The 439,851-nt window shown below is 37.2% G+C and overlaps 16 protein-coding genes and 4 long non-coding RNA genes across 81 annotated transcripts; 10 read left to right on the forward strand and 10 right to left on the reverse strand.

The window, feature by feature from the left end:
- Positions 1–374: 374 nt before the first annotated feature.
- Positions 375–25,257, reverse strand: SLC30A7 (solute carrier family 30 member 7). The gene is made up of 11 exons (XM_031614799.2): positions 25,080–25,257; positions 24,816–24,917; positions 19,906–20,019; positions 18,204–18,291; positions 17,707–17,833; positions 16,696–16,839; positions 15,137–15,187; positions 12,959–13,094; positions 6,872–6,962; positions 5,810–5,959; positions 375–3,934 (listed from the first exon to the last, which is right to left on the reverse strand). Exons 1-11 carry the CDS (start codon positions 25,157–25,159, stop codon positions 3,887–3,889), a joined length of 1,131 nt encoding a protein of 376 aa, XP_031470659.1. The 5' UTR covers positions 25,160–25,257; the 3' UTR covers positions 375–3,886.
- A 312-nt stretch (positions 25,258–25,569) lies between these two features.
- Positions 25,570–32,605, forward strand: EXTL2 (exostosin like glycosyltransferase 2). 4 transcript variants are annotated; one of them, XM_031614828.2, is made up of 5 exons: positions 25,570–25,827; positions 27,069–27,141; positions 28,042–28,469; positions 30,226–30,296; positions 30,851–32,605. In XM_031614828.2, exons 2-5 carry the CDS (start codon positions 27,137–27,139, stop codon positions 31,340–31,342), a joined length of 996 nt encoding a protein of 331 aa, XP_031470688.2. In that variant the 5' UTR covers positions 25,570–25,827; positions 27,069–27,136; the 3' UTR covers positions 31,343–32,605. The 4 variants fall into 4 exon arrangements, with proteins under 4 accessions (XP_031470688.2, XP_090002358.1, XP_031470686.2 ...); XM_090146232.1 differs by having other exon boundaries at positions 27,072–27,141; XM_031614826.2 differs by having other exon boundaries at positions 25,570–25,706.
- On the reverse strand, positions 26,173–28,731 carry LOC149916831 (uncharacterized). The gene is made up of 3 exons (XR_016469195.1): positions 28,645–28,731; positions 28,052–28,181; positions 26,173–26,259 (listed from the first exon to the last, which is right to left on the reverse strand). It is a non-coding gene; the product is annotated as an uncharacterized LOC149916831 (long non-coding RNA).
- Positions 32,606–36,226: 3,621 nt separating the features above from the next.
- Positions 36,227–92,441, forward strand: CDC14A (cell division cycle 14A). Of its 3 annotated transcripts, XM_031614823.2 has the most exons (16): positions 36,227–36,606; positions 36,915–37,005; positions 46,595–46,670; positions 52,955–53,047; positions 58,160–58,239; positions 65,419–65,485; positions 67,962–68,024; positions 70,898–70,985; positions 73,253–73,483; positions 76,233–76,371; positions 78,821–78,977; positions 80,270–80,382; positions 80,931–80,978; positions 83,012–83,140; positions 84,006–84,325; positions 90,713–92,439. In XM_031614823.2, the coding sequence occupies exons 1-16, from the start codon at positions 36,501–36,503 to the stop codon at positions 90,724–90,726; spliced, it is 1,815 nt and encodes a 604-aa protein (XP_031470683.1). In that variant the 5' UTR covers positions 36,227–36,500; the 3' UTR covers positions 90,727–92,439. The 3 variants fall into 3 exon arrangements, with proteins under 3 accessions (XP_031470683.1, XP_031470685.1, XP_031470684.1); XM_031614825.2 differs by lacking the exon at positions 84,006–84,325 and having other exon boundaries at positions 90,713–92,441; XM_031614824.2 differs by lacking the exon at positions 67,962–68,024 and having other exon boundaries at positions 90,713–92,440.
- Positions 92,442–94,962: 2,521 nt separating this feature from the next.
- On the forward strand, positions 94,963–96,431 carry GPR88 (G protein-coupled receptor 88). Its single transcript, XM_031614772.2, has one exon. The coding sequence runs from the start codon at positions 95,343–95,345 to the stop codon at positions 96,429–96,431; it is 1,089 nt and encodes a 362-aa protein (XP_031470632.1). The 5' UTR covers positions 94,963–95,342.
- Positions 96,432–96,575: 144 nt separating this feature from the next.
- On the forward strand, positions 96,576–101,075 carry LOC149916832 (uncharacterized). The gene is made up of 2 exons (XR_016469196.1): positions 96,576–97,137; positions 98,400–101,075. It is a non-coding gene; the product is annotated as an uncharacterized LOC149916832 (long non-coding RNA).
- Positions 101,076–122,746: 21,671 nt separating this feature from the next.
- Positions 122,747–124,753, forward strand: LOC149916833 (uncharacterized). The gene is made up of 3 exons (XR_016468954.1): positions 122,747–122,820; positions 123,245–123,372; positions 124,359–124,753. It is a non-coding gene; the product is annotated as an uncharacterized LOC149916833 (long non-coding RNA).
- Positions 124,754–125,789: 1,036 nt separating this feature from the next.
- Positions 125,790–145,006, forward strand: VCAM1 (vascular cell adhesion molecule 1). 6 transcript variants are annotated; one of them, XM_090146239.1, is made up of 9 exons: positions 127,536–127,713; positions 128,377–128,652; positions 129,388–129,705; positions 130,460–130,732; positions 132,089–132,355; positions 132,888–133,154; positions 133,874–141,134; positions 142,891–143,051; positions 143,711–145,006. In XM_090146239.1, exons 1-7 carry the CDS (start codon positions 127,650–127,652, stop codon positions 134,032–134,034), a joined length of 1,626 nt encoding a protein of 541 aa, XP_090002365.1. In that variant the 5' UTR covers positions 127,536–127,649; the 3' UTR covers positions 134,035–141,134; positions 142,891–143,051; positions 143,711–145,006. The 6 variants fall into 6 exon arrangements, with proteins under 6 accessions (XP_090002366.1, XP_090002365.1, XP_090002362.1 ...); XM_090146236.1 differs by lacking the exon at positions 143,711–145,006 and having other exon boundaries at positions 133,874–140,852; positions 140,960–141,134; XM_090146237.1 differs by lacking the exon at positions 143,711–145,006 and having other exon boundaries at positions 133,874–137,270; positions 140,647–141,134.
- Positions 145,007–151,811: 6,805 nt separating this feature from the next.
- Positions 151,812–160,333, reverse strand: RTCA (RNA 3'-terminal phosphate cyclase). Of its 2 annotated transcripts, XM_031614694.2 has the most exons (11): positions 160,090–160,328; positions 159,918–160,018; positions 158,420–158,563; positions 156,806–156,929; positions 156,304–156,362; positions 155,647–155,788; positions 154,214–154,338; positions 154,012–154,070; positions 153,318–153,412; positions 152,806–152,910; positions 151,812–152,442 (listed from the first exon to the last, which is right to left on the reverse strand). In XM_031614694.2, exons 1-11 carry the CDS (start codon positions 160,132–160,134, stop codon positions 152,344–152,346), a joined length of 1,098 nt encoding a protein of 365 aa, XP_031470554.1. In that variant the 5' UTR covers positions 160,135–160,328; the 3' UTR covers positions 151,812–152,343. The 2 variants fall into 2 exon arrangements, with proteins under 2 accessions (XP_031470554.1, XP_090002368.1); XM_090146242.1 differs by lacking the exon at positions 158,420–158,563 and having other exon boundaries at positions 160,090–160,333.
- DBT (dihydrolipoamide branched chain transacylase E2) lies at positions 160,280–173,561 on the forward strand. 2 transcript variants are annotated; one of them, XM_090146241.1, is made up of 11 exons: positions 160,280–160,551; positions 164,820–164,943; positions 165,113–165,188; positions 166,312–166,493; positions 167,375–167,502; positions 169,064–169,307; positions 169,799–169,965; positions 170,905–170,982; positions 171,645–171,836; positions 172,007–172,078; positions 172,935–173,561. In XM_090146241.1, exons 5-11 carry the CDS (start codon positions 167,413–167,415, stop codon positions 173,100–173,102), a joined length of 1,011 nt encoding a protein of 336 aa, XP_090002367.1. In that variant the 5' UTR covers positions 160,280–160,551; positions 164,820–164,943; positions 165,113–165,188; positions 166,312–166,493; positions 167,375–167,412; the 3' UTR covers positions 173,103–173,561. The 2 variants fall into 2 exon arrangements, with proteins under 2 accessions (XP_090002367.1, XP_031470549.1); XM_031614689.2 differs by lacking the exon at positions 160,280–160,551 and adding an exon at positions 160,559–160,887.
- Positions 173,562–174,606: 1,045 nt separating this feature from the next.
- Positions 174,607–191,183, forward strand: LRRC39 (leucine rich repeat containing 39). 10 transcript variants are annotated; one of them, XM_090146247.1, is made up of 10 exons: positions 174,607–174,694; positions 176,110–176,165; positions 177,367–178,400; positions 179,295–179,400; positions 180,424–180,580; positions 181,162–181,298; positions 182,945–183,090; positions 183,486–183,638; positions 184,560–184,699; positions 185,383–185,479. In XM_090146247.1, the coding sequence occupies exons 3-10, from the start codon at positions 178,276–178,278 to the stop codon at positions 185,445–185,447; spliced, it is 1,029 nt and encodes a 342-aa protein (XP_090002373.1). In that variant the 5' UTR covers positions 174,607–174,694; positions 176,110–176,165; positions 177,367–178,275; the 3' UTR covers positions 185,448–185,479. The 10 variants fall into 10 exon arrangements, with proteins under 10 accessions (XP_090002373.1, XP_090002377.1, XP_090002370.1 ...); XM_090146251.1 differs by having other exon boundaries at positions 177,420–178,400; XM_090146244.1 differs by having other exon boundaries at positions 174,629–174,707.
- TRMT13 (tRNA methyltransferase 13) lies at positions 184,782–191,674 on the reverse strand. Its single transcript, XM_031614692.2, has 11 exons — positions 191,522–191,674; positions 191,223–191,269; positions 191,037–191,103; positions 190,210–190,272; positions 190,023–190,092; positions 189,459–189,565; positions 188,685–188,852; positions 188,314–188,386; positions 187,534–187,608; positions 186,199–186,616; positions 184,782–185,883 (listed from the first exon to the last, which is right to left on the reverse strand). The coding sequence occupies exons 1-11, from the start codon at positions 191,672–191,674 to the stop codon at positions 185,706–185,708; spliced, it is 1,419 nt and encodes a 472-aa protein (XP_031470552.2). The 3' UTR covers positions 184,782–185,705.
- Positions 191,675–191,709: 35 nt separating this feature from the next.
- SASS6 (SAS-6 centriolar assembly protein) lies at positions 191,710–203,038 on the forward strand. Of its 4 annotated transcripts, none has more exons than XM_031614683.2 (17): positions 191,726–191,831; positions 192,809–192,869; positions 194,559–194,638; positions 195,606–195,710; positions 196,511–196,682; positions 197,608–197,685; positions 198,420–198,539; positions 198,631–198,822; positions 199,036–199,230; positions 199,616–199,705; positions 199,783–199,962; positions 200,560–200,641; positions 200,814–200,923; positions 201,728–201,850; positions 202,137–202,228; positions 202,668–202,759; positions 202,862–203,038. In XM_031614683.2, the coding sequence occupies exons 1-17, from the start codon at positions 191,764–191,766 to the stop codon at positions 202,942–202,944; spliced, it is 1,923 nt and encodes a 640-aa protein (XP_031470543.1). In that variant the 5' UTR covers positions 191,726–191,763; the 3' UTR covers positions 202,945–203,038. The 4 variants fall into 4 exon arrangements, with proteins under 4 accessions (XP_031470545.1, XP_031470543.1, XP_090002360.1 ...); XM_090146234.1 differs by having other exon boundaries at positions 191,753–191,831; positions 194,559–194,642; XM_090146235.1 differs by lacking the exon at positions 191,726–191,831 and adding an exon at positions 192,206–192,425 and having other exon boundaries at positions 194,559–194,642.
- On the reverse strand, positions 202,250–219,678 carry SLC71A1 (solute carrier family 71 member 1). Of its 4 annotated transcripts, XR_016469200.1 has the most exons (14): positions 219,454–219,678; positions 215,086–215,181; positions 213,555–213,617; positions 212,874–213,001; positions 210,806–210,920; positions 209,473–209,691; positions 209,085–209,198; positions 208,571–208,642; positions 208,018–208,130; positions 207,753–207,850; positions 207,062–207,225; positions 205,663–205,956; positions 204,143–204,303; positions 202,250–202,488 (listed from the first exon to the last, which is right to left on the reverse strand). XR_016469200.1 is itself a non-coding variant. In XM_031614690.2 (12 exons), the coding sequence occupies exons 1-12, from the start codon at positions 219,538–219,540 to the stop codon at positions 205,750–205,752; spliced, it is 1,476 nt and encodes a 491-aa protein (XP_031470550.1). In that variant the 5' UTR covers positions 219,541–219,678; the 3' UTR covers positions 204,418–205,749. The 4 variants fall into 4 exon arrangements, 2 of the variants coding, with proteins under 2 accessions (XP_031470550.1, XP_031470551.1); XR_016469199.1 differs by lacking the exon at positions 202,250–202,488 and having other exon boundaries at positions 203,703–204,303; XM_031614690.2 differs by lacking the exons at positions 202,250–202,488; positions 204,143–204,303 and having other exon boundaries at positions 204,418–205,956.
- Positions 219,679–222,041: 2,363 nt separating this feature from the next.
- SLC35A3 (solute carrier family 35 member A3) lies at positions 222,042–243,524 on the reverse strand. Of its 5 annotated transcripts, none has more exons than XM_090146254.1 (9): positions 243,381–243,520; positions 233,856–234,074; positions 233,340–233,544; positions 232,147–232,301; positions 231,943–232,065; positions 230,663–230,834; positions 228,909–229,027; positions 228,280–228,413; positions 222,042–226,226 (listed from the first exon to the last, which is right to left on the reverse strand). In XM_090146254.1, the coding sequence occupies exons 3-9, from the start codon at positions 233,524–233,526 to the stop codon at positions 226,136–226,138; spliced, it is 981 nt and encodes a 326-aa protein (XP_090002380.1). In that variant the 5' UTR covers positions 233,527–233,544; positions 233,856–234,074; positions 243,381–243,520; the 3' UTR covers positions 222,042–226,135. The 5 variants fall into 5 exon arrangements, with proteins under 5 accessions (XP_090002380.1, XP_090002379.1, XP_090002381.1 ...); XM_090146253.1 differs by having other exon boundaries at positions 233,856–234,078; positions 243,381–243,460; XM_090146255.1 differs by lacking the exons at positions 233,856–234,074; positions 243,381–243,520 and adding an exon at positions 242,537–243,374.
- A 164-nt stretch (positions 243,525–243,688) lies between these two features.
- Positions 243,689–298,388, reverse strand: LOC116243516 (uncharacterized). 18 transcript variants are annotated; one of them, XM_090146258.1, is made up of 76 exons: positions 298,189–298,388; positions 293,949–294,144; positions 291,443–291,579; positions 291,127–291,218; positions 290,738–290,846; positions 290,067–290,093; positions 289,682–289,720; positions 288,880–288,924; positions 287,470–287,511; positions 285,965–286,006; positions 285,036–285,071; positions 284,335–284,370; positions 283,226–283,264; positions 282,517–282,534; positions 281,975–282,010; positions 281,467–281,508; positions 280,590–280,631; positions 280,258–280,287; positions 279,937–279,972; positions 278,686–278,721; positions 276,420–276,461; positions 276,088–276,117; positions 275,723–275,758; positions 275,178–275,219; positions 273,930–273,962; positions 272,726–272,749; positions 272,358–272,399; positions 272,075–272,104; positions 271,923–271,958; positions 271,612–271,647; positions 271,456–271,491; positions 271,302–271,337; positions 271,090–271,125; positions 270,926–270,961; positions 270,775–270,810; positions 270,613–270,651; positions 270,234–270,278; positions 269,632–269,661; positions 268,394–268,429; positions 267,714–267,755; positions 267,477–267,518; positions 266,670–266,711; positions 266,124–266,165; positions 264,754–264,795; positions 264,611–264,649; positions 264,278–264,319; positions 264,139–264,177; positions 263,753–263,794; positions 263,619–263,657; positions 263,179–263,220; positions 263,040–263,078; positions 262,810–262,854; positions 262,196–262,237; positions 261,401–261,439; positions 259,764–259,802; positions 259,015–259,053; positions 258,715–258,753; positions 258,389–258,427; positions 258,113–258,148; positions 257,374–257,403; positions 256,612–256,653; positions 254,861–254,899; positions 254,239–254,277; positions 253,226–253,264; positions 252,896–252,934; positions 252,477–252,515; positions 251,741–251,779; positions 250,878–250,913; positions 250,135–250,164; positions 248,978–249,013; positions 248,433–248,471; positions 247,336–247,374; positions 246,881–246,919; positions 245,690–245,722; positions 245,043–245,072; positions 243,689–244,499 (listed from the first exon to the last, which is right to left on the reverse strand). In XM_090146258.1, the coding sequence occupies exons 2-76, from the start codon at positions 294,142–294,144 to the stop codon at positions 244,401–244,403; spliced, it is 3,258 nt and encodes a 1,085-aa protein (XP_090002384.1). In that variant the 5' UTR covers positions 298,189–298,388; the 3' UTR covers positions 243,689–244,400. The 18 variants fall into 18 exon arrangements, with proteins under 18 accessions (XP_090002384.1, XP_090002383.1, XP_090002382.1 ...); XM_090146257.1 differs by having other exon boundaries at positions 272,358–272,396; positions 275,178–275,222; XM_090146256.1 differs by having other exon boundaries at positions 275,178–275,222.
- Positions 298,389–298,522: 134 nt separating this feature from the next.
- On the reverse strand, positions 298,523–320,787 carry LOC149916834 (uncharacterized). The gene is made up of 4 exons (XR_016469205.1): positions 320,539–320,787; positions 298,966–299,059; positions 298,784–298,872; positions 298,523–298,617 (listed from the first exon to the last, which is right to left on the reverse strand). It is a non-coding gene; the product is annotated as an uncharacterized LOC149916834 (long non-coding RNA).
- A 106-nt stretch (positions 320,788–320,893) lies between these two features.
- AGL (amylo-alpha-1,6-glucosidase and 4-alpha-glucanotransferase) lies at positions 320,894–362,378 on the reverse strand. 5 transcript variants are annotated; one of them, XM_031614732.2, is made up of 34 exons: positions 362,198–362,378; positions 356,228–356,362; positions 353,754–353,964; positions 352,720–352,886; positions 352,078–352,281; positions 347,320–347,501; positions 346,961–347,072; positions 346,363–346,483; positions 346,109–346,211; positions 345,920–346,017; positions 345,218–345,357; positions 341,875–342,062; positions 340,758–340,881; positions 339,553–339,716; positions 338,959–339,060; positions 338,505–338,657; positions 338,275–338,425; positions 337,497–337,621; positions 337,275–337,387; positions 337,015–337,149; positions 336,621–336,751; positions 335,675–335,811; positions 334,896–335,029; positions 333,691–333,866; positions 331,802–331,904; positions 330,367–330,592; positions 329,903–330,014; positions 329,386–329,521; positions 327,853–327,965; positions 325,723–325,934; positions 324,982–325,079; positions 324,371–324,458; positions 324,150–324,283; positions 320,894–323,083 (listed from the first exon to the last, which is right to left on the reverse strand). In XM_031614732.2, exons 2-34 carry the CDS (start codon positions 356,307–356,309, stop codon positions 322,966–322,968), a joined length of 4,593 nt encoding a protein of 1,530 aa, XP_031470592.2. In that variant the 5' UTR covers positions 356,310–356,362; positions 362,198–362,378; the 3' UTR covers positions 320,894–322,965. The 5 variants fall into 5 exon arrangements, with proteins under 5 accessions (XP_031470592.2, XP_090002403.1, XP_090002401.1 ...); XM_090146277.1 differs by lacking the exon at positions 362,198–362,378 and adding an exon at positions 356,855–356,994; XM_090146275.1 differs by lacking the exon at positions 362,198–362,378 and adding an exon at positions 356,685–356,845.
- FRRS1 (ferric chelate reductase 1) lies at positions 357,302–381,899 on the forward strand. 9 transcript variants are annotated; one of them, XM_090146279.1, is made up of 18 exons: positions 357,302–357,438; positions 362,935–363,039; positions 366,076–366,225; positions 369,502–369,697; positions 369,916–370,052; positions 370,877–370,971; positions 371,583–371,733; positions 372,600–372,779; positions 373,716–373,814; positions 375,148–375,295; positions 375,853–375,969; positions 376,570–376,685; positions 376,964–377,050; positions 377,840–377,937; positions 378,077–378,135; positions 378,775–378,918; positions 379,368–379,429; positions 379,536–381,899. In XM_090146279.1, the coding sequence occupies exons 4-18, from the start codon at positions 369,502–369,504 to the stop codon at positions 379,626–379,628; spliced, it is 1,782 nt and encodes a 593-aa protein (XP_090002405.1). In that variant the 5' UTR covers positions 357,302–357,438; positions 362,935–363,039; positions 366,076–366,225; the 3' UTR covers positions 379,629–381,899. The 9 variants fall into 9 exon arrangements, 8 of the variants coding, with proteins under 8 accessions (XP_090002405.1, XP_090002409.1, XP_090002410.1 ...); XM_090146283.1 differs by lacking the exon at positions 357,302–357,438 and adding an exon at positions 362,734–362,812; XM_090146284.1 differs by lacking the exons at positions 357,302–357,438; positions 362,935–363,039 and adding an exon at positions 364,008–364,265.
- A 540-nt stretch (positions 381,900–382,439) lies between these two features.
- PALMD (palmdelphin) lies at positions 382,440–432,528 on the reverse strand. Of its 2 annotated transcripts, XM_090146286.1 has the most exons (9): positions 432,376–432,528; positions 408,430–408,475; positions 404,966–405,046; positions 401,058–401,188; positions 392,481–392,595; positions 391,624–391,657; positions 391,415–391,525; positions 389,604–390,686; positions 382,440–385,178 (listed from the first exon to the last, which is right to left on the reverse strand). In XM_090146286.1, the coding sequence occupies exons 2-9, from the start codon at positions 408,472–408,474 to the stop codon at positions 385,135–385,137; spliced, it is 1,644 nt and encodes a 547-aa protein (XP_090002412.1). In that variant the 5' UTR covers position 408,475; positions 432,376–432,528; the 3' UTR covers positions 382,440–385,134. The 2 variants fall into 2 exon arrangements, with proteins under 2 accessions (XP_090002412.1, XP_031470629.2); XM_031614769.2 differs by lacking the exon at positions 432,376–432,528 and having other exon boundaries at positions 408,430–408,791.
- Positions 432,529–439,851: the final 7,323 nt, after the last annotated feature.

Raw genomic sequence — 439,851 nt, forward strand, 5'->3', positions numbered from 1 at the left:
ATTAGGATTTGAAAGAATCAAGGTTTCAGCAACTGAAATCTACATTCAGTCTGGGAAAATGTCATGAAGTTCCCAATTTGATTGCAGCTTAAATATTCAAGGGTGGAAAACTGCAGTTCAGAGGCAGCTTCTTTCACCTTCTGTCTGTCTGCCTTCCTGAATAAGGTTCACTGACCAACAGAAAACAGATACCTTTGCTTCCTCTACCTTTAAACTCAAGAAATAAAAATGATGTTAAAAGTCACTAACGTCTATCCTACTTGTAGCAGCAAGTTTCAATTTCTGTGTAAAAATAGTGTCCTCAGCTCTAATGAGATTAAGCTTGACTTTTAGTAAGCAGTATTATGTATAAATAGAGATTTATTTAGATTATTTAAATTTCACTTTCTCTCTTGAGCAAGTTAAGCTTTATCCAAGGGCCATATTTACCTCTATGATGAGGGCATTTTAAGCACAGGCATTCTAGAGCAGTTTTTTTCTTTTCTAAACTCTTAGAAACACAGTCAAGTCTTTCACAGTATGCTCTCAGCAAAGTAAAATATCATTTTGCTGTACATCGTATAAAAATGCAATCTGCAGGATTGGACTTTGGTCTGGGCAGTTTTAAGTTACTATTTTCTTTCACAGATAAAAAAAATCTTAGATCACTTAGATCAGAAACCCTACATTAAAGTTCAGCTACATGAAAATGTAAGGAAAGCATACTTTGAGAACTTGGCTCAAACTTCCATATTGTTTGCTATGAAAATCAGTTTTAGCAGATGATCTGCAGACACTTATCCATTGCTAGATATCAGGTACCCACAGTTTAAGTCTGCTTAAACAAGGTGACGTATCTATTAATGTGCTAGAAGCAAAACCTCTTATAAGTCAATTGCTACATAATCAGCAAGTCAAAATAACTGAGTTTTGATATTCAAGACAAAAAAGGCTGCACTTTCAGCTGCATGGTTTGTACTCTCCTAGAGCCTCAGCAAGTAGCCCCTCAGTAACTGGAAAAGAACCAAAACAGTCAAATATCATCACTTGCTGACACAGGGGAGCCAAGTGTGGTTGCAGTTAGCTACTGGGACAGGCCATCTACTGTCTTCTGTAGAACCTTTCAATGCTTATCTTTCGTCAGAAAGGCTAAGAAAGCTTAAAAGTCTATTTTGAGTCTGACCTCTCTAAATTATCCTCAAAACTGTATTTCACAAAGGATGTATTTCTTATAAAACATCAAGTCCTCCTTAAAAACTAAGGTGGTACACTGTTTAGAAATCAAGCCCTCCTAAGCAATAAGATATAAAAAAACTATTAAAATCAACATTGTATAATTATAACCGGCTTATAGGCTTTTGCATTTAATTTCCTGTAATGAAAAAGTTTGTACATATGTATCTTCCAAAAAAAATGCACAAACAAAATACCACTTGAGTAGATGCTCACTTTGAGAATCTACAGCAGTTGTAGTAGTCATCTTTTCATTACGACAACTAAAACAGCAACCAAGCCCTACAGCTTGAGCAGCACTACAATGTACTTCAGCAAGTCCAGGAATACTCAGACCCCAAAGATGCTCTGAGCTGCTACAAAGATGATTTAAATCAAACTGAGCTCTTTGATCATGACACTTGTAATGGAGCTGGCCAGTGCTTGCCTTTAAACATTGACTACAACATCAAGAAATTGTTGTCAAACAACAAGCCGCAGTCTACATGCATCTCTACAAAATGATGACTTCCAGCTGTCTTTTAATTACCCTTTCTGCGGTCATACAGACAAATTATATCGTCAACTGACACAATCAAATTTGCTCAACAGATTCTTGCACCCTGCCCCACCCCATGTAACTTTTCATCCTCCAGTCAGGACCTCCACAGCTGGCAGAGCATCTGCAGAGCATCTGCAAGGTGAGATGGGAGGCAAGCCTGGCAGAGAAGTGAGGCAGGATGTAGGTCAGTGCAAGCTGCCCAATACAGCACTCTGCACCTGCACCTCCTGGAGACATGAGTAAGATCAGAAAGCAGCAATAAGGATAAAGAAGGCTCTGAGGACTGGAAGGGACCATAAAGTTTAGAAGAGGTATGTGGCTTTTTACTGCTGTTATCCTTTACTCCCAGTTTTCAGTTGCAAGATCAAGAAGTATAACCCCAAGTTTTCTACAAAGTCAATATTAACATCTGTATATTTCATCAGGAGAATTCAGGTACCAACTATCTATCAATCCAGCAACCATCAGTATTTTCCCAGAAAGAGAGATCAAAGTTCAGATGCTAAACAGGAGCAACAGAACAAGTACCAGGAACTTCCTCTTATCATGAATTTAGTAACATCAGTGGTAAACAAACCGTTTCTGCAAAAAAGTCTTCAGTACTTTCCTAGCACTTACTACAGAGACACTGCTGGCTTCTACAGGTGTTGGCTGCCACACTACTCTGTATCAGGTGCCTGAAGAACACTTAAAATCTAAAACTGGCATTATTGGCTATGATTTACAAGACAAACGGCTGTCTTGTTTCTCTCTCCACAATGTTCTACTTGTGAAATACAATGTCATCTTACAAAACCTTCCCTTACTGATTTATCTACAACAGCATAGTGGAATTATCTGTAATATCAAGTATAGCAGATTGTTGTTGAAAACAATGCTCAGATTGGAAAAATGACTACAAGATACAACTAACGTATCTGAAAAAAACAAACAACTTACTCCATTGAGAATGTTTTTTCTGATGGAAATACAAAAGGCTACAGTGAAATAGTAAAAAAACCATGACTTTTCATCATGGAAAAGCATAATCTTGAATAACATGAAGAGAGGCCTTTATTTCCATTTCAGGTATAACCACCAGGAACACATCTTTAGTATTTGGAAAGGCAAAAGTTACCTCACCGAACGCTTTAACAAGAATTACTACAAGCTGTTAAAATCAAAGAGATTTAGACTTTCACAAAGACAGGAGTGTAATTTTGTCTGCTCTTTCTTATAGTTTGCAAAATAAAAAAAAGCTTCATGCATTGTTTCCATCAACCATGGAAACAATTCCCTCAGCTGTCTGTTTTTTGGGTGACTGTGGACACGGGTAGCATCACGTAACATCTCATTACTCTCACAGTATGAAGAGACTAAGAATTGGAGTTAAATCTAAATCTTAGACCAAAATGTTTCCACAAGAAATGTGCAACAAAATTTCTAGCTTGTTTTGGAAGTCTCTTTACAATGGCTTTGCCTTTTACCTTCAGAATTTTTCCTGTTTGGTACAATGCAATAATAAGGGAAGTCTAACATCTACAGTTATGCAACTATATGAAGTCCCCACATACATCACTAGTAAATAATCAGACTGCATACAAGATATATTTGTAGAAGTAATAAAACCCTTTGATGCTTCATATTTATGCTGGCAAATACCTCTCATGATATAAAAGGCACTTTGAAAACCCAATATGGTTTGGTTCATTAAGTTTGCAAAGTACAAACAATTGTACAAACATACAATTATATCGAAGCATGTCAGCCATTGTGACATTATGTACAAAACAAGTTTCCAATTTTTGATAACACTGGTTTTATGGGAATGAGCAGTGGTTTCAGCAGCTTTACTGAAGACGTTACAGAATTTCCAGTACCACCATTTTAGTTTCCTATTGGAACAAATGTAGTAAGTAAAAACCTTCAAAAACTTACAAGTTTAGGGGGCCACAAAAAGACAAGACCCAAAGTTCATAACATTCACTCCATATTTACTCCTCAGAAGTCAACTTCATCCATAGCCCAAAGACATAAGTCTATTCAGTCAATTCCAGGCCAGTGGTAGAGGCAGGCTCTGTCTTGGGAAGTGTCTTGTTTTATACCATTACAGTACAAAAAACTTTGGTCCAACAGCACAATTTCAGAAGCTCACTACATGGCTGCGACATCAATTTGTATGTAAAGCTGTCTCACTCCTGCCTATGGAAAGAGAAGGAGATTAAAAAAAAAAACAAAAAAACCACCAAATGATAAAGCCAAAGCAATTTAACTGTCCTGATAAACTGTTCACATCAGTAAGCTGCCCTACAAAAAGTCTCAGAATCCTTGTTTTCTCTAACTCACCTTCCACATTCAGCAAGACATTTGTTGAGATGCCTAAAAATTTTGAAATCCATACATTTTTAGAGAGCGCTGCATGAAAGACATGGTTCTTCATATAGTATAGAGGTGTATGTATGTAAGTATAAATAACTAAATAATTGTCACACAAAGAAGCCACACAAATTTCCTCTTGTACAAGTTTAACTGCCTGAAAATAAGCTGCTTACGGGGTTGTAAGGCTGAAATGGAGCAAAAGCACAAGACTATAGCACAGGATTTGTGGTTTGAACCAGCTCTACTCTTCTCAGATTTTAGCAAAAAACAACAATGGCTATCTATGCTGAATTGTCTTGACATGAGATGCTAGAAAAACTTTTGGTAAAGGTATGCAAATCAGCAAATCATTCCAAAATGTTTATTTTCTTGGAAATTCTATTAAACTAGGCTTAGATTGACTCATTTAGTTATACCATCAATAAAAAAAGCATAAAAATAATTTATTAACTCATTTTAACCTCAATGTCAAGCAAGTGCTGTGATGGTCACAAAGTGACCTTGAAAGACTGGGCTGAAAGCTGCTAAAGAACAGATTGTCCTCAACCATCTTCAACTTTGCAGCTGAGCTGCAAAAACAATCAGCAGTTATATCAAGACTGATAAAGGCCAATATTATTGAAGAGAAGAATTTACTTGCTCAAACTTATTATCATAAGTCAGGTAAAAAGAGCAACAGACCTTGCCCCCCCAGTTCACCTCCAAGATACACAGCTCTAAAACTGCAAAGCTACAAGATAGTGGAAGAGTGAACGAGTCACTAGGAAAGCACAATGCTTTGGAGGCTTGAGATGTAAAACCAATTTTGAGTATACATGACAGAATGTTCTGCATAGTCCTTTCCAGAAACTATCCCTTAACAATCTCAAAGTAGATAGTCTGCAGAGAAAGCCACGCAGACTAATTTGTACCTGATTGATCATCTAAAGCAGTATATAATAGAATATCTAAAAATATGACCCAACTTATTAATAAAATTACATTTTAGAATATCTGTATCAAATTCTTCACTGAATCTAGTATCACAAAATCAAGTATTTGTATTTGTTTTTAAATGAGTTCCCCATGACTATCAACTTTAAAACTTATGCACATTGTAGGGCTGTCTTCAGTGGCATTTCCCCTGAAAGTGCAGAAACTGAGTATGCTAGATGCATGCAAATCCCTAAACTATTCATTCTGGAATTTTTAAGAGAGGAGAAAAATAATTAAATAAATAAATATAATAATAAAAAAAATAACAAGTCATAGAATAATAGAAGGATTTATGTTGGAAGGGATCTTGCTGCCCATCTAGTTCAAAACCCCCTGCCATGGGCCAGTTGCCACCCACCAGATCAGGCTGCCTAGGGCCCCATCCAACTTGGCCTTGAATGCCTCCAGGGATGGGGCATCTACAGCTTCTTTGGGCAAAGTCCCTTTATTTTCTTGGTTCCTCATATTCACTCAAATATATAAGTTTCATCTTCATTCAGTACGGCTCAGAAAATTACTGCTGTTATTTCCATTAAGTAGCATCAGAAGTTAATGCAGAGAGGTACAGAAATTCAACCTACCCTACACAGAATTTTGAAATCATTCTACATAGCTGGAGAAGAGAAGCTTTTCAACAGTTACAATGATACAAAAAAAAAGGAACGTTTTTCTTAGTAAGAGTTGCAGTGTCACCCCAGATGACTCTACTGATGAGATACATACCTGAGTAAAAATATTGTGAGTCTGGCTTAGAATCCACCTTCCATCAGCATCAGGAGCTACTAATAATTTCAAAGTCCCTATGTAAACATCAGTACAGAGGGTCCAGAAGTGTGGATCATGTAAACTGTAAACTCCTTGCAACTGCTGCACCTAAACATAAAAGCAACTTTATATTTTTTTTTCCCTGAAAATACTTGGGCTTAATTCCTTATTACAGTCTTTGTGATTGTAAAGAATTGAAAGCAGATTTTATGTATGGGTCATAATTCTGTATCTTGCTATTTGTACACTGTACAAATATTTTATTGGAATCACTTTTGAAAACAGTGGTGTCCAAGAGAGAAAAATCATCTATTTTATTGAATGCCTTCTCAAATTTCAACAGCAATTTCTGCAAATGCAGTAATTTTCCCATTAAAAAAGTAGAGAGATTCTAACTATTAACAGAAATGTATTAACATGACTGTAAATGTTTTGTGAGGGCTTAAGTTTGTTCCATCGAAACCATTCTTCTTCCAATTTTAGTAAAAAGCCTTCATGTGGTCATTATAAACCCAGAACTTCTGGGGAAACAATGACACTCACTCTACAAGCACATTAATACAACATACTTCGTAAGTTTGCAAAGGTGCTTCACATGTTCAGATCATGACACATTATAAGGTAAAGTCAGCCAAAAGTAACTGGACAAATCAAATCCAGATTAACCTTACACACACTTGTCAATGTTATTTTACCTGAATTTAGTAGAGACAGAACTGGGTTTTGAGAGAGATAAACTACCCTGGGCAAAAGAAAAACATCATGCACTAGTAGCACAAATGACTGTGAGGAAAGACTTCGGGATCTCTTTTTCTAACCTAACATAGCACAAGTTGAGCTTAAGCTACATAATATTTAGGATTTCAGAAAAATAATTTATCTAGCATCTTCACTTCTACAATCTAGAGAACCTTTTGCAGGCTTTACTGGAAAAAATAATTATAACATCCTCATGTAGAGTTGAGGTTCATTAACTCAGTAGTTTCCTCATACACAAATATGGCCAAAGTAAGAGCTTACCCTCTGATAGCACTGAGGCAGGGCATTTTCCAGAGATGGAGGAGTTCGCTGCATCAAAATTCCAATTGATTCTTTTAGAAGAGGAACAATACTATAAAGAAAAAAGGAAGTTGCTACTATGACATTTTCAGAAGTTGCAGAACAAAGCAAAATAACATTCCTTAATATTCTTGAATAGTTCTTTAGTTGTTTGATCAGAAGATGAGAAAGTTATCATGAAAACCTGCCACGGATAATGAAAGAATAGACAAATTCTAATGGTGTCACGCTGAAGGCAAGCTAATTTCTCTCTCAATTACCCAGAGACAATCAGTCAACAATCAAAAAATAACGGGTTTAACTGTGGGATTTGGAATGAAATTTAAGTGTCTTAAACATACATGACAAAGTAGCTGATAAGCATAGCTCAAAACCAAAACCTACTTCAGTGGCATATCACTTACAAGCAACCATGAAAATATGCAACTGAAACTGTTTTTCTTTTGTGTCTGGTTTAAGACATATCTTTCTTATGAACTAAAATAATAAGGAAATCATAAAACAAAATTAGTATGAACCAGTCCAGCTATACCAAAGATATTTTGTCAGAAACAGAATACTTAGCATATTCTTGACATGAACTAAGTGTAGGGTCTCATCTGACCTCAAAGATTTAACATTTGGAAGCAATTAGAGGTTCCCTCTTTACTGCATGGTCTTGCTTAATCAGCAAACTAAAACGATAATACCTTTTTTTTTTTTTTTTAAAGCCACCAGTAAGTTCATATCTCAATTCTATCACTGAAAGTTTACACTTACTAAGCATTCAGTATGTTGATTTTTGTTTAAGAGCAATCTATCAAGCTTGGTTCAGTAGAACATCCTGAAACTTCAGATTATAGTAACTATCTATAGCCTAATCTCAAAATTTAAATAGTAATCTAATTTCAAGAGCATGTAAGTCATTCAACTCTCTACAGCAAAAGCAATGATACATTTAAGAAGCCATAAACTGAGTTTTTGTGTCTAAGACTGGCATCATGGCTGGAGTAAGCAGAGCAATGGGTTCCATTTCTGTCTTGAAGCAGTGCCAGTGTATGCAGCTTCCATTGCTCAGCTTATTCCTGGATAATCCTTGGCTACGGTAGAACGGAGTCAGAGGATGCATGGCTCTTGTGTAATGAACCACAGGGAGAATAAGCACCCTAAATTGAAGTCTCTCTGGAAATATACCTATTATTCCAGTCAAATTCATTGCCTGATATACTCCATGTTGCCTCATACAATTGTGCTGCTACTGAATCAGTTTGGAACTAGGAAGAAGCAATTAGGGGCAGACAGGAGATACTTAAACTGAACTTATCACCAAGATAAACATTTAGAAATACATTAGCTGTCAATCTGTCTAAAAAGAGCCTTAATTGGAGTGTCACATTCTTTAGACAGTGTATTAACAGATGTATAGGGAACAAGAGTCTCTTATCAACTAAACCTCTCACCAACTAACATCAAAAAGAGCTGGAGCTTCCAAATAGTCAATTGCTGAATTGCTTTCAGTTTGACACACTACTTAAAAGAAAGCAGGATTGCTTCTTAATATAAGCCTCAAAAGACCAACACACAAATTCTGAATGCAAACTGACTTCTGATTACTGACTCCATTCCTATAACTTCCTATAACATGCTCCTACTATATGCATCCAAAGACTTAAAATTCTGACACACCACATGCTTTTCTCCTGGAGAAAGGACGGAAGGAATGGAGAATTAGGAGCTTGCCTTTTTATTGAAAAAAATGAATAAGGGTGAAAAAAATACCCATGAAAGAGTCTAGCCAAAAATCACAGAATCGCCAGGGTTGGAAGGGACCTCAAGCATCATGAATCTCCAACACCCCTGCCACATGCAAGGCCACATACATTTAAATTATTTCATAAAACTAATGTGCATTATCTGATGGAATGAAAAAGAATTAGCAAGCAGAAGATTTGGAGACAGACTACAGGAACTTAGGAGTAGCAGGTGAGGCATGTTAACTTAACCCATTCCAAACAAGAATTTGGTCAGTGAAATTGGTTAATGCATTCTGGAAGAGGATACACATTGAAAAGATGAAGCTAAAACCTCATTAATGAGCAGTTCTGCTGAAGATGTCTTCGAACTTACTACCTGCTTCATTCTGCAAACTTGGGTCTGTGCAACCAACACGGTGTGCAGAAGCACAAACACCGTCTCTTCTTTCTAGGAAATGGGGAGCAGTTTTAAGCAGCAGATTGAAATCAGTTACTCAAAGTCAACTATTGTAACAAAGAGGTGAATGGTGAAAGACAATCCACTGTACAGGGGGAGCAATTTAAAAGAGGGTCTTCCTGTGGACAAGATTTCACCCATCCCAGACTTCATAATGGTTCCACACTAATACCTTTAGAGAAATTTCCTGAACAAGTTTCTGAAAATAGTGCTGCATGAATTATCTTTCTTTTATCAAGACTTAATGAGAAACCCCAAAGCAGAGTGTTTAATTAAATGTCATCATCTTAGAAGTACAAAGAATGCAGGCAAATCAGGGAGTTGTTTGATACCGTAGGTGAAAGTCAAAACGGTCACAGCTTTCTCATTTAATTAGGAAGACATTTATCTCTTGCAAAGCTGAAAAGGCCAGAAGACAGCAACAATGATGGGATGCACTCCCACAAACACTCTTAGAGCACACAAGGCCATATGCATATCTATATCCAAAGGGACACTTTCTCTCACCAGGTAACCTTTCACTGTAAACAAAACTAATATGACAAAGTATAGAACCCATTTTTCTGAAGTCTTTGATACTCCACTGTTTCATGCATAGTACTGCAGTAGAAAGCCTTTGATTAAAACCCAGAAATTCCATCAGTCATTAGTGTGAAATACATGGAGCTGCTCCTCCAGCAATGTTTGCATTCCTATGCCCCCTACCACTTTTTTCATGTGTAGGTGCAAGCTTTGTTTCTAAAGCAGATGCAATTTTCTGATTGTCTCTTGTCACCAAGACTTGAATTCAAAATATCATGTTATGTTACAAGACGTGGAACCTGAAAGAGGCTCTAATCCTCAGGATATAAACATATCCTCTCCAAAAGCCATAATAGCTTTTATAGGTGGCTGTTGTGTACAAAATGAGTTAACAGCATGAAAGCACGTTACACTTTCACAAACATTGTTATAGAGGAAATGAGAGGATTTAACACAGATAAGACCAAATGATACTAATCTGATAAATCCACCCTGCCACTATTCCACACTGCCTGATTAACAATGAAGTATGAAAACATTACAATCTTGACTGACTTGCATCACAGCTGGGAATCTATTTCTAAGTTGTTTTTTTTTTTATTTTAATTAGGCCATGGTGAATTTTAACTAGCATGAAGACTTTATTCAAAACAAAGATCACAAGTTTAATATTTACTTTTCTAATCTGAAGTGTTGTTAACAGCAGTAAGGAAAGCGTTGCCAAGTCTATCTTACTAATACCTGTAATGTAGAACCAGAGGTCTATGCAGTTGATTAAAATGGAAATGGACAATGTAATATATGTGAAGTCATGCACGCACGACAGCTTGGGAAAATAAACAAATATAAATAATAGTGTATTTTAATTGATCAGCTAACAAACTCCTGTAGGACAGCACGTCAGTGCTCTAATGCAACCATACTCAGAAGCAGCAAAATTTTACAGTTCCTATTAGTGGAAAGTCCTTAGACAGCATTAAAATTTTCAAATTTCAGTTTGATCAGAATGACTTTACTAACTCTGACTTAAAACTATTCTTATTTTTTTTAAATTAAATCCACAAAGAAAAGATCATGATATTTTAAACAACCACAATACTAGTCCCACTTGCTGGCACACACAGGTACTCCCACTCCATTCCACCTTACAGAAGCTGGTTTAACTATTGAAAGGGAGATTTCTCAGATGAATGGACCCCTCTGTGCAAAAAAAAAGAAAAAAAAACCCACAAAAAAACCAAGACACCATTGACAAACATTCCTCTGAAACAGCAATTAACTTTTAATCTAAAATCAAATCCCTCCTGAAGTCATTTACAGAGGTTGCAAATAGGCCCATAGATGCAGGCAGGAATCTGTACTAGATACTGACTACTCACTCCTCTAAGAAACCAAAAGCTAGAGCCAGCTCTTGCAACTATCAGCTTCAAGTCTTTTCCAAACACTTTTCTCCCCTTGCATTTTAAATTCCAAAAGATTTCAGTACAATCGTTTTCCTAAATTCAATTTAGATGTCTTAAAAAGGTAACGACAAAAGTATTATATATCCTGGCAATAATCAGTTGGGCCCCTACTACTACAACAAAAGTCCATCTTATAGTAAAGTCTGAAGAAACTTGAGTCAATTCTAGAACATATCACACACAGCATAGTGAAAAATAACGTAGAATAAACAATGGTTTTGTGTCCTGGAGCATAAATGAAAACTACTAAAATAAAACAAGGGTTGACTCAAGCACTCAAAACATTAATCTGAAACTACAAGCCATCTTGACCACCCTGTTCAGTGCATTTCACGCAAAGTCATCAGTAATCAAGTCTGTTACACTGCTCGAGAAACAAAATCTGCAATTAGACTTTGCTCCATTGCTGTGCCAAAACGTGCCAGTCTGAAAGAAATGCAGATTTGCTTTTACTGACTGAATGCAACTGCACTGAGACTTAACACAGTAATCCTAGAAATCGTTTACAGTGTTGTGGACCAACAGCCCAAGTCAAACATCAGGTCTGATATCAGGTCAAAGGACACATCAAACAGTGGAATTTCCAGCCTTTTTAAACAGAGGACACAGACCACATAAGCCCTTCCTAACTACACTACAAGGCCTATTAATAGCTTTATTATAAAACCCCTATTATGGAAGTTTCATCCTTCTTCCAACCTCTGTATGAATGCAACAAAAAAATCCTCTCATTCATATGGTACCTTCTAATCAGCATTCAACATCTACTTTGCTGAACACAAAGGTACACCCTTAAAGAACAAAGGGTATGGAGATCAGTCTTCTACCCAACCATTAACTCAGCAGAACCTTCTTTCCCCACAGCAACTTGCACATTTTCTTTCCAATTTTAGGAGATCACAGTCACATAATTGACTTTTTTCATTTAAAGAATTGAATTTTTAATAATTTGTCCTTAATGAAATGACAGGAGGTTTAAGACAATCTATTGAACTTATATTAATGCAATAATTTAATAGTGATGTGGATTTTTTGTGCATTTTGCACCTGAAGAATATTGGCCTACTCTGATAAATAGGGAGATTCACATCAATAACTCTGTGAACACTGCCATGCATATGGTATAAACATGCCATATATGGTATAAACATAAGTGTGTAGCTGCAGTTAATCAGATGATATTTACCATGGGTGAAGAGACAAAGGTCTTCAGTTATGTTCTACCTGGACTTGTGGCACTCTGCCCTGTGCCCTATTTGAACTGTTGCTAGAAATACCCCATTAACATCATCACTGAATAAAATGTTTGCTTCTCCAAACTCATCTGAATTGCTTCACGTTTACAGTGATCTTGGTAAGCAACAATTGGGAAAGCAAGGAACTAGAAGCATTTCCACTAAATTTTAAAAGAATGTCTCAGATTACAAACAGAAACAGTTTTCTCCATAGAAAAAAAAAAGTACCAGTCTTGATTCATCAGGGACAAGGGCATATCCTATGCCAGCAAGCTCAACTCTGCTGCACTGAAACCATTCTGCTCCATTTACTAAAGTACATTGGCTTACATAAGTGTGTACTAAATACAGAAAGGAAGAGTTCTACAGCCTGAACCTGAAAAACACTTCCGTAGTACTGTGCCTACAGTATTAAAACATGCAGATTTAAGAGCAAAAGCAGTAGCTGTAGAAAAGGAAAAACAAGGCAGCTCATTTAAGAACACACCAAGACAAGCACACAGAACAGAGATAATGTGCTACTCAGAATAAAAGCAAGCATTGTAAAATATAAGCATAATAGATAAACATGTTCTTCTGATCTGTAATTTGTGCTACTGTAACTAGCATTAAAAAGACTACCAGATATCAACACTTACCTTACTCCTATAAGTAATGCTATCAGCATTGAACAAATAGGATCTGCTATCATTAGACCATAGTTCTGCATCAATATAGCAGATATGATTACACCAATACTTCCCAGTGTGTCTGCAACAATGTGTAGAAATACACCTGTAAGAGATTAGTTAACATCAATTTAGCTTGGTATTCTTAAAGCTAATAGAATTATTTCAAAGACACTTTGAGAAGAAGAATTGCAAGACCTAGGTAACATGATTTATACTTGTTACATTCTTAATCAATTTTGGTCAAATACATAAAGAGCAATCACAGGGTTTCAACATATCCTTAAAGCACTTGAAAAAAATTATATTATTTTCTGCATATAGCATGAACTTGAAAAAAATTATATTATTTTCTGCATATAGCATGAAGGTGTATTTCATGGCATGCCTATTAACTTAAGCAGTGATCTACAACTAACAATTTTCATTCGTTACTCACCCATATTATAGCAAAGAAACTCATATTAACAAAAATGGACCTGTAAGGCTTTGAAAGATGCTTATGTTTCATTGACAGTAGAAGCTGCTTGGCAAAGAGACTGAAAACAAGTGATTTTGAGAATTACTTATTACTGCAGAAATGTACAAGTTTGCTGTTATTTTGAAGAACGCTCAAGGTAAAGGGGAGGAATCAAACTTTGCAGCTAGTCAAAAATCAGTCTTTGGCGCTCCCTGCTGGCAATAACAGGAATAGTCACTCAGAAACAGCTTGCTGAATGCAATTCTCAGGACTGTGATATTCCTCCCTCACAAAAAGTTAACTCAGAACAATAAATCAGCATTCTACTAATTTTCTTAAGCCTTCTTTGTGCTGGGTCTGTAGGAATTCCCCTCATAGCAGCCCAGAGTGCCAGGCATCAGGTTTGTGACTGTTCGTTACTCACCAGCATTTTAGCTCTTGCTGAGTGATCCTTATACAGCATCAAGGCCTCCTCCTGCTTCTCACTCTGCCCCCATTCAAGTAGGCAAGGGCTGGGCATAACGCTGGAAGGGGACACAGCCAGGACAGCCGACCCACACCAGCCAGAGAGATGTTCCATACTACGTAACATCATGCTAATAACTAAACAGAATCTTTCTAAAGCAGTTGTTGGCTGGGAGATGGCAAGTGATTGCCTTTGCACCAAACCTGGTTTCCTATTTTTTTTCCTCTTCGTTTATTAAGCTGTCTATACCACATTCCAAGCATATTTCTTGTTTGCACTCTTTTGATCCTCTCCCACCATCACTGCAGGGAAGGGGACAAATGAGCAGGCGGATGCTTAGCTGGTGGACAGAGTGAACTGAAAAGAATATTGGAAAGTTTAAATAAATAGTCTTTTTTTTTCTTTTTTTTTTTTTTTTTTACACTATGATTCAGTTAAAACATGCCTTTCACTTGCAAGTCAGTAAGTCAGTCTTCTCATATCCATCTTTGAGGTATACATACACAACATGGTGAAGATATAAGCACTGGAAGAGGTGGAAAATGTTCCCTTGGAAGGACCACAAAGAAGCCAGAAAACCACTCAATAAAATAACACAGAACATACATCTGGATATGTCAGATAATTACACTGTACAATTCTTTCCCTCTAATTTTTGAGCACTTAAAAATGAAAGCTCAAAACTGATATAATCAATAGTTTATATCCTCTAGCTCTTAGGAGATTATGGACTCCAATTGTCCTTCAAGTGATTATAGCTTGAATGATCATCTTGTCTAAACCAAGTGCAATAGCTTGGTGAAATTTAGGGCTCCAGTACCCTGCAGAAATTATCATACTGACCTGCATTTTTCAAATACACTCTATCTTAATACTTTTTCAGTTTCTAGGACGTACACTGCACCTTAGGTTTATCCTTTTAACCACTCTTTCCTCATTTTTTTATTTTTTTAATTTTTCAGCATCACGACAGAACAGAAGCTGAGTCCCAGCTTCTACAGCCTCCCTTTTAAGCTGTGTCAACAAGCATTGTGTTTGTAATTCAGTGAATGTCTCAGTGCTAGCCATGCACAGTGTATGCACTCATCTGTTCAAACATGGAAGGAGACTTGACAAAATAAGAAAAAAGTAGCATTTATCCAGAGGCACCACCCTCTGAAATGAACAGTCACAAGCAGAATAGAATTAAACAAATAAAGCACTGTATTTATTCTCATCATACCTTGTAAGATCTGCTTGCTAGAACCAGTCATCTCCTCAAGAGAATGGTCATCTGCGAAGATAATATTCATAGTAACATATTAACCCATGCAAAGTCTCTCTTCTAGTGGTACATTCTGTTATGGTCTTCCTTTCTGAAATGTCTTGCACAGACAAGCTGTTCACTATGACTACCTTTTGCTCTAGCTTTTGTTTTTTAATGCAACAACTAAGTCTTAAAACATGGATTGTTAAAGAAAGCACAGCTTCACACAATTGTATATTTTATTCATATAAAAATAAATAGTGTATCTATGTGCAAATAGATTTTTTTTTTTTAAATCAACTTTTTTTAAAAAGCAAAAATTGAGAAATGAAATCATTCCAATATTTAGAAAAACAAGCCACCTCAAGAATACGAGTCATACAAAGGAGCAAGCAAGAGTACAGTCATATTTGGTACCAAGGAATATTTCAAGTTAAGCCTTTGCCCCAAGCATTTAAAGCAAGAATAAGACTTGAAGTCAGAACTGAATAAAAAAATTCTCTCATTCAAGCAGATCAATGCCTCTGTAGCAATATATCAGAAAAATACCCCTTTTTTAAGAAAAAATATTGAAGGACAGAAAATGACCTACATAAAATAATTTACACAGGAATTGATTTGAATATTAAATTGCACCAAATATATTCTTTGTTCCACTGGGAGAGGACTGGGAGAGCAATGGCAAGACCAACTTTGTGTTTTCCAGCCATATTTCAGCATTATCAATTTTCTAACACAAATATCAACTGGAAAGCTTAGAGTATAGAAAAACCTTTACTTATGTCAGCTCTTGTCACAAGCTGCTGTGCATATTTAGAAATATGCACAGAGAAAAGAACAGCATATTCTATTTTTAGTTACTTAAGATTTTAGTTCACAGCTCAGACAGAAAGGGTCAACAATGCAGTATTACAGCAAGGCTTTAATTCACATTGTTTCAAACAGCTGGCAGCCACACTGTCTCTTCTCCTGTAGTAAAGGCTAGCAAACATATTTTGTGTGGATGTCTCTTCAGATTGTTTGCCTTTAAGGAAAACATTTAAGCATAGTAAAAATACAGAATGCCTTTCTCATAACCAGCGTTAGAACAGATTACGAGTGCACAAGACAATAAAAAATATCTTCTATTTAAAATCACACTCCATACACAACAAATTAATCCCTAAGTACCTGCAACAAAATTGCTCATTTATCTTCCCCAATACCTTAATCTGTGAGGTCAATTGAGAACATTGGTATAGTAGTTTTTATATAACTTTCATTAAAAATTGAAATAAAGCACTTAATATCTGATTCGTTATGTTGCTATAGCATGCATGCTTTTATCTTTTGCTTGCATATAACAAAGACGAACAGTCCAAAAAATTTAGGTAGAATAAAACCTATATAACAACACTTCATTGATCACAAGTGAAAAACCATTTCTCTGCACACTTATAACAATAAGCAGTCAGCAACCTCTCACCTGTTCAGAAAAATCAGTAATGTCAAATTTAAATTGAGTCAAGTGATGTTCTATGACATTAAGTACTTACCATGGCAATAACCCTGACCATGAGGGAGTCCATGGCTATGGCCATGATCATGACTGTGTCCATGTTTATGGCTGTGACCATGACCTCTGTGACCGTGTCCATGGCTGAGACCTCCATTAAATAGAGAATGGCTGTGCTCATGCCCTATAAACAAATATCAGAGTATAAACGCAAGTGCTGAATAGAAGTAAACTTACATTTGTTTCTCAGCTACTTAAAGTCTATTCATCTTTTCGGTCACCTCAAGGCATGGCTTTAAGCAAATTTGTTAAGATTAAAATTAACACAAACTGTTTGAAATATAAACCTTTGTATGTAGCTGTATGAATTCTATCTGATTCGAGAAGTTATTTTAATACAGCTTGAAAAATGTGCACAAATTTTGTTACAAACATGTTGAAATCAGATAGAAAACTGAAACACACTACTATTCACACATTAAAACTTTAAGCTTCTTCTGTAAGTCTGTATCACAGTTTAGAGGATAAGCTGAACTGATATCAATTAGCTTTGCAGAAAAAAAAAATAGAAATAACATTTACAACAAACATTTACACAAATTCTGCATTTACAATTAAAAAACCATGAAGTTGAAAGTACCTGAATCTTCATCCCATATTAAAATTTGATTCAGACATCTTGTTAATTCTTTCTCCAGGAAAGACACCTCCTAACTACAGTTTAATTTTATTCAAAAGATAGTCTGCAAGAGAAAAGATTCTCTTCCAAGAACGTGCAGTAGAATTCATGTTACAGAAAGCAGATTATGGATTTCTAGGCCTTGCAGGTTAGTGGGTGAGAAGCAGATGAAAACGCATGAGAAGTACAGAGGTTACATACTAATGCTAGTGTTAAAATATGGAAATCAATACTGCAACAAGTCATTTGGATAGGATTGCCACTAAAAAGACATAATACTGAGGCTATCACTGATGGGTAACAGTGTCCTAGAACACAGGATGCTTCCAATTTAAAAAAAAAAAAACCAACTGAAAATTATAAATGTCCTACCAGAGCCATGTGAATGCCCATGACCTCCATGTTGAAAAACAAATATTCCTATAAGATTTACAATGAATCCCAGTATAGAAACTGGAAGAAGTCTCTCATGATGCACATCAGGAGGCTCCAGTGCCCTCTAGAAATAAAAACAAGAACAAATCATAGCATTCTAGTCTCATCACATTAGTAAAAGGCAGTGAGAAAGGTTGCTCCTATATCTAATCAGTTTTGGCTTTCTTAAATAAGCAGGTATACATAAAGACATAATTAGGAATTACTCAGGAATTCCACACACTAAATCTGACAATGCTGATGTAAATCAAAACGCTGTTTAAGCAGCTACTATTAACATGGGAAAAAAATGGGTTTATGTCACAAAACAATTCCAGAGCACCCCATACTCTTATTCAGATCCCAGATTCTTAAGCAATGATTTCAGTAATTTTACCTCCACTAAATACACTCTACAAATAGAAACTGATAGTACAGTTCACCTCATTACATACCTCAACACCTTCAGAAAAAATAAAGAATGCTGTAAAGATGAGGAATAAACCATTTACAAAACCGGCGAGTACTTCTGCTCGAACATATCTGCAAAAAAACAAAAGCAACAGCAAATATCACCACATCCACTTAAAGGTGGGAAATTAAAAAGTGAAACTTCAAAATTGAAGAATAATCTTCTACTTCTCAAACAGTTGTAATACACAAGGAATTCCTAAATAAGACAGAGTAAATAAACTATAGACAACTTATATGTAATGAACTATTTTCCATGTTGACAAAGAAATTCACAGCTACAGCCAACTTCTACTCAGCTTCCGTATTTGTAGTGGAAAACAAAAACTCCTGAGATCATTTGAAAGGTAACAGTAATAAAACAGTGAAGTAATAAGTGGAGTGAAAGCAAGACAAGTGCAGAGAGTTAAGCAAGCAGGATACTACCTCAAAACAACGCTAAGCCTTAACCCATCCATCTAACTTAAGTATTCTTCCTATTCCAGAGACCCAAATGCAAGAGCAGCAAGAGCTTGACTCTGCAGCCATTATCTGGCCTAGATGAAAGAAGATTTACAGTATTTCCCATTTAAGATAATCTGTGCATGAAGTTGCAATATAAATATATATTTAGAAACCACAAAATACGGTCATCTCTCACATACTTATTTAAGATGGCTGATGAAAAGTTTTGTTTAATATCAAAAAAGTCACACATTAATTTGCTTCCCTTTTAGTAGGGGATTTTTAGTAAAGAAAAATGAATATTTCTTACGCATTTGTCCAATTAAAGAAAAACATCATTAGATTAATATGTAATTCCCAAGTAGGAAACACCAGACTTAACAAATGGTAGCTGTTCTCTCATATGTGGAACACCAGCTGTTTAAGCGCAGAGCAGTATGCCAAAATAAATCCCTCCTAAACTGATTCCCAGATATACCAATTTGCACCTTGATTAAACAGTGCTCTGAGTCTCAGACTACACGGTGCATGCTTATACAAGACAGCTGAAGTTAAATGATGACATTCAGGTCAGAAACACCATGAGCAATGCAGTAACCCACCTTACAGCTCAGTTGCTGTTAACCAGTATGACTGATTAATACCACTGTATCACTAGTACTGTTTTATAGGCACAACTGCAATGCACAACTGAAACAAGAGCCCTTGAAACAGAACCAACTGCAACAATTATATCCACAAAGGATACCTGGAGGACAGCACAGCTGTGTTAATGGGAACTTTAGTGGCAGCAACAGCTGTTAACATTAACCACACCTGCTGAATCCTGCTGGGTCTGCAAGGCATGGTTTATAATCTCAGGTGCAGCATCTGCTAAACTTCAGAGATAACTTTCAGAAGAAGGTATAGGGCAACAGCAGTCTGCAATTCCCTGTGATACACCTCAGCTCACTGTGGGCAAATCCCTGACCAAGTTGCCTTGCTACACCTGTGCTGTGCACGTGACAAAGCATAGCAAGTTTGTATTCTGTAACCCAGTTACCCCAGTACTATTGCAGAGCTCTTAGCAGTGAAACATACTCATCAAAAGCAGCACCTTTACAATTTTTTTCCTATTTCTAGGAAAATACATTAAAGGTTTAAATAATTCACCTTAAAAAGAATACATTCAATATAACTTTTCTATGTTCTGCAAAAAGAGGTTTTGTGCACACATTAAGGTAACAGCCTGAAGTTTCTTACCCATACGAGAAAGCATCATTTGACCTCCACTTTGAAATAACTGAAGCTGCTAATCCAGCCAATAGAGCAGTACAATCAAAAAACATATGAAAAGAATCTGATATTAAACCTAAACTGGAAAAGAACAGAAAAAAAAATGTTATGTTGGGCACAAGAAAATACAGAGCATTCAATCTTTTATGCACTAGAAGAATACACTACTTCTAAGCCTCTGCACAGTTCTGCTAGCTCAGGGGACAAACCCACACCAGACCACCGATATCAGTATGCTGACAAGGGCAGTTTGTGTGCTGACAAACCTGCTTTTGTCAGCCTAGTGAGGCTGCTTTGAGAGACTGCTTAGCAAGAAATCCATCTGGCATATGTTGGGATGATGGATGGGAGGGAATTCCATTGACACAATTCAAAGCCCCAGAGGTAGATACAGCCACAAATAATAAACACTCTGCTTATTAATACCAAAATAACCATGGAATGGTGGACAAGACATGTTTATCTGTTGTCTTTATGACAGAACTCCACCACAAGGTGAACAGAATTAGTGTAACATCTAAAAACCTTTGAAAAGTCTATCAAATAATTTAACTTTAGAAAACAACTTACAAAAAAAACACCTCATTTTTAATACATATCTTCTAAAAGAACTTTATTTATTTCACCCAGTTACAAAATATCTTTCAACTCTTTCAGCAAATACTTAGGATCTGTAGAAAGCTACTGTAGATTTTTAGAACACCTATTATTTATACACACAGCAAATGAGACTTTTTTCTAAACAAAATTTAAGTTCAATTTCTGTGTTCTAGTAGTTCTACTTCCTGACAAAAATGTCATAACCAGAAAAAATTCCGCTTATCAGGACTATGATCATGAGCGTGTTTACCCAAGCACTGTAGGTATTTGTATTACAATGAAAATTAAAAATAATAGTAATAATTAATCGAGGCAATGTCTCAGCTGAGCCACAAGCTAAATGAACAAAGTTTTGAACATTCACAAAATGCAGCTCACTAGCAACGTCAGCAATACAAGTAACACAAGCTTTGACAGCTGCCAGAGAAATACTCCTTCACAGCATGGATAGCTCTTAATAGAAATTTCCCTTATGTACTGTGATCAAATCAAATCCATCTTTTTAATGTCAGGGTTTTCTTCAAGTTAGATTAAAGATCTGTTATCCTAGGAAAGCCTAGTCTAATATTTATTAGAGAGCATAAAACAAAAGTTTACGCAGAAAAATAAACTAGCATTAAATAAGCACCAATTTTAAAAGGCTCCACATGATGAAAGCTAAAGACTTGAAAAGGTAGCTTTTAATTTTCACCCACTGGTAAGGTTCAATTGAGCTATTTTCAATAAATGGCTCACTTCACCTCTCGATATCAGCTGGTCACTGATACCAACAGGCAATCAGCTGCTAAGGATCATCCCAAATCTGGACCAGAACCACAGTAAAGTATAGAATATCAGCACAACACATCACTGAGATGTGCTATTTCAGAAAATAAAAAATATAAGGTTATCCAGTGACTGTCTTGGAAGGAGTTTAATGCATTGATTTTCTTCTGAAGTCCCAGCTATCTCTCTCTCCAACACACTTCCAGTAGCACCCATTTGTTGTTAGATTCTGATTTATAGCTTGACCAAAATTACTGGTGGCATCAGTACGGGGAGGACAGCTAGATTCACACTGAAGTCAAACACAAAGTTATTGAACAAACTTTGAATTACTCCACATCAACAAGCTAACCCTTTTAGCCTAACTGAAATAAATTCCAGAATTAAGTATTTCAGACAAAAGAGGCAACTGCAAGAGCGGGTTTAGAGGACAGAGAGAACAAAAGTCTTGTTTTATATATTTATATGTCTATATATAAATACACACTTCACATACACACACACACACATCTGTGAGACACTTCAGAAAGGGGATGGTATCATTAAAATATATATAGCTGGTACAGCAAGAGACATTAAATCATTCTGGAAAAAGATGTTTAAAAGAAGACAAAAGGCTGGACATGTAGGAAGCAGAAGAATCTAATTCCTTAACAAATTCTTTAAGGGTGGGGATGACAGCTTCTTGCCCTCCCCAAAAGCAGGTAACATCTCAAGGAAAACAACTTATTCTCATTTTCATACTAAGAAATACAGAAGATACAATGGAAAAAAAAACAAAAAACCCAGCACATGCAGGTAAAAGGTAATAAAAGGTAATTAGGGTGACTATAGTCATAAATTTGCAATGCTAATGAAGTGCCTTTTTTTTTTTTTAAATAGTCCCTTGAAAAAGAGGAGTGTCCAAGAACCAACTGCTAGCAAAAAAACCAAATACCATACTAGCTCTATAGCCAGAAGTCATACAGCCAGTAATCATGGCACTGTGCTCATACCTACATGACTTACCACAGGTACAAAACCAACACAGCTCCACCTCTTTCAAGACTTAAGCAAACATCTCAGAGCACACGGAAGCATGTGGATTTATCAACATTGGTCAGGACAAATTGTCTGCAATATGTTTCATTGCATGGCATAATGTTATAGGTACAGCAATAAGTGGTTCTGCTGCACAAAGGACAGGAAGCCTAGTAGAAGACCAATCTGATTTTTTTTTTTTTAATGACCTGTGCATTAAAGAGACACAAAATGTTGGTGCACAGTGATTACTAAGGTAAGCGAGTAATCCAGTTAACCACTAGTAACACATGATATATGTAAGAACTTCCACTGGAATCCATAGGCTAATTAGCAGAAACTCTGTAGTAGAAGACATTGAATGTAAGTGAGGACACTTCCAAAGTTGAATAAGTAACACAAATACACGTGTAGTGGTTAATACCTTAGAATAACTCAAGTAGCAGATTTCAACTTTAAGCTCTAAATTAGGAAAACATGGCATCCAAATCCATGATGAACATCTTTGTGATCATCAAAATCTCAAAGAAGTTGTAGGAGGATCGTATAACTTACTGTTTTTGGTCATTTAAGGAAAAATACAAAGCAACTCAGCAAACAAGAAGTTAGAAATATATAAGAAATAACAATTAAAAGGGAAAAAGAAAACTGAAAAAAAAAATTTAACTTGTTATCAACAATTTTGGGGGCTGAAATCATACATTAATTTTGAAATAAGAGAAGTGGAGATAAAGAACTCACAATTACGTGCTTAAATTTAAATGGATAAAAGCCTATTTTTCAAAATCACAATCAAACAAAATCCATAGTCTGGCAGTCAAGAGAAGAATTACCTGTGTAATCATGGCAGCTTTTAAATCTTGCCACCCACCTCATTAGCATTATGAAGGACACTGGAAAGTACAAGTCAAGATCATCTTCAACATGCTTCTAATGCTTGCAGTATCAAGTATCACTTGTCATACTCAAGATAGGCCAAGATAGCCTGAAATAAAGGTGTGCTCCAAGACGATACTGAAAATCACCTTCAGAAGCATTCCATTTCTGCATTTCTCATGCTGACAGCCGAAGGAGCTGTGCTCTCCAGATATGAGAATTAATTTTCCCTATATGGCTCTTTGTTTGCTTATTACGTATTCGTTCTTTCAAGACACCATTCACTTTGGCTGTGGAAACACTTCTCTATCAAGGAGATACTTGATAAAACGCTTTTTTGTTTAAGCCTAAAACCTAGACTCAAGGTAAAGATATCAGAATCTATTAACTTGAAATATAAAAGAGAACCAACTAATGAATATTCAAACCCTAATTTTTTAACTTCCATACCAAATGAATCAGTACGTTCTCTCAATTCCAGCCAAGTCAATTCTTCAAATTTCAGACAAGTGTCATTTCACTTTCTTACCTCTGAGCAGGACCTTTTCTGCTACAGATTTATTTCCTTGTTACACTATCAAAAAATATTTTGCTTAAAAGAAAGATCAAAAACTTTTATGAACGCATACTATAATAGGCAGACTGTGTACACAAAAGTCCACACACAATCTGCAAAGTGAATCAACAAAGTCAAAACTAAGTATATCCAAGGTAGTCTGCACAGTGCGGAGACAGTCTGTGCCCAAGACAAAGTGGTGCTGTTACCAGTGGGACAGCAGCAACATCTGTAGTCAAGAGTAAGCATTTTATCGTGTGGTTTGAGAGACATAGAAAAAGAGGACAACTGGAAGGGTCCAGCTGTTTCCAAATCTGCACCGCTGCTCTTGTAAGACTCCTGATCAGAAGTTCCAGCAATTTGTGCTTGTACTGCAACTTTTGATGAGGGTCTCCAGGTTCAGTACACAACAACACACCGTTGGGCTTAACACACGCCCACGGCAGATCCCTGAAGTACCTACTTGGACATACCACCATTGAGAAACTCAATCAAAGATCAGATGAAGACGCTACATGATCTGCTCTCCGTTTTTACACGACACAGCTGTGCAGAAGTTACTCTACATTTCCTGATTACGTGTTACTGTAAGTTCTCCAGCAGCAATTTAACCAAGTCCCTACTATCCTTCCCAACTCTGCAGATTTATGTGCTATGCAAAGCACCACTTCGCTATACCGGGATGCTTCAATCCTCATTTCTCACTCAGGGCCGAGGACAGTCAGTTCCTACCACCCAGCTCGCACTCCACAAAGCGCCATCCCCAGAACGACCCCTGCGGAATCGGTTACAGCCCCCGGCTCCCGGCGCTCACCCCACGCCCGGCTTCTCCCCCCTCTCGCCGCCCCCACGAGAAATCTCCTCGGCCGCCAGCGCCCACCGCCCGCCCCGCGGGGCTCCGGACGGGAGAGCGGCGGCCCGTCCCGCCCGCATAACCCCGAGCCCCGCGAGCCTCTCCGTCCCGCCCCGGCCCCGCCGAAAGGAGACGTGGCAGCGGCCAGCCGAGACGCGCCGCTTCCTGCGCGCAGAGCCGCCCCGCTCCGGGCCCCGCCGCCGGTACCTGTTACTCCAGATGCCGTACAGCAGCTCCACGAAGGCGAAGGAGAGGTTGAGGCAGAGGAAGAAGAAGAGGTTGCGGGAGGTCTTGTCCGCCAGGATGGACCTAGCGGAGAGCGCGCGGGGGTCACGGCCGGGTCGCCGCGAGGAAGCGGCCGAAGGCGCAGCCGCTCACCCGGCGGCCCCGGCATCGCCCCCTCGGCCCTCCGCGGGGGTTGGGTTGGGTCGCGGGCCCGGTCCCCACGGCGCCCCGCCCCGGCGCCTTTACCTGAACCATCCCGACACCTTCCTGAGCAGGTTGAGCCGAGGCGGCTTGTACTCATCGTCCTTAATGGAGAGGGGCAGCATGGTGCCGGGCCGCGACCAGCGGTGCCGGCGACGGGCGGGGCGGGAGGAGGCCCGCGGGCGGCCTCGGCGCTCGCTTCCGGTCTGCCGCCCCGCGCCTGCGCGGCCGCGGCGCCCGGGGCTGCGGCGGGGCGGGGCGCTTTTTGCTGAGGTGGCGACGCGCTGCGGCCGCCGGGGGGAAGGCGGTGCGGAGGCCGCGGCGGCCGATTACAAAACTCAAAAGCCGAACGCGCCCTCGCCGGCCGTCCCTCGGCGTTACGCCTGCGACGCTTCAGATGCGCTGCGGTCCCCGCGCCCGCCGCTCCCGAACCGGCCAACGGGGCGTCCCCCGCAGAAAGCGCCCGCCCCGCCCCGCGCTCCAGCGGGCTGCGCCCCCGCAGGCCGCGCCGCGGCCGAGTTCGCGCTGCCCGCGGCGGCGGCCGGCAGGAAGCGCGGGCCGCCCACAGGAAGCGGGCGCGTTGGCGCTGCCGGCCGGGCTGTCCCGTCCCGTCCCCGAGTCACCGGAGCGGCCGAGCTGCGGCGCCGGGCCCGGCCGCGCGGGGCTCAGCGGGTAGGCGAGGCTGCAGTCGGCGGTGCTGCGGGAGGCTGCTGGGACGGGCTGTGGTAACGCTCTCGGAGCGAGGGTTGAGGCACCGCGCGTCGGCTTCCAAGTCGCGTTTGCACCGGTTCTGGTCCGTCCCGCAGGGGCACTGTTTTGTTTTTCATTCCGCGTTACGATTTCGTAACTTAATTGGCAAAGCCCATCAGAGTGCTTTCCGACTGGGAAGCGCTGCAAAGCCGATTCGGCAAATTTTGTATTTGAGTAGCTATGTACCACATTCCTGCTTATTATTAACATGCAATTGAGTAAAAAGATATGGAAAGCTGAAAGTCTTCATTATCACAGTTAACGACGTTTAGGTTTCCACGTGCCTCGTGCTTTTACACTTCTGATTAATCTTCGCTTCAGCGTCGTTAAGCACCACTGGGACAGATGGCAACGGGAGGAAGAGAACTTAGGGCTCATCTCCGTAACTCACACATAACAAAAGCATGCTGGGCTTCAGCAAAGCACAGCAGCTGCTGCCAGCTGTTCCTGGGAGCCCAGCGTGTCCGTATAGACTCTAAGGCAAAGCAACCAAAACCGGGGTTCATTTTAGAAAGGGTTTCAGTGACTTCCGCAGCCTCACAAATTCAGATAGTGATAGAAGTGGACATCAGGCTCAGGAAAACATAGGAATGCTGACTGAGGGGCTGTGGGCATACATGCATTATTATGTGGGCATTCAGTATTGTCAACTACTGTGAAATTCCACATTTTAGAAACCATTAACATAATTTCTTGCTCTCTGAACTGTCACAGTACCATTCTCAAATGAAAATACTCCCTTTCTTTGTTCAACTAGTTTTAGAAAACTAAAATTCTCCCCAACAACCAAAGAAACAAATACAAGTTTATTGCCCTGTATTCTTGTGTAATCCTTGTTTTATGTATTTGCTCTGACTTGCTTTCTGTTCTGCTGCCTGGCATACTTGGTAGGAAAAACAGATTGTATGCTTTAAGCCTGTAATGCACCTGGCACATTTAGTGGGAGGAGAGCCCAAAGGGAATGGGGATGGGTCAGAAACAAAGGAACTGTCACTGGGACTGCTTGGCTTACTGTGGTAGCCAAATGTTTTTATCAGTAGTTCCTGGTGAACAAAGTAATGCATTTGAGTTCTTTTCTAACCAGTGACTTAGCCGTTTGTTTCAGGAAAGGTCATTGAAAGGCAGAGACAATTACTAAGCTGAGCAGTAGGAAGAGGGGTTGGGTAATTGCCAAGAATATTCACAGCAATCAGTAAGCAAAAAAGAATGTTAAAACACCAAAAGATGTAGAGTAGCATGGATGTTAGCTGTTTATCTTCAGTTGCAACTCCTTTTAATTTCCAGCAGATTAAAAGATCACAAACAACTGTTCTGTAAAAACAGCAGGGAGGAACCAATCCCATCTGGCAATAATGAGGTGAGTTTTTTTTAAATAATATAATTCATATCAGACACTGTATATGCACCGTAGAGAAAAGTGATCAAAACTTGTGAAGAAACAAGAATTTTAACTGCTGAGACTGTTCTGGATATCTTCATTTAACTAGAATTCTGTAATGAAAGCCTGAAAAAATAGTGGAGTAACATGTAATATTTACAGGTAAATAACTCCTTAGTAGTAGCTTAGAATATTTATCACATATCCAGTGCATACCAACCACACAACTAGAGGAAGAGGAATATATGAATGACACATCACTTGAGGTACAAATAGCAGGATGCAGTGATTGACAGGTCTTGCTGAGGCCTCAAGAACCAGGACTACCTAAGGGGCTCTTAGTAAAAGAGACTACCTTTGTAGGAGCCACTTTGTAAAGTCTCTTGTGTAGCTCCAAAAGCAGGAGGATCCAGAAATCCCTGCCTTATACTGCAGTTGCAAAAGGTGCCTCAGTAGCAGGCACCAGATCTCCCTTTTCCCAGCTAAGGCACAGCTGCACAGTGCTGGAATTCCTGTTCAAATGTTCTCTATTTTCAGGTGGATGTGTTGGGTGAGGAGTATTAATGTTCAGCCAAAACCACTGTACTGAAAAAATAAGAGATGGCAATCTAGAGTTAAAGGATTACTTTAAGTTAACTTTATATTTTGCTGTTCTGCAAAAATTAACAAAAAGTGAAAGTAAAAGGCAAGTAGACATCAGAAATTGATTACCTGAAGTATCTCTCAATAGAAAAAATTTACTAAAGTCCTAAAATTCTTTTGTTATGTAGTCATTTGTTTACCTGAATGAATTTAGGGTTATGCAAACTTTGCTCAAGGAAAAAGAGATGTCTGTATGTGGGATTAATAAGTTTTCCTTTTCTGTCACTTCTTTTAAAGGTATTTTTACCTCTGTAAGCTTCCAGGAAGAGTTATGGGAATTCGCCTACTACGCTTTACTTCTGGGGTGATCATCATCCTACTTCTTGTAGCAGGAGCTTTAACAGCTTTGCTTCCCAGTATTAAAGATGACAAGACACCTAATTTTAAAAGGGAATCAAAAACCCAGAGTTGGCCTGCAGTAGATTCATTTACTCTTATTATGCAGACATATAACAGAACTGACTTACTACTGAAGCTATTAAATCATTACCAAGCTATCCCCCATTTACATAAAGTAATTGTTGTGTGGAACAATATTGGAGAGAAGACACCAGAGAAAATGTGGAATTCCTTAGGCCCTCATCCCATTCCTGTTATTTTTAAAGCTCAATCTGTAAATCGCATGAGGAACAGACTCCAGAACTTTCCTGAGCTGGAAACAAAAGGTAATGAGCAAGCCATGTTACTTTTAGTTATATTTATATATGTAAAAGCTATATGCTTGTTCTTCTCACAAAGAGACAAAATTGCTCTTTACAGGTTCTTAGCAAGGCTAGGTGAAGTACTTACAGATAGGTAAAGAGTAATGTAAAGAAAAAAAAGCTGAACTGTTAAACTCACCCAACTATCAACAGAGCTGCTCAGACAGAACAGTACCTCCTTCAACTAGGAAGCAGCCTAGCTCTGAGAGGTAACCTCTCTTTAGTGGCTGGCCCTTATATGAGCCCATGAGCTCCACCCTGGATCCACCTGTTGTGGTCAGCTGGCAGCACAGGCGCAAACAATTTGCCTGTACTTGCTGGACTAGTCACACCCCTTCAGCAGGTGCTCAATCACCTCTCCAAGTCCTGACCTAATAGTTCCCCTACAGTGCTATAAAAGAGATAGCCTGAGTTGTACTACGTAGTAAATCTTGAAATTGTTAGGCTGTTTGACAGAGTGTAAATAATGCAAAAGTAGCTTGTATAATAGTATTTGGATAGCAGTAGGATAGGAGAATCTAGTAAGAGTAAATAGATAAAGATACCTTATGCATTTTGTTGAGTTTTGCAACCATATCTATTTTCTATTGCCTTTGTTTAATAAAGGTAGGTAGTTCAGTCTCTCTTCTCATGTTAGTGTAAACTGAAGCTCATAATGTATGTGTCTGTTGAGTCTCTCTTAATTTAAACTTAAACTATCTGTTTTATTTAATCCATTAATTTTAAGACAAGGTTCTCAACCATCTTCTGCTATTCAGATGAGCTTATTTCCCTGTCTGACTTCTAATCTCAAATCATACGTACTTTTTAACAGTATCTTCCCCAGTCTTTGGCCATTCATCTAAGTATTCTTTCTAACCTTTTTCTAGGAGAAGCACAACAATGAAGCCTATTTGTTTCAACTGGGGAGGGGGGGGGGTGAGGAGGTGAAATGTTGCATTACAGACCTGGCATTACTTGTAATTAGTAAGGGTAATTTTACTTACTGTTTTGCTTCTTAATGTACCTCAACCTATGTTGCTAGTAAGATACTAGAGAATTCACTTTCCCTAGTGTTCTTTTCTTCTTCTTTTTTTTTTTTTTTGTGTTGACTGTCTTTTAAATAGTAACAGGATTGTGCTGACTGTAAATGTAGAGGCTTTAATGTATCTGGAGTTGAGACATAAGAATATCTTCTCTCTTCTAATAGCCTTTTGTTTATAATTTAAAGCAAAGATTTTTTTCATTTATGGTTAATCATATTAAATGTTGCTAATGCAATTTATTAAGTTTTCTTATTTACAACTTGTAAATAGGGAGGAGGTGGGTAAAAATTCTGTACTTCAAATTTCTTATAAATCTCACTTGCTAAAGAATGGTTTCTAATTTCTTGGCTGTATATTTCACAAGTTTAGTACAAGTTGAACTTGTTTTGCCAAGTACATATTCCAGATTTTCCAACATACATTCCTTGAGCTGCACTGCAGATAGGTAGAGGTTGCTGGGTTTTATTGTAGGCTAGTAAATAATGTAAAATTTAGTGTAATTTCCAGTTATTGCAAAGCTATAGCTAGCTTTGTTTTAGCTTTGAAATCTGTTTTCTGATTCTGCTTTCGAGGAGTTAGAATTCAGATCATCAATGTAGCTTACTTGTTATAGGAACTTCATGGTTTATCGAGTACTGTATTGCATACCATGCACAGGTATTTTAATCCTTTAATAAAACTTTCTTTTTCTTTAGCTGTTTTAATGATGGATGATGATACACTCGTCAGTGCTCATGACCTTACTTTTGCCTTCTCTGTTTGGCAGGTAATGTTTCCTCCTTAGCAGGCAGCATGTGTGAGTTACAATTGAGATTAATGGGTTTAATTAGAAAGAGTAGTACTACATCATAGTGATCTACCATTGCTTTTCTTAAATTAGATTTTAAAATACACAAAGATTAGATAGTAGAACTTGCAAAAATATTCTTCTACATTACTTATACCTGTAATCCATAGTTTTCAAACTCGTAATCCTTCTCACATATGCACGCATTAGCTGCTGATTGCTGAACTTAAGTAAAATACCACCAGAAGTGTTTTCTCTAAGAGTTGATTGCCAAGTATGCAGCTGCAAATTGAAGATAGATGTGGAATGAGGCAAATTACGTCAATTTTGTAAAACCGTACTTAAATGCAATGCTCCTGTAGACTGAAGGAGTGTATACCAACAGTTTTGTTCTCCCTTTTCTGTCTATAAGTTTATGCTCCTCTCATTTAAAAAAAAAAAAAAAAGACCAAGTCTTTCTTGAAAATATTCCATGTCTTTTGATTTCACAGTGTGCTCTTCATGTGTGTGTTTTCGATTTCTTTTTCTTTCAGCAATTTCCAGAACATATAGTGGGATTCATTCCTAGAAAGCATATCTCTACTCCTTCAGGTGTATACAGTTATGGCAGCTTTGAACTGCAAAACCCAGGATTTGGAAATGGAGATCAATATTCTATGGTTCTTATTGGTGCAGCATTTTTTCATTGCAGGTATTTAGAGGACTTTCAAAGACAACCAGAAGCTGTTTACAGTTTAATAGATGAAACTCAAAATTGTGATGATATTGCCATGAATTTTCTGGTAGCAAAGCATACTGGAAAGCCTTCAGGAGTGTTTGTGAAGCCTGTTGATATAAGAAATTTGGAAAAAGACACTAACAGTGGCTATTCTGGGATGTGGCACCGAGCAGAGCATTTGTTACAGAGATCTTACTGTGTAAATAAATTGGTTAATATTTATGATGGCATGCCTTTGAAATATTCTAATATAATGATTTCCCAGTTTGGGTTTCCTAATTATGCCAATCACAAAAGTAAAGTGTAAACCAATGAATTTAGGGGGTTAGGTGGTAATATTCAGTGAGTTCTACCGAGTACAATGAAAGAAAAAAGTGTAATTACTGCATCTTGGCCATCCTTATTGGCAGCCTCTGAGTTTCTTTCATATGGCATTTTATGTCATTCTCCCCTCCCACTCTTTCTTACCAATCACCAAGGTAAATTTTCAGAAAATTTTAAATATATATATCTTAATGTTTAGTCATAATAAAATCTTCCTCTTCCCACAACCTGAGAAGTGTTTACAACTAGGCCGTGTCAGAAACACGCAGCCAAGAATGTACCCCTATACTTGAGTGTTCATAATCTGATTTTTATTTTTATTGTGTACCTAGCTAAGGAAGTGTGGGCTTGCTGTGTATGGAGATGCTTCCTTCCCCTCCCCTTCTCCTCCACACACTTCCTACTGAAACTGTAAAAGGGTTACAACAGACTAGCCTTCTAGACTCCTGTACAAAACTCCTTTACATCTGTATGTAAGCTTTGTATTCTGAGATGTTCCTGAAGCTGCTGTGAAGGCAAACCAGAAGAAGGGTACCCCGCTTTGATCTTAGTCCTAAAACCATTGCCTACAATATCTACTACTGCTGAGGCAGTGAAAAAGGATCTCTTTAATACAGCTTTTTTTTCTTATTAATAATTCGCCTAGAATTGCTGAAACATTGCAGACAGTTTGAAGGTAAAACTTAGCAGTTGGAAATGAAAGAAACACTTGAATACACAAAATATGAAAATTATATATGCAGTCAAACCAATGAGATTGTTTATCAATACTGCCTTTAGTATTTAGTTTTCTTTTGGTATATTGTGTGTATGTTGTTACAAAAATGTGCCCAAGTGAATCTTTGTTTCTAAGATGTCTTATTTACAATTGTTAATGAGAGCATGCTGCTCTACATTTTTTCTAGTTTGTACATTTTGTAATATTACAGGTCTACCTTTTTTACCAATCTTTCACATGAATGATTACTTTTTGATTCCTTTTATCTCTGTTCTTGGCAGCTATGACAACAGAATTAAAATGTGCAATAAATGTGTATAACAATGTGTTTTAAGGTACAGTGCTGTGTGACAGGGCTGGACTATTATCAGTCTTTGAATCATGTGGCTCAGTCTGTGGCAAGAAAGAGCAATTTTTAATAACTTCTGTTTTATTAGAAACAGTGTTAACATAGGAAAAAAAACTTTCATTGTAGCTACATAACTATTTTGTGGTATGGATGAAAAGCAAAAAAGCAGTGTTTTGGTTTTTTTTTTTTTTTGTATCAGAAGAATCAAATCTGACTTAGGTTTAATCCCATCTACATCAGTTTTAATTTATTTTCAGTACCAGTTCAAAAGTTGGTAATCAATAGCAACTCATGTCTACAATGAGCTGCAAACATCTACACAACTGGTGTGTGATTATTTTTTAACAAGCTACCTGGACAAAAACAGTCTTTGAAAAATGTGACATTCTTACAGCTGTTTCTGGATGTGGACTCTTTGGGTTTCTTTCTGGAGTACGGAGGATTCTTTTATTTCATTATATCAGTGTTAAAGAATTTATGTTCAGTGAAGACTTCCTAATATTTCTATAAGACTTAAGAAAAAAGCAAGCTTTGTATATCAACTTAAAATCTGTTCAGTTTTGTTGTAAATTGTATTTACTGGGCTGTAGTGATAAGTAAAATCCAAACAGAACTATGTGAGACTTCTAAAAGTGCAACTGTACTAGTGATAGCTTCATGCATTTCATTCATTTACTGGTCATATTTAATCTCTGTTCTGTACAGTATTATTTGTTACATTCTCATGATTTTAGTTGTGTTTTACCTTTTAAATTGTGAAGTGAACTGTCAACTCAGCCAAATCTTAATCTTGGGCTTTTTTCTTTGAGGGAAAAGAGATTGTTTTGGGCTTTTTGTTTTGTGGTGGTATTTTTTTTTTTTTAGCAGGGAGCTCTTCTGTATCAGTGAAGGAATGAATAGAAAAGTTTTCATTATTCTGGTAAATTTAATTTGTACTTTTGTCAAATAAAATACATTAATAGATTTGTTCTGTATTTATTTCACATAAAGTGTAATACCAAGTTTTCAGTGTTAGATGTCTGGAATAAGCTCACAAGTTCAATACAGATGAGCAGTACCAAGAGCTCATTTAAAAATAAAAAATATTACGTGTATTTGCTGGCATATGATAATCTAGGTAAGGCTTATGTGTGACAATAATACAAGTATAAAAATAACACCACCTGAAACAAGGTAGACATAAAAAGTTCAAAGATCAGACTTCAGGTCTAGCCATCATTCATTTTTCTTAGGAATGGAAGAAGTTTCTTTGTTTTAAAGGCTGATAATTTTTTATAAGTAATGAATTTGTCCCTTGGTGGTTATAGAAGTACCTTGAAATTCTTTGAGGTATTGTACTAAGAATTTAAGTATTAACAATTTCTTTTTATTATGATAAGAGATTGTGTAAATGTCATTTGGAAGTATCTTGGAATCTAAGCAGATCTATCACTGCCTCTGAGTTTTCTGTAGAAATCAGTGTTTGTGTGACACAGGGTCTTATATGTGGTATCTGAAATATGTACTTACGAAATCTTTTATTGAAAAAAAAAATCAAACTATTTAAAAAAATTTACTGAGAAGTACAATTTTGTATTTTTTTTTAAGAGGATGCAGTCCTGAAATTGTTCTACAGTTGCTTCTGTAGTTCAAAAAAAAAAAAAGCCACAAGATGTCACTGTAGGCTTGATCAAATGATCAAATGTTAGAAATAGCACTTAGAAGTGATTATAATGAAAAGTATGAGGTGAAAACATTCTGAAAGCATTTTAAAAGGTTTAGTCATACTATAAAAGCTAAGAGGAAATGCTAGAACTAAAAATCCATAGCTATTACATTTTCACAGGGAGAAAGGAGACTAAGTACTTTCTGTGCTTAAAATGTATCTAATTGCCACTAACTGTATCTGCATGTAACCACAGCAGTATTTGTGATCCTGCCAAAGACATGTAAGCCATCTGAATAGCTTTTGATAATGGGACTTAGCTGTGTTTGCACCCCAGATATACCAACCTATGTAAGATGTACTTGCAAAGCATAGGCTTAAGCACAGAACTGTCTAGCTTCAGATTCTAGATACTGGGTATGAACCTTGTCACACTGTTCCATCTTTCCTTCTATTGGCTAAGATACCTAAATTAAAGCTCCTTTGAGTATGCTTATATGTACTCTTAACATGTAGCTTGGCATGTGCTTAGAAATGTATGTTGCACTGACTTGTAATGGATGTTTGAGTAAAAGGGGTGCTAGGGAGATATGGTTATGAATCTGCTCCTTAAAGAATTTCTACCCTAAGACCTTGTGAATAAAGTATGGAGTATTTAATTTATTTAAGGATAAAAGTAGAAGAGAGAGACATATAGCAGAAGATGAGCATGTTGATTTATATGCAAGCGAACACTACCCTACAACAACCTTTTTTGTCTCAGTTCTAACACAAGACTATGGCCTTGCAAGCATCTTCTACAAAAGAGTACTTAGTAAGTTCCTAAAGTTCATAGAGGTTCAAAGATATCATATTTATGTTCTGGAGCTATGAAGAAAAAAAAAAGTAAGAATGAAGTTACAAATTATTAGAGTAGTATCAAAAAAGTAAGTAAGCAATGGTGAAACTAATAAATGCATGAGAAGTGCTTCCTGTAGTATTTAAGCACAGATTAAAAATGGAAGAGGGGAGTGCTTTGCTGTGCTGTTTGGCCTCACCTGCAGCACATAGAAGGGTGTGAAATGGCAGTAACAATTATTTTTGTTACAAAAAGATGGTGGCAACAACACAGACCGCAGAACTGAGTAGAACTTTGTATTGTAATGAAGCATCCTTGTTTCTTCTTACGAGAGCACATCTCCTGAGCTGCTGTTTGGTGTGGGGATGAGCTGTCTGTGGCACTTACAGGCTCTTTTTGAAGAGGTGGATGGAGGAAAGGCATTTCTATGGAAATCTTTTAAAAGGCGTTTGTTCAAGAGTTGGTTAATTAAACTATAGGCTAGTTTAGCTACTGTGAATCAACCACCACAAGTCAATCTTTCACTTAAACAAACAGACAAAACCTAGCCTAGTGTTACCACAGACTTAGCAGCGTGTGCGAAATGTCCTGCCGCTGCGTGGCTTCTCAGTGAGAGGGAATCCCGACCCCACGCGTTAGGGGTTCCGCACGCTAAGGCTGTGTGCCCCCAGGACCCCCTTCCCGCCTCGGCGCTCCTCACACAGCGCGGACCGCGGCGATCCCCAGAGGCGGGAAGGGGCGCTGTTGAGGCTATCCCCGGTCGGTCCGTGGCCGGGAGCAGCCCTTTCTTCAGCTTGCGCCGCTCATAGGCAGGAGAGTTGGGCAGGCAGCGTGTGATTGGTGGGTCTGCCTGTCCATCAGACGAGAAGGTAGCGCCTGCCGGGCCCGGACTTCGCAAACACGAGTCCCAGCTCGGGGCTGAGGAAACCGCTCTTCTGGCGCCGCGCGACACCTCCCTGCTCCCCTTCCTGCAGCGAGGCAGTTTGTGCCCGGCCTGCCGTCCCGCTCATGTCCGCTCCTCGCCGGGGAGATCCTAGCTCGGCTCGCTTCCCGCCGTCTCAGATCTCGCGAGCCGGGCACCGGAGCGCTCCGTTTCCTCGGGCCGCTCCACAGAGCGCAGCCCCGGGGCGGGGACGGAGCAGAAAGGAGCGCCGCGGGGCGCGGAGGCGCTGTCCGGGCGCGAGGCTGGCCGCGCTCCAGCGGGGCGGAGGGCGGGGCCGTGCCTGGCGAACCCGGGGCACTGAGAGGCGGAGGGCGGGGCCGGGGGGGCCGAGGGGGACGCCCGCCCACCCCGGCCCCGGCCGGCGGAGACAAAGGCTCGGGATCGCCGTCGCTACAGCGCCGCCGGTCGCCTGGTAACCGCTCGCGGCCGCTTTGTCCGGGGGCGGCTCCCGGCCGGCCGGGGTGGAGCCGAGGTCTCTGCGGGCTACCGCCCGCCCGGCGGCTCGCCGCGTCCCGAAGCCGGCTCTCGCCCCCGCTCCGGTTCCTATGCGGGTGGCGGCGCTCCCTGCAGCGTGGCCCGCAGCGGGCGGTTCCTCTGGGCGGCGGGTCGCGTCCCTGCGAGCGCGCCTCGGCGCTGCCCCGGAGCGCCATGAGCTCGGAGCCGCCCCGCGCCTCGCTGCTCCGCGCCCTGTTTAAGATGGAGCCGGCGGCGGCCGCCTCCGAAGTGCTGGGGGGAGCCTCCGAGTTCGTGAAAGGTGAGAGCGGGGGCTGCGCTGCGCTGAGCTGCGGAGCCTCCCTCGGGCCCCCTTCTCCTCCTCCTCCGCGCACTTGGCCGCCCCCGTCGGTCCCTTCTGCCTCGCGGTTCTCCTGAGCCGCCTGCCCCGCTGCCGCCGCGGGGAACGCCTCGGTAGTTTTTCCTCCGCTGCTTTGCGGGTTGCGGGTCGGCACCTGTTGCCGAGCGGCGCTGTGCGCGGGACCCGAGGCGGCTCCCGAAGAGGCCCGACGCAGCGGGAGCCCCGGGGCCGGGCCGCTCTGCGCAACGCGGCCGTCCGCTGTTTTTCAGATCGCCTCTACTTCGCTACTTTGCGGAATAAGCCCAAAAGTACGGCGAACACCTACTACTTCTGTACTGACGACGAACTGGTCTATGAGAAGTAAGTGTTAAACAGCTTTTTTTGGTTTAAATAAAAAAAAATATAAAAATCTACCAGAGCTACTAAAACATCTCTAAACGGTGGCTGAGCAGTTGCGTCGTAGCTGATCTAGGGCAGAGGGTATCTGGGCTGTCAAGCTCCATTATAAGTCGGAGAAGATTTCTTAACGCTAATTACATCTTACTAAACGGTGTCTTAAATAGAAGGTTGCTTGGCGCGACTGCGTGTGAAACAACAGATCATTCTCGTGCTCTCCTGTAGCCAGAGTATGAAGCGATCACCTTTCGTGCAGAATCATCCAAATGCGAAACTTTGATTTGTGTTTGAATCACATCTGCAACTTATTTTAAAGTTTTTAGATAGCACTTCCTGTTGGCTTTTGTAGCTTTTTAAAACAGAAGAGAAAGCATTCTGTGAAGTAACAGCTTCTAGTGCCTGGAAGATACTGAAAGAGCAGGAAACCAACAGTTAATTTAATTGTAGGTGGAGTTCTACAAAGAAACATGAAGTATACACAAAACAAAGTAATAGCTCTGTGCTGTAGTTACAAAGTCATTGCTCTAGATTATGTTCTCAGATAGCTGTTCCTGCACGGTCTGCCACTTGACAGAGGGTTTGCACTACATGGTATTTCTAGTGGGACAAAAAAAATCCTCTTATGTAAAATGCAACTTTTTTTTTTCCCCGTGGGTTAAAGAGTATCAACCACATCCTATGCCTGTGACCTCAGTGCTGCTTCTGTGAAGGTGCATAGAAGTTTTCCTCCAGTTTGCAGCTTATCTTCTATGCAAAGCTTACAGTTCTAGGGTGTGGTTTGGTATTTTTTTAACATGCGTTTGAGTCTTCATTGTCTTCAGCTGTCTATTTTCTAGTGGAGCTCCTGATGATCCTTTCTCAAAGTTAACTTCTGTAACTTCCTGTTTGGGTTGGGGGTGTTTTCTGTAACAATCATTGAAGCAAATTCAATAAATGTACCCCTTAATCTACATATCAGCTCACCATGCACCATGTAATATAATATCAGATAAACAAGATAAAGAAGTCTTTGCTTTCTTCTGTTATCTTCTGGGGTGTTTTTAAGACTTTAAGCATGTAACTTGTGGTATGCTTTCTGAGTCGATGGCTTGTAGTCTATTGGGACCTTTTCTAAAGGCATCCTATTTTTGATACGGTAACAGTACTCATCCTGTTGTATTCTCAAAATAGTAAAATTTAAAATGAAGAAGGAACTAAGTGACAGTTGCCAGGTGGCATGAATGCATCTGTATAATAACCTAGCTCTTCTAGATAAGCAGTGCTAAATTTTCCATTGATATTTGCAACATGGTGTAGGCAATATTTGATAGTAAAACCATGCCAAAAATTTTACTTATTTTTCCTTTCACTCTCATCTCTAAGAGAGCTTGTAGTCTCAGGGAAGTAAAAGCAGATGCTGACAGGGTTACCACATTATATTTTTTATCAGCACCTTTCTGAAATTTGGAAGCTAGTACTGAAAAGAGAAATAAAAAACAAGTCAGGTACTGCATAAGAAAATCCTGGTTCTACTTACTATAGGTTTCCTTTACGCTTTTCAGTGAGCTAAATGTTTGTTTGCTGTACTTCCCAGGCTGCACAGCAAAAATAGGCCCTGACACCTAAGTTTGTCTCTAAGTAATAGTAGAACCCAACTTTCAACACCAAGTTGGGACTCTTGATAGCTCTCTCAAAAATGCAGCCTTTCCGAGGAAATAGTTGGAAATATTCATGTGATAGTGAATTGAAATTTGAAAGTTAACTTGGTGTTGTACCCCAGAAAGGTATTTTCTAGAGTCTTCATTCAAAATGACCTACCCGTGCTGCTCTTCCTCATGAAAATTTCTTGGCTGCTTCTGCTTTGTAAACACACTAGTTCAATTAGTTGAGAGGAGGAGGATAGGAGATGTCTGTTCAGGCACAAAATCCTCCGCACCTATGAGGTGCGTAGATAACTTTGGTAACACAGCTATTTATTGACTTAGTTTTGTTAAGATGTATCATACTAGTGACTAGACAGAGGTACTTCATTGTGTATGGAACTAAGCTGCTTTTCTTTGGGCTGGTCTTCTATCTTTAGTGATAATTCAAACTGTGAAGTGATGCAGAAATTAATTTAGCTGACTATAGTGGGGTCAGTTTGCTTTCTTTGAGGCAGTACGTGGTCTAAAAACCTCATGAATATGTGAGTATGGGGTTGTTAGTCTGATTATAGAGAGCATATTAGTGGATCACGTAGTACATGATCTCCTTCCTGTCTCACTTCATTCTTTTACTCTCCTCGCTCTTGATGAGACATAAGGAAGTAATAGTGTAAATTAACAGTGTACTCTATTAAAGAAAAGTACTCTGACACTAAATTTGATGGGTCTGGAAGTTTTTGCCTGGACACTTCTTGTAGTGCATTGCATGATTTATCACCAGGTTATACCCAAAATGTGATTATGTAATCTTGAGTAGTTCAGCCTTCGGTTTTAAGTTGAAGTTGTCAGCTGTTTTAACAAATTCATAAAATTATCTTATTTAAACATAGCTACTTTGAAAAATGAAAAGGAAAGGACTTCAGTGTGCTTTGGAACATATCAATTGTGATCTGATTGAGAGCTCTCTAGTAGAACTGTCACGGTTTCAGTTGCATATGCTGCAATTTAACCTGGAACCTATTGCGGTAGAAAAGAGATGGCATGCAAATTTCCTGTTCGAATTTAGAATGAGTTTATGCAACTCTGACTTCTTACAGCTTCCCCTCCCCACCCAGTTGTTTTGTTTCTGTAAGATTTTGTCAGTCTTTCTCTGAAAGTCTTTGAGGTCCCTCCTGAGTAAGTCTGCAATACTACCTACAAGAGAATAGTCTTGCAGAACAATGTGTAGCAGGTAATGATTGCTTCAGGAAAACTGAGTTAATGAGAAATAATCCAGCTTGATGAGGACTGTCATTTGGCAAATGGACAAGCCTTGCCTTGGCGAGATCTCAATTAGTGAGTTAGGCAAGAATAAGAAGCTTTTTCTTCTCTAAGAATAGTGTCTTTCATGCTTTACCTTTCAGTAAACGGATCTGGGTTGGGGATATTACACTTGACTGGTTAACTTCACTGTCACATCTTTTCATCAAAATGATTTGTAACATCCTTTCTATTGTTGTGTAAATTTTTCAAGCAAAATTAAAAGTTAATTAAAGCCAGGAGTATCATCTTTTTAGTAAATAATGACAATTCTCATAAACTGTGTTTTTACTCGGTCACTTGTAGCTTCACATCTTTTTGTTATAAACAGCTTTTGCAGATCTTATCTGAAACTTAGTGAGCAGCAGCAGAAGTAAATAGTATGATATTCCCTGTGCATCCTATGTTTTACAATACAACCTTCAAGCCACAGTATGTTACTTGCTCATTCCATAACAGTTTTAATGTAAGCAGTGTTTTTGAGTTCAAGCAGAAATACAATAGAATTCAAAGCCTGTCTTCGTTTAATGAGCATTCTTTGTACTTTGACTTGTAGGACGTGTTTTCTTCTTTGCATACGGATATGCAATGCAGCTTCTCTTTCTGGTGATATGAGTAAGGGCTAGCTTGTTTATTTGACCAGTGTAAAATGCTGCTTTTCTGTGGTTACCCAGTAATGGTACTTGCATAGGAAACCTGAACTTCACCATCCTTTTGTGGCTTATATCAGTTGAAAGGAAAAGAAAACCCTAGTCGTGTTATAACAAACAGAGCTGTCGCTTTACACAGAGAACAGACAGTTCCTTGTTCCCTTCCAGCTTCTGGAGAGTTGAACTTCACTATCAAATGACCAAGATTATTTAGCGAGTTCAAGTCCACAAAAACAGTGACAAAACCACATCATGTCTAAGAAATTTCCTAGCTTCCAGCTTTTGTCAGTACAAATGTAAATATACAGAGAAATGAAGCTTCATAAATATCAGTTACATTAACAGCCATCCGTAAAAATTGGCCATAATGGTACTGTAGCTTTTTTCTTTTTCATCTTACAATAATTGTTATTAAATTCACTGCAAGTGAAGTCAGGAGATCTGAAAACTGAGAGTATCATCTTCTGCTTAGAATATGAGCTAGTGGCATAATTTTATTTGAAACTCCTGAAGCTCTGCACCTTAGCATTGAGATGTACTCTCCAGTACTAATTTAATAAATTTTATATGCACTTTTGTGCCACCTTCACCAAGTTGATGGAGGGACTTGAGCACCTTTGCTATGAGTAGAGACTGAGAGAGCTAGGATTGTTTAGTCTGGAGAAGTCTCAAGTAAGTAAGTAAACTTTACTGCAGAGGTTGCAAAGAGGATGGAGCCAGACTCCTTGGTGGTACCCAGCGCCAGGAGGAGACAGTGTGTACGAACTGGAATATGAGATTCTGCGTGAACATAGGAAGCACTTTTACTGTGTAGGTGTTGAGGCACGGGTTGTCCAGGTGGAACCTCCCTAAGCAGAGATGTTCCAAGAGCTGCCTGGATGTGATCCTCAGTATCCATGCTTGAGCAGGGGGGTTGCACTAGATGACCTCTAGACATGCCTTCCAACATTAACTGTTCTGTGGTTCATATGGAAAAGTTGAAAGGAAATCACAAAGGCATTGAGGATTTCTTGTTCGCAGTAAATGTGTACTGGAATAATCTGTTTTCTAGGCTCCAGTTTCCTACTGGACAGACATGTAGCTTGAAACAGAAAACCTTTTACAAGAAAGTTGGTCGCTCTTAAGATGAGTTATATTTTCCACAGAAAGTGTGTTTCTAATCATCTTAAGATTCTTGTACAAGCAAACACTATGGAAGAATATCTTTGCTGATGCTTTGCTCTTGACATCTAGCAGTATTGTTTGAAACATGCTTGCATCTGGAATAGCTATTTTAAATGTAAGGCAACTTGGAGCTGCAATTTGTTCTTGGATTTTGAATAGATGGGATCTTGGAGATTTGGAACATCCGAGGGGAAATGGAGTGAGTACCTGATGTTTTGCATAATCCGTAACTTCCGTGTCATTCCTATCTCCAGGTGTAAGCAGTGGAGCGATATCGCTTCTAGAGTCCTGTTTACTCTATTTTTGACATTCAGAAGCAATCTCTGAGTAGTGGAAAGTGTTGGGGATTGTGTCTTGGCCCAGATGAGAAAGTTCTCAGCAGTTTATATTGTTGGGAATTGGTAGGACTAGAGCAGCAGCTAATGCTGTTGGGCATCCTGCCTTTGTTCACGTGCATAGGATGTGGGAAGGTGGGACATGCTTTGGGATGCAGAGGTGGGAGAAGGAAAACCAAATAGGAAAGATTTCAGGACCACCAGAGTTGCGTTGTAGTGAATACGTGGATTGATACTTCTGTCTTTCATCTGGAAAATCTGTGGCAATCGAACTTATGACTTGTTTACCTCTAGCAGCCATTTACCGCTTCTGCAGCAGCTGGTTCTTGTATTGCCTGATACCTGGATTGAGAGCCTGTGGAACAGACATCTGAATGTTCTAATGAATCCAGCCTAGGAAGTGGGGAGAGAAAAGCAAGTGGAGAATATTTTTTTTCTCATTCTAATTTAGTCTTACTACTAATTTTTAATAGTAACCTAAGCAGAAAACTGGATCTCTGTGACATGTTTATAAATTAATTTAGTCTTGTATTTAGGAAACAGCATTTCAACTGCTTTCTGCAGTTCTTATGGCTAAACTGTTGGCCCAAATAACAGCCAACTTGAGATACTCCTGTTTGGTGGAGAAGAGGCTTTTATATAGTTGTTAGTCTCCAACAAAGCAAGCTTCTTGCAGAGAAGAGTAGTTGTGTTCCCATTCTTGTATATGTGCTCCAGAAAGAGACTGCAATAGTTATACTGTGCTCTTGTTTTAAAATTACTAACTCAAACACCAAATAAGCTGCCATGCAAGTAACATCATCTCCTCTGAATATTTGTGCATGGTTAGAACAGATTCACAAAGTCAGTTCTATCTTGTTTTCCAGTATGGGAATTAGGGTTTGTACCATATTCAAGCTGCTGTAAATACCTATTGCTGAATGCAGAACGTGTACATATCCTCATATTCAGTGTAGCAGCAGTTTCAAACTTATGCTGATCTGCCCTGAATAAAATAATCCTGAAATAAATCTTCAAATAGGAGCCTCCTATCTTTTCATCTGTATTTCTGTTGCTGTATCACAACATTTGTAAGGGAATGGTAGTTTAGAACTACTTTGTCACTACATCTATCTGTAGGGGAAAGTTTGTGTACAGCTTCAGATTTCTGGGGCAAAGTGTAAGTAGTTCAGTTCATTTTTGAAAGATCACTTAGTGCCTTAGCCATAAATTTGTTGATTGTGAAGTTAATATGGAGGTCATTATTAATTTCAGAGACTGCCTGTATATGGTATTCCTTCAATGGCCATAACTGGGAACCGTCCGTTACCTCCAGATATTGAAGTCGTTTATCATTTACTGCTGTGCTGGGGTCAGCAGAATTCAAATACTTGGTAAAGTTACCTTCTTAATTCAGACGAGGTGCCCACGGCTTGATCTGACCCATGGCGCCTTCATGTGGCATTGCACAGAACTACAGTCAGAAACATCTTGAGTTTCTGTCCTGAGGACTATGTAGTCCTAGATTATATCTATTTAACACTTTAATTTGCTGGAATAAAGTACTTGCATGAAAGAATAAATTAATGGGCTAATTTGGGGCTGGCTTATCTAGGTAGGTGGAAACTTCTGTGATACAAACAAGCGAATTTCTGAAATGATAGGCCGAGAGAGCTGATGAGAAGGCTGGTTTGAGGAGTTGTTTCTAAGCAGAAACCTAATGCTTCTGCTTCCAGGTAGCATTATGATGGTATTTCTGAAGTAGAATATTTAAATATTCACATACAGGGTTTTTGCTGCTGTGTAGCTGGAGAAGCATAAAGATAGCAAGCTTCCATGGGGTGAGGGGGAAGAATTAATTTAGCTATCACATAAGTACTTGATTACATTTAATCATATTTTGTTTTAGATTAATACCATACTTGCGTTCTGTTCCTCATATCTGGTTCCCACCCCCATTGCAAATGACTGTCTCTTAACTGGCTTAAGTTTCAGAGATGTGCTAATTCCATGTGGCATACAAATGTTTACAAGAACATCCGGATATAATGAAGATCTGTTACCTATGAAAGAATTGTCAATGAATGAATACTGGTTAATGGTGACTATATTATGTAACCAGATTTCATTTCTCTGTGTGTGTGGTTTTAAATTTCTGTCTTAAACTTTTGCTGGGTCAAACTCTTAGTTTAGAGGCTGACTCGGTATGCTGTTTCTCTTCATTGCTGATTTCCATCCCCCGATTTCCCACTTTCTACATATATGTAGCGCTCAAAATTCTGTTTTTAAGAAGAAAATCCGCTGACTGGCTTGGGATTAAGTGACTTGAATTCAAGGATAAAAACGGCCTGCTACTCTAAAAGTAGTGGACATGGATAAGGTTAAACTCTTCTGTTTAAGCATGTCAGAGATATTCAGTTTTATGGATATAAATTGAAGAGTTTTGTAGTTCACCGACTTCAGTACAGAGCCTTATGTTATTTGTCAGAGAACTCTTCTATTTGGAGAACTGTGAAATGCTTGTTTCACTTAGCTCCGTTTAAAAAGAACATTCAAGCTTAATTTAGTTTAAAGATATATAGTGGGAACAGCTAAAATTATGAATGCATGTATCACAACATTGTATCAGTGAGGTCAGTAGTTTGTTTTGGCTTGTCTATACTGCCCCATGGTGTTGTGTAAAGGAATTAGGAGTTGCCAGTAGGTTTTGTTTTTTTTTTTCATGCCTGTGTATGAGCAATAACAGTGGTGCACAACTGACTAAAAGTGCCTGTTCTTTCTGTGTTTGGATTTTGAAAAGTATCAGCTGAACAGTAAGTAATACCAGGGTGTTAAATATCGGTACGTTTTTTTGGCTGTATTAAGAAAAGCATGGAGTGCTTAATTGTAGCAAATGATGGAAAATCACAGTAAATCAGAGAATCTGAGTACCTTTATTTTTTAGAATTATCTTGTTACTTCTTGGATTAAATAAATAGATGTACCTTTTCTTTACATCCACCAAAATAGTAAGTTTTGTAATTTGTCTATTATGGGTAAATTGATAGGTGAATTCATTTTAATCTGCTTTTCCTGTGCTTCTGTTTGAGTTTAATCGTACAGAAAAGTAGAAGTGGTTATATGAGTTCATATAACTGTAGTTGTAGCAAATGAATAGTAATGGAAACCTAAAGCACAGCTGTAGTTCTGTGCTTTAGATGAACAGTGTATTCAGTTACATCCTTATGCTCATCAAAGCTGTATTAGAAACTATTACGTTCCACTGTTGTTTTTTTTTCCACGATATTTTTTCCATGATATTTTTTCAAGAATCTTAAAATCCAAGTTCTATTTTTTCATCATACAAGTGAATTAATAGTCTAAAGGTAATACTGGAACAAGAGGTGTGGCTTTGTTTTTGTTTTGAGATGTTAGTGCTGCAGAGTGATAACGTATGTTAACCAGCTACCTATGGGGCTTTTCTAGAAGCCATGTTCACTACAGTGTCTTTAGAGCTACAGTTTTTAATTATTACTTTGTAAGTCATGCTTGTTCTTTTTTCATTTAATCTCTATTAAGAACATAATGGGGAGTTTTGGTTTTAAAATAGCTGTAACTGTTGACCATATCTGACAAACTTATCTTAGAAGAGATGAGGAATTCTAGAAGTTAGTGACTGCATCGTTGTCACTAAAATTTTCATCTGAGTTACTTATGTTCTGTGAACTTACAGATACCATCCTAGGAGTTGGACAACTTAGTCTTTGACCCAGCTAATGAGCTACTGTATTTAAACATTGGCATAATGTTTTGTGCTGCCAGGGATGAACACATTCATGCTATTATGTGATATTGCAAAGTAGATGATATTGACATTTCATCGGTGTGGCAGGCAGAATGCTCATTCTGGACAGCAATCGGGCCAATATAATTCACTCTTCTTCACTTTGTTTTTTTTTTTAAAGGGTTTGTTTGTTTGTTTGAGAGAATATGTGTTTGAAAGAGATAATAATGAAGTAATAAACCTTATGTTTAGTGAGAGGGAGCACAGTGAATCCCTACTGGAAACTTTTTTTTTTTAGTAATTTTCCTGTATGGTCTATTGCTGCTCTTATCCAATGGGCAGCTGCCTCAATGGTATGTGAATGTTTAAGGAAAATCTAGAAGAGAGGAATAGATACAATGAGAAAACACAAAATAAATGATACGCTCCTAAGAACTTTTCTTAGAAACAAGAGGACTGAGGGGGACAAAAGAGAAAGCAGTAAAGCATTCTATGTAAGATGTATGTGTGTATATAGTAAGTAGTTTCTGGAATAATGGAAGATGAGATTAAAAAAAGAAGTAGGCTGAAATTTCAGTTGCAGCAGTAGCTGTAATAAAGGGTTTATATGGTGCACTATATATATTGTTTACTCAGTATTCCCTGTAGTTTACAGTTGTGCAGTTCTAGCTATCAACACTGTGCACGTTAGAATTTGCTCAGCTATTTTGCATAAATAACATTTGTTTTCTTTTTGCGAAGTTTCTATGCAGATTTTGGACCTTTGAATTTGGCAATGTTATACAGATACTGCTGTAAACTTAATAAGAAATTAAAGGTAAGCTTTGTTTTAAAAATATTGTTCCTATGTTGTGCTTTAAACTCAGATAAAACCTGTTTTCTGTTTTGAAAGTAATTACTAAGTACTTGCTATCTATAGATAATTGCTACTAAGCTTAAGGCTCTTCTTTGCTCTGAATTCTTCTGCCTCTGAAGAATGAAAAAAGGGATATGCCATCATTGTTGTTTAGCAGGTGAGGTGAGGAAAGGATATTTCACCTTTATAATCTTAGTTTTGTAATGAAATAGTAAATAACAAGACAGTATGGCTGTGTGGATGTTTCATGAGTTTGCAGCTAACAGAGTTGGTCTGTTGGTATGGATAACTAAAAAACAAACAAACAAACAAAAAACAAACAAACAAAAAAAAACCACCAAACCCATACCCCTCCAAAAAAAAACCACAAACAAAAAAAACAACAAACCACAACAGATATTAAGGCAAACATCCCTGCTCACCCTTGTCTCCTATGAAAAGAACAGTGTGATCTCCAAAACCATGATATTTAAATCTCACTCAATCAAAAAATTAAAACTTTGCAGTCTTTCATTTAAATAAAATGTTGCTTGTAATAATGGTGTTATAGAAAAGACTTCTACACATCTAAAAATGGTTCTTTTTTCTGTAGTACTTGCAGAATTGTCACTGCTTTCAGTTAGTTTGTAGAAAACTTGTTCTCCTGCTTCCACCCAAGTGTTGTAGATTTAAGGCAATTTTGAATTGCTCTGCTATAGATGTAGAAAATGTATCATCAGGTACCATAGTAGCTTTTCTTTTGACTGCAAAACTTGTCCTTCCTTTTATAAAGTGGTCTTGAATATGGGAATGCAGTATTTATTTTGGAAGATCACACCAGCTGAGTTTTGTTCTAACACTACTGTCCTGTGATAAAGCCACAAGCCTGGTATAGCTTGACCTTGGCCAGTAACTAAGCAAGCAGCAGCTGCTTGCTGACTGCTACTCCAGCCCCAGTGGGACAGGAGAGAGGATCAGAAGAGCAGAACCAATAAAGACTTGTGGGTTGAGCTGAAGACAATTTAAGTAGGGCAATCAAAAGGAAAGACAGGGAAAACAGAACAGGTGGTGCTAGCAGCAGACCATTGCCCAAACAATCTCTAAGCAACAGCTACTTTTGAATGACTGCTACTTGGTTTTGTTACTGCACGTGATGCTATCTGATATGGAATATCCCTCTGGTCTGTAGAGATTAGTTCCATCAATTCTGTTTCTCTAGCTTCAAATAGACTGTAATCAGTTTGGGACACGTTTCTATTTATCACACTTGAAGCGTAACTTCATGCTTTGTATTTAAACTAGAACTCCTTCACTAGAACTACTTTTAATGATTCAGTATTAAAGTGAAATGCCTTTTATTTTTGCATCATAAAATTGAAAAATCAGAAAAATACACAGGGGAGCCAAATTAAAACTGAATGAGTAACTTTGCAGATTGGCTTAACAGTACTTAATGATATTTTAATTTAAGTTTAATATTATTAAAAAGAAGCAAACTCTCAGTGCTAGGTGTGGAGTACAGATTGTCAGGAACAGGGCAGAGAAATCTCAGGCAGATCAGCTGGAAAGGAGATGCTGTCAGTTACTGTTCCCAGAGGTTAATTCCAAATAAGTTCATTTTAAACTCTTGATACACAGTAGAGAAGGGTAATCTGATGGTGCAACCAGTGGAAAATAACATCTGAATTCAAACAGCTGGAGTTTGGAATGCCACCTGAGTAGTGTAGAAACCCTGGCATGAATAGATTCCAGTTCGCCTGATTAGAACTGCCTTTGAGATTAGGCCAGTAGCTGCTAATGTAAACCTTGCTTCCCTAATACATAAAATATGTACTACAGTCTGTCTTAATTTAGATACTATCTGCAGTGGGTAAGCAGGCTTGAAAGGGCTTCATCCACAGGCTAAAGCATGCATCTGATGTGTACTGTAGATGTAACTGCTAAAGACTTCTGCTCAGCTTCGCTAGTCAAGTGCACTGAGTATGCTTTTCTAATGAAAAGCCTTTGCAAGAAGCGTGGAACAGAAAATATGCACTAGGTGTGATAATTTTTGTGTTGATATGGTATTGCAAAAGGAATTTAGTGATTTGGAAGGTTTTTGTTAAGTTTAAAATTTATATAAATGGAAGCAGGAGAAATGACTATAGAGACTATAGAATCTCATTTAAAATACAAACAAAACCCCACAAACTTCCTCTTCAAGTCTTTCAACTGCATCTATTTCTGTTTTGGTAGAGGGATGGAGCACAAAGGAGGCAGTGTTCTGCTCCCACCTTTCCTTTTTGGGGAAGCAGAGAGGAGGAAGAAATGCCTGATTTTAAAATGTTCTACATGACAGACTACCACTTTAAACTGTTGTATCTTTGTGCTGACTGACTGTAAAAGCACAGAATAATTCTGTTCTAAAGAACTGAAGAGTTTATTCAAGTATCATTTTTTGTTGTTGTTTAAGGTAAAGCACTGAAAACCTTACTGACCTTGTTATGTTTGTGATGCTTTGCTATGGACATGATATTGACTAGCTGAGATGACAGCAAGGAAAAATGCTTGCTGCCTTCCTACCTGTTCTCTGAATTCTGTTTGTAATTGCTTAGTCAAGCTTTTTTTTTTCCTAATTAAGTTATGAGATGAATTTTTTCTTCCATTTAAAAACAAGTCTGATTTCGTAAAATGATATTAGGTACTGTGTTCTGAGCTTATGTAAACTTATGCAGACTCAAGTAAATTAAGAAGCAGGCATAATTGGAGAGGGAGTATTTCCTAGGGAAATGATTTGATTTACTGAAGATGGAAAAGCAATACGGGAAGATTCTGGCAGGCCTATGAACTGTGGGACTAACATTTCTTATGTGCTGTGTTGTGGTAATTGCTTTAGGACATCTTAGGACGTCTGCTTCAGGACAGCTTAGGTTTTAAGGCAGATGCATGTACTTTATTTTCAAAACACTATTTTCTGTGGCTAGCATTGCATGCACTGTTACTTAGGTGAGTACATTTGTGTGTATTTATTTAAGCAGTATTTGCACGGATCTGACTTTATTAAACATTACAGCAATTTTGTGTAGAGCAATGTAAACAAATCTCTCTTGGGATCTTCAAGGATCAAAAAAATTAATCTATTATAAAATTGAAGTAATTTTAAAATGGAAAAAAATATATTCTGGAATCCTTTCATACACCAATAAATTAGTTTTATTGACTGAAACAAAACCTGCTGCACTTCTCTTATAGCTTCTGCTTTTATTAAAAAAGACTGTCTCTGAGTGAATTCCTCTGAGAAATAGGTTGACAGGTACTGCTTTATTGCTTTTTGTGCCCTATTGAAATTTTCATATTGATAAAGTCAAATATATTTGGTATTTCACAGTGCGTGTGTTAACTTCTAAAAAAAAATAAGGGGTGAGTTGCAACGGTGTTACTATATCATCCTTAACTGTAGCTATTCTCTAGAAATCTCACAGCAAGAGTCTCTTGAAACATTTTTTATGCTTCTGAGTTGTGCAGTATGGAAGGAAACAATCTCAGGTGGAGTTCTGGAGACATTTTTTTCACTTAAAACAAAACAAGTACACAAAAGAAACCACAAATTTCACAAAACAAAACCTTAAAAACAAATGTCCTTAACACTTGTCATGGAATCTTGCCAGAACTAGACTTTCCTCATGAAATTTGGTCAAAATGTCAGTATATTCCTTTTATTGTTTGGATAGGTTAATATTGACAGCTAAAGTGTAACTGAGTGAAGAATCTGTGTTAGCAGTAATAGAAATACTCATGCATGCAGCAGATCAGTTCAGCAACATCTGCTGTGAAGTTTGATTTTTCTGTAACTAGAGGTAAACAGTGCCTGATCGTACCCTGATGAACTTTTGCTTTGCTTGCTATGCTGTAAACTATTAATTTTGCATTAGTTTTCAATTCTGTGTTGAAGTTTTATTCAGGATTTAAAAAAAATATATAAAATCACATAGTTGTGTAGCTCATAAAGATGAAACCCTTGCATTTTTGAAATTGAAACAGTGATAATGCTCTACTTTCATTTTCATGTTTTGGGAGCATTTAAGGTGGGCTATCACTTTTTGCATCTTTCTAATACAAAAATATTTCAGAACTGGACTGACTATATATCTGTATGACAAAGAAGTCTGCTCTGCAACATAAAGCATGAAAGACAGTCTTTTTGAGTAGAACTCACTTCTGGACAGCTAGCAACTAGCATATACTTTTTGCACTTTCAAGTAGTATTTCAGGTGAACTGTAAACTGTTACAAGGAACTTTGCTTTAAAATAAGTAGTAGTCAACAAGTTATAATTGAAGTTCTGTCACTGTTGCATAACTACTGTGATGTGATCCCACCCACACGTCATGGGTGGAACTGCAGTTAGAGAACACTAAAATTAAAAAATTGAAGAGGGGGAAGAAAGGAGGAATCTTTAAATTTGACAAGTTTTAATAAAAATTGAAAGCTTCACTAATTAAATAACTACTTGTGCTCTGTATGTTTGTGTATACACAGAGAGATGTTGCCATTGATCTCAAGATATGACCTCTTCCAATCAATAGTGATCATCCTTCTTGGCAACTGTGATCTTATTTAGATGCACTCACTTGCATTAGTTCTCACAGCCTATGTGCCTATGGAACTGTGGGTAATGAGACCAGCTTGGAATGTGCTGTTAGAGTTGCTCTGGAAGATGCTATTTCTCTGGGGGAGGGAGTTAGTACCTCACTGTGATGTGTACAGCAGTTTTCTCCTGAATGCCTCGGAGGTGCCAAATTTGATTCTGCAGTTAAAGCAGTTCCTAAAATTTGCTACAAGAATAAGGTGAGCTTTCACTGTAAGCAAGATGCAGTGGTATTAATTGAGTAACTAAAACACAATCCTATGGTTACTTTATCTCCTGCCCCCAAGTGTCATCTGTGCCAAGGGCAGGAGAAGAAAGTAAACTTAAACTGTAAAGTAGGAGTTTGAGTACTGAACTTGAGTAACAGTAGCACTGGAACAGAGGCAGTTCTTATAAGGGCTGCTCTGAAAGTAATGCTTTTTTTATTTCATTGTGTTGACCCACAACACCAGGGGTGGATGTCAGTGGTACGGCAGTAAGGGTGAACTTTCCAAACAATATTCTGTTACATTTTACACTACTGTAGCACCATAAAGTTAAGAGTGTCTCAATCAGCTCACCTGTGTGAATTGGCTAGTGGTGGAGACTATGTTGGAAAATAGTGTTTTTTCCCTGAGAATTTGCTCTATCAAATAGTGTCGTTGTGCTCCTTGTCTGTTATTTCTATTGAAATATATAGGAGGCATTGCTTTCAGAGCAGCCTATGTAAAAATGCTGCACCATTTTTAAAAATACTTTTCAAATATTTAGGAGCGCAGTCTGGTGTACCTGTTGATGTCTTCCTCAAACAGTTATTGTACCACAGCAGTATACCTGGAAAAACACATGAGATAATGTTGCAAAATGTAATTAGAGTAGAAATTCGTGAAGTAAAAAATAATTTTTTTAAGATTGCAATGAACTGTCTAGCTTGCCATTTTTAAATGACAATTTTCTCTTTAGCTTTACATACTTGCAGCTTGTCCTTATTGTTCTTGTTCTCATTGCTCTTGTTCTCAATGGCAGTTTTGTCCTCAGAACTCTGACAGAGGCTTCTTTTCTTCTTAGAAAAAAAATAATAATTGCAAGACTTCCTACTTTATTCTGTGCTTAACCTTTTTTTTTTTTTCCCAGGCTTTTCACTTGCACAGTTTTTTTATAAAATTATTATTGAAGCTTTCAAAATATGTTGTCTGTCACTCCATATGCAGATGGTATAGAGGAAAATTGTTGTTTTGTTGGAGTTTTTCCTCGGAGGAAAAAAAAATTGGTTTTATCCATAGACTTTGGTACTGAAGAAATTTAACACCTGGGAGAGTCTAATAATTGCAATGCCTTTCAACAGCATCCCTTAGCTATTGTTCAAATATTTACGTTAGGAAAAAAAGAAGCATTTTATAATGACTGTTTTGATTGAACTGCATTTTATACTGTATTTTTGCACAGCAAAACTAATATATTTGCTCTGGAACAGCAAAGGTTTCCCTGCACTTTTATCTGTAATGTAAGAAGATTGTCCATGGTATCAGTAACTTTTTCTCCTTTAAGAAGCTCTTATTTACATGTCAGTGTAGGAAAAACAGCCTCTCAAGGAATTTTTAGAATGTATTCTTAGTAAATATATTGTCTGATTATTTCAAACTTATTTTTCTTTTTAACAGTATTTCAGTCTGTCAAGAAAGAAGATAGTTTTCTATACCAGTTTTGACCAGCGGAAACGAGCAAATGCAGCTTTTTTAATAGGTGCATATGCTGTAAGTACTAATTGTTGCATGGATACTTCTAGCCTTCCTTAAGAAATATTTCTTGTGTAAATTAATGTCCCAAGGGATGGCTCCTGGGGGAGGTAGGCAGGTAGGTTGTCATTTAATTCCTCTCTAAGCTATCTTTGACAGTTCTGCTATTTGAGTGTTAGACAAGCCTTATCATTGGCACTTACCTCCATTTACTTGCAGAAGGAGTGGCACTGGGACATGTATGTGTTTCCCATAGGACACCACTTCCTTGAATGTCAAAAAATGCAAACCTCAAACTTCCCTAAAATTGCAGGGCTTAGGATCAATTAATTCTTAAGATTACAGTGAGATTCATGCTGGAGTGGGAGAAAACTTTCTCTTAAAGCCCTTGTTAAGTTGTAAAACCAGACCTGTTTTGTTTTTCGTTCTTTTTCTTTGTCTGCTGATAATAATGGAGGACCTGATTTCAGCCCTCTAATATTACAGACTATGAGCAAAGCACAGGGCTATCTTAGGTACACAATTCTTACTATGATGTCACACAAATCTTGATGATCCTAAGCTGTGATTTGCACAGCTGCTGCTGTGTTGTTGTAGCAGTCAAGCTCAAACTTGAACTTTCACCTTTCCTCTCCAGAATTGGAACAAACTTGTGGAGAACTTAAAAGTTTTGACACTGATACACTGTTTGAACTAGCAAGCTGCTGGTCCTGAGCTGGCATCTGTATGGTCAGCTGACTTGTGGAGGTGTCTGTTAAGTCAGGCTGTAAACTGTGTGTGTATTTTTTTTTTTTTCAGGACTGAGGTCTTGCTGAAAGCAAAGTTGAATAAATGCATATGATTATACTGAAAGTCCCTAGGTTGCAGATTTTTGTAATGAAACAAAACATTTTGCTGCGAGCGTGGGGTTAGTGTATAAATGCAAGGAAGGAAATCTATTTAAATTGAAAGATAAGGGAAAAAATAAATTTAATTTTAAAAATATTTGGGGTAGATTTTTAATCCTGGGAGTAAACCTGATGGAACAACTCTATAAAAAGAAGAATAAAAACAAGCAGCAGACAAAGGCAGGAAACACTCTTGTGGTGAAGGGGAATGGCAATATATTAAAAAAAAATAAAAGTCTGAGTGACTTTATATTTTAAAACTACTACAATTAAATTTACAGGGAGAATGCTCATTTGGCACGTATAAATTGGAGCATCTAATTTCTTTCACTGGTTTGCTCTTGTCTGATCCTATCTTGATCTCTCAATACATCCTGGAAGACTTGGAATGGATAGAACTAGCATTCTCTGTTGTCTGTGGATGATGGGTTAAAAGGATCTTATAAACATTAGCTAGACCCAAGGAGAGCTACTGTTTATTAACAGATCTTCTTGCAAAGCCAGGCTTTAGGAACAGAAAGATAAGGAGATATGTAAGATACAAGACAGGTCTCCAAATAGGGGACTCATCAGCTAATTAAGACTATTCCATATTTATGGTATTTAAGACATGAAATCTGGAACATTGGTATGTTTGGTAGTCTGAAGTTGAATGAACTGTTCATTCAGCAGCTAAGGGGGTAAGGACACATACTGGCAGGAGGTAGAAATCAGTCTAATGAAAATTGTGATGAGGAGCACATAGCATATGTACCATGATGTGACTGCATATGTATTCATAGAAGGTATCAGGTGGCACATCATACATAAGAGGGGAGCCTTATGTGTAGGACAAGGTGAACTAGTGTGCCAGGACTGCAGGCACTTTTAAGCCAGCTTAGTATATGTTAAGCTGCTAATATCTCATAACTTCTAACATCTGCAAGCAATCCACATGTGCATTTGATACCAGTACTCTCCTGTCAGACTAGTAGGTATTGTGCGTATCTTCTAATTATTAGAAGATACAATATATTTATAGTAATGCTTTACTAATATGGTGCTGTCAATGCAAAAACGGAGTCCATTACCTATAAACAATTCATTTGCTGCAGAGTCACTTTTCAATTAATCTCAATTTAATATAGTATTGGAAAACAGTTTGCGCAAAAGGTATCTGATATTACATAAAAATTTCAACCCAGAATTGTATCTGTAGGTGTGTATTTCTAGACTTGCCAGTGTAGTGGAATTCTGCTCATATCCTTTCATAGTAGTTGATTATAATGCCAATAAATTCACACAATAGGTATTCTGAGAAGTTATTTATGAGCCACCTAGTAATCTGATTTGTATGATTGCTGTGTTGGTGTTATTGTTTTTAACTATAGAAATTTAAATTCTGTAATCTAGGTATATTTGTTTCATCTTTGGGAAATGATATTTGCAGTTTCAGAGCATTTTACCTCTAAGGCATTGTTCAGTCGCATGCAGTATGTACATTCTTGGGTTATATAATAGGAAGATTTCTGATAATCTAGTTATACCTTCAGTGAAGGAGTTATGTACAGTTGGTGATTCGATCATTTTATTTTATGTATGCACTCTTTAATTCAAGATCTTCCGCACTTATCTTGGTTTTGATTACACAAGGTTTCTGAGGCCAGGAAGTCTTACAGCTTTGAACTCTATCAATGTGTGAAAGTTAATTGAGAAAGCTTGTTTTATTTGTCGTGGTGCTAAAATATTAAGCGTAAAATGAAACTTGGAAAATAGTGGATCATGTTCTAGGAATGGGTTTCCAGTGCTGATTATGCAAATTAGAGTGTTTCATTAAGCAGTTTCTTAGACAAGCTGAACTGAAAGACCCTGATAGCTATTAAAGTATTTTAGTAGAATAGTCTTAAATTTGAGAGAGACAACATCTTCTATATTTTGGTTTTTGCAGCAGGCTTTCTATACACTGATTAATCTCATCTAGTTGCTAAATTAATGTCCTCATTCGTAAGAGTTCTGCAAGAATTACTTTTGTCATAAAATTAAGATTTCGGAGAACAAATACTTGAAGTCTTTCAGAAATAGAAGAAAGTGAAGATTTCACTGGTCTTACATAGAAGGAACTCCAAACTACTAAATTGCTGGGACCAGTGCATAAAATGTGTGCTGTCAGACATGGGGGTGATGCTGAATTTTGTGAAGTCTAATCAGATTCTACAGAGCATGTTAGTATTGCTTTGCTCATCTCCTAGTCTGTCTGGAGACTTGTTTTAGGGTTGGTTGTTTTTGTTTTTTTTTGTTTGTTTTTGGTTTTTTTATATAGTTTTCCACTGAAGTTAATTATTTAAAAAAATATTGTTTTAAAATAATGCTACAAGTACTTTCATACCTACTCAAACTAAAGTTGCCTGGTTTGACTCAACACGTCCTTAATAGTTTTTGTCTGAAACTGAGAGAAGAGGGATGTAGGCAAGAGGGAATAGGTTTGACTAAATTATACTGGAAGGATTGCTTCACTCCTCACTTGTCAGCAGGGAAATTACTCTTAGAGAAATCATGAAAGATAGTGTGTATTCTCCTCTCTTAAATGGGTGAGTTGGGCAGAGGTGGAGAATGCCTCTTTCTGTAATGTTAAGGTGTTCGTTATGGTTTTTTTTCTGATTGGAAAACAAGGAACCCCTATTGGACTGTGTTCTCTAGTATCTGAAAAGTCTTGAATTCTCTGTGGAAGAAGTAATACTAGTCTGTACCTTACAGCTACAGTTCTTCTAAGATCAGAACTTGATCTGTGGACCAAAATTTGCCTTTTGAGCAATCCTGGTGAAACACAACTCTTACTGTGACAAGGTCTGAAAAGAAATCCACTAAACTCTTTCTCCTTTTTCTTGCAGATAGCAGGTGGGCTGGTCATATTTCTTGAGATTACTTATTTTAGTACTGATAGCTTTCTGTAATGCCAGAGAAAAGCTGTCTAGTTCTGAAGTTTATAAGTTTGGTGAACTAATAAGGCATCATCATTTGCCTGACATTTGCAGGAGTGATTTTCCCTAATTAAAAAAAATAAAAATTACATTACATTTCTGAATCCTACCTGGGGCTTTAAGAGCTTGTTCTTTCTTAATCGAAGCATATTACACTACTGTTCAAGTAGTAATTCCTCCTTTGGAAGCAAGTACAAAGGAGTTTCAGTTGTGGAAGCATGTGCAGCTTTTTAACATCCTACAGAATATTGAGAATTCTATTAACTTGAGATACAACTCTAGACATAACACAACACAAATTGCAAACATTCTGAGAATGACTGCCACTTACTTCTGTTTCTATGTGCTCAAGGTGAGAAGTTGAAAATCAAAGCTTTTAGATCAGGACCCATGTTTTCATTAAGAAAATCATTATCAATGCCTTATATTGCCTTATATTCTACAGTTAAATGTGCAAACTGAAAGTAAGTGCTGTCTATAAGCTGAGTTGCAGAGAAATGTGTAGGCAAATTGTGTCACTTAGTTTTCAAAACATATTTGCTGCATATAAGGTATTGCCCCAAACTGGATATCTATTTATAAATAATGCACTTAGTATGTATTCCGAATTGGATTTATTTTATGAGCAATATTACTGTTCGCGCTGTATTTGAAATGCAGTGAAGTGATTTCATCTTATGATTGCTTACTGTGGTGTTGAACCAGTGGACTGAATAGTGATTTAGTGATATCAGGACAAGCCTTGCTTTAGTATGCTGCATTAACTATAAGCTGGTCTCATAGTAAGAGGTTCACTTACTGAATTTGACATGTTGTTCACTTGAGAGTGTTTTGACAATTAGGAATCAGGAAATGTTTGTGTTGGAAATGTTTCCATTGAGCTTTGGTAGGGAAATATTTCCTTTTTTAACTACAATTGTTTTGAATCATCTGAATTTGGGCAGAGAGCTCCTAGTACAGGTGCTTGTTTTGCATCCTAATTCAATGGTGCGTCTGTTTTAAAGTCTCCCAGTTGGGGCAATGTGAGACTTAAAAAGAAGTATGCGCAGATTACACAACAGATACAGTAGTCCCCCTTTCTCTTGATTTTTTAAGCTTTCAGATGATGTGGATATGCTTTTCTGACCTGCAGATGGCACAGCAGATGCTTGTTAAGCTGTATGGTATACCTTCTGAAAAGTTTAGTGGTTCGGGGGAAACATGCAAATAGTTAATGACTCTTCGGGCTCAGGGCTCATTTATTTGTTTATTTTCCTCTCTTCACCTCTTCTTCTCCCTTCCTTTAGGTAATATACTTGAAGAAAACACCAGAAGAAGCATACAGGACACTTCTGTCTGGATCTAATCCGCAATATATTCCATTTAGGTATGTGAGCACCAAAAATGGGCCTAACTTTTGTTTTTAGAATTTGCTAAATATGCTTTTTTTTCTAAATTCCTCTCCTAGAAAATGGCTTCATGTCTGACACAGACATAAACGTGTAATGCACAGAATTTTCTATACTTCTGATTTGCTTTGCTGTTGGAAAAATAAACTATTTAGACTTTAGTTTTATGTGATATTCTCGGTTTTGCAAGCTTTCAGATTTAAAAAATACTTGTTAGCATGTTTGCGCTTTAGCAGTCTAAACTTTACTTTCATGTATCGTGCTTTACTATTTGGAATTCTAATCTTCTCTACTGCTTAGCAGCTAACCTGCTAGACTTACGTGGATGATGAATTTTTTTTCCTGTTTCATTTTCTCAGTGTAACAGAACATCTACTGAAGTTCAAGTTAAGTTGCTTTGCCTTTGTTTTCAATGAGTAGATGATTTCTAATAATTTTTCTATACTCTCTGGAGCAAAGTGGTCTCGAGACCTGGATTTGAGAAGTTTTGGCTGTCATAACTATGTAAAGAAGGTTTCCAGTTTCTTTTTATTGTGTGGACTTTGAAATGTCATTGTGCTTTGCAGATGGATGTATCTGGCACTATTCTTAGACAGAACCAAGTGATACAAGACATTTGTGAGAAGGTCAAGATCTGTTTCTCCAGAAGAGTCAACAATTTACAAGTAGTGTTCACTGTCATCTAAAGCATTTGAAAATGTAGGCCTATCTTGCTTATGCTGGAAGGTTTCTTTGTTTCTAGAGCCACTCAACAAGGAATGATCCAGTTGTCTCTATTCCACTAGTGACTACAGGAGCCAGATACAGTATGGACTGTTGAGATGGCAGACTTAAGTGTGAAAACCAGTTTAGCTATAAAATCTTAAACCATTAAGCACTTCATTTTAAGGAATGGTATCAAATCAGTGATTGCTTTTATCATCAGAGAGTTTATGCAGTCATCTGATTGTTGATGGTTCTCCAAAGACCAGGAAGTTTGCTGATTTGTTGACATCTCTGTCAATTATTACAAAATTGGCTTAAAAATTCACTCACTTGCTGAAGTGCTTTTTAATAATAATAATAACTCTTATGTCAATGTTATTTTTTAACATCACCACATTCTATATAAAATACAGGAATTATGATTTAAGTTTAAGACACTGTTGTTTTCTTCACCCTTTTTAGGCTTGTTGGATTCTAATCTTCTCCTGATCTGAAATAATTGCACTGGCCATTTCCAATTATAGAAGGGGCATGTTCTGGAATATTTCTACAAACAGTTCTTTATTACTCTGAGGGTAGAAACAGTGTCAATTGTTCTGTCTTTTTTTTTTTTAAAGTTTTTACTTTGAAGAAGCAACAAGTGAAATACTTCCCCAGAATTTTTTCTCTTCCTTCTGGAGAATACAATGCAGTATTTAAATAGAGTCTAGAGAACTGCTTCTCCCTTTCCTATCAAATAGTGCTGTCTCAGTTGTTCAACTTGGCAGGAGATAACAATCAAATAGTGTTTTTCATATAAGAGTTTTAATAACTAATATAACCTATTTTTTTCAGAATGTTAGCTTAATTTATTCCAACCTTTCTTTAAAAGCAAAACTTAGTAGTGTAGGAAGCCAAACTTTTTCAGTAGTGTAGGATGTGTGTTACCTGAGAATAGCTTTATTTTGTTCACCTATTCTAAAAAACTCATTGTTCAAAATTATAGTAAATTGCTATGTCTTTAGGTTCCTTCTCTGCTTCTTCCCTTGTCAAAGAAAAAATTAAGATATGTAGAAACAAGGTACTGACAAAGAAAATCTTAATTACCAAGTCTTGAAATTATGAGACAGAAAATTTAGGAGCAATCGTCTTTTTTTTTTTTTCAGAACAGTTTCATGCAACCCTTTTTCTTCAAGGAAAAAGTCTACATACCTATACCTTGCAACCAATTCCTTATTGAAGATGCAAGTAATATAGTGAAAGTGCTGTTTCTGCTTGACTGTGCAGAGCAGTGAGAGTAATTGGCTTTGATTTCTTGTGAGACTGGTTAAGAACTACAAAGCAATTATGTTAAACAATTATTTAACTTCATAAAGAAAATTAACATGATTGTACTATTAATATATCATTAATATTGCAAGTATCAAACAAGCATTCACAGCAGAGCCAGAGTCAAAATTCACAAGATTCTATTCCAAAATAGAATAGTTAGCTACTCTGGGATCAGGAAAGGAGAGGATTGAAGGGAAGAAATCTTAAGCGGGGCCTTCCTGTTTCCTAAAAGAATATGGAGTTCTGAAGTTTGGGGAGAATTTTTCTGTATGCTGGAAGAAATAAACATCTTGATTTCTTGAATATTTTTTCTGATTTGGTGTCAGGCTGGAAAACACTTAAGTTTCTTCTGAAGGTGTTTTGTACTGTGTCAAGTCTTGGCACTGGGTAAAAGCCTAAGAAGATTCTGTTACCTGTGTGGTATACTTTATCATGCTGGGAAAGAAAGCTTTCTAATCTAGCTGTACAAGAGGTGTGAGAAAAAGAGCGAGGAGATAGATTTCTTTAGTTTAAGAGGATAGGAGGCTAGGTAGGAAATAGGGAGTCTGGAAGTTATGGGGCGGGAGATGGGGTTATTTATGACCCATAAATTTGTAGAAAGAGGCTGGAATAGATGCACAAGGAGCTTAAGAATTACTGGGGTTGAGAGAAGGACAAGTAGATTTTGTGAGGGCCTGCAAGGGGGCAATCAGTGTTAGCTGGGAATAGGGGAAAAATAACATGTTTCTTTCCTGGTTTTCCAAGAATTTTCAGATGATTTTCAGCTGTGTTCTAAGATACTTCTGGCATCTCTAATGCAAAATACAGCATGATACAGAGACTCGAAGCATATGAATCTGGGCTGCCACGTTAGGTACTATATCTGCTTGGCTTCAGACTATTCTGTGCAAAAAAAAAAACCCAATCTATGCTGTGAGGAAGTTTGTACTCCTACATAAGTGGCGTCTTGAAAAAGGGCTAAAATGACTTTTATGTAAAATGAAAATCAATACCTGAGTGCCCTGTCTTTTCTCTTATTCTAAAATCTGGGGAGGAAATAACTTGGCTTATTAATGAGTGGAATTCAGTTCTTACTGACTTGAGTTTACACTTTGCAGCCTGGCACTTAAATGTTACATAACTTATGTAGTACAGCTTATCTCTGGAATTGTCTCAAATGTGAGAGTTTTATCAGTGTGCAATGATCAAAGGTTCAGTGTTACAGCTAGATTATTTAACAGGCTTGTTAATTTGATATGTCAAGTGTCTTCTATTTGGAAAAAAAACAGACAGCTTTCAATAGGTAGAATCCCTGCAGGACTGTCAGGTTCTTCTGAGGCATGTTTACATGAAAATATCACTGGGAAACTGATCTACTTTCATTGAGCTCGGTGACCTCAAAAGGCCTTAATCGGCTTAGATCTTCAGCTGGGTTTTTCATCTGAAGACAGCGTCAGTGAATATCATTCATGGCTTGGGAAGAAGTCAGCATACTCCTCTTACAAGATGTATGGAAACTTTTTTTTTTAAATGGAAAAACCAGAGAGGGTGCAGGAGGATTAGGCATTACTGTATTTGAGAATCTTTCATCTCATTTTTGGCTGATTTACTGATACTCTAGTCTATTGAAGACCTTGTTCTCTATCCTTTTGCTTCCGCTTATGAAAACACCACTAACATCATTTTAAACCATGATAAATATCAGCTTTCTACCATAAAGCTGTTTTAGATTTTCATTTCAATCTACTTTGACTTTCTATAGAAAAGAAAAAAACAGGCATTTTAACTTAGTTATGTTTCTAGATATGACATGAATTTAACTTCAGTTTTGCTTTTTTTTTTTTTTGACATTCATTTCTTTGCAAGTTCTGGGAAAACAATTTATTTTCTTATTGATGGCATTTGGAGATTTGCTGAAAGAGAAAGCATTATGCAGTATTGAGGTCAGCTCTGGTAACTGTGAAATCGGATGTGGGATTTGCAGCTCTATAATACCGGCTCAGATTCATGCTGCATTTATATGTGAGAAATACATGAATATTTCTGATTTTGAAACCAAATAGAGCTGTCAGGTAATACTTGGCAAAACACTGTTAGAAAATCAAGATGGTTATGCATTTGGCCATTAAAAAAAATAATACTGTAACAAAACACAGAATCAGCAACAGAAATTGGAGCTCCCACAGTGTAACACAATGCAGGAGAAGCCTGTGTGTGCTCTTCTCTGTTGTTTGATCAGAAATGAGATCTTTTTTTCCCTGTTTTCTTTAACACATACTTCAGAGTTAAACAAGAAGGTATAGCACTGTAAATCCAAATCCTCTGTTTCCATCAGTAAAGCACTCAAAATGTCTTTGTATGTGCATAAGTAGTTCCAGCAATTTCTAAATGACTCATCCTTAAACATAACTGTGCACATTAGTTTCTTATAGAATCATAGAATGACCTGGTTGAAAAGAACCACAATGATCATCTAGTTTCAACCCCCCTGTTATGTGCAGGGTCACCAACCACTAGGCTAGGCTGCCCAGAATGGTGAGCAAAGGAGAAGAACAAGTTGAAGTAAGAAGAATGTATGCAGTTAATTGTAGTTTCATCTAAAACACTATTTCTTTGTAGTTGGTAGAATTTTTTTATTTAAAGTACTCTTTCTCATAACTCTAGTAGTGTTTGCATCTGGTTTTACTGTTGTACAAAATATGGATCACTGAGAATTTATTGCATTTTATGCAGCTAAAATTATTATTAATTATTATTCTAGAACTTTAACAACAGTGACAGATGCTTCAATGAAATGCATAGCAGTGGCTCCAGTACTATATAATTGGCTTCTCAGATTACTGTGGTATGAGAATAATTATATTTTTAACAGGACTTCTGTGAAGCTTAGTGCTATTTCAGATAGAGCTCAGTATTTCCTGGCTATGGCTGCAACCACTCCAGGCAACTCTTCTGCAGAAGAGTGGTCGGGTGCTGGAATGGGCTGCCCACAGACCTGGAGTCACTGTCCCTGAAGATGTTCAAGAAACATTTAGATGTTGTACTGAGGGATGTGGGTACGTGGGGAAATACTGGTGATAGGTGGATGCTTGATTGAATGATCTTAGAGAGCTTTTCCACCTCGGTGATTCTATGATTTTTAGTGACAGTCTTGAATTTTTATATGAAAACAAAAGGAAGAAGGGTTTACACGAAGAATGCTAAAGTTGAGGTAGTTATTCTGCTACCTCAAATCTTTTTTTTTCCCAGTAAATGCTTTAATTTAGCAATGTTTGGAAAATAAGATCAAATTATTCTTTAAATAGTTAACACAGATTTGTAGCGGTTTGACACGGCTTGTCTTCTGTTTCTGATTCAGTGAAAAAACTTGGTAACTCGGCCAAGTTCCTCTGCTTGAGGAGGAAGTTATCAAGGTGATTGGGGAAGGAAATGTGTTTTTCTTTTGCTTTAAACAAAGAAAGAATAAGAACAGTAACTTAAAATATCTTTGGCAACTCCCTATAAACAAAAATATATTTTCACTGAGTAGTTTATTTGAAATGCTCAGAATATTAGGTCAAGACAAGCTTTTTTTTTTTTTTTTGACTAAGGTCAGAATACTGAAAGTGTATTAACTTCAATTCATTCCACAGAATTGTTATCTAGTTGATAGGGAGACTGAATATTTAAAAAAGTTGCTGTTCAACTTTGTAGCAAAATGGCATAATATTGGACACTGTTACAATCGTGTCTTCTATTCCAATTTCTCTAAGTACTTAGTTTTGTGTTTGCATTGTTTTAGGTTTTTTGTTTGCTATCCCTGTTATCAAATTGTAGTAACTTCTAAGTGTTTTTGTCATGTATATGTTCCCACTTCGTCCCAATGTTTTTTTGTTCAGATCTTTTTTTTTGTGAAAAAATCAGTAGTCTCTTAAACTTATCATTTTCTGTTGTGATCTAATCTGCTTATTTAATACAATCAAAATACCTCATAGCTTTACATCTTGAAAAAGCTTGTTAGTTTTGGATGTGAAATATTTACTGACGTTAAAATTTCTGGTCTAAAACATTGTGATGATTATTTCAGTTAATAATCTAGTAACTTAGAAGACTTTCTTGAGCCTGCCTGTAATATGAAACTGTGGTTCTTGTAGCTTCACACTTTCCTAAAATATGCATTTTCTATGAACCTTGCTTGCTTGAGAATTCTCTATTATTTGCTTGTAATATGTGACAGTATTTTAGAGCACTTCTGAGATTAAAGGACCATATCAATACTATAAATTTCACATTACTTATAGCAAGTAGAGTCTCAAAAGTGAAAGTATCTAATGAATTAAATTTTGAATAAACTATGGATTAAAGATTTATCTGTCTGAAATCCAGAACTTTCATTGTTCTGATAAATTGCATTTCATAACATCCTCAACAAAGTAGCTCAGAGCAAAACTGTGAAGTATTTATTCAGTGACTGATTTGAAAGTCTGCCCAGGCAGAATTTGTTGAAATGCAAACTGGTCGGAAGCAAAGCTTTAGATGTACTTTTTCTTTTATTTCTCCAATTAGTGCGGTGCTGTTATTTTCAGCGGTAGCGTTTGTTTTTATGTTGGTGTCTCTTCTGTCTTCAATATGATTTGCTTTTTAGAGTTCTGTCATTTTTTTGAAGAGAAATTGTTTTTCTAATGTCAGGCCCGATATCAAGTAACTTTCAATTTCCTATATGATTAATTTATAATTGTGTTTGGAATCGCGCATCAAAATGAGAGCCCTGAAGTGAAATCCAAGCTAGCAGTTAGCTTGCTCTTTCTTTTTACAGAGGAAGACTTGAATAATGTTTAAAGCAAGTTTTGCTTTGTGTGCTACTGACCTTGTGCAACTGAAAGAGAATAGCAAAGCTTCCTGTTGGAGAAGAGCATAAATAACTTGGTCCAAGGCCATGTGGGTAGCTGACATGTAAACACGTACTGAAAAGAATTTCAGTACCGTAACTGTATTCACACTGAGCTCTATCCTTGATAGAGGCGTGCTTCAGCACAGAGAAGGTGGTAAGCAATGTATTCTAGGAACTTCAATGAAAGAGTTCTCCAAGAGGACTGAATAACTTGATGATATTCTATTATGTGCTACCTTTTCCTGAGTTGTTAAAAGGATACTTATATTAAATTAATTTGTTGAATTTATAGGGATGCTTCATTTGGGAACTGCAACTACAATCTCACCATCTTGGACTGTTTACAGGGAATAAATAAGGTAATCACGCTTTTCCTTAGAAAAACAGGTTTAAATTGACTTAAAACAAAAAACAAAGAAAACCCCAGCAAAATACACTTAAAATACATTAGAAAATCTGTTCATGAAGCCTGAATTACTGAGAGCTCTGAGTAGTGACAAATGCAGAGGGCTATGATTTTACTTCGTTAGCATGGCTTTTCATAGGTTTTGTAGTTCACCTTAAATAGGATGTGCAAAAATTCCAGTCCCAGATGGATAGAATTTACATGTGTTAGTGGACCCAGTGCACTGAGTTCTTTATGAACATTGGTAAAAGAGAATAGCGTAAATTGATAAACTGAAATCATATGGACACACAGGTATTCTGAGCACTTTTTAATACGCTCTTTGCAGTTACTTGGCTTCATTTGATTGTTTTTTTGTTGCCAATATTTTGAAAATTGTTTAAAAAGAATGGGAACTAACGTCCCTTATTGGTGTTTTAGCATGTCTCTTTCCAAATCTAGTCGACTGGCTTGTTAAACCTCTGCTATGGTTTCCAAGTACGTATGATACCCAGTGTAAATATTAGAAACCTACCAACAAAGTTGGAGAAGGATAATTGAAATTGCTCATTTATCAATTATAACTGATAACATAAACTGGCCAGACAAGGGGGTGAGGCCCTGGGCAGCCTGATCCAGTATTAAATGTGGAGGTTGGTGGCCCTGACTGTGGTGGGGGGGGTTGGAGCTTCATGATCCTTGAGGTCCCTTCCAACCCAGCCATTCTGTGATTCTGTGCTATGTTTGTGGTTGTGATCCTGGGGAAAATTAATCTAGTGTTGCTTAAAAAAAAAAAGTTATTTTACACTTTATTTGCTAACCTTATACTACATTATATACTTTATACTGTAAGCAAAGATCACTTCCTGTTCACCTGCATTCCTAGTGATCTTGGTGAGAAGAACAGATTATATAAATGGTTCTGTACTGATACTTTATAGACTATTTGTAATTTATAAAAGAATGGCAAAATAAGTGTCTCTTAAAAACTGAAAAAAGGACAGATAAAGCTTAATATTTTTAGTTCTCTGGGGGTGGGAAAGGAGCTGTCAGTTAGCAGTAAGACTCTAATTTGTGTGGCATTCTACAGATCCTAATGCTCTGTGAAGCATTCAGGAGCAGTCAGTATAATATATCTGCAACAAACACATCAAGAAGACTGAGAATCAATTTTCCATCTTTTGTCTCCATGAAAGTTATTATTGAATCTTTGTCCAGTTCATCTACAAACTGCAGATGCAGAAACTGTATGGCTCAAACTAAAGTAAATTTTAATCTAACTGGGTAAATTTCATGATTCAGATATACCGTGTGTGTGTGTGTGTGTGTAATGTAAGGAGTTTACTTATTCTGGAGTGCAGCCATCCAGCCATGCTTAAATGAAATAACACTTTTGTAATCTGCTATTTGAATAAACCTCTCAGTATCTTAGGTATCATGAGAGATCCAATCATAAGACTGAATTGTCTGTTAGAGAAGCTATTTTGTTTTTGCCTTAACAAAAAGAAACAAGTTCTTTACCTGTAGCAAATACTGACAAATATGCTAAACAGTAATGTGGTATGTTTTTAAAACACCTTAATCCTAGAATGTCATGCAATATCTATACTTTTCAGAATGTGTTAGATCCATACAGATACAAGCCATTGAAATGTATTCCAATTATTCTTTGAAAGAAACTTGTGCTATGGATGCCTAGTTCCTAAAATTGCTTTAATATGATGTTATACGCAAATTTCTAGTATAAAACTGACATTTATTAATAGTAAAGTAAAAGCTAAATAATAGTAAATAAAATAAATTAATAGTGATCAAATACTAAGCAATTTATTTCAACCCTATTAATAGGTCTTGTCAATATAGTCTTGTGAACTTCATTCAATCAGTGGAATGTGTTGGGAAAAATGACATCAACAAATCACAAGGTTCAGATTATACTTAGTACTGCTATCTGTAAAGCTTTATGCCTGGGTATTATAGTGATATAATCAGAGTATAACATTAAACTTAAAAGCAAACAAACAAAAATACTCCTTAATGTTTTATTTTTTGATACATCCAAAATACTGAAAAACATACGCAGCCTAGAAATTATTGAATGTGAATATGACAAAAAAGGGAATTACTTCTTAATTTGTCATCTGCCTTACAGGAAAAACATGTAGTCAGGTGGACAGACTCAAAGATTTAAGTGATATGCAACAAATGTATGTTCATCATAATGTCTTTGAAGGAGAAATGATGAACCTGATGTTTCCAGACATTGTTACATTTTTTTTTGTTGTCTGTGTTGTTGATATGTGCAAAATTTAATGTTGTCTTAATGTTAAGACTTCAGCAAGCCAAAAGCACAAATGTTTAGTAATTTCATTTTGATTCTCAAGAACAGAACTGTAAAATGAGATTATAAACAATATTTAAAATTGAACTGACACCTTGTTGCCTTTTAGGCCTTACAGCATGGATTTTTTGACTTTAAGACTTTTGATGTGGATGAATATGAACACTATGAGGTTTGTACGTTTAACGTGTCTGATTTGCCTAAAATAATCTAGAATACATAGTACCTCACAGCTTTAAAATGTATTGCAAAACATTTTTATTCAAGTAAATCTTAGTCTTTGTACGTTTGGTAAGTATGAGAAACCACACCATTGTTCTGTTGGTTAGATATCCAGTGGAAGCATATACTAAAACTGTGTTGTCTGTGAATAATGTGGAAGATAGGTATCATTACAATGATACACTGAAATACTGCAGGGCAGCTTCTTGAGATGCTGCTAGTTCCACATGTTACACTTATTTTATAGCCGCATCCTTAGCTTTTTTTCATTATATAGCAGCAGTACATTTGATTAATTAGAATACATCCAAAATATTTACCTAGTGAAGTTGCAAAATGCTAACATAACATTGATTATTTTGCCATTTGTCTCACAAGTGAAGAGTAGACGCTCTGGGTGCCACTATGGCCTTAACTTATGCAAACATCAACTGGCTGAGCTCTTTTTACCTCTGTCTTCAAGTAGTAGTGCTTTTCAAGTAATGTTGCTGAAAAGAACATTTGAAATATACCCTTGCTGCACCTACAAGTTGGAAATCTGAGGCTCAAAGTGTGTATTCATCTGGTCCAGAATACTTGGATGATCTTTTGTCTCTTATTTGCCACACTTCAAAAGAAGGGAGAGTATTTTTAAGGAAGACAGTGATAGCAGTGTGGTTGTACCAGAACTTGCTTTTGGATTTGCCTGAAGTTCTTGCTATTGCACTGGTTAGTGGGAAAGATGTATAAGCTGAAGATAAACTAAACATTAGTGTATATATAAGTTCTCTTTTTAGAGAACTTTAATTGTTAACTTATTGTACATATGTGTTTAGTACATGTAGGTATAAGCTATAGGAAATAATTCATAAACACTCAGGTGGTAGGGTAAAACCAGGAGAGGACTAAATGGTGGGAAAACTCAGTTTACAACCTGCATGTATGCTGTATTTGGCAAATGCAATAGGTGCTTTTAAATATAAAGCTATTCAGAAAGTTTAGGGTATTTGTAGGATTTCTATATACTGCAATGTTCTGTGTTGACTGAGAAATTAGTATGGCCCTTGCTGAAGTACTTAAATTGAATGAAGTAGCAGCTAAAACTAAGTATGAAATTGCTGCTTCTTGCTTGATCTGTGTATAACAATGAAGTGTTTGTTAAAAAGGAAAAAATGTGTTGAATCTCCTAGGATTGTATGTGTGTATATACATGTTCTTGTGTGTGTGTATATATGGTGTATGTTGAGCTGCCCAAAATAAAAAAAACACAAAAAACAATTGACTAAAGCTGCATACAAAGCTGTCCCATTTTATTCAATGCTTAAGATCATTTTATATTGCTCTGATTTGTATGTATGTGTGAATGAATCCTGCTCATTGTCTGAGTTCCTAGTGAGAACTTGGAGTCCTCTTTTTTTTTGGCCTATTCTTTGTATGTCTTATGCTGCTTTACATGTGGCAGTCTGGTCAGCTTTGTATGTTTAGATGTATACTGTGCTGAATTTCTAAAAATTTAAATACTCCAGATATTTGCTGTTAACACTTCAAATGTAGTTGTGTGGAGAAAAGTTGCATAAGACTTAAAAGGAACAGGCTAAAGGAAATATCATTTCTCTAAAAGATGAACTCTATAGCTCTTCCATTTTACTACATTATCAAGACAGCTAATTCCCCTTTTGTTGGTCTTGATGAAAAATAATTAAGTTTATAATTTTCTATAGTAATTGTATGTAGTGCTGAATACATATGTAGTTCAGAGTTGTTAAGATTTAAGTTCTCCACAAAAGCCTATTCTTTAAAGAATTATTTAAGACATAAATGAAACTATAAAAATAATTCAGATTTATTTTCAGAACTTATTAAAGAGAGTAGAGGGCTACAATATTGAGATTGCAGAATTTGAATACAAATTCACTTCCCGTGGGGCGCAGTCCTGACTTGGCACAAAGTTCTCTAGTCTTTATGCAAGCTTGTTATCTTATAGGAGTTTTCACTATGTGAGGACATTTGGAACAAGCCTAATGGGGTTAGCTAAGCATGCATAGCTAGTTGTTGAATTGGTTACAGTAATGTCCATTATTAGAATCTTTCACTCATTAAATGTTTTGATGAACTGAGAACTAAAAGCACAAGCTTCATAATGCAGTTGAACTGAGTGCCATGTCTTTATAAGTGATGCTGAGAATAATTGTATGGCCAAATGAGGAATGAACACTGTTGTCTTAAAAGGGGAAAAAAAAAGGCATTTTCCATTTTGGGTGAAAGAAGAATGTACTGAACTTTTCTGAACTTGTCATTGGAAAGTGAGCACTGCTTTTACAAAGATATGAAACCTGATTTCGATTTTTTTTTTTTTGTCTTTTTATCCATTGCTTCTATCTAAGCTCATCAGAACTACAACAAAATGTAAATTTCAGTATCTACAGAGAGAGAATTGTTTTCACAAGCTAATTATGCTCTTAATTTGTTGTCCCTGAATTGTGTTTTTAGTGCCCACTTTCTAAGTGCCTTAGAGGGAAGAATTTTTCCAAATTCTTTGATTAAATCTCACGCATTTGCCAGTGTTATAAGTTGGTGTCTTCAAACCCTGAACCTTCTATGGGAGAAATATCTTAGATATAGAATCTTTCTGTTTTACCTGAAAACTTTAACAGAATTTGTTGTGGCTTTGTTTTATTAAGAGGTTTTTGAAAAACATCTGGTATGTTAGCCATATATGTAAGCTAAATAATTAGTTCTTCAATTCATCAAGAATGCCGTTATTATGAAAAAAAAAACCACCCCTTTTTAACCTTTGTATAGTTATTAAAATCCTTTTTTTTTCTTTCTCTTGTAATTTTCTAGCGAGTAGAAAATGGTGATTTCAACTGGATTATTCCAGGAAAATTTCTGGCGTTTAGTGGACCACACCCAAAGAGCAAATTTGAAAATGGTAAGGTTCAGGATTTTAATGTGTGTATTTTAGTGCTACTCTTTTGATTATTTTTTTCAGCATGTTAAACATTAATAGCAAATGAGCAAAAGATCATAGAGGTTTATGGATTAACTGTTCCTTGCAGAAATAATTGCACAATGAAAATTTTATGTACAATCATAGAACTTAACTCCAAAAGCACTTTCTAACAATGATTTCCTTAGAGTGACAAAAATGCTTGAGAAACTCAGGTCTCTTACTTTTCTTCTGGTAAAGTAAGGGAGTGTGTATTGAAGGTTTTGTAATAAAGGCCAGGAATGACTTCAAAAAGAAGGTTATCTTTCGTACTTGAGATAAAGGGAAGAATATATGTAATTTTAATGGAATATAAAAGAGAAACTTGACTGATGAAGTAGAGATTTGTTCCAGCTCAAAGGAATGATGTAATTTACCTCATTCCTTGTGCTATGCTGTTTTATTTCTATTAGCATATTTTCTGAATAGCTGCCTCTTCTGCTCTCTTTTGTTTCCTTTATGAATGGAATGCTGCTAATTGCACAATCTGTCCACTGAAGATTTAATCAAAATCTAGAAAATGCATTAGTTGTTTGTTTCTTTCCCCTGGTCACTGTTACTGAACATCTTCAAAAATTTTCTAAATTGCTCCACAGAACTTAGAAAACATCTTTTATTTTAAACGTGTATATCACTTAGTTATGATTAAATTATCACTAGTGCTTGAAATGCAGTTATGAGTGTAAGTACACATTACAAAGCTAAGTTTTTACTTGTTACTGCCAGGCTGGATGGGGCCAGGAGCAATTTGGTGCAGTACTTGATCTAGCGGCTGGCAGCTCTGCATGTGGCAGGGAACTTGATCCTTAAGCTCCTTTCCAAGCCAAATCATTCAATGATATGTATATATGACTTGTAGAAATGTCCCATAGAATGTCCCAGAAACCTGTTTATTCAAGGAGAAAGTTGGATCAACTAATAGAGTTGTAGCGTGGGAGAATTAATGCCCTAATTTCACCTGCAGATTCAATCTTTGTAGATTGCTCTGAAAAGTAATACCTTCTAGTTCTTTCCATGGAAACTACAACAGATACAAAGAGCACAATGATGCTACTTAATTCTCAGCCACAAAACATTTTTCAATATGATCACCATCATTAGCTGTGCTTTTTCACTACAGATGAACAGGAGCCCGCACATTGTGCTTTCAAAACTACACCACTGGAGGTGGCCCATTGTCACCACTGCTAAAATACATCAACCACCACTTTACTGTGCTTACACCCACTGTCTGCTTTCCATAAATGTTCAGCAAGTGTTGATGAATGTCAGTGGATTGACACACCCTTGCTTCATATTCGCTTCCATGTCAGACGCCATTTTGTCAGAGAGTCCCTTAGTGCCATCTGTCACACAGCAACAAAATATAATAGAATATTGGTGGGAAGGCTCAGTCTCTACTGCCATACCACCAGAATCTGCCTCTGACATCACAGGCCAATATAATAGGAGGCTTTATTTTCAGAGCAGCCCTCGTACTTATTTCAAAATGTTAAATTCATAAATGTGTGCAGATATCACACAATTTTTGAGTATAGTTGATGTGCAGGAAAGTAACTGTAAACTATTTAGGAATCTGAAAGAAGGTTGTATGAGCTGGGAGCTAAAATTTCTTAAAAAGTACAGTCTATGGGAAGCTTATCAATAAAGAGTTGGAAAGAGAACGTACTTGGCAATTTGGAAGTAAAGGAGAAGTTAACTAAGAATAGTACAAATGTTTCTTGCACAACTTTACCTTCGATCGTTGCTCTTGTCTGTAATGTAGAACACCAATCTATTTCCATCATAAATAGTGTTTCCTCTTGAAGCATGTTTTATTCTTGTGATCTGCTTTTTTACAGATAAACAGCTCTTCTGAAATGCTGAATCGATTTATATCCTTAGCTCTCTAATGTCTTCAAATCTCCAGAAGTAGAGGGTTGTGTGCTAAAAAAAAAAATTACAGTGCTTCAGAAATACTGTGCTCTAATTGTTGTTTTTTCTGATTCTCTTTTAAGGTACAGTAGTTTTCAGGAGTATTTTGTGGGCCCTTTCAATGTCAGCCTGTTTCTGTATTATTCCAAATAAAACAGTAGAGCATCTTCAGTACAAGAATGTTTTCTTACACTTTTCAAAGGATTTTTGGAAGGGTTTTTATTACCAGGGCATTGAGTCTCATCCTCATAAAATGATTGTTCCAGCACATTTTGCTTTTTTTTTTTTTTTTGCAGGTTATCCTCTTCATGCACCTGAAGCCTACTTTCCCTATTTCAGGAAACATAATGTCACATCAATTATAAGACTAAACAAAAAAATTTATGAGGCAAAACGCTTTACTGATGCTGGCTTTGAGCATTATGACCTGTTCTTCATAGACGGAAGCACACCAAGTGACAGTATAGTTCAGAGGTTCCTGAACATCTGTGAAAATGCTAATGGTGCTATTGCTGTACATTGTAAAGGTATGTGCACTTATTTATTCCTCAGATGGAAGTTCAAAATAAGTATTAATGTGTGTAGTTTATTGTAGGAAAAAAAAGCAAACACTAAAAGGTGGAAACTTTCTTTGAAAGTAATATTGCTTCATAATTGGACTACATATACAACAAATATTTTAATGTGCATATTGAGCTCTTTCATTCCACTTTACTTAAAAAAAACCTGACATTCCATTCTTTGTTTTGTTCTTTTTTTTTTTTTTGCTTAGTGTCACTTGCAGACATGAGTTTTAATTCTTACAGACTTCTTTTGCATTTTGCTTTCAGTTAGCATTGTACTAATTGGCTAGGAAATGCTAAAAACTGAAAGGTTTTCTTTGTACTTTTGAGACTGTTCTACATTTTTCTGTGGAGAAAGTTACTATTGTGATGCTAGTATTTCAAACCAGTCTATGTCAGCATATCATCTAGAAAATATACAGAACGTGCTTAGTCAAGAAGGATCAACAAAGGCTCTGAAGGATTCAGTATGATTTATGTTTAAAGAATTGTGTAAGTTCATTGTAGAGACAAATGTCTTGCTGATCTGAAACAAGAATAGTGCTATTTGTCTGTATTTTATTTCCATGAACACTAAGCATGTGTACTGGGGTAAACAACTTTATTTGCCAACAAGTTGTTAGTTTGGCTAGTACCCAAATATTCTGGCATTAATAAGACAAACAGCTGCTAATTGACTTGAAGTATAAGTTATGGGGATAGCCTGTCAATCTCCAGACTTAATTGCTGAAAGATGGCAGTATACTTTTCTGGTAACTTAAATGTGCGCTTGCTAATCTGAAGTATTTTTGATCTTTCATCTGACTACATAAACCTCAACCTTCACCCCTGAGAAAACTCGCTTTTTAAATTTTTTAAACCCTTATAAATAAACATATGAGAAGCTAACAGTTAACCCGCAGCTGATCTACTATCTGTAGATTTCTTGTATTCTTACTGTAGAATTATTCCTAGCACAGTTTCCACTGTAGACATTGATGGTCTCAGATTCTCCCTAATTATAAGCTTTTAACCTTAATCCTTTAGTCTGAATCATCTTAACTCCCCAAAAAGTTGCAGCAATATTTAGTTATTGGTTAAATGTAAAAAGCTTTTAGTTCTGTATAAAGTTGTCAGTAAAGATAGTTGGCTTGTTAGATCTCTGATATAAATAGTTACTGATATATAAGTAATAATTGACTGTAAATGGAACATTGATAGGAAGGTTCAACTTCTACTGCCATACCTCCAAACCGCAAATAAAAACACTTGGGGAAATAAGGTATAAATGTGGAGATACTTAACTAGCAGTTAAGACAGGGCTAGAAGGAGATAAATTATTGTTTTTTAGTTATAGATTTGTCTAATAGTGAAAACTAATTTTGCCCTCTACCCTTTCCCCTATCCCTTTCTTAAAACCAGGATTAGATTGTAGTTTTGGAGCGTGGGCTGAATTTCTTAAGCTACTGATATATAATATATGCTAGTCAACATGCATTGCTGTTTATACAGATAGTTCACTTCAAGAAGAAATGCAGGAGAGGAACGTTCCCAGGCACCAGTATGTGCTGGGGATCACCTGTCTGGAAAGCAGCTCTGCAGAAAAGGATCTAGGCATCTTGGTGGGCTCCAAGTTGAACATGTCAGTGATGTCCCCTTGCCGTCAAGAGGACTAGCAGATTCTTGGCTGCATGAGGCCAAGTATCACTGGGTACATTCCTCAGCATTAGTGAGAATTCGCCTGGAGTACTGCACCCTGTTCTGGACTCTTCAGAACAAGACAGTTAATGGGCTTCCTAGGAAAAGTCCAGCAGAAGGTGATTAAGGTGATGAAGGGAACAGGGCATCTCTCCTATAAAGACAGCATTGTAACTAGTAAGCATGGAAGAGAGGAGGCTTAGGAGGAGATCTTATCCAAGTCTATAAGTATGTGAAGGGGACAGACCCAGGCACAGTGGTATCCTTTGTCAGGAGAAGAGGCAATAGGCACAAACTGGAAAGCAAGAGATTTTCTCTGAACATCAGGAATCACTTCTTTGCTATGCAAGTGACTAAAAACTGGCACGGGCTATCCAGAGAGGTTGTGGAGTCTATCTTGGAGATCTTCTTCAAAAGCTGTCTGAATGTGAACCTGAGCAACCCTGGGTGACCCTGCTTGAGTAGGAGATTGGAACAGATGGACCCAGAGGTTCCTTCCAGCCTCAAACATTCTGTGGTTAGTAGTGAATAGTTTTTACAGGCTGATATCGCAACAAATCTTACTCAGAAAGAAAATCCCACTAGCTGAAAAGATGTTTGCTGCTAACTGTTGTGATGTATACATGTATTTTCATGTGTTTGATTCTTAATTTTTAAAGTATTAATCTTAGCCTTTGTGTAAGGGTACTTTCATTTTGTTTTATTTATGGTCCTGTAAGAACAAGTTCCACTTTGGTCACGGGTTTCTTAAATATCAGCCCTTTAAAAAAAGTTTGAGGTAGAAGTGCACAACTGAACTATCAGTTGCATGTTTTTCTAAAGGTGTTAATTTTTTAAAAAAATATTAAGTATTAAGTTGTGTAAGTACAGCACTGAAATCCTGTAGTGTGGTAAACAGAATATCAAATCAGAAATTGTTTCTTCAAGTATTAAAGTTACATAACATTTCAAAAGTTGTCTTATCTTGTAATTGAATTTGATAATTAGGAAATGCTTACAACTTTGTACGTGAATGTTAATATGTGTGTTTCTTTAGCTGGCCTGGGAAGAACAGGAACACTGATTGCCTGTTACATAATGAAACACTACAGGTTCACGCATGCTGAAGCCATTGCTTGGATAAGAATATGTCGACCAGGCTCTATTATAGGACCTCAACAACACTTCTTGAAAGAGTATGTGCATGTCATTTGCTACTAGGAATCGACTGCTTTTCTACATCCTTACTGATCTTTCTGCCCACTGGAGTTGTATATTTCTGCCTTTCATAACATATTTTAAGTTAGCTGAGATTGAGATAAATTTAATAGGTAGCAGTCATCTTCTCTGGAGTACTGTACATTTTGTTGCCTTCAGGAACAGAGGTGTCAAGACTCTGAATGTTTTTGTTCTAAGGGATTTGAGAGAGAAAGACATATTTTGGCACTATCAATTTGTATGTTGATATAACATTAACAGTAAACACTTGTTAAAATGTTAATGTAGGAAGGATAGACTATATACACTTTAAGCCTATGATGACACTTGAAATTACCATCGTAAAAACTGACGTTACTTTTTTTCTTGTAACTAGGGATTAAATAAGTATGTGGTGGAGACCTTACAGTCTCTGTCAGTTTTCTAGCATAATGTATGAAACATTTCTTACTTGGAGCTAGTAGCTGTTAGCAAAGCATAAATGTATGGTTTAAATGTTTTCTTCTCAAAATTGGCCATATCCTTTGCATTGAAAACAGTTTACAGATATTTAGAACGAGTTGACCCTGAGTGATTCTAACTGGAAATAATGGGCAAAATTATGCTGGTTTTAGTGATGTTGATGTTTGTTTAATTGTTTCAATTTCATAATGGCTTTTACATTGTGTACTTCTATAGCATTCATGCTAATTTGAGTTGGTATCCTGCTGATATTTAGCTGAAGGCATTTTCATTGTTGTGAGTAAATAACACTATATAAATATACTAAATCATTATCTGACCTTGTATCTAAAATGCATAAGTCATGAGAGAAAGAAGTGTTACTAAAATTCATAAGAGAAATGGAGCATGAATTACGATTCTGTTTGCTTTCTACTCTGGAATGGGTGCTCCTTTATTTAAGAGGAGGCCACCCATTGTTGAAAATACCGTGAATCACAAACTCTCACAAACCACAGGGGCTCTCTGAAGACAGTTTAAGCTTTGGATGATGGGTTTTTTCCACAAATGAGCACAGTTGAGAGGAAGATATTAAATGGAGGATTATCAAGTACTATTCACTTGAGAGATGAGAAAAACAGGACCCATGTCTTCTATGTAGTGGCCTTTAAATACTTAGTTTGATTTGGTAGATAGGCAGAGATCTTTCAGACTTTTTCATATCCATTTCTGTAGTTAAGAGCTGTAGTAAAGGTTGTGAATTTACTGTCTTAATGGCAATAGTTATCTGCTTTTAATATTCAGACAAAATTTGAGTTGTATCACCAGTAGTGTCAAAATGGGAATGAAGAGAAAGGAGCTAACATCAGTTTTAGCAGTCTAATGTAAAATGCCTCAGGACATTTTAGTAGTCCTGGCCTCAGTACTACAATGTTGCATCTGACAGAAGTCTTACAAATTTGCTGTCTGTGCCTTCACAGATGTCAAAGCTTCATCTCTTCAGTCCTTTGAAAAGGTGTTTTTTATTTTTTCCTTTTTTTGTTTTTTGACACATCTATCGAGTAAGAATGTACCAAATGACTTAGCTACTGTGAATACAATTAATCTTGAAAGATTTCCAAAGTATTCAAGTTCAAGCATGCATTCTAGGCTATTACTGTTAGGTGGATTAAGTGGTGCCATTTTCTCCATCACCTCCACTTCATGTTTTCTTAGGTTATAGCAAAACCTCTGAAAGTGTTTGCCTTTCCCATTTGTTGTTATGCAAGCTTGAGTAATTGGCTCAGGCTACTGATTAAGGTAAACTTTCCAGTGAAAGTATCTTCTCACTTAATTCCCTAGGTGTGGGTTTTTTTTTTTTGCTTTTTGTATAGGAATTTAATTTGTTACGATAATAGGCAAAAGGATAAGCCTGACAGGCACATATCCAGCTCAGCTTATGTGCATTGCAATTAAATGATTATTATTTTTTGCCACCTGTCTAAAGCATATCAACTTGAATTTTCTGAAAACTGATGCCAGAGACCCATTCAGGTTTGCATAACCGTGACCCCTTTTGCTGTGCAAGCCAGCAGTAGTTTTACATTACTCATGTACGCAAAACTCCGTGCTAATATGAAGTTGAAGTGCACTATCGTTTATTCATTATGTATATAAAAACATTATTTTATGACTTTTTTAAGATAGTTTTTAAAACCTTTATTATTATGAATTCCTGTTTAGATTAATTATTTTCTCATTATGGTTTTGTAAAATAACGCTTCAGCATCTTTAATATTTTTTTTGGCTGCAGACTTGTTTAAGGATTCTGTGGTTGTTTTTTGTTAACCTCTTAAGATAATTTTTCTAGTGATAGAGGTGTCAATTTTTTTTTCCAGACAGGGATTTACAAAAGATTCTAATATAATCAGTCTGTAACAGTAGCATAATTTCATATTGTCTCTGTGCAAATTTACTGATATTAATAATTTGCTTTGAATCCAAAAGGAAGCAAGCAATGTTATGGCTAGAGGGAGATCTCATACAATCGAAACAGAAACAACGAGTAGTTGATGGAAACATTAACAGAGTTCTCTGCGGTTTGAATGATATGTCCATCAATGACAGCTTGAATAAAGTGCAAGACTTGGATCAATATGGGGAGGTAAGGATTCATAAGAAGTTTCAAGCAAGCAGAGATGGAGATGATCGTAATAACTGGAACGTTTTAAGTTTTTTGTTGCTGTTGGACTTGTTAGTATTTTCTTTTTAAAATGTGATGATTATGAGATCTCAAATTTTCTCAAAACATATAGAAAGTTTGGATTATATTTAGAAGTTTTTTGTGAAGTGAGTGTATAGGTCAGGTCACTTCTTACACTTCAAGAAGTTGTGCATGATTTCAAATCTGTGGTTTTCGGTTGTTTTTCTTGTTGTTGTTATTTTGAGAATGGGAAAAAAATCATTTTTCCAACTGGAAATCTATTTATTCTGAGTTTCTAGCTAATAACATGTGAATGTACAGATGCCCATCCTTTTATTGCAGAATTGTGGATTACTGCTGTTATGTGTACACTTACAGTAAGAATTTGACAATTATATATTTGAAGGAGAAGCATAGGCTGAGAGCTACAGTGAACATACTTCTGTTTCTTAGCCAGTAAGAACTTCAAACTGTAGCTTCCTACAGCTGTGAGAAATGAGTTAGAAAAACTTAAAAATTCACTTGGTTAATCCTGTCTTAGCTCTGTATTAACTAAAGAGCTTTTTTATATGATGTAAAAGACCAGGAAAACAATGGACATCTTCAAATGGTACCTTTACAAAAATGCATTCAAGATGTTCAGGTTACAGTGGATCGTTATAATAGAGGATTATTTCATACTGATAACTATTGCCTTTTTTGAAGTTCAATTTGTGGCTTGGCATCTGTAAAGTTAAGTATCTAGATCGTCAATGGGAGAATATAAGACTGCATTGAGATGGCTTTCCTTGCCTAATGAAAATAACTGGCACATATCCTATATAGATAGGTAAAAATAATGATTTTTGGATCTGAGCTATTCCAACTTTACTGAATCCAGTATAGCAGCTTATGTACAGATTCAAGGCATAAATTCAGAGCTTTTTTTCTACTGTAACTTTCTTTGTAGTATGACTTTCAGGCTTTTACAGGTATATTAAAGCTGTTAACATTCTGAATGCTATATATAAAGTGGCATTTGATTTAAGCATCCTGAACTGATTCTGAGCTTAGAGTCTGCAAAAGGCCTCTGAACATGTATTTGTGCAGCACCACATTTTATTCACTAGGACTGTGCAAAGATGGAGTAGTGCCCCATCAATGCACAAGATGGTAGATAAGCCTTTTTTGAAGGGGATATTTAGTACTTGGAAACTATTTTGCTCTTAAGACTATTTTTTTTTTTTTTGCTTGCGTACTTCTTTTTTTACCAGTATGATTTTGAAGACAAAGAAGGTGTGGAAACTAAGGATGGCCTGACACAGGGAGACAAGCTTCATGCCTTAAAGAGTCGGAGACGGCCATGTTCTACAACTGGAGCTCTGAGGTAATTATGCAATTATGAAGTGATTTGCAATTTTACATTAATATTTTGCTATCAGATCTTTATAGAAAGCACACAGTCTTGTTTAAGCAGTTGTACTAGTTGTGCCACTTCTGTGGTGGAAATATCCATGCGCGTGTATATTAGTTGCAGATTTGTTTTATTAATATATTCCTTTGTTTTCTGTCTTCCTGTTCTGATTAACTGCTTACTATTTAGTCACAGAGGAAAAAGCAGAAAAATATTTTGAAACCTTCAGATTTATGTCTACCTAGCATTTTAAAACTTATATTCCTAACAAAAACGCTCTTTAATTTATGTAATTATTTACCTTTATTCTTTATATACATTTTGAATCTTTTAAGATCTGTAAAAATGTGAACTTTAGAATTAAACCTGCAGTTGTCTAAACCTTATAACTTTTAAAAATTATTGATGATTATTTACTCTTCTTAGTTTCATACTTTAAAACCCATATAAACTTGCAATCAGACCTTAAATAAACAAAGTTATCCTTTGATTCATAAGATTGCTTCTTTTGGTTTCTTTAGGCTGCAAGAAATGAAACTGCACACCAGGTCCATATCACAACCTTTCAGGTATTAACTTCAAGATATTCTCTATTGTATTAAACTATAATTCTAAATGTTTAGCACTCCAGTCTTCTATTTTCATTGTTCTAAGTTATGCATATTGTATCAAGTGATCAGTAGTTTCAAATTTCTGAGAAATGTTGGTGAACAACCTTTTTTAAACAACTGGGAGCAGAAAAAAAAAAAATTAACAGACAGGAGTACAGTTTTATTTCAGTGACACCTTGAATTCTCCTTGATAACTAGCATACACAAGTATTTTCCCCAGTCATGTTTTCTGATATCTATACAGTTGCATAGTGAGGGATGGATAGTTAATTTGTGACCGCTTTATTTCTGTAAAAATACTTATCTTAAAAGCCTAAATCAGCTAATTATTGCCCATGTATCAAGCTTTTCTTTGTAGATGAGATAGAGATACAGCTTAGTGCATACAATAAATATTTTCTTTTTTTTTTACAAGAGATACCTGATGAATATTTTTTGTTTTACTTCCTTTTGATAGTTTTAATCCCTTACCATTATGTTTAAAATATAGTATGAAAAACAAAAGAATTGTCATTATAAATCATTAATATGAAAAAGAACATATCTTCAATTCTATTCCAGCCTGGATATTTGAGGTCATAAAATGGTTTGGATTGGAAGGGACCTTTACGATCATCTATTTCAAACCCCCTGCTATTGGCAGAGACACCTCCCTGTAGACCAGGTTACTCAAAGCCTCATCCATCCTGACCTTGAATGCTTCCAGGGAAGAGGGCATTAACAGCCTCACTGGGCAACGTATTCCAGTGTCTCACCACCATCACAGTAAAGAAATCTACCCTCTTCCAGTTAAAAACCATTTTCCCTTGTCCTGTTGCTATATGCCTTTATAAAAAGTCCCTTCCCAGCTTTCCTGTAGGCCCCCTTCAAGTACTGTAAGGCTGCTATAAGGTCCCTCCAGTCTTTTCTTCTCCAGGCTGAAGAACCCCAACTTTTTCAGCCTGTCCTCATAGAGGAAATGCCCCAGCCCACTGATCCTTTTTTTTTTTTTTGGCCCTCCTCTGGACCTGCTCCAACTCTGTCCTTCTTGTGTTGGGGGCTCCAGAACTGGATGCGGTACTCCAGGTGGGGTTTCACAAGAGCAGAGCAGAGGGGCAGAATCACCTCTCTCAACCTGCTGATCACACTTCTTGTGCAATCCAGGATACAGCTGGCCTTCTGGGCTGTAAGTGCACATTACTGGCTCGTGTTGAATCTTGCATCAACCGACACTCCCAAATCCTTCTCCTCAGCTCTGCTCTCAAGCCATTCTTTGCACAGCCTGTATCTGTGCTTGGGATTGCCACAGCCCAGGTGCAGGACCTTGCACTTGCATGAATTACTCCAGATGTCTAATCCTGGAGGACTTCTGTTTACCTTTTCTTGGTGTGAAGTATTTTTGCTCTGTTGTTTCTTCTGTGCTTGTAGCGAGACTTGTACCCGAGGTATTTTATCCCTAACATCCGACTGCAATAATACTTCGCAGTCTAAGGATCAAGAGAATGTCATGGTACTGCTAGGAGATTAATTCATTAACTTTTATTAAACTAATATTGATTGCTCTAATGCTATCCTTTTTGAACAGTTCGGTGCACCATACTTACAGAATTTGGTCACTGCAAACCACGTCCTAGGAAAAGCTGTACGTTTCATGCAACTTAATAAAAACTCTATCACCAGGAAAATTTGATGCTCTTCTCTTGAAAGCTACATTTTCTGTTTTCTTTTTACTATCTTTATAAGCATCAAAATTGTTCTTTGTCATTAGGTCTGACACAAAATATCAAGATGAGAAGTAGCGTATAACTCTGTGATATAATACAGAAGGTGGAAAACTTGGGAGGGAGTCATTAGGAAAAATGTTCCTTGACACTAGCAGATTTTCTGCAGTTGAGCTGTTAGTACATACAACTTTATTTTTGAACATATTATTCTATATATTGAGTAGTATGTGTTTGAGATGTCTATTTCAGTAATAATCTTGTTTCTTACTAAAACTCTGCTACTTTTAGACTGAATACTTCAGGCAGCACGGAAGGATCCGTATCTCCATTGAAGGCCTCGAAAATCATGACAGTTAACTCATCATCTACAGAAAGAATAAGCAGAATTACTTCATCCTCAGGCTCAAATCTTAAAAGGTTATTTTTTTTTCTTATTTTGATACAAATAGTTATTGAGTATTACAATGAATTTCAGTACATATGCAGTCTATGGAGAACTTCTAAGAAGGCTTTGATTTACTTATAAAGTGATTTGCTGTTCTGCTAGCCAAATTTTGGTTACCTGCACATTAAGAGATTAATGAAAAATACTACTGGTAAGAGATAATTGCATCCATTCAGAAGCAGTATTATGTTGCTTAATAGAAGCTTTGCAAGTATTCCTCTAAATCTGTATATTACTAATCTCAGAAGAATACTAAGTAGTAACTGAAATTATTTTTATGAACCTTTGATTAATTGCCATTCAATTCCATTATTACTTTTGTATGAGGGAGTTATGAATATTAAGTAAAATTTAGGATGATGCATTTTTCATAGCTTCTGGGCACAAATATTTTATTTAAAACAGCTAACTTAATCAAAGAGGTATTTCTGGACACCCTATTTTTATTCTCAAATTTTAATTTTTTTCTTATTGGCTGATTGAAGACTTGTATCATGTCACTAGTTTAAGAAATGAGGAGTTCCTAAACTTAAATGTAGACAAAATACTTCAGAGTAGGTCAGTCATTGTCTGTGCCTTTGACACAACCTCCTGCATGCACACATGATTTGACAGAGATGAAAGCTGGCAGTGGTAATGCCTGAGCAAACAATGTTTGGGAACTCCCGACAAAGAATTCTGTTGTTCGTTATTCAAGAGTGAGAAGATGAAGCTATGTGCACAGATTTCAGAATGCTCCATATTATTCACCTAGTGTCTTCTGAATTATCTGCTATTTTTTGTATGTCTTTGTACATATATTTTCTGTATTTTTTTCCCCACATGTTTTCCATTCAGCGTTTCTATAAACTCCAGATTAGCCAGTTCTCTAGGGAACCTGTATGCTGCTTCAGATGATGAGAGCAAAATGACATCACTGCCCTCTAGGACAGGTTTTTCTGTAAGCCAAATCTCCAGCCACTTGAATGGCAGCTTGCAGCTGCCTCGCAGAAATAACCATGAACTGAACAACAACTTGTACAACAGAAGCAGCAATAATGGCAACAACCTGAGCAGCCAAACCAGTTTTCACAGCACCGTGACAGATGAGTATGCATCAAGTCTCCTTTATGGGCCTTACAGCTCTTCCAGCACAATACCAGAGTCGATCAATTCCTGTAAGTTGGCAGTCACAACAACCCTTTCAGGCATCTGACCAATTCTTACCTTTCTTGATTCTCTGAGTGAAGCTGTTGCAAAAAGAAATCTCGAACTAGCATGATTTTCTGACTTCCTATAATATTTCTTAACAGCAACTTGTCTGTTATCTTTTTTAATTAACTATCTTTTCACTGCTTCTTTTTCTGCTTCTTTTGAGCATCTGGATCACAGAGGTTTCATGAAAGTAGTTCAGCCCTAAACTCAAAGTAATACCTTTCATGATATCTTTTTATGGATCTTTATTTCTCTTAGATTTTCATTTCAGATTATAACATTATTATGGATAAAGTTTATTATGTATTTTAATCTTCATGAAGCAGTAGATTAAAATAAACTTTTGTATATATCATACTCAATGGAAGACGCTACATCCTGAAAGATAGGACTCGCTTAAAAGATGAGCGTTCTTGACATGATACCCAAGTCCTTTTCTAACAATAAAGGAAGAGTATTTCATGTCAGTACATTTCCAATGGTCTCACCATTTTACAGAATCATAGGACTGTTTGAGTTGGAAGAAAACTTTAAATGTCATTTTGTCCAACTCCCTGCCATGAACAGTAACCTACAGCTAGATCAGGTTGCTCAGAATTAGCTTTTATATCTTGTCAATTTTGCTACCTTGGGCTTATTTTGTGCCCCTTTTTCTGTGTGAAGGAGTATGCAGAAAGAGGATGTGTGAATAAATTAATGTTCTTTACAAATTGCAGAGAGAAGAGACTAGAAACAGTTCAGTTTTGAAATCAGAAATAACTGTACCTACAGATTATCAATTTTAGGGGGAAAGACATTTTTTACAATCACATAGAATATCTGGCCTTTGAAGATCTGAGATTTGACATCCTACTAATTATAAAAGTTAGTGCAGTGTTCTTAATATTGTCTAGAATTAATTGAACCCATCTGTGTATGTTTACTACTCACACTTCATATTTTTCAGCCAATGGAAATCAAATGACCTTTATATAAAAATTTTAGAATATTGCACCTTTTTTCTTTCATCACTACTGATACGTTATCCGTTTTGGTATAGGAAAAGTTAGTTTTATTCCTACTACTGGTTTTTGGTGTAGTGAGTCCCCTATCTAAAAACAGGCTATATATACGTTGCATGCAGTTTCAGGACAAAAGGTCAGTCATAGGTTGCGTTATCATCTTTTTTCCAAAGAGGTGAGAGATCTATCCTCTCATTAACAGTTTGTATATGGCACCACTTAGTGTTCAGAATTCACATGTTTGTAGATTGGGAGTATAAGTTTCGTTCATTTACGTTATTCTGTTGTAGAATTAATTTGCATGTGAGACTGAAAACTAGCTAGTATAAAAAGTATATTGAAAATGAAGTTACTGTGAGGGAACTCAATACCTCTTAAATGTTCTGTATTATAGTTTTGATGTATGTTTGCACTGGAAAAGGAGTAGGGTTGCTGTGCTAGGATGTGCATCCACTACAGCTTATCTGCAAAGAAATGTTAATGTTCCATGATCATAAGATCACAAAGTATTCTATATTGAATTTAAATTTGAATTTGAACCATACTTTAAACATCAGCATTAGCTTATTGGCTAGGGACTTCTTGAGTATTACCACATCCCTTAAGTTATACAAAATTGTTTTACCTTTTTAATTGGGCACTGTTTTCGGAAACTGTTCCTGTTATACAGAAACTTACAAAGCAAACTATATAAATGAGGTTTGTTTCAAGGTGAATGTGTAAACCAACTCAGAAATCAAACTGTTTCTGGAAAGAACTGTTTGAACTTGCTGAATTGGTTGAATACTTCTAAGCAGAGATGAGAAGGTGAGAAGCTGTTTAGCAAATTGATGATGTTTTATCTAGGATACAACTTTGACTCATCATAAATTCTGATGATTTTGGGAAGTCAGCTGTTTTAGGTGATCAGTTTCCTATTTTACAGTGTTCAGTTCTCAGAAGAGGATTGACAGGGGCTCCAGCTGATTATACTGGAACAAAATTCAGTATGCAAATAAAGGTAGAGAGCAATCACTTATCTGAACTGAACATTGAAGTGGCAAAGCATCTCCTTTTTTGGATTTCTCACCTTCAATATTGTTTCTTTAAAATATATTTGAGCAGTAATTATTTGGAAAGTCAATTCATTCCTATTCTTTTCTGTTGTACTTTGTGTAAATATGCTGCTAGCAGCAATTCTTTGTTTTATCCAGATTGTAGTTAGAGCTGTATATTATGCATAAATGCATAAAACTACATGGAGAGCCCTAAGGGAAAGTGTTGCTTTATAACTGTAATGTGACTTGGTTGTGAAAAATAAGTTGTCATTGTTCATAATAGCTCTGAAGTTAGTTACAGGAGTACCAAATGATAATATAAACCATTACAGGAACAACAGACATAGTTTCTCTGAGCTTTAGAAGTACTATGTCTGAGAAACTTAGCTGTCTTCTCTTTTTAATCTTTTTGTACTTGCTTTCTTTGGTAGTGAGTCTATAACTGGCTAACACTTGTCCTTCTTGACACTGGTTTATTTTGAAGACAATATCATTTTTTCTTGATAGTTGGTCTGATTCTTTGAATATAGTCTCACTTCAAACATCTTCACATTTAATTTGAAACTTGTTATATATTTTTATTATGTACTGTTGCATTCCTTTATTTCCTTTTTTTACTGTCATGAAGACATTTTATCTTTGTTGTCTTTCAGTAAGTTGAACTCTTTGCATGTATGACTCTGGTTCAAAAACTATTTTGATCATGTTAGAATCCTATACTGTTTTTTGGTGATTTTCTTTAATAAGTAGAGGCAGCACTCAGTTTTGACATGCTGAAACCTTACTTAATGGCATCCTGGTTATAAATTAAAAGCTTCAACCATACTATGTTGGAAATTCATTAGGGTGGCAAGTCCTTGCATAAATGAGATACCGACTCTCACTATTTAATGTCCTGCATTCCTTGTTCTTTTTTTTTCTTTATAAAACTGTATTTAACTGAATGAAAGTATCATCTTTTTTAGTTTTTTTCCCCATTCCTTATTGGAACCAATTTGCCACTCATGAAAGATTGTTTTGTCATCTTTGTATGTCAGTGGTTGAAGTAATATTTTGCCTGTAGTGGTATTCATCAGTGGTCTTAGGTAGGCTCATGGACAAAATAAAGTAACATCAAGCATTAGTACCTGTTCTCACAGAATTCTGTTAAAAATAAAATTCTTTCTAATGATTCCCACTTCACTGCTTTAGATGCTGAATTTACTTCAAGTCTTGTTGGCCAAACCTTAGTATTGATGCAGTGTGTTTTTATTATGTTGCACTTTTTTCTAATTGGAGTATAAAAGGTAACACATTTGACAGAAGTCTATTACATACACCAAAAGCTATGTTTATTCATTTAACTTATGAAGGAAATATTGAATGATAAGAATTATATTCCTGTACTTTTTTATGAGCAGAATTCACTTGCCACAGTTAGATGTCAAGCTAACCATCTGTAATTGCACAGGTGTTCTTATTTTAGAAAATCACCTTATCTTTCTCTTCAGTAGTTTGTTAGCTATTATACAACCAGTGGTGGAGGAGCATTGTAAGATGGTTAGGACAGTAAGTATTCATTTCTAATCCAAGCTCTTCAATCTCATTAGTCAGAGAACAAGGAACTTCGTTTTAGGTGATGCAAGTACATAATTCTTTCTTCTAGTATGGAAGAAAACATCTTTTAATACCCTTATTTTCTCTTTTTTTTTTTTGTCATGTAAAATTTTACCACTCATTTGTTAGTACTACTATTCCATATTCTGGTTAAAACAAACAAAAATAACCATTCCTGTCTCTCCCATTTGTTGTCAGCCATGTTTTTTTTTCCCTGATGACTTTTGTTCTTTCATCGGAGTGAGCCTGGAAGTGAATTCATTTCATCACATCATATTGTACGCTGATGAATTAAATGAAAAACTTGATTTCATAGAGTAGACAACTTGCAATTCTACCCAAGTAGAATACTCTATTTGCTAACTTAAGTAGGATGCTTTGACTAAGCATCATTTCACAATTATAAATTCCGGAAACTCTTATTGCTGTACCTTAGACATGGTTATACTCAATAAGATTATTTCTTTGGGTTTATAACTATTGTAAAAACAAAATATCTCTCCTTTATCACTCCTTGTATATTTTTTATTTTTTACCGAAGAGTATGTATCTGGGTAGTCTTAAGATGAGTCACATTTTGCTTCTATAGCTGCCATGGAAACTGGCAAGATGTAAAAAATCTCCAAAAAAATAAAATTAAAAAAAAATTGAGAAGCATTACAGAATTCTAAAGTTTATGTATATGATCTTGATACCTGTAGGAGAGGCTTTCTCAACATTAGGGAATCTAGTGCGATATAAGACATTTGGCATGACAAAAAAAAAAAAGACAGGCGGTAGCTTATCCTACTGATCTGTAAATCTAGTAGAGTGAAAGGATCATTTCAAGAGTATGTGTAGATCCTTTAATATATTCTGATTTATTTTAGTGCATCTTAATGTGTTGGGTTTTTTTTTTACTTATTCTTGTTTTCTATACTACTCCTGTTGCAATAACACTTTGGATCATTCAAAAAGACTTAAATTACTTGAAATAGAGGCTTTTATCCTAAAAATATCATGACATAACATTAGAATTTTATTTGCTGGAGGAGAGTGTGTTCATTTCCTGATAGATAGACATAAGTGATATAGGATTGTTGCATTTCAGATGTTAGTTTTCAGATGACTTAGTCCTGAATTTAAATACATATGAGTGTGGTTTTCACACCTAGATGCATCTGTAACTTATTTTCTTTTCCAGGAGGCTTTCAGTGTCTCCTACTGAGCAAGGGAAGTGATAATAATCTAAGCAGTTGCTTCAGCATGAACTTCGTTAGAAAGGTATCATTTAACAATAGGGAAGTCACCTAATTCTTAGTTTATTTAAATATCAGAAGCTTGGGTGTAAAATGCCAAGCTTGATAGTGCTTAAGACCGCTGTAGGATTGCACCGAGGATTTTACCCACTTAACTTTGTTCTCCTTCATGGCAATTCAGCATTTTTGTTTTTTTCTTCTATCTTTTTCTCTATTTTAAGTAAGATTTTCTTAAATACAAAGCTGTGACTTGTAACAGTAGATTAGGTCTTTCTGTTTTTAATAAAGCTTTCAGAATTACAGGCTACACTTTGAGTCACCACAAATAGGAGGTAGGAATGTGAATTTTAAAATAGAAAACTCCTCCATCTGAGATCTAAAAAAAAAAAAAACCCACAAAAAAAAACCCCAGTTAACAGGCTTTGAAATATTGGTCAATCTTTTTGGACAGTGTGAGATGTTAAGAGCATTAATTACTTAACTGCAAAGGTCAGAAAAAAAGAAAAACTAATACCACAGATATATTTAATTTTTCAAATTAGTCTGTATGCTGTACAGCAACTGAGTTGTTAGAACTGTCGTCATGTTTTGGAACCTTATGGGAAATATAGCAAATCAATCTTACTCTGGGAAAAAATGCTGCTTAAACTTAATTCTTCACTGTATTCCAAAGAGGATTTGAGACATTAGGAAGAGCTAATGAGTTCTTAGGACTCATGTTGGTCTCCAGTAGTTTTCTCTAATCCTACTGATTTTATGCTGTTTTAAAATATAAGGGCAGGATGTAGAGTGCGGATGAGTTACACTTATTTGTTTATAACCATGCTGGTAGAATGAGGAGCTCTCACATAAGATTTTCTGATCATCACAACAACTTCCTGACCATATTTGTATAGGAGGTAATAAAATATTTGGATGTCATGTGAACCGATTACTCATTTTATAAGAAAACTTTAATAGAACCAGTAACGCAAATAAGTAAGGTAGACTTGTGGTGCTGTAATTTTTTTTCCCTTGGTAATTAGCTACACAACATTATTTTCCTCTGTCACTACGTGAACCAACATCTAAAGCAAGCTCTGTCTTTTCGCAGTAGCACCTTCATTCTCGTTCAGGATAAATGAAGCAACTCAATTCTAATAGCCGCAATCATACATTTTCCCAATACATTTTTAAGGTATTGTCTTAAGGTGTAATATAGATTTTTAGTATTCTTTCCAAGGAACTCTATAATTTGGTTTGGAGAAGTGTAGATACAAAGAAGTTGATGGCTTTTTAGTATCCAATTTTCGAGTTTCTTGGATTTTGATTTTTTTTTTAACCTAAATCAGAATGCAGAAATTCAGATTTCCTTCCAACTGTTCTTTTTTTCCTCCTTACTGTCATTCCATTCTTCCCTATCTTGAAGTGCAAAATACATATTAAATACAAGTATTACCTCAATGAGTTTTAATCCGTTGTTTTTTTTCTCTGCGCAGTCCCTTCAGCCTGAATATGTTCAGTACTAAAGCTCTGCTGCTTTGGTGAAACCTGCTGAGTTCTTACCATAGAAGTCCTTCATGAAGAAGAATTTAAGGAAAGAAGCTGCTCATTCCGTTGAGGAGTTTTCAATAAAAGTTGTATTAAAACCATAACACCAAGGAACAACTTCTCAACAGACAGAAATTTCTTGTTCATGACTACTGCAAATGCACTGAAGTTGTTTTATGGAAATTATTCCTCCATGTTATATACAGATTTAAATTTTTAATGTTGAAACTACTTGAATATATTTCTAATTAATTTCATTATGACATTTATTAACTTGTGTACAGTCTTAAAATGTATTAAGAGAATATTTTATTAAGCAATATATATAAGAATTATGTAAAAACTAGAATGTTTTAATTTAGTTGTTCACTTTGTTACCAAAATGTGTATTTTAAAGAATTTTTACACGTTTATCAAAGATACTATTTTTTTAATGAACAAGAGGCTTTTCTTGTTTTATGGGTCCATTATTGCTTAAAGGCTAATGTAATTACCTCTTTTGCTGATTGGTCTTCTGATAACTTAATGGAAGTCTAATTAATGAGAGACTAGTTATTATGCTATCAACTGAAAGCACTTGAGTACATAGTCTGCTTTCCACATTCAGCTGCTGATGTTTGACTGGGAAATGCTATGAAAGAAAAATGAGTTACATTGCAACTTAGATCTTCCATTGCAAATAAAAAGTAACTTAGCTGATGATTCAGTTAATATTTTTTCATTTTACTTTAAAGAAATGTTTTAACTTTTAGAAGTAGAATGTTAAATTTTGCTATGCAATGTCTACTGCAAAAATGCAGGCAGACAAAGCATACTGACAAAGTAAGAATGTCTGAATTTGGCTGTGCTGCACACTTGCATTTTGCAAGTTTCAGTAGCAAAGCATACTGAAGTAAATGTTTGGAAGTATACTGAATTCTCACTTACCGACTGGATGTTCCATAAACCTTTTAATTTGGAAACTATTATCAGATATATAGGTAGTTTGAGCTGCTGTCACACAATAGTTTTGTTAGCAGTAAGGATATTCTTTAATACGTAAGCTGGTGCAATTAGGAATGAATCTTTGAAAGAAGTGATCTTACAGTCAAGTATTAGAGATCATGTGTAAGTTTTTCAGAATTCCATAAATGCAATCACAGCAAAAATAAAAATAAATAGCATCTGTGAAAACTTTAGAAGACAAACACAAAACATATTTGTTAACCATGAGTTTTTCCTAAATCTACAGGAACGTGAAAATAGAACTCGTTGACTTGTCTGTCTTGTTTCTGAAGACTTGTGAGTGATCTGTGTTTGCCCTGCAACTGAAGTTGCCACCAAACTGCTACATAGTTATACTGAAAGTGTTAATAAGTAATACTGAAAGCAGCTATATAAATCACTGAATAAAACTTATATGCAATACTGTACTTTTCCACAATTGTGTATATGTAAAATATACACACACTAAGTAGCATATGTGTGTGCATATATATATATACAACATACTATATATGAATTATAGACTGATGGTAAGGTAATTCTACCTCTTACGGAAAAAAATGTCATGTGCTTTGTTATAAATTTCCTTATTAAAAAAATTGTTTCATTTTGGAATGTAGATATGTACATGTATACAGCTAATTGATAATAATAAAATGCATATATCAACCAGCTTCCTTGTTGTCTTAATTAACCTTCATTGGAAAAGAAATGAGTATGAGAGGTATCTTCTACAACTGATCTTTCTAGTTAATATTCCTGTGTTTGTTTAGAAGTCTCAAGTATTTGTGACATTTCTAATTACCATATTTTAAAATGTATCTTAATTGAGGAAACTTTTTTTTCCTGGACAAGGATCCTTGGTACAAGTGTAGTATAACTTGTGTTTTTTTTTGGTTTTTTTTCCGTGTGCAGTAGTTTGATTTAGCCTCACTAACAGTAGGGTCTTTATACACAAGAACACAAACAACCACATTTTCATTTAGCTGCTGCTTCTTGTGCTGGTGAAAAAAAATTGTCACAAATGGTTTTATCTTAGCTTAACTCTGTTGATGATTTTCAGCAAATTTGTTGTGTTGCATGATAAATTATCCATGGTGCTTAATATTCCTGTCAGGTAAGCCTGCAATTGAAGATGTGGATAGTGTGTGACTGTTGCACAGCAACTCTAAAGGAATGGCAAACTCGAGTAGAACACATGCTTTAGAAGCTGCCCAAATTCTAGTGAATGTTTATTCCAATAACACAACAAAAGGTTCTTGTCACTACAATGAAGCAATTAAAGGATGTTGATTTGGATATGTATAGGATATACAAAAGAGCAGCCAATTTAAACATGTCTAGTACGCTGAAAGCAATCCCTCCCCCATTTTTTCTTTAATTCTATTGATTTACTATATGATAGACAGCCAATGGACATCTTGTGTTCTTAAAAAATGCATAATGATATAGCCAGTACCCTAGCAGTCAACAAGACCAAGATAAGCTGGGGACAGCCACTGGTTTTAGGAGTCTTTACAATACAATCTTTCAGCTTTTAAGAAATACCTTGAATTTTATTTTATATGCTCTGTTCACTCACCCTTGAATTTCACCGCTTCCATTGTTTCATATATAAATGCATCTTCTTGTTCTGGGAGAAAAAGTACATGAGATCTTTAAAAGGAGATTTGAAAAACACGTAAGGATGGATTAAATAAACCTAGAGGTCTTTACTGGGCTTGTGATTCTGTGGATAACACCTTATGGAACTGTTTCTTTATGCTTTGTGAAGCTTTTTGGTTAGTGAGATATTTCTTCTTACAGATTTAAAGAATATTTTTCAATTACAGTACTGCAGAAAGAGGAGGATTTCAGTTTCTATAATAACTGTTCTCTACTGACAGCTAAACAATGAAAGGCCTCAAAAGGTTTGACATTTGATTAGATCTACATAAAGCGCAGCAGGCAAAAAATATGGTAATCAGGGGCCTGATCAAGTACATTGCTCAGGTATGTCTTTAACCTTAAGCACATGAGCAATCTAGATAATTAAAAAAGAACAGATACACATGTTTGTAATGTATCCATATTTGGATCAACAGTCCTATTAACAGGACTCTTACAAACAGGAATCTTTCATTAAATAAAAGATATGCTACACTGTAACAAAATAATCCACTGACCCATGCTATAATTGACCTCCTAACGTAGTGTTTTGGTATTGTCATTTATGGCATTATGAGTTTAACAGTATCTAAAAATATCTTATGATATCTTGGTCAGTATACAGATAATACATTATCAGCTGAAGTAATTACTTTTCCAGCCTTAGAAAAGCAGCTTCTCACTTAAACTCGCTGCAAAATTAATCAGCATTCCTGTTCTGAAATGCTTTTAAGAAGAAATCTCAACTGTTTTACTCAAGTTTCTTATTAAACCCTGCTGAGGTTAAGGACAGTTAATGTTTGAGCAAAGCGCTGAAGAGTACCTGTGAGAATCCCAGCACTAATTCTCCATCCTGAAAGTAAGAGCCCAGCCTTGCTTTCCAACCAGCCTTCAGGCTGTGGGAGCATTTCATTCAGTTCTGAGGGAAGGTGCTTTTGGAATTCATTTGGGTGTGTGCCACTGTTTCAAAGTCTGTGCTGGTTCCACTAGGTACCTGTGTACCTAGAGACACAACACTCACTTCCAGCAGGTTAGTGATGCAGGATGTCCCACTAGATAAGACAGACTGAGCCCTCTTTGAAGGATGCGGAGTTTGAGGAGAGTCTTCCCAAAATAAAGTGCTGTCTTACCAAGAATCTGTGCATCCATAATGTTTGAAAGATTTAATTTGGAAGCTATGTTCTTAAAAGAGCAGTTCTAAAAATGTTTACGGAAGACAGTATGCTTTTGCTTAACAAAAATACAATCAGAATAAAACAGCTTCAGTATCTAGCAGAGAAGTCGCTACAGTAAATGTGCTGTATTTCAGACAGAAGTGACTGACACTAGTTTGAAAGCTTGCTGAAAAATGAAAGTCGTTGTGTAAATGGGTGAGAAGAAGGAAACCGGTACAGCAACGAGAAGAGAGTCAGACTCTGTAGTTCCAGTATTTCTGGAGCGCGATTGGGTCTGTTTTTTTTTTTTTTTCCCTTGATTTAACAAGATGAAAATCTGCTGAATAATTCATGAAGAGTGGAAGGGCTGAATCTTCCTGGAATGATATACAGAGTACGTACTGTGTCACAGGAGGAACTGCAAAGCTTTGTATCAGTTGCTGCCGTTTCTGCTACTGATTGCAAGGTGCTGCCGCTTTTGGCATTTTCACAGCTACAGAATCCTCAGCCGCGCTCTGGTCTGCTTACAGCCATCTGCACCTTATGGACCCACCTTCACTAGCTCCAGCCTCTGGGATTTCCTGCCACCTATCTGCCTTGGACACCGCTCTTCTCCGGGTCATTACTGCTAACTACATTTTCTGGACTTGCAGCTCATATGACTGAAATCTGCCTCGAGTTCCCCGCCCGCACATCCTCTCTCGTATTCAGCGGGGGGCTGCCACAGCAGGATCTGACCTGGATGAAGATGGGATTTACGGGGAGAAGTCAGAACTGAGCTGCACTCAGCGCGATGCCCAACGCCTCTTCCTGGAGCGCGAGCTCGCCCCTGCTGCTGCTCTGGGAGGACTCCTCAGGGACCCGCATCTTCCTCTCGCTGCTCTATGCGGTCCTGGCTATCTCAGGGACTCTGTCCAACGTGATGGTCATCTATTTGGTTTTCTCCTTCAAGAAGCTGCAGACCACCAGCAACGCCTTCATCGTGAACGGCTGCGCGGCCGACCTGAGCGTGTGCGCCCTGTGGATGCCCCAGGAGGCCGTGCTGGGGCTGCTGCCCCCGAACTCCTCCTCGCTCCGCTCGGCCGAGTACCGCCTGCTGCGCGAGGGGCTGCTGGGCCTCGGCCTCACCGTGTCCCTGGCCTCGCACCTGCTGGTGGCCTTCAACAGGTACGTGCTCATCACCAAGCTGCCCAGCGTCTACCAGGCCCTGTACCAGCGGAGGCACACGGGCTGCATGATCGGGCTCTCCTGGGCGCTGGCGCTGCTGCTGCTGCCGCTGCTGCCCGGGCTCTGGACGCCGGGCCCGGCCCCGCCGCCGCCCCCGCGGCAGACGGACGGCGGCTCCCGCTACCCCGCGCTGCTCCTCGCGCTGGCCGTGCTGGGCCAGACGGCGCTGCTGCTGCACTGCTACCTGGGCATCGTGCGGCGGGTGCGGGGCAGCGCCAAGCGGGTCAGCGTCCTCAACTTCCACCTGCTGCACCAGCTGCCCTTCCCCGCCGCGCCGCCGCCGCCGCGCCGCGCCCAGCGCCGCCTCAGCAGCGTCTCCGTGCTGCTGCTCTGCTGCGTCTTCCTGCTGGGCACGCAGCCCCTGGTCTGGGTCAGCCTCCTCGGCTTCTTCCTGCGGCCCGCGCCGCCCGCGCTGCAGGCCGCCAGCTGGCTGCTGCTCTGCTCGCTCTCTGCCCTCAACCCGCTGCTCTACACCTGGCGCAGCGAGGAGTTCCGCCGGGCCGCGCGCTCCGTCCTGCCCCGCGCCGACGGCTCCTCCGCCGCCCCGCGACACGCCGCCGGTCACGCCGCCGGAGCCGGAGCCGGAGCCGCCGCCCCGCCCTGCCCGCAGCTGCCGCGGCGCCGGAGTACGGCGGGCAGCGCCGCGCCGCGCTGAGCGGTTCGCGGGGCCCGGCCGAGGGCTCCTCGCCCCGCCGCCAGGGGGCGCCCGCGGGCACGCGCCGCGCTGGGCGGGAGCTCGCGGCCGCCGCGTGCCCTCGAGGCGTTTCCCGCCGCTCGGCTTCGCGCGCCGCGGTTCTCCTCGGGCTCCGCGCTCCACAGCCGCTCCCGGCAGCGCCTCGCGTTTGCGAGGCTCCCGTCGCTCCTTCCTGGTTTGCGGGCCTCTTCCCCATCCCTCTGCTGCTCCCAGGCCGGGCGGCCCGGGGCTCTGACGGCCTCGCTAAGGGAAGGGCAGCGGGCAGCGGGCTGAGCCGAGGCCGTGCCGAGGCCGCCTGCCCTCCTTGCCCCCGCCTCAGCACGGCCCGCAGGAGGCCGGCCGGGCTCCAGCCAGCAGCAGCGCGGGCAGAAATCTGCGATGCCGGTTAACTACGGCAGTGTGAGGTACTGCATTTCTGCTTTAACGGTTCCAGCGTGAGGCAGGCACCTGGGCTCTGAGACGTGCTGCAAGCTTTTGTTTTTTATTATAAAGTTCTGTCGGCATTTGAAGGAGTGATTTGAGCGAGCGCCGAGCGCGGGACTCACTGTGGGCACTGCTGGGGGTCCCCTCCCCTTCTCCGCCTCGAGTCCCTTCAGAGCCATTTCCTGTACCCTACTTCATCTCTGTGCTCCGTGCAGGACCCTCCTTGTCCCAGCTAAACTTTCAGGTGATGCTATCTGTGGAAAATGTTAAAAACAGACATCTTTTTAGTTTTCTGGTTTGGGTTTGGTTTGGTTTTATTTTTAAACGCTCCTTACTTTGACGAAGGCCTCTGCCTGTGGTACTGCGCTCTGCAGAGCGTCTGGCAGTGTGGAGATGAGTGCTGCCCCCTGAACTTACATGTCTGCTACCAGCTTGTGTTTCTATTACATGCACTGCGGTTACAGTGGGATTTCACAGCTTCTGCTAAATATAAACATTGCGTCCTACCGGGGCGGTGAGAGGTGTGGGGCTGCCCTGAGTGCTGTCCTCCCCCTTCCTGCCTCTGTGCTGACGATGTTCTCGTGCTGTTCATACCTGGCACTCTTTGCCTTTTGCATGAAAGACTTGAAGAGGGCAGTTCTGTTCTGAATGCATGGGCACTGCTTTTTAAAGCAATCCTGGTGCTGCCTGGGGAAGGTGAATGGACGTGGGAGCACAGCAAAGTTCTGGGCAAAAAGTTTGTTATGTTGGGTGGCAAGTATTAATATGAGTTTGGCAGCTCTTTCGAGAATGTTTGAATACTAAGACTATAAAGAAGAAACAAATACAGCAGGTATAGCATAACGTGGCCATGTTTTATAGTGCTCCACACTAGAATTATCTTACCTGATGTGGCTTAATTTTCAACAGAAGTTGCTTTTGAAGGAAGGAAAGAATTTCATTTTTTTTCCCCAACCCTTAGACGTGTTAGTATTCTATGATATGTTGATGTATTTAAAAATCTTTATACGAATGTTTTATTTTTCTAAAGTAAAAGATGTTGCCGTTATCACAGAAAAGATTCTTGAGGTTGGGGTTTGACAAAGACAGGATGTAAAGTCTTAAGGAAAATTTAGGAAACATTCCTTGTCTTCCTGAAGATGCATCCACATCTTGAAAGCAGCTTCAGCCACTTACAAGCACCTGTAGAAAAGTAACAGAAGTTTCCTGAACACCAACTTGTACGACCTGGTGTAGGGAACCTGCTTTGGCAGGGGGGTTGGACTCGATGATCTCTGGAGGTCCCTTCCAACCCCTACGATTCTGTGATTCCTAGAATCTGAGGCTTTGAGAGTTTCTTCCCCCTACTTGGAGACAAAATGCCACCTGCGTGAGAGCTTCGGAAAGATCACAGGGGCTGGCAAGGAAACATGGCCATGAAAGATGTACAAGATTTATCTTATCACCAGAGTGCATCTGTCTTGGAGAGTACTATATCCTTATTGTAATCTCACATCCTAATCACAGGGACTGCTTTTGCTAGCTTTGTGCAGCAAATGGATAAGGAGAATTTGCCAACCACACCTATACCACTTCTGGAAAATATTCGGTATCACTGCCAAAATAAAGCTAAGCCAAGGGCCACCTGGGGCTAAGACCTGGTTCTGCTACAAGGAGTTCTTATGTCATGGAACCCATGACAGGAGGAGAATCACCACTTCCCAGCACAGCTGAAGGAACTGAAGGCAGTTGGCAAAGCTCAGTACTGGGACTATCAGCTAAGAACAAACATTAAAATAATGAATTAGCAAACATCCTCTGTGTTTTTGACTATTTAGTCTGGGATAAAAGCAATAACCTGTTTTGGAATTCAGTGGCCAAGCGTTATAACAAACTTCTGGGTTTTTTCCCGTATCAAATAGCATGCAAATTTAATTTGAGATGCCTGTGTTTTATATAGACAGTGTTCTAAATGCAAGTATGTATTAAAAAATGCCATCATGTACAAAACTTTGTTCAGCTATCCTCTTGCTATGCATTACTTCCAGAGAAAGCTGGAAATCCCTTTGGAAGTTTGATGTAATTACATCTGACTGTGAATCGTTGACTGTTTTATTACACTCAGGTGACCTAAATAGTATTACACAGAAAAGAGTTTTAGTTTAAAGTAATCAAAAAAGAGTAATTATCTCAAATTAAGATCTCAGTTTCTCTGAGAAATTACTGCTCAGAAAAGTCTTGTATGCCTTCTTCTACAGCCATAATCTTTGTATTTCAGCATTTTAAATACAGTAACAATGGAAGCTTGGCTTAACTCATCTTCTCTTGGCTCTGTTACTGCTTCTTCACTGAGACAATTGATCTGACTCAGTTTTTGGTATTTGCTTTACTTTTTTCAGCTAATTCAAGGGTATCTATTGCTAGTAACTTTTCTTTAGTATGAATTTCTGTCATATTCACACAGCTAATGTACAGGTGCCAGGGGTACATTGCCAACTGTCCTTTAAATTTGCAGGTACAAGGCACATTTGTACTTCTAAAAATTTTCCTTCAAAATTGTTCAATCAACCGATCTTTCAAAAGATGTAAGGGAAGATGGTGGGAAATCCTATTGGCAAGTCAAATGAAGTTCTCCTTTGCTCTGACGTTGTGCCAAGCAAGGTGAATGAGGCCTAAAGCTTCCCATGCTACAATGACTGCTCAGCTTCACAAATATCAGGCATTGGATGTAATTTTGTCCAAATGTTGAATTTATGGTGTTGTAGTGCAGATCTGTTGCACTCTTTGTGTGCAGTTGGTGCCTATTCCTTTGCTATTTTCTCAGGGCTTCTGGAAACAAGAGCAGCTAACAGTAACACCTGGATAGGTTGTGACCAGTTGTATTGGTCTGGTTTGAAGCAGTCATTTAGTTTTGTGGCCTTTGTAAATTAGCCTGTGATATAGTCACATGTTTTGTGATTTGCCTGTGCAGCCTCTCAATGGAACCAGTTCTTTGGGGGCAAAATTGTGATGCCTCAGAACAATACCGTAAGGCAGAAATACAGCCATTTGTGAAAAAGCTTGCAGAGGCTGTTGGTGAAGTTATTATATTTGTGATAGTTGTAAAAAGCCGTTGAGTTCTGTTCAATAATATGAGCTTCCACCAGAGCTGGGCACTTGCTGCCATAAACAAAGGAGCAGTAAAAATGCACAAGCAGCAAAGTGAGGCTGGAACAAGTGGGCGGGAGGAGATAAAGATGGCAGGACAGGATCAGTGACAGTGATCCTGAGAAACAGTACAGAAGTAAGTCTGAAAGCTGAAAGAGGGCAGGGTTTATGATAAAATAAACCCTCAGATTGTTTGTCTCCTTCTTTGGGTGTGGAAACAGGATTCTACACTTCCTTAATAGGTGAGATGCACAACTGTATTCTCAACTTTTTCTTTTTGTAAAGTATCCCACACACCAGCAAATTTTCATTGATTTCTGGAATCAAAAGAGACTAACAGTGTGAATTACACCAGTGTTCTTATGGACCAGCCTTCTTATGCTTAGCGGTGTTGCTGGACATCTAGGCAAGAATAAGATCTTAGCAACCCCCGTATTCAGTCAGCCATAAGCACACTGTGAACCTTTTTTCCTGACTACCAGATTGATGCTATTTTTAAAAAAAAAACCCACATACAGATTATTTTCAAATGAAGACATTCAAGTGTAGCATTTCATTAAAGAAAAAGTGACAACATATACTTTAGCTTTCTATTTCATCTTAAATCGCATAACTAGATTATTGCAGTATTCTTTAAACTCAGAAGTCCCTTTTCCAAATGGCAGCGAAAATAGCTTTTCTCGTGACTTCTAAGAAAGCTACCTTTTTTGCTCTTTTATGTCAATCCTTCCCATGCACTGTCATCATTTTACCAAGCTAATAGTCCCTTTTCTTTCTTTCTTTTCTGCTTTCTTCAGGGTTTTTTCTGTAGGTTCCTTCACTAAGGGAAAAGTTCTCAGTCCTGCTGGGCAGGGATTGACTCCTTGAGCAGTGTAAGCTTAGGGAGACAAATGTAAAATAAACCTGAGGAACTGAGGGGCAAGTCCCTCAGACTTAAGTTTCTACCTAAGTCTGAGTAGCCATTGAAGATTTTTTTTCCATTCGGTTCCATAGTGGACAAACACTGTCTATACTACAAGTATTCATGTTTGATTAAAGCTGATTAAAAAAAAAAAAGTTTACATAGAAAAAAAGTTAGAGATAGTTTGAAGGCTGGAGAAACACTTTGTAGTTGGTGTTCATTATGGCTGACTTTTCTATACCGAGGTCTCTTTAGAATACATGCTTCTGTGCAAGTATTCAAACCAATCTGTTGCCACACAAGATAATCTAATGGGTTCTTGAAACTGGAAAACATGTAATTAAAGGTAAATGACTCTGTTTTGTGAGCGTGGACCACCTTGTTTGATTACTGGCTATGAGATCAGTATGGGAAGGCTTCCAGTGCAGTCTTTGCCCAGCGCCTGCTCCAGCCAGGTATTCAGGTTATTCCTGAAACTAAAGAACTGGAAACAGAATACTGCTGAATCAAGCCTACCTGTGGCTGCTTTCTGACCCAATGCTTTGGGTTTCTGGGAAAAGGGGCTGAAACAGGAAATAGCAAAAATGTGTAGTATTCTTTAAATGCCTTTTTTCTCTGCTTCTGTTGATAGAAATTGTGCTTGAGAAGTTTTCCTGCTTCTTTAGAGGTGACAGCAGATGAAACCCATTTTTAATATGAATTAGAGAAGAAACACAAATGAAGAAAGCATTGTTATTCTCATTAACTAGCTCCTGTGCTTCAGAGACCAAGATAAAAGGGACAAAGACTAGATGCTATTATTCAGAAGCTCCACATAAGACTAAAGATGCTTGGGAGCAGCCTGACCAAGAGATGCAGCTGCTGGAGGGGAGTGCTGTCAGAGCCACTCTATAGGAGGCTGTCCCGTTTGCTATTTTGGGTGCCAGTTTTCTGAATTGACACCTTAGTACTGTTTGCTTGTGATGTTGTGGTTAGAAAAAGTATTAATAGTTGTGAATAATTGCAATGCAAAATGGGTTTCTCAGTAAAGTCAGGGTGAAATGTGATGTTTGCAACAGGATGTGACCTCTTGATTCCATTCCCTTTCTTTTTGAGAGGTCAGAGAGAGCTGAGAGAAGAATGTGGAGATGTAGTCCTTGGGGGAGACACAGGCAGAACGACCACTATCCTTGGGGCACCTTACTTTTTATTTATAGCTTTGTGAAGCAAACATCTCAGGTGGAAAACTCTTAATAGCTGTCTTCAGGCTGTCTGGAGTGTTCACCTGTCCCGTGACATTCTCAGTGGAGAATTAAAAATGCAAATATGCATCAGGCAAGAGCTTTAGCCTGACTTGTTCTGAAGCTGATGATATGATGGAGACGCAATGCCAGCCGGAAATACTAATGCTCAACAAAGTGAGCATTAGCAACAGAAGAAAACTATTTTTAAATAGAAGAGTTTTGAGAAGGAAATCTGGTGAAGCCAGCAATCGCCATTTTTGAATGATGTTGCACAGACTTCCTTCCTGTTTGCTCCACTGAGGCTCACAGTGAGATGTCCTCTTTTTTGTCTTTTGCCCTTAATCTGCCTCACGTCAGGCACTGCCGTGCTGGAGCAGCCACCTTCTTCTCACCCTTGAGATTCTGACACTGACTTTTTGATCAGTTCATACGTACTATTTTCCTGATTCCTTATAAACTTAATATTTATCATTCTGAAATCTAGTGAAGTGGCTGTAACAGTCTTGAAGCTGTGGAGACAGGTGCAGCAACGTTTAACAGTAATATCCAGAAATATTGTTAAGATACTTACCTTTGAGACTCCCTTGCCTTCTGTTGCATGTCATCCCTTGCATTTCAACTATACATGCCAGAATAGCTTTACCACAGGAGTCTTCTCATTCAATTAATCCTTCTGTATAAAGGTAGTGGTAAAGTCTTGCAGGATTTGAAATGTGCAGCCATGTTAGCTCCTCTAGTGAGCGCAGTTACACGTCTTTCATTTGAACAAACATCTTCCTTTTCTCTAGGTCAGTTTTTCCAGTTTGTGGCATTATTAAGGCTGATGAAATCAGGGAGTTGGTAGCATGCAACCTGGGAAAACAAAAAGCACAGCCTCCCTACTGCTCTTGTTTGACATCAAGGCAAAGGCACTTTTCATAACTCTTACTGTGACAATCAGCTTTTTGTATGGTATTAAAGCAAGATAGTTGGACTACCTATAATGTTAATGAAAAGAGATAAACAGGAACACAAAAATTCATTGTGAGTACGATGAGTAAATGTAAGCTTTCTGGGTTTTGCAGTAGACATCTTGCTTGCTGTTTATTGTAACTGTTATGTACATACTTACGAGATTAGGCAATTCACATTCAGTGTAAGAAATGATAGATCTGAGCTGAATTAAAGGCATGAATTCATTTTCTTCTATCTCATGCATCGTTAAATATTGCTATTGTACTGTCTAACGATTATCTATATTATACCTGTCACCCGATAGCAACCACGGTCGTTACGATAATGTCAAGATTATAATTACAGTCCCTTCTGTGATGCAGTCATACTGTGCTTAAAAATGTATCGTTGAGATGGTACTATCCCTTGCTTGGCCTTGGCCCAAACACAGATGCATTTTGAAGTTTTTGAGGGAGAAATAATTTATTTCCATGTTACTAACATTCAAGGTAAAATACATACTAATATGTCTATATTAAACAAACAAAAAATAGCTGTTTAGACTACATTTTTGCTTCATTTGAGATAAACAAAACTTGAAAAACTTCTTGTCCCTTGCTAAGTAGTTCCTTGTCTGTGTTTTGGAATTTAAGAATATAAAAGACTACAGCTGTTACTCTGAGATCAACAAAATCGCTTAAAAACTTGTTTGGCAGCATGTGTCAGAGAAGCCCATCCCTTTTGTGATCTGATCTGATGCAGAATGCCCCAAACATTCGGCCTGGTCATCTAAGGCGTCTCCTGTGGCAGGGGCTGGCAACACCTTTCACCCAGAACTGAATGGGAAAGCGGAGGCAGGGGTCTGAGCCCTGCACTGTGGGAATGCAGGCAGCAGGGGCGGGCAGGGGAAGCCTTGCTGGGGTGTAAGAGACCGGCTGTCACAGGGCGAGCTGATCACCATGGGAAGAACTCAGGGAATAAATTGAATGTCATTGTCTGATATCTTCTTCAGATTTTTTTGCCGTCATCGATCTGTTTTATTTTAGATTTATGAGACAACCATTCATTTAATTCTAAAGAAAAACAATTTTCTCTCATATTTATATAAATGTATAAAACAGTTCTCTTTCCAAGTATGGTTTCAAAGAAGCTGTGTGGAGGAATCTTTGTGAATGCCACTCTGAGTGCAAAAGCAAAATAAAGCAGCAGTTCAAAATAAAAACCCACTGCATGTGAAACTAAGGGTCTTGTAACCGTTTTCTAACATTGGACACTATAAAGATTATGCTCAGCTACTGAGTAAAATAGCTGATTGTGTGTTAATTGTATCTGTAACTTGAAAATAATTATGGTCACCACAGTCAGGATAGAATGGCATGAACAGTTTTTAGTATTTTAATAAGGTATCTGTAGAAATACTGCAGTATTTTTTTGCTTCCTGTTCCCATTCCTTGCAGAATACTATATTGAGATCTGACTTTCCATTGATTTTAAAACAAAGAATGTTGATACATTGTTTCAATGCACTTTTGGTAATATATTTACATCAGTGTTTGATTTCAAGCATGAATGTACGTAGCTGTTTATATGCCAGCCATTCCGAGGGTGACATAGATCCCTATTGTGCAAATACTTTTTTCATACACTATTGCCAAGAATTTTGGTTATAACCTTTGGTTATATTTGGTGATAACCCTATAAGATTGTCTGTAGGTGTTCAGGAAGGGTTTCTGCTGCTGGTGGATGCTGTCATCAGTGAGGACTGCTCGCTGTGTGTTTTGGGAACCAGACAGCTGTTTGCCAGTGGCCCAGTATGTTACCGTGGCCAGCCAGCACAAAAGAGAGAAGCTACCTGTTTGTTCTCCCGCATACAAGCCAGTTGCAAAATTCCACAGTTGTTGCATCCCTTTCAAATGTGGTAATTTATGCCTTTTTTACATCTGAGTAGCACATTTATTCTCATATCTTCAGAGGCATTTTACACTATATGAAAGAGTACATAGGGCAGTGGAATTTCAATTAGTTTGCTCTTTATATAGGGCTTAAGACCTAGGTTGTTTCATTAACTAATTGTTTAATAAGTTTGGTTGATTTCATGGGAATTTTCAACAGGCCATTCTCTGAAGTGAGAATTGGAAGACTTGGCTGTGTTACTGCTCGTCATTGCTGAATGTCAGAGCAGTTCATGTAATGATGCTAGTGTTGACGAGTGGAACTGTGCTCATGAGCATGAAATATCCATCCTAGCAGTGAAGAATGCATCAGCGAATTGGGAGGAAAGATCAAGAGCTCTAGGATGGCTCTCATGTATTCCCAGCTCATCAGAGCTGCTTAGGGTACAAGCCAGACCCAGAGGAACTTTATTTGCTGTTCTGCTTTTCTTATGAGCCTGTGCCTTTGCTAAGGGGTCTGGATTTATTGCTGTGTGCTTGATAGAGTTACAGAATCGTTGTTAGATCCTGCACGTCTTGCAAAGACAAAAGAAACCCTGACAGCATTGAGGGGGTCTCAGATTCCAGGTGAACACAAAGAAATCCATTACCCCAAAAGGGTTCCTGTTTCACACAGCTTGTAACAAGGAGTTACGGTAGATTATTTCATGCCTGCTTTGCAATTCTTGTTAAAAAGCCTTTGTTACTAATGGAAGAGGTACAAATTCCCCCCCTCCTCCCCATTTATGCAGAAAGAGTTTATTTTATGTTTTCCTTTCTTGGCACACCAGGGGATCTTCCAAATCTTTTCAAATATTGCTCCTTTGAGAACAGATTCTTTTTAAGAGACAACTGCCTTCAGCAATGTGAAAGGATTTGAAGTCATGTTGCCCTTGATGTCCTGCAAAGTTTGTATTAGTATTGGTATGGGGCCAGAGCTTCAGGAAAGGCATGGATATTTTGCCTAAGCATTGGTATGGATTTTTATTTTCAACTTTGGAAGAAAGGAGTAAGATCTGTTCCATAGCAAAACATACTTTGTCTCCCATTTAAGAATGGATTATCAGAGGAGTTTCTTGAGAAGCTCAGTGAGTAACTTTTCCCCCTTCTTCAGCCGTATGCCTACATAAATAATGAAGGCTATCTTGAAAGTTACATTAACAGTGGCTCCCTGGGACGTCAAATGATTGTGCTCAGCACAGATACTGAGGTCAGGAAAAGAGAAGCTAGATGGCGCTATGGTCCTGAGATCGTGTGCTGCTGTGGGGGGAGCAAGATGAACCCGTGCAGATTTTCTGGTCTGAAAACCAGATATCGTCAATACAGGGTCAGAATTCCTAAAATGGAAGAACATGATTTCCACTGAGGCAGTTATTTAGCTTTTGGCTTTTAACATAGGCAACAAGTTGAATTGTTTAGGAAACAGACTTAAGTTTAAGCATGTGGACATGAAAGAGAAGATTACAGGTGTAGAATGGTTTTAAGATTACCTACACAGGTAAAACTGTGAGAAATACATTGTGCACCATTCTCGTGACATTACTTATGCTTATTTATTTTAAGCAAATACTTCTGCTCAAAGATGCGAGTAGGTATGGAAGTAGGTAAGCTATGCGCTGCATCGTGCAGTTAAAGGAAAGACATCTGATGTGGTCTGGGAAATTGAAGGGGAAAAAATTAAATCCAGATCCACTTATAAAACTTTTCTTTGAGTTTTTAAGAATGGAGATAGAGACCTCCATTGCTAATTATAAATGTTGTACAAATGAATATCTGGAGTAGTTATTGCGAGACAATCATTAATTTATCTTTAGATACGTATATTTTCACTTTCATTTGTTGATTTTCTTTTCACTATTTATAGAACAATTTTTAAAATTAAGTTGTAGTCTTTTTTAGTTAGTAAATGCACATCATTCCTCCATTTGTATTTTTATTAGTCAGACAAGAATATATTAATAATTTTTTTATTAAAATTGTAAGGCCAAGCAGAGCTTTTACTTTACCTCTGATTAGTATTTAGGAGTACAGTTGGGCAGTAAGAGTGCCAAAGTTATTACAAAAAACAAAACATTTAAACAAAAATATCCCTAAGATCTGGAAATCTGAGGAGATCTTATTTAATATTGAGCTTAGAGGGAGTCTCAGCGGTTGAAAATAAATAACATCCAGGGAGCCAGGTTACTCTGAGTTTGTAGTGAAGCCAGCCTCCAGGCTTTGTCAACACTATTATTTTGATCAGCAGTGAGGGGGCCAGCACTGAGACACTGCTGTGTTTGAACTGAGCACTTCCGCTCAGTTGTGGGTTTTGTTGTTCTTGTTTTTTGTTTTTGTTAGTTTTTTTTTTGTTGTTTGTTTGCTTATTTGTTTTTTGTTTTGCCTTTTTTTTTTTTTTTTTTTTTTTTAAGGAGTTCAGTAGTTAATATTTTAGAGGTAAGGTAACTGTTAGACAAACATGCACCTGTAACAAAACATGCAATAAGTGGCTGATGTAGTATTTTATCATGGCAGAAGATAGCCATGGGATATTGTACTGTTCGTTCAGTGATAGTAAAGGTGTGGGAAGCTACATAACAGATTTGGAAGTGCCAGAAATGCTTTGAAGTTAGTCAGTGGTCCGGAGGCCCTTGAGGAACTTCAAGGGAGCCTATAAAAAGGACTAGGAAGATGAAATGAAAGGCTTAATAGAATGACAGAATTTTAGTCCTTACACAATTGTAAGATTTTGTACAAGTAATACCAAAGACTAACAGCTTGAAGAGCAATGGTGCTGAGGAATAAGACTGAAGACAACAAAATGGGGTTGGAAGGAACAAAAGAACAAATCACCTTTTGAGTGAAACTGAGGTGGTGGATGTACCTGAGATGAATGCTGGGAGACCACAGGAAAGAATTTCATCAGAGGTGCTTCAAGGGAGGCTTAACAGGGGAGAGTCATCTGTAAACAGAAGGTGTAGTGTAAGAAATGGGTTAGTTTGTAGGAAGCCTGCAGAGAAGCAGATCCATGTTAACTGGCTGTGAGTTTGGAAGTCTGAATAATCGGGCTGTTAGAGCAACTGTGTTCTTGAATAGCTTTCCTTTGGGCTAGCATAGAGCAAAAATCAGTTGCTTCAAGTGTGCCACTTTGCTTTAAAAAAAATAAATAAAGTGAAATGAATTCCAGAAGAACCGTTTGTGAGATCTTACTCCCATTTCAAAATCCAGTGAATTTATCAGTGCCTACTCTATTGTGTATTTGATGATTCAGTTCGTTTTAGCCTCTGTGCTTATTATTAGTGTACTAGGAGGTCATATTGAAGTTTTAGGAGGAAAACTGATGCCTTCTGAAAGGGCTAACTGGAGGGATTTAGGAAGAAAATTCAGAATAGATTATGACGGATTACAAAATCTTTTCCTTCTGCCAACAACATGTGAAAAACACCAGTTCCTGTGAGTGCCTTCTTGAAACCCCACAGACTTCCTGCTTTGCCCAGTGTTTGCACTGAATTGAACTGCCATCAATTGCACAGGCGGATGAGCATCCTCCAGTGCGTGGTATCATTCCTCCAGTGTTCATTAACACATGGCAGATAGTGAGTCTTGTCCTTAATTAAATACTGCTAGTTTGTTATAGACCATTATTGATTTTTTAAAATTTTTTTTTTAATCCTATGGGAATCACACAGTTTTTTCCTTCATGGAGACTGTACTGTGCAATGCCTTTTGAGAACTGACTTCAGGTTCCAGCCTTCAGAAGCACTAAGGAATGCAATAGTGCTAGTACATATATCGCTGTAAGTTGTATGCTGTGCTGACTCAGCAACAAGAAGGGCCATCTGCAGGGTACAGTCTGACCTAACAATGTTTCTGTTCTTTTCTTTTTCTGTCATTCAAATGCTTTCCTCCAAGAACTCAAGGAAAGTCTGAGTTATTCTTTTTTTTCTGGTGTATCAAATTGTTTTAAAGTAGTGCTGACGTTGGCTGAACCTTCTGCAGGTTCAGTCTCTAATGGATCAACTGAATGGAAGCCCTGAAGTTCTCTAATGCCTACTGTAAGTCAAGGGTCGTATTGTATATGGAGCAAAATACATGCATGGTGACAGGAAGCAGACTTTTCCCTATGTTTTAAATAGACAATAGAGGTCCAATGTCTAGTTATTGGTGATAGGAAAGTCTCGTTCTGATTTCTGTTTCCTGTAACACTGTATATAGTGCATCTCCTTCATGTTTGTTGGTATTATTTATATTTAATAAATGTGTCATGCAGCAAGTTCTTAAAAATAACTGTCAACTTTGTATTTGTTTTTGAGAAACTGCTGATGCTAAACAAAGTACTAATTTTGGATTGCAGCAACTACCCTAAAATGTACACTCAGCAAGAAATCAGCAAGTTTTTTTTTTTTAAATTTAGTGTTATAGGTGAACAGAATAAAACAAGAGCTGATAAATTCAATGCATTTTAAATCTGTGAGAATGCAGAAAAAAGTTCTAAAAATTGCTATGCTTTTAAATTGCTTACTTAGCATTGAAAGCTTCTTATTTTAGCTCACTAACCTTGCACAAATTTATTCACAAGATTGTTTGTCAAAGCAGCATATTGTAAGGGGAAACAGCAACATATTTTTAAAATACAAATAGTAAAATGATTAAATTTTGAATGCTGCCTATTTGGAGGAAATCCAAACGGAGCCTGTGAAACAGAAGTGTGGCTTTGTGAGCCTTCTTGCATAAAGACCAAGAGAGTACATGGAAATGCTAATGTTTCAAAAAGGTGTTAATTGCTGTGAATTTGAGCAATTATTAATTATTATGAAAATACTGTGATTGATAGTAGGAATGTCTTATAAATATGTAACATTGTAGTAGATGGGGTGTTGAACAGGCTCCTTGGTTGGAGTAGCATTCTTCTCCTAACTGATTCTGAGCAGTGGTTATTGTAAATGCAACTATATTGCAGTAGCAACTTTTAAAAATCACTTTTCTGCTTAAAAGCCTCTTTCTGTTAATTTTTTTGTTTAACATTCCTGGAAGATGCCAAATTGTGTTGCATTATATTTTTATTTTATTTATTTTCTTTCAATACTCTGTGAATATTTGATATACTTTTATTTCCATTGAAAATTAGAGGTTCCCAATGGTACTCAGTATTTTCATGAATACTTTAACACAGTTGCAGTCATTCAGCTACGCCTTGTCTTTCAGGCTTCTTCTGGAGGGAGCCAGGCTGCAGAGCAGAGTAAGAGCTGAAGTTGAAAAACTATTTTTTTGCTTGCCTCGGTTTTGGAAGCATTCTTCGAGTCTACTACTGCAATTGTAGATTGGTGGAAAGTCACACGTCTTTCTTTTCATCTTCCATTGAAACTTAATTTTGCTGGCTGTAGTAGTAGCTTATATGCAAGTGTCTCCAGTCTGCCTGCCCAAGCGTCTCTTTTCTTTACAGCTCTGAAATCAGCTACAGCTTCCTCAACTACCTGGAAGACACCTTCCTGTGAGCAGCAGCCTTCCTTCCAGGGCCTGCTGTGCAGGGAAGAGCAAAGTTCCCACTTGTTACTCACTTGTGTTTCACACTATTTTTCTGTTTTCTCCTCAAGTCTAAGCTCTGAGTAGTTTTGTACTCTAAACTACAGTACTTCTTTTCTGAGTCGGAGCATCTACAAACAGCTTTACTCCAACACAGGTGAGACCTAAGGAAAATAGAAGAGAATGTTCTGTCATCAGTAGAACAAGCTGGAGAATGAGCATTACCTCCGTGTGTCTGCTCTGCTGTCTGCAGTGTTTGGGTGAGGCAGGTGATAGCCTGGCCATTTTCTTTCAGTATTACTATAGCCTTGATAAATAAAAGAAAAATTCTAACACTATGGAAGGGACATCTCAAAGAGATTAGGTTTTTTTACTGGGAAAGAATAGTTAAATTATTTTTGGATTTTTGGAACAATACAGGCCCCTGTTTATCTCCACAAAACATCAGAAATTCATTTCTCTGTATTTCTAAACATTCCACTTCATCCGTGACTCTGATGTTAGTTTTATATAAATAAATTTATAATGCAATAGTGGAGTGGAGAAGTGGAGATTTTCCTTTCCTCACTTCTACAAAGGTGTTCTCAGTTTCAAACCTCATTAAATACTTGTCTGCTCTTAGTTCATACGTTCAAAACATATGTTCAGAACGATGAAGATGTGATTGGTTTAGTAAAAAGCTAGTTAAATTTTTTTGCAGAAAGCCTGTAAGTTACTGAGACCCTGTGGCTTCATTTTTTAATGCTCCAACAACTGAGAGGAATGTTTTTTAGCATTTTTATAACTTCATGTAGACTTACTCAGTGATACCACTGACTTTTCTTGCAAAGCTCTTTAGGCGTATATGAGCCTTTAGTATGTAATAAAATGAAGCTAATTCCTTCACTGATTTTATTCGTTCTTCTTCTTTCCTTGTTCTCTCCTTCATTCTTTTGTGGGTTTTTTTGTTCTTCTATAGAAGTTTTCATACTCAGTATCTTAGATTTTTTTTTTCCAGTTTTCTGTCTTAGTTGGTAGGGCATTTCCAACAAGATTACTGAAAGAAAGAATAGTAGGAAATCTTAATCAACTTAATTATACTATTTTTGTGCTAATGAAGTAGCTGGAATGACAGGAGGAACTCAGCAGGAAGAGAACAATAGCATGTTTACGCAATACTGGTGAGTAATTTAAGACTAAATTTGGGAAGAATTTGGAAGCAAGGAGTTTGAGAATTCAATACTGGAAGTTATAATAAATGTAAAAAGGTTAAATACTCTCCAATGCTATGCTACGAAATATAATTATTTTACTATTTGTATCTATTGGAAGGCTTCCGGATACATCAGTAGCAGCTTGGACCATTAATGGCTTATGAAAAAGTAGACAGCTGAGTGATTTTGTTAACACTTCAACTATAAGTGAGGAAAATTTTACAAAAGAGAAAGAGATTTTCATCAAGCTGAGTAGGAGATTAGCTGCAATTCAGAATTTTGGAAGCTTTCTTCTGGTAAGGCACATTGGAAAAGAAATAAGGGTGTTGTTTCTGTGATCTTGAGAGGACTGGAAAAAGACACAAGATCAGTTACTAGCAGAAATTGTGAACCACTGGTGTAAAAAATGATTATTAAATTAAAAACAAGTTTGGCAGAATTTAGAGAAAATAAATAGGCAAATGGAATGTGCTGAAACACTAGTATAAAAAGTTGCAGATGGCTTCATAATTAAGGAGAAAGGTAGTCAAACTGCAATGCTGAAAATGAGATGAAGAATTAAATACCAGCAAGAAGAGATTTTGAGTAACTGTTAACTTCCTGATGAATGAATGGAAATTTTAAAGATGAGAGCCCATTTACTTATAGAGACTCTTTTGCAAGAAACATTCAGAAGTGTGAGTGTAAATGTTAGCTCTTAAAAATGTTATATCAAAAGAGAATATCCAAAGTTTGGTATTACACAGATCTGTTAAGGATAGAATGACAGAGCAGCAGGTTGCCTTTATCATTTTAGGTTATTGCTGTTTCCTTTGACAAAAGTGCATTTGCTGGGAACCAGAGGCCGCTGAGGCGTGTGATAAGGCAAGAAGGAAGTGGTAGTGAAGAAGGAAATACTTTTAAGTTCCTTTGGGCTTGAGAACAATTTTGTGTATAAGGAGAAGTATATGCATGTGAGAAGTAGATCTTTCAAGTACCTTTCAAACAGGGCTTCCCCAGTTTTAAACTTGCCAAAACAAATTGGGGCATTTGCCATTGCAGTGTTGAAAAATTACTTTGCAGAGGGACAGACCTCTTCCCAGGGGTATATTTCACTTTGCAGCTATCTTTTTGTAAGATTGCTGAGAGCTTAGACACAACCTGGGAAGGGTAGTACTTCCTAAAAACTTTGGAAAAACTGTTCTCTTGGTTTCATAAAAGCCTGAGTCATTCTCTTTTTACCAGAGAGGGAAAATGGACTAAAACAAGATATGTATTTTGGAAGGGACCATGAGACAGATTTTGTTTTAACAAGTCGTGTCAATGCAGAATTTGAATATGTAATTTTTTTTTTTTGTTGTTTCTACATATAGCTATTGATGTGGGAGTTTCTATGAAACAGTTTTGTTAGCAATAGTTATATTCGCTAGATCAAGTTTGGAAGTACAAAGCACTTCCATTTTTATTACCAGTACTTGATCCATGACTAATTGCTGTTATCTTATGAGGCTGTGTTTCCGTAAATACACCTGTACGGTTTTAATGAGCATGTTGAAAGTCTAATGCTAACTCTACATCTGAATGAACAAACTCATCAATAGCTAGGAAATGAGTTCAATTTAATGATTTTTTTTTTCTTTTTCTTTTAATCTCAGAAGTTTGGAATGCTATGCAGTGGAAACGAGAAGACAGGTCTTTTGTTCTGGTAAGTTCATATCAACTTCCGATCTGGTGTGTATGCAATGGTCAGTTCACAGCTGCATGGCAGCTTAGTTTCAGTGATTGAAAGGGTTTATAAACATGGCATAGCGGGTGTAATAAGATGAATTTCATGAAGGCAGGCCTTCTAGTATTTAGTATCAGTTGTTGAAGCCTCAAAAAACAGGGAACTGGTTCGGGGTGGGGACTCTGAAAGCATCTACTCTTCTTTGATTCTCTAAGATGCCTCTGTTTCAATGACTGTCACATAGACATTTGAAGTTCTATATTTTTCTTTTCTTCCTTAATATTTTAATATTTTGCTGATGTTGATATAAAAAACATACGTTACCATTTTTGAAGTAGACATCAAAATTAAGAACTTGGAAATTACATTAAGCAAGCTATTTGGAAAAGATGTCTTCATGGCAGAAGGAGGAAGTTTGTATTGCTCCCATCACAATCAATTCTTAGTACAGCCAATACAAGGCAAGGCTGACTTAAGAAAGATGAAAAAATGTTGCTCCAAAAAGCTGTACAAAAAGCCAGGACTAAAATTGTTCTTCTGGGCATTGGCTATATGTTAGTTAGACTTATGTGTAAATAATAATTGCAAAGGAATGCATGAGCAATCTCTTTGTGAATGCAGCATGACAGCAAGTTGACTTGCCCCCAAATGTAAAATTCTAACTAAGAAACTTAAATAAATTCTTAGGAACTGCTCAATTCCATGTGCCATGGCACAATATGAAGTCTTGAATTATATGAGGTGTTGCAGAATATGTAATTTTTTCCGTATGTTTTGTTAACAAGTGTCATGCATGTATTTTACTAAAACCTGTTTTTTCTCATTGTATTTCATATGAAACAGTTCATTTTTAATTCCCGAAGCTCATCCTGTGGAATAGTACAAGATATATTGCATGTACTTACAGCTGTCCCCAATCTACTACTGCTTCTCCAATTATATTAGGCCTGGAAGATTTTTGTTCAATTAGGGACAAAGAGTAAAGCTGACTAAAGTGACATAGTTCATGAATTAGGAGAACAGATTGTAGCAGCCCTCTGCTTCTAATAGTAGTAATAGTATTTAGTTTCCAACTGTCCTAACAATATTTTTCCCTGTAAAAGACACTTTAAATCTTATCTGTTTTTTATTACTTCAAGTGAAAAACACTACCTCCCTGGCCTCCTTAAATAGTTTCATTTAAGAAATATTGGAGGGAAACTTCCAATGACCTATTGCATTGTTTTAACATTATTTTTTCCCAGCAAAGTCTGTTTCTCTTGGCAGTCATTCACAATTCTGTAGTTCTTCCAAAGGAAGGCAAGGCTTTATCCTCTTTGAAATGGTACAAAAAAAAAAAAAAAAAAAAAGAACAACAACAACAACAAAAAAAACAACCAAACAAACCCCAAAAAACAAATGAAATTCAACAGCAAGTGATAACTTTCTGAAGTTATTGCAAATAAATAACTTGCACTGCCTGATTACTGGCAAGTTTTACAGGACTCATGTGAAGAAAATCTCCTGAATGTTTGTATGGCCCAATCACTCTGATTATGTGTTTCTCTGTAGCGAAGAAAATACAAAAGTGGCATTATGTCTTGATTGCCTTTATTTTTTTTCTGAATGAGAACTGTATCCATTATTATTAATTGGCTAGAATGTGAACTCACAAAATGAATAACAACATGATAGAGAACAGAATACATTACACGGTGAAAAAAACTCAATTGCATACTTGCCTCTTACTGGTAAATCCACAACAATTATGTCAAAGTCAAAGCAAGATATGCATGAATTATTATTTTATGTAATTGAATATATTCTTCTAATAATTTTTTTTTTTTAAGAGAAAACTGATATTGAGATTGAGCTGCCTATTTACTTTGTATTGGTTTATTTGTCCTGTATCTGATACAATACTTCTGAATACTGGCAAAATTCAATGTGTTGGTACATTGGTTCAGCATTTTAGTTGTTTAGAAGGATTCCAGTAAAAATTGTAATGTCATATTGTTTTCTTATTGTTTAAAGGTAGCTCTTTTGTTTTCTGGTTTAGTTCATGTATGGTGAGTATTTTAACCCAACATGAATGCAGAGGTGTTTCCACTGAGAAAAGTCAAATAGGGAGTTTCCATTGGAACTCCCTATTTGCATACACACCTACAAGCTGATGACACTGGCATTCACCAGTGAAGTGGGAAAAAATATTTATAAATGAGCATACAATTCAGTGAATCTGAGGTAATTTAAACTATAAATTGCTTGTCTTATGAGGAATGGGACCTATAAATTCATTGTTGTAGTGAGCTGAGAGTTCCTCTTTCTTCCTGTATGATTTCTTAATGGTGAAAAAATAAACACAGACCTAGCACTTACTGTGATACTACGGAATTAATCATTTATATATTTTATGTAGCTTTAGTTAAAGATAACTTATGGGAGGTAGAAAGTCTGTCGTATAGATGTAAATCATTAAGTAAAAACTTACTCCAGAAGAAATTATAATATTTGAAGATTCAGGTGTATATATATTTTTAGTAAATTATTATTCAGTACATGTGTGACTTAAACATTAGTATCTGTGTAAGGCTCACATAATACAGAACATTTTTACAATATTGGTGCAGAGCTGATAGTAAGGGCATTCTGTAAGGGGGAAAGAAAATCTTTGCAAAGGGTTATAACACGGTAGGATCAAACTGCAGATATAAAACACCTAAATGTAGGATCTTTGCAGTATATCTGTCTACTTGTAGGCATCTGCATGTGAGTTCTCACAGTTATTCAAATTCAGTAAAACTGTTGTAAATCCTGCTGCTAAATGTAATGTATGTATGTTATGTAAACAGAAAGAAAGCACCAACAAGAAAGCCCACAGTTGTTTCATGACAAGTATTTTATCTTGTAGACTATCATAAACATTAGGTTTCAAATTATAAATATCACCGCATAGGTGAAATGAGGAGAATTTTTTTTTTTATCTGAAGAGTACATGCATTATGCCTTTATCAGTGAGCATTCATCTCATTTCCAGTCAAGAGCTTCACATTTCCTTGTATTAATTAGGTTTTGATTTCATGAAATAATGCTCTATGACTACATGATACATTTTAGTCGGGAAACTTTCAGGAAACTTCTTGATTTTTTTCAAAGATAAAATGCTGGATTTTTTTTTTTAATTTACAAATATATATGCTCTTGTGTTTACCACTCTTCATATATATTGTTCACTCTGCATGGGTTCTGACTTTTTTTTTCCTTTTTTTTTTTTTTTTTCCCACTATTGAAGGAAGAATATTTGCAATAAAATAAGACAACCTAAAGAAGGAAGTCGTATCTCAAGTAATGGTACATGATATCCTGCGCAAATAAGGAAATTATTTAAAGCACTGCATGATAAACTTGGCCTTTTATGTGCAGTTTTCAGCATCCGCTGTTGACTATTACTCTGTTTTAGTGGACCAGTGGTAAATGCTGCTGATGAGGCAAACAATCTGCTCCTCAGGCAATTTTGCCAGAGTATGATATAGTCTTTCACTTCTGGCCTGAGACCTATGGGTCTTTCTGTCCAGGTGGCCAACTCTGTCAGGGCAGTAAACTGATGTTCGTTCTTTTCTGTCCCAAAGGAAGTGTGGAGGAGGGAAGATGGCCTTCCTTCCAAAGGATATTTGCCTTTGCCATAGTGATAGACAAAGCTAATGAATAAATCAGCAAGCAAGACAAAAAAAAAAAAAAAAAAAAAAAAAAAGAGAGAAAAAAAACCAAACCACAAAAAGAAGGGTCAGAAAACTTATGGCAAAGGAAAAAACAATGAGAATATTGTGTATGTCAGGACACTACTTGCCATTTCATAAACAAATTTCTTCCTATCTTTGTATATTTTACTTGGATATCCTGTTTCTTTCTTTATCCACTGTGTGACATTAGGATTTCAAAAAGGACTGAGTCCATAGTAAGGTTTCGCATATGATATAGTTGGAGAATGTGGAGATTTTTATGCTAAAGTTGGGGAATGTTTAATAAGTGATAATAGTAAAATGGTAAATGACGTTTTTCTTCCAAGAATGGAAAGAAACGCATCATTTAAAAAAAAAAAAAAAAAAAGTTGTCTGTATGTGTTAGGGATGTACTATTTTCTGTATGTTCTTTGAAACTTTCTTGTATTTTGAGATCAGTGTTAACGTGTCTTCAAGTTGTATTGCAAAGCTAGCTTTCACTGCTCAGGTTTATTTTTTTAAATATATTTATTATTTGTGATAAATTGTACAAACTTTTGTACTATGGCAGAGATAGTCTTCTGAACTGCAGCTGTGCTTCATACTTGAACATGGGCTTAGTGGTCGATCATACCAGGAGGTCCCATAAGAAATACTTAGGAATCTTGTTCCTCTCAACTTCGGTTATACAGATCCTTGGCAGCAGAGTTGCTCTTCAGTTTTTCTGTCTTTCTAGTCTCTAATGGTAGTAAAACTGATGCTTTCAATTTTAAGAAATCAGTAAGTCATTACACTATGAAAGGGGATAATGCAAAGTTTGGTAGTGTGTCTAAATTATTTTTTATTTGAGTCCATTTGGGTTTTAGATTAGGCCAGAATGGAGTTCCAAGTAAGAAGATGACATGCTTAATTTTGTGAAAGCTTTCCTTCAGGTATGGGTGACAGCAGTCAGCTTTATGCAGCATATAGTAGTGTAAAGTCAGCAGAAGCTGCTACACAGAAGGAACAGCTGAAATATGGGTACAAGACTGGGGCAGCCTGCAAGTACTGTATTAGTAGCAGCTGGTGGACAGTAATGCTTTGGAAAGCAAAAGTTTGGCAGTCTCTGCAAAACTGAGATGCTCAGAAGAGATAATTTCATGAACTTCAGTAGCATCCTAAATTCAGAAATGATAAAATTGTTTTGTAGTTGCATGGAGAATAAATTTTTATTGTAGGAGTGTAGAGGAGAGCTGTATTGTAGCTCTAAAACCAATGTAGCAGCATTGGTTTTAGAGCAGCAGAACAGAACAGCTGTTTCTTGAGTTCTAATTAAACAGTGTTAATATTATACGTTTTTATGTTTATAACATCTTTAGGATAAGATTTTGTAAAGCTACAAGCTTTAGGAATGCATATCAGTAGACGTATGTTTCCAATCTTAGACATTTTTCAAATTAATTTCCTTGTGCTTACAGAATTTTTCTTATATTGAATTATACTTTCAAAAACACGTACTAGATGCATAGACAACATCTCTTGGAGTCCTTGTGTAATCAGCAGTATTAATTGTGCTTCCACTGTTCTTAAACTTCTGCCTTTTCATTTACTTTTGGCCATGTCAAACAGAGAATTTTATCAAATACATTAAAACTTGCAGGCATAATTTTATGTAGATAAAATCCTAAGTTTGATAAAATTTGGTGATATGTCAAGGACTGGATTATGTCTTCTATCTCTTCCTATAAAAATGAACTGAAGAGTATAGTCAAACAAGATTTGAATTCCTGAAATATTGAAAATATTGTATTGATCTTGTCGGTCAGCTATCCTCTGGCCTGCTTTTCATGATTATTGCAAAGGTATAAAGAAATATAACTCTTATAAATCTTTTATGTCAAAAGTTTTGGAGTGAAGTTGCATTTCTTCTAGTATATTTAAAACTATTTGCATGTGATTTCTGTAGCATAAGAGAGAAACAGTAGCAGCAGAATTTATGGATGAAAATGCTTCCTGTTGAGGTAAGTAGGTAAAAGCCCAAAACGTAATGTTTTTCTAATGTAAGGATAGGAGACTATGAATATTTTCTATAACATTTTCTTTTACCTGAAATATACATGGTAGCACCATTTGTCTTTCCGTTTGAACTACCTGAGAAGATGAAAAAAAAAAATTCCTAAAATAGGAGGTACTGAAAACTTGAGACCATTTAATAATGTTTCAGGAAGAACCTTTTCCTGATTATTAATTTCATGTTACCCATTTTTTCTCCTTTTTTTCCCTGCCTATTTACATGATTTATAGTGTTTTGTGACGCAATGCTAAGTACTTTCTGAGCAAGAAACTGGAATTTGTTGAGAAAGATTTTAAGTTTTAAAGTAAGAAGATTCTCTTGGTATTTGTTAGAATTTATTTTAGTGGACTTTCAAATAACTTCCCACTGTCCAGAGTCTGGATATTTTATGAAGAAGTTAGTGGCAGTGTCTGGCATCTGTGCTTACGTTAAGCAGAAGATTTTGCAGTATTTATTTCTCTGTAAAGTACTACTGTTCATTGGCAAGAATGGTAGATTGCATTCCACTTTAACAGTGACATTTTACAGCTGCCTTGGGCTGCTGGGCAATTATTCCTTATTCGTTTGGGAACCACAAAGCTGTTCTCACTTGTACTGAACACTTCTGTGTGTTGTAAACTGAGATGTGACAATGCAGGCTACACTCACTTTCATTCCAGGCTTTTGAAATGCCGTATACTTGACAGAGCTCTTCAATTAATCTAAACAGGTCTTTTTTGAGAGCCAGCAAGCAGTTAAAGGACAGATAAAACTGGAAGTTCTGTATCACATTTCAATTCAGGCTTCCATAATGTTTCACCTTCATTGACCTTAAAAAAATGGCTATGAAACTGATTTAGATTGGTCATAATGAGATTACCAAGAAATTACAGTTGACTTCTTGCTTGATTTAATGTCCTATTTCTTCTAATTAGATCCTACCAGGATTTCCAGTTATTCACAATGGTTTGTTTAATAGTTGTGTGCCAGAAAAGTCACGTGCAATACGTAATTATGTCAGTGAAAGCACTGAAATTGATTTTCTGAGGTTTGGTCACTAAAAAAGCTTGAAAGTAAAAAGTGAATCTTAAATGTCTAAATGTGCATTACAAATCCTGAAAGTAGGTGAGTACCATAGCTGGAAATATGTTCATTAAAATGTTAATTTTTATAAAGAAGAGTAAAAAAAATCAAATATCAAGGTAAGTTTACAAGTGATTGACAAACAAAACAAACAAAAAAAAACAACTTTAAAAGTAACATTATACAAAATATTCTTTCATCTCTATCATGATCTGTAGCTCTGGTCAAAAATTAATGGTCTTTTTCAATTGTATTTTCTACTCCTTTTGATTAGATTGCTAAGAGAGCAATGCTGGCACTCGCATTGAAACATTAATGTGATGATATAGTAGCTACTGGTAGATAGATTAAATGAGTAATTGTTCTTGTTCATGGTATTTATATATTTTTAAATACATTATTTTCCCAACCTTGTGATAAATTTCTGTTCATTCTTGTAGTCATTCATTACTGTGGAATGCATCTGAAAAGTTATCCTCCTTTACATTAAATGTGAAAGTCTTTTAGACATTTTGCTCAATAAATCTTATGAATTCCAATTTACAGGATAAAGGGAAATAATTTTTTCTTAATTTTTCTTAATTTTAATTTTGGTCCTTATTTATTAATAGAGTATACTTGCTATTTGCAAACTCTGTTTTCTGAACTCACAAGCTACAACAGAATCCATACGCTGACCTTAAAGTTAGAGTGAACATCTTTGTAGCACAAAATTCAATACAGTCTTGGAAAAAGACACCTGAGCAATGAGCAAAAAAACCAAAGTCAGCTGCTGGATCTTGGCATGACATAAGATGATTCAGTGTAATAAAATGTAGTAATAAGGATGATAGTTTTATATCAAATACTTTACATCAGTAATACAGAATCATAGAATCATACTATCCTTAGAGTTGGAATGGACGTTTTAAAGGCCATCTAGTCCAACTTCCCTGCAATGAACAGGAAATTCTACAGCTAAATCAGGTTGTCCAGGGCTCTTCTCTTGTCCATTGATGCAGTGGCAGCATCATAAAAGATCACCAGGTTGGTCAAAAGGGATTCGCCCTTAGTGAAACTATGCTGGTTCTCCCATATCACCTCTCTATCTTCTCTGTGTCTCAGTTTAGCTTTCAGGAGGATCTGCTCCGTAATCTTTCCTGGCACAGAGGTGAGACTGATAGGATGGTAGTTCCCAGGGTCATTCTTTTTACCTTTCTTAAAAATCGGTGTGATGTTATCTTTTTTCCAGTCACCAAGGACTTCACCCGATTGCCATGACTTCAAATACCATTGAGTGTAGCTTGGTGACCACATCAGCCAATTCTCCCAGGACTCTGGAATGCATCTAATTGGGACCTATAGACTTGCGGATGTTCAGGTTCCTCAGGTGGTCATGAACCTGATCTTTGCTTGCAGTGGGAGAGACGTTGCTTCCCCAGTCCCCTCCTGCCAAAGCAAACGTTTGAGGGTTGTGTGGTGAGCAGTTATCAGAGAAGACAGAGGCAAAAAAGTTGTCTGTTGTTACCAACAATTGCTAGAGTGTATTTCTTTTCAGTGTAAGATAGCTGTGCTTTATTCATTCACTATAATTTTCTCAAAATCTTAATGAATTCATCTTTGAACATGCCCCTGGAAACTCTTGTGCCCTGAAGTCACCTTGCTTCTGGTCTTTTTGTATTCAGGATATCAGTCCAGAAAAATTGTGTAGGTTGAGCATTTTTCTGGAGCTGAGCTACTGAAAGAGAGGTACTAATGTCTGTTTCTCATGCTTGAGTTGGTTGTAGTCAGAAACAAAGTCAATGGAGACAAAATTTATCCAACTGAGAGAGTCATCTGCTCCTTATGAATTGGTATTCATACATTCTGGAAAATTTCAGGGGGGATCCTTGGTTAAGAAGCATGGGAATGCTGAAAGTCAGATATTTCTCAAGTAAATTCAGCACAAAGCCTTATGCTGCCTGACAGCAATTTCAAATATGCATCACATTTCTCCAGTTGCCTCTCTTATCTTTAGAGAGCAATGTGATCTGTGATAGAAGCTGACACAACTATGAAAGTCATTCTTGCTCAGTTTTCTATCTGAGACATGGATTTGGGCTTTGATACTTTGCCAAGTAATTGTCTTGAAAGGGAAAGTAAATCCAGAAGCTTGCATTCTTACTTTTGTTTGTCTATAAAAACTCAGCTGCCAGTGCTTTTTATCACTTGGTCAATCCTACATTAGCATATTTCTTCCATGAAAGTGTTAACAAAGCAAATAGGTAAGATAATACTTACCTCTGGATAAGAAAAAGATAGTGTAAGTAACAAAACAACATATTGTTGATTTAGGATAGAGTGCATTCAGGAGCAAATAGGAAGAGTGCGGTATCCTTTACAGACTTGCAACTGGCTTTAAGTGTCACTTAGTTACTATATGTACACACAAACATATATTTTGCTATTGCAAAAAGCAAATATTTCTCTTTAAATATTTAACTTTTGGGCTCGATGAAAGTAAAAATCTGTTCATTTTTTCTTATTTCTATTTGGAGGGTTGCTTAATATAGAACTTCCAGCTTATTTCTTGAGAGGAAAAAGTGGCTGTTTCTAGAAAAAAGAAATGTATTTGCCAGCTAAATGTAAGTAGATTTTGCATCCCCCATCATCTTTCTTGTATGGAAGGTTTGAAAATGATGATACTCAAATTGTGCAATGTAAAATCATTTAACTATTTCTGACATCCATGTAATACTTCTATCTGTTAATGAGGCAGTCTACTTGTAACTTCCAAGATAACATTTATATAACACATTGCAGCAAAAATGACACCTATACAGCTGAACGCAGCTCTTCAGAATGAGAACCATCATAAGAGAATAAAGAATAGTCTGTGATAGACAAGTTTCAAGATCAGCAGCAGCAGTGCAGCTATCAGTAGGCTGTCTGGGAGAGTCAGAATTCTGAATTTGTTTTTCATGGGTGCTATCTGGCTTCTGATCCAGTTAGAACAATCTGCTACAGAACTTGTTGTTTTCATTCTCCTTTTCCTTTCTGGCTCCATAGGGACATACATGTACCCTCATGACTGAGGAGCAAGGAGACGGGAAATAAGAAGTAACTGATTTCCATTTTTGCATGGTACAATACGTACAAATGCTTTGGAGATGAGCTTCTGGCAAGTAATAACAAAGGTTGGTCAGTAGTTCTCCTCACCCTCTTCTTGATTAGCTTCATCTGATGATGTGAAATGTTGGCCTTAATGAAGTATACAACAAATTTACTGGTATTGGGGTTTCACATGGAATGTTGAGAGAATTAAGTAACTCAGTCATGTTCTCTAAGTGTTTTCAGTTTACTTTATCTTGCTCTATCCTGGGTCCTACCCAGGGTCTGCACTTTGACCCAAATTCCTCTTCATTTCTTTACTCCGACTATGTTGAATAAATTTTGTCTGAAGAGTTGTGATTCCAGTAAGAGTAAATGACTTGATCATATCTCAGTGTATTTGGCTCAAAATAAAAGTAGGTTTGAGCTCTTGCATCAAAATTCACAACAAGATTTTGAATACTCTGAATTTCATATTGAATCTGGCTCTTGATACATGCTTAATATTTGATGCTAGAGCACATTTCAGGAAGAAAGCTTTTTTTTCCCAACATATGTATTTATGAAGACAATAGAAGCTCAGTTACTGTAAGTGGTTTTAAAGGATATAAAATGGTTTCATTTTTAGATCCAGTGCCACTCAAATGGTATATTCTTTTTTCAGAAATGAAACTTGGAATTTCCAGAGCTTGTTTTTTTCTTTTCTGCCAGCATGAACTAAGAAAAAAAGTAGGGACTTTTTATTAGCTGTTATTTTTTTGATAATGAACTTTTTGCTCCTTCTGTGAAATCAAAGAGACAATGCCTCTGAGTAGAAGTAATAAATTAGCTATTTTGTTGCCTATGCAAGTTATCACACTTCTATATCATGTTATCTGGCATTTTATTTGTATTCTGGGTGTCTTCAAATGCTGTGCAGTTAAACTAACCAAACAGGAAATGGCATGCTGGTGAACTGGTGCCTGAGAAAGATCAAGAAGGAACTGTATATAAAGTATTTCAGAAATTCCAGAGAAGAGAAAGAAACATGATAAATCTTTCTCGTGTCTTATTTTACCTTTTTTTTTTTCAGTAGATGACAAGTTAGATGTGGAGCACAATTTAAGATGTTATGTGGGTTACAGGATAATATGTTTGTTTGTAGTTAGACGAAAGCTACAATCCTGGAAAAAGACACAACCTCTTAAATAGACCTGCAAGTAGATCTCATCCTTCCCATCCAGGTATGAAAATTATAGGGAGTCAGTGATACTCTCCTCCCCAGCGTGGGGCTATGCAGAAATTGTACTATTGTCAGGTGGTAAGCAAGAAGTTGAAGGGAGTTAAAGAAAGAAAAGGGTCAAGGAAGTGCTAGGTTTGAAAAGCCAGTGGGCACCGAGGAAGGAAAAACAGTATGTGACACATGTAGCAGACTGTTGTCAGTTCATTGTGAACTGAAAAGCTGAGGCTAGCAGATTGTCTGCTGTATAGGGCAGCAATATTAATGCATGTACTCCATGTTCATGATTCCTCATTAAAGATGTTTGGTAATAAATGTAAATATGATAAATATATTTCAGTGTTGAGGCCCTATGTAGAAGTAATTACTCCAGTAGTAGGTATTTTTAGGAGAAATCCCAAAAAGTGACTGTAGATGCTGATATTGGGCTGAAGTGCCATAGGCATTTTATAATGGGCATAGGAAATAGGTCTGATTAAGCCATTTTTCTTCTTTTTTTTTTTTTTTTTTAATCCCCTCTGCCAAGAGAAGAGGACTAACACTCTTTTGCATAGGTCCTTGGACATAAATCACAAAAAAACCACAGAAAAAGTGGCAAAGGTTTTAAGATACCAAATTCTGCATGACTTTTAGCCTTTCAGCTTTCAGAATAGCCTCCAGTGCAGGAGACATGAGAAATGTAGTGAAGAGTATTTGAAATGTTAAATAATTAAAATGTTGCATAATGCATATTTTGTTCGAATAGCTCGTTTAAGTCATTGTGAAGTCATGATTTCTTTTGTCTAGCGGAAATTAAATGAAATTTATCTTAAATATTTAATAGGGTTGTAGAAGTATTGAATTAAAGCAAATGCTTATCACAGTTCTGAAATAGTTTTCTTTTACATTCCAGAGCAAGTCTAAGCTAAGTTTCAGTTTCCTGAAGGATGTTTGTATTTTCTGATACCAGGCCAAAAATGATGTGTGCAGTATTTTCAAACTGCCTTCAGAGACCATTTTTTTTCATCTTGGTTTGTCCACCAAAGCCTGAGAAAAGTCTCTTTTGATTGCTAGATATACTGGAAAACATGTATTTACATTCCAGTGCTTAGTTCTTTTAATTGCATGTGCCTTTTTTTTTTTTTAATACTGGTTACATTCCAGCATTCATTATGCTCTGCATGTGTCAGAATTTCTTACAGTTGATTGTGTAATACTTGTAAATGTACCTCTATTTTTTATCACCAGCATAGTCCTCTGTGATGTTTGAATAAAAAGCTAGTTTATCTGAACTCTTGTAAATCCCTAAAATTTGTCAGCTGCTTTCTGTTTTTGGGTGAAGCAGCGAAGCAAACTTGATATCTGATTTCCTATTTGCAGCTTGATGCTGAAGATGGTACAGGCAACAGTAAGTATATGTTCTTTTCAGAATACTAAGGAGGCTCACATCTGAGATGGGGGAAAGAGCAAATTTTAAGAAATTTCTGAATATCTTGGGAGAACTGTATGTCCTTTAATACATATGGTCTAATCTTGCTCTTACCTATACTGTTGGAGATAAATCTGGTGGGGATCCAACTCCTGTAGTTAATGGCAGCTGTCCAGCTTAATTTAGTGGAAGCTGGAACAGAGATATTTCCTGTTCCATGTTATCTGATGAAGGGTTTGATTATAGTTTTTCCAGCATGCGAATAAGCCTTCTATATTTGTATTTTCTTGTATCTAGAAACCAGCTTCCCAGAAACAGGGAAATTTTGCCTTTTCTCCCTCAGCTTAGATTGTGATTATTAAGCTGTTAAAACAGAGGAGCTTCAGCTCTTATTTCTCTCTACCTGTGATTAAAAAGTATTTATTTGCAACTCAACTGGGAGAATATGCTTCCTTTTAACAAAACCTGATGTGTGAAGTGAAATTGCATTCTGTGGTGCTATTATCTACTCCAGACAGATTTTGTTGTTGGTTTTGGGGTTTTTTTTCCTGGATTTTATGAACAGTAGTATCAGTGGTTTTCATGTATTTCATGACAATTTTGAATTTTTTTTTTCCTCTAATAAAAACAATAATAATGATAATAAATTAATATATTATGGGATAATCCACTGTGATAGTTTCAGCTTTAGTGAGTTTTGTTTAGGCTCTCTTAGCTGCTTCATATTTTCCTGTTTTATTTCTTTTAGGTAATTCTTTTGTTCATTTGTTTATTGCTTATATTGAGTAAGCAATATTGATTATTTTTGTGTTGGAGATATGTTTTCAGCCTGAGATTACAATTTCAACTTCCTCAAGTCATTACATCTCTCATATGTGATATCTGCATGGCTCAAAAAGTATTAGGTCGGTGTAGTGCTAACTTTTCAGCAAGTAAATTTATTGAACATTGATGGCATTATTACTTCAGCCTTTATTTTTCCAATTTATTACTCATCTACAAAATAGCAAAAGAAAGCTATGCTCTTTTTAAAATCTGCTTCATGATGATATTTCATAGATGTCAAATACAGCCAAACTATTATATACCAGTTGATTTTCCTAACACATTTTAAAAGCAAGTATGTTTTGCACTGAATTTCTTGCTGCTTTTATCTAAGTCTGCAGACTTCTGTTAGCTAACGCCATTTTTGGGGATTAAAATTAAACCTCTGAGAGTGGTAGTAGTCTTCAAAGAAAATACTGTATTAGGGAACATTATTCATAAAATAATATTGTGAAAAGTTTTCTCAGAAGACATAGTCCTACAAAAATATTTGAACTGAAAACAAACCTGAATAACATTTCCATCACATAGTCCCATTCAATTACTTACAATTACCCATAGCCATTTGCTTTATTAAATGTTTGCAGGATCAGATCTTGTCTTGCTATTTTTAACTGTACTAAGAACTATATTGCAAGTGTTAATATTTGTTATCCTGAACTTTAAATTTTGTATTTAGAAGAAAGGGGGAAAAAAAGCAGCAGAGGGCGCTGAGGCCACCACACAGGGATCTCTTCCTACTCTGGATTTCCCCGTGCGGGGATTTCCCACTCCACTGAAAGAAAAGCCTTTATAAAGAGCACTTGCAGCAGCTCACAGTTGCAGAACAGCAGCCTCTCAGTGTACTTCTTTGTAGGAAAGAGAGCAAAGCTTTTGAACAAACTTTATTTTCCTAATAACAGCAATTATAAATGTTAAAACAGATGGGAAGAACAAGCCAAACTGTGCTAATTATTTTGTATGTATTAATGACTGGTAAGTTGGGGAGGTTTATTTGCTTCATTTACTTTCATCTTTTATCAAATGTAAAGTGAACTACAGTTTACTGTTTTGTTGTTATTTCTCTTTGTTGCATTTGCTTTTACATTTCAGTGAATACAATGTTAATTAAGTAGTTCTTTCAGAATGTCAAGAAGTTTATTTCTGGCGTTTATTTGTAGCTTTTCTCTGCATGGTCACTTTCTTACAGAATTTGACTAAAAGACTGTCTAGGAGACAACTGTATTATTTAACATTATTTTGGTTTTTACTGTCATCTCTGACAGTATCAATCAAGTTTGATACCAGATATTCTCTTGAAAGTTACTTACCATCCGTTCCCTCAAATGTTACAGAGTTTTACAGTGAGACCTGCCTGGTTAGAAACATTAGATTATGCCTATGATTCTATTTTCACTGGCCATATTGTGATTTATGCATGTTATGCATCTGAACTGTCTGCTAGGGTCATCTCAGGCTGTTAATTTAGGGGGGAAAAAAAAAAAGCAATTTTTATGGGATATTTTGAAGATATAAACCATTGTACAATCTGTATTAGTTTAACTTCCACACAAATGTAAACTTGTAATGTCACAGGCCGTGAGAAAACAGGAATTTTAACAGTGTTGCTGAGTTTATGTATATTTCTCCCTGTTGTAGTTAAAGCTTTTGAAATGGAAGTTATCCCAGCTGGCAGAGTTGTTGCACGGATTGGTGAAACACTGAGACTCACGTGCAATACTACTGGTTGTGCATTACCAAAGTTTTCATGGAGAACCCAAATGGACTACCCCCTTGGAGGAAAAGTGTACAACGACAAGACATACTCTACCTTGACTATGAATCCAGTTAGTGCTGAAAATTATAACGATTATTTATGTACTGTCATCTGCAATAAAGAGAAAAAAGAGAAGAGTGTCAAAGTTGAACTTTACTGTAAGTAAAAATTCTCTTTAAGTAGTGCTCATTTGCTAAGAAATTATATTTTAAAAATAAATGAATCATTCTTAGATATGGTAGATGGCAGTTGTCTGATAGTGCTAGGGTAAGGAGTCTGATATAACTCAACATACATTTTCTTGTAAAGATTCCTTTATCTGTTTCTTCTCAGCTCCTTTCTGTTTAGCTTTCTACCCTGAAAATACTGTATATTTTCATTCTTGATAATACTTGAAAGCTAGTACATAGGCTCCCCCAAACATTTATAGAAGTGGAACAGAAAGAAACTGTGTGGTTTAGATGGACATACATGGGAAACCTTCATGTGCAGAGCACTTAATCAAAGTCTTGGCAGTATGCAGGCTTACAATTCAGATGTCTAAAGTTGCCAGTATGAAAAATGGGATGCTACTAGTATATCTATTGTTATAGATCCCTCTGCATATTTAGGTAACTGTGTCACTAATTAGGTGCCTTGCTGGATCTCATTAAATAATTTGTGATCATATTCTACAAAATCGTACAAATGCATTTCTTCTTAGTGTGTGAACTGCTTATAAAATACCTATATGTCTTCATATCAAGGTATGTCTTGTTATAGAGTTGATGTAAGGTTGATATAAAGTTGATATGCACTTTTAAACTCGAGTTGTTTAATGTCTGGACCCTGCTCTGATGTTGAGTCTAGGGCCCATCTCCGGTAGTCTAAAGAAGTGGGCTTTGTTCTTTTAGCTTTTCCCAGTGATCCTGTAATTGAGACCACTGCATCTTTAGTTGTTGGAGAAACTGCCACTGTCATCTGTGAAGTTCATGATGTGTTTCCTGCTGATCACCTGGAACTACTCTTAAAGAAAGAGGAACATATTCTTCATAGCAAAACTTTTGAAGGAGATGTCAGTACAAAAACAGAAACCAAAACTGTGGCATACTCATTTAACCTCGCGACTGAAGACAATGGTAAAGAGATTACTTGTGTGGCCAGATTACAAATTGCTGGTATGGACTTTGAGCCCAAAGAAAGGTCAACTTCTCTGAAACTGAATGCAAACTGTAAGTGTTTTTGTATTAGGGTTTTCATATGAAATAGTGTTTGATGCTATATTTTGTGGAATGGATTTATGAGGTTTGTGCATTTGTAATCTGCACTTCTTTGTATTTACATAATCTATTTTCTAGTATCTATATTTAGTTGCAAAAATATCAAAAGTAGGATATACGTTTTATTTATTAAATGCTATCTCTGAGCACAGTCTTCTAACATCTTTGTGAAATAGATTGTGTTTTCAGGTTTGAAGCCTAGGCCATATAAGTTAAATGGTTTTATTCAGCAACAGTTAGTGAGAAACCTATGCACATTGCCTTAGATACCTACTGTTGTTCAGAATTCAGGCTGTCCTGTAAGTATTCATCTGTCACTCTCTTACCCAGGGCTCTGGTACTCAGTCAGAAAGTGAAGATCATAAGAACAACAACAATAGTATCCAGATAAACAATTATTTTTAAAATTCCCTTGATATGCTTAGCAGTTTCAAGTTTGTAGCCCTAAGCAATAGGGAGACAAGTGTAAGAGTAAATAGAAAAACAAGTTATTTGTATGCATTTTGCCTAGCTTAGCTTTCAAACCTACAAACTCAGTGTCTTATCAAGTCTAGAAAAATCATTCCACTGTGTTACTGGCATCTGTATCGCTTTTTTTTTCTTGGTAGTGCGTGCAGTATAACTGTAGAGAAGTTTTTAATGTTAAAGATGTGCATATCATTCTCCATTAACATGCTAACCTTATCTTTCTTTTGTTCTTTTCCAGTTGGTCCACAAAATACTTTCATTAATGCATCTCCAGGAAACTTATCAATGGAAGGACACTCTCTGAAACTTACTTGTGTGACTGAGAGTAATCCACCAGCACAAGTATTTTGGAGAAAATATCTGGAAAAGGAAACCATTCAGCACTTCGTAGAAAACAATGTTCTTTCTATTCCTCATGCCCATTTCACTGACTCAGGACAGTACATCTGTGAAGTAATTAATCCTGTAACTAATAAAACTGAGAAAGCTTCTGTGAACATTGTTATACAAGGTACAAGTCTAATTGCATTTAACTATTATTCAGTAACTAGTCTGTGGTTGCGTATTGAGTTGAAAGTTGCTGAAACATTGATAAATAGGAAATTAAATATTAGGGCTTTCCTTTTATGTTTTCAGAATTTAACTTTTGATTCAGTGCTGTTCTTTATGGGCTATGGTTTTCATTTCTATGCTTAATTTTCAGATAATTCTCTACTGCTATGCATGTGTGCTTCTATACATTTACTACAAAGCAACACTCAAAGCGATAAAGAAACCTGAAGAAATAGTGCTGTGGGGACAGTTATTGCCTTGAAATGTCAGTGTCCATAGCAATTTCATAGGGACATCTCAGTCTTCTGCTTTGGACAAGTAATCAAAAGGATTATATTTTGTTGTTGTTATTATCAATGTTACTGCTACTGTTTCAGTAGAGCCAAATGTTTCAGATAGAATCTGGGACACAAACTAAAATGACCAAATACTTGGGTGAGCAGTTCCTGATATTTTTAAAACCCTCTAACTTTAGCTCTATTTTATCCTATGCAGAAATGAAATAACTTATTATTTTTAAATGGTTGGGAATAGCTTATCGACACATTCCACGTTGTGTTATTTCACTTTTCCCATACTTATTTTTACCACATATTTGTATTCTCCGCAATTTAGAAACATCAGGTGGAAGAAGAACTCTCTACTCACTATTATGCATTATGTCTACTCTGTAAAATTTTCTCCTTAAAATAATCTATGGAGGAGGGTTTTTCCCAGCAGAGCATTGTATAGAAACATTTTTTTTCTTGAACTGTTGTAGAAGGTTCAGTGAAAAGTTCTGCAATATTTGGAGCACAAGTATAATAAGAGAAAATTGAGTCAAAGGATGGCCCTAGTGCCATTGTTATTTAGGTAGCTTAAAATAATGAAGTGTGAAATCTTTAGTGCAGATAACTTATATGAAGTTGAATTTCCCTCACTCCTTTTCAATGGCAAATGTATGTTTGAGGCAAAGAAGCTATGTAGAGAGGTACCTGTATTCTGTACTGTTGGTATAGGATCCAGTTAAAAGCATGCTATGCAAGTAGAAAATACATTCTGAAGATTTTCTGTGGAGATTATATTGCATCTTTCTCTTTTTTTTCAGTTACTACTTTGTATCTTGTTCTTGCAGTCTCCATTCAGGCTATGCCAAGTGCTGACTCCTCAACCTATAATCAATTACAGCAGTTTCATTTCAGTAGTAAGCGTATTCTTCTGCTTTAGTCCCGCTGCTGCTGTTTATTGCATGACAACAATCATGTTGTGTAGGTGTAAGGCTCATTTCTGGCACTAATCCATCTCTTTAACTTCTTTTTTTTTTTTTTCCTTGTAGCTCCACCAAAAAATACAACACTAACAGTGTTCCCATCGAGTTCAGTGAAAGAAGGAGAAAGTGTTACCATCTCTTGCACAGCTACAGGTGTCCCAGCTGTTCAGATTATCCTAGAAAAGAAAACAGGTGATGTGATCACAACCCTTAAAACAGAAGATGGCAAATACACCATAGACAAGGCTCAGCTAAAGGATGCAGGAAAATATGAGTGCACATTCACTAACAAATTTGGAAATCATTCTCTAGATGTAGAACTTGATGTCAAAGGTCAGTTAAAATAACTATTATACAGAGTTAATATTATGATTTTTTTTTTGGATGGATGAGATGACAATGAAATGTCTTTAAAAATACTGAGATGTGTTGGATAGATTCTTGTGTAAGTGATATTAGTGGTTATGAAAACTTCTGTCTTGAATTTCAGAGCACAAAATAATTGCTTCTTCAAAATATTTTATAAATCCACTTCTCCTCCAGACTTTGAAAACAGGACTTAAAATTGTGGAACTTAGTGGAAAGATACTATTTTAGGATTCTTTGCCCTTAGTATTTCTTTTCTTTTGAGAGAGCACATCAACCTCTGGGTCTGTTGGTCTGTGTCCTTTCATGAACACAAATGATTGAACAGTGAATTTAAAACCAGAGAAGAAAAGGTTCAATGTAATGTAAAAGATAAGCAAAATACCCCACCAATTTATAAAATGCTATTTCTGTCAGCTGCTGTTGACTACACTGTTTTAAGGATAGCTGGTGACAGAGTAGTGTCTTGTTGCTAAACTTTACCTTTGTTTCTTGTCAGTTCCTCCTCAGAATATTACTGTGTTAGTTTATCCATCGGAAAATGTTAAAGAAGGAGAAAATATCACTATTGTGTGCAGCACATACAGTAACCCACCATCACAGATGATCCTGAAAAAGGTTAATCAAGAGAAAGAAATAATTCTACCTGTAGTCAATGGAACCTTTACGCTCTACAATGTCACCAAAAATGATACAGGCAGATATTTGCTTGATGTTTTCAATGAGGTTGGAAACAACATCAAAGTGATAGAGATAGCTGTTGTAGGTAGGTAAATCTATTGCCTAAACTTATTTTGTTTGTATGTTCTAGTAGGTTTTGTGTTAAGGTAGGCAAAAAAAGTTTTCAGCTAATCTTTGCACAAAAATATTGAAGTTAACCTAACAAAAAGACCCTGAAGCAAGAACAGGAAAAAAAAACCACAAAAGAAATCAAATGAAATAACAGAGCAACTGATGAGGATCTGCTTTATTTAACCTTCTTATAGTGCGGATGTTGTCTCTGTTACATTAGTTGGCACTGCAGCTCTAAGAACAGGGTTAGAAAAAGGTGGATTCTAACCATTTTCCTGTGCATTTTGTGAGGCTAACCCAGAGAGATCTAAATATTGAGCTTGTTAAACATGATCTTCTTCTGAAGCATTTTGTTTCCAGGAGGTGGAAGTATCCTTATATTGTTTACTGGGTGAAGTAGATAGTATTCTTTTGTTATTCTTCAGGAACTTCATGATATTCTTCATTGTTGATGATATTAAGTGTGTTTGAACTTGTATAGCACGTCCAAGACCCAGACTGGCTAGAATTTTAGTGGTACTGTGGAGTTATTAAAGAAAAGAGAAACAAGGAAAAGGTTTTGAAATGTGCGTTGTGGAAGAAAACTGAAAAAATTCCAATTAAGGTCACTAAAATAACTCTACTTTTAGTTATACATTAAAATTTGTGTATATACTCATATAACTTTTTGTATCTTTTTGTCTCCATTTTCAGGGAAATTGGAAAAGCCAGATCAAATAATGCTCCTGATTATTGCATTCTCCTGTGTAACAGCAGTAGCTATACCTGTGGTTGCAATTTTGATCTACGTGTCAAGAAAAGCAAAGATAAATGGATCCTACAGTCTTGTTAAAGCATTGAGGCTGAAAGTGTGATTGTGTGAATATGAATCTGAATAGTTCATAATAAGCAATGTTATTTATTGTTGTGACTCTTTCTATACCTATTCCAAAACATGGTAACAAACAAGTGATTTGAGAACAGTACCATGAAATAGCAAATGAAATTTTGGGGGGCTTTAAGAGGTATTTCAGAATTTAAATTAAAGGGAAGGTTAGCATCCTTTTTTAGGAGTAGGTATAGCACTTCTGTATTGGAGCATGCTAAACCTAGAGTTCCTTGGAGAACTAGGTTTGTACACAGTGTATAAATTGTTACAAATATGTTTAACTGAATATCAGTTTGTAAAATTGCAGTCTCTGCAGCTGTACATAGACACGTTGTTAATTCAATAATATAAATAAGCATTATTTGAACTTACTGATTAATAATATTTTATTTTGTATTATTCTTAAGATTGAATGTTTTTAATACAGTCTTTTTGCTTGTGGCAATGTTTGGAAAATGTTCTCTTTTCACTTATTTTGCTGTAAACTGTGTACCTTCAAAGAAATTACACAATCACTGGGTTATACACATCTGATTATTTTAAATTAATTTAATATCTCAAGACTCATTTGTGAAGCATTGTATTTTAGTTAGTGAAACATTATTATAAATATTACAGAGGAAGGGGCTGGGATTATAAGATAGATAGTTTTAGGGCAGCTGAAGCATTTTTATGGGAATTTGTCATTCACAAATCAGTGACAAGATTCTGATGTTTCATAATGAACAAATTAGACCCTTTATTTAGAATATAAGCTGCCAGTAAGTATGCTTTAGAGATTTCCACTACAAAATACTACCAGTGTGTTTCTTTTAAATCCCCATAGTGATTCTTGCTTAATATGTTGTCACAATACTTGCTTTCATACTTTCATACCCAGAAATCACCTGCTGTGATTTTGTTAGTTGAAAATGTAGTTACTTTTTACCTGTGGACTTCCTCTGATATGTGTAAACTTAGAGATCTTGGCGTAGTTTAGTGTTACTAAAGAGAAATCTTGTGTAGTTCTTATGCACATTTCTGTAGAAGGAGTTATTGAAAGCTTACTATCCTTAGCTTACTATCCTAGCAAGTTCTATAATCATGGGAAGCTCTCTTGGGAAAGGCACAAGCAAAGCAGGCAGTTACCTAAGCAGAGAGAATCTATACAACCTAGCCATGGTGGTGGTTGTTTTCTGAAGTAATGTCTTTCTCAGGCTGCTGTGGAAAACCAAATCACTTGCCTGACAATCAGTGCCAGTATGGTTTACCCTCATTAGTACCTCTTTTCATCACATTCTCTTTCCAGTGCTGGGAAAATGCCTATGAAAATAGTAGGTCTTCTGTGCAGAGGCAAAGATGAGAGGGAATGAGAAGTGGAATTTAATGTTATTCTCCACTACATCCTTGCCAGCAGTGCTGCTTTGACTCGTGTGGTTAGTGATGTTCACTGAAGATAAGGCTCTACAAGGTACAGAGCAGTATTAAGTGATCAGGCATTGAGGTGTTGGAGTACATTTACCCCCAGCTGCCCTGAACCACTGTGTTAGGCACAAGAATGGGGTGCTGGTTGCTCCAAACTTGCATGAAAATGCAAGATCAGAAATATGTATGAAAGGAATTTCTCTTTTTTTTTTTATTTACTATCTACAAATGATAGCACCTGCCCCCAAGAGCAAAACAAACAGATGCCTTTGGATAGCTAGCTGCAGGATTAGGTGGGGTACTGATCTCTGTGTCTTCTTCATAGCATGTTCAGAAGTGCTTTGTGAACAGTAAATGGTTTCATGCAGGGTCCTGTGCTTGTCTACAGTTGGAATGGGAGCTTTGGAAAGTGGGAGTGTAGTAGAAGAAGAGAAATGTGGACTTGGCTTGAAGGAATATGAGCTTGAAGTAGGAGGGTGAAGAAAAGATTGAAGACAGAGGAGGAGGAGAGCTTTGATGGGCTCATGACATAAATTTCTTGGAGGTAATCCCAAGCAGATTTATTCATAATGTCAGGCATATCTCTGTGCTGACTTGTGAGCAAACCAGAAAGTATAATTTTTTTCCCTGTATGAAACTTCAGTGCATACACATTTTGTCTACTGGATATAATTCTTGTTGCTGGAGGACCTGGGAAAAAAAAGAAAAAATGCATGGGATGTTTCAGTTTGGAGAGAATTCTGAAAGAAAGGATATGACTGAAGTTTTCTAAATTGTGAAAGCAGTTAATAGCAAACAAGAAATGCAGAACTTGTTTGCTAAATCATGTGATGCCAGGACTGCAGGACCCCTGGACGAGTGGGAGACCAGTTTAACAGAAATAATGGAAGGTAATTCTTAATGCACTAAGTAATTGGAAGCTGCTATTGCTGATGATTGTGATGGAAGGCAGTATCAATTGGTTTAGAAGGGAAATGGTGAAAAAAATAAAGAACTAAAGCATCAAGAACAAATACTACAGGGAATAGGCAGATATTCCTCATGCCAGTTTTGCATGCTGACCTTAAGTAGTCACTCACTGCTGGAACCATATAGCCATAGTGGAACGATTGGTCAGACCCGAAAAAGTATTTCTGCCTTATGACTTTCTCTGAGTGGGCTTGAGTGAGGCCTGCTTGGGTGAGGGATTTATTAGCTCTTGTGCTGTTTTCCTCTCTTCTGTAGTCTCTTAGAAGGAATAAAAAGAGATGAGTGGGAGAGAAATACAGATCATCTTGCAACAGCACTTCTGCACTTCTGTATTTTTTCCTGGAAATTCCCCTCAGGTTCCCAGTGTGTTTGTGATTTAGATGCACATCTTTATGTCTACATGACTCGTCTGTCCTCTCAGAGTCTCTATACTTAATAGCCAATTAAGTCAATAGGGGTTGATCTTTGATTTCAGTAGGCCAGTTTCTATAAACATGAAGTGAGTAAGCAGAGCTTACAGTGCTCATTTTAGGAGCACTGCTCTGTGTGGGCAGCAAACTTCTTTTCCTTGAAATTACTAAGAACCTTACCAGGGAATCTCCTCCTCTACAGCCTGATTTTTGGTATTTCCCAGGGCGTTTCTTCATTTGGACAGCGGCTTGTTTTATGGGGGTTTAAAGTTCATTGTCAAGTAACTTATCTTTTTATTGAAAATCACAGAAGGATTATTATTTCTCCCTGTGCTATTTCTCATCAAGTGCAGTGCCTCTGCCCTGGCAAAAAGGCATAAACAACAGCTCCAGCCTAGCAAGTGCTTTCAGGAAGGGTCTCAGCTGCCTGGAAATCTAGGTAAGAGCCTCTGCCATAGGGCTTGCATTTATGACTGACAGAATAATCTGTAGAGCAGAGGACTGTGAAGTTCACTCAGGTTTTCCCTGCACAGTTACTTCATAGCTTGTAGAGTTGTCTTTTACCCTATCATCCCATGCTCAAGCATACCAGCTGTCCATGTGTTTATTCCAGCAATACTTTGGGGAAATGCTAAATGTTAAAGGTAAAATGAGTCTAGATATTTAAAAGTGATTACAAAATCTGATTCCCTATAGCCAGTTTGAGACATGCTCCTTTTAAAATGTAAAGTTCAAATAGAAAAAGGTAACTTTTTAAACACTTCTGGGGAAAGCTTTCAAATGATTTTGTAGATATGCTGAAGGGAATGTTTAATTTCTCCCATGACAGAGGTTTTAGTTCAATTTGTCTTCCTTTTGTGCCCTTCTCCCCACAAGACAATTGTATCATGTAATCAAACTCTCGCTTATCTCTTTGATAAACTAAACAAATTGAGCTCTGTTAGCCTACATTTCTTTATAAACTTATTTCTATGCATAATATAATTTCTGTGCATAAATAATCCTCACGGTCTTTTCTAAATCTGCTCTATTACTTCAACATACCAATTAACACATTAGCAAAACAGCAGTATATGATCTTGAACACTCCTCCATTTTTTTTAGATTGTAGTATTTTTCTATTGTTCTTCCATAATTGTTAAGGGCTTACAGTGGTGGAGACTTTATTAGTATATTAGTTGTAACTTTTTTAGTTTATTAGTTTTAACTGTGATTAACTCTGTGACATGGCTACCAGTTAAGCCACAAAGCTCTTTGCTGTAGCTAGTAAAACTTAGTAAATTGAACTAGCTTTTTACATTCTCTTGCCCTTGGTGCATGTGGGGAAGAAAAGGAAAAAAAAAAAAGCAAACCATAGCACTGGATATGTTAGCACTATTTCTAATGTGCAGCTGAAAAGAAAACTTCAGGAAATGGGCTTGAGGTATACAGGCATCATATCTTGATCTCTAGTGTATGGGCTTACCCCCCACAAATAATAGATTTCTTGCTTCAATATCAGAAATAAAAATAAAATGGAAATAAGACTGCCTACATTTTTTAAACTGACAATAAATATAGAAAAATATAGTAAAATTTAGGATTGTATTTTTCCCTCTATTTATCCAAGTGCTGTAACACTAAAGTGAGTAAAACGGGATAATTCTTCCCAGTTGAATGATTCATTTAAGCACTATAGACATAGTGCCTAAAAAGCATATAGACGTAAACATTTGAGGGAGATAATTTAGTTTTTGTAGATAAACTGTATGAAAAAAGGGAAGAAAAAAATCCTTCTCATATACAACAATACTGGCACCGCACTGTTGTTGTCTTTTGTTCTAGTTTGTAATCAGAATGGCATTCATGCTGATAAATGAACAGGGATGGAGCAGATTAAAGAACATTGTTTCTTTTGAGAAATTGTGATGGTGTTGGCATAAACCACTCTTCCCAGGTTGTCTAAATTTAAGTAAAAAGCAAGAACATGGGAAAACAGTTCTCTTCGTACTTTGTCTACTAGCCAAAAAAGTAGTATAGCTGTAGAAGAAGCTAAAGAAATGTATAGGATATAAGAGAATTTATTTCCGTATCTAAAGGTTGGTGGTGGTGGTGGTGGTAGCTTTTTGTTTGTTTTGTTGTTGTTGTTAGCGAAGTCCTCTTGTTCCAGAGACAAGTCAATTGGATTGTGATCTAATGGATTATCCATCTGCTCAGTCTTGGGCATGATTGAATTGTGAAGTGAATGCAAGTACTAGCTGAGACTGATGCTGGCTCATCCCCAAGCTTTCTGCTATTTTCTATGAATGTATGCAATTTAGAACCAGACCCAGGAAAGGAGGCAACAGAGCAATTCCAGAAAGAGACAGTCAAAGGGAAACTACATAAACTATGACGTGAAGTCTAAAAGCAACCATACTAGGTCAGGCCAAGATATTTTAACCAGAAGTGGGCAGAAGTTAATGCCTAAAATTGCTGTGGAAACATGAAGTGTACAGTAACATCTTCTCCAAATGCACTCCCCACTTCCAGCTCTTTTGAAACTTGGCCTTTTTGAGTTTGCTTCTCTGCATTCAGTAATTTGCAGTGGATTTTTTTTTCATTTTGTTTGTTTTGCCTCTTGATATTATGAAAATTCACAACATTCACGGCATCCTTGTTTGCAGGGCAGTAAAACACCACTTTGCAGGGTTCAATATCCTGCACGGATTATGTCTGGGAGTTTGGAGCTTCTGTTTTATATTTTGGTTTGTCATCTTTTCAAAATGGAGGAAACCTAGAGAAAGTTTGTGCAATCTTTCAACACTAAACTATCTAGATTTCTAGATAATGTCATGGACTTAAGAGAATGTAACATGAGGAACTCTACACAGTATTGCTGCAAGCTGTCAACAGCAGGAGGGAGGGATTTGACAGTGATCCCACAAAGTATAAGTGGAGGGCTGAATCTGCAATATCTATTAGGGAGTAATTGTCCATGCAGTCTGCATTGCCAATTACTGTAGTTAATGTAGTACAAATGAGTAATCAGAGTTACTTTCACATTTGAAGAATTCTCACTTAGATGTTTAACATTTGAATTGTTTTTTTAAAGCAAATGTAAGCATATTGGATAATTACTTTCAAAAATAAGGTAGCATTTTGTATGATGTATCAAAATGGGTACATGAAACAATAAACCAACAGCATGCAGCAAAGATGAAACGAGCTCCTTTTGTTGGTGCCTGTTAAGAGCGTGTGATCAGAGCTCCAGTCTGTGACACTTGAAAAGAAAAGGTGTCAATTCTGAATCACAAAATTAACATCCCTGCCTGTAGTTAAATGATGAATAACTCTTTTTAGTTGTATCTTTCTTGCAGTTAAAACTGTCAAGCACAGAAATCTGGGAAGTGTGTGATTTGAGTGTCTTTTAAAAAGATCCATCCTTAAGTTCCAATTTTCTCCTGGAAAGAGACAGAAATCTGCAGTCTAGAGAAATGGAATGTAGTGCTGTGCACCTTAAATTTCATATAATATGTTATTGATGCAATTCTTGGTAATTTTCTAGAAATTATGCTGTAGGATTTACTAACTTTAAAGAGGTCACAATTAGATTGAATTAAAATCATTGATCTTTTGGAGAATATACTGACTAAAGGTTTAAAAGCCAAAGTATGAGAAACTTTGTAGCTAGAGTTGGCCTACTTTTGCATGTCATTTAATCTATTTTGCAAGTTGGAGTTTGTAATCTACTGGTATGTTTATGCCTCCGTCAGACAGTTAAAAAACACGTCTTGGAAAGGCAAAGTGCGTTTTCTGGTCTTATCATAGTCTTTCTATATTCTTCCACCTACCAGGGCCTAGAGAGAACAGTGTGTTGTCTGCGATGTACAATAAAAAGACAAGGGATTATATTCAAAAGATACAACAATGAAATTTCCAGTTTTATGTGAGCAACAAATTGTTCATGGTAAGGATGGTTCAGCACCCAGAATGGGTTACTGAGCAGCAGTAGGACTTCTGTCCTTGAGGATTTCTGCAATCAAACTGGATAAGACCAAGGGTAACTTAACCTAACTTTAAATTTAGCTTTGCTTTAAGCAGGGCTGTGGACTTGATGGTTTCCTGTGGTCACCTCATCTTAATTTTTTCTGTAACTCTGTGTTACAGAGCCTTCATAAGTTAACTTCGTTTACTTCATAATGAACAATGTAATTGCTATACAGGATGAAATAAAAACCATTTGAACGGTTCTTTGTTAATAAGCAGCAACCGAAGTTTCTAGGAAAGATGTAAGAAGCACCCCTGAAGGCAGCCACAGGCTTAAAAGCCATACACTTTTAAGGTATTAAGCATCTCTCTCTCTCCAATCTAAATTGCTTAAATTTACATCTGCAGGCATAAGCTCTCTTCTAAATCACTAGCATTGGACATTTGTCTAAATGTCCAGTCTCTTTATGACTCCTGCTAAAGTACTGTCCTCAATTGCTTCCTGTGCATAACAGTTGCAGAGTTTAATTACATACTTTGTAAGAAGTATTTCCTTTGATCTGTTTGAGATACTTCTGTCCACTTGTTTCTGAGATGCAATACAGGGAGACAATAGTTTGTAATCTGCCATTTTTCTACTGTTCATTAATGTATGCAATTCCGTCTTTTTCTCAATGAAAAAACAAAACAAAAACCACCACTAAAATATCTCTTTTAAGCGTTTATGTTGAGAAATGTTTTTCATTTGTCAGTAGTTTCTATAATCCTCTTGAAAACTACTAGTGTAACTTCACCTTTCGTAGGTGATCATCAATCTGGTATTTAATATTCTAAGTGAAGCCCCATCATTTTTTTTACCTTAATGAAATAATAGTTTTGTTTGTATTATTCTGCATCTCATTCTTTGTATAACCTCATATTATGGGGTATGGCTATCTAAGGTCAACGAAGTCCAGCTTATACTGAAAGAGGATATTTCATACTTCCCATCTCTATTCACCTATGGTAGGTGAAATGGAAAGTTGGCTACTTACTGAGTACTAATATCTCATGCTCCCAACCCTTTTATTTTTCTTTTCTGTTGGGCTCACTTTTAACTGGGTAAGATCCTGCATCCAACTTGACACGTGGTCTTACTCCTGTCTAGGCAAGCGCAGCTAAGTTAGGGGTAATGATGGTCAGCACAGTGGCAAAGACATCTCTTCCAAACATGCAGCACTTCACAGACTCTGTGAATCCAGCTACTCTCAGATTGGTAACCTGTTTTTTTAACCATAGATGCACACTCAGCAGAGATCTTTACTGAGCTTAGAACAGTGGCTGTTAATTGCTTATTTAGTAAAATGCATGCTAAACTTATAGCAGATTTTATAAACTCCTCTAAATGGTCATTGTTCAGCATGTCATCCGGAAAAATTTCCTGTAGGAAATCGAAGGCAGTTAGCTTCTCTCTGCGAGTCTTTGATATTTATGAAGCCTGACCTGGAGTTTCCAAGTTGACTGTAAAATATTTTCCCTTTCCTTGAACATCTTGAATGTATTCGATAGCCACATTTAGGACTTCCTTTAGAATATCCTGGACTGAAAATTGTGTTCAATTGAAAAGAATTGAAGATTGTCTTAACATTCTCTTGAATGTAAAGACCTGCACTGTATAAATAAATGAAATTAAGATGTGATGATGGTTATATCTCTCCTACCATTTCCCTGTAGTTCTTGGCATCTATATCCCTTTTAGGATATTGTAAATGGCATTTAGGATTAGCTATCCATAAATCACCTGTGTTATCAGAAGCCAGTTAAAATATTTATTTCTCACCATGGACGTTTGTATGAACTTTTAGTGTGAGGGAAGGTCAGAATGTTTTGTTTTTATAAGAATTGAGTAAAAGGGAAAAGTTTTCTGATATTAATGCACTAGCGCTTTGATATTAGCACTAGCATTACGGATAGAAAACACCTTTTCTACTCTTCTCCTGTTTGAAAGTTCTCACTGTTCTGGATTACCTGTTTTGTAATCGTAGTAGTAGCATTCCAGGTGCAGCCCTAAACTCCAGTGTGAACTTCTTCATGTTACTGATATACCACTTCTTGAATGTGTTCCTCCTCAGCGATGACATTAACCAGGAGACAAGCTGGATGGAATGAGTGGATGCTGGGTACGCAGGACTGATCCAAGGCTGTGAGGTGAGCTTTGTCAGGATGGTTTAGTGTTCACTGCCCCTGGAGAAAGCCTGCTGTCTGGATCCTGGTGCTTCTTCCAAGGATTTTGGTGAGTAGATCTAAAACTGTAGATAAAGGTGTTCCCTGCGTTACTTTCAGCATTTTTGCTGTACAAGTGAAACATATTGATGTGTCAGCAGCTTCCCAGCATTGTTTTGAAACAGCAAGTTGGTTAAGAACACATGCTATTTCTGTCATCCTGTATTCACTCACTTGTTCGACAACAAAACAGAAAATAAAAAACAGGTTGTGTCAAAACCTGTGACACAAGAACATAAATGTACAAATTGCTGCTGCTTGTCTTCCTACTGTCTTCTCATAAGGAAATTGATTAGAAAATATTTTTCCTGTGATATCTAAATTCAGCTGCTTTAAACACACATTTGTATAATATCTAAATTTTTAATGTCAAATGTGTCCTCTTAGAGAAAAGTGATAATAGTGTGAAATGTCAGCCATACTTGCAGCTATTTAATTCCCTGACTTAAATTTGGGTGTGTGTTACCACCACCAACAGTATTATTTTTTGTTTCCAAGATTAAATGGGGAAGTAATGTCTCTATTGTCTTACAGTTGCAAAGCTGTCCCAAAGCTGTTTTTAAGCGATCCTGAAACATAATTTTTGACTCATATTTTCTAATGCACCTTTTAGAAATTGAATTCAATTTTCTTCCGTATCCTACCTTATAACACTGCTTTGTCTTTCAGACATATAAAAAGTCTTCATTTCTGTAAATCACTTTTTAGCCATTGGGAGAAAGATGATGGGACAGAATAGTGCTCTTCCTCATACAGTAGCAGTTTGTGTGCAGATAGATAAAATGTACGTAGGACTTTTTATGCTGGGAAAGAGAATTTTCTGAAAATTAAGAAAGTTTGATCAAGTTTTCTTTAGTTTTTTTTTTTCTGTGTGTGTGTATGTGTGTGCGCGCGTGCGTGAATTTTGCATGTCATGGTTTAATTGAAGGTCAGTCTTAATTTATGAGAGAAAAGCCAATTGTGTTATCTCCCTGTAATGTAATGCAAATAATTTTGTGAAATTCCATCAGAGATTCCTAGCTTCAGCAGTTTTTGGCAAATTCTGAGCAATTCTCTGTCACCTGTACAAGGAAAACTGAATGAAGAACATTCTGCTTTCAAAGATGTCTATAGTCTATGGTCCAATAATTGTTATGCTAAAGACTGCGAGGTAGTTCCAAGCCTCCATAAGTTTCCACGTATACAGTGGGGATAGGTTTGCTAGAATGGTGTTTGGCTATGTGTTCTAGACTTTATCTTGCTTGAGCCAGAACTCATACATGATGCACCTACACATTAAATCTCACTTTGTCTAAATTGGTTGAGCCAAAGATTTTCCAGGAGGAGTGACTCAGGCATAAAGACCGCCTGGCTCAAATGAAAATCCTATCCCTTTAGATTTTGTGGGTGCTACTGGCTCCAGAAACCTGAGCAGAAACTCAAGCATAGCTGCAGCGTGACATATGCGAGCACGATTTCCTTCAGTTTTATGTGATTTAAACAACAAATCACTTGATACAAAAAATATATATGTCTTTCTCCTCTGTAAATGGAGAAATAAGGTGAAATCTCATATTGCAATATTTCTTCAGTTTCATAAGATATCATTTACTGTAGCTTTTTTTGCAAGCGTAGGCTAGTGCTTCATTTCTGGGAATCTCTCTCTGTAGAAATGAGCCTCTATCAGTTTCACTACAGAAGAGGCTTGCAGAGATGTCCTTGAATGCTTTTAGCAGCAATTGTTGTAGTTTGCAGGAAGTAAAATAGTTTTGCAAGGACTAAGGCCAGTTGGAGCCAGTCTGCACTTCTAATTCTGCAGTTTAACAATACTATGACATTGTAATGCTTCAGTAAGCTGTTGTGAATGTGAAAGGAGGAAGAAGGTAGGAAATAAAGGTAAATTTGGGGAGACCATGAGAAAAAGCTCACAAAGCAGGAAATAAATAAGTTGAAAGAAATGTATAGCAGATAAAAAAAAAAAAAGAACTGAAAGTGCAAAATGTTACTTTTAAAAAAAAAAAATTTGATCCTACTTGTCTTAATTTCTCTATTCGTCTTCAAGCTGGAGATGCTTTAATCTGCAGTGCAGAAAATGGGCAACCAGTTTTTCACTTCTTCTCAGGTTCACATTCTATAGCTAGTGATACGAAGAAAGTGAATTGTGACTATGGAGTGAGAATGAGAAATAAAGAAAGGACTGTGTCAGAATGAGACTGTAATTCACATCTGCTACATTTCAGAATCTTTGTAGTACGTTACAAGATCACAGGGGAAATTGCATTTGTTTCTCAGTTATCCTTTTCTTTTCTGCTGAATTTTGGACTTGACTTATCCACACTGCTGATGTATCCAGAGCTGGGAACAGTTTGTCAGTGAAACTGGAAATTGCACTTCTTGCAGTGACACAGTGGCAGAAGCAGCTTTGGGGGAGCAATTGGATTGCAGTGACTGGCTCTGAGACCCAAACTCTTGAAGAGTGAGAGGTCTGGGCTTGATCTCGAGGCTCTAATGTGGAGCAGGAAACCAGATGAAGTCTTGCTAATTACTATGGAGCCCTAAGTAGAGAACAATAACTGGATATGTTCAAAACTCAGATCTTCCTGCAGGCCTGCAGGGACAACTGTCCATCCATTTGTGATCTTGTAATCTGTCAGACCATCAGCCTTTCCATCAGAAGGATAGAAGGAAACACTTAAAATCAGGGCAAGAAGTGGTACATTTTCTTCATTTCTCAATGTGCAAGTTAAAGCACTGTCTGGGAAATAGGAACTTCATGTTTAATTTCTTCCTCTGCTAGAAAGGATTTAAATAGATTTCCCTCCAAATGTCAGTAGCCACTAGCTATTTATCAGGCTGTGGGAGAGAAGCTTTCTTCTCTTTCTGCATAATTACAAGAACAGCATGGGTATTTCTATGAAAGAAGGTTTCATTGGTCCTGTTTGAACATCATTAAATTAATTATCACTGAAAACACATCTAAACTCTACCTGAATCTGAGTTTGAGCTTGTCTCCTGATTGAGTGGCAAAGCGTTTGAGTTATACTTATTTTACAGAACATGTATTACATAATAAACAGGATACAGAAATCTGGCTTGCAGTCAGAGAACATAAATCTTTTGATCCTGGAGGTCACCATCTTCTGGGACGGAAGCAAACAAATGTGCCCAAAAGCACAGTTTCAAAATTATTTGTGCTGACTGGCCAAAAAATGTTAAAAGCAAACTTGTTCAAAATTGCACTGACCTTTTCTCTATGACAGTACTTACCATTGATTTGGTTACTGTAATTTTCTGAAATTACTAAGGATTTCTGAAAGTACTAAGGATTAAATATACTTCTGATATTATAAAGTGTTCTTATTTAGTATATAACTTTTGGAACTATGTTAACCAACTCATAATATTCTATTTCATTACTGCTTATCACATCTGTTTTCAGCTGTTTAGGTTTTGCACCTAAAAAAAAAAAAAAGCAAAACTTTAATCTGTTGATGTAGCCAGAAGTAAAACAGTAATGTCAGCATTTTCATACTTTGTACGGCACCTCAGCTTTAGAGGATTGGGTCGCACTGCAATAGTTGCAAACTTCAATGGAAGCACCAGCAGCCACTTCTAAAACTGAGACAATACAAGTGTGTATGTATATATATATATGTCTAGGAGTGCATTACTTCAGCTGTCCTACTGAAAGGTACAAACTCTTTAAAATTTTTCCTTCAGTATTATGCCAAATTTGAAAACGTTGTTCCAGCTATCATTAATAAAGTGAAGGAAATCAGCACATTGAATGATTTCATCAGTTAGCCACATGGGTCTTTTCTTCGCCTTCCAACAAAATCAGCATCTGATATTTTCTTTTTTGCATTTGATCTTCTTTTAAAAAATTTAAACAATTACAAATAAATAAATAAATAAAAATTAGACAGTTAAGAATTATTTTCAGAGATTTTTACCTTTTTTTTTTTTTTTTACAGAAAGAGAAAAAAAATGACAGTATTGATTAAGTTCAGAAGACAATTGTTGTGTAGCAAAATCACTGGTAAAGTTGAGTAGCTGCAGTTCAAAGTTCAGAGCCATAATGCAGGGGGTAATAAAAAGATGAAAGGTTTGAATGGGTGGAAGGCCTGGGGTTTGCTGGGTTTTGCAGAATGTAATTATTTTTTAATTTTTCCTTTGAGCTTGGCTTAACTCTGGTTCTTCCTTTACTGTTTTACATCTGATTATTTGATTATGAAAGTAAACTCTCCCACATAGAAGAGAATGCTAGCAATCTTGTTCTCGTAAGAGGTATTTATACAGCATGACCAAATCACTTAAACATAATGGGCCATGTGCTTATCCTCGTTTCTGATGTCTTGCCCACTGCCTAAGATCTGTCAGCACATGTTGATATTCACTGCTCAGTATGGGGCCAGTGCTTTCCAGTGCTGCTTCAAAGTAACTTCTTTGACTTATTTGGATATTCTGTGAATTTAATAGCAATAAACTGAGAATCTATTCAGTTATTATTTGAAAGCAGAATTTTTGATTCAAAGTTTCCTGTTCTAGTAGATAACTTATCATCATAGGATTAGCATACTGGATTTGGAAAGCACTGAGCAGAAAGACTTTTGGGCAGAGGAGAAGCTATAAAACTACCAAGAGGCGTCTGGGTGGTACAAAAACTGGAAATCATGCAGCTTATAGTGTGAGCTTCTCCATATTTTTACTCATTAAGGATTTTTAGCTTTTAAGTGGACTTACCAGTAGGTTTCCTAAACTCTGAACTTTGTTCCTGAATGTACCAACAAATCCAGGATTAAAGGAAAAATTCTGGTTCTGTTTAATTTTACAGAAGGCTATACTCCTAGTTGTTTTAGCTCACCCCTTACAAACTTTTCTGCTGTCAAATATTGGGGAAGTAGTAGCAATGCTTTTTCGTTTACCTATCTTACTTGATTTTTAGATACTAATTTTACTTCCTATTCTCTCTAATAATGAACATAATGATTTTCTGTGTGTACATTGACTTGTTTTGAATTCAAAAAGATGTAGCACCACCACCTTGGCCACTGATGTCTTATATGAAAGTGTCCAAAGCTGGATGCAGCATTTTCAACATGGTCTAGAAAACAGTAAGTACTTTACTAACATCTTAGTGAAGAGACTGAAATCATAAGCTCAGAACAGAAATAGTTACCAGCTGAAGTACATTTAAGGATGTGAGAACACAAGGTTCAAAGATACACTTTTTGACAGTAATAGAATTCAGTCAGAACAGAGTACAATATTTTCTGGTTTGTTGTTGTTATTTTTTGCTTTTTGTAACTGGCTGCATGTGATGCCCTTAGTCTTCAGACTTTGGTCTCTGCGTGTCTCAGCATAGTGGCTTTCTCTGATCATTGCATTCACCTAAACACAAGCCTCTTTTATGTAAATACACTACAGATACAGTTTGAAATAATTAATCCTGTTTCTTGAGTATATAGAACTTCTGAGTCATTGCCACCACTTGTTTAAGCATTATTATTATTAAATGTAAGCATCTTAGCTGTATAAACACCCACACTGAAGTTTTTATATAAGATTCTAATATGCCCTATTAGCATAAGAAAACCCGGTGCATATGTGTAGAGCAGGTGAAGCTGTGTCTCATCTCTTCCTGAACAAAAGGCTAATACATTCTTACAAGTGATCTAATTCACCTTATCACTAAAAACAGTATGATTATAGACTGATAGAAAGAAAAACTAAAAGGCTTCAAGTAATGCTCTATAATTATTAGCTAATATTCATAAAGTGCAGGAAGTTTTAAAAAAATAGTAGTTACAAACTGCATTTAATATGCCTTTCTGTATTAAGCAGCGATATATAACTGTCTATAATTCATTTTTTGTTTAATTTCCTTAGGGTTCTTGGGCTTACTGGAGCTTTCCTGTTCTCAGCTGCCAGACTGAGTTTTCTCAGCTGAGCAGATCTGAGTTTTCCTTGTAAAAGAGGAATCTTCTGAGTAAGGTAGAATTGATTATATTGTTTTCTTCTGAAAGACCTAGTGAAGAACTGTTAAGTTGCTGTGCACACCTTTCTAATGTTTTCTGTAGCAGAAAGTAACTTCCTTTTAAGAAACAGTCTCTCAGCTTAAGAAAGAAAGAAAGAAACAAAAATAACCCTCTTGTCACATTAAATGCCAACTGAGTGCAGTAACGCTGTTAACAAGTTGCCCATAAAGTCTGTTGCATCTTCATCTTGGTAAATACTCAGAACTTGATTGGACAAGGCCCTGAGCAACTCACTTGAACTTCAAAGTTAGCAGTGCTTTGATTAAGATGTTGGATTAAATTGCACCCAGCTATCCCTTCAGCCGGAATCCCTCCAGTAGAAGGAAAATTAGTCATCAAGTGCAGTAATTCTTTTGAATTAGGAAAACAGGTAAACAGAACAAACAAAAAAACAAGCACAGAAAACAACTTTTAGAGCCTTTTTCCAAGGTTTTGTTGTTGTTGTTTGTTTTTATTGTTCTTGTTGTTTTTTTTTTTTGATTTTTTGTTTGTTTTTCGTTGTTTTTTTTTTTTTTAAGATATGTTCTACATTCTTTCTAAAGGAAACACTGAAAATCGGCAGCACAGAGAAGTGATTCAGAGAAGTGCTCTTTTATGAACTAGAGTTGAGAATGTCAGACATAATTCAGTGGGTATCTGCTGCCCCCTTCAGACTATTCTCAGTAAAAACAATTTCCAGATAATATTTTTTAAATCAGAAATTTATAGCATCCATTTTTTGGACTAGTTTCTGGTGGGTAGAGGGGAAGAAACGTAAAAGTAAGTAGACATTTAACTAGATTATTGGTGAACACTTTCTTATACCAGTGGTGGTGGGGTTTTTTGACTGTTTTTTTTTTGGGGGGGGGGTGTCCCACATTAATTTTAATAAGCAAGACAAACTTTTAGCAGCTGGGTTCAATAGTCACAACAAAGAAAAAGATCTTAGAGCAAAGACTGAAAGATGGGGGAAGCCTGGAAATCAATTCAAGCTTCTAGAATGCATTTATATATTTCTGGTTAAGTCATTCTAACTTGATGACTCAGTACTTCATATGCAAAATAAATGATGACCCATCTCTCTATCTTCCCTTTAATTCAGAATAAACTTTCTTAGCAAGATCAAGGCCAGATTGGCAAAAGTTCTTCCCTACTTAATTCCCAAACAGAGGATAACACAACCGCACATTTATGCCTAAATACACTTCTGTGTGCACTGCTGTGTATAAACATGAATATGTGTACATATACACATAAATATATACAACAGTTCTCTAATCTCATCTGGAATTAAGTACTTTCATTAAGAAGAAACAACAGCTTGATGTAAATGTAAATCTATTACAACTAGTAAGCTAAAAGCAACAGTTGTACATAGAAGAGCAGACCATATCATAGTTATTATTTTGTGTTTGTGATGAAACCTGAGCAAGGCCTTTGACATGGTCCCCCACCACATGTTTATCTCCAAATTGGAGGGATGTGGATTTGATGGGTGGACCACTCGATGGATAAGAAACTGGTTGGAAGGCCGGAGACAGAGGGTGGTCATCGATGGCTCTATGTCCAGGTGGAGGCTGGTAACGAGCGGCGTCCCCTAGGGTCTGTCTTGGGGCTGGTGCTCTTTAACATCTTTATCAATGACATTGATGACGGAATCGAGTGCACCCTCAGCAAATTTGCTGATGACACCAAGCTGAGTGCTGCGGTCAACACGGTTGAAGGAAGGAATGCTATTCAGAGGGACCTTGACAGGCTAGAAAGGTGGGCCCAGGTGAACCTGATGAGGTTGGACACGGCAAAGTGCAGAGTTTTGCACTTGGGCCAGAGGAATCCCAGACATCCATACAGACTGGAAGGAGTGGTCCTTGAGAGCAGCCCTGTGGAAAAGGACCTGGGGGTCTTGATAGATGAAAAACTTAATATGAGCCAGCAGTGTGGCCTTGCAACTCGGAAGGCAAATGGGATCCTGGGCTCCATCAAAAGAGGGGTGGCCAGTAGGAACAGGGAGGTGATTGTTCCCCTCTACTCTGCTCTTGTGAGGCCCCATCTGGAATACTGCGTCCAAGTGTGGAGCCCCCAGTACAAAAAAGACAGGGAGCTGTTGGAGAGGGTTCAGAGGAGGGCCACTAAGATGATCAGAGCACCTCCCCTATGAGGACAGGCTGAGGGAGCTGGGCTTGTTCAGCCTGGAGAAAAGAAGGCTGCAGGGTGACCTCATTGCAGCATTTCAATACCTAAAGGGAGCCTACAAACAGAAGGGGAATCATACTCTTTGAAAGGGTAGATAACTGCAGGATGAGGGGAAATTTTTAAGTTTTAAGTTCAGGGAGGGGAGATTTAGGTTGGACGTCAGGGGGAAATTCTTTACAGAGAGAGTGGTGAGGTACTGCAACAGGCTGCCCAGAGAAGTTGTGGATGCCCTGTCCCTGGAAGTGTTCAAGGCCAGATTGGATGGGGCCCTGGGGAGCCTGATCTAGCATTAAATGAGGAGGTTGGTGGCCCTGCCTGTGGCAGGGGGGTTGGAGATTCATGATCCTTGGGGTCCCTTCCAACCCTGGCCATTCTGTGATTCTATAACGCAGTACATTTTCTAAACTTGCCTGAGAAGTTTTTTTAATAAAACTGATAAGAAGAGAATATGTAAAAGAGAATTTATGCATGGGGTATTCTTACACTACAAAGGAAAAGAAATTACATTTCTGTACAATTAGTGTCTATCAGTCTCCTAGGAACACAACCTGCTGAGGTAACAGCAAAAATAAATACCAGGCTTTCATGTGCTGCTACTGCTTTATTATTTCTTCATACACAATTTAAGCAAAATAGTTGAGAACAGAGATACAGATTTGATAGTGCCCCTTATTCCACATACCTAACATAAAGGATCCAACAGAATAAAGCATACATATCTTAAAGGGGGAAAGGATACATCATCGATGTATTTTCTCAAAACTGAAATAGTTATTCTCTATTTTGGTGAATCTGAATTCTTAAAGTTTCTAAGTGATGCACTCAGCTGCCCAAATACATACACTGTATTCTGTTTGCTGTCCTGTCTGTACTCATTTTATTGATAATAGTAAAAAAGAAGTTTCCATTTCTCACACCACAGATTTGCTCAGCACAGCAAGGGAAAATTTGCTATCATCCTTGAAGTTAAATCAAATTGATTGGATGTGATAGAAGGATCCTACTGTTCACATGTTATATGTCCATTGAAATATAGTGCAATGCATCGCTGAGGTATGTTGAGTTTATTTTGCTTTTGAATCTTCCTTTTTTCCTGTTGTTTCTTTTTAAGCTCTATAAGTTTGAGTTTATCAGCCCCATTCCTTGGCATTCAATAATGTAAGTATCTTTACTGGGATCTTCCTCTTCTGATTTTGTCACAGTAAATTTGGCCTGAAACAGGATTAGAAACACAAATCACAAATTCAGTTATACATAAGTTTAAATCTTCAATATCTGATGCCCAATAATCACATTACTGTTTGTTTATGCATATTACAGATTGGACTGATTTCACTGAAAAAAATAAATTAGAGTAGTAGAAGTATCTAAACATTCTAAAGGCATTTAACTCTAAAGGATATTCAATTTCTACTGGCAAGCTCTTATATAAACATTGTAGCTGTTATTCTATCAGTGTTAGTCCTCCATCATGAAATTCAGTTCACAGTATCTGCTAAATATAGAGTGACTCTATACAATTGCACCCTTTTTAGTTACTGGATGACAACTGACATTGTGAAGTTTTGGACTCACCTTTGTTAGCTGTTCTGCAAAGTGTATTGCAGTTTGAGTATGAAGTGTAACTGGTCCGCTTTTCACTCTAGACACTCCTTTTGCTAATGCCATAAAAATGATCAGCTGAAAGGGGAATGAAATTCTTAAATGAAATTAGGCAAGCAAGACAAACAGCAATACTTCCTAGATATTTGGAATGCCAAATGGAAGCAAATTACTAACTCATTCTTCCATAAATACTAAGATTTGCAGGAAGGGAAAATGGAAGGATGTGGCACAAAGCCGAAGTGTCTGTGGTTGCTAAGAAGCGTATGTATTTTGCTAATTCTAGTGAAGTTGTGATTGCATCCAGAAACCTCTAAGACATCTGGCTATTAACTAATTCCACCGCAGTAGTCTGTGGAAATACAACCTAATTCTGAAATCTATGTCCCGTTCTTTCACTGTTCAGACTTATGTTATTTTCAAGTAATATATATATAAATGTTCTTGCTACTTCAAATGAATGTGATGACATATACGATCCTTACTTGGTCTTGTAAAGAATCATCCACAGCTCCACCATGTTTAAGATTCTTAAGCAGTATCTCAGCTGCTTCAATGCCAACCTTGTCAGAATTTTTTCCTAATGGAAATCCAAGAAGTTAGGATGCTATCACTTGTTTGTAACATGTAAAAAATACAGGGGAAAAAAACCAAACAAACAAAATAAACACACCAACAACAGAAATTATCAACTTCTTAGAACTTATTTCCCTACTTTTGCCTCGAACATCCACTTGAAAAAGCTCACATGATCATATACAGTACATATCCCCTAAGCAGTGTGAAGCATGTAGTCAGCCACACTTAAAGTCAGATAAACATTTTAGTCAAATCACTTAGATAAAAACCACATCTGTTCCTTTAATTTAGATAAACATCTAGATTCAGCACTGAACAAAACTTTCACAGGTAAACTACAGAGCATGTATATGAAGTCCAGAAGTATTTTCCACTTTTGTCACCAGGCAAAAGCAGCACAGAAGTACAGAGTGCATGATTTTATTTATAGAGTTTAAAATCTGTTTAAAATGTGTTTTCACTGACCCTTGTTACAGAACAGCATCCACTTAAAAAAAAACAATGCTCAAAACATCAGATCTTTGAACAGATTAACAAATAGGAATCTTAAGTATAATATTATATTAAGTTAATTCCGAAAGAGGTATACTTTGCTCTTACCTCTCCTGCCAAGTGATGACCCAGCTAACAAACAACCTGTTGAAGTCTCTGCAACAATGCTGAACAGAAAAAGCAGAACATGTATTAGGAACAAAATCACTCACAATTTATGTGTCAGATAATTAATCAAGATCTACCTTATCAACCAGCTAAGTAACGAGCAAAGCTACACACATTAATAGGAAGTATGAGCTCATCTTACATTATTCCACTTCCAGTCCCAAAGGCTTGATCATCAGGTTCTCGAACAGTCTGAATATTAATGTAAAGATCTCTAATTTCTTTTCTGATGCATCTCACTGCTGCTGCTGACATATCTTTTGCCAGCTAACAAGATAAAAAGTAAAAACATAAATTAATTAAATGATGTAATGATAGCAATACTTTTTCATCATAAGCCTAATTATTACAGTGGATACTTTAATAAACAGACTAAAGAGAAAAACGAAGGATTGTTACAATACATCTACAGGCAAGCACTTAGCATCATCTCTTCTGAGAATTTTCCCACTAATAATGAACAAATGTCAGATTACAGTGCTGCATATAGAAGCTCCAATAGCAGTAGAAATTTCAGTAATTCTTCTCCATATATATGGAGAAAGATTTAATTTAGTCTTGATTTTCTCAAGACCATAGACTGTAAAAACAAATTAACAAAAACAACCAGACACCAAACTGGCAACAACTACTACGTACTCTCTAACAGATAATATTTGAAATAACAATAATAAAAAATAACAATAACAAGGTGCGTGGGAGGAGATGAAGCTTATCCCATCCCTGCAATCCAGTGGGAGAAAAAGACTGTAGCCAATATTCATAGGGTTGAAGATCTTAAGATCAAAACCACCACTCCACAGCTCTTCAAAAAGTAACACCCTTTTCCTCTCCCTTCCTTTTGTGCTTCTGAGGCTGTGTGTGGCAAGGAACCCTGAGGTGATCTCACTACTTATTCCCTGTAAACATAGACAGTTTTAAGTTCAGGGAGGGGAGATTTAGGTTGGACGTCAGGGGGAAATTCTTTACAGAGAGAGTGGTGAGGTACTGCAACAGGCTGCCCAGAGAAGTTGTGGATGCCCTGTCCCTGGAAGTGTTCAAGGCCAGATTGGATGGGGCCCTGGGCAGCCTGGTCTAGCATTAAATGAGGAGGTTGGTGGCCCTGCCTGTGGCAGGGGGGTTGGAGATTCATGATCCTTGGGGTCCCTTCCAACCCTGGCCATTCTGTGATTCTGTCTGACCTCTCTCTGTTATAATTCACTGGAGTTTACCCAGAAATCTACTACAGAAAGCTACTGATTCAGTTTTAAGATAATCCACACAAAAGTGAATGATACATAGGTATAAAATGCCCTTCAATACATACTCAATATTTTTTAATAGTTATATGAAGGAAGTTGCTTATACTGTTCTCCTGTTTTAGCTGCTACCACATTCCTAAGCAATAAGTGCATTTTAGAGATGTCCAAAATTCTATTTTACAGCCTGATTAACCAAATCAATTTAATACAACTACTTGGCTTGCATGTGGAAGACTGCAGAATACAGGAACAGTAGAAGTATACAAGCTACATTCATGCAATTTTGTATAGATTTATGAAGTTGAATACTACCAAGCCTATTATCAACACTCACTTTTATAGGCAATGCTCCAGCAACAAACGCTCTTCCATATATCTTTGTCACGGTGCCACGTTCTGTTAAGTCTATTGGACTTAACTCTTTGACTGGTGACATCTGGACTACAACTTCACCACCTCCCTGAGGATAGTAGCCCCTATGTACAAACATGAATCAGACATAATTAAATGCAAAGATCACAAGGAAACTAAGAAAACAGCTGGGAGCCTCCTCATAAATTTTGTGATACATTTTTATGTTCTCTGCTACCATACATATGAATTTTGTTTGTGTATCTTAGAAATGTTTATAATGCAAGCTTTTCTTTAATAGCATTACCTCATAGCACCTTATTAACCACCAAACACTATATGAAACTGGCACCTCAGAAAAAGCTAGATAATGGAGTGTCTATTCAGCATGAATTTCCCTTGAGGGGTAATTCATAGGAAACATTAAAACAGCAGCTGAAAATTCAACAGTGAGGAAAAAGACAAGAAAGAACTGTATCACATTCATCATACAGTGATGGTACACACTGGGGCAGCTAATACGCTTTAGTTAATGAATTATAAATTCATCCCACAAGTAGATTCAGGGCACCTTGTGTGCCTCCAGGTTCACACACTGCTTCAGTAAGGCCTATTTTTGTCTCTTGGCCCTGTAACTTACCTCTTCTTTATGTCACAATTAAATGTGAAATTAAACTTTTCAACTATTGGCTTGAAAACCTAAAAAAACAAGCAAATATAAAAACACAGAGTTTTTTTTTTATGCACTACTGTATTCAGTTTAAAAAAAAAAAAGTTCAAAACAAACATTTCAATTATGTTATTAAAAAAAAATAGTTAATCTCATCCATGCAGCTTATTTCAAGTTCAAGTTCCTTATACTTTATTCAGAATAATAGTTTGAATTAAAGGATTCTTTTATGGAAAGAGAAAGATAAATTCCTAACAATTCACATTTAGTAACTAACAGCAAAAACAAAAATCTTTGTTTCAGGGGAATTCCATTATACACTGGTTGCTCTCTATATCCAATACATAAATAGTTTAATATTCTCACGCCTAATTGTGCAATTACATGTTGCAGTAAGATCAACAGAAGTACAAAAGTTACACTGCATATGCACACGTGAAAGATGCACCAAGCCAAAGGAATTTTTCCCTACCATGATTGTGTAGTCTATCTGAGGAGCCATCTCAGCGTTTGTCCCACCTTTAAAATGCAATTCTGATGGGGAAGCAGCAAACAGCACACAGGGCATTGCTACCTGCATCAGCAGACACACGCTCCTAGAAGGAATTACAAGATACTCAAATGTCACACATGTAGAATCCATGTAGAATCACTACATGCCAGAGGCAAATAAATGACTTCACAGAGCATTTATGTATTTGATTTTTAACATTATTTATAAAGTAAACATATTATTGTTTAAAATTTGCTAAACTAAAACTTCATATCCCTAGCAACCCTACGTATAAAAGTTTTTGTTTTACAATAACTGTATGTTTAAAATAGAAGTAATGTAGCTTACTTAGTATACTGACAGTACTATGAAAATGTAGGGTTAGATAGCAGGCAGTAAAAGAAGAAGGCTTAAGCAGCAATTTTAACATTTTAATAATTATTTAGGTATAAACTGTATAAAAACCTACAAAATTTCCTAGAATTTGGTCAACATCTCACACAAGAGAATTCAGGGGCACAAAAAATATGCTTTGAAGTGCGTGACTCCTTTATAATTGAACCCTCTACGTTACATAGATAATAAAAAAAAACCTTCCAATATATTTTCCAAAACTAAATTTGCTCAGCAAAATGAAAGTTATCTCAGGAGCGTTTCTAACATAATTGCAAATTGCAAAAATAGTAGCTGCCACTACACTGAAGTTTTTTTCTTAAACAAGCTCCAAATGTTTGTGAGCCATATTTTTTTTATACTAATCCTTCTATATTGTTGCCTATTACAGCCCTTCTGTGTTGTTTAAGACATAGAAAAGACATCAGCTCGGTTGTTTAAAGTGTAGCAGCTCAGAAACATGTTTTTCTTAACTTAAAGGAAACCTTCACTTGTGTCTAACCTAGCTTATGCTCCCAAGTTCACACCAGTCTTCTTCTCTAGCTGAACCTATTCCACTCATTTTTTCAACAGGTTCCAAGAACAAATGATCCAACACAGAAATACAGAAGAAACACAGGGACAAAATAAAAAAAGTGGATGGAATGTATTCCAAGATCCCAGACCAGTATCTCCTACAACACCATCATATGAGTAAGTACTACCTTTAACTTGACTTTATTAGATTAAGAGGATCAATTCAATATTACTGTATAATCTATAAATTAATATTGATGTATTTGTTCAACAACAGGTAGGTAATGATTTTACAATTTCATATTTTCAATTTCTAAGATACTGATCTAATTTGATGCATTGAGTCAACAGTTGAAGTACAAATGTAAGAAAATAAGATACATTTTTAAATGCATGGGCATCTGGTTTTTAGTTAACATTAATCAAGTGTTTGACCTATGTATCATTATAACTTCCACTTGTATGTACTTTATTAATCCACATCCTACTTACATTACTGGTCCTTTGGCCACATATATCAGGTAGCAAAGATTATGGCTCATCAGCCGTGTGTTAGTGTTCTTTTCTTCCTCTCTTTTGTGAGATTTGTAAAGCTACCAAAACCTAATCTGTCATGATTTTAATGTTACCAAGAGCAGTTAAGAGCAGTTACTTGCCAGTCATTATCCATGTACAAAGACATACCCTGCTGTTTTGGTATCTGCTATGTGGGTTCCTCCTTTGATCTTCCCAGGAGTGAAAGTTATTTCTGTTGAGCCAATTTCTCCGCCCTCCAGATTCCCTTCACATAAATCTCGAACAATCTCCAATCCAGACAGATGCTGAGGCCTTAACATCACAAATACTAAGTTAAAAATGCATGCAAGCAGACTAAAATGATGTTTACATTATTAAAAAAAAAAACAAAAACAAAAACAAAAAACACTAAACATCAACTAAGAAGCACAATCGCAGACTTCAAACAAGGATCAGAAATTCAGTCTGGTTCCTACAGTATTTCTCCTCATTTCACAGGTGCCAACAGAGCAGCATTCTGACCATTCTGGAATTTTTAGGATTCTAGTGGGAAGGATACTTTAGAGTGGGTCAAGCCAGGCAGATGAGATGCAGGAGTCATTATCTTAATGGGATAAATGCTTGAAAGAAAATATGGGATAATGGCAAGTGGGATAATGGTGGCAATCCTGAACAACCAAGCTCCAAGGAAAGAGCTAGCAGTTCTACTGTGCATGCACTTCCATTTGTCTGAGAGGTTTAAACAGAAAGAAGAAGAAAAGAAAGAAAAAACGCAACAATTTGTTTTTTGCTTTCCTTTTTCACTTGTGCAAGGAAACTCAATGCCTCCAGAGTGACCTCACTATTTCATTATGTTCTGAGGACACCACTAGGACTACAACGTATGATTGTGTTCAGTAGCTTCTAACTTTCTCCGGGCTATAGGCTGTTAAAAGAGTACAGCACATTACTAACTGACAGCTAAGCTCACCTGAACATCTGGATTTCCTTACACAAGATCCACTGCGAAATAAACCTAACCAAGCAAAGGTATATACTGCCCTACAGACTGCTTTCAAGCAGTAGCTTAACTAAGCAAGACAGTAAGCTCAAATTAACTGCCTCAGGGCTCACACATCTCCTGGATGCATTTAAAGCCTAGTGATGTTAGTCAAGAAACTAACGGAGCTAAAGAGGAGTAGTGGCCTATGAAGAAGGTCGATTATTCAGTCAAGATGAGAAACACAACTGCTGTGTCTGAAGTGTTTGGTGGCATCGAAATGAGAACGACTGCTCTGGGACACACAGATAGCACAGGTCTTTAACACAGAACGCTGTATCTCTGTGAGTAATACCTCAGGGAGGCAATATATGATCTTAACTATACTCTGCCTCAGATCATGCGAGCTGTTTGGCACCTTAGAGAATACTTCTCAGATCCGACAGGTGGGGCCAGGGCGAGTTCTGCCCTCCCGGCACAGCCGGCACCGGGGAGGTGCAGGTGCGCTGCGGGCACAGGGAGCGCGCAGGGGCTGACTGCGGGCGGCTCTCCTGGGACTCCTCCACACTCAGTCTTTCCGAGGAAGCGAGCCACAGACAACTTGCTGACTGAAAAAGCCCTCTTAGAACTGCCGCGCTGCTCCGGGACGGCGCGGGAGGCGGAGCGGGGGCTCGGCAGGGCCGTTACCTGAGGCCGGGCTGGTTCCTCCCGGCGCGGATGCGGCGCACCCTCAGCGGCAGGCCCAGCAGGCAGCTCAGCGCCGTGGACACTCGCAGGATCTGCCCGCCCTGCAAGGAACGACGCTCGTCAGGCACGTCAAGGCGCGGCCCGCCCGAGCCCGGCGCGGCCCGGCGCTCACCCCCTCCATGATGCCGCCGTCTATCTCCACCCTGTCCCCGTCCATGGCTGGCAACCAGCGGAGCCGTCTCTCGCGGAGGCCCCCGCCGTACGATCGCGATCCGGGCCGGGCACGGAGGACGGCGAGAGCGCGACGGAGCAGCGCGCCCGGGAAGGAAAGCGAAGCGAATCGCGCCGCCGGGTGCCGGTGCCGGGCGGCGGCAGAGCAGGCGCAGAGCGGAGCCTCCCGCCCGCACTGCGTCGGGGGCGGCACCGCCGCGTCAAGCACCGCCGGGTCCCACCGCCCGGGCGCCGCGCCGCGGGAGGGGCCGGAGCCTTCCCGCCCCGCTGCCGGGCCCGGCACGGAGAAGAGCTCTGCCCCGGGTTCGCGGCCGCCCGAAGCAGGAGAGCGGCCGGAGCGCAGCCGTCACGTTTACGAGCGAGCAGCTCTCCCCGGAGGGGCCCGTTACGGAACCACGCGGAGGTCGGTCACGGCGCTCCGGGAGCGGCCGGCCCTCGCGCCACTCGCGCTCCTCTGCCGCCGAGGCACGCCGGCGGCTTTCCCACGGGACCCCGACAGGTGACGGCCTCCCGCCGCTCCCCGCGGGCGCGTCTCGGCCCTGAGGCGGCGCCCCGCCGCTCCGCACACAGCCGGGCCCCCGCCGCCACCCCCCGGGCCGGCTGGTTGGCTGCGGCCCGCGTGGCCGCGCGCGGGTTGGCCGCTCGGTGGGAGGTGTGCGGGGCGTGGGGCTGCTCTGCCCGGACGAAGATGGCGGCCGTGACCGCTCTGAGGAGCAGCTGCAGGACCGCGGGGCGCCTGGTAAGGGTAGCGGGGGTCCCGCGGGTGCCGGCTCGGTTCGCCGGCGAAAGCGGTGCGCGGCGCCTCCGCCTCGCCTTCGTCCCGAGTCCCCGCCGCTTCCTACCGGCACCGAGCGGCAGCCCCGCCTGTGCGAACGCGGACCGCGCGGGGACAGACCGCTCCCCTCAGCCGGCCTCCGGGCCGCGCGGCCCGGCCTCAGCCGTGCCCCCGGAGCTGGCCGTGTCCCCGCCGCCCGTCAGCTCGCGGAGCTCGGCCTGGTCCCCGCGGGGTCGGGCGCCGCTCGTGCCCGCTTCCCCAGGAACTGCCCGCGCTCCCGCACCTCGCTGCGTTCCCTCTGGCCGCGTTTCCTGCGAGAGGAGCCCGTGCCTCCCGTGACGGGCCGCTGCCGTCCTCCTCTTGCCTTACTTCTCGCTTGTCCGACTGCACGAACGTTTTGCTGCCTTGCGGCCGTGCATCAGTCCCTTGGTGTAGCGAGGGATCCTGGTACAGAAGGGGAAGCAGGCGTTCCCCGGATCCGAGCAACCCGCGTACTTGTAAATTAAACTGCGCAGGTGCCTCACCGTGCTTCAGCAGGTGAGTCCACTGGTTGCTCTTTTGGATGCTTATAATCTCTTGAGTATATGCCATCATGAAGACGTTATTCTTGTAATTACTGGATTTTAGGCTGCGAGTAACTTGCTTTACTAATCAAAGAATTTGGAAATAGGAGCTTCTTTTTAGTCTTCTTAGCCATACCATCTGCTCTTGCGTTCAGAGGGGCATTGTGATGAGATGAGAGTGTTCATCTTATCAGTGTGGATGCTGAACAGTGTTCTTTGGAGTTGGCCGTTTATGGTAGGCATTTCCAGCAGCACATTGTGATGCTTGCTGAGCACTGGTTCTTGTGACCACCTGCTGTGAAGCAGTGTTAATATCCAAGAAATCTGGATGGTTATCATAATTCTGAAATGTTATATTTTTTCTCAGTATTCCTGCAAACCCTTTTACTGGTGATGGGAGGGAGGATGGGCTGTGGAGGCGTTACACTGTGATGAGGGGAAGAAAGGAGCCTGAGGTTCTTGTGTTAAGTGGTGAGGAGAGAACAGTGATCTGGAGAGTATGTCATGGTGCTGTTATTGAGGAGGATGTTGAATTAGCATATAGGTAACTGCATAATTGGAAGTAGAAAGTATTATGCAGAACAAATCCAGTGTAAGTAAACAATTTGATACGGAGAGCAAGTCAAGAGTTCTGTAGAAGATTGTCTTTGATGTGGAATCATTTGCCTCTGAGCACAGCGTACACTGTGGCTGAAGTATGTCTGAGTGTCATAGAATCATAGAATCACCAAGGTTGGAAAAGACCTATGAGATCATCCAGTCCAAACATCCACATATCACCAATAGTTCTCAATAAACCATGTCTCTCAATAAAATGTCTAAATGTTCCTTGAACACCGTTAGGGTCAGGTCAATGACTCCGCCACCTCTCTGGGCAGCCCATTCCAGCTTTCAGAGTTACATCCAACCTGAATCTCCCCTGGCACAACTTGAGGCCATTCCTTCTAATCCTTTTGCTAGCTATGTGGAAGAAGAGGCCAACCCCCAGCTCACTACAGCCTCCTTTCAGGTAGTTATAGAGGGTGATAAAGTCTCACCTGAGCCTCCTCCTATCCAGACTGGCCAATCCCTGCTCCCTCGGTTGCTTCTTATAAGACTTGTGCTCCAGACCCCTCACCAGCTTCGTTGCCCCTCTCTGGACACACTCCAAGGCCTCAATGTCTTTGTTGTAGTGAGGAGCCCAAAAATTGAACACAGTACCCAAGATGCAGCCTCACCAGTGCTGAGTACAGAAGTACAATTACCTCCCTGCTCCTGCTAGCACCACTATTTCTGATACAAGCCAGGATGCTGCTGGTCTTCTTGGCCACCTGGGCACACTGCTGGCTCATGTTCAGCCCAGCGTCGACCAATATCCCCAGGTCCATTTCCTCTACACTCTTCCAGCCACTCTGCCCCAAGCCTGTAATGTTGCCTGTTGTTGCCAAAGTGCAGGACCCAGCATTTGGTCTTGTTGAACCTCATCCCACTGGCTTCAGCCCAGTGATTATCTGACAGCTTCCATGCATTTCACTTGACTTTTAGTCATTTTTTATAATAAAATCTGTCATGTGAGCTGCTTAGTTGAAAAAGATCTGTAACAAAACTGACAACAGTTATCAATTCTAACTGTTAAGCTCTGCACCATTATAAAATGTAACACTGACAAGAAACCTACAAAAAAAAAGCCTTTAAGAAGCTTATACCTCTAAGCTGAAAGATAGTGGAGTGTTTTACTATGATTTTGGCATTGTCTTTCAGCGTTCAGAATAGGCAGTCACAGATCAAAATATTACTGAACTACTGCAGTCAAGGGTGGACACTCCGTCAGGTAATCCATCACCTGTATACTGTGTAACAACATTTTGTGCTGAGGCCTGCAGTCAGTTTTTAGGGTAAGCGATTAAGAAAAGCGCAATAGACTTCTTCCCAAAGGCACGACTCTGAGCGAGCTAAGTGGGCAAGACCAATCATGCCCCAAAAGATTTACTGTTTGTTCATTATAGAAATTAGAAGAATATTTGCTCTAGATCAAAGGATGCAATCTTAGTAGCAGGCAGATGCAAAGTAACTCAGTGTGACTTTGCTGTGTCCTCTATTGGAGATTGTTTTGTGTAAATATTTGTTCCTAAAGGAAAGGTGATATTAAATATAACTATCAATGCTAGATGGAATAATACAGAAAACATGTACATAGTCAATTCAGAATTGTACAGCTTTCAGGATAATCTGCACATTAAAAGTATAATATCAAATCAGATAGTTCAACAGATGGGGTGTGTGGGAGGGGAATCAGCAAGCTTCACGTGCTCTGAAATTTTTTGAAGGAATATTAAAAAAGTAAGTTAAAATGAACTTTCCCATACAGGTGTCCTGTTTTCTGGCTCATCTGAGAAGATAATTTCTAAATTTTACAGTTTTGAGCTACTGGAGGTACATTGTAGCACCTGTTATTTTTTTATTTTTTTTTAATCTCTAAATTAATTAGAGATAGCATCTACAGATCATTTGTTATTTTTATTAACTTGACATCACCCGAGGCACCATAACACCAGAATTAAGTGAGATTTAAGAAATATTACTAAATAAGAAAGGGCGTGAACTAACTTCTGATGAAATTAATGATAAAATGCTTGTTTATGTCAATGCAAGTGCTACTGCCTTTGTTTTGACCAAGATCATGACTGATTACATGATGTTTTAAAGCATACAGCTTTGTACCAAGAATCTTTCAGAAAATTCTCATGACCTTTTAAGTTGATTTCTGGATGAATATAATTGCAATTGAAGTTATTTAAAGATGCCTATCTCCTTTATATTAACAGAATTAAAAGGGTAACTGTACCCCCTGTTGTGAATTTCCTTTCCCATATTTACTTCTGATCAGCTTTTGATTGGAATAAGAGCTGGCAAAGAAAAACACGCTGATTTTTTTTTCTTGCAGTCTACAGGACTCTACAGCATTCACACTGCATGAGAGTATTTCAGATGTCTAATGTAGTTGATATTATCTATGCTTTTTGTGTGTGTGTCTTGGCTGAACTACTTGTTTAGAGAAGCTGTAGCAGTTATGAATCTCTTATCAAATCTTGTAATGATTTTTGTTAATTTCTTAAGCTATTGTGGCTTTAATCTCCCTATGTGTTGTGTCAGTAAAAGAAGTTAAAGACAGGCCAAAGCTCATGTCAGTTAAATGGTTATTATATATTCAGTATGTATTCATTATGATTGTATTTTCCTAAGAAATTCTCCATAGAAATTACATGCTCTGATAACTACTGTTGCATCACTAATGTTAAGTGAGCTCTGTCTTCTCAGCCTAATGTTTTAACACTTGAGACTTTTTTCCCCCAGGTTTGTGTTCACCACCTTAGATCGTGCAGCAGCATCCGCTTTATAAAATCAAAATATGCGTGCGTGTTTGACAAATCTGCCTTCAACTTTAGTCATCAGCAGCGATTATTCAGAACATCTGCTGGTAATCTTTTTCATAATAAAATATTTCAACTTGCTCTTTTATGAATGTTATGTTAGTGGCTTGTATATAATTGGTATTTAGCTATTTTTATTGTGTTCGGATTATTCTGTCTGATGTCTTACACTTAATATTAAGCAAGCTGATTTTCCTTGTTTTTTTGTTTTCTAAGTTTCACGTGGCCAAATTGTCCAGTTTAAGCTTTCTGATATTGGAGAGGGTATTACGGAGGTGACTGTGAAAGAATGGTAAGCTCAGTTTTCTTAGAAATACATTAAGAAATCTGCAAGTAGTTTAAGTGCTATCTGTAATTATCAAGTATCAATAGTTATTTCAGGGAGTATGTTTTCTGGGCTACTATTGAAGTCTTTCAAGTTTTGATTTCCACATTTTGAACCTTTGTATGTAGTGACCTTTACATTTTGTTTATTTGTGATCTGTTATATTTGGGAATAGAAAAGGTAGAGGAAATGGGATGTCCTATCTGCACCTGTATGGAGGCATTCTTTCAGTGATTATTGTTTTTAGAGGAGATCTAGGCTGAGCTTTAGAACTTTAGAAAAAATGACAACTCCAGAGAATCCACATGGTTTTATCCTTCTCCATTTACTTTACCCCTTTTCCATTTACTTTGATAGAAAAATGTAAATTGCTCCTAAAAAGGCAGCAAGTAATGGTTTAAGCAAAATCAAGGTGTCAAGTAGAGAAAGACAGTGTTGGAATGCCTTGCTTTTTGTACAGATAGGAGCATTAGAAGGCTTGGGTTGGAAGTTACTGTAAAGACTAGTTCTAACTCCCTGCTATGGGCAGGACTCTACCCACCAAATCAGGCTACACAGGGCCCTATGTAACCTAGCCTTGAATGCCTCCAGAACTGGGGCATCTACAGCTTCTCTGGGCAGCCTGTGCCAGGGTGCCACCGCACTCTGAGTAAGAAAGGTACAACAGGAGAAATATCTCTTTGTACAGGAGACAGTTTCCCACTTCTAGATTTTTTTCTGAAACTGATTATATACTAGTCTTGACAACTTGAAACAGAGACCTTCTTCAGGTTTAAACCAAGTTAGGCTTTTTTTTTTTTTTTTTTTTTTTTTGAGGTGGTTTATAATCTGTCACAAAAAATTTTCTTAGAAGAAATAATAGTAAAAATTGTATATGTGATAGCATTCTGAAATGTGTCATTTCACACAAGTGGTTTTGGAGCAACTGGTGGAAAGTATACAGCAAATGTGTCCACTGTATAATCTGTCACTTTATCCAGAATGCATTTTGTATTATGAGGATGTATATAACTGAACTTAATCTGAAGAATACACAACATAGGTTTTTACTGTTATATCATTTTATACTAGCATGTGTCTTTTCTCTTAGGTATATAAAAGAAGGTGATAGTGTTTCTCAATTTGATAGCATCTGTGAAGTGCAAAGCGATAAAGCTTCTGTTACTATTACTAGTCGTTATGATGGCATCATTAGAAAACTCCATTACAATTTAGATGAAATAGCTTATGTTGGAAAACCACTTGTGGACATTGAAATTGATGCTTCAAAAGGTATTGTAAGCAGTTTTTCTCCTGTACGTTTTGTGTTTGTCAGCTAGAGCACGTTGCCCAGAACCATGTTCACATGACTTTGGATGTCCCAAAGGGGTGGGACTCCACAGACTCTTTAGGTAGCATGCCCCAGTGCTCAGTTACCCTCACAGCGAAAATATTTTTCCTTGTGCACTGACAAAACTTCCTGTGTTCCAGTTTGTGCCTAGGAGGTATTTCATCCTGACACTGGATGTTGCTGAAAGAGCTGTATTCTTCTTTACACTCTCCCTTCAAATATTTATTGATGAGATCCATCTATCTCATCAGAAGAACCATCTTTTTCTAGGCTAAACAGTCCCAGCTCTGTCAGCCTTTTTTTAAAGGAGGAATGCCCCAGTCCCTCAATCATCTCTGTTGGCCCTTAGCTGAACTCCCTCCATTACCTCCATCTCTCTCTTGTCCTGGGGAGGCCAGAGCTGGACACAGTACTTGAGATGTGACCCCACTAGTGCTGAGTAGAGGGGAAAGATCACCTTTCTTAGACTGCTGGCAACACTGCTCTTAACAGAGCTCTGGGTACCTTTTCCAGAAAGGCTTGTCGCTTACTCATGTGCAGCCTTTCCTCTGAGGGGCCTATATTTAACTGCATGTGTAGAAACACCAAGATACCTAGGGAGAGGATAGATCACTATTAACCATCAGTATTATAATATCAAGTATTTTGAGGGCTAGCTAATACTTCCTTTGTTAGTTTTTGTAAGAAATTTGAGACTTTGTTCTGCCTTTTTTTTTCATCTGCCTATTTAACATGTGCCTGAGTTACAAACTTTAAAGTGGATTCTGAAATTCAACAAATACTTATAACCTAACAAAATTAATTTTTTTCTTCTTGCTTTCAGGTGTTGCTCCAGAAGAAGATGTTGTTGAAACACCAGCTATGTCTCATGAGGAACACACACACCAGGAGATAAAAGGTCACAAAACATTAGCAACGCCTGCAGTTCGTCGTCTTGCTATGGAAAACAATGTAAGTTTGCTGAATTACGTCTTGTCACATTTTATCCCTCTTTTATATACCAGTTTGACTGACTGAGAGGATATGGATTAGAGGATAGTACAGAGAGGGACGTCTTGTTTTTGAATATATTTCAAATGTGTAAACTCCATCTCCATTGTAGAGATGGAGATAATTATGCTTTCTGATGATTATGGCAATTTAGAAAAGAATTAGTGGGCTTAAAATGCAGCTATGTTGCTTTAGGATGGTGGTTTCTGAAAAACAGTGCAAGTATTGGAATGGATCCATGGGGCAGAGCAGGAAGTAGGGAAAAATTGAATCTCAGCTTTAGCTACCTTGCTCTGTTCCCCAGACTTATGTAAGAGCAAGCAATGGACTATATGGTCCTTTAAGGACTTTTCTAATTCTTTTTCTGTGTTAATCTATAAATTCCACTGTTTTTTGAAGCTTATGGTGCATTTTTTTTTTTTTTGAGAAAAATAAAACAACAAATAGAGAAATTTAAATGACAGATAACTCTCTTCAAATTAATACTTTGTTACTGATCCAATAATAACGAGGTAAGTAGTATTCACTGTTCCTCCTTTAAGTATGCAATTAAGATGTCTTATGGGCCTTTTATGTGATTCAAACAATGTTGCATACCTAATAAAGCACAGAAAGTGTCACTTGATGCTACAAAGACAGATGGGTTCTTTAGAGATCCTGGGTAGGGAGGTGCTACTAAGCTGTAATTACAATTAAAGCACTATTAGTTCACCAAATTTTTGTAATTAGCGTAGGACAGATCTTATTTATTTATTTATTTATTTACTTACTTACTTATTTATAGTGTAGTATACAGTTTACTCAGTATTTGTTCTAATCACCTGAACCAGGTCAAGCCAAAATATTAATAGTTAGCATGCAATATAACAGTCACAATCTGGATTTGTAGAAGATGTAAAGGAATATGAGTCACTCCTTCCATCCTTGGAGGAAGCATACCTCAGTGGAGGTGTCCCTGAGCACCATGGATCACACACATATTTTGCTGTCCAGCAGTGGGTCCATTCCAGATTCCCCCTTAAGACTTGCAGCTGCTTGACTTTACAGACTGTGCTCCATGTCCTGTTAAGCTTCCCTCTTCTGTGGTGGGTTGGTTGGGTTCATTTTGGGTGGTTGAGTGCCCAGGACCTTCAAGATGCCAATAGGGAAGGAAAAGGTTGCCCAGGGAGGTGATGGACGCCCTGTCTTTGGAGGCATTCAAGGTCAGGCTGGACCAAGCTCTGAGCAACTGATCTAGCTGTAGATGTCCCTTTTTTTTTTTTTTTTTTTTTTTTACTGTGGGGGAGTTGGGCTAGATGGCCTTTACAGATCCTTTCCAACTCAAAAGATTCTGTGATTCCATGCTAACCGTATTAACAAGGATTAGGAGCCAGGAGTGTTGGTCACAGAAAGGGAAATAAAATGGCAGATATGTCGGATCAGTAACTGTTAACCATATTTCATAGTATAGGAATGCTTATATTGCTGTAAATATATATATTGTATGTAAAGAAAGTGTCATAGTTTGTTACATACTTTTCAGATTAAATTGAGCGAAGTTATTGGAACAGGGAAAGATAACAGAATCCTGAAGGAAGACATTCTCAATTTTTTGGCCAAACAAACAGGAGCTATCCTACCTCCATCACCAAAAGCTGAAATTATTGCACCATTGTCAAAATCAGAGACAGTGCCAACTGCTCCAAAGGACAAAGCACGCAAAATTCAAATGCCTGTTTCCAGACCCATTGTGTTTTCAGGAAAAGACAAAACCGAACCTATAACAGGTAAATCATCAAATACAAAAATCTTGAGAAATTGTTTGCAGCGAATTACTGGTGAATGTAACTCAATGAATGGCTCCATTTGATGGGAGTGTTTCAATTTATTATTTTATGCGAGAAATAGGAAAACATGCTCTCTGCAAGAAGATGTTGCATAAAGTTATTATTTTCTGATATAATTGTTCATATTTTGGTCAGATGAAGTTTGGTTGCAAGTTGCACTTGCTCATTTTTAACCCATGTTTCTTCAAATGTATTCTGAAACAGGTTGGAATTTAGAAACACTTGTGAATTTGTTACAGTTTGAGTCATTATATAATTAGTAGCAGAGGCATTAGTAATTTCTTTCAGAGAAACAATAGAAGACACAGAGATAAGAAAAAATCTCATTGAAAGAAGAAAATAAAAGATTTTAATTTTCAAATAAATGGAATTTCACTCTCAGTTCCAAGAGTTAATTTTGTTCATGTAAGAAGTCAGTGAATATTTTCCAGGTTTTCACAAGGCAATGGTAAAGACTATGAGTGCTGCCTTAAAGATCCCTCACTTTGGTTATTGTGATGAGATTGACTTGACTCAACTTGTTCAGTTGCGAGAAGAACTCAAACCTTTAGCACAAAGTCGTGGAATTAAGCTTTCCTTTATGCCTTTCTTCATAAAGGTAAGAAATGCAGCAGAACATTATATGGAGTACTAATGCAGATTTTACCAAAATCTAGTGATAGGTCATTGTTTTAAGTTTGGATCACACTCTATCATCTAAAAAATCACAGATCACAAGAAAGACATCAGCTTTTCTTGTTTAATGCACTGTTTATCAATTTACTGTTGGAACTGTAGTTAGGTTAGATAATATGTGAATGGAGAAATAAGAGCAGTTGCAGCGTGACGCAGTAAGTGAGTAAGCATCACTGTGTGTGTAATTTTAACAAAACATTTTTCAGAAACAATTGATAGTTTTGGTGACCTTCATTAAAATCAATCTCACTTAAAATGCCATGTAATTGTTGTTGGTAGTGAATCCCTCAGATGAATGAGTATGTTTATATTGTTCAGATGAATTGAACATATGCCTTCTCTGGTTGAAACACTTGTACTCAAGTAGTTGTCATGGTTTCATTTCCAGTTGCTGTCATCACTGAAGGCTGAATGCATAGCTTAATCTAAAATTTCTGATAATGCTATTTCAACTGGAGTGTCAAGTACTTATTTTGCTCACTCTTTTTAGGGGGAATTACTGTTCCCTAAAATGACTATCTAATTGGAGAGTTTAGAATGAAGTTGCTGTGGAATATCCTAACTTTTTTCTTGGGATATTGAATTCTAATTGCGGAAGAGAAAATAACTTGAGAAATTTATTTTTACTTTTTGTATGTCTGTCTGACATGTGTTTGTTTTTTTGTAAAGTTTTTCCTTCTGTTACTGTCATCATAACAGAATATCAACATGCAAGGAGCATGTGGGAGAGTTGAAGCCACATTTGATTGCATTAAGAAAATCTAGATCATTAGCCTCATTTTTCTCCCAGTATTCCTTGCTTTCTGAGCACTTTTCTGAGTTATCGAGTATAAGAATCTATCTTTTTGTTTATGTTTAACAGGCAGCTTCTCTGGGATTATTGCAGTATCCCATTCTTAATGCTTCTTTGGATGAAAGCTGTCAAAATGTCACCTACAAGGTTTGTAAACTACTGATAAAAGTTGTGAGCAAAACCCAAACTAACATTTGGTGAGGGCTTTTCAGAATGTCTGAGGCAATTGTGTATTATATTATATACAATTCTATTATTATATTATAAAATGTATATAATTGTAGCGGTGTGCTGGAAAATAATTTAAGTATCCAGATTCTGTCTAAGATTAGATTTCATTCAATATAGATCTTATTTCAGTGGTTTGATTAATTAAAGTCATTTTTTCTCTTCAGCTTGCTCCCAGAAATGCGTATTATTATAGTGATTTCCTGGTTTCCCCTGAAGACAGACGAAGCAATTGTAATGATATTATCTAAAATCCAAAGACAGTAATTTTTAGTAATGGCACAGTGACTCTGCAGTTTGGACTCTCAGCTATTATGTATTTAAATCATATTTTAAGCTCAGTTTTGATAAAACTTACTTAATTTTTGTACAAGATGCTGGCCAGATACTTCTAGAAAGAAGTGTCTATTTTCTTAAGTGATGTGTATATGTGTGTGTATGTATTTACATATAGTTAGTAAAACTTCTTTTGTGCTGTTTTATCAGACTCACTCAGATGAATCCTTACATACTCCTTCTAGCAAGTACGCATGTTGTGTTGACTGCTTCTGTTAATGTCTGGTTAATGAAACTTTTTGTAGGCTTCTCACAACATTGGAGTTGCTATGGACACAGAACAAGGTTTAATTGTCCCAAATGTGAAAAATGTTCAAGTCAGTAGTATCTTTGAGATTGCTTCTGAATTAAATCGCCTACAAGCCTTGGGCTCTGCCGGCCAACTGGGAACAAATGACCTCACTGGGGGAACATTCACCCTTTCAAATATTGGCACAGTAAGTACAAGAAAAATGAGAACTTGCATCTGAAAACTGCATTGGAAGTGAACACCTTAATAAAAGTTTAATATGCAAAGAACAAAATGAGTAGTAATTCCTGCTAGAAGCTTTTCAAATAAGTGATACAATTATTTGTTAACTAGTATCCCTGGCATTTTCTTTTTTAGATTGGTGGTACTTATGCCAAACCAGTGATTCTACCTCCTGAAGTTGCTATTGGAGCACTTGGAAAGATACAGGTATACTGACTTTGTCTCAGTAATGTGAGTGTTTAACTTTAGTGAACTAAGGTTGTCTTCGGTGAAAATGTTCTTATGTGTTTGCTTGTTTTTAATATAAACTTGACTTCTTTCTGTTAAATAAGTGCCTAGCTTGTGATTAAAAAGTGTTGTGGTATTTTTAGATGGCTAAGCAGAGAGCAGAGATGCTGAAATCTTTTATGCCAAAGTTTCAGCTTTTTCTCTAGAATTCTCTAACATTCACTTAGGTCTGTATTTAATCTTCTAGTTATTAGCAAACAACATAAACATATATTTTTTTTAAGTTTTTGCAACGTGACAATAGCAGTCTTACTATGATTAAGGAAAAACTTGAGACTTAAAGTATTGTAATAGTATTTAGCTTTATGAGCCAGATGGCTGAATCTATACAGGACACTGTGGTCATGGCAGTTTCTTATTTTCTGTATTTTGGTATTTAACTATTTAATGCAGACAGTTGAGATCAATGCTGGAAATGACATTAATATCAATTAAAAATACTTTTCACATGGTCTTCCTATGAGCCTCATTTCAGGAATGCTTTAGGAAAACTGTCATTTTGAGCACTAAAAGTGCAAGTAATTATTCAGGAGAAAGCTTCTGGATCAGTGAAAGTTTTCACGACTTCTCTATATCTGGGATGGTGGAAAGTGGATATTGCTGTTCATTATGTAGGTTCACAGAAACAAGAATGGGAAGCTCTTTCATTTCTAAATGACGCTACTGCTGTCTGTCTATCTTAGCAAAAATATTAGATAACAATAAAAATGCGCTTTTGTTAAAGAAAGTATTTAATATTTCTACTTTTATCTTACCTCCTTTCACTGGTTTTTAGGTTCTTCCTCGATTTAATGGAAAAGGTGAAGTATTTAAAGCACAGATAATGAATGTGAGCTGGTCAGCTGATCACCGCATTATTGATGGAGCTACAATGGCCCGTTTTTCTAACCTCTGGAAATCTTATTTGGAGAACCCTGCTTCGATGCTGCTAGACCTTAAATAAAGGAAATCATGGCTAGAATATGCCTTTAAACTGTGTTAGACTGAATAACTACAAAAGCTGGCTTTGCTAGCACATGCCCTTTGCTACTCATTGTATAATAACTTTATGTGGTTAAAAGTTCTCAATATCAGTCTATCAATTAATTGTTACTTCTTTTAATTAGTAATGCTGTATTTTCTTCTACAGCAGGCTGTCAATAGGTCATGGCACAACTTCTGAATATGGTGATGAACTGTCTTTATTTTGCCTTCTGTAGTACATATGATTGTAAGACTGGTGTAAAGGAATCACTGATCTATACCTGTAGTATTTTTAATCAGATTAACTCATTTTGAAGGTAAAAACGCACAGTTCTTCTTTGTTGGAAAGAAATTTATCTTAACAGATAATATCAACATTTCCAAAAGAAGTTATGCAAAATTAAATGCAAATAAAATGCCTATTATGCTTCTGCTGTAAGATGTCCAGAGAGCTTTTTGTTGTTTAACAGAGTTAAACTCTCAAGTTTAACTACTAGTCCACTTTTTCCTGGTATTTCTTGCACAGGTACTTTATCAGATGATAAAGGGAGAGGGCATGTTTATTCAAATATTGCTGATAACATTTACTGATAAGTATCAGGACCTTGAAACTCTCTAGGATATACTGTATTTTTATAGTCTGGAAATAGTTACAGTCCTTAAATTCCACTATTTTTGTTTCTTATAGAAAACATCTATTTGTAGAAAAGGAGGATCTCATTAGTTACTGTGACATTATCTAAGGCTGACAGCAAAGAGAATGTACTCTTGAAGTTTGCACCATCTTACATTATTGAAGTTCAGTTGCCAGAACTTGACAGGTTAATCTGATACAAGTAAGAATTAGTATTTAATAAAAATATTATGAGGAATAACTGATACAAGGCAAAGAATGAAGAGGTTCAAGTTAATGCCTTCAGAACAGATTATAATTGTGCTGCTTTAAGGTAAACTTAAGAAATGATGAGAGCTGTAGTGGTTATTTGGTAGGAGTTAGAAAATGGTTGGATATAAATGCCTTCTAGAAACATAAGCTTGAAATAGACACAGGAAAAAGCAGTTGTATGATCTTAAAAATTAATTTGCAAATTGGACGTTTTCTCCTTTCTTTAGAAATATCAAAAACTGTCTTTACAGGAACATTCACCAGTGTTGTAGACCAAAGTAGCCTGATGTGTTTAGCTGTGAAGATGCAAGATGTAAGCTACCGGGGTAGAATCTCTGCTATCCTTGATGCTGAGACTGAGCAAGAGGAAAGGTGGTAACGTAGGTGGGGAGTATACATGTAAGGTGCTATTCGTAATTCTGTAGTGGAATAAGGTGCCTTTATGTAAGTCACTTACTGAAAACTTTGACTAATATGTTGTGCATATCACCTATTTCATTTGTATCAGATTTATTTATTCCTAATAAATTTTCTTATAGGCACAAATAATTGTAGTAATACTGTTTTAATATGTGAATTTCATACAGGTGATCCTGTACAAGTGGATACATCTTCTACTTATTTTAAAGAACGTACAGCACTTGAGACTACTAAAAGAGCACTGCCTAATGGCTATTCTTCTACAAGTATGTTACTGTGGTAAGGGCTTAGTCTGAATTATATTTTGTTTTAGTCTTATGGCCATATAAAAAATAAGTTGAGGAAACAAAAGTATATGATAGAAAGTGATAAAGTGATCTTCAAATATTTTAGAGAAGAATTTTACTCACAAAAGAAGCTTGAAATTTCCTTACCACTCAAAGACCTGGTTTGGCCTAACTCTAATTATTTGTTTCTTTCAAGAAGGCAGAGCTTGTATTTTTATTTTAAAAATTAATTAATTAAAAATACTGGGGGTATTGAACCTCTAACAAAACTGAAAGAAGCAATACCTATACCAAAGACGTCATTTTTACTTTTGCATAACTTTCTCCTTTGCTTCTAACACATCCCCTCCACACACAAAAAATGTGCCCTTGAAGATTAAAAGCTAAAGCAGTTAGCGTCTTTTAAAATAGGAATTGGTGTTCATATTTTAGTAATTTAATTTTCATTATTAATGTTGTGGTTTACTTTCCATTATGAAGTTTTATGTGGTAATGATAGAATCTAAGTCAAGCTGAGAATGACTAAAAATGTTTTCTACTGTGACCAAATGAGTGCTATTTTTAAAGTTTCGTCTTCATATTTTATATCTTTATTGTGCAATCTAGGTTAGAACAAGTCAGTTTTATGACTTCTGTTTCAACCAGTGATTTTAATGATAATTGCTGTCTCTCTCTTTCCATCTGAGTGAAGAAAAAGATATTAAACATCAAAAATAATAACAAAGTTAAAATGGTCTAAATAGTCTGTCATGTAACTTCTAACACTCGTTTACTGTGACAGTTGTTCGCCTTTTATCTTCTCCAATGTCTCTTTGAAGAAATAGAATGTTAAAAATGTTTTATGATTGGAAGCATGTAAAAGGGAGTGGTGAGCAATAACCCCTCTGCATACCATGATAAAAATTACTTTTCTGCCGGGACTTTGACAATTTACATGGGAATTCTTCATCATGAGCAAAATGAATGAATAAAATACTTAATTATGTAATACTTCTTCTGAGTTAATTAATCACTGTTACTGATTAATAGCAGTTATGCCATACTAAGTATTTTCTGAAGCTCAGTTATCTTGCAGATAAATGCCGAAAGAATAAAAAAAAATGCCCAAACTAGCTTACTTTTAGCTTTCATTATGAAGTAAAATGAATTTGTTTTTGTTCACAGCTATTAACTTTTATTGATCTTATAAGCAGTTTATGGTAGTCCAGTCATGTTCAGCTAACTAGGAAGACATTAAGAATGGTAAATGCCGGGGGGTGTTGCAGAAGTGCCTCATGTGATACCTTCTATTCTCAGCATAGGCTAAAATTAGAGCTAGACTGACATTGCATTGGAGTCTGAGTGAGAGTTCCAAATGGTTTTGATAGTACAAACAAAATCTGTACCTTACCTAGGCTCTTGCACAGAAAGCAATGAATCATGGAAAATCTTTGAAAACCAAATATTTGAGGTAAGTTGTTCCAAACTCTCTCAAGTGCTTGGAGGTGATTTGGGGGGGGAATTACATGGTAGTAATTTGTGTTTATTTTACAACCACGTTTGGGAATTCACTTCTTAATGGTCAGTGGCAATGTGATTATTATGTCTTATTGTTTGTCAGGAGAATATCAAGAAGATTTGACAGTAACCCTGGTATATATAATTAAGTATCCTTGTAAGTAGAATCATATATGTAGGGCCTTTCGTACTTCATGGTCTACAGCAATGTTTTAGAATTGAATTATACGCTGTCCACTTTTTGCTGAGTGTAAGCTTTCACTAAAAATAAGTACTGTTTTGATTGTATAGTCTGAAATTGGCTTTAATAGTCATGTACGAACAAATTTGTAGAGATTGGAACCTTAATGTATCTTTTCTGTACAACATACCTCAAAAGATTTGTAGTTTTCTAGCTGAAAATGTCTGAACAACAGATATGATTGATCAGGTAAATCACTTTTTCTTGGTAGAAGACTAAGTCTGAAAATAAGGCAATTTAAATCGCAATTACTAATTGGAGCAAAAAGCCTCATACAGTGTTTTAGTCACTAGTGTTGCATGTTGGGATGAGGAATGGAAAGGTATTTACTAGGAGTACCACTGAAAAAGAAGTTGGTCTTTCGAAGTACAGCAGTTAATTGTGATCATATTGATACAGGGAAGGAAAAGATGAAAAAATCTCCTAGTTACAGAGAAGAAAGGATTGAATCCCTAAAAAGGGATTGAATTCCCAATTGAGTGCCAGACAGCATTGTGCCACATTGTGGGATGCCTTTTGTATCACCTGTCAAATCCTGCCACTCTTCCTTAACAAGTAAAGAATGGTTAAGAATTCTTAGTATAGCAGTATTGGACCAGATTATCTCTCTCTCTCTTTTTTTTTTTTTTTTTTTTCTTTGGTGGGGGGATGGGAGATCAAGCTTTATAGCATGATTTCATGCTGTTTGTCATTTAGAAGAGTAATCAATCTTGACAGTTTAAAATTAGTATTTGCTTAGCTGTACCTTTTAAATTAATTTCAATACAATCAGACTTCACAAACAACTATTTTTAGCAAAAGACATGGTAAACATAAAAGGGCAAGAGAATGATTTTTAGGAGGGTGTACTTATTGGGATAACAGAGTGTCTTCGCTGCTCTTCAGAAAATTATGTATTAATTATCTCTCTAAGGAAAAGATGATTTCAAAACATTAGCCTGATTTGATTTGGATCTTGACACTCAGGAGCTCTACAAGATGGTGAGAGAGATGTGACGAGTATGAGAAGTCTTTTTTAAAAAGGTAATGCATTACTAACCGTACACTATAGTGTGAGAGATACTATTAAGAAAAATAAAACAAATAAATGCACATGCTAATATGTTTCTAGCAACATTTCAGTTTCTCTGAAGTGCAAAATTCCTTTCATTGCAAGTGTTTATACTACCCAGGATGCAACTATAATGATTATTTACCTGGAGTTGCACAGAACACTAATTTTCTTCCTGGGAGGGGAATGAATTCTTATACCCACATTTAGTAATGCTGGTTGTTCTCAGTCTACAACTGTAACAAACCGAAAGAAACAGTTGTTCTCAGGAAGAATGCAGAAGAGATTGTAAAAAGATCCTTAATACAGGTACCTTTGGGGAAAAAAAAGTTCAAAATTGTTCATTCAAGTTACTATTTAATTTGCTTCCCAAAATGAATGTTGAAATTCTTTATACTTTCCAATTAATTTTTTTGTTGCTATTTATTTTAGTTGCATCAACATCTTTGATAATAGTGCTGTGGTTTAATGATCTCTAGATCATTGCATAGTGGTTTTGTTGAAAGCTGATTTTTGAAACTAATTACCATTTTTACTTGTTTGCATTGTATTTTATTTCAGAAAACGTAACTGGGTACAATTATTTTGTACATAGAAAGCAATTGTTAATGTTCTGTTAGCTCTACATTAACTATATTAATGATATAATCAAGGAGATATGTCTGTATTTTAGTTTTCGTGTCACTGCCCCCATGTGGTAGGTGATACATGCACTAAAGTGCTGAAATTCACAGTTGGAGTCCTGTGATTGAACCTGAACATGTAAGAATCATGACTGAAACTGCTGTTTGCATTGGATCATTCACTGCTGTGAAGACACTTTGGGAAGTGAGAATACAGAAGATAAATGAAGAATTACGGAAAGAAAAGGAGTTCAGAGAGAGGTCTGCAGGAAGGTAGGTAAACTTAGATGATATGTGAAAACATGGACTCTAAGTTACGTTGCAGAAGACTAGAAGTAGTCTTTCCAAACTCATCCACAGTCTAATTCTTTAGTCTTTACTACAGTAGAACTCCCACTGGTTAGAATTTGGCAATATGTTCAGGTCAATCAATCAGATGTGTTCTGTGATAAAAATATTAGCATATACACTAAATCTAATAAATACAAATATTAAAGTCCTCTTTTGTGTGCATGCTCTAATTAGGTCTAACTTTTTTATTCTCAATGGAAGCATTAACAGTTTGGTATTTTCTTCTGAGTAGCCAGCAATTTCATGAAATGTGGAGAAATTTAGCATTTTTGGAACCATTCCTCATTTGTCAGATGTTTGAAACGGAATAACAAATTCAGAAGTCACAAATGGAAAATAAAAGCAGAAAAAGAAGTGGGTTAATTATTAAAAATCTTGTTGAAGTCCCCACTGAAAACAAAGCTAAAAGAATCTCTAGCTGATTGGCCTTGTTTGAGTGAACTTCTGTTTGGTGGAACTGAAAGCTTTCTGTCCCACCACGAGATTGTTTCAAAATTTATAACTTTGGAACTGTCACTTTACGTGAATTTACTTTCTATTTCCTGGCTTCAATGTGATGAAACTGAATAAAGTTTTATTTTCCTTTTGACTGTAAAACTAATCTATGCAGAGCTGTAGATGAACGGAATTACTATAAACTAACTCAGTCAAACATTACTTTATGTTCTTCCCTCAATTGATAATATAATTAACATTCAGAAACAATATTGTTACTCCAAGTAACTACTGCCTCTTTGTTTTTCCAGAAGTAGAACGGTTGGTAATTATTGCCTTTATTTACAGCTGCACCACTGACAAATTTTCTTTCCATTGTAGGTTACTGCTTGTCTGGGAGGAGAAAACCACGTTAGCAAAACTCAAAGAGAAAGTAATTAATGAAGATGGAAGAGCAGTTTTAAGGATAGAGGAAGAAGAATGGAAGGTATTGTGTATAGGTATTAATATTGCTAAATGAAGGCTGAATGACTTGATGCATTTGAAGACTACTATTTACATCTTTACACTCGCGGTTTTGCTGTTTCTAATCATGAAATGCTCATGTTTTGCTTTGCTAACTATGAATTGAGATCCACTGTTGTGAGAATGTAAAAGCAAGCTGATTTTTTAGTTTCAGGTATTAAGCATTCCTCTGCAAAAATCACGCTCAAAAGACTTTCTTGCATTAGAAGTGATTTTACATTGCAAAATATGAGTTTAATTAGGTACATCTTCATTTTGTTAATGCACCCAAAGCAATGAAATATCTCAAGATGAAAAACCTCTGTGTTTAGATGACCAAATAGATTTTTTATTGTTACTTACTTTTTGAGTGACAACGAGCGAGTTAGATTCTCAGATTCTTATTTCTAATGCATGTAGGGAGTTGGCTAACTGTAGAATCAACAACAGAATGGAATCTAGCAGTGAGGACAAGTTACAGAGCTGGTAGCTTTATCAATGCAGAAATGCAGGTGCCAGTTCGATGAAGAGAATTAGACTAAGTTGAAGTCAGTAAGAGTTACAGCCCTGCCAGCAATACTCTGGTGTTCAATATAGGAAAGCTCTTTGGAATTCATAACGTGTAAAGACTGGAGTGTTTCTATCCTTCTGCTCTTAACAGAACAGAAATGTCATTTAGGTAATCATTTAAAAGCAACAATCCATTTAGAGCAGCTTCATCCTCAGCTATAAAGCCTGAAACCTTTCAAGCAGTAGTGCAGAAGTCTAAATCCTAAAAGAAAACAGTGTGCAGATGAAACTGATGGTTAGAATGACCCACACTGATAGAGTTCTTCACTGGACGTTATTGTGGAGCTTGAGAAAAAAGAAATATTTATTATTACTATTTTTAAATCACAATACAAAATATTAATGAGAAAACAAAAATCTTACCACCACTTTCTGACTAAATCCATATTCTTGTTTATTAAGCTTAATTTTTTTGGTTTTATATTTCTTGTCTTAGACATTGCCTTCCTGCTTATTGAAATTAATCCATCTCCAAGAATGGCAGCTTCATAGAACTAGCTTGCAGAAAATTCCTCAGTTCGTTGGAAGATTTCACAATCTTGTTGTTCTTGATCTATCCCGGAATTCAATAGAAAGCATACCTAAAGAAATTGGTGAGCTGTATTTCTTTATTTTATTTTATATTGCTTTTCTAAGAAAATTAATGTTATTCAAGCATGCAATTTCTTGGCATTTTACCTCCCTAAGTTTACAGCTCTGTAGTTAGAAAATATTACTTATATTTGGCAGTTAGATAGAGATCTTAAGGCCACCAATTCCCTATAAATGTTTGGGTTTTTTTAAAAGCAAACAAACAAACAAACAAACAAACAAAAAAGGCCAGATGGATAAGACATATCTTCATGATAGCTCTCCACGGGGGGAGGAAAAAAAGCACAACAGATATTAGACATAAGAGAGTCTGCTTAGGAAAGTGATACTGAAAAACAGGCTTCAAGTTCTGAGTTCATGGCGTGAGTTGTTCTTTTCATAAGTTTTTGGATTTTTTGAAGTACTCATCTAGAATTCTGTACTAGAGTTCTGAAATCCCTTAATTTAAATTTTTATTTATTTATATATTATGAGAACACAGAACTCTTCTATAGCATTATTAGGATAACAGAAAAACATTAATGCTGTATTTCAAATACAATAAATATTCATGTTCATTCTTTCTCATTTGTGCTCTCTGCAGGCCAGCTGACTGGCCTCCAAGAGCTGCTTCTCAGTTACAATAGAATAAAGTCTGTTCCTAAGGAAATAAGTAATTGCATCAGTCTGGAAAGATTGGAACTGGCTGTCAACAGGAATATCTGTGATCTTCCTCCACAGGTTTTGACTATTCTGATTTATTTATTTACTTACTTATTTTGTGATGTATATTTTGAATTTACTCTGTGTTCTTATATTTGCTTTGGTATTCTAATGTTATAACTAATCCATATAAATGCACACATAAACAGTATTCATACCACTAATCCAAGGGCAAATATACCTGAGAAGTTGCAAGAGCTAATCTTTGTCTAGATAAATGAGCATACAGGACAGCAATACACTTGATGTTAGTTTAGGCTGAAGATCTTCACTGATTGATTTACCCCACTATGGATCTGATACCTTAGCACAGATGAGTTCCCTTTTAAGGCTGAGAATGTAAGTTCATGCCATTTGCCAGCATATAATTGAAAGCATCTTTACCTGGACTTCTAGCTATGAAAAGGTTTTGTGTGATTTAGACAATTGCCTTTGTGCAAAAAGTTGAATTAATTTTGTTCTGAGAAGATGCTGAAAGCAATTAAATGAGAATAAAGTAATTGCTTACATACTGTTGAGATTTAATTTGGTCTAACTTAGATGTAAGAGAGACATTCATCTCCAACTATTAGCCTCCTAGGTACAGAAATGTCAAGTGTATAACCATATTTACTTCTTCTAGTGTATAAAAAAACACAGTAATGGAGCATTGCAAAATTGAGTCCAAGCAACAATACCCAACAAATCTTCAAATAAAAACATACATGATTAGTCAAAATGCAGAATTTACTAAATCTACATGGATACAAGTTGTAAGATTTAATACAGAGCAATAGCTCTTGGAGTAACAGCTCATAGTAAGTAATAGTAAATACATAGTTCTTTCCTGTTGAGATCATCATGTTGCAAACACCTGAGATATTTATTGTAAATTTAGCTTGGTTCTATGTACATGCAATACTTTTGGGCCAGATTTGCCATCAAACATCGTTGCATTGCCTGAAAATTACAAAAAGCATTTGAATACATGATTCACAAAGGACCTAGGTGTTGCAGCACTCATTGAGGCTATGTTTAATTTTTAATGACTTGCACTACTAATGGACTTCACTGCAATGAAAGTATCTCAGGTCCCGCCAAAATACCGTCCATGCGATACGAACCACAAAAAACTAAAAGTATTTGCTTAATGAAATACAGCAACTTGCATGGAGAAGCACCAGCTGAGCATGAAATACTGAAGACAATGATCATAGAATATAATCACAGAAGTATTTATGTTGGAAAAGACCTTTAAGATCATTTAGTCCAATCCTTAACGTAGCCACTGCCAATTCTACCACTAAAACATGTCCCTAAGCACCACATCTACACATCTTTTACGTAGCTTCAGGTGATGTCTTTAAAAATCCTTTTCTTCATATTTGGGATGTATCTGCATTGTAGTCATGACATTCAGCTTCTCAGCATCTAGGGCGCTCACCCTAAATGAGACAAAGGTGATAAAGTGTAACCACCTGAGCAGCTTAAAACCTACATCCCTAGCCTCCAGGTAAGTGCTGGAATTGTACACTGAAATTCAGTTAATGTAACTCAGAAACCATTCTGTGTTTACAAACTCCAAAATGTGTTTTAATGTTATATTTTCTTTTTTTCAGTAAACATGACATGAGTGCTGTAATGGAACATCAATGCAAAATTGCATTAAATCTCTTTCCTTTCAGCTAAGTGATTTAAAGAAGCTTTCACACATAGATTTGTGTATGAATCAGTTTACCACCATCCCTTCAGCTCTTCTGAACATGCCAAATCTAGAATGGTTAGATATGGGAGGAAATCGACTCCAGAAGCTTCCTGATACTATTGACAGGTAAACACAGCTCAGAGCTTCACATTATAGTCTGAATTATACTGCACTGAAATTCTAATAGTTAAATCCTGTTTCAAAAGCTATTTCAATATTAACCTGATGGCAAACTTAAGATTTATCAGCTTTTGTATGTATTTGATAAGTTGGAATAATTAATTTAGTAAATAAATAAATAGTACATGTACTGTTACCAAGTTAAATGTTTCTTGCTAATGACATTTTCAAGTAGCAGTTCAGATAGTTATCTTGGATATGGGATTTTCTTAGAGATTTTTATTATTCTTTATGTGAGTCCTTTATGTGGCTGTTAAAAATAATCAATTTAGAAAATAAATCTTATCAATCATTTATACAAATTTTCTAAATCTTGACTGAGGAAATACCTACTTTTACAGAATGGAAAATCTCCATACTTTATGGCTCCAAAGGAATGAAATTAACTCTTTGCCAGAAACCATTGTTAATATGAAAAATCTTAGTACACTTGTTCTTAGCAACAACAAACTTAAGGATATTCCTTCTTGTATGACGCACATGACAAATCTGAGGTAAGAAAAAGCAACAGAAATATAAATACCAGCAGATAAGTTTTAAAGCCTCCCTTAAGTTGTGTGTCATAGAGCGATGCTAAGGAAGTGGAAAAGGTGTGTTCACAGTTATACAGCATAATTACACAGATTCACAACATTTGAGAATCTGGTCAAGAAAGCTTTGAGAAGCACAGTCCATTTGAAGAGTGTCAGCTATGATAGTTACGCTCCCAAAGTTTAAGGAGACTAATACATTTCTGCACATCAGGGGCAAATAAGCTTGTATAAGCTTTAATTTGTAAAGAAAGGTTTGTAGGCTTTATCTATATAGTCTCAGCTGTTCCTGGGTAATGGTAGCTACTGTGGGTCTAATGGTTTGAGGGAGAAGGATTCAGAGGTAATATTCTCCTAAAGTAGGGAAATGTCTGTTTTATGGGGTTTATTTGGCCTCCTTCTTCCTACAGCTGTTAGAATATCACGGGCACACTGTAGTATTACCCTAAGGCAAGCATCATAAATGGTCAAGCCGTGATATACATGGAACAAACTATGGGACTGGACTAAGAACAGAGGGACACTGGGTGGACTTACCTTGCAATTAGAACACCAGCATTGGCACACTTGTTCTCATCTGCTAATCTGTGGAAGCTGGATTATGATGACAAAAAATTGAAACCCAGAAGACAGAATTATGAGAACTGCAACGTTTTCTCCCACAACTGTCAGCTAGTTATTATAAGAATTCTTCTTCACTTATTTATCTGATTCTGCTAATGCGTTGATGGTTTCAACTTAAGACTCATAGCATCTGGAAAAATATCCATAAATTCTGTTTCTCTTGTTCCAAATATTACCAGATAGATAAATCTTTATTCAGTTTCAGAAATTCTCTCTGGTCAAGATGTAGTGCAAGCATAACCTTTTCCACTGACCTAACAGATTTGTCAACTTCAGAGACAACCCACTGGAGTTAGAGATAACACTCCCTCCATGTGAGAATACAGAGGAAGAGGAGCAACAGGAAATGTTCGGCATTGAATTCATGCACATGTATATCCAGGAGTCACTGAAGAAAACAGGTATGTTTTTTTGTTAATTCCAGTCCCTCTGGAATGAAGTGACAAAGAGAAGGCTAAGCTGGGAAAAGAAAACTAGAGAACGTATACAAATGACACATGAAAAGCCTGGATTAGTATTTTCCAAAGCCTGCAAGATGAATTTTACTTGGAGGATGGGGAAATTCTGTCTCTCCCTGACAAAAATCCAGTCTCCTAAGCAAAGTGCTCCCTACACTTTCATCTCACTTCTAAATTGCTATGTCAAAAAACCCTGCCGCTAGTAATGTCAAAGGAAACAGATTAAATTTCTCTGCCTGTTTAATGGTTTCAGTAGAAGATCAAAATAAGCATTTCTAAACAGATGTGCAGGTGGCCGCTTGTAGAGAATTCCATCCACTGAAGATATAAAAACATTTTCTTTGATCTTCCATTCTGCATGTCTCAAAGGCTTAAAAGCACTCTTCAGAACCCTAAGCCAATTTTTTTCTTATTCATGTTTTATGAATGAATATTTAAATTAACAAGAATACATCAAGACAAGTGTTTTATAAATAAGTTTTATTGTTTAACGAATGCTCCCAGAGCTGATGAAATAAGTACCTAAGAATACTTAAATAATTTAGGAGGAAATACAAAACTATCCTGAACATCTAACTGGAAACAAATTATGTTAATTTCTCTTATTTTAATCCACTCTCTTTCAGGAAATGTGGAAAGCTGCAGTTCTGATGCTTCTCCTATCATAACTGCTAATGATGAAGGAACTTAACTGTAAGTAGAAACTATCAAAAGATGCTTCTTCCTAACAATACAGCTTGCAATTAGTTTCAAGCATTCTTAGGAGTTTCATTTTTCTAGTAATGAGAACTGCTTTGCATATTTTTAATTTGCAGTCAAACTGGGAAATATAAAACCTTTTCTTGGGATAAGAAAGACTAAAACAGGTTTTCTATAAGCATGGAATCTGCTTTTTATACAATCCAGATAGATTTTGTAGTTTTTCTGCCAGTTCCAAATCTGTATCTTGTCACGTAGTTGTCTCTGGGACAGCTGTTAACAGGACATTCTCCAAGGACACAGAGGAATCTGTATAGTACTGTAGTGCAGCCTTGTATCCTCGACATTGTAAATATCTGATCCGTCCGTGATCAATCACAAGTTTACAGAGGGAACCTATCTCCTTTCTCTCTTCAACAGTAAGGAGCCTAGTTTCACAGAGAGGGGGGAAAAAAAAGAACAGAATGCATTAGGAGAACAATTTTGTTAATTAACATTAGCAGTTGAATTTCGAAAGACTACTAAAATCAGTATAATTTCACTTCAAATCAAGCAAGCATATATAAATATTTATGTTCATGAACATTCTATTTTTAAAGTAGAATGTTTCTATACAATAAGTAATTATATTGCTTCTGTAAAATGAGTTATTTCGAAGACCCAAACCAATTTCATGTTTCAATATCCATAATTCTGATTTTTGTAAGAGTTTTTATGCTAGGAAAAAAAAAAAAATCACATACCCTTGCAGAGCGTCAGAACCAGTCTCTGTTTTACTGTATGTTTGGTCATGCTCTTCTGTGTTGCTAGTGTGATCTTCACTTTCTTCATTTGTAGAAGCTTTGGTTACAGTTCTTCTCATGCCACAAGTGGCCCAGCTACTCATCCTTTGAAAATAATGAAATTCTACTGGTCCAAGTCCTACTGATCTAAAGAACTCTCTGCCTACATAATGTGTCCAGTCACATTTGTGATGGCAACACAGTGCAATAACAATTCCAGCTACAGGCTTAAAGTCTTCTTTGTTCCTTTCATTGTCATCATCATTCAAACTGTTAGAAGCTCCTTCTGCCTTATTCTTAGTACGTTTTGGTGCAGGCTCTTCATTTTCTTCATTACAGCAAGTTGCATAACTTTCTACCAAACATCTCAAAGCAAGATCTGGGGGAAAAAAAGGAAAAAAAAGAGAGAGACTGAAAATAAGAGCAATGTACACCTTGCCTTTACTTACATAGGCTATATTGCTGCTGGGAACGTGCTTCCCACAAAGAACAAAAAAAGTGTGCATCACAAGCCAAAAAGCAACAACTTTGAGGATAGCTAAAAATAAGCATATTGTGAAAGCATGAAAACTTTATATGCTAAATGAATATTATGAGTCCTGTTCAGCTGTTAAGTTCTTATTCTCTTCAGTCTTTCTTCTACCCCAATCAAGCTGAAATATTTTGATTACTAGATTGGCATACGTATCCTCCCTTATAAAGCATGCAAATATTTGCTCTAAAAGTTTCACATCCTGGACACACTCTCTTTAATATATATGCTTCTTAATAATATATATACTTCTTAAATGTTTAACTGTGTTGTCTTTGTAACAATACCTATATAAGCTTTATACATGAGAGGTCTTTCTCAACTTAGTTAAGCATGTAACATTAGGAAAAGCGTAATACTTTAAAATTATCAGGACAGAAAAAAAAGTTCTTATTGTTTGCTTGGGATATGTATTCAGACAGAGCCAATATACATTTAGAAAGAAAAATATGTTAGGGTAGAGATGATGGTGCAAAAAAGAAAATACTCTAAACCACTGACAAATACATGACCCATGCCCCACACTATCCTTTGGTCTACTCTGTAATAAACTAGAAAGGTTTTGCTTCTATCTAAAGTAAAACTTGTCTATTATTATCCATTTTTCTGTTCTATTATAGTTAACAGATATTTAGAATAGAATTTCTGTATTCACCAACAAGTAGTTACAAGGGGAGAAAAGCATAACTATTTGGAAGATCATTCCCTTCAGAATGTAGGGCTTAATATCTTATGGTCCTGTGGTTAACACATATCATGCATACCTGTGGCAGCACCACACAAATGTTTCCCAATTCCTACCACTGGTAGTTTTTCCTTCTCTAAAATAGGTACCTTATCTGAAAAACAAAACAAAATACACAATGACCTAACAATGTATGTTAGTTGGGCAAATACTTGTTCTGGATAATTTTATTTCAGCACACTTAACAAATAAATGTTTAAAAAATACAGTGGTTTGTATATAGAGTTATAAGCTACTAAAAAGATATTATTTTTAAATGAAAAGCAGCAGATTCAGTGTCTGAAAGCATATGGTTAGGTTATTTTTTAACAACTCAGCCCTGGCAAAAAGCAAAGAATGTATTTTAATGCTGTTAGGAAGCAACACTCTTTTCTTCCCAAGCGGCAATAATATACAGCAGTAAAATGATAACCAGAGAACTCTGGAATTATCTGCAGCTGAGAGATTAGCTCCAGATAAAAGCTCATTTAAATACTTTGCCTTTTATTAAGGATTTATTTCAGCATTTTGCAGTTAAGCTAAAATAAATTTATCCATTTAACTATTCCAGTCTTTCCATACTAACTATGAAGTGCAAGCATGACACCAAATTAATTTCATTTTCAAATTCAATTTCAAATTTTCGCTTTATAATTAAGATTGTTACTTTTTATATATACATGCACTGTTGATGTGTCCAAGCAACCACTGAGAACCTGATACACATAAGCATGCTACGTACAAATTGACTCAATATCAAGTATTCACTTCTAAAATAAAGCCTCTATTTCAGAGGTATAAAGATCAAGAAATAACTTACTTAAACATAAATGCTGAATATCAACTTGAAGCCTTTCAAATATAGAATCTCTCTTTTTATGTTTTCCATCCACCTATGTAAATAAAACAGGATAATTACATAGGACTGTCTGCTAATAATTATTGTTTTTCTGTAGCTCCTAGTGACCAGCTTTAGTAACTTTTGAAGTTAATTTCCAACATTAAGACAGCAAGAATTTTTTCTAGTAAGTGTACTATTGGGAAAGTATGGAACACATACAATCAGACTTGTAGAACTTTTATGTTTTAAAGACTTTATGTTATTTTGGAAGATGAAAAGCAAATGCTAACAGCTTTGATGACAACAGTTTATAAATTATACTCTGCTAATATGACAATATCCTCCTTTACCTTGAATCTTGTAGTTGCCCTTTCTACAAGCAAAAACTGAATATTTTCAATATCTTGTAAGGCAACATCAACCCAGTGAGATAGCTTTCCTCGCCCAGCTCCAAATTCAACAAAACATCTTCCTGGACCAAGCAAATGTAATTTTTCCATGTTACCTAAAATGGAAGCCTACAAATATCAAAAGATTATTTATGAACCATGCAAATATATGATAATGCCTGATTAAAAAAAAAAAAAAAATCATTATTCCACCAAACTGCAGAAAACTTTTTCAAGTCCTCCTTCCTTGACAGATTAGAAAGATCCTGTGTGCATACAGGAAAATAATTATAATTTCTTGCTAATAAGCATTACCCTGCCACAGAACTCCACTCAGTAACTCCATTTTATCTTAAGTCAATATAAAATAAATAAAAATATATAGATGAAAGCTCAGAAGAACCACATGTTCTACTTCAGTAGCCTAATAAATCTATTATTAACACTTAGCAAAACAACTGTTCTTTTTTTTTTAATATATATATATGCTAGTATTTGAAAAGGTTTATACATATATATATACACATATATGCTAGTATATATATATGTGCTAGTATTTATTATATATATACATATATACTAGCATATATATATATATATATATATATGCTAGTATTTGAAAAGCACAGAATTATAAAGCATCAGATTTACTCTGTATAAAGTATCTAACACTATGCACATGCAGCCATTAGAACGGTTACACCTTTTTAAAGTCATCCATAGCAGTAACCATACCTGTTGTTTCAAGTGTTTGAAAGCAGAGTCCCCATTCTTTGGGTCATTTAAGGCTTCCTCTAAAGCCTGGTGAGAGAGTACTTGTTCTTTAAGGTCGAGTTCCAGACCTGCACACAAATGCAGAATTTTTCAGTATAGGTTTGAAGTGTTTCTGTTTTTGCAACACATACGTGTTCAAGATATGTTGCAACTCATATTCAGATACAAGCTCAAATTATGGCAGGAACAAAATAGCCTTTTGGGAGCTTATGTCTATCATTGTAACTTTGTAACAGAAATATATATATATTTTGTCTGTAGTGGTTTTTTAGTGGAAAACCACAAAGAAAAAGCGCAGAAGGAAGGGAAAGTAGCTATATGGACAAAAGATCAACATTCTATCATTCCTTCAACCTAGATTATTCCGCTGAGTAAAATGTAGATATTAGAGGATTGCCTACATCTTAATTACTTCAGATTTGTCCAATATCAAGTTCATCTCATCTTTTCAAAAATATTTAACAGCAAAAATAACAAGGAGACATTTATTCAAAATGTATTATTTTTAGTATTAGGTGAGCTCACCATTACTTGCTTTTTTCAACTTGATAATTAAGTTCTCAAGCTCTTCTTTGGATAGGGAAGAGAGAGTTACCTTTTTAAGGAAAAAAACACAAAGGCAAGATTTTTTTTTTGCCAGTTTTTTTAGTCATACCATAAATGGCAGTATGTTATGTAGGGCAAAAGCTTTAGAACAAATAAATGTACTCACTTGATTTGCTGGTATTTCTGCTACTTCTTTTACACCTGCATTAATGTCTTGGACAAAATAGACCTTTAAAAAACAAAAGAAAACCAATTTGAATCTATTTATTACTCTGAAGCAAAAAGCTAAGTTCTTCAGTGCTTTCATCATACTGTACACAGCAACAGGAATCCACTGCAAAAGAGATTCCAAAGGAAAATAAACCTCTTTTCCTAAAGTCCAATCCTCAAGTCCCCAGCACAAGTTACTGTTCTAGCACATTTTTACAAGGTTAAACATGTTAGTAACAACTAAGCTGTTAATGCTTTCTAGACTGATCACACTGACAGCTTTACAACTGCAGGAGTTATTACGTTGTTTTGGAACAGCTGCTGAAACATCCTATCTTATTCATTCTTTCAGCACTGCCTGCATCTGTCAGCCAAGCTTTCCATGACTCACTGCTAACCTGCACAAAGCTGGCAGAGCTGGGTTAGGAGAGTGCCAGAGGCAAGGAAGCATCTACAGCTCCCTCTTAGTTTTGCTTTTCCAAGGCAAAATGAGAGTTGTGGTGGCACTGCGAGAGACCACTCTCAGAGAACATTTTTTTTGTGAAAAAATCCATTCCACGTTTTCATTTATAACTAAGAGAATCAGAAGTTATACCAAACTACAGCGGAAGGGGACGCAGCGGACGGGGAGCAGAAGTGAATTCCAGATGAACAAGTGCTCTCCTGCCGTGCTGCGCCGACCGCAGCGCCTGCAACCGCTGGGCCTCCCCTTCCCTACGGCACTGCGGGGGCTGCTGTGCAAGGCTGTCGCGGGCAGGGCTGCAGGGCTGCCTGCACACTCACCGGCTTTGGCTTCTCTCTGGAATTACATTTTTTCAAATGTTTTTGTAGTTGGTCTTCATACACGGTACTAAAATCCAAAGAGAAAGGAAAAGCAGGTCGCACCAGTTACAGTGAGATCTCCGATGTTAAAAAAAAAAAAAAAGAAAAAAAGAAAAAAAAGAAAAAAAGTATTTTGCATATACTTACTGTTTCGGATCAAGAGGGCACGGGATTCTTTTCCTGTCATTTTCTTTCTGGTTAAGAAAGTTTTAAACAACACGTCAGCGTGCGTTCAGTGTTCCTGTTGCACAGAAGCTGCTGAGGAACATCTGAGAACCGCAAGCCATCGATTCAGGGGGGTCTGGAGAAACCGGGCAGGAACCGAACGCCCAGCAGATCCCAAACCCGTGACTGCCGGCAGCGCCGCCGCACGGCCGAACCCACGGTCCGTCCGCGCAGGGCCTGGGCGCCCGGGCTGCCCCCCCCCTCGCCCCGGCACGCGGTACCTCCTGCTGCCCGTGCTCCCCGCAAAAGCGTCTCCCCGGCGCCGGGAGCATCTTGCAGAAGCGCCTCTTCCTCCGCACGAAGAAGGCGCACCGCCCCGGCAGCGGCCCTGCCCCGGAGCCCGAGCCGCCGCCCGCCGCCTCGCGCGCCGCCATTTCCTTCCCGCCGCACCCCGCGCGCGCTGCCGGGCGCCATCTTGAGGCGCCTCCTCTGCGGGAGCCGAGCGCCAAACTCAAAGCGCAAGATGGCGGCGGAGCTCCTGTTCAACCGCGAGGTGTGCGTGCAGGCGCGGGGCCAGGGCTGCGAGGACAGGTGAGCGGCCGCAAGGCGTAGCTGGGTCTGGCCCGCTAGCTGCGGGGAGGCTTTTCTGTCCCTTTTGGGGGAGCTCTCTTTCGCTCCTCGCTCTCTGTCGTGTCCCGGCAGTCGCGGTCCTGCTGCGAGGCCGGCCGTGGGGCTGGCGAAGGGAAGGGCTCGTCGGCAGCGCGGCGTCGGAGTGGCTCTCACGGGCCTCTTGTTGGGAGCGGAGCGGCAGCGGGTTGGGGGCGGAGGAGAAACGGCCCGAGGGGCTGCGCGGATCGCGCCCGGAGCCGCGGGGCTGCCGCCGGGCGCCGCCGTTACCTCGCGTCCGCCCGCCTCGTGCCGGCGCTCTTCCCGCGGCCTCCGGGAGCGGTTCGGCGCCCGCTGCTGCCCGCGGCGCTCGGACGAGGCCGGGCACGGCGCGCCCCGGCCGGTCGCTCAGGGCTCCGCAGGCAGCGGCAGCGCCCGTGCTTGGCGCGGGTTGTTTTGCGTGAAACGTGCTTAAACGTGGAGAATTGCCGTCACGGAAGTCTTCGCCGCGGCACGGCTGTGCGGGATCTGAGCGGCTGCGGCCTGAAGCGCCGAGCGGCCGAGGCGTCCGGGAGCGCGGTGAGCACGGGTCGCTCTGCGGGAGCTGCGCGGCGGTGAGGAATCGGGGCTTAAACGGCCGTGCTGCGCTTCTGCGAGCGGCAGAGAATGTCTGCAGGATGTTGCAGAATTGCCGGGTTTGGAAAAAAGGTTCAAAGCTTCTGCGCTGCTGTTTGAAGTTTATGGTAACGAGCAGCAAAACTGAAAACAAAAACGAAAAGCCCTGAGCTGACCGAGGAGCTGTGCTGGTAACTCCCGGGCAGCTCAGAGCAGCCCTCAGTTCTTGACGTTTTGCCGAAATGTTTCTGTCTGACCGCCACCCGATTCCTGCAGCGTAGCCGTGAATACGTCTTTTGAAGACCATTTCCTCGGTTTATTAATGAGTTGCACCTTTTTGTACGCAGGAGATTAAATGTTCGAGTGAATGTTGAGCTGCTGTCAATTTCTAGCCCTGTTCATAAAAAGGTTTGTGGATTAGTTGTATTTGTGTTTTGCATTGTTTTATCTGTATTTCTTTATATGGTGGGACAAATAGGCAAAAGGAAAGCAGAATAAGATGTTGGTCTGTTTGTCATTTGAATTCTGTTCTTCAGAAACTTGGAGATTAGAAGTATGCGGGGCCCTCTGAAGGAGTTTAAAGGGCAAGTCTGGCCTCAGCTCTTAATCTGGGGTGTGGAGCACCAGCAGTCCTTGCAGAGACCTCTCTGTAACTAATGAGAATGACAACTGCTGTGTGGGTGCAACATCTTGTTTTGAATGTGTGTGTGCACTGCTGTCCTTGAATGCTTGGAATTAATCCAGTGGGGCAGGAAAGAAATAATGCACTAAATCTGCAGTGAAACAGTCTTAGGAAGTCAGCAATGAGATTACTCTTGAGGATTATGAAATCTGTTTTATGTCTAATTTGTCACTTAAACTGTACTTCTACCTATCAGGGTGTTTATGAGTGGTCGTTAGTTGATGGTAGAGTTAATGAAGGAAGGCTGGTGTGTGAGTGCAGCAATTTATTGTTATTTGTTTAAAGCTTTTGCTAACTGCAGCAGCGGTAATGCTGTGTGAAGAAACTGTTCAGCTAAGAACACAGTGCCTGTCTCAGAATGTATGAGCGGGAGCCTTGACAGCCACTTGCACACAGAGGAGATGAGTCTAAGCAGATAACTCCCTGTGCTCGGATCAGTTCATGGCGCATGAAGCCAAGCAGGGTTCTTATCCTTCTCAGCAGCCTACCCATGTGGTTATGTGCCATGAGCAGTTCTAGCAGCTAGCTCACATGTAATTGCTGAGTTTGTTTTTAAAGCTCCAAGAGCTCTGTTATTGTTAGCAGTACCTCAGTTACTGAAATGTATTTCTGTTCTCTGTGTGAATGATGGTCACGCTTCAGTTCCGTTGGAGGAGCTGGTCAGTTTTTTGTTTGTTTGACTTCCTCTCTGTTGGGGCATATTAAATTATTCATGTAGGTTTGAGCACCTGGCAGGTACTGGGTTGTACCTGGTGTTTGTTATGGCCCCGGCTTTGTAGTGAAAGGCTAATGTTGACAGAGAAGGCAGCTTTTCCAAAATGCTGTGTAGATTTCCAGTGAACAGATTAGTTCGTTTATAAAAGCTAAGCAGCATAATGCTACAATGGTCCTGATGAGTGTACCAGATTCTAGTTGTATCAGTTTTGTTTGCTTTGCTAAGCTCTGTATTCAAACAGATGGGCTGCTCAGAAGGTGTTGTCTCTTATTGCTAGGAGAAGAGTGAGCTAAAAAGCTGGCAGTTATGGGAGTGATTGTGTTTGTGATCAACTGCTCGCTTACAAGTGGGATCTGCACACTCTTTAATGACAGGAGGAAAAACTGCAAATAATCTTCTTTATGTAAAATAAGAAGACACGTAGGATTTTGAAATATTGCTGCTGAAAGTTGAATGATTTTTGCATTATTTTTGTGAGAAGTAGTTTTCCTGAGTTGTTGCTTTTTCCCCACAGTATTATTTAAAATGCAGATTACATTAAATGTTAATGCTTTCTCCTAAAATAGTTATCACAATTCTTATCTTACTTTTGGTTAAAAAGTAATAGTAAGTAGGCTGTTTGCAATATTGCTTTACAATATTAGAACATACGGAGTGGCGTATGGTATTTGAAATCGTATTTCACTGTCTTTCTTTTCAGGATTTGGCTGTGAGACTGACTGATGATGCTGATCCTTTTTTCCTTTATAACCTTGTCATATCCGAGGAAGATTTTCAAAGGCAGGTGAAGCCGTAATGTTTGTGAGTGCATAGAAATGGTCATAAAGAATGAAAGCTTTTAGCATGTAAAGATTTGTCTTAGAATTTGAGTTCTAGCATTTCTCACTTGTAGATTGTTGCCGATATTTTGGCAGTGCTGCTCTCTTTTGCCTGCTTGTGAAACAGCACAGTGCAGGGCAGTGAGCGGCTCAGCATGGTGCGGATGTGACAGAACCTGACACACAGCTCCCTGCGCAGCTACAGAGCCGCAGCCTGTCTCGCTCCCTGCCTCTTCTTCTACCCAGCTGCTTCTTAGAGATTGTTGTTTGTGTGCTCTTTTAAGAACATATTCCAAGGGGAAAGTATGCTTGTGTAAACACAGATTTACAGACGTGAGGCTTTGTCTTGTGGATTTTTTTTTACTTTTTTTTTTTTTTGCATTCTAGTTGGGCACCGCATGCAAATGGTTGAGGTCACCAACCATATATGCATGTGATCAGTGTGAGGCTCAAAGTAAAAGTTGTATTTATAGACAGGTGTGCAGAATGCAGTGTCATTATTCAGTCATTGCACAAGGTACGGCTTCTGCATACACTCTTGCAAGTCTTTGAGTTCACTGCGTCTATGGTGAAGGTGCGCAATTAAACGGGCAAGTGGGCAGGTGGTGTCTGTAGCAGCTGAGCATCCCCTCATCTGGGAAGCATTGTCCTTTGGTGCTCCATGTGCCCCTGTGCTTAAGGAGGACGTGTAGCTGAAGGAACACTTGTTTGGTATCAATAACTTTCCTCTGTGCAGCACATTTGCAAGAATTCTTGAAGTTAAAAATATCCTCTGGTGATTATTATCCAAGATGTGATTTCATTTCTTCAGTGGTCAGAATTGAAAATAACACGTCAGACATTTATGATATGACAAAATATTTTATTTTTAGGAAAGAAATTACATTTGTATATATTGCTGATATTTTTTCCCTAATCTGTTTATGTAGTTTAAAATCCCAGCAAGGTCTCTTGGTGGATTTCTCCGCTTTCCCACAGAAGTTTATAGATTTGCTACAACAATGCATTCAAGAACAGAACAAAGATATCCCAAGGTAGGTAATAAGAGAGTACCGTATTACTGTGTACGTGTTTTGAGTTTATAAAATATTTGTCAGTGGAACAGGGATAATCTAACCTTTCCCTGAAGCATCAGTGGGTTGGGTGTTGCTGACAACCTAAATGTTAAGAAGTCTCAGCAGTGGTGTTGCTGCCTGATGATCGTCTCCTTAGCAGAGCTGAAGCGAGCAGATGTGCAGGGACGCAGCACCGGTTTGTTGGAACAGTGCTGGACAGTAATGGACTGAAACACAAATAGATTGTCCTCTTTCACAGGGAGAGCAGAGTAATAAGGCATTCTGACAAGAACTTTCTCTTGCTTTCATTTTGGTGTTCAGATATAAAAATGGGAGGGGGCAGACCGGAGGTGCACTCCTCTGTGTAGTGGGCTTTCTGTAAGTAGCTTTGGGTGTGCATGGCTCCAGTAGTTAGGGCAGCTCCTGAAGTATGTGCTGTGCACTGTGAACTTAACTAGCTGATAGGATACCTGAAAGTGAGAGGTCTGTTTTCCTTTGGGAAAGGCCTGATATGGTTTTGGAGGGAGTCTAAGAGAGGCTTCTGAAAATTTTCAGAAGCCTAATGCTCTTTTTTTTTTTTTCATCTCTTGATAAAATGTACAAGCATTCCAGTTGATAATTATTTATAGGAATTAAATGTCTTAGTTCTTTTCAAAACAAACTCGACAGCTTTTTATTGTATGTATAAAAATGTATTTTATTTGAAAACAGCTTATAGTATCTACAAATAGATTCAGTAAAAAAATGTTACATGTTGGGTTATTTTTGTTTTCCCCCAGGTTTTTGCTGCAGTTAGTTTCTTCAGCATCTGTTCTAGATCACACACCTGTCTCTTTAAATGTAGTGGAGACCAACCCTTTCAAACATCTTACCCATCTCTCTCTAAAATTCCTACCGGGAAATGATGCAGAAATAAAGAAATTTTTAGCCAGCTGCTTGAAGTGCCTTAAGGTAAGTAAAGTGAAGATTGCCATGGCTGCAACAAGGCCTCGATGCTGTGTGTACTTGGGAATGGTTTTTCATGTTTTTTACAGTCTTAATACTTCAAAAGTATGCACGGAATTGTGTAGTTTGGTTTGTGTTTTTTTTTTTTTTAACTCTGTTCATGTATGTCATTGCATGCAGTTATTTGGTTGCCTGTTATAAAATTAAATTGTTCATTTCACTCTAGCAATGAAAATCTTACATATGCACTGAACCATGTGCTGTAATTTAAACTGGAAGAAAATCATGTGTTTTACATACACGTGTGCTGTTCAGCTGTTGAACGCTTCATAATCTTGTGCCGATTGCCAGATCAACTGCAGAAGTGCCATCCTGTAAGCTTTCTGCCTCTTCTGCAGCTGAGTGTAGGAAATCACGGGTGTGCGTGTATAATTCTGAGGTTTTATGGACTTCAGAGGGCTACTGGCTCTAAACAGCAACTCGTGATATTGATGCAGTTGACAGCATGCTAAGTCTTAATACAAAATCAGTGATCTCCTATTGTAACTGTTGTCTCTTTCATAGCCTGGTATTTGCTTCTCGTTCATTGCACTGTCATGTTGATAACCACCTAATAAGCCATTTTAACCAATTAAATTTTCAATATTTCAGTTGACCTATTACTAATAGAACTGCTTTGTAAACAAGTCTTTATAAGATTCTGTTCCCTTATAGAGGCTTGATTAAAAGCATAATGCAGGATATTTTCCTTGCCTTTTTCTCTTAAATGTACATATTATATCTTAATCAATACAAAGTTTGTTTCATAAGATGCTTTTTCCACAAATACTGTGTCTAAGCAACCACATACCCATTGTATGATGATAAAGTGGAAGCTGAATATTGGTATTTTGGGAGCTAAGATTTACTCTTGATATCAATTTTTACATAGGAAGACAAAATGATATTGGAAGAAAAGCTTAGGAAAACTGAAGAGGATTCTACCAGACAACTGAGCTACACTCAACAGGTAATGTACATTTTTAACTTTCTGTGTATTCTGTGAATGGTTGGAAATCCTTAGATTTACAAAAGTTGTGAAACTGTTATAAATGAATCAGAAGGCTCGCAGATTATGCTGCTCTGCTTTTTATTTTTTTATTGTCAGCTCAATGGTGGTTTTGCATTTACTCTTTGAGAGCATGATGATGGCTATGGGTCAAACTGCAGAAGTACGAAGGTAGCTTTTTGACCAACATGAAACAGGAAAAAAAAATCCATTAAAACTCCTAGTGTGGAGATTTTTTTTTAATAACGGAATACTTACTTACCTCATATTTGCGGTTTCTGTGCAATTGGGGCTACTAGATTGCTGAATTGGAATGAAGAATTACAAACTTAAGAGCAAAAGATAATTGATGAGCTTGGTTTTTTTTCTCCCTCCCTATGAGAGATGTTTGTTTAAAACTTCTACAAGATACGGCACTAGGAACAGCAACAGATTGTTTTGTCACGCCTAAGTTGGAAGAAAATAGAACTGGAAATGAAGGTTATCGTACTCACACAAAGTCAAAAAGCTGCAGTTGAGCTTTTCAGTACCTCATTTTTCTGTTGATACAATGAATGTATACCTTGGCTCTTTCTGCTGAAATACAGACTTTAAGAAGTAACAGTAAATAATTGTTTGGTAGTTAATGAAATGCTGCATTCTTAAAATCCATGATACTTTTTCTAAAATTCTGAATGGTTGTCTAACTTGAACAGAGCTTGTCAGAGAAGAGCCGAGAACTGGACAAACTGAAGAATGAATGGACATCATACACTGCTGCTCTGACAAGCAAACACACGCAAGAGCTGACAGCTGAGAAGGAAAGAGCTCTCCAGGTATGACAGTGGAAAAGAATTGACAGTATTCCGATGTGAATAGTTTCTTAGCTTAATCTTCAGTTTCACTGAATGACTGTTCTCATTATAGGCACAAACTCAGTACCAACAACAGCACGAACAACAGAAAAAGGAATTGGAAAGTTTGCATCAGAGAAGTATTCAACAGTTGCAGAATAGACTCTCAGAACTTGAGGTCATCAATAAAGATCTAACAGAAAGGAGATACAAAGGAGACTCTGCTGTCAGAGAACTGAAAGCAAAGCTTTCTGGAATTGAAGATGTATGGCTTATTAATTTCCCTAACCAAGATGACGATTCTTAGAGCAGTAAGGCTGCCTGCCTATGCTTGTAATAGAAAATATAGCATATTAAGTTTGACTTTTTTCTACTTTATGCTTACTATAATTTATATATATCTTTTTAAATTTGCTTTTGCTTTTTTTTTTTTTCTTTCTTTCAAAGAATGTTAACCAATTCCTTCCCAATGTTCTAGGAATGTCAAAGAGCCAAGCAGGAGGTGGTGTCACTGCGTCGAGAGAACACCACTCTGGATGCTGAATGTCACGAAAAGGAGAAACTCATTAACCAGCTACAGACCCGGGTTGCTGTTCTGGAGCAAGAGATCAAAGACAAAGATCAACTGGTTATTAGAACAAAAGAAGTGCTGGATGCGACACAAGAACAAAAGGTTCAAGTTTCAGAATCATTATATTTCTAAAGCTCTGTAGAACCTTATTAACTGAGGTCTCTAAAGGTTACTGGAAAGCCAGACTTTATTAGTGCAGCAAGACAGCTTACAAGTGTAGTTAAAGATGCTGAATTATGGCATCAAAAGTATACAGGATTAATTTTGATGAAGGCAGCTACTGTTGCGATATTTTGTGGTACTTCCTGTAGAAGTGGGTGAATTGAGAGACCTCTCTGTAATTTAACCAAAAATCATGGACTGATTGTAGAAGAGTTGCTGAGGTTCTACTTACAATTCTAAGTGGTGTATATTCCATAATCCATATGGAACTTATATTGTTATAAACAATTTATGTTGTTGTAAAACATTTATAATTCTTTTGTAGGTGATACTGGAGGAGAATACAGAAAAGAAACGAAGTCATATTGAAAAGCTTGAGACAACAATTAAGTCGTTGTCAGCTGAACTTCTTAAGGTCTGTTTTATCTGTTTCATCTGCTTTACATCATCTTCCATTTTCAGGAATTACTTTGAAAATATTCTTTTTTGTAGGCTAATGAGATTATCAAGAAGTTACAAGGAGATTTGAAAACCCTAATGAGTAAATTAAAATTGAAAAATACAGTAACAATTCAACAAGAGAAACTACTAGCAGAAAAAGAAGAGAGACTTCAGAAAGAACAGAGAGAACTGCAGGAGACTGGACAGTCTCTTCGAATGAAAGAGGAGGAGGTACTGTGAGAGGTTAACCCTGCATCTGCACATGTTACTGTATGTAGTACAGTTGGTTGGTGTTTTTCAAACCCTTAAAATATTTGCTAACAGCAATGAGGTCTTAATTTTTTTACCTAAGAATTTACTCCTATGCACTTAATATGTTTATTTAAGTGCATAATCAACATTTCATTTTTTTGTGTTAAACTGACTTGCAAGAGATACTCATCCACGTGCAAGAAAACTAAAATCATATTGTTGGGGGTACAAAGCAATGCATATCAAATGGACTGATAGGCTTCAGAAGGTGTATTAATGGGAAGAATTTGTGGGAGGCAAGAGCAGTAACAGTGAATTTCTCCCCTGCTTAGGGCCATTCCTTATTTAAACGTGGCAAAATGAAGGTCAGAAAGGTTTCTGGCTGCAGTCTTGTCCTAAGTCCAGCTAGAAACAGATTATTTTAGACGAGTTATCATAGTGATTCTGTATAAAATTGAGTTCTAACTTCTTTAAGTAATTCTAGAACTTCTCTGATCCTTCACTTCTTATTTATATGATAATTTTTCTTGAGTTTTTAATGAGTACTACACTTAAATCAGCATGGTGATATTGCAGGTTTGCAAGTTACAAGAACAGCTAGAAACTACAATACAGAAACTGGAAGAAAGCAAGCAGTTATTGAAAACCAACGAAAATGGTAGGTTTATACTATTTTATCTGTAAAATGATATGATGATTAAGCTGCTACTGAAAAGTAATGGAAGGCAACTTTACTGATATGTCTGTTTGCTTTGTTGTGAAGAGTTGCACTTCCTTCATGCTGTTGCTTTTCTGTGAGGAAAGGCTTGACCTTTCTTCCATCTCTTTAGTAATCACGTGGCTAAACAAACAGCTGAATGAAGTTCAGATGGTAAAGAAGATGGAGACTCCCAGCAGCACGCAGGGTGGTGTTAGGACTGCCCTGTCACCTCACAGCATGGTAAGAAACAAGTATAGATAACACTCACCATTTCTTTGAATGCATGGCCTAAAAAAAGCCTTTTTTCTTTTAATCCTGTATTGGCAGTTTGTTTGTTTTACTATTATGACATAAATAGTTCCTTGATTGCTAGCTGAGGTGCTGGCCCTAGGGGTTATTTTTGAAGCTCTTATTCATGAAAATTCATCTAGCAATACTAGAACTTGCTTTGAGAATGTAAAGCATGGGATGAAAACAAAACAAACCCTCAACGTTTGTGTTGTGCATACTTATAAATCCATACAAAGATCATTAGTGAATTTTAGGTTTGGATATTGCTATTAGGGAGATTTAGAAATGTGAAAATACAAAATTAAAAAAAAAAAAGCTCAGACTATTTTTGTTAAGAACAAAGATAGCTTAATGCTTCCTGTACTCTTTTGTCCCTATGTGTACACAGATGTCTGTCTCAGTTAGCAACTAATGAGTTTCTTAGTAATAGAAGGTTATATTCAAGCAAAGATGTCTGACTTACAGATACATGCCTTGTAATTGGTTAATATATTAAATATGACTTCTTTTAGAATAAGTTAAAATAGCAGCACAAGTTAAAATAGTAATTATATTACAAGTTTTAAAAAGCTACTGTTTTTCCTTAAGAACAGGCTCTTGGAAAAGGTTTGCTTCCTCTCCCATTAGAAAGACTAACCTGGTTTAAGTGTTAACTTTGCAAATGTGGCTTCTGTTCAGCAAATGCATTTCAATAATTGTTCTTCTCCTTTGTGGATGTACTCTATTTTTCTTATTAATGTATTCTCTCTACAGCTTGACCGACCTTCCTTTCCCAGCTCAGGAATCAGTCATCCCATTTCTCCCTTCTATGCCTTCCAGAAGTTTGCAGAACCAGCGCGTAACAAAAACACCAGCCCCCACTGTCCAGTACCAAAGGTAGGCATTTGGGCTTTTCTGCCTGACTAAGAATGTAACAGCTTAAAAGTATCAAAGCTTATTCTTCTGAATCTTTCTCAGAATGCATTAATACTTACTGTATATCCCAGCACTGCTTAATAGGGGACAGTATGATGACTACTAGTCAGCATGCTTTTCTGTCCTTCAGTGCTGTTCAAGGTAAGGAGAACTGAATCCTCACAAAGCCCTCTCTGAATACCAGATGCTGCTGCACCATTGTGTCTGGAGTAGCTCTGTTTAACCTGCAATTCTTTTGTTTCTGCAGATTCAATTTAACTCACAGGTTTCAAAAATAGATCAGCATTCAGATGTTCAGGCAGTGACTGCAGCAACTGGTCATCCAGCAAATAAGGAAAAGTAAGTATCATCCATTGCATTTTTAGCTGCTTTTTTCCTCTTTTATAAAGTCCTTTGTCTTCTGTGGATATCTGGAATTGTACAAAACACCTCCAATACCAAGCTCATTCTCTGAGCTGCTTTTTGTTACTCCCATGTTTATGAATTCAAAGTTGTAGTCAACTTACTGCTCACTAAGCATGGTTTGTAGGCCACAGATGAAGACTGTTGCTTTCAGGAGGTCCCGCAGCAGTTTGTCCCTTCTGGTGACAAGTCTGTGGCTACCAGGTGATAGTCAGACCATTAGTTGCAGATGGTTCTCATTTACTCAGTCATAGCTAACACTTAAATGATAAATTTCATAAGAACTCTGGTTCTACTTCAGTTGTTTTTTGTTGAATGAGCCTCTATCCACCATTGCTGTTCATCTGCTGTTAACTATGTTTTGTTTTATTTCTAGCGGTGATAACTTGGGGCTGGAATCCAAGTATTTCAAGAAAAAAGAAGACAGCATTCCTTTACGAGGGCTTAGTCAAAATACACTTAACTCAGGTATGTTTGGAAATAGTTAAACAAGACCTTATTTGAGATGTACTCAGAACGGTAACTATTGTTACCCTGTATGAACACTATCGTGTTTCTGCTCTTCTACAGAGTACTTGAAACCCTACTTACCAAAAGTCCAGCCGTCACCACCAGCTGCAGTGACAACAGCCTCAGCTTATTTTCCAGGATAGTAGCCAGGCATATTAAGAACTGTCTTTTAACTGTTTGGGGGATATGAAGATGTCCTACACTGACATTAGTAAAGGTATCAGGGTGAACTGACAATTTTGGCTGAATCGATTTTCTTTAAGGTATCTTATCTTATTTGGAGCCTTTTCAGCTGATTCAGAAAAGACAGTGCTTTAAGCAGCCTCAACCACTGTACTTCAGTCACTGAATTAAGTGCTGCATTTTTTCCTGGCCTGTAGTCTTCCAAAAAACCCAAGTAATTGGCACTCACTTTTTTTGCTATAGTATTTAACAAGTGTGACTCTCTAACGAAGTGTATTCTCTGGTATTCCCTGATAGGAAACATGATTCCTTATAACACTTTCCTCTAGGTCCTTCAAAGAAAGGATGTTGCAGATAATTTTCCAGCACTTTCTGGGCTATGTTTATTTTAATAACAGTCAAGCTTGTGAGTTAACATGACCCCTTCCTCTCTAGCAGTTTTAATTTGGAAACCTTACTAATTTGAATTGCATATAAATTTATAAAGAATATAATGGAAGATCCTAAACCATTTATACCTTCGGTGAAAACTAAGGTTTAAAGACGTCACCTTGGGCTGCCCTAACTTCTTACCCATCTGCCAGTACTACATTCCTAACAACCAATTAGCATTAAATACTATAAAACTATGTATCTGAACATTGTAACAGATGAACTAAAGCCGACTTGTATTTACTAATCCTACTTTACAAACATAATACTGCACAGAAACCTACTTAAAATATTCTGACATTCAAATTGCAATGGACTAAACCTATTCAGCATGTTCTATCTAGGCTCAAATGCTGGAATCATGTAACTATATTTCATTCTTAAATATGGCAGGCACGTACTTGGAACATCCAAAATACACTTTTATTGCAGAGACTGTCTACGTACTTCTGTTTTTAAAGATACTTCATACCTTAGATATTTAACTGCAGCTGAGGACTGTATATTTAAGTGGTTTGTTTTGCAGTGCAAAATGTGTATATTTGTTTATAATCAGCACCGTGTTTACTTGTATCTGTTTGTTTTGAAATGTACAAGCTTCTCTAGAAATATTAAACGTTTATCAAAAACTCTTAAAACATTACTTTTCAGAGTATTAAGTTACCATGTCTGGTACTGGGACGTACCAAGATGAGGTAAATGCCAGAATGGTGATGTTTTACTCACCTTTCTCTGGACTTTCCTCCCAGCTCCTTTGCTCCCCACGCACTGCTGCAGTACCGGCCCAGCGCTGTGCTGCACGTAGGGTTCCTGTTTGGCAGCCACCCATTTCTAAGTTGTGTGCTTGCACTGCTTTTTCTAGGTCAGCGTTAGTGGGTATAAGAAAACTTAAAAGGATGTGAAAAGATGAACAAATTTCAGAACAGGAAAGGCAGAATTGCAGTACACTGAATGTGAACTGCCTCCATAAGCAACTATCACTTATGTAGTTCATATCCATAAGAATATTAAGGAACTGAGAGCTGCAGATAAATGGTGCTGCTGAACAGAACGGAAAACACCTGTACGCTGAAGGCAGCCTTAGTTAACAAATAAAAGTACTCCAGGCTTTTCTCAGACCTACTGCAGTATAAGAAATATAGTATATGACTTTAAGGTTGCAAATGACATGACTATTATTTAAAAATTCATTAAAATATTCAGCTTTATTAACAGTATATTTACATATTTTTTCCTGCTCTTGGTCAACCATGGTGAATGTTCAAAGGTAAAAAAGCATTAAGCAATAACCACAAGATGAAAATGTTTTAAACCTATACAATACTTTATACACAAATTTATACAAAGGAACACTTAAATAATACAACTGGACACAAAAATATACACTTTTAGAGAAATTCACATCTGTCATTGTATAAAGCTTTCTTCTGTACTAAGGGGTCCTGAAAATTTAGGACTAAAACATTAGCTCTGTAATGTAAAAGGGTTACTGTGACAGTCCTCAAAGGCCACTATATATAGCACACTGACAAATTCAAGGCTATCAGCTTATAGTTCAGTCTGTATTCAAGTTTTGAGGTCCTTGTATGATTACGCAAACATCAGAAATATAGTGGTATAATAAACAGTATTTATGAAAGCAGAGTTTTAGAGCCCATACTAAAATCTGTAGGCTCAAAACACCCACCTAATATTTAAACAAATGTTTGATACTACCATTTGTTCAAAAATAGAGTAAATGCACTTACATAAAAATAACTTTCACTGTTCAGCAAGCGTGCTTGTAGTTTTTATATTAGTACAAACTTTAAAAAAAAAAAAACAAAAAAACAACTAACAAATCCACCATATGACTTTTTTTAAAATAAATGATACCAGTTCACCTTTTCCCTACTTGAGTACATTTACATTAAGGCTTTGAATCATCTGACCCAAGATTTTACAACATTAAAATGAATGGGTCCACACGGATGCTAGTATGTCTCATTGAGACTTAGCATGAGTAGAATTAAAGCTCACCACCTTAAGGAAACAGAAGGACACATGCTCATATCTTGACTATATTCTTTTGTCTCTGAACTAGAATGTAAAGTTTAATAGTAACAGTATTTCATGGCAAGAGATAAGTACTTAACTTTTAAGAAAGAAAAAGCATATTATTAATGTAATGGCAACATCTTTGGAAGTTTTTGTTTTTTTTTTTAATTCCTATAAATTTCATGCAGAAAGATAATTCTGAAGATTACCTTAAGAAGTTCTTTTTGATGGAAGTGGAATGTGTATCCCAAACTGCTGATGAAAAATGTCTAAAAAGTCTTCCTAGATTTTTTTTGTCATACATTTGTGTCTTGCAGTAATGGTTCTTTAGCTTCACCAGGAGCTTGTGGACTGTGGGGATGGCCGTGACTGCCACAGTGTTTCTTCCAGTTGCTGGATCGTACAGTTAGGTTGGTGTGTTCAGGAATAAACAAGGCAACAAGCAGTGCCAGCAGCACAGAGCATGCCCCAAATAAGAATGGGGGTCCAGGAATTATAGAGTTCTGGAAAAAAACAAACAGCATCAATACAAAATATTAAGCTTTTAGATGTGTTAATGTATTAAGATGGCTAAACTACACATTTCGCAAGTGAAAACAACTTTTTCTTCTTCCTACACTTAGCAGGATGACACTTGCCTCCATGGGGAATCTTTAAGAAGAAAACTGGACAGATTACATATTAGATTTAAGAGAGGGAACATGTGCCATTTCCTGCTGCTTGCTAACTTCTTGTCCTAGGGCATGTTTTATGAAAGAAAGTTGAGCAGTAGGCTCAGTGAAAGTGAGCTGCAGCAGAACTTGATTTTCTGTGCTTTTGGGCATTTGAAGCCGGACATCAGCTTGTAGAGCATGCTCCTTGGGAGGCAGCAGGACAGATTCAAGTCTACGATCTTCTCCCTGCTGACCTGAACTCCTACTTCTCCTTCCTCTCAAAGTGCCATTTGCCATCTAGAACTAAGAAAAAGGTGGCAGTACACACAATGCAACTGTATGAAAGTAGTGCAGAACAAGTTCTTCTGCAGCCTGAACAATGAGTCATTCGCTTTCATTGCCATCAAAAGACAGTGCAGTCTTAAGAAACCACCATTAACAAAAAAAATGTACCAAAGAATAGGGAAATAAGGCAGAGATTTTGCTCTAAAATTAACCAGTGAAACAGAGCTAGACAGCACTGAATGTAACAGCTGGAAATAAGCATTGCCTTATCCTGCTGCAGCCAGTACAGACAGCTGCTCTTTTTTCTTATTATCAGTTATGAAGTAAAAAATAGAGGGCTTGGCTAAAAGACTAAAGAACACCACAACTAAAATGCACATGTGAAAAGTAAATACAGTGCTAGGAAACTGCACAGGAGACAAGAAAGCTGGTACTAATCAGTCTGGTTTTTTCCTTCTCTTTATAAGGGGGTTATCTGTTGCCTGTTAGTTGGATCTCTTTCAAAGAGAAATTAACCGCGGTATCTACCTAGTTAAAAAAAAAAAGCTCTATGAGAGTGATTTAAGAAGCTCTTTTTACATGCTTCATTTCTATTTAGCATCATGAAATGTAGCACAGCATCATGCTCAAGAATTAATTCTGTTTTAGGAATCAGTAAGTAAATGAATACCTGTTGTAACTGGTATTGTGTGACGACAGTACCTCCTGATGGTGATTCAGGCATAGGGAGTTCATTCAGTTCAACGTGAAATATGTAGAATATGAAGCCATAAAGCGCAGGTCCCAAACCATTACATAAGCCTCTAATTCCTGTTATCATCCCTTGAACAACACCTGAGAACAACAATATACACTGTCATCTATTAATATACATACATAAACAGTAATTAATTAAGTCTTTTAAACCAATGCAAATAGGAAAAGCGTCACTGGTGCTGTACCATGGGTAGCATTAACAAGGGTACAGAAAAATGGTCCTATGGTATATTCAAGGCTCTTTTTCCATGTCCCTGCAGGCCTAGAGCAGTATTTGCTATGCCATGCCTATCCTGAGACCTTGTTATCAGTGTCATAGCAAAGGAAGCACTTGACAACAAAGCTAACTTGCATCAAAGTAATGGAAATAAAGAGTGTATTAGTGTTGCTAAATATTTTTCTGCTGTTGAGATTTGCTGAATGTTCTGCCTCTGGGACAGAAGGACTTAACATGCACACACTGCAGCTTAAACACAGCTTGGATTTTTACAGTTTCTGACCTATACTCAAGTGCATGGGCTACCATGATAATGGATGACTCGGTAGATATGTTTGGCTTCATAGATTTCTTTGACTGGAATTCAGAGGGTTAAGGGAACACCTACCCTGTTGGTCAGCATCAGCAGTTCGTGACACCAGTGCACTTACAGCTGGGAAAGTAATACTGGACATGGCTGCAACAGCTCCTGCTGCCCACATCATCCTGCAGAAGACAGACAGAGAGTAACTACTCCACAGGGACAGAGTCCTGCAGATGGAACACGTACCTATGTATTCATGCATACACAAACATAAGTGTCTCTCTGGGATAAAGAATAAAATGCAGAAAAGCACCACATTAATTCAGATGTTAAAATAAAATATACGTACCAAGGTTCAGATCCAAAGCCGTACCACGCAAGCTGCAGTATTTGAAATCCTAGACCCAGTAGGATGGTGTTTTTATTTCCAATGGACCGCATAAGTAAACTCAAAACTATTGTCTGACAGAGCAGGGAAAAATGTACAAGAAAACAAAAATAACATTTTATTCTAAATGTTAAATACATGCAAATAAATTAATGAATTAAAAAAGCGAAGTTTAAAAGCAGTATTTGCCAAGTAGTCGGGAGCCTTGCCTCTACCAAAAAAATCATCAATTAGAATCACTTAGCAAGCAATATAAAGCTGTCACTCTCTCTCTAAACAAAAGGATTTTGTTATCCCAACACAAAGCACTTTGCATATTTATGAACTATGCTCTTATCTGGCAAGCTGTTCATCCAAGTAAGTTAGTTAAAGTAGGAGTGTTAATCAGCTGTTAGGAGCTTAGAAGAACAGCTACAGAAAAGGCGAGTGAGATTTCTAGATCCAGAACATGGAAGCTCTCCATAGTGCTTAGCTCTTCCCAAGTCGCTCAGAGAAATACTCAGCAGTGACTCACCTGTGCAATAATGGAAAGAATTCCAAGGACTGCTATAAATGCTGCAACACTTTCAGATGAAAATCCCATTATCTAGATACATAAATAAAAAACAATTTGATTACTGAATGTGAAGTGCATATCATGTCATCACACACATCAGTCTAAGAACAGTCAATGCAGAAGTTAATCAACTTCAGGCTAACTTGATTTATTTTTTTCACCAAGAAAAGTATAAAAAAAAACTAGAGAGGCACAAACAGAAAACCAGTAGATGGTTCTCTCATCAATTAACAAAGCAGTCTGACAGAGTGAACTTCATAATCCAAGAATAACATAATAACAAAATATGAGAAACTGAATGCATTTTTCCCTCTGTATCTAAAAACAAAAGAAATCCTATCTGCAGGAGTACTTAATTGCTGCAAACTTTTAAATTATATTTGAGACCTATGCTTTTTGTATTAATTCAGCAGTACTGTAACCTTCTGGTAAATTTACTTCCATTCAAACCCATATCAAAATGTTAATTTACCTGTCTGAGGTATAGGAAGAAGCTGGAATATTGACCTGCCTCTGGGAGGTAGGAAAGAAAGACTGTGATGCAGATTAGCAGCACTATTGAGTCCTGGCCAACCTTCTTCAAGGACTGTGGCAGGAAAAAACGTATTGGAAAATATTTAATCATCATTCAGAAAAAGTATACCTGATAAAAGATACTGAAAAACACGTCAGCTAAGATACCTAAACATTTTCTGAGCATTTAGCAAGATCTTTGGCAAAAGTGTCAGCAGAAGTGCAAGACTGAAGTATGAGCTTTGCTGTTTTTTTTTAAGCTTGAAACATAGTAAATTCAATCATTGTATTTTCTTAAAAGCTCAGCATTTTCAAATATGAAATACTCTATTATTTCACTGACTTACTGCAAAAGGGTCAGCCTGTTCCCAGGAAATGGGCGCTCCCCAGGACGCCGGCCTCATCTTCTCCGGCAGCGATTCTGGTACAGCAACAAGAATAAAGCAAATGTCTAACAAGGCTATTGCTGTAGCCAGGACCACAACCAAGCTGTCTCCATAGACCCGACCAAGGTAGGCACCGATAGCAGGGCTGGTAACTAAGCTTGCTGCAAAGGTTGCTGAAACCTGAAACAAAGAACAGTTGGTAAGGGTTTCAGTCGTAACATTCAGAAGTGTTAATACTTACTTTCCCTGACTTTCAGAAGCCTGCCCATTTTTATCAGGTAAAGATATTTTTTAAAGATAACTTTTTCCCTGGCTCTATGCAGTGTGTATTTCTGACAAAACTTTTAAAGAGAAAGATTTTTTGGCTAACTGGACGGCAGTGTGAAGCTCATGGCACTCTTAAATGTTCCGACATAAAGAGGTTTAATTAAATACATAGCTGCCTGCTGGTATCTTTAGGAAGTTGTACTTCATATTGGTGAAATAATATTTCAATTTAAAAAAAAAAAAAAACTAGTAAAAAATACCCCTGTTCAAGGGCATGTTAAATTTAATATGCTGCTTAACCCAACTCATTATAATGGAACTCTCCAGAGCAGTTTTCAGTTACCTGCCTGTCTTTGCAGAAAATGTTACACTTTAAACCTTTGAAGGAACTTTCTCAGAATCCCTCAATCCCTGATGCATACATACAGGAAGAAACAATTTAGTTCCTTATCCCTCACTTTCAGCCATCCCTGCTGAGTATCATCAGATTCTGTACTTTGAATGCAAGAAATGATTCTGCTAATCCATAATATATAAGCCCATGAAGGCTCCTGAGATTTGCAGGTTACTGGGAGATAACAGAGAAACAGAGGTGAGTCAGTAAGAACTTAAGACAGAGGAGTTACCCAGCTACATTTTTTTGAATGGGAATATGAATGGTGACATCAGCAGGAGCAGTCCCAATACTGCAATGACAGTTTGAAAATTATCCAAGAAAGATACTTACATTTTTAAAAAATGACATGGTAGTTAACACTAGTGTGAGCCCCCAGATTACACTGTTAACACTGATGATAACTCTAAGAAAGAGAGGTTTTAACACAGTCATATTATGTTTAAGGTAGAAGTGGAATATTCAGAAGGAGCCACCAACTGGGTGACTATAATTTAAACCTACCTCAGGCTGAAACTGACTTGCCAAAGAATTGAAAATATCAGTTTTTAAAAGCTTTACCAACTGAAGTGTTAAGTAGTGAATAAAATACAAACAGAGCAAAAAAACAGCCAAACAAAAAAGCAACCATACCAAACCATAGGCCATGCTTCTTTCATGTTCTTGGGTTATGTCTGCTACATACGCAAAAACCACAGAAAACGTCACAGCAAAAACTCCAGAGACAGATATAACAGCGAAGTACCACCTAAAAACATTGTAAAAACATGAGTAAATAATTAGAACAGCTAACTAGGAGCAAAAAGTCTCAAAATCCAAGTACAGCTCAACAGTAACTGTCTTGTCCATCTTTTCCTGACAAATACTACAATGGCCTTACAGAAGTTGTACAATTGATAAGTTGCGCAATTTCTTTGTGCACTGACCATAAACAGCATAATTTTGTAAAGTGTACAAAAAGCTGTTGTGATTAAGTTCTTACAGGAAACTACACGTTAATGCCAGTAGCCAAAAGCAAGTCAAGAATTCGAGTATCTTGAGAACTTGGGGAGTGGGAGATGTCCACACTAGCCTGATCTTTAGTAGAACGTCATTAGAAACATTAAGCTACACTTTGAAACACGTTGCCCCCAGGGAAGGGATGAAGTAGCCACAAAGAACCCATGTGACCAGAAAGTAAAACTGAAAAGGGGTATGGAGCTACCTGAACAGTTGCCTCTGCCCTGGGTCAGTGCAGTCTGTTATTGCAGCTACACCCTGAGGTACAGCACACGGGTAGTCCAACAACACTGAGAATTCTGACTCATGCACTACCTGCAGAATGTATGTGCCAGTTAAGAGCTTACTAAACTTGCAGATGGTGTGAAAGCTGATGGATTTTAAAACTAGGGAAGCAAAAGTATAAAACTGCAGTAACACTTCAGTTTACAAATGGTTACTTCATGCATAAGTTTTTCTTTCTTCTAGTTGGTTAATTTTAAAACTAAGTGGCCATAATAATGACCCATAGTAAGTAGTGGCTAAGCAGGGCAGCAGCTCACACTGACTACTTCAGTTTGCAAAGTTAGGGGAACTGAGCCAGTCTCTTTCTATGACTGGGTGACCCACCTGGTGGATGAGGGCGAGGCTGTTCGTGCAGTCTGCCTAGACTGCAGCAAAGCCTTTGACACTGTCTGCCTCAGTGCTCTCCTGGGGAAGCTTGCAACCCACAGCCTGGGCAGGTACACACTCTGCTGTGTGAAGAACCAGTGGAGGGCTGGGCCCAGAGTGTGGTGGTAAATGGAGTTAAATCCATCTGGTGATCGGTCACAAGTGGGGTCCCCGGGGGAAGGTACTGGGGCCCATTCTGTTTCTTATCTTTACTGATGATCTGGACAAGGGGATTGAGTGCACCCTCATTATGCAGATGGCCAAGACAACCAAGTTAAGAGGAAGTGTCGATCTGCCTGGGGGTAGGAAGGCCCTACAGAGGGATCTGGACAGTGCGGATCGCTGGGCTGAGGTCACAGCACTACAGGCTTGAGGCACAGTGGCTGGAGGACTACAGAGCAAGCTGGTTAACACTCAGCTGAATGTGAGGCAGCAGTGTGCCCAGGTGTAGTCAGCAGGAGCAGGGAGGCAGTCGTCCCACTGTACTCAGCTCTGGTGAGGCCACACCTTGAATACTGTATTCAGTTTTGGGCCCCTCACTATCAGAAAGACACTGAGGATCTGGAGTGTGTTCAGAGAAGGGCAACAAAGCTGGTGAGGGGTCTGGATCATAAATCTTATGGCAAATGGCTGAGGAAATTGGTATTGTTTAGCCTGGAGGACGTTCAGGGGAGACCTTATTGCTCTCTACAACTACCAGGAAGAAGGTTGCGACAAGGTGGGCATCGACCTCTTCTCCCAGGTAACTAAGTGATAGGATGAGAAGGAAAGGCCTGAAGTTGCACCAGGGGAGGTACAGTTGGATATTACGAAAAACTTATTCTCCAAAAGAGAGGAGTGAACTGGAATGGGAGGTGGTTGAGTCACTGCTCTGGAGGTGTTCAAGAAACATGTAGATAAGGTGCTAAGGGCAACATCAGTAGTAGGTGGATGATTCTATGATTTTGTAATGTTACATGGAGCCCAAACAATATTTTATCAATAATACTACAAATAAGTGTTAGATAATAACCTATACAAGGAACAAATAAGTGTGAAAGAATTTACTAACCATGGGCTGATCTTCATTAGTGGTATTGGTGCACAGGTGAAAAACACTGTTAGCAGCAGGAAGGACTTTCGTCCCCACACGTCAGACAGGGCACCTATGAGTGGGGCACTGAGGAATGATAATAAGCCCTAAGTGAAACAAAACATTTCAGTTAGAACTGAGTGCTTAGAATCGTGATAGCCATCCATACTGCAAACTGATGGTGGAGTAGGCTCTCTTTCTACTAAAATTAACGACTACAATGCAGCACAAAGGCAGTATGGTCGACCATTCCTAATCTGTTCCACGTTTGCTAACATGCAAGTTGACTTTTAATACCTCAGAGCTACACAAAACTCAAGACAGATAATCCATCAATTGAAGCAGTTTTAGGAACTGTGCTTTGTTTTATATATTTGGAATTCACATAAGCGTAACTGAAAATACCTTAGTGGAGCATCGAGTTTTAACACCATGTGTGTCATTTGGGATTAGTCAACAACATACACACCAAACACACAAAGTAATACCCTAAGTAAAACGATACACATTAGCTTTGCTGGCAAGATTTTATTCTCACATTCAATTTATACTACTAAAGCTATCTTGAAAAATCTTTGAAATGTTTCTCTCATTGGGTGCAGTCATTTCTAAATCCCACCCATCATTCACCTGAAATTGTGATTACTTTTGTCAGCCTACCTTTACTCCTTGAATTAGACCATTCATTAGAAATGTGTGTTTTGGGAAGGTTTCATGCAAAACCTGGAAAAGAAATTTGAACACTGTTGCTTACACAATATTAGCAATAAATACTGCTCATCATGCACCCACCTTCTACAGCATGGCACACCCACAGCACTTTCTGTTTTCATGGATTACAGAGAGATATTTTTAACTGGAAGGCAGCCAAAATTATGCAAAATTAATCCACACAAAACACTAAGGAAAATCAACTCAGTAACCATTATTATCAGGTTCACTATCCAACAACTTAGTTATAAGATATTTATTGAAATTACACAGAAAGAATACTCCAAAAACATTATATCAATCACCTCAGATAAGCACAACCAATTTACTGAAGGGAGGAAAATAGCTAAGTAGGCTCCTTCGCCATTACTGCTTTGCAAGGAACAGCAGGGTAAATACAATGACAAAAGTGGCCTTTGGGATACTCTGCAGATATTCACTATGCATTACTGATAAGTGTTAAATATAGTGGAGCCTCCCTTTCAACAACAGGTATGGTCTATCTGTATTCTTTTAGTTGTAAAATACCAAAGTGTACATTTTTTTCCTGTAATCTGAACTTTGAGGTTTTAGCTTTACTTGATGGAGGCTTCAGTTCTTTCAACACTTTGAGAAGCATTCATTTCAGCCAAGCTCAATATCTGAAAACTAAGTAGAGTACTGCACAGAAAATCTGGAAAATTATTTCAACTGGAATTCTCCACACACTACTGCTGACTGTGGGTGGATGGACAGGCAGAGGACAACACCATTCTGAAGTGTCTCTCCCAGGTCAGAGACTACAGCCGAGGTAGGCAGGTAAAACAGGCACTGATCTCCAGTCTGACTTGTGTTACCCAAGATGGTTCAGTGGTTGACACAAAATTTATATCCAAGATACTACTCATGGTTAACAACAGCTCACAGAACTGCACCAAGATTGCATTTTAAGTGGGGTTTGCTGGAGATCTTTAAGTCTTTGTTCCATCTAATTAGTAAATACGTGTCATTTAATGGACCAAATCCAAACAGAGCAACCAACTACACTAGGAAAGAATTTGATACAAACACGCTGCTGTGAATGTTTTCACTAGTCATAGGGAGGCTCCAAAGCTTGTTTAAAGCATAGCTACGTCAGCCAAGAGCTCCCTATATACACACACCTGCAGAATTTTACCAAATTTCAAGTTGTTTTGTCCTTTAGCTTCTAGTGTGCTCATGTCTTGTAGCCTCTTTCATTGCTGTCCTTCAGGTTTTGAGTCAGAAAACATTTACAAGGAAGCGTTACCACAGTTCCACATAAATTTATATAACACTGTGACAGATGTTTAATTAAATAATTTTGAATTTCTGACTGTGTATGGAAATTAAAGAACTCTCTTCATTCGCATAACAGAGCAGCTCAATGATGCACAATTTTCATTTAATTCAGGTATTTGAAGCCTTTGCAGTAATTAACCATTTCCCAAACAGCAAGAAAGAACTTAAGCACATCACTTACCACCAGAGTGGGTGCTGTCAGGAGTCCCCAAGCAAAAAACTCCAAGAATATCACTATCACAGCATGGTAGACACTAGGTGAGCCTATTCCTTGAGGCTAAAACAAGAGGAAAAACAGGTCATTAAAGCATCTGACAAACTGTCAAGAGAAATGCATCTGAGCACTGTAAACAGAAGGGTTAAGAAATGAAACGGAACTCAAAACATCTCAGAGGAGTTGCTCAACCTAATGTGCTGAAGTGCCTGAATGCTTTGTGGAGTACAAAGTGCATTCTCATCTCAAAGAGAAAAATGAACCACTTACACTGTCAGTCTGGGAAACAAGGGTGCTACTGAAAGCAGAAACACTCTTTGAAGGACTGCAATTTTTTTCTTCCTTGAGAAAAACATTTGAGCCCATGCAATGCTGCACAGAAATGAAATTTTCATAATTTCAGAACATGGTAGTATCCAGCTACCCCAACATTTAATTACCTACTGTGCCAACCAACACTGCGGCATTTCTGTTAATAAAAGTCACCATGGCCAAGCACAAAACCTGGTTAACTATACATCAAGAAAGAAACTGACACAGTGGCTGCCAGAAGCAAATCTCAGGGGCAGAACTGATAGTTTTCCAAATACCGCTAGTAATGGGCTTCAAATGTAGGAAGAGATCTGAAAAACAGATTTAAAATAAGAAATTTCAAATTCCTTGGTGATTTGATATAATTAGAAGCAGGTCTGGATGAGAAAAAGAAGAGTGTGGGAGGGATAACCTGCTCATCTCATATATTCTAAAATACTAACTTGTCAAACAAAATTCTGCATTCCCAAATTGAGAAAACAGTGCACTACATATTTTTTATAAGAATTCAGTATAAATAACTCATCAGAAATCTTAAATGTGTTGTATAACCTTAAAATGCAGCCTCAGCATCCAGTGTTCCAGCTTCACGTAAAGACATGTTGCTAGCAGAGTGGCACTACTTGATGAGACCCAGCACTTCTACAGAGCAAACATACAGCCCAAAGTCCTTGGTTCCTTTCTTTAGGAGGCTGAGGGGGACCTTAGCAATGTGTATGGATGTCTTACGGAAGGAAGGAAAGATGACACATCCTGGTGTTGTCATATATGCTCAGTGACAAGACTGGAGGTACAAACTAAAATACAGGAAATTGGACTCAAACTTGACACAAAGTAGAAGCAGGTCATCTAGTGAGGTTGTGGAACCCCTGTCCCCATAGCACAGGTGGACACAGCAGCACACACTGCTCCAGTGACCCTGGCTGCAGGAAGTGGGGGGCAGGTGATTTAGAAATCATCGGAGGTACCTTCCAAACTCAGGTGCTGTACAATTTTAAGGTCCAGTTAGGTAACATTAGAGTCTTTAATTACAAAACGTACATAAGTTGTATCCAGCTTTTCTATCTGGATTCCAATTTCTCTCAACAGAAAAAATATAAAACTTCTAAACAACTGCAGGAAATAAATACAGAAAACCACAAAGACCATTCACCCCTACAGCTAAATCACAGTTTTAAATGCAACTGTATCAGTACTCTAAAGGTAAGCTAGAAAAGGACCTTCTTATTGTGCAATTTTTCTTTCCCAAACCCTGTTCAGTAAGTGTTCACCCAGATCTCTGCTATTTTTTCTGTCTTATTCTCTTACTGCAGTAAATTAAGTCTTCACAGGTACAGAAAGTGGCTACAATTACCTTGACTTCCCACCATTCCTTGCCCTTTCCACCCATAATCCTTATTTTAGTTTTGGATTAAAATTTCATGTGGCTCTGCACAAAGCATAAGAAACGATCTCAGCTGAGTGCCTCAGCCCACTACAAGAAATCGGGTTCACTCTCATTTTCCCTATATCGCTTTCAAATTGCCACCCCACCAGCTATCATGCTGGGGTGGCAGCAGTGCTGTAACAAACCACCACCCCGACCTTCCAAGTACCATAGGTCAAACCTATTCCCATTCTGTCAAAGCAGTGCCCATCACATGTTGCCATTATGGTGGCAGAAGCAAACATCCAGTGGCATCAAGATCACTGAGTTAAACTGCCTTTCTTTTCTATTGCCAGTGTCCGCTTCTCACAGGTACTATTACTAGTTCTTACCTACAACACCAGATGCAATCTAGTCACATCTAAATGAGATGTAACTCTTAATTTGTCTACTGAGTACTTAAAAAATGCATAATCTTATCCTAGGTGAATTCTAGTAGGTCATAAGAAAGGCAAAATTACAAATAGCAAGGAACCCACGCAACTGGTGTTACTACCTCTCCTTTTGGGCAGCCTGACCACAAACACCATCACATGCTGCTTTCTGTGATACAGCTACTAAACTGCTAAGAGTAACACAAAAATGCGAGTTTCAAAATAGCAGTTCTATGGGATACTGCTGGTACAGTCATCCTTGTCAAATTCTAACACTGAGATGCTGAAGCTACTTACTTATAACTAACACCATAACTACTTACTTGTAACAGTAGTCAGCCACAGTGTGCTTCCTCCATAAACTTTTATATAATTCATGATGAAGGGAAACAAATCTGATTACCATACTTAAGGAAGAACCACCCTATGCCGAGTACCAAGATGCTGAACGCGCCACTAGGTCCAGTCAGGGCTCAGGACAGAAGCACAAGGCCCAGGGCCGGCCCCACACCAGGTGCAGGCACCCAACTGGGCTGGCAGGGTGCTGGCAGCAGGCTGAGCTCTGCAGGAGCGGGCAGGAAAGACACACTGTGTGCCAGGAGCACACCAGCCAGAGCCCGTGGTGCCTGAACCAGCTGAGTTTACAAAGCCTCTATATAAGCAATGAAGTAGTAAACACAAAAACACAGGAATAATCAAACATACACCCAAACCTGCCCATGCCAGGAGAGACGAAAGGGGCAGAAACAGCAGGAGGGAGAGGCTGGGGGCTCTGGTCTGCACAGGGGCCAGGACACAACCAGTAAGACCACGAGCAGCACCACAAGCTGCCCCAGCCTGCAGTGCGCCGACACTTCGCTGCAGGATCCTGCATGACCTGCAGGGCTGAGAGAGGGGCACTAAGTGGATTCTTCTTCCCCTTTTGCTTTTTTTTTTTTTTTTCCCAAATCTCTCTCTTTGAACATCAAGATCAGTAAATAGAAGTTACAATAAATTACATTAAGTTCCTCATCAATAAACTATTCCATGACAGTGCTTCATTAAGCAGCTGCATCCTCTCGCAGGCAAGAGTCACTGAGTTTTCTTTGATGTGAAATGGCTTCAAAATAAACCAATGAGGCTGGAAACTGTATACTCAGACACTAGATTAATGACTGGTTTGCTAACTGCACACGTTCAAGACACAAGCCCTTTTCATTTACCTGTTTCCCATCGTGTCCCATAGCACATTGGGCAGACAAAGAAACCAGGAAGACTGGGCGCAGAGGACCTGACAGGATGTTTCAGCACTGAGCAACAATGGCAATCCAGGCATAATTAAGTTCGTGCTGGCATTATAAAGATGTTACACCAGGTAGCTTGAAAGTTTTAAAAACATACAACCCTTTCTGTCTCTTGGCAAGTATTAGTTGAACGACGAAGGGCGCTTCAAAACACACTGTATCTTCATCAGTGACTGATGGTTCCAGAGAGAATTCACTCTGAAGCACACTGTTATGCAACAACCAGCCCTCTGCTCGTTCCAAAAGGCCGTTCACTACACAGTGACCGTGCACACGTGCCATGCCGGCACCTGCCCTCACTCCATCACTTCCACGCCCCCAGGGGCCGACGCGTCCCCGCGTTAAAGGCTTTCTTGAAATAAAAACACCGCGTTAGAAGGGTACGCATCCAATCTACACTATATGCAGAAAAAAAAGACCCACGGTGACGACGCGTCGTCAACAACCACTGACGGATCAGATCAAAGATCGGGCTCCAGCCGCCAAAACGGATGACAGCCCCCAGAGCCAAGCGCCCGAATAAAGACCGGCACACAGGAGGGCGGGCCGTCGGAGGAGCGGCAGCGCAGCCCGGCACCCGCTGCTCCGGAGCTCCGGCCGCTCCCTCACAGGACGGCGCGTTTCGCCCCAGCCTCGTGCCGCCCCGGCCCCGCTCGGCTTCCGCGCGCTCAGCCGTGCCGCGCGGTGCGGGCGACAGCCGCAGGTGTCGCGTTTCCTCCCAGCTCCCGATACGCCGCGCGCCTGTCGCGACTCCGCGCCGCTCCTCGCGGCCGTTCCTCGCGCCGAGGCCGCACCGGGACCGAGTGCCGTCCCGCCGCACGGCGGCTCCGGCCGCGGCTCGAAGCCCGCGGGCCGCCCCGCGCCGCCACCTCCCGTCAGCCGGCCGGCCTGCCTGCCTCTTCCCCCCCCCGCGCCGCCCTCCGGCCCCGCCCGGCCTCACCGTCCCTCCGTCCTTAATGATGATCTTTTTGGCCAGCATGATGCTGCGGTTCACGGCGCGTTTCTTCTTCTTCCCCCCCTGGGTCATTTTACCATCCTCCCCGGGAGGGAGCGGGGGCAGCGCGGACCCTCCCCACAGCCGGGCCTGCCCTCCCTCCCGCGCGGCCGCAGCCACCCCTCAGGCACGCTCCGCCATCTTGGCCCGCCGCCCCGGCGCAGCCGCTGCCGCGCATCACGCGATCGCCCCATTGGTCTGCGCCGATCACGTGAGCGGGGCGCACAGCCTCGGCCGTGGCGCTCGGAGCCGCGCGCAAGCGCCGTGTCCCGGCCGTCAGCGCCCCGCCGCTGCGCGCGCGCTGCCTTCCGCGCCTCCCGGCGGCGCCGAGACTCGAACGCAGCGCCTCGGCGCGGTCTCCCTCTCCCCGCCTCCAGCAGGGGCCCAGCTCCGGGAGCCCGAGGAAAAGGAGCCTCCGAAGGCGGTTCTCGGATGCGCTTGTCAGGCGTGCGAGGACGCTTCGAGGGCCACAGGATGGAACCAGAGAGAACCCATTTTACAAATCCGACCTGCAGGCGTTCTGCGTTCTGACTGTCAAGTTCTTAACTCTGCTTACGAAGGATTTAATAACTAAATCAGCAGGCTGCCTCGCGCTCCAGTTCAGCACGCTGCGGGCAGGGCTCGGCCTCTGCAGGGCGATACGGCCGCTGCTGGAGAACATTGTTGAGAAACACCTACTGCTATTCTTTACCTGCAGCATTTACTGGTCTGCAGCTCATTTACCTGCTCACGTCCGACAGCACAAACAGCACTGCCCACACCAACACTGCTACAGGCACACACCTAGGTGCAGCTCTGAGGCGCCTCTGTCCCCATACCAATGTTTTCTCCGTGTTCTTCCACGGAGCACTTTCCCCCACTCGGTCCTCCGTCTTCCATCCCTATTTCCACATATTGCTGTATCCCCAGCTCCTACAACAGCCTGGTTTCTCTCAAAACCATGTTCTTACATCCCCCATCCTTAACAGCAGCTGCAATGCTGACCGCCACTCAGCACAGCCCCGTGCTCTCCCTCAGTTACAGCACAGCAGTGTTATGTTAGCAAAGGGCTGCAAATCACCTGCCACCTAAGTTCATCGGGCTTAAAACAAACCATTAGCCTTAACATAAAGCATCATAATGCAGCTTTTATCTTGGTATGTCATGAGGCAAAGCCTTCCTCAGAACCACGGATTTATTCTGGTCTCGCACGGAGACACAGGCAAGCAGCAATCCAGATCAAGATGCACAGAGCAGACTTACTGGCCTACCCATGGAGAGACTGCTATTATCAGACATTTGTTACACGTCTTAATTAAATTATGTCAAGTATGTGACCATTTTGTGGAAAAATCCCATGCTCCACAGTTTCTCACTCCATAGGGACCTAAGATTTTGGCATGGTTTCAAGGCTGCTCCTCAAAAGGAGTGCCCACATTTTGGTGGGCAAGACACATGCAAACACATCATATGGCAGAAATTAAAGGTTAGAAAGGTTACCACAACTAGATGGCAGCAAAGACATTTTGTGACTATGCTGATTAAACAGCTGTTTTTTCATTCACATGTAATTAGACCATCCTCTGTTTCCATGTCATTACCCAAAAAATAAAATAAAGAGAAACACCCAGTTTGCTTGGTGTAGACCAAACAGATGACTTTAGAGAGAATTCCTAGATTTAGAATAAGCTTCAGATAAATACGACTTGCTTTTGCTGCTGTGAATCGCAGCCAGACACATACCTTCAAACTGCAAACTCCACTTTCCTACGTAAGTCCTGACACAACTCACTCTACCATGATTTAACTGAGAAACTCCTGACAGACATTTAGTTTCCTGAAGAAAAGAAGCAAAAGTTTTGACTGTTACATCCAAACACCTGCACTGTACTGTGCAACCTTTCATACAAAGTATGAAACTGCTGGGAAACACTGTATATTAGAATTGTATTCACTGTAGTTATTCACAGATCAACATATAAAAAAAATCCTAACTCTAACCTAAAAATTTTGTCACAAAGTTTGAATACACGGTTTATATTTGGGCTCATATATTTAAAACTTTGTTTAAAATACATTGACAGTAAAGAAAACTTCAGAAATTTAATAAAAGAGTTACTTACAGCAATAAATATGTTTAGCATATAAGCGATTCTTACTCAGCTATCAATTGCCAAGGAAATGAGAATGGAAGACTACAGGCACAGATCAAAAATGTCATGGCCAAATTTTACTCTTGGGTGCAAACATGTAGCAGTCAGTCAAGAACAAGCACTGAACTGCACCTCAGGACAGACTTTTTTTGCTCCTGCAGAGTTATATATAAATTCACCTAGCAGGAAATAGTTAGGCAAAGGTATAAATGTAACTGAACAGGAAATTTGGATTCACAGTAACACAGATCAGAAGTTATCATCTCATTCATCCCACTTATCTTCTTACATTTTTTTCCAGTAAAAAACCCCTCATTCTAGATAACTAAAAATATATAATGAGCTCACCTGGAAAGAGAAGAACTCTTTAGTTCAAATAACTTCCTGTAGGAAAAAAAAAAAAAAATCAGCATTAAAAATGCACAGAGTACAAACAAAAGTAAGGGTACTTGGATTTTCTTATGCTCCCAGAAGTATGGTGTAACACCACGCTAGAGGTAAACACACCTGGCTGTACACACACACACACACACAGAGCTAACTTGTTAAAATATCGCATTCTTACAAAAGAAAGAAAACAATAATCATCCGCCTCCCTCATAATAACCAGCAAGAAACACACAATGAGTAACAACTTCAAATCTGGAAGTGACAATTGCTTATATATAGCAGAACATATATGGTGATAAGGAAATATATTAAAAGATGAAAGTTACTGACAATAAAAACCATAATAAATGCAAAGTCTCATTTATCAATATTAAAACAGTTTAACAAAATCCATTACAGTCTCTCGAATTAGAGCCATAAAACTAAGTCAGGAACACAAAATGATAATATGATCTTAAAAATCTGAAAAAGGACCACATGAATAACTGAAACGTAAGGATATGCTAACAAAATACAATCATTTCTTTAAGAAAAAAAGTAAAACAAAAGTCTTTAAAAGTTATAGTATAAACAGGTATTGTCTTGTACAAGCAGGAAATAGAACATGAATCTACCTTTTATTATTAAAGCAAACAAAAAGGTAAGCTTTTTTGCAGTTTGTCTAAAACAAAGAACTTTCATAGAACTATACTGTTATCAGAATTCCTTGAGAAAAAGATAACTGGGCACTTGTGGACAGCACAAAAATACAATGTTTAAAGGAAAGTTTATCTTATCTTTAGCTCATGTTGGATTTAAGAGTTTTCACCACTGAACTGATGATTTATTTTGCTTTGAGGAAAGTTCTAATATCTGACTGGTATTTCACCATTTATCAGGTATCCCAGAGATTGAAACAAACGAACAACACAACCCTACTAAGTACCCAAGTATTCAATAAATACTGGTAATCCCATTATGTAAGCCTTTAAAAAAATGACATAATTCAAATTATGCAAATAAATACCTCTCTATAACATTATAAATATTTAAATAAAATTCTGTTGAGTATGGATTAGCCTCCTAAATATACAAATAAACTAAAAAAATCCATTTTCTTAAATTCGGAAACACAGATCAGAAAGACAAGATCATTTTCGGAAAGTTATACTCCTACAGACCACTTTTAGGGCAAATTCAAAGCACGCTACCCCCTGCTTCCCAGAGCTCTGTGCCAACTTGCTACGTTTCTTTGGTTAGTTAATGAATGATAGAAGTAAAACTTCTTTTTCCTCAGATCCAAAAGTATCCCAAAGGGAAAACACGCTTACGCTCTCTGATTGATTTCTGTAGCAGTTGCAACCTTCCTCAAGTCTTTCACCATCACAAGAAGCATACAGTGCCTTCCTTCCCTCCAGAATAATGCTTTTCAGCCTGCAGAGCCCTCAGGCTCTGTAAACAGCTGAGGAAATGCAGCTAAAACTGCAAACTCTTATTTCCTTTACAGTCACAAATGTACAGAGATTTACCCTTCTGCTAGAATATTTAATGGACTGGAAATTGACAGTCCTTTATCTACAGACAGAAGTTACTGATCCCTAATACACTATGTACGTACGTTGTTTTCCAAGGCTGTAAGATGCCATCCTATTCAAAAGCAAAGATCACATATTCCTGTTACTTCCTAAAAACTTATGCTTAAAGACAAACTTGATGCACCTGATATATTAAAACTGTGCAATCCTTTGGCCTATTTGATCCCTTTCTATGCAATTGGTTTTACATTCTTAATCTGCTTCTCCTCATTCTTGAGAAATCCTCAACAAAGTATCCAACTATATGACCTGAACATTTCCACTACTGTGATTTGTGATTCACGAAATTAAAAGTAGGCCAATATTACTACAACACTTGTCAAACTGTTTTGGTCACACACACCTCCCATCACGCACCAAGCAATGCTCTGCGTACATCTGACCTCATGTTGCATTTCAGTGGTGACATGACTAAATGTAATTTTTCACTTAGGCAGATTGAAGATTATAGGTGAAAGGTTAGTAAAGTAGGATGCCAATTTAGGGTAACATTAGACAATTTTAACTACTGAGCAGCATAGCTCTTGCAATTATGGCATGCTGGGATTCACAGTTCAGAAAGCTTAGTAAGCCCTTGGCATAACTCTGAAATTTCTTCACTGTCTTGCTCTGATGCTACAGAAATAATACGTCATCAACAACAAAAGAAAAGACTATTTTTACTTGGCTGATAAAAGTAGATATTTTCCTTTTTCTTTACAATATTTAATTAAATGTTAATTAAAAATCTCAGAGTCCTCTTAGAGAATCCTCTCTTTGCAATCCACAACTAAGTATCTGTGGAAAAGGGACTGAGGTACTTTGGTAAACGTTTTGAAACACCTCTCTCTTCACATCATATTCATTAGCACAAGAAAGAAGTGAGATAGAGCAGAGGAAAAAAGAACAACAAACGTTTTTAACACTCAACTGAATGGGACTACTGATATGTTTCTGTACAATGCATACATATACATATGTAATGAATAGGTAAGAAGTCACCTACATTAATATCCATTGTGAATAGGTCTCCTAAAACCAAGTGATTTTTAAGCCTTTTCTTTGTTTACTGTTCTGGCACTGTTTGGTGCACTTCTTTCTCAGTTGGCTATATGCAAATACTTCAACAAACAAAATGTTCCTAACAGTTGATCTGCATATGTTTCTTCGTGTTTTTTTTTCTTTTGGTTGGAAATAAAAAACCAGCATGCTTCTATATTTATCTATTGCACAATTCAGTACTTTTTCATTCTCTTTTCTTTTTAAGTAATTCCACTACTAGACTGAACAGCCCCACAGAATCCATTTTGGTCTGTTAGCTCAAGGACTCCCAAAACAAAATTAATAATAATAATAATGAAAATAAAAAACTCAAATTATGCCATTACATACAAATGTACTGAGACAGACTTTGAGAGTTCATGAGTCAGTAACAATTGTTAAAAAAAAAAAAGCCTCCGTAATAAAATACAGTACAGTACACAGATAATATATCACAATAGCTCAATCTGGAGCTGTAACAGACAACAACAATGCATTTAAAATGTTTATTATGGGCTTTTTTTTTTCTTTAATTGCAGGTAAAAAAACATCCACAGGGGATATTTAAAGCAAAAAGAAAAAAAAAAGAAACAACAACAACAAAAAAAGCAAAGAACCCCACTACACTCTACTTTAGAAGTTCTACCAATAAGTTGATTTATAATCAATAAAAATAAAAAACAGTGAACATAACATCTCAGCAAGCACTCCATTATAACCCACCTCATAGTGCCAGATTACTGCAGCAAACTGTGTCCTGTGCTCACAGAGTTATTGCATCTGCTGGAACACTACAGGTTATCCTCATGATGGCTGGAGTATCAACACAGATTTCCAGCTTTCATTCTCAGTTTCTCCCTTTGCATACTGGTGAGAATGTTAACATTCTTACAATAGCTTTATATAAGCAACAGTACACAGATCTCTGTTGTTAAATCAGCCTTCTAAAATATAAAAATATTTGTTATTGTGAAAATGTCTTTCAGTCATATTTCAATTTTCATTTTAATAAGGAATACCTAATTAGAACCATCGCTTTAGAACTATGATGTGCATTCAGTTGACTTCATGTAAATAGACAAACAGTTAAAAACATGTACTAACATTAAATATAGTCAAATTGCAAAAACATACAATCTGACAATGTTGTCATGTGCTCTTTCAAAGAGTGCATAGGACAGAGTGCAGCAGTCAATACAGTAAATTCTTTGATGCAATCCCAGGTCAAAGCTGTAAACATTCCCAATTGCAGTTTCTTGGAAACTTTTTGTTCACTTCAAGTTTTTATTAGCAAGTTGCACTGGGCTTTCCCCTGTCATTTTTTTCCACCAGTCCCAGTCAGTATCATCATCCATCTTTAACCCGTTTGGCTGTTCAAAACTACTCATAAAAATTTCTTCACTCGATTCAGGGTAGTAATCCTTCCCTTGCAGTGCACAATGGCACCTTCCACATGCCATTTTTAGCAAGGCCCCCAGTGTATGATCTTGAGAAGCAGGTTGAAGTAGTCAGCTATGCCTTAATGGGATTTCCTGCAGGTTTGGGATCATAACCATATAGGAAAGTAGCTGCTATTACAAGGATGGCTCCGAAGAAAAAGACACTGAATAGAATAGGAATGGAAGAAAAAAAAAAGTTAGCTGGTTTTAGTTAACATGATTGTATGTAGTACAGTCAAAGAAAGGACATCAATCCTGTGAGAATATAGGAAGAATAAACTACATTCATCCCATTTATAATGAAAAAATGTCCATGTATTTTGTGGAGAAGAATGCAGGAAAAAGTTGAAATCTGTTATCTACATCCAGGTAAGCAAAATAACCTATCATTATACTGACATATTCTGAAAATTAAACATAGTTTCATGGAATAACTGTCAAAGGTAATCAGACTGACCTTTCATTTCTATTCCTTTTGACTAAAGCTCTATGCAAAATGCAAGCAGAAGCTAAAGAAGTGCGACTACTGTAGCCACTCAGCTGTTTTTAATATTTGATTCACATCATGCCTTTGGAGCTAAACATGGCTCTGAAATCCAAACTTGTGTTAAAACTAGTTTCTGCTGCCCAAGAACCAGTTGCAAGACAGTCTATACTCAGTTTTGGCAGCTATGAGAGTATTTATATAAGGAAAAGATAATAAAGACAGCCTTTGCGTCGTCACAAAGGGGCCTTTCAAGTTGTTTCAATAGTTACCAGTACATCTTAAAGAAAAGAACCTTGCTGACAACCCGATTTTCTGAACACTAAAAAAAAAACTGTGGTACACTACATGATAATACTTCAGAGAATACAGTTTGCTTACTTCAGACATGATCTATTGTAGGACATTCAAGCACTAAAGCATTTTATGTCTATTATCCCAACCAAAAATGCTTGTTCAAGTGAGAGGAACAATTAGGAAGTTCACATAAATTCAGCTGGCATAAGAACATATTAAAGATTAAGTTTTATTAAATGGGATGGATTCAAATTTTACATCCTGTGAGTTGGCTCTCCTTCATTTAATTATTCAGCAATTTCCATTTTTATCCTGTTTGCAGAGGCAGCTAAGTTACTTATTAATTTCTATTTGAGCACACAGAACTTCTTATACCACTTTCCACATTCATTTTAATAGGAGGTTATTTAGAATTTAAGTCTGATATGTCCCATTTTTAAGCCCCAATAGTTAACTCTGGTTCCTTTTTTGAAAGTTAAAACAAACTCCTGCTTACGTTGTGTATACTCCTTCTGGTTAAAAAGCTTTTATCAGAAATATTTTTATACCTTGAATGTGTAATATATATATGATAAATTCATGTTCACTATAAGCAAAATCCTATTAATATATTTAAAAATTAGAATATTACTTTTACACTCCATACTTTAAGAAGAAAATCACAATATATCTATGTACAAAACAAAGCTCCTAAAATGTTGTTCACAAAGCTTGGTGTATTGCACCTAGAAACATACAGCATTTTTCTCTCCTTAGTCAGGTCTTTAATAGAGTATTGTTTTCTAAAAAAAAAAAAAAAAAAAAAGCCCTGGTTTTGGGCTTCTGGGTGCTTACTAATCACTGCAGTGCAATTTTCTGCGTATGACTGGAACAGTTTCTTCTAGGGACTGTTTAGAGATTGGATGAAAAGCAGTATAAATAGATGATCATCACTACTGTTGTTCAGTCATAAGTCATCTTGCAATGAGGTGACTTGTGGAAGATATGTCAATTTAGGAGACAACTAATGAACAAGAGTAATCGCTTTGTCTCAGTTCTTACTCAGAACAGACAGCCAGGGAGAAAGTGGTTCCAAGAGCAGAGCCAAACACAGTGCAAGGCAGTCATCAGATAAAAAGAGGAATAGCCTTAACAAACTGAGGAAAAGCAGATGAAAAGAACATAGAGCCTGGAAGAGAGAGGTCTGTCAAAAGCAGAGATTTGAGATTCAATTATTCCTTATCTGTGGGGGGCTCTATCTTACAAAAAACTTAATCTTGATAACTATACTACGACATTTTAGTACTAGTTATGTTATGAGACTAAATTTTTTTGTGGAAGTTGAATCTAACTATTTTATAAGGCTGCCTTATTTTGTTTATTGTTGCTGTTATATCTGATAAGCATTAAGTTTTCAATCACTGCTTTCTTCTGTACATGTGAAAAATAATTCTTACCTCGTAGGGACAAAATCCTGAAGCCAGAAATAGGAGATCAATGTCGAAAGTATAATAGAGAGAGAAGTTGCAAATCCCTTTAAAATGTTGTCTGCATATTTTATAACAGCAGCAATCACCAGGCCTCCAAGTGCCTGAAAAATATTGAAGTTTGGATTTGCAACACAGTAATTCCACTGAGAATATCTACATTAACAAAACAGTCATGTTTTAGGAAAAGTCTCTATGTCTAGAAATGTTACAATTGTTTTATGTTACATAAATCCACTTTATTCCCCAATAGAGAAGTTGCTTATCATACTATTAAATACATCATTAATACATTATTAAAATTAGTAGAAAACATTTGTACTATACATTTTTAGCTGTGGGAGAAAGGGCATGTATGTATTTAAAATATATATATATATATTTTAAGCATTGCAAATGAAATAATTCACATAATTTTATGTTGTACAACAATCATATACCTGCTCTGAATTTCCAAATTTGTATTTAGAAGCTTTTTCTAACAGTGCTACATCAGACTTTTAATTATAGACATCCCAGTACTTCACCTACACTCATTAATTTCCCCTACCATTTAAAGAAAGGAAATCTCCAAATGACAGAAGCATAATATATCTTACCTGTAGAACAACAACTATCCAAGTAAGTTTATTATATCCTTGAAAAAATCCATTTTTGGACAGCTGCTCTCCATCATATATATATACACCCATCAGTCCAAAAATGCTGCCAAAGAATCCTGGAAATACGAGATTGATTTATAAGTTTCAGGTGAAAAACATGCAAACAGGTTTCCTGTCCTCAAACACTGCTCATACACATCTGATTTTAAAATAGGACAGCTACTTGCAGCATCACATCCAAATGCAAACAGTGTTCAGATAGATAATTATTTCTTTTAAAAAGCAATTTTCTACACTTATCAGAAGTTATGCCTGTCTCCACTAGGAGTTTTTCATATGCATATCTTTCATTGCTTTCTACTGCAATGAAGTGACTTATCAGTTCACTTAGTTTACCAGCAGAGACAATCTCAAAAGAAGCAACTGAGATGAGATAAAAAGTTTATAATTTGGTAAGTATGGTTTTCTACTGTTAGGAGGGAAATTTTCTGTAATCACCTCAGGAATGAAAGTGATGGAGACATCTCCTCTATGACTGATCTAGGCTCTATTCCTCTCCATTCTGTGAAAAGCTGACCACTGTTTTCATTGCATTTCCATCAATTCCATCCGAAAAGGACATTGTTTTGAGTGAAATAAAACCTTGACACAAAATACTTCTTTTTGTAAACCTAATTAAAAATTCAGATTTGATTCACAATAGACTAATTACTTCTCTTTTTTTCCCCCAATTGATCTGCTAAAATAAAGGAATGATAAAGCAACTACTTATACATTCCTAATGAGATACTGGTACATATTTTAAAAACTACCCAACTTTTGTTTCCATTTTTTCTACAACCTCTAAGGATATGAAAATGAAAATTAGGTTTTGATGTTTTTTTTGCTGTTTTGACTAAAGCTCTATTTCAAAGCTCTTGCTTTATGATTCACTTGCTTCTGAATGACAGTGTCTTAAGTGAGTAGCTATCTGGCACTCACAGGAAGGATACACTGAGGTGTTCTTGAAATTAACTCTGCTGCATTAACATCTAGGCTCTAGAAGATACAGAACTGCTTTGGGAAGAGAAGGTATTCCCTTACTGATAGGTGCACAATAGGTAAGAACATTAAAAGTTAGGATGAACATTTGTACATACGTACATACAGTTATTTGGTGATTATTCAGACAATTAAAAGAAACTGATCTTCATGCTGAAATAATTATAAATTCATTACGTCATCTTTATTCACAAGCATGCATGCTTTTTTCTTGTATTAAAATTGCCAACCTATAAAAACTGTCTATCCAGACAAGAGAAAAAGAATCTCAGTTGTAAAATAGGTTTCAAAGCATTTATTTAGGAACATATTTTATTTTATTTTGATGTTCCATGTTTAATATTGAACTCTCCAAAAAAAAAAAAAAAAAAGAAAAAATATAGTATCCTTTCCTCTATATGTACTTATCTGATTAATCTGTGCAAAAGATACACAGGACACACAAAATCTGCACAAGATAATATTTTTTTGAGCATATTAAGTAAAATTCAATTGACAGCTTTCATGCAAAGTAACAAACACTATAAAATTTAAATCAAGAACTGGGTTGATAGCAGAAAGCAATTCCTAGAATTCTATCTTGTGTACTACTCATTTATAAAGCACATTTATGCAGACCACTACATTTTTGATATTTCATATTTCTGCGAATTTATTTTAAATCAGAATGCAGTATTCCTGCTCTAAGAGATAACTAAAATTAAACTTACCAAGCTGAATGTTTCTTATCCACACAGACTGCTTAGTTTCCTTTAAAATTTTCTCAAAATAAACGCCTGCAAATCCACTAGAAAAGCAAGCTATAAGAACTGCCATCAGGCCTACAAACTGAGATCCTGCTGAATGCTCCTTAGCAGCTGTTGCTTGAGAGTCTGAAGGCCACTGGATGTAAAAACAGTTATTCAAACTTACTGTTAAAATCAAGTCACGAGCATCTATAGAATGCAAGATATTTTTTAAGCAACAATAATAATTACGAAATGCAGACAATCATGCAACCTTTTGTATTTTGCATCACAAATACTTCTAAAGAACTGCAAAGACATAACTTTTCTTACTGTATGCTTGTAAGGAGCATAGTTGTGCCTCAACTGGGAGAAAATCCATCATCTTAAACAGGCCTAGGATTTTACCTGCCTAGCTGTATAAGCCAGCACTACCCTGAATTCCAGCACTACTCAACTCATCCTAGTCATTCATTGTGATTGACTTTTGCAACCTGTCAGTTGGTTACCTCTTCTATACACAAGTGTAAGTCAGGACACCACTTTGCCCAGATGTCTTTAAGATGTGATAAACTGTCATAGGTATCTGTTCATGATTTTGCATACAACTAAAACAAGCTAAACGTTGTGAAGTATCTAATGCTAAGAGAATAAAGCGTAGTGCAACAAAAAACATACCAAAGAGTCTGTTAATTTCTGTCAGGATGCTTTGCTCTTATTTTTTGGGGTTAAATTGAAAAAATCTATAAAATTTAATCCTTAGTTTTTCTTTTCATCTTTAAGATCTACAATAAAAAATTCTAGAATACCCTAAAATCTGCTAAAAACTCTTAGTCTCTTATCCCACAATCCCTCTAAAAGCTACAAATTCCTACACCTCCCATCATTTGAAAAGATTTTGCTCTTGAAGAAATTTAAGTCAATTTGCCATGCTGAAACCATACATCATAAGATGAGCAGCAGGACTGCGCTGTCAGAGAAGATCTGTGAATCCAAACTACTAGTGTCAGAAGTGCACTACAAATACTTTTATAGCTACTGTTTGCAGGCCAATCCAGGGGCACAAGAACTCAAGAAGAGCTGTTATCTCTTGCTTTTGAACCATTTTTTGTGTCCTCCAGCCATGGCCAGTTGTGGTTTGTAGCTTCTGGCTGTACTCCAGTACCGGTGTGCAGCTGCTACAACCAGGAAGCTGCACAATCAGGAAGCTGCACAATCAGAATAGAAATGCACGTTCCTTGAGTAAACACATCACATTTATTTACCTGCACAAATGCCACTCCTGTCATTAAAATTACCAGCGACAGCCACTGATATATACCCAATTTCTTGCTTAACATGGACACAGAAAATAGTGCTGTGGTAAGAATTTTCAGTTGATATGTAACCTAAAAGAACCAGAAACACTTATTACCACATAATTCATATTTGTTTTTTGAAACTTACAGAACAATCCAGATGTACAGTACCTGGTATGTGGCTGCATCTAGGTTTGACAATGCTACATAGAGCAAGTTATTCTGAAGAGTGTAAATTCCTGAAGGAATGGCAAGTTTAAGAGTTTCCATGGGCTTATTAAGAATTTCATCATGTAGCACTCTGTTCAGGGTCCGTAAATTGCACTCTACCAAAGAAACACAGAAATAGCCTCGTAGACTAAATGGAGAAGGGAAAAAATAAAGAGCAATGTTCTGTTCTTCAAGACTAATAATTTCCCCCTTTTTATATCTATCACTGCTATCACAAACCCAAAATACTACAGAATAATTGTCTTTCGTAAACCTGAAAAATGTCTTGGTGTAGTCTGGAATATCAGAACTAGAACAAGCTACCTGGGGAAGTGGTTATGGAACTAAGCTTGCTGGAGTTCAGTAAGCATCTGGACAATGCACTCAGACATACAGTCTGATTTTTGGGTGGCCCTGTGAGGGACCAGGAGTTGGACATGATGATCCTTGTATGTCCCTTCCAACTTGGGATATTCTATGATTCTGTGAATTATTCAATTGATGTTAAAATAAAACTTAGCCATATTTGAAGCTGATAACTTAAAGAGTACCACCTACAATGCACATGTTTAAGAGCCTACAGAATCATCAATATTTATGAATACGCAATGTTATTTTTAAACTGTTGAAAACCTAATGCACATGTCAAGGAACTGGATAAATGCAGTATAAAATGTACAAAATGAGAGTAAGTCCAAATATCTTTTTTTTTTTTTTTTTTTTGAGCTTAAAATTGTACTTCTTTTTGTATTAATGAAATTGCTATTTCCCTTCTGTATCTGCGTGATTTATTTATAGGCTTCAACATTATCATTCATGCTTCAGACATGCAGCTTTTCATTTTGTCCTACTTTTATTTATAAATTTCTTAAAATATCTGAGCAAAAAACAGGCTTCAAGCTGCTAGCAGAAAATTTATTCTTGTACACCTTAGTATGCATAGTTATTTAAAGAGAACTCACTTCAGCAGACACAAAATTCTATTGGGTGTGTTGAAAAGTGAAGTATGACTACAGTCTTCCCCAGGCTGCCTCTTTAATGAGAAAGCAAAATGCTTTTTTTGTGAGCCTCTACTCACATGGCTGCTTTGCAGTTCCCCTTACAATACAGCATATTGGTTAAGAAAATTATTTGATGCAAAATTGAACACATACTGCTGTCTTTGTAGACCAGTAGAACACAGGACAAAATCTTCAGAAGTTCAGCAAGAACTACTGCAGTAGAGGACAAATAACGAGGTCCTTCTTCTTTCAGTGTCCGAGAGTAACGCATTGTCAACACTAAACTTGTGGTCTGAAAAACCAGGATGCCCAAGGAAAGGTACTTTAAATTGGTAGACATTTCTTTATTACTTTCTTCCTGAAATAGAAAACAAATAAACAAACAAACAACAAATCAGGCTTAAAATTTAATACTGCAGACAGTCATTTTCATTTGGAATCAACATATTAAGTTAGCCAGAGACCCCTCCAGCAAAGGTAAACAACCAATATTATCTAATATTTCAAGAGAAAATGGAGATTATCACTTCAAAAATGTTTTTAAATACATGATTAGAAATGGAAAAGCATATCTGGACATTAGATGAGGTGGCAGTTACAGAAATACTCCTTTTAATTTCTCATCTGTAAAAAAAACCAGTCAAATATGGACTACTAACTTATAGTTACCTTTCCAAATACTGGTTTCACGAAATGAATCCTTAAAGTTAATCCAATCACAGATCTCTTTACACAGAGGAAGGTTCAGAAGATATCTTCAGAATAAAAAACAAAAAGCCCCATACTGCAGTACTGCAGAATGCCTAGTATCCCCACAGCAACAGGCTATCCCCAGAATGGAGTGCTTCTCATTCTTCCACCTCTCCAGAGTTTTTCAGGTTGCAATTTCTGCCTTGACAGATAATACAGCATCAGAATAAGAGTGAGTCAGCACTGCCCTAACAGGGTTTCCTTTGCACTTTGCCACCACTTAACACCAAGTTAATGCAAGAAACTAAAAGCAATGCTGCTTTTGGAGACAGTATATTACAAGGATATATTACCATTGCTACTTAGAACATTGTATCATTTTCTGCTGTTCTTTATGTATGTTAAGTACAAAGATGACCCATACACAGAAATGTTCTTCATAAAAAGATTACTGCCTTCACTACCCACTTATTCAGAGCACTGCTTTTATAATGCCAAAACAAACAAACAAACAAAAAACAGCAATTTCAAGAAAAGCAGTAACAAGTCAATATGTTGCATGCAGTTCTTATTTCCAGAAGCCCAAAGCTGATGTGTGTAGTACATATTGGATGCCTGTGCCAGAGCTGTCCCTGTGTATGTTTCACATCTACAGGCAAATGGAGCTTGACTCTTAACTATGCACTTTTGTACCCCCTGCTGAAGCATGTGCTCACACCTCTAAGTACTCTGCAGCTGAAACCAAAGTGTTTCCTCACTGACACAACTTCTCTAGTTCAACAAGGATTTTTCAGAGATCTGTAGAGCCATGTCATTCAAATATTCCTGACTTGCCCTAACCTGTCTCTAAGCTTCAGGAGATTTTCTCCAGTCAAGCATACAAGGTCACAAGAATATCTGTATAGCATCAGTATTTCAGAGGCACTGCAGTAACTTGCCAACAACTACTAACTGCCAAGTCACAGAGATGTGAAGTACACACTCGTATCCTACCAAATAAAATTGTTTACTTCAGAAATTGTAAGGCTGCAAAAATATTTGTAAAAGCTCACTAGCAAAGGAGAAAGAAAAAGATGCCTGGATGCAGAAATAGAGGAAGCAATAATTCCCTTAAGGAAGCTTAACAGAAGATGCTTTTGTAATAACCATGACTTCATTTACCTCACTGAACAAACAAATACTGTAAGTGCAGAGGACAGTATAAATCAGACAGAAATATAAAGATGACAGAGAAACAAACTGCAGCCAAAACTCACTATTTGCTAACTTTTTCCAAATAACGGGTTCTGATGGAATAACCCTTTACATGAAGATAACTGAAATTATGCACACCCAAGAACTAAATGAAGATCTTTTAGTCAAGCAGGTATTTGCTGTAGCTGCAAACAAGGATGAGAAACAGAAGCAGTTTCCTTGAAGAGATGTAGAGGGTCATGAAAGGTCAGAGCTCATACCCTAGAGAAATGCCAACAGAACAGAGAACACAGAAGTAGAAAAGGGAAAAAAAAACCCTCCAAGAGAAAAGACACAACAGAACTTCATAAAAAGATCCACCTGTGCTACTGGACTGACAGCAAAATGAGCATTTAGAAGCCAACACACACCATTTCTTCCAGCCATCCCATCTATTCAATTTTTTTAGTATTGAGACATGACAATCTGGGTACAGAAAGAACACACAGTGATGATTATCACGAAGACTCCTAAAAGCACACTTACAGATGTTCCTTTTCACTTTTCAAAATGCTTCTGAACAAAATACAGATAATTGGAACATATCTTTGCTGAACTAAGATTAAAATATTTGCATTTTGTGAGCCTGTAAAGTGACAAAATACGTCAGGACTTTCTCAGCACTCAGAGTTCAGTAACTTAACTGAAATAGGTCACAAGAACAAAAATTAACACGTGCATTTCTTGTTGTCATACAACCATCTATTTATGCTTACAATGTAAAGGTGTATCACCAATACATTGCTTATGAGCAATTATCAAAACATTCAGTAGGGAAACATAACAACAAGCACAGCAGTGTAACAAACCCACCGGAGAAGCCATTAGGAACACGTACCGCATCATCATCTTGAACCATAGTATTTTCTTGATCAGTAAGCATGATTAAAAAAAAAGAAACTTCTCCCACAGTAACACCATCAATGTAATCTTGCTTCCAGCAACACAGCCACAAATCCACTTTGTCCTATTCACCGGGCTGCATTCTGAAGCCAGACAACGTATTTCTAAAAAGTGCCAGCAGCAGAACACATTCCTTCACAACAATTCACCAAAGCAGCTTCAGAGTTTTCAAATTTCAAATCAGATGGACTTCAAGAGTCCAGTTTCATATCTGAACATAGATTACAAGCTCTCTTCTCAGTGGTCAGCATGACAGGTTAGCAGAGAACAAGCAGTTTCATGTGGAACTAAAGTTAATTGCTCCACAAAGCAGGAACCACATACTTCTGAAACCTACGCACACCAATAAAATTACCACCCTCTGCTGAGCACACATAATACCTTATCAGCAATCCTTGTCTCTCCTCTTTTATAACAGTTGTATATCAGCTCACAGAACTTGGTGCAAGCTGGGGACTGGATCCCAAAGAGGAGCCAAATACTGAAGCTGACACAGCTGACCTGTGCAACTCAGCCCACAGCAGGGCTGGATTCACACATCACTATCAGGTGAGACACTCACCCAGTTCCTGCTATCCTCATTGCAACAGACTGTGCAGTCATAAACTCAGTTTAAATACTGTCTTCAGTAACAGTCCACACCCTGACACTCTTAAATCAATAACGAGATGGAAGTTCCCAGTACACTGCTTGTACACAGTCACTCCTCCTGGCTTTGATTGCTTACCTGCCTTTGGACAGACTACCCAGAGCTCCGCAGGCCACAAACTCGATTTACACCTGCTAGTTCAAAGGCTGGGAGACCAGCTGTCACAGTAATTCTCAGGCCTTACTGGGTTCCTTATCTTCCTTCTATTAGTTCAGGTAAGAGAAAAAAGAAAAGGAACTGCTTCTATGTAGTTTAGTTGGTATGCCTTGAGATGCACCCTACAGCAGCATGGAACACAGGGCAAGAGGCCGAGGGCAGCCTGTGTGGGAAGTCACTGTGGTGCTATGTACAGCCTCTGTGCACACCAGTGTGCAGAGGCAGAGTGCAGAAGGATGCTCCACAAAGAGCTGTTCTCCTCTCAAATGTAAGGGGAAAAGACCAGGAAAAGGATTTATAGCATGAGGAAACGATTCAACAAAAATCAGTATGGTAACTATTCAGCTCATAAAAAGATCACACTGCATGAAGTTTTAAAAATGTCTGTTCAAAAGGAAGCAGATTTTTTTTTTAAGTGAAAAATCAGCAGTTTCCACTTCGTAGTGTTAATTCAGAATGAATGAATTTCTGATTTGCAGGTTTCTATTTCCTTCAGTAACTTCTCCACAACAGACTAACATTTCACACTTCAGGTTCTATTTTTCTATCATCAAAGTTCTCTCAGTGTCCCAAGTTATCTAATGCTCCACATTCTATTTCATGAACTACCTGAAATACTAGATACAGTCACCATACCTGGCTCACTTTTAATTAACTTTATTAAATTTAATATTGATTGCATTTCTGAAACTTCAAAAATACGTACTAACTTACTAACATACGTATAACATATATACTAAAATATATATTTCTACCAGCAACTAGTTCTTCTTGACTCCTCCCTACCCTCTCACCATGCAAGTTAATCTGAAAACAAACACACAAAAAAAAGTCTTATGGATTCTTATGCTTCCCATATTCACAGTGACAGCACTACACAGACTGCATTCTTCCCAGCCCACCTGTAAAGCATTTTCACTGCTGAGGTTCCCTCGGCACAGAAGTTACTGCTACAGTTTGCTCTTATTCCACATTACTATGAATGAGTTTAAGGTTGCCTAACCAAACAAACAGCACTCGCACTTTATTTACAATACAAAGCTGAGCAGAATGAGACAACCACACTCTTAACAAAAATGCAGAAGTTCATGAAGCTGTGTGTGTGCCACTGCACAAGTTCCATGTCTAGGACCTGCCAGAAAGTGACCGCCAACCCTTCCTTCTGTAAGGCAGACTCAGCTTAGCGCAGAGCCAGGAGCTCGCCCTGGTGAAACAGGCATGGACACATTCTGGGCATTCCCTTTGAAATCAGGATAGTAGATTAAAAAACCTGGACTACATTCTCAGAAGAAATTTGAACCCAATACCAATGCTATTCCCACACAAATATAATAAGATGTGAACAAAGAGGAAAAACACAAGAAGAAGGTGGGGTAAGAGCTACCTCACAAAACCTGAAGAAAATACAGGCTTCTTTTTTTTTTGTTTTGTTTTGTTTTCCTCCTAAAACTCTTCCTTCTATGCTTTAGTAGTGCAGTGCCTTCTTCCCAGTGCTGGACAACACACACGTGAAGTGCTACTTTCTGTAACACAACTGTATTTCTCAGAGGGAGATTCTACTCTCATACATCTTTTTTTTTCAGAAGCCAACATGATCTTCTTTACAGCTAACAGTAATAGCTTCTGCAATACTTTATGTATGGAAATAAATATCCTAGGTGGAACTGAGGGTGCAAAGACCATTCCGAATCTACTGAGTGCTGCTCAACTGGTTTCTGAACAGGATTTCACACATACAAATATTTAACCTCTATCATTCAACAATGCACCTCTATTTTCCCTTTTGCTCCAAATACATAAATCCTTCATACATCAGTCAATATTCCATTAAAATTAATAATGCTGTAAAACTTTGTATTAACCCCACACCCTCTCATTTTATGACACCGTTTTCCATCTTTCTCGTACCAGGTATGTGTTTCTCTGCTGTTCCCCCCATAAGCAATCAAATAATTATCAGCTTCCTCCCCGCACACATACCACTTTTCAACTAAACCACTGCAAAACACCTCATTTTAATACTTACCCTGCTCTTTCTCTTGCGTTTCAGTTTGTTACTCATTCTCCTTGTTTGATAGTTTACAATGTGTATTATTTTTCTTTGAGATTGTATTCTTTTTAGGCGTTACAAAAACTAAATGCACCAGCAAAGTTTTCTCCTATCTTTTATAGCAGAAAGTAACAATGTTGTTTTCTTTCTTCTCTCTCTCTCAAAGGCAGGTTTCATACAGTAGCATTTTCAATTTCTCAGTTTACATTTAAAGGAATCTTAACTTGTGAAAATAAAAAAGCATTCTTGTATTCAAATAATATTTGATGAGAAGAAGACGTCAAGTACAACACAGCAGAACACTGACAGAACTCTGAACCCTGGCCTTCAACAACCACACTGATACCTTTTAGCATCGGCAAGAGCAGATAGGTTACACATTAAAATGTAACTGCTGAAGACCAACCAATGATTTCTTCTCAACTTTGGTTAAGGTCAGGGGCCAAGGACCCTGGAAAGCTGTACCAGTGATTCACTGACAGAAAACTGACATTGCCAAGTCCAACAAGGAAGATGCAATTACATATTAACTAACACCTGTTTTCAGATAGTGCTTCAACTTGTTTGGGACTCAGGTAAAGTTCGCTTCCATTTTTACTGAAATGCTAATGTTTTTTTTTGGATGCCCTAGACAAGAATTTTTGGTTTTCTTTTGTATGGAAAAAAAGTTACAATTCTAATCTACGTATAAAAAAGTGAAGTTGGGAATTACGAATCTTAAATGTAATAAAAATCTTCATTGTGGCTAAACAGTCTTTAACCCACTCTGTGTCTGCCGAAAACAAACAAACAAACAAACAAACAAAACAACCACCACCACCAACAACAAAACTAATACAAACTCCAACCAACACAAACTTCATCCTTCACAGCAAAGCTAAGCACCCAGATATAAAATTTTCTTGGACTGACGATAATTTAATTTGATGAGCGCTAAATAAAACACATACTGAGCATAAATATTCAGTGCTCCAAAAATGCAGGCCCTCACTGAACTAAACCTAACATTATTACTGCCTATAAGATAAATGAGTTCTTATATGCGCACAGTAGAGCAATAGTTTTATATTGACTTAGGCTATTACGTCAATGCCTGCCTGCCAGCACAGAAATTTGATACAACCTGCCTCTCTTTTTCAAACAGTACACACACTGCATTCATTGTACAGATCACAGTATGGAAAGACCCAGGCAGTGCGCAAGAAGCCATTCAGTTCTGGGTTTTAGTTCAAGTCCCGATTCTTCTGCAAGCACAGGAGTGCAGCATCAGGCTGGGATGAGCCAGACGCTGCTCTGCTGCAGCTCCTGCAGATGTATCAAGGCAGTGGCATGGCTCAATGTGAGGTGCTGAGAGTGAACGCCTAGTACTGCTGGGGTTCAACTGCAGCTCGCAGTTGAGCTATTTCTGAATCACCAGGTTCAGGACAATCCCTGGTATTTATACAAACTGGGAAAAGAACCCCTTGATAGCAGCCTGCAGAGAAGGACTTGGGGATCCTGGTGCACAAGAAGCTGGACATGAGCCAGCAATGTGCGCTTGCAGCCCGGAAAGCCAACTGTGTTCTGGGCTGCATTAAAAAAGCAGGGAGAGGGAGGTGATTGTCCCCTTCTACTTGGCTCTTGTGAGGCCCCATCTGGAGTACCGCGTCCAGGCCTGAGGCCCCCAGTACAGGAAGGACGTGGAGCGGGTCCAGAGGAGGACCACTAAGATGATCAGAAGGCTGGAGCACCTCTCCTATGAAGAAAGTTTGAGAGAACTGGGCTTGTTTATATTGGAGAAGAGAAGGCTCCAGGAAGACCTCATTGTGGCCTCCCAGCATTTGAAAGAAGCATCTAAACTGGAGGGGGAATGGCTGTTTATGAGGGAGGATAGTGATAAGACAAGGGGGAATGGCTTTAAACTGGGACAGGGGAGGTTTAGGTTAGGTATTAGGAGGAAGTTTTTCATACAGAGGGTAGTGACACACTGGAATAGGTTGCCCAAGGAGGTTGTGGATGCCCCATCCCTGGAGGCATCCAAGGCCAGGCTGGATCTGACTCTGGGCAGCCTGGTCTAGTGGCTGACAACCTTGCACATAGCAGGGGGGTTGAAACTACGTGATCATTTTGGTTCTTTTCAACCCAAACCATTCTGTGATTCTATGATGATTCTATGATTCGTGTGCTACAGGCAACGCAGCCACCCCCAGACCCTCAAGCATAGCTTGAGTACAGAGTGAAAACAGGTCTGTAGAGTTATTGCAGAAAGCCAGTAATTACAAATAAGTTTAGATAGCTAAACAGTGAACAGAAAGGGTCTGAACAGAAGACAAGAAGGTAGAAATATTCAAATGGAAAAATTCCAATCTCTTGTCCATCTTACATTCTTAAGCTGGTTCCTAAGAGGTACACATCTTAAGAAACCCCTCCCCTGCAAGCTAACTGCGCAGACCCCTGAGCTCCAGTCAGGGCACTGAGCCTGTGGAAGCACCACACTTACAGGCACAAACTGAGGTAACTGATGAAGAATAAGCCATGGTGGCAAGCAATTGAAGAACAATAAGAGAGAAGAAGCTACATCAAGCAAACCTGTCCCAAGGATCAAGAACGCATTGCCCTCATTTAACAGAGCCAAATCCTGAACTATTTTAAGCAGACAAGTGATTTCATTCACCTTGGTAGCCGATTAGGAGCCTAGAGCATCTCAAGCATGAGGAAGGGCTGAGAGACCTGGGGCTGTTCAGCCTGGAGAAGGGAAGATCAAGAGGAGATCTCACCAATGCTTATAAGTATCTAAAGGGTGGGTTTCCAGGTGGATGGGGCCAGGCTCTTTTCAGGTGCCAAGCAACAGAACTAGTGGCAACAAGCACAAACTGGAACACAGAAAGTTCCATACAAACATGAGGAAAAGCTTCTTTACTTTGAGTGGCAGAGTACTGGCACAAGCTGCCCAGAGGTTGTGGAATTGATGTCTCCGGAGATATTCAAAACCCACCCGGACACCTTCCTACGCAACCTACTGTAGGGACCCTGCTTCAGCAGAAGGTTGGACTCAATGACCCCAGAGGCACACTCCCACACCTCCAACCCCTAGGATTGTGTGATAACCAAGAAAAGGAATTAGGCCATACAGGCAGCTACTGTATCGGACATAGAGCAGCTTCAAACAATACACTGCTCTAAATAAATCAAATTTATACTTGCTACTACCACAGCCTGTTCTCAAACCTGTATTTTCACTGCACATTCTGCTTCCATGCATCTGAACACCACGCACCCAAAACCAGCAAATTCTTGTCTCCCAGAACTGTAACTCTTACCACAAGTTCATATAATGCCTAAGAATACGTAATGGAACAAAAAATTACAGTTTTCTGAAGGAACAGATTATTGTAAATCAGTTTATCAACAGCTATCCTGTGTTTAATACTCTACAGCCTGTAAAAATTATATGGTGTTGCTTATTCCTATGTAAAAGAAAAGTGCGTATTATTGAGCTAAACCAAGTCCAGCAGAAGTCACCAGCCCAGGCTGCTCCAGCAGATGTCTATACAGCTACAGCTTTTATGGAGTTCTCTGCTGGGAACAACTGAACAGGCGAGGCCCACAGCACGTGCCAACAGGCAATGTGCAGTGCCTGTGCAGAAGGGCAGCCTCGCGGATTTCAGATGAAGCAATCTGTCAACTTACTGTTTGTTCCCAAGCCCACTCAATCAGCCTGCACAGCAGTTCTCTGAGAAGTAAGGGTTATCTTTGATCCCAATCCTTCTATGCAGAGCCACTGTACCAGCCCAGCTTCCTGCTCTAATGCTCCTTTGTAGAAGTTTGTTGCATACACTGCTTACAGCTCAGATAACACAGCCCTCCACTATAGAAAGCAGTCTCAATCTCTTCTACCAAACCAGCTGTAAAACTCTGCCCTGACTTCCAACTCTCTGTCACTCTTACAACATGCTTTAAAGGATTCACTAAAAGACGACACAACTTGCAGTTAGTACCTTTTGGTGTTTCTCTTCCACCTTCCATTCTATTTCATAACACATATCTCATTCATTACTTTAGCATTTTAGGGTGCTTAGTTGGGTTTTTTTTTTTAATTAAGCCCTGAGCTTTGTACCGCTGGAGCCTTTCTCAAGTCAAACTCCCAGCGTGATGCCGCGATGCCACGCACACACCTGAGCGCGCAGCTCTCCCGCCCCGCCGCACCCCAAGGAGCCGGGCAGGTGAGCCGCCCCGCCCCGCGGCCAGCTGCCTCCACACAGCCCCACCTTCCCGCTCCCGCCCAGGCCACGCCGCTCACTGACACCTCGGTGTCCCCCTCCGTCCCCTCTCTCACCCCGTCCGGCCCCAGCCCTCCCAACGGCCCGCTTCCCATTCAGCCCCCGGCCCAGACGCCTCCCGCTTCCACGCTCCCCAGGCCTCCCTCAGGCCTCCGCCCCCAGACCCGCGCGGGTCGGCCCGGCCGGGCTTCCGCCGCCGTTCCCGGACCGAGCCCCCCACCCGCGGCCCGGCCGGCTCGCAGCTCGCCCCTCACCGCCGGCCCGGCTCGCCGCAGCCACCGGGCGCTTCCGGGTGCCGTCCCGCAAAAGCTCCGGCTGCAGCCGTGGCCCCGCCCGCTCCGTTCCCAGGGCCGCGGCGTGCCTCCCGCCCGGCCCCGAGCCGCTCCGGCGGAGCGCGGGAGGGCAGAGCCCGCGCGCAGGGCGGGAGCAGCGCCGCAGCCGCCCCCCGCGGCCCGCCGCCAGCGCAGCGGCCGCCTAGCAACGGGGAGCGAAACGCTCGGGAGCGCTTCAGCCGAAGGTCCTCCCGCGTGGGCGCCGCTGCGGCTGCGAGGGACGCGGGGGATTCGCGTGAAATCCACCATCAGTTTATTAAAGAAGTGCAATGCCAGTTCAGAGCGGACGCTTAAATTAAAAGAACGTTATTGCGTAGTCCAAAGAAACAACTGTCAACCAAATGGTGAAGATCGCATTTAGGCTTTTTTTTTTTTTTTTTTTTTTAGCTTTGCAACCTTCATGTTGGGTATGGATTTGTTACGTTCCACTAAAGCCGACAGTATAATATTATTTTAGCATCCTTTTTGCCACCCCATGGAGGATCGCTCACAAGAAGTTAGAGGTCATCTTTATTGTATGCAGTGAGGGGCAGTGACAGTGCTCAAATAAAGTTTTGCAAATAAAACCATTTGTCTGACATTCTGTGTTGGTTACTAACCAGGTATTTTATAAGCATTTGTTTCTCAGACCAATCAGTTTTCAGGTGTTCATCATGTTTTCCAGTGGACATAAAAATAATTTAATGAAATCATAAAGCTAGGGTACAATACGCTCTCTTAAAATGGTGCCTAGAACACTGACAAAAGTAATGATATCTACTAATGACTAAACCCAAAGAAACTAATGAAAGACATGACATAGTAACCAGACATGGAACATGATAGCCCAAGTAACATCTGACAGTTTTATGGTGGTGTTGTTTTTTTTTCTTCCTGATATTAATTAATCTAATATTACTGCGTATAATCCACGTCTAGGATGCCGAGCACATCTTCTGATGTTCACATAGACCATTTTGATGTAACAGCAGAGAGTACGAAGGCACTCAAAATGCTAAACAACAGCAGGAGTTGGGGACTGGAGTGTTTCCCAGCAGAGCTCTATAAAAGCAGAGAACAAGCATGATAAGCCAAATTCAAAACAGTTCTACTCAATATTGTTACTAAAAACAGGTCAGTTTTTAGAAAATCTTTACCTGTTACACCCTTCTATTATGTAGATACTTCTGACAATAAAAGTCAACAATAAAAGTCGCCATAAATGTTCAGCAAGTGTCAACAATTGTTAATGTGTGCCATTTTTTCCTCATGGAGATATTCACTTTTGTTTCCTATGTACGTCCATGGCAGACACCATTCTGTCAGACTGTCCCTCTGCTGCCATCTGTCACATGGCTATAAAATGTGACAGAATATTTTTGGGAAGGTTCAACCCTCTACTGCCATACCACCAACACTGCCTCCAACATTGAGGGCAAACATAATTAAATAGGAGGCACTACTTTTGGAGCAGCCCTTCCACATGATCACATATTCTAAAATATTAACTCATATATAGGAAATTTGACAGATACTTCACAAATATAAACAATACTTTCATTTTTCTACAATACAAGTATGAAGAAACCAGCAGAAAAAGCTTACCACTTGACTACCCCCTGAAGAAGGTGGTTGCTGCAAACAAACAAATAACAAGTAAGGAAATCTAGAAGAACCACTCTATGTTTCTGAAGACACAGTTTTGTCCATAATCAACAAAATTTTAATAACTTAACCCAGAGCATAGTTTAAGCTATTTAAGAAGGCAGTAGGTTTAGACAGGTAAAGTCTAAACACTTTAGTTACACGTTCTCTTCATCCTGCCTTATACTTGAAAATAAAAAGTGTGGGGGAGGAATAAGTGAAATGTCATTGCAAAATTCAAGAGTCTGGTTTATTAAAAAAATAAAACAAAAACAATAGTAAAGGATTAACAGAGCAGGGCCTACAAAAATCTACTTAGAGAACAGGAATTTAAAATTGGAGGCCAGCAAAATGTAATGGGGCCACAAACCACAATGTAAAGAAAGACAGATTCATACTTAGAATATAACTGATAACTCAAACAGCTTTCCCAAGTTAAAGCCATATTTTTCACAGCAGCTTGTTTAAATATTGTTTAATACAAAGGGAACTAATACACAATGTTATCTGCAGACCAAAGCATTCATAAATTGCTCTATGAACTATCTGTTAGGTTCTTTGTTTATCAAGAAAAGAAGAAGAAAATGCTGTGATGAAAGCTTTCTTACCTGCTTTCCAGAATAAGTGCTTCCTGAGGATCCCTGTAAAGTAATAATAAGAAGCCATTTAGTTCTATTGTAATAGACTCCTCATGAACTGTGTTTGAAGAACACACATTAGTCTTGAAAATGCCCTAGTTTTGTTACTGATTTTCATTTTACATTTTTCCTTGCAGCTTTTTTCAAGTGAATGGTATCATATAAGCACAGCTACCCCTTTTTAAATTCTATTAGCAGTTTCAGAGGATTTGCAAAGCAATGCATCATTCTGGCCAAACTACACAATTTGAAACTGAAATAGTTACCTTGATACTGAAATATATAATTTGTAATAAAATTATCCAATCAAATTTATTCAAATAAGCACAGAGATATCTTTGCTGGAAGGAAGAATGAAAACATCTTCATCCTGAAGTTCAAGTTTAAACAGTATTTTCCAATTTTAATTTATTATCTGTTTTTCTCAGGCATTTAGCATTAACTTTGTGCTCCAGTTCTGCTTGAAGAAAGCTCTAAAAAGGAATCTAACTGGAAAAAAAAAATGAATACTGAAAAGCTAGATATTCTGCAAGAGTCTTAACAAGTCTTCTGGTGAAAGAGTTCTGCTTATTTGAATAAAACTGCCAACACAAAATCTCACAACCTCTGACTTATAAGTAATGCCACCTAATATGGTACACAAAATGTCTCCCCTTTGTGATTCAGGTGGAAGAAAATGTAACAGTTGTGCCCCCTTTTTAATCAACAGGTGGATATATCATATTTTCTATAAGAAAAGCTAACTCTTTTCACCTCCTACCACACAATGACAAGATCTAAATTAAGTGGTTGAAAAGCTTAAAATGAAAATATGAATATACATGTAATAAAGTAGCAACTATTATGACCTTCAAAAAGAAAATACTTTTTTTCCAAGAAAGGCAGAAATACTTACAAAGACAAATGCATATGAAATAATTGAAAAAGTGTTCCCTGAACATAAAGTTTGCTGAATGAATTCGAAGATTGCTGAATTTAAACAGAAATAACTGTTCTGAAGAAATGTCTTATTGAAACTAAAGACCCGATAATCTCATTCTGTAATTACTTAAAAAGAAATTTAGAGAATGACAAAAGAATTCCACTTACAGAGTAAGATGATGACTAAATACTTTTCTTATGCGAAAAAACATAAGGCAAACTTGTCAGGTTTTTACTTACTGGTTTACCATGTTGTCGGCCTCCAGAATATGATGAGCCCTGTAAGAAGAAAATAAAACACCTTTTGTTAAAATACAAAACATTTTATCACCATCTTCAGGCCATTCAGACATGTGCAATACTTAGCACAAACTAATTTGACTGCTGTTTGAACAAAATGTGACTGGGATACTTAAAGCTTCAGCTATCCACTACATCAAAACAACAGCAATATATAATTCTGAATCAAGAAAGCAGTGTTTTGAAACACTGCTTGAAAGAAATGTTTTACACAGAACAGTAATCAACTGATTCTAACCAATTACTTTATTCAACTTGCTTAAACTACTTTAATAAAATTTTTTATATCCATTTACCTCAAAGGCTCAGGAAAACGAATGCAAATTTCAGCATCAAATAACTGACTCAGACAGTAAACAGAAAGCATTAGGATGATGGGAAGAGAATTCACTTACCTGCCCACCATACTGGCTGCTTCCTGAGTAAGAAGATCCCTATTAAGAAGAGGAAAAAAAAACAAAACCAGAGGAAACTTAAGTATTTGCAGAATAACAATGGTTACTCTTTTCTGCTGCACAGAATGAAATATCACAGAAAGACCTTGTGACTGGAGATAACAGCAGGAATGTGAAAAGTGTATTAATCTAAGAAGATGCAATGAATGACTTCTGACATAATTCTTCTATATTGTTGAACAGCTGAAATTAATACATTTGGCAACCACAAAAGATTTGCTAAGACTAGTCTTTGAGAAATATCTGGATGTAAAGCATCCTTCTGGATGGTTCTTTGCAAGGGAAGAAATTCTATTTCATTTGTGAATCTCTGCTAGGTGAGGTGTGCATTCAGAGAACTTTATGTGGATTTTTTTTCCTAATTATTTCAAATAAGCAATGAAGAAGAAAAATGAAATTGGACTATTTTTTAGTATAATGGGATGAAACTTTGGAATCACGGTAATATCAATGGAAAATGTATTCCAATTTCTTATTAGATAGCTAACAAATATGATGGATGCCTATTGGGCCAGTAAAACTTCTCATTCTGTCACAAACTACTAAGTCCACAAAAAGTATATAAGGAGCTGCTTACAGTAAGAGATTTGAATTGCAGCTGAAGATGAGCTAAGTATTATTATTATGGGGAACACACACAAATTTGTATTTTCAAAGCAATATATATTTGTCTGTTTTGCATCATATTTTTGAGTATTAAATCTAAACAAAAGCAAAAATTATTACTAATTAATATGATTGAAAAAATAACACAGAAAATAGATTTTGAATTGCTGCTATAACCATGTGAAACTGAAACATGAAAATGGATGGTTAAATTATCACAAAGTAGCACTGAAAATTGCAATCTATAGAGTCACTTTTCATTAAACTTAATCGATGCTGTTTCATGTCTGTTACTAACATCCCTGCTTTCAGACACCTAGTGAGCATAAATTGACTGACTGAAAAACTTTCTGGCAGTAAATGCACAGCATCATATTTTTCCTTTAATAAGTAACAGGTAGGAAGAACATCTTGAAAGAGGAGTTGCTTGCCTGTCCTCCATACTGACTGCTTCCAGAATAAGATGAACCCTGTAAAAGAAATGTGAAACTCGCACCTTTGGGGATTTTTTTTTTTTTTTTTTTTTGTAAATACTACCTGGCAACAAAAAGCTAGACCTAATTTAAGAAATATTTATGGCACCAATTAACCACAAGAATATTACATAGTCATTAATGGAGGGGCAAATAGCTCTTTAATCAACACATCATATTAATGGTTTATGCAAAGAGATGAACCCTGTGAAATATTATTTCAATAACTTTTTCAAAGTAAGCAGGCTTCTAAAACTACAGTTTTGGCTACTACTAAAATGTTGTTTCCAATAAAGTCAACAGATATTTATAAAAATAATATATAACAAATTTAAAGGGACTGATTTAATAAAAAGCCAGATACACTTTATGGAAAGCATTGTTCCTATTTCCATGGCTAAACTCAATATCCAATTGCTTCTGGGCAAACGTTGCAAAACTGAGCCACTCTTACTTATCTAATCTGTATCAGTGTGAAACAAACAAACAAACAAAATGCTTACCTGTCCACCATGGTAGTTGCTTCCTCCAGAAGAGCCCTGTATTTAATGAAAAATAGCAATAGTTACTTCATATAAAATTCAGTTTCAGGTAGAATAAAACCACAGGAGAACATCTTGACCTAGCGCACCGAGGAAGTTATTTGCACTGGTTACTAGCATACTTTTCTACTTTGCTGATCAAACAAGTCAATGACTTCATTTCAGTTAGTCCTTATTCTTTCATATTGCTTGCAAAGAGAAATAAGCTGACAGTTTATACGCTGTTTTTAACAATTCTAATACTCAGTGGTATACTCATGGCATGTTCTTGCTTGATTTCATAATCTGAGAAAGGGAATAAATTTTGACAGAAGATAACTGAATCATCTTCAAAAATAAATTAGCTTAAATTTCAACAAAGCAGGCATGTTGTTTTATTTTTTAGTATTTACAAAAGTATAGCAAATATAGAATCGTAGCATCCTCAGAGTTGGAAGGGATCTCTGAAAGCCATCTAGTCCAACTTCCATGTACTAAGTGAACAGAAACACGACAATAACTCTAATTTTTTAAACCTGTTGCTCTGCTCCCAGCTGGAAGAACTGTGAGCCAAGGTTTTTAGATTTTAGTTTCACTAGTTCAGTCATACTGCTAATAACCATCAGAATAGTGGTATTACACAGTCACAAAAAACAGAACATGAACCATGAGATATTTGGGAAACAGAGATTCTTCTGAAACATCTGTGGCCTCTCTTACAAGCTAAAATAAATTAAATGCTTTGAAGCAGTTTATAATGCCCGAGTACTTTAAAGAATTGGCACTGGACTATGACTATACTATGACTGGAGAGCATTACTATTTGTTTAATCCAGAATGGGAAAAGGACAATTTATTTCCCATGCTTTTTTCTGAAAGTAAAAATGCATCTGGATAGCCAGTTTTAATACAATATTGCAGTTGAAAGTCACTTACTGTTTTTTTTTTTGTTTTTTGTTGTTGTTGTTGTTGTTGTTTTTAACTTTATCAGGTCCAAAATCTCTCACTTAAGTACAATGCCAAATAACTTTTATCACTTGCATAAATTCATAGAAAAAGTTAATTGAAGAAAGGTATTCTTTAGGAACTTCCTAGTTACATATTACTATGAAAGCTATAGAAAGACAAAGAATACTTACCGGGCTCCCACCAGGACAATAGCATCCACCCTGTATTACACACAAAACAAACAAACTTATTTTCAAGAAATTATATGAACGTAAGAAGTTTTTGAATTAAGTCAAACACTTATTTTGCTACTGCAAGAAAATAAACTTAAAACAGACTCACACTACACCCTCTGAAAATTAGCTTCTTTTTCTTTCTATTGTCCTTTCAGGCAAACTGTGTGCTGATTGATGGTTTTTTGTTTGTTTGTTTTAATTTAGTCCAAATTGTTATTGAAGTTTATAGTAAAAATCACACCAAAATTGCGAGTAAAAAATTCTGAGCAGCACTACTGAAAAATTGTTGGTTATTACCTTCCCCTAAAAGAAGCTAAAGCAGCTGGAATACATCCAGAACTCTTACATGCTACAGATGTTATGGAAAACACTAAAGATTATTTTCAGTGGAGGCCTGCAAGATGATTTCCAATCTGATAAAAATAAGACATGGCTGAGGTTTGCCAATCAGTGTCTCAAATGCAGCATGGATGAAGAGGGTATGAAGATAAAGACAACTGACATTCAGACAGATGGCTACTCTGGGCCTCTGGGATCTCTGACTGACATGTCAGAAGAAAACAGCACACCACTTAGGCTGTGGGCAAGAAGGACAGCAGTGAGGAAAAACGCTTCTTGTGAAGCAAAGCTACAGAAGGTAAACTGAGTGTGCCTGTAATACTAGCAGGGCTGAAAGGTGTTGAGAACATAAAGCATACCTGTCCACCAGATTGGCTGCCTCTGGAAGGTGAGCCCTGGAATTAAAAAAAAACACAAAGAAACAAATTATTTCTGTGTTACCGAATAACATTCTCACTTATTGTAAACTCTGGTCCTTACTCTTTCAAATCACTTCTGTTTAAAAATTATAATAAAAAATTATCATTTGAACAAACATCAGCTTAAGGAAGCATTTCCAGTACAGCAAAGCAGACCCCTATAGCATTCTCTCATATGATGACATTTCACACAGATCTATTCTTCACAATCCTTACTTAATTTTGCTTAAAGCTACTTTGTCTCAGAATGTTGTTTTACTTCCCCCCTGAAAAAAAGTACAGAACAGTCAGTTTTCTTAATGAACTGTTCACCAAAACTGCAAATACTATGAAGGTATAAGTTTTACTTGTCACCTATACTGTCTGCTTCCTGTAGGAGCCATACATAAAGAAACAGGAAAGCATTTGTATTTATTGCACGTTCTTAAATGTATGACCTGTTATTGGAAAATGCAATTTTATTTGTTCTCCGTGGATTTAAACACCACAGGAACTCTTTCTTTAAAGCTATTTTAAAATATTGATTTATTTTTTAAAACTGCTACAGGACAAGAAAGTTTAAATTAAAGGCAGCTTCAGGCAACTGTGCATGGCCCATCTGCAAGTGACTCACTGCTCAGGGCAGATTTGTGTGTTTCATTTTCCTGCATGGGCTGACACAGAAGGTGTCACATTCACCCGTTCTGCATGAACAGTGCTTTGCTTTAAGCCAAGCCTTTACAAAGGACCTTGTTTTTCACAGAAAAGAAGGAAAAGATGAACAACTGAACAACAACCCATATGTAGGAAAAACCAGTTCTCACCTGTCCTCCATACTGGCTGCCACCTGAGGAAGATGGACCCTGACACAAAGAAACCAATTATCTCTATCAAAAGGGCTCTTTGAGAATTTTTGAAAGAAAGGCTACTTTCTTTCTCTGTTGTACAATGAAAGGTTATAGAAAAGCAATCATCCTATTATTTTTTTGTGTTCTATGTGAATTAGGGCCTGTCTGTAATGTATGAATCTTCTATAACACTGATAGCACTTAGTGCTCATGAGCTGTTATTATTCTATACATAGTTGCATTTTGGGGGAAGTTACTTGACTGAAAATTTTTATCTTCTAATTCCCTTTCCAATAAATCTGACAAGAAATATTTGCAGAAGCCAAGGGCCAGTTTGATGGGGATTTTGCTATATGAAAGGCTATACCACAAGAAAACATTAGGATCCCACTCAATCCTCTTTCACCCCATAAAAGCATAGAACACCTTCCCCTAACAATACTTAACCTTCCCCTCTGTTCCCTTTCTGAGGCACATCGCTTCTCTGATGCCAGCTCTGAGAGAAGTGAGTTATTTCATTGGTTGATGTAGAGGAGAAATATAACCCACTTCCAGCCGCTCCTTACTATTAGAGAGCTAAGGAACCACAACAGTAGCAGAAGACAAGTAGGTTCAAAATGAGGAGAGTAAGTCAGAAGGTAGAACAAGGCTAAAAATATATTTAAGGTGATACAAGGAAGTACTGGCCCATCACAGTTTTTGTATTTCTCACCTGTCCTCCATACTGGCTGCCTCCCGAGTAAGGTGAACCCTGAACATCAACAAAAAAGAAACTGAAACTTCTTTTTACCCATACCATGGGGCTTTAAACATTTTTCATCAGCCTCATGAAGTACTAATTTATTTCAGAAAGATGTGACACGTTACCCCAAGGAACTGTATTCACACATAATTTTATGACCTAGTTCTGCAACTGAGTCAACCACATGATTTACTCTCTATTCTTTCTTAATCTTAAATATGGTCTTCATCTAAACTTGTTTTGTTTAATCACAGTAGGAACCCCAATGCTACAATAAAGATTTACTTAAGACTAATATACATTAAGTTAAGGTAGACAGGTGGGTAGACAATCAATGCACTGAAGTTACGCAAAGGTAAAAAATATTTAAGGGGACTATTAATGCTTACTTGTCCACCATAATGGCTGCTTCCATAAGATGGTGATCCCTGGAAAAATATTAAAAATCTTTTTTTTTTCTATTTCACATGGCATAGATGATTGATGGATATCATAAGCAAAAATATCAGTATTTTGTTATTTCATTGTGGGGCTTTTTTTGTAATCTTCACAGAATAAACTTTGCATTTTGTCTTCCTTGACTACACTACAGAGAATACATCACTATAAGGATTTCCCAACATTAAACTGAGATATTTATCTTGATAACGTTTTACTCCGTAAGATTAAAATATTGGTAAAATACATATCATACAGAAATATTGAAAGTAAGAGCTTACTTGTCCACCATATTGACTAGCTCCAGAAGAATACGACTCCTGTAAAAAAATGCCAAAGACATGAGTTATCTGCTGTAGGATTTCTTAAATTAAAACATGATTCTCAACAGGAGCAAGGTAGCAAGACAAGAGTGAAGACAACTAGCAAGACTTTCAGCATACTTTAATTACTAGATTTTGAGGCTTATGCTATCACTTCAGGAAACACTGAATTGCCAATTCATACTGTTTGTTACTCTTTTATTTTAAGAGCTTCTGTTTTCCTTGATAACTGTACAATACAATGTCATTGTAATCCTGACAGCACTTTTTCTATTGCTATGCAGCCATAATAAGGAGACTTCACTGTCTTTGTAAATATCATGATGAAAGTTATTTTCTGTCTTGCTGCTCCAGATTCCCGATTTCTCTCAAAGAGAAACAAAAAAAAAAAATTATTTGTATGTCTAGCACATGCCCCTACATATGCCTCTGAGACAAGTGCTAATCTGATGAAAGATAATCTACTGGAGAAAAATCACATATCCGAATGAAATTCTATCTGCAGATGCGTAGAGTAAAACAAAATATTATTCAGCCTAAATCAAGTTTCTTTGCCACCAAACCAAATAGCATGGCTCCACAAACAAGCCTTTTTGCCCAGAAATGTGTTGTTTGCTGTGTTTTAGGCTTTTTTTTTTTCCATGAATCAAATTCTTTATTTCTGGTAAATCACCATATGTCACTGTTAATTATCAAGCTCAGTATTATCGTCACCTCTTCCATGTCACTGTGCTTGTAATTTTGAGTCAGAGATTCAAGTAGTACACTTTAGTCATCAGCCGGGATTCTTCATGGTACTTAAACACTTCTGCCATAGTCTCATTCCCTCTATGCCTTAGCTTCAGGACTTTCTACCCTACACTGAAAGCTGCCATACCAGCTTCCACAGAAGCTGTTATTCAAATGGCCAGTACTTGCCAGTCCTAAAAAGTATTGGGGCAGAGAACATGGTAACATGAAGAAGTGCTTACCCGTTCATTCTGACGGTTGTAAGATGGCGAGGTGGAATCCTGTAAAATATTAGAATGCAGATATTTCAGGGCAAATACTTCAATTTTGTCTAGTAGAAGGTGATGAAAACTACTGCTTTATCTGTGTGACTTATTGGGACAGTTAAATTTGGAGGCTGTAGGATAAGCAGCATTCCTTCAAGATCTGTCATTGCTCACTTCTGGAAGAGTGGCATTTATTTATCTGGAAACCTGGATGTCAACGCCAAAGCTAGCCAGAAAGGATTGGCTAATTAAGGGATCTCTGAAAATCAAATCAAGTAATTTTATTGACACCTCAGACAGCAAGAAATCTCCTTGAAGAGGAAAGAATGGATTTATCTTTCCTTTTTCTTAATGAAAGAAAGTTGGCTTGAGATCTAAAATGCTGCATATCCATTCATTATTTACCACATCTGTCGTCTTTTTTTTTGTATGAACTATAGTAAGCAAGTTCCACAAAAATAAAGGCAACTACTTGACATATCAAACTCAATGACAAATTTCATTAACTGAGTTTTTGTTCTTCAAACAATGTTCCCACATCAAAACCAAAACTCTTTCAAAATGGCAGGCTGGCTCTTCTTTCAAAACGATTACTTACATAGCTACTGTAACGGCTTCCTCCAGAATAAGATGTGTCCTGAGAAAAATAAATCAGTTATTTTTCCTTAATTAAGTTTTTTGAAGGAAGACTTCTTGAAGGACAGTAGTATATACATCTTTCTAATACATCTAGAATTTTATGCACCCCTATCCACCAGAATGGCTGCTTCCACAGTCCTTTCAGAATGGAAAAATCAGTAATTTTACTTCAAAGAATCTGACTGGAGGACAGGTAGCTTGTGTCTTTCAGTTTAAAATTAGTGAACATGCTAAAAAACAACATACTCGCAAAAGTCTTTTAATATCCATTCTTGCAGAGTTGTATTTTGAGTACTGCTGCTTTTCCACAAGATCTGTTAAGCTCACTAAGAAAAGAGACAGTTTTGTACATCATGTTAAGCACTTATCAGTAATGTGTACTTAATAAGGAATCCTTAGTGTGCAAAATGGCTTTTCAACTGCACTGTAAAGAAGATACTAAAGGACAACATTCTGAGATAAACTGCAACATACATGTCAGGGAGATCTAAGATCTATATTAAGTACACATAAGCCACTTTTCCCTGCTGAGGTACTGGGAACGGTCTGGATCAGGAGTGCAACTTTGACACAAAATTCCTGATAGTCTCTAGTTGCTACAATTTTGGTTGCATCAGGAAGAGTACTCAGAGGCAATTAATTGGATGCCATTCAGATAAAATTAAATTTCAACACATTCTCTAGGGTTGCCTTCCAATAGTAAATTGACATTTGGTTCACTGGATCAGATCTAACTTCCTGAAACATGTGAACATCAGTTTGTGAGCAATCACTGTTTCACTCTGTAGACCCGTTCCCATAAATCTGCAGTACTTGTTGATACATAGCCACTATGTTCCCTTGTTTCTTATATACAAACCCTGATTCAGAACTAACATCTGAAGATGGCCAAGTCAGTATAAAAATGCCTCAGACTCAACCATAGAAAAATCTGTTCCATAGAAAACAAATCCCACCATCAATAATATGAAGGGTGTAGAACACAGATGAGTTAGAATTACTTCCTGACTTTAGATATATACACATTCTTCCTTCTTGCAAGAAAGCATAAGGCTAGTCTTATTTATCACACAGCATTAATTTTGTATGGTACACTCACGTAGCTGAGTCTAATCTGGCTTTATATCAACTAGCTGTCTGAAAATAATGTCACAGATTTCAGTGCTAGGTACAGAAAGATCCAAGTGCTTTTTCTCCTTTAAGTGCCATGCATATGAAGCCAGTAATGTACTGGTGTAACTTTCCAAACCATGAGGAACAGAACAGATTCTTAAACAGGTCTCTCCTGCAAAAGAGTTCTCATTTGTATGAGGAGGTTAATATTAAGAAATCGCTGACTTATGAAATGCTAAACTCTTTCTTGCAATGAATGACCTAAGAGGAATACAAACAAAAGACATGATTTGACATGATTTCGAAGAAGGCAGTAGTACTGATTCCCTAAGAAAATCATTATATTGACATGTACCTGTGTTTCTGCCAAACATTTTTCAAAGACTTCTGCCTGAATGAATACTATTTCAGATCTAAAGAGAAGCTGAGATGCAAAAATGTCTTGTGTATATATTTTATAGTAACTAAAGTGGGTTATTATTTTTTTTTTTTTAGAAGTGCATGACTATTCAGTACTAACTCTTTTTAATCTCTCTAGCTATCATACTGACAAAACAAACACAGGGTACCCTTAAAAGGCTGTTCAATACTGCTTACATTTGAAGAGGAATTACTTCTGAGTGAGGAAGATGATCCACTCTGTAGGGGAGGAGAAAAATAAAACAACAACAACAAAAAAGTAAATTAGCCCTTGTCTTTGATCAAACAAAAAATGAAACAAAACCTCAGAATGCCTCTTCTGTGTTCCTTTAAAGAAAGAACTTGACAATCTGAACTTGAGTTACACTTAAATTTCACTTTCAGTAACTTGCCAAGATAGCCAATAGTCTTTGTGGCCTGTAAGACTAAATCACAAAGAATTGTTTCGTATCTACCCATGACTGATTACCTAGAAAATAAGAATTCTACCCAAAGTGTGGAAATGCCCTTTATATACATCAGTTTGATTGACCACATACTACTTGCTTTGAAAAGCATATATTGCTGTACTTAACAGACTTCAAATACTCTAAATGAAAATCATTACCACCTTTCTTTAAAATATTAAGTTATTTATTTTGGAGAAGGTATATACATTTCTATAAATACTTTATAGCAGTAGACAGCCATTTTTCAGAGAATACATCATGCTGTCAGCTGTGGACATCTGAAATCTCGGCATAATAAGAAACAAATCCTATCATGTCAGTAATGCAGATTGTTACCAAAGGAATAATGAATATAAATTTGTACATTCAAATAGATAACTGAATAACTTAGAAATAAATAGGCCTACAGATAATTTTCCAAATCATATAAACATTCTCTTACACATATATGTATGTATGAAAAAAATTACAATAAACAAATTACACTTACAGAACTTGCACCAGAGCAATCACATCCACCCTGTAAAGAATGCAGAAAATATTTTAAGTTCTCAAGAACAGTACCGAATTGTAACCAGAGTCCATTTTAAGTGAACTGCAAATCCAGTTATGCAAACGATAAAGTTACATACATATCTGCTCAAGTGTTTCTAGAACATAATCTATTTTTATTCTCTGCAACTTTTCCTGCACTTATTACTCTGATGGGGTAAAACTTCCTAATTTTATCTTCAAATTTGTTATCTACGATCATCACCTTATGAACTGTACTCATCAAAAAGGCAAATAAAAAAGTTTGAGTGCTACAGAAAAATTGTTGGTTATTACCTTCCCCTAAAAGAAGCTAAAGCAGCTGGAATACATCCAGAACTCTTACATGCTACAGATGTTATGGAAAACACTAAAGATTATTTTCAGTGGAGGCCTGCAAGATGATTTCCAATCTGATAAAAATAAGACATGGCTGAGGTTTGCCAATCAGTGTCTCAAATGCAGCATGGATGAAGAGGGTATGAAGATAAAGACAACTGACATTCAGACAGATGGCTACTCTGGGCCTCTGGGATCTCTGACCGACATGTCAGAAGAAAACAGCACACCACTTAGGCTGTGGGCAAGAAGGACAGCAGTGAGGAAAAACGCTTCTTGTGAAGCAAAGCTACAGAAGGTAAACTGAGCGTGCCTGTAATACTAGCAGGGCTGAATGGTGTTGAGAACATAAAGCATACCTGTCCACCAGATTGGCTGCCTCTGGAAGGTGAACCCTGTAAAATGATTATATTTTCATTTATATGATCATCTTTAAGTATGACTTGCCTGTTTGACCAAAATGTATTGTCTTTTACTCTACAAACTGTGTTTGAAATGATCTATAAGATTATGAATCTAATCTTGTCTTCAGAAAAAAAAAATAGAATAAAAACTTGGGCATTATCAATTCTTCAATATTTTCTTGAAACATGTACTGGGGGAGATTAAAAAAAAAGAAAAGAAAAATTTCCCACCTGCCCACCATATTGGTTGGTTCCTGATGAGAATGAGCCCTGAAAAAAATAAAAATCATTTACTTTCTATGTTAAAGATACACATTATAAATAATATTTATTATTTTCATTTGTTTCTTAACATCAGAACATCATTTATTCCACGTTAGCATTTTGAACACTCTGCTTACACTTGGTTGTATACATAAAGCTATACAAGGAAGAAGTATTTAAACACACACAAAAAAATATTCCTCATTAAAAAATTTTCTGTAATGCAGAACAGTCTTTTTGTATGTGTGTGCAACAGATACTTCAAGTGAAAAATACAGAATGTTAGTATTTACCTGTCCACCAGAATAGCCACCACCTTGAGAAGATAATCCCTGAAAAAATAGACACTATTTATTTCTGTTTATAATGGCTTCTAGAAAACAAGACTGTGTTGCTGAATAGTTGTATACACATTTTTATAAAATAGTTTGTTTTTCATAAAATTTATCATTTCTTTTCACAAGACATGATTACAGATGTCATGAGAAATTCTAGAAGTAGACAAGTAGGCATAATTTACTCGTCAGGATCACTTTTAATAGAACAGCCACTTGGGAAGGGAACTGCAAATAATGAATAAAATAGATGCTTACATGTCCACCTGACTGGCTGCCTCCAGGGGAATAAAAATCCTGGAAAAATGTATTGAAAGTACATGAAAAAAAACCAAGACTTCCTTTCTTTTGTATTATGGAAAGATCACTATGGAAGCTGAATGTTCTTTCTTATGTCTCCACATTCCTTAATTTTCTTTCATGGACTGTTCAAGAAAAAGAAAAATTTCTTTCTGCATAGAACAGCACATGCCTCTTTGTCCTTGTTGATAAATGGTCTTTTGGTGAAAAGATATTTTTGGTACAATGACTAGCAAGTTCTTGTACATCCATCAAAATAATTTCCCAGTCACTATATTCTCATATGAATTAATAAAATGAGTGCCAAGTAAAAATGGGAGGAAAATGTAAGTCCTCATAAAACAGCATAAAGCACAAGAAAGCACAGGGTTTTGCACAGAATAAATGCTGGTCATGCTACAGTATGGAAGCCTTTTGCAGCAAGACCATGAGCAAAAATGCACAGGAACCTGAACAAGTAAATTGTGGCATAGTGTTTGTAATGGTGAGACTGAGATTCAAGAGTACGCCTCAGCCATCAGCTGGGATTTTTCGTAGTGCTTAGCCACTTCAGCCCTAACTTCATTCCCTCTGTGCCTTAGTTTGAGGACTTTCTGTCTGAAGACTGCCATACCAGCTTCTACACAAGCTGTTATTCAAGTGGCCAGTACTCGCCAGTCCTAAAAAGCACTGGGGCAGAGAACATGGTAACATGAAGAAGTGCTTACCCGTTCACTCTGACGGTTGTAAGATGGTGAGGTAGAATCCTGTAAAATATTAGAATGCAGATATTTCAGGGCAAATACTTCAATTTTGTTTAAGTAGAAGGTGATGAAAACTACTGCTTTATTTGTGTGACTTCTTGGGACAGTTAAATTTGGAGGCTGTAGCATCAGCAGCATTCTTTCAGTCTGTTCAATTCTGGGAGTGGCATTTATTTTTTCTCAGTTAGATATTCAATATAGAGTAATAAAGGAATGATAAAACTCTTATTATAATCCATATTATTTCCCCTAAGAGGGCTCTAAGATAAAACAGTAGTACTTTAGAAAATGTCTTGGATTGTAAGACCTCAGTGATAGATACCAATGTTTCTATATCTTAGTTTCTTTCATACGCCTTTTGGCCCTGTACAGTAATACATTTTAGCATTGCTGAATATCCACAAGTAAATTATGATTAAAGAAACTGTTGTGGAATTAATAATAATTACAACTGTAATGCACAACTGAATTTATAAAAAACCCATGAAGAACCATTTTCTACTAACCAGAGCACTGGAAAACAAACTTATTAGAAATACAGTTAAAATACAATTGCTTAAGGCTTCATGAAAATTAGAAATTAAACATGGAAAGTTTTACAAACACTTTCAGCAGAATTAGTGGCATTTATATGAAAATGCCTTTCCATCTGAATAAAGTAAGCAGAGAGAAAACAGTTCTCACCACAATACTTCACACTGCATATGAATGGTGTGATTTGAAGGAATTTAAATCTCATTTGGAAAAAAAACAACCATAGAAAGTACATACTGTTTGAATTGAAGATGGAAGGAGAGGGAAGTAGTTTCTGCATTAGTGGTAAGTAAAGTTGTAACATTAAAAAAATGAAATTATATAATAATCAAGGGTCAAACAGGATGTGTGTTCTCAAAAAAAAAAAAAAAAGGGTAAGTTGAACTTAATAAAGATTATAAGAGGAACTAAATTTGAAAGTCTTGATTTTGTGGGAAGAAATAAGATGAGACAACTATTATGAGAGTCCAGAATTATAAACATATGGGTTATACTCTTAAGGAAATAAACCACAAAAAGTAACCCTTAAAGACCAGAATGGCTGATCAGAATTACTGCTAATACTGCTCTTGTACTAATAAATCAGTGTTATTTTGTTACATTAAATCATTGAAAATATATTTAAAATAATCCAATTAAAGTAAGAAGAATCTGGTTGTTTTATATATTGTGAGCATATACTAAGGTGAAATTTTGACAGAAAACATGAAATAAAGAAAAGGAGGTTCCATAGCACATGCTACTTCTAATAAGCAATATATAAAAAAAAATGTATGATTGTTACAAATCAGAACTGTTGTAAAGTTCATGTGTCAAGTCCCTATGATACTTTAAAAAAAAAAAAAAAAAAAAGACAAAAGAAAATGGAACTTTAAATAATCTATAGAGACAATATTATTTCAAAGAAGTTCTTACAGAAACTTACTAAGCAACACAGATTATTAGAATATGCTATGAAAGAACTGTTGAAGATAAAATTGTGAGATAGGTAAAGGTCCACATAAGCACCTAGTTAATTCAAAAGGCAGTACATTCTGAGATTGATATATTAGAGTAGGATTGCTTACACTGTAATCAGATTCACTAACTCCCATGGAAGGTGAATCCTGCAAAATAGTAACGCATTAAAAGAAAATAAAAAGATATACAACTTCACCTGCTGCTTAAACAGAGAAGGTTAAGAAACAACAATAACACACACACAGAAGAACAGAATAAAACTTTCTTGTAAATATGTTCTCTTTCAAACATTTTAGATAAAGTTGATTTGTGAAATAAACTATTCTTTACATTCAAAAAACTCATTTTCTATGATTTGTTTGTAGGATCTACAATATAAGTAGCAATTAAAAAAACTTTTCAAGAAAAACACTTTAGATTATGTCTTATTTTTAATAAATGATTTTATTTGTCTTTGGGTGGTTAAAATTTATTGCTCACCAAAAAAAAAAAAAAAAATGTAGTCCCTACAAAATGGTTTTATAATAAAGTTCACATCAATAAATACAAACTTATAAACAGCATGTCCATTCCACTTGGGCTTCTGCACAATAAGGTGTGTAAATAAATTCACAAATTACTTTTTCCTTTGAATGAGCTGATGCAAAAACATTAAGACAAAAAAAAAAGTACTAATAAGAGGACTGACAGTAGCATAGTAAGGAGGAAAGTGCATATAGTGCATTACCTTCCCTCCATCTATTGAAAATATTAGGAGTTGTAGATAAGTAAATCAAAGTAAAAGAGAAACAGAAAGTATCAGACAGTCATCACTTAAAAATAATTGAAACCTAGAAGCCAGTGCATGTAAGAGCCAGCACACCAACCTTCAGCTTTTGATGCATGAGATAAATTATATTTACCTGACCATAAGATGCAGTGCCACCATATGCAGAAGATCCATCCTGTTCAGATAACACAAATCATTTTCATATTGCAAACAGAGATTTCATTGGAGAAGCATACAACTGTAGGAATCTTTTTCTGGGGAGATTTAAAATCTACAAATACTTACTGAGTTCTCAGAATGCATATTGAGCAACTCAGTTATATATCCCTGTAAGAAACTAATTTTAACATATTAATTTAGAAAATTCTTAGAACTAACTGCATTTCCAATTTGGAAGAGACTTTCATCTGGCTGATAATTCAAAGTTCATAGAATGGCTTGGGCTGGAAGAAACTTTAAAGGTCATCCAGTTCCAAATCCTCTGTCATATGCAAAGTTAAAGTTAGTTTTGTTGAGATCAAGCTGCAACCATTGGAAGCACCTCACTTTTTGCATACTCTCCTGTAAACTTCCATGATACAGAGTATAGGCAATTTCACTCCTTAAAAAAAAAATTCTTTATTAAAATATGAGAGTCAAAATATAGAATATATCTGTATATAGGAGCCAGGGCATTGGCCCTAAACAAGGGAGGAACGAAGGGGGGTTAAAAAAAAACAGAGGAATTAAAAAAAAAAAAAGATTTACCTGACCATAGGATTCACTGCCGTTATCACTGACAGAAGACCCTCCCTGAACAGAAAATAAAAAGTGCAATATTTTTAATCTCTAAATTAAGAGTTTTTCTTCTTTCAAGAGCAGTACAGGAAGGAAGATTATGGAAGTCTGTGTTGATTGGACAGTAGGACTCCATAATCTCTTTTAGTCCCTTCCAACTCTGCAATTCTATGACTTTACAAGTGAGGAAAAAATCTTACCTGTCCGTAAGATCCACCAGGAGAGAAGGAAGACCCTCCCTGTATAGAAAACATTCAGTTATTGTTTAGTAGTTTAAATGTCTGATCAGTAAAGATGCTTAGACTTCTCCTATGCTGGTACAGCAACCAGAATATTTACCTGGTTTCCAGAATAAGAGCTGTGGGAATAACCTGGGCCTCCCTGAAAGGAAAACAACAGACTAGCTATTTTCTTGCAGGCAAAATGAATGCATCTGATTTTCATTTTATACCCTTTATCCTAGTTTTGAATTAATCTTTAGTATCTAAATGAAAATTAAGACCAATATTATTAAAATAGAAGAAATCTTCTGGCAGCAATTTTCACAATCTAATAAAATACAATTTCTGCAAAGAAACTGTACATACTATTCTGTATTGCATACTATTCTGTCAAACTTCACACTGCTAGGTGCTTTAGAGTTGATGTAACTTAGCCTGTCTAAAAGACAGTTGTCCGGTCTGTGATTATGACATTCTGCAGCTACCATGGTACTGGTAGTCTAGAAATCAGGATAATGGGGATCTGGGTTATCCCAACAAGGGTAGAGAAACAACTACCTGTCCATAGGATCCTCCATGGTAGAAGGAAGATCCCCCCTGTGCAGAGAGGACAGAATGGGTTACTGGTTTATGTTTGTCTACTCCTTCCAGAAAGGTCTGAGATGGGTAGGGTACTTAATCTGAATGTTTACCTGGTTACCAGAATATGTACTGTGTGAAGAACCTGGTAATCCCTGAAAAGAAAGTATGGACTACCTATATTCCTGCAAATAGGATGCTACAAATAAATGTGCCTGATCCTCAATTTTGGATAAAATTGTTAAAGAACAAGAAACTTATTACCAATTATATTCTCAGCAGAATGAGACAACTCTTTGAAATTTCTAAACACAATTTAGTAGTTTTTTTTGTTGTTTTTTTTTTTCCCCGTCAGACTTCATGATGTAATTTACATTATTGTTGATTAATTTGTTGGGAATTAAGTAGGGTGTTTCCTAACAGCCACTACACATGGGGAGCTTAGGAATGAAGATAATGGCAGTCTGCATTGACTTTACAAATGTGGAAAAAATCTTACCTGTCCGTAAGATCCACCAGGAGAGTAGGAAGACCCTCCCTGTATAGAAAACATTCAGTTATTGTTTAGTAGTTTAAATGTCTGATCAGTAAAGATGCTTAGACTTCTCCTATGCTGGTACAGCAACTAGAATATTTACCTGGTTTCCAGAATAAGAGCTGTGGGAATAACCTGGGCCTCCCTGAAAGGAAAACAACAGACTAGCTATTTTCTTGCAGGCAAAATGAATGCATCTGATTTTCATTTTATACCCTTTATCCTAGTTTTGAATTAATCTTTAGTATCTAAATGAAAATTAAGACCAATATTATTAAAATAGAAGAAATCTTCTGGCAGCAATTTTCACAACCTAATAAAATACATGGTATTTTATACATGGTCTGTGATTATGACATTCTGCAGCTAGCATGGTACTGGTAGTCTAGAAATCAGGATAATGGGGATCTGGGTCATCTGGTAAAGGAACAACTACCTGTCCATAGGATCCTCCATGGTAGAAGGAAGATCCCCCCTGTGCAGAGAGGACAGAATGGGTTACTGGTTATTATTTGGCTACTCTTTCTGGAAAGGTTTGATATGAAGCTTCTGAATTGGATGTTTAATCTGAATGTTTACCTGGTTACCAGAATATGTGCTGTATGAAGAACCAGGGTCTCCCTGAAGGGAAAAAAGAAAAAAAAAGTTATTTTTATTGTAAACAGACATTCAAGTAAATTAGTCTAATTCTTGATTTCTCTTCTTCCAAAATATTTTCTCTCAAAAGGGACATTTCTGCAATTATTAAAAGAGAACACTGATCATTTTCATTAGTAGTGAAGAAACCTGTTCCTGGGTCTTTTCAGGTTAAATGACCTGTAAAAAGTAATACCTTTTCATCGCAGTCTTTCTACCTGTAGAATAGCATGTTATGCCTGGTAGACTCTACAGTGTTACAGATGATCATGACTCTGACCATGTCTTTGGTATTTGCTAATATATATAGCTTCCAAAGTGTAAACAGGCTATTGATCAGATTTTTCAGCTCACCACTATTTACAAAGAACAAAGACTATTTACTAGTATATAGTATCTATTATTACCTAAACATTTGCTTAATGTGCTAAACAGACAAGAAAATTATGGTTGGACTGTTTCCTCAGAGAATTTGTAGACTGAGTTCTTGTCTTTAGAAAAAATATGGAGAAAAAGTGGGATAACTGCAGCATGACAAATTTCATAATCCACATAAGGAAAACCATTATTTCCCTTGAAAAAAAAAATTAAATGTATTCACATTTAAATCTTAATAAATCTCATTAAAAAATTCATAAAAATGTGCCCGTTCTTTGCCTCTTAATACTTGCTTTATACTGCTCCACTCATATTTGGAGAACAAGAGCTGAAAGTACACTTCACTGACAAAGGAACCTTCACCTGCACTATGAAACCAGTTCAGCCATGTCCATTTAATTCCTAGGTTAAATTCCTAGTCTTTTCCTGATGCAGAGGCACTGCCTCAGAGGCAAGTGCCACTGAACATGAAGTTGCAGTCATTCTCTTTATGAGAAAGAAATACTTCAAATATTGATATAAGAGATGAACATTTGAAATATTTATCAATTTTTGACATTTTTTCATATTTTCAATTTATCTAATATTTTATTAGATAAGTGAGAAGTACAAGGAATCTAATCTGAATGTAATTAATTTTTGTGGTTACAATGAGACATATTGTCATGTTTTTTTGACAGTAATGTAAAATTAGCGTGTAGCAGTCAACAGACAGCATTGGTATTACAAAGTACAGATAAAGAAAGTTAGTGGCCAAATGGTAATTACATACTTAAAGTAAAAATCACAGTTACATTTCATTGTATATAATTCTATCTATACTTAGGAAATTATCAATAATATTCAGTTTTACCTATGTATCCATAATTACAAGGTGATTAATTTAAAATATTCTATTATGTAGATGTAAGTATAAATTAAGGAAAAAGAATCACCTGTCTAACACCGCTGCTTCCATCAGGACAAATGCAACCACCCTATAAATAAAAACAATGAAACTGTTGCTAATGTATGGAAATTTAAAATGATACCTTACTTCATATGCCAAACTATATTTAGAGAAAGAATGATCAGAGGACTACAGAGTAGCTGTGACTTCCCTCCAACCAAAAAGAACTAGAGGGCAGCATAGTTCTAGATGTTTAATGTTAGCTTTGGAAGTTGAACTGACATTACATCTCTCAGTGCTGTCTCAATTTTAGATGCTTCATCAAGAGAGAGCAATCTGGGAAGTCAAGACTACCAACATTCATTTACCAATAAGCCATGTGTGAAATTTAAAGTATTAAAAAGCAATTTCATGGAGCCTTTTTGAATAAATGTAATCTGAAAATGGTCATTTAATTTACAATTTAATCTATAACATAGCCAAAGTTCCACTGCAAAATTAGTGCACTTAAACTTTGACTCCCGAGTTTAATTAGTTAAATTACCAGGAAGCTATCTGGACAACACAAGATAACAATAGAGGAATGTCTAACCTGACCACTTGATCCACCACCAGTTGCAATGAATGATCCACCCTGTGAAGAAAACAATCATTTTTATAGAAGCATTTCATCAGATCTGAAGTATGTTTAGGAAAAGAATCCAATGACTTTAAAATACTGCAGTGAGATGTAAGGTCACAATCTTTGTATGACTTCCCCGCACTAAACAAAATTATCCATTCAGAACTCTGGAACATTAATATAAATGTGAAAATTTACATTTTTGTAATGTTTCTCAATTAAATTTCACAAATAAATTACTTAGTGACTAGGTAAAATACATACCGAATGGATGCCAGGGAAACTAATGAAAAAAAAGTACTACTCATTGGAACTCATGGATCTTAGTATTATCAACTTAAACTCCTTGAAACAAAGGACTATGCTAATGTTACATCTACGTACTGCTTGGCACAGTACAGATCTCCAAGAAACTGATAGGTAGCACTACAGAACATGAAGACTTTTGCAATGGAAGTCACAACATGTATCTTGTTACCAAATTCCAGATGAAACACCCATATATATCTGACCATTATCCTTCACTAGTTTTTGTTTCTAAAAATCAGATTTTAAAACTATTTATTTTGTGTAAGGATTTATTAAGTGTGTCACTTAACACAGAAGGTGTTATATTCTGGGCACTTTATCATTATTCATTTCTGTAAAATTCTAACAGTATGGAAAACAAATTGCCAAATACAGATAAATTAGTAAAAATTAATTTTCAGAAATTGAAAAATAATTTATGAGGAAGATTGCTCCAGTAAGATGATTCAGTAGACACTGTTTTATTACCTGGTAGTTAGTGTGGCTGTTGTTTGAAGTAGAGGATTCATTCTGTAAAGTAACAAGAAATTACTCATTTTTCAGTAAGGGTAATTAAGTAAAATACACAGTTCTACTGGAAAAGAACTACGTATCTCTAAGCAGAATAACCTGTTAGAAAAGCTAGATCTTTATGCTTCTTTTGTACGTACACTAAAGTAGCTGTAACACCAGCAGCAGTTCATAAAGAGTAATGAGTATGTTTACCTGGACATCATAGTCTCTTCTGCTTAAAACATGTGATGTATCCTGTAAGAAGAGAGACATTTGATGTTAAGAGATGGAAATTCTGACCTAGCCATAAGCCTTTTTTTTCCTGTACTCATTATTTATAATTACTCCAGATCATTTAATGCATATATTGAGTAGAAATGCCTTATTATAAAAGATAATTTGCTCGATTTTTTATAGACTACTGCAATATGACTGGAAAGTATATAATACGGTATCTGTATGTCCTTCATATAACAGAAAGCACAATAAATTTCCAAGCATTATGTTTTTACTTCATTATTATATCTTCAACTATGTCTTGACTGCTCTCTGTTTGCAAAACTCATTAATTTAAACTCATCATAGCTTGGAGGAATTCTGTATGTGCTTCTTGAAGGACAGAAATTTGAGTTGCCCTGTATCTCACAACAAGTTTTCATGTCATGTATTTTTTTTCTTATATTACATATATGATAGGCATGTACACACACACACCTTAAAATAAGATCCCCAAAAAGAGCAAATGGACAAGCTCTTTTATTTTAGTTTATCTTTAAACACAAAAACATTAATTAGGTCAAACATTATTTGGGAAAAAAATAGAGATAATTACGACAAATTAGGCGCAATTTGGATAAAATCCTGCAAAGCAGTGGAAAGAAAGAGATACTTACTCTGACAACAACTTTCCTCTTCACACAGCTAGAACTCTGTAATGAAATCAGAAGCTATTTATTACTTTATAGATGGAGATATCCCCACAAAGTACTTTCTGTAAGATTCTATCTAAAAACGTCAAAAGTAACACATTTAGGGAAAGGAAAATGTCTTCCTTGATGAAGACATTTTGGTTGACCTCACTTTCAATAGGTGATACAGTGGTAAATATTTGTATCATATTTATTTTCAAATAACTTTAACATCGATAGACTAGTTTAGGAGCAAGAGAGGAAACATCATTTATCTTCCAAAATTGTTGTACTATAAAAATAGGAAAGCAAAGCTCAGTGTATTTTTTCCTGTGCAACCAGTTTAAATTCAGAACTAGCTGCACCATAATGTACGTCTAATAAACAGTGAGATAGAAAAGTCTGTTTTTAGAGTGATGTCATGACCCTCATCCACTGAATTCAGTATCCGAAGAATCACAGAATTGTAGGGTTGGAAGTGACCTTTGGAGATAATCTAGTTCAATGTCCCTGCTAAAGGAGGTTCCATACAACATGCTCACAGGAAAGCAAAGAGTGATTCCAGTTTTGAGTAAATTTGCCTGAACAGAAACAAAAGCAGAAATTACTAATGTAATAGAAAGGAAATTTGGGAAAAGAGTGGTTGAGCACACAGCTGCAATTGAAGAGAAGGCAAGTAGCTGATGACAGAAGGTTACTTTAGATGGCAGTAAAAAAAGGAGAAAATTACAGTTTCTCTGAACAGACAGCAGGGAATAATTGCTTAGTCACAATCCATCCACTTAAGTCACTATTCCTGCTTGCAGGACAGAAGGAAAAGTCATGACTGAAGGAGTATCACTAGAAGACTATCATATATACAAGTTTTAATTTTAACTAGTGGCAAAAGATTGAGGCAGCTACATATACAGATGGTTAATTCCAAAATAACTATCCAGTCAAAGTACATATCCTGAAGGGCCTAATAAAAACTCTGCTAATATGCATTCTTAGAAGTATTGTGCAGTTTTAGATGATTGTGCAGCAGCCTTGAGAACTAACAGAAAGAACTGAGTACAGAGAAATATAACATCAAACAATCTCACTCCTTGACTGCTTTTATAATACCCTTCATAAAGTTAATTAGTCATTCACTACAAGTAGAGACCCATAGAAGTGCTCAGTTACTGACACTGTCCTTAACTGCAAGAATAAGAGCACCGTAGATGAAGAAAAGCCCTTACCCGACTATTAGCACTATATGTAGTGTCATTCTGGAAAATAGAAAGATCGATTATATAAATACAGCAAGCTCACAGAAATTCAATTCTTTCCGATGTGTACAGACTTAAAATAAATCACACATGCATCAAAGTTCAAATCCTCCACTGGTTTACCGAAATCAGTTTGAAATTCTACCATCCTCATGTGAAATAATTTTAGCACTAAATTGGTAATAAAGAAAGTGAAAATCATCGTCTCGTGATCTCTTTTCCTTCTTTCAAGATATGTATTCAAAACTTATCTATGGAATTTTTAATTATTTTTATAGTTTAATTAATTAGTGTAAAGTGTATCCTTACATTTTGGGGGAAAAAAAATCAGTGCAAAGCAATGGAAATCTTTTTATTCATTTCATCAAGTTAAATGCATTTAAAAGTACAAAATGCATCAGTAAGCACAGGTTTTCAGTAAGAAAATATGCAGCTGCTGAAGCAGCTATCCATGCGAACGCTAAATATTCTCTGTGGTAAACCTGTTCACAAGACTGCATCTCATAGTGCAATATTTTCTCATCTATATGAATAGAGTTGTGATGAAAATACATTAGAGAAAGCATACTCACATCATCACAGGCATTGGGATTATCATCTGAGAAATCCTGTGAATCCTACATGGACATCAAATATCCTGTTATTTCCTCAGTAACATGGATAGTTAAAAAGATGATTTGATCTTGCACTCAGCAAGACAGAATTGAGGCTCATGAAAACAAAGAACTGCTTGGTGAGTTAAAGTTTCTTATAAGAAAAATGGTCAAGTACATGGTTGTAATAGTGCTGACAGGGAACATTCCATCCTTCAGAAGAAGAAAAATGAGAAAGAAATAAGAAGAGCATAGAAATTATTTCATTTTATTAGATCTAAGAGAAGATGATGCAATAAAGTAGGATCTACAAAAATCAGCAAGAAACAATACATAAGAAGAAGAAAGAAGTAGTTACCTGACTATCATAATAGCTGTCGGAGGAGGATGATCCACCCTTTAAAAAAACATATGAAACAAGTTACATCAGAGAAAACTAGGTTACAGAAAACCCAATTTTGAGCAGAAGCTTAAGTTTGTAAGGAGTGATGTATAAAAAGAGAAATAAAGTATTACTTACCTGGCCACCGCCATAGTTTTGTGAGTATGATCCACCCTTTAAAATTAACCAATAAAAATCAGAGAAAATAATGATACAGAAAATCTATTTTTTTAGCAGCAGCTAAAGCTTGTAGGATGTGATTTATAAGTATGGAAGTAAACTAACTTACCTGGCTGCTACCATAGTTTTGAGAAGATGATCCACCCTTTAAAACAAACCAACCAACAAACATGAGAGAAAGTTACATTACAGAGAAAGATACAAAACAATTTTAAGAAGAAGCTAAAGGTTGTAGGAAGTGGTGTGTAATTGGTGAAATACAGTACTACTTACTTGGCCACCACCATAGTTCTGTGAGTATGATCCACCCTTTAAAAACAAAAACAAAAAAAAACAACAAAATAAAAACAACAGAAAAAAAAAAAAAAAAAAAGAAAACAACTAACCAGCATCAGAGATCATTAGGATACAAGAAACACGATTTTGAGCATAGGCTAAAACTTGTAGAATGTGATGTGTAAGTAAGGAGATAAAGCATAACTTACTTGGCCACTACCATAGTTTTGTGAATATGATCCACCCTTTAAAATAAACCAACCAACAAATATGTGAGAAAGTTACAATAATTAAAAAAAATTAAGCAGAGGCTAAAGCTGGTAGGATGCGATATATAAGTAGAGAAATAAAATGTTCACTTACTTTGCCACCACCATAGTTTTGTGAGTATGATTCACCCTTTAAAATAAAGCAACAACCAATATCAGAGAAAACAAGAATACAGGAATGCTCAATTTGAGCAGAAGCCAAAGCTTGTAGGATGCAATATAAAAGTAAAGAAACAAAGCATTCACTCACTTTGCCACTACCATAGTTTTGTGAATATGATCCACCCTTTAAAACAAACAAACCGACCAACATCAGAGAACATTACAATACAGAAAACCCATTTTGAGCAGAAGCTAAAGCTTGTAGGAAGTGATGTGGAATTAATGAAATAAAGTGTTATTTACTTGGCCACCACAATAGTTTTGTGAGGAAGACCCACTCTTTAAAATAAACCAACCAATCAACACCCGAGAATAGTAGGATACAGAAAACTTGCTTTTGAGAAGAAGCTAAAGCTTGTAGGAAGCAATGTGTAATTGGTGAAATAAAACACTACTTACTTGGCCGCCACCATAGTTTTGTGAATATGATCCACCCTTTAAAACAAACCAATCAAGATCAGAGAATATCAGGATACAGAAAACCTGATTTCAAGCAGAGGCTAAAGCTTGTAGGACGTAATTTGTAATTGGTAAAATAAAGCACTACTCACTTGGCCACTACTATAGCTTTGTGATCCTCCCTTTAAAATAACAAATGCAAAACCAATGTCAGAAGAAACTGATTTCATTTGGGGATTGCAAAGCTATAAATAAAGAATTGCTGGAGATTATTTTGAACAGTTACAACTTTCTAGTTGACAGTAACTGCAATTCCAGCATCTTAATCAAGCATGGTACAGAATAGCCACCCAAGAATGCAGAACAAATCTGGTGAAAATTTCTTATCAGATACAATAACAACTTTTGACATGGGAAAAATCAATTTCTCCCTACCTGGTTGCCACCATAATTTTGTGAGGATGATGATCCACCCTGCTAACAATAATAAAATTTGAGTATTACATTACAGATACAATTTTGATCAGAGCTTATGGGATTTGTGTGCAATAAAACCTCACTGAGAAGAAATAACAACCTAGTACTTACTTGTAGAGCTGAACTGTATAACAATGCAGAGTTAGTTTTATTAGGTTATACAGTTCTTTCTGTGTAAGTTTCAGGGTTGATATAAAGCACTGGGGATTAATTAAAGGAGATGGGGAGGTTATGCAAGAATCTACACCCTCATAATTAACAAAATTATACTATGGATTAGAACTTATTAGACAGTTTTGATCAGAGGACAATAGGAAGCAGCCTACCTGGCTACCACTCTGAGATCCATCCTGTAAATTAAACAAAAACTTATGCATAATTTTTATACTTACTGTTTGAATACAGATTTAATGAAACGTATGATGCTTTTTCTTTCAGAGGAAGAAAGAGCTTAGGCAGATATGCAATGAAGGTATGATTTCTAACTTAGTTAGAAGCATGGATTGTTAAGACTGCAAAAGTAAATACACCATGAGACACATGGCAAGGTAGCATAAACGTGTTTTTAGTTAATTCCTACTAGTGATATGTTTCATTCAGAACAGTTTCTAGAGAATGTGTATTTTCTTCTCCTGTAGAAAACCATATTTACATGTATGGAATGAAAAATTCCTCTAATAGCATTAGTACATAGGAAGCTTCAAGATATAGGGGCTTTGAGGAAAAGGATTTAAATAAAACACTCCATATGTTTCAAAATGGCCCCTTTAAAAAGGAATATAACTTCTCAAAGTGAAAAAAGAATTGTGAGTAGAATATCTGCCATTTGGTAAAATGGGGCTGAGACTTCATCTAGAAAAAGCAAGAGGAAGCAAACCAAAAAAGTTCTATATTTCAATGTCTAGCAATTTTTATAAGAAACAAAATTTAAATAATTACTTTAGTTTTAGAAATAAATAACTTCTCTTTATAAAAGTTTGAAAAATTATTATAAATAATTTATAATAAATGAAAATTTTAAAAGGAATTAAAAAAAGAGAAGAATATTGCTTTTTTATTACAGATTTTTAGCGTTCACATGAAATGACTTCTTTGAAAATAGAAGAAAGCTTACAGGATAGTAATTTTTGGTGTTCCAGCAGAAAAAATCATAACAAATATACACTATCTACCAATACCTCATCACACGAACTCACTGAAGAGTTAAAATATTCTCATTTTCAGAAATTTCAAATGGCACTCCTAAAACGTGTTCTCAGAGAACTATGAGCTCCATCCTTCATTTACATAATGTCTCGAGCAGCTCTGAAGTTGATTCAGACATAATGTTAGGGGAAAAAGAAAAAAGAAGGGCATAGGAAAATGGACATGAAGCTCCTGTGGTGCTCCCATGTATAGGAAGTCAGCTCTAATCTCACAATTAGTAAAGATTACATGGACTTGCACTTCATGAATCTGAGGTCAGTACCAGCTGAGTCAGCAGCAAAACTAATTTTGGATATGACTTAAAATTAGAGGAAGTCTATTTACCTGGTGGCAAGGATTGCTATCATATGAAGTACCCTGTAAAAATAAATAAATAAATAAAAAATTAAAAAAATTGGAAAAAAAGTAGCTTTCTTGTTAAAGTTTCTAACAGAACAACAAAACAAAAGTTAACAGAGTTTAATGAGTTTATTTTTATTTAACCCACTCAGTCAGTGGCTCTACCCTCTTTCTATTCCATATCCACCTACTTATAAGCATCAAAATACAGATAATGAAAGCAGGATTATTTGGTTGCAGTGTGGAAAAGTGAGGTAGTTTTGCAACTGATGCTTCTATTAATTTATCTAAGTTCTTCTTGATTGGCAAATATTAACATTAAAGATTACATTGGGTAATCCATTAAAGAGCCAACAATCACTGCTGTGTGACCACCTACCCCAGAATCTTTCTAGATTCGCTCATCACAGATCTTCTGCTACTGCCTTTCATTTCCCTGTTTCGGTATGTTTCGGCTGCATGGATCCTTCTTGGAATAGCAAGATGTGAAGCAGTACAATGTGTTCTACTCTGGTTGCTGCCCTCCTGTTATTAAAAGCACAGCTTTTCTGCTAAGTCATCTGCAATTCAACTTCAGCGGAAGCAACACATTCTTCAGTGTTTCTTCACATTTCTTCAATTCAGTTGCTGTTACTGTATCCTTGCCCACATATCACCAGTACTCTTGTATTGCTTCTTATGCTTTCACCCACGCATTTCCATTCATACTTAAGTCATACTAATCTTAATACTTTTGCTAGAGGTTTTGGTACTTATCTCTATTAGTCTCACTGCTTTCCTCAGTGTATTCATCTGGACTTCAATTTACTGTCAAGGCTGCATCCATTCTTCACCTAGTATCTTATCACTTGTAACAGTCTTTATACTGTTTTAAGAATACATGAGTTGAAATAAAACCAGGATATCAACTACTGATCTAACGAGTCACCTTCTTTACTTATTTCATCCTACATAGAGAAACATCCAAAACTCACTCTATAAGAGTTACATCTGTTTGCTCAGTAGGCAAACGTTCTTCTACTTGTTCATCTTCTGCATGTAGTTGTATATAGGAAAAGCCACTTCATTTTGGTTACAATGATCAACAAATCTCATTTCTTGACCTCTAAGCTAGATATTTTCAGGTAACAGCAAAAGATTTCTAACAGACATTATACAGTTTCTTGAAAAAATGTTACTAATACATAGAAAGCAGGGTTTAGTTTTCAAACGCCTTGGAGAATGGGCACTTACTTGTCCACAACCTCCACTGCCACCTGAAGAAGAAAATCCACTCTGCTGGGGAGAAAAAAAAAAGCACTTCAGTAATTCAAATATAATTTTTCCTCATTTTAAATAAGAAATAAACTTTAAAGGAATTCAGCTGTCTGTCTGCTGAAAAGAATGAAGACTAGCTATGAACTGTGTGAATTTCCTTGTAAAATCTTGTGAATGTAAGATGACTACAGATACTCCTTTCTATGTGAGAAAGACCCTACTATTTCTGTAGTTGCTGTTGAGCCTGTTGTTCTTAGACCCATATTAAAAAAAAATCTCACTTATAATGACAGCTTACTCTGTTAATTCAAGAAACAAACCTCACAAAAATCTCAATGTACATATGAGGACAACACATATATGCATTATATTTCAGTGCAAATATGAAAATGAGCTTTACACTCAAGAAGAAAATTTCCTTTAAATTACATATTCTGAATGACGGCTAAATGCTTTTGCAGAGCAATGGCAGTTCACTTCCTCGAATGCTGTATCCTGGCCAGTAATTAATTGTTGCTTACCTGGCCATAGGAAGTGCCACCTTGTGGCTGATAGACCTGTAAGAAAAGCAAGAACCCATTAGTAAATTAAGATGTAGTCTTCAAACCACAACAGAAAATCTGTGTACTTTTTAATACATGGTATCTTGGGATGACCAAAAAAACAGGAATATCTTGCAACACCGAAAAGGAATAAAACCAAAACTAAATAAACAAAAGGTAACATTACACACACACACACACACACACACACACACACCCCTCAAGCCAACAAACAATTAATGTTCTTTTGAAAGGCAGATTCCTGTAGAAAAGTTAAATATATTTCAGAAAAAAAGCCTCACCTAACCATAGGACTGCAATGTATTTCACAAAAAAAGCCTCACCTGACCATAGGTCTGGCTGCCTCGGGAACCCTTTAAGAAAGAGAAGACAATGACCACCTTGTTAAAGAACATCACTGTTTTATAAGGCTTTTATAAAGTGCATAAAGATTATGCAAATACAGCTGGACGAAGGTTTCCCAGCAAGGCTCCTCCTGAGCCAAAGGAGACACAGTAGTACACTATCACCTCTACAATGTATCATCCTACTATGGCAAAAGCCATATCTCAAACTGGGACTCAGACTGCCAAAGGAAACATCAAGAAATCTGTCAGTCCCACTGATCACAGAGAGATCAGTGAAGAACTACTTAGAGAACATTCAGTTTGCTTACCTGTCCGTAAGAACCGCTGCTGATAGTGTAGGTTGGCCCACCCTAGCACAAGGAAACCATTTGGTTAGTATCCTTTTATAAGGGACCATTTTGCTTTAGCAAAAGCAAATATCTACATCTTAAACCAGTGCAGAGCAGAATAAAGAGCCACGATTCCCTCCTGGACAATCATAGAATCATTAGAGTTGGAAATGACTTCTGAAGGCCATTTAGACCAACTCCCCTGCAACAGACAATGACACCACAGCTAGATCAGGTTTCCCAGAGCCTTATCCAGCCATGCCTTGAAAGTTTCAGGGCATCAACCACAACCTATTCCAGTGCCTCATCACCCTTCCTGTAAAAGATTTTTTCCTTATATTCAACCTAAATCTACCCTCCCTGAGCTTGAAGGCATTTCCCCTTGTTCTGTCACCACAGACTCTGCTTAAGAGACTGTCTACTTTTTTTCTGTAGCTCCCCTTTAGATACTGAAAGGCTGCTATCAGATCACCTGGCAGCCTTCTCTTCTCCAGGCTGAAGAGCCCCAACTCTCGGCTTGTCCTCATAGAAGAGTTGTTCCATTCCATAGATCACTTTAGTGGCCCTTCTCCAGATGCACTGCAACAGATCTACATCTCTCCTGTACTGAGGACTCCACATCTGGATGCAGTACTCCAGGTGAGGCCACACCAGCCCAGATTAAAAGGGCAGGGTCACTTCCCCTGACCTGCTGGTCACGCACGTTTTGATGCAGTCCTTGATAGCTTTCTGGGCCACGAGGGCACATCACTGGCTCATGTCCAGCTTTCCATACACCATTACCCTCAGGTCTTTTTCAGTAGGGCTGCTCTCAATTCTTTCATCCACCAGTACATACTGGTAATGGGGGTTGCCTTGACCCAGGTTGCTTGTACTCGGATTTGTTGAACCTCATGAGGTTCACCTGGGTCCACTGCTCCATTGGAATGGTAACCCATCCCTCTGGTGTGTTGACTGCATGCCACAGCTTGGTGTCATCAGCAAACTTATGGGGCGTGCAATCAACCCCATCGTCGATGACGCTGATGAAGATATTAAAGAGTTTTGGCCCCAGCACCAACCTCCGGGGGATACCACACATCACCAGTCTCCATCCAGACATGGAGCCATTGACCAACTCTCTCTGGACTCATTCCTTCAGTTAGTTCTTCGGACATCAAATAGCCCACCCATCAAATCCATATCTTTCCAATTTGGAGAGAAAGGTGTTGTAGGGTACTGTGTCAAAGGCCTTACTGAAGTGGAGATAGATGACATCAGTGGCTCTTCCCCTGTCCTTTGAGTCAGTGACACCATCATAGAAAGCCATCAGGTTGATCAAACAGGATTTGTCCTTGGTGAAGCCATGCTGGTTCTCCTGTATTACCTCCCTACCTTCCATATGCCTTAGCATAGCTTCCAGGAGGATCTGTTCCGTGATCTTCCCCAGCACAGAGGTGAGACTGACAGGTCAATAGTTCCCAAGGTCATATTTTTTAACCTTTTTAGAAATGGATATGATGCTTCCATTTTTCCAGTCACCAGGGACTTTACTCATTTCCCATGATTTTTGAAAAATCATAGTGTGGCTTGGCAACCACATCAGCCAATTCCCCTAGGACTCTGGAATGCATCTCATTGGGACCTGTAGCCCTGTGGATGTTCAGATTCCTCAGGTGGTCATGAACCTGGTCTTCACTTACAGTGGGAGGGAACATTACTTCCCCAATCCCCTCCAACCAAACCAAATGTTTGAGGGCCATGTGACAAGCAGTTATCAAGGAAAATGGAGGCAAAAAAGTTAAGTATATCTGCCTTCTCCTTGTCTGCTACCAGCCTGTCTATGCCACTCGCTGGGGGGAATACAACTTCCTGGACTTTCCTTTTCTAGTTGAGGCACCTGTAGAAGCCTTCCTTGTTCTTTTTAGCATGTGAAGTTCAGTTCAAGCTAGGCCTTGGCTTTCCTGACCCTACCCGTAAACAGCCTGGCAGCTTCCTTGCACTCTTTTCACAATATCTGACCTTGTTTCCCCTGCCTGTGCATTTTTTTCTTACTGTTCAGCTTGAACAGCACAATGATGCTGAATGAGATGATTTCAGATGCCAGAATTCCATACAAATAAATAGCATGTGGATAATTTATAAACATAAGAACATACTATCAGAGAAAAAGTTAAAATTCTGAGTGATTACTAATGCTTTTGCAGTGCCATAAAACTCAACTGTCTCAGATGCTGTATACTGGCTGATGATTGTCTATGCTTACCTGGCCATAGGAAGCACCTCCTTGTGGCTGGAAGACCTGTAATTAAAGAAATCAATTCAAAATTATTTTACTTGTGATGTAGATGCATCTTTCACTTTTATCTCTTCTATGAAAAAAGTAAAGCATAAGACAGAATTTACTGCTTCTGAACTAGAATTATTTTGATATATGTTATTCAGGATAAATTTCCCAGCATACTTTACGTATCAAACAACAATTACGGATTAGTTTTACATCTTTTATATCTCAGATGAGATGGTAGGCTTATGGAAGCTTTTCAGGACACTTAAAGGGTGCAACACTTTCTGGATGTTTCTTTTGCCTGTTGATTCTCAGAAGCTTTGCTTAGATGGTCAGTGGTAGCTGCAATGCTGACACATGTTCGGATTTTTGATGGGGCTCTGTTGTATAATTCCCTTTCTCTTTGGGGAAATGAAGGTGGTATATATGGAATTAGCAAAAATTCCATTAAAAATATAGATTAATATAAAGAAAACAAAATGATGTAATTAAAAGTAGCAGATCAAACAAATTAGTCAAGGCTGCTAATATCCTTTTAATATCCTTTAAAAAACTTTTAGTAACAAAGACACCAAATAATTATTAGCTGCTCACATAATCTGCTTTCAGTAGTGTCATAAAAGAGGAAATGTTTCATATTCGAGCACAGCTGTGACACAGCTGTCTGGGAGAGTTATGAAGACAGGAACTGACAAAAAAGATTTGAACCATCTTCTATATTTCTTCTACTTTGAAATAAATCGTAGGAAAATTTATATCTACCTTACAGTGCTTTAATTCACATATTAACAATAAAAGGACATATCTTAGAGGTGAAGGCTATAAGATCAAGTCTGCCTGCAGTGGAGAACCTCAACCAATGTTTTTTTAACTCCTTAAACACTTCTTTGTTCTGTGATTGAGGTGGGCAATGAAGAACTGACTGTAAGTTTATTTTACCATGTCAATCAGCTGGAAGAGAAACAGCACTGAGGAAAATATTTCTACCATAAGATTTCAAATTTCATGTCCTTTTTAAAAGATTAGAAAGAGACAGAAACCCATGCTTTTGCAGATATCAACTGAAAAAAACACAACTATCATTTTCACAATAAAAGTTTCGAAATGGATTTGGAAATTTGTTTTAGAACTCAAAATAAACAGAAAAGAAACATCACTTTAAGTGATTTTAAGTTCCACAGTGCCATGAGACACTACTTTCCTAAATGCTATATACTGACTAATGTTTACCTGGCCATAAGAACTGCCAGGTTGAAGCTGAGAGATCTGTAAGAAAAGCAAGAATCCATTAGTAAATTAAGCTATAGATTTAGCAAAGCTATGGCAGAAAAAAATAAAAATATTGCCCAATAGATTTCCTCCATTCTATATTCTGTTTTCCTATATGGTAATCCTGTGAGATGATCAAAAACCAGGAACTACCCTAAACACCAAGAAGGAAAAATCAAGTTTGCAAACAAACTACAAAGAATGCTCAGACCAACAAACAACCAATGCTCTTTTGAAAGGCAGATCCCTGTAGAAAAGTATATTTCAGAAAAAAAGCCTCACCTGACCATAGGTCTGGCTGCCTCGGGAACCCTTTAAGAAAGAGAAGACAATGACCACCTTGTTAAAGAACATCACTGTTTTATAAGGCTTTTATAAAGTGCATAAAGATTATGCAAATACAGCTGGACAAAGGTTTCCCAGCAAGGCTCCTCCTGAGCCAAAGGAGACACAGTAGTACACTATCACCTCTACAATGTATCATCCTACTATGGCAAAAGCCATATCTCAAACTGGGACTCAGACTGCCAAAGGAAACATCAAAGAATCTGTCAGTCCCACTGATCGCAGAGAGATCAGTGAAGAACTTCTTAGAGAACATTCAGTTTGTTTACCTGTCCGTAAGAACCGCTGCTGATAGTGTAGGTTGGCCCACCCTAGCACAAGGAAACCATTTGGTTAGTATCCTTTTATAAGGGACCATTTTGCATTAGCAAAGTTGGGGAGCCTGACCCACACTAAGATAGCCTTATGCTTGTGCTATCTGTGATGTCTGTGGCATTCAGCTCTAGAAGTCAGAGCTGTCCTTGGTCAAACTTCTTCTCACTAGCAGTGGTATAGATAATACTGACAATTTTTTCCTTCCCTGTCCTCCCTCGCCACCACTGCTCAAGAAATTGGAATACTTCATCCTTTTGTTCACACCAAGAATATTCTCATGCATTACACCACAATCAAGTTTTTTATTATTATGTTAATATTTGTACCCATTTATTCTTCCCACAAGAATAAGTAGTGGTGAGGCTTGAAGTAAGGCCGAAATACCTCGTTGCACATTAAGTATGCAGTTATGTTTCTCTATCATTCTTCACCCTTCATAACTTATGGAAATTTGTGGTCTAATATACATGGGGTCTGAATCTACGAGTATGGGATTCTTCTTGCGATGCTGAGCCTAGAAACACTTCTGGCATGGTATTACAACTTTTCTACAGACTTTAGAGGACACATTGTGATGAACACAGTCGTTTTACTTCAACTAATAACATACAGAAATACATTTATGAATATTTTAACCAAAAGGAGTTGAACACCAATAACTACAGACAAAAAAAAAAAAGAAAGAAAGAAAGAAAAACAAAACCCAAAGTAACTTAAGTACCTGCAACCTGTGAAATACATTTACGTATATATGTAGGGTCAGAATAATGATATTTTCCTATTTTAGTGAAATCTAGAGGCATATTTCTACTCCTTTTTAATCTCACCTACCTGAATGTAAGTAGCACCGCTGCTTTGTTGCCTTTGTCCACTCTATACAGGAAAAAAATAATGTTATTCATTTTAAAGAGGAATTGCTTATGTACCATGACTAAGAAACTATTTTTAAACCTACAGGACAGTTTGAGCGAGTTTCTTATGCCTTACCTTGCTTTATTTATGCTACAGTGATAAATACTTCAGCATACAGAGATACTTCACAATGACAATTATTTATATAATACATTATGTCATTTTGTGGTATTTCTGGGAAATTAAAATACAGAGGCTTTCATGTTTTGTACTTACAGAACATAGTTGCAATGATTGTTGATCAACAACCAAGAAGTACGCTCACTTTGCTTTAACTACAAAAACAGATCTACTTTATCACTGTAGTTTGTGTACTATTGATTTAAGACATCCATACTCATTTATCCCCAAATAGATGAGTCATTGCATAGTTTACTGAAGCAGAGCTTGAGATAAAGCACAAAGACCATGAAGAAAGAATGTCTACCTGTACTATGATCTTAGTAGCAGAATTGCCCAAGCTCTGTAAAACAGAACAGGAAAGAAAAGGAAATTTGATTTATTAAACAGAAAATTTCTAGTTCTACTACTTTGCTTGGGATAATAAAGGGGAGCACATATGATGTACTAAGCACTGTATTCTGAAAACCCAGTACTAAACTAGTTTAAAAACTTAGATAAACTAGTTTATCCTCAGCTCAGAAGGGGAAGGAGCCCAACACTACTGAAGTAATTTCCTATGCCTAAACCTCCTTCTAAAAGGTTTTTGCAGTACCAGTTAGCTCAGTTTTTCCAAATTGGGTGAGCGAAGCTGAGACATCATCACCACTCAAATATACCTCATAATCACCTGTACATCACCACATACCTGAATTCAGTATCTGTCTAAGTCAATTACTGTGCTCAGTTTTGGGATACGAGGGACAAACTTAAATGGGTAGTAGACATCATTTCAAAGTAACAGGTTTGACCCCACAAGGCATATGTCACCATTAGAGAAATAATTAAAAAATGAAAAGGTATGCTTACCTGGGGATAAGTATGACGCTGCAAATGAAAACAAAAATCTTTAAGTATTCTGCACAAAGGCTTGTCTAAGCAAGATTCTGCAGCACAAAAAGGGCCCTGTCTTTTCGGTGCAATACATGAACAAACATGGCAGAAAGATATAGGAAGGATAATAGATTAGTAATTGATTTTAATATTCATTCAGGTTGGAACAAGTTTCAGTAGGAAGAGGACATCAGAAAAAAACCGCATGTATCAATTTTGACATACAAACTCACTTTAACCACATTAAAGTAAAACTTTCTTTTGTCTGATTATGAGCCAGTAAGTGAAATGGAAGTTTACTACTTTAAAAATAAGAATAGAAGTGAATTTACAAAAAAAAAAAAAAAAAAAAAAAAAACTTGTAGTGGAAGCAGAAAATCAGAAACATGGATGTTATATATATGGAAGACACATAGAATCTGAACTTAATCAAGTATCTCTGGAAGTGGTAATAGCAATCATAGAATCATGACTCAGGTCAAATAGTTGGCCTGTCATATCATGTAGATGCAGTTACTATCTCACTATCTCTTTCCCCAGAAGTAATTATGATCCTAAGATAAAACCTATGTGACAAAGATTTGTCTCCATATGCATGAGAAATCCTTCTGACAAATTAAAACATGAAGCTACATAAATGCTCTTTGAGTCAAAACTTTGAGAGAGGTACAGAGAAACTGCTTACCACAGGTGGAAACGGGTTGCTGTTGGGAACGACCACTATCTGCAGACAGAGTGGAGAAAGCTGTTTGTTTACTCATCATAGGCTTTCTTTAAATATGTTAGTAAAACAAAAAATACTGAATTCTCTAAATTTACAAGCATAGATAATAATACTATGGATGATCACCTTTAAAAAGTACTACTGTTTTTAACAAAAATTCTTAATGTACACTACCAATGAAAGAAGAATGTAAACAAGGTATACACAAGAGCTTGTGGAGACTTGTTTCCATTCAGACAGTGACTCAGCTGTCAAACCTGTAATGTACTACATCCACTGGCTTATACATGTATATGATGTTTTTACTGTCCACCAAAAGGTGGAAGACCAATCCAGTCTATATTCGGTGTTCCAGTATAGGAAGTATTAATTAATATTGGCTTCATTTTTTTAATAACTTTGAATGCAATAGTAGTGTCTTCTGCTTAGGTATTCATGTTTTCCGATCAGCAGCTTTTCTTTTTTTAACTGAAAACAGTATCATCCAGTGGTGTAGAAAGGAAGAGCTGATGCTATGACAAGTAAAGAATTCTAACATAAAGAAGGCAGAATTTTTTGAAATGTAGATTATCGAAAAATATCATACAGTTTGAAAGGAAGAGGAAATTTAAATGGAAAAAATTAACTGTGAAGACAGTGGTCACAGGGTATGTTTATTGGTCATAGCTCTGAGCTTTCTGGGGAATGGACTGAGAGGAATAGTTTGTGTAAATATTAAGAGTCAAATACATGAATTCTTATTGATTTCATTTTCTCAGACATATCTTAAAAATCATTACATAATCTGTAACCTTGAAAAGTCCATTTACATTACAATCACAACCCTATTTTTTAAATTAAAAAATCTCCATAAAAAATTGTGAAATTTTAACATTTTAGATACAGCTAAGTCAACTGTCAACAAAAGCACTGCTGCACAGAGAAGCACTATATGGTAATGAAGAATCAAACTGATTCCAATCATGCAAATCAAAATTTTTAAATAGTACCACTAAAATAAAAGGAGTCGTGCCAAGTTATACCTGTATGAATTCTTTCTCCTTTGAATTAAAAAGAAAAGGCACGCTTACCTTCTTACTGGAATCTGAACTACTTGCAGGAACAGACTGTAAAGAATAGAGGAAGACATATTTTGCTTAGGTAAGTGTTTGACAAATTAAATACAGCACTATCTTGCACAAGAATGTTACAGATAATTACAGTATTTCCCTAGATTCCTAAACAAAATAACATTTTGAAGGAAAATAAGAATGTACAGGTAACTGACAAATGAACAACAGAAATAAGACACTTGTTTCATTTCTTTTTCAAACACTAAAAAGTTTGTTTGTAATAAAAATAACTGCTAGTAGAAAAAAATGAATCACTTCTACCTTCATCGGAAAAAAAAAAAAAGCAAGAAAATAAAAAAAAACAGCCACTGAAAAAATAATCTACTGTTGAAACACAAGCTGGTATAAATAGGAAACACCATAAGAATGCAAATGTTTCAAATGGAGCATTACATAATGTGCAAATTCTTCTATTTTATCAAACCACAGATACAGTTGCATAGGCAAGAGCCACAAAAAAAGGTAAATATCTTCTAGCAGGTGTGATATTGCAGTGTACTCTAAATGTGTAAATTGTTTGTTGAAGTCATTTCCAGATATAATAGGTAACCATTTGAAGACCTTTTCCCCTTTCATATATTCTATTATTATTCAGTAGAAGTTGACTGCAGCTGCTTAGTATGCTGAAAATGAAAGCATGCTTGAGAGCACATAGTTACCTGGCCATAGGTAAGACTGCCATATGAGGATGCACTCTGAAAAGAAAATATAAATCAGTTCTTTATTCCACAATCATTGGCTAACTATATCCTGAAGTCATTCTTTTTCTCATTAGAGTATTCACACTTCAAGTGAACTTAGTTTTAAATACTCAACAAATCGAGGGCAACACAAAACTATTCTGAAATTGCTTGACGATTACAGCAGTAAAGTTTTTCAAGCTTTCTAATAGTCACAAAATTAATGTTACTCTATCACAAAGTTTATACTTGCATATTAAACAAAGATAATAATTTAATAAGTATAATAATAATTTAATATTCCAGAGTTAATAAAACAAATCTTATACCCAAAGTTAAGCGTGTGATTGTGTGGTTTTCCTAGCTAAGGTTTCATTTCAGAACAGGCAGTAAAAAATTTATCATATTTCTGACAGACTCTTTACATCCTTTCATTATTTCTAAAATGGAAAATAAGTTAGATTTAAAAATGCTTTTTTCCCTAAACTGAGAAGGAAAGAAATGACAATTGTTTATGTTCATATCCCTGGTAGAGTTGTTGGATTTAAACACAAAGATTGTTTAAGAAAAATTACAGGACTTACTATGCGATATCTGAACAGATTTGCACTAACAGATCACACGCATTAAGAACTAAGAAAGAATTCTGAAATTTTTGTAGACTAACAAGATTTCATTGAGACAGTGAATGAGTAATACTTTTTCATTCTTGTTATGAGTTTCAGAATAGTGCCTGAGTTCACCAACATTTTTTTTAATATGTTTAGGAAAAATAATCTACCTCCGCATAAGTAAATGCACTGCAATCTGCAATGAGGAGGTGAGTTGATAAACATAGTAATAAGTAATTAGTAAATAAATAAGCAAAAAAGTACAAATAAAATTAAGTAAACTTATAAGCAGCTTACATCTTTACACGCATTCTGGCTATATGCATTGGCAGCACCTCCCTAGGAAGAAAACAGACCAAGCAGTTATTTCTCTGCCATATTTACCTTACAGAAAAAGACATGCTTCAGACAATCTCAGTTTTAACTGATCCTTACATGTAATTTGTAAGGAACAGATGATAAGGAGAATACAATTAATGCTGTTAATGTGTGAACACCTGCACATCAGGTAAGAGCAAGGCACACTATCACTTTATATATTAGGGAATATACAGTGGAATTCAATAAATATTTTAAAACTCACACTATTAGGAAATTACTTTAATAGAAATAAATGGTAAGGATTTAAAAAAATGCTTGTAATTCAAACAGTGACTGTGTAATATGCACCTACAGAGAGATGGGAAAATTAGGAATCTGAAATTAATATAAGGAAAAGTTAACTCTTTCCTTATTCAGAGACAATGAAATACAAAAATAACAAGGTGCAACATAAATAGCAATAGTTCCCATTATAAAGCAAGTCTCCTTTTGTTAATAAACACAATAACTCTCACAAAACTGTAATTCTGTTTTTCCTTTGTAAAACTCCTATACACTCCAAAATGTATTTTGTTTCACAAGAACTCGTGACACGAATGTTTCACACTTTTGGAAACACTGTCCTTATTGGTGCTGAGCAGTCTCAGTGACTGTACTATGAGTGCTTAGCATTACAACTGCAATAGCCATAATATGATAAACAAGGAAATAACTGTCAATGACATAAAAAGAGTTAATTTCAGTATTTCATTTACCTTTCAAGTTTTTTCCTCTTTTTTTTTTTTTTTTTATATATATATATATTGAGAAAACGTTTGAACAAAGTCACTTTGAAAAATTGAAAAATAAAGATCTTATTTTGTAAATGCTGAAAGGAAATCAAAATTTCCATTATTTGGCATAAAAATATTTTAGCCTGTATGACCAGTCATCATCTTGATACAAATGCTTCTGAGAAGTGTTTGAGCTACTCAGAAACGTGTTACAGCACTCTGCCATCTTTCATTGATTTCTGAAAGAATTAATAAATTCACAAGTGCCCATGCCACATGTGAGATGAAATGGCCTTTGTTATTGTAGATATCTGTATGATGAATTCCAAGAAGAGGAACAATTTAGAGCGTGTAAACCAATTTCAACTAGTCTTGTCTTAGGTAGAAGGGGAAAACAGAGAACTCATCTGATGAGCATTTCTTTAGTTCAAAACAATAACCCTTCAGTGCAAAAAGTAACCCTTCCAGGTCCTCTTTTTTTTTTTCCACTAAAACCAATACATTTCTATAAAGCTTTGTAACATCCCAGTTTCCCAACTACTTCATACCACTGAATAAACCATAACATTCATCTTCTTCTAGCTTTCTCCATTATTTTCCTTTTGAAACAGAAATTTCTAAAGAATACTTTCATAAATAACATAATTTAAGTTTCTATAAATATAGTTACATCGGCTACAATAAAATAAACATGAGAACTGTTCTTACTGGGACACATCCACTCTTGCTTATTGTGTAGACTGTTCCACTCTGAAGAAAAAAAAAACAACAAAAACCAAACAGTAAATTATTCATATGTTAAAAAAACAAAACAAAACAAAACAAAACAAGCAGGCAGAAAAAGTTTGGTCGGAAAAAAACTCCTGCTGTTTATGGTACAAAAAAGCCAAGCAGCTGACAATGTGCACACAAACAATTTGTCCTGTGGGACAAGGAAATACAGAAGTTACCTGTTCAATCACAACTGTCTGGAACACTTATTTTATTATGAAACATTAGCCATCTTCTGGATTTCATATAACACTGTCAGGCAGCCTTTCAAAGTCCACGGGTTGTTATACTAAGTGACTCATATTTTAGAATAAAAATAATTTCAGGCAGTTATATGACAAGATGAAAAAAATAGCCTTTAGAAAAGAGAATGTATTATGAAGGAAAGAAACGCAATGAAGAAAAGTCTGAATTTAGAATATAAGTCAAAGTAATCTCTCCAAGTCTGGTGATTCCCCTTACAAGTAATGGAAATGGACAACTTTACCAGATAATTCACTAATAAATATAATTACTGGTCAGTAGTTAGAAATATATCCTTGGAAAGCCCAGTTCAAGAAATTTAGAGACACGTCAGAAAGCATTTGACCATACAAACAGGCATGTAATGGTAGTGCAGATTATTAACTAAAAACACAATCATTCTAATCTGACTATACACTTGTCTGACTGAAAAAGTTCAAGTGATCATCAAGAATACAGATGTATTTATTTCAGAAGTTCTAAAAGGCTATTTTCATTTCAGGCAATGAAATCCCTGAACATTCAATTGCAAATATAAACCTGTGAAACAAGTGATGTAGACATTATACTGGCATTTAAATATACGCATGAATATCTCACAAAGTTTTGAGAAATTTTGTAAATTGTAGAGAAGACTGTGAAAGTACAATCACTCCTTTTATTTTGATTACCAAAATATGAAATTAGAAAAATGCCCAACAAATCAATTAATAATGAGTACATATTCATTATACCAGATGTCTCTAAAATTTGGATGTACAAAGTTTGTATTTGGATGAACATGCATACACACAGGTAGGAATCCTCTAGAAATATGGAACAAATTTTTCCTCCTCCAATAGGTCAGGTTAATGCTCTGTAAATTTGGTTAATGCTTGAAATCAGAGATGGTGAAACAGCTAATAGGTCAAAATGCTGTCAGTAAACTATTGAGTTTGACAGTATAGCCTACTCCAGATACGGCACATACATTTTACTGGAAGAAAAACTTTGGTCTTCTGTTAACTAGCAGAGACATTATATCACCTCAGTAGTGTTTTCAAACTTTATTTGTTCAAGGTTACTGGAGGTAAATGTACAAATGTTGGAAGTTAGAATCCTTACCTGACCACTAGAATAGCTGCTCTGAGAGGAACCGGAAGGTTGAACCTGTAAAGAAATCAAAATGCTACTTTCATTCAAGAAAATTGATTTTCATATAAATTACTTTCAGGAAATAAAGATCTGCCTTGTGGGAAAAAGGAGAAAACACAAAGTAGTTTTACTGTGACTTCATTCCTTCAATACTATTATAATTATTTCAGGGATCTTTAAAGCCAATGTTCAATGTTCAATTGAACCGGTTCAATTAGTATAAATTAACATAATTCTACTGCTCATTGTAGAACACTCCCACATCACCTCTCTTTTAACCTGTCCTCATATAGCATATCCATCATAGAGAAGCAGGTCTCAACTGGTAAGATCATTAAAGAATGTCAAATTATGCAACATTAAAATGAAAACTTTTTAGTGATATGACTACGTAATCATTAGACACTATGAAATGCAGGGCATGTTTTCTGTGAGGAGGGAAAGAAGTGAAAGAGGTTTTTTCACTGAGCTGAATTACAATTTTCAGGGAAAAAAAATCAAATAAGTTGTATATGTCTATATGATGATTTGAAGAGTATGAGGTTTTAGAGCCATTAAATTAAAAAGATGCATAAACAAAGAAGTAGTACAACTATCAAGAGAGATAGGGCAAAAATAAATTGAAACACAAAGGGATAAAGATGTGATGAGAAGCAGTTTTTGTTTTTGTCCAGGTTTTTATATATATATATACACACACACACACTTTTTTTTTTTTTTTTTTTTTAAACAATTAGCAGTAAATTGATATCTTTACAAAAATAATACCTACCACAACACATCCACCTTGTCTGGTATATGTCCCTCCACGCTGCAAGAAATTACAGGTTCAAGTCACTGTTTGATGATTCTTTTACATAGACAAAGTTATTTCTAAGAAGAAACTCATCTGAATATTTGTGGCCTGAGTAAAAAAGTCAGTTCTCGATTGCTTATAATACCTTACCTGTTGTAATAATCTCATTTGATATTTAACATTATCTCACTAAAATACCTTCAAAATTAAATACAAAAATGTAAAGTTCGCTCTGGGAAAATAATTTGGATACTCTGATAAAATCTTTGTGCTGCAACTATGAGATAACTGGACCAGCAAGACAGGAATCCTAAAACTGATGTAACTGAAACCCGTGAAATTGTAAATAATTTGTTCTTACCTTGCTGCATTCAATTTCTATCATAAGCTGGGTAGGAAAAAAAAAAAAAAGGAAAACAGAGGAAACAGTTACAAATTATTTCAATTTAAGGAAAAAAAAAAGATTATTAGCTGAACCAAGAAAAACATTTGGTGAGGCAAAAGACAGTAGGATAAGCGTTTACTCAGAGTTAAATCACAAGATGACATAAATCAGTGCTGCTCCAGTCAAGACCAACATCACAGATTTGAAAATATTTTGCTTTACTTAAGCTGCTTATCTTGTTTAAGATGCTTAATATAAGCAATTTCTGGTCCATAATAAATAAATGAGCAAATACATTTATAAGAATATTTATTTATGGCTATAATTCCAGGAACTGAGGCGGTAGTAATGTACACACCAAAAGAACAGCAGAGTCCTTTTTATCATCACCTTTCCTTTTTCTCTGTGCTGTATATTATTTTGATAACTTGATTATTTGCTTCCTTGCTTCTATGGGAGATAGAACTATTCATTTTAATTTCTTTGTCAATTTAGTCAGAGGATTAGGCAGTTAAAAGCATTTAAAATATCTGATGATTATGGCCATCTTCATGAATATATGACACCAAATGTATATCTTGCATCAAGTCAGAGATATTTTAACTGACTATAGAAATTTCTAGTATGTCAATGAACTCAAAACTTACCTTCCTTTTACTTTTTCCTGTCCCATTAACTGACTTAGAATGTGTGGATGTGAGAGTTTTGCTTTCAATTCCAACCCAAAATTTCTCTAGATCTTGAACAACAGTTGCACTGCAAAGGAAATAAAACAATTTATCTTTTAACAAAACACCTTCAGAATAAAATAGCAATAAACGCATTTTTTTCTTCCTCAGTCAAGTTAATCTATATCTATTTTGAGGGCCATGGAGGAGAAGTTTGAAAAGAATTTAATCATTTTCCAGGACACTTATGACAAACTATGGAACAAAAATGGCTGTGACAAAAAAAAAAAAAAAAAGACATCAGAATCCATGTCAAAACATCACTTAGAAATAAATTTTAAAGGCAAAGAAAGAGAAATATTATTTACATGAACTGAAGATCTCTAACATCATTTGGAGCAATCCATGTTGTTGTAATTTTCTGCTTCAGATCAGAATTTGCATGACTTACTGCTGAATTCTGCAATTAAAAAGAAATTATAATTATATAAGACAAAAGTGATTTTTATCTATACTTGGGTAACTGTCTTTACTACATCAGATAATGCTGATGTCCTTCTAAGGATTGTCAGGTAGTTCTTAGGAAAGTTTTCATGAGTCTTTCCTGAGAAAAATCTATATTTTTAAACTCTGTTGATGAAATCTCTTTTGCCATTAAAACTTTTGCCAAGAGTGAACACATACCGTGATGTTATGACATCCCAAGCCTTTTGTGTTTGGATCTGTAATTTTAAAAGTACCAACAGGAACATCTCCTCCTGTTTCTCGAGCTTGTAGATTAAATTCTTTAAACCCAACATCTTTGAGGGCTTCTAGGGTCACTGTGATAACAGACATTTTGAGAAATTTAAGTTTCATATATTATCAAAACCACTTTAAAGTTTAACATTTAATTTCCCCCCTCCAGAACATGACTGAATGCACAGAAGTTAACTTCTTTTTAAAAGTTAAAATCTTTTACAATTCTTAAAAAAAAAATTAAGACTTATCATAGGTCTCGTTGATTGTCAAGACTGACAAAGGGAAAGAAAGAAGTTTGAAGAAGCATTTGTGTGTAACTAAGAGTATTAGAAAGTAATAGGACAAATTATTGACAATTTTAAAAAGTAATTCTGCTCTACTAAATGATTAGACCTTTCTTATTAAGTTGATTTGCTCTCCTGCATATCTGAATACTGCATGATGGTTCTGATGACCAGAATGCAATTTATTTTCTGCCTAATTAGGCCCAGAAAAAGTCAACATTGAGAAAGAGAATTGCATTTCTTTCTATCTCTTTAAAGAAAAAAAAAGTTTGCCTAGTTTGAATTGCGGAACCTTCTTTTTTTTTTGATATATTACAACTGGAAAAAAAAAAGCTAGACAATTTGTCTCTCCTACTTTAAAATTAAAAATCAATAGTTACAATTTTACTGCTAAAGGAACTGAAATGGAAAACACAGAAACCGCGGAAAAGAGGAGTTCCATATTTTGAGTATTGAAACTGAAACCAAGAAGTTTAAGAAGCAATATCAGAATTGCTATGTGCTCAGGTAATGCCAGTATTAGGCACAAATAAAATCAGAATGATCCTTTTTGCGATCTAGATGTGTGGTACTCCTTAAAAATTGTCAGTAGATAAGAATAGATAAACTGGGAATGAAAGTCAAGGCTGAGATCAATCATATCTAAACAATTTAACATTTCAAAACACCTGCATAATTAGCCTTTTAATTTGCCATCAATTTCAGTCCTAACACACTGCATGGGCGGGATGGCATCCAACACTTTAAAGGAAGCACAAATGCAACTGTAAGTTTTGCCATATGGCCTGTCATAGGTGCAATAGGAGCAATACACTCATTGGAAGGCCAGCCTACTGGAAATAAGTATGGGATGCTTACAATTTGATGCAATAGAATCATAGAATGGCCTGGGTTGAAAAGGACCTTAAGGATCATCTAGTTTCAACCCTCCTGCTGTGGGCAGGGTTCCCAACCATTAGACCAGGCTGCCCAGAGCCACATCCAGCCTGGCCTTGAATGCCTCCAGGGATGGGGCATCCACAACCTCTCTGGGCAACCTGTTTCAGTGTGTCACCACCCTCTGAGTAAAAAACTTAATTATGTGGTGCTAAAGTGTTTTAACCTTTTTTGTCTAACCACACATCAAGACTAGTAGCATTTGGGATTTAATATCTAAGTCACAATAAATCTTGTATAACCTCACAGAACAGTCTGCATACATTTAAAATCCATCCACCATTCTGTTGGCAATAGTGTTCTAAAAACAACTCTCAGTAATCAAACAGCAATCCTATTCTTAAAGGAGATATTCAAATGTGTTTTCCAAGAATGAGAGTTATAATAGGACTCTAGTCTTCCATTTCTCTCCCTAGCTATCATTTGCCATCTCTGCTCTGTCTGAGCAGAGATCAGACAAAATAGAAGCCCAGCAGAACAACTGATATGAACAATGCTTACTTTGAGCTATAGAGATCCAACAATGAAAACGTGACACATTATAACTCACTTCTGCTCCTGTGTTTGTTATACCAAATGATTAAAGAAGCATACTCATGTCACTAAAGCATGACAGCACCATGAGATGGCAGCATAGTGTGGAGAAATAAGGCTGTCAAGGTGTTCCATCCAGAGAGTAACTCAGATTAAGGAGATAAAAAGCCAAAATAGCCCCACCTGCTGCAACTTGATAAAATCTGGGATGCAACTCTTACAAGCATGACTCAAAGCATTTCACTCTTGAGTTATCATAGACAGTATCCTGAGTTTTTATTTTCTTGTAGGTTCACAGCATGAGTGTCACCCCTAGGATCTCTTTGCATTGCACACAGCTGATACAACAGCAAACACCCAAACAAGATGTTAGAGAGCAACTATTTATTAGCCCAGTTTGACCAGCTGTCTCATAGGATTTTAATTCTGTCACAAAACCTACAGCAAGAAGTTAAAATATAGTTATCAGAGAGGGAAAAGAAAAAATAAATTGAGAATATAGTTTTAATTATATAGATATAAATGTGAAAACATACAGATATGAAACATTGAAAAAAAGAAATATCTCAAATACAGATGAACAAGATTGAAATAAAAAAAAAATAATTAGACACATCAAGAGACAAATGGGACAATCCTAGTTAAGACTGGTAGTTCTAGAAGACAAAGATTTTAGGTCATTCAGATTATTTTACCTTGGATTTCGTTTCCTGGTTCAAAGCTATCAAAAGATACAGCAATAATATATGGTGGTGGAGATGTCTGTGGTTCATTTTCATAGTTTGGTAACAGAGAATCACAATCAATTGAAGTATTTGCATGTGGAAAACCAAAGATTCTGGGCAGACATATCCCACAGAACAAAAAAACTAAGCAGAAGTGTCTTCTCATCTGTGGAAAAATAGAAAAGACAGTTTATAGCAGCTGCTTTATAGTAGTTGCTATAGCTAACAAACATCTGTCCTTCTCCAAAGTAAGAAGCAGAAGAAACCTAGAAAGTTTGGCTTTTGTTGTATTCATATACTTTAAAAAAAATAAATTGAAATAAAATACATATATACATTGACAAAACAGTGCAATAAATGAATGAGTGCTTTCATTTCAAAACACTGAAGCTTAAATTCTCAGGTCACATGACAGCAATCCATAACTGCATTATGGCTTAAGAGTCAAAAAGGATTTACACAAACTTCCACATTGTTGAGCTGGCAGATTTAGCCAAGATCTTTATACAAAAATTAAGATCTAAGTCTTGCTCTCTCAAACTGTTTTTGTAGTAATAACCATGACTAACAAGCTCTATTTTGACTGCTTTGCCTACTCCCACTTCAAACAACAGCCAAGAAATCTACAGTTAAATGCCATGGAGAACTCTCAGTTTTCCAAAACAGTTGTTTCCTGAAAGGTTTAATATAAGACCCTACAGTTCTTTAGAAGCATTTCACAATGTATGAAATGTATCCAATTTGTAACATCTACCTGTGCATCTTAACTTGTGCATGAACACATAAGATCATTTGGTTTTGTATGAGCTAACTAAAACAAAGAACAGAATAACCAGGAAGAGTGTGGGTGGAAATCATCAAAATAAACATTTATTTTTCGCATTTCTCTCTGAAGTGAACTTAATTTTTTAAAAGCCTGTGAATCAACAGACTGAAGTTTTAAAAGATTTCCTACAAGAAGATGATAAAGACTTGCATCAATAAGTGCAGCAACCAGGAAAGTTATATATGCTGGTTATCATGTCTTTAAAGTGGATGGAACATATCCCTCCCTAAGTTCTCACGAAAATATCATTTAAATAGGACCCTTGTAAGCATTTTGCCTTGGTATCACAGTCTGCTGGGTGCGGCTGTCCAATTTCTTGTGACTATTTTAACACAGTCCACCTCTAATTAAATTTTAAATACAGTACGTAGGTGCTATTATATTAATAGATGTGGTAAACAGTGATTTAATATGAACTAGAGTATGTGTTGTTGAAATCTTTCTCTGACTCATGCTTAAGATGGAAAAAATCTGTTTTTAATTAGATGTTCTACTTCAAAGCAGAGAGTTCCTAGCTGAGATCGGAAAAATCCAGAGCTGCACTCTTCCTTGAAAGACAACTTCTCTGAAATCTCTTCTTTCTCTTTTTTTCTGGTAAGAATACAGCCAGAAACAAAAGCAGATGAAAAATGGCCGAGTTGTCTTCTCTTTGCATTAGCTGTCTGTGTAAAGAATTAGAGGGCTACCCTAAAAGTCTCATCATATCATCTTTTGGAACTGAGAATAAGATGAGGAAAATTTCAAAGTCCAGATTTGGTAATTATTTATTAAATAAAAGCATGAAATTCTAGGACAAAAAATATTTTCAAGATTCTAACTAACTTAATGAGAAAAAATAACTGGTTCTTTCAGGCATACATGGTCGATTCCATCCAAATATTCTTATCCGAGTTGCCTTCATAACATGGAAAAATTCTAATTTTTTAAAAGCACAGATACAATTTCATCTTCCCATAAGCCTGTACAACTCTCATCTCTGCAGCATTTGAGAGATGCTACATTAAGAATCCTCTTCTTCATTTAGTCTAATATGACTTCAGGTCAACAATTAAATGTCTGAGTGGTATTTAGTTTGCTACTGCATTCAAAATCTAGTGGACCTGGGAAGAGACACTTTGGTGGTTTTGCCTTGGGCAAACTTCTGCACTGAAACAAAAGTTGTTTTAAAAAGCCTTTAAACATAGAGGATTTCACTAATAAGATAAATTCTTTTTTTGTAATTTGAAAAAAACAACAGTCCTGACACATCTATACTGCCAACAGTTCAAGACTTGGTCCCATATGTCCTTTCCAACTGATCCTTTTCTCCTTTCTTTTCTCCTCCTAAACATTCCTGGTAAGCCGTAGCCTTTAGCCGCTGAGAATAAATCTGACCAGTTGGTGTGCACCCTGTCTACCACATCCCCAGCAACACACCTTATCAATCAAGCGCTGATGTGTGGGCATCCTCCGGTCCCTCAGAGGTCAGTGTGGATGAGATGCAGCTCAGGAGCACGGGTGCTCAGCAAGATGAGAGAGAGGAGGTGACTGGCTTGGCCAATCCCTGGCAAGGAGGGGAGCTGATGTAGCCAATCGTGCCTCTGCCTGGAAATTAGGACACCGCAGGTGGGACTCTCCTGCCCAGATGAGGCGATGACAACACACCTCATGGATGAATCATGCCCCCTCTGACCTTTAACTAGGCATTAGGGACAGGTAAGGCTTCTGAAGGCTGGCAGCCTCAACTAATATGTTGATTAAAATCTGCAAAACTGTGCTATACAAAAGCCTTACTAATATTTCATGAGCAGTCTGAGTAAAATATTCTATGCTAGTCTATTTTATTTGACCTCAGAGCTTCTGCTGCTAGCTTTTCACATTCTTACTCCTTTCTTTTCGTTGCAAAAGACATGGAAAAATTCAATTCATTGTAATGATGCCAAGTGTTTTTTCATAGCAAATAGTAAATGAGGCTGTTTTTACTGTGTCTCTTGAAAAAAGGATCTGAAGTTATTGTGTACTGAAAACTAAACAGACTTCATAAGTATTTTCACAATCTCTCAGCTGAAGATTAGAAGAAGTCCAGAATCAGAACAACGCATAACAGACACTTTCATTTAACCATGAACATAAAGCTGTTTGCATGAAAATTCTTCAATTTCTTCATGTTTGTGCATTTAAAATACATTTATAATTCAAAATGCTGATGGCATTTGCAGGACATTATTTTTTAAAATCAGCATATTTAACTGTATTCTTCTTTTGTTAATCACCTTTAATTACTTCATTTATATTATTTCATTATGAAAGAAACTTCCTATCTACTACTGTCAACCGAGGAAGAGATCACAATCTTCCACTCCTTACTGTAACACAGAACTTACCTATGTTCTAAATAGTCATGAAAATGCTACACACCACAAATACAATAGCATTGACTGCCAACACAGTCAAACAAATGACACAACAAAGAAATGTCAGTTGATAGAACTAGAGACAAATAAACAAAGACCTGAGATCTTACAAATGTATATGTTCAAGACCTTTCTTATATGAAACACCCAGGCCTCTACAAAGACTAAACATCAGCAGAAATATTGCAGTGCCTTCACCATCAGCCAGATACTGATGGGTGACCAGAGCCACCAGAACTATTTCTCCTTGTAGCTATGCACAAGACTGAGTACTCAATGAATACTGGGTTTGGCAGGCAGATTTACAAATGCCAGACAATGAATTGCTGCAATCTTGATAACATTATGAAAAGGCATAGATAAGACAAGTAGTATGCTTATGTTGGCTATAGCACTAACAAAATACTGTATTGTGTAAGCTGGTAAAATCTCAGACCATTTGTTTACAATGTGAAAGTTGTAAACTTGGTCTTTCAGCCCCTCTACAACATTATTGCTTGTGATTTATTTTAAAACAAACAAACAAAAAAAAAAACCCCAGTATTTTCACTGCCTCAAACATGGGACCTTCATTCACTAACTTACCTGTACTCCAAAACTGACACTAAAAAGAAAGTTTTTCTCAAATCTCCATACTTGAAAGGACAATTTTGAGTTCATAAATTATCTGCTGACCGAACTAGTGGTGGCTTCCTTGCTCTGGTGAAACTGTGATTGCAAAGTGTGCTATGTACTGAAGCTACAGTGAAAGTGCAGATCAACTCTATGCTATATGCTCGTGGACTTCCCTGGTGTTTGGAATGCATATACTTTCTTTAGAGGAATGACATTAGACTTGTGGACCAAGGGTGTGTCAATTCATTTTTCAAACTAGTTGATCAACAGGGAAGAGGGGTCAGAGTCCAGCAAATTGGGAGGAAGGATCCCTGCCAGACAATGGGTAAAAATTTTAAACAATACATGATGGACAAAAGGGAAACCATCTACTCACTCAGGCAAGTGTCATCTCCTTGATATATGCAAACAGCAGCAATATCTTGGTTCTCCCAAAAGCTGTTCACACCAAATCAGACTAAGCAGTCTGTTTCCTTTTCTTCACTGACATCAGGACCTCCAACTGCCTCTTTATTGATGAAATGAAGATAATCTCCAGCATGCTCTGCAGTGTGTGCACCAAAGATTAATTCTGAGCTGGCAAAATATATTGCAGCCGAAAATGCTACAAAGTGTAACAAAGTTTTATCTATAGTTAACATAGGTATATAAATAACAAGGTAAAAAACGTAAGGGTTATTTTCATCAGGGTCTGGTATCCTTACTAAATTGCTTCGGTATTTCCAGTATGCAGTATTGATAAATCACTGTATCTTAGACTTCGCAGCAGAACTGAGAATCTATTTGCTTGTATACCTCAGGTGCACTAGCAGATGAAGCATGGCAATAAGTAATTACTCCAAAATTTTTCAAGAGGAAATGCCCATAAAAAGTGCAAACTCTCAGTGTGATTTGTAAGATTACAAGTATGCACTGCGCCAAGAATAAGGTTCTATCAACTGTGGAAGTCAAGCAACATATAAATCACTTACTATACATCATGTTGCTAAAGGTCAGGTCTGTGGATATGGAGATGTGAGATTATAACAAGTCATCTTTCATGGAGAACTCTGAACTGATTCTACAAAACAATAAAATAAGCAGGAAGAGAGAGAAACCCCCACACAGAGTTATTCATAGTTCATACAAAGAAAAAAAATACTACTGAACATACTTTTCTCCTCTGAGTTGCCAGATGCCCTTCAAAGATCTTCCAGAACTTTTCTTCGTTCTCTTCTCACTCAGAAAGGGAAGGTCAAGAAAAATTCCTATAAATGTAAAAAATAAAATTTGCTTTCCTAATGCTTACTTCAAAAATGAAAAGGAAATTTCTGCAATTTAAATGAAAGTATCATACATGTACAATCAAAATGAAACTGGTTTGTACAATATTTATGCTGTTAAGACAAAATTACCTGAGCTGCAATCCTCCAACACACTTTCAGTAACTGGAAAGTACTCAACTGAAGTTTAAAAATGCATTTTTGTGATCTAAATTTACTGTTGAGCCTTCTTACTAAGCTATGTGAATTATCATAATGATATGAAGACATTTATTTACATTTTATTTACAAACAGTATTTTTCTTCCTTGCCACTCTTCAGATCCTGTTTCCAAGGCCTCTAAATATTCCCACATTTTTTTTCTTTATAGATAAACATTATACTTCCTATATTGCAGTTATTCCCTTCTTAAACATACATCAACACATCAATACATAATACAGTAGAATTTCATACTGCTCCTAAGGAAATACGTTAAATGCACTCTTGATAAATTTGTAGCCAATAGTTTAGCAAAATAGTAATTCATACTTTTCAGAAATAAATATTAAAACTGCTATTTCTCACATATTAAAATTCCTTGTTCACTTTAAGGTATTTTCTTTGCTCATGTTAGCACTTTTCTGGTTGACTTAAACCCAACCAACATTAATACAAGTCTGGTACTCTGTAAGTAACAATAATGGCCTACACCCTGAAATTCTTGGTTAGATGATGTCACTGGCAGAATTAGTGACTAAAAAAAATTTCACTTGACTACAAAAGAATAGAAATGGAGTGATCAAACAAACCACTTCTACTGATTTTTTTTTTATTTTTATTTTTTGACACAGCAGAATAAGGGTGAAAAAGACTGGCTTACAGATGGCACATGCTTATGTGTTTCTCAGGGGAAACACCTGATGTGAACAGCATATACAACAGCAGTGACATACGAACATTGCATCATCTTATCTTGTGTTGTGCAAGCTACCAAATGGTACTGTCCCTATGTACTTTTAAGGTGAGTCTTTGGGTGTAGCTGCAAGCTTATGCAATACTTCATACAAACGACAGTAAGTAGTACCATTTGTGATTTACCAGACTCTATATTCAGATTGAAGAAAAGAATTTAATGAGAGACATCTGCAGTAAATGCACTGTACATATATGTAGCATATGTGCAGGTATTGCCCTTTCGTGAGTGAGCAGCTAGGCTCTGGTGATGATCAGCTTTAGAGAGCTTTGCAGTCCAACAGTACTGGGTCAAAAATACCATAGCTACATGAAGCAAAACACAGGTTGGTATAAACTTATTTTGATAACGCACATTCATTAACAAGTTTTGACTGTTTAGGCTAATTGAGTTCTGGGTTACTTGACAAAAAAGGAATTGAATATCCATAACTTATAATCGTGATATTTGCACAACTACATGACCAGACATAGCACTAATTTGGTATTAATAATCACGTAACTCACTCTTAGCCCAAGAGGGAGATTGTCACTATAGCACATGTCCTTTTGGTTTTCCAAATGGATGTTGATCCCTACGATCTACTTCTACAACACTGTAACCCACCAGGAAGTTTACTATTTATCTTTATGCCAAACCAACACAGGATGCTCTTTTGTAAGAGAACATGATTTTAGCTTCAGAGGTCTAAGGTCCACCATTTATAGAAGCCAAAAAGCAGACATTAAAGAAGGATGCATACTTTCCTGTAGGCAGAGAAGCTAATTTCACCTAATAACGAGTGCAAAATTACTTGAACATGAATGCATAAAGGAAGCAGAGGCAAGAGGGAAGACAGATGGACTTACATGGTTTCTGAAAATATCAACTTCCCAAGCAAAAGCCAGTTAACAACATATATTTTCAGGATTTGAGTAATAAATTATTTGATTTTGTACAAGTTTCCAGTAACAAATATTAACACTTACATTGTATCCTTTCTATTCACCTTTGAACACACCTTTCAAACAATAATGAGGTAATTCTCAGAGTTCCTTCTGAGGTAAGGAAGTAATATTATCACTATCTAACTTTACAGATGAGGAAATCAAGACACAGAGGGATTAAGTGACTTGGTCAAGGTCATACAGAAAGTCTGCTGCCATACATGGTATGCGTCAGTCTTTGTCAGCACTCTGACACTCCCTGAGCAGTTCACTCAACTCCTTTCCCTTCATAGAGGGAGCACCTGTAAGATTTCATAAGTATCATCTTCTACCCCAATCTTGACTAAAAGAAACATAGCCAGTCTTGGTGAGAACTGGGATGAGCAAGATCTCAGTTAACAGCTTTTCTGTTATTTCATTCAGGAATCTTGATTATCTCCTGGATTGTACCTTGCTTTCATCTCTGCCAAAAATTCCTCCTAATGGACTCCTCTAATTTAAAACTTTGTAGCTAGGCAGGATAATGTGGACAAATAGACTATACAATAAATACATAAGGTAATTATTTTATATATGAATATGTACAAATTTCTCTCAGAACATACTTGAAATTTAGAACTCCCAGTTTCTAAAAAAAGAAAAAACAATTTTCCTTCTCTGTGTAATACACATCAGTCAGATAGAAGGTTCGTGAGTTCTCTTCATACTCTGTACACACATAAACATATTTATACACATACAGAGAGAAATCACAAATAGCACCTCCTGTATAGGTGGGTACACTACAGAGCTAAATCTGTAAGCACATAATCCTCATAGTCAATAAGAACAAGGGTGATATCAAAAAATTAAAACCCATATGCTGAAGATTTTCATTTTTACAGCAATTTTCAAGCTAAATGCTGACTTTTTTGTAAGATCAACATGACAGACAATAAATAGAGTGACCAATTCTGTGAAATAAAAAGAGGTCAATAACAGATAGTCAATGTGGATTTTGGAAGAACGTGATTAACCTATAAGCAGAAGTTAGTTGTGCTGCACAGAGAAATATCACTCTTTTATCTGTGTTAAGCTGTTAATTGAGAAACTGAACATAGCCCATGAGTCAGCAATTAAACGTTGGCCTCATCATGTACAGCAAAGGAATTTCTGGATGGGCAAAGACGTGATCTCTGCTTTTTTCCCCACACTGTAGTTGAGAAAACAACATCAAATCCTGTGGGCCCATACAATGAAGACTGCATTTTCCTCCCTTGAAACAAAAATGCTGAAATACAGCCACAGCCAAATTGAGGAGCCCAAGAATGAATGGGCATGCTCAAGACTCAAGACCGGATTAATATATAAATAGCTATTTCTCCAGTGCTGGCCACACTCAATTTCTGGGAGCTGCTGTTATACCAAACTGCTGAAAACACCTTTTCCCTTCCTCACTTTCTTCAAATTCAGGTTTGGATTAGTGCAATCTTTACAATCTTCATAACTTAATGTCATTCCTATGCTTCTATAGCTCCATTCCTCCATTATATTATAAGTAGAGCTGCTGCTGTTTTCTTATGTCACTGACTCAGTAGTCCAATTTCTCAGTTCGTGCATTTAGCAGTGCTGCTACAAAATCAGGAGTGCCTTTTTTGGGGGGCCAGAAGAGTTATTTTGTGAACGAAACAGTAGGCATAAGAGCTGGGGGAGCTGCCATCTATTGCTCTGTCACAAATTTCCTGTGTGACTAGCAAGTCATTAATCTCTATATGCCTCACCTAGAAAATGGGATAATAATATTCACCTATTTCACTGGGAGGCTTAATGGTTGTGAAATGTGCTGAGCTCCTTGGACAGAAGGAAGCTGCTGTTGGAATAAACAGTAATAGCATGATAATGGTTGGTGGGAAGGTGGTAGGAGAGTCACTTCGTAACATCAATATCATAATTATGCATTACACATACAAGACTGGCTAATCAAGTGAATCAGTTACCAAGAAATTTGTGGTTTACTTCAGTTGAGGCATCTATGCACACTATGGAATCCAAAGGTGAAAAGTTAACACTTTCTAAGCCTGTGAAAAGAGGTACCTTCTTCAGAGAACGACACATTCTTTTTTCTACTCTTGGAATCCAACTAAAAGTATCAGCCTACAGAAGGCTTAGAAACATGTGTAAGGGCTCTGAAACTTGCTCCAGACAAGTATGTCCCATTATATGACAAAACAGTCGTAGATGATAGAACATATATTAGTTCCTTGTTGATATTTTTCCTTTCATATTTTAGAAAACATTTTGCTTTGAACTTCTCAATCTGCCTTTCCCATACTCTTAAATGAGAACACAGCTACGGATTCTGCAAACCTATGTGGGAAAACTGTTTAATCCATGAAGTCAGTGGGAAATGTAGATGCTCAGCTTCTTAACAAAAGTAATACAACAGTTTTTGGAACTTTTCTGTGGATGTGGGTACCTAATGTAGACATGCATACTGGGCAGCTCAAACTTCTCAAAGGCTCTCATTTTCAATGGCTCAACTTCACTCTCCTTATTAATATTTCAAGTCTTACTGTTGTTCTTCTGTTCATTTATTTTTAAAGGTTTTAGGTTTACTTTCCTTTAATTCAGAAAAGAATGTGACACCAATAACTTTCATGCACCCTTTGGCCAGCATCACACAAACAATATCATGATTATCTCTTACTAATCCAAATAACTAATTCTGACAAAATAACTGATAAATTATTTAGGGGCAACAATTTGAAATTTTACTTCTGTTTCCATAGCAGTCCTCAGTTTGTTAGTGATGAGGAGCGAGTTCTCATCAGCCAAATCATCTCTTTTGCTATAATGCTGATAGAACATCAGTGAAAGTGTAGTTGTCCTCTTCAAATTAAAAGGTAAATATGTTTATACACACAGTTTGTAAATAAGTATTTCCTCACTGCTGATACCTTAAAAAAAAAAAAAAAAAGATATCCACAACCAATACCCACCATACCTCATCTACAGGAAATAGCAGGCAATTTTTTTTTCAACTTGAAGAAGGATCTCCATTCACTTTCACCTAACACATATTTCTGAATAACAAACAATTTGAACCGTATTATGTAGTAGAGAGCAGTATACAAGGGACATTATTTTCTAGAGAATACATTCTTAAAGGTTCTCATGGCTCTCACAGGATTACATTGCAGAAAAAAAATCTTGTAATATTAAGTGGCACTAGAAAATCCCTATCAAAGCAATAAAGCTCACAGTGCCTTAGCACTTCAACTGAATTTCCTCTAGGAAACATCTGTACACAGGATATTAATATTTAGTTTTAAAAAAATCCTGGAAGTTCAAATATTCTGTCAAACACAGGACAATTATATATCTAATTGATTTTAAAAATTCCACCATTCTGCAACCTCCACAGCAGCACAGCTAAAAAAGTCACATTTTGGTTACATTTTTTAATGATCAGGAGATCCTAAATCATGCCAGTGTGTATTAAACTGCTGTATGATTGCAAAGTGATCGATTCTGAGTGGAGCCAAAAGATGTCATTTAAATGGATTTGTAAGTAGCAGCACTTTTGAATTCTTGTCAACCCAACTAGAACAAGAGACCTGTTATAATTTAGAAGAGGTCAGCAGGCCAGGAGGTTAGAATATTCATTCTACCACCAGCACCTTGGAAACACACACGAAATAGTCAAGCCCCAACAGAAGAAAAAGTTACCATTTACTATACAGTTTTCAGTTTTCAATAACTCAGCCATAAATGAGCACTGAAATAGGAATTTGTAACACAGGACTGCTATGGTTGTTATTGCTTGGTAGTATCTGAATAAAGCAAATTCTATTAGTAGCAACATTTAGCATTGTAAGCAGAAGACAATTACAAATGATTAAGTTAAATTAGATGTAGAAATACCTGAAGGACTGTTCTGGGACTATGGCTGTTTTCTGCTTTTTTTTTTCTGTGCTCTGAAAAGACTTTGTGACAAGGATTTGTTTAATATACATGCTTTTTGAAATGCTCAGTTATCTTGCATGACAAACCATAGCAGATATGCCACAGGAGAGAGCATTAAACCCATGAAAAGCCCTCACACTAACTGTAGTTCAGGAGTAACCTGCTTTGCAAATTGTCATAAAATAGGTGCACTGAGACAAGGCCTATCCAATATATGAAATCAAACATCCACCAAAGCTAGGGATTGTCTTCTATGAATTTAGAATCTGCAGCTCTGAAATGAAATCATATCATACAAGCTCCAAATATTTGATTCCTGAACAAGGAATGCACCAACAATGATGTACAAACAGACATCACTGACAGATTTGTACAAGCCTACAGCTGCTTACTACAATAACAGACATTTTCAACTGAAAATGAGCCCTACTTTTGACTCAGTAGGCAGTGCCTGTCATCAGAGCCTACCAATCAGCACAGAAAAATGCGAGCTTGGCATGACTGAGGTTGCATTTCCACAGCTGGGAGTGGAAAAACCAGAATGGGCAAGGTGGAGACTATTAAATTCTGGCCTATTTCTTCTACTGAAATTCTCAAAGAAGGATTTTACAGGGATGAGGTAGCATACAATTAGCATGTAAAAATAGTAAAAATACATAACTCTTCTCAAAAAAAATGTTAGGAAGACGAATGCGTATGAGTTTCATGAATTCGGATTTCATAAAACTTGGGAAAATGTGAAGAGGCATCTAAGAAACTAAAGAAAAAGTTGATTTTGCCCTAAATCTTGCTCTTAACATTCATATTCAGCTATACGAATGGAAGAAAGGATACAACACTGCATACGCTGCTCAGCTCATTCTCACACTCTCCAGTTGATTCTTTTTCCATCTAACTGGAATTATAAGAACTTAGTAAGAGTATACCATACCTTGTCACTACAGAAACTATTATGCCAGCACTGTAGAACTCTTATAATGCATAAACTCTATGCCATGCTCAGATGTATAAAATGGCCTTTCAGCACAACAAGCAGGTCTTTGAAAATCATCAACTTTCCATCTTTCTCGCAGTGCAAATCCTCAACACAGACAGTTGCAAATGCAAATCATACGTAGCAATATGATCATTGACCTAACTACTGTTTGAATGAAGCCTACTCCTTTTGTCCTGTAATCACATTAGGTGTTTAGTAGGTAACCATAGGAAATTAATAATATCACAGCACAAAAATTAAATTTCATTGTAAATCATATTTGTGATGTAAGATTATAAAAGTTTTAAAGTAGGAAAATTAATATTCTTTACAATTCACATATATAACAAATCTGAAAAGGTGATGTTTGTGTGGTTAGCCACAAGCTATTTAAAGTTTTGTATGTTTATAATTTATACTTTGAAAGTGTTCAAATGACTTTTATTTGAGCTGCTTTGTTGGAAGGGTGAAACCCAAAATCCAATGGCTGACTCTGACCCGTGTGGTGATGACTTGGAGCCCTTGGAACTGGGATGTCCCTTAAATTACTATGATGCTGGCTGAGACATCACAAGATTTTATGACCTCTTAGTTAATGGTAAATTTATCCTCGTTCCCTCAGTACAGAAACGTAGCTTTAGTATATACACTTTCCCCAGTATACTGTAGCAGATTTATGAAAATAAACTGGAATGAAAAAAAAACAACCAACTAGAAAATTCAAATTAATTTGATGGCTTTTGCAAAATAAATAAATTTTAAAAGAAGTATTTGAAGAAACACAGTAACATCAGTTCTCATAACTCAATAGCCAATCTCTTTAGCCTGAGAAGCGATTGTTTATCGGCTTTCTTCTTTTCATTCTAGTTATATAAAAAGAAAAAGAAAATTTTATCTGTATTTTAAAGACTGAGGACAGAAACTACTATTTTTAAGCCTCATATTTTCAAGGCTAAATTTGTAATCCTCGACATCACCTCACTGCTTTTGCTTTGCTAGCATAAGAGTAGACTCCTGCTGCAAAACCCCCTCACAATAGATAGGAAACTGGGCAAAAATGTAATTGTGGAAATGACAACCTGAACAACTTCTAAGTGGCTGAGAGAAGTCTTTCAAACAACTATGTAGTAATTTCCTATAATTGTCACTATATTTAAGAAATGCAAACAACGGTAAATTAGAGAAATGTTTTCTATGTGCCGCTAGAACAGAAAGTATATGTTCTAACCATTTCCAAGCACAAACACCTAGGTAGATTCTTATTTTAATCAGTCCTTTTAATTCTTTCTGAAATGTGAGCAATATCAGATGTAGATTCTGTACACAGGATGCAGTATAGCTGAGCCAGACATTTTTCACCATGGTGCAAAGTCTGGAATACAGAGCTACTGTGAGTTACTATTGCAACATGGGAGCAGGTTTAACCCTTCCGCTCTTGAAGAAATAATGGTCCAGTACAATCCTGATTTTCTACCAAAGCGAACAGGAATGGTGGAAAACATTTTAGTGTCTAAAATCAGGGAAAGGACAAAAAGATGGAAGGCAGCTAAAAATAACATCTATGTAAGACTCAGTCTTCAATATTTAACTACAGCAACCTAGAAACTAAAACAGAAAGCACAACCCCAGTGGCATTCTGATTCCAAAATGTCACAGCACATTTATTTTGACTCCACACGTAGGTGGAAAGGGGAGGGATTTGGGAGGGAGGGATTTGTGAGAAGGAGTTCTTTGTGTTGAAAACAGGATATGGTGAAACAGCTTCATTAGGCTTACCCTATAATTAACTTTAGGAGTACATTTGGCAGCACCCTAAGGATATCGATATCTACTCTTTCCTGGCTTTGTGCTCCAGAAGCTCACACTGAACTATTATAATTCTAGACCACAAACTTTTCTAAGCTCTTCAAGGGTCAGTAAAGCAAGTTATTCGCTGCATTGCAGAGTTCTAGACCAAAGTATTCACCTTGAATTGGACTACTGGGGTCTTTATAACACACCTTGGTAACCTGAATTACCTCCTAACTAATGACCTATCACCTATTAATATTATTTTGCAGTTTAGGATAGAAAAAAATGAAGCCTGAATAATTGGTTTGCCTGACATATGGAAAACCAGTGAAACCTACAAATTTATAGTGTTAATGAAGAATAAAAATTAAAAGCATGACATATACTCTAAGATGGTCTAATGTACTTTCACATAGTAAGACTGGAAATCACTAATAACCTATAGAGAAGTTCAGTAAAAAGCAACACTGGTATTAGAACAAAGATTAGAAGCAAATCTAAAGGCACAGAATCTTCAAATACCTCTTCTTTTTCCCCAGTAAAAGAGTTACTAAAAAAATAATTCAAGGTTAAACAATGTGAAAGAAAGTGTATTATTAACTGATGGTGTCCTTTTTCTGGTACTCAAAACCAGGTTCCAAAAAATGAAGCTTGGGAACAAATAGCAGCAATGCCACTACCAGTACTGAAACAGTAATGATACTTCCAACTTATAAGCATATCAAGTGGGACATGGTATTATGATAATAGGAGGGCGTCTGCTTCAATCTGTCTGTCAGTCTACATGAAGGACCCTTCTATGCCCACAATTAAGGGAACAGGAGAGGTGTGGATAAACTTTCACATGCAAAGACTATTTATTGATGCGGCCTGGGAAACAAGAAGTTAGGTGTGACAGGCTTGAGCAATGCCTGTTACCATTTCTGCAGATAGCTTGCTGCACTGAAATCAGTCCTGTGATGCATATTTCCAAGGGCTTGATTGGGTGGAGTTGCATTGTAACTCATTTTCAACTTTGTATCCAAACTATTTTTGCAGTTCCAAAAGCAGTTTTATCCAAAGCATCTGACAGTTACATGATAGGAAATGTATTTAAAAAAATGATGAGGAAGAACACAAATGACACAGGAAGAGTCAACTTACACTGCAAATGCTATGCTTATTCTCTATTGATCATCTATGAGAAGTGTGCTGCATACCAACGCCTGAACATGATTAGATTGGTAGCTGTCAATAACAATCTGCATTTGTTTCTTCTGAAGCAGCAGAAGAAAAAACTGGCTGGCTCAACCAACTCAGTTATATAGATGAAGATTTCGGAAAGACTTGGAACTAGAACTATTTCTTGAGCGTAAGCTACTTCAAACTTTCACATTTAGACATGAGTGCATCTCAGATAACTAAGATTTGTTATTGCTGGCAGCCAGTACTTTCTTCACACCCTTAACCTGTGATAGTTCCAGTCTGTGAAGGGAACATTACTGCATAAGCAATCATATAATCCTGACATTAACACCAATTTTACATACTTTTAAAACAAATGTACAAAATCAACAGTCAGGAAAGGCAATTTCTACCTGAATGTTCACTAAGCTTTTCTAAGTCATATATAATTCAAATTTGTAGAACTTTTAAATTTATCTACAGTGACTATTATTGGATTGTTCCTACATTTTCTAACATTTCTAAGATTACATAATTTGACTTTATTTAACCATTTTAAAATATGATGATCTGTATGACAGGTCTTACCACAGAGATGCAGCAATTAGAACCACAGAAGAAAGAATAACAAAAGAAAACATGTTTGTTATGGCCTTTTTTCTCAGAGGGGTTCCATTCTCACTGTACTAACAGTGTATTTTCAGAAAACAAAAAAACAAAACAAAAAAACCGAAAACCATTGACAACAAAGTAGTCAAAGAAAGATAGCACCCAGAAAAGAGATAATTGTGTTTTGAGATTTTAGAAACACTACCATCATGAGTCTGGTTATTTTTGAGAAATAAATTACATATCCCAGCTTCACTGTCTTCAAAAAAGAGATCTCTAATTCACATTTTGCATAAATGTACATGACTTCAGATTTTTTCAAAGCCTGGCCGTTGTTTCATTAATTGGTTTAAAGCTCACTTAGGTGATTTCTTGAAGTGAAAAATTTCTGTTTCGTATTTCTTTGAAGAAGGCTATTGATAAACTATAGTGAGGGAGTACCATGGAGATGTTACACATATCTATTGGGCTGCATTTCCACTAGAATGATTATTTTAAAGAATTTTAAATTTCACAGGATAATGAATTAACATTTTCAACATTAACATTTCATTTAGACTCTTTAAGTTGGTAACAACAAGAAGAAATCTTTTAAATAAATAAAAATGACTTGCTATTATGACTGCTTACACTGAGGACAAGAACAGCTGGGGGCATATTATCTAAATACAAATACATTAGTGCTCAGACTTGGACTTGCAAGGCATTAGACAACCCAAAAAATAATCTGTTTAGCTACAGACTTTCTCAGTAGAATCAGCTGATCTTTGTTGTTTAATATTTAAGGGTCTCCTCCTGATATGCCAGAACTGGGATGAGAGTCAATCAGACTACGTCTAGAGAGTTTCACATTATTTTTTGACTGTTTACCAAGATCTTCCATTCATCCATGTAGCAGTGAGAAGTCACCACAAGATGTGCTCTCATGATGCTGTATCATTAAGATTGCATGGAGTTTTCACTTTCAAGGGCAGAAGGAGGTGAAGTTCCACCCCTTCATTAAGGGAATACCAGCACAACAATTTCTATTGAGAATTCTTAACATGTTTCTTCACAATGAATTTAAAATCTCTCTACCAAAAGGAGAAAAGTAATCTACTTACTACAGTCAGTTTCCCAAGATTAGAACAGTTTTCCATTTTGTTTTAAAATACTAAGCAAAGCTGGAATCATATCTGAAATAAATAAAAAATAAAAAGTAAAACATGCATGACAACTTAAGTCAAGCACAGATTTGTTTTGCTTAGAAATTCCTGTGGGGCATTCTATCCTGGAATATGACAACACCTCTTATTTACTTATTTACTTACTTAATATAAAAAAAATAGTATTTATTATAATTATTAATAATACTATTTATTATTATTACAGTAAATATAAAAATAGTGCACCTATATATATTTTTTTGTTGTTGTTGTTTTATTCCTATAGCAATAGATAGAATAGCAACAGATGGAAGTATTACAAATGATAGAATAATTCAGATGGCAATGGATTGCAGGAAATTTGTAATCCAACGCCATGTGCATCTGTTGGATTACGGATGTGAAGTCAAATCACATAACCTTGCTAAGGGTCATATCTAGTTGGGTGTCAAAAACCTCCAAGGATAGAGATTGTGCAACCTCTGAGAAAACTCTTCTTTTTTTCTTGAAATTGGCCTCAGAATTTAGATTCAGAAAAGGATTGCTTCTTCTGAGACTGGAAAACAGGAAAGAATACGATAAACATATAACATAATACAAGAAAGGTATAACATGAAACATGAGCTTGATTGTGATGTTTTGAAGACATCTTTGAAGTTTGAAAAGGAATAATTATATTGTATTGGAGTACTGACTAAAGGCTGAAACACCAAAATTTAATCAAATTGGAATTAGATGCTAGCATAAACGTAAGCTTCATCTATTAGGCATGCAGAGTTGATTTACACTTTTCTCTATACTTCGCTGGTACATGACATTTTGTTTTGATAGAAATGGTTTATCACTCTTGCAGTGTTACTCAGAAAAAGATAGCACTGGGTTCATGCATTTCATATAAAGATCTTAACAATAAACCTTACTTTAAAGTGCTATATTTTTGCTTTGAGTTTTGGATCCAATGTTATCCTGGGTTTTAAAATAACATTCAAGTCTAATTGTATATCTAATGCCTTCAGCATTTAACTTTTATCATACAAGCTAGGCTTGCCTTTTTCTCAAACAACATGCTTAACTTGACAGCAATAATATCTCTGTATGCTTGAGGCACTAATGGTTAAGATTTTATAGGACTAGGGAAAAACTGCTGGTAGAGAGAGGAGGCAACAGCATTCCTTGCTTTATTTAGTACAGTTACACTTTCAGACACATGTACTTACCAATTTGCAATTGTTTGATTGGGATATAGTCTGTTAATGCCTACCAATGTTATCCCAAGCATGCCCATCACTTCATCGTCGTAACTAAAGCATCTAGCTTCTGTTAGTCATTCTCACTGAATGGCAATCAATACACACATCATATAATCTGTTTTGAGGACAGATCCTGTTTACAGGAAAGCACGGCTCACAGGGAAACTTCCTGTGAAACTGAGGAAGTGTGTGATGAAGGTATGTATAAGACAGTCCATTTGCAAGAGTGGTGAAGTGTACATGCTCTGTACATCGGATAAATACAGCTGCCCTTAAGATTTAAAAGATTTCAGAGATAGACAAGTAAAGCATTTCACACTAGTAGCACTTGCTCTCATATATCCTTCATAAAAATTGTTTGAGTTCACAGTTTACTTTATTACAAACATCTAACAAGTTAACCAAGGTAAAGATTGTGGTTTAGTGTTGTTGGCTTATTTTCTGTTTGTTTGTTTTTAAGTGGCCACTCTTTTTCCATCCAATTGTCCCCTTGTCTCTTGCTATCACTTATTATTCCTAAACATATGATTATCACCTTCTGGAGGCAGACACGAGGTATTTTGTCTTTGAAGCACAATGAATCTAATTAGGTATAATCAATAGTAATTACAGTTATGTAATGGAAAACAAGATGAGGAAAAGGAAACAGCTGACATCATAACAATTACTTTGTTTTATGACTGGTAGGGAAAAGTGTGAGAAGCTGGCCACTCAAGGAAGCAAGTAACTATTTATTTGGCTTTCCAGTGGAGTAGAAAAAGCAAAGTTCAAGTGTATTAAGTGTCACTAAACATGATTTATAACTTGAGTGTTTACAAGCTCTGAAATGAAACTATGCTTTCTCTTCACCTAAGGTACAAGCAACTCCCTGAGTTTGCTGCTGTAATCTCTTTGGAATGCAGCAATTATCACTTACGTGTCAAATTGGAAGTGTTGCATTCCTCTGCTAATAATCCTCTCCTCTTTTTAGCCAGAGGACAGGGAGGAGGAGAAGGAGGTGACTCCAATGGAAAGAACAGTCAGAGCCACACAGCGTTCCAGTGGAAGAGTGAAGAAGCACCAGGTGTTAACCTCTCTGAGTATGACTTAAAAGCTCTCCATGGAGAGTGTAAAAGCCTTCTATACCATGAGATGCAAGACAAATTGCTGAAAAATTGAACGGAGCTCCATGACACATTTTATGTTTATACAAAGCACAAAATTTGGCATTTCCAGAAACACTGCACAATGCTGTCTTGCTAACATAAATCAGTTTTTCTAATTTTTTTTTTTTCTGACAGGCTCACATTTAAACGCTACACACCCAAAAGATAATTACATGCTACAGCTATTTTTTGCCTTCCAGACCATGGAGAAGTCATGCTAAGTCTGTACAATGGTATCAGCACACACACACAGGTATGTATTTATGCACACATATAAATATATACATGTATTTGCTAGTATGTATCATCACAATACTAGCATTTCAGAAAATCAAGTTCAATAAATAAAAACATGTTTTATCTACGTAGCAGTTGAGGATAAAAGAGTTTCAAAATAGATCAGTATTTACAGGAAAATGAAGTAATGTTGTACAGGTATAAGTTTAAGTTAGATTAAGTTATTTTAAGAATACACAACTGCGTTGCTCTGAACAAGATGGGAGAGCTGGGCAACCTTAATTTTTGATCTTCCTAGTCCAGTTAAAACAAGACAATACATGGAAATCTCATCTTTTTGGTTACTGTTCAGCAGCCTGATGCAATGTTCAAGACCAAGCAAAACTGCTTTTAGTTCTCTAATTTGATGACTATATTTAAATCATTATTAAAAAAAAAACAAACACAACCCTTTCAAAGCTGTGTTTTCTCCATTGTCTTTACTACTGTTGGCTCATATTCTGCTCTTATGCTAACGAAGAAGTACTCATGTTAATTTTAAAAAGCACGTTTAGAATAAGCTTTCTCTATTGCGCAAATTCCCACTCTTGCTGCAACTTGTAGAGTTATATAAATGCTAAACACAGCATTGTGAAGACCCAGAAATACCAGACTCAGTTTTGAATAGGCATAAGAGATGCTGCAGAACATGGTGTCAAGGAAGACAGATGATCTTAAAGGTCCCTTCCAATCCAAACCATTCTATGAATACTGAGAAGTTAATTGTTCCATGGAGAATCTGCTGAACATGAAGGCTGATGGTACAGGGTTTCTCACAGCTATGCTAGATCTCTGGTGCGTCAGCTTATAAAAAAATCAGAATAATAACTTAGTGTGGGGAAAGTTTGACCAATCCAAGTTTTAGATCCTCTTCCAGAACTTTTTTGTGTTTTTGCTCTGCAATAATGATCTACTGTCCAGACTTATCCAGCCATCAGATCACTGCAATCAGGTAAAGGTTTAGCTTGAAAGGACTTGGAAATCAACTTTCTTGAGTTCTCCCGGTCTGATGTTCCATCTACTAAACAGACTCCTTAGAGAATGATTTTTTTTTTCCAGTAAGTTCGAATGCAAGTGTATTATATGGCATACATAGCCTAACTGATAGCCTAAATGATGGTTATAGTGCCACATTATGTTGAGTACAAGGTGTAATTGCACAGTCATCCTTATGCAGAAGTATTCATGTAAGCTAATAATTTAAAGACTTTCACACTTAGTATGAGTTTCTTGAGCAAAAGGAAAGCATCATTTTAGGAACTGCAACGACAAGAAAGAGGAAAATAAATATACTTCATATGTCTTTTAAGTAGGTTTAAGAAGTGAAAATATTTAAGAGTCAATTAGCGGTCAGATGTCTAAGGACCACCTATCAGTGATTTACCATCCTATAGCATTTCACAGATTGAGAATTTCTGCAAAAACTCAACTATTTGCTATAGCTCCATACTCCTGCCTCTGTTTGTATAACCTACACATAAATATGCCTACTTTAAAGGGTTAAGCCATGTCCAGAGTCGCAATGAGTGATATTAATTGCATACTTGAAATTAGGTCACTGCCTATAGCTTTCAACAATAATTCAAACTAAGTGCAAATAAAAGGATAAAAGAAATGAATAATGGGATCTGAAAAGGTAAAAAGGAAAACATGTAATAAGCGTGTCACCAGTCAGAAAGAAGCAATGGAGTAGTCTTGCAGTTAGGTAATCCACAGAGTTCAGCTGTGGAGCCAGATACTCAACTTCACATCTGTGGTCACAAAATTCAGACTTCAGCTTTAATTTATGAGATTTTTTTTTTTTTTAAACATTTCCAACCATTCCTCCATCAATGTGAAATTAAAAGAGCCAAGATGAGCTCGTTGCTTCCAGTAATATCAATATAACTATTATTATTATTTTTTGTTTCAGAATACATAAACCTGTTGTCTACCAACATAAGATGATTATGGAATCATCTTGAATATATATATATATATATATTCCAGCACTGAAGTGAAATATAAATTTCATACACCAGCCCCTTACATGCCATGAAATTTTCTGCAGAATGAAGCAGGACAAATAACACCACAAAGTCATCTGATGAGTGTTTGAGTACTTCATCAGATATTGCCATCTAACGATCAAGAGACAGACCCGTTCTGGACCTTTAGAAAACTATGTGACATTTCAGAACTCAGCCAGTAGCTTATGTCCCAGAGTCCAATCAGCTGTACGCTGTTAGGTCAGAGCACAGGTTGTGAGGTTTCCCGATGGCTAAACATGATAGACATGACAGGTACAAGAGCAAAGCTAAGTAGGCTAAGTCATTAACTATAGGCAATGAGCTAAAGACATCCACATGAGGACCTCAAGACCTACTGCAAAGCAAAACGTCATGAGACTGGGCATGGTGTAAACTGCTGCACAATCCCTGACAGGCGGACAGCAAGATTACAAGTGAGGCACATGCAGAGGGTGTACCCAAAGTCTCAGCACTTCTTAAGATAATCCTGCTAATAGCACAGGTATAAGTAACTCCTGATGAGCACAGCTCATAGAAAAATACTGGTATTACTGATACATTGTTGGGCATGATCTGAGCAGGCAGAATCGAAACTGTATGTAATGGAAAGTAACTCTTGACATTCTGTTTTTAAATGTTTGAGTTCTGCTGAACGTAACAACGTATATTACCTACAAACTCATTAACATGAGGTACAAAGTGACAACAAAAGCAAAACAACATTTGCTGTTAATTGTACCACTGGCAACGGAAGCAGCAATATTTAGAGATCCCAACCAACAGGAGCAGCAAGAGTGATGGTTCTTTGCTTAGACTACGTCTTTTTGGCCAAACAGCAGTTTGGCTAGGAGATTATTTTAGCCAGCATAAAAGGATTACTGATTAACTGAGAGGGACAGTGAAAATGATGGAACTGTAGAACCAAATCCAAACTGCTCCCAAAGAAGTGCTTTAACCAGCTAGCACAGCTGCCACGCACTTCCAGATGTCCTGAGGACACCAAAAGTTCTCAGGGTGCAACGGCCACAGTTTTCCAAGAAAGGAAACTTATGCCACAGAGACACTTAACGTATTGTGCAAGCATCTCTTCAGCTAATTTAGCTCAAAACATACATTAACCTTTACTAATGAAAATGAAAATAAGCTAGTGTTAGTGGTATGTACTAATTACTGTCACAGCTACTTAGAATTTCAAAGCTTTCTCTGAGTTTCATACCAAATTTATAATGTAATGTAACATACAGTAAAGCATTGATACTAAAAAATGCTTACAATGTTGTATCCTTCACTTCTATTTTTTCCCTCATGTTTGAAAACACGTACATCAAACATTGAAAGAGTATATTTATTACCATCAAGTATATAATCATAAATAAAAACATGAAGTTAATTCTGAACATTCTCTAAGACAAAAGTTACTATTATTGTAATTAGTATTGTGAGTCACTTTTGTGTATGATATTAAGAGACTCTAAAATGGGAAGTTCAAGCACATAAAACCCTAGGGTTTGATGTAGCACTTATGTCATCACAGAGTTCAATGATTTCTGGGAGAAATTCATAGGAGTATATTTACTATAACGAAGAAGGTGAAGTGAAGGGTAGACAAGTTGAGAGTCCAATAAAATATCATAGTGAACTAATTGAAGAGCTTGAAATAGGGCTTAGAAAATAATACAGAGTTTTGACCACATTCATGTGGAAAATATTTTTTTCAGCCTCTATGGCTCTTTTTCTTCTGAGCTTCCAACAGGAAAGTACCTATTTTTCAAGGATGAAAACCATTGTGCAATTGAAGTGAATCTGGAAATGCACCTACAATTATAATGACTGTAGCATAAGTAAAACCAGAAAAAGAAACCCTAAATTATTTTCTAACCATACTAAAAAATATAATTAAAGTTTTAAAATTGTTGAAAAAAGTTTATCTGCAGGGTTTTCTTATAAGCTGTAACCCAAGCCCCATCTTTTTGTATTCAGATGCCTCATCTCAGAATTCATCTCCACAAATCCCCCCCCCCCCCCCCAAAAAAAAAAAACCTTCAACAATAACAAAACAATATTAAAAGGATTATTTCAAAGAAACATTAAAACAAGTCATGGAACATCAGCTCAATAGTTTCAGTGAGATTATACAATGGATGAAGAGCTAAATATGAAATACTAATTTACTTGCCAAAATCATTCTAATGAAAGCCTTTTGAGCATGAAACTAACTAAAAGCAGAGCTCTCCCTATCTATTAGAAACTGCTAAGCATTTTCATTCATACAACATAAACGTGACAATCTAAAATACTACTACACACGTAAAAATACAAGTACTGTGGAAGATAAAATGCCCTTTTATTTCCAAAGTCTATGATACGATAAGCCGTTGTTGTAATCCTGTTAAACAACAGGCTGCAACATGCTGCCACACAGGACACCAGGTCTGCCTCCTTCCTGCTTCCTTCACTTGAAACACTCTGGAGCTACGCCAACATCCTCCTGATCCCTCCCTGCAATCCTCATAGGCCTTTCTCTTGTACGCTGCCCCTAACCATCACCTCATTCCTCTCTACCCAGAAGGATTTGCTGACCATCAAGCAAAAGGCTGCTCTGCAGTGAAGCAGTCCAGATTAAAATAGAGGTTCCGCCTCCCATTTTAACAAATCCCTTTCAATTAGCAATTCTGCACCTCTCCTTCCCAACAACAACAAAAAAATGTGCTTCATAATTTGAACTCAGGCACCAAAAGTGGAACACAACAAACACCCCAATTAAATGGGGCCTTTTACGCTAAATGAAGTAACAGAGGAGGAAGAAGAAATGGAGCTCTGAATTTCCACTTCACAGCAACTTTCAGTTTAGAGCAGTTAATTCACCACAAATACAAAATATGCATCAAAATTTGAGGTTTAATTGCCTGACTCAAAGCTTCTATCTCAGCTGCCAGACTTAAACCTTTCTTTTTTTGAATGTTTTAACTTCTAACCTTCTCTAGTTAACCTTCCAGCAGAAACAACAACTGTTCTGTTCCCAACAACAAAGAAGAGCAAAACTTTTAACACTTACTCCTCATTACCAACTAACTTTTAATATTCTTACAGAAAATGTTTTTTCCAATTTGATAAATGCACAGTATGAAATCTTTTGGCAACACATCAGAATACACCATCTGTTCGTTAGACTCCCCGGAGGTACTGACCTTCCACTTCATGGAAGGAAAAACCAGCTGTGCAGGCCTACTTTAAAGAACCTACCATGACGATGCACCTGATCACAATACAGGCTTCAACCCTGGAGCAAACAATAGCTTTTAGTCTTCTGTTTTCTACTGTAAGTGCTGTTTGTAAAGGTGCCTAAAGCCAAAATCAAACAAAAGTCAATCTGCAATAACTCATGAGCTGAATGCCGTAAAAAAATCTGCATAGCAAAATACTTAGGTTAGAATTACCACTGTTATTATGAAAGATCTTCAATGTATAATTATTTTTGGGTTTCATATTAAATATGTTTACATATAAACAAAACATCTAAGGAGACACATGAATGCAATTATAAAATAATTTGATGAACTACAGAGCAAACAAATTAAATGTGTAATGTATATCTGGCTTGAAAACCAAGCATTTTCCACTCTGTAAACAGATTTCTGGACTTCAGGACAAAACCAGTCAGCAATTTCCTGATCTTTTTAAACTGAAACCTCTTCATTAGCTTCAATCAATACTTTAAAACATCAAATCAAAGACATAAACCTTTCCTCATTCCCTATGTAGAAATATATTACTGAAACATTTTCTAAGCATCTAAAAATTATGATAATCTTGACCTGGGGGAGTAGGAACAGAGACATCAGCCATTACAACACAGACAGGCACACGTGGCTGCACAGAAGCACGGAGTCTTTCTCAGAAGGAAGAGCTGGAGAACTGAATTGCACAAGACTTAGCAATGGAGTGTTGCAAACTGGCACCGCCTTCTGCTATGAAGCAGGAAATGTTATTTTTTCAGCTATAATAAAAATTTATGTAATTCTTAGTATATACACCATCCCCAATTTTCTACTGATTTACTTCCAGCCAGCCCGAGGTTTTAGTCTCTAGGTTACCATATTTTCAAGAGAGATGCTTTCTAAAATGTCACCCACAACATTTAAGCCATTCATCAATATCTCCAGAATTTATCAACTTCTTTAAAAATCATATTTATTCCAAGATGTTTTCAGAACAATGCTATAAGGCATTTTGACAACTGTTAAGCTGCTAATGCCCTCTGACCCACTACTCCTGCTAAAGCAATATAATCTCATTATTTCCATACACTTCAGAGTGTTATGGTAGGAGTCATGAGTCCTCCTAAGCCCCCCCTATTTGGCACCAATCTTTCACTATACGTTATTAAAGCAGATACCCCTCTCCATACATAGGCTGCACGTAGGGCTCTTATAGACAACATCTATATGAATTAATTTAATAGTACAATAAACTTTCTCAGTGTACCCTTGAAAAAAGAAGTGTATAACAAGACCCAATCTCTCCTCTGATAAAAGATAAAGAATTTTATCTTCTATCAAATCTACATTTTGCGTCTAAAAGAAAGGAATGGATTTGTATTGTCTTCATGGGAAGCGAAACCAGGCATTCTTGTATCTGTCGTGCAAATGAATCACGCTATTCAGAAAGGCACAGAATGATTGTATAAAAATGCATTTCTTTTTCGAAGCAGCCTATGTGTAACAGCAGTCCAGAAGGTTTCAACAGAGCTAGAGTACGAAACATCAGATCTAGACACACTCCCGAAGCTCTGCTTTGAGTCGCAGCTGTGCCTACAGTCTGCGGAGAAACTGTAAACAACTGCTTATGCAGGTTGAAAAGCACGGGGTGTTTTCGTGGAAGCTCGGCCGCGTGAAACAGATCCCGCCCACAGCTGTGCCCTCACAAGAACTGACAGGCTGCAGCCTTGCTTACCAAGAACCTCTGCGAAATACAAAGCACGCGGTAAACCTCACGGACTATAAGCAGCAGTCCTCCTCGCTGCTACATTAACCGACAGGTACGTAAGCTCCAACGTTTGCGCACCAAGCCAAATATTCACAGGCAAAAGCAAAAACCAGAGCACTTTCCACAACGCCCCCCGCACGCCGCCAGCCGTCCCCGCTGAGGCAGCGGAGCCTCCCCGCGGCCGGGAGGCGACGTTTCCGCAGCGACCTACGGCGCGGCCGCTCTAAGGGGCGGACGTGAGTGCGTGCCGCCTGGAGCGTGGCGGTGCGGCCAGTTTTAGCGCTTACCACCTTGCCCGCTGGCTCCGAGGCGCTGCCACGGCTCTCCTGTCGCCGCCGAGGCGGGCAGCCGTGCCTCAGCTCGCGCTCGTGCTCCCGCGCCTCCCGCCCTCAGCGGCCCCTTGTAAAGCATCGCTAGGGACCGATAGAAGTGGCGCGCAGAAAGCTAACGCCTAACTGCGCTGCGCTGGAACTGCTGTTAATCAGTCGATGGGTGGAAGAAGGAGAAAGACAAAAAAATTTAGAGAGAACCTTAACTCTTCTTCTGTTGCTGCTATACATCAATTTTCCCTCATATTAAAACACTAGAGCTATATTTACCAGCGCAAAACCATATAATAAACCAGCATATATCCCGTATGTATTTGTGTACACAGGTAATTTTATCTTTTAAAATATTACTATTACATTAGAAAATAAACTAGCAAATACACGCTCTTTCAGGAGAGGAGTTTGCACTGCAGTGAAGTTTCCTGTAGCAGCACAGGGACATTTTGATGAGCGAGTTCCCAACACAGTGTTACTGCCAGTGTAAGCAAGCTGACATGTTGCACATTGTTTTCCAGGCACAGCTCTTCAGTACTTTTCATCTCTAAGCACATCTATCAGATAGAACAACTTATTGTGCCAGAGAAGCTATAAAACATACCTTGATGTAACAAAGGAAATATTATCCAGGAAAACTGCAAATTCTAGTGACATAGTAAGACATAAACCTCAAAATCATTAACAAGAATTTTGAAAAGATCACTTTTTTTCGTGTGTAAGAGGCATATAAAACATTTCTCATAACCTGCTCCTGACATTTCAGTAAATTTTTTGATCAGCTGACAGTTATCATACATTATGCCAATAAAAGTCTCCTGTACCACATATTACATCTCAGGTGTTGAGCTGCTGCAATATACTCCATCTTCAATCATAATTTCAAGTACTGAACACTTTGGTAAGGGAGTTCATAAGTTTATTAACCTTTCAAATAAATAGTGCAAATATAGCCACCTCTTACAGTTCATCTGTCTTCAGTCTATTAACTAGCCTTTAAATCCATCTGGAACATCTCCCTGATGAAGGCAGCACATTTGCACTCTACTTCAGACAGCATAATCAAACTTAAAAACACAGATAAAATATTGTCCTATAATAGTTTGTTTTAATTACATCCTGTGTATATTTTATTTTCAGAATGTTGTTCAACAGCAAGAAATACATCATCAGTTTTGTTCTTTCCCTTTATGATGCAAGCAGCAGTGTCACCTTCTGCCTGTTTTTGTCACTCACAAGCAGAGAGATGGTAATTTCAGCTGCACTTCTGCCAGACACCCCCTCAGACTGGGAACAACGAACAGAAGTCAGTAAGGGTGTCAAAATATGTAACAACATGTGTGTTTTGCATCTTGTTCACTGTATGCTATTCCCACAGAACTGCACATACAGTTAGCTTGCTTATTCTTACTGGTGAAATTTAGAGGTCTAGAAACCTCATTTTCTCCAGGGGTAGGTTAATATATTTTCCTACTGACCTTAACTCCACTTGCTTCAGAGCCAGGATTTTACTAAGAATCAAGGACTGAAGTGACCATGTATCTTCAATAACAGAAGATACGTAGCCATCTCTGACATACAGGCAGTGAATTTTATGCACATGCATGTTTCTTATGTTCTTATAGTGAAAAACAGATTTAAATTAAGAAATGTTTGCTGCTTGGCCCACAGCATGTAAATAAATTTATCAGTGGATTATCACAGGATATCTCATCACTGCTCAGGAGTTAACTCAAGAGTAGTTTAAGATTTTTAAAATATATATTTAACTGAAAAGTTCACGTGTAAACTTCTTTTGGTAGTTGCATGATGGAGTGTTCAACTGAACACGTACAAAAAGCCCATCCCTAATGCAGCTGAACAGACATAGTCTGCCTTTATTAATGTATTAATGTATTGTGCCGTAGCTCAATGCATACCAAATTCAGAAAGGTTAGTCTTTAAGCATGTATTTGCAAACATCCATTTAATCTTAAAGAGATAAAGAAAAAAACAAAAACAAAACATGAGCGCTCTTCCTCATACATTCAGCTCAGTAAAGAACCACTCCAGTTTGCTACATGTAAGATTTTGATTTGACAAATCTAAAAATCATAGCTACCTAAAGTAAGTTTGTGCATAATCTTAAAATTGCTCCTTACTAGAACTTTCTGCATCAAATATGCATGGCAGTTTTACTTTATTGTCATGACCTTATTTTCTAAAGAGAAACAAGCCCCACATAATTAGTCAGCATAGGAGCCAGTGACTTTCAGCATTTTTTCTAGTCAGGATTCGGTTTAAGTGATAGTGCAAGCAGGACATTTCTGTTGCTATACAAGCGAAATGTTCATTTATGCCCCGTGATGAGAAGACCACAGAAGTTTCATGAAAATCAATCAAAATAAACTTCTACAAGTCATAAAGAACTTCAAGGATAACACCAATCGACCAGGCCTGAGTTTCACAGCTAAAAGGACAATACTGCCCATTTTCATTGGTCAGTTCTGGAAGCCCTTTCCAGGATGATCTGGTAAAAGAAAGAAAAAAGAACAAACAACAACAAAAAAAAGAGTATTGTTGTTAGACTACACACTGAAATGAACATTACATTATAAAAGTTTTGAGAATAGTATTTCAGTGGGAAACTTAAACAATGCCTGTATTCCTACAGTCACATTATGTTATTTAATAACTGAGATCCAACCCAATTACTTCTGCTGCAGAAAATTGCAGGTTTCTGTGAGAATGTAGATTCTCTGACACAATGATACCTAAACTTACGCTATTGAAATGATGCTCCTGTTTCCCATTCAGTAGCTTGAAGTACCAGTTTGAAGAACCTATGTTATCTTTGAGATAACAAAATAACTGGATTATCTATCCAGTTTCAAACTACACTTGAAATTTGATTATGGTGCTAAAAAGTGATGAAGGTTGGAAGATAGTCTGAAACCATGAACTTTCCTCTTCCCCCAGATTTGTTTATGGACAAATCCCTTTTCGTTCTTATGCGGTTAGCTAGACAAACTCTTCCATCGTAGACTACTGAATCCAATTGATTTACTCTTAGGGGTACAAATGAATGCATGTTTGCAGTACTGCAGAACAGATTGTATGAAGGGTTATCAAGGGGAAGACGTTTGTTTTTGTCTCAATTTCTTAAGAATTAACATTATAACAGACAAAGCAATTTGTTTGTTTTAAGAAAGAAACCTCAAAACGCAGAGGAACATTTCTGGGCCTCTAAATTCCTGTCTTCTTGGAACACAATATTATTAAGATTTTGAAATGGGCAGACTTACTTGCTGATTTGTAACACATTAAATCTTCCATAAAATTGATTTCCTCTAGACTTCATGTGGGTAAATATTAGTAATTCCAAGTATCTATGAACGGCACTAGATCTCAGCTGTACTTGAAACCTGACTTGAGATCTCAATAGCATTCATAGTGGCCAACTTTATATGTAGAAAACTGATGCTATTAAAATAAGTAGTATATTAAAAATAAGTAGTATATTATTGTACATGCAATCAGATAGATTCAAAATATTCAGTGACTGGTGGTATCTACTATCTTAGATGGTATTTTACCTTTCAAGGTGAACATAGTGGCGAGAAAGAACATTCTTTATCATAACCACAGTTTTTGCATATATCTCTGGACCAATCAACTTTGAGAAGTACAATTTGGCACGAAGAAAATATCCAATCGGCCACAGCCATTCCTAAGCAAAGATAGGAGATGATTATTATAGCTGTCAGTGTCAAAAAAATGTCAGCACTTATTTTGAAATTCAAGAAACAGCTCTTACAGGTCCTTGGTGGTAATTAAAACCTCTGGCCACATTATAGTTGTCATTGTCGAGAGCATTATCATAGACTCCACAGTACACCATATCACTGCAAGAAAAGAAAACAAACATAAGCAAAACATTAACAAGAAATAGTGTATACACTGCACAGCAGAAACGAGCCAAAAATTTTTCATGGGATTTACATCTAATAGGGCTTCAGTCAGGGAGGTCCCAAAATTCTACATTTTGGATAACAATAGAATTCCAAATACTGTACTAACTAGTGGGAAAATTGTTAAAATTTTCAGATGACTTGTATAATTTCACTCCTATATTTTTATTCAAATTGTAATGCTATGCATTGTATGATACTGAATTTGTGTTTTGATGCCTACTCATAACTTTTGTGATAACAAATTTGAATTGCTTGCTACATGGCATCCAAAAACACCTGGAAATTGTCTACATAAATAAAATCAATTGCATGGAGTTTTAGAACACTAAGATACTCATTTCTGGAGTATTTATTGTAGCCTTATTTCACAACTATATACAGGGATTTTGACAAAACATTAACTCCCCAGATCATAATTTCTACTGTCACTTATTCTCATGTCAGCTATACTTACTCTGGATCTAAAGTTTTCATGCCCAGTGGACCAAGTAGTTTTTCCTCTGCTATCCTCAGAGCCTTCCAAGCTCTCTCAGGTGTGAACAACTCAGGGGCCTAATAAAACAGAGATTTACTGAACTCTGCATATGTACACATGTACACACACACAAGACTATACATATGAACGTAGAAGATGATGAAGACCTCTCATATTACTGAGTGAAAATACAATTACACTTCCAGAAACTAGAGACAGAGTAACCAAGAGAAAAGCTATAAGTTACTTTGGGTTTTATTATTTTAAATAGACTTGAAAAACATTTTTATAAAAATAAACAATCAATGCATTTTAGCTAATCTGAGCTGATTCATTAGCAGGGGTTGGACTTCATGATCTCTAGAGGTCCCTTCCAACCCCCTGCAATTCTTGATTCTTTGAATCTGTGACTCCTCTCCCCTCAATCTAACCTAAAACAGATAACCTCAACATCCACAATACTGAACTCTGCAAATTTATCCTAGTGATAAATTTGGACAGCAGTTTCATGTAGGTAAGTTCTGGCAACATTACACTTTTATCAGATATTCTAATATGGGTCAATATTAAAAGCAAAGACAAAAAAACACTTTCAAAATTTATTCTAAGCAATATTTATTCCTGATATAATGCCATGCAGCTGAGCCTTATAACACAAGTTCAGTTCAAGAATAAAATAATTTTAAATGTAAATGCTTCTTATTCACTATTCTTACTTACCACAACCATAGCTATGGTAAAATTTGGCCTAAGTTGGTAATCACACCATGGACTTGAAGCTCCATAGCTGTCTTTATAAATCCCACGTTTGTGAACTAGATTTGGATGTTTTTCATTTTGATCTGCAGGGTTCTCAGAGACAAAGAAGAGTCTTTCAAAGTGTCCTTGAATTTTTCTGTTCCATTCATCATATGTGATAGTCTCTTCCCTTCCTGCAAAATATTACACACAGATTTTCTTCAGACCCCCAACAGATGTGTGCGTATGGCTAGTTCTGCTTACTACTGTTTTACTTATTATATTCCTAACACAAGCAAGGCAACAGAGGCACTGCAAAAAAATTGAAGCTGAATTATGTTACAGATCAACTCTGTCACCTCCACAATTTCTTACAACACAACTCTTCCTCACTTCTTTTAACTAGCTAAAAATGAACAGTTACTGTGAACTATAGTAAATATTTAATTGACTAAGTCTAAAATTTATGTTCAACATTTTCAGCATGATAACATGCCATCTTTTCTCTAGTAGTTTGTATACATACTCTTAATATCTAGGAGAATACAAAAGGAATGTCAAAACATTAGGACAGCTTTTAAAAGCTCTCTTCTGAATTCCTGGCACTTAATGTAAGAAGAGCACACCTAGTCACCTCTCTCCACCTGGTGGTTCTCCATGTTAGGTGAATTCAACAGCTCATTAATGCAGTTTACTGTAATTTCAAACAAGACTAGAAAGGTGTCTAGAAAAACACCAGACAGCAACTGCTTGCAGGAACATCGAAACAGTATCTCCTTACTTAAGCACAATTAAGTTTCATTTTCAGTAGACGGGCACTACGTAACACAAATGGTTTGTGCTCTAAGACACCAGTGCAGAAGTTCTGTAACTAATCTTTAATTTCAAGTTAACATAGCCATCCAGAAATATTGTGTTTGCAACATAGATAACAGAAACAAACATGAAGTTCAAATAAACAGTAAAGTGGTTTAGTATGGGAAACTAAAGAAAGTATGATCATCATATTTTTCCTACATTTTAAAGAAAAAAATAACAGTAGCATTAGGAAACTGAGATGTACATTTATTTTTGAAAAATTTAAATTCCTTTTACTTTTTTTAGGTGTTAACCTGCAGACCTGTGCTAGGAATATTCTTCCAATTGAGATATACATACATCTTAGATTAACAGTACTCCAACATACAGCTGGAGTATATCAAAAAGGACAATACTACCAAAACTGTAATAAGGTATGCCAAAAGACAAAAACAAACAAAACAAACCACAACTAGAAACTCCAGTGCTAAGCCTGCTATTATGAGCCAATGGAATGTAAGTCAGTTTTAAAATGGATTCATCAGTTAATGAATGAAATTTAAACTTAGTTAAAGAAAATGAAAGACAGTAGGAAACACATAAGCATCAAATTCAATTTAGAAAGGTCACTTACAATTCTGGGATAATAGGCAGAAGACTTTATCTACACTTTGTAATAATGCTTCACACTGAACCCTGAATTGTCTTTCAGATTTTAAGACATTCTGAAGTGACAAGTAAGTTCATGACCTAAGAATCTGGATGTATAGGAGAAAGCCCTACACTCACATTTTCTAATATAGAATGAGAACCATTCAATGAAATGTTTTCAAGATTAACCTTTACTGAATGGTAGAACAGCTTTAGAAGACATTTATATTCACCTGAGCCCCATGAACTCAAAGTAAAGTAACTCAGACCAAAGCAGCATCCCTATGAAACAGAGGGGACATCTACAGATACTTAGGTCTTGTGTCATTTTAGTTCTCTTCCTTGTAATGAATGATATGCACGATTATGATACATAATGATCACATCACCAATATCCATTTGAGAAACATGGTTTAGGCTCCAAAATCTTTGGAAATCCACACTATATTGGATGCAATAAAACATTTCATACATTGATCCGATAATCAACTCCTAGTAATTTTAGTAACGAAAGAATTTACTTATACAAGATACTTTCCTCAAGTTTGTTTTTTCTCTTTTGTGAATAGTTTTGATAATCATTCCTGATGTAATATGGCCACCAGCTCATTTGACTTATTTTCATACTCCCATAATAGATTCATGACATATGTTCAATTTTACCGTATCTTTTTATGGTGACGCCATGGAACGGATATTCATTTTTCCTAGATAAATCCAGCAACCAGCGAACAGCCGACTTGCACAAGCCAACAATCTCCACAGCAGAGCCATCTCTAAAACAATGTTTTAGAAGTCCAAGAATTACATTAAGAAGGCTATTTAATATACAGATTTTTTTTCAGTTACTTGCAGAACTTTAAGCATCTTATTTAAATAGTGTATTTTTTCCCACTGGTTATTGCACATTATGCCTGTTTGTTTTTTATTTAAAAAAAATTATATTTTTTATTTTGCCTCAAAACTGCACACTACATGTATGAAGAACTGGCACGGGCATCCCCATCATCATCTCCAGACATTTTCTAGTACATTATGATATTTCTAACACAGAATTTTTTCATCACATTTTCCTTACTATTTCTTTCCAAGAATCTGATAACCTAAACTAACTTTTATTAGCAAGTAGTCACAAGACATTCACAGCATCATTCACTTTCAGTTTTCGTCTACTACCTTGGAATACATATTCAATGAAGAGGGCTAAAAGGGAGGGAAAAAAACCACAAAAACTGCAATTTAGAGGAAGATAAAGTGCCAATATGATAATCCAAAAAGAAAAAGGTAATTCAAATCCAGTCTCACTTACTACAGCCACAGCCTGCAGTAAAGCATAAACCTGAGTGCTGAAAACTGGTCTATGCAAACAAGCAAAGTAGATGCTTGCATTGAAGATATTATGAGTTAATAAAATGAAACTTAATACAAATATTAGGTGATATTGCAAGTCTGCAAAAATACTGCACTAAGCTTGCAAATAATGTCATTAATAAACACAAAGGCATGCATTAGAGATAGACTAATAGTCTCTAAGACTACCACAAGAGCTTGTGCTTTTATTTCAACACTGTTACCATGAAGAACTGTTTCCCAGAGGAAACCTAACAGATTCTTGATGAAAAAAGACAATGAAAGTTTACTGCTTGTAACTTAAGACAAAAGTTTACAAATCACACGAGCAAAAAAAAAAAGCCAGAAACAGGGAAACAGCAGCACAAGTCTGCCATTCACTAGACTGAATTAAATCAGTCTGTTTGGATATATAATTTGCATACCACACTGCCATGCTATTTCTCCTTAGCTTATATAGATTTTTGCCATCAGTATTATAAAGCAAGAAAATCACAGGGTTTGTTTCACTAATCACCTCATATCCATATGGTTTGTTAAAGAAGAGCTTGATTTCTAAATATTTTACCCTTCATTTTAAACTTTAATCTTGCAGGTATTTTTATATTTTAAAATCAAAATATTTAAACCAATTATCAAAAGTATCTCCCGTAACAAGAGGTCATACATAATCAGTCCAGATAACAAACATTTCAACAATCTAGCACTACAAGTATACAGGTTTTCCTAAATTGTTTTACTACTTGAAGTTCAAAGTTTACTCTTTACAAGGAGTGAAGTCCATGCTAGAAGATGAGCACTTCCCCTGCTTAAAAAAAAAAAAAGCAAAAAGGCTGGATTTTGTACCTTGGAGTAGCAGGAATTCCTTTGTTGCGAGCTCTGTCACTCTCTCCCATTTTATCCATCCAGGTGCCGCAATTGAAGCGGTTCCCTCCGAAGACAAAGCCAGTTTCACGGTCAACACCTGCTATTATATTAAAACCTGCCAAGTAAAAATGTCATGTGTGAAAACCTATATGCTAAAAAACACAAATCCCCAAGTATCTGCCCCAGCACAAAGATCTTACATTAACAAAAACTCTGCACAAAAGAGAGATCTGAGGTGGGTTTTCATAGGCAGCTGCACTTTTTGTGTGAACTTCTAAGGTAACTTGTATCACAACAATTGCTGAAAGCAAACAAGCACTTTCTAAGCATTAAATGTACTTATAGTAATGTAGTGCCATTAAGCAAACCATTAATTTTTCAAAAGTAAACTCAATAGCTTGATGAAAAATAATCAGATGCAATATTCATAGTTTGAATTGCATAGCAAATGCACTACATTTACACACACACACTTTTTCCTTTTTTTTTTTTTTACCTTCATCTCTCATGTTTTGATCTATCTGTGGACCAGCATTTCTTTCTCTGAAACTTATGCCTTCCATGTGCCGTTGCATTGCCTCCTGTATTACTTCGTAGAGTGGCTGATCCTAGATTGGTTGACATTGAGAAAGGTAAGATCAACAGACCTACTAAAAAGGTTCTCTGTAATGTGCAAATAGTAGCAATTCTTAGCCTCTATGGTAGTTAAAAAGAACAGCATCTAGATTTTCAGCAGCATCTTTGGCAATATGATACACTTTAATTTTTAGTATTGTGCTATTATTAACATTAAATTCTTTTCAAAATTGAAAACAAAAATTTAGAAGCTGATGAATATGTTTTTTTCATACTCCCACCTCACATCTGTCTAATCGAGTGATGCAAACAGTGGAAAATATCCAAAACATAATTCTTGTAGCTACAACCTTTCATAAAAATTATAGCTGTGTTAATCTTTACCACACTGCCTGCAGGCTGAGGAGAAGAATCATCTCTTGGGTACATTCTAGAAACAGGACACCTGAGAATGTCTAATCCATTTGGAACAATCTTACAGTAGTCCTGGATACACTGAAGCCACCACCACACAGCATCACGGCAGTTGTATCTGGCATGTGTTCCCTGGCCAAGCAGGTTAGGAATGAGACCATGTCTTAAAGTCCCACCAAATGCTAGAATTATGTTTCTAAAAAGAAGAGAACAGTCTTAAGTTACTTCCAGGCAATTAGTGGACCAAAGATTAATTACAAAGCATACAAGTTTATCTTAATAGCAAAGTTAAAGAGAAAAACAGTATCTTAAAGACAGATTTGTAGCTTCCAACAACAATACTTAGGCATGACTTCGTGACTTCATTTAGTATATATACTTCATTAACAATAAAAAAACCATTATTTTAGAAACTTCCCAATACTTTTTTTTTTTTTAAAGATGAAATACATAACTGCGAATACAGTTAAGGTAATTTCTTTTTTCCATGGGTTTGATCCCTTTTATGTCACAGGAAAGGTTTTAAATGACATTTATTGTTTATAATTATCTTTATATCCATTCAGGTGGAGGTGGGAAGGAAGGAAGACCAGGACCAAATGGGAATTTCCTATTAAAATACAAAGAGGAGCCAGAAACTGAGGTTTTGAGAAGTTTTTATGCTTTGCATAAAACATGAACTCCATCTGGCTTTAAATTACAATATAAACATACTTGAAGACTGCAGATGTAACTGCAGAAGGGTAGTATTAGTTGGTCAAGTGTACAGCAGCATAAATACATGCTAATTTAAACCAACTAACTTCTATATCCATATCCTGTGGAATGTTGCACCCAAACTAAAAAAGATTAATTCAAGATTAGTGAAAATTGTCAGCTCAGTAAGTCTGGCTTATATTTGACTCATTTATCAGGTTAAACATTTGCATCTTACACACAGATATCAGATAATAACAATCCACAGTTAGCTGATTTCCAGTATTAGACTAGCATTAGCAGTCACCAAACAGAAAAATTATGACAGACAGGAAATAGTATCTTTCTGATCAAAATGGAAATCCCTTGCTACTTCAATTTTTAAATAAATTACTGCTCAGCAACAATACTTGAAATAATCATGTTGTTTAAGGACAAGCATTAGTGTTATGGGTTAAAATTGCTTTATCTATATTGAGTATCAGCTGAAATACCAGTGCTGAGAATGCAAAATAAAACAATATAAAATATTTTTCATTTCATTTACAAAGAACTCACAAATCCACCTGGGGCCACGAAGTTTTATGCAGTACATCAACTGTTTCTAACAGCTTCCATGTTCTCAAGGGTTTTGAGGGCGTGTCTTTTTCCTAAACACCTGCAAAACTATGTCTATCAACAGAAAGAACTAAGCAGCAGTCACTCTTACCTTGCTTCTATATAACGTCCTGTAAGTAACATTAGGCCTCTAAGTGCAATAAAGGTATCCCTTCCCCAAGAACGGAAGATTCCAGAAGAGAAGTGAGGTAAACCTAATAAGAAATGCTGTTAATCTCATTTACAGATGGGACAAAAGTCTCCAAGCAGACATGCCTAACATGTATATAGAAAACGAACAGAAGTAAAAATATATCCATGTGCAACTGTAAGTTTTTCCTAGAACTGTTCTAAGAAGAGTTTTTGTTGTATTCTACAACTTTAAAATCATACAATAGACTGTTCTAATCATTAACAGTCACATTCAGTTGCTGGTTTTTATTTTGTTCACACACTACATAACATAACCGAATGCCATCTTTTAATTAAAATAACACCACCACAAAAAACAACAACAACAAAAGCCATAACCAGAAAAGGAACAAACAAAAAGCCAGAACAGTGACATGATATATAATGCTTTGTTGGCAAGAGTTATGTTCAAAAGCCATGTCACTTCAGTAGCATAAAAGGAATGACTAGAGAGCTATGAATTTCTTCAGCCTAATAATACTCTCAGTCACTATAAAAGGAATCCTGCTTCTCTTTAGGAGCAGTTTCTAGAACTACATTTTACAGCAGACATTATGACATAACTTTGTGCTTTAACTGTAACATTTCTCTTCTTAATTGCAACAGTACTTTTTTTTTTTCTTTTCTTCTATTTGTTAATTTTCCCAGTCTCACAAACAAAAAATGCCTAATGGTAAAGGTTCAAAACCATAGCTTGCTGTGCATGCTTGCTTAAACAAAACCGTGGCTTCTGTCACTAGACCACCCACTGCATTTGCTAATGCTCCAATACAGCCTCTGCACCTCTGTAATTTTACTAAATATGGCAACAGCAACTTGAGAACAATGATCCATTTACGAGTTAAAAGTATCACAGGCTCAAATATGTGATGAGAATATTTAAGACCAAGCCCCTCTGTATAATTAATCTCTGTGATTAAATTAAGTGAACAGTACTTGTCTGTGCTTCCAGGCAACACTAAAACAGCCAAATGGAATGCTACTCGAAACCAGAAACTAAAAGCAGTGCAATTCTATGGAAAAAGACATAGAGCAGAAAGAGCAGGAAAGGAAATCCAGCCAACCAGGGGCCATGGAACCTGCAGATACTAGAAGTTTCTATGGTTAAAAAAAGAAAAAGGAATGGGCCAATTTGGAGGAAAAAAAATGTAAAAGCCATTAAACACAGTAAATAATACTTCTGGCATAGGAAAGTGCCCACTTCCAAGCCATGCTGGCAGAACATTTGGAGAAATAAAATGCATCTGCTGACTGCTTTTGTGGTCTTTCCTAAGCAACTATTGTTGCTCCTTTTGGAGAGAGCTCCAGACCAGAGATTCTTTTGGTCCATTAATAGCTCTCATGTCACTTCTTGTAAGCAGTAAATCCACACTTGCAATTCATTACAACTCAGTGCTTAAATTAACATTTTAAAACAAACTAAAACCTATTACGGGAAGCATTATTATCTCAAGTAAGTCTTTTGGAAAGAAAGAAGACATTCCTGTGGATCTCTGTAAATGGAAAAACTGGATAAGTTAAAAATGTTTTAACAAGATATTGAGAAGCTTTTTTCCCCCCAAGAGCAAAAATAAAATGGTAACCCCTCAAAAGTACTGCTAGACAAAACTCCATTCTTTTTAAACAGAGAAACATTTAACTTAAAGGCAAGTTAAAACACAGGGGAAGAGTAAAGACAAAAAAGACATTTTAAACACAGCTTCTGGCATTTAGTTCCCAAATGTAATGAATGCAACTCTGATAGTTTTGAAAGAAATAAATGTTCCACAAGAATTTATTTTTCTTGATGTAAATGTTGTTGTCACTTACCAGCTGCTAAAGTAACACAGCACTGTTCTTTCTTATTTGTAATCTCATTCAGCCTATAGGGAACATCATGTAAGGAAGGAGACAGATCTGGCAGACATGCATATTTTCCTATCCCACACATCTGGATTGAGCCCAAGGAAAGGTGCTTCACAAACGTTGACCCATTCTGCACAAAGCTGTAATACAATATAATCAAATTAAGAAATACATTCATACTAAAATATCAGTGCCCTTTTTTCATTTGCAGAAAAGTAAAACAAAGGTTATACACAATATTATAAAGTGACAGAATGAATTAGTGTATTATGCATTAATTTTGCACATAAGATTTTTAAATTACTTTTTCCAAAATAGCTGCCCAAAGTTAGCCTTAAATATTTAACTTACTAATGCAAGTGGGAGTGTTTACATGTTGAATACTTTTAGGGAAAGGGGCAGCAAAGTGAAATTGGTTTAATTTATTTGATGCCTACATATGGATGTCAGACTGCAAAATAGGAGAAACTAAAGATTTTATCATTTTATTCTATAAACAAAGTTCTCTAAAACCTGGTCAGCATTTTTAAAGACCTCTGCATCTCTATATATATTCTTACATCATAGAATCCTTAGTCATTAACTCATTTAGCATATTGGCTAATATAACGCAGCCTGCATTCCTGACTTTTTTCATAAAATACACATTTCTTCCACATAGTATCACAGCCATACCAAATCCAACATCATTACTTTTCATGAGATTATTTGTTGAAAATATTCTTAACTAGAATAGAGCTGTCATTAAATCAATCTTCCTTCCCTCTCCAGAAAAGGGCACTGATAATTAATTTCCAGAACTAAGGACAAAAGAAACATTGAACAAAGCACAAGAAGAAGTGCAGTCTCTTTCTCCCAGAAAGCACTGCAGCTTCACTAAAGACAGCACCAAGATAACCTCTGCAATGCTTCAGAAAAACACTTGTTATAAGGTTTTATCCTCTAACAGTAAAATGCCAGCAATAGTTATAAGTCCAAATCCAGGATAGGAACAGCAATGAAGCCTTCCAAACCATCTTAGTTAGAAGACTGATTTGATTTTCACTACCAATATTACTATCTTCCATTGGACAGCACAAATATAAAAACAAAAATATTCATATGTCATTCTTCAGCAGATCAAACATAAAAGTTGCAATATCTCTACATTACTGACATGCCAAGCATACCTAGACATCTGATGCCATCCCACATCCAGAAGAGTTGTGTATGCACCCACTAAAATGGCATCAAAGTAACATGGAATAAGGTAACGTGGAATTTTCTTCAGATACACAAACATGGCCTTCAACCATTTACCAACCTATTAAAATATAACACTGTTAGAAGTACAACACTGGAGTTCAAAAACAGTGCTTATAGGATCCATTTGGTTAAAGCATTTATTAGATTTTGAACAGATATGAGAATGCTAGTCTTTCTTATTACATTAATTATCTGAGTTACCCAAATAAAATCTTGTGAAATGAATAAAGCAATTCTCTTGTAAGAAAGTAAAGGTGTTTTTATAATGTAGGTGTGCAGGTAACTTGAATCTCAGTGCTTGATGGGGCAAATCTTACTATAACTGCATCATAATCATGTATGGCTCAGTAGTATTTAGAGCCCTTTCTGAAAGAACTCACTTAAAAAGATGGCTTCTTCATTTTCATTCGATGGGAAATAATAAACAGGGAAGGAAGCTTTCAAGCTTTTATGTAAGAGCTAAAAAACTCTCTATGCCCTACATATATTCTCCACCTCTCTTTTGTAATGTATTATTAAATACATTACATGTGGGGTCTGGCAGCCCTGCCCCTGTGGCAGGGGGTTGGAGTTTGATGATCCTTGAAGTCCCTCCCAACCCAAGCCATTCTATGATTCTATGAACTTAGTAACAGCAATAATGAAAAACAGCAAAACAGTCATTTGAAACCCCAAAATCATGAAATATATCTTTTTTACTCACTTCTGCACAGGCTCCTGCACGTGAAATCAGACGATTACTGACATAATCGATCATCCAGTCTCCAGATCTTAAATTATCACAGAACGGATGTCCCAAATCATTCTTTGGTCTAATGTCTGCCATTACTGACATTAACCCTGAAGAGATAAATTCAACACAGTATTATAGGACATGTAAATATCACAAACAGAAATTATGTTTCCCAGAGGAAAAGTTACAAAGCAACAGATAACATTAACTGACTTTAACTACAATACTTCTCTTGTCGCAGAGAGAGTTAGGATACAACTCATTTACTGTTTCCTCAGAATATATCCTACATAGCCACAAAAATCCCCATGGAATAAATACTGCTTGATGAAATTCATGTCTGATAAATGACTGACACTCCTTAGTTATCTGGTAGTGCCTCTGGTTTAATAAATGACTTCTCATATTAATTTCACATACATTATATGCATTTACTCTTCGTTTTAAATGCTAACGACTGGTGTTTAAAACATTGAAATTAATTTTTTAGTCAGAGGGTGGCGAGGCACTGGCACAGGTTGCCCAGAGAAACTGGATGCCCCACCACACCTTGGGGTGTGTTCAAAGCCAGGTTGGATGGGGCCCTGGGCAGCCTGATCTGGTGGGTGGCAGCCCTGCTCATGGCAAGGAAGGTTGGAACTAGATGATCTTTAAGGTCCATTTTAATCCAAGCCAATCTATGCTAATTTTATGATTAATTTTGCATTCTAGAATACCGGGAAAAAGTAGTTTATGTTGCTACAATTTGATTCCCTCGGGTAAAACACTGATTAACATGATGAAGCAGAAAGCACATATCATTTTTTGTCCAAGCAGTAGCAGTAGCCATTAAACAGTATTAAAGAATGATTTAGAGGGAGGAGCTCTATTTTACCCATTTCCCTGACAGAAAAAAATAGAATTCTGAAACTATTACCTTGGAGACCTGCATATTTCAGGGACGACCAGTTTGGTATATTGTAACAACCTCCACCATCTTCTTGTTCTTCTGACTCACACCTATACAGCACTTGATTTAAGTCAGCCAAAGTTAGTTTAGATGCAATTCTGGAAAAACAAAAACAAATAACAAACACAACATACTCCACATTAGGAAGTCTACTTTAAGTCACAATTACACAGAACAGTGAAAGAGCCTGGAAACCTTTTAAGTATCAATGTTGTTCAGTATTATACATATGAAAAGAAAATCTCAGTTTTATAACGATCCAAAAATCCAACCATAGAAACAGCAACAAATCCTTTCTTTAAGTTTACAGACATTTTTGCTCTTACTGTAGTTCTCATTTAGAAACCCAAAGAATACTTACGAAGAAAATAATGTTTTTAATATAGGTGCTGAATGATCATCAGGAAGACTCCCAGATTTAAAGTGAGGACTGAACTGAATCAGATGATTGCGAAGCACACCAACAGCCTCTTGTGCCTTTGGATCAAGACTAACTCTGAAATATGAATGTATAACTTATAGAATGAAGCACTTATGATAACATTTCCCAAATCTCAAAAACAAAGAATCCTAATATTTTATTTTAACTAATACAGCCATTTGGTAATTAGTATAACGTACCTGAATACTATTACACTTCCTGGTGTTAAATTTTCAAATTCTATTTCTTGAACAAATTCATTTGGCCCTTTTATGGCAGTTCCAGCTTGCTTTATAATTTTACTGTCTTTAATCTTAGAAAAGAAAACATATTTGCAACTGAAAATCAATGTCTTTTTTCCAAGGTAAAAAAAAATCATAACAAGATATTACATCAGAGCAGAGGTGAATAAGGATAGTTACCTGGATATGCTCTCTGAGTTCCACTGTGAAATTAGGCAATCCATTTATAAAATGTTCATCTTTTTTGTAAGGACTAGTACTTCTCTCAATAGTTCTAGCCTCAAATACTACTTCTTCAATTTTTCCTAAGAAAAGCAAAACCATGTTGCAGCTGTTAATATGGATTAAATGAGAGGTAATACTTTTGAATACATAAACTAAAAATCAAGAACTAAAAAATTAAATATATAAAATGCAAGCTTCTATTGTACAACTAAAGAATAACTAACAAAACACATGGGAAGTGCTATAAATAACCCATAAAGTGTTCATTACACATTCATCAACTGTCTTATTAGATAATTGCATTTTTTTCTTTTTATAATAAAATAAATTATGAAATTTTTGTTGTAGTTTTTTAAAGCATTAGACTAGTTTCCAAGCTACAGATCCAGATGGTGTATTTTCAAAGATTAACAACTTACATTAATATTTACAAACAGTAATTCCTTCCCACAGTCTGTACATATAACCACTTTCCTCTTCTTTTACCATTTCATAAACACACATACATGGTGATGTTACAGCAGAAAGTTGCATGAAAATATGAAAACCTTTGAAAATCCCAAATTCATTGTTATTTCTCTAACCACCTTTGGTGCACACACATTACTACTTACCAAAGAAGTGTTATATAGTGAAAATTGTCACATTAAGTTTGTGTGTTAAAAAAAGAATAGGAATACCTTGAATTAATATACACACACACACGTTATTGCTTGCAAAGAAACCTGATTACCTGGGATACACATTTCAGGTACTTCTTTACTGTAGAAGGAAGTCTTTGGATCTCTGAAAGCAGTTCTGCTTACAGCCACAACAGACTGGTGAGTGTTAGGGCAATGTCTTGTCACTGCCACTATATCTTCATCAACTTGATCTACATACACCTAGAAGAGGCGTATCATTACAAACAGGCTCATTCAAAATATAAATATAGAAAAATCAAATTGTTACCCCATGTCTTGCCTGATTGAAGCCTTTAGTTCCCAGCTCCTGATGCAGTCTGTTCATGGCTAGCCTTCCAGCTAGAATTCCTGTCTGGAAATTAACTTCACCAGAATTCAGGTGTGCTTGTGGATTCCAGGTTGAATAAAATCTCTCTTCAGATACTACAGAAATCTGTAGGGAAATTTATTTTTTGCAAATATCAACTACACTTAAAAACAAACAAGTGGCGATTCCAATTATATAATCAATTCAGATTTCATATGAAATTAGACAGTCCTAAGTAATGCTAACTAGTTAACGGTTTGGAATTTGAAACCAATACAAAAATGTGCCAAAAAAACAAACAAACAAACTCATGAAAAACAAAGACCAAAAGCTCACAAACCCACACCAGAATAAACCCAGTGTTAAAATACTTGAATCAAATGTATATTTTTAAAAGTAATTTAGAAGTTAAGCTATAAACACAGACCTGGTGTGGTACTAGTTCATCATAACCTTTGGTGCTTCCTGTAGCACAACACGCCATGGAAACAATCATTGCACTTGGAAGTGCATCATATGCAGATCGGTGCTAGGATAAAAAATAAAACAAAATCACATACAAAACAAGTAAGATATCTAATTCATCCCTCCTGACTCAGCAAATAGAAGATAAACTCAGTTTAGTAGAGGAACTAATTACTTACCACGTGTTTATAATTTTCTCAGTGACAATAGATTTATTGATGACTTACTACAAATGCACTAGCAAAAGCAATGTAACAGCAATCCTCAAATATAAGCATTTCAGTTCACACCATTCTCTCTCTCATCCTCTCCTGAGAAACAGGAGTGTAGGAGAACAGATGAACCAATTAGCAGCTGGAATGAAAGAACCAAAACAGCTCACTGAATAGTCAGTAGGACTTTCTGTCTTCAAGTTTTCACCTCCAGTGAATCAGTTTTCTAAATGTTGCTCCAAAGGGAAAAAAAAAGCATGCAGACTGCATCAAGCCCTCCCATCATTCAGAAACATCAATTTAGAAAAGAATAAACAAACTTGGTTTCCAATTTACATGCTTACCTGAATTGGACACTCATTGTCATGCGTAATATCCATGAAAAGCGCATGCGCTATTCCTGGCACCAAAGGCCGCAAACGTGGCTGAACAAAAGAGCCAACAGGTTCACCGCCAAAACGATAAACCAACCTTCCCTCTTCATGGCTATTATAAGCTGTCATGGCCTCTATAGAACAAAATAGATAAGCGTTTGCATAAGAGTAGCTACCATATAGCACAGCGTGCACAGAGATGATAATGCAGAATTTTACATTTTTTATTTCAGTGTGTTCAAATATCACATTAGAACTTTTTTCTCCAATATGGATACACAAACTTGAAGTATTCTGTTTCCTATAGTACATAAAAGTAGGAAAGGGACAAAGGGGAGCTTTTTTTCCCCTCTCTGGTTTCTCCGGAGGATTTTAGAAACTCATGCAACAAAAATCAGACCTGATACAGCACTTGCATACCAGAGCTGTGCTAGTTTCTTTTCTCCCTCACTGTAATGTAAGTGAAATATTGATCCTCCAGTAAATTAATGCAGGGTGTCTTCTCTTAATTTACAGCTATTACTGTAATGTTTTTTTGTTTTTTTGTTTTGCTGAGAATCAAATACTGAGAATGAAATTAGAAGTGTGTAATCCAGAAAGAATCTTTTCTTTGAAGAAAATCCCATTCCCATTCTCTATAATCTCCAGCTGGAAAGTTCACACCATTCTCTTGCATTGCACATGCACAGCAAGCCTACCTCTTATTAAGGAGGTAATGCCCAGACTATTCACAAAGATATTGTCCAGCTCCTCATTTCCTGTGAACAGTTCAGCCACTACAAACAAGTCAGCTCGCAACTTTCTAGCTATGTCCAGCATGTACTGCAAAAAGCACAGCCAAAAAAGCCACAGAAAGGGGAAAGGTAGACATAAAAGAGGACAAATTTCAAAGCTAGGCAGGGATTGAAATAGGAAAATGCCATGCAGCAAGGATAAATAGAAAGCCAAAATTAAGTAATTTAAATAATAGTTGAGGATGACACAAACATAAGCAAAAATTAAAGTTTAAGATTCAACAGAGGAGGAATTAAGTACAGCATGAAGAAGAGAAGATAATTGCATAAGCAAAGAACATAAATATGTAAGGGAAAAAAAAGCATACCAATGTTAGTTTCACGTTAAAAACTCCGAACCATACATAACAATCCTATACAACTTTCAACTGCTTATTGTACCTCTAATCAGGCTGGTAATTCCCAGGCGGTTGACAAAAACATTGTCAATGTACTCACTGCCCGTGAAGAGTTCAGCTATCACATAAAGATTAGGTCTGACTGATCTGGCTGTAGCTAGCATCTCCTATAGATCATAATACATTTTTAATGGAAGTCATTCATTGTCAGCTACGAATAGGTAATCATCAGTGTGAATGTTAACCAGATATAAAAGCGTTCTTAATACATGTGATTCATGAATATAGTCATAACAGGTAGCATTCATAAAATTGTTTGTATTTTATAGAAATTTACAAATTACCTAAATAATTCTAGAAAATATCCTGAAGATTTTAAGCTAATTACAACTTTGTTTTTAAATAAATGGTGCAAATGCAAGAACAAAAGGTTGGACAGAAAAGATATATTAAGCCTTTAAAAGTTACTATTCCAAAAATTGTAACAAGTGTACAAATGGTGGAAGTGTTTAAACAGCTGCATTTTAGAATCACAACTTCTGTGAAGACACATCAGCTAGTTCACAGGTGTAGGTAAGCTGCGTGCCCTAGCTAAGACACTGCACAGCAAACTACACAACTCAAACCTGTGTAAAACTACTTTGCTAGTTAAGTACAATTTCTGGATGTAGTCAGCTCCATAGGGAAAAAGCACTAAATCTAAGAAATAAGCCTGACTAGCTTAACTTTTTGCTGATGTTTTTGCCAACTTTTAAATTATGGAATGTAGAAACCTTCCTGTCTAATTCAGCAACAGTAAAACATGTATGGCAAACACTAATAATTTTTACCAAGTCTTATAGATGACCAAGACTAGAACTGACATACTACATACTAGCAGTGATTGCATTTCAGTCTGCAGCTGCATACGCAAAGTTTCTCATACCCATCAATTCCTTTGGTATTTCAGCTGAAATGGAGAATGAAAACATACAATAGCCACACGATTTTGCTAACTGTTCAGAGTAACTGGAACTACATCTAAACATTGCCAGTCAAGAAACATTGTCTACACTGAGGAAGCTTCATTCGCATAAACCCTTTAGATTCTGCATACGCAGAGGAGAATTTCTTTCACATTCAGAAGCTGCTTTACCATCAGTGTGCTTAGTTTCACGTACCTCAGCTACATGAATAGGTGTTGAGTGACAGTTGTCAAGACGAATACCGTGGAAATGTTTGGCAGTGATTTCAGTGTATTTTTTCATATGTGCCCAGAGGTATGGGCAGTCTTCGGGTTTGTTACCATACCGCAGTTTCACACTGTCTCCCCAACAAATAAGCTCTCTTCTCAAGTAAACATTTGAACCTGAAAGGGAAATAAATGCACTGTAATATACATATTGGATAGAATGTGTACCAAAAGATGTGGCATTTTGTCTTCTACTGCTTAAGAGTAGGAGGATGCTGTGATGGCGAGTAAAAATTCTAACAATAACCATATAAACTCAAAATCTATATGCCTTCTACCATTGTATAATTTCAGACCACTCCAATGGAATAATTGAATTCAATAGCAATACTGAAATTCTTAAGACTGACAATAAATTACATTTATTTCTTTAAATATGGCAATTGTACTTGAGAAAAAGAGGGATGAATGTGGCAAATTCAACATCACAATACTTCATTTCCAGAAACTTTTCAAAGTTAGTCATTTATAAAACAGCATACATACGAACAGAAACACTAGTTTGATGCCTATGCTGGTCAAACTCTAAAAAGCATTTCACTTGCCATAAATAAACTGCCACAGCCACAATTTAGAATATTATCCTTTGCTAACAGCAGATTGCAATGTCGTAAGCCAAATTTCTTAAGTATTCAGGTGGATAGGTAACTTAAACGGACACAGTCCCTAAAATATTTATCCTCCATGGAAACTTTTTTTTTTAACCTTCTTTTTGATGCAATCTACTAAAAGAAAAAAAAAACCAACACTGTATAAATTCAAGTTCAAGTGTATATAGAATAAAACACAATTTATCCCAGAGGTTTAACTGTGACAAATACTTAAACAGTCTTATCTAAAAAAGTGACTTATCTCCCATATAAAACAGGTATTTGACATGGCAGTATCAAGATATTTTTTCAAAGTTCATTTGCAACAAGTAATATCTGAGCACAATAAAATGGAATTTTCAACAGTCAAAGTGCAGCAGGAGAAATACAATTGTCTTTGAGCCATCACTCTTTGGAAAGTCTGTTCATATTCACTGTATTAAAGCCCAATCAAAGCATGAATAAACTCAGCATCATTCTGGATAGCTAAGACAGAGCTGCTGCATTGCTCTCAGCTATTTCCAGATTAGCTATACTGATTTTACTCTAGTGGTTGAACATTGTATTAGATAAGAAATTTATTCATCCAAAAAGCAATCCTGCCTTAGCAAAGAGATCATCATTCAGTCAAACTAATTCCATGAGGCTCATGTCATGGGCATGTATGATGACAGATGCATAATAAGAACAAACAGCTAGCAAGAAGAAAGTAGGGATTTTAAGATGCTTCTGCTACCAAAAATGTTAACTTAGGCACAGTCTACACTATAGTATCTACAGTCTTGACATAGACACTTAAGCAGAAAAAACAATTTTCTTTAGATATACACTAAGCTTGTTTAAGTAACTAAACTAGCTGTATTTCAATTGCTGTACTCATGCCCTTATGTATCATCTTTTTACACTGCTTTATGGTACACACTATTCCTACTGAGACTAAATGTGGAAACACAGGTACTTAAAACACAAAAAGCCATTGATCAATTCAGAGACAGCACAGTAACAAATTACTAAGAACAGTGGCCCCCCCCAAAAAAAAAATGCCCAGAAGGATGGAAAATAAGCTGGAAGGCAACAGAAAAACACACACAAAACACTTATTATCTTCACTGATGCGTAAGAGAAAAAACTAATAGAAGACAGTGAAATGGCTGCAGATTATATTGCAAACATAAGGGTCTACCAGCACACTTCATTATGGAGTATCAATTGGATTATCTTCTAAAGCAGATACAGCAAAATCTGCCTTTTTAAAAATTTAAACTGGCCATTGTTTGATTCAGTTTACAAACTGCCAAAACAAGATATGGCAGCTGTTTTGTTTAACTCAGTAGCATTGCTATCCCTGAAGAAGTTAGTATGCATTTCCTGCGTGGTAAATAAATACCCTATGATACCTTCACAAGTAATCCACATACTTAGGTGGGTTAATTTTCTTGACAATGCCTGCATAAACAAGTATTACTAACCAAGTACTGAAGGTGCTCCTAATGCAGAGCTGACAAATATCTAGAATGAACTTAGAAGTCAGGGACAGAAAGAACACTGTTAGCAGTTAGCTTTTAACACCAACGTCAATATTTTCAGTTCAATCACTAGCAACCCTTCCCTTTGTGAGCATAAGGATGGTCCTTTCTATTCTGATGCAGAATATAGGCTACAAAGAATAGAAAAAATAGATCAACACAGTCTCTGCAGAGAAAGACTGTTTTGTCATCAATAGAAATTGAAGTTTGACAAAGTATTACCTAATCTCATGCCCCTCCCAATAAATATTGTTGTTTTTTTTTTTAAGACATCTTTAATAAAGAAATATAATCCCTAAATGTTTAACTTCATAATAGTCAAATGTTATTTTGAACAACCTCACCCTCCTCCTGCCCTGAATCCAACCCAACAAAAATAGTCACCAGTATTCTTCATTCATTTTTCTAAATGTAATCAAGGATTTTGGAGAAATTATCTATGAGCTAGTATTTCAGAAATTAATTATACAGCCTTTCCCTTAGATTATAACTACCAGCAATTTTGCAATGACATACCAATGTTTTTTTCAGTGTGGTTCTACTTACACAGTTATGTTGAAAGACTTCACAATATAGCAGTTCCACAGGGAGCAAAGATGACCTGTTCCTTTGCCACTGATGCTGAGATGGGAGGAATGAGTCCCTCTCCACCATCTATCTCCCTGTTCCATCCCAGCATCATCTTAAGTGCTCACCTCTCAACTGTTTGACTGGTGCACAAAGGATATTTCAAAAAGTATTTTTGCTCACTAATGCAACATACTAATATTCATGATTTCATCACATTACTTTCCTACTTTCTCATGGAAGTGCCAACAAATAGCAGTGTTGGAACAGAGCATAGGGTAAACAACAACAGAAATGGGGGAGGAAACATGTCCTTATTTCAATGGCAGAAAGCTGGTAATTTCTGTCTCAAATCTTGTGAAATGGTATCTCAAACCTATTTTTATAGCTGATCTTCAACATGCTGAATAGAAATAGAAGTGCTATAATCAGAGTATCTGCCTGCCATTTGGCTTTTTGTAACTTTATAGGAATATTTGTGGAAAAAAAAAGTAGACTAAATAAAATAGACTAAGCATTTAGTCTATTTGTTATGCTTTGGCTAGAATATTAAAAGGTTAACAAGACTATTCAAATTTATTTTACAAACCTGGTTCTGCAAAGTTTCTAAGAGGATCATCACCCATAACCCATCCGTTATGGGCCATGAAATAACAAGCTTTATCTGGCTGATGCATCATACTTTGTTCTTCCTCCACAGTCAGGTCTTTGAATGGATAAGTAAAATACCTATGGAATTGACAGGCAATTTAAAAAAATGCATAAACTGAAATCCACTGTCTTAAAAATTAAAATATCTGCTATGAACTGACTTGAAGACAAAAAATACAACTAGCTGTTGTTAGAAAAGCCACTACCATTTATTGGTTTTTTTTTTGTTTGTTTGTTTTTTAAATCATGTTTTGAAGTACAAAGGATGGAGGCAGCCACTATGTTGGTGTGAAGTGGTAGGGTACGATTAAAGTCACAGCCCTTCAGATACATTAGTGGCACCAAGTGCATCAGACTTCAACCTTTCAAGTTTTTCTAGTTCCACTCCTTTTCCATCTACAAGAGCAACTGTCACTACATAAAGTTTTAGTGTGCTCTGAGCACATTTAACACCCTCCAACATCAAATCTGTTTTTTAAATATTTTTTCTTTAAAATATAGGCAGTTTATTGATGAAGTAACATTTGTCCATGGGAGAGAAAAAAACATAATTGTACTTATAAATGTTTACTGTTAATAAACTTTACATTCACATTCCCTGAATAGATTCTAATAGGTTTTAGCAACAAAAAAATAATACCTGGTAACTAAAGGATATTTTCTACTAATAGGGCCTAGTTTAGGACCATGACCGGCCAGACGTTCATATACCACAGTTCCTGCAAGACAGTTGACAGCCTGGAAATAATTAGATTATGCATTATTAGAATGCCTAAATTTATTTGCAATGCAAAACAACTCAGCATTTAAAACATAGAAGCTGTAAAACCTGCTCTTGATGATGATGAATCTGTCTGTATTGCTCTGCATTCAGTTCCTCAATTCTCTTGCGAAACCAGTTACAACATTCTTCTATTGCACCTGGTCCGTTGCTTAGCAGGAAGAAAGAGCAGAGAGCAATTAGAATAATTTAGTTTTAAAACAAGTAACTGAAATGAAGTGAGATGTTTATCTCTGAATTTTTTTTTTTTTGTAAATTTAACTTTACAAGTAAATTTTAACTTGTGGTTAACAATACAATACCTGTGTGGTATGAACGTTGCCAATGCTATATTCATATCTACAGTACAACCAAATCTTCTATAATCAGGGTCTTGAACTATTTGAAGATGTTGATTCGGATCAGACTTAGTGCCTATTTTGCCTGAGGACAAAAAGAAAACAGTATCAATAAAATAGAGATTACATTTAGAAGACGTAGAACTTAGACAGTTCAAGCACAAGCAATATATGGGTAAACAAAAAATTTTGAAGGAATAAAAAGAAAAGGAATATTTAAGGTATGACAATGACCGAGTTGGCTACTCAAAAATATTTGTGTTACAATATTACTGCTGATGTTACTGAAATTACAATATAACTGAAAACAGTAATTTATTAATTTACTTTTAAATTCTCCCTCTTTTCTACTGAAACTGTTTCCTAGACTACTAAGCATAGTCTTCAAAGACTTTACCAGGACTCCAAAAATCCTCATATGTCTAGATCAGCATGGTAGATTTCTCACATAACAAACAGGATTATTTAGTTTTCCAGCTAGGGCCTTTTAGAGTTTATCTATAAATTTTCTTGAAATATAAATAAAGAATCTGCCTGCTCCAACAACACACACTTCCTTTACCTTTAGTTAGAAGGGTTCTAAATTGCTGCACAGCTTTATTAACATCCACTTGGAAAAATTCCCATAGTTTAATTTTTGGATATATATCTTCCCAAATGATTTTACGGATACACTGTAAAAATAAAAACAATGTCAGTTGAGGCTGATGATTAATATAACCAAAGAAAAGCTAAATGCTCATACGAATTGATCAGAGGGAAAAAATATAGGAATAAAGACTTGTTTTGTTAAATATACCTGCAAAGTACATTTGCCGTGTGTTTCCACAACAGAATTGTGGATTGGTAACTCAAATTGGTAAAGGATTATTCAGCTATTTACAATGTTCGTTAGTTTACACTTAATTCTCATTTACTTACATTCAGGTGATGATCATTTTCTATCAAAGGAGGGACTCCTTTATCAATACACCTTCCATCAGCCACCATACAGCTCAGGTGCCACAGAGCTCTGTCTAACACCCAGGCTGGCTTCAGGTGAGGAGAGTTTACAAGATTGTAGCCACATTCTGGATGCATCCTGAGCCACTCACTGTTAGCAGCTTATTCACCAAAGGGAGGAAGGAAAAAGTACACAAGCTGAATACTTAGTTATTTTATGCAAAAATCTTAACAGAAAGCTAAGGTAGTGCAATATTTTTAAGTAGCTCACATTTCAATTAAAGTTTTCCATGCTAATAGAAAATAGCATCTTAAGCAGATCTGTGCATCACTGATAGCTATTTGTTCCACAACACAGTTGCAGAGACTGCACAGAGTCTTTTTATTATGTCAAAATATGTAACAGAATCAGCAATTCTAAAACAGTAAGGAAAGAAAAGTCACATTTGCTTTGCTGGAAATAAATCAAATGAAGGACGTGAAACTCACAGTCTGTGTTGAAAGCAAAATTTACACCCCAAACCAAGATTTACAATGGCTTAAGGTGTTAAATATGTTTTCATTCTTATCCTTATCTGATGCTACACATGCACAAGCACACTGAGAAAGACATTAGGAACATACATGTCCCCCCAGAAATAATTACTGTATAAAGATGGACTTCTAAGAATGGATTAGCATGTTACTAATCAAAAGCAGCTTGTGTAAATAAATGAAAGTACAGTGGTGGGAAGGAATGCCAGAGCATCTTGCTCTGTCTGTGCAGGTGAACTGAACTCTAGTTCAAATCAAACATGGATGTGTCTATTTTCTGATTGTATCCAGTGGCATCCACAAGTACCATTAGGTATGAACTCAAAGTTAAGGAATCTTAATTTGAAACTGGGTGTGAAATTCTGATGTAATTGTATGTATACAACAATATGAAGTTAAAGCATACAGAGCAATGGGAACTTTAATTCTTGAAATATGGCAAGGAAGAAAAAGGCTTCAATGATTAATTTCTATTTTTAAAATTGTCCTAATCGTATAGCTTAAGTGAAAAAGTGTCAATACACTTTTTGAATGAATCTCTGCAACTGAAAAACAACATATGCAAAAAAACATGTGGTGTGTAACCAAAAGTTGCTGCTGATGTTTTCTGGGATTTTTTAAATCATTCTTCACAGAAGACATCTTAATAACACATTAGGCTAGAAAAGCAGATAAAGTATCAAATAGAAGAAATAATGTAATTATTATATTGAAAACAGAAATAGTAATTAAAAGTTATTGCCCCAAATTATAGCAGAAAAATTAACAACTAAAAACCAGTTTGCTTAGTTTTAAGTCCAAAAAAGAAAAAAAAAAAAATCAAAGGTAAAGAAATGAGTGTACTTTCCCACTCTGTAGTTTAGAAGAGCTATTCATACACCCTCCTGCGTTACATTTCAAGACCATTACGAACGTGGCAAAACTCCATGTTTGTAAGGTCAAACTACTTCTGGAAGCTAAGATCTTCATGGTTTAAAATGTCATGTACAACTAACAGCACTTATTTTAAAGCTACATAAAGAAGTGATAAATTCATGCTGATAAAAAATATTTTGGGCCAATCAGATCACTTTTTTTTTTTTAAATAAATATATGTACCATTTGAAAAGCAAACAAACAAAGTGACCTCACCCTCAAAAGCCCAAACCACAGTGTAGTCTAGCCCAATCCTAGTCTACTCTTTCAGCAAGAACCACAGTTTATTATGAAGGACTTCCATGAGTAAATACAAGGAGTTCTAGAAAGGCAGTATAGTCTAGATCTACTATGTTCCTACTGGGGGGGGGGGGAAGGGAAGTAAACAGGTCTTCTACTAATTCTGATGCATAGAACTACATTTTGTGATAAGATAAGAAATGCCATCTGGTTGTGCCAAAGAAGGTTTCGATGGAATATCTTTACAGAAAAGTAGTTAGGTATTTGAAGAGTCTGCCCAGGAAAATGTTAGAGTTGCCATCCCTGGAGGCATTTAAGAGATGTGTGAATGTGTCTGTTAGAGAAATGGCTTAGCAGTGGACTTGGTGGTGATAGTTGGACTTGATAGTCTTATGGACCTTTTCCAGCATAAATGATTCTATGATTTATAACAAAAATCTGCTTCTGGAGAAAAAAATTGCACAATGCAAAGCTTGTAATTACATTTGTTACAGATAGCAACAATATTCACACACAAGTACAAAGAATTTCAATAGGAAGACGGAGAATTACAGAAAACAAGTTCTAAAAGTGAATAATCTTTATGTAAAGAGGATTACCGTATTTCATGCTGTTCAAAAGACAGATTTATTGTTATATAAACTAAACAGAAGCAAGACCTAGTAGTGATGCTCGCTGCCTAGGACTTGTTTTTCCCTTTATAAAGCCAAACAAAGGTGTGTTTGATGTCACTGGCCAAGGGCTTGGAAGCAAGATTTACCGAAGTGTTAAAATGCATTTAGACAATAGTAGCCTCTTCTGAAAGAAAGAAAATGTTTTACTTCAGCTCAGAAAAGAAATAATTATCCTTTTTCTATCTCTTGGGAAAAAAGTAAACGCAGATGAACACAGTATTCTTATTTCAGGTTGCTTGTTTGAATACACTGAAGGGAAAACGACCAACAGGACTCATCTAGTCAGTTACCAGGCAAAGGTTGAGAGTTTATCTAAGATATTCCAGCTAACGTGCCAAAAGTGCATTCATCACATGACACATATGGTCAGGCCATGGTTGCTGCTTTCAGTAGAAAATAACAGAGACATTAACATAAAAAACTGACTCCCACCAGTCTCTATTATAGAAATATTCTATACCTCTTCCCAATGGAAAAAAAAAAACAGCACAGACATTTAAGCTTAACCACTTCATAATGAAGCTGAGTTGTCTGACTGTACAATAGGAACAGTGGGGAAGCACTGACATTTCATACAGCAGTCTTAGCTAGAAAGCAGAAACTACCACAGGTACTGGCTGCTGTAAGTTGACAGCTCATGAGCTGTGTTATCAGCATGAGAGGATTTGTCGTGAGACAGCTCTGTGCTTTAGGCCTTTAATGCAGACATGCAGTGGAATTAATAACTGAGGTGTAGTATTCATCATCCACTCAAAATAACTATACATTTTATGTCTTTCACGTCTAAATAAATGTGAAACATTTTATAGTTAAATCATCAAAAAATAGTAAAGTCAGATTTCCTTCTGATCAAGTTGTACATATAAAGAGCATCCTAAGTACTTATTTTTGCATTTCAGAAGCACTTGATATCTACCTCCACCTGAATGTGCAAAACTACAGCTTTAGCAGTCAGTAATCATTTGTACACATTTCTGCTCATGCTAAATCTGACATTTAACTAAGTTGGTAGTTGCAAAACAAGAGGTTCTGATAGTTAACAACCAAAAGGGGAAAAAAAAACATTCAACTCTCATTGTGAGTTCAGAAGCTTGAAGCTAAATACAGTTTGATTAATAACTTAAGACAGAATCTTGGTCATTTGAAGACACTCAAACATCCATGCACCACAGTATAACTTTGGAAATAGTTTACTCATCCATCCCATCAGTGTAAAATAATATGGGCTCTGCTTGAAAACTGACAAAGTCCTTCAGCTAATGTAACCAAGTAACAATGTGACTGCTTTCAAGTATATACTGAAGTTCAATAATTACTCTGTTCACAAAAACATTTTCCTTGGTAGCACACAAACACAGAGGATCTCAAGCACGTGTGAGACAAACTAAACTCTTCATTAGTTGTTAAAGTGAAAGAAACTTTTTTTTCCTGATGAGAATGTCAAAAAACAAATTCCCTTCAGTCATAGGGTTAATCACACTCAGTAACATTTCAACAAACAGGCAGGGCAAACAACAGGGCCCATTTTACACTGCTAACTGATTGGCTAAGAATGTTTGGCAACAGTCAACACCAAAAGAACTAAAGCAAATAAAAGCTCGTAATTCATAGAAATCTATGATTGAGGGTTTTGCTTTTTTTTTTTTTTAAACATCAGAGAACAGCAACATGAATGTTAACAGAAACTTGTTGTTCTCTCATGTCACAAGAATACTAATTAGTGCAGTCCTCAAGATAAGAGTAAGATGAAAACTGCATTTTAAACATAATAAAAATTCTTATAATCCAAATAACTAAACTTACAGATAATGAAATACTATGACTGACTTCTCAAGTTTGAAAACAATCTCAATGTCTCTCTCTGCAGAGCAGACAATGTTAGCTATGAACAGCATTTAGATGCAAGAGCTTCAGTGCACCAGACTCATGCTTAAAAAACGAAACAACAAAACTATCTACTTCACCACCAACACACAGCCGTAACATTTCCTCCACTGCTTACTCCTAGTCCCTTGTCTCTACTCTGATTGTTTTCCACGTATTAGAAACAATTAGAGCAGTAAAAAAAATAAATAAATAGCAGCTATAATAATTCTGTTATCAAGAAAGTAGTCAGTTTGTTATATTCATTTTACAGACTGAAAGCTGCACAGCACAGATCATAAAACTAAGCATGATATGAAAAATACAGACACAGTTCATTAATTCCATCTAAGAAAGGCTCTATTCAACTCAAACAACAATACAAAATACTTTTACATCTGTTATGGAGACATAGTTATTGTAATTTCAATGATTTTTTAAGGGGGAAAGTTAAAGGAAATAATGAAATAAAGTTATAGGACAAACTTGGTTATTCACATAGAAATCATACCAGTATGATTGTAGACTACATCTGTGATGCAAAGCATATTCCATTCATTTTTCATTTTTTCCACAAGAGCTCCTATATCATTCCAAGTGCATTTTTTGTTATGGCTTGAAAATTCAGGATTAACTTCTAACTGATCAGCCAGTGAATAGCATGATCTAGACAGGCCAAGCTTCTGCAGTGGTGTAAAATGAATCATGTTGTAACCTATGAAATAAGAAACCATTGATTTCATAAGAAAATCAAATTTTAATAAAAGAAGTTGACAGACAGACACATAATAAGTTAGTTATAGCATATACATAAGCCTAGCATTTGAAATATCCAGCATAAATTAAATCTTTACTTTAAAATTCTAAATAGTATTTTAAAAAAAATTATCCTCTAATTTCTACAAACTTCATATCTGTATGAAATCAATAGAATACAATAAAAGTATTAGGACATCCTGACTTTTTGCACTACTGCAAATACTTAAATTTGATTACTTACATCTACTGACTTAATCTGTTAATTAAAATTGAATCTGGGGGAAAATATTTGATCTACAAACTAAAGGACTACTTGAACTGTGAATTCAGTGTAACTGTTTTCTTGTCACAAGATTAATTAAAGTGCATCCTATGATATCTATATTGGCATTACCTGTTTCTTTTGCAACTTTAAGCCTATTTTCCCATTCATGGAATGGTCCCAGACACTTAGCAAGGAATGTCTGGAGTGTAACACAGTCCAAAGGTAATACATGGTTATCGGCTCCAACACGCAAAATAGGATCCACAACTATGTAACCTCCACCACTTTTCTCATTTCTAGGAGAAATAATTTTCATTGGTATGATAAACACACATTGCACCAGTCAGTTTCAGAAACAAAACCCAACAAGCACAACTATTTCAAACGCACAGTAACTCAGAGGAGCGGCTGGGGAGAAAGGACTGTGGGTAGCCTAAGCAGAAACAATGGAGAGATGTTGATCTCCTAGGCAGCATCTCTCTGCTGGGCTTACAACAGCTGCTAACAAGAACACCATTGGCACACAGTTTTAAACTCTATGCAAGTAAGATACCTTTGTTACCTTAGGAGACAGGATACCGCTTCTTCTTTTAGAATATGGATGGAAACAAAGAAAACATGACTGCCTATCTTTTACATGAAGACCTCCATTTGGAGCATTATCCTGGGAAAGAGATCTGAGCTAGATGCCCTTTTAAGCCAGAGGGAATCTAACCACCAGCTATCTTACAGGAGCTCAGAATACTAGGCCATTACAGTCACCCTCCTCTGTTGAAACAAAGAAGGAAGTAAAGTCAAATAAAGAATGGCAGAGCCTTTATGCTAGAAAGATAGAGAACAACCTCCTATTAAATGAAAAAAGTACAGATTAATCACTCATGTTTAAAATCTGATGACTGAAATCTGGTAGAACTCTTCTGCTTTTCCAATATTCACAGAAAATTGATCACCATTGCAAATTCTCCAGAACATATTTATATCAGAAAATCTTCAATAACCTCAACAACTGTTGCTATTGAGCAGATTCAGATAGATTTCATAGTTGCATTTAAGAAATCCATAGAAAAAAAATCATGATTTTATTCTTAATAGCAATTTCTTCAGGTTAAAACAAACCAAAGGAGCAGATTGCATGATGGCTGTAAGCATAGTGCTTCACTTACCCAAGACTAAAATAGTACTGATACGACCCAGAAATTTGGAGATCTAACTTGCAATATTTGTCAGAGTCATCCTCTTTTCCTGTGGGATTGTGCCATGATAACGTTCTGAACTTGTGGCGATCAAATACTTCTCCAGAGGCTGGATAATTTGTACACACAGTAACGTGCTTGCCTTGAAGAGTTGGGCCCAATCGAAACTGCAGTTCAAACCCTCAAGGAAAAAAAGAAAGAAAAGAAATCTCATCAGGAGGACTGGACATTTCTACTCTGTAATAACAAACTGTACTTTGGTTTTATGTTAAGAAGAAAATGCACTAATGTATCTGTCAAGACCTTTTGCAAAATGGTATAATCTACAGCATCTTTTCCTCCTGCTTTCCAAATTTTTTTCTTTGCACTCTCCATTGAAGTCTCTCATTACTGAGTGCTTTTCATCTCCTATTCAATTTGTTCTGCTTTGCTTTATAAAAAAATGTTGGAAATAAAATGCAACAGAAGATCACAGTCATCAGACTACATACAATTTTAGGCAGGTTGTAGTACTGTGAAAAAAATACAATCTAAAAGGTAAAATTAAAGTTTACCAACTCATTATATTAAATTGATTCATGAAAATATCTGGAAAAAAGGAACAAATTTGAAACCATAATACTTCAATTTCTTTAATTCCCCACAGAGAGAATTCACTAAAGTCTAAATTCCTTATGGCTTAACTGCAAGGTGGTGGATATCTGTGTGTAATCTAGAGGGTACATACCATTAAACTGAGAGCTCAGCAAGTTTAAGTGAGCTTTGTCTACATGCTGCAACTCATGCACACTTCAGGGAGAGCTGTATTTAGAATAAAGATACCCATGATAAAGGCACTACAATTAAGTTTAAAATATTATAATGTGAAAACGTGTTGTAGTCTGTTCAGCTGGATATGAAGAATACAATTTAGCTAGTGAGTTTCAGAATTGGTCTTACTTGAAGGTATGAGAGCCTCTTACTACGTACCTAGCTAGTCACAGAGTCCTTCCAAATGACTGAAAGAGGTACAAGTGCTTGCACTCTACTTCTGACTTCTACGGAATTACACAGCAGTCATGAAGGTTACTGTAGTAACATAGCTACTAGCCATAACGGTCTACAGAATTGGAATTTTAAAGTAAAAGAAATTTGTGTATTTGTAAAAAGAGAAAGCTATCAATGTACACATAATGAATTTAAAGGATTGAACAGTCCTATAACATGCTATTTTAAATTTGAGCAAAGTGAAACAGACAAACCAACCCAAATAAGTGCTCATCGTGTAGAATCCTAGCAGATCTACTATGAGAAGTTGATCTCTGAGTACACATAAATCAAAGTCTCACCAAGCTTACACTTTCTCTTATTAACAACTACTACACCAAGAACTTCAGATAAAACAGTGGTTTTAGGATCTGAATGTCTGTCATGTAAAATGAAGCTCATTTTATTGCCAACAAAAACAAATCTTCCATGAAAAAATTCCCTTCTGAAGGCTTAGTGCACTCTCTCTGGTACAGTCCTGACATTTTATTGCAGGGATGACTAAAATTAGAGCACAAGGATATATGGCATCAATATCTTATTTCCTGTAACAGTTATACTGATATGAAGAATGCTGTGCTCAAAATTAGCCATGGCCTCTCAGAGACTGTCACCAGCAGAGGTGTTCTGAATGTTTGATAGGAGAGCATTTCTGAATCCCTCCAACTTACACAACTGGGAGGAAGATAATAACAAGGGTTGGGGCCAACGCCGCACTTCTTCCCTAATGATATTTTTTAGATTACATTGTCAGAAAGTTTTAAAATTGATATACTTGAAGGAAGTTTATTCTCAAGAGTCAAATCTCCATTCTCTTTACTGAAGAACTTTGATGCGAGGCTCCAACATAAAGTGAAAGTAAGCAGAACAGTTTAATGAGCAGTAACAGTTGCATCATTAGAAAAAGGTTGCTAAATAGACTGCCTTTGACTTTAGAACCCAAATTTGCTGACCAGCATAATAATAAACGGGTTCTAGGTGGGATTGTCTTAGGGAATACGCTTAAGAACACTTTCAAAGAGAAATATCAAGTTCATGTTAGTATGCAGCCAGAACACCAATGCAATACAGACAAGGAAAATCTGACAGGCAAGATAAGATTTAGGGTCCTGTATTCTAAAACGTCACCTCAGGCATTACAAAAGGTTTCTATCTTTACTCTATTTCAATATTATTGTATTAAAGACGAGGCGTTGCATAACACGACACAGATTAACATTACAGTTTGACTTACGAGGACGTTTCAGGGTCAGTACAGCCCGGTTTGTACAGGGAGAGCCTCTGTCCCACAGGGGCCGCATAACAAACATCAGAAGAGGGAGAAGCACAAACAGAGCCCTACAACAAACCAGCCCCGGCCTTCCTCGCTGCCCGAGGGCAGCGGACAGCCCCCGCCGACATCGCGTCACCCGGCCCACCTTGCTCCAGCCTGAAGAGGGTCTTGTCCAGCTTCTCCATCTCGTTGAGGTGCAGCAGCCGCGTCTCCTTATGGCTCGGCATGGCTGCTGGCGGCCGCTCGCGGCGGGCTCAGCGCGGGCGAAAAGCGGCGAGCCCTGCCGGGAGAACAGACGCAGACACACACAGACACACACAGCCGCGGTCAGCGAGCACCCGGCAGGCAGGCGGCCGGCCGCTGGGGAACGCCTCCCGCCGCCAGGCCCGCTTACATCTTCCCCAGCCCCGGGGCGAGAGAGACGGGGCGCGGGCAGGGAGGAGGAAGGGAGCACCCCGCCCTCCCCCGAACGGCGGCACGCGAGAGCGGTCCCGGCCCCGCAGCTGCCGCAGCCGCCCGCGGGGGGGCCGGCACCTGTCACTGCCGCCCGCCGAGCCCCTCACGCAGCCCTGCCCGCGCGCCCCGGCGCCCTCCGTACTCACGAGCGGCCCGCAGCGGCGCGCGCGGCTCCCTGTGAAGGCAGCGGCGGACAGGGCCGGGCCGACCCGACCCAACCGCTCGCAGTCTGCAGCTCCGGGCCGGCCAGCGGCGACAAACGCCCGCAGAGCCCCTTTCCCCCGCCCTTTTCTTGCTTTTCTCAAATAAACTTTACCGGTTCCGCCCGGCCCCGCTCCGAGGCGGGCGGTGCCGGCACGGCTCGCGCGAGAGCGATGTTCCCGCCCCGGGGCTGTGGCCGGGCCCGCCCCGCGCTGCGGATGGAGCCGGAGCCGCCGCTCGGGTCTCCGAGGCGCCCTCAGGAGCGCGGGGTGGCGGCGCTCAGTTTAGCGGCCGGGGCTCCCGGCGGTGCCTTTCCCGTGCGGTGCGAGTCAGCGAGCACGAGGAGCTGCCCTCCAGGGGAGCTCGGGCTCTTGAAACAAAGGTCTGCGCGGTGCGAAGGGCGTTAATGACCGCCTGGACGCCCGGCGAAGCTGCCGCGTTTGTTCCCCGAGCGCCGCCGCCTCACAGCCCGCCCCGCTACAGGGGAGCCCGGCGCCGGCCGGCGTGCAAAGCGCGGTACGCGGCGTGCGCCGAGGGCCGCCAACCCCAGGCAGCTTTCGCTATTCGAACGCGAGATGTTTTCGAAGAACGCCGTCGCCCGAACGGCTGTCAGCAGGCGGCCCCGCGGCGTAGCGGCTGCCTCGGCTCTGACGCCGTGAGCTGCCCCCGCTGGAAAGGTCAGCCTCGCGTTTTTGGAAGGTCAGTCTATTTTTATGGTCTAGAACTGCATTAAAAAAAAAATTGCTTCTCGATTTACAGCCCCTATACTGTTTATTTCCAAAGATAGCATACTTAAGGAACTAGAAGTCTGCAAGACCATTTAGACTTAACCATTTGCTTCCAGTCACCCAATGCACCTCATAACTGCGCCTTGCTGCAGTGCGTCCCTCCTGCCTCACTGCCCCTAACTCAGTTTGCTAAGCAGGCACATTCCACAAACAGGATGGACTTGCTGGAACAGAAGCACAGCTCCACACACACACACAGTTCTCTGCATTGGAGTAGTCCTAGCAAAAGACACAATGTAGCCTTTGAGTGCTTACAGGGGATTTTTACAGGGGAGTGCAACTTTCTTATACCAGCAGATAGCAATAAGACAAGGAAGGAAGCACAGAGGTTTAGGTTAGGTGTTAGGAGAGCAGTTTGTTATTCAGAGTGTAGTGAGGTACTGGCCCAAGGCTGCCCCATCTCTGGAGACAGCCAAGGCCAGGTTGGATGGGACCTGGGCCCCGAGATGATCTTTTGGGCTACTTCCAGCCCAAGCCTTTCTATGGTTCTGTAAATTTACAAGAGGAGGAAAAAAAAAAAGCAAACTCAACAGACATAAAATTAAAAGATATGACTATATCTTTTGTATGGTCCTCAGTATCCAGAAATTGCTTTGCAGTTGTGCTACCACAGAGCCTTGCACCAGTGCCTCTGCCTCCAGGCTTACTAGAGGCCTATCACATACTGCAAACAGGGAAGGATATCAATCAAGACCTCATGAGATCTCCACATGTGAACAGTCCCAAGAGAGAAAGAGCAAATAATACCTATGTAATCACATCCTTTGCATATATAACTAGTTTGTGCATGTTTCTGAAAAACAAGAAAAGCTAGAAGGCTATTCCTGAATGCAATTTCACTACTACCAGTAAGACTGTCTTCTCTACTTGAATTTCCATTGTGAGTAGGGAAACTCACTTCAGTAACTAAGTCTGCACTGTCATCTGGGCAATGCATACTGTGGATTCAGTCATGTTTTGAACTGCATTCAGGTTTATGTTAAAGAATTTTTGAGTCTCACAAGAAAAAATAAGGAAACAAAGCTAGCATACAGCCTCTGATTCCAAATCCTGAAGGTGTTACATTGGCCAACATTTATGGCAGTAGCTAGAACAGGCATCAAGAATCTAAATGAAGGACTTGATGCACTACAAAAGGTCAAGTATCATTAAATAGCATAGTAATTAAAGCAGTGTCATTTCACTGGCCATCAGTAAGAAAAAAGACTACTACAAGGTTGCTAAACGAATATGCCAACTTCCCTAAACCTCTATGCCCATCACCTGATATGCTGGCATATCTTTAAAGACTTTGGGCCTGTTTAAATTCAGCAGTGATAAATTAAGCATACTTTCTAATTATGGGAATCACACCAGCAAAATCTGGCATTGTTAACAACGCACGGAACACAGTCAACAGTAGTTACACATAGCATTTATTACACAGGCATCTAAATAGTGAATATCATAGTGCCATTTCATCTTCATGAAACACATATGATACACTACAGTATGAAAAAATAATGGCTTCAAAGTAAGAATGGACACCGTATCAGTGTCATTTCAAGGAAATTTTCTTTTTTTTTTTTCAAGCATATTCAGAATTTCAGATTTACATTAACTTTTAGACCAGAGTAGATTTTTATGGCTGATCTATAAAGCCTTGTGTATAATCAAAGAATATTAAGATGTTATAATATAACAAGAAAGTTAGGCAAAGCCGATTATAATAACACAAAGAGAACAGATAAGATGCTTACCCATATCCTGGGCTCACTCAGGAAACTCCAGAGTGGATCTCCAGAAGAGATCCTTGCCCACTGGTAGCTCTTAAACAGCTCTAGGAGAGGTGGAGCCAGGCTCCACCTTTTCCAGCAGTACAGGTGAATTGCCTTCACCTGTGCTCCCATGGCTGACTCATTGCTTGCCTCAGGTGATCAATCAGAGGTTCAGGCCATGACTCAGCAGTTCCCATACACCTTGCAAAACTACATCTGCTACTTACATGTAGCAGAAATAATCACAAAGCCTAGAGTACAGTATCAATTTGAGTATACTACTAATAAATACATCTTGATTCTACAAAATAAATTCACTACAGCAGTTCTACTCTAGTACATTATTTTGAGCTCAGCTTTCTTGTTGGTGAATATGCTGGACTAATACACTTCTTTCAGGTTCCCCCCTCCCATACGCACCCTCCTAGTACTCTCTTCCTTTCTACATTCTGTTCCACAGCACAGTATTACAGAATACTTCTCCTAGGAGTGGCCTCAATACACTTTCAGGTCACACTTGAGTCCTTTAAGTCATGGCCACCTTCAAGATTAACTTGAAAGTGTAGTAAAGTAGAAAACTTGCAGGAAGGTTTTTTTTTTTTCCTATAGAAAAAGAAAACTCACAGAACAGTAGCTCCCTATAACAATAGTGAAAGTAAATTAGTACAGAGAACTTAACTGAACTTCAAGTTGCCTATGTACAGGAAATATTTGATTTTATAAAATCTAAAGTGGTAGTATTGTTTTTCTCAATGCCTCAATATCTGATCTGTAAATTGATGAATACACAAAGAAACAAACAACAGGAAGCTCTAGGTTATTTTTTAATCTCTCTTCTAGATAGAACAGATTGCAATAGTTTGATATGGAAAAAAAGATAGTTGGCACAATTAAAATAGCATTCATGAGAGATCATGAGATGGAGAGGCTAGGGCAATAATTTGTTCTTACCAAACAAGTAAACACCTTTTGCCCCACCTAGTCATCTGGAAGTAATGGTTCAAACTGTCAGAGCTGAATTTGGAGTCATCACAAATGTTTGTACTTCAGAAAACACATTTATGGTTTTGTTTTTATTCCTACCTCTGTCATTCTCTCACTCTTAGGTTTCAAACAAGTCATAATTCCTGCCAAAATATCTGTATAAAACTACATCACCAATAATTATTTTAGTATACATTTGTAAAATTTAATGTATTGTCTTTAAAGAAGCCCAAAAAAGATTTTACTGTTGTTAATGTAGCTATTCACATACTTGATTAAGATATATTTGACTGCAATTTAACTAACAATGTCACACTGATTTGGTATTATGTTCTTCTGAGAATGTCATGACTTGGCACGCATGATTTTAAACTAAGGATTTGAATGGTATTCTTGTACCATTTAACTTAGTTAAATGTAAATGAGTCACATGGGCCAGACCAGATTTTTTTATTTAACAAGTAGAATTTATTATACCAACTTGCTGAATCACTGCCAGCATTTTTGTTTTACTGTAAGTTGTTTCAGTTAACTCTAATAAAATATACCGAGACCTAAGACTCCAGACTATCTATTTCCAAAGTAATTCTAATAACGCTTTGTTGAGTAGAACTGCTCTTCTTTTTTTATATATAAATTTCCTCCTCAGAAATAGATATTTGAAGTGCTTCTTGAGCACTCTGTTTTCTTTACAGTGCTCTTTCTTATCGTATCAAACTGCCACAAGGCTACCACGGATGTTTTCCTGGTCCATTGAAGTAACTATTCTTAAATCTTATTCAGATCTTAGAAGTCCACCACAATTGATATATTGCAGATTGTTAACATGGAGCAGTTCATAGGCCCTTTAAAACCTGTGCAAACATTTGTGTGAAGCTGGCTAAAGTAACAGCTAAAGTCCCTGCAAGCATACTCAGCTATTGCTGCACAAGGGGTGCTATGCAGGTACCAACAAGCATACCACTGCATCTAGCAAACAGCATTGCTCACTGAAATCCCCAGGGAAAAAGTAAATGTGCTTTAACTTAGAGCATCCACACGCAAAAAAAATATATATATATCTCAGTTCTAAACGAAGCATAAACAAAGTCTCAAAGGAGACAGACTAAGAATTACTCAGGATAAGGTAGAAAAACCCATTCAGTGCTTGGGAAAAGCCCTCTAAAATTAGATAGGAAGAAACAGAAAATTAATTCTCAGTCACAGAAAAAGAAAGGCAAAAGAAAAAAGAAGAGTCAGTGTGCAGAAGAGCATTATACTAGATTTCAATTCATTTTGTAGTTTCACATAACAGATTGTGTCATCAGGTGTTAAGTGCCATGAACTGAGCCACTTGTTTCTCAGTGCTTCTTCCAGCAAGCTAGTTGCTCCCTGAGAAGTAGAACAGTAGCATCTCAGCACATCTTGCAGATAATGAAATTAATAATAAGAATAAATACCTCATAGAAGGAGGAAGAATATAGAACCTCAAAGAAGCTAACTAGTCAGTACTTTTTTGAAGAAGCTTTAGATGTGCGCTTCAGACAAACTGATGGCCTACATCCCTTAGAGTAGGTAAAGTGATTTTATTGCAGTACTTCATCAACTGACTTAATTATGCTGTGTACTGAGTTAGGCAGGAACTCTAGGAAAATCTAGGAAAAGTGGCAAGTTGTTACTGTATCATAATTCCTGGACAGACATAGCTCAAATTGCTGTCAGCAACTAAAATCAATTCTATTATTTCAGATGAGCAAACAAATATTGTTTAAACTCTTTTTACATCAAAGTAGATGCTCATTGTGATAGAAAGATATTCCACATGTATGTAACAATACAATAGAAAACAGCAGTAACAGTGGGATGGTAAAGTCCTACACTACAGTAAGGGAGAATAAACCCAAATGCAGCAGCCACAGACACACAAGCAAAAGAAAAAAAGTTGCTTACCTTCAAAAGTCCACTAGAACAGAGGAATCTCCAGCAAAACACTCTTACTACCCCCCTGCTGGCCCTTAAATGAGGTCTGGGAAGGGTGGATCCAGTCTCCACGCCTTCTGATCACTCAAGGGCATTGCATACACCTGAGCTCCCCTGGTTTGGCCCTGCCTTCCACCAGGTGCTCAATCTCTGTTTCAAGTCATGACTTAGCATTTCTGCTACAGGGTATTTAAGCTGTTGATGAATCACAACAGGGACAGAAAATTAATTTTTTGTGGTGTAGGAGTTGTTATGTTCCTTTGTGGATGCTGCCACCAGGTGGCTGGTTCATGTATTTGTTTGTAACCCATAAATACTGTTTTCCTTCAATCTCAGGGTGGTATTTTATATATATATATATATATATATATATATATATATATAGTATATGTTAAGTATGTATACTATGTATAAATATGTTTTCTAGGGCTGTTTTTTTCTTGTATGTGATGCAAAAGATTTAAAAAACAAGTAATAAACAAAAGATATGATTAGCAGATAAAAATTGAGCCCAAAGGGAAATGTGTATGGAAGGAGTTTTTCTGGAGGTCAAAGGAATGCATTTATCACTTTATTGGTTAAAGGGTAAGTCAGTTGATAAAACTGCTGAGTTTCAAAATTTGCTGAAGTTCAATAAAAGGAATTAAGCACAGAGAAAAATATTTTGTTCTCCTCTATGACCTTTATCTTCATTTGTTGTCTTTTAGATGGTCAGAATCATTTCCATGACTCAAGTTTCCCTTTTCTTTGTGGAGGAAAAAAAAAAAACACCATATGAAAACTGCATTATAGGAAAAAGACCTCATTCTAAGGTAATGTTTTTTCCATATTTCCCTAATATGGACTTAACCAAGGTAATAAAGCTGAAAAGTTTGAAAATCACTTGATTTAAATTCAGGTATGTCCTGTAGTGATAATTTCACCAGTAACACAAAGGAACTGTTTACCTAGTGCCAATGCCTATAGAACCTGAGTATGGGATGACTTTCTAGAATGCCACGGTTTTGCTGCACGGTTAGATTAGTAGCTAAGAGGAAAACTGATTACAGGGAACTACATAATAGCATGGGGTCTGTTCAAAGCTAGCTGCAATGGCTTATTGTTTTCCATGTTACTTTATAATTAAAAAAAACTCCAAAAAAAGCTCCACAGGTATCAGTATATGCACTGGAATGTATAATACTTAATTTTCAAAATTATATGCTTTGCTTGTTTTCTTAGTTCTTAAACAATAGAGATTTGCCTTTATGTACTTATTGTGCAGTTATCTTTGCTTAATTACTTTTGCAATTATATGCTTTCTCTTACTTTCTTGTAGCCATGTTAGAATCTATGCAAAAAAAGTCATCAGCTCCTTTTTATATTTGATGTTATGTTATTTTTCATAACAAAAGGAATTTGTTATCCATTTGACATAATCTTCCTCTGGAGTAGTTCAGTAGCAGATTACACAACTTTATTTCTCTTCAAATTTGTAGTAGGGATAAAAGCTGACCTCCAGCCCTCTGTCTCTAACTGATAATGTGGTTAAGGTAGAAATCTCTGCTTTGCAATAAATATGGTACTGTTAAAATATGTTAATACAGCTATAACTGCAGTACATTTTACAAAGATACATACTTCTATAGTTTACATGCTTGAATTTGCTTCCTTGATACTACTTGGATGCTGACGGTTAAGAACAAATTAACATGCAGTATTACTTCTGTATACTTTTATATTTCTAACTGTTTAGAGGCATAGACCTCATTCTGTCAATGGGTCAAGACCTTAACATAAAATCTTCAAAACTGTTTGGATATTAATTCATATTGTAGATTGTGTAAGCTGTGAACTCAGATTTTGGAATTCTGCTGTATTCAGAAGATGTGACTTATAAAGAAGAAATGACTAAATCAATGGAGTTTGACACCACTGGGAGTGCTCAGACCTCCTAATAGGTGCCTGAATCACCTGAGTCTCCCATGAAGTATTTGTTGACACAAACACAATGTTTCTATTCTGTGGGAAGGTGAAATTCCTTTTCTGCAGAAAGCAGGTAAGGGCAAACTTCTCCTTTCTGCAAAAAGCCAGAAAGAAGATGTGTCTAGAGGTGTGTTTGTTGAGGTGTCTGACTTCTCAGTGAGAATCTTCTGGAAAATGCTTAATACATGCTTTTGGATCAAATGGTTGCTCAACAAACAAACCATTATTTTGTGCGCAAATTAAAAGCGGAGGATCAGTTCTGCCAACAGAGGTCATGCTGTAAGCTCAGCCGGTAGGAACTGTGGTGGCTCTACTCGTGCTTTGTAGGGTGGGTTGTGTGCAGTAATGCTGTGTTTCTAGGAAATAAATGACTACTTCTCTTGTTCTGCTGTTGTGTGTGAACAATTAAAAACTGAGTAATATGAAGAGAAATAAATTTCAGAGCAGACTGTGTATTGTCAGCTTTGCCAACAAAGATCCAGTTACAAACAATACGTAGTTACTTCCTCGATAAGAAAATCCCGGCTGTGCAAGCATGTCTGTACGAGCGTGCAAACAGCACTGCAAATAAACTCGGCACGGCAGTGCTTTTACAAGGACGAGGTCTGACTAAAACCTGTGGGGCAAGACTAGTTGCAAAATCAGTGCACCCCTCACCGCCCCCGGTTCTCGGAGGCAGGAGAGAAATCCCGTAGCCGGGAAGCCGCATCCTACAGACCCACGCCGGAGCAGCGACGTGAGCTGAGGCCTGAGCTGCAGGCGGTGCCTCCCCTCGGGCCGCTCCCGCCCCTCCCCGCACCAGAGGAGCGCCTGCGGCGGAGGGCGGAGCCGGCAGGTGAGGGGTGGCCGCGGCAGCCGGCCGTGCGGGGACGCGCTGGAGGGAGCGGGCTGCGGAGCTGCTGCGCTGGACGTGCTCGAAGCATAGGTACAGCGAACCTTCTGAAAGCTACTTGCGCTTACTAGAATGGCTAGAGCAATTATGAAGCAGATTGAAATCCGGCGAACTTTTTGAAACGCCTCTGAACTGCTGCATTCAACACAGGCGTTTCTGAATCTCTGTAAAGAGCTTCTGGGTGTATTTTCCTTAATGAGGTTTAAGTGCTAAATAAGAGCAATAAAAGTAGGCTCGGGCTTAATGCACCTGAAAGCACAGCACTCAAGTTCTTCTGGTGTCCAGTTTGCTTCTTAGTCTTCTATAACCATTACTATCTTTGTTCTGTTGTTAATATGCAGGGGACGTAGCTGAATGAGGGCTGTTACAGTTGATGCTGTGCTTGAAATTGTCGGGGTAACTGAAACAGGGCCAATCCTACATCAGCCTGCGGCTTAGTTAAGAGGGCTTTTTGCATAGGTACAAGTTTGCAAGGTTGAGGTCTTTATGGTTTATTCACAGAGCAGCTGTTCAACAGAAGATTAATAAAATAATTAGGGTGAAATCTTTTGCTCTTGTCCACTCTTGGTAAAGGTATGGGGGAAGAAAGGGAAAAACAGGCAAAACCTTATCATGTTCCCTTTTTGAGAATGCCTATCCCTCTTCTAAAAGAAAGTATCTTTTCAATATAATCTAATAAGCTATAAAGTCATGCTTTATATTTGTTATGCTTTGAGGAGTAAGGTATGAAAATTTTGTTGGCTATTTTTTTTTATTTTTGTTATCCCTGTAACTGCACCGAAAGATAACTGCAGTAATGACTTAATATGAAACTGCTCTGTGGAAGTTCAAACCAAAAGAAGCTATGGGGATAGTGCTTCGTTATAACTTCATGCAATTCAGCTGAAGTCTAGGAGATTGTGGGCTTAGCTGGGGGGACAACCATGAGATATGTGCCTTATCTCTCATAAATGTTTCCTTTGTAGCATCTGGGTACTGTTTCTTGTTGCAGAACTTCCTCTGATCCCAACAATGATAAAGATTAACACTGAGATGCAAATCAAGTAGAAGTTAAATGCATTATATGTTCACTTACTACAAGTAGAAAGCCAAAGGCAATTTTTTTTGACTTCATCACTGTTGCAGAAGGATTGGCTGTAAGGTAAGTACTTGCATTTGAATTTATAAAAGTTTGTTTAGAAAGAAGTTAGAAGTCTTAAATTTCTCCTTGAATGTCTTCAGTAGGAAGGGCATGAAGATGAGCACGTATGTTTTGTTGTCATGTGAGTCTAGGTGTATGTTCCCTTTTTCATTTTGAGAAGCAAGGAATTATTGTGAATGTGAATCCTATCTATTTTCTGCCTTTGCTTATGCAGCTGTTCTGATACAACAATGTTTAAGTGAGCAGGAGAAATTAACCCAAGCTCCTTTTCTCAGAGGGAAAAATGATTCTTGAACAGTTTGGTTCTCTGCTTCTGTGTGTGTGTTGTGTGTGTTTGTTTGTTTTTTAAGAATATGCTTCAAAGGAAATGTGGCAAAGTATCATGTGGGCAAACATCTTTGGTTCTTACAGCTTATTCTGCTTTAGACAGCTTTTTCCTTTCCTGCTTGCCCTCTTCTCTTATGGTCCTCAGGAGACAAATCTTGACCATGATGGCTTTTATTACTTCTGGTTGGTAATGTCTTTGTCTCACCTCTCTCCTCCCTCTCTACAACTAGCGTTAGGCTTCATACTATGCAGCTAATGAAGTTTTGTTAAATAATTGAAAGACAATTTGTGCAAAGAGATCCTCTGTTTGTGGGCATTGTGCTCACTGTGCTCTTTGAGTTGCCAGGGCTTTCTAAGCTTTCTGTGCCTGCAGAGACTAGGAGTCTTTTCAATACAAGAAGTAAGCTTAAAGTGTGCAAATTTAGCATGGACCCTGTGGTTCCCTGTGTTTTCTTCAGAGATATGATAACACAGAAACACGGCCATACAAGTGCTGTGTATTTATAGATAACTGCCCCAAGAAACATCCCTAATTTTTAATTCTTTAGTTGTTTTGTGGTCAGTTCTGAAGCCACATGATAAATATCTAAATCAGGCTGCCAGATTAGCCAGCTGAAGGTGAGTAACTGTGACTTCTCTCTCATCCTTTCCTTCTTGGTGGCTGAGTGAAAATGCTGCTTTTTTGTCTTTAAAACTGGGTGGGTTTAATGTGTCCATCTAAAAGACCATTGAACTCCTTCCTGTGTTTTATACAAAGCCTGTTGGATAACCCCTAGCAGTCCAGTTACTAGCTGAAGCTGCATGGATGTTTTTTGAGACTTTTCATAACGATACGAACTGAATAATTAGCTACAGAGTGACTGATGTTATGATAGTGTTTCCTGTCTTCATTCAGCATGTTTTACTCTGTAGGTGAAGTGCTGGAATATACTTCCAGGTTAAAAGGGAAAAAAGGACTTTTCAAAGCAACTGAGTAACAAGTTCAAGGGTAAATTTTAATCTGGAAGGTGCTATTCTTTAAAAAACAAACAAACAAAACTCTCTCCATTCCTTGAAAATACAGAGAGATTACCATAGTTAATCCTCTTTCAAAAATAAAACAAAAATAATAAAAAAAATTGCTTCCCTGTACAGTACTTCTTTTTCTGCAAGCTTTTGAGTTGAGGATATCTGCCAAAGAATATTATTTGTTTCAAATCCTTACCACATCCTTTGCTACTTCAGCTAGAATGTGAACCTGCTCTTTCTCTTGTCTCGTTAAAATTCAGCTTTATCTCCTCTGGCAGCAGCTTTTTTTTGAAGATTTCTCTTAGATGTGTAAGTTAATTTAATACCACAATTATTATGAGGCTTGGTTTTTAGCCTCCCAAAGACTGTCTTAACATACAAATCTCCATCAATGCAGATTATTTCATTTGTATAGGTATTGAAATTAAAAGAAAACATCAACTTAAGTAGACATTATCAGTACCCTAGATGAGTATTTAAGGAGTTGAGTGATTTTTTTCCTCTGGTTCTCTGGTTCCTGAAATGTAACTGTTCTATCCCTACCCCTAAATTTTCTTGTCTTTGCTGATATAAAGTTGCCAAGGGGCTCTTAAATTGAAACAGAAATGCAGCTTTGCCTTGGATATTGCAGATGTTTAGCACTGAATGTATAAGGAGTCTAGGAAAATTAATATTGATTATTCTTACGTTGTGTAGGACTAATGACATCTTTTTTTTTTTTTTTTTTTTTTTGACTTTAGATATCAGAGCTCAGCTTGAAACAGCTCTGTGCCCTTCTTATCTTCACAACCACATGTGCTGTCAGGGAACTTCTTTACCTGATGTTTCTTATCACTTAGTGTAAAATGGACATGACTCCTCCATAAAGCAGACACCATAAAGCATGTATTTGCCTGATACATGTTCTGCTGGAGCTGATAACCAACTCTTTTTTGGTCTAAAGATTGAAAGAATGGGGTCTTAGTTCTCCTAACCCATTGAACATAAAAATTCTGGTTGACCAAATTTTTCTGCAAATACTGGGTGCTGACTGTAAGGCCTTCATGCTGCTGAGTAACGAAACAGTTACTACAGCTTTCCTGAAAACAGTATTGTGTCAGAGCAAATCATCACATAATAAATGCTGGGATTAAGGGGTTCTTGTAACTGTCATAGGCTATTCAGTCACATGACTTCACATGGTTTTTCATGTTCCTCAGTTCCTTAAAGAAATCATATCAAGAAATCATATCGTTTGGAGGTCCAGCATTCAAAAGAATTTCTAAGATAGTCTTCTGCTTTTCTGTGATAAAAATATATTTCTTTGTCTATCTCCTCATATCAAATTCACACCCTTCTGCTTGTATAAAATCTTTCAGACATCTGGTAACTTTAGTCTTCTGAAGAAAGAAGAACTTGTCACCTGAGAGTTCTTTGTCATACGTGAAGCAATAGACACGAGTTGTGGAAAAAAATAGCAACCTGTGATGATACATAGTTTGGAGCTATGATTAATAAATGAGTGGGAGTGATGTTAGCTTGGTATTTCCTAAAAAATGTGGACCTTTATACATAAATGAAAACATTAACATCTCTCTATACTATAGATTTGTTTAAAGGACTTGGATTTTTTCTTTTTCTTTTTTTAATGAGAATGGTATAGCTGTAAGTAGAGGAATTTTTTTTTAGTGATTTCTGAATTTGCTAAGAAGAATAGTCCATCTATTTGTTATTAATACTCTTGAACATAAAAATGGCCTAAAACTCAATATCTGTGAATGTTCTTGCAATATTATGGTAGTTATTAGAATTACAATAAGGGATTGGTGTTTTCTCTCACACGCTTTTGTTTTTAAACAAGTTTCTAAAAGTTAGTATTGAACTGACTTATAAGGTGACTTGCAACCTGCAATGCAAATGTTTATTGTATTTAATTGCTTATAACTCTCATTCTTCATTCAGATGGAGCTGCCTGGCCTTGCTTTTGCTGTTTTGATGTTTATTTGCTTCCATGTATCTGTGGATGGATATCCAAATGGGAAAATAAGAGAAGCCTGCACTAGCATGGTGCCCTGTCATGGTAGCTCTCCAAAACTGTCACCTGAGCATGTCATTACAGTTAATAAGACTGAATTTAAACCTGGGGACAGTGTAGAAGGTATGATGCCAATTGTAATTTAAAAGCTGAATTAATTGTTTCTTTGTGCTATAGCATGTCTTTGCATGAGTAACTACATCAGAATTATGTAAGAAATTGAGTCTTGTTCAGTTGATTCCTTCAGCAGTACTCAGTGCTTGTAAAATGAGCTGGTCATTGTGGAAGCACTTCATTTTTCCTCTGCAGGATATTGCAACTTTTTTGTTTTTATACTTCAGTTCAGCTATCTGGTCCAGATTTCGAAGGATTTTTCATACAAGCTCGGGATGCAGAAGACTTGAATAGCCCTGCAGTTGGTTCTTTTGTATTAGTTGACCGGAGACGTTCTCAGCTTCTAACATGTGGCCATACCATGGTACAGTCTACTATCTTAAAATGGGATGTTGGGCACTGTAGTATTTGTACTAGTTTACATATGTAACAGAGCAGAACAAATCTTTCTACTCTTATCTTTGAGGTCAGTAAATCTCTCAGAAAATTGCTGTAACTTCTATCATATAGGCATGGTTCACTGCAATTTTGCCTGACTATTCTTATGAGCTATTTAAATTCTCTAGGTCATGTAATACTACTGTAGTAAGGTGTAGCAGTCATAATACAACTTGAATTCAATGAGTGTAATGTTCTGCATTCATACCATTGTGCTTGTTCTTAAAAAGATGAGTACGTGTTCTACTTGCTTTGAAGAGGAGAGTTATCAAGGACAAAATGAGTGTCTTACAGTGAGGAAAGCTTAGGCCTATTATTGTGGATAACAAAGGCTATAACAGACCATTAACTGACAGAACAACACTAAGGATAACGTTAGTGGAGCTTTCTTATTAAAAGGTTAGATCACAGTCTCGAGTATCTGTTTTAGATGAATTGGTTTAGCCTCATGCAAAGGATTGACTCCGATCATTGTTTCAGTAACCAGTTTGAAATTTATGAACTTATTTGAGCTGGTCTGAGCAAAGTTCTTAGTTTACCTGGATGCATTTTTCTTTGTCTTCCACTTGATACATGCGGAATCCAATTATTCATTAGTACTTTAAGGCCAATGGTATTGTTGATCATGAGTAACTTAAAGTTTTTGCTGTGACTGTGTATTTGCAGGGTAATGGTGTAATATTTATTCAGGGTTTAAATTAAAGCTCTTTAGTGCATATTCTGTGTAACTCTTAATATATTTGTTTTCAGAATTCAGCTGTCAGTCACACAAGTAAAGCAAAAAAGAAAGTTGTAAAAGTTTATTGGATTGCTCCTGGAGATGCACCAAAACGTGTGCGATTTCTGTAAGTAGTCCTAATCTTAGTTCTGGCATATTAAAATGCAGAAGATAAACATGTAGCATTGTCTGTAGCAAATACTAGCCAGCAACTGGGAAGGGTCCCTGCACTAATGGCCTGAAAAGTCAACACATATACGCAGTAGTCTACATTAATGCAGGTGTTTGTTCTTCAGGGAAATCTGTGAGACACTCATTTTATTTTTGAGATGAGAGTAGAATGGAGTTCTGCAATTTGGTATTTCTAGTTAACTGATGAATTATTGTGCATATATGGTGCTTTAATACACAGTGTGAATCTTTTTCTCTGTACGTAACAAAATAATCTTCCATTATACTGTCAGCTTTTTTCTGGAACTAATGGATATAAGTGAAGTTATAAATATGTCTTCTAAGACTGCTGTCTGTGCAGGAAGTATGAATGTAAGGAACACACAGTAGGGTGCTTTAAAATTATTTTTCCATCGGTATTTTAGGTATTTTCCTACTTAAAGCACAAGAAATGATAAAGGCCTACGTAAAGATGGAAGTACGCTATAGAAACAGCAGACTTTTTAAATAACATTCAGCTGTTGATGTATATAGTACTGATCAAGTGTGGGTGTGGGTTTTCTTAAGAGCCACAGTTGTGAAGAAATACAAGATTTTCTGGGTGAAGATTCCTGGTCCTGTTGTTTCTCAGCCTAATGCACCATTCTCAACAACACCCTTGTACACGGCATCAGAGGCTGTATCAACTTCACATTCAGTTTCCTACTTAACAAAGCCTGTAAGTAATTATAAACCAAAGAAATGCAATTTCTTATGCTTGTGATGAATGGAGTTTAAGTCCCATTGATATAGTCTAAGATATTTTGCCCCTAGATTAACAGAAGGGGAAAGATGAGTAATTTATGTACTGGATACTGGATACTAAGAGCTTTAGATGTCCACTTTTTGCATTAGGTTAATTACTTTGAATCTGTGTGGGTTAAATGTTTCACATCGCACATAGGCTAAGTTCTAAATGTTCTCTCAGCTTTTTGAAGGCCAGATTTAAAAAAAGAAAAATAAATTGTATATCTGAGAAAAGAAGTGAGAATGGACTTGTTCTGATCTTGATTCCAAACTTCCTGATCTTGATACCAAACTTCAGTAACTGCGGGTTCAGAAGCTTTTGATTTAATCAATATTATTGACTTCTGTTTCTTGAAGTTTCAGTGGACTGAGAAAGCATCAGTACTTGATGCAGAGTAATACTGATATCTATTGCATGTATTGTCTTATTGCTTATTAGTGGGATTTCTACTTTTAAAAAGGAAAAAAAGCTGGTCTTCCCTTGTTTTCTACTCTACAGCTGATTTTGACTTCTCAAAATTAAACTAGATTTTTTTTCCAAACTTTTAAATTACTGAATGAAGTCTTTGAAGTGGGAATTCAGTTTAACTAAAAATACATCTTAGTATGTAAAATGGCAATAAATTCTACCCCTTGGTAGCTGTAGGAGTAAATTAAGAAATTGGTATATGGGCATAGATAGCATGCAAAGTAGTGGAAATAAGTGCCACCTTCTAGAGTAGGTTGAAAAGGGAGGAAGAAGAGCAAAAAAAAAAACAACCCTCATTGCTTATGACATTTGTTTGATTAATATTCTAGTTTAATGCATCAGGTTGTGGAAATACAAAGTTCTGCCTTAGGAACCCTTCAAACTGTGATCCTGAGAGTTCTTCCTGCTTTTTCCTATCCTTCCATCAAGAGAGGAGATCAGTACTTATTGAAATGAGTGGTCCCAGTGAAGGATATTTAGCATTTGCACTGTCCTATGACCGATGGATGGTGAGTGTCCTATTCTACTTCTCTAGTTTCTTTTGTAATCCTAGTAAAGACTCAGTGGTACCTTAGCAAAACATGCACATGGAAAACTGAAATATTTCTAAATTGAAAACAAAGACATTTCTTCCTTATAGTGCTGAAGGAGAGGTAATGGCCTTTTATATGTGATATGGAGTCTTAGCTCAAGGCTGACATTCTGCAGTAAATTGCCCTGTGGATATTTGTCTTCACAGAGTCCAACCTTAGCAATAGTACAGTAGCTGATTGGAATTCTTGGCAAGATCAATCTTGCCTTGCTACCTAGAAGAGAAAAACCAAACCACTGTTTGTTCAAAGCTATGTTGTTAAGTTTTCTGAAAACCACTTGAATTTCAGTATCGTTAACATGAGTGACGCAATCCAATCTTTAGAATGTGTTCAGAGACTTATAATTGCAGTTGAAGTGAAGGGACAATGCTGCTGACAAATATGAAATCCATAAAGTAACTGTTGTACAAAGGAGATACTCTTTATTTTCATGTTCCTAGTAAAATAGCACTTTGTTCTTAAATATTTTATATCTATACAGCTATGAGAAACCACTTTAACCAAAGAGCTTTTTAAAATACCATCAATATCTGACTCTATATTTTTTGGTAAATTTAGTAGAATTATAAATATCTAGAAGAACTTCTAATGCTGTCACTTAGGGGTGGATGGGTAGGGTAAGTCATGATATGCCTGTGTCATCTGTTTGGCTTAATGTGGCTCCCCTGTAACACTGAGATGTTTGGAAAATGGGAAAAAGCTTAAAAGCTAGTAAACTTTGTCTTGAGTCTTCTGCTATACCATTGACCAACACTACCAATTTGTTGCATGTATTAAATTAACGTGCTTTAGGAGGTTGCCAGTAGGAGTTTTTACTAATCTATAAATACTTTTTCCTTTTAAACTTTCTAGGGTGATGATGATGCATATCTGTGTATTAATGAGGACCACCATGTTAGTGTAAGCACTGCTTACCTGAAGGGACGAAGTCCTCCTGTTCTGGATTCAAAGGTACACACAGAAGCATCTATACTTTCCAACAAAAATGGGTTTGAAATGATGAATGGTCTGACTGCTCTGTGCTTTTATTTTGAAAAGCAGTCGTAAATAGTAAGTTAAATGTAGAATTCTTTAGTGTGAAAATGGTTAGGCTTTTTCTCCTAGTAAACATCACCTCTGGAAGCCTAAATTTATTTTAAAAATAAGTAATATGGTGAGAGTTCTGAACTCAGTGCACATGGCTGGTACAACTGTGCCCTTTTACTAGGGAGAGCATATTTGAGTTGTAAGAACTTGTGGAAATAAATACAAACCTTAAGTTGCTACACTGACATACCTTCTAAGTTATTATACAAGAGATTTTTCTTTCCCCAGATCATTGCCTCATCATTTCTTTGTGCAAGTGATACTTATCTCTCTTGCAAGGCTAATTTTAAACTAGTTACTCTCCAAATCTCTTTGGATGTATTAGCACAGCAGAAGGTGAACCAAAAGGAAGTCTTGACATTTTAGCTAGAAATACTTGCTTAACGAGGAGGCTTTAAAACAGAAAAGTGAGTCAGGACCTCTATCGTATATAGCCTTGTTAGAGCGGTGTGGTGCTGGAACAGGTTGCCCAGAGAAGCTGTAGATGCTCTATTCCTGGGGTGTTCAAGGCCAGGTTGGATGGGACCCAGGCAGTCTGATCCAGTGAGTGGCAACCCTGCCCATGGCAGGGGGTTTGGAACTAGATGATTTTAAGGTCCCTTACAACTCAAGCCACTGTTTGGTTCTATGACTGCTGATCTTACTCTTAATGCTTTTTTGTGGTTGTACTGGGCTTTTACTTTGACTGTTTTCGTAGTTCTGTGGAGAAGGTTGGTCATTTATTTGCTATTAATGTATATCTTATCTTGAAAGCAGTTGACCCAAATTGTAATGGTCTGACACTAGAGTTAAACTAGATATTAGGAAAAGTTAACTTACTGTGAGGGTTGTCAAACACTAGAAGAGAGTAACTGTTAAGGTAATTGATACCTGATGAATGTCAGTGTTCAAAAAGCATTTAGATAATGCTCTTGAATTGAATGAAGTGGTTAGGCAGTTGAACTTGATTTTTACCTTCCAACTGAACTGCTTTATATCCAATGCTCTGTTACTGTATTAAGATCATCTAGAACTGCAGAGGTGAAAAAATTAGCTCTTGGTTCTGTTAGTGTAAGAAATGCTTTATCTCATTACCTGAGATATCATAGGAATACTGTTTGTGTTGCCAACTTGAAACAAGCTCAATCAGTGGCCTTCAAAGCAATAAAAGAATTGTTTGTCTGAAAAGACTCCTTATCAAATGTTTTCTGTTTCACAGAATGCTCTTGAAGATGTGTCATGGAGGCTTGTGGATGGTGTTCTTCAGTGTTCTTTTAGAAGGAATATTAGCCTCCCTACATATAAGGGGAGGTTTAACATGAATGCCAGTTACTACATCTTTCTGGCAGATGGGGAAGCTAGTGAAGGTAAATTTGATGTGTGGTTGCTTTTATTTTTTTTTATCAGCTCTAAATGAGTTGCCCCAGTGTAAGATACATTATCTGTAATAATTAGTATCCAAACTAAGGACTTGATTTCCAAGTTTGAGTGAGGCACTTTGTCCAGCCACCTGTATTGGCTCTCGGATTTGCTCCTGGAAAATAAAGTAAGCTTACTATATACTTGTGTTGCATGCCCACTTGATCCTAGCAACTTCTAGCTTCTTGAGGCCTGGGTGCATCCATTTTAAAATGGAGAACAGTATCAACAGGAATTATTCTTTACATCCCGTGTGTGTAGGGAAGAGGTCTGTTTTCTATGGAGGGATGATTGGTTCTTGTATGTAAGTACATACAGAGATTAGATGTCATCTTCAAATTTTGATTCACAAGCTGAGTTCCTACCTTATTTCATGTTAGACATTTTGTATAACTACCCTTCATGGTCACAGTAGGGCTTAAATTCATAAATAAGGATTAGATTTATTTTGCAAGTGCTGTAACTCTCTCATATGCCTTAATTAAACGATTTTATCACTGGTTAGGTGGTCCAATATATAAACATCATCGTCAGCCTCTGATCACCAATGGAATGTACAATGTCACAGGCATTCCTCAGGATATTGGAGGTTCCCGGTCCCCGAGACTTATCAAGGCTCATGGTAAGCTGCACTTCTTAGCTTTGACTTCCAGCTCAAGATCTACTGAGACTAGAGAGCTGTTGTATAGTAGGTATTTCCTCTTGTCTTTCTGTCATTTGCATTATACATACTGTTGGGTAGCAAGATCTGAGACTGTGAAGTCAGAGTTAAGTTATTGTTTTCCATTTCAAGAACACTGCTACAGGATTTCCCTCTTCCCCCCTCCCCCCCTGTTTTCTATCTAAAATGAGAATTTTCTCAACTGATAGTCCGGAGCCAATGAAATTGCTGAGAATTATTTTCTCAGTACTGAAGTGTAAACCAGGCTCATGAGAGAACTCATTCTGTTGAAAGCTTGTAATAAAGGTCAATTATCACTCTTTGTATAAGTTGCTCCATCATGCCAAGAGTGTTGTAAACATCCTTATATGTATGATTCTACCCACTAGCAAGATAAAATACTACAAAATTTTAGACTGAACTAGGTGATTAAAAACTTATCAATGGCATATTCTGACTGTATGCAGATAGAATAAACCATTAAAACCCAGTCTGAAGCAGTATTAATATACAGTTGAATTAGTCATGATGAACTGTTTCTTTTTTTTTCCTGTTTTTCAGGTGCACTGATGTTTGTTGCTTGGATAAGTACAGTTAGTATTGGTGTTGTTGTTGCACGATTCTTCAAGCCTGTCTGGTCTCATTCGTTCCTATTTGGAAAAGAGCTATGGTTTCAGGTGGGCAAAAGCTCTCCCATATCTCTAGCTGTATGTTCTGCCTCTATAGTTGGCAAAATTAAAACCGACTAGATCTAAGAAATAAGAGGTCAAATTGGATGTTGTTTTCTTTATTTAATCTTGTAGAATAACTACAAATCAGAAATTTACCTCCTACAGTAGTAAAAGCAAAGTCCAAAGAGGCAGCTGAGAACATTCTTACCTACAGATCATTAGATGTATTTTAATATATACTAGAAAAGCTGTGGAGATTCTAAATGTGAACTTCATTTTCCCAGGTGCATCGTATGCTTATGTTGACCACCGTTACGCTTACCAGCATTTCTTTTGTATTGCCTTTTATATACCGAGGTGGTTGGAGCAAAGTAAGTGTAGTGTTTTTTTTTTTTTAATTCTTACTAATGTAAAAGTAGAACCAAATGAAAGAGAAGTAGGTCTGTTGCTGATTTGATATGTTACAACTATTGTCAAAGAAATTTCCTGTAAATCTGTTAAGAAGGCTGACTTCAGATTCTAGCAATATAGATGAGGAATGTTTCCTCCTTCAGCTATAAGTGAATAAAATTCCATCATATTTTCCTTCTTCCACTTTCTCCTAAATGAAATCCTTGGTTACACTGGGGTTCAGGCAGGGATCTGTTGCTGTCACCTGTATGTTATCTGGTGCAAGGTGATTCCAGAAACAGGGAAGTTCTCCGAGAGAATCTCTATTAAAGGTGGGATACAAATGCCGCAGGCATGAGTTGATAGCTAGGGGAAATGAATAAATTCTTTCAGAGTAAGACTAGAGCAAACAATGAAAGGGGGAAACCAGTACTGGGAGGAGTTAAGAAATAGGCCTTTCCTGATGATATGTGAGGATGAAGAGTTTACAGCATTGCTGCCACAGTAACACTACTCTTCTGTTTAGGTGGAAGAATTTCTTTGCACAAGAAAGATGAGGCAAACCCTGAGCAGACTTATTCGTGCCTCCTTCTCCTTTGGAGAACCACCTCCATTCAGCTGTGTTCTGTCACCACTGTCAGTTTAAACACATTGCTGTTCTACTACTATAATTTACTTTTGCTAGCTTATGTAAAATTAACGTATTTCTGATATTTTTTTCTATATCTTTATATGGATAAGATATTAAACAAAAAATGTTTTATGTTTAGCAAGCAGGTTTTCATCCATATCTTGGCTGTACTGTGATGGCTCTGACAATCTTTCAACCTCTTATGGCAGGTTTCAGACCATCTCCTCATGCACCAAGGTACTCACAACTAACTCATTAAATTTTAATCACAGAAATAAAATGTCTTATTGTTACCTGCTTTAGATAAATCTTTTCAGTATCTTTTTTCAATTATTTTTTTCCTAAACATAATAAAATGCTTTTTTTTATTTTATAGGAGGCAATTGTTTAACTGGTTTCATTGGAGTATTGGTACAACTGCTAGAATACTAGCTGGTGAGTAGGAGTAATAGTTGTAACTATCTTTTATGTGATATGAAGGAACTCATGCTGTTAATTATCTAGATTATTATTCATCTAGAGCATCTTTCTGGACATCCAGATGTTGAGTTTTTAGCTCAAGTGATGTTTTCTGGTGTGAGGCAAACTATTCTAATTTTGAAACTGAGGGGAAAAAAGCCAACAAAAAACATCCAAACTCATAATACCAAAGTGACTTGGACAAATTTGTTCTTACAGTACCATAGCTCAATGTTGCAGTCTTGTTTAAATTAACTTATAGGACTACAAACTGGTTTTTGTTCTCTTTGTGGAGACAAGGTTCCACAGTCAACTTAAGCACAAAAGTTTCAGTGACTGTGGTCGTCCTCATAGTCAGAAATGCTCATGCTTTTATGGCAGTGAAGAGCACTGTGCAGGATAAAAACTATTTTGGTCTCCTGGCCTTCCTCCTTCTGTTTCCATACCCATTCCATATAGCAAAAGCTTTTTAGTTTCACGGACTCCTTTAACCTCACTCCCCAAGAAACCATAGGTATTTTGTGGGAAATCTGTTGACAAAGGTGTGTTAAGAAATTTGCTTTAATTGCCCTGACACAGCACTCAGCATCTCTTCATCTCATTTTTACTGACTAGTGGTTACTATGTTCTTGGGAATGGATCTGCCTGCACTTGACCTACCAGACCCATGGGACACCTATACAATGATTGGTTTTGTAGCTTGGCATGTTGGTACTGATGTTCTTCTGGAGATACACAGCTACTGTCTCATACGTAAAGGTACAAGTCCAATTAAGCTTATTTTTGCTTGCAAAAGAGCTGAGTGAGCTGAGTTTCAAGAGGTGTTTTTTAGTTTCTAACTTACAAGCTGAAGGGAATAACTAGGAAATAATGGTGCACAAATTCATATAGCAGTAAAAAAAGTTTTCAACTTTTAACTCATAGATGTTTTGTTCAGCTCAGATCTCACTATCTTGATTCATTCTATTGAAAGACAATTTTCTTTTGTCATCTTAATGACCAAAACCTACTCTTTGTATGTCAACTCAGAATTTGTTTCTGCTGTAAAGTTTGTGAAATTTCAAATGACTTCCAAGTGCTTTTCAAATTTGGTGCTGTACAGGAATGATTTACTTAGTCATAGGATCAAAACTTCTGCTATATGAATACAAAAAAAATCCCTTCCTCTTAAGAGCAGACAACTGTATTTTTTTTCTTTCACATAACAGTTGAACTGATAGAGGATGACAGAGTACAGATATTGCAGTCACTCACATCTGCAGAAGCAGAAGTAAGTAACCATTTTTACATACCTACCCTGAGATGATGTTTTTAAAAACAAATAGACTAATACTTCTGTGGTTTTTTTTTTCTTGTTTTCTTTTGTTCTCTTGCAGGGTAACCTGTTTAAACAGATTGTGTTAACCATTTATGTCTGTGGAAATATAATATTCCTCATTGCCTTCCTGGCAGCAATCAAACAAGTATGAAATAAGAAATTGAGAACTTTGCATTGAAGTGCCATGCAGCTGAAAAACACGCAAGGAATACTTCCTATTATGTTTCCCGTCAACACATCCTTGAAGATGTGGTTGAAGAGCAATAGCATGTGTAAAAAGGAGAACAATTCAAATCAATAGAATGCTGGAATCCTGCAAAAGCTGTCTTCAGGTGTTATTTTTAATGGGAATCTTTGCCTGAGTAAGGAAAGAAGTGTTTTTTTATAAGTATAATAATTTATGTGGTTAGAGTTTAAAGGCTAAGAAGAGCGAGAAGGTGCACTGAAATCACTGTTTTGATAGTCACAGTTTCCTAAACCTTTTGGGAATATTACTGGGAAAACTGTAAAGTGTGATCCCAATTCTGTGTTCTAATGACATGGTTTGACAATCTCCTGCTTGTGACAATTTTGTCCCACATAAAGAAAAAAAACTTACTGAAAAAAACTGTCACAAATGCTTGAGCTAAACACTGTTTATCTTTGCAGTTTAATGCAAAAATTATTCTCTGCTCTAAGAGCAGTGCACATATACAGAGGCTTGGGAACTTCAGTTCTTTAGTAAGATCATCATTTTCATCACTCAAAATACTGTTTTGTTCTCTCAGTGCTTCCAAGCTATAACAAGGAAAGCATGTTTGCAAATGTACATTAAAACCTAGTTCTGCTTATCCAAAACTCAAACAGGAAAAACCCCTATCCGTGTGCATGTACTTGTTCTGCTGTCTCTGGTCACTTGTTGCTTCTGAATTGCTGTTCTGTACGAATAAGATGGGGCTCACGCAACTTCATTCTTAAAGTTAAGTGAAAGTATTTGCTCAGTTATATTGCAGTTACATTTGCTCTATTGAATGCACTGCTGAAATAGTGATTAGGAGTTGAATTGACTTGAGGAAAATGCATCTCCTTTTAGTGTAAATGAGCATTCTTTGAACTGCTATGTCTGACATTTTCTTACTTTCATAGATGCTTTTTTAGTCAGTAACTAATTTATCTTAATAATATGGTATGGGGAATGGAGGGAGACTATTCTCAACTTCTTCGGTTTCTGGCTTGCTTAGATATTGAGAGTCACTTTTTAACTGAAATCTCATAAATTAACCCTTATTATACTAATTATAGTATGCAGTACAATGTTTTGCTTTTTTTTTTAATTGGTTGTAAAATTTCAAAGTATACCTCTACCAAAGGGTTGTTAACCTAGCTAAGAATAAAGGTGTTGACAAATATGATAGGTCCCAGTATTTACTGTTCTAGATGTAAAGCATCATAGCAAGTTCTCTCTGCTACCTGATGATCATGCCTAAGACACTTCCATGAGTCAGGTAGTGGTTCTTTCCAGTAACTAAAGCTGTCTAGTTCAGCTGTTTTTTCCTTGAAACTCACAATGCAGCCTGTTGCAAAGATAAGTCATTCAGAATGTATCAAGTTTGTGGACAGAGATCTTGCTTGCTCAAGTAACTTAGTTATAAGAGCCTTTATAGAGCTGGAATTAATCCCTTTTGTTAGCAGCTCAGTAGATTACAAGTGAGTTTAAGCTGAGTGAATCTCCTTTCCCCCCCAGCTGGAGAAGACAAGAGGAGGCTAAGAAGAAATATGGCACAAGTCAGGCTGAAGAGCAACAAGCATTTTCTTTATGTGAGGTTTTCATTTTGTTCTTTGGATATTTTTGATTTCAAATACCTAGGAGTCATAGATCTATCAGCACTAAAATTTTGGGAGCTCTTCAATATACTGAGTTTACAGAAGAAAATCTCTACTCAGACATGATAATAGCTTTTGAAATTAAGTCAGTGCCAGATTCCTTCTATAATACAACAGCTGTGCTGTGTTCCTTTGTTCTCATGTGTAAGTGGGGGTTTTTAAAACATGAATGTAAGTATCTTAATTGTTTCTCTTCTAATACAGTGGAAACACTATCAAATAAAAATTAGACTAGTTTGACATAGTAGTAATCAATCAATGTTTTCATTGTAGATGCTTATTTCACAAATTAGCAATTTGAAAAGCAATTCAAATGTTTCTTGGAGAAACTCTTGAAATTGAGTGTTAGAAATTGGATGTTAAAATGTTTATTTACTGTGGAATAGCTCTTTCCTGAGAGCTACAGAGTTTGCAGACTTGCTGGTTGCTCTTAAATAATGCTCTTTCTTAGTACTAGTAATAATCTGTAGTTTGCAATGTATGGCCTTTCCTGACACATTCCAGCATCTTCAAATCAAAGTCTTGTTAATTTTTAACCACCTTCCTGCCCACCTGCATGACTAGTAAGAGGAAGCAAAGTGATTGTATTAAAATGACTCTCCCAAAATTCCTGTTACAATCTTTGAAAACAAAAATAAAAATGTAAAAATGAGGAAAAAAAAAAAAAACAAACCCTCTGTGCGAGTGTTTGATGGAAAAAACAGGTAGCAGGAAATTTGGTTCTAGAGGCACTGGTGGCTTAATATTGTTTAGAAGGAGACTCCTGTTGCTTTTCTTCATAATGGAGTCCTGCTAAAGCTGAGAGACATTGATATCAAAAGGTTAAGGTTTTGATGTTTCTAGTCTTGGGTTAAGCTTCTGATGACAAATCAAAGAGATCATATTTCAGATTGGTTCCTTCTAGATTGGTAAATTCTTCCTGTCAAGAAAAAATTCACCTCGAAATACTGCTCATCTGCTCTTGACAACTACAAATAATGTTTCTTGAAGATATTTCAAAGAAAACTAGGTGGTGCAAATTGCTTAAATGTGTTTGAATTTATTGCTGCTTTGCTTTGCTTGAAATCTTTTTTTTTTTTTTTTGCAAGCAAAAGTTTGGGTGCAAGATGAACAAAGTCAGGAAAACATTTTTAATGTCAAACACAAAACTATTTGTTTGTTTTGCCAAAAACTGTATGTAGAGACATGTATCGAGTCAATGCATGTCAATGTTTTTTCTTTTATTCAGGTTTGAGAAGGCTAGAGAGATCTTGCCTGTTGTTTTCTATCATTATCTGTAACACTGTGTGGCGCTCTTGGTCAAATAACATTTTTATTTTGCCCACAGTGTAAAGTTCAAGCACGTAAACAGCCTCCACAACAGGAAGTCTTCCTAGACAAAATATTCATAATATTTCTCAAGCTTTATTAAATAAATGAATCTTTAGATTAAAGCTAGTTCATACAGATAGACATAATGTCTATGCTTAAGTTCTGTTGGAACAGTAATGACTTGCTTTCTTTTGAAAGTAAGCTGTGCTTTACACATGTACATCTTTTTTTCCCCAGACAACTTAAGATGAGTGACTATCATGGAGCAAGAACTGAACTCCTTCTGCATTTCACTGCACAAATTAGACTCAGTGATTTCTGACAGTGAAGAAAGAATGAAAGAAAGATGGTTAAAAGGGATGATCTGCTAGTATTCCTGAGAAATTCTTAGCTCAGATCAGTATGATCCTAAGCTTTAAGGTGCGTGTACGTGTGAAAAGTAGAGCCGTTCCATACATTTCTCTGAAGGAATGGTACAACAGAATAGACACAGGATATGTGAAGAACCACCCCCACAAGCCCCCCACCCAGACAGACGCCAATCTAAAATTTTAAAATTCTGCAGAGGTGTTTCACTACCCAAGAGGGTGGTAGTAACAAATCAGCTTGTGCTGCGTATGGTGTTTTTACACTACTTTGTTTTTTGGAACTGAATTTTACCTGACAATTTACTTAATAGTCACAGTTCTGATGTCTTCTCAGTTTCCTTCCTTTTAAACTATTTCTGTATTGTGTTTGCCAGATCACTTAAGGATATTACTGGGGAATGCAGAGAATGACTGCCCAAATCAGTCATCTTCTGTTATAAAAGTTGCCTGTGTAACTTTTTCCTACTGTCCAAATTATATCCCTTTGAGAACCTCTAAGATGCATCTTAAAACAAAACAAAAACAAACCACTGAGTGTAACTGTTGGAACTAAGCAGTAATGGGAAAACAGATGTCTTCAGAGAAAGAGGGAAGAAAAAACTTCTACTACAAATAAGGACAGGCTAGATGTAGAGAAAATGCAATTGTTTATTCATCTATTATTTCCATCTCCAGGTAACCATCTTTCACAATTCCTAAAATATGAGATTATCTGTTCACTGTCTACTTCAGACTGGGACCACCACCAGCTCAGAGGCTGTATGTCAGCTGATTACTACTGCTGTGCCTCAGTATGAGGTAGTGGCTTCAGTTTCCTGCTTTGAAACGAGAAAGGCAAGCAAAAAAGTTATTTTTGTTATTTGATAGATATTTCTGTTATTTCTACAACAGAACAATACGATCTGACCTTCAATCACTTAGCAACTGAAACCAGCCTAAGACCTACCAAAGTAATGCTATCATACTGATTTGAATAGAAGGATGTAGAGTGATGAGGCACTTTTTTCCCAAGAACCTGGTATTAGAAAAATGACGACTAGCATTTGACTTTCCTATGTATGATTATACCTTACGGCTGCTCTAAGTGCTGTGTCTTTCCTCCATCGTGGAACAAATGACCATGTTGAATGGCAGGACCCTGCTGCTTGTAGGGGACCCATGCCTAGCAGCAGCTGCCCCCAGAACAGACCTGTTGCAGCTGCAGGACAAGCCATTGACAAGTTAGTTTCTGATGGGAGACCTGCACTAATTTTAGCTCTCCTGACTGATGAAACCTGTGTACTAAGCAATAATGTTAATGACTGACAGGCACTGCCTGTCTGGCAACCAGCTTTCTGGAAAAGTAACACTTTGTGTAGTGAGCTAGGAGGTGAAGCCATGCCTGGGAGGTCAGGCTGTTTACAGTGTTATGCACAGGGTCTGTGAGGTATGGGCAGGAAACATGTATGTGATGTGGGGAGGGAAACAGGATTTTAGGGTTGCTGTACTGTCCTACATAAAGGAGAAAGATGGGTGGATTGTGGTGCTCTAGAAACATGCCTAAATACCTAAATGTAGGCTCTACTACTTTGGTATTGTTTTACTTTTAAAAAAGGGACGCTTCAAATTTTGGACAAGATACTAAGCTTGGAAATCAGCTTTATATAGACACTTTTTCTGGCTTCTATCTCTCAAACTTAGTTTTTAACTAATGTTTAAAAAAAAAAGGTTGGAACATCATTTTTAATCAAACATCAGACCAGTATGCTTTAGAGGGATAGCATCCTGTGAAACTCCCTGGAGGTGGGTGTTCAGCTGTTGTGTATGTAGCAACAATATATTTCTGATTGTGGAGACAGGTAACGTGCATCTTCCCTCTTGGATATATACTGCATTTATGGTCTTAGGTAACTTTCTATTACCTCTAAAAATTTAGGATTTCATTTATGTCTATGTGGCACAGTTGGTCAAAACTAAAAGTCTGAGTCCATTGGGTTATGCGAAGTGCAAAATAACCCAGATGCATAAAACAGAGGAGCAAAACAATAGGCATTAAGATCCAAAATGTATACTGAAGAAACTCCTTAGCTTTACACTGCTTTGAGTAGTAATTTCTACTTCCATGTCATACAGCTGTTAAATCACCTTTTTCCCCAGCTTTGCCATTCTCATCCTCAGAGCTGAAAAAAAAAGAAAATAAAGCCACTGTTATTTTAAGTCAAACTTTCTATTTCTGGTACTAAATCACTGTGTTTAGAATAATGAAGAATACACATACCTCCAATGGTGAATCCAGCAGAATAAGCATTGTTTTAGTGTTACAGAAAGAAATTAGTAGAAGGCATTAGTTCTGGTTACTTTATTGCAAAGTGAGCATATATTTAAGAAAAAAAAATATCCCATTATTGCTACTTGAAAATTAGCACAGCTCTCCTGTTTTGTTTGCTACCTTCACTAACACATTGCAGACAGATGGTATTGTCCTTTGCAAGATGCTGGCAGATTAAAAGGATGCATGAATAATTAAAAGAACCCTTTGTTTAAACTAAACTCCTCAGCAGGAGCTGTAACTGCTTGGAAACCTTTTTCTTTTATGTTGATGTTCACAGATCTTTCCTCTTCCTCCTGCAGTGAGTCAGGGTGGCAGTTAGTCATATTCCTGAATTAAATCTGACAGAGTAATTTATCCGTATAAACATGAGTATGGCTATAGTCTGTAGCTGGATATAAGGTGGGTTAGTTCAAAAGTGACAGTGCAGAGCAGATGATTAAATGTTAAGGTTATTTTCAGAACAGCAATATAATGCTTTTGTTTGATACGTAAGAGCCTCCCCCACTAAGCTGTTGATCTGAGAATGCAGTGGCAATAATCTTCAGCCCTCTGACTTGGTAGTTTGAAGAGTCCCCCAAAATAGCATCTCTTCCCTACACTCTGTGTACTGGGGCACAAGGAGGTCAAAGCAGCTGTTTACTTGATTTATGTAGGTCAACAAATGTCCAGCTCAAATTTTGTTTTGATCACTGAAGCTTATGTGATTTGCAACAACAAACACCTGTGTGTAAGTTTATGTCATGGGACCAGAGATGTTAAGCTTGGCTCTTACAGAACTGAGTACTGTCTGCAGACCAAAGAATTCAAGAGGGTTTGAATCTTGGTTGTTGGTTTGACAGAACAATTTGTCTGATATGTCATTTAAAAATGCGCTCCTGGACTATTGATTATCTTGCCTTCTACAGCACTACAAAAGAAAGTGGTGTACAGACACTTCCTTTACTAAAAAGTTTTGTTGCATAGTTCTTAGCACAAATGGAGCAACTACACAGTTTTTCAAGGTTGCATAGCTTCCAGTGATAAAGCTAGCTTATGTAACCAGGTACCTGCCAAAAGCCTTGCACTTTCACTTCACATGAGACACTGATGTATATTGTCTGGGAGCTTTCCTGCCTATTCAGCTTCAGTTGTTTTTTTTTTTTCCTTCCAGTTAACACATTATGCTATCTTTTGTTCCATCACAAGGGCTTTTATTTTCCCTAGTGAATATTTAATCTTCAAAACATTTGCATTACTTAAATACAAAGAAAGTACACTCTAATAAAACAAAATGCTAGCAGGATAACTGTAGTGTGTCCATCCTTCTCTCTTTGGCATTTCCGAAAGCATGTACCAAGCTCATAGAGAAATGAAAATTGCTACCATATGGAAGAGTGTCCTACGTGTCTGCCACCTTGGGGCCATGCTAAAAACTCATTATTTGATCCCATAATTTCTCTGTCTAGACCAGTACATGGAACGTATTCTCTGCTTCCTAATTGTCCTTTACCATCACTAGCTTTTCAGTAACTTCCTCTGAAGGTTCATTTCTTTTCCAAAGTAAGATTGTCACAGAAGGAAATCTTCCCTGTCCTATCCTCTTTTGCTTTCCGATCCTTCTGAGAGCCTTCATTATCTGTTTAATATTAAAATGCTAAAATTGCTTACCAAAGCTTTCCTTTCAGAATTTTTGAGAGGATTATTTTTGTTCTATGGCTTGTTTTAGGAATGAAAGATGAGGGGCCAAAAATCATCTTATTTCCCTCCTTTTCACTGGCAGTGTTCAGGGCGAACCTGCTAGGCTGAAGCATCAGTGAGTGGTTTGAAAACAGTTTATTTCTCTTAAGAAACAACGCTTTGTCATACATTGTTCTAAAAGTAAGAGGCTTTCCTGGTTTTGTTTCATTTTTAGAAGTAGCAATAGATTATGGGACTGCTTAGGAAAAATTGAGTCATTTCCTGGCTTTTTCCACAGATCAAAATGCCCTGAGGAGTGATGATAAATAGGTGGAGGGGCAAAGGGAAATATGGCTTAGTTCCATAGGCTACTAGGTACTTCAAGGCACTCAGCTGGAGGCAGTGCTGAATACGGGGGGTATATTTCTGCCTTAATTACTATTAATTGGAATCAGGATTTTTCATAAATTGCTGTATTCTCTTTGGCATAGTACTTGTAAATAAGTGGGTAAGAACAACAGAAATTGATAGAAGCAGCTTCCAAATATCTCTGCTAAATTTGCCTCTTCCTCTGAAGTCAGCACTAGTTTTCCACAGATTTCCAAAAAAGACTGTTCAGAGACTGGCAGGGAAAAATAAAACTTCAAAAGTTTTTTTCTGGGAGATAAAAATAGGCGAAGATTGTTACAGGCAGAGGTGCTCAGCTAACTTCTCATACGACTTGTTTGTCTGAATGGTACTTGTAGCAGAAATGCAAAGTTACAAGTGATTGAGCACCTGGTGGAAGGTAGGGCCAACCCAGGGAAGCTCAGGTGCATGCAATAACTCTGAGTGACCGGAAGGGGTAGGACCAGAATCCACCCCTTCCAGACCTCATTTAAGGGCTGACAATGGAGGTAAGGGTATTTCCTTAGGGAGATCCCTGCCTACCTGAAGCTTTCTGAAGGTAAGCAGCTTTTTTTCTTTGTTTCTGTGCCCAGGGCTGTTACATCTGAGCAAGTCCTTCCTTACTGCAGCCTACGACTTTGTTGCTCTGCTGGCATTGTTGCGCTTTCCATTGCATTACAATACTTGGTTTGTGGTTACCTCTTGGAAACCTCTTTCCCAGGCCTGGTCTATTCTACAGAGCAGGCTGTAGGATGAATTGTTTTGCTAGCAACCAGCTTCCGGATGGTGGGCATTGATTCTATTCTGTCTATAGATATGCGGTGGGGAGTAATTAAGAGACTGACTCTCAAGAATAATGGGATGGAGCAGTTGCTGGAAAGGTGTATCTTGCCGGTGGCTGGCCACTGCTGCTTTCAGCTGCTGGCATAGGACTGTTGGCAACAGCTTTTGCTCCTAAGGGATTTGGAGAAGTGCACAGATAGCAGAATTGGTGCTTGGGGGAAGCAAAGGTCCTTCTGAGTGATACAAAATGCAGTGACCTGGTTGATCAGAAGTGCTGGGCAGCACTGCTGGAGTATTTCAAGCTGTATTGTGCATGACTGCATGATGTTGTTGATGCTCCTTATTTGAGAGCACTGATTAACAGCTTTTCACTATCAATGCAGACAGTTGCACAAATACTTGAAATTCCTTTGATATCCAATGCCTACCTGATTTTTGGCTTTGCTTTTATTGTAAATAAATACTAGTCTGCTACTACTAGGCAGGGTTCTAGGCAGGGCTTTGTATTTTTGCTTCTAAATTGAGAAATTACTGAGAATATACTTGTGAAGAGAACAGAGGAAGAGAATATAGAATCAGAACCTCTGGCCTCCCTATATTTCAACTACAACTTTTTTTTTAGTGTAGAATATGATTGCTGTCTGCAATCTTTTGATCTGTAAATACTCCTAAATGCAGTTTAATTATATGCTTTAAAATGTAGTGTAAACATGCTATTCTTTCAATCTTTCTTGCTATTATTCTTTCAGCCTTTTATTATAAAACTTAGTAGTAAGAAACAGACATCTTAATGTGAATAGATAATAAAAAAAGTGTTAAGAAATAATACTGTTGACTAACTAAATGTAGGGAGGTAAGCTTTTATCATTTCTCAGAACCTATAAAGATTAAGTTAAAGTAAACAAAAAAGTTAAAACTTGCATAGGTGTTGTTAAGGCAAGGCTGGAAACGTTGATTTCAGAAAAAAAGTGAAGTATGGCTTGTTATTAAACAGTCTTTCTGATTTAAAATGCAATTTAGATTATGTGGGAAGTACACAGAATGCAGATAGACACAAAAAATTTGCAGTAAGACAGTGTTAAGAAGCAGTGCTGTTAGTTACCTAGTAGAAATGAAAACTATCCTTCTAACTGAGGTAGTATTAATGAATCCTTTAATTGTAACTTTAAGTAGGTCCACTTCTACTCTCTGAAAATCACAGAAATTCTTTTCTGAGATTGGTGGTAGTTATTGCCCCCAGAAATTTGATATGGAAACTAGTGCAGTGCTGACAATGAAATTGAGCAGTACTAAAATGTAGATTAGAATTTGTTAACAAAAGAGCAAAGAAATAATTAACGATCGTGTATTGGTCCATTAAATGAAGTACTGAAGTGAAGTGACTGTTACGAGGTAGAACTTTGCTACATAAGTGAACAGCAGCGGCATGATTTTCTTTTTCTGTTACCTGTTAGTGAAGGATCTTCGGTACCATCTCCAGACACTTGGCTCTGAAGATGAACACGGTCAGTAGGTGAACTTAAGCGTTCCTCTTGTTCTCGTAGGGAGATGGAATTTTTGTGGGGTGCATTGTTCATGCTTGTGCCTAGGCTGCTCGCGGGGTTTGTCTGTGTGATTTCTGTGGCTTTCCTGCTTGGTGGCTGGTAAACCTGACTGTAGTGGCCAACAGGATGATATGATGGTTTCTCAGATTTGCTGTCATCATCGTCATCATCAATGATAACTAATTCTGCACGGATAACCCCATCATATCTTGTCAACTTCTGGTCTGCTTCTGTGTCGTCATCATCAATGCGTTGATAACCCATGAAAATCATTGTAACTGGTTCTGAATCATCCACGTAACATGGCACAGCTTGGACCATACGGTAATGAACATCTTCCTCATCTTGAGGTGCAAGGGGTGCTTCATTAGGATGACAGGAACTTAAAAGCCTTGTTTCATCATGTCTTTCTGTTGTATTCTGATAAGTTTTTAATTCCTCATGTATAGCACTTTTCCCATTATCTAGCATCTTGTTCTCAGGATTAACATGTACTTTCTTCTCTGGATCCAAAAGTATTGGAGAGGGAGACTTTGGTGTTACTTTTTGAAGATCAAGCCCGTTCTCTTTAGGTTGCTGTATAAAGGTTTCTGCCACAGGGGAAAACTCTGTCTGACTGAGTCCATTTATCTCTCTTTTGTGTGTGTCTTCCAGCTTCAGTCCAGGAATTAATTTGTCTTTCTGAGGAGTAACTGGCCTGCAAAACTTGTTTGCAAACACAGGCTCATGATACTCTGTGGGAGACTGGGAATTTTTTTCATTTGCCTGCCTTAGAAGGTCTTCCACCTCAACAGGAGCAAGTTCATCCATCCTATTTTGCGTTGTGCTGCCATTTGAGGACACTGCATATACTGACTTCCTACCATCATCGTAGACTTTAATTCCTGTTTCTTTAAACTCATTTGAGGGAAGAGGTATTGTTGACAACACTGTGCTTTCACCTGTCTTCATGTCTTTTTCAACTTTCATTTCCATTGCAAACAATGCTGTTGAAATAAACAAGTACTTAATCTGATGATGAAGCAGCTGGGAGATGTTATAGAAGAGTTCTGACTGATGGAGAATAAATGTCAGACTGAATTGGAAGACATGTAAAAGTGTAACATCTGTAACCAATATACTAGGTTCTCAGTCTGAATCCCCCACTTCTATCCTGTCAAAACTTGAACTGGAGAAAATATTTCTTGTTGGATCTACTTCTTATGGAAAAATAAGCTGATGAGAAGCCAGTATTTGTGATGTGATTGACTAAGAAAGCCAGATTTAACCTTGGCTTCTAGTAGTGTAATTGGGAATAGCAATTGAAAAACCTTGACATGCGACATTAGTTCTGGACGCTCAAAGGTTTTAGGAACTGTTCTAACTGATGATAAGAAATAAGTTGCTACTGCCTACCCCATGGGTGTAACTACTGGTTATAAAACGTGAAGGGGGAAACTAAAGTTATGATAGGTAGAGATAGGTAGAGGAGTGAGTTACCAGAGGGAAGTGTCAGTGTTGAAAATATTTGATTTCAGTTTCAAAGGTGCAAGCTGTGCACCAGCATCCCACCTCTCAGTTTTGATGACATTACTGATAACATAATATGGCTTCATTGAGAAGAGCATTGTCCTGTATTGACAGTACTTATTCTTTCCTGAAGGCTCATTAGATTCAAGGTTTAGGAAGCTTTTGCAAACACTGGCCACCCTTTGCAGTTAGTGGTGAGCAGTACCTTTTCTCTTTTCTTCATCATCAGTGGTAGCGTGCCCTGCCCTTCTCAGTGCAGAGGGTCTGAAATGCTTGGGAAGGTCAGGTATGTTGGCATATATGTAGTCTGCTGCCTCTGAATAAAGAAGATCCATAATGAGATCCACTATGAATTTGTTTTTTTACTGGTTTCTATAAGAACCTTTTTTTAAATTCTTTTTTGAGTAAACATACCTCCTTCAATTCCTGCTTTTTCGGTCTTCACAGACTAGAAAAGAGAACCATTGATAAATGTGGATTAGTCAACTTCAAAACTGTGAGGTAAAGAAAAACACTGCCTAGTTATCATGAAGTCATGTGTATGAGAGGTACCTAAAGATGGAATCTGCTCAGCTGGAGCATGACATGTGGGAAAGAATTCTTTTTGTCATCTTTCCCAATATGATCTCAAGTCACACAAAGTAAAATAGGCATTAGAAAGTTAACCAGAGACAGCCACACACTGTGGCCTAAACTGGTTGTCTTCAGTGATTTTCAAAGGCTACAATTTGATGTTCCAGTTATGTAACTCTCATCTTATTTTTAAAGTGTAGGTGTATTGTTAAGAACAACTGGAGAAATAAAGCTGAGTTTCATCAGTACTTTTTTTTTGAGGTTTTTAAATATCAAAATGACCTTTAGACAAAAGCGAATGATAATGTTAGGTAATGTTTCACTCTCTCCTCTCTGAGGGGAAAGCACGATGAGGTTTAACGAGTCGCATTGCCTGAAGGAGTGTAAGTTGGTCTCTGCATCGTTATGTCTATTTTTTTGCTGTAGCGCGATGTCGCTGATCGGTGACTGTGCTATTTTCTTGCTATGTGCTATGAATGAGTAATATGAATTGCTTTCTGACTTCCACCCTTGCCCCAAAATGCAAATGGAAACATGGGCACTTGAACAGTATAATTTCTTAGCCCCTCTTTGTGTTTGAACTACTGCTGCTTCAGAAAAAAAGTTAATGACCACTCGCATGATCTAGCTAGTTGTTTCCTTAATTATGATGATGAATGTCTAGTGCATTCTATGTCTTGTGTAAATTTGGTACTTACCTTGATTATGTCTTCTGTTGTTTTCTCAACTGACTTAAGTTTCATTAAAATAGCTTCTTCCTTTGCTGAGACTTTAATTTCCTCTTTTTCAAGGGCCTCTATTTCCTTCTCCAGTCTGCAATTGCAATTCATTTTGATTTAATACCATGTAGAGAGCAATATCACAGATTCGGTTAATGTTGAATGCAGACATTAGGAAGGCTAGCTGTAAATCCCGCTCTGATATGGAAGCAGCTTAGAATTTCACATGCTCAGAAAAAAGAGATAGTATTCTCAAAAAAAAAAAAAGTATGTGTTACAGATTCCTTCCAAGCCCACTGTGGAAGTAGCGGCTGAAATTACGTATTTTTCATTAGGGAATAAGTAAGGAATATATACCCCCCTCACAAGATTTTCTCATTTTAAGCAAATTTTCTCTCTCCACTGTCTCAAGGAATTTGATTCTCTCCTATAATTACAATATAGAAATCAAATCTGGTTACTGACACTAGGGTTACGACTTTGTTTCTTCATTCTGCATGTGTACTTGCATCAAAAAAATGCAAATTCTTTAATTGTAAATGTTGACAAGAGCTAAAGAGCCATAGTAGATCACCTCTAGTGATGTTCCAGTACACAAATTAAACTGAATTCAGGAGGTTCATGGAAAGGAAAGTTGTAGGCAATATAGTAGCTGCAATTCCACCAGAATCACCTTTATCCATTGAAATAGTATTGCATCCATATTTCTGAGAGAGAAAATGGGTATTATGCTGATATAGCAAGATGTTGTTTGATTAAAATAATACCATCTGCAAGTACTCTTAATACAACTAAATCAAGTAAAACAGCACTTAACTAACTTTCTAGTATGAAAACTCAGTAACCCAGTGGTAAAGGGCTTTCTGAAGCTAGATTCAGAGTCAGCAAGGTAAGTCTCTACAGTTTTGCGTGTGAGTGTCAATTCTGAAGCTTCAGAAAATGAATGTAACAATGTCTGATAAAAAGCTTACGCTTGACTGTGAGATGAAGAAATGCAAGATAATACTGATATGCAGCTGGAGGGAGGGAGATTGAGAGAGTTATTGCAGAGAATTTCTCACAGCAACACAGGCTTTTGTCTAGTCTAAAAAACTTAAAATCACTCAGCTTTAAGAGTTCCACTTTTAGGTTTATGAGCCAAGACATTTGCAGCCATGCAAGTGCTTCCTAACTGTTGATCCACTTTTCGTGTATGTGATTCTCTGGGAAAGTGCTCAAATTATGGCTCTGGAAAGCATTCATTTTCAGCAAAACAGTAGTAATGTAAACTGCAATGGATTAATTTATCAAGGACAAGCAGCCTGGAAGGTTCACGTCTGCAGTGTCTGCTCAAGTAATATCCTCACAAGCATTACAAATGCATTTGCACGAGAAATGGGGTAGTTCATAAAGTCATTGACATATCACATCAGGTGTTCATAACCACTTTCTAAATGTGCATTTGTGACATTTTCTGCATTAAGAAACAACTTTTAATGTTTCATTTGTTTTCTGACTGTAGCTAAGTCTTGTCAGTGTGACTGTGTTTTACAAAGACTACAAGCCTATAACAATATCAAATACAATAACTCCAAGTTCTCTAGAACAGCATGATATTCAGGACTTGGTTCATCAATCACATTTAGTATTACAAATCAGAAGTATGTTGTCAGTCAAGACAGGGCTCAGGAGTTATTTTCTTTAAAAGCTTTCATTATGTAAAAGATTAAGCTCAGTAGTCAGAATTTCTTTTGGGCCACTGACCTGTACATTATTTAACAGAGGCTACAGCTCCGTTCTTTCTCTCCTCATTTTGTTATATGCTTAAGCTATGCTATACCATTTCTTGTACACTAAATAAAATTTTTAAGGTATCTCTTACTAACACTTTTCTTAAGGTATCTCTTACTAACACATTTTCTTAGCACTAAGATGCTTGATGAAACACTTCTAGTCAGGAAGGTCTGTGACAAAATATCTTGTCTCTGTAAATGTGAGAAGGAGAAATCTATGCCTATTCAAGCACACCTCTAAGGTAAAATATCTTGGTCAAATTCTTTTCACTGATGTGACTAAGGCAGTGACATTAGGGAGATGTCCCATAACCTATTTTTTTCATATTTGTAGTTAAGACGTTCATTCTGCAGAGGCACATATTTGTTGAGATTTAATAGAAGGCTCGTGTTGTAGCCTGGTAATCATGGAAGTTGCTTCTCCATTCAGAATGAAGTCCCTAATTCAGCTCTGAGCTGGGACTTGAAGTAGATCTCACCTGCTGTATAGCTTCAGTATCCTTGTTCATCTCTATCTTTTTTGGGAATATTTTTTTGTTTTAACTTGAGGGAAAAAAAACAAAAGCAATTTCAGAATGTTCTGTATTTGACTGAAATAATGTCCCTCATTGTTTTTGAATTTGTCAGAAGTTAGTGAGTGTAGGCTTAAGGCAACTGGAAATGAAATCAGAGATGCTATGATTAATCATAAGATGATCGTATCCAAAGTTAAAAATATGATAGACTGTATCCCAAAATGCTAGAAAAAAAAAGCATTGTTTTGACTTCTTTGATTCTCACCGAAGTCAACATCAGTAAAAGTAATCTGTCCTCTTTTTATAGCAGTAAGCAGACACAATAGTTACATGCAGAGAAACATTATTTAACTTCTCTATGATTATTTGAGGAATTTGAATAACATTACAATTCTTGCCTTTTCAAACTCAAAATCATGAAGCTGTGCCAATAGATTTTTTTTTAGCTGCTGGTGAGAATATCTTTTTTTTTTTTTTGAAACACAAAAATGGTATCTCAGACCTTAAAACTGTGATGTGAGGAATAGCACATTCAAGACAAAATTAAGAAAAAAAACAAAATATCCTTGCAACACTATGAAAGAAAGTAACGCAATGACTGTACCATGTTTCTGCGCTTATAAAGTAGTATCTAATATTTTGAAATGTATTTTTACAAGGGACTTGTTTGCAATATTGTAATGCCAAATTTGTTTGTTAAAAGTTCAGAAGCATAATGAAGTGAAGGATCATTAACTTTTGCTGTAGTCTTGACTCTAACTGCTGCTAGATACAGGTGGAAGAAGAAAAATCCTGGAAAGATATACTGAGAGGAGAAAATAAAGATTAATTCAGTGCTCAGTGGGGCTAAGGAAGAATTATACCTCTCTCTCCATATGGAAAATTGCAATGAGAACTTGTTTCTTTTATACATGCTACCAGTATTAAGATGTAAATAACTTTTTGGTTCATTTTCAGAGGATATTGTTTGCATGCATGCTAATTCAAAGAAATCAAAGTCATTTTTGACTTCGTACAGCGGAAAAGTTAGACTTAAATCTCTTTCCATCATTTGAGTCTTTAAAAACTTCCTAAAAATGTCATTGATTCAGAGAATTTTTTAGTTAATCACAGTTTGTGTTTTGAAAGGTTCTAGCAGCTGCATTGGTTATTATTTAAAATAAATCTTTTGAAGGAGCTGCTGCATCTTGCAGATGAATGAAGTATGACGTATTTACTGTATGAAATCAATCCTTTGGATGTTTCTTCTTTTTGACTAAGGTAAGTTATTTTAGAGGGGAAAGTAAGTAACACAGAGCTGGGTTAAGCAAGGAGCTTTAGAAGCTGAATTTCTAAATTGGAGGTTCTTCTGCCAAACAGTGTCTGAATTAAGAAATAATACAGCTGAAAAAGAAATAATACTTGACTGCTGCTGGCTACTAGCTCATCTGTTGCAGTTGACGCCACTGCTACCCTAGAAGAAAAAAAGTGTGTATGGATGAAATGCATGATACCGGACCAAGGAGAAAATGCAGCTTAGCAAGTCCTCGCATGTTTTGAGGTGAGTCAAATGCTTATAACAACAGCTCTGGAGTCTACCTACCATTAGCCTGCCTTCAGGTCATTACAAACTAGTTGAGTAGTCCTTAGTTACAAGATGCTGTTTGTACATTTCTAAGCATGCTGTTTAGCAGCTCGTTCTGTCAAGAATGAATGCTCTTTGCTGAAAATCAAGTGATAAAATGGGACTGATTCTTCATTCACTGTGTTCCCTGACACAAGCCGTGCGTGCACGGCTGACTGTAAGCTCTATCAAAGATGGTGAGAGAGAGAGATTGTATAAGTGCTGTTTCTGTCTGTAACCAGACTGATGAGCTACTCCTCTGTAAGGTGACACAGGCCACCCTCTATTCACTGTTTTATTGTTGATGCAAAGAACAGAAACTTCCCTTTTATCTTGAAATGCCCAAATGCTAACTGATTGGTACATAAATGCTAGCTGTATTTGGCATCCAAGTAAAGATTATTTCAAAATTGGGGGCCTATTTAGGAAGGTGGCAGAAATTCCTCTATTGGGAATAACGTGCCTACAACTGCAAGCAATTCTCTCAGAAGAGAGAAACAGGCTACTATATGGGTAGTGGGAAAAAATCTTTAAAGCTTTTTTTTTTACATTGAAACTGGAAAACAATAATTATCAGAGTGGTCAGGATCTACCTGAAGCAACAGTGAAACTTAATAATCAAAGGTGTGGTAGAAAGAAATCCATTGAGCTTTTCAGTATATCTGGTTTTTACTGCTTGACAAGTACATATACGAACAACATAGCAATTTCAGACTTTGTTCAGAGATGTGACTTCATTTAATGTGTGCAAAGTCAGGCAGGTTTCTGCTAGCTTGAGTGCTATCTATGGTACAACAAAAGTATTGTGCAAGTGCGGTGCAGTTATGTTTTGTTATTTTTATTGGATTTGTTCACTTGACTTGGACTTGATGTTACTAGATTTTTGTGTCTCTGACTGGTTTGAAACTGAGTGGGGTATGTCTGAAGAACAAAACATGGTACCTGGAAAGACAGAATAGATGCTTCTTGTAGAGGCTGTTGCCAGACAACTATTGAACACTGGTAAAAGTATAATTCATAGGTGTATATGTTTGATAAGAATAAACCTATTTAACCTCCTAGTTCTGAGAGAAGTTTCCATGTGATTCAAGGTATGTTCTCTCTTCATTCTTCATATATAAAATCAAATATTGTTGCTGAACTCCTCTGTATAGAATGAGCATAAAAGCTGTCAAAGTCTCTAAGGCATACTGATTACTTAGTAATGGGAGTAAATATAACAATAATGAAAATGTTTAAAAGCCTTGCTAGGAAAAGAAACATCTAAACTGTTCTTATAACTTCAGCAACAGTGGTATAAACTCCTTTTCCGCTGCTGATTGTTTCAGTAGTGTTTCTCCATTGTTAACTCCATGGTCAGGAATTGGTCAGTGCATTTCTGCACTGTCTTGGCTGTTGTTTTGTGCACTTTTTTTCTGGTGACCATCAACACTAATTATTTTCTGTTTGCTGTACTGCAAAACATTAGTGACAGAAGGAAATACTTGCTACCTACCACTTTGTACCTGCAAGGTTTCTTATTGTAAAAGTGAGGAGTGTTGTTTTCTGTTATGTTTTTGATTATTTTTTTCCATTTTATGTTCATCAGCTGATGCATTTCACTCCAAATAAATCTGAGCTATTTCAAGAGGTAGGAGTCATTTTAAGGAGGAAGTAGAGTGGGTGAATTTGCCAGGAGAAGCTCACAGATGAGACAAGTTAGTTGGTGGTACTGATATTAATAGCAGGTGATTGTTAGTTAACCATGGAGAAACAATCAATTCTAATAATAGTATGAAACATTCAGAAGTTTCATTAAGCCAGTGTAGTGAAATAAATAGCCTTATTTTGTAGAAAATAAACAATGTTTGTAATAGGAAGAGGAAGGCCAGCATATGCAATCAAACATTTTACATTTAATGTACAGTTATGCAAGTCAGTTATTTCATTTTCATCACTATTTGCATTGCTGGTTTATGGTTGGAATCCCAGCCATCTAGATATAAAAGCATTGTTTATGTTTTCATTTGCCCGAAGTAGCTGTGGATGTTCCATCTTTGAAGATGCCCAAGGCTGGCTGGATGGGGCTGTGGGCAGCTTGACATGGTGGATGGGTGGTGTGGGACCAGCCCACAGCAGAGGATGAGAACTAAATGGGCTTAAAGGTTTGTTCCAACCCAAGATGTATGATTATGCAGGAAAAGATGCCTTATGCATTTTTTCCAGACAATGTCAATCAAGTCTCTGGCACAAATTCAAGTAGGGGTGTATCAGACACATTTCTATAGTTAGGCAATTACAGTCTCAGGCATATATTAAGTTTACAAACTCAGGAACTTCACCTTATACTTGTTTGGTGTAACTTGTGTGGTTATGTGATGCTGTCCTAAGCAGGCAGCCCTTGAAATCTTACATTTGTGTGTGCATACATATGTAAAATATACACGTCATTTAAGTAAGCAATCAAGTACAAATGAATGGCTAGGCACTCTTATTTTTCTTTCCTTAAAGCATAAGTGCATTTAGACTCTTTTCAATGCCTTTGGCCAACTTCTAAAGTATTTAGAAGCTTCTAATTCAGGTAAACTTCAAAAATGTATTATCCTTCTCAACTCCAAACTGGAATTAAAACAGAGAAACTAAAATTTACCTGATGTTAATGTGCCTCTACAAATTAAAGGAGATTTTCAGTTTTGAAGTTCTAGTTTGATTACTGTTTTCTATTTGTAACTGTGATAAATTCTACTCAGGCTATAAAAAGCTTATATGGCTGCATTCATAGAAGTAAGGCTTAATATGGGTGCAGTAGAAGATTAAAACTAGAAAAAGAGCAGATAGAAATTAACAGCACAAAACTGAAGACAAAACAACAATTACAAGACAAGCATCAAAAGGCTCTTCAACTATAGTTAGAAAACTCAGGATTCGGAGAGATGTTGCAATAGCATTATGTATGACTGTATATCTTCAGCCCTTTTTGCTGAAATCTCTTGACTACTATAGGATGGTTTTTAATCTCAAACCAGCATTCCAAGTCTTCCCAGAAATAGGATGGGAGGACTTGCTGCCAGTGTTACTATGAGGCAGCTCAATTACAATGCCTTGGGTGCAGGGAGCCCCTAAAGTATGTTATCAGGTAACAGATTAGACTTAGATGCTGGAGATTAGTACCTTTCCTGATGATATAAATACTTCAGTGTTCGTAAGGAGGTGCATGTCTACACCACCGAAAAAGAAAACTTCTGAACACTTACAGATCTCCACTTTAGCAGCGTTGCTTGTTTTCTTAGGTGTCATCAAATCAATTGGCAGCAGAGTAGATTATGTTTTATTCTGCTGATATCCTTCCCATAACAATCTATACACCAAATCTGGTTCATGACTTCAAAAAAACAAACCCTCCTCACCAAAATTATTAGCGCACAAAGGAGACTTCAGTTCAATGTCCAGCTCTTACTCAGAGTCATAGCATTTTTTAAAATCTAGTCTATCCTTAGTACTCAGAGAAGCGCTGGACTGCTAGTGGACTGATGCAGAGCAGCTGCCTGCCCTGTGCAACTTCCCTGGCACTCTGAAGCCAGCCCTTCCCCACACAGCTCCTTTTCCTGTGATCACACTGTCACGGGGACTCATCTCACATCTTCATAATCACCACTTATGGGACGTTTTCCAGAGCATGCTATTTTCTACTGCTCCAACAAAAATTCTGCAGAGGTACCTGAAAAGCTCTGTTGATAAATGTTTTCTACCACGAAGTCAGCTTAATTATAGGACAAACCAGAACCAGAATTATCATCTGCATTAGAGAGATGAGGGTGACAACTTTGCCAAAATTGTGTAGGAGGACAGTGGGAGGAGAGGAGAGTATGGAGGAAGGCACCACTGAACTGAAAGAATAAGACATAAGGGTGATGATTCTTTTCTGAATCTAAAACAATAGAAACATTTCCACTTGGCAGTGTTTGCTTATGGGAAGTACCTGTCGATGTACCTGGATTTCTTTTGTGTATCGAGCCTTACTGTTTTTGGGAAAAGCTACCTTTGTCTAAAAGCATCCACAATTGCATCCATAGTAAATAAAGAAAGGGGATGTGGGACTGCCTGTGTGGTTCAAGTTCAGTCCTGTGTGGGAGGCCAGCACTATGGAATGAGATTTATAGTAGCATTTTTATAAAGGTTACAAGAAGACCTTCACTGCAACAGACTTCTGGGGAAGTGAGGACACAACTGTATGGAAGATATGCAAAAATAAGGCAAGTGACAGGCAAACTAGGCAGCTTGTCCTGTTCAGAAGTGCTGAGTTCTGGAAGAAGTCAGGTACAAAAAGCTGTGCAGGACCTACTGAAACAGAACTTCTTATGTGACTTACTGTTATTTCAAAATTTTTGTTTAATAATGTCTATCTCAAAGTGAAACCACGCTCTGCGGCTGGCTTACCATCAAGTACAGCATGACGAAAGGAATACTCTTCAAAATATTGTGCAGTTTAAGAAAATTCACAACATAGAAATCTGCATTTTGTGGGCTTAATTTTAGTTGATCAGAAAATTGAGCAGATTGCTTTATGCTGCACGTCGAGCCACTTCTATTTAGCCTTCACTGACACTATAATCTTTCATAAGGAAGAGAGAGATTTTTAAGGAAGGACCATTTTAACTCAGACAGAGGGGCAGCGGTACTGCCCTACCTGGAAATGTCATCTTCCAGCTCACGAGTTTGCTGTTGGTCCTCTTGATTTTGCTTTTGCATTTCTTCCTGCTCTTTTGGAGTGAGAGAACTGAAGCCATCCAAGAGCCATTTTTCTCGTAAGGCCTTTTTCTGATGGGGAAAAATAGAATTGTACTTTAAAAACTGGGCTAGTCAGAAATTTATTGTATTTGTCTTGCTGTCATAGATGTGTTTTTGTGCTGTATCTAGCATAAGGCAAGTGATGAAGGGGCAAGTGCTGCTGAAAAAAAAAAAAACACAACTAAAAACACCATGTTTCAAGGTTGACTTAAAAACCAATTCAGTAAGAACACTCACATTTGATTTGTTCATCCAGTGAAAAGGTGGAGGATATCAATTGCTGCCTGTAACAGATTAATATTTCTGAAGATAAGAGCATCACTTAGTAAAGCAGACGTTTGACCCAAACATACATATTACAGACTCATGCAGAAGGCTTCAGTCAGAGGTCACCTGGTTCCTTGGCTGATGGTGCTACACAAATGCTGAGAGGTGGATAAAAGATGAAAAGCTTCTGTAAATGAGATGGGGTGGGGAGAAGAGATCTACAGGGAGTTAGTGATGCAATGGTATCTTCTGAGTTTACAGAGAGCTGAGGTAATTAAGTATTTCATCTGGTGAAGAGTAGGACTGAAAATGTGAAGCCTGTGATGTTGATATCTAGTTAATGTACCAGCAGACCTCTTACGTGTTTAGAATCCCTACTCTTGAGTCATTCCAGGGGTCACAGATCTATGTTCTGATCTGTTTAGTGCCTGTGGAGATTTTTGTTAAGTAGTGGCTTGTAAGTAAGTGTCTTGCATGTGCATGTATATAGTCTAGCTAAGTAGATCTGTCTTCAGATTCTGAAAAATCTGGTTGTACACACTGATTCTTATGGCCACTCCACAACATCAAGAGTTGCATGTGAAAGTAATTCAATAGTTCAGTTACTTCTGGGGAGAGAAATATTAATGGAGATAGATTTCAAATTGGTAGGCTAGAGGTTGTAAGCCAAGCTTTCTTTCTCTTTTCCCTTCCTTCAGTTAACTTGAGAATATAAATCCAGGTCTGCCTTGGGGGAAGAAGAGCCAGAGCTCTTCAGTGAAACTTCTTCAATAAGAGGGAAAATGCATGTACATGAAGCTTTTAATTAACTCTGATTTCTCTTTGCAATTTAGATTCCTTGAGCTCTCTGATAGCCATGTTTTTGTTTTTTCCTTTTTATCCATCTATGTAGCTTTGTTAATTGTAGGATAAGGCTGAAGATTAAATTGGATTTTGACTACTGCAGCTTTTGAGGAAGAGTAGTACCCAGCGAGAAGCCTGTGTTACTCTCAGAGCTGCTTGGAGGGGTAGCTGGGATCCCTACTTGCCTCCTGAATTATTTGGAACATTTCTTCCTTGTCTTTTTGCTGTGAGGTTTCATGTGAGGTTATCACTGAGGGCCAGCTGGTGGTGGAGCATGCATATGGAACCTTGCTGCAGTTAAATGCATATTTTCAACTGGCTTCGTCCATGACACAACTGTTCTGATAGAAACTGCAGGTATAACAGGCTTGTTGGGAACTGTGGCACTCCTTGGTAGTAGTATTTTGCAGCAATTAGGAGCAATGTTTACAGACGTGCTAGCCCTCCAGGACAGTACTGTCTCACAATCCTGGATCCTAGGATATCTGCAGGAAGCAGAGGCTGCTCAAGAATTCAGTCTTGAGCCTCTGGATTTCGTTGGTAGCCTTTTCCAACTTCATGGCAATGGTATTTTAGGCTTAGATGAAAGTTGCAAATATTTTAATAGGGTGGTTTTACCTGATCTGGTAAATGCCTGTAATTTGGTGTTGGCATAATTCTTATTGATCACAAAAAATATCGCTCTCCCAAGTCAGAGGGAGCACAGTTATCATCTCTGAGTCAAAGAATTTTAGTGATAGGAAGTACTCCTGAAAATGTGAAATTTTAATTCTGCTCGGAACTGACGGTTCTGCACTGCTGACTCAAAAAAATAAATCTCTGATTCCTTGTGAAAACTGCAGCAAGGCTGGTACTGTAGTCCTCAGAAACTGATAACATCCATTGAAATAAATCCACTGAAATCAAATCAGTAAAATACGTATATTCAGGTTAGACCCAAGAAAACAAATTCCCTAAATGTAGATATAACACAATGATGTTATTTTTGCATTTTCCTAGAATAGTTTGCTGCTGCTCACTACTATGTAATTCCACAAACTTTCTTAGCTGCTTCTGGAAGAGTGACACATTACATAGCAGAAACACCCTTTGAACAACAGAGAACTTCTAGGTATTTGTCAGAGAGGGCTGCTCTGTGGAGGCACTGGCACAGTGGTGCTGTCAGGTTTTTATTTTTCTGCTGACAGCATTTCCTTCTGCTGTGAAGCATTTTCAGTGCAGTACTTGGTTGTGCTTTCATATTAGAGCTATAACATGGTAAAACACGCACATTTCATATAGGTCTTGTTACTTTCAAGGGAAAAGATGCCTATACACTCTGATCTGACAAGACCATGGAAATGTCCAGAATTCTAGAAAATGATCCTTCTCTTCTGTGGTTCGTTGTCACTCATGTGACTAATGTATGCAAATTCTGTGAATGATGTCCTACATGTGCTGCTGGTTTAAGTCCACTGTAATTAATTCTTGACAAGGTTGAACCAACCCTGAAAGATTTCAGATGTGCCCTTGAAAGGCACAGGTGTTTTGAATTTACAGGCTTTACTCTCACACTGGTAACAGCAGTTTATCTTACAGTTAGCTGGGAGAAACAAATGCCTCACTGGAGGCTGGATGTAGCCTTGGGCAGCCTGGTTCAGTGGTTGGTGACCCTGCACATAGCAGGCGGGTTGAAACTAGATGATCATTATGGTCCTTTTCAACCCAGGCCATTCTATGATCTGTATAAAGTGGGAGTTAGGTCATCACTCTTGTATTCTGTAAAAAACAGTAGTGAGGAATAGGGGGATGTCTAAACAGATAATTCATACTTCTTAAAAGAAAGGAGAAAGAGTCATTTTGAATTGATAAGTCAAACTTGAAATATAAATTGCAGCACTCTATACATGTGGAGGAAGACAGTCACATATTTGTTATTAGTCACAATTTTGTTACTGTTATGAGATTTGGAAAATATTCCTTTCTCACTTAAGTAATAAATTATACAATTGCGTGTCCTCACAGTCGCTATCTTGCAATAAAACCTTAAGCATGAAGCACTTTCTCATTGGCTTGCCTGTCCCAGTAAACTAACATAGGATAACTTGGCTCGACAGAAGAGAGAGGGTAGATGAAAGCTGAGAGCAGGTGTCTGTTTTGAAGGGGATTATGTTTTAAATATGCTCAGTGAGATGTGCCACACCCTAAATACTGCCTTCCACATCTTTCTGGAAAAACTTTATCTCCTCCTACATAATAGTGCATTTAAAATACCATATCTTGTCTATTTCTAGAAACAAAAATAGGATTTTTTTTTTTCCTTCTCCCTCTGCCTGAAAATAAAATAGTGCAATTATACCTCCTGATGATGCCATTTTCCATACTAAGTGATGTTGTAGTAGTGGAATTAGGGAGTGAAAATATCCAGTCTGAAATGTCAGGCTTATTTTTCAGCTGTGAATTTTCTGGTTTGGATCTCATTTTATGCCACAAAAGTGACTGAATAGCATTAGCTTTTAAGTATGATTTTCATTTATTTATTTATCACCAGAACTTGATGCTTATTAGAGTCAAATGGAGTCCCGCCAAGATTTCAGAAAGCCCTGAAAACTTGATAGTAAAAGCATGACTTAAATGCATGGAGATTTGCATTCCAAAACTCTTATGCAAGTTGAACAATCTAAAGCTATCCTTAATTATATAAATCCAGCGACTTACCTTTAAATGCTGGTGTTTCAGTTTTTCCTCTTCTATTTTTCGACGTTTCTGTGCGATTTCTTCTTGCAGTTTTCTTTTGTCCTACAGTTTAAGAGAACAGAAGAATGGTTTACTTGGTGCTAAAAACAGTGTGGCTTGTTTGTTAGGATGATGAGAATAAACACTAATGCATCCCTCTTAAGAGACAGTTTATCCAAGAGCTGATGTTTTGGAGATATATAATCTATTCTTTGACTTTCATGCCTTTCCTTAGTTAGGAAATATTCCTGATCTCAGTGTATAATTGGCCTTTAAATAACTGATCATTATTTCACAATCATTTGTTCATGAAGCATGACAAGAACTTGTTTACAGACTGATATAATATTTAAAGAAAGTAAAGTCTTGGATAAGGTTTCTAGCCAGAGAACGAACTCTTGATTTATGGTATTAAAAACATTCCAAGTTAATTTAAATGTTCAATAAATACCAGTGGAGATATATGCTAAGAGTCTTCAGTTTGAAATGCGAAGTAGTACATAAAAATACCGCACTGAAAGAAATTATTTTGAATGCATCTGCATTATAAGTGAATGTAAAATTAGAAATCTGTTCAATACAGGGTTCTCTTGTCTGTTCCTCTTATTAGAGTGATATACTACTTTTCCATTCTGTATTTTTTCTCTTGAATTTTTCCACTTCTGTCCTCTGGTGTTTTAGCTGTATCTTAATTTTCCTAGTTGGCAGTAAGCACCTACTACACAATTATCCATACAAAATAGGTTGAAATAGGTTGTCTTTTGTATAGTTAGTCAAAGAAAGCTGAAGATCCAATGCCAGAAGCTAAATTCAAAAGATGTAGAGCGTGCGAACCCTATGTTGCCAGAATAAATTTTAGAACGTTACATGACACTTCCTACAGTGCACTCTGTGAAACGTAGTCTACAAATGACATCTTGCCGTACAAAGTTTTGACTATTCATACAGTGCAGGAGCTGTTTGCCCCTATGTACTTAAGGGATCCATGCTTCCTCTGAACTCCACACTGTGCTCCTGAACAGAAGTTCTCTTGTGCTCTTGGGTTAATAAGATTTACTTATTTGGAGAAGACTGCTTCATCGCTTTCCTTCTGTTGCACATCAATGTAATTTAAAACTTGATCTTTTGTCCTAACCTTCACTCCTACTGAGACATGTAGGACTTCTTCACTTCTGATTGTAAAGAATCATGTTTCAAAGTGGGCCTTTCTGAAAGAAACGGAAACACGCCTACGGACCGATGTCTATCTTGTGTGCCAAGTCTGCAAGTTTGTGGCACCTTTCCATGGCTATGCCTATGTTGGTGTGCTTGGTCCTGTGACAGATGCCATATGCTACTAAAGCCAATAGAGCAGCTCGTGTTCTAGCAAATGTTTTGCTTTCATGCTGCTTTCCAGAAGTGGTGCTTGGTTATTGAGAGGTCTTACCTGGAGGTATGGATGTGTGTGTCTAGTGGCGTAAGGCAGCAGAAATACTGTAGTTAAAATCCTTAAGCGTTTTTATTGTTATTCATTTTTCCTGTAAGGAGGAGTATCTTAGAGAGGATTGAACCTACGGTTCTTCTTTTGTTTTTTCTCAACGTGTTTGCTACAGCAAACACTATGTTTTTATTTTAAGATATGACAGTCTCTCCATGAAGAGAGCACGTGGAAGCTACATAGAGAAAGTGTTTCTTTCCAGAGCATGAGAGCATCAAAATTTGGAACAATGGGTTTTTGCTTATTGCTGTGCTACACACAGAAGACATGAAAGAATCTGAAACCCCCTAGTGGCTGTTAGAGTCATGCTGTAAACAAGTCAGACACTTAACAGCAGAAACCAATTAGCTTTTATTGCAAGTGTTGTCCACTGCTATGTATACCCAAGTGCCCTTTGCTATCCTCTTTTAGATCTTACACAATGAACGTCTTGTAGGTATCTCTTCAGATTTGAAGATAGGTTGTTTGGGATAAATCTTCCTAAAGCCATGGAATAACTTGCACTCCAAGTGCATTATTTTCTTACACAACTCAAACTGTTGGTTCTCAAAGCTGATTATAACTTCACTTTAAGCTCTTTCATTTCTGCAGCACACTGAAGCAAATAGCTTGAGTTGTTTCAAATAAATGTTCCGAATTGATGGATGTCTACCAAATTAGAGAGCAAATAGTTTATGCAGCAGGTGTAATAAATGAAGTTGTGGCCAGAATCCAAGCATGAATTCCTGTAAGACACTGGAAGCTGCCATAGGCTTCTAATTTTATATACATATATATATAAAATCCAGTATTCCTCTGGTAGCAAAGTTGCAGCCAAAGGATGCTAACCTTGTTATGTGCACAGAAATCCTTGGCAGAGTGCTGCCCCTTTCGTCCTGACAGATACCAGGAAATATTAAAATACTGCAAGGCCTGGATTTCTTCTCTGCAGCTCTAAAACACTTCTTATCTTTTGAGCCCGTACACTAGAGACAAAGTCCAGGTTATGAGTTGGGCTTAAGCACCATTAGAGTAAACAAACAAAATTCTCTAACCAAACATCCTCCCCCCCCTGCTCCCCCCACAGATTTCAAATGATCTTATCGTGAGTTTCAATCAGTAAATATGATAAATGGGCCTACTCGTTTTTATCAATTGTTATCTATTAAAAACAATCCCAATCTTATGCAACTCGTATAGATACTGAGTTCTCGCACCTTTCAGTTCTAATAAGTTTTGTTTTTAATTTTGCCTAATTTTGTTTAATACTTTGGCAACTGAATAGTTTGGAGTGGAGATGAAATCAGAGGAGAATTTGGAATTAGCCACTGATTTTCAGAGTCAACTTATATATGTTGCTTTTTTTTTTTTTTTTTTTTATGTAACTCAGTAGTATTTTTAAGGCACAGAGTTCTGAAGTAGATTCCCCTTCCGAAACAGTGAAGATTTATTTAAGTCTTCAGCTTTAATTTCACTCAGCCCTTATTTCTCTCCCTTTGGAAAATGACAGGTAGGAATTTGCTTAATTTGAGCTTCTCTTTTTTTCTTTTTAAGGTAGAGCATCAGTTCAGCAACTTTGTTTAATTCCACAAGGCAGAAAGGAAGATCTTTCACCTCTCCATTTTGTGAAATAGTAAAACTGAGTTGTTCTGGAATTCTCTATCTGCCTTTTGACCTGCTGTCCTTCAAGCAAACATTCGATTGTGATGATAGTAATACGTATTTTAGACTGTCCAGTAGCAGCTTGTACACATACTTTCACTACTTTAAATTCAATTTGAAAGTGTAACACAATCAGTAGTAAGATCAGTGCAGGCAACTTAGCTGTCTTGGATCAATAGCTTATAAACCAGGATCAAAATGAAAGACTTTCCAGAGAATGTATTTTTTCTTTCTGATATGAAACATTCTTCAGGAAATGCACAGTAGCTCATTAATACATTATTTCTAAGCTGGTTTTTAAAAGCAAGTTATAACTATAAGCACTTACTGTTATGGCCTGGAGTCTCTCCTTCAGCAATTCGGTTTCCTCCATTCTAGAAATCAAAAACAGACAAGTAGTGCAGAAAAACAGAATGAGACCATAAGCAAAAGCCTCTTGCTAGGGCTGCAAAAAACAGCTGAGGTGATTTAATCCAATTCTAGAGCAGAGGGAAGGCAGAATTTTTGACTTGTCGGGAGAGTCCCTGAACAGACGAGCAGATCAGTGCAGACAGACGCATGTAATGAGGGTGTGTAGAAGAGGCAGACGTGAAGAGTGCTGGCATGAGTTGACTGACAAGTTGGAACAGTGGAGCACAAACCCTTTTCCTTCAGAAGCTGCCAACTCTTTGTTTTAATGTGCTCTGTTAGCATGCCATTGCTGCTTTAACTGTTAAATGCCCAAAACAGAATCTGCCAGGGCCACGGTAGAAGTATTATTATGTTTCTATTTCTTTCTTTCCTTTCTGCATGCCTCTGGTGGCAAGCAGATATTTTGAACTTAAGTATTTTTATTTCTTTTGAAGCTTGTCTCACCTGTAATGTTTTAACCTGTTGTAATGCTAGCAGTGTAGCTGGTGTGGGGTTTGTAGAGACAGCACCTTTAACCTGATTTCCAAGATGGATTTTTAGAGAAGCTGTATGCATAGCTGGAATTATGTTTTACAGATACTAACCTAAATGAAATGAATTTTTAATAGTCAGCTGTAATGTTGAATGCTAGTATTAGCTGAGCTGTAATTACTCAGATTATCTCAGACTCAGTGGAAGCTTTGTCTAAGTAAGGATTTGGGATCATCATTTCAGTGTCTAAAACGACAGTGCTGTGTTAGGTGACTGCAAAATGACTCTCACACTGAATTTCCATTCTGCTGACTTGAAGGTATTTTTTTTTGCTGCGTGCTTCTGCTGAAAACTGCATTATGCCCCTTAAAGGAAGGTGTACATTCTGACCTTTCCAATTCCATGAGTGGGAGTCAGCCTCCCAACATCAGCTTAGGAAACTTGCAAAACAAGTGGAACCGCCTGTAGTGAAATCCAGTTGTGGAAAAAATACTGACACAAAAGCAAGGTAAAGATAAATTCAAACAGCATGAAATGGTAATGTGAATCTGGACTCTTACTCTCAGTATCATGTAACTTAAGTCTTTGCAAGACTGCAAGGACACCAGCATGAGAGTCAGCATGTTTCATTTTTTTTTTCCTTCCTACTAATACATTGAGATGACTGATCTCAGCAGGATTGGGTGAGGTGTTTTACTTTACATGTCAGTCTTGGCAAATCAAGCTCATTACTAACAAATTCTCTAAGATGCTATGAGATTGAATACTTGAAGTTACATACTCATAATCCAACATGAACAAATATTTAATTTCCATTTCCACCTTTCTGTTATGCCATCCCCAGTCCACGTACCCGAGCAGACTCCTATTCTCCACACAGAGACTAAGGATGCGTTAATGTTTTGTTTCTGCTGTGATCCTCCCTGAGGATTTGTTCAAACATGCAAGACCCCATGCTTAATTCTCCAATGGAGATTATTATTTTCTGTAAATATTAATATATGCTTCGCTTGCTCAGCACCCGAAATTTAAAAAGAATTACCACATAAAAGCAAATGAGAAGTTCAAAGGCAAGTGTATTGAGTTATATCAAGACCTAGATTACATGGAAATTTAAATGTATTTAGTTCATGGATTTGAGAATAAGTTCAACCACTCTACTGAATTAAAGATACTCTTGCTACAGAAGCCAGTAGAGGCTTTCAGTTTAATCTTTCTTAAATGAGTATGGACTTCATTTCTTCTTTTGTTCTTTAAAGTTCATCTTAATTCTGAAGTGCTTATGTGGATTTCAAAGTGTTGAAGCATAGTTAAAGCAGCAAATGATTACATCAGAAATAGAGAAGTATATTATTTTCTGTTCTGATATAAATGGGATTCAGTTATCAGTGCATGAAGAAATGAGACCAGTTTTACAGGTTCAAATTTTAAATAAATGGGATTACATTGCTTTGAATTTCTGTGATCTAAAGTATTTTAGTTTTGGAGCATAAGATTAATAATTTAAATGTTAAAAAAAAAAAACCTTACGTATAGATGTTACATATTTACAGACCAGAAAATTATTTAATGTCATTCCCTAAATTGAAACATAGGTTTTTTTTTAATAAACCTGAAGAAGGCTATTTAAAGCCCTTTTAAAATGTTTTAAATCATATATATTCTCTTGCTAGGTAGGCTCTGTTGTTCGCTCTGTAGGTTGTTTTCCAGTTATCTTAATCCTATTTGAAATGGGATTTATGTGCAAGAGAAGAAATGGACCAGCTGTCACTCTGTCTGTTGCTTAAGCCCGCTTCACCAATGGGAGTATCCACAGGGTCATGTTGTCAGATGAGTGAATACTAACAGCTGTGTTTTTAGTAGGCAAGATTCATTAACCTGTGTTTCTGTAACTGGCAATTGTATTTTTCCTTGATTATCTGAGTTATGCAGAAGATGTTTATTGTATGGCTGTGTGATACAGGTTGTATTTTTGTGGCTTCGCTTCTTCCCTTGTTCACTTTTGTTTTGTACTGGATGCCTAATACAGGATTAATAGTGAGAGTGCAAAGCATGTGGTAAAGTTGTTGAATTATGAAATGAAACAGAAAAGTGGGCTTAAATGTAGGAGAATGGAATAACAAAAATCCAGAAGTAGGACTACAGAAGGACTATCTCAGTGGGAAATGCAGATTATATTGTTCATTTCTAGAGTAAAGACTGAATATTGGCATAGAGACATCCCTTCTCTTCAGAACTGATGCAGCTGTCCCTCTGTAAGCTGTGCCCTCTGAACAAAACCATCCTCAATTCTACTATTGTCACACTATGATTTTCTTTGGAGGAAAAAAAAATCATTAACCTAAGATAACACCTGTATGATGAATTATAGATTATTGTAGTAAACTGTTCCTTCTAAGAACAAACATCTTGTTAAAGGTAAAGAGAAGCTTTCTCACACCTTTTGGAAAATACATGCAAAGAAGTGAGTTTGAAATGAATAGCACTGAGCAGATTGTTACCTGTTGGAGACAGAGCCTGTACTTTTTGGAACGATTGGTTGCTAATTTCATGATTCACCTTTTTGTGTATCTTAAACTGTTTTGCTTCTTGATTAGTTGCTTTTGTAGAGCTGCTTCTATCGTTCCTTTTTCTTTTTAGGAATAGAAGAAGGGTCTCTCTTACACAGCAATTAAGTGAATTTATTATTCTTACAGTGAGCAAATGCACTGTTGCTGTGCGTGTAACCTTGAATTTCTGACAGCAGAGGAATGGAGAGGGGATAAATTTTACGGAAGGTCCCTGTAAATTAACCCAAAGCCCTGGTGTTTGAGATGCCTCGATTGAGGTCTAACGTTCAGAATCAAGATTTTGCTTTTTAAAGGTGAAAAATACCTTAATACAAATTAGAAAAACTGAAAATCTGAAAACTTGTGCTTATTCTTGATGAAGTAAGTATAAATGCACAGCTAACATATTTAAGCAATTTTACCTGGAATTTTTGTAAAAGGCTTTCTTATCGGCTTTGTGCTATTTCATAGCATTTTCAAAAGGAATGAGGTTCATTTGTTTTATTCAAATGCTGGTTTAATGTCTTCAAAGCTGAAGGCAGTTAACACCATTAGTCTGCAAAGTACTTCCAGCTGGTTCAGTCAGCAGCATGTTAATGTTGCACAGTAAGGAGAAAACAGTGTCCAGATAAACTCTGCTGGGTTCATTGTGGTGCTAAGTTTCTTGACTAGAAAGTGTAACTGTATTTATGAATGGAAAACTTACCCATCCGTAAATGGGTTGAGGGACTTCAGTTGCAGCACCCATCACATTCCATCTGTTTTACTTTAAACTGAATTCTTTTACATTATAAATAATTTTGTCAGACATCCATAAAATTGTAAATGTTAAGCTAAACCAATAGGTGTTTCATGGAATAATACCTGTTCTTAATGGAGAAAGAAACTTTAAAATGAGAAGAACCTAGAGAGAGAAAGAAAGTTGAAAGCTATGCCAGAATGTAGTATTTCGTATCTAAGTATATATAGGCACACATGTATATTAGCAATTAGTAAAGTATCTTTATGGGAATATATATAGATGCAGGTAGGGATATGTGTAACTACCACAATAGTCATGCATAGCACGTTCCATGGGAGACTTTTCTCACTGTTTTCCTTCCTTGGCTAAAATATCTACAATTCTATCAGTTTCTGTAGGTCTCTACACCTTTAATCTAGCAGCCTGTTTAGCATGTAGGATCGCTTGGACATTACTGTGTGAATGAGAATTAATGATGCTTTCTTTAATACTTCAGTTAGAATCCAGATTGTATTAGTTTAGTTTGTATATTGGAGGTAAGTTGAGGTGAAAATGATAGGAAAAAAGCCCACACAAATGTCCTTCTATTTAATTACATGATATTAGAAATCATATAAAAATAACTTGTGTATATTTCTAGGATTCTAGAGAAAGTTCATAACATAATCCCTCTTGAGAGCTGGCAGAGGCTAAAGTTTTGCCTTTAACGCCTGTCTTGGCAAAGCAACACTTGAAAAATGTTATTACCTACCAGACAGGTCTTCTACTGTAATGTATTTCTTACATCCTCTCACTGAAGCAAAAAATACCCTAGTATCCCAGTTCTTACAGTTCCATGAAGCTAAATTCTACCATAAATTCTACCATATTTACTTGTTTGAGTAGACACACACCCTGAATCTCTGTGAGGAAAAGCCTTGAACTATTGTGTTTCTGTTGCTACAACTCCCTTCCTGTTGCTATTTATAACCATGAATATATAAGTCTTTAAAAATCAAACTAGAGAAACAGCTGTTGGTCATTGCCTTCAATTGTTTTCAAAACATTGATTTTTTTTTTTACTATATCTTACAATAAATCTTCTTGTTGGTTATCTTTCAATATTAGAGAGAAGTTCTTGGAAGACAGCACGGGCTTTTCTGTCTCTTCCACATCAGGTGTGTAATGTGCATTATATGTGCAATGGAGTTGATCTGTAAATGCTGTTGTGCTAAATATGATTCGTCTTGCTCCATTTTCTAAAATTACACAGTGAAAGTTGTCAGTCTGTCAATAGTTTTTTAGTAAATTAAACATGTTTTGGTAGCCTATTTCATGTTCACAGCCACTTGTTGCTCTTGGTTTCATGTATTTTAGAAGTGTTTTATGAAATTCAGAATGTGGGAGGCTTTCCAAAGCAGCTTTAGCAAACTGTGTTGTTTCTCATTTAAATATCACAATTCAGTGAATAGTTTAAATGTAATTACTGTAGTGACAACAAGCGTGAGATTCTTAATAGAAGGGCTCAAGTGCTCACATAAGTGATAGTGTATTTGTTATTATATTATATATATATATTTAATGAAAGTAAATAAAAACACAGTCTAAAACACTCGGGATTGCAGTCTTAAACATTGTGGAATGCATTGACTGCAACTTAGCATTTTCCAGCTGCTGCAGATATGCATGTCTAAGAATAGTGCAGAATTTTAAATCCTACCCAGACAACTGTGTGGGGAATTTTTAGCAGGGCTATGAAAGTTAGCTTTAGTTGTGCAGTTAAGTTGTTTCATTACAGGAAATCAAATACCTCATGACCAGGGTCAAATTCTGGAGAAGGTAACAAAACTCACACTGTTGCAGTTTGTTGTAATGGAAACTGCATGACATATTTTTCTGACTCTTGTTTGCTGATGCTCTTGGAGAGTACAAACAACTGTAAATGGTGTTTGGACTGATATGAGAGCAGAGTAAAATTAGGGCCGTGTAGATTAACACTTTGTGTTTACAAGTATTGTGCACTGAGTAAAAGTGGTGCTGGTGGAAGTCCTGAACATATGGGTGATTTGCTATAGAATATGGAGCTGAAGTAAGAATTCCTTAGCTGGGGGAAACCAGAAGACACCAGAACAAAACTAATGATGGTGAAGTTATTCAGCAAGCACTCCTAATGACTGGCCTCTTGTTTGCTGCAGATTGGAAGCCACGTATGTTACATCAGTTGATTTCCATCTCCAGAGGCGTGGGCAAAGCTCTGCTCCCCTGGGAAGCTGCCTAACCAGCTTGTGCCTGTAGCAAGGTCTTACCCTGAACACTGGAGCTTGGGTGTTCTGCAGGACTGGATTAACCTTGTCTGATGGCTCCTCAACGGGAGGAGGTTCTTTCTCCACTCACACTTCCAGTCATGTTTTCCACCCGCTTTCCTTCCTCATCTGTGAACTAATTGAATTCACTAATCTGTCAGGAGTATAATTAAAACAAGACACCACCACAACTAAAAACCCAAATCCTTGAAAGTCCACTATGCCAGCAGGCTGAACAGGCTCCCTGAGAACCATTAAGGACTAAGAGGGAACGGGATTCTGGCTGAAGGTGGGCAAGGAGAGATGAACAGAGATGTGACTTTTGGCAGCAATAAGTTGCTGGACAAACTCAGCCATCTTGCAGACCTTAGGTCTGCCTTACCACTTATTCCAGGGATTGAGAGCTCTTATACATGGTTATTATATATGTCAGTGTGCTTAGCTGTTTATCTGAAACTTGAAACTTTTCACTGCTGTGAAAACATGATGACTTCAGACTCTAGCAATCCTTCCTGGACTTTCAGATATTCTCTATTCTGCCCTGTGGGTGGGCAAAAAGTATCCTCATACAGCTTGCTTTGTGTAAGCCCTTCCCAATATTAATGTGGAAATAAACATGATAAGATTATGCAAAATTATATTGTTAGCAGAGCTGATAAGATTATTTATGGGAGATAACTCTTGTTGCAAATGTGGGCCTTTTTTCTTCAGTGGAGCAGACCTATTTCATGCTGAGAGGTTTGTTATTTGTAGCAGTGGCTGAAAAAACTTGGGACTTATCAGTCATTAAGACTGTCAACTTCAGCTGTTCCCTGTTCCTTCGATGTGATGGTAGGTTGTCTGTATTACACTGGGATTTTGACTGAATGGCTGGAACCTATCAAGTGGAATACCGAGTGCCAGGAGCTGAAGCTGAATAGTCATCTGCGTGCCTGGGAGAGTATGTCACCATGTTAGATTTTTCAACATTCAGATAATAGCACCTGCAGTTAACCCCTTATCTCAGAGTGATAATTATTAACAAGAGAAAAAAAAATTATTGGTATAATAGGATTTTCTTTTTTTTCTTGTAAGATACATTTTGATTGCCAGGATTGTAGACTTTTTTCATAGCTAAGTTTTCTTACTGGAAGGATAATAGTACATTCCTTCTTTTCACCTGAATCTGAAGTGGATAGCCTGAGTAATATTATACTGCTTGCTTTGTAGTTCCTTAGGGTAAAATTACATGAGAAGTCTGAACAGATATAATGACTGCGTCGTGCTGAGAGGAAGCACCTTGCTTCTCTCTCTCACAACCTCTCTCCCCTGGACATTCATTCCTGCAGCTTACTTAGCTATCAGCTCACTAAGCTGGCGGGGACCAACCAAGCAAAGAAAGTGGCTATTAATGAGCTGGTGAGTCACATCGTTGCCCAGAGAAGTCTGATGAGTGACAAAATATGGCAAAGAAAGAGGGTTAGAGGGTGAAACTGTTTGGCTACCGAAAAACATAAAAGGGGGGTGGAAAGAGGTGGGAAGAGTGGGAAGAAAAGGAAATGATGGTAAGCTGTTAGATAAGCTTCACCATTACATGCAAATTAACCTTAACACAATGCAAGAATGTTGTAATTCTTTTTTTCTTTTTTGAAAGCTGAAAAGGCTTTTCAGATGCTTTTGGCAGATCAAAAGTTAACATTTTATTATGATCCATGAATAATGCAAATAATCTAGCTGCAGGTTGTATGAAAGAATATTTCAGGGAATGTAAAAGCTCTTCTGCTGTTCCACTTCTAATCTGGTCATATCTAGAGAACTTCAGGCCTTATAATCATGAAGGCACGTGTCTTTATTATCTCTCAGCCCCTCATTCATTTCATAATTCTGTAAATATCTCAATAAAATACTGAGGCCATTATTTCAAGTTCCTATTCTATCAGTGTAAAAGTAGCTGAAATAAAATAAAAATGATTTATTTTTTTTTTTTTTAAGAATGTCCTACCACCAACACAAATTAACCAGCTTTTGCAGTTAAGAGGGATCTCGAGGAGTAATACCTCTTCTTGACAGAGGCAGTAAATGGCTTTGTATTCATTTGACCTCAGAGAACTTCAGAAACAAATTTCCCTTGGTAGCAGAGCTGGTAGGTCATTGACTTTCTTAAAAATTTCTTAAAAAAAAAAAAAAAAAGTTAAAAATATAAAACTCAACTTTTTAAATTGTGTGAATTGTAAAAAAGTGCACTATAGAGCAAAATAGCAATTTATGTGCATTATGAGCAAGTATTTAACTATGTTCAGCTGAATTTGTCAGCATTCAGATACTGACTGGGGGACCTCTCCTGAAAAAACACATGAAGATGTGTACTGGGGATTTTCAGAGCCCTGTGAGTGTTACATCCTTGTACTAACTGGGTTGGTGATGGTTGAGCTAATGCTGTCTGTTGTGTGCTGCCATCTGCAAAATAGCAGTTGTAATTGATGATGCTTGTAGTGGAATGTGTCTGCTCAGTGGCTCCTGCTAGAGGATTGAAAACAGCTCTTCTTTTCCAAGCTCTTATTTCTCCGACTGCATCCTTTTGCCTTAATTATCTTATTATTATTGCAGCTTTAGCAAAATCAACATCAACTCCTGTGCTGCTATGTGCTACTTTTGCCAAACTGACAGTGCCTACTCTCCAAAAAACCTTGTGAGCCTCTTTCTCCTCCCCACTTAGACATTATCCTAATGCTCAGTATTTCGCCTGTCCTTTCTTAATCCTATAAACCCTCAGCAAATCTGCCTACCTTTGTCAGTGCTCAGTGGGGAGGGCAGTGGCAGATCTCAGTGTGCACCACCTGCACTTAGGAACTGCAGTTTGAATCCCCTGTTTCAAGTGTCCTTGCTTAAACTCTCAGCAGCTTTAAGCACTCATAGGGCATTCTGAAAGTATTCCTTGCATACTAGTCCCTTAGGTTGTCTTCTGAATAATGGCTATTTAATGCTTGTGGTGTTGGACTCTTTTAGTGAGTAAAATTGACTGGCAGTTTTGAAAGCAACACGAATAATACAAAAATAGATATATAGGACAGACTTTAAAATATCATAAACATGAATGAAGCAGTGAGGATTTCATTCTGGTCACACAGTGCTATCAAAAGAGAAAACTGAATCAGCATAGTATCTTGACTGAACTCTTGTTTCGCTTCTGGAATATTACTTTAAATTCTCTAATTAGCTTTTTCCTTGAAGTACTTATACGCTTGTAGTTTTCTAATTCCTGTAGGTAAAAGATATCTGCAGTCAAAAACATTTGTTATGAAAACCAAATATACTAGAGACTGCCATAAATCTTTCTGTGCTAAATCAATGCTTTCAGATGCACTTTCTGGTATTTCTTCCTTTTTTTCCCCCTTGTAATCCTATTTTCACCCTGTGTATGAATCCTACAATATCATTATCTAGATTAACATCTCAAATCTGATTTTGTCTTTAATTTACTTACTTGACTGATTGAGTAGCCAACAAACTGTGGTCTGGTTTACAGTAATATTCCTAGCTAGTAAGATGATGATGATCACCCACTCGAATTTATAGTTACTTCTAGTACCTAGATATGCTCAGTTTCAGGCATGAAATTGGGTAAGAATTATTTTAATTATTTGGTTTGTATGTCATTGATTATTTAATTATTTTGCCATTTAATCATTCTGAATAAGTGGATCCTCCTGGATAATGAAAATACTTACAACTCATGAATAAAGAGCCATGTCTTTCTGTGTGGATGCGCAATGACTGTATAGTTGCAGATCTGCTATGTATTCTCATTTACCTACAGGTTAAATTGGTAGTCTGCCTGGGTTAATCTCATTGTGTTTAAAGTTTACAGAAAGTCTCTGATGACATCTGCCTCAAATCTGTTTATTTACAAAACAGAGTTGTCTAATCAGTTGTTTTTTTTTTTCCCCTTTCAAATTCTGGTTTGCAAGTCTCACATTAACAATAAAACATTATGTAGGAATAGCTGAAGATCTACATTCTTCCATATACCATGAAAATTCTCAAATAGAAGCATGTTGTGTTGCTTTTTTCTCTGAGAATCCCTGTGTGGAGCAAATATAATTTTGCTATGGCCCACTGTGCAATTCAGAAATGACAAATTCTGCATGTGTGTTCTTCTAACAAACTGATCCTTTTTTTTTTTTTTTGAATTAACATGTATGTAATATATAATAAAATGGCAATACAATAATTCAAACCTAGTAGACCCTCAAGCTAATACAACAGAGCAGTATTCAGTGGTTGAGGTTTTACATGCCATTACACAGTGGGAAGATGATGTGTGCTAAAACAAATTGTAAGTAGTGGACTTTTGTACTCAGTTTTTTTTTAATCCATGGGGCATTTTTAAAAATAGAAGTGGAGTAAAAGAAACTATATCTAAAAACATCTGATTCAGTTGGTAATATCTTCCTATTTAGGTATCTTGATCAACAATTCTTGCTTTAGGATTAGGATACTGTATAGGAAAATAATGTAATTGCAAATCCTTCTTTGTTCATTCAGTAAGAATTAAAAAACAATGCTACCTTCTTATCTCCACTTTTGCAGAAAAGCCTTTCACAATAGAAAATTTTGATGTAGAAGAATAATTTGACATCATTCTGAAGAAGAGTTGAGTGTTATTTTTTCCCCCAGCACCATGAGGGATCAGAATTAGTGTTCAAAGTCCTACAGTAAATGAAAAATGAGTGATGCTACATGGGAAAGATGCAGTTCATACATCAACTTCATCATGTTAAAGCTTAACAGCATTTCTAGTGGCTTCTAACAGACTGTGTTATCGAACTCTCATGGTGTTTGAAGACAGTAATAGCCTCAGAATCTTGAAGCCCTGGCTGGGGTTTCTTTTCTTTGCAGATATAATTTACTCTTGAATGGAGAGGAGTAATTTTTTGCTTTGCCTTTCTTTAGGATGATAAGTAGAAATGCAGTTGTTCACAAAAAGTTATTGATTTAAACTGCAGCGTATAGTATAGCTTAAGATTCTCCACTGAGATGTACGATGGTATTAGAAGAGAGAAATAATATGATCCAGAGAATTTTTGGCTTGTCATCCTGAAGTCTTTTACAAGTGTTGGATAGGCTGATACAAGGTCTAATCTATTAAAGGAAGGTGATGTAGTGAGTAACAATAAAGGGAAAAATAATTAGTCATGCTTATTTGATGTTTCTTCTGGGAAAGCAAATAGAGTTGATATATAAGAGCCAAGCTTACATAAAGACAATCCAAGAACGCAGAGACTGGTAAAAAGCAAAGACAGTGGTTCACTATCACGGCACGAGCTGGAACACTAGTAGGCTATGTACTCATAAACAACAGTCATTTCAGTAATCTCAGGTGGAGGGTCATATGTTTAGGAAGGATAAAATTCATAAGACTAAGGCATGGTCTTGAAAAATATTGATGCTGAGTCATGCTGGATAATCACATAAATATTAATTTTAATAGCAAGCCCGTAGTTAAAATGCCAATCTTGCTGGCAGTGTTTCCAAGAGGATGCTAAAATCTTACTGGAATTATAGAAAAAGAAACCATGTTCTGCAAAAGGAGTTAGAGGGGTTCTTCAGAAACACTTCATACGAAATGGAAATTTGATGTAAACGATCTTCCTACTTTAGCAAAATGGTAATGGAATACGGTGAATGGATGTTGAAAGGTGAAATTTATGCACACGAAAAAAGATTTTTATTAGGAATGCTGAGCATTTAATGTAAGAAGATCTGTGCACTGTCTTGCTACAGACTTTATAGAAATAAAGTGGAATGTGTAAAGTAAAATTATGAAATCTGTGGCAGAAACTGGAAAATTTCTTAGCATGGTCTGGAAAATGACAAATTAGGTGGTACAGAAATGGACTAATACAGCGTCAGCCAAACTTGCTTGTGCTGTTCAATACTGTTTTGGCCATTAAATAAGACTTTCAAAAACTTCTGATGTGGAGCTGCTATTCCCATGTCCCCAGCCGCTCTGCCACCCAAGCCCACTGAAACACTCTGCTCTTTTCCTACTTTGCTAGAGCAGTTTTCAGGTTTTGGGAACAACCAAGCTTTCCTTAGATACTCAGCCACCACTTTCTGGCTTTAATGAAATACCACTTGTTTTTCTTTGAGAATAAATCTGTTTAGTAACTGAAATACACAGGCAAGAGTGCAGGTAGGAGTAGGAGACTCTCTACTTAAACTAAATTAGTATAAAATTTGTACCTTTAACAACACGCTTATACCTTAAACTAAATTTGACTTTTATTTAAACAACATAATTATATTCAGTTCTTAACCTATCAAGTACAGTTATTCAAGTTATTTAGAAACAAATGTCTTACTGTATAATTGCAAATGCCATTTACAGGAAAATTTTAAAAGATTCCTTATGAATTTTTGTCAGTTTTTCTCTGACCTTTCCCACTGCTGTAAGAATTTTGAAAAATTGTAGCATGTCTGAATTTGCTAGTTGTCACAGGTAGGTGGTGTTTTTTGGCAGTCAAATGAGAGTATTTTGGAGTCTACAATCCCACTGTATAGGTTAAAGAACACGATTTTTCATGGTTTCAACATGGTTTCAAGCTGCGCCAGGGAAGATTCAGGCTGGATATTAGGAAATACTACTTCTCTGAAAGGGTGGTCAGGCACTGGAATGGGCTGCCCAGGGAGGTGGTGGAGTCACCAACCCTGGAGGTGTTCAAGGAACGTTTGGATGTCGTGTTGAGGGATATGGTTTAGCGAGAACCATTGGTGATAGGTGGATGGTTGGACTAGATGATCTTATAGGTCTTTTCCAACCTTAGTGATTCTGTGATTTCTGTGACAGCTATTGAATGCACTTGCTTCCATCCTTCTTTCTTGAAACTTGCACAATTTAAACTGTCTTTATAATACAGAACAATGGATTTTTAAATGCGGACTGGTTTTGTCAGTTTGGTGGTATTAGTAATGAAAGTGTAGGGATGGTGTGTCTCTTCATTATCTTATCAGAAGCCTAGCTGGAGCATAACAATTTGAATGAAATCTGAGTTATTCAGAATCTAGCTAAAATAATATTTACTCATTTGGTAAAACAGACGTTGAAGAGATCACTTTAAACTGCACTTTTAGCTTCCAGATACTCATACAAAATAGGGATTGCAACTGACAATGGCTGTAGTTCCTGTTGAAAGCCCTGGTACTCTTAAGCAAGTGCTTATCAGGGAGTATGAACTGCTTATGTTTCAAAGGGTGTCTCTTTTATTTCCATTGTTATAGGCTCCTGTGCCTTTCTGGTCTTTACAGCTTATCTTTTCATGAATTATTTTGGATGGCTTAGACCCAGCAGCAGGCTAACAGACTATAGTCATCATTAGCAAATGTGATTTGCCCTTGAACAGTCTCCTATGCTAATCTTTCTATGATATCACCATTCTTTTTCTGGGAGTAGCTGCATTTGCTAAATGCAACCTGCCCCTGTCAATTTGCCAAGGGGAGGTTCTGCTGTGATTTAGTACCTCTCAAAAAATGTCTCATTGTGGCTTGGCTGACTTCGTTCTTTGTGCGCTGAGACTGTGTATAGCAAGCTGTCTTCATAGAGGGCTTCAGTTCAGATCTCATCTTTGTGCCCTTCCAAATCAGTAACCAGGCTCATTATGCACTGGCAGATGACAATGCTTAGTTTGGTGATGAGGAGTGGCATTTTTCACCCTGAGAGACTGGAGATTGAGATGGGGGCTGTATTTCTCCTCTGTCATTGCTTCTGCAAGAGTCCTTGTCTGTTCTGAGACAGAGCAGAAGATGCAACCCAGTAAGCAGGGCTTCTGCTAAATCCTGAGCCTCCTAAAGCACTCAGGGTTTCCTTAAGGGTCAGCCCAATGGCATGAAGAAGAATTGCCTGGAAGGGATAGCACTTCTCACTTGGCAGAAGTTCCATCTCAGCTAAGTTGCAGCAGTGTCTCTGCCTCAGTCTAATCCCAAGGCTGTTTGCTGCAGCAGGCACAATTGCTCTATACAAAAGCATTGCATGGGTGCTTCATGTTCAGCATACAGGCAGATTTTCACAACTGCTCAGTCAACTCCTGTGATGCTTATAGGCTGTTTTCTGAAGACCCAGGGCAGGCAGCTCTGAACAGAGAAGAGCTCTAGAAACTCTGCCTCTGTCAGCAGCACGGGAAGTCTCTTTCTCTGTGCAGCAATAATCTATTCATGCAGGGAACCACCACAAGTTCTCTTGTGTTTAGAGGGTCTGTTAATTGGCTTTTGAAAAGAAAAATGTGAATCTATGATTTCTGAGCTTCTAGTCAGATATTTAATTCCTGCTGTCTTGATAAATGGCAGTCAGTGGTAATTACGGTGTATATACAACACAAGCAACATAATGTTGAGTAGAAGAGATACTAACACCTCTCTAGTTGCCTGTGCATATCAGCAAAGTGTATGTTATGACTTTTTCTTAGGCACATTTCTATAACTACCCCCTCTTCATCCAAGTACTGATCACTGACAGAACGCAGTCTGTGCAGTCTCTTTCAAGATACTGGATGTTTTGTGAACCTTTGGACAGGCAGTAGTATCTGCAGTGATCTTAAAAATTTGAAAATAAGGGGGCCTTCATAAAGATTTATCTCTGAATTGGTGATGTTGCTCATGTGCTACCTTTTCCAATAATGTTAGAAACTTTATCTGTGCTGGACAAAGTGTGCTGTTAGAAAACAAGTATTTAATCTACCTTAAATAACATTATATGATTCAATGCTTAGTGTGATCAAAGATCATCTGGAGCTACTTGGACTTAGCCTCCACTCCCTTCCCTTTAACTGTAACTGTATAACTCATTTTAAAACAGTGTTTTTTTTTTTTTTTTTAAGCTACAATATCTGTTTATTCTAGACTTATTTTATAGCACTTAGTATTTTTTCCCCAAACTGTTTTCCCTATTGTGAAAAGGTACAGAACGCTGCCTAAAGGATTACAAAATGTAAGGGCAGAGATGGGGCATGGAGGTTCATGGTCTCAAACACACACTACATGAGAGTAAATTGAAGTTTCTTGTGAACAGTCATGGGGATTGACAGAAAAACTTCTGGTGTAAGGAGACTTGGCTGGGCTGTAGTACTAACAGTGAGTGAGGTGGAAGAAGAAGTAACTCCAGAAAAGGGTATCACAGACCAGAGGGGAAAAAAAAAACAGCAAAAAATATACAGGAAGCCCACTATTTCCTGTTGATTACTCTGATTTCATTTTATATTTAATACGTTTTCACATCAGCGATTAACTTATGAATGTGTCTTAACAAGTCTGGAAACATCAAAATAGATCGTGCTTGAAATTTTGGAAGAAATCTTATTACAAGGGTAACCTCAGAAACATATAAAACAAAAAGAGATTGTGAGGATCAGTTTGTTGTGAACTCTAGGAAAAAGTTGACTGATGTCTGAGAAAGTAAGTTTCTGAAGAAGCAGGGACCATGACCCACAGGTTAGTCTTTTGTCTGGTCAAGAGCAGGTACATAAGAACAACATGAAAGTTCTTTGATCAGCAGTTCTGTTCCCACGCTAGGAATGAGGCAGGGCTTGCTCAGCTGATACCTCATTCTGACGCATATGTTGAGTTACAGGATGAATATGGAGCAGGAGTTGGTGTGGCATCAGTGAGAGTAATAACAGAGTAAACCTCCACCAACCACTGTTTGTAGGAGAAGTAAGAGCAGAGGAAGGGTGACCAATAGCACATCTGGCATTACTCAGCTAGAGTAAAGGGTGAACTATCAAAAAAAGAATGATAGAAATTGGCCTTGCTCCAAGGATAAACCTGCTAGGTCTTGTACATGTCAGCTGTCTGAAGTGGATGAGTAGATTCTACGTGTTTTGTCAGATCCTAGCAGGGTATGTACTGCCTATGAAGAGGGGTTGGTTGTGTTCTGGCTGGTAAAGAATGGATGACACAGTAGATTAAGTATGGAAACAACATAATGGCACAATCATCAGGCTGCATGAATCTTAGTGAGAGCAGAAAGGTACTGTTTGAGCTGGGATTTTAAGAGAGGGTTCTCCCTTTTCTGAGGTCCTGACATGATAATGCTGCTTCCTGAGTGTACTAGCAGTTCTCCTTGTGTGTTTTTGTACTGGATGAAACTAACGTTTCTAAGGAGGAGTCCATAAGTGCTTGTAAAGCATGGCCCTGAGAACCACGTGAGTGCGAACACACATTGCAGTTACTGATCCTGATCCTTCAAGCCTGCAACACAGCGAAATTAGCATTAACAAATCATGGTGGCTAGGGCTTCATTATATGGAACCTGATCCTCATTATACAGAGCCTGATCCTCTATGTCTAATCACCTGTTCAGATGTAGCCTACCTCTTCATGATTATCTGCGCTGTAAATAATGTACAGAATCAGACCGGCTATTTGTGAGGAGCAATGAATATTGTTGACCACCATGAGATTTCAGAGGGATTTAATCCCCTGAGTTACAGCAAGAGTTTGCTCTCGAGGGGAAAAAGTAGCTTTAATTATTTTGAGAGATCAAAGTCATTAAAGAAAGGCCTGGCTGTGCAATTTAATTTCTCTTTTTTTAACATCCCCTGGGATGTTGCAAGCTTGGGCTGCAGGAGGGGAAAGCTAAACAGCTTAGCATTTCATCTGCACCAAGGGAGCCAGCAAAAAGAACATTACTCTTTTAATGTTCAAAATTGACTTGAAAACTGTAAGTGATTTTCAGTGGCGTGGGTAAGTTAGGCTTTAGCTCATTCATAGTCTCCTGGGGATAGTTTTCTAAAATAACTTTTCTTGTATCTTTCTAATACCACGCATACCAACTTTATCCTTCTCAGCATTGACTTTGTAAGAAAGATTGAGTATCATTGTCTGTTACTTTGATGGATGCTAGGAATAATAAACCACCTCCTTTATCTATCCTCCACATAGGAGCCCTTGAAAAGCTCCTGTATATGGGAAAAACCAGTTTCTAATGCACTTCAATTTTCACCTCAAGGAAGGTCATTTCTGTGCTCTGTAAACTTCTTGGAAAGAACAAGTTTTGAAAGAAAAATTCTTGAACATCAACCAAAAATCTCACTTAGAGGATGAACTATGCTCTGGTCTACATAGACTGAAGTACACATTCCAAAATAGCAGTCGTTCCTTAGTATAAGCATCACTAAAACACAGTTCTTAAGTAATGTTTGTATATATGGTTTAGGTTCTGTTTTAATATGTGAAAGTACACATTGATATATACACAGTAATTAGAAAACTTTCTTATTTCTCAGCCCCAGTTTAAGGAATCTCTTAAAGAATTTGCTGACTCCTTTTGGACTCCACTCAGCAATCCTAGGGCATGGTGGTCTCAACTGTGTAAGGGCTGAGGTGGCAAAGAGCACTGAGAAATGAGCTGCTGCTTGTAGCTCAAAGCATGTAATTACAAAGCTATGTCTGGACAGATTCAAGGTCAAGCTTAATGTCTTAAAACAGAGAAGGTTTATGGGAAATGATAGCTAAGAATTAAGTCTATAAAGGAATATATCTGTTCCTGCTCAAGTACAAGACAAGCTTCATTAATGTGCTCTGCTACACTGAATTACTCTGCAGGGAAATTATCTGCCAAGCAGTTTTTTTTAGAAAAGAGAAATTTTTAATTTCTAACAGCTGCACATGGTCAAATGATAGTTAAGGTACACATCAGCCAGGCTATTCTGCAGTCAGCTGGGAGCACTGTACTTATTGCATCACAGGAGACTCTTTCAGCTATTACCAAAAGAGGACCAAATTAATTCTTTGGGTAGTTTTGAAGTCTGAAGAGTTATAGTAGTATCAGGGTCTGAATTTCTTAGTATATTGTTTGTGCTGAATCTTGCAGGAGTATCTCTTTTTGAGAACTTCTCTCTAATTGAATGCAGTGGTTAGCTTGGCCTTACATCGTTCATTATGAGTTACTGACCTGCCTGTTCAAAAGATGCATTTGTACAGGGTTGTTTTTGCCTTTTCTCAATTTTCAGTTAAACTTTTTTATCTGATAATACCCAATACTGTGATTTCAGCATTATGTTGTTCCAACAGGATTGACATCGCTTACAACCTTATGCACTTATGCAACCAAGTAGCATATACTTGGAATTCCAGTCCGTGTAGCAGGTGAATACTTATGTAAGGCCATCACACTGAAACTCTGATGGACAAAACTCAAGCTTGAGCTTGGAGAAAAATGTTTGCTAGTTTTCCCACTTTGTTCTTCCGCATTATAGTGCTATATTTTCCAGCTGTTTGCTCAGCTAGCTTTGCCAACACTAGCTATTTCCAGACTAATGGAAACTTTCCTCTGAGTGAAGCAGTTATACTGTCATCTATTTGAAAATGGAAAACATTTGTAATCTTTATATACAAAGAAATAAGATCTTACCACGAATATAGAAGCAAAGCACTGCTTATGCCCAGATCTTAAACATGTATTTGAAATAGCTGTAAGCTTGAAAAAGGATTGGGAATGTAATGAAGGATGAGTACCCTTAACATCTAATCATGAAATGAACAAATTTATTCTCTTATTTTGCTTCTTGAGCTTTTTATTCTCACAGGAGATGGCCTTTTGAAAAGGAAATGTGTCAAACAGGAAAGGAAGGCATTTAAGAAAAACCTGACTGTAGCCTGAGTTCTTGGCTTGGCCTTATCACATTCTAGATGGAGTAATGGAAGATGAATGGATACACACCCAAATTCAGCTGCTGTCATCAGCAGAAATTTAGAACTGGGCACAGGAGCCATATATTCACCTCCATGTGGAGCTGTTAAGGTGCAAAGTTCTCTGAGCCTGTGTCCTCGTAGGTTGGTTGGTTGGTCTTGTTCTATGAATAGTAATGCTTAGGTATTATGGTTGCAGTGCCAGAGCTATCTGTAACCTACCAGCAGAGAGGCTGTGTGTACTTTTTGGACCAGGGATTTGTGGTGCTACAAATCTGGCTTTTTTTTTTTTTCCCTCTAGACAGTATTTTCAGGCCTCTCAAAACAGCATACCTGCTGACTTCATCTTTTCCCTGCAATCTGCAGCCACAGTGTGTCAGAATGTTACGTTTAAAATTCTGTTATGTATAAAATTCTGATCTCTTGGATAATTTCTCAGAAGTATTTATTGTATGGAATAACTTAACAGTTAAAGCAATTTTTGTAAATTCAGAAATGCCTCGGTTTGAATATACAGAACCACAGAAATGAAGCTACAAGAGGACACACAAAGATGTTCCAATCTTGTGTAACAAGCTTTAGATAGACCAGATTTCATAGTTACGTATTATGATAATTGATATGATCTCTTTGTTCTTAAAACCAGAGTAGAAAAGGGAAATATCAGCTGAACAAATAGTTTATATTTTAGCTTATATATATAATATATATATAAAATATATTATATATCACAAAGTTAGTCACACATTTCTGTAACATTTATGTAACAACTGCCGGAAAAGAACAAGTAAAGAAACCAGCATGAAGTACAGATTCACTTACCTTTATTTGCATATTCGTTTGAGCTATGTCATTGCTAGAAATAGTTGCTTTGCAGGATTAGTGAGTGACCAGTCATCCGCCATGTGATAGCTGGCCCTCAGCACAGATTTTTGAGAAGTTCAGTTTTACCTATTTGTTCTCATTAAGAACATTAGCTGGAAGGCCTGTCAAGTGCTTTGTCAAAGATCCCTCTAAAACCTTTCCTGTACTTGTTAATTGCCTCAAAATTGCTATGGTATGCTCATTTCAGGGATTTAATTACAGGCTAAAGTACAATATTATAAAGCAGGAAAAATGTCACCTCTTCTTTCATTGTTTAATTTGTCCAGAAGTCTTTACTAAGGTTTTTTTTTTTAATGCCTGGTTTGTCTAAAGTAGAAAATGATATGAATTTAAAGAATTAGGCTATTAGCATAGCACCACTGAGCTTTACTTCAATGTATACCACAATGAATCCATAATCTAATACTTCTGAACTTGTTTGCACTGCTCTACGCCTTTTAAATGTTGGACTAAATACTATCATCTATTTAAGTGCAAGACTTTCCTATGCTAGGAATATTCCTTTATCGGAGCTGGGTAATCTGATGCTGTTGCTGTGCCTCTAAGTCAGCATGTGAAGTGGGATGATTGAATCCTCCAATCTAGTGGTTAATAGGTGCTACTGATTAGAGGTTTCCCTTTCATACTTAATGCTTGCTATCTAGCTTTTGAGAAACTTGATTTATGTAATCTATTCAGCATCCAGTATGGAAAGTTATTTTAGAATGTGCACAAGCAGTATTAAATAGAATAAAAGAACTGTGTTGGCTATAGTAGAGTAAAGGAAACCTTTCCAAAAGGATAAATGAAGGTTTACTGCTACAGGTATAAAAAAAAGCTGTAACTACACCTTCATGGTGTTTGCTAGGAATGACATTCTTCACAGACCTGTATGGAAATGTACAGTGGTGGAGAATCTGAGACTGCATTTCCATACCAGATTGTGAGTTCTGCTTGGAATTCCAAAACTTGAAGTGTCTTCGAACAAATAGATGAAGATTTCTTGAATCTGTAGTTCTGAGCATGTACTGTGCAGATCAGTTTACTTTGATTCAAATGCCTTCATGAAGTTACTCTTTTTAAAAAAAAAAAAAAAAAAGAAAAAGAAAATACCACCTGGAAACAGTTGGATATGTGTTGAACTGTGATCACCAGCACTGTTGCTGCTATGTAACACTGCTGGAAATTGTGTGCATTGATAGACTACAGTCAAACAGGTTATTATCACTGTCTCTCTGAGTCAGTCCAGACTCCCCTTAGTGCCCAGCCTTCCTCTCTTGAAAACTTCTACCTTCAGATTTCATGATGTGACCTGTTACGCCTTTTCTTTGCTGCTTCCTAATACCTATATTAACGAAGGATCTTACTGCTTTGTGCACAGATAAGCTTTGTTATCAGTTGTGCAGCATTTGTCCTAGCCTGAACTCTGAAGCAACAAGTCCTTGCCTGAATTCTGAAGGTGATATGGATGGTGCCAGGCAATCACAGCTCTGCTCTTTGCTATCTGACTTTTGCTCTATATAGCCACATTCTGTGTGCTTATGACACAGTCCCACCAGGAGTCCTGTTGCTGTAAATGTCTGTCTGTTTTGACATGCGAGTAGCAGTTAAACTCTTTCAGAACTTCAAAATGAAATGAAATCCCTCAGGTGTGTATTAGTAATGTCTTTCATTGTTATGGAAAGTTTTAGTGTGCTGTTGGAGATTGTTACATGGAATGTCTTCCCCTTCTGATCCTTCCCAACATTCCCTTCTCTGATACAAAATCGCTCTGAATCGACTTTGTGTTGCAGTTTATGTGAGAATTCATTAGCTTTAGAGGGCAAGTCTAAGACTAAGCTTTATGGGAGTCAGGGCCTGCCAATGAATGTCATAACCCATGGGAGATAATTGTAGATGTGATTTTAAAAAACATTTTTCTGGTGCAAATTAGAAAAGGAATGGCACTAGATCACTTCTGAAAAACTGGAAAGCCTCTGTATTGTTGTAGATCTTGGATTTCTGAGATTACTTTATCATGACTTTCAGCCAGCAGGACCAGATAAGCCATTAGAACAACTTCAGGCATTCTTGCTTTAGGAAAGGATGGGTATCAGTGGCAGCTTGTTGGACTGAAACTTCCAGAATTTGATTTCAGGCTTCTCTGAAAGCAGAATTTGCCTGAAGTTAGATTTATTTCCATTTTTTAAGTGGATGATGTTTACACAACTGTGATCAGCAAAGATCTTTGCTATGTGTTCAATGGCGTCTGCTTAAAACTTCCCAGATGAAGTCAGTACATCAGTTCTTCCTTAAGGTGGACATTCTGAGATTAAACTAATTATGTACCAATGTTGATTAGCATTTTGTTGGAGAGTGTCCAGCAGTTCGATAAGAAAATTTCTCTAGTTTATAATGGATTTAAGTTAAATTTTAGATTGCTGCTGCATGCAGTAAGTGGAGATGGGAACATCTGGAGGGCACTTCTACCTTTTTGAAACTGATGAATTACTCTGAAAGTGGCTGACTCCCTCTGCTGATTACAGAGCCTCTTTCTGCTGTGCTAATTTTCCTGTTGACAAAACAATATCCTTGGGTTTTTTTTATGTTTGTTTTGTTTTTTTTTTTTTGAATGCAGGTTATAACAACTCTAATGTGTAGGCAAATTAGATTCCACAGGCTTTGCAAATATCTTAGATGAATGTTTCAACATGAACACAAGTGTTATGTTGCATTTTCGTGTTAATGTGTACAGTCTTTATACCTCTAATGTGAGCATTCAGTACTTTTAACTCTATTTCACCTGCTGATTACTGTCAAATCTAGAAAAAAAATGAAATGCCATCCTGAAAGAGAACCAAGCTGGTACTAAGATGTCTATTAACCCTTTGGCAATGATACACAGTCCAGCATTGATATTTCTGACAAAGCTCTGTGAGCCTCACAGCAGGCAGATATGGAGTAATCTGCCATTTCTCCTTCTCTCAGGAGGTTTAGCCTCATCTGTAGTAATTAGTATTTGGCTTGAATTCTGAAACTTTAAATAATTCTTACAAAAGAAACTGATGTCTTAATTATACCTAAAAGTGCTGGAAATAACTACTTTGTCCCTTTCTTAATATGGAGTCATAGATTTCAGCAGCCTCCTATCAACAGATTGTTTAGATAGTGAGACTAGAAGTCTTCCTTTTATATATTTGTTTTTCTATTTATTATGGAATTCTTCCTTGTTTTTGAAGAGATGTAAACAGATTAGGGATTTATCTTCCTCTGTTTATCTGTTCCTTTCTGTATCATTTCTAAAAATACATGATTTCATTTTAGACTAATTTATGTCAATGACTTCTATAAATGCATTTTAAAATTCTTATTCATAGTTTCAACACTTTTATAACATCTTTGCATGTTTTGCTACAACTGTATACACAATTATATCTTCGCTGATGTAAAATAACACAGATGTCCATTTCTTGAGCAAAAATTGTGATATAAGCACACCTATCACTAATTCAGGGTTTGACAAAGTGTGCTGGTAATTCACACTTTGTGTTTATGGACTTTGATTTTCCTTTTTCATCACTGCCTCTGTTTGCTTTCTGTGCTTGGATCCCTCTGTGGAGTAATTTCAGTATCTCTTATGTTGTGCATTGTGTGTTGATAACAGAACTGAGATTCTGCATTCATAGAGTAGATATAATCCATAGGAATCTATGTAGGAACATATTAACTAACTTTGTACCTAAGCATATCAAAGAAAAACTTCATATATTATGCAATATGCATTATTAAAATGAAATAAAATCCAATAAAAGTTAATAATAATAATAATAAAGTTAAACTAGTGAGAAAGAAAAATAATGTGAAGAATTTGTTAAATTCTAAACTGGTTCAATATTCATATGCTTATTTATATAAAATGTAAAATCTCTCTACCAAAACTATTGACAGCAGAAGCCATAATTTATGATAAAACAGGCAAAAATGACTAAGGTTACCTTTCTTCCCTGAGAGACCACACATTCTTCTCTGTCTGAAATTATTCTGTATGATTTGACAAACAGAAGTAGATTTAGAACAATTGGATTGAATTTAGCTACGTTTCAACATTCCTGTCTCTTGTTTGCCACCTGTCTTTCCATCCTCTCTTTCTGCTTTGCTTGTCTCCCAAGAGCAGTTATAGACACCAATATTTTAAGATTAGTTTAGTTCTAACTTTGAAGTAAATTCTGTCTACTGTGAACTGGCACAAACACTGTCACATTTCCTAAGAGCAGTATACAGCCTAAAAAGATTTTAAGAAGTGGGGACCTTACCTTTTGCGTCCTTGGTGTTCAGAAACAAAAGCATCAGCCTGTAGTTTGATGTCACGTTTCCCACTACCACTTTGCAGATGGCAGAGGACCAAAAGATGTACAGTCTGAGATAAATCCGCTTGGTGCTACGTTATGGTGCTTTATTCATGCGCGCATCCAGGCAAAGTCTGACCACTTTGTGAAGAAAAGCAGATGGAGAGAGAGATTTTAGTAATGGCGGTGGTTGTCTGAGAAATACTTGCTAAAGATACTTCCTCTAAAAATCAATTCATTATCCAAGAGACCTACTGATTTGCTTGCTGGTTATATTCTAGTAAATATTTAACTTGCTGCATAAGAAACTTAGGTCTGTGTGATTTGTAAGCAGGTGTAGCTCTTACTTTGGCATTTATTGGGGCCCTTTGTTCTGGAAAAGCCTAACTAAATTAGTGGGTGAGGTAAAGCATGATGACTTACTGTAGTTGCTGGATGTTAGGCAGGTGATAAAAGCTGCTTTGAATGCAAGTGAAAAACTTTCATATCATGAACTATATATCTTGACAGTCTTCTAGAAGAATCAGAATGAATTGAATGTCTGTGATCAGGAATGTTAAATTTTCTTGCAGATATGATGAGGATTGGAGCTACATTGGATGTGGAATCAATATGTTTTCCTTCATGCAAAGTTGCTTTAAAGGCAATAATTTCATGGCACCTCTTCAATTTTTCTACGTCAACTTCCACGGCACGTTGATTTACAGCTCTTGTGGTATGTGAAGAATGGAAGGAAATGTGCCTCCACATTTGCCAGGATACCACACCTGGCTCCTGGGGCGATGGCTCAGACTGGGGAGGTTCACCGTGTACCTCCAAAACAGAATGTCTGCATCAATCTGCGAAGTATTTGCCGAACAAAATGTGCAGTCTCAAATATTGGTGTAGTATGTCAGACAGATTGAAAAGTCGGGGAAAGTGCTTTAGTAAGCACGAGGAGCTAAGGAGGCAGGCAGGCTGGGCACGGGCCAATATCGAGTGACCTCTGCCGTCTGCAGTGAAAGTCTCAAGGGTTGGGAAATCTGCAGCGCTAACCTCTGAACTCCGGCGCAGGACAACGTCCTTTAAAGAGACCTTCCTTTAAAAAGGGTTCTTTAGTCCGACGCGTGGCCGCAGCACGGACCGGGCAGGCAGGAGCCCTTCGCTCCGCAGCGCAGTGCCGGCTCCCCCTGGCGGCGCTCCGTGCCGCGCGGTCGCTGTGCCCGGCTGGGCGCTGCCCGTGTCCTTGGGCGCTGCGGGGCTTAATCGTTAACTGCTGGCGCCTCGGATTGCAGTTATGGCTGGAGCCGTGTGAGAGTCCGAATTCACTGAACTACTTGTGCTTCTTACTGCGATAGAAACAAAGTAGCTTGGTTTGGAGTATTTTTCTCTCGTATCTGTTATGATATCTCTGAAAATACATATGTGGGATTCTACATGTCAGCATAAAATGGTATCTAGCTCAGTCAAGAGCTGTACATACCTATACCTTTGAAACTGGAGTATGTTGCAACAATGTTGAAATGCAAATACCCATCGAGGCTAAAAATCAATTCAGATTTGAAAATATTATCTTCTTGATCATTCAGAATTGAGCAGCTCAAATGGATAAAGAATGACTCATCTGGCACTGCATCATCTCTCAGATTAGTATTCTTGTTATTAATTTATATGTTATCTTTAATAATATCTTGTTTAATTTTTTAGAGTGTGAAAGCGACCCACCCTCACTGTGTCATTTCCTGTGTCATTTTCCTACAAGCAGTAGTACCAGGCTTTCATCTGAGACTGATGCACTGCTCTGATTCAATCTGATCTGCAGCAGTAGAAATCTAGTTGCACTCTTCTGAAGTGTGTAAATATTTCCAAATATGTGACCTGGATAGGCTGGATCACTGGACTTTGGTCACAACCCTGGGCAACCCTACAGGCTTGAGACAGAGTGGCTGGAGGACTGTGCAGAGGAAAAGAACAGGGTGTTGGTCGACACTTGTCTGAACACAAGCCAGCAGTGTGCCCAGGTAGCTGAGAAGGCCAATGACATCTTGGCTTGTATCAGAAATAGTGTTGCAGGAGCAGGGCAGTGATCATCCGTCTGTATTCAGCTCTCGTGAGGCTGCACCTTGTGAACTGTTTTCAGTTTTGGGCCCTTCACTACAAGGAAGACACAGAGGCCCTGGAGCATGTCCAGAGAAGGGCAGTGAAGCTGGTGATAGGACAAGACAGGACAAGAGACAGTGGCTTCAAGTTGTGCAAGGGGAGGTTCTGTTTGAATATTGGGAAAAACTTCTCCAAAAGAGTGGTCAGGCACTGGAATGGGCTGTCCAGGAAGGTGGCTGAGTCACCCTCTCTGGAGATGTTCAAGAAGTGTGCAGATGTGGTACTAAGGGATGTGGTTTAGCAGGCAACCTTGGTGGTAGGTGGATGTTTGGACTAGATGATCTTAGAGGTCTTTTCTAGCCTTAATAATTCTATGATTCTATATACAAATATATATACAATAGCTAATATTTTCCAGCCTATTGTAGAGTGCTGGAAATAGATTGCATTGAAGTTTTCTTTTCATTTCTGTCTGAATAACAGAAGAGTATTTTTCTCTCTAGACATAACAAAATACCTCTGGTTAACTCTGTGTGACAAAGCCTGGACAAGCTGAGAGTGGTTAAGATCTTCAGCATGTTAAAAAACCTTTTTTTTTTTTTTTTTGTAGTTCGAGTAACACTGGAGGAAGATCTAGGACACCAGGAGAAAGGGAGTGCTGGTTTTTAAATGGCACGTGTAGGCTAATACACTCTGAGTGCACAGCTTTGTGACTTATACCTCATAGCTGTTCTTGCTCAACTAAAATTTGAAGGCAAATTTTATTCTTAAAGGGAGTAAAGCTGCTTCAAATTGCCTTATTCCATTATGTCTAATTTAAAATATTTCCTGCCCATCTAGTTTGTCTTTCACATAGCTTCATCTCACAGTGGAAGATTCATTCTGATACCACTCTCAGAGGTGTATTTCTGGGCATGGTGTGAAATATATTTTATTCCTCAGTCTGTTCAGCTGTTAGGTACAGTACTTCTAGTGTGCTTAGATTAGTGTTCTAGTTTGGATCAGGAATGCGCTTTTGAAGTCCATCTGCTTGTTCTGTTCTTGTCCCAAACATTTGATTCCTATCATGGAGAAGTCTTGGTGTGCTTTTACTGGATCTCTTTCAGATAAATCTGAAGAGAATGCTGTGTCCCAGGACTACATTTGATGTTCACCAAGTGCATTAAGCCCGTAATAGGACCTGATAAGCTCTTGTTTGAGGTAACCCTCAAAAACATATATAGCAAGGATGTCAGGTAGTCAGCAACAACTTTTCCATTTTACAGATCTATTTCTAGTGAAGCCCAGTCTTTGCTTGTGTTTGTTTTTTTTTTTTCTTGTAGTGCATTTTCGTTTGTTTTGTTTTTGTGACCTCACACATCTGTGTGGCATGTTTTCTTTTTTGGGAGAGAAGGAGAAAGAAAATTGGTTCGTTGCCAGAGCCAAGTCTGAGGTTTTACAAAATACTCAGCAGGATGTGCTCAATGTTGGGGTTTTGAATTGCCTGAACTAGAGAAGATGGAATCAACTGTTTTTGGTATCAGATTTCTCCAAAATTTCTCAGGTAATTGGTCTGGAGCTTAATTTCAGGCTTATCCATCCTAAGAAAGCAGGGAAGCAGAGAGAGATGCAAAAAGATGTTTTCCAGTAAGCAACAGGGAATTGACAGAAGAAGTATTCTTACACTGTGTAAATAACCACCTCTGGAATCTTCTGGGATCCATTTTCATTTTCTTTCTTACGTTCCCCAAAACTTCCTCCAAAAAGAAGTTACAGAGGCTGACTTTTGAATGTCATGTTCCTTCATGTGGTATCTTTTTGATGCTAACATGTCTAAATGAAAAATAAACCTTCAGTAATGATGAACTAATGCAGTCCTAATGAAATGCCCCTAGATGGACTGGAGTTTAATGCCATGGCAGCGTAGCAAATTTCTGGATTTTAATGAGATAAGCAAAATAACTGGCCTTTACATCATACTGTTAATAGGCTGAACCTGATTAAATTAGAACAGAAGCAGTTTGTAGACTGAAACAGATAAACTGTGAGAACACCGAGTTCAAAGTCAATGACATGGCAAAGATTCCAGGTACAAATCACAGACACAGGAGGAAAAAAAAAGATATATCTGAAAGTTGCCCATATTAGCAGAGCCAGTTGTTGATACTTCATCATGTTTATTTTTTTCACGTGTTTATTTTTTAAAATTTATTTTCCCTCTATAAAAGGTCAACTCAAATTCCCATGGGTTGTAATGAACTCTGAAATGGAATGGGCAAAAATGTCAACTCTGAATTGCTCAAGATATTTGATCCCAAACAAGACAATAATACTTGTTGCCTACAGGACATTTCAGAGCAGGTTTGAAGTGGCCCAGGTTTTCTGATTTTTACCATGATTTTGCACTTGGAATTCTATACTATGGTTGAATCTAGCTTAGATGTTTGAGGTTAATGTATCTCTATCACTTAAATAAAGAAATTGATGCTCCTTAACTTTTGAGGCAAATATTTAGGTTGAGTACCTATAGTAAAGGCATTCTCCAGCCAGAAGATCTGTTCAAACAAATAGTTTGAGCTGAACTTGCCAAATTTTTTATGTGCTGTTCAGACACAAAACATGCTCTGACTGCATGTAGAAGTCACTGTGTGACTTTTTGTATCCTGGAACTGAAAGACCCAAGTCTCCAGGCTTGAACGGTGACAAGGCAGGCTCAGTGTTTGACTCAGAGGATTATTTTTTTTCAAATATTTCACAAAAATGACTGCTTATTTTAGTTGCCTTAGCTTAGGAGACTGCAAAAGTGCTCGAACCAAAACTCAGCAGAAGCACCTGGTTTCTGAGATCTGCCTCACAGTGTCTGATGTTGGTTCAGAGCCCCTCAAAGGATGCTATGTTGGCTGTTCAAATGCATGAGTCACAGAGAGTAGGAAGTCCTCAGTAAGAAGGCTGCAGGTTCTCCCTCTGAAATGGTATCAGTCTATAGGTAGGGAGTCCTCTAACAGCAGTCAGGACCACAGAGTTTTAAATAAAAGATCTGTTGGATGCCAGTCCCCCTGAAATTCAGCTTCTAGACATTTTAGTCATTTTGTTCCTCACTGGAACTCTGAGGCAGAAAATAAGCCTCAAGGAGATGTTAGTGTAGCAGTGTATTATTAACTCCTCTTTGCAGCTGGATGAAGCCTTGAAAAATTTCAGATAACATTGAGCTGCCTTAATGAAAGAGTACTATTTTGTAACTATACTGTGTACCAAGCTAATAGCTTCTTCAAAAGTTTGGTTCATTAATTGGGAAGCACTAAAAGCTCAAAACCACTGTGAAGGATGTGTTAATCAAAATTACTAATGAAATGTGATGACCTCCACATAGATGTTCCCACACACAAAAATAAGGGCTTTGTAATTGAGATCCATTAAATTGCAGCTACATTGGCTGAGTTAGCAGCCTCAGGTGCAGACTGGCATTCAATATTGCAAATTTTTTGCTCTGTTAGCTATTTGAATGGGATGGAAAGTGAACTACAGTGGCATTCCGTTCTTTACTAATAGAAGGTGTTTAACATGCAAATGGAAAGCTCTTCTACCTCCTCTTTTAATACATAGAATCTTCAGTCCGTCCTCACTTCTATTAAAAGAAATTTATTCTTTGAGACTGAGCTGTGCAGATTTCTATGCTACTCAGCAGTTGTGCTACAATACATAGATCATAGATCTCATTCCCATGTAAGGACACCTCTTTCCTTCTGTAGCAGAAACTCATTAATTTTAATGTACACCAGTGAAGCAGCTGAGTGGGCTTTGAGGTCTCCTTCATAGCAGCATGTTGTGTTGCTTCTGCACCACTGAGCTCATTATTCTTTTATTAAGAAAGCAAGAAGGAATACAGCATATACAGTCCTAATGCTATCTTCCTCAGATATCAGAGCATCAGCACTCTCCAGAAACACAAACAGCCTGCTTGAAAAATGAAGTGAAGCATTCTTTGTTTTCTTTAACCCACAGGTAAAGGAATATGTGGCACAACTGATCTCTGCATTGTTTGCTTCACTATGTCCTAAGCTCCTCCTAAGCTTTGTAGGTTAAGGCTAGGAAAATTGGCTGTGCACAAAATAAATACTAGAGATACAACAGCTGATATAGAACCTGCCTGCTTTTCCTCTGCAAACACCTGAACACCTGAATGTAAGGTATTTCCTAAAGTCTCCAATATTTATCTATCCTTACTTAAGTATATATTTTCAGAACTGCACATTTGCTCTTTTTGTTGCTTCTTTAGGACTGGGACTTTCAAGCTTTGAGAACCCAGTTCCATTTCTGCCAGTTCCTAAATTGGTCTGAAAACCTCAGCCCAGTTCTGCCAGGATGCACGAGGGAGGCATTCATTTAATTGGAGCATTTTAAGCGAGGCACACAGCAGTAATGAAGACATGATTGATTCAGGTCTATTTCAGACTGGAATTCAAAATGGAGATTAGATCCAGCTCTCATGTCTTCCAGCCTGTTTTCCCCTCCTCTGATCTGTCAATACGAAAATGAATAGCAAATAGTGAATCTGAAAATTTCGGAACACTGTCATTTGACGTTAGTATTCAGGCAGAATACCTGGTGGTTCCTGCATATTCAATATTAGCCACAGTTTTATTTTGTTCATTAAATATGCTTCTGTTTATTTTCAGTTTTGATTCTAAAGAATTCTTCAGGATTCAGCTGCAGGAATTAAACACAAGCAGAAATTATTTAGATTTTTTAAGATCAAGTCTTCCTCTTCTGTTTTTGTTTTGACTTGAGATAGGTTTGTCTCTCCTTAGTGTGTGTAAATATGCCCCTTTTTTATTTTTAATTTTTTTTTTCTGGTTTGCCCCAAGACTTGTTAATTCTGATTTACAGGCCTGAAAGTTTATACTGTATGCAGTAACTCCCATACTCTGAAAAAAAGTGCATACCAGGCTCCAACAGGGCTTTATCCAACCTACCTCTGCCAGGCAACGGTTCAAGAAAAAGGATGAAGAAAAAAAGCATATTGGAATGTCTCCCAGTAAAACCATGCTGTTATCTCCCTATGGTGATCAATTAGAGCCTTGTAAAGAATTGCAAGCATTAGCCCAGCTGATTCTTTCAGTGTGTGCTGTGTGGCAGAGGCTCTGTGTTATGTTTATTGGTTTGTAGTTCAGTTTGCAGTTTGTGTACCACAGAAGCACACAATGTAGCACGGCATCTTTCTGTTTTGCATTGTCAGGTGGAGTGTAGCTAGTCAGCAGGCAACCTTGCTTCCCTGTTCTTGCTACCTGTGTAACAGGTTGGATGAATCCTTTGGCAGGTAGACAAAGCAGCAACAATTTTGGGAGCAGCTGAGCATGTTCTGCTGAGTAGACTTTTGTCTGACAT

The sequence above is a fragment of the Phasianus colchicus genome, chromosome 9 (assembly GCF_987193195.1).
Source record: "Phasianus colchicus chromosome 9, bPhaCol1.hap1.1, whole genome shotgun sequence".
Lineage (NCBI taxonomy): Eukaryota > Metazoa > Chordata > Aves > Galliformes > Phasianidae > Phasianus > Phasianus colchicus.

What these genes read in the sequence shown, in the direction of transcription:
- RTCA (XM_031614694.2), bottom strand. Translation starts at nt 160,134, where the DNA reads ATGGACGGGGACAGGGTGGAGATAGACGGCGGCATCATGGAGGGG. An exon ending in AATTGTGACATAAAGAAGAG is followed by an intron (nt 155,789 to 156,303) that starts GTAAGTTACAGG and finishes GTTTGTACATAG; the next exon opens with GGGCTACTATCCTCAGGGAG. An exon ending in GGGACTGGAAGTGGAATAAT is followed by an intron (nt 154,071 to 154,213) that starts GTAAGATGAGCT and finishes TTTTCTGTTCAG; the next exon opens with CATTGTTGCAGAGACTTCAA.
- VCAM1 (XM_090146239.1), top strand. Translation starts at nt 127,650, where the DNA reads ATGTTAAAACAGATGGGAAGAACAAGCCAAACTGTGCTAATTATTTTG. An exon ending in TGTGAACATTGTTATACAAG is followed by an intron (nt 130,733 to 132,088) that starts GTACAAGTCTAA and finishes TTTTCCTTGTAG; the next exon opens with CTCCACCAAAAAATACAACA. An exon ending in TGTAGAACTTGATGTCAAAG is followed by an intron (nt 132,356 to 132,887) that starts GTCAGTTAAAAT and finishes GTTTCTTGTCAG; the next exon opens with TTCCTCCTCAGAATATTACT.
- EXTL2 (XM_031614828.2), top strand. An exon ending in TCCTGAGCTGGAAACAAAAG is followed by an intron (nt 28,470 to 30,225) that starts GTAATGAGCAAG and finishes CTTTTTCTTTAG; the next exon opens with CTGTTTTAATGATGGATGAT. An exon ending in TTGCCTTCTCTGTTTGGCAG is followed by an intron (nt 30,297 to 30,850) that starts GTAATGTTTCCT and finishes TTTTTCTTTCAG; the next exon opens with CAATTTCCAGAACATATAGT.
- AGL (XM_031614732.2), bottom strand. Translation starts at nt 356,309, where the DNA reads ATGCCGAGCCATAAGGAGACGCGGCTGCTGCACCTCAACGAGATGGAG. An exon ending in TAGAACCCTTCTAACTAAAG is followed by an intron (nt 346,484 to 346,960) that starts GTAAAGGAAGTG and finishes TTTTGTCCTCAG; the next exon opens with GCAAAATAGGCACTAAGTCT. An exon ending in TAGAAACTTTGCAGAACCAG is followed by an intron (nt 342,063 to 345,217) that starts GTTTGTAAAATA and finishes TTTCCCTTTCAG; the next exon opens with GTTCAAATGTTTACTTGAGA.
- SLC30A7 (XM_031614799.2), bottom strand. Translation starts at nt 25,159, where the DNA reads ATGCTGCCCCTCTCCATTAAGGACGATGAGTACAAGCCGCCTCGGCTC. An exon ending in TAGCAAGCAGATCTTACAAG is followed by an intron (nt 13,095 to 15,136) that starts GTATGATGAGAA and finishes AATCTCTTACAG; the next exon opens with GTGTATTTCTACACATTGTT. An exon ending in GCATTACTTATAGGAGTAAG is followed by an intron (nt 6,963 to 12,958) that starts GTAAGTGTTGAT and finishes TTTTCTTTATAG; the next exon opens with TATTGTTCCTCTTCTAAAAG.
- LRRC39 (XM_090146247.1), top strand. Translation starts at nt 178,276, where the DNA reads ATGACTGAAACTGCTGTTTGCATTGGATCATTCACTGCTGTGAAGACA. An exon ending in AAGCATACCTAAAGAAATTG is followed by an intron (nt 180,581 to 181,161) that starts GTGAGCTGTATT and finishes TGCTCTCTGCAG; the next exon opens with GCCAGCTGACTGGCCTCCAA. An exon ending in ACGCACATGACAAATCTGAG is followed by an intron (nt 183,639 to 184,559) that starts GTAAGAAAAAGC and finishes CTGACCTAACAG; the next exon opens with ATTTGTCAACTTCAGAGACA.
- LOC116243516 (XM_090146256.1), bottom strand. Translation starts at nt 294,144, where the DNA reads ATGAGAAGACACTTCTGCTTAGTTTTTTTGTTCTGTGGGATATGTCTG. An exon ending in ATCCCAATGCCTGTGATGAT is followed by an intron (nt 269,662 to 270,233) that starts GTGAGTATGCTT and finishes TCTATTTTCCAG; the next exon opens with AATGACACTACATATAGTGC. An exon ending in GCAGCCATTATGGTGGACAA is followed by an intron (nt 252,516 to 252,895) that starts GTAAGCATTAAT and finishes GTTGATGTTCAG; the next exon opens with GGTTCACCTTACTCGGGAGG.
- FRRS1 (XM_090146278.1), top strand. An exon ending in AGATGGGGAAGCTAGTGAAG is followed by an intron (nt 375,296 to 375,852) that starts GTAAATTTGATG and finishes ATCACTGGTTAG; the next exon opens with GTGGTCCAATATATAAACAT. An exon ending in CCATCTCCTCATGCACCAAG is followed by an intron (nt 377,938 to 378,076) that starts GTACTCACAACT and finishes TTTATTTTATAG; the next exon opens with GAGGCAATTGTTTAACTGGT.
- SASS6 (XM_031614683.2), top strand. Translation starts at nt 191,764, where the DNA reads ATGGCGGCGGAGCTCCTGTTCAACCGCGAGGTGTGCGTGCAGGCGCGG. An exon ending in AACTGAGCTACACTCAACAG is followed by an intron (nt 197,686 to 198,419) that starts GTAATGTACATT and finishes TAACTTGAACAG; the next exon opens with AGCTTGTCAGAGAAGAGCCG. An exon ending in TCAAAATACACTTAACTCAG is followed by an intron (nt 202,760 to 202,861) that starts GTATGTTTGGAA and finishes GCTCTTCTACAG; the next exon opens with AGTACTTGAAACCCTACTTA.
- PALMD (XM_090146286.1), bottom strand. Translation starts at nt 408,474, where the DNA reads ATGGAGGAAACCGAATTGCTGAAGGAGAGACTCCAGGCCATAACA. An exon ending in TGATGAAGAAAAGAGAAAAG is followed by an intron (nt 390,687 to 391,414) that starts GTACTGCTCACC and finishes TTATTTCAACAG; the next exon opens with CATTGTTTGCAATGGAAATG. An exon ending in CGAAGATCCTTCACTAACAG is followed by an intron (nt 385,179 to 389,603) that starts GTAACAGAAAAA and finishes TTTTTTTTTCAG; the next exon opens with CTCTGAGGATGAGAATGGCA.
- TRMT13 (XM_031614692.2), bottom strand. Translation starts at nt 191,674, where the DNA reads ATGGCGGCGCGCGAGGCGGCGGGCGGCGGCTCGGGCTCCGGGGCAGGG. An exon ending in TGCCCTCTTGATCCGAAACA is followed by an intron (nt 191,104 to 191,222) that starts GTAAGTATATGC and finishes TTTGGATTTTAG; the next exon opens with TACCGTGTATGAAGACCAAC. An exon ending in CCAGAGAGAAGCCAAAGCCG is followed by an intron (nt 190,273 to 191,036) that starts GTGAGTGTGCAG and finishes TGTTTTTTAAAG; the next exon opens with GTCTATTTTGTCCAAGACAT.
- SLC35A3 (XM_090146252.1), bottom strand. Translation starts at nt 238,879, where the DNA reads ATGAGTAACAAACTGAAACGCAAGAGAAAGAGCAGG. An exon ending in TAGATGCAGCCACATACCAG is followed by an intron (nt 232,066 to 232,146) that starts GTACTGTACATC and finishes TGGTTCTTTTAG; the next exon opens with GTTACATATCAACTGAAAAT. An exon ending in CAGGATTTTGTCCCTACGAG is followed by an intron (nt 226,227 to 228,279) that starts GTAAGAATTATT and finishes TATTCTATTCAG; the next exon opens with TGTCTTTTTCTTCGGAGCCA.
- DBT (XM_031614689.2), top strand. Translation starts at nt 160,837, where the DNA reads ATGGCGGCCGTGACCGCTCTGAGGAGCAGCTGCAGGACCGCGGGGCGC. An exon ending in ATTATTCAGAACATCTGCTG is followed by an intron (nt 164,944 to 165,112) that starts GTAATCTTTTTC and finishes TTGTTTTCTAAG; the next exon opens with TTTCACGTGGCCAAATTGTC. An exon ending in GAGGTGACTGTGAAAGAATG is followed by an intron (nt 165,189 to 166,311) that starts GTAAGCTCAGTT and finishes CTTTTCTCTTAG; the next exon opens with GTATATAAAAGAAGGTGATA.
- SLC71A1 (XM_031614690.2), bottom strand. Translation starts at nt 219,540, where the DNA reads ATGACCCAGGGGGGGAAGAAGAAGAAACGCGCCGTGAACCGCAGCATC. An exon ending in TCATTAAGGACGGAGGGACG is followed by an intron (nt 215,182 to 219,453) that starts GTGAGGCCGGGC and finishes CTCTTGTTTTAG; the next exon opens with CCTCAAGGAATAGGCTCACC. An exon ending in TTCTTTCCATTATTGCACAG is followed by an intron (nt 208,131 to 208,570) that starts GTGAGTCACTGC and finishes CTGCTCTGTCAG; the next exon opens with ACAATAGTTTTGAGTTTACT.
- GPR88 (XM_031614772.2), top strand. Translation starts at nt 95,343, where the DNA reads ATGCCCAACGCCTCTTCCTGGAGCGCGAGCTCGCCCCTGCTGCTGCTC.
- CDC14A (XM_031614823.2), top strand. Translation starts at nt 36,501, where the DNA reads ATGAGCTCGGAGCCGCCCCGCGCCTCGCTGCTCCGCGCCCTGTTTAAG. An exon ending in AAAGAGCAAATTTGAAAATG is followed by an intron (nt 70,986 to 73,252) that starts GTAAGGTTCAGG and finishes TTTTTTTTGCAG; the next exon opens with GTTATCCTCTTCATGCACCT. An exon ending in TCTACAACTGGAGCTCTGAG is followed by an intron (nt 80,383 to 80,930) that starts GTAATTATGCAA and finishes TGGTTTCTTTAG; the next exon opens with GCTGCAAGAAATGAAACTGC.